General features: G+C 41.4%; 20 protein-coding genes across 29 annotated transcripts; 7 read left to right on the forward strand and 13 right to left on the reverse strand.

Annotated features, from left to right (window-relative positions):
- Positions 1–15,045: 15,045 nt before the first annotated feature.
- On the reverse strand, positions 15,046–16,375 carry LOC125384506 (conglutin beta 7-like). Its single transcript, XM_048403986.1, is given in 4 exon segments — positions 15,046–15,065; positions 15,068–15,306; positions 15,778–16,037; positions 16,133–16,375. Coding segments are annotated over 4 exon segments (762 nt in total).
- Positions 16,376–21,821: 5,446 nt separating this feature from the next.
- On the forward strand, positions 21,822–94,368 carry LOC124152236 (melanopsin-like). Of its 7 annotated transcripts, none has more exons than XM_046525100.2 (3): positions 21,822–22,166; positions 61,875–61,929; positions 92,466–94,368. In XM_046525100.2, exon 3 carries the CDS (start codon positions 92,508–92,510, stop codon positions 93,762–93,764), a length of 1,257 nt encoding a protein of 418 aa, XP_046381056.1. In that variant the 5' UTR covers positions 21,822–22,166; positions 61,875–61,929; positions 92,466–92,507; the 3' UTR covers positions 93,765–94,368. The 7 variants fall into 7 exon arrangements, with proteins under 7 accessions (XP_046381056.1, XP_046381057.1, XP_046381058.1 ...); XM_046525101.2 differs by lacking the exon at positions 21,822–22,166 and adding an exon at positions 34,296–34,575; XM_046525102.2 differs by lacking the exon at positions 21,822–22,166 and adding an exon at positions 61,175–61,234.
- On the reverse strand, positions 85,782–88,283 carry LOC124152193 (collagen alpha-2(VI) chain-like). Its single transcript, XM_048403987.1, has 3 exons — positions 88,269–88,283; positions 87,007–87,279; positions 85,782–86,654 (listed from the first exon to the last, which is right to left on the reverse strand). The coding sequence occupies exons 1-3, from the start codon at positions 88,281–88,283 to the stop codon at positions 85,782–85,784; spliced, it is 1,161 nt and encodes a 386-aa protein (XP_048259944.1).
- A 12,059-nt stretch (positions 94,369–106,427) lies between the features above and the next one.
- On the forward strand, positions 106,428–120,227 carry LOC124152238 (glutathione S-transferase theta-1-like). Of its 2 annotated transcripts, none has more exons than XM_046525106.2 (4): positions 106,428–107,339; positions 113,648–113,778; positions 114,023–114,142; positions 119,155–120,227. In XM_046525106.2, exons 1-4 carry the CDS (start codon positions 107,199–107,201, stop codon positions 119,513–119,515), a joined length of 753 nt encoding a protein of 250 aa, XP_046381062.2. In that variant the 5' UTR covers positions 106,428–107,198; the 3' UTR covers positions 119,516–120,227. The 2 variants fall into 2 exon arrangements, with proteins under 2 accessions (XP_046381062.2, XP_048236422.1); XM_048380465.1 differs by lacking the exon at positions 106,428–107,339 and adding an exon at positions 109,297–109,419.
- Positions 120,228–134,975: 14,748 nt separating this feature from the next.
- Positions 134,976–136,231, reverse strand: LOC125384507 (histidine-rich glycoprotein-like). Its single transcript, XM_048403988.1, has 2 exons — positions 135,771–136,231; positions 134,976–135,645 (listed from the first exon to the last, which is right to left on the reverse strand). Exons 1-2 carry the CDS (start codon positions 136,229–136,231, stop codon positions 134,976–134,978), a joined length of 1,131 nt encoding a protein of 376 aa, XP_048259945.1.
- Positions 136,232–149,468: 13,237 nt separating this feature from the next.
- On the reverse strand, positions 149,469–151,782 carry LOC125384508 (serine/threonine-protein kinase fray2-like). The gene is made up of 3 exons (XM_048403989.1): positions 151,116–151,782; positions 150,738–150,821; positions 149,469–149,527 (listed from the first exon to the last, which is right to left on the reverse strand). The coding sequence occupies exons 1-3, from the start codon at positions 151,780–151,782 to the stop codon at positions 149,469–149,471; spliced, it is 810 nt and encodes a 269-aa protein (XP_048259946.1).
- A 5,354-nt stretch (positions 151,783–157,136) lies between these two features.
- Positions 157,137–201,525, reverse strand: LOC124127083 (mucin-5AC-like). The gene is made up of 7 exons (XM_048380462.1): positions 201,278–201,525; positions 183,412–183,454; positions 170,788–170,965; positions 170,253–170,473; positions 161,713–161,958; positions 160,706–161,572; positions 157,137–158,918 (listed from the first exon to the last, which is right to left on the reverse strand). Exons 2-7 carry the CDS (start codon positions 183,449–183,451, stop codon positions 158,605–158,607), a joined length of 1,866 nt encoding a protein of 621 aa, XP_048236419.1. The 5' UTR covers positions 183,452–183,454; positions 201,278–201,525; the 3' UTR covers positions 157,137–158,604.
- A 5,113-nt stretch (positions 201,526–206,638) lies between these two features.
- Positions 206,639–252,707, reverse strand: LOC125384509 (cell wall protein DAN4-like). The gene is made up of 6 exons (XM_048403990.1): positions 252,320–252,707; positions 212,943–213,087; positions 211,489–211,703; positions 208,902–209,147; positions 207,611–208,360; positions 206,639–207,089 (listed from the first exon to the last, which is right to left on the reverse strand). The coding sequence occupies exons 1-6, from the start codon at positions 252,705–252,707 to the stop codon at positions 206,776–206,778; spliced, it is 2,058 nt and encodes a 685-aa protein (XP_048259947.1). The 3' UTR covers positions 206,639–206,775.
- Positions 252,708–255,020: 2,313 nt separating this feature from the next.
- LOC124127084 lies at positions 255,021–275,847 on the forward strand. 2 transcript variants are annotated; one of them, XM_046490535.2, is made up of 4 exons: positions 255,021–255,142; positions 272,887–272,943; positions 273,150–273,206; positions 275,250–275,847. In XM_046490535.2, the coding sequence occupies exons 1-4, from the start codon at positions 255,073–255,075 to the stop codon at positions 275,570–275,572; spliced, it is 507 nt and encodes a 168-aa protein (XP_046346491.2). In that variant the 5' UTR covers positions 255,021–255,072; the 3' UTR covers positions 275,573–275,847. The 2 variants fall into 2 exon arrangements, with proteins under 2 accessions (XP_046346491.2, XP_046346492.2); XM_046490536.2 differs by lacking the exon at positions 273,150–273,206.
- A 14,962-nt stretch (positions 275,848–290,809) lies between these two features.
- On the forward strand, positions 290,810–315,615 carry LOC124122475 (methyltransferase-like protein 27). Of its 2 annotated transcripts, XM_046485514.2 has the most exons (7): positions 290,811–291,002; positions 304,567–304,670; positions 309,885–310,031; positions 311,107–311,235; positions 311,713–311,848; positions 312,730–312,828; positions 314,764–315,615. In XM_046485514.2, the coding sequence occupies exons 3-7, from the start codon at positions 309,891–309,893 to the stop codon at positions 314,949–314,951; spliced, it is 693 nt and encodes a 230-aa protein (XP_046341470.2). In that variant the 5' UTR covers positions 290,811–291,002; positions 304,567–304,670; positions 309,885–309,890; the 3' UTR covers positions 314,952–315,615. The 2 variants fall into 2 exon arrangements, with proteins under 2 accessions (XP_046341471.2, XP_046341470.2); XM_046485515.2 differs by lacking the exon at positions 304,567–304,670 and having other exon boundaries at positions 290,810–291,002.
- Positions 315,616–336,010: 20,395 nt separating this feature from the next.
- Positions 336,011–367,125, reverse strand: LOC124122470 (abnormal cell migration protein 13-like). Its single transcript, XM_046485511.2, has 5 exons — positions 366,978–367,125; positions 341,840–342,073; positions 339,672–339,809; positions 338,770–339,008; positions 336,011–338,300 (listed from the first exon to the last, which is right to left on the reverse strand). Exons 1-5 carry the CDS (start codon positions 367,057–367,059, stop codon positions 337,803–337,805), a joined length of 1,191 nt encoding a protein of 396 aa, XP_046341467.2. The 5' UTR covers positions 367,060–367,125; the 3' UTR covers positions 336,011–337,802.
- LOC125371729 lies at positions 343,264–380,860 on the forward strand. The gene is made up of 3 exons (XM_048380408.1): positions 343,264–343,441; positions 375,615–375,894; positions 377,307–380,860. Exons 2-3 carry the CDS (start codon positions 375,615–375,617, stop codon positions 379,334–379,336), a joined length of 2,310 nt encoding a protein of 769 aa, XP_048236365.1. The 5' UTR covers positions 343,264–343,441; the 3' UTR covers positions 379,337–380,860.
- Positions 380,861–386,064: 5,204 nt separating this feature from the next.
- Positions 386,065–410,143, reverse strand: LOC124122478 (uncharacterized protein PB18E9.04c-like). Its single transcript, XM_048403991.1, has 8 exons — positions 410,127–410,143; positions 409,854–409,934; positions 395,910–396,169; positions 392,778–392,883; positions 390,619–392,274; positions 387,919–388,077; positions 386,640–386,843; positions 386,065–386,150 (listed from the first exon to the last, which is right to left on the reverse strand). The coding sequence occupies exons 2-7, from the start codon at positions 409,930–409,932 to the stop codon at positions 386,668–386,670; spliced, it is 2,436 nt and encodes an 811-aa protein (XP_048259948.1). The 5' UTR covers positions 409,933–409,934; positions 410,127–410,143; the 3' UTR covers positions 386,065–386,150; positions 386,640–386,667.
- Positions 410,144–415,233: 5,090 nt separating this feature from the next.
- On the reverse strand, positions 415,234–424,603 carry LOC124122481 (A-agglutinin anchorage subunit-like). The gene is made up of 8 exons (XM_046485522.2): positions 424,406–424,603; positions 423,866–423,942; positions 421,793–422,019; positions 420,214–420,319; positions 417,768–418,133; positions 416,974–417,150; positions 415,723–415,753; positions 415,234–415,301 (listed from the first exon to the last, which is right to left on the reverse strand). Exons 2-7 carry the CDS (start codon positions 423,936–423,938, stop codon positions 415,746–415,748), a joined length of 957 nt encoding a protein of 318 aa, XP_046341478.2. The 5' UTR covers positions 423,939–423,942; positions 424,406–424,603; the 3' UTR covers positions 415,234–415,301; positions 415,723–415,745.
- Positions 424,604–430,835: 6,232 nt separating this feature from the next.
- LOC124122479 (sodium- and chloride-dependent creatine transporter 1-like) lies at positions 430,836–442,741 on the reverse strand. The gene is made up of 7 exons (XM_048403992.1): positions 442,555–442,741; positions 439,677–439,808; positions 438,621–438,939; positions 436,097–436,201; positions 433,773–433,897; positions 432,448–432,560; positions 430,836–430,961 (listed from the first exon to the last, which is right to left on the reverse strand). Exons 1-7 carry the CDS (start codon positions 442,739–442,741, stop codon positions 430,836–430,838), a joined length of 1,107 nt encoding a protein of 368 aa, XP_048259949.1.
- A 12,188-nt stretch (positions 442,742–454,929) lies between these two features.
- Positions 454,930–460,680, reverse strand: LOC124122469 (A disintegrin and metalloproteinase with thrombospondin motifs 19-like). The gene is made up of 6 exons (XM_046485510.2): positions 460,652–460,680; positions 459,152–459,310; positions 458,207–458,330; positions 457,531–457,659; positions 456,922–456,973; positions 454,930–455,756 (listed from the first exon to the last, which is right to left on the reverse strand). Exons 2-6 carry the CDS (start codon positions 459,307–459,309, stop codon positions 455,491–455,493), a joined length of 729 nt encoding a protein of 242 aa, XP_046341466.2. The 5' UTR covers position 459,310; positions 460,652–460,680; the 3' UTR covers positions 454,930–455,490.
- Positions 460,681–482,412: 21,732 nt separating this feature from the next.
- On the reverse strand, positions 482,413–489,315 carry LOC124129617 (low-density lipoprotein receptor-related protein 3-like). The gene is made up of 5 exons (XM_048380457.1): positions 489,001–489,315; positions 487,363–487,608; positions 486,419–486,556; positions 483,532–483,770; positions 482,413–482,704 (listed from the first exon to the last, which is right to left on the reverse strand). Exons 1-5 carry the CDS (start codon positions 489,062–489,064, stop codon positions 482,543–482,545), a joined length of 849 nt encoding a protein of 282 aa, XP_048236414.1. The 5' UTR covers positions 489,065–489,315; the 3' UTR covers positions 482,413–482,542.
- Positions 489,316–494,088: 4,773 nt separating this feature from the next.
- Positions 494,089–506,727, forward strand: LOC124122480 (b(0,+)-type amino acid transporter 1-like). Its single transcript, XM_048403993.1, has 13 exons — positions 494,089–494,104; positions 495,736–495,864; positions 496,765–496,866; positions 497,482–497,721; positions 498,988–499,113; positions 499,746–499,845; positions 500,920–500,964; positions 501,876–501,999; positions 503,393–503,496; positions 503,840–503,936; positions 504,416–504,565; positions 504,985–505,153; positions 506,389–506,727. The coding sequence occupies exons 1-13, from the start codon at positions 494,089–494,091 to the stop codon at positions 506,451–506,453; spliced, it is 1,467 nt and encodes a 488-aa protein (XP_048259950.1). The 3' UTR covers positions 506,454–506,727.
- Positions 506,728–515,002: 8,275 nt separating this feature from the next.
- On the forward strand, positions 515,003–528,511 carry LOC124122474. The gene is made up of 6 exons (XM_046485513.2): positions 515,003–515,107; positions 519,547–519,792; positions 521,202–521,333; positions 521,714–521,934; positions 525,776–525,793; positions 527,686–528,511. The coding sequence occupies exons 1-6, from the start codon at positions 515,029–515,031 to the stop codon at positions 528,361–528,363; spliced, it is 1,374 nt and encodes a 457-aa protein (XP_046341469.2). The 5' UTR covers positions 515,003–515,028; the 3' UTR covers positions 528,364–528,511.
- A 12,085-nt stretch (positions 528,512–540,596) lies between these two features.
- On the reverse strand, positions 540,597–565,497 carry LOC125371733 (mucin-3A-like). The gene is made up of 4 exons (XM_048380428.1): positions 565,415–565,497; positions 554,173–554,859; positions 544,273–545,319; positions 540,597–541,078 (listed from the first exon to the last, which is right to left on the reverse strand). The coding sequence occupies exons 1-4, from the start codon at positions 565,449–565,451 to the stop codon at positions 540,795–540,797; spliced, it is 2,055 nt and encodes a 684-aa protein (XP_048236385.1). The 5' UTR covers positions 565,452–565,497; the 3' UTR covers positions 540,597–540,794.
- Positions 565,498–576,716: the final 11,219 nt, after the last annotated feature.

Raw genomic sequence — 576,716 nt, forward strand, 5'->3', positions numbered from 1 at the left:
CCAGTACCAAGTAGTAACGGTCTAAGGCCTGCATCACTTGGACTGGCCTTCATTGCTACCTGACATGCCATGATAAATCTGAGTAACTGTTCAGGATGGTGTTCATACTCATTGAACCCATGAAGAGTGCGTGAGTGAGTTGAGTTTAATGCTGCTTTTAACAATGTTGCAGTTATAACAAGGCATGTCAGCTTGATGTGAGAGGAAAGCCCGAAGTGATGCAGGTCTCAGACGTTTACCACTTCGGTGAAACCCACGAGCACGGTTATGGTGCTGACAAATCTAGAAACAAAATCGGGGCGAACCGGGATTCGAACCCACAATCATAGGTTTCTGCCGTGCCCAAGGGACGCAACTCTACATAGCGAATTGCGGCGCATTACACGACTGGGCCACCCGTGCACCCCCGAACCCATGAAGATCTGGGGAGAGATTTGGTCTTCAGCAACCCATGCCTGTGAGAGACGGCTAACGGGAACGGATGGTCAGGTGCGCTGACTTGGTTGATGCATGTCATCGTATCCCAACTGCGTGTATCAGTCGTCCTCTTATTGCTGGAATATTGCTGGAATATTGCTAAGAGCGGTGTTAAATAACATACAAACCAATAAAAGTGCCTCATCGATCGCACTCATAGAGTTGGCTTTTGACTTAATATATGTCCACTTGTATCAATATATTTGGAATCAAACCGTAGGTATGACATCTTCTGATTTGTAGGTGGCGATGTAATCTCATTAAATCAGACATTCAATCTGATGATGCGATACCTTGACGCATAGGGGTATCGTATACGAGTAAAAGATCTGATTTTAGCAAGATTAGGGCGGTAGATTTTCAACAGCCTGCCTCTTTACTGCCAACGTGTCTAATTAGTTATAAGGTAAACCGTATCCTCAGTGTCAACGCAACTGCGCAATACGTAACTTTTTCATGTGTGTCCTGATAAAAAGGAAGAAATATCACATCTTAGCACTTTTGGGGCACTGTGACTTTTTGAGATAATCTTTAAGACACGATACAGACAAGCTGAGAGTTGGGCTGTTTAAGAAACAAGATGTTATTTAACGTCGCACAATGCAAAATTTCAGCTAAATGACGGCGGTCTGTAAATAATTGAGTCTGGATCAGACAATCCAGTGATTGACATCATGAGTATCCATCTACGCATTTATTATAGGATACGATGACATGCATCAACCAAGTCAGCGAACCTGACCATCCGATCCCGTTAGTCGCCTCTTACGCCAATAATTGGTTGCTGAAGACCTATTTTCAAACCGATCTTCACGGGTCCGTTGTAAGTAGTTAGCTGCGAGCCGTATTGTGGGAGACCGACTCCCCCCATCCGGTGTGTGCTCACAGTGTGTGGAATAGAACGCCAGTATCATCTGAAAAACAACAAATACTTCTTGGTTTAAAAAGGCCAACCTGCCAATACTCATCCCGTTTCGCAGCTTTTTACTATTCCATCATTTTTATAAGCAAATAAAATGCAATACATATCTAATTGCTACCACAGTCAACCCATTGCAATAAAGTCAATAACAGCAATATTGAGACAGCACCAAACACGGGTGGCATTTGCAACTGTGAGAATGCACCTCGGGACAGGTGTTATGTAAATATCTCAGTCCGCTTCATACATGCATGACAACACACAAATATTTTCTAAGTTTATTATCATTTTTTTTTACCTGTAAAAGTACCTTTTCAGGCTAATCACAGTGTCAGGAGAACCTAGATTAGGTAGTTTTACGTTATTTGATATATGTTATTTTCTTTGCCCTCTAAATCGTATTAATTAAAAGAAGCCAAAAAAAAGCATTTTTCAAGCATTTCCGACAGTACTTCTTTTTAACAAGGAGAAACATCCAATCAAGCCTTTGATTGAACGTGCTGACAAAGAGGAGCCTGTCCCTAGGGCGGAGGAGTTCAACACTTCCGGTCTGATACCCTTCGTCGCTGATTGCTGTAATCAGTAGGATAGATAAGGCATTGAATGCATCCAGAGCTGGTAACTTCAGATTCAATTCTTGCCCTGCTTTGGGGAAAACTGTTGATTATCCTGCTAGGCTACGAGGCTCATCAGAGCTCCGTGATGCTATATCACAGCTACTCAAGACCCCAGAAAACACAGAAAACGGCTCTTCCTCTCTTGCATGGCTTCATCAGAAAAGGGCCGGTCGGGTAGCCTAGTGGTTAAAGCGTTCGGTCGTCACGCCGAAGACCCGGGTTCGATTCCCGACATGGGTACAATATTGCTAAAAGCGGCGTAAAACCATACTCACTCACTCACTCATCACAAAAGGTCATGGTAATATGGTAGAGTGGCTCAAAAGCACCAATGCAGACCGCAATCGCCAAGCGAAGATTCCAAGTATTGAATCACAGATAAGTTGGTCTTGTGAAGCTTGTCTACTGGGGATGCCCAGATCCCTGGCTAACAGCTCGAATCATAGATCTATGTGACATACGTTTCAACGTGTAAGTCAATAGTGACCGGAAGTGACGTGACCACAACAAACACACTGGCAAATCATCGATGTAATATTGCTGAAAGCGTGTAAAACTCGACTCACTCACTCACTCACTGGTTGGTTGTGTGACCACTGACTTGGATGATTACGTCATCGTACCCCCAAGGTGTGTTAATCTGTTGATGAATTCGAGGGAAGATTTGGGTCGATAAATGGAGTTAACATCACGTTCTCGATTGTCGCACTTACATGGTACGTGTGCGTATGCGTGTGCGTGTGCGTGTGCGTGTGCGTGTGTGTTTCTATTCCCGCAATCACGCTCGGTAACAACAAGTACAATCCACGAGGTCATGGAAGCGCTCAGTTAATGAGACTAGTGGGGATAATTCGAACTGAGTGCTAAAAACTAGACGACCTCTGCTTGTTCCGGTTTTCTTCGTGTGTTTGCGGAAAAGAATAGCTGCACAGGACCTGGTGCTTGAGGTACGGATCGTAGGAAAAGAGATCAAATGTTTCTGATGTCTGACTGCCAATTGTGTTGGTAGCAATGGCTGTTCATACTCTCAACCAAGGGTTTATCTTGTCAAGTCTTTGAAGTTAGCAAGCCGACTTGAAATAGCTCCAGGGAAAAACGCTCACTCGCCCCCCCCCCCCCCCCCCCCACACACACACTCACTCCCTCACTCCCTCATTCACTCACCCATCCATCAAAACCCAATGCCTCCAACACTCCCTCCCCACTCCCTCACTCACTCACCCATCCATCCAAACCCACTCCCTCACTCACTCACTCACCCATCCATCCAAACCCACTCACTCACTCAAAGCCTGATACTCTGACTTGAGTGGGTCAACTGGAGAACCCCAATTCCCGTATTTCTTTAATCATCATTAAACGGGTTTACTGACCCTAGAACTACAATATACGACGCCACCACAGCCTCCGTCCGTCAAGGCAAGTACGTGGAACCCTCCTCTACTGATGGAGAACCTGATGACCATCACCCATGCCGTATCGATCCAGTAACCTGTCTTCACGGCAGCAGTTATTGCGACACTTGAGAAGGATGTAGCAGAGTCGGATTCAGTGTACTCGAGCGACTGACACAACTGCTGTCGTCCTTCACTGCTGATATCCTTCATTGAGCCGGTCAAGTAGGATGAAGGAGTTCATATAACTGTGGAACTCCAGGACTGGAGACTAAAGCCGTGTTGGTAATAAGCAGTTATATGACATACGGGTGTCAGTGTCGGGACATGTAGACCATGGAAGCCATTACCTCAACTATTCCGAATCCCTCGGTCCGACTCTGAAATTACTCGGTCAGTGCATTTTGTAAATTATATCATGTTAGAGACGATACTATTATTGATCAGTGAAACCAACCTGTAATTGGCCCTACAGTTTACTAAATACTGGAAGGGTCAGCTGTTTCACATTTAACCCCTTGCCTATGATAAACAAAGACAGGCCATTTGCGTGTATCTATTTTACACGACCAGAATATGTGACGCCACTTTGTTGAGTGACTGAGTCTGGTTTTACTCCGCATCGAACACTATTCCAGCAATATCATGGCGGGGAACACCAGGCATGGACTTCAAACATTGTACCACTTTGGGGCATCGGACCGGGGCCTTCGACGTGACGAACGGATGCTTAAACGGCAAGGCTACCCCGTCCCAACTGGCTGAACGAGCCTATGGCACATCGATGGTAGTACCGGGCTGCACAAGCGCATCACTACCCAGAAATGATTTTTTTTTCTTTGTTTGCTTGTTGTTTAATGCCGCACTCAGCAATATTCCAGTTACATGACAGCGCTTATGATGGCATGCATGAACAAAGTCAGCAAGCCTGACCATCCGAACCTCTTAGTTGTCTCTTACCACAAGCTTAGGTTGCTGAAGACCTTTTCTACACCGGATCTTCACGGGTCTGCTCACGAATGAACACTATTTGAATGGAGTGATCGAGACACATCTCACTCAGGTCTGTTTGGGGGCACGGGTGGTCTTGTCGTCTAGGGCGCCGCAGTTCGCTGTGCAGAGTTGCGTCCCTTGGGTACGCAAGAAACCTATGATTGTGGGTTCGAATCGCTGTTCGTCCCGATTATGTTTCTAGGTTTGTCAGCACCATAACCGTGCTCGTGGGTTTCACCGAAGTGGTAAACGTCTAAGACCTGCATCACTTCGGGCTTTCCTCCCACATCAAGCTGACTTGCCTTAATAAACTGACGTCCAAAAGAAACTTTACCAGAGTTTGAAATCACTCTTGCTCAAAAACAACAAAACATACATGCATGAAGTAAAGTTTATTGAGAAGATCAATATATCAACATAATCAACACTGAAAATGACAATCATACCGCGACCGAGAATGACGTCAGAGCCCCCCAAAGTTGGGTGTGGTACAAAACTCGAGCTTTCAGAATCATGGACAAAAGCAGAGTACATAAACAATCGCTCACGTTCAGTAACAAGTCATTAGTAGCGTGTGTGACCACCAAATGCCTCAATACACGCAAAAACTCTTCGACGCACAGAAAAAGTCAGTCGTCTGATGAGGTCACGTGGGATTTGACGCCATTCTTCTTGGAGGGCCAAGATCAGTTCTTGCCGGTTGGCTGGAGAGTGTGGTCGTTGTCGAACACGACGATCCATCAAGTCCCAGAGGTGTTCTATGGGGGACATGTCGGGTGAGCGTGCAGGCCACGGCAGGACGTTGACGTTGTTGGCTGCGAGGAAGTTAGTGACAATTCTGGCTGTATGGGCTCTAGCGTTGTCATGCTGATAAATGACACCACGTGGCTGCTGTTGGAGAAATGGTAGGACAACTGGACGAAGAATGTTATCCATGTAACGCTGAGCTGTCAAGTTTCCGTCAACGATGACAAGCGGTGTCCTCTCCTGCCCATCCCTCCCCACACCATTACACTCCATCCACCATATGGTACGACCTCCTGCACGCAACACGCCGCCGTTCGTTCACCCCTTCGGCGGTAAGCACGTTGTCTTCCATCAGCCCTAAACATACAGAATCGACTTTCGTCAGTGAAGACAACCCTCTGCCAGTCACGTCGTTGCCAACGTCGTACAGTCCGGGCCCAGTTCAATCGCAGACGGCGATGTTGCGCTGTCAATAGCTGTCCTCTGTATGGTCTAAAAGCCCTGATTCCATGAGCCCTGAGTCTCCTGGCCACTGTCTGTCGACTAACCCTGTGACCTAAGGCATTTGCCGCCGATGACGTCACTGTCAGGAAGCGATTTCGGAGGTGCAAGGTACGCAAGTACCGGTCATCATGGGGCGTGGTCACCCTGGGTCTGCCTGTTCTTGGCCTGTCAGCGGTCCGCCCTGTCTGTCTGTAACGTTGCATCAAGTTGGTAACGGCAACACGGGAGCAACCGAAGGTTCGTGCAATATGGGCGTGGGTGGCTCCCATCTGTACCATACCCAAGGCTCGTTCACGTTGTTCGACTGTGAGTCGTGGCATTTCTTTTGTGTTTTTTAATCACTGTGGATGTCTGACTTGCCGTTGCAATCGTTTTATACCCTTACCCGCACGTGCATTTGCAGTTGTCCGCGGTGCACGTGTTTTTCACTTTTTCGCGTGTTATCTCGCAAACATGTAACAGACGATTAACATTTTCTGCATACACTATTGTTGTATTTAGGTTATGTGTTTTAGATAGAATTCATCGAAAGAAATGTTATGCTTTGTTTGAAATTTATATTTTCAGTTGGTAAAGTTTCTTTTGGAAGTCCGTTTATAACTGCAATATTGTTAAAAGCAGCGTTAAACTCAACTCACTCACGTACTTAGGTCTGTTTTGTCCAGCTTTGAACAAACATCCGTTGTAATATTACTGATGGCGTGTAGACAAGCCATGTCACTCATACACATACAAAGAAGTACAAGCTCTTCCATTTCATAGAAACGTATCTCACTGAAGGACATTTCCCACCAAAGACAACATGGAAATGAATCGTTAATAACACGGTAGCTCGACTTGAAAGACAGAAATGGATAGAAAAGGGGTCCACTCGCCAAGACCTGAAACGTTTTCATATGATACATGAAAGACTAGCGCCACACAGATTGTGGACTATGTGTGACCTTTACAACATGAATAGCAGGCCAATATATGCCCTAGTTAAACTAGGTATTTTACCTATAACAACTGGTATATGTATGATGTGTGTAGCAGGCCAATATATGCCCTAGTTAAACTAGGTATTTTACCTATAACAACTGGTGTATGTATAATGTGTGTAGCAGGCCAATATATGCCCTAGTTAAACTAGGTATTTTACCTATAACAACTGGTATATGTATGATGTGTGTAGCAGGCCAATATATGCCCTAGTTAAACGAGGTATTTTACCTATAACAACTGGTGTATGTATAATGTGTGTAGCAGGCCAATATATGCCCTAGTTAAACGAGGTATTTTACCTATAACAACTGGTATATGTATGATGTGTGTAGCAGGCCAATATATGCCCTAGTTAAACGAGGTATTTTACCTATAACAACTGGTATATGTATGATGTGTGTAGCAGGCCAATATATGCCCTAGTTAAACGAGGTATTTTACCTATAACAACTGGTATATGTATGATGTGTGTATCAGGCCAATATATGCCCTAGTTAAACGAGGTATTTTACTCATAGCAGCTGGTATATGTATGATGTGTGTAGCAGGCCAATATATGCCCTAGTTAAACTAGGTATTTTACCCATAGCAACTGGTATATGTATGATGTGTGTAGCAGGCCAATATATGCCCTAGTTAAACTAGGTATTTTACCTATAACAACTGGTATATGTATGATGTGTGTAGCAGGCCAATATATGCCCTAGTTAAACGAGGTATTTTACCTATAACAACTGGTATATGTATGATGTGTGTAGCAGGCCAATATATGCCCTAGTTAAACGAGGTATTTTACCTATAACAACTGGTATATGTATGATGTGTGTAGCAGGCCAATATATGCCCTAGTTAAACTAGGTATTTTACCCATAACAACTGGTATATGTATGATGTGTGTAGCAGGCCAATATATGCCCCAGTTAAACTAGGTATTTTACCTATAACAAATGGTATATGTATGATGTGTGTAGCAGGCCAATATATGCCCTAGTTAAACGAGGTATTTTACCTATAACAACTGGTATATGTATGATGTGTGTAGCAGGCCAATATATGCCCTAGTTAAACGAGGTATTTTACCTATAACAAATGGTATATGTATGATGTGTGTAGCAGGCCAATATATGCCCTAGTTAAACTAGGTATTTTACCCATAACAACTGGTATATGTATGATGTGTGTAGCAGGCCAATATATGCCCCAGTTAAACTAGGTATTTTACCTATAACAAATGGTATATGTATGATGTGTGAAGAAGAATGTACGATGTTGTACTGCACCAGTTAATAAACTGTGACAGTCTGGTGCAAGAAAGAAATATCCTCTTTGAGAAACTGTTTGATTTACTGTGCCTTAACCAACATCTTAAAATAGAAGATTGTACAGACAACGAAGTGAGAGTTGTGACACTACTTGGTGGCAGTACGCATCTTGTAGAGGAGATGGCACTCGATGCATGGGTTCAATTCATAAGCATAGTCAGCAAAGAAATAAGCTCATGGCAGCTTACGTCTATTCTCTATCTGTAGCCTGACTATATACATATCTGTTATCATGCATGTACATACTGATTGATTAATTTCTATGTTTGTACTCTCCGATACTAATGGAGGAAATACAGATTATTCATCCATTCATTTATAACTGGAATATTGCTGAGTGCGGCGTTAAACAACAAACAAACAAACATATGTAAGTACACTCCAGTGACCCGTGGGGGTTCCTGGTGAGAATGGGTGCCCAGCAACCTATGCTGGTTGTAAGAAGTGACTCACTGGATTGGATAGTCAGGCTCGGTGACTGGTTGATTTGTGTGTCCTCGTACCCCGGCATGGATCGTTGATCACAATGTTGATCACAAGATTGCCCGGTACTGACTCGTATTGCAGGCCGACGTCAAACAGCTGAAATATTGCTGAGTGAAGCTTCAATCAACAAATAAAAAAACAAAACATTTCAGTGATGAAGCGATTGAAACGTCATTGACTGGTTTGACACTAGATTATTTTTCTGAAGCCTCAATTTTCTGTGCGGATTAAAACAACAGTCATGTAAACAACACCATTACAGTGCCCCTTCCATATATTCACGGAGAGGAACCTATCCTCATATGTTCAGCAAATATCGCTCTCGTTGAAGGATAGCTTTCTGAGATGGAAATGAATATATGCACACGTGTCTGATCCCTTTTATCAAAGAAACAATGACTGCAATTACAAATAGTCTTAGAATGCCACAGATCTCTGAAATACGCGATGCAAGTTTAATGAGAACTAAATCCTACACTGAAGGAGGCTTGTGCGTATACATAAAATATCAACCAAGCGGCAAAAATGAGCTTCCTGACCAGGGTTTGTTTGTTTATTTGTTGTTTTACGTCGCACTCAGCAATATTCCAGCTATATGACGGCCGTCTGTAAATAATCGAGTCTGGACCAGACAATCCAGTGATTGATATCATGAGCATCGATCTACGCAATTGGGATCGATAATATGCATCAACCAAGTCAGCGAGCCTGACCACCCGATCCCGTTAGTCATCTCTTACGAAAAGCATAGTCGCCTTTACGGCAAGCATGGGTTGCTAAAGACCTATTCTACCCCGGATCTTCACGGGTCTCCTAATCAGGGACGTAACCACAAACAAATGCAAGCAACACGATCCAATATGTATTCTGTGTGCTTAACAAAACAACAGCAAATCAGTTAAATTTCTGTAAACAGTCTCGACACATTTCTGTTGGATTTGTATTCACCCCGGGCAACTTCTCTAGAAGACATGTCATTTCAGTCTCATTGCTTGAGGAAATCCTTGTCACTATCCAGTTTACCTTGTCACACTCCAGTTTACCTTGTCACTATCTAGTTTACCTTGTCCCTATCCAGTTTACCTTGTCACTATCTAGTTTTCCTTGTCCCTATCCAGTTAACCTTGTCACTATCCAGTTTACCTTGTCTCTATCCAGTTTACCTTGTCACTATCCGGGTTACCTTGTGACGATTCAGGTTACCTTGTAACTATCCAGTTTACCTTGTTACTATCCAGTTAACCTTGTCTCTATCCAGTTTACCTTGTCACTATTCAGGTTACCTTGTAACTATCTAGTTTACCTTGTCACTATCCAGTTTACCTTGTCACTATCCAGTTTACCTTGTCTCTATCCAGTTTACCTTGTCACTATCCAGTTTACCTTGTCACTATCCAGGTTACCTTGTCACTATCTAGTTTACCTTGTCCCTATCCAGTTTACCTTGTCACACTCCAGTTTACCTTGTCACTATCTAGTTTACCTTGTCCCTATCCAGTTTACCTTGTCACTATCTAGTTTACCTTGTCACTATCTAGTTTACCTTGTCACTATCCAGTTTACCTTGTCACTATCCAGTTAACCTTGTCACTATCTAGTTTACCTTGTCTCTATCTAGTTTACCTTGTCACATTCCAGTTAACCTTGTCACTATCCAGTTCCCCCTGTCACTATCCAGATAACCTTGTCTCTATCCAGTTTTCCCTGTCACTATCCAGTTTACCTTGTCTCTATCCAGTTTACCTTGTCCCTATCCAGTTCACCTTTTCACGATCTAGTTTACCTTGTCACTATCTAACTTTATTTTTTCTTTGGAAGAAAATACATTATATTTTATTCAACAATCCTTCGTGAGGGGGCTTATTAAAAATCCAGTGCGGTCAACATCAGAAGAACGGCAACTGTCAGTTTCAGAAATACCGTTGCCTTTGGAACCATTTCACATCACCATTTGCTGATGGATTTGCCGAATATGTTCAACTGTCTATATTCTGATCACGATATGCTGCAGTGATTTGCAAACTTTACACGTTAATCCGGCACGAGACAAATGGATCATCTCAATTCATGGAGCTATGACGTCACATATGATGCGTTCATGAGCATCGATTCACACAGCATACCAGTGTGTTCGTTTGAGCATCGAACCAATCTAATATCTCTTGAATATGAGTAAGTCTTCATATATGAACCAACATGTATGGTATTCGCGTTTCTTTTAGCGGTGAGTATATTAAAGTGATACTTCTGGTGTGTGCTTGACTGTTATTTGAGACAATGTCTGGGGCAACAGGATACAATCGGGCCAATTGTCTGTAACATGCAGAATCACATGCTCTCGTGAAGGACATATCTTACTGACAAATGAAACCACATTTCATGACATAATTATTTTCAGCCATACGATGTCACGCTGTTAATCCGTAGGATGCTTGACGGGCGCCAATGAAATGACGTCATTGATTGAACCGGACCTTCCTGGTCATGTGGTCCTGGGCCCCGCGAGGTACTGGCAGTTCAGTGGTACTGCACAAGTCTGTGAAACATGATACGACGCCGTCGTCCTGCTCCCTCACCTGCCCAGGTACACGTACCCCCGTACCCACAGCTCAGGTACATGTACCCCCGTATTACACAGCTCAGGTACACGTACCCCCGTACCCACAGCTCAGGTACATGTAGCCCCGTATTACACAGCTCAGGTACACGTACCCCCGTACCCACAGCTCAGGTACATGTACCCCCGTATTACACAGCCCAGGTACATGTACCCCCGTATTACACAGCCCAGGTACATGTACCCCCGTATTACACAGCTCAGGTACATGTTACCACGTATTACACAGCTCAGGTACATGTTACCACGTATTACACAGCTCAGGTACATGTAACCACGTATTACACAGCTCAGGTACATGTACCCCCGTATTACACAGCCCAGGTACATGTACCCCCGTATTACACAGCCCAGGTACATGTACCCCCGTATTACACAGCTCAGGTACATGTACCCCCGTATTACACAGCTCAGGTACATGTACCCCCGTATTACACAGCTCAGGTACATGTACCCCCGTATTACACAGCTCAGGTACATGTATCCCCGTATTACACAGCTCAGGTGTAGTACCCCGTATTACACAGCTCAGGTACATGTTACCACGTATTACACAGCTCAGGTACATGTACCCCCGTATTACACAGCTCAGGTACATGTAACCACGTATTACACAGCTCAGGTACATGTATCCCCGTATTACACAGCTCAGGTACATGTAACCACGTATTACACAGCTCAGGTACATGTTACCACGTATTACACAGCTCAGGTACATGTACCCCCGTATTACACAGCTCAGGTACATGTAACCACGTATTACACAGCTCAGGTACATGTAACCACGTATTACACAGCTCAGGTACATGTACCCCCGTATTACACAGCTCAGGTACATGTAACCACGTATTACACAGCTCAGGTACATGTATCCCCGTATTACTCAGCTCAGGTACATGTAACCACGTATTACACAGCTCAGGTACATGTTACCACGTATTACACAGCTCAGGTACATGTACCCCCGTATTACACAGCTCAGGTACATGTAACCACGTATTACACAGCTCAGGTACATGTAACCACGTATTACACAGCTCAGGTACATGTACCCCCGTATTACACAGCTCAGGTACATGTAACCACGTATTACACAGCTCAGGTACATGTACCCCCGTATTACACAGCTCAGGTACATGTAACCACGTATTACACAGCTCAGGTACATGTAACCACGTATTACACAGCTCAGGTACATGTAACCACGTATTACACAGCTCAGGTACATGTAACCACGTATTACACAGCTCAGGTACATGTAACCACGTATTACACAGCTCAGGTACATGTAACCACGTATTACACAGCTCAGGTACATGTAACCACGTATTACACAGCTCAGGTACATGTATCCCCGTATTACACAGCTCAGGTACATGTACCCCCGTATTACACAGCTCAGGTACATGTACCCCCGTATTACACAGATCAGGTAAACACATCGGGGACAGCACCCAGGGAATGTTGAAATTTTCTTACTATTCACTTAAATATAGTTTAACGGTACAGGTTTTAAAACAACCCACGGATTTCTGGGTAAACAGTAAATGACTGATTTTCGGCCCTAGTTTGGAGTTTCATGTGACTATCACGCCGTCAGCGCGGGGCGGGCCAAGGCAATACGCTCTCAATAAATCAGGTTAAAATCTAAATGTATACTTACAAGAGAAGTTAAAGAGCAAACGATTCATTCATGTGACTATGGTTAATCAGTCATGGCTGATGGTATTGCAAAAAACAGTGGGTGTTCTTTAACTTGTTTTGAGTAGTATATGAAGTTACAGTGTTAAGGCCATAATACTGTTGTCGGTAAATATTCTGTTAACATTTGATTTATGATCAACTTGTATTGTGTCGCTTGTCTGGTACGAATCTACATGTACATGTACTTGCATATTGTAATTTGATAAACACCGCTGTGAGTAAGTGAGTATGGCTTTATGCCGCTTTTGGCAATATTCCAGCAATATCACGGCGGGGGAATACGAGAAATGGGTTTCACATATTGTACCCATGCGGGGAATTGAACCCGGGCCTTGGGCGTGACGAGCGAACGCTTTAACCACTAGGTTACCTCACCGTCCACATCGCCGTGACAATGGTGTTATCACAGTATATATATATATATTACCCCTGTGGCCACACAGTTAACGTTGATAACAATAAGAAGCGCATTACTAGGACACTCTGTAACAGCAGCTGTTGCATCTATGTTACATCAGCTGTCATTCTAATATTTATTGTATATTTTAAGTAGAGTTTTGTCAAAAGTATGTATGTAGGTGGGTGTGTTGTCCGTCAGGTGTGTTAGGCATACAACTAGTAACTCCCAGGAAAGAGGTAATTAAGTTTCGCAAAAAATCGGAAATTATCTGCGGACGTTCTGTGTAAAAGATTTTTGGTTTGTTGTTTTACGCCGCACTCAGCAATATTCTAGCTATATGACGGCGGTCTGTAAATAATCGAGTCTGGACCAGACAATCCAGTGATCTACATCATGAACATCAATCCACGAAATTGGGATCGATGACATGCATCAACCAAGTCAGCGAGCCTGGCCACCCGATCCCGTGAGTCGCCTTTTACGACAAGTATAGTCGGTTGCTGAAGACCTATTCTACCCCGGATCTTCACGGGTCCTGTGTAAAAGACTTTTCCGTTGTAGTGTATACTAATTTACTACAATACGAGAAAGTAAACACGTGCGTGTATGCAAACGAAACGAGATAGCATTCTGCATCTATATCTTACATATTTATCTACTACAAAATGTTGAAAGATTCTAGGTATACAAGGCAAAATAGTGACGAAAATTTAAGGAATGAATAACTGAATATCAGCCTTTTTAATGTACGGCATTATGGGAAATGTGGCTTTCTCGCTCTATCGCCTTCTCATCTCGTGGTATCGCCTTCTCATCTCGTGGTATCGCCTTCTCATCTCGAGGTATCGCTTTATCGTCTCGTGGTATCGCTTTGTCGTCTCGTGCTGTCGCTTTGTCGTCTCGTGCTATCGCTTTCTCGTCTCGTGGTATCGCTTTGTTGTCTCGTGCTATCGCTTTGTCGTCTCGTGCTGTCACTTTGTCGTCTCGTGGTATCGCTTTATCGTCTCCTGCTATCGCTTTGTCGTCTCGTGCTGTCGCTTTGTCGTCTCGTGCTATCGCTTTCTCGTCTCCTGGTATCGCTTTGTCGTCTCCTGGTATCGCTTTGTCGTCTCTTAGTATCGCTTTGTCGTCTCATGGTATCGCTTTGTCGTCTTGTGCTGTTGCTTTGTTGTCTCGTGCTATCGCTTTCTCGTCTCCTGGTATCGCCTTGTCGTCTCCTGGTATCGCTTTGTTGTCTCGTGCTATCGCTTTGTCGTCTCGTGCTGTCACTTTGTCGTCTCGTGGTATCGCTTTATCGTCTCCTGGTATCGCTTTGTCGTCTCGTGCTGTCGTTTGTCGTCTCCTGCTATCGCTTTGTCGTCTCGTGCTATCGCTTTGTCGTCTCCTGGTATAGCTTTGTCGTCTCCTGGTATAGCTTTGTCGTCTCGTGCTATCGCTTTGTCGTCTCGTGCTGTCGCTTTGTCGTCTCGTGCTATCGCTTTTTCGTCCCGTGGTATCGCTTTGTCGTCTCGTGCTGTCGCTTTGTCGTCTCGTGCTATCGCTTTTTCGTTCCGTGGTATCGCTTTATCGTCCCGTGGTATCGCTTTGTCGTCTCGTGCTGTCGCTTTGTTGTCTCCTGGTATCGCTTTGTCGTCTCCTGGTATCGCTTTGTTGTCTCATGCTGTCGCTTTGTCGTCTTCTGGTATAGCTTTGTCGTCTCCTGGTATCGCTTTGTCGTCTCGTGCTGTCGCTTTGTCGTCTCATGCTATCGCTTTGTCGTCTCGTGGTATCGCTTTGTCGTCTCCTGGTATCGCCTTGTCGTCTCCTGGTATCGCTTTGTTGTCTCGTGCTATCGCTTTGTCGTCTCGTGCTGTCACTTTGTCGTCTCGTGGTATCGCTTTATCGTCTCCTGGTATCGCTTTGTCGTCTCGTGCTGTCGTTTGTCGTCTCCTGCTATCGCTTTGTCGTCTCGTGCTGTCGCTTTGTCGTCTCGTGCTATCGCTTTCTCGTCTCCTGGTATCGCTTTGTCGTCTCCTGGTATCGCTTTGTCGTCTCTTAGTATCGCTTTGTCGTCTCATGGTATCGCTTTGTCGTCTTGTGCTGTTGCTTTGTTGTCTCGTGCTATCGCTTTCTCGTCTCCTGGTATCGCCTTGTCGTCTCCTGGTATCGCTTTGTTGTCTCGTGCTATCGCTTTGTCGTCTCGTGCTGTCGTTTGTCGTCTCCTGCTATCGCTTTGTCGTCTCTTAGTATCGCTTTGTCGTCTCCTGGTATAGCTTTGTCGTCTCCTGGTATAGCTTTGTCGTCTCGTGGTATCGCTTTGTCGTCTCGTGCTGTCGCTTTGTCGTCTCGTGCTATGGCTTTTTCGTTCCGTGGTATCGCTTTTTCGTCCCGTGGTATCGCTTTGTCGTCTCATGCTGTCGCTTTGTCGTCTCCTGGTATCGCTTTGTCGTCTCCTGGTATTGCTTTGTCGTCTCCTGGTATCGCTTTGTCGTCTCGTGCTGTCGCTTTGTCGTCTCATGCTATCGCTTTGTCGTCTCGTGGTATCGCTTTGTCGTCTCCTGGTATCGCCTTGTCGTCTCCTGGTATCGCTTTGTCGTCTCGTGCTATCGCTTTGTCGTCTCGTGCTGTCACTTTGTCGTCTCGTGGTATCGCTTTATCGTCTCCTGGTATCGCTTTGTCGTCTCGTGCTGTCGTTTGTCGTCTCCTGCTATCGCTTTGTCGTCTCGTGCTGTCGCTTTGTCGTCTCGTGCTGTCGTTTGTCGTCTCCTGCTATCGCTTTGTCGTCTCGTGCTATCGCTTTGTCGTCTCCTGGTATAGCTTTGTCGTCTCCTGGTATAGCTTTGTCGTCTCGTGCTATCGCTTTGTCGTCTCGTGCTGTCGCTTTGTCGTCTCGTGCTATCGCTTTTTCGTTCCGTGGTATCGCTTTTTCGTCCCGTGGTATCGCTTTGTCGTCTCGTGCTGTCACTTTGTCGTCTCGTGGTATCACTTTATCGTCTCCTGGTATCGCTTTGTCGTCTCGTGCTGTCGTTTGTCGTCTCCTGCTATCGCTTTGTCGTCTCGTGCTATCGCTTTGTCTTCTCCTGGTATAGCTTTGTCGTCTCCTGGTATAGCTTTGTTGTCTCGTGCTATCGCTTTGTCGTCTCGTGCTGTCGCTTTGTCGTCTCGTGCTATCGCTTTTTCGTCCCGTGGTATCGCTTTGTCGTCTCCTGGTATGGCTTTGTTGTCTCATGGTGTCGCTTTGTCGTCTCCTGGTATCGCTTTGTTGTCTCCTGGTATCGCTTTGTCGTCTCCTGGTATCGCTTTGTCGTCTCATGCTATCGCTTTGTTGTCTCCTGGTATTGCTTTGTCGTCTCCTGGTATCGCTTTGTCGTCTCGTGCTATCGCTTTGTCGTCTCATGCTATCGCTTTGTCGTCTCGTGGTATCGCTTTGTCGTCTCCTGCTATCGCTTTGTCGTCTCCTGGTATCGCTTTGTCATCTCCTGGTATCGCTTTATCGTCTCCTGGTATCGCTTTGTCGTCTCCTGGTATCGCTTTGTCGTCTCGTGCTATCGCTTTGTCGTCTCGTGCTATCGCTTTATGGCTTTCTCGCTGCCGTAATTGAGGGCGAGCAGGCGGTGTCTCCTCCCGGCCACCATAGTGAGGTGAGGTGAGGTGAGGTGAGGTGAGGTGAGGTGAGGTGAGGTGGGGTGGGGTTGGGGTGAGGTGAGGTGAGGTGAGTTGAGTTGAGTTGAGGTGAGGTGAGGTGAGGTGAGGTGAGGTGTAACGTTGCTTTGAAGATTATTGCACTTGTGTGTGAATGAATGTTTTGTTGAGAGAAAAAATGTATAACTTACACGAATATATTGTCTCGAAAGAAAGTGAACGATTTCGGAATAGAAACACAATCCCCAAACCCATCAGAAACAAACACAACACCTTTCATGGAAACAAGTCATGGAAACATTACCACCAAATTCCGGAACTCAAATTCCACAGAGGGATCAAACTCGTCCTCAAAGACATCGTCCAGATCCTGCAACATGACCAACGAAGCGCTACGCTGATCCCTCCACACGTAGTAGTGATCCCTTGGTGACGCTGCAGTGTCGGTCGGGAATTATCTCTCTTGAGAACGATGCCATCACCAATGGCACAGACGCAAGGCTAAACAATTGAAGAATAGTATTACACCGCTTTTAGCAAAATTTCAGCAATATCACGGCCGGGCACGGAAATTGACTTCATGCATTGTACCTGTGTAGGGAATCGAACCCGGCTTGACGAGAGAACGCTTTAACCACAAGGCTACCTCGCATCAACAATCGGTTGAAGGATCATATCACGATATCAGGTCTCTACATCAGTAATGCATGTTGTTGTTGTTGTTGTTGTTGTTGAGAGTACATACTGGTTCTAGGTTAATGAAGTAGACGTCATGACTTCAAGGGCTGGAAAAGAATGTCAGTCGTGCCTGATGTGAAGCCAAAAAGCAGGATTGTGGGAAAGTTGTTTTTTTACCAATGGGTAACGGATCGAACGCACTTTTACGTATCTGGTTTCATTTTAAAAAATAAAGTTCAACTGTGGTTTCCTGTTTTTGAGCAATATATTCGATATGATCACGGATGTGTGGACCATTTAGTTCACGTTCAGTGCAACCCCTTCAGGCATGTGGTATGACGCCATCACAGAGAAGACGTCTGAAAGCACCCACCAACACCCACACAGTGTTATCGCTGTAGGCCAGATCTGTGTGGTCAACGGCGGCTGTGCAGTGTAGAAGACGTCTCACGTGTACAAGTATGTGTGTAGACAGCAGCGAACCTGGATGAACGTAGGATAGAGGACGCAGGTGTAAAATAAAGGGCACATGTGTTTGTGTTTGTGTAGAGTATTAGGGCACATGTGTGTGTGTGTGTGTGTGTGTGTGTGTGTGTTTGTGAAGAGTATTAGGGCACATGTGTGTGTGTTTGTGTAGAGCATTAGGGCACATGTATGTGGGTTCAGAATATGGGGCACATGTGTGTGTGTGTGTTTTGATAGTATTAGGGCACATGTGTGTGTGTGTGTGTTTGTGTAGAGTATTAGGGCACATGTGTGTGTGTGTGTGTTTGTGTAGAGTATTTGGTCACATGTGTGTGGCTGTAGAACAGAGGGAACGTGTTGGTGTAGACTGTGGCATATAGACATACCCGTGCAGACTCAGAGCCACAGATGTGGGCGTAACATTTCGCGCACGTTTGACGATAGGAGCAGTAATGTAGGTGATAGAAGTGTAGGACACGCGTGTACATGATAGGGCACGTGTGTGTGTAGATGATAGGGTACGTGTGTGTGTAGATGATCGGGTACGTGTGTGTGTAGATGATATGGTACGTGTGTGTGTACATGATAGGGCACGTGTGTGTACGTAGATGATAGGGCACGTGTGAGTGTAGATGATAGGGCACGTGTGCGTGTGGATGATAGGGCACGTGTGTGTGTAGATGATAGGGCACGTGTGTGTGTAGATGATAGGGCACGTGTGTGTAGATGATATGGCACGTGCGTGTGTAGATGATAGGGCACGTGTGTGTGTAGATGATAGGGCACGTGTAAGAGTAGATGATAGGGCACGTGTCTGTGTAGATGATAGGGTACGTGTGTGTGTAAATGATAGGGCACGTGTGTGTGTAGATGATAGGGCACGTGTGTGTGTAGATGATAGGTCACATGCATGTGTAGATGATAGGGCACGTGTGTGTGTACATGATAGGGCACGTGCGTGTGTAGATGATAGGGCACGTGTGAGTGTAGATGATAAGGCACGTGTGAGTGTAGATGATAGGGCAAGTGTGTGTGTAGATGATAGGGCATCTGTGTACATGATAGGGCACGTGTGTGTGTAGACGATAGGGCACGTGTGTGTGTAGATGATGAGGCAGGTGTGAGTGTAGATGATAGGGCACGTGTGTGTGTAGTTTATAGGGTATCTGTGTACATGATAGGGCACGTGTGTGTGTAGACGATAGGGCACGTGTGTGTGTAGATGATAAGGCAAGTGTGATTGTAGACGATAGGGCACGTGTGTGTAGATGATAGGGCATCTGTGTACATGATAGGGCACGTGTGTGTGTAGGTGATAGGACACGTGTGAGTGTAGATGATAGGGCACCTGTGTGTGTAGATGATAGGGCACGTGTGATTGTAGATGATAGGGAACGTGTTTGTAGATGATAGGGCACGTGTGAGTGTAGATGATAGGGCACATCTGAGTGTAGATGATAGGGCACGTGTGAGTGTAGATGATAGGGCACGTGTGAGTGTAGATGATAGGGCACGTGTGAGTGTAGATGATCAGGGACGGGTGAGTGTAGGTGATATGGCACGTGTGTGTGCAGATGATAGGGCACGTGTGAGTGTAGATGATATGGCACGTGTGAGTGTAGGTGATATGGCACGTGTGAGTACAGATGATAGGGTACGTGTGTGTGTGTAGATGATATGGCACTTGTGAGTGTAGATGATAGGGTACGTGTGTATGTAGACGATAGGGAATCTGTGTAGATGATAGGGCACATCTGAGTGTAGATGATAGGGCACGTGTGTGTGTAGATTATAGGGCACTTGTGACTGGAGATGATAGGGCATCTGTGTACATGATAGGGCACGTGTGTGAGTGTATGAGAGGGCACGTGTGAATCTAGATGATAGGACACGTGTGTGAGTGTAGATGATACGGCACGTGTGTGTATATATATGTGTACAGATGATAGGACTGGTGTATGTAGATGATAGGACACGTGTGTGTAGATGATAGGACACGTGGGTGTAGATCACAGGACACGTGTGTGTAGATTATAGGACACATGTGCATAGATGATAGGACACGTGTATTGTATAGATGATAGGAGACGTGTGTGTGGATGAAATGACACGTGTGTTGTATAGATGATAGAAGACGTGTGTGTAGATGATAGGACAGGTGTATGTAGATGATAGGACACGTGTGTATAGATGGTAGGACACATCTGTATAGATGTTAGGACACGTGTGTGTAGTTCACAGGACATGTGCGTGTGGATCATAGGACATGTGTGTTGTATAAATGATAGGTCACGTGTGTGTAGATCACGGGACATGTGTGTGTAGATGATAGGACACGTGTGTATAGATGATAGGACAGGTGTATGTAGATGATAGGACACGTGTGTATAGATGATAGGACAGGTGTATGTGAGGTGAGGTGAGGTGAAATTGGGTTTAACGTCGCGTCCAAGATTATTGCACTTATATAGCGACGTGCATGCACGTGTATGTGTGTGTGTGGCTGCTTGTCTGGACTGATGCCGATTTATAGTGCTAGCTCACTGAGATACCATGCCGCAGTTTAACATGAATACCCCACTCAGACACAGTATACTGACTCCGAGCCGACCAGTCCTTGTTTTGCCCCTAAATGCCGAGCGCCAGACAGGGTAACAACAAGTACCATCTTTTGGTATGACGCGGCCGGGGATCGAACCCCGGACCTTCCGCTCTCCGGGCGGACGCTCTACCACAAGACTACGGAGGCGGCAGGGCAGGTGTATGTAGATGACAGGACAGGTGTGTATAGATGATAGGACAGGTGAATGTAGATGATAGGACAGGTGTGTATAGATGATAGGACAAGTGTATGTAGCTGATAGGACACGTGTGTATAAATGATAGGACAGGTGTATGTAGATGATAGGACACGTGTGTATAGATGATAGGAGAGGTGTATGTAGATGATAGGACACGTGTGTATAGATGATAGGACACGTGTGTGTAGATGTTAGGACACGTGTGTATAGATGATAGGACAGGTGTATGTAGATGATAGGACAGGTGTGTATAGATGATAGGAGAGGTGTATGAAGATGATAGGACACGTGTGTATAGATGATAGGACAGGTGTATGTAGATGATAGGACACGTGTGTATAGATGATAGGACAGGTGTATGTAGATGATAGGACACGTGTGTATAGATGATAGGACAGGTGTATGTAGATGATAGGACACGTGTGTATAGATGATAGGACAGGTGTATGTAGATGATAGGACACGTGTGTATAGATGATAGGACAGGTGTATGTATAGATGATAGGACACGTGTGTATAGATGATAGGACACGTGTATATTGATGATAGGACGTGTGTTGTATAGATAATAGGAGACGTGTATATAGATGATAGGACACGTGTTTGTAGATGATAGGACACGTGTGTGTAGGTGATAGGACACGTGTGCGTGCAGATGATGGACATTTGTGTGAGTAGATGACAGGGCGAGGTTTGTGAGAGTATATATTTCAGTCTCGACAAAGAAATAGATACAGGTTTTCAGACATAACCAGATAGAAATCCAATCTGTTCCTGTGGTTGTACAAAGCCGTGTTCATGTCCTAAACTCCCAACCAACTCCCTATCAAACCTCTAGGTCTCTTCACAAGGCAGGTGAACGACATTTACGGATGTGAACAATCCTGCATCAGAGCTGAATAAAAAGCTTTCAAATCTCCATAAATCGACGGTAAATAATTCGCGCAACACGTTTCGTGGATTCTATTATACGCCTTTAGTAAACGGGGACATACCTCCTCCCACGCTGAATGACACGCCCTCAAAGCAGTTACCTCCCTTCCCCATAGCGCATTGGAATTCGCCTGGAGTAGCCACGCCCGGACGGCCAGGTGTTGGTTGGAAACCACGAGCTCGCGTATATAGTAGGAGGCCGCGTGCCGTAACGCGTGTCTTTCATGAATGAGAGCAGCCGGCCAACTGTTTTATGATGCAAACGTCTGTGTATTTTCTCTGCGACTAAGAGGTCAAGTGTGACAGCAGTCGTTATGTTGTCCAGTGTCTTGTGCTGCATCCTAGTGACATATTTTCAGTCGAACATTAGTTATTAACTGGATCTGTCTCGGAATCCGGCTCGACAAACACCTCGTAGCTGTCGACCTCAACGTCGGGAGAATCGCTCTCATAAAGCGCTGTTCCATTTCTGAGACGCCACCACAAACAGCCAGGTTTGAGGTGAGTCATGATTTAGACATTTAGTTGCCATAGATGTTGTTGTCTCGTTTAAATTAAAAAAATGTATAACTGAAATAAGTGTTTAAAGGGCTTGGTGTTTACGCGTCTTCAATAACACGCACATGTAGCATTGACCCTCTCAGGTGCAGGTACCCGTGCCGTGGCAGCCCACTGTTGCTATCGATGTACATAATACCTTGCTTAGATGTTGTCATGCGAGACGAGTCGAAATATTTAAAAAAAATAAATAGTGTTTGTCTGAGAACATGTACTCTGTTCCTTGTACGGCTTATATACACAATGATTAATGAAAATGTTTTCTTGACATGCTTGGCTGGGTTTTGTCTATGACGAGAATTTGTGTCACTAAGGATTGTTCAAGCGTTCAGCTCAAAGACGATGGAACACGAAGCAGCTTCATTCTGATCTCGCAAGAGATTGATATAAATTATTTTTCATAATTATTAGAGTTTATCATTTAGTTTTAACTGCATACATCACTTTACTGCAAAACCTGCCTCGACACTTAAAACTAGCATAACCCCTTGCTAGAAGTATCAAAAATCACTTAGGGTTAGGGTTAGGGTTAGGGTTCCCAGACAAAGGCCATTTGCAGTTCTTTCATCACCAGGTTTTAAAATTCTGGGCGTAGGTAGGAAAATGATACAAACATAACTTTCTCTAGCCCTTTTTCAACGGGGGAAATTCGAAGTATTTCCGTCTTTTAAATTTTTCTCCAATTTTCTTTTGGAAAATAATATCATCTGACTAAATTGTTTTATTTAATTAAAATCTCGTTACTATTTTAAAACTTGCCACTGAGTTTTGATACCAAAAACATATCTTGCAAGCTTCATTTTCGTTAGGCATAGATAAACATAGTGGCCTATTCTTGTTTGTTTGTTTGTTGTTTAACGCCTCGCTCCGATATTCCAGCTATATGACGGGGGTCTATAAATCATCAATCAGACAATCCCGTGATCGATAATGCGAGCTCCGATCCACGCCGACGGGGTACGATGACATGCGATCAACCAAGTCCCGGAGGCTGACCACTCGACCCATTAGGTCGCCTCTAGCCACCAGCATGTGTTTTTGCTGACCAGTTCTAACCCGGAGTTCCCACGGAGCCTGTTTCGAATATTTAAGTCCAGCCCTGTACAATGAATTGGTCTGTACATCCCAATACATTGAATAGGTCTGTACATCCCTGTACAATGAATTCGTCTGTACATCCCAATCATTGACTAGGTGTGTACATCCCAATACAATGGATAGGTGAATAGCTCGGTACCGCCAAATACAATGACTGTCTGAGGTACGTGGCAACAGACTGAAGGCACAGTTGGGGGTGTTATTCATTATCAGCAGGTGCGACAATATCAATGTATAGACAAACCATATTATCATGTGTGGGAGGCAGGAGTTATTGATCAAGGTTGAACGTCCTGTTCCAGATGCACGGCTTTAACAATTATACTTTGTCACAGGCATATATTTTGACCTCGATATGTTCCAAAACACGGGATCGTCGAAGGCTTTTCAAATGCGGAAGCTGAGGGGTGTGGCTGTGTGTGTGTTGGGGGGGCTTTTACAGAGTTTTTTTTTTGTGTGTGACAGTGTGACAGTGTGTGTGTTGGGGGGGGGGGGGGGGGGGGGGGGGGGGAGGGCGTTTACAGGAGGTGTGTGTATGTGTCTGTGTGTGTGTCTGTGTGTGTGTGTGTGTGTGTGTGTGTGTGTGTGTGTGTGTGTGTGTGTGTCTGTGTGTGTGTGTCTGTGTGTGTGTGTCTGTGTGTGTCTGTGTGTGTGTGTGTGCTTTTGGGGTTGTGTGTACGGGTCGGAGTGTATACTTGGTTTTGGAAAGGGTGGGGTGGGTGGGGGCTGGGGGCTGGGGGCTGGGGGTTTGGATGGGGTGGTGTGTAAAAAAAATAACGTCGGTCAAAGTGAATGGAAACAGTTCGGGAAACAGCCACAAATGAGGATATTCTGTTCATGTTCGTCACTTTCATACGTCAGACCACATGCTGCTCGTCACTTTTTCTAACAAAATGTGTAGATAGGTCGAACATAATCTACATTTCTTTTAGTACACCAATCCCTCCGACCCCCAAATACACAGTTATACTCAATGAACACATGTACATGCATGATCAGAGAGGCGAGACTTCCGATCTGTGTTCGAATCTCAGTTAGTTTTGTCAACACGATACACATGCTCGTGGATTTCATCAATACAAACGACACTTGAAGATCCGGGGTAGAATATGTCTTTAGCAAGTATGCTTGTTGCAAAAGGCGACTATGCTTGTCGTAAAAGGCGACTAACGGGATCGGGTGGTGAGGCTTGCTGACTTGGTTAATGCATATCATCGTGTACAAATTTCGTGGATCGATGCTCATGATATCAATCACTGGATTGTCTGGTCTAGACTCGATTATTTACAGACCGACGTCACATAGCTAAAAGACTGCTGCGTGCGGCGTTAAACAACAACAACAACAACAACATCAATGCAAACCTACGACCCCAGTGAAGATCCGGGGTAGAATTGGTCTTCAGCAGCCCATGCTTGCCGTAAAAGGTGACTATGCTTGTCCTCAGAGGCGACTAACGGGATCGGGTGGTCAGGCATGCTGACATGGTTGATGCATGTCATCGTATCCCAACAGCGTGGAGTACGACTAAACCAACCAAACAAAACAAATCATTCCCATGACCCATGAATACTGCGGGTATTCCTCCAACATCCAACTGACATGCCCCGATGAACCAAAACACTGTTCACAGCCTCGTTTAACCGAACCCTCTCTTTACTAATTGACTGTTCTTTACAGAGCACAACACACACTTGACAAGTATTTTATGAGAGAGGGACGACTATATATCCACCAAGCCCTAGCCCAACTGTAAACATATCGGCTTGAAGAGATCATATAGTTGTTAAGGTGTTTTTACATCAACATTAATCAAGTCTTTGAAAGGCATTTAGAAGAGAATTGATGGATGTCAACTTCTTTATTATGAGGAACACAACGTTTCGGAGTACATGTTCACTCCTGAATGATTTCACCTGATGAAGGAGTAAGCATGTACTCCGAAACGTTGTGTTCCTTATTATTAAGAAGTTGACATCCATCAATTCTCTTCCTTATCAGAGGGGCGGTCGGGTAGCCTAGTGGTTAAAGCATTCGCTCGTCACGCCGAAGACCTGGGTTCGATTCCCGACATGGGTACAATGTGTGAAGCCCATTTCTGGTGTCCCCCGCCGTGATAATGCTGGAATATTGCTAAAAGCGGCGTAAAACCATACTCACTCGCCCACTCCTTATCAACATTAATGTTAACACATAGTGAGACCATATAACTTTGGTTGTGTTTAATCATCATGAGAAACATAAAAAAGCGACTTGTCTACAAATATTGATTTATTTGGTGAGTGATGTTTCTCCTGTGGAAAGATCGTCATCAACTTCAGATTAATGTGCGCGGCCATAAGACCAGTGCGTGAGATGCACCCGTATATTGCTCTCGCGAATTATTCCTTTAACCATGGCGAGCCTGCGTTATACTGCGTAAGGAAGAAGTATTTTGCTAAACCAACAAGGTAGCACACCCACCTCGGACGCTGCATAGACCGGGCTGTCTGCGCTGGTGACACTGGAGTGGGCGGTGTCGATCATTTATAACGCGGTAATGTTGTAATGTACTGACTGCTTTACCGACCACCCATTGCCTGTGTCACCAGGCTTACAAGTGGTGGTTTGATGTCTTGTTTAAGGACTTGGGGGTTAGACTATGTCAATCGTGACGGTGACACTCCCAGGTGTAAATCACGTGACCCCTTGGCGCACACCGACCACACGGAGTTGTAGATTAGAAGCAAGTGAAGGAAGCCGACAAAAACAATTCCATAATCATTATATATCTCTACTACTTTTGACTATTTCATAAGCTATGTAATAATGAATCAATACCAATCAGTGATGGAAAGTACATTCACCTGACGCGGTCACACACACCATCTGATCATGAAACACCTGTGCTGGATTTCACAGGTGACGAAACTGATCGCGTTGTCAGATTCTGTCGTCTGTTGCTTTGATTGTTTTTTTGTTGTTTAGCGCCGTACTCAGCAATATTCCGGCTATATGACGACGCTCTGTAAATAATCGAGTCTGGACCAGACAGTCCATTGATTGACATCATGAGCATCGATCTACGCAATTGGGATACGATGACATGCATCAACAAAGTCAGCGAGACTGATCACCCCGACCCCGTCTCTTTCACGGGTCTCAGGTTCGGTTACTTAGTTGATTGTTTGTCAGCGTTCCTTGACGGCGTGGATCGTGGCTCTTAATCAACCAAACAACTAAACAAACAAACAAATCCAACAGCCAGGAAAGTCAGATTGTTCCTCCACGTCCAGAACACATGGGGTCAGACGATGTAGACGAGAAGGCGACTAAATGGTCGTGTGGTCAGGCTCGGGGACTTTGTTGATTGCATGGGACATTGCTCCTGATATCAATCATTGGATTATCTGGTCCAGATTTAATTATATACAGACCACCGTGATAGAAGTATTGCTCAGCGCGGCGTAAAACAACAAACCCACCATTTCAATTCAAGGTGAAGGTCCGGGTTTGAATAGATCTTCAGCAACCCATGTTTTTAGTAAGAGGCGACTTACGGGATCGGGTGGTCAGGGTCGCTTCGGCTCGTTTAGCAAAACACTTCTTCCTTACGCAGTATAACGCAGGTTCGCCATGGCTAAAGGAATAATTCGCGAGAGCAATATACGGGTGCATCTCACGCACTGGTCTTATGGCCGCGCACATTAATCTGAAGTTGATGTCGATCTTTCCACAGGAGAAACATCACTCACCAAATAAATCAATATTTTTAGACAAGTCGCTTTTTATGTTTCTCATGATGATTAAACACAACCAAAGTTATATGGTCTCACTATGTGTTAACATTAATGTTGATAAGGAGTGGGCGAGTGAGTATGGTTTTACGCCGCTTTTAGCAATATTCCAGCATTATCACGGCGGGGGACACCAGACATGGGCTTCACACATTGTACCCATGTCGGGAATCGAGCCCGGGTCTTCGGCGTGACGAGCGAATGCTTTAACCACTAGGCTACCCGACCACCCCCGCCATTGATGATGCATCACCTCCCCAACCTTTGTTTGTTTAAACCTACGCGAGTATTGCGTGCATTTATTGAGACCATGTCGCCACTGATATGTCAACCCCTCAACCTGTCCTTGATAACGGTTAACTAGTAATGCAGACATGCAAGCACCCAGTATCGTCAGTGAGCTTTTTGTATCACACCTGTGTGTTCCCGCACCTGTAATCAATATCTATAATCTAGGCCCCAAACTGTTTGTTTCTTTATTACTTCAACAATCCTTCCCGTCGTGTGGAGGAAAATACTTTATGGTTATGGTAAATCACAGCACAGGCTTGGCTTGGCTGCATTCCAAGCATCTCGTCACTATGTCACCATGTTGACGCAACGCCTCGGTAATCTTTGTCATGTTAAGGAAATAGTGCAGGTATTAGCGACAAAAAAGGTTTTGCTGTTTACTTGTTGATGTGTGAGAATCAGTGGTATGGGGACATGTACATGACCTGTGTGGTGGTGACGGCGGGGCCATGTCACTGGGGTCTGGTACATGGTGTAGGGGTCGCCACGCCCAGCTTACACTGACGTCATGTACGTACCGCGAGGGGAGGAGCAGAGGTTGTGACTTTAGATCTGGCTTCCCCAGGGTCCCTGCAGGAAGGGGGGGGGGGGGGGGGGGAGGGGGGGGGGGGGGGGGAAACTTGTAGCTAGAATATTGTTGTGTATATGTTTAATACTGACATTACAGAATGTATTACGTTACGCTTTCAAGGGCGAACTGATGACAAATAATGAAATACGTTTTTAGGCAGCGTATATGGATATGCCTTCAGACATAGTATAGCTCCACATCCGATGGGGGGGACCTCCAGACTCCGAACCCCCCTCTGTATTCTCCTCTGCGTTATCAAAACGTTACTCGGCTGCAGTCACCGAAACACTGCAGACTTAAGGTCCAAAACACATCTGTGAGACCCGCATCAAATACATCACCATTGCCATTTCTTCAGGGAAGCACATTTTAACAATACTTCAGTACTAAAAACGTTACATATTTGCAACACAACAACATCAACAGCAACAAGTGCAACGCAAATTAACACGTTGTTACGTCACGTCAAGTACAGCACATATCGCGTGTCGCGGTTCTTTGTTGACCTGGTTGTCGAGTGTCGGATTCCTGGGGAAAGTGATTCGTATTTCCTCTGCACGTGAACTTCAATCCCCGCAGAACCCTGTAAACCACAACGTTCCAAATAGAACATGTTGTGTACTCATCTAACCTGTGCAACACAGGGGCCGCCATATTAGATCCGGGTTCCTTGGCCTCGTAAAGTCCAAAAAACGGGTATTTGTTATTATAACGTGTAATGTATGTGAATGTGGTGTGGAAGCCCAGTGCCGTGCAGAAAGCCCGACATGTGAAGATCCGGGGTAGAATAGGTCTACAGCAACCCATGCTTGTCGTGAAGATCCGGGGTAGAATAGGTCTTCAGCAACCCATGCTTGTCGTGAAGATCCGGGGTAGAATAGGTCTTCAGCAACCCATGCTTGTCGTGAAGATCCGGGGTAGAATAGGTCTTCAGCAACCCATGCTTCTCGTGAAGATCCGGGGTAGAATAGGTCTTCAGCAACCCATGCTTGCCGTAAAAGGCGACTATGCTTGCCGTAACAGGCGGCTAACGGCATCGGGTGGTCACGCTCGCTGACTTGGTTGATACATGTCATCGAATCTCAATTGCGTAGATCGATGCTCATGATGTCAATCACTTGAATATCTAGTTCAGACTCGATTATTTACAGACCGCCGTCATATAGCCGGAATATTGCTGAGTACGGCGTTAAACAACAAACAAACGAGCAGAACTCCCCTCACACCACGATAAATATAATGCAATACAGTCTATTGCTAGTGTTATGACAGAGTTTATGATGACTAGAATGTATATGAACAAGACTGGTTCTAAAACATTGTCCTATACATTGTTTAACACATCTTTCTGTGTGGAGCCTATATAAAGTGTATCACAGTAATTTAACTAGGTTTCGCCGATCGTTAGCTCAGTACCGTTGCAGTTCCCAATAATTATACATAGAAACAGGTCGATATATTAAAAAAAGAAAGAATCTGTAAAATATGTAATTCTGGATATATAGAACATGATGATCACTTTTAGCTTGTTTAAGAGGCTTATGCACATCTGCGTCAAATATATGTCCATAAGAAATACTATGCCCAAAAATATAACGAATCTGTTGATAACAGTGATATTGTTAGACTTTTGGTAATATTTGTATTTTAAGCAATGCAATTAAGAAACACAAGTGTCAACGTGCTAGTTGGCTGCATTGTACCTGAAGCTGTTGGGCCGACGGCCTGCATCCTTACTGAAACAAAGAGAAAGATACATGTGAAAATAAGGGACACATCAGAAGGCGAACTGACGTTAGATTAACATCTAGTCTCTGAAATGAACATATCGTACAGAAAAAAACCCAGTTGTTAAATTATCTTTAAAAAAATTAATAAAAAGGTGCCCAGAGACTCTCTTCATTTTCCTGATACTACAGAAATCTAGACTTGCCAAACATTATAGACTTGCATGGACTGTATTTGATATATTTGTATTAGGGTCTGTAAGACAGACTAAGCTAACGTTTATAGTCAACTTTGTGTCTAATCGTCTGACCCACGTTTGAAACAGCGAGCTATGAGGAACACAATACAAACAACAACCTATGCCCCCTACACTTTACCTCTGTCCCACGTGATAAACACAATTACTAAACAACACGATGGGGGCTATGACTCATGCAGCATGACCGTCATACGTACACTTCACAATCTCCAGGGGGTCAGCATCGACACGCCGTCCCATTGCATCATAGTGACCAATCAAACGATCATGTCCTGCAGTGTTAAACTTGCCCACCAGGGTCGCACGCACTGCTGAATATATCATTGACAAAACATCATAGAACATGAACGGCGGTATGTGGGTGTTGGCCGGGCCTGTCAAACGCGAGACAGTCATTTACATGAAATGGGATATTCAACAACCTGCAATGCAATTTGAGAGAATGACGAATGAGTAGAGGAAGTGTGATGAATGTACTTGATTAACAGCACCACGTGTAAATATCAAACCAGTGAGGCCTCACTCTAGACTAACATCTAGTCTCTAAAATGAAGATATTTTTCAGAAAAAACCCAGTTGTTACATTATCTTAATATAAATATAAGAAAGGACCCCAGAGACAGTAACCCATCTATCACTATTAATAGACTTGCATGGACTGTATTGGACATACAGTTAACTACGGTTATAACGAATTCAAAGGTACAACTAATTTTAGTTCGTTACAACCGTAGTTCGTTATAAGCATATATACAGCAAATGCATAGCACATGGACAGGATGAAAACACATTTCGTTATATCCGTCAGTTCGTCATAAGCGTGTTCGTTATAAACGTAGTTTACTTTATCAGGGTTTGTATGACAGTTTAGCTTCACTCCACACGATTGGGTTTTGATGTTCCCTGTAACCCATCTATCACTATCGTACTTGATTATTCCTGTGATACCTAGAGATGTTCCTAGTTAAGGTCTCAACGGGGCCACACATATACATACAATGTATAGCTATGTAGACGCATGTCGTGAGTCGCCTGGAAAGATTCACCACGACATATATGTACATGCAGTGTACTTACATGACACTGACGGGAGTGGATGTTGAACACATGATCAGTGAGTTCCGAGCTGCAATGTTTCCTTTACTTCGAATAATAATATTAATAATAATAATACAGAAATGAGTGTCAACCAAGCGAAGTGCCAAATCAAATCGGCCCAGACTCAGTTTTTCAAGGAGAGGCTAGCTGAACGACCACTGCATCGTGTTAACGTGCGGTGTGTTGAGAGGATCAGCAATCCTGCAGAGTCCTTCACTTGGATGAAGTCGTCTGGCCTGAAAAGTGAAACAGAAGGCTTTCTGTTTGCTGCTCATGACCAGTCACTTCCCACTCGAAACCGTCAATGTGTGATTTTGCATCAAAATGTAAATATGAAATGAGACTGTCCAACACATTGTCAGTGGATGCCCAGCTTTGACACAATCACAGTATCTTAAACGACATGATGGTGTAGCTCGATCATTTTATTACCGTCTTCGCCATGCTTGTGGTTTTGACACAGAGGTTCATCCATGGTACAACCCGGAATATGTAGAGGGCGTCATGGAAAATGATAAGTAAATAAATCCTTAGGAATAGGCCCGTACACAGCCTCAGACATATCCAGGCCAACAAACCTGATCTTGTCCTTTTTCATAAATCCAATGAAATCATTTATATCATTGAATTTTCTGTCCCTTTTGACAGTAATGTAATTGACAAGATTGAGGAAAAACATGGCAAATATGCAGACCTCGCTTTCGAAATGTCACGTTTGCATCCCAAGTACCAAGTTGTCCGACTCCCCATTGTTCTCGGTGCCTTAGGTTTGGTACCCCCAATCTGTTGACTGACATTGGGAGAGTACCCGTGTTTGCGACCAGGAATACAGCCCTTCTGACAATCTGGGTAATGCAGAAGGCTGCAGTGTTGGGGAGTCTTCACATTCTCCGAAAAGTTCTGGGTGGGTTTGACTAGGCAGCGCTTCCTGGGAGAAGTCCCATTCGCTGTCTGGGCTGCGTGTAGAGGGGGGGCAAGGGCCCTGAGCTGATGATGAGCCTAACCAGCCTGACTGTGCCAGTATCACCCAAACACAATTTTATTTTAACCTGTAAATAATAATAATTGTGAACACCACTACCACCACTACTACTTCATAGTGGATAGAGCGTCTGCCCAGAGATCTGCAGATCCTGGATCCTCGACCGCGTCACACCAAACTACTTAAAATATAGTACTTGTTGTTACCCTGCCTTGTGCTCTGCATTAAGTGGATAACACAAGGACTGGTCGGCTCGGAGTCAGTATATTGTGTCTGAGTGGGGTATTCATGTTAAACTGCGGCATGGTATCTCAGTTGCCTAGCGCAATAAATTCGGCATTAGTCCGGACTAGTATAAGCAGCCACAGACGCCATATAAGTGCAATAATCTTGAACACGACGTAAGACCCATTTCACCCCACCTCACATATATCGCAACACCTATATAAACAATTACAAATCCACAAAAGTTTATATATTGCCTAGTGACTTTGCACAATATTATCTTCTAACAAAAATTCCACGTACAGCTGTTAAGTATAATTACACACATAGGCTTTATTTTTGTTAGTCGTAGGCACATAATGTCTCCGAAGAGGGTGTAAGCTGACCTACCGTGTGGTTTTGTTCCGAAGACAACTTTAGACGGATGTGTTTGAGAAACGTCATTGCGCTGACAGTCTCCATGCTGGAGATTTATGTGCAAGCGACCCCTCGCGACCCTGTAGTGAGCTTAATGTGAAGAAAACCCATTTACTATTGTCCCTTATCGCAATAGGGAGGTGTTCGCCCACTGCGTGTTTGTTGCGCTGTGTCATGCATGGATTGTACCAACACGTCACCATACTGGTGATGTAATGTGAAGAACACTGCAAAGCAAATATAGTGTGTGGGCTGTTTTGGAAATATGAGTGAGTGTATGGTTGTACGACGCTTTTAGCAATATCCAAGCAATATCACGGCGGGGGACACCAGAAATGGGCTTAACACATTGTACCCATGTCGGGAATCGAGCCCGGGTCTTCGGCGTGACGAGCGAACGCTTTAACCACTAGGCTACCCGACCGCCCCTTTGGAAACGTGAACGTCAGATAAGACATCCTTAACCCATAAAGGTGACGCAAGTCAAATACTGTCAGAAACCAGTCTATGGATAGATTTACATCGGATGACTCGCTTCGCGGCTGGTAATGTACGCGATATTACTGTAGGGAGATATATAATACCACGCCCATTGGCAAGCAAGGGGGTCCCGGGTTGGCGGCCAGTGACAAGCGAACGTTTTAACCACTGGGCTACCCCACCGCCCCTAAAAACATTCGAGACATCCGGAGTTACAGGCCAGAGAGGGAAGGTTCTGTCTTATTCGTCTGTGAAGCTTCTGAACTCACTGGCTGATTCATGTCGACTCAAGGGCCATAAAACGGTAAATCGTCTGCATTATTGTGTCTTCTCAGATGCCGTCGATATCATTTCGTTCTTGTTCAGCTGACGAACAGGTAGTTTTATTGCTGTCACGTTCGCTGGTGTAAGATGTGCAACTTTCACCGCAGACGCAACATGTTGTTACATACGGGTATTGTATTACCCTGTCAACTGTCCAATCGCCACGCTCAGTCTACAATAGTGCTACTTCCGGGGTGGCTGACGGACATCATCCGTCACAACATGCTTCACTTACACCTGAACTAAACCACACGATCGAGACCAGACAGTGTTACATCAACAAACATCGAAAATAATCACAACACTCCAAGAATCACGAACATCCTCAGTACGAGATGTACTTCTATACACTGGTGTGTTCCGACTGCATGAAGGCTATATATATATATATATATATATATATGTATTATATTCATCATACATACACACATACATATATATATATATATATATATATATATATATATATATATATATATATATGTATGTATGTGTGTATGTATGATGAATATAACTGATATATATATATGATGAACTTAACTGGCATATATATGATGAATTTAACTGATTATATATGATGAATTTAACTGATATACTTGTAATTTATATGATGAACTCAACTGATATATATAATAATAAACTAATAAACAGTTTGCCAAACGGATGTTGTGTGCCGTGTGATATAAATGAGCCTCATAACTGTCATCTTTTGTTCATACTGAGCGCCAGTTGTAACTGCCTCCGGGCGCCCCAGATTGGATACCACAAAGTCAAGGTCATCTTGCAGGTCACTGATGAGGCTTTACTGGCCTTATTAGCCTCAGCATGAACGGTCAAGGTTCCGTCGCCGAAAGCATCATACACATTTATCATTATTGCTTGGAATATGAGCAGCTGTGTAGGAACCGGTTGTTTAATACTTGAACTTAGGTCAAAGGTTCGTCCTCTCACAACTCGTGAAATGCCACCGCCCATTGTTAATATGTTAACAGCGCGCTGACTTACTCGAAAGACGACAAGCCACATTGAATGTTGTTCCTGCAAATCCGGCTATGTCCCACATCTGTGCATAGACTGGGATACGATACCACGAACAGACTCTGGTAAGTCGGTGCCTTTTTTATCACACGTATTTAAAGACAAAGACAAAAAAACAACATAATCATATGATATCTCCGATAAAGGCAGTCTATTATACGATTCGGACTATATCATGAGCACATGTTCATGCATGACTATCAAATAGTGACGACACCGGCCCGTCGGTGGCACCTGTCACAAACACATGCAAAGGCAAGTCATATGTTCAGCCGAACATACACATGAACAAATGGTGTTTGCATCGGAAGTATTTCTTGTCACATGAAACTTTCCAACAGCTTGACTAAGGCCGTGGATGTTGTAACCCTATCACATAACTTTTGAACAAAAGTCGTACGACGCTCTTGGAAATTCTTCGAAGTAAAAACATGCTTGGTTGTGTCTCACATTGTGAAATGTAGCCATCAAAGGCTGTAGCTGATGGAGTATCACTCACAAATACAGCTATCAAATAACGCCTCTCTGAACTTGGGTTGGAAACGGTTCGTTTGATGACGTCATGTTAGGTTTTCACATCCCGGATAGTTTCCTTGAAGAGTATTGAGTCACTCCAAGGAATTTTATCTACATCTCAAAATTGCATGAGAAATATATTTTAAAGGACATGCACCGAAACGACATGTTGAAATTTAACCGGAATGCAATAGTATATTCTGTTATCACTGGTAAATTGCGTTTAACTTATTATTATTGAGTGAAGAATGCTGTGGTATATTCTGTTATCACTGGTATATTGCGTTATTATTACTGAGTGAAGAATGCTGTGGTATATTCTGTTATCACTGGTATATTGCGTTATTATTACTGAGTGAAGAATGCTGTGGTATATTCTGTTATCACTGGTATATTGCGTTATTATTACTGAGTGAAGAATGCAATAGTATATTCTGTTATTACTGGTATATTGCGTTATTATTACTGAGTGATGAATGCTGTGGTATATTCTGTTATCACTGGCATATTGCGTTATTATTACTGAGTGAAGAATACTGTGGTATATTCCGTTATCACTGGTATATTGCGTTATTATTACTGAGTTAAGAATGCTGTGGTATATTCTGTTATCACTGGCATATTGCGTTATTATTACTGAGTGAAGAATACTGTGGTATATTCCGTTATCACTGGTATATTGCGTTATTATTACTGAGTGAAGAATGCTGTGATATATTCTGTTATCACTGGCATATTGCGTTATTATTACTGAGCGAAGAAAGTTAGGCGGAATGCAATGGCACATTCTGTTTTCAGTGGTATAGGACGTTAGTATCACTGAATAAAGGCATTTAGGCGGAATGCAATAGTATATTCTTTTATCTTTGGTATATGACGTTAGCATTACTGAGTGAAGACACTTTGTTAGGTGATTGCCTTCTTGAATCTGTACTTGAATTGTCTCTTTTGTGTAGGCCAGTAGTAGCCTCCGCGTAGAAGTAGCCTCCGTGTAGAAGTAGCCTCCGTGTAGAAGTAGTCTCCGTGTAGAAGTAGCCTCCGTGTAGAAGTAGCCTCCGCGTAGAAGTAGCCTCCGTGTAGTAGTAGCCTCGATGTAGAAGTAGCCTCCGCGTAGAGGTAGCCTCCGCGTAGAGGTAGCCTCCGCGTAGAAGTAGCCTCCGCGTAGAAGAAGCCTCCGCGTAGAAGTAGCCTCCGCGTAGAAGTAGCCTCCGCGTAGAAGTAGCCTCCGCGTAGAGGTAGCCTCCGCGTAGAAGTAGCCTCCGCGTAGAAGAAGCCTCCGCGTAGAAGTAGCCTCCGCGTAGAAGAAGCCTCCGCGTAGAAGTAGCCTCCGCGTAGAAGTAGCCTCCGCGTAGAAGAAGCCTCCGCGTAGAAGTAGCCTCCGCGTAGAAGTAGCCTCCGTGTAGAAGTTGCCTCCGTGTAGAAGTAGCCTCCGTGGTCTAGTGGTAGAGCGTCCGCGTGGAGAGCGGAATGTCCGGGGTTCGAGCCCCGGCCGCGTCATACCAAAAGACGTTAAGAGATGATACTTGTTGTAACCCTGCCTTGTGCTCTGCATTAAGTGGATAACACAAGGACTGGTCGGCTCGGAGTCAGTATACTGTGTCTGAGTGGGGTTTTCATGTTAAACTATCTCAGTGAGGTAGCACTATAAATCGGCATCAGTCCGGACTAGTACAAGCAGCCATACAAACATGCACGTCGCTATAGAAGTGCAATAATCTTGGACCCCATTTCACTTCTCCTATAATGTGTTATCAGGAAGTATATCACATGTTATCTGAAGTATTTTAATGTTTTATGGAAGTATATCACCCGATATATGGAAGTATATCACCCGATATATGGAAGTATATCACCCTATATATGGAAGTATATCACACGTTATATGGAAGTATATCAGTGTTATCTAGAGTTGTGTCTGATTTCCTCTGACGCAACAAACAACCTCACCATGACTCGACCTTGACCGTGACACGGGGTGTCACATATTTGAAATACATTGTTCCTGTTGGGCGTGACTCAGTCGCCTGGGTCGGCGTGACAACCACTCGGCCCGAGCTGTACTTGCAGCTACAAGTATGTTTGAGATAGGGTTTCCAGTAGATGTTTTACTGTCTGCACAGTGCATTGTGTGATTTCCCCGTGGAGAGTCCAGTTTCCGATATGGACGTGGAACAATTACTATGAGCTTCGCTTCACCTCCATGACATGATAGGACTGACGTTTGGTGCTGCCGAACTATATCTATCGTTATATTTGTGACCACGCGTGTCATTCCGGGAAAAACCAATTGGTCTTCTGGCAGATGACATTAAAAGTGCAAGTGTTATTAAAGCCACACACCCGCAGAGTCGATGGTACGAAACCGATTTCTCATTATAAGCATATGTTTATGAATCACTATCAAACAGTGATGATACTAGGTGTTCGCGAAAAGGTGAGTGTATCCCGCCCCATCGGTGGTATCGTCACATACACAGGCAAGTCAATTGCTCACATGAAAAAAACACGGGAACATAATTATGGTACAAGTCAAGATGGGGAATTGCATCGGATCAGCCTCTGTAGCGTGGATGTGACAAAGACGTCTCCAACAACAGCCTCTGTAACAGTGTTGTGATGATGTTGTACGGGGTATATATTAACACAGTTGGTTCGTCTCCAACAACAGCCTCTGTAACAGTGTTGTGGCGATGTTGTACGGGGTATATATTAACACAGTTGGTTCGTCTTCAACAACAGCCTCTGTAACAGTGTTGTGGCGATGTTGTACGGGGTATATATTAACACAGTTGTACCGTCTCCAACAACAGCCTCTGTAACAGTGTTGTGGCGATGTTGTACGGGGTATATATTAACACAGTTGTACCGTCTCCTACAACAGCCTCTGTAACAGTGTTGTGGCGATGTTGTACGGGGTATATATTGACACAGTTGTACCGTCTCCAACAACAGCCTCTGTAACAGTGTTGTGATGATGTTGTACGGGGTATATATTGACACAGTTGTACCGTCTCCAACAACAGCCTCTGTAACAGTGTTGTGGCGATGTTGTACGGGGTATATATTGACACAGTTGTACCGTCTCCAACAACAGCCTCATTAATACTTTTAATACTTTTACTTGTAGAAATCCACGAATGAGTGAGTGAGTTCTACGCCGCTTCTATATCAATATCATGATTAGAAGTGGGCTTCACACATTGGAACCATATTGAGAATTAACCCAAGGCCTTCGGTGCGACGAGCGAACGGTGTAACCACAAGGCTAGACCATCGCCCCTAACGCGTGGGTGAAAATTACTCCGACGTGACCATAACAATAAACTGATACAAATCGTACGTTCATTTCGTGATATCTGAGACATTCATTAGACACCGTGCGGATGTGGTGCCGCTCTAATCAGTATTTTAGTTATATGATGCAGGTCGTTGATGAACCCACGAGCAGGGCGGGCTGCTTACACATCAATCTCTGCCATCTGGGATTCAAGTGAGATTTGGACAGTAAATAATTAGGTCAAGTGGAACACATACCATATCGCTACCGTTATCAGATGACATACGATATCTCTCTTGTGATTGGAAACAATAGACCGAACAATGATGTGTCAATATTGATGTGTCAATATTGATAGAACGGCCACTGTGATACATGTTGGCCCTCAATGGCCATACGAAATTGCATCCCGGAGGGGGTGGGGGTGGGGTGGGGTGGTTTGGGGGGTGCAATAGCTGTACCAATGTCAGCCGAGGATGAATTAAGGCTTTAATTAACAAGGACTAATCTGCAAATACTGTAGGTATATAGGAATATTAAACACACTCGCGTTGTGTATACGTGTGTCGAATCATGTAGCTAGGTAAAGCAAGCCGAAGCAACACCGGAAATTTCATTTCGGATTTGTAAATACATTCCCGAGTGAGGAATTGATTTCACTGATTTTCCGTAATAAGCTGTTAAGAGGTTTGAGTTGAGTTTATTGACTGTGCGTGTCCACGGGAACGTGAGCACTATGGTGGTTCCACATATGACAATGTTGGATGTCCTGGTGGGTGGTTTGTTGTACTGGGTGGGTGGTGACGGGGATTTGGGTGGAGGCACGGGGGTAGGACTGGGTGGATTAGAAGACGAATGGAGCAGTAGGTGTTGCGGGTGTCGGGTATTGACGTTGTAGTCAAGGTATGGATGTTGGTGTGGGCTGGGACATTAGAGAGTGGATGCTAGAGTCCGAGAACTGAAGAAGCGGTGTCGTGCAAAGTTGGATTCGGGTTTTGGGAGTGTATAGGTGTAATACAACTTACGGTGGGTGTTTGGTGGTGGTGATGGTGGGTGGTGATGGTGGGTGTTGATGGTGTTGTTGGTGATGGTGTTGTTGGTGATGGTGTTGTTGGTGATGGTGTTGTTGGTGATGGTGTTGTTGGTGGGTGGTTATGGTGGTGGGTGGTGATGGTGATGGTGTTGTGATGGTGGGTGGTGATTATGGGAGTGTTGGGTGGTGATTGTGGTGATGGTGTTGTTGGTGATGGTGTTGTATGTGATGGTGTTGTTGGTGGGTGTTGATGGTGGTGTTGATGCTGATGTTATGGTAGTTGTGGTGCTAGTGATGCTAAGGGGGTTGGTAGTGGTGATGTTGTGGTGTTGGTGTTGATATTGGTTTGCGGCCGAGTACAAGGTGGCGCACACGATTGTCCGATATTTTATGGCTTCATTGTGTTATAATGAAAACGATCGGCCTCCTCTTGACCCATTCGTCACAAGAACCTGACATGACACTAAGACAAGACGTCAGTTATTACATTGTACATTCATAATGGAAATAAAAGCGACAAAACAATTTTCCATAATCAGAATCCATTGTACGATTCCGACCAAATCTTGAGCATGTGTTAATACAAAGGGACATAACCAGTACTCGGCTTGACTGTTGCGTGCCGTCTCTGATACTAGATGAACTTCTTGAAGCATGCAGACTTCTCCCCCTGTCGTCATACTCAGAAAAAAACCCAACATCTTTTCAGCTAAAATGTCCTTCAGGACGGTACCTCCGATTCGGTAACATATATCGAGGGCTCAGGGGGGCCCCTATTTTGCATGTAGATCCGAACTCATGCCAAACCCATGTTCAGAAGACACGCATTTTGATTGGTTGTTGATTTCAGGCCCATGAGCGGGAGAAATCTGCGCGTGGTGAAATGATGACGTCACTTCCGCAACGAAGCTATGGCGGCGAATGGGTCATGGGTATATCGTCAGAAAAAGGAGAGGTGACACATGTGATTGTTATCGGCAGAGAAGGAAGTGGTGCCTAACTTATTTTATATTAATGACTATCTTTGATACAAACTTCAATGACAGATGTCCATCTATGGTCTATTGTCCACGTGGAAACACGTTCTCGATTGCTTCTTAAGGATGGTCGTGTTCGATTGTAAAGTCTTAGCATGTCCGTGTTCTTCCCAAGGCGGTTGTCAGTGCGCCACTTGCCAAATATGATACGTGCCATCAATCTGTGATACGTCAACACATCAATCTGTGACGTCACCGATGTTTGATCTTGGGCGCTTATGGACGGACCAGTTGATACTCTCTTTCGCTACATAAATGCAATAGTCTTAAGCGCGACGTAAACGTGAGGCGACAGACGGGATCGGGTGATCAGGCTCTCTGACTTGATTCATGTCATCGTATTCCAAATGCGTAAATCTATGCTCACGATGTTCACAACTGGATTGCCTCGTCCAGACTCGATTTTTTACTGGCCGCCGTCATATAGCTGGAATATTACTGAGCGTTAAGCAATAAACAAACACAATCAGATTTTTTACTGGCATCCTTTTAAAGGCACTCACGCCAGTCCAACGAGAAGCAGTCTTTAATTACTTTGGTGAACTGACCTGCTCTATGAACCTACCTGTTATTACGTCAATAGGAGAAGCACAGCGGCCGTCATTATCAACGTCCATAAGATAACGCTAATGGAACACAGGCCGAACGACTTCAATTCATGTATGGAAGCACTATAAGGTTTCCTAATAAGTTGATGAGGGACCTGTTTACGTGAGTTCGTGTATTGTACTATACAACACAGGTGTATTGACGTTAAGAACATACTCATAACTGTCAGGTCGTGAATAATGGCCGTCAATTACTGGGATGTTAACATATTCTTACTTCATTAACTTAAGTAAATTCCTACTTTTAGTCTTTGACGAAACATTGTTTTTAGGAAAATATTTGATTAATAAACCAGAACACTTTGTAGTCTGTAGTTATACTACGTGAGTCGCCCTTGCATGATGCACGAGGACTATGTTCGCTGTTGCCGGGTTCCCTGGGTAGGCTGCTCTAGTGCTACACTGTAGCGCCAGCGCAGCCTACCCAGGGAACCAGGCTGATGGTTGCTGCGGCTGCTGCAACACATGCGCCAGACACCGTCGTGTGTTCATCTTTACAATACGTTGTACGGGGCTCTTTACAATTTCGTGAGACCCCAACTGAATATTTTATCAATCGCTTGCACGTTGAGAATATGTTGAAGGTGATCAATGGAAATATGGTGCAATGAAAGAGAATATGTATGTACATGTTCTAATATTCTATAGTTTTTTCTCCTCCAAGGTTTATATAATTACTTTAACACGAACAAACGTTTAGGTAACATATTGTAACACCACTATACGTATTTTTTTCTGATCATGAATGATTATGATTTTTCTGATAATGATAATGAAAACTGACAACCAACTGTCAGGGATCGAGTAATGAATAGAGTGACGTCCCCTACGTTTTGAATGAGTGAGGGAGTGAGTTAGGTTTAACGCCGCTCTGAACAGTATTAGAACAGTTGTCTTATGTGGTTTCAGCTTAATGTTTTATGCGCAATTGTGTTCAATCTCATATCGAAATGTGTGGTGATTTTAATCCTCATTTGCGATGTACGGCAGTTTGAAGGACACTTGTTTGTTTGTTTAATGCCACACTCAGGTCTGTAAATATTCGAGTCTGGACTAGACAATCCAGTGATTGATATCATGAGCATGGATCCACGGAATTGGAGACAGGCTTGATTTGCTGGTGACCAATTATAACCCGGATCTCCACGGTTGCTTTGCCACCATGGTGCTCAGTTCCATTAAGTCCTCTGTACTCGAGGGAGACCATCTTCCCGAGACAAGGGAGTTAACTGACTGTAATAGTCCAGTTTCCACCCTTGCCGAATTATGCAGGGATGTCGGGGCTCCACCGTAGCGCCACCAGTGGCTATTTCAAGTTATGTCCCTTCTATGTCTCTCCTATTGACCAATCCACTACTCATATAACTTGCATTTGCTTCAAATAAAATGGCGTCGCCCAGAGAAGAAGATCTGTTAAATAATCAAGGATAAAAAGGACTTCGAGAAGTGCATCACATCACGTGAGCACCTTGATTAAAAACATGAACAGATTTGGAAAATGTCTGTTGACGCTGATCCTGTAATCAACCGAAATCTGCACGGCAGTTTACGAACCAGATGTCGATTTCGTTACGCGATTTTCATTGGACTATGAATAGACTCGTTAGTCCAGACAAAATACAACTCCATAATTTTAGCCTAGTTCGGCAAGGGTGGAAACTGGACTTTTATAGTTAACTCCCTTGCCTCGGGAAGATGGAGGGGGACATGGTCTCGTCGGTATTTAATCCTTATTCATGGAAAGATCTGCATCATCATACTGGAGATTAAAGAGTGAGTGAGTGAGTTGGGTTTAACGCCGCTTTTAACAGTATCCCACTGACAAACCTAGAAACATAATCGGGGCGAACCGGGATTGGAACCCACAATCATAGGTTTCTGGCGTAGCCAAGGGCCGATACTCTGCACAGCGAATCGCGGCGCCTTAGACGACTACTCCCCCCCCCCCCCCCACCCCCCCCACCCCCCACCCCCCCAACCCCCGTGCCCCCTGAGATAAAAGAAATAAAGTACAAATCAATCTTAATGAGTTACTTGATTCACACTGGATATTGTTGTCACTTGAACTGAGCATTTCTCGTTATCTGAGGGTCGAGCAATCGATCACAGGTTTCTGGTACGCCTAAGGGACGCAACTCTGCAGAGAGAAATGCAGAGCTTCGACCCTGGTTCCTCCGTGCCGATACTAGACCAAAGTGTCCATAGTCACTCTGATGGCCTGTGAGGTAACATCGTCTTGAACGCTGTATCGAGATAACAGACCTACAGTTAAAGAGGTTTCACTGAATGTTAAAATTCAGTAAGAGTTTGTGAAGGTGAGGCTTCCCCATGGCGCTGACTGCTATGGCGTGTTGTAGAGAATATGCAACCAGTCTACAAACTAACATGTTCGTCATGGTTAGCGAGTTGGTATTTGCCGTGACGTCGTGCCTGTCTACTCGCACCACGTCGTCAGATATACACGACGTCCCAGGGACTTCTGATCGTGGGTGGGTTCATTAATAATGTATTATGTTTAGTCTCCTGTGTATCGTGCTTGTCACCTTGAAAGGATTTGTGTCGTGTGTCGTATTCCAGTCGTAGTTAGGATCTACAAATGTGCAGGAAAAGATGGTCCCTTTTTTATCAAATTTATATTTTCCGATTTCGTTATTCACACAGCATGAATTTGATTAACAGTTTAGATTTCGAAATATGTTTCGTTATATCCAGGGACGACGAATGATACGTGTGATATACGTTTCCCCACAGACGACCACGCTTATGACACCACGCACTGACATCTAATGGTCTCTATAGTCACGACACCACGCACTGACATCCATTGTGCTCTATAGTTACGACACCACGCACTGACACCCATTGTGCTCTATAGTCACGACACCACGCACTGACATCCATTGTGCTCTATAGTTACGACACCACGCACTGACATCCAATGGGGCTCTATAGTCACGACACCACGCACTGACATCCATTGGGGCTCTATAGTCACGACACCACGCACTGACATCCATTGGGGCTCTATAGTTACGACACCACGCACTGACACCCATTGTGCTCTATAGTCACGACACCACGCACTGACATCCATTGTGCTCTATAGTTACGACACCACGCACTGACATCCAATGGGGCTCTATAGTCACGACACCACGCACTGACATCCATTGGGGCTCTATAGTTACGACACCACGCACTGACATCCATTGGTCTGTATAGTTACGACACCACGCACTGACATCTAATGGTCTCTATAGTTACGACACCACGCACTGACATCCATTGTGCTCTATAGTTACGACACCACGCACTGACATCAATTGGGGCTCTATAGTTACGACACCACGCACTGACATCCATTGGGGCTCTATAGTTACGACACCACGCACTGACATTCACTGTGCTCTATAGTTACGACACCACGCACTGACATCCATTAGTCTCTATAGTTACGACACCACGCACTGACATCCATTTGGGCTCTATAGTTACGACACCACGCACTGACATCCATTGTGCTCTATAGTTACGACACCACGCACTGGCATCCATTGTGCTCTATAGTTACGACACCACGCACTGACATCCATTGGGGCTCTATAGTTACGACACCACGCACTGACATCCATTGGGGCTCTGTAGTTACGACACCACGCACTGACATCCATTGGGGCTCTATAGTTACGACACCACGCACTGACATCCATTGGGGCTCTATAGTTACGACACCACGCACTGACATCCATTGGATTGTATAGTTACGACACCACGCACTGACATCCATTGGGGCTCTATAGTTACGACACCACGCACTGACATCCATTGGTCTGTATAGTTACGACACCACGCACTGACATCCATTGGGTCTCTATAGTTACGACACCACGCACTGACATCCATTGGGGCTCTATAGTTACGACACCACGCACTGACATCTAATGGTCTCTATAGTTACGACACCACGCACTGACATCCATTGGGGCTCTATAGTTACGACACCACGCACTGACATCCATTGGGGCTCTATAGTTACGACACCACGCACTGACATCCATTGGGGCTCTATAGCTACGACACCACTCACTGACATCCATTGGGGCTCTATAGTTACGACACCACGCACTGACATCTATTGGTCTCTATAGTTACGACACCACGCACTGACATCCATTGGGGCTCTATAGTTACGACACCACGCACTGACATTTAATGGTCTCTATAGTCACGACACCACGCACTGACATCTAATGGTCTCTATAGTTACGACACCACGCCCTGACATCTATTGGTCTCTATAGCTACGGCACCACGCACTGACATCTATTGGTTTCCATAGTTACGACACTACGAAATGACATTAACAGGATCTCTATAGTTACGACACTACGAAATGACATTAACATGATCTCTACAGTTACGACACTACGAAATGACATTAACAGGATCTCTACAGTTACGACACTCCGAAATGACATTAACAGGATCTCTACAGTTACGACACTCCGAAATGACATTAACAGGATCTCTACAGTTACGACGCTATGCAATGACATTAACAGGATCTCTACAGTTACGACACTACGAAATGACATTAACAGGATCTCTACAGTTACGACACTCCGAAATGACATTAACAGGATCTCTACAGTTACGACGCTATGCAATGACATTAACAGGATCTCTACAGTTACGACACTACGAAATGACATTAACAGGATCTCTACAGTTACGACACTAAAAAAAGGCCTTAACAGTGTCTGTACCGTCAGGCGTTAAGCACTCAACTGCACAGCTGATCTTGTGTGTATTTTGTTACAATTCCTATTAAAATACATTACTTTAAGATGATTAAATGTTCCGTGTTAAACATATTGACTTGTATTTACCTACTTGACAGACAGCAACGTAACACTTGAGATGACATAACAGTGACAACGCCACCTGCCTTCACGCTACACTGAAATAGAAAAAAACACACGCCACTTTACACATGTCAAGTAGAATTATTGACACAAACACTCGCCTGTATATGTTTAGTTGAGGAAGAATGAGTCTTTGCCTCCGGGTAAAGATAGTGAGCAGTGCAGGTGACACGGGTACAGCTCGCTCAGCCGGTTCACTTCCGAGAGTAAATTGATACTCTGTTGCCTGCGGGCCAGAGCGTGTACTCGTTTAAACATTTATGATCCATGAGGTTAAACAAAACCGCGTTAATAAAATTTTCTAGAATCACATGTGTAATAATAACTTCACATGGTTTACGAGTCATTGACGTGATTTAGACAAGGCTGTTGACGTATCGAAGAATATTTGAGTTATTTAGATGGATGATTCTGTTCATGAGATTTGTTCTTCTCAAACCGTTCCTCCATAGCTGACGTCATGTAGAGATTGATAGCCTCTTCTCTACTTCTGGTCATTGTACACTGGCGGAGTGAGTGAGTGAGTGAGTGAGTTTGGTTTAACGCCACTTTTAACAGTATTCCCATTACATCACGGCGTGTCAGTTTGATGCGGGAGGAACGCCCGAAGTGATGCAGTTCTTAGATGTTTACCACTTTGGTGACAACAGAAATATGTAAAGTATAACCTCCGCTGGTTATCAATAATAACAAAGCCAACTGACTTTCACTGTTCCCAGGAGCATGAGTCTTCATGGAGTGAGGGCCGATCTTTAGTCACCCAATGTTTGAAACCCGTGAAGATCTGGGATAGAATAGGTCTTCAGCAACCCATGCTTGCCGTAAAAGGCGACTATGCTTGTCGTAAAAGGCGACTAACGGGATCGGGTGGTCAGGCTCGCTGACTTGGTTGATACATGCCATCGGTCCCAATTGCGTGGCTCGATGCTCATGGTATGAATCACCGGATTGTCTGGTCCAGACTCGATTATTTACAGACCGCCGTCATATAGCTGGAATATTGCTGAGTGCGGCGTTAAGCAACAAACAAACAAACAACCTAATGTTTGACCCTCACTCTATGAAGGTTCATGCTCGAACGTGCGCGTGACTTCATGGTTACACCGACAGCCATACGACAACCTCTGTATCTCGGAATAAAATAGTTCTTAAAAATGAGGTGGAATGAGCATATGTATGTTCAAATTGCCCACAAAAACGTCTTTTGTTGTTTGGTTTCAACAAATAGACTCCAATAGCATCACTGGGTAAAAAAAGGTCGCTTAAGAACTACGGCAGTAAGTCGGTCGTATTGATATTACGATACGGTCGTACTACATTTTCATCAAGTCAATATATGGCCGACCCGTACCGGGAGAGATTCCCGAAGTTGTTTATGAACCTGAGGCGGCTACAAGGGTCTGAAATCATTGGTCGATTGGCCGATCTTTGAAGGGCGATTATATAGAGGAGTCAAGTAGATGCCGAGATAAATTCATAGATTGATGTTCACTGTCTGTGCAGACACGGATCGAGTCGATACTACTCTAGTTTGGATGTGCATTTCTTCCTTTTCTGCTCAAAGACCGATATACGTGAACGATATTCTCATGGATTTTTCCCGGTGATGTGGAAGTAGTCCGTCGATATTGATGTCATTCAAAAATACAGTCTCGTGAAAAACGGACGCAGGTCCAAATGCGTTGTTCACACACTAACGAATGTCACTTTCGGGGTCATGTGACCAATGGAAAATCCGTATGTCCTGTAACCTTCACATTAATCCAATATAACTTCTTCACCTAATTCCAACGCAGCTGTAGTCATAATAAAATCAATGCAAAATCTGATTCATGTTTTACAGATAAAGTTTTAGTATACCCCCAATGGCTGAGCACATTGTGGTATTTCAGAAACACACAAATATGACATTATCTTTTGTGCATTGCCTCTGAAGTCTTTTAAGTCAGGTACAGGATGAGCTTAGCGCTGTTTCCCTCAATGCTTCAAAGGGTCGCTTGTTTACACTAATGATGAGGATGTTGACCATTGAGAGCATCTGAAACACCGTAACGATAATCAATTGATAGTTGTTTGATTCCTGCGTGACAAATCATACATACGTGACTTGTCATTTGTGTGAGACTTTAAGGAAAATAATCGGGTGCAGTACAAAGGATAAGTGTGTATCTCACTCACTATGGTTTCATTTGATGTTTGGGAAACCACTGTTTACATCTTAAACATGTTGGGTTTTCCTCCCACATTAAGTGAGTGAGTGAGTTGGGTTTAACGCCACTTTTAACAGCATTATCGTGTCAGCTTAATGTGGGAGGAAAGCCCGAAGTCCTGCAGGTCTCCGACGTTTACCACTTCGGTGAAACCCACGAGCACGGGTATGGTGCTGACATACCTAGAAACATAATCGGGTCGAACCGGGATTGGACCCACAATCACAGGGTTTCTGGCGTGCCCAAAGGACGCAACTCTGCACAGCGAATCGCGGCGCCTTAGATGACTGGGCCACCCGTGACACCCCCCCCCCCCCCCCCGCTTCCCACATTAAGCTGGTATGCTGACACGCCGTGATACAACTGGAATACTTTTTAAAGAGGTGTTAAGCCACACTCACTCACTAACTCTTAAACATGGTGCACTCTTTCGGGACATGTTGTTAGCATCAAGGGTTTCTGTGAAAAATCCCAAGAAGAGAAAAAAACAACCTTTTCATCACACCATTGGCCATGAAGCCATTACAACATTATTGATGGTAGACCACGCTGGTGGTAACACCGATGCATCTGGTTTAAAAAACCCAAAGCTTTCGTTTCTTTGAAGCTGTATTTTTGACAGCAGTTTCTCTTTGTGTGGATACGTGCAGTATTAACGATTTTTTGTCTGCGGCTTACATAACACGCGGGCTCATCTCGTGTCGTGTACTCAGCAACGCGTATATTGTTCCACTGATTAAGTCTTCCTGTAGGAAATGTCAAGTACCGCTTTTCCTGGATTGAGGAAACAATAACGTAGTTCAGGCGGGGGTTAATACGTCAACATCCATCTCACAGTGTTTGTCAAGAAGTGGAGCGTGGATCTTGGCGGTCTGACAACGCATACCAGTAGAGCAGTGAAAACCAGAGAGCATACACCAGACAGTTTATACCAGAAACCATTCATCAGAGAGTATACACCACACGCTGGTCATCAGACAGTATACATCAGAGAGTATACATCAGAGAGTATACACCACACGCTGGTCATCAGACAGTATACAGCTGACAGTATACATCAGAGAGTATACAAAACACGCTGGTCATCAGACAGTATACATCAGACAGTATACATCAGAGAGTATACACCACACGCTCGCATCAGACAGTATACATCAGACAGTATACATCAGAGAGTATACACCACACGCTCGCATCAGACAGTATACATCAGAGAGTATACATCAGAGAGTATACACAACACGCTGGTCATCAGACAGTATACATCAGACAGTATACATCAGAGAGTATACACCACACGCTGGTCATCAGACAGTATACATCTGACAGTATACATCAGAGAGTATACACCACACGCTGGTCATCAGACAGTATACATCAGAGAGTATACACCACACGCTGGTCATCAGACAGTACACATCAGACAGTATACATCAGAGAGTATACACCACACGCTGGTCATCAGACAGTATACATCAGAGAGTATACACCACACGCTGGTCATCAGACAGTACACATCAGACAGTATACATCAGAGAGTATACACCACACGCTGGTCATCAGACAGTATACATCAGAGAGTATACACCACACGCTGGTCATCAGACAGTACACATCAGACAGTATACATCAGAGAGTATACACCACACGCTGGTCATCAGACAGTATACATCAGAGAGTATACACCACACGCTGGTCATCAGACAGTACACATCAGACAGTATACATCAGAGAGTATACACCACACGCTGGTCATCAGACAGTATACATCAGAGAGTATACTCCACACGCTGGTCATCAGACAGTATACATCTGACATTATACATCAGAGAGTATACACCGAACGCTGGTCATCAGACAGTATACATCAGAGAGTATACTCCACACGCTGGTCATCAGACAGTATACATCTGACATTATACATCAGAGAGTATACACCACACGCTGGTCATCAGACAGTATACATCAGACAGTATACATCAGAGAGTATACATCAGAGAGAATACACCGCACGCTGGTCATCAGACAGTATACATCAGAGAGTATACACCACACGCTGGTCATCAGACAGTATACATCAGAGAGTATACATCAGAGAGTATACACAACACGCTGGTCATCAGACAGTATACATCAGACAGTATACATCAGAGAGTATACACCACACGCTGGTCATCTGACAGTATACATCTGACATTATACATCAGAGAGTATACACCACCCGTTGGTCATCAGACAGTATACATGTGACAGTATACATGTGACAGTATACATCAGAGAGTATACACAACACGCTGGTCATCAGACAGTATACATCTGACAGTATACATTAGAGATTATACACAACACGCTGGTCATCAGACAGTATACATCAGAGAGCATACATCAGAGAGTATACACCACACGCTGGTCATCAGACAGTATACATCTGAGAGTATACATCAGAGAGTATACACAACACGCTGGTCATCAGACAGTATACATCAGATAGTATACATCAGAGAGTATACACCACACGCTGGTCATCAGACAGTATACATCAGACAGTATACATCAGAGAGTATACACCACACGCTGGTCATCAGACAGTATACATCAGAGAGTATACTCCACACGCTGGTCATCAGACAGTATACATCTGACATTATACATCAGAGAGTATACACCACACGCTGGTCATCAGACAGTATACATCTGACAGTATACATCAGCGAGTATACACCACACGCTGGTCATCAGACAGTATACATCAGACAGTATACATCAGAGAGTATACATCAGAGAGAATACACCACACGCTGGTCATTAGACAGTATACATCAGACAGTATACATCAGAGAGTATACACCACACGCTGGTCATCAGACAGTACCAGACATTATTCTACAGACAGTGTAGACTAAACACTGTACATTAGATATCAGACGGTATCCTTCAGATAGTGTAGACTAAACACTGAACATTAAATATCAGACGGTATCCTTCAGACAGTGTACATTTGAGAACAGTACACATTTGGGAACGGATAAAGGTTAAATTATTTTCAGAAACGTTTAATGACCATTTTGATTTAGCTTCCTGCTATGACATCTTAAGACGCCGCAAGTTCTGATATACAAACTCTACTTCTCAGAATCTCACCTACACAGCACAGTATGATCACCTACACAGCACAGTATGATCACCTACACAGCACAGTATGATCACCCACACAGCACAGTATGATCACCCACACAGCACAGTATGATCACCAACACAGTATCTGAGACACCTGTCGTAATGTCTCTCGACCTCTTTAACTTTAGCCATGAGTGGTAGGTTTCCGACCGGTACAAACTTGGCACCAAAACGTCCTATTATTCTGTATGTCAAATTAAAAGACCATGTCTCGAGTAAACGTCTTTCAATTCCCTGTATACAACCCATTACTTTACAACATACTTTTCATTGCTTTACATTACTTCTTACTGATTCCTTTTACAACATGATGTTGACACAGACTATATTAGCCATCTGCAAAATCACAACGATCAGCGAGTTAACAAAACACGCTCAGCTCATTGCCGTCGATGTAACGTTGCCTTGGTGTCAGTATGAGTGCGGATGACTCACATGCCAGCACAAATGGGGCAGAGTGTAAACAGCAAGGTAAATCAATGTTTACCAGCTTCACGGGAAGAAGGTTTGAACCATCGAGAAGTCCTTTTCTCAGATAAGAAAGAAATATCGATTGAGACGAGATTGGGACAGTTAAGGGACAATGGGCTGTTGAGGAACGCCTGTCGCGTTAACGCACACACCCTAGCATTCTTCCGGGAGGTATTGCTGTGGTTTCTACAGAACCCAGGAACCAGAATCCTGTAACGGAAGCTAACGTTTCTAAATCTTATATAATTGAGATGGTTGGGCCGATAATTGTGTCAGCCATAACGCCAGCGACAGTTAAAAGCTATATAATTCTTGTTAATTGTTAACTTAAAATGTGGCCGGAATATTGTAATCACAGCGTATTCTTCTGTCAGGTGTGCAGACCAAGAGCGCCATCATAATATTCTATCTGTAACAATTTTATATCCCAGAATATTACGTAGCTATAGCCGGTCGCAATACAAGATATTTTTAAGATTAAAACAATGAGTCGGAATATTTAAGGAAGAACACCTTGCATCAATGTAATTCTCGTGGCACACAATTTCGTCTGAAATTGTGCCCGTGTGGAATAATTTCAATTGTTTCGTAAATCACTGTCCACGACATGTTGTCCATGATGCGATATGTCAGACATGCAATGTTGATTTTCCGATAGAAGGAGAATTTTTTTCTCCCCACTCACGACTGGGAATAGGATGGTTTGCAATTATTTATGAACATCAAATCGATTTACTCCAGTCCGTTTGTTTGTGGGTGTTTCCTAGGACAGGGAATATTTACATTCCACTGATGCAGCCGACGTCGGTTAACCTGAAAACATTACAGTTTTATCGTTGTGTGTATGCCAGCTTGTCACCATAACGCCGTGCTGTATATTAAGTATCAGACACCGTGCTGTATATTAAGTATCAGACACCGTGCTGTTTATTAAGTATCAGACACCGTGCTGTATAAAAAGTATCAGACACCGTGCTGTATATTAAGTATCAGACACCGTGCTGTATAAAAAGTATATCAGACACCGTGCTATATATTAAGTATGAGACACCGTGCTGTATATATAGTATCAGACATCGTGCTGTATATTAAGTATCAGACACCGTGCTGTATATATAGTATCAGACACCGTGCTGTATATTAAGTATCAGACACCGTGCTATATATCAAGTATATCAGACACCGTGCTATATATTAAGTATATCATACACCGTGCGTTATATTAAGTATCAGACACCGTGCTATATATTAAGTATGAGACACCGTGCTGTATATATAGTATCAGACACCGTGCGTTATATTAAGTATCAGACACCGTGCTTTATGTTAAGTATCAGACACCGTGCTGTATATATAGTATCAGACACCGTGCTGTATATTAAGTATCAGACACCGTGCTATATATCAAGTATATCAGACACCGTGCTATATATTAAGTATCAGACACCGTGCTGTATATTAAGTATCAGACACCGTGCTGTATATTAAGTATCAGACACCGTGCGTTATATTAAGTATCAGACACCGTGCTGTATATTAAGTATCAGACACCGTGCGTTATATTAAGTATCAGACACCGTGCTGTATATTAAGTATCAGACACCGTGCTGTATATTAAGTATCAGACACCGTGCTGTATATTAAGTATCAGCCACCGTGCTGTATATTAAGTATCAGACACCGTGCTGTATATTAAGTATCAGACACCGTGCTGTATATTAAGTATCAGACACCGTGCTGTATAAAAAGTATCAGACACCGTGCTGTATATTAAGTATCAGACACCGTGCTGTATAAAAAGTATATCAGACACCGTGCTATATATTAAGTATGAGACACCGTGCTGTATATATAGTATCAGACATCGTGCTGTATATTAAGTATCAGACACCGTGCTGTATATATAGTATCAGACACCGTGCTGTATATTAAGTATCAGACACCGTGCTATATATCAAGTATATCAGACACCGTGCTATATATTAAGTATATCATACACCGTGCGTTATATTAAGTATCAGACACCGTGCTATATATTAAGTATGAGACACCGTGCTGTATATATAGTATCAGACACCGTGCGTTATATTAAGTATCAGACACCGTTCTTTATGTTAAGTATCAGACACCGTGCTGTATATATAGTATCAGACACCGTGCTGTATATTAAGTATCAGACACCGTGCTATATATCAAGTATATCAGACACCATGCTATATATTAAGTATCAGACACCGTGCTGTATATTCAGTATCAGACACCGTGCTGTATATTAAGTATCAGACACCGTGCTGTATATTAAGTATCAGACACCGTGCTATATATTAAGTATCAGACACCGTGCGTTATATTAAGTATCAGACACCGTGCTGTATATTAAGTATCAGACACCGTGCTGTATATTAAGTATCAGACACCGTGCTGTATATTAAGTATCAGACACCGTGCTGTATATTAAGTATCAGCCACCGTGCTGTATATTAAGTATCAGACACCGTGCTGTATATTAAGTATCAGACACCGTGCTGTATATTAAGTATCAGACACCGTGCTGTATATTAAGTATCAGCCACCGTGCTGTATATTAAGTATCAGACACCGTGCTGTATATTAAGTATCAGACACCGTGCTGTATATTAAGTATCAGCCACCGTGCTGTATATTAAGTATCAGACACCGTGCTGTATATTAAGTATCAGCCACCGTGCTGTATATTAAGTATCAGACACCGTGCTGTATATTAAGTATCAGACACCGTGCTGTATATATGGTATCAGACACCGTGCTGTATATATGGTATCAGACACCGGGCTGTATATATGGTATCAGACACCGTGCTGTACATACCTGTTGGAGAGCGTGATAGTAGTAGCATGCATTAACGGCCTACTTGAAGACATGATCGTAGCATACAAGCAGGAGCAGGATAAAAGCAAAGTTATAGCTATTTGCTCTGACATCTTTCGTAAGAAATACATATCAAGTATGATATGATAATTATTATATTTGAAAAAGCCACCTTTGTAAACTTTCCTGAGGATGAATATTCCTTTGGACGAAAAGAGATGTTTCATTCAGTGGCAGCTTCTTCGGTGGGGGATGCGAGTATGATAACTTTATTTTTCATTTTAAATAACGTATATATTAACCAGTGCCATATTCAAATAGTTCTACATCGTATACGTTTATAATAAGGAACTTAATTGTAATTCTGCTTTTCTAGAAGCTGAATATAACCCAACAGGTGAGTGAGTATGGTTTTACGCCGCTGTTAGCAATATTCCAGCAACATCACGGCGGGGGACACCAGAAATGGGCTTCACATATTGTGAATCGGGAATCGAACCCGGGTCTGTATGTATGTATGTATGTATGTATATATATATATATATATATATATATTTATATATATTTATATATATATTCTTTCAATTATTTTCCAACTGAATGAATATTTGAATAAAATTTCTTTTCTTCTCAAACTATATATTCTATATAACGTTTGGCGAGGGACCACTTTAGGTGTCAAGAGGCGAGATAACTCTCCGTGATACATTTGTCATCCTGCAAGTCTGTAATGATAAAACATTATTAATAGTCGTTAGATATTATGGTTTCTGTATTTAGTGCACGAGAAAAGACATTAAACTGCAACTATAACGATAGTTGGCGATTTACTGATTCGGAAGATTTGATGTTTGCCTCATCCGAATCATATACAGCGGAATGACGAGGACATCCTCATCACTCTCTCGATAAGACTCCAAAATCAATCATATCGCCATTTACTTCAGCTCACATTAGATTCAGTGGCTGCTGGGTGAAATCTGATACGAGTCTTCAGGAAAGTGACGTTACTTTAACCACGATCATATAATGCTGCGGTAGTTTCGATGTCGCAGCTGACACTAATAACGTCACAGACGCTGCCACCCACGACACACACCTACACGGACGGCGGCAGGTGTTGTGGGAAGTAGACGTGGTAGTAGACCACCTGTTGGAGAAGACACAACTCTAATTATCCCTACATTTGAAATGCAACAGCTTCATTGTTGAATGATCTACCACTGGAAATATAACAATCCTCAAACTTGTCATCTTTTCAGAGACAGATAAAACATTCATTTTTAGACAGGCTAACTCGGACTCTTCCAACAAGCGCTCAGATCATAGTTTACTGTGTGAATGTTGGCGCTCTATAAGTGCATATTATTATGATTGTACAGATAAAACTATATAAAAAATGCAGCAAAGAGGGGTTGGGTGATCCTGGCATAGTCAGGGTGGTTAGGCCCATCATCAGCTCAGGGCCCCTGCCCCCTCTACACGCAGGCCAGATAGCGAATGGGTCTTCTCCAAGGAGGGGGCACGGATGGCCCAGTCGTTTAAGGTGCCGCAATTCGCTGTGCAGAGTTGCGTACCTTCGGCACGCCAGAAACCTATGATTGTGGGTTCGAATCCCGGTTCGCCCCAATTATGTTTCTAGGTTTGTCAGCACCATACCCGTGCTCGTGGGTTTCACCGAAGTGGTAAATGTCTGAGACCTGCATCACTTCGGGCTTTCCTCCCACATTAAACTGACACGCCGTGATATAACTGGAATACTGTTAAAAGCGGCGTTAAACCCATCTCACTCACTCTCCCAGGAAGCGCTGCCTTGTCGAACCTACCAAGAACGTTTTTGGAGAATGTGAAGACTCCCCAACACTGCAGCCTTCTGCATTACCCAGATTTTCAGAAGGGCTGTATTCCTGGTAGCAAACCCGGGTACTCTCCCAATGTCAGTCAACAGATTGGGAGGTACCAAAACTTAGGCACCGAGAACAATGGGGAGTCGGACAACTCGGTAGGTGGGATGCAAGCATAACATTTCTAAAGCGAGTTCTATATGTTTGCCATGTTTCCCCTGACTCCTGCCAATCACATTAGTGTCAAAAGTGACAGAAAATTCAATTACATAAAATATTAGATATATTAGATTTATGAAAAATGACAAGATCGGGTTAGATTATTATCATCGTTAGAGGTGTTCACGTCACGGGAGTGGGCGCATGTGGTATTCTCGAAAGGTAGCAATCATTATTGGCTGGAACCTATGGTTTGTAAAAGAACCATTCCACACCAGAGTACAGTCAATGGTCGCGACGTATAGTGAGTGAATGTTGGTTTAAACTCCGCTTTAAACATTATTTCAGTTGTATCGAGGCGTGTCAACTTTGAGGAAACCATAGACCGATACCCAGATGGTGAAGGACCTAACGTACCACGTGACCTAAATACGTCACAAAAGAATTCTCTGTCTGCACACGACTACTGGTTAGGACGTATGCGCAGAAAACGAAACCGTGACATTCACGTTAATATAAGCCTCGTTGTGGGATACGCAGTGCTTGGGATGGTCGCTTGATGTTTACCTTTAAAGTTTATTGATAGTCTTAATTGATACAGGCCTTGCGCGTTTATGGTACAGGGGCCAAGTAAAAATCATTATCTTTATAATCCTGGATTCTGTCCAACTAGCAAAGGATGCTGGGGAAGTCAGCTGTCCGGTGGCCTGGCGGTTAAGGTGTTCGCTAGTCAGGTTTAATTCCCCACATGGGCACAATGTTCGAAGCCAATTCCTTGTATCCCCGGGGCTGTCGGGTAGCCTAGTGGTTAAAGCGTTCGCTCGTCACACCGAAGACCCGGGTTCATTCCCGACATGGGTACAATATGTGAAGCCCATTTCTGGTGTCCCCCGCCGTGATATTGCTGGAATATTGCTAAAAGCGGCTTAAAACCAAACTCACTCACTCACTCGCCTTGTGTCCCCCGCCTTTTTATGACCACTTAAAGCACTACCAGTAACCATATTTACTCAGTGACGGAGACAGATTAGAATTGATGACGGAATAGAAGTTTTTTTTATCCTAACTCTTTGCCCGAGACGTATAATTACAACAAATATACACGATCTCTTCTCCCAATACCCTAATGGTATTGCAAGGTTTCTAATATTACACTGATAGCATCTAAAATAATTATTTATTATCATCTAATATATCTGTACCTAATGAACGCTAACAAAGTAAGCGCTTTCACGGAGAGGATTCTCCTCAAGTAATTACCCCCTATTGCTTAACTGGACCCGATAGGCCATTAGACAAGCATGCACTTAATAAAAATTGCCGATGAAGGGGTTCTGGTTATTGCAGACCGTGATTCCTCTGTAGAATGTAGAATGTTTGTTGAGCTGCACTGCAAACTTGCATCCAACATTGGTCGCCAGCAACATATGCTGGTCGTGTTGCTGAAGACCTATTGTAACCCGGATGTTCACGGGTTGTACGTCTTGTAGATCGGGTCACCATGGTCACGCACGGGGACCTGGTTGATTGCGTATGATCGTACCCCAACGGCGTGGATCGTTGCTCATATTATCAACCACTATTTTGTCTGGCCCAGACTCGATTATTTACACGCTATTGGACTATTGTGCGACGCTTAACAAACAAAAAGGACAATATAATTTCAATGATGACATACCATTGTCAACAATATTAAGGATATACAATGGCGTATAAACCCTATAGTATAGCACAAGTTGTATCATTGCATGCTGATTATATATCACGGCACAAGTAAGCCACGCGGCTGTCCTCGAAACCTGTAAATCCTAACCACCAAAATGCATTTAGAACATGTGTCGACAACGAACTTCGATAGATGTCGATAAGGGTATGTCTGCACAATAAACTCATGTCACAGATGTGAATTGATCTTATCTACGCGATGTTTGATTGATAAGTTGATGACTTGAGTTGTTTTAGATACATCTTGTTACGTGTCGATTCCCACGTTGAAGTAATATGTTAAGCCGGAAATATGTAAGAAAAATATTTTAGTGTGAAACCAACAAACAGCCAACAAATGGAAAACAATCAACAAATTAATCTATTATCAAATTCACCAGGTTTACAAATCAATACAAATTACTACATCGCAATTACCATGACAGTACACAATAGAGTGGTATTCAATGGCACTTTATTATACAATGGCACTATATAACACCATGGAACTATATAATACCTTGGCACTATATAATGCCATGGCACTATTTAATACCATGGCACTATATAACACCTTGGCACCATATAACACCATGGCACTATATAATACCATGGCACTATATAATACCATGGCACTATTTAATACCATGACACTATATAATACCATGGCACTATATAATACCATGGCACTATATAACACCTTGGCACTATATAACACCATGGCACTATATAATACCATGGCGGTGGTCAGTATCAAATGCAAAAACAGTGGTGATAGCCAAAGTCACTGATAATAATATATTCACCCAGCATCAGTGGACAGTGGTCAAGCTTCCGATATCGGCCTAGGCTGGGAATCAGGGGTGATAATTGATCTTCACACGAAGCCAGTCTTGATGTAATATGAGATGTGAGATGACAGGCACGCATTTGCGTCACTTGCATAGTCCACCTAGCTTCCAGAACTTCCCATCACATCACAGAATATCCCACATGTTTCTATAACGCTAGTCACTCTTCTATGCTATTTCGGAAGTTTACATATCGCACTAGCAACTAAATAAAATAACTTCCTCACCACTGCTTACATTAAATTGTGCAACATTCCTGACAACTAATCATTTTCCAAAAACAATGCAATGAACTTCTACTGAATCTCAACAGAAACAATGTAAAAGCAACAAATTACACTGTCATACAACAACCTCCATGACATTGAATAATGTGCACAACAAACACTTTTCTATGACGCAGTTTCTTATGAAAGCATTTTAGAGCCACTTGTTTTTTCACCAAGTGACCCTAACAGCTACCGTAATTTCTTCCATGTGATGATCAGAACTCATCAATCAACCCTCGTACAGAATAAGTTGGCGTATAGCTCCCGATGTAATGTGACGCGATGGGGACCTGACCTTCATGTAACGCCCCCCCCCCCCCCCCCCCCCCCCCAACACCGCCCTCCCCAAACCCCACCCAAACCCACTCCACTTCACCCGTTTGGTGACAGTGCTAGTTGCTGCATACAGTTTTACGCTACCCAAGACACAGACATAACACCCACGGCTCGACGCTTAGTTGATTATCGACCCTGGACCAGCAAACCAGTGGTCGATAACATGAGCACCGAAGCACTGTCAGGTACGATGACGTACAACTAGCCAGGTGGCGCAGGATGTCTTGATGCCAGTTTTAGTCAACAAGCATTGGTGATAGTAGGTGGCGTTCTGCCCCGGGACCCCGCACAATCATCAATGTAGGTTTGTTATACTTTCCACACAGCAGCGCTATATCGATTCTTTCATAACATATGTCAGCAAATCGAACACCGCATGCGCCGCTTTTACGCATGCTTCCGGTTTTCTAGATTACCTGTCGCAAAACTCGTTAGTTGTGCAGTATGTTACGTTATGACTAAATTACGAATCTTTGAACGCGCATTTACTCAGAGTGATAGTCCCGGACCGGCAACAGTTCCCTACTCCATCAAGGCTTGACAACAGTGGAACCACAGTCGTTGCCCATGGGAATACTTTCAAAACATAATTTTAATTTCCTGGCAAAGATGTTCTATGTTATTATCTTATTATAACCAAATAAGGAAATTGCACAATTTAAAACCCATTAACTCCTATTACCCAAATAAACTAATAGAGTTGCGTCCCTTGTGCATGCAAGAAACCTATCACAGTGGGTTTGAATCCCAGTTCGTCATGATGCCACCAAAGCGCGCTCCGTGATCAAGCTGACACGCCGTGATAGAGCTGAAATACCGTTCAAAGCGGCACTGGACGAAACTCGTTCACTCATTTCCATGACAACATCTTGTTTTACGTAATATTACTTTTCTGTAGGGTTCTAGTGTGACCTAACAGTATTGTTGGAAAAGATTATTAGTCTCAACCTAACACATGCAATGCCTGTAGGTGTGTAGATATAATCGAATAACCGTTACTATCGTGTCATGCGTTATGCCCCATTGTTCAAATAACGTGCCATGTTACATACAGTATTGCCCCAGGCACACCATACAACACGGTTCATACCGATAACATACAACTCCACACAAAGACCTCGCAGTCCAAACACCTGTCTGATTACAGGTCATTGCTATTATACTCAGCTGACATAAAATGCCCGTCTCGATATGTACAGTCAGGCAGAGCGTGTATACACACTAGCGTTGAATAATCCATGGCACCAAGAACAGCCATGACGTCATCGCCTGAAAGAATACCATCGCTACCTGAGTCATCGGACCCAGGTGTGTAGTCTGCGTTGGCGCTAGTGATGCCAGGAATCCTCTCAAAGAACATCATTGTTCTCAAGCGCCATGTCGTGAACCTAATCTGGGATATGGAGAGAATGTTTTCTGATATTTCCCAAGAGTGGATCAACTTAACGGATGAGATTTAGGTAGGCAGGACCGACGATACGCGCTACAACTCCACCGTGAATCTAAGCTTGTCTGTAGTTAACACAAGCACCAAATAGTTGAAATTTGAATGGACAGCGTTTTTTTTAAACCGGAATTGTAAATGTGTCTTTAAAATATGATTTGACAGTGTGTCTGTGCTGTCTTGTCAGACACGTACAAGGGTCTGATTATTGATCATGTTCTTTAATTTGTGACAAGAAAATATAAGAATTTGTTTTAGATTTCCATATCGACCGCATCTCCACCTGTTAACAATCCATGCAGTATGTAGATGTAGGTTAAGTCTGTAAATGTCACGATGTGTACTGCTATTCTCACTGTGGCAGCACTTCCACCTGACATACACACTTCATGCATGTGTATCGTATGTTAACCGGATGTTCGCCAATACTGTCAATTAATAAGATAGTATTATGATTTGAAATGGGACAGTAGAGTGATAGACACAGACGGGACTGATTGTCAATACTGTGCGGGTAGGCTGGTGAACGGTATGGATATTAGATAGACGCAACATGCTGCAGCTGTTGTGTAAAACTAAATTAAAATAGATTAAACTGTGCACGCCTTTCAAACCTATATCAATATGTAATTATTGAACTGATGTACGTTTTACAGATACCTGGGCTATTTCCACCTGGATATCGGAGGTCGTGACTACAGCGATGATTCGGTGAGTGATCTGTGTCATGTAAGGGTGAGTGAGTGAGTGAGTTGGGTTTAACGCCGCTTTTAGCAGTATTCCAGTTATATCGCGACGTGTCAGCTTAATGTGGGAGGAAAGCCCGAAGTGATGCAGGTCTCAGACGTTTACCACTTCGGTGAAACCCACGAGCACGGGTATGGTGCTGACAAACCTAGAAACATAATCGGGGCGAACTGGGATTCGAACCCACAGGTTTCTGGCGTGTCCAAGGGACGCAACTCTGCACAGCGAATTGGGGCGCTTTAGACGACTGGACCCCCGTGCCCCCTGCCATGTAAGGGGGCGGTGGGGTAGTGTAATGGTGAAAGTGTTCATCAGTCACACCAGGAACCCGGGTTGGCTCCCTCCATGGGTACAATGTCCAAAACCAGTTGTTACTGTGTCGCGTCCTTTTTATCATTAAATAGTTTACTTGTTATTATTGAACCGTTTAGTTTGTATTTGTCCACGTGCTTACTACGTCATTTATCAAAACATTTGTAATTACTGTAACCTATATTACTCAAAGAAGTTAAGGAATACCCGATAATGTCACATGACTATAGTAAAATATAGTAATATGAAAGAATCGCGTGTTTGTATACATTAAGTATATGGTGAATTCTGAACATTAAGAAAATCAGGTTGACAGGACGACTTAAAGTAGATAAGTAAATGAATTAATGTATCTTGTATCAATGATACATGTACACAAGGGTACATAGGTTGTATCAATGATACATGTACACAAGGGTACATATGTTGTATCAATGATACATGTACACAAGGGTACATATGTTGTATCAATGATACATGTACACAAGGGTACATATGTTGTATCAATGATACATGTACACAAGGGTACATAGGTTGTATCAATGATACATGTACACAAGGGTACATATGTTGTATCAATGATACATGTACACAAGGGTACATATGTTGTATCAATGATACATGTACACAAGGGTACATATGTTGTATCAATGATACATGTACACAAGGGTACATATGTTGTATCAATGATACATGTACACAAGGGTACATATGTTGTATCAATGATACATGTACACAAGGGTACATATGTTGTATCAATGATACATGTACACAAGGGTACATATGTTGTATCAATGATTCATGTACACAAGGGTACATATGTTGTATCAATGATTCATGTACACAAGGGTACATATGTTGTATCAATGATTCATGTACACAAGGGTACATATGTTGTATCAATGATACATGTACACAAGGGTACATATGTTGTATCAATGATACATGTACACAAGGGTACATATGTTGTATCAATGATACATGTACACAAGGGTACATATGTTGTATCAATGATACATGTACACAAGGGTACATATGTTGTATCAATGATACATGTACACAAGGGTACATATGTTGTATCAATGATTCATGTACACAAGGGTACATATGTTGTATCAATGATACATGTACACAAGGGTACATATGTTGTATCAATGATACATGTACACAAGGGTACATATGTTGTATCAATGATACATGTACACAAGGGTACATATGTTGTATCAATGATACATGTACACAAGGGTACATAGGTTGTATCAATGATACATGTACACAAGGGTACAACTGTTGAACGAATCAGCACCGATCAAGAAGACCGTTTAGAGCCCCGAGGTATTAATCCAACTGCAGGGTCGGTCCGAAGTCTCCGACTACGTATAGGGTTCGACCTGTATACATGTATTTACTGAGTACACAGTCGACAGCAGGCTTGTAGGGACGAGGATGTTATAACATGCAATTAGCGTTCTCAAGGAGACACTTCAAAACTCGGCGCCAACATTGTTCCCTTACCTTGGACATTTATGAGCAGAATTTGAAAGCAACATACACAAAGCACGAGGCTGAAATCATGCTCTGATTAGGTAATGGAAATTTCAACTTTAACTTTTCAAATACACAACCACAATAGTGTAGATCTACAACCTTTTACCCACGCACGGAGAGCTGACGGAGCTAGCATTGTGTCATGTGTCTGTACACAAGCCGAGGCAACAACACACGTTGTCGAAATATTACCGGTCTGAAAACAGTCGCCGAAACAACTATGATTCCCGCATCAAATACATCACTATCGAATAACGCTTTCTTGTTTGTTACATATTCAGCCACCATCAAGCATGGACGTATACGTTATTTTGTCAAGACGGTTCTGTCGTGCTATCCAGCTGAGATACCATGCCGCAGCTTAGCATACCCCACCAAGACACGGTATACTGACTCCGAGCCCACCAGTCTTTGTTTTATTCCTTTAATACTCAGGGCCAGGCGGCCTAACAAAATCAATTGTACGGAAGCGCACAATGATCACATTCAAACATTCTATTACTTTAAATCTTGAAATTAACGCGATCGTGAATTAAATGCGAAAAATGCGAGTGGTCTTTGCTCGCATTAAATAACTTCGCATCTATGTCTTCAGCTATCAACAATAAGACGGCCTCACTGCACACTTAGGATAGCGGAAATATACTTGAATATAAACACAAACACGGTTTATTGAGCAGCAGTTCTAACAAGTATATAACAATGTCTTATAGAAATATATCCTTTATATAGATAACAACATCGTGATTGTTTGTAAGATCGCTTGAGGAAAACATCTTGCCCTTTCGTGAAGTTTCAAGTCTTTATACTCTTCCAACTTCTAAACGCCTCTCAGAGACTATATTTCCAAATATTTCCGAATTTAAGCGTATTCTCGTACGGTACATCATTATTATATTTAACAAACCCTGAAATATATAATTGCAAAACCATTCTGAAGCATAACAACGAATCGACAATGTATTATTGGCACTTTTCTTCACACCAAGATTGATGCACAATGCTGGAGTATCTGTAGACTTTGTAGTAGAGGTTGACCACAGCCCTCTGGGAAGGGTAGAGATTGCCAGGAATAGATGGGTCGTGTCCTCTACGTCTGCGACGACATCAAGGACACGCTACGTCCACGGTGGCGGTGATATAATTGTCCCAGAACCCCCCAGGATTCTTCGGTGATGGGAGACTGACAAGGGGGCAATCAAATCTGGCTGTACTTAAGAAACGCTTGCTGTGCTGTATATCGATGTGCTCGTCTTATCATGGGTATCGATGGCAGATTTGATCAGAAACTGGATCTTCCGAGCACTCTGGACGGGAACATTAAACCAGTTAACGATGGACAGTTTGTGTGGGGTGGTTTGTAAGTCAGTAGTTTCAGCTTTTACTGCCCTGCCAATCACACGGGGCTGATATGAACATATTAACTGGTTTCTTGGGGTTATGTTGGTTAGTTCAGTGGTTAGTGAGCTCGCGATTCCGGGTTCGATTCCATGTTATAATTGTATGAGAACACATTCACTGTACCAAATGGTAACTCCAGTCTTAAAGTGTCAATAGTACTCAAATGCCATCCCTGGCTCAAATAACACCATGTGCAACTTTATCATTAACCTTCTTGAATAACGTGAGCCACTGTTGATCGACTTGCATGTCTGGTGGATTAGCTCCATCCTTCTCACTCCAAGGTGACGATCACATGTCTAAAGGAACAACTGCTACTTGAATGAAGCAGTAACACGATCTGTCTCATCAGCTCGGTCTCCATCACACATCAAAGTGATCTATGAAATAACTACATTGATGTTTGTGAACAAGATCAATGCGGATTCAGAGGCTGAGTGGGAAGACAGTTTAACTGTTATATCCTTGTAAAAAGAAATAATTAGTTTACGTTACTGAGCCTTGTTCTTCATCAGGACGGGAACCTTGGTACTTCATCTGTTTCATCCTGTCGACAAGAGATGGAATGTTACATCAGAAGATGCGGCTGTTCTTGCGCCCAGCGCCAATGCCCCCTGGATAGGTCGGGTATTAGTTGGTTGGTTTCTTGTTTAACGCCGCACTCAGGAATATTCCAGCTATATGACGGCGGTCTGCAAATAATCGAGTCTGGAACAGACACCCGATCCCGTTATTCGCTTCAAACAAGCATAGTCGCCTTCTACGGCAAGCTTTGTTGCTGAAGACCTTCTACCCAGTATCTTCATTGGGGAAGTGATTTTGAGAACACCGTTTTCAACCGCTTTTAGATGGAGAATGGGGACATTTTATAATAAGAAATGGACCAGACAATCCAGTGATTGATATCATGAGCATCGATCCACACAATTGAGATTCGATGACATGTATCAACCAAGTCAGCGAGTCTGACCAACCGATCCCGTTAGTCGCCTCTTACGACAAGCATAGTCACCTGTTACGGCAAGCATGGGTTGCTGAAGACCTATTCTACCCTGGATCTTCACTGGTAGGTCGGGTATTACAAGATAGGTAACTCGCGGTGTTGATTCTTTCTAACAGCCTTGTTCCATTCAACGTTGGCGAGACAGTTTTATTAATAAAACATTGTAAGACAAACAAATTGATGTCAAATTGTTCCATCAATGCTTCAGACATGTTTTGGCATAGGTTTTGCTTCAAATGTCGTCATCAGGTAGACTCGGGGGGAAGTGCCTGGCTTTGCTTCTTCCGGATATGTTCTCCGCGGCATCTAGCAGTCTGTAGTTCACAGAGAACAAGACGATATAGCTTTCAACTTTATCGCTGTGTACCCCGTGCTCCAGTGGTGTTTCTTGACATTTCGTTTACATGACGAAAAGGCAAAAAAGATCGGCATGTCGACATCACTGAATAAGCCACCATCCCACCGTGCTGCCTGTATCAACACATCACATATGCACGTGCTTTCGTCGAAGCGGCAAGCGGGCGTCGACGCGACGGAATTTACTGGGAGAGTTGCGTCTCTTAGGGAAGCTAGGATCCGCTGATCGACGGTTCGAGGCCCAGATGTCTCCTGATTTTGATCTTTGGTTTGTCAGCACCACATCCGAGCTCGATGTTCCACCAGAGTGGTCAACGCCTGAGACCTCCGTGAGTACCTCGTCTCGTGTAAGCAAACACGTCGTTAAATAACTGATATATTATTTAACGCGGCGTTATTCTCACTCACTCACTCGTAAAACAACTGAGGATCATATGGCCACAATGGCTATAATGTGTACATGCAGTTGACTTTAGGACTTTTGCGTGCGGATCAACTCTGTCACCCTCTTCAGTCGTTTGGGGTCGGCGAGGTAGCCAAGTGGTTAAAGCGTTCGCTCATCATGCGGGGGACCCAGGTTCGATTCACCACATGGGTACATTGTGTGAAGCCCATTTCTGGCGTCCCCCGCCGTGGAATGTCTGTAATATTGCTAAACGCGGCATAAAACCATATTCACTCATACACCCTCTTCAGTCGTTTGCCTGTTCCGTGTTCCGATATAGACTAACATCTAGTCTCTGAAATGAACATATTTTACAGAAAAAACCCAGTTGTTAAATTATAGTTTTAAAATATAATAAAAAGGAGCCCAGAGACTTTCTTCCTGATACTGCAGTTTTCTAGACTTGCCAAACATTATAGACTTGCATGGGCTGTTTTGGATATATTTGTTTTAGAGTCTGTACGACAGACTAGTTCCAATACAACACTGCAACAAACCTCGCGTTAAACTATTCATTCGTTTTCTGTCGGAAGCCGGTGAACATTGTCATGCATAAACATTCCCTTGATCTCGGATGTCAAGGGGTCTCCCACCTGGGATGAATGAAGGATAGACGAGTACGCTAGTCTGATCAGCCTAAGTACAAGACGGTTAGCAGATTGTGAGGCTTCCTTGTGTATACCGTAGCCCAACAGGCGGCGTTGAAGACCTTTCTTGTACGATCAATGTTATTCCTGTCACGGTTGAATTCTTTAACACGTATGTCGTTGATGTACCGGTAGTTTTAGATGTGGTACGCACAGGTGCTGTCCCTTTATGCTTGATGGGTTTGTTGATATGCTGGTGTAGACGGCGGTGGGGTGAGAGGGGTGTATCTGAGGATTGTGGGTGGGGTAGACGACTTGTAGTGGACAGGACAGGTTGTCCCGACATCTCGAAAACATGTGAATACTTTTGTCGCGTGACAGGGATCAGCCGCACCGTCGGCTAACGGTGGTTTATAGAATATTCGTGAATTACATTGCGACTACAAATGGCAATTCATTGATTATTTTTATTGGGTTGATGAAAGTGTTATGTTGTGTAGTTAATGTAGTGTAGTGCATATTTTATACTGATTGTCTGAGTACAGTTTCAGAATGATAATTACACATGCGATTATCTCCACATTAGCCACAGAAACAAATGATAGAAGAACCGACGTCATCACTTCCAAAAGAGGTAATTCTGATATTTCCGGGGGTGGGGGGGGCGGCACGGGTGGCCCAGTCGTTTAAAGCGTCGCTGTGCGCCAGGTACATGGAGGTTTGGTAACGACAATAACAACATCTTTACAAGACATTCCCGTAGACGACGACAATATTATCATCTTTACAAGACAACCACGTAGACGCCGACAATGATAACATCTTTACAAGACAACCTCGTAGACGACGACAATGATAACATCTTTACAAGACAACCACGTAGACGCCGACAATGATAACATCTTTACAAGACAACCACGTAGACGCCGACAATGATAACATCTTTACAAGACAACCTCGTAGACGACGACAATGATAACATCTTTACAAGACAACCACGTAGACGCCGACAATGATAACATCTTTACAAGACAACCACGTAGACGCCGACAATGATAACATCTTTACAAGACAACCACGTAGACATCGACAATGTTAACATCTTTACAAGACAACCACGTAGACGACGACAATGATAACATCTTTACAAGACAACCACGTAGACGCCGACAATGTTAACATCTTTACAAGACAACCACGTAGACGACGACAATGATAACATCTTTACAAGACAACCACGTAGACGCCGACACTGATAACATCTTTACAAGACAACCACGTAGACGACGACAATGATAACATCTTTACAAGACAACCACGTAGACGACGACAATATTATCATCTTTACAAGACAACCAAATAGACGACGACAATGTTAACATCTTTACAAGACAACCACGTAGACGACGACAATGATAACATCTTTACAAGACAACCACGTAGACGACGAAAATGTTAACATCTTTACAAGACAACCACGTAGACATCGACAATGTTAACATCTTTACAAGACAACCACGTAGACATCGACAATGTTAACATCTTTACAAGACAACCACGTAGACGACGACAATGTTAACATCTTTACAAGACAACCACGTAGACATCGACAATGTTAAAATCTTTACAAGACAACCACGTAGACGACGACAATGTTTACATCTTTAGAAGACAACCACGTAGACGACGACAATGTTTACATCTTTACAAGACAACCACGTAGACGACGACAATATTAACATCTTTACGAGACATTCCCGTAGACGACGACAATGTTTACATCTTTACAAGACAACCACGTAGACGACGACAATATTAACATCTTTACGAGACATTCCCGTAGACGACGACAATGTTAACATCTCCACAAAACATCTACTTAGACGACGACAGTGTTAACATCTCGACAAGCCATTGACGAAGACGGCGACAATATCAACGTCTTTACAAGACATTACAGATGATTGAATGTCTTGAAATAATCGTAGCTGTCAGGTTATTTTAATGCCAGTACTCGCCTGCCAAATGAACTATAGCTTGATCTTTAGTTAATCTGACTTTTTGTCGCTTAAAGATGAAGCAAAGTGTCCATCATTCATTAGTTCTTGTCGAGGCAGTATTGGTAGTGACACTTACACGTGCGAGAAGCATTGAAGTAGGACAATCACACGAGGCCATCGTAAGCAGTGTATTCGTCGATAAATCTTCTTGACTGCGTCAATAACCAATTCGTCCCTGTGATGGAACACGTGTACACGTGGGTGGTGCCAGGAATGTAGGGACAGAGTCACTGCTTGCTTTTAGACTTCCTGCTCATTCAATGTTAGTGAAGGGTGACGCTCTGGGCAGTCGGGACCAGGGTCTCTCTCACTGGCCACGCACTGGTCAGGGGGTCACACAATGCTGTATACTGCCATGCAAATAGTGGGGATACATAGCCAGGCACACACCATCAGTCATCCTGACAAGCTACATCATCCATTCATTATTCATCCCATATATGCAAACAGTAAATGGTAAATATATTTAATTGTGATTGTACTGGAAATATTCTGTCGACAATGTTCCTGTTGTTCAGTAGTTAACACATGTCGTAACCTGAGGTTAAGTTTATATTACAAGCAAGTGTGCTATTGTGTTATTTAGAGAGTGTTATTATATAAGCCTTGTGGTCCAAGGTCTGTCTTATTGGCCCTGGGCAACATTGATGTGCCTCAGGTCAATATTGATGTGCCTCAGGTCAATATTGACTGAGCGAGGACCTATAAAAAGGCCAATAGGAAAACACCCGCTTAATGACGCGTTTATTAATTGACGTTGTTAATAGATGTTTCCATGTAGTACGAGTCAAGGAGTAAACATGTCAGAGTTATAGGAAGTCAGGATCCACGGTCTATCTTACGACGAAGTGTGGGGCGGCAGCCTATCGCCTTGTTGTGATTTGAATGCAAGGAATGTTATCACGTGTAAAAGCCGTATTGGCCCGCTCAAATACCGCATTGGCCCGCTCAAATACCGCATTGGCCCGCTCAAATACCGTATTGGCCCGCTCAAATACCGCATTGGCTCTCTCAAATACCGTATTGGCCCGCTCAAATACTGTACTGGATCGCTCAAATCCTGTATTGGCCCGGCAAATACCGCATTGGCCCGCTCAAATACCGTATTTGCCCACTCAAATACCGTATTTGCCCACTCAAATACCGTATTAGCCCTCTCAGATACCGTATTGGCCCTTTGGTTCTTCCATATGTTGAAGGCCGATTTGGGCGTATGATGGATAGTCGATTACTAATGGAGGCTATTGGGCCTCTTTGAGCGATTACACATCTACCATCTACCATCTACCATCTACCGTCTGCGCCAGTCAGCGGTAGGTTACCCCCAACTGACGACAAATCAAAGATATCAATATGACGGTTTACAATAATTACATGATATAAACGTAAGTCATGTGTCATCTTTGCGACTAACACCAACAGGAACAGATGGGGAGTAGATATATAGCACACAATGATTGGTAAAAGATGACCTAGATATAAGGTAAACTTTGTGACTGACCCCTTGACCGTGGGAGACCGGGGACGTGGCACTGACAGAACTACACAACTGCTGGTCGGTGGGCGGGGCCTTAAGTGTATATGTAACTCCAATTCATAGCTAAAAGACTGGGTTTGGGTAGGGGAACAAACGTTGTTCACCAACAAACAGATCGATGGAGGGTTAACGTAAGCTTGTGATAATGAGTGAGTGAGTGAGTTTAGTTTAACGCCGCTTTTAACAGTATTCCAGTCATATCACGGCGTGTCAGCTTAATGTGGGAGGAAAGCCCGAAGTGATGCAGGTCTGAGAAGTTTACCACTTTGGTGAAACCCACGAGCACGGGTATGTGTGATAATGATAACGGTGATTTATGATTTGATGATACTTATGGGTAATGATTGATGGCGAGGATGATGATGTTTATGAGGATGGTGAAGACGACGACAACGATGATGATGATGACGACGGTGATGATGATGATGATGATAATGATGATGACGACAGTGATGATGATGAAGATTATGATGATGATGATGATGATGATGCTGATGCTGATGCTAATTACGACGACGATGACGGTGATTTAGTATTTGATGATAATTATGGGTAATGACGACTGACATTCAGTTGAAAAAGTTAACAACAGCTACAACATTCCGTTCAAACAATTCATAACGTGTACATGCGGGCCTTCAAAGACATCGATGTGTTTGGTGCGGGTTTTAAATACAGAGAAATTAACAACGTTCCTGTCAATCAGATTGTGATATATGCAATGTTTGCATCAACAATTCAAAGACACATTATCTCAATGACGATCAGCCAGCTCCACAGTGACCATGTAACGCTGTAATGTACATCGCTCTCAGGTGTGATGGATCATTAATGAACAAACCATTATGTACGACTAACGAACGAAGGTGTCGAATCCATTTAATGTCTCGACACAATGAATTATATATTGATGTAGGGCTGTTAAAAGAGTCGTCTTTTTTCTCAACCGTTCACGTGACTTTTGCTGCCAATTTAATGATGACCACTTTGGGGACGAGGCCATCAGAAACATGAGCTGATTCAACACACCGGTAATGGCGGGTCACATTACACTTGGCCAAGTCACGTGTTGGAAGTATGAATCATTTATGCGGAAAATAGATTTTTTTCATTGCCATCTATTTTGGATGGAAAGGCAATAAAAGTGGTCTACTTGTTTTAATCTCGGCCATGGCATGTTTGAGATATACAAACGAGTTTCAGATATGTTGATTCCTATTGGGTTTAAGAATGTTGACAATTGTTTGTAGTTTTGTGTGACTAAGGGCTTATTTCACGGATACTGATACAAGACGGTGACTGGTAAAACTTATGCATTATAATAGGGTTTGTGTTTGTCTCTGTAAAGGTTGGGCGGGTGTGTGGAACTCAGTTGACAAGGGATTCAGATATCCCGAAATTCGTTTAAGAATGTTTAAGAAAACGCAAGTGTTCCAATAAACGTCTGTATCTGGTTTAGACTTTTTAAAAAAGAAGTTTCATTTCATTTCCGGAATATGACTAAAATGTCTTTACATCATTTACATCATTTCCGGTCTCATTAACATCATTTCCGGTTTGAATTGGTCCCTTCTGAGAGTCTATGGATGGGGTGGTCAGGCTCGGTGACTTGGCTGATGACGTGTTAACGTACCAAAACGTGAAACGGTGCTCATTATGTCAATCACTGGATTGTCTGGTCGAGACTCGCTTATTTCCAGGAGGCCGTCATATTGCTGGAATATTGCTGAGTGCGGCGTACAACAACAAACGGACATGTAAACCAAGTGGCGGCGTGACGTGATGGTTTACTGGTTTGCCACACTCAACAATATTCCAGCTGCATGACGGCTTCTGTAGATAATCCAGTCTTTTGTTTCCATGGAAAGAGACTGGCAATTGATTGACGTCATGAGATCGGTTATCATTACACGTAATATAAGTTTTGTATAATGATTGTCATGGAAACGCGATTAGACCGGAGTTTAATCATCCCTTCCACAATCCTCACACGCTCTGTGTAGCCACAGTGCCAAAGTTCAGCGATAGGACATGCATCCAGATAAACAGAAGGCTAAGACTGCAACCACGTTGTGTGTGTTGGTGGAGGAGGGGTAATTAGTCCATGGTGATGAGGCCGGAAACCTCGAGGCGAACTCCTGACTATTTCTGGTGACCTGATTACATGGAATTTCCAATCAGCAAATTATCAAACCCTCACAACAGCTGCAACACTGAAGGTGAAGGTCATTCCAATATAACAATATTCGTCATTCGTCCTTGCAATAAATGCCAATTATAATTGAAACATGCTTCACTCGGCACGGGGAATAGCAATGTACGTACGATGTGTGTTATTAGTATTTCTGAATGCAGACACTTATAGGACCGCCTCCGTGGTCTAGTGGTAGAGCGGAAGGTCCGGGGTTCGATCCCCGGACGCGTCATACCAAAGAACGTTAAAAGATGGTACTTGTTGTTACCCTGCCTGGCGCTCGGCATAAGGGGGTAAACAAGAACTTGTCGGCACGGAGTCAGTATACTGTGTCTGAGTGGGGTATTCATGTTAAACTGCGGCATGGTACATCAGTGGAATAGCACAATAAAATCGGCATCACTCCGGACTAGTACCAGCAGCCACACACACACACACACGTACATGCACGTCGCTATGTAAGTGCAATAATCTTGGACGCGACGTAAAACCCAATTTTACCTCACCTCTTACCACTTCTTACAGATGAGCAGGTTATGACACACGTTCTTCTGTTTATAGTTCTCGTAAAAATATTGCGTTACAATCGTTGATAAAAACACAATTTGTTTTTATAATTAATGTATAACTGTTTCAATAGTGAGATTCGATTGTCAGAGGCAGCTTTCCCCAACAGGTTAATATATGATCCACTCCTTTGCCAGACCCAGGCTCCATTATTTACATGCCGCCTTCAAAACAGCAAACAAGATAGAATCCAGAGATAAGACTTAACATATTTATATGCCATTCATACATGTAGACATGTTGATACACTCCTGTACATCTGAAGCATACCCGCATGTCAGAAAATACATTGATGCTGGTCGACGTGTGCGCAGAACGTTACCCCAAAGTCCATTTGACCTACACTACTCAAACGGAGTTAAGGATCACCCGATTCTTTCATATTACTGCAGGTAATCCCTCATTTCAGGGTAGATTAACAATAGTAATATGAAAGAATCGATGATCCTTAACTTCTTTTGAGTAGTATATTTCAAGGGTTCATCTGAGAATTTCCGATATGACCCCAATTCCAATAATATTTGTTGAAATCCCAGGCTGTCCAAAGATATACCGTTTATATCGGTTATTGCCAGCTGTTTTAAAGTCGAAACAAAATATATCGTGAGGGGATCTCATCGAGTGTAGTGCGAGACATAAGTTAAAATATGGATACTAATTCTTCCTGTTGCAAAAGCCATGCTTCACACGACACTATCGAGTTTCTTTGTTTGTTTGTTGTTTAACGCCGAGCTCAACAATATTCCCGCTATATGACGGCGATCTGTAAATAATCGGGTCTAGACCAAACAATCTAGTGACTGATATCATGAGCATCGATCTACGCAATGGGGATACGATGACATGCATCAATCAAATCAGCGAGCCTGACCACCCGATTCCGTTAGTCGCCTCTTGCGACAAGCATAGTAGCCTTTTACGGCAAGCATGGGTTGCTGAAGACATTCTAAGCCCAGATCTTCACGAGTCCTTTCGGGTTTTTGCTATGCAGTATTTCTGTCATCTCGTTTTGTGCTTTGCGTGAAATATGACACCGTTTCCACATTTCAGACCACCTACGTTATTGTCTTATTAATAAGTTTCTGGCCACAGCGCTTATCTCCACCTGCGCCTGCGTGTGGAGATGAACCAGCTAACTGACGGAGTAGATTTCACTTGTGTCATGTTATAAAGTCCTGATGAAAATCATTTTGTAATTTCAACATTCTACGGGGGCCCGAGGCCATTTGGAGTGTTTTATCCAACCTGCTCAGGGAATATTGTATTATGTCGCCGGGGGACAAACTGGTAATTTGAACCGTTACTTCCTAGATTATGTTACAAGCTGTTAAGTCGAAATATATTTGATTTTGTAAGTTAAAACGTGGCTATCCGGCGTGTTATTACTGCGCTGAGTGCACGCAGCTCACATAACGAGAGGGTGTACCCGCCTGTGTTATGATGGCGGGACCCATGATAGCTGAGGCTGATGGGTGTGACATTGACAGAGAGGAATATAGAATATTTATCGCGAATTCATAAAACTGAATTGTGTCCCCTTTTACCATTAACACAGTGTGAATGAGTGTTGTGTTACGCTTGTAACAATATTCCATCAATATCTCGGCGGCTAACGCCATGCAATACTATACTATATGAGTGCATGGAGTTGTTGGTGTGGCCAGAGCTTACCCTATTCAACACTTCCTGAACCTGACACCTGCAAGCAGCCATTGTCCACCCACACAGAATCAATACAACCCACAACCCTTTTTCGCCTACACTCGTCCAGGGAACGCTCTGTGTTCACCGAAAACAACTACGACATATCAAATGATGTTAGTTCTGATTAGGGCGATACATTCATTAAGAGACAAACTCTCCAAGCGATACTGTATTGTTCGGTTTGTTGCGCGGGGATGTGGAGTGTTTGGCGGTCATAAACACCGCCATGCAGTCATCGGGAGATCGAGGGATCCACTTCACATCTCTCAGTGTGGCAGTGACCACTTATAATGCCGTATGGACCTGCGTGACGTGAACGATTACAAGACTCACAAATGCCCTAAAAACGTGGGTTGGGAAACAAGTCTTTGAGGTCAGATCTGTTGAAAGCATCATTCGTCATGGGGTTAAATCAAAATCTCGTACACATCACACGCCTCTGTACGTGGTTCCAGCTCTTTATAAGTCCCACAAGGACATCTGCCTGTTTCACAGTCACGTGAGACGTACGTGATTGTATAAGGAGAACTTGTTTTGTAGGCATGTGAAGGGCACCAGGTTTGGTACATCGCCACGCTAAACACCGGATGCCATGCTCTGCGAGTTGGATGTGATGGTAGTAGAGGAGTCGTGGCACAGAGTGTCAGGAAGGGGGCCATGAGTCTGAGACAGGTAGCTTGTGCCACTGACCCCTCCTTGTCAGACATCTTGCACATCACTGCATGTCCTATACTCCAATAGAAGACTGTACCGCGTTCTTAGTCTTGGCGCTGATATTTTGGAGACCATTCCAGAGTCTGAGACACATGTCACTGATAGGATGACGGTCTTCTGGAGCGCTGAGGCTTGTTCTACAACTGTGATGATCCTTAGCATGATATATCACTGGTTGTGTTGCCAGATGGTCGGAGGAGAGTGAAGCAGAACCTTTTTGTGGAACTGATTTTCAACACGCCATTTCCAGTCCCAAACGATTCGTTTAGCATTTAAACCTATTCGCGGGACACTTACGTGACAATGGATTTATTTAATATTCTCCTAGAACCTCAACACAACTGACATTTTTACATAATAGATCAACAAATGCGAGCTTCAGAGTGACCTCTTCTGTGGAGCAGGACCGATGTGAATAACACGCTCTTGGGGCTGATGGTTCTAAGTGTTTCCCGTTACTTCATCGCCCCTTGACGACGACTAATACCACAGTGCTAACACGCTAAGCAGTGAGTAGCTAATGCTTGTTATTTGGAGGCTTCATGTTCACCAGGAACTGCCTGTAACCATTACAGAACCGTTACATCCGTCTCACGGCCGAGCACCTCACCACGAGCACGCAGGTAAGTGCGGATGCTTAGCTCCTACACAAAGTGGGCGCAAATTGGATTCGGATGTTCACGAAGCTCCTTTGATGATGTGCATTAAGGGGTCAGTGGACGTCCCCTGTTTTACACCAGCAATGATGTGTGTTTATCATGTTACAGTTAATACCGAGTTGGTTGTTTTCGTGACTGATTAGGGACATCCCTGTAAATGTTTATACATGCTTAAATTTACTTTCTCTTTATGAACGCCTACTGAAGGTCATGCTGTTGTAAGGTGATATTACATGTCGTCACTGACATTCAAACTTGTTGTCCAATTCCAATTCAATACATTTAAGAACATTGAAAATCCTGCACATAAACTGGGTACAATGTGTGAAGCCCATTTCTGGTGTCCCCCGCCGTGATATTGCTGGAATATTGCTAAAAGCTGCGTAAAACCATACTCACTCACTCACTCCCTGTACATAAACTACAGTGGTGTACTTTAGGTGAGGTGGGGTGAAATTGGGTTTAACGTCGCGTCCAAGATTATTGCACTTATATAGCGACGTGCATGTACGTGTATGTGTTTGAGTGGCTGATTGTACTAGTCCTAACTGATGCCGATTTATAGTGCTAGCTCACTGAGATACCATGCCACAGTTTAACATGAATACCCCACTCAGACACAGTATACTGACTCCGAGCCGACCAGTCCTTGTTTTAGCCCCGTAATGCCGAGCGCCAGACAGGGTAACAACAAGTACAATCTTTTAACGTCATTTTGGTATGCCGCGGCCGGGGATCGAACCCCGGACATTCCGCTCTCCGGGCGGACGCTCTACCACTAGACCACGGAGGCGGTCAGTAGTGTACTGTAGACACTTGCTGGTTCTATTATGAAGCTAGTTAATGGACTTTCAATTCTCACAACATCCTCACATCCATGCTCCCAACTTTATACATCTCGTTTACAAGACTTCTGGGTTTCTCATGTGCTCCGTGTATTGGTCATAGCGTTAGCTAGTCACATCGAAGACCCGAGTTCGATTCCCAACATGGGATCAATGTGAAGTCAATTCCGTCGTCGTATGGCTGACAGAGTGCGCAAGTGGCGTAGGATTATACCACGCTCGCACGTATCTTCTGCATTCAACAATAGACATGAGTCTCTTGGTATCTGGTTAGATCACTATGTACTGTCTATAGACATACAGTCTCTGGGTATCTGGTTAGATCACTATGTACTGTCTATAGACATACAGTCTCTGGGTATCTGGTTAGATCACTATGTACTGTCTATAGACATACGGTCTGTGGGTATCTGGTTAGTTCACTATGTACTGTCTATAGACATACAGTCTCTGGGTATCTGGTTAGATCACTATGTACTGTCTATAGACATACAGTCTCTGGGTATCTGGTTAGATCACTATGTACTGTCTATAGACATACGGTCTGTGGGTATCTGGTTAGATCACTATGTACTGTCTATAGACATACAGTCTCTGGGTATCTGGTTAGATCACTATGTACACTGCCTACAGGCATACAGTCTCTGGGTATCTGGTTAGATCACTATGTACTGTCTATAGACATACGGTCTGTGGGTATCTAGTTACACCACTATGTACACTGTCTACAGGCATACAGTCTCTGGGTATCTGGTTAGATCACTATGTACTGTCTATAGTCATACGGTATGTGGGTATCTGGTTAAATCACTATGTACTGTCTATAGACATACAGTCTCTGGGTATCTGGTTAGATCACTATGTACACTCTCTATAGACATACGGTCTGTGGGTATCTGGTTAGATCACTATGTACTGTCTATAGACATACGGTCTGTGGGTATCTGGTTAGATCACTATGTACACTGCCTACGGGCATACAGTCTCTGGGTAACTTGTTAGATCATTATGTACTGTCTATAGACATAAGCCTCTGGGTATCTGGTTAGATAACTATGTAAACTGTCTATAGGCATGCAGTCTCTGGGTATCTTGTTAGATCACTATGTACTGTTTATATACATACAGTCTCTTTGTATCTGGTTAGATCACTATGTACACTGTCTACAGACATACAGACTCTGGGTATCTGGTTAGATCAATATGTACTGTCTACAGACATACAGACTCTGGGTATCTGGTTAGATCACTATGTACTGTCTATAGACATACGGTCTGTGGGTATCTGGTTAGATCGCTGTACACTCTACAGGCATACAGTCTCTGGGTATCTGGTTAGATCACTATGTACTGTCTACAGGCATACAGTCTCTGGGTATCTGGTTAGATCACTATGTACTGTCTATAGACATACAGTCTCTGGGTATCTGGTTAGATCACTATGTACTGTCTACAGGCATACAGTCTCTGGGTATCTGGTTAGATCACTATGTACTGTCTATAGACATACGGTATCTGGGTATCTGGTTAGATCACTATGTACTGTCTACAGGCATACAGTCTCTGGGTATCTGGTTAGATCACTATGTACACTGGCTACAGGCATACAGTCTCTGGGTATCTGGTAAGATCACTATGTACTGTCTATAGACATACGATCTGTGGGTATCTGGTTAGATCACTATGTACTGTCTATAGACATACAGTCTCTGGGTATCTGGTTCGATCACTATGTACTGTCTATAGGCATACGGTCTCTGGGAATCTGGTTAGATCACTATGTACCCTCTGTAGACATACAGTTTCTGGGTATCTGATTAGATCACTGCCGCGACCTGAAACCACAACAGGATCGAGACCGTGATTATATCATTTCAATCACGCCGACTTCTATTGTGAGATTTCCGCAAACTGCATGAACCATGCATCCTTGACATGACGTGCCAGCTGTGTAAACAGAAAGTTTGTTTGTCTATGACATCATGTAACGACAAGTGTCAGCCCTGAAAACGTAGGGACGCCAAGTGTATCTGATATCCCGTGACACGTGTCAGCTCTGTTAACAGTGAGTACGTAGGGACGCCAAGTATATCTGTGACATCCTGTGACACGTGTCAGCTGTGTAAACAGTGAGTATGTAGGGACGCCATGTATATCTGTGACATCCTGTGACACGTGTCAGATGTGTAAACAGTGAGTACGTAGGGATGCCATGTATATCTGTGACATATCGTGACACGTGTCAGCTGTGTAATACGGGAAGTGCGTAGGGACGCCAAGTATATCTGTGTTATTCTGTGACACGTTTCAGCTGTGTAAACAGCGAGTACGTAGGGACGCCAAGTATATCTGTGACATCCTGTGACACGTGTCAGCTGTGTAAACAGTGAGTACGTAGGGACGCCAAGTATATCTGTGTTATTCTATGACACGTGTCAGCTGTGTAAACAGCGAGTACGTAGGGACGCCAAGTATAGCTGTGTTATTCTGTGACACGTGTCAGCTGTGTGAACAGCGAGTACGTAGGGACGCCAAGTATATCTGTGTTATTCTATGACACGTGTCAGCTGTGTAAACAGTGAGTACGTAGGGACGCCAAGTATATCTGTGTTATTCTATGACACGTGTCAGCTGTGTAAACAGCGAGTACGTAGGGACGCCAAGTATATCTGTGTTATTCTGTGACACGTGTCAGCTGTGTGAACAGCGAGTACGTAGGGACGCCAAGTATAGCTGTGTTATTCTGTGACACGTTTCAGCTTGGCAACGTGTGATTCAGGAAGTACACCTCGGTTATCTATGTGATCTTTCAAATACATTTGCAGCGATGTCCATAATTACTAATTAAGTAATTAAGGCTCAAATTAAACCGATATCAGGACATAATTCCTGTTATGCGTGTGTCTCTCTGCATGCCAAATTCATACACGATAATACAGCACCTGGAGTTTCAGAATCAAAAGTACAGCATGCAGCTTAGTCTGTATGGTCGTAAGTTCCCCAGGTAATGAAGAAAAGGCTCCGCTTACACCGGGCCCCTCCCCTACTAACGCCCCCCCCCCCCCCCCCCCCCCCCTCGACATCCGTGTGCTCACTCGGATCTGTATCTGAAGTGTCCACGTTGAGGAGGCATCTTCCGCGATATATCATACCCACTTGCTAAGCTCATCAATCACAATCATAGGCCTATTAACTAATAAAGCAGAGTTGATAATACATCGCGCACGGTCCGTCGTATTACTGATAGCTAAGTGCCTGCATTCCTGTACCATCGACCGTGTGTACACAACCGTCACGTGCCAGACATTAGTGTAGGTCAGTCTCCCATAGGGCAGACAAAACCCTGCAGACAAACCCCAACCGACAAAACCCTGCAGACAAACCCCCACCGACAAAACCCTGCAGACAAACCCCCACCGACAAAACCCTGCAGACAAAACCCCACCGACAAAACCCTGCAGACAAACCCCCACCGACAAAACCCTACACTTTCGGGACAACACACAAGTTTTTTTTCTCAACTAAAACCACATTAGTTACATCAGTGTATATAGGATAGTCCAACATTCAATACTTACAGTAAGATGACAATGTATTATTTGAGTTCCATATTAAGGTTCACTGGTGATCTGTGATAATTTCTGGTAATAACGGTTTAGATTTTGTTGTTTAAGAACAATTGACGGTGTTCCCCACACGAGGTTTCCCCCACCTTTTTAAAGATATCATATTAAAAGATAGTGCTCTTTCCCTGTATGCTTTAAGTCAGTGAGTTGTGTGAACGCCCCTTTGGGTAGTATTTCAGTAATGTCACGGCCTATAAGTAAAATCCGGAAGGAAAGCCCAAAGTCGTGTAGGTGCTAGACGATTATCACTTTGATGGAACCCAAAATTTCATCTAAATAGCCGCAACGTTGTCGAGCAAACCAGTAGTTAGTGCAATGAGCACCACCACCCCCAGTCGAGCTCCACCCCCCAAGCCACAACCACCCCTCCCCCGTTGTGATACGTTGACGCACATTGAACCACGTCTTCATCTAAGTAGGCTCATACAGCCAAGCTTTATGACCTGGGGAACATTGCCTGTTCAGAACGCCCAAGGGCACTAGAGATGCATCGTCAATATTGATGTGCAATGAGTAGATTGTTGGCTCAGCGATCTCGAATTATCACTGGTAGTGGACATTGATGACTGAGTAGTGCTAATTTACAAAGCCAGAGATTTGGGTTTATTCCTGTGCTTTTAGGTGCAGAGTTCCTGGTGGTGAAACCTCTGGCGTTGCTTTCACCCCGCCCACGCAGATTACCCAAGTAACCAGGCACTGTGCTCATTTGCATAAACCGGTTCAATTGTTGGTTTGCGCAGCAAGTTATCATCTTTTAACCAAAAAGCGGTGCTCACCAAAATATATGTACCATATCCGGTTGTAGGTGCGCCTGTCCACTCGTTTAGTGAAGAAGTCCGTGACAGTACACCGGCGTCCTTATCATGCGCATACTTATCGTTCTAAGTTTGTCCGCCGGCTGTGATACTGAGAGATTCCAACACGAGTGACTGTCATATGCCATATACATGTATCTTACAACTGGTTTCTAAAGAGCGAAAGGGAGTTAGATACGTTTTGAAACAACTGTGTTTATGATAAATGGTTTATAACATGCAGTGGTACCGTAACTTGTTTCAACACACAACCTTTCAACAAAGGAGTAGGTGAAGCACGAGAAACTGCACGAGATGACCTCAGGTCATCACCAAGGAGGAGCCAATCACAGACCTGGAATTTGATCCACACCTATGTTTGATACCAGTCTCAAATGGGTTTCTCGCTCACAGGTTCGTGAAACACTCACTCACTCACTCACCCGTGAAGATCTGGGTTAGAATAGGTCTAATGCTTGCCGTAAAGGGACTATGCTTGCCGCAAGAGGCGACTACGGGATAGGGTGGTCAGGCTCGCTGACTTGGTTGATGCATGTCATCGTATCCCAATTGTGTGAATCGATGCTCATGATGTCAATCTCTGGAATGTTTGGTCCAGACTCGATTATTTACAGACCGCCGTCATATAGCTGGAATATTGCATCAAACAACAAGCAAACAAACAAACAAACCAACACACTTTAACACAGACTTGCGATAGTCGTGGCACTACGATCGCTTTGTGATATGGGTCCCAGGGCAAAATAAACACCTTTGACACTTGATACTGAATACATCCGACCACAAAAGAGGTAACGGATAGGCGCACAGGTGTGTCCCTTATGGTGCCAGAATGATCGTTAGTTCGAACCCCATATCTGCCCTCCAGACACTTGGATTGTCAGCATCATACCAATACTCGTAGGTTTCACATTCGGTCATCGTAGGTTTCACATTCGGTCATCGTGGGTTTCACATTCGGTCATCGTGGATTTCACATTCGGTCATCGTGGGTTTCACATTCGGCCATCGTGGGTTTTACAAACCCGTACCCTTAGGTTTGACATACCCGTACTTGCGGGTTACATTAAAGTTGTAACAATCTACAGACATAAAGCTGATACGACTTCTTTAACTGATATAATATTCAGAATGTGGTTAAACCAAACTCACTCACTCCAAGCACTAAGTTAAACAAACTAACCACATCACCATTTCACAAAACGATCGTCGCGGTAAGAACAGAGGTCTTAGCAATCCATCGGAAGAGGCGACTAAATGGATAGGGTGGTCAGGTTCGGTGATTGTCAGTTTGTCATCATATCTCAAGTGAGTGGATCGATGCGCATGACAAGCACTGGATTGTATGATCCAGACTCGATTATTTGCAGACCGTCGTTATATGGTTGGAATATTGCCGAGTGTCACAACGAACGAACAAACAAACGAACGGACGGACGAACGAACGAACGAACGAACCAGTATCCAATAACTAACCAACCAACCAACCAAACAAACAACCCAGTATCCTTTTGGTTGATAAGCATTACTTAGAAGTTGACGGATGACCAGGTACACACAATTTATGGATAACAACTTCTTTAATACTGTAAAAAGCGACGTTTCGGTATAGATCCTTATACCGCTGTCTTGCTATACCGAAACGTCGCTTTTTACAGTATTAAAGAAGTTGTTATCCATAAAATTGTGTCTACCAACCTAGTATCCAATATAATTGTTAAAGTTCATTGGTTCTCACTGTCAAAGCGATGCGTAAATAAGTAATTTTCTTTACACCCATTTCGTCAGGACTGCACCACCGCATGCCTTGCGACTTCTTATACATAAAAAACATGTGCGTGTCACTTTAGAGACATGTAAGTCGATACGTGCAAAATCGTTACTTGAGAAAAGACGAGAAAAAAAACCTTCAGTCAAAAACAAACATCCTGAAGTTGTATCGAAACAACATACATCTCAAAATGCACAAACAGTATTGTGTGTTAGCTATTAAATTGAATCTTAAACCCTTGTCCGATGTCTCGGATAACATAATGAGCGCTTGGATAACAGGATGTGAAAGGACATGTAACATATCTCCACGCAGGAGGGAAATATGTCCTATATCCTGTAGGGGGTATTACTGGCTGGAGATATTCCCTGTGAGTGTGAGCACGTGACCCGGATATAGCGCCAGGGTATACATGGGGGCGAGGGAGCACTTGACAGAGGTACAGAGGGGTTGCAGTTGGTGACTATTCCTGGCTGTGGTTTCAAGGATCCATCATATCTGGAATTTCCACTGTGTCAACACTTCGTACAGGTAATTGCTGTCCGTGTAAAATCAACGTGATGTGTAACTAAAATACGTATGACATAGATCTAGGTGTTGTTCGTAGTGGGACCATAGGGGTATTGTCTGACGTACAATGTCACAAATTAAGTTTGAGTAGCATAGCAGTTGGTAGGTGGGTATATATAGACACTGACCTAAGACGATTTTGTTGACTATGCTACCACGAGATAATCTGAAGGGAATACGTCCATGTTTGTCATACACGTTTACTGTCTATCTATCCGCTTCTGTCATGTACAAATACCAATGATCTCAGCTGGCTGTGTGTGTCTACTGAGACATGCTTGGCTTGCCATGCTTGTAGGTATGAACCGGGGCTGGTGCATCACATCTTCATTGACTAAAACTATAATACACCTCCTGTACACAAGGCAACGTGTAGAAACAAACTTGTCCATCGTGTTTGTAAGCCGTAAGGTAAACTCGGATTATATGCTGCTATAAAGATATCTATATATATTTGTCGGTCGTTAAAACTATTACGTATCGTTATTACCACTGTGTGTGAGCGCCGTCTTAACCGCGACGCTCGACCGCAGGCTTCACCACAAACCCGCGCTACCGGAATGTCTGAAGTAGAGTGTCTTCGGGCGTACAATTATGCAACTCTTGAATGTGAGTGTGCACTTAAAGAGCTGTATGTAGCCTTTGTTAAAGTGATATGTCGATAGCGTGTTGGTTGCCGGTACCATTGTGGATTTCTTGCAGGCGAGGTGTGTCAGTCTTGTCGTCATATCGGTACGTAGTGGAGACATTGTGGCCATGTCCGTCGCTCAATAGCAGTGAGTGTATGAATTCATGCCAGGGTTTGGTGTGATGGTGCGTCCTTTGTGATGGTTATGAGTGACTGAAGGGGTGGGGTGGTGAGGGTGAGGCAGATATGTGTCTCCTTGTGACCTGCGTGATTGATCTATCTGGCATTCCTGGTCGTACTCGGGGTACGACGATACACTGACTCAGCCAGACTGCGATGTGTCCAACAGTTGTTTTATGAAGGTCACATCTTACAGGGCCACAGTGCAGCTTTCAAAATGTTTCTTGGTAGACATACCAAGGACATTTCCAAGTTTGACAGATCAGGACAAAGATGATGTCCGACGGAAATCCCTATTTTGACTTGTTCCCCTTGTTCCCGTTGTTCCCGTTGTCCCCCTTGTACCCCTTGTTCCCCTTGTACCCCTTGTACCCCTTGTACCCCTTGTACCCCTGGTACCCCTTCTCCCCCTTTTTCCCGTTGTCCCCGTTGTTCCCCTTGTCCCCCTTGTTCCCCTTGTCCCCGTTGTTCCCCTTGTTCCCGTTGTCCCCCTTGTACCCCTTGTTCCCCTTGTACCCCTTGTACCCCTGGTACCCCTTCTCCCCCTTGTTCCCGTTGTCCCCGTTGTTCCCCTTGTCCCCCTTGTTCCCCTTGTCCCCGTTGTTCCCCTTGTCCCCCTTGTCCCCCTTGTTCCCCTTGTTCCCCTTGTCCCCGTTGTTCCCCTTGTCCCCGTTGTTCCCCTTGTTCCCCTTGTACCCCTTGTTCCCCCTGTCCCCCTTGTACACCTTGTTCCCCTTGTCCCCCTTGTCCCCTTTGTACCCCTTGTCCCCCTTGTACCCCTTGTATCCCTTGTACCCCTTGTTCCCCTTGTCCCCCTTGCCCCCCTTGTACCCCTTGTCCCCCTTGTACCCCTTGTCCCCCTTGCCCCCCTTGTACCCCTTGTCCCCCTTGTACCCCTTGTCCCCCTTGTCCCCCTTGTCCCCCTTGTACCCCTTGTCCCCCTTGCCCCCCTTGTACCCCTTGTCCCCCTTGTACCCCTTGTCCCCCTTGTCCCCCTTGCCCCCCTTGCCCCCCTTGTACCCCTTGTCCCCCTTGTACCCCTTGTCCCCCTTGTCCCCCTTGTACCCCTTGTCCCCCTTGTACCCCTTGTACACCTTGTACACCTTGTCCCCCTTGTACCCCTTGTACACCTTGTCCCCCTTGTCCCCCTTGTACCCCTTGTTTCCCTATGTTCCAACTTTTGTGGTACGGTGCTAAGTAACTATGCTGGATGTAAAAGTCTTCACGAAACAAATATCACGCACTGTTGTCGCCTTTGTTGAAAGCTCTCCCAAACTCGCAAATCTCGTAATACAGGTCGGCATCGGATTAAGGCGGCGTCTCACACTGTAGGAACACAAGGCAGAGTGGGTCAATTATGAGCAAACAAATCATTCCTTCCTTTTGTGGAGTCGGTTTATTAGATGTAAAAATAATTGAGTCAAGAGCTTGGCATAGCAGTGTATATTATCGAGCCCCTAATCGATAATTAATGGCTATAGTCGTGAACGCGTCGAGGTGACACTCATTTAGGTTAACTGCACACGTCTGTCCGGTTGTGTCCACCACTGCCCACGTCTGTCCGGTTGTGTCCACCACTGCACACGTCTGTCCGGTTTTGTCCACCACTGCACACGTCTGTCCGGTTGTGTCCACCACTACACGCGTCTGTCCGGTTGTGTCCACCACTGCACACGTCTGTCCGGTTGTGTTCACCACTACACGCGTCTGTCCATTTGTGTCCACCACTACACGCGTCTGTCCGGTTGTGTCCACCACAGCACACGGAGACGGCGTAACGTCTGGTCTCGGCTACAGCAGGGTGTGAAACATGAAGTGAACTGCACCATGAAAGGATCTGTGTAACATAACGTGATATGTGTAACATTATGTGATATATGTAACATAAAATGATATGTGTAACAGAAGTGATCTGTTACATACAGTGATATATGTAACATACAGTGATATATGTAACATGAAGTGATCTGTAACATAACGTGATATGTGTAACATGAAGTGATCTGTAACAAAACGTGATATGTGTAACATAAAGTGATCTGTAACAAAACGTGATATGTGTAACATAAAGTCATCTGTAACATAACGTGATCTGTTTGACATAAAGTGATCTGTAACAAAACGTGATATGTGTAACATAAAGTGATCTGTAACAAAACGTGATATGTGTAAATAAAGTCATCTGTAACATAACGTGATCTGTGTGACATAAATTGATCTGTAACAAAACGTGATATGTGTAACATAAAGTGATCTGTAACATAACGTGATATGTGTAACATAAAGTGATCTGTAACATAACGTGATATGTGTAACATAAAGTGATCTGTAACATAACGTGATATGTGTAACATAAAGTCATCTGTAACATAACGTGATATGTGTAACATAAAGTGATCTGTAACATACAGTGATCTGTGTAACATAAAGTGATATGTGTAACATAAAGTGATCTGTAACATAACGTGATATGTCTAACATAACGTGATATGTGTAACATAAAGTGATCTGTAACATAACGTGATATGTGTAACATAAAGTGATCTGTAACATAACGTGATATGTGAAACATAAAGTGATCTGTAACATAACGTGATATGTGTAACATACAGTGATCTGTAACATACAGTGATGTGTAACATAAAGTGATCCGTAACATACAGTGATCTGTAACATACAGTGATCTGTATCATACAGTGATGTGTAACATAAAGTGATCTGTAACATAGCGTGATCTGTAACATAGCGTGATCTGTAACATACAGTGATCTGTAACATACAGTGATCTGTAACATAGCGTGATCTGTAACATACAGTGATCTGTAACATACAGTGATGTGTAACATACAGTGATGTGTAACATACAGTGATCTGTAACATACAGTGATGTGTAACATAGCGTGATCTGTAACATACAGTGATGTGTAACATACAGTGATCTGTAACATACAGTGATCTGTAACATAAAGTGATCTGTAACATAAAGTGATATGTAACATAGCGTGATCTGTAACATACAGTGATCTGTAACATAAAGTGATCTGTAACATACAGTGATCTGTAACATACAGTGATGTGTAACATACAGTGATCTGTAACATACAGTGATTTGTAACATACAGTGATCTGTAACATACAGTGATGTGTAACATACAGTGATCTGTAACATACAGTGATGTGTAACATACAGTGATCTGTAACATACAGTGATGTGTAACATACAGTGATCTGTAACATACAATGATGTGTAACATACAGTGATCTGTAACATACAGTGGTCTGTAACATACAGTGACATGTTGTAGAACGACAGGAAGCATTACAGTTCACGTATAGTGGCAGACATTGTCACACGCTGGTGTAGACGTAGATGTATTGCTGGTTACAGACCGCGTGTGTATGTGGTGGCTACTTCGTAACCTGAGAACGTCATGTTCAAGATATCACGTCTTTAGATGGGTAAAAGAAATTGAGGAAAAACTGTGTAAAACTTCCTGGTTGTTGTCAGTGACAGTATCATCACGTGCCAGCTTATTGTGAATTATGTACTCTGACAAACCACACACACACACACCACCCGACACCCACCCACCTCCCCATGACCACATGATCTTCTTCTTGTTGGTATAAATAATATATGACTAATATTCCGATATTAACTTATCATGATCATGTTCAGGAAACGATACAGGATATGATATATTAATTCCATAAAAAAGGAAGATTAATACAAGTACGAGACACATATAGTCGTATCCGGGTCAGATAGCCTGACTCAGCCACTCCTCGTCCCGCTATACAGCTATGTACCATGACTGCAAGACTGCTCTACTTTACATACATATAAAGGAATTCGTTAATTTGTTCTAACGAAGGCTATGTAACTTGCCTCTGCGTGTGTTTGTGACGAGTGCCACCGGTGGGGCAGGATATGCTCATCTTTTCGCGAACACCCGGTATCATCACTAATTGAGAGTGGTTCATAAACACACTCATGATAATGTCGGAGACGTACTGTCGACTCTGCTTCATGCAGAGATTTCCCTTGGTTATGGAAAGGGTTTTGTCGCTTTATCTATATCAGCGAGGGCGAGATGCTCTTATATGATCTTTTGCTATAGTTGCACAAGTTGAACTGTGTTTCACATACCGAGAAGATTAAGGTAAAAGCAGAAAAAAATAATTTGGTCTCAATATAATGGTCAGAAAATATACAATTTCTGAAGTAATGACGTCAATTTGAACGTATGTTGTAAGCATGTACTTGATAACTACTTGTAAAGGGTCTGTTCTGGGCAATATGTGTTAGTTTTTTTCTTTTCAGATTCTTTTTTTATACTGGGTGTTACGCAATTCAACATTGTGACTATTTGCAGCGATGGTGTCGGGTGTCAAAATCATTCAGAGGACACGATGTATGCTTTGAAGCTCTGACAGAAAATAATTATCTTTCTTAAACACAGAATATTAAATTAATCTCAGCGTTATCGTGTTGCACATTATGTCACAATAGTATATTCACCGTGACCTGTCAAATATCAGACCGTTTCAAAACTACAGTCGTATGTTTAGGGATGGGTCGTCTAGCGTCGCCCACCGCAGCGGTAACTCATTCACTAATGCTGAGGTAGTTTCCAACTTTGACTCTGACGTCACGCGACATGACTGACATCACCAGGTGTCCCCAGACACAGGTCACGTGAGCCGCGAGGTCGCTATCTACGTTATCGTTGTAGACTGCCATTCATTGACCCAGTCAAATACCCGGAGTAAGGCACACGTAGGAATTCAGGATAACACCATCAGGTATGGCGGTGTGACGGCAATATGCGATCGTATTAACACTGGAATTATGTTTAAGTTTTTAGAAATTTATAGCGTTCCAGAGCGTTCAGGAATTTATACCATTTCCGTTGAATAACTTTCTTTTTAATAACCCACACTTGTGTTGGATTTGTTGAAAGGCCGAACTGTTTGATCGTGAGTAATCAGATCTATGTACAAGATCATATGTAAGCCAGATTTAGTAATATAATCTTCATAATCTCTTTGTAAGGCCAATACAATGCTAATCGGTGTTACGAAGAAATAATTAATTGAAATTATACAGTTACTGTAGGAGATTGGTAAGGTGCAGGTGAAACCGTATGCCATAACCATGTGTATGCCATAACCACGCTACCATTTTGTTTTGTTATATATAAACAATATGCTAATATATATAATTATATATATATATATATATATATATATATATATTTATAAACCATGTATATGTTAGCATTTTATATATATATATATATATATATATATATATATATATATATATATATATATATATATATATGTATATATATGTATATATATATATCATGTATATGTTAGCATTTTATATATATATGTGTGTAAAAAAACTAAAAACCTAAAAATGATATGTGTTTATATATATATATATATATAACAAAATGCTAACACATAAAATGCTAACATACATATACCACGGGTAGGTGTAAAAAAACCATCCATCTCGAGATGGTTATGGTGTAAGGTTTCACATGAAGGGATTTACCTGTACACACACACACACACACACACACACACACACACACACACACACACACACACACACACACACACATTATATATATAATATATTGGGTGGAAAAGGGGAGGGGGCGTGTCACCTATAAACTGTTTTGTCTTATGCAATGTACACGTGGTCGTGTGGAATCGATGTAAATACTGATCGTTTAGAACGAGTATTAGTCAGTGTCCCGAGGATGACCACACACTATAGTCTATGAAGTCAGTTGCCATCAAGTCGTGTCAGCTTCCCACTGACAGCGCCGACAGGTACTTCAGGCATGTCAGCAATGTCAGCTGTACCCATGGTGTCATTATTGTCATGGCAACGTATGCCGGACGGCATGGCTACACTGTAGGAATGAGAAACTGTCACAACTTCAGAACTATCTATAGTCTAGATTCATTCTCACTCAGCAGAGGTGTTAGTTCGTGACGGATTTGGAACGCGAGTGGGTCGGGGGTCAGTGAATCATTCTTAAGTTCGTCTTTAACTTTATTCCAGCAATATCCCCAGAAATGACCGTCAGCATTGTATCAGTGTCGCTTTAGTCACTAGACCACACGCTCCCCCACAACACTCTCCCACAGTCCCCTGTGCGTATCTCACGTGTCACGTGGCAAACCCATACGTGTATTCAATCTATCTCAGTCGACATGGCTGCCATACGACCAGTCTATGACATTTATATGAACATTTAGCCAGTGACTCGTTAAAACAAACACATATATATGTATTTCTGTCGTGGGATTTATCATAATCATCATCACCATCACCACCACCATCATCATCATCATCACCGTCGTCGTCGTTATTATTATTATTATTATTATTATTATTTACAGCTTTATATTAATAATGCAAAAATTGATGAAATAGATAAACATGAGCTATGTATATGGAGGAGATATAACTCGTGTGTCAGCAATACTCATTGTACGTGTTGTCACGGCTGTCTAGTCATCTATATTACCCTGCACATACGTATTAAAGTTACTATAGATACGTGACACGCGCCCGCCCACGTCTGTTACATCCGTCACTGTATAAAAATGTAATTGCTGACGTGAGTATATCGACATTTGGGCATGCTAATGTGTATACAAATACATATTGTTGGCGTTGACCTGACATGGACGTATCACTGCCTATTGCTGACATATAAGTCTGTGACACGCATGTTTGGTCTTGATGTGGTGGTGTACAACCGATGAACTTATCTAGAGTTCACGCATGTAAGTAAAACATAATAGGCTTTCAACGTGCCGGGTTACAAGTGGTTGCAGGTTACAAGTGGTTGTTTCCTTTCGCTGCGTCTCATGATATCATAAACACTCATAATGGCAATGTTTTAATATATACCGATGTGTTGACAGGTTATTTTGTGTTTCAGTCCACGCCATGACACCCGGTGTTTAGAAGCCAGCACGACATTATGATACCTGCCATTGAGATGGAAACACCCAGGACGATGAACACAAGCACTCCAGACCCTCTCGGCGTAACTGCAGCGACGTCAGACAACACCTCCTCCAGCGAGTACGACTACAAGCACGACGGACATGGTCTGTTCAAATGGCATGGCGCTGAGATCCTGTTCCTTGTCATCATATTCCTTGTGGGCACCGTGGGCAACGGCCTCGTCATGTACATCTACCACTTCCGGTGGAGACGGTCTAACTTCACCTTCTTCATCAAAGTCTTGGCGGCCATCGACTTCTTTAACTGTGTAGTGTCAGTGCCCTTGTTCTTCGTGATGACCGTCGACGGGAGTCATTCGGCGTTCGACCCGTTGTGCAAGACGACGTCGTTTATAGCAATATCCAACGCGGTGTCTTCAGCCGTGGTGCTGACAATTGTTGCCTTTGACAGAAACAGAAAGATCCACAGACCACTGAAACATGAGATTCGTGAATCAAACACCCGGAAGCTGGTGGTGTTCGCCCTCGTTATAGGATTACTAGTGTCTGTTCCTGGTGTCTTCTCGTTTGGAAGTAAACATACGCGGTATAGCGAGAACGGTAATATTTTCAACATCACCTGGTGTTTCTTCTCGGACGAGAACCTCGGTAGTACCCTGGTGTACGTGTACGTCGCTGTTCTCGGTGTTGTGTTCATGGTGATCATGATGGCCATGTCGTCGCTGTACTTCTCCATCTGGAGAGCTCTTCGGCTTCACCTTCAGAGGAGGGAATCTCTTGGGTGCCACCGGTCCTCAATTGGCATGACCAAGAACGGAAATTACTACAGATCTCAAAAGACTACAGCGAAATTATTCTTCATCATAACTGTGGCATTCTTTGTGAGTTATTTCCCGTATTATATCAGCATTGCAGTATTTCTGATAGACGATTACAAACATCAGTTGACATCACTGAAGAAAGCCTTCGCCGACATTGCCAAACTTGCGCCGTTGGCCAGCTGTGCTATAAACCCTCTTATATATAGTATATCCTCAGCTCGATTCAGGAGAGAGATCGCTCAGATCTTTAAACGCGCTGGGAGGACATCAGAAGCGAAGAAGAAGATTCTGTTCAACTCACTCAATAGCCAAGAACAGGCAGGACAGCTCCAACTGAAGCACTCCCGCTCACAATCCGGCTCTTCATTCGGACTTAAGTCGGTGTCAAATGACCAGATTGTGTTTGGAAAGATCAACATTCCTACTACTGAGAAACAATCTTACTCTTGAGCGCTGTATGTGACAGAGACATGGTAGACACAGAGTTCTATATTTTTCTACAGGGGTCATGATCAAAGCCAGTCGTTGCCTTCCATCCTCATCTCCGACCATGGGGGTCCATTCCTCCATGTTTCCATTTGCTGTGACGTCTTAAAATAACCCAACGATCACAGAAGCTATTTATTAACAGCGCTCTGACTACTATAATCTATGCAGATATGTTAAAGACGCCTTATTTAATGAAAATATCTGACAATATCTTACATACCGATTCCGTTTGTTTGCAAGTGTTAAAATTGTTTTTTCAACTTGAAAAAATATTCTTAATATCTAAGAACATGGATGCTGCAATGTTTAAAGCTTGTAAACTACCATGTCAGAAAGATGCAATTTGATTGGGTAGAATGTTGGCTGCTTCTCAACTTAACAAGGCCGCTATTGGACAAGATGGTTATATTAGGAGGCGAGTAACGTTAACACGGCTCGCCGCTTGCTACATCCAGTATGTACAGTGGAAATTTTGCTTGACGTCGAATGATGTGCATAATTTTTATTTTCATTTTACATGTGTTTTCTATCACGTGACAGATTCTTATAAAATCTCTTTTTCATATTTTGTTTTTTTCTTTTATATCCAAATAAACATCTACAATCATTGTTTCAAAACATGGAGTCTAAGGCAGACGTTGTTTGACTCCGCAGGCAGCGATATCTAAGCAATGTCACCGCAATATTGCCAAGATAACACCGCAAAATCACAGCCATACCACAGCAATATCACCGATGCCGGTTGGTAATTAGTCAGGGAAACTATTGGTTGATAGTGACTGAGTTAGTTTGCTCAACACCAATATTACAACCTCATAACCGAGGAGCAAGCCAGAAATGGATTTCACTCTTGGTGCAGTTATTTGGGAATCGAACCCAGGTCGTAGGCGTAGCGAGCTGGCACTTTAAGGACAGGACCACCCGACCGCCCACAATGGTTGATAGTAACGCTGTCGGGATACGGTAACACACGACGAGGTCAAAAACTGTGATGGTTGGTTGGTTCGTTTGTTGTTTAACGCCGCACCTAGCAACATTCCAACTATATGGCGGCGGTCTGTAAATAATTGAGTGTTGACCAGACTATCCAGTGATTAATATCATGAGCATTGATCCACGCAATTGGGATCGATGACATGCATCAACCAAGTCACAGAGCCTGACCACCCGATCCCGTTAGTCGCCTTTTACGACAAGCATAGTCACCTTTTACGCAAGCATGGGTTGCTGAAGACCTATTCTACCCCGGAATCTTCACGGGTACAAACACTGTGATGACTCAATCCGCATGCTAATCACTCCCGCCGTCACTGCAGCTGGGGACCCGTGGAGATTCCGGGTGAGAATGTCGTAAGACACATGGATCGGGTGTCAGGCGAGGTGCCTTGGTTGTTGTCATCGTATCCCAATTGCGTGGGTGGGGCGGTGGGGCAGCGTTCGCTCGTCACACCGAAGACCCGGGTTCGATTCCCCACATGAGTATAATGTGTGAAGCCAATATCTGGTGTCCCTCGCCGTCCTATTGCTGAAATATTGCTAAAAGCGGCGTTAAACCATATTCACTCACTTACTCACCCAGTTGCGTGAATCGATCCGCATGATCTCAATCACGGGATTGTCCGGTCCAGACTCGATTATCCAGAATATATCTGGAATATTGTTGAGTGCGGCGTCAAACAACAAACAAATGTAGCCGAACACCTACTATAGGACTGTAATGATAGTACGTATGCCGCTGAATAAAACGATACTCAAATGTATACACTAAACCCAGCCATGGTATGTCATAGAACTATCAGGTCAGTTCGCCGACATTCTATGATGCCGACATGCATAGATAAACCTAGTCACAATATATATCTAAGGGGGCGGCATACACCCTGTGAGTGAGTGAGTGAGTGAGTGAGTGAGTGAGTGAGTGGGTGAGTGAGTGAGTGAGTGAGTGAGTGAGTGAGTGAGCGAGCGAAGGTCGGGGTTTCAGAAGCCACAGAGAGATCACATTGTACCTTGGAGTGAGTGCATTGGGGTTTCCCACCAAGCTTGGATTTCACACATTTAACCCAACATGCTCCATAGATTTTGAAGTTCAACCATTATAGTACAAGCCCAAACACAATTTCATGGCAGTGTGGATGAATTAGCAAACTGCCATCAAACACACATGGAGACATAACTGTCACTTTTCACCACAAAAAAAAATAAAAAAATATGAAGATGAAGAAAGTCTGACCACCCGGTTTGTAATCGTCCAGCCTGTCTGGACGCCCGAGGAGGTCACACCAGATACTGATGCCATTACCGAGTTGCTATGGGAAATGTAAATGTGCTAAGACTGACAATATAAGTTTGACAATAGAGGGATTACTAAAACCTGCTAGACACAGGCAGTATATGGCAGTGAATCAGGGTCTTAGACTCGAGTAGGACAAACTATACTGATACGAGTTGCGCATCTTCTGGGAGGTCTTATGCTTGTCGTGAACAATGAATGCGTCTGTGTAAGATAGATAGATAGATAGATAGATAGATAGATGGATGGATGGATGGATGGATGGATGGTTGGATGGATGGATGGATAGATAGATAGATAGATAGATAGATAGATAGATAGATAGATTGTCTTATTGCTACTGTTTACCTGGGTCATTTTAAATTAGACGAAGCAGGTTGATACCGTTTGAACACGGCACCTCATAGATGACGTCCAACAGCGCACGGTCCAGCTGTTGTGCGTTGTTCGCCAAGTTTGAACTTCCTTGGCCCCAGATGATCCCAGAGATGTTCTGTCGGTGAGAGGACGGATGGGTGTGGCGCCAGGACAACATGGGTGTGTTATTGATGCTGAGAAAGTCCTGGATTATTTGAACAGTGTAGGACCTGGAATTGTTCTGTTGGAGCAGCATCACCTGCAGCCGTCCTAGAAAGGGGAGACAACTGGCTGACACCCCTGTACAGTTGGGCGTTCATAATCCAACGCCTGATGACAAGACCTGTCTTCCTTTCACCGAAAATCCCACCATCCACCATTACGCTACCGCCTCCAAACATGTCATTCTTTTGGATGCATCTTGGAGTCAATCGTTCGCCTCTCCATCGATACACCCGCATCCGACTACAGGGTGGCAGCCTACTCTCGTCGTCGAACAGTACCCTTGTCCAATGACGTCGCTGCTAACGCCGCACAGTTAGGTATCACTGACTGAGTAATTCGAGGATGTGTGCAGGCCTTTCAGCGATGGGGGTCTGTACGTCCGAATTCCTGCAGGATGTGGTCGTCATGTGTCTGCTGGTGCGGAGTACCGAACCTGTCAACGCCGATGACGTCATTTAATCATTATGATGGTGGGTATTATGAGGGGTATGGCAATAATATGACTTGACACCATCATGAATAATACTGTAAAAACAATTCATTACTCAAGGAGTGTTCATCCTTGAAAACATTGGCTTCATGTCAGTTTATGATGTTTGCAAAATGTAAAACTTAATACAAATGTTAAACGTCAGTGCCAGAGAATAACCAGTCTCGATTATCCGCCAAAACAGATTCTATTGGGCGTAAAGTAAAAAAAGGTGAAAATTATATGAATGCATCACTGAAAATCAGTGATGACACCAGGTGTTCGCGACAAGGGTAAGCCCGCCCTGCTCTATCGGTAGCTCCCGCCACTCACAATGTGCATACACAAGTAAGTGTTTTATACCTGACGCGCACAGCAGGACTCGTCCCGACGACGAAAGCAATGTGTTTTCAAAAAACATATTTATGGCTTCATGTAGTCTGTCATATAGACCCTGAGACAAATAAATTTATATCCAATACAGCCCATGCAAGTCTATAATGTTTGGTAAGTCTAGCTTACTGCAGTATCAGTATCTGAAAATGAAGAAAGTCTCTGGGCTCCTGTTTATTATATTTTATAACTATAATTTAACAACTGTTATTTCTGTAAAATATGTTCCTTTCAGAGACAAGATGTTAGTCGCTCTATTTATGAAATACGTATTTTCAGTGTATAGTATCAAACCCCGCTCAACTGTTTTGGAAAATAAACTTTCATGTCTAGACTTCTTTTCAATCACATTACATTTGGCATCAATGAATTTTGAGAACGTGAGGGAGAAAGTTACTGTGTCATAAGGACAAAGCACCCAGCATAAATATAAATATTCAGATGACCATTAAGTTTGTTTGTCCTGGCAATAAATGGACTGTTCCCTGAAGGTGAAATGGAACAATTCCCTAGGATGCATGTATACAGAATGTGCATGGGTAGTCTTTTGTGGGCTGCCTCCGTGGTCTAGTGGTAGAGCGTCCGCCCGGAGAGCGGAAGGTCTGAGGTTCGATACCAGGACGCGTCTTACAAAAAGACGTTAAAAGATGGTACTTGTTGTTACCCTGCCTGGCGCTCGGCATTAAGGGACTAAAACATGGACTGGTCGGCTCGGAGTCAGAACACTGTGTCTGAGTGGGGTATTAATGTTAAACTGCGTCATGGTATCTCAGTGGGCTAGCATGATAACATCGGCATCAGTCCGGACTAGTACAAGCAGCCACACACACGTGCATGCGTGTCGCTATATAAGTGCAATAATCTTGGACGCGACGTTTAACCCCATTTCACCTCACCTTGTTTTGTGTCCAGGCAGATGGCGCTGTTGTTGATGTGGATCGTCTGACAAGGGACAGTTACAGGAATAGTGGCAAGGGTTGTCTCCCCTTTCATGTACCGGAGTATTACCTGTCATTGAGCTCTTTTATCTTCTCCATCGATTTCCGTGTCCCTTGCCATCACCAACCCTCATCTACTGAACGATGAAGGTTGATGCTTCTCAACAATATACTTAAAACACCCGCTTTAAAGGCAATGGAAACTTTTAATTTCCTTTTATGGCAGACAGTTGAGACATGTTTGACAGTTGAAGCATCCTGTTTGATTAGATCTAACTGTGTATTTTCCAATCTGCGGGAGATGCTGTAACAATGTTGATGACATGTCCAGGAGAAGATTTCCCACAGTAGCACAATGATTTCAGACAGCCTCCGTGATGTAGTTTATAGAGCGTCTACCAGGAGAGTGTAAGGTCAGTCTACCCGGAGAGTGTAAGATCGGTCTACCCGGAAAGTGTAAGGTCGGTCTACCCGGAAAGTGTAAGGTCGGTCTACCCGGAGAGTGTAAGATCAGTCTACCGGGAGAGTGTAAGGTCGGTCTACCCGGAGAGTGTAAGATCAGTCTACCCGGAAAGTGTAAGGTCGGTCTACCCGGAGAGTGTAAGGTCGGTCTACCCGGAGAGTGTAAGATCAGTCTACCGGGAGAGTGTAAGGTCGGTCTACCCGGAGAGTGTAAGATCGGTCTACCCGGAAAGTGTAAGGTCGGTCTACCCGGAGAGTGTAAGATCGGTCTACCCGGAGAGTGTAAGGTCGGTCTACCCGGAGAGTGTAAGATCGGCCTACCCGGAGAGTGTAAGGTCGGTCTACCCGGAGAGTGTAAGATCAGTCTACCGGGAGAGTGTAAGGTCGGTCTATCCGGAGAGTGTAAGATCGGTCTACCCGGAAAGTGTAAGGTCGGTCTACCCGGAGAGTGTAAGATCGGTCTACCCGGAGAGTGTAAGGTCGGTCTACCCGGAGAGTGTAAGATCGGTCTACCCGGAAAGTGTAAGATCGGCCTACCCGGAGCGTGTAAGGTCGGTCTACCCGGAGAGTGTAAGATCAGTCTACCCGGAGAGTGTAAGATCGGTCTACCCGGAGAGTGTAAGATCGGTCTACGCGGAAAGTGTAAGGTCGGTCTACCCGGAAAGTGTGAGGTCGGTCTACCCGGAGAGTGTAAGGTCAGTCTACCCGGAGAGTGTAAGGTCAGTCTACCCGGAGAGTGTAAGGTCGGTCTACCCGGAAAGTGTGAGGTCGGTCTACCCGTAGAGTTTAAGGTCGGTGGGTCGATTTCCGGCGGCGTCATACAAAAACATGGTAAAAATGGTACTTGTTGTTATCCTTCCTGACTCTAGGCATTGAGGGGTTAAACAGAGAACGTCGGATACACGCAAAGTACTGTGTCTGAGTGGGGTATCTATGTTAAACTGCGGAAAGGTATATCGGTGGGGTAACATTATAAAACCGGCATTAGTCAGGACCAAAACACACACACACACACACACACACACACACACACACACACACACACACACACACACACACACTATCATTCACGTAAAATGATATCGCAGTCGCAGATGACTTCACATTCATGAAGTGTGAAAGAAATCCAGATGCTCCCGGAATTGGAGAAGTCCACATCTTCTTTCTCAACACCTGGATTAATGGACGTTAACCAGTTGCAATGTGGAACAAAATCGAACTTTGTTTCATGTACACGTATGTCACAGCACTATCTGTGTTTGAGCAGCAGACAAGTCTGTACAGCCAATTAGGTAGAACATAAAACAACTAGGAATGTTCGCCGCCGAACATATTTGTAATAAGTCATTTACAAGCAGGTGATCTGAAAAGAGCATTTACATGAGACTGTGACACTGTAAAATTATATAAACAAATCAATGAACTTTACAGATGACATTTGAACAGACAGCATCATGCCTTTGCCGTTGTCATGAACAATCAGTGATCCGTACTGCCATACAGAATGAATGGGTAATCGAGTTTAAAGATGTGACCACCATTTCACTTGGTTGTGAGCACCAACTGTCTATATTCACGAACTAGAACACATGACAGAAAATAATCCTTATAACAATCTCATTTGTCAGACGAGGATCAGTCCAAGCAAGCAAAAACAAGCGATTTTTCAAATTCTCGTCGTAAATGGCGATGAATTTTCATTCATACCGTATTATGAAATCAATAGTACAGTTTAAGATTTCAAAGATTATATATACAGTATATTTCCATTGTATTATAGACCGGTGGCCTGAAGTACCGAATAAATTTGTCTGTCTGTCAATTATGAGCGAGTGTACAGCCCACATGCGCCGATCACAGCAATCTCTATTAATTAATGGGGAACACAGAATAAGTGACAATAGCTAAGTCACGGGTTTAAACACCAAGGCTGTGGCCATACACCAAGCAGGCAGGCTACTCCAGTGTTTTCCTCCTTTATAAATAAGCTCAGATACTAGTTCCGATTTTATTTTTGAAATAACAGCTTCAATTCTGAAAACCTAAAGCGTTGATATTTCTCTTGGCGTTTGTTACAAAAAAAAATTCTGATCGAATGGGAAGACCGTCAGAGTCTGGGAACTACCCTCACTACACACCAGCCTGATGAGGCCGTAGTTCATCATCGTTTGATACAGAGTAGTAACGGCTGCAGCAGCTGGCCGATTGATGTTTATCCTGCAAGGATATAAACTGTTATTGCCCAGATCGTACAAGGTGATATTCATACAAGTATTGTCATACGGAATTCAGGTCAACGTTAATGCCATAATGCAACACATGGATAAAACTATCAGATTGTTGCACGAACCGGAACTAATTCAATGGTACTTTTATATCATGCATCAATGGTTGATGATGATCCCAAACTTCGATAAGGCTGTTGAACAAAGTCTGCCTACAGACTCAATATTTTACGGGCGCTTTGTTCAGAATGAACCCGAGGGGTTTCCCTTTTTGTGTGAGTTTATCGGTAGACCACCCGGCACCCGGTTTTTGTTTGTTGGTTTTGTCCATTGTTTAACGCAATATTCCAGCTATATGACGGCGATCGGTAAATAATCGAGTCTTGACCAGACAATCCAGTGACTGACATCATGAGCATCGATCTACGCAATTGGGATCGATGACATGCATCAACCAAGTCAGCCAGCCTGAGCACCCGATCCCGTTAGTCACCGCTTGTGACAAGCATAGTCGCCTTTTACGGCACGCATGGGTTGCTGGAGACCTATTCTAACCAGTGAGTGAGTTTATGGGTAGACCACCCGGCACACACGGCAAAGCAGCCAAGTATTATGTGGTTTTCATTTTGCGTCACGCTGAATGTCGCCCCACCGATACAGTTTAATTTCATTCACTACGTAGTACCGTGAAGAAGTATTGTCGACACTGTAAGAGATGTGACGCGAACCTTAATGTGCATCATGAAGAGCAGTTTTCGATACAGTGTCGTAGCCAGCTGGGGGTGGGGGTGGGGGGAGGGGGGTGGGGGGGGGGTTATAGATCACAGCCATACAGGTGTTCCACTGACTTGTATAACGTAAATGGTCATATGGTGCCTTGGACAGACGTGTGTCTGTTTCGGATACGACTACACGTCATAGGACCTTGGACAGACAAGTGTCTGTTTGGGATACGACTACACGTCATAGGACCTTGGACAGACGTGTGTCTGTTTCGGATACGACTACACGTCATAGGACCTTGGACAGACAAGTGTCTGTTTGGGATACGACTACACGTCATAGGACCTTGGACAGACAAGTGTCTGTTTCGGATACGACTACACGTCATAGGACCTTGGACAGACAAGTGTCTGTTTCGCATACGACTCCACGTCAAAGGACCTTGGACAGACAAGTGTCTGTTTCGGATACGACTACACGACATAGGACCTTGGACAGACAAGTGTCTGTTTCGGATACGACTACACGTCATAGGGACCATATGGGATTCACAAATCGTGTGCGGATACGAACCCAGTCTTTGAGGCGAGGAGCACACGCATGAACAACTGAGCTACCTCACCTTCCGAACAACCTTAAGTACACTTGGTATTGTGTCTAATTTGTGTACAGTGTATATCATTTACCCATATCCAGTGTGGAGACTTCATCCATTGCAGACAGATAAGGACTGATGAGCGCTGTTGTGAACACATGCATGAATGCAGACATTGAAACAAGGCGAGTGGTAGGAATACCTGGGTTATCAGATGTCCGGACCTTCTCCCAGTTCGTTACCAGACGTCCGCGCTTACGATGATGTCCTACCCAGGAACAAGTGACATGCGCCTCCCACACACGTGTAACATATTCCTCAACTCAGACGGGGTAGGAATGTTTTCTTGACCAACTGTTACCTTCACAAGCTACAAACACCTCACCTGTATATGAAGGTGCAAAAGCTACCCGGAATACACTTTGCCTGTACGTCGAACAAAAATAAGAAAGACGGTTTAAAAAAATAATTAAACTTCAATCCCCAAAGAAACACTGATGAATTTATTAGTATTAAATCACTAGGTGGAAACTACATTTATGATATATTTTATCGTTTGCGGGCTACGTCCGCTCAAAACAAATTTTGAATATGCCTTTGCTTACAACATAGTAGCTGTTTTATGTGACAGGTATCAGGGGCGTAGCTAGGGGAAATAAAATGTAAGTAGTCATATTGCAGTACATATTTTTCGTATCACTTACAACACTTATCAAACACAAACACAGGCAGGCCAGTTAAAAAAATCTAGAACAGAGATATCACGAAATACCCTTACCACGCTCTGTACATAACACATTTCAAGTATACAACAGTTTGATTATTGTGATCAAATATAAATTGTCAATACAAGAGAATAACCACTCTAGATTGTCCACCGAAATAGATTCCATTTGGCGTAAAGGGCAAAATAGATGTGAACATTATATGAGTGGACCACTGAAAATCAGTTATGATACCAGGTGTTCGCGATAAGGGGAAAGGAAATGCATCAACCAAACAACAACATCGAACCAACTCATCAACGACAATGTTGACACTTGTAGGCGGGTCAACCTGTAAAATAACAAAAGATCATGTTACAATAACAAGCGACTGAAAGAATAACCAATAAAGCACTTTTTAAATTTAGTTTATTGTATTTTTTTGTTGTATCGATTTCAAAGTGTAAACACTTGCTTTTGTGCTACGTGGTAGCAACGCCAATTGGTATTTCACGTACATATACAGATTTCAAATAAAAGATTTGTTATTTCGTAGCTCAAAAAAAATTCCGAAAACACATTCATGGCTGAGCTTTAAATCATAGGACAATTGTAGGTTTCATTTATTGGACATAGCATATAGATGTGTATGGAAATAATCCACACTTGACGATAGCTAATTTTCTTTCCCTGTGTAGGCAGGCAGTAGCGGATCTCATACAAAGTAAATGTCGTGGCTCACCGCACACTACGAGTTTCTACCGTTCCCCTCATTGTGATCGAAATTACTTTAATTTCATGTAATCAAATACTGTGAAACGAATCCAATATCTTACAACAGTCTAAGTGTGTACCTGACTACAAGAGAGTCATTGGTCACTTGTATAAATATAGACATGGTGAATAGCGTGGAATTAACACGGAGACGAGAGCTGCATGCAACCGGTGAATACACCAGTGTTTGTATGAGGCGTCCAACACTCCACGCGAAGGCGACTTTACTTGTGCTTTTCATAGGGCGGTGATGTTATCGGGGCGAGGTCTTGTAGTGTAGCTGGATGGTGACAGTGCGTCAGTGCAGCGTGTCTATAGGCTCACTGTTGATCAACTCCACGTATTATGTGGCTCGGGTTGAGAGGGTGGAGGGTGTATTGCAGTGAAATAAGATACAGGTTTACTGGAAAATAGATAGATAGATAGATGGATGGATAGATGGATGGATGGATGGATTGATGGATGGATGGATGGTTGGATGGATGGATGGATAGATAGATAGATAGATAGATAGATAGATAGATAGATAGATAGATAGATAGAAGAAGTCCATGTTGCCGATGTGAAGAAAGCAGTTTAAGATCAATCTAACAAGATGCTGAATGTATGTACAAGAAGCTGCATTGCTCACCTCCAGGGCACGACACCGGTGAGGAACGGCAGAGCATGGCTTCCTGTGCCATCGCATATGTACTCACCACTACCACAAGAAACACGAACCAATGTATATATTTAGTTACATAAAAGTAATAAAATATTGGATAAAATTGCTTTAAATGCCAAATATCAGATTCCCAAAGAAATGCTATAACATGATGTACTTTACGATAGCAGAGGTAAAAATAACTCGGGTGTCAAAAAGATACTTCAATCTTGCGGGTATGAGTACATTTGGAGAGAGCAACATGTAACAGTACCAGATCGTTTTATATATAATTTAAGACAAAGGCTAAAAGATATGTATTTTCAAAAGTGGTACTCTTCACTAGGTTTACACAATAAGTTAAAGCATTACACCTGTTTTAAATCATTCATTCTGACCGAAAAATATCTTTTGGATATAAATGTTAAGAAATTCCGCACTATCCCGTTTCAGGTGTAGTTCTCATGACCTTCTAATAGAAAAAGGTAGACATTTAGCGATACCAATGGAAAACAGATTGTGTAAATATTGTACTTGCCAAGAGATAGAAGATGAATACCATTTTTTGCTAGTCTGTCCATTGTATGCAAATATCAGAAAAGAATACATACAAAAATATTTTTATCTGAATCCTAGAATAGACAAATTTTATATCCTCATGTCATCTCAAAATGAAACAGTAACAAAATATCTTTCAATGTATATATATCATGCAATGAACATCAGATCCTCTGCATTATAGATGTGATATTTTGTTACGATACATGTAATTCCTATTGCACCCACTGCTACTGTATGTATATATGTACTATAGGCCTATGGCATTTTCAGTACCTGAAATAAAGATTGATTGAAACACGAACCATAGACACGTGTAGAGAAGTATGTACATTACGAAGAGAAGAGTGTTACCACAGCGTGTCTTTAGTCTTAACACGATATGCTGCACGTCATTTCCAAACTTTACACACAAATCCTGCACGAGACAAATGGTACATCTCGAGTCATGGATCTATGAGCGTTGGTTCTCGCAACATACAAGTGTGTTCGTTTGTGCATCGAACCAATCTAATATCTCTTGAATATAAGTAATTCTTCATATATTAACCAACATGTATGGTATTCGCGTTTCTTTTGTCAGTGTGTATGAGTGTTTTGCTCTGTGACGTGGTTTATACGTATACAGCGAGGATCGTTCACAATATCAATCACTGGATTGTCTGGTACAGACTTTTATTTGCAGGCTGTCGTCATATAGTTGGCAGAATGTTGAATAAACACCCCCCCCAAAAAACAAAAACAAAAAAAACACCAAAAAAAACAAAAACAAAAACAAAACAAACAAAACAACAACCCCAAAATACACATACCGATACACACATTAATTTTAATGAGAATATGTATATGTATTCCATCAACAACAGGTTGATGTAAACCGATGATCTATGGCTATGTGAGTAAGTATACGAAGAATCAAAATCCTGAAAAGACAACCAAGGTAGAACGTTTATAGATAAAGGTAACATTCAAAACGTTATGGCCAACTATAAATACGACAGCATGATTTGCATCACTGCCTGTTTAAAACATGTGTAAGCACAACAATGAGCTAAATACCGGGTTTTGTAAACCGGAGTACATTGTATTTAGCCCTCAAACAATAGAGTGTCCACCCCCTGCTGTGCCGCACCTAGAATAAAACGTCAGGCTTTGTCGTGCCGGAGATATTTAAGCTAAAGTTAACCATTGTGACCTCTGACATGTTTCACAAACTGCAGCATGGGTATCGACTTGTTAAACATTCGCACATCTATTGACAATAGGTTTCAAGTTTCTTGATGGACGGACTTGCAATACAAATCAGTGCTTGTCGGGACCACCTGTTGATGGCCCCATTGCTAACTCATGCGGTAGCTGTTCTCAAGTCCACCTTGCGTGCTGCGGTATGAAATTGAAACGTGTCGTTACGGTGACAGGCAAATATTGGGTGATTGTTTTCGAAATCAGTTATCTTAGATCAAATTCCAGGACAGCCGTGTGCCAGGGAAAGTCGAACTTGTGCCAGAAAAGTAATATCTCTATCCGTGTTTCCACGAGGCCAACCGTCGGGGGATAATTGTCTACAAGAGTATCAACACAGAAGGTCCAGGATCAAGCCAGTGGTTTCTCAGGTTTCGTGAAAGGGAATACAATTATATAGAAGTTGAGGGTTCCTGCAATTGTGTTTATTGAAGAATTGTAGAAGAGGGGAACATTTGGCTACTGTTTCTTATCTGTATGTTCCATACTGGTCCACAAGTAGTGTACTGCCACGGGATGTCCAGGGCCAAGTACTAGGAGTCTACAACCACCGGGTGTCCAGGGCTAAGTACTAGGAATCTACAACCACCGGGTGTCCAGGGCTAAGTACTAGGACATAATTACTGGAAACATTTGAGGGACACGGGTGACGGTCAGTGCCGATCGTGGTTGGTGTCGTCTGTGTGTTCACTCTCCACTGCCTTTGTAAGAGGCTATCGTGATTGACTTGACGCACACCATGACCACACGACTTCTACACACGGTATTGTGGGATTCCTTCTGTTTATAAGTAAATAATGTCCCAAGCCAAGATGCCAGGTCAAACAGCAACCATGAACGGAGACGCACACAGGGAGAAGAACAGCCGCCCACCTGTCGAGCTGTACATCGTGAGGATATCACCTCCTTGTCGGCTTGTGTGGTGGTACATGCTACAGGTGAGATCCCCTCCGTGTTGTGTGGTGGTACATGCTACAGGTGAGATCCCCTCCATGTTGTGTGGTGGTACATGCTACAGGTGAGATCCCCTCCGTGTTGTGTGGTGGTACATGCTACAGGTGAGAGCCCATCCTTGTTGTGTGATGGTACATGCTACAGGTGAGATCCCCTCCTTGTTATGTGGTGGTACATGCTACAGGTGAGATCCCCTCCTTGTTGTGTGGTGGTACATGCTACAGGTGAGATCCCCTCCGTGTTGTGTGGTGGTACATGCTACAGGTGAGATCCCCTCCGTGTTGTGTGGTGGTACATGCTACAGGTGAGATCCCCTCCTTGTTGTGTGGTGGTACATGCTACAGGTGAGATCCCCTCCGTGTTGTGTGATGGTACATGCTACAGGTGAGATCCCCTCCTTGTTATGTGGTGGTACATGCTACAGGTGAGATCCCCTCCTTGTTGTGTGGTGGTACATGCTACAGGTGAGATCCCCTCCGTGTTGTGTGATGGTACATGCTACAGGTGAGATCCCCTCCTTGTTGTGTGATGGTACATGCTACAGGTGAGATCCCCTCCTTGTGTGGTGGTACATGCTACACGTGAGATCCCCTCCTTGTTGTGTGGTGGTACATAATACAGGTGAGATCCCCTCCTTGTTGTGTGGTGGTACATGCTACAGGTGAGATCCCCTCCTTGTTGTGTGGTGGTACATGCTACAGGTGAGATCCCCTCCGTGTCATGTGGTGGTAGATGCTACAGGTAAGATCCCCTCCTTGTTGTGTGGTGGTACATGCTACATGTGAGATCCCCTCCTTGTTATGTGATGGTACATGCTACAGGTGAGATCCCTTCCTTGTTGTGTGATGGTACATGCTACATGTGAGATCCCCTCCTTGTTGGGTTATGTGGTGGTACATGCTACAGGTGAGATCCCCTCCTTGTCGGGTTATGTGGTGGTACATGCTACAGGTGAGATCCCTTCCTTGTTATGTGGTGGTACATGCTACACGTGAGATCCCCTCCTTGTCGGGTTATGTGGTGGCACATGCTACAGGTGAGATCCCTTCCTTGTTGTGTGGTGGTACATGCTACAGGTAAGATCCCCTCCTTGTTGTGTGATGGTACATGCTACAGGTGAGATCCCCTCCTTGTTGTGTGGTGGTACATGCTACAGGTGAGATCCCCTCCTTGTTGTGTGGTGGTACATGCTACAGGTGAGATCCCCTCCTTGTTGTGTGTCGGTACATGCTACAGGTGAGATCCCCTCCTTGTCGGGTTGTGTGGTGGTACATACTACAGGTGAGATCCCCTCTTTGTCGGGTTATGTGGTGGTACATACTACAGGTGAGATCCCCTCCTTGTTGTGTGGTGGTACATAGTACAGGTGAGATCCCCTCCTTGTCGGGTTGTGTGGTGGTACATTCTACAGGTGAGACCCCTCCTTGTTCTGTGGTGGTACATACTACAGGTGGGATCCCCTCCGTGTGTGATGGTACATACTACAGGTTAGATCCCCTCCTTGTTGTGTGGTGGTATATACTACAGGTGAGATCCCCTCCTTGTTGTGTGGTGGTACATACTACAGGTGAGATCCCCTCCTTGTGTGATGGTACATACTACAGGTGAGATCCCCTCCTTGTTATGTGGTGGTACACAGTACTGGTGAGATCCCCTCCTTGTCGGGTTGTGTGGTGGTACATGCTACAGGTGAGATCCCCACATTGTTGTGTGGTGGTACATACTACAGGTGAGATCCCCACCTTGTTGTGTGATGGTACATACTACAGGTGAGATACCCTCCTTGTTATGTGGTGGTACATACTACAGGTGAGATCCCCTCCTTGTTGTGTGGTGGTACATACTACAGGTGAGATCCCCTCCTTGTTGTTTGATGGTACATACTACAGGTGAGATCCCCTCCTTGTTGGGTTATGTGGTGGTACGTACTACAGGTGAGATCCCCTCCTTGTTGTTTGATGGTACATACTACAGGTGAGATCCCCTCCTTGTTGGGTTATGTGGTGGTACATGCTACAGGTGAGATCCCCTCCTTGTTGGGTTATGTGGTGGTACATGCTACAGGTTAGATTGTATTTGTATCTGCTTCCAGGCTAGACCCGTACTTGTAGGTTTTTAAACAAAGGCTCTATACAAACGAGACATAATTTTGTAATGCGATTATCCATTTCATTTTGATATTTATGAACTTTTCAGTGTGTGTTGTTTTTAGTGTATTTGAGTTGTTTAAGCATCAATCAACAAATACTATGGACGGTCGCTTGTGTAACCGAAACGAAAAAGTACATAGTATTAAAACCCTAAACCATTTAAGTATGTATAAATCTGGAGATATGACACATCACTGTGTGTTCTCTGTCTACATACAGCCTCTGTTGCCTGGTGAATCATGAGACCCCACGATGTGTGACGTCCAGATGCTCACACCCGCGTGGACTCCCGACATCGCACGGAGGCACAATCTTTAAAATCAAAATTGACCCTGCCCTGAGTCTCGATTACCCACGGTGATATAAAAATAGGCCTTTTATATTGCGCATATTTCCACACCTCTCAGGGACATGCTCCAAGCGCTATTATTACCCCAGTCACTGGATCAGTGTGCACTCAAGAATCATTCTCTACTCCCTGGGGAGTATGCAATCCATGCAGCCTGTTAGGCACTAGAAGGTTAACAACCACGTTGCCATCTCATCCTACCTGGTACCCAATCACTTCTGGGTGAACAAAGTCACATTTCGAACAAAGTCACTTGCCTAAGGAGACACCACATGTGTTACATGTGCTTCAGTGTGGGGCAGGACCGACGCCCTAGAAACTCTCAGGAGCCAAACTGCCGAAACGCGGTCACCCATCCAAGGACTCGTCGCGACCGACGTTGCATAAATTCACCTGATTTGTGACCTGTACATGCCTTGTGCACAGGGCCACGTGCCTCCATTCTATTCTTATTCATAACATGGACTCGTTCGCCACCATATATAGGTTGTTTCGTGACGTCACCATCTCCATCAATAACTAAACACAACATTTCGCACGCGCTCGAAAACAACAAATCAAAACACCACCTCCTCTGAATACATATATCGCGGCCCACTCGGGAGATTTAACTTTAAGGTACTGTGACTGTGATACACCTCGGAAACAATTCATCACCAGTTACTGGATATTTACAAGCAGAATAAACATTTGTAAAAGCATTTCCTGTATATGTATTAGTTTCGCCTGTGGCACACTGATGATTAAATACAGAGACCGACATCGATGATATAAATGTTACCAGGCAATAGTTATTTTTCTACTGCTTTCTCTGCTTCATTGCTTCATAAAGATACACTAATCTACGGTTATAACGAACGCAAAGGGACCACTAATTTTAGTTCGTTTTAGCCGTTGTTCGTGATAGCATATGTAATGAAAATATACAGGAAATGGTTGGGACAAAATAACAGTTCGTTTTTCCGCCAGTTCGTTATAAACTTGTTTGTTATAAACGTAGTTTATTGTAATGCAGTCTTGCGACCCTGCCAGGAAACATGCTGGGATCATGTAAATAAAAGCGACAAAACCCTTTCCACAGGACAAGAAATCCCTGCTAGAAGCGGTGTTGATTCCGACTATATCATAAACACGTGTTTATGAATCACTATCAAATAGTGATGATACCAGGTGTTCGCGAAGGTGGGCGTGTCCTGCCTCACCTGTGGCACCCGTCAAAAACACGTGCAAAAGGTACCACCGTTTCTCCAGGTATCGGTGGTACCTCCTTCACCACTCGCTAGAAGACTTTTCCCCCGAAAATACGACAAACCAATCAGAATGCGCGTATGACTTCAAGTACTTCCGTCAAGGAATATCTGAGGAATACTTTTTGATTTTACATATGTTTTGCATGTAAGAAAATACCCAAGATACAGTTAAATGTGTTCAATCATACCGTATAATACTGATAGAGCCGATGTGTTTTCAATAGCATCTGGAATATATATGATGTATGGGGGGAAAATATACGTGAATCATTACGCAACGATAATTACTTTAGCTGTGCCCGTTTGCGCTTAGACGGAACCCAGTCGCAAAAATGGCCACGAGAGGGGCACGAGTCGCTATTCGGTTTGTCCCGGAATAACACGTTTTGGTCACGAATGGGTGGTACCTTAGATTGGGTCAGTAATGGGTCATGCCCCAACGCTTGGTCAAATATTTACTTACGATTCGGGATGGCCAAGTGTATAAAGCTCTCCTTATGATGAGGACTACGGGATGACCTAGCGGTACAATGTGTAAATCTCCCCTTATGATGAGGGCTGTATTATGGCCTAGCGGTACAATGTGTAAAGCTATTGATTTCCCCGACGGTATTGGTTGAATATGTGTGACATGACAATTTTAATCCTGCAATGAATGTAGGCCCCTTATAACAATACAATCCAATTTATCCATAATATATATTCGGGTACTGGAAACATTTGTATGTTCGATCCCATTATGAACAACCTTCACGATTGTTGTTCAGTTGTTGTCATGTTGTTGCGACATCACAGCTGATGTCCGCGTGTAATCTGTAATATTGCCACGCCCTTCTCTTCACCTGTCTGTTTGAACATGGACGTATTGATATACTTTCTTTCATGTCATCCTTTACAGCCATTTCATATACCGTTAGATCACGATATGTGGACATTTAAGATTGTTATAATGCTGTAGCTGATGCTATCCTACCTTTATAACGGTATTACATACCAAAGAACAGGGATCAGCGACTTGATCGCACGATACCTACACACGTCAATACAGGAACCAAGGACACAGAGACATGAGCATAGTGTCATGTTCACGTCCTCCGTACATAGTCCTCGTCCAAGAACACAATGAGTAATCGTACATGCAAATAAAGCGACAAAACCCTTTCAATATCAAATAGAAATCTCTGCATAAAGCAGAGCCGATTGTACGATTTCGACTATAACATGAACATGTGTTTATGAATCACTATCAAATACTGATGATACCAGGTGTTCGCGAAACACATGCAAAGGCAAGGCAAGTGTTCACCTAAAAACACACGAGTCAAAATTCCCCTATCTCATGTTTGTCACAGATGCGTCAAATTTCGAAATGTCTTCCACATGTCTACATAAAACTTAATAAAGATAAACCATCCAAGAAAATATAATAATAATCACATATAGCGAGTGCCTACTTGCAAGATCAGACAATTTGTTTCATTGGATAATGTCTTTTCTAACGAAGTTTGTCGTAATATAGAATGACCTCATGTCGATTTTTGAAACTGGGTAGCGCCTTTGTTAGCTCACCTTGGAAGAACAAACATCAATGTTGATCAGCAAGTAGCTAGACATTGATCGATGTGTCACTCGAGTACAGTTTGTTTTCCCCTACATAATGCCACACCGGCTTTCGTGGGGTGAGCGGGGGTCTCCTTTGTTATCTGATAGAACATTTGTTTCCAAGTTGGACAGATGTGTCGGTTGTATGGGTAGACATGGTATGTTGGACAATGATCGACTGTATGTTGTACCTGCATCTCTGCTAGTTGTAACTGGCTTTAGGTTCCTCAGAGAACATTCAGCAGCGACCTGCTTGCTGCCGTCCCGTATGACCATTTGGGAGTCTGAGACGTTCTCTGCAACTCGTACAGTTATGGGAGGTTCTCATCTCCGGAAGCGATGTGTCTGAGGCCGAAGCTTCTAGTTACCTCCACAGATGTTCGTGTACAGTCGCACACCCATACAGTCATTAACACAACACAGGATTTTTTATGCTCACCTAAACTTTCCTGCACTACAGTCCATCCCTGAATACACAACTAACTAGACAGGCCAGGTTCGTCACGGAATGGGCAACTGGAGGCGACTGACCTTCGACTCGATCTCAAGACCGCAAAGCCTCTAATATTTTTAAGGTGTTCGAGCCTGGCCTGCCTATCCCGTTCTCTGCAATACCGTTTTTATTTTTTAAAAACATACCAGACCTTGATCACATGTTGTTCTCGTCGTGATCGGTAGAATCATGACCGACCAGTGACTGGTGTCATCATCATCACTTCCCCAGCATAATCCCCTAATATCGCGACTTTCTGTCTCCGATGTTTACAAATTCAGTAGACCCGTGAAGATCCGGGGTAGAATAGGTCTTCAGCAACCCTTGTTTGCCGTAAATGGCGACGATGCTTGTCGTAAGAGGCGACTCACGGGATCGGGTTGTGAGGCTCGCTGACTTGGTTTATGCATGTCATCGTAGCCCAATAATATAACGCTGCATTTTACAGTACGAGATACCTCACGTTCTCATCGATGTGGACTTCACCCAAGGGGAGACAAATCTGCCTGATGTTGTCCGGAAGCAACCCCACCAGGAAGTGCCTATTCTACTAGATGGCGACGTCGTTGTGTTTGATGGGTAATATTGAATAAGACAGTTGACCTCACAACAAATCATTTCTGCATAGGAATCATAATGTTAAGACGAAAACGTTAACATTTTTGAACCGACCAAACTAGCTTAACATAGTTGTGTTGAGATTAATTTTTTTTTAGTTAATCTGTTTTCATTGTAATACTACTTCATCACAAACGGAGTACACACGACTTGGTTTACTATTTACAAAAAAATCTTATTTTGTTTATTATGTTCCTGTTTTCAGTCCCGCCATTCTGCACTACCTCGCCGCCCAGTTTGCCGACCATGCAGGTTTTGGGATCTCCCTCAGTACCCGGATGATGAGCGAGTCCCTGATCAGCTGGGCTAACAGTGAGCTGCACCGGTGAGTTGTCACGGGTTTACCATATAGGGCGTGTCCAGATGGTTCCACTAATGAATCGCTCTTGGTCACATTCGCTAAAGCAGCTTTAGCATTACGACTCAGAGACGTCCATGATGTTGACACACAACCTAGTGGTTGATAGCATGAGCAATGTCGCCGTTTGGGGTCGATATCACGGCTACAACAGCGTTGTGCGATGACGGCTACGTGCGTATACTCCATGTCGACTTGCTGTCGTCGCAACTCTTAGGTCACTTTTGAACGGAGCCTACGGGGGTACATCGAAAGGTTCGTGTCAGCATAGATATTGGTTGGTGTACTGTGAGGTTTCGACCTCAGGAAGTTTTTACCCTGGCATGAAACCTTGACCATCCCTTTGAGCCCATAAGCGCAAATAGTGGACACATTTACGTCATCCCCTGCCAAAGAACAAGCGGGGGTGGCTTCGGCTTTCTGAGACAGTAAGGGGTAATCTTGATCGATCATCTGCAGTGAGGTCCGATTATCATTAGGCAATACCATGTCACAGACGGGATCGGGTGGTCAGGCTCGCTGACTTGGTTGATACATGTTATCGATCAAAATTGCGTGGATCAACGCACATGATATTAATCGCTGGATTGTCTGGTAAGACTCGATTATTTACAAACCGCCGTCATATAGCTGGAATATTGCTGAGTGCGGCGTTAAACAACAAACAAATAAACCAACAGTTGGTCCAGCGATGCTTCAGCTTTGTTGTCCTGCTCTACCGAAGTCTTCATCTTGCTAAAGATCCCGACGACAGCAATCACCGTACATCGATAAACGCAATTGGGATACCACATACATCATCCCATTAGTCGCCTCTTACGACAAGAATAGTCGCCTTCTGGTAGTGTATACAGGTGCAAGTGTCATGTACTACTGTTACATCTCCACCTCGGACTCTCTCCGTGGTAATACAATGTCTGACTCAACGTGCGAGCAGAATAACTTGATAGCGACCTTAAAACTCACTCGCTCACGCAGCTCAGAAAGATTCTAGGATGAATGAAGCGGCAGTAAAATAATATATGCCTTTGGAAGCTCGAAGTTTAATGATACTCTGTTTGTTTGTTTGTTTGTTTGTCATTTGACAATATTCAAAGCTATATGACGGCGGTCAGTAAATAATCGAGCCTGGACCAGACAATCCAGTGATTGACATCATGAGCACCGATCCACTCAATTGGGATACGATGACATGCATCAACCAAGTCAGCGAGCCTGACCACCCGATCCCGTTAGTCACCTTTTACGACAAGCATAATCGCCTTTTACGTTGTTTACAAATTTGACTGGTACATGCAGCCACACCTCAGCTTGGGGCCGGTGTAGAAAAATGGGGACAATCAACCAGCCTTGGCCAACAGTCAATGAGGACAAAGAAACCCCAAGCATTGAACACTACACTAGAGAAAACCTTCTGTCTCCCAATCCAGGAGTAAAGCAGTGGATACCACCCTCAATAATATAGTGCCTTAGAGAATTAAACATATGTGTTAGTAAGCGAACACGGAGACACAAGTTGGAGGAAGAAAGAAAGACTAATCAAAGTTGTACATGGACAATTTAACCGACCATGTCAATCTGGAAATACCAGGAAGGACATTAACTTCTCAAATATGATAAGAGTGTATCCCATACGAAAATATCCAAATTTAACTGTCGCATTATGAAATGCCCAGTCAACTAGGAACAAAGCTATCGATATTGCTGATGCTGTGACGGATTATCAACTCGACTTGCTAGTTCTCACCGAAACATGGCTCAGAGAACATGGAGTCGAATCCAAAGTGGCCGAGATGACATCTGTCGGATATTCATTTAATCATTTTCCACGTAAATCCGGACGTGGTGTCGGCATTGCAGTTATCCATAAATCACACATTGATTTATCTGTGATTGAATCAACTGGACACAACTGTCAGTCATTCGAACTGATGGAGTTGACTATCTCAATTGCAAGTGTCAGAATTCGATTTTGATTCATATACAGACCATTTTCCATCAAAACGAAATGAAATTCCCCTATTTCAGTTGTATGCGGATTTTTCAGTTCTGCTCGAAAATTACAAACAGGAAAAAATACTTCTTCTTGGAGACTTTAATGTTCATTATGAACAAACTGAAAAAGCGGAAGTTAAGAAATAAGCCAGGCTATTGAATTCACACAGACTACAGCAACATGTGGACAGCCCAACTCACGGACTACAACAACATGTGGACAGCCCAACTCACAAGTCTGGTCACATTATTGACTGGGTGGTGACCAGAGAGGAGAGTAACATCATATCCACTGTGTCAGTAGGGGGTATACAAATATCTGATCTCTACATGTTATTCATTGAGCTGTCCCTTAAAGCTCCTTCACGAATCAAAGTCAGCGTTCGGTGTCGCAACACCAAGAATATGGATGCATCAGCATTTTCATGTGACATGAAAGAATCTAGTCTACTGATAGATCCACCCAATGATCTAGACGAGATTTGTCAGTCTTACCACTCCACACTCTCCAATCTCCTCGATCTACATGCACCAGGTGTAGACAAGCCAATTCCGAGTAGGCCTGCAGCTCCTTGGTATTGTGATATTGTTTCACCTGCAAAGGCACATAGACGCATTGCTGAACGTCAGTGGCGTAAATCAAAATTGGAGAGTTCATAGACGAAATGTCGTTACTCAGCAGGTAAGAACCTCTAAAACAGCCTACTGCCTACAGAAAATCAAGGACAGTGCGGGTCGTCCAGGCGATCTCATTAAGTTTACTTTCACTTTGATGGACAAGAAGACGGAAAAGACTGAAGCAGCAAACAATTAGCCAGTAATTTTAGCAACTACTTTGTCATCAAGATACAAAAGATTCGACAAAGCCTAGATGAGAAGTCCATCCATGACAGTCACACAAACGTCATTCCAGATTGTTTACGTGACAGTCCCCTGCTACTACATGACATGCAAAACAGTGTTAATGGTGAACCTCTGAAGGATTTGAAACCGTTCTCAGAACTAGAAATCCGGAAAATGATCATTGATTCAAAACCCACGTTCTGTCAACTAGGACCAATTCCAACAAAGATCGTCATTGATCACCTTGACACTCTACTTCCTGCCATAACGAAGATTATCAACCTTAGTCTTTAATCAGGTGGAGTTCCTCAGAGTTTCATGGAAGCTATAGTTAAACCTCTCCTCAAAAAGCCTGGTCTGGAAAACTACCGTCCGGTATCAAACCTACCTTTCATCTCGAAAGTGTTTAAGAAGGCGGTAAAAATTCGACTTTCCGAACACCTCGATGCCCATAGCCTAGTGGACAAATTCCAACCCGCATATAGAGCTAATAACAGCACAGAGACTGCATTACTTAGAGTCTTAAATGAACTCCTTACATCTGCAGACAGAGGTAACGTAAGCCTGCTTGTTCTACTTGATCTGTCTGCAGCATTTGATACCATAGACCACATCAAATTTTTGGACTGTTTACACCATCAGATAGGACCAGAAGGAAATGCTCTCAAATGGTTTACATCATACTTAGATGGACGGTGTCAGTCAGTCCGTGTCAATGAGGCAACATCAGATAGTTTTGTTCTCTCTTGTGGGGTTTCCCAAAGGTCAGTTCTGGGCCCCATTCTTTTCACACTGTACACTAAAAGTTTGGGTCATACCATCTCTAAGCGACTACTGAGCTATCATATCTACGACGATGATACGCAACTGATGAAAACTTTCATGCCATCTGAAACTGAAACAGAGCTTCAAAAAGTCGAAGATTGCACCAGAGCCATCCAGTCGTGGATGACTGAGAACAAACTAAAATTAAACGACAACAAGACAGTAGGTTTATTGATTGGTACCCGAACAAATCTTGAGAAAATGAGAGGTAACAAGATTCTAGATAGTGATTCCAATAGCGAATTCTTAAAACCAGTGAAAAATCTTGGCTTTTATCTGGACAGTGGACTAACTATGGAACAACATGTAAGCCATGTCTCAAAGTCCTGCTTCTTTCATCTCCGCAACATCGGAAGTGTTCGACATCTACTCACAAAAGAAGCTGCACACACTTTGGCTAGATCTTTAGTTATATCACGTCTTGACTATTGCAACAGTCTCATGAGTAACATCAACTCCACAGGCTCTAACGTGTACAAAATACTGCAGCATGTATCGTCACGAAGACATCAAAATGGACTCCAGTAACACCTGCTCTGATGTCGCTGCACTGGTTACCACTTAAAGCCAGTATTGAATTCAGTATTCTAACCCTGGCCTATAAATGCTACATGGAAACAGCCCCATTATATCTCACCGAACTACTGCCTAAATACAAGCCTTCCAGATCTCTCCGATCTCAGAATAACCACCTGTTACAAATCCCGGAAACCCGTCTCAAAACCTTTGGTCAGAGATCTTTCCAGTTCTGCGCTTCCTCGCTAGGGAACAAACTACCATCCGATCTTAAGCTGTCGCCATTGCTTTCATCCTTTAAAGCTCATCTGAAAACACACCTTTTCAGACAACACTATCAACTCTACTACCCTTTCATTAGTATTATTTGCTAAAACTATGTAGCGCCATTAGCATTAACTTGGTGAATTGAATCTGGCGCAGTATAAATGGACTTATGATGATGATGATTATTATTATTATTATTAAGAGGCGACTAACGGGATCGGGTGGTAAGGCTCGCTGACTTGGTCGATGCATGTCACTGTATTCCAATTGCTGGGATCGATGCTCATGATGTCAATCAATGGATTGTCGGTCCAGACTCGATTATTTACAGACCGCCGTCATATATCTGGAATATTGCTAAGTGCGGCGTTAAACAACAAACAACAAAACAAATCATGCCATTCGAATCGCAGCGAATGGGCCCAGTACATATATATAACATCATACATTGGCGATGTAATACAATAGATAATGGAGGTTGCATTCCACATATCAAATACTGCTGTTATATAGCTAATGTAATTTGGTTTCAGAGTTGTTGGGTATGGCTACGTGTATCCTCAGTTCCTGGAGAAGTACGCCCTGTCAGGCGAGGAGGCCAATGAGGTCCTAGTTGAGAAGGGCCTCCACTACATTACCCGTCACTTGGAGGTCCTGGAGAACAGGTACCTCGCCAAACACAAGTACCTCACCGGCGACAGGCACACCGTTGCTGACGTCTTCGTCGCCACAGTACTGCTTCAGCTGCAATGGCCGAACTTCCAGTTCCGGATCTGGCCAAAAGTGGACACGTGGTTGTCACGTGTCAAGCAAGTGGAATTCTGGGATATAGTGCATGTTTCACATCGGGAGTTTCTGCAGGAACTTGAGAGGAATCGGTATACGTTTGACTGATGAATAGAAGAACCCAAGGCACAAACCGCGCTTAGATAAATCTAAGAGCTCCAGCATCAGTATGAAAGTGGAAATTGATGGATTGAACACCGAAATAAATAAATAGGATTATAGTATAAGATACAATAAGATACGATAAGTGATTAAACGGTGATGATTTACGGTGACTTGAAGGAGGATTTTTGAAGGTTTGTTATTTAGAAGTACTAAAGTGCCTGAAAAATGTTGGGATTTGAGCTGCGACGTGTATGACCCCAATGCTGTCTTCCTAAACGTGTGTGGACCCGGGAGACAATACTGTGTGCATTTAAAGAACGTTCTTACTTGACAAGAAATATATTTGCTTTAATGAATTGAAAACAAGCCGGAGATATGATTATATATAAATAATAAAATGTTAAATATTGTGTCTTAAACAATTTAGATACAGGTCTGCTGTTGCTAGCGGTTACCAGCCATTGTGCGAAATGTATTGTATTTTGTTTCTCTGTGATAAACTGTGGCTACGGGAAGACGTGAGCCATGGACAGTGACCAAGGTATCTACCTACCTGGTGTATACTCACATCATCAACCACAACGAACATCTTGATTGTCTTGTTGCTTGTGTCACGATAGCCAGATCCTTGTCATCCCTACATCTCCAGTGTACATAGTTAAGTCCTCGTCAAGATATTGTTATCTTTGTTCATTAAACCTGTCTTATAGGCGTTTTCATTATGTTGTTATCTTTGTACATTCTTCCCACCCGGTGTCGTGTAAACAAATTATGATAAACATATATTATGTATATATACCCAAAAACGAGGCAAACGAATGTTCACTCGGTGTACATGTCATATAATAAAATTATAAAGTCCACGTAAGTCCAACATCTCCCTTATATCAGTTCAGTATACATTGTATTCAGTATATATATGATTTGCAGTATATCTGTGTATAATATATATAACATTACCCACTTAATTCTGGTCGAATATCCAGCAGTCGTTACAACTCACTACAAATGTGTAGAAAGTGCTGCCTTTTTGTGAAAGTACTTCGAGGGCTCCACTGTACGTGCTTGAGATTACATTTGTACAGACAGACAGACAGATAATTTATTTAAGTCTCACCTCGTTACATTTATAATACATTGGAAATAAACTCTTTAAAAATATCTTAGTAAAAAACATATAAACTAATGAGCTACTCCCTACGGAGCTATGAGAGACTATATGACGTTGGTAAAAATATATACATTTTCACGTATATTACACACGATAAAAATGTTATAATATGATGCTATTGTATGAAAAGAATGGAGATCAAAAGTGGGCATACAATGTTAAATGTCTACTATATAAATGTGGGTAAGTTACATCTGGGAAAACCAATGTTTCTCAGAGAATCATGCAATGTTCATATCGAAAATAAGGCAGACGCTTCTTGACATGTACTTTCAAACATGGAGATCTACTGTAAATGTTTCTAGCAAATGCGAATATTATAGATATTTTAAAATGCAAATATGCGCAGAAAAATATGTAACTGATGTAAATATAAGAAAATGCAGAATATCATTAACACAATTTAGATGCAGCTCACACAGGTTAATGGTTGAAGTTGGCAGGCACAACAAAATACCCAAATGTTTAAGATTATGTAAACAATGTTCTTTAAATGTTGTCGAAGATGAATTTCATTTTCTACTTGTATGTTGTAGATATGATAATTTAAGGAAAAAATATATTGAACAGAAATACTATGTACATCCAAATAAATTTAAGTTTATCTCTTTAATATCACATGTGAGCAAAACGGCTATACAAAATCTCTCTCTCTTTATATATCATGCCATGTTATTAAGAAATGAATCCTTGTAACATTTCTAACCGCTTCCACATTGTCATGTATTCTGTACTATGGGCCTGTGACCTTACAGTTATATATGAATAAACTGATTGCCTGACTGTTCCAGGCTATTCAAAAAGGGAATAATCTACAGAACTACATTGTGTAGAGTATCCGATCTGATTGTTGAAATATTCTTGGGGTTCTTGGCAGTTGTAAAAACAAATCTGGACTGGACAGTATAATACCTACTGTACATCCTTACCCAGTCAGACGTCCACACACGTACTGCCAGAACACCTACATGTCCTGGACCCACATGCACAAAGCGATCTTAGTGCTGAAGTAATCGTAACTCCTATACTTTAACATAGGCTTACAATCGTCTTAGCGCTAAGATGATCGTAACACCTATACTTTAACATAGGCTTACAATCGTCTTAGCGCTAAGATGATCGTAGCTCCCATACATAAACATAGGCTTACAATCGTCTTAGCGCTAAGATGATCGTAACTCCTATACTTTAACACAGGCTTACACTCGTCTTAGCGCTAAGATGATCGTAACTCCTATACTTTAACATAGACTTACAATCGTCTTAGCGCTAAGATGATCGTAACTTCTATACTTTAACATAGGCTTACAATCGTCTTAGCGCTAAGATGATCACAACTCCTATACTTTAACATAGACTTACAATCGTCTTAGCGCTAAGATGATCGTAACTCCTATACTTTAACATTGGCTTACAATCGTCTTAGCGCTAAGATGATCGTAACTCCTATACTTTAACACAGGCTTACAATAGTCTTAGCGCTAAGATGATCGTAACTCCTATACTTTAACATAGGCTTACAATTGTCTTAGCGCTTAGATGATCGTAACTCCTATGCTTTAACATAGGCTTACAATCGTCTTAGCGCTAAGATGATCGTAACTTCTATACTTTAACACAGGCTTACAATAGTCTTAGCGCTAAGATGATCGTAACTCCTATACTTTAACATAGGCTTACAATTGTCTTAGCGCTAGGATGATCGTAACTCCTATGCTTTAACATAGGCTTACAATCGTCTTAGCGCTTAGATGATCGTAACTCCTATACTTTAACATAGGCTTACGATCGTCTTAGCGCTAAGATGATCGTAACTCCTATACTCTAACACAGACTTACAATCGTCTTAGCGCTAAGATAATCGTAACTCCTATACTTTAACACAGACTTACAATCGTCTTAGCGCTAAGATGATCGTAACTCCTATACTTAAACACAGGCTTACAATCGTCTTAGCGCTAAGATGATTGTAACTTCTATACTTTAACATAGGCTTACAATAGTCTTAGCGCTAAGATGATCGTAACTCCTATACTTTAACATAGGCTTACGATCGTCTTAGCGCTAAGATGATCGTAACTCCTATACTTAAACACAGGCTTACAATCGTCTTAGCGCTAAGATGATTGTAACTTCTATACTTTAACATAGGCTTACAATAGTCTTAGCGCTAAGATGATCGTAACTCCTATACTTTAACATAGGCTTACGATCGTCTTAGCGCTAAGATGATCGTAACTCCTATACTTTAACATAGGCTTACAATCGTCTTAGCGCTTAGATGATCGTAACTCCTATACTTTAACACAGACTTACAATCGTCTTAGCGCTAAGATGATCGTAACTTCTATACTTAAACACAGGCTTACAATCGTCTTAGCGCTAAGATGATCGTAACTCCTATACTTTAACATAGGCTTACAATCGTCTTAGCGCTTAGATGATCGTAACTCCTATACTTTAACACAGGCTTACAATCGTCTTAGCGCTAAGATGATCGTAACTTCTATACTTAAACACAGGCTTACAATCGTCTTAGCGCTAAGATGATCGTAACTCCTATACTTTAACATAGGCTTACAATCGTTTTAGCGCTAAGATGATCGTAGCTCCTATACTTTAACACAGGCTTACAATCGTCTTAGCGCTAAGATGATCGTAACTCCAATACTTTAACATAGGCTTACAATCGTCTTAGCGCTAAGATCGTTTTGTGCCATTGGGCCCTGGTCATCAGTGTAGTTTCCCCCACAACCAGATGACAGGAGTGATGCTCTGTTTGCTGAATGTCCACACCGCAGGCCTTCATGTATTTGACGTGTACTCATGTGATACTGTAGACATTCCCGTTTCCATAGGGGCATTGCCTCAAACACCTAGACCATGCTTCCTTGACGTTTAGCGCATTGATCACGATCGATTACACGCTTATTAAACCCTCATGTCCTTCAACATGGCAAATCTTTGAGCTCGTCGATCAGGACATGTTGTGTTCTTCAACACCAAGGACACAGTATGGGATAAACACAACATGCACAACAAATATGCACTGGTTATAATGTTTACCCGCCGTGATATTGCTGGAATATTGCTAAAAGCGGCGTAAAACCATACTCACTCACTCACTATAATGTTTACAGATTCCAAGGATTTAAGTACAAAGGTATTTAAGGATATTGACGTACCGGTTTATAGAGATTTCTTTACTCAATATGTAGATACTATTAAATATCATATTGAAGTACATTGGTCGTCATTGTCTGAACACACGGGTCACCGTGACCGTGATATAACTAGAATAATATTCAAAGCGGCTTTAGAATCAACTCACTCTCTCACTGTGATCACAATGCGTGAGTGAGTGAGTTGGGTTTAACGCCGCTTTTAACAGTTTTCCAGTTATATCACAACGCGTCAGCTTAATGTGGGAGGAAAGCCCGAAGTGATGCAGGTCTCAGACGTTTACCACTTCGGGGAAACCCACGAGCACGGGTATGGTGCTGACAAACCTAGAAACATAATCGGGGCAAACCGGGATTCGAACCCGATCATAATGCGACCTGAGTATGGGACTTAGCCTTTGATGGCGAGGCCTTGATTGAAAATTTGACTGCAAGCAAAATGTGTCTTTCCGTGACTAACCTTGTGTCTATTTTCCTCGCAATAATCTTCGGTTCCCCGACTGTACCGACGTGCACAGTTTGGGAGTGTTACGCGCAACTACACAGGGATGTGGTGAGCGCTATGTTTGTAGTCGTTCAATACTTGTATAACTATTTCTTAAGAGTCAGCTAAGGTGCAATTAGTGGAAAATCTCCTTGTCTATTTTTAAGCTTACACTGATTGTTCGCGGTGTACATGTCTTCCATGATGTCATGTTTGACAAACATCCGTGTAAAAATACCTTTAAAGATTTTGCGTATTAATCGATGTATTGAACTGAACAAACATGTGGTACCTCTCCAGGAGTTCTGACACACGGAGTATAGAGCATTACTCGACTGGGGGCGGTCGGGTAGCCTAGTAGCTAAAGCGTTCGTTCGTCACGCCGAAGACCCGGGTTCGATTCCCAACATGGGTACACTGTGTGAAGCCAATTTCTGGTGTCCTCCGCCGTGATATTGCTGGAATATTGCTAAAAGCGGCGTAAACCAAACTCATTCACTTACTCACTCACTACTCGACTGTGAGTAGATGGCGCGTCATTACATAGAACTCATTCAGTCTGACGGTTGTTCTGCTTATTATCTTGGTATTTGCAACGTCATAATTAATATCAACTATCTGTAGAAAGTAATATGTTTTGTATGTCCTGTTACTGCACTATAGACATTCTTCTAAGTATTCCCTTTCATACAGGTTTGTTTCTATACTTGGAGCAAGACGAGCCCTTCACGAGGATTGTGACACAGCAGATTAATATCAGCCAAACAGCCGACAATCAAAATTACATTATGATATTCAAAACATTTTGTCTTTTGATGCACTAATCTTAATGTTTCTTACTTAAGAACTGAATGCATAAATAGAGTACGAACCTTCATAGAGTGGGGGGCTCATATTCCAATGAACTTACACAAAGTATTTTGTACCTCGAAAGATGTAGACGCAATTTAAAAAAAAATGTGACGTCATGTCTACACTGACATCCACACAACATCCAGCTGTATTGCGGAATAAAAAGGTTCCTCAAAATTGTCTATAGTAGATTCTTTTATAGTTGGGAAACGACAAATAGATTAAATACTGTCGTCATTAGCTGTGAAATGTCTGTTAAGAAATAGTGGCATAGTGACAGTGAGTCGTAATGCTTTAATCTAAGTACATGACGTCAACATGGCCGACACGTTCAACGTGGCAGGGGATATTTCCGACGTTGTTAATGAACCTGTGGCGATTAGGTGTCAGTCATCATTGGTCATATGACCGATCATGCAGAGGTGATAATAAAGATGTGTTAAATTAATAGTCTGCTTTAAGATGTTCATGGCAGTCGCTGTCAGACAAGGCGCGAATTCAGTCCATTGATTGGGTGTGCAGATTTTCATTTTGTTCTCTAGGATTGGTCGTAGCGAGAATATTCGATAACCGCCTTGCCGCCAAACACTCTTCCAAGGAATGCAAAAAGCGCTGAGGTTAAGATAAAAGTGCCTGAACAATGCTTTTGATTTTAATCGTGCTAGGGAGTTCCCATGTGTATCCCCAGAAATGTAAAAGTAGTCCGACAGTGTTTACGTCATTTCAAGAATACAGTCTCGCGAAAAGAGCTGTACGTCAAAATGTGTCATTCATACTCTTATATCAACGTCAGTTTCGCGATCACGTGCCCGTACTCCCGCCCAATGAAACAAGCACTATGTCGTGTAAACTTTACACTAAAGCAATATTTATATATGTAACAAAGGAATACACCAGTACACTATCTTCTTTTGTATATGATGTTGTTTGCAATTGTATCAACAAAATATCTAGTAGCAAATTTAAACACCCATTGGGTGCTTCATGTTCATGTACACACCCTTGCTGGGGGGGGGGGGGGGGGGGGGGTATGGCACCGACAGAGAAATAGCACCGACGAGAACACATTCCATTGAAAACACGCCGTGATAAAGTTCATACTACTGCATAATGATGTAGTTTATTCTACTTAATGCTGTAGTTTATACTACTTAATCAGGGGTTGAAAATGTATGAAAAATGCTACTTGACCAAGGGCAAGTATGACCAACATTCTTACTTGTCCAGAAACCAATGATTGTGGGTTCGAATCCCGGTTCGCCCCGATTATGTTTCTAGGTTTGTCAGCACCATACCCGTGCTCGTGGGTTTCATCGTGGTAAACGTCTGAGACCTGCATCACTTCTGGCTTTCCTCCCACAGTAAGCTGACACGCCGCGATATAACTGGAATACAGTTAAATGTGGCGTTAAACCCAACTCACTCACACTCTTACTTGCCCTATATTAAAATGTACTTGCCCCAAATCCAGCTAATCAGAGATACAGTGTACCCTCGATATTGCGCCCCACAATATAGCCCTAACTCGGTTATAGCTCCCAAAATTTACTTACATAATTAATAAACTCAAGTCTTACACTGATACGATGTTTTCCCCTCATCTAAAAAAACCATTATTAGCGAGCACGTAACGCCGGAAATACCAGTTAGCAAATCCGGACTGAAGTACGCAGTTCAATACAATTATTATTATACTGTCTTGTTATTAAAACATGTTCATTGTATATCTGGACTTCAATCAATATTTGTTCACAATTATGTCAACATAAAGTTTTCACTATCGCGAGCTCGGGCGCATCGACGGTGATAGGTCAAATTATTCCATACGTAAAAAATATCCGGCAACAGCGATCAGCTGTACCAAAGTGCTACGCTTATGGTTACTAATTTATTTCAAATATATACAGTTAAATAGTATGATATTGGAATAAATTATTCCGAATAAAATAATATTTTCAGATTCAATTATTTCGATTATTGTATCAAACTTCTTTAAAGTTATAGATCCATTATTGGGGTGTTATTAACCATATCACCGATCTATTCCGAGAAACGTGTGTACTGCTGATTGCCACTTCTGGCATAGTTTACGAGAAAATTCACAAGGTGATCTTAATCTCTGCATGTAAACCAATGCCTATCAGAACAGGAAATACAATGTAATCAGTAAATGATCATGTCTAGTGGGTTTTTTTACCTCAAATTTTAAATCTGTATTGACCAAGTTTAACTGTTATGATCTGTTCGTTTCCCTGAATTCGCTGAAAGGAAACGATGTAAAAAAGATTCTGCGGAAGACAAACACGTTTTTATTGCAAATGTAGGGATTGTGTATGCGCTGGCTGTGTGCTTCATTCCGATACGCTTATAGACAGGGTATATAAATTAGCATCGATTTTAAAGGCTTGTACAGGGGGGTCGTCTTATACGTGGGGTCGCTTTATGGACGGCTGTAGGCCTAACGAAGCTTCAAAAGTCAGCACTAGACCTACCTCGCATTACAAATTCCAAGTAATGTAGTCAACTGTCCGTCATTCAATTTCCAAGAAGCATGTGCCATATATGGAAGTGTTACTATGATTTATCAAGGCAACAAGCCTTGTTTTCATTGTTGACCTGCCTAACATCGATATTTCTTAATCCCATTGGTTGACTGGTGTAACTGACTAATGCCATAGTTTATACTACTTAACTGTATAGTTTATAATACGTAAATGGTATAGTTTATAATACGTAAATGGTATAGCTTTATACTACTTAATGGTATACATGTAGTTTTATACTACTTAATGGTATAGTTTTATACTACTTAATGGTATAGTTTATACTACTTAATGCTATAGTTTATACCACTTAATGCTATAGTTTATTCTACTTAATGCTACAGTGTATACTTCATAATGCTATAGTTTATGCTACTAAATGCTATAGTTAATACTACTTAATGCTATAGTTTATGCTACTAAATGCTATAGTTTATACTATTTAATGCTTTAGTTTATACTACTTAATGCTATAGTTTATTCTACTTAAATGGTATAGTTTATACTACTTAATGGTATAGTTTTTACTACTTAATGCTATAGTTTATACTACTTATATGGTATAGTTAATACTACTTAATGGTATAGTTTATACTGCTTAATGGTATAGTTTATAATACTTAATGCTGTAGTTTATGCTACTTAAAGCTATAGTTTAAACTACTTAATGCTCCAGTTTATATTGGGGCGGTCGGGTGGCCTTGTGGTTAAAGCGTTCGTTAGATCCGGTTCGATTCCCGGTGTGAAGCCCATTTCTGGTGTCCCCCGCCGTGATATTGCTGGAGTATTGCTAAAAGCGGCGTAAAACCATACTCACTCACTTTAGTTTATACTATTTAATGCTATAGTTTATACTAGTATGCTTATATTTCATGATATAGTTTATGCTAGTTAATGGTACAGTGTATACTACTTAATGATACATTTATACTACTTCATGTTGTAGCCTATGCTACTAAATGATATAGTCTCGATTATCTACCGAAACAGATTCGAAGGTGAAGAATATTTGAATGGATCACTGCCACAATGGGAACTCTACCATGACAGTGAAAAATGCTTTTTTTTGATTGGTCAAAATACGTTTACAATCAGGCATTTAATTCAATTAGATACCTCAAAATTTCAACGCCCTTTCACATACAATCATAACGCATGTATCAATGGATCTATCGACAGTCTACGCATTATTCAGCCTTGCTGGAGTGTAGTTCTATTGGCAATGAGGTTGTGCTGGCAGGCCCATGCCCACAGATATACTCTCACGTTAATGGTGAACATCATTAGAAATTGGGGTTTTCCTCTAAGTTGATGGAATTTATAAAAAAGCACCGTCACCGTGAACAACTATTGTGACAGCCATGAACAGTGAAGACTGACGTAGGTCAAGTTCAGCCATGTCGAAGTTCGGGAAGAGAGATACTTGTAGTCATTCTGTATATACATTACTGTTACTGGGGAGTTATTTCAAACCCTACTGTATATAGGTACAACTTCAAAATAACGAAAACTCTGTGATTTAATAGGTCATTTCAGAAATAAATTAGTTGAGCTTTTTTATCCTTATTTCTATAAATAAATATTTCTATATTTCAGATTTCAGATTTCCAATGAATGACATGGTTGAATCCAAGCAGTGCAAATATGTAACACATAGCGATGACATAATAATACATATCTATGCAGGATTATTTCATGAATTATTTGTGAAAGCTATGTATTTTGTAAGAATTTTTTTCAGTCAGAATATACTATAAATGGTCAACGCCAGAGAAAAACCAGTTTCAATTATCTTCCGAAACAGATTCCACGGGGCGTCTGAACGAACCACTGAAAAATCAGTGATGACATCCGTTGTTCGCCAAAAGGGTAAACATTGTCTTGCACTATCGGTAGCACCTGCCACTCACACAATTTGTATTAAAACATAAGAAATCAAACTTGAACTTGATGAAAATAAATTAAGTTTGTCACACTCTGCGGCCCCTTTCCATAATATTCTACGATAGTTTGCGTATTGTCCAACGTGTAAGCGTGCGTACCTAGAGAGCATCGTTTATAAAGGCATCTTGTCGCCCTGGTGGAATGGTGATGAACTGTTTTGAAATTTGAGGTAGTCTAAATTAGGTTAGATATCTCTTATTGAAAAAATAAATAAAAGCAGCAAAAACATGTCCATAATCATAAGGTGTATCTGGTCAAGAACTCGGTCCCCCAAAATGATATGAGGCATCTAATCTACAGTGAGCAAGGTGTGAACACTCCAAGTGAAGGTCAGAGCATGGGACAGCATCACGCCTCATGTTGACCACACCTGACCCGTGAACATCCGGGTTAGAATACGTCTTCAGCAACCCATGTTTGCCGTAATAAGTGACTATGTCTGTCGTAGGAGGACAACGGGATCGAGCGGTCAGGCTCGCTGACTTGGTTGATGCATGTCATCGTATCCTAATTGCGTGGATCGATGCGCATGATATCAATCAATGGATTGACTGGTCCAGACACGATTATTTAGCCTACAGAACTCCGTCATATAGCAGGAATACTTCTGAGTGCGGTGTTAAACAACACACAAACAAACAAACAAACAAATCATGTTGACAAGTCATGTGTCATATTTAGTAGATTCATCGGAAGGTCTACCATAACATGTCTGGAATGAGTGAGTGAGTGAGTATGGTTTTACGCCGCTTTTAGCAATATTCCAGCAATATCACGGCGGGGGACACCAGAAATGGGCTTCACACATTGTACCCATGTCGGGAATCGAACCCGGGTCTTCGGCGTGACGAGCGAACGCTTTAACCACTAGGCTACCCGACCGCCCTTGTCTGGAATGACTTAACAAGGCTTTGATGGTGACACCTCCTTTGAAAGATTAGTCGACAGCAAATAATGTGTCTTTCTGTGTCTAACCTTCTTTATCATTTAACCGCACCATTTATCCACGATAAGCTGATGACATGAAAAGAACAGGCATGTCATAACCCAGTGACACAAGCATGCACATTAGATAACCGTAAACGGAACTTTTGTCACCATATATGTCATGTCTAAAGAAACTTGGATTCCCTCGAGATTGGTGAAATTGTTTAAAAGATCAAAACACTTCTTACTGTGGTTACATGACTGCTGCAGGGTACAGATTGATGGTGTCGAGTTTTCTCAATGACTGTCTCTGTCAGGTAACGTATAAGCGTACCGTGAGCAACTTCTCGACCAATGATGACGACCCTTTTCTTCAGTTGGGAGTGCCTAAATCTCTCGACCCATGGTTTATGGGAAATACACTCTTCAAAAAAAGAAACGCACATGTAGATTTTTAGTAACTTTATTGTACCTAATAAAGTCGATATATTTTGTCGATGAAATTGTGGAGCTCGATAGTCACATGATGTCGTTGTACAAAGGCATTGAAAACTGTTCATTGTCATGTCACATAAGGCCACAAGGTTGCGCTGAACTCAGTATCTCGTGTGACCGCCCCGGGCAGCAATCACGGCTCTGCATCTCCTCGGCACTGACTGGATAAGTGTACGAATTCTTCCTGCTGAATTCTGCGCCATTCTGCTTGTGACGCGTTAGCCAGTTGTGGGAGTGTAGCGATTTGTGGCAAATTTCCCTGAACCACAACCAAGTCAGATCTCGTGTTTAGGATATGGCCCCCAATATCATGACACCACCACCGAAATTGTCGAATTCACGTACACAATTTTGGGCAAAACGCTCATTTCGACGACGATAAACACGTTGTCTTCCATCTCGCCGGTAAAGAAGAAATCGTCTCCAGTTTCTCAAATTCCAAGGCTGTAAGGTATGGCACCAACGCAAGCGTCGCTGTCGATGGATCTGTTGCAAAACAGGGACGATAACTGCTCTTCTGGGTCGGATTCCAGCCTCGCGAAGATGGTTCCTGACAGTCTGGCCCGATATCCTCCTCAAACCAGGGATGTATCCTGCAGTCGCCGTAGCTGTGAATCGTTTTGACGCACCGTTTGTCGAATATCAGGCCACCAACATTTTCCAATAACATACATCCAATTTATATACCAGATATTTTTGTGTAGTCAGTTTCAATAAGCCACATACTACCTGTGAGTTTCTTTTTTTGAAGAGTGTATTTATTGTGACAAAAGAACTGATCAGCACAAACAAATATCCAAAATTATTTGACGAGACATTCCGTCCCACCCACTAATGAAATATCCCAGATCGTTTTTTTCCCGACCCGCAGAGCGCCCCAAGGTCCTGGCCTCTGGTAGTCAACAGTCCGTGATATCCAGGTAGCCGAGTCCCTGGCGGTGTGAGCGCAATGTTGGCCGGAAAAGTAACTGGTAAACTTCCAAGCCCGAAACCAATCAAACGACGCAGGATTTCCATGGAAACTGACCGTGACATCCTTCCAAATATTGTGACCGGCTTGACGTTACGCCGTGAGAGCGCTCCAAACGTGGTGAAATAATATCACGGATATAATCAAATGTCACAAAATGAAATGTATCTACAATATTTACAGTTTCAAATATGTATAATACTTATTTCTCGCCACTTTTGAGGGGAGGCACATGGAACAGCCACCGAGATATTACGTACGAGCTCGTAGATAAAATGTTTGACAGAACGGGACAGAATTTTTATTGTAATCAGACCTTTTCACGCAGCATATGATGAGTTACACATATACACACAATAATCAACAGAAGTAATGGCAATCATAATATGCTCTGCAAAAAAGAAGCGCAAGAGTAGAAAAATCGTTAATATCTGACCGAATGTTGCCGACATCCATACAAAATTAATATAAAAAATGAACTGGTCATTTCTGCATGGTTTGGGATTGAATTGTGTGGAAAGAATGTGGTACTGCCGAAAATTGGCGAAGAGATGAAAAAATGGCAAAAACACAACCACGTGAGAGCCTGGCGCCGAAAAACACCAACATGACATGCACGTGCAACATAACTTGTTGGGCTATAAAAACGTTGGGTTTTCTTTTGCATGTCATCACAATGTCACAGCAAGGGAACAGCAAAAACATGCCACGACAGACGGCAGACAGGAGAATCATCTTTAGCTGTAGCCAGGTTTTGCCACGTACCACTAGAAGACTGTGGAACATTTATCAGAAACACGGGGCAACACATGACCTTTCTAGATCCGATCGACCACGTGCCACTTCTAGAGCACAGGACAGATTCATATGGCTAAGTCACTGACGTGAAGGCACCACCACGGCCACCTCTACTACTACGGCAATACCGGGACTACGTAGGATATCCGCCCAGACAGTGAGGAACCGTTTACTCGCTGAAGGTATTCGCACCAGACAAATTCGAGGGGTCATTTTGACGGACATGCATCGTCGGCTTCGACGTCAATGGCGTCGCGGGGAACGGTATGACCGAAACTGTATACAGGAAGTGGACACATTTTGCGGTGGCTGCGTAATGATGTGGGCAGCCATCTCCTACACTGGTAGAACAGACTTGGTGCAAGTTCTAGGGAATTTAACGACACAACCTTACACTGATGAGATTCTTCGACCACACGTCCTTCCCATTATGCAACAAGAGAACGTCATTATCCAACAAGACAACGCCCGACCTCAAAACAGACTGCCACCAGCCTTTTCGACAAATCGTCCACGTCCTGTTATGCCCTTCCAGGTGTTCTGATTAAAACCAAATCGAACATTTATGCACTGGATCGACGACTGCAAGCGCGTCAGCAGCAACCCCGTGCACCCAACCTCCGACACTTAGCACTGCAAGGCGTTCCGGATCTAATTGCATCCATGGGACTACGATGCCAGTCAGTTTTGGACTAACTTTGGCCATACAACATATTGAGAACAGGTTGCCTTCACCTTGAAAATCTACTGTTCCATGTGTGCCATGTGGAATCGATGAGAATGATGAGTGCCAATTTTGAACGATCGATAACCATCTGTTGATTATCTATATGCTATATGGAATATAAAATCACTTTTGCTTTTTTCTTGCAGAGTATATAATGGATAACAATATATATTACATATCGATATTGCATTTACTGAAACGTAAATGACGTCAGGAGAAAAACACAACATTTAATTGTAAGACCAAGCTTTAGGTAAGGAAATCCAATTCTGAAAACATAACGCTATCATAGAACAAATATTTTGATATATATCATAGAATTAGTAACGAAGTATTCTATTTTTTCTTCCCCAGATGTTGGCAAAGGGTCAATGTATCAGATATGACAAACAAACTTAATATGACAGTTATGAAAACAATCCCGGAGTAGCCAATCATCTGCGCTGAAGGTCTATCATCGGGCTGGGATTCTCGCTTCCGTCGTACAGACGACAGTGTTGATTGGTCAACTTTCAGCCATACAAGAATTTCATCGATGACGTCTTGGATCTCGGTGCTATTTTTAACTTTGACACAAAATTCACATGGGCAGTTGCCAGATGTGTTGTTGCCTGAACGTGAAGCAAAAATTTGTTTTATTCAAGTCACATAGCTGGCACATATAAACAAGGGGCGGCATCCATGGGGGTGTCTGCGGTCTCCCGATTGACATACACAATAAACTACGGTTATAACGAACTCAAAGGGACCACTCAATTTTGTTCGTAATAACCGCAGTTCGGTATAAGCATATATATATAGCATGTATACAACAAATGGCCGGGACTAATAAATAAGTTCGTTATATCGGTCTGTTCGTTATGAACGTAGTTTACTGTAGATGCTGAGCTTGCTGGATGAACCTGATAGCACCGCCACACATATACACATAAAACTATACCTCTCAGTTGACTTTATCATATGTTTGAGTCTCAACTGAAAAAATCTTAAATAAGCGATATAATATAAAGAAAATAGACTGTACTGACTCTTAGTCATGTTTTCATTTTTAAAACATAAGTTTATTTGAAACTTTTTAAAATCAATAAAAAATAATTGCGTATAATCCTCAATAGCTGATATGTATTTTAGACATCTTATCTTAAAAATTATTAAATATGTTGTTTTTTTCACAAATGTTTCAAACATGGTAGGTGTCATGTGGCTGCATATCCATTTCTTACCCTAGCCTTAATTGAACCAATTCATTTTTACACAAAACTGCCTAGCCACAAAGTTCGTTATATCCGTCAGTTTGTTACAAGCGTATTCGTTATAAACGTATTTTACTGTATATGGAGACGGTTCGATTTACTGGCAGAGATTTCCACTTACCGATATCGAGTGGGGATGTTGTCGCAGGCACTGCTGGGGAAGAAGCAACAGTGGGGTGCGTGGAAGTTTGTGCCGTAGTTTGAGTGGTGGCTGTCGTGGTAGATTGAGAGGTGGTTGTCGTGGTAGGTTGTGTGGTCGTTGTCGTGGTGGGTTGAGTGGCCGCTGTCGTGGTAGGTTGAGTGGTCGATGTCGTGGTAGGTTGTGTGGCCGTTGTCGTGGTAGGTTGAGTGGTCGATGTCGTGGTAGGTTGAGTGGTCGATGTCGTGGTAGGTTGAGTGGTCGATGTCGTGGTAGGTTGAGTGGCCGTTGTCGTGGTAGGTTGAGTGGTCGATGTCGTGGTAGGTTGAGTGGTCGTTGTCGTAGTAGGTTGTGTGGTCGTTGTCGTGGTAGGTTGAGTGGTCGTTGTCGTGGTAGGTTGAGTGGTCGTTGTCGTGGTAGGTTGAGTGGTCGATGTCGTGGTAGGTTGAGTGGTCGATGTCGTGGTAGGTTGAGTGGTCGTTGTCGTGGTAGGTTGAGTGGTCGTTGTCGTGGTAGATTGAGTGGTCGTTGTCGTGGTAGATTGAGTGGTCGTTGTCGTGGTAGATTGAGTGGTCGTTGTCGTGGTAGGTTGTGTGGTCGTTGTCGTGGTAGGCTGAGTGGCCGCTGTCGTGATAGGTTGAGTGGCCGCTGTCGTGGTAGGTTGAGTGGTCGTTGTCGTGGTTGGTTGAGTGGTCGTTGTCGTGGTGGGTTGAGTGGTCGATGTCGTGGTAGGTTGAGTGGTCGTTTTCGTGGTAGGTTGAGTGGTCGATGTCGTGGTAGGTTGTGTGGTCGTTGTCGTGGTAGGTTGAGTGGTCGATGTCGTGGTAGGTTGAGTGGCCGTTGTCGTGGCTTGTGTGCTAGGCTGATTGTCTGGAGGTATGTTATGCTGGAGATTAGTTGTCGTGGTAGGTTGAGTGGTCGTTGTCATTATAGGTTGAGTGGTCGATGTCGTGGTAGGTTGAGTGGTCGATGTCGTGGTAGGTTGAGTTGTCGTTGACGTTGTAGGTTGAGTGGTGGTTGTCGTGGTAGGTTGAGTGGTCGTCGTCGTGGTAGATTGAGTGGTCGTAGCTTGTGTGCTAGGCTGATTGTCTGGATATTTATTATGCTGGGGATTAGTTGTCGTGGTAGGTTCAGTGGTCGTTGTCGTCGTAGGCAGAGTAGTAGATGTTGTGGTAGATGTCGTGATCTTCTGAATAGTGGTTTGCGTGGTAGTCAGAGGGTTTGCTTGTGCCATTGGCTGGGCGTTACTTGTTGAGGTAGACTGAGTGGTAGTTTGTGTTGTAGACGGTGTAGTAGTTTCTGCTGCAGAAGGGACGGGTTGTGTCGCAATCAAAGTAGCTATAGTTGCCGTGGTTAAGGATGTTGTTGTATTTGTGGTTAGGTCGCAGCTGATGACAGGAAAATTGCTGTCATCATCAGAGACTTGTGTCGTCGATTCATTGAAAGAAACTGTGAATTAGAAATATTGAATGTAACATCATTTGCCTTCAGCAGTATCATGGTTGGAAGTGATAATATATGTACGTGATGCATTAAAAATGAATGTGTATGATTTTACGCCGCTTTTAGCAATATTTCTGCCCTATGACGGTTGACACATCAGTTAGCGTCAAACATTGTACCCACGTGGGGGAACGAGCGAACGTCGTAACAACGAGATTACCCCTCGGCCTCGGCAAACAGGAAATTGAGGTAATGCATAACTGTCTTTCACTATAACACACACTACAGACACTACAACACACACTACAGACACTATAACACACACTACAGACACTATAACACACACTACAGACACTATAACACACACAACAGACCCTACAACACACACTACCGACACTTTAACACACCACGGACACTATAACACAATCTACGGACATTACAACACACTACAGACACTACAACACACACTACAGACACTAAAACACACACAACAGACACTATAACACACACTACAGACACTATAACACACACTACAGACACTATAACACACATTACAGACACTATAACACACACTACAGACACTACAACACACACTACAGACACTATAACACACTACGGAAACTACAACACACACTACAGACACTATTACACACACTATAGGCACTATAACACACAACAGAACTATAATACCTACTACAGAAACTATAACACATACTGCAGACACTAAAACACACACACCAGACACTATAACACACACTACGGACACTACGATACACTACATACACTATAACACACTACAGAACTATAACACTCACTTCAGACACTATAACACACACTACAGACACTATTACACATACTGCAGACACAAAAACACACACACCAGACACTATAACACACACTACGGACACTACAATACACTACAGACACTATAGCACACTACAGAACTATAACACTCACTTCAGACACTATAACACACACTGCAGACACTATAACACACACTGCAGACACTATAACACACACTACAGACACTATAACACACACTACAGACACTATAACATACACTACGGACACTACAATACACTATAGAAACTATAACACACTACAGAACTATAACACTCACTTCAGACACTATTACACACACTACAGACACTATAACACACACTACAGACACTATAACACACACTACAGACACTATAACACACACTACAGACACTATAACACACACTACGGACACTACAATACACTACAGACACTATAACACACCACAGAACTATAACACTCACTTCAGACACTATAACACACACTACCGACACTATAACACACACTACAGACACTATAACATACACTACAGACACTATAACACCACAGAACTATAACACTCACTTCAGACACTATAACACACACTACCGACACTATGACACACACTACAGACACTATAACACACACTACCGACAATGTTACATGTGCGACATACAATACACATAACAGGTACTATCACACAGAGTATCACCCACACATCATTACATGCGAACCATGCACATATATTCACCGATTAGCCAGTGTAGCATCTCCATTTTATTGTGATAAATACCCATGACGTCATCAACTCCACCTGGCTAACTAACTTAGCACAAAATGTCTCTCGCCCATGATCGAATTTGATTGCATGGTTATAATAGCGCCGTGTCGTTCGTGTCGAGATCACTGCGTGACATGAGTCCAGGGTGCTATTGATGAACTTATAGTAAACGTGCTAACCGAGGATGAGCAAACCACATCCTCGCTCAAACACAAACACAAACACAAAACAGATCCTTGTCAGGGTTTACATAATACATATGAAGATCCAGTTTAGAAAAGGTCGTCAGCAACCCATGCCTTTCATAAAAAGCGACTATGCTTGTCGTAAGAGGCGACTAACGGGATCGGGTGGTCAGGCTCGCTGACTTGGTTGATGCATGTCATCGTATCCAAATTGCGTGGATCGATGCTCATGATATCAATAACCGGATTGTCTGGTCCAGGCTCGATTATATACAGACCACATGTAGCTGGAATATTGCGTTAAACAGCAAACAAACAAACAAATAATAATACATGTATATGTGGTTAATGGGATTAACTTCATCCGGCATAACAATACGCAACAGCCGCAGTGAATATTGATTTCACGGTATCTTATTCAATATTTGAAAAGGATAGGAAACGAGGCGGAGACAAACAAACTCGTAACATCCCAAGCCTTGAAGACTTGCCATGACCTCCGCATCGACCATGACCTCTACATCGACCATGACCTCCACATCGTTCATGACAACACACTAATCATGGCCTTCACATCAACCATGACCTACACATCTCCCATGACCTACACATCGTCCATGACCTACACATCAACCATGACCTCCACATCGTCCATGACAACACACCAGTCATGACCTACACATCAGCCATGACCTACACATCAACCATGACCTCCACATCGTCCATGACAACACACCAGTCATGACCTACACATCAGTCATGACCTACACATCAGCCATGACCTCCACATCGTCCATGACCTACACATCAACCATGACCTCCACATCGTCCATGACCTACACATCAACCATGACCTACACATCAGCCATGACCTACACATCGTCCATGACCTACACATCAGCCATGACCTACACATCAACCATGACCTACACATCGTCCATGACCTACACATCAGCCATGACCTACACATCAGCCATGACCTACACATCAACCATGACGTACACATCAATCATTACCTAGACATCGTCCATGACCTCCACAACAACCATGACCTCCACATCGTCCATTACAACACACCATTCATGACCTACACACCAGTCATGACCTACACATCGTCCTTGACCTACACATCAACCATGACCTCCACATCGTCCATGACAACACACCAGTCATGACCTACACATCAGCCATGACCTACACATCAACCATGACCTACACATCAACCATGACCTCCACATCAACCATGACCTCCACATCGTCCATGACCTTCTCAGCATCCAGCACCTACACATCGTCCATGACAACACACCAGTCATGACCTACACATCGTCCATGACCTACACATCAACCATGACCTCCACATCGTCCATGACAACACACCAGTCATGACCTACACACCAGTCATGACCTACACATCAGCCATGACCTACACATCAATCATGAACTCCACATCGTCCATGACAACACACCAGTCATGACCTCCACATCGTCCATGACCTCCACATCAACCATGACCTCCACATCGTCCATGACCTCCACATCGTCCATGACCTACTCAGCATCCATGACCTACACATCAACCATGACCTACACATCAACCATGACCTCCACATCGTCCATGACCTCCACATCAACCATGACCTACTCAGCATCCATGACCTCCACATCGTCCATGACCTACTCAGCATCCATGACCTACACATCAACCATGACCTACACATCAACCATGACCTCCACATCGTCCATGACCTCCACATCAACCATGACCTACTCAGCATCCATGACCTACACATCAACCATGACCTCCACATCGTCCATGACCTCCACATCAACCATGACCTACACATCAACCATGACCTCCACATCGTCCATGACCTACTCAGCATCCATGACCTACACATCAACCATGACCTACACATCAACCATGACCTCCACATCGTCCATGACCTACTCAGCATCCATGACCTACTTAGCATCCATCACCTACACATCAACCATGACCTCCACATCGTCTATGACCTACTCAGCATCCATCACCTACACATCGTCCATGACCTACACATCAACCATGACCTACACATCGTCCATGACCTACTCAGCATCCATCATCTACTCATCACCTACACGGGAACAAACACTTACATGTGAAGCAGCTCCTGACACCAGTATCAGCAGACACATCGGATGTGGATCCCAGACACTGCCACGGGGTGCTGGCGAAATACAGCCGACAGTGTGGACTCTCGTAAACGAACATCCAACATGGGAGCCCACTCCTGTATTCAGTGTCGCATCTCTCCAGACATCCTCTTCTGGTCGTCAACTCGACAGCGAGCCGGGCTTCAGCTCCGTCATCACAGTGACCACTGGTCAGGTTGTACGTGCATGGACCTGGAGAAGCAGGGATGCAGATCGTATAGTTCCGTGTCTTAATATCATGTAACAGAGGCCACGAAGGAAATCAATTACGACATACGCAAAGTGTTATAGGGCAGTGAAATATATTGCTAAAAAATGTGATACGCAGTGGAAGTCCTAAACTCAAAATGAAAATGAAAGTTCATGCCTGTTTACTAACGGAACTCAAATTACACCATATTGATAATATGACACCTGACATCTCGTGATATAACTGAAATACTCCCACATCAAACTGACACGCCGTGATATAACTGAAATACTCCCAAATCACATCAAACTGACACGCCGTGATATAACTGAAATACTCCCACATCAAATTAACACGCCGTGATATAACTGAAATACTCCCAAATCACATCAAATTGACACGCCGTGATATAACTGAAACCCCTGTTTCCAGATTTTGATCGGGTAAGATGTTTGCGAAATGTGTCTTACCTGTGTTCTTCTCGCATACATACGGTAGTCGGTCTCCACAGTGTTTAGGCATCCACTTGCACGTATCCCTGCCCGCTGCAACGCAAAGTTCATCATCAGATTCCACCCTCCCAGGGGTTGACCAGTGGTCTGAGGTCAGCGGTTCACAGCTGTCCCATCGGTATTTGGTATTGACGGCTGCGGAGTTTAATCCAATCCAGAAATATGTTTCTCTGAGAAACAAACGTGAGGAAGAATATCGTCATCCGAGGCAAAAACCGTATACATCATCCCACCCACACACCCACACACCCACCAACACACCCACCTACATGCTCACCAACACATCTACCCACCCACCCACCTACACACCATCAACACCCACCTACATGCTCACTAACACATCTACCCACACACCCACCTACACACCATCAACACCCACCTACATGCTCACCAACACATCTACCCACCCACCCACCTACACACCATCAACACCCACCTACATGCTCACCAACACATCTACCCACCCACCCACCTACACACCATCAACACCCACCTACATGCTCACTAACACATCTACCCACACACCCACCTACACACCATCAACACCCACCTACATGCTCACCAACACATCCATCCACACACCCACCTACACACCATCAACACCCACCCACCTACACACGAACACATCCACCCACACACCCTCAACACCCACCCACATACTCACCAACACATCCACCCATACACCCACCTACATGTTCACAAAGACACCCACCCACAAGCCCACCTACACACCCACCTACATGTTCACCAAGACACCCACCCACAAACCCACCAAGACACAATCAACACCCTCACCAAAAAACTCACCAACACACCCACCTACACACCTACCTACACACCCAACAACACGCCATCAACACATCAACCCACACACTCACCCACACACTCACCCACACACTCACCAACACACCCATCCACACACGTACCAACACATCCACCCACACACCTACCCTCCCACACGCCCGCACGCCCACCAACATATCCACACACCAACACACCCAACCTCACACTCATCAATTATTCTCATCTAAGAGAAACAAACACTTTTATTCACAGAAATAACAAAAGAACACAACGAAGATAAAATTACAGGTCTCAATGTACTCCATAACAATCGTATTTCTTTCGTTACAATGCAATAGGAAGTCCATTCTGTATGGAATGAATCTATCTTTGACAGATGTAGAAACGTACACGTTTATTTCCCAGGACGCCTCAGTGTCTCTGTAAGCCAACAGTGCATCAAATGTGGCATCGTTATCAAACATGCCCAACCGCCCTCCTTCGGACTCACAGACAGACCTTGCCTCGTTCCATGTCCTCTTGTCCGTGTAGATGTAATACGTCGTGCCTGTCAGAATCTCAGAACGGGCACCTGCAGCTGGACACATCTCAAGTAATTATTATTCCGCAGTGTTATATCTACACACAGTCAGTTCAGATAACTGAGAAAGGACCTTTTGCATAAAGGCCCTTTTTGGCCGAACGGAAATGCCAATGATGCTGACATATTTTGGTTATGTTACTTGAGGCCTTGTCAGTGGGAATAACTGTCAGACATTGGACGACAGCTGGCCTCTTCTGTCTCCTCTTTCAGTTTGTGCATTCTACCCATGACAACATGACGCCCTGACTTAACCCACTTTGAAGGACATTCATCAGGTTCGATTTCCCTATTGGCCCATGTTTTAGCATACGCTTAGACAGCATCTATTGCAATTAAAAAAGTTGATTGCGCAGGCCGTTCACGATATTTTGGCCCATATTTGTATAACCGACGAAGGTTAGTGTAGTAAACAATATTAAAGTCACCTGTGAATACACGACCTTCGGGCTGATTGCAGTATGAAGAGTCACGAGTTACATTGTTGACACCATAATCGTTTTAAGAAACGCAATACATATGTATTTCATTCATGATTAAGTTCATTTGAGAGGTGACAATGCGTAAAGGAACACGTGTATTCATTCTAAGTCGGAAACTAATCTGAAAATGTCCACAAGGCAACCTTATCGTAGGTCTCAAAGCATCTAACTATCATTATGCCAGCACAGTGGCTGCAAATATTAAATTCAATTACACTGAATTTGATAAACAAACAACCACTACAATATTCAGTGGCAAAACACTCACCAGAGAGAACAGCGATTGCAACTAGGAGCTGCATACGTCTTTCCATCTGATGTAGCACCGTGCACAGAAGCTTCTAACGTAGTGTCCAGGTAACTAGTGCCAGTGTAAAGATTTCCAATATGTTTATAATGTAAACGTGAACAATCAGCATCAGCACAAAGCCAATGTGTATTAATCTATGTCAGAGACAGAGCCATCATGTCAAACACACATGGTTGGTGTCTTTGTTGAGGGCTCAGTTACACATTCAGGATTATTACTGCCGTCCTTGGTAGGATCATTCCCGATTAAAATTACGAACGTATACGACTGCGTTCAGACAATGATAAGACATTCCAGATCATTGAGGATAGCAATCCGATTTTTCACTTTTCGTGTTCTAGCGCTGTCTGATCTCAAACGGGAGACAATCGGCACTGTGTGAACCTGGCTAAACGGCTCAAGATGGAACCCATTCCATCATTTACGTCAATGAGATGAAGTTACAAAGCTTTTACGTTTTCTAGTAAATGACAACAAAGGGTCATAGATTTGGAGGCATAGTACATGAATACTATATTGATCGGTTGGGAATTAAGAAGCTGGGTGATCTTTTGTACGTGTCCATTACAGCTGGAAGTAGTTATATCAACAGACCAGCAGACCACTCTATTAGGTCAGGAAAGAGTGCAACGTCCTGTCATTCTTTCTTCCGCGTCAATATAAGCATTGGTGGTTTTTTGAAACAATGGAAAAAAATGAAAATTGTGCCTTTGTTCAGAATTGCTGCACTTAGCTGGGTCAGTTGGTACAATGACTATGTCGTACAACAGAGAACATAGATTAGCTGTGACGACATGTTAGGACGATTAGCAACAAACTCATCACTGGTTAATGTGTTTCGTTTGCACTAGGTCTCTACCGAAGCTATCATGAGAATGGCGATATATTCATTTGGCAATTGTACACGCAACAGGTACCGTGATTTCATAAAACGAAGAATACATCGTCGTATTTTGCGCATAGAACAGAGAATAAAATACACCTAACTTTTTCTCAAGTGACGAACTTGATACCATCCCCGTGAAGACCAGGGTTAGAATTTGTCTTCACCAACCAAATCTGGTCGTAAGATTACACTCTCGGGATCGGCTGGTCAGGTTACCTGACTTGGCTGATGCCTGTCAATTTATGCCAGTTGTGTAGACTGATGCTCATTGTGTCAATCACTGGATTGTCTGACCCAGACTCGATTATTTACAGACCGCCGTCACACAGCTGGAATTTTGATGAGGGCGATAAAAAGCGCGAGTAGTAGCTTACAAACAAACCTGCTGCCAAAGTGTTGGGCTCACTCCATGGGGCCCAGGCAGTGTTATCTGTTAGTGTTAGTCCTACCGTATTCACAGTCATATGCTTTCCAACTGATTGATTATAACTGGTAAATATAATTGGAGATCATACCTGCATTTGTAATGTTTGTATTCCTTCAGAGGTAGATTACGCTGATGGTCCGAATAGCATCTGCTTTAAGTACCCTCCGTGGTCCCCAACTTCTGCCAATGACGCCCGAGTGTCTGGATCGCCCTGTTGTAAATTGCCTCCTCGTGGTCGTGTAAAAAGATTGTGACAGCGATAATGACGTTATCATCATTTGCATAATGCTTGCCAGACAGTTCTTTCTTCAAGATTGGGAAGAAGTGGACTCCAGACGGTGCCGAATCTGGTGAATACGGATGTGTTCAATGAGTCAAAGGCCACGGTCATGCATTTCGGCCATGGCGACAACGGACAGGTGTTTTAGTCTGGTTGAACAACACTTTTAGTGTGTTTTCTGTGATGTTTGTCCCTGATGTCCTCACGCAGGTGCCCAAACATGTTACCATTAATGGTTTGACGTGTCGGGACGTGGTCCACCAGTACATCCATGGAACAGCCACCAGTATGGTACACCCATGGAACAGACACCAGTATGGTACACCCATGGAACAGCCACCAGTATGGTACACCCATGGAACAGACACCTGTACGGTACACCCATGGAACAGCCACCAGTATGGTACACCCATGGAACAGACACCAGTATGGTACACCCATGGAACAGCCACCAGTATGGTACACCCATGGAACAGCCACCAGTATGGTACACCCATGGAACAGACACCAGTCTGGTACACCCATGGAACAGACACCTGTATGGTACACCCATGGAACAGCCACCAGTATGGTACACCCATGGAACAGCCACCTGTATGGTACACCCATGGAACAGACACCAGTATGGTACACCCATGGAACAGACACCAGTATGGTACACCCATGGAACAGCCACCTGTATGGTACACCCATGGAACAGCCACCTGTACGGTACACCCATGGAACAGCCACCAGTATGGTACACCCATGGAACAGACACCAGTATGGTACACCCATGGAACAGCCACCAGTATGGTACACCCATGGAACAGACACCAGTATGGTACACCCATGGAACAGCCACCAGTATGGTACACCCATGGAACAGCCACCAGTATGGTACACCCATGGAACAGACACCAGTCTGGTACACCCATGGAACAGACACCTGTACGGTACACCCATGGAACAGCCACCATAATGGTACACCCATGGAACAGACACCTGTATGGTACACCCATGGAACAGACACCAGTATGGTACACCCATGGAACAGCCACCAGTATGGTACACCCATGGAACAGACACCAGTATGGTACACCCATGGAACAGACACCAGTATGGTACACCCATGGAACAGACACCAGTATGGTACACCCATGGAACAGACACCAGTCTGGTACACCCATGGAACAGACACCTGTACGGTACACCCATGGAACAGACACCAGTATGGTACACCCATGGAACAGCCACCAGTATGGTACACCCATGGAACAGCCACCAGTATGGTACACCCATGGAACAGCCACCAGTATGGTACACCCATGGAACAGACACCTGTATGGTACACCCATGGAACAGACACCAGTATGGTACACCCATGGAACAGACACCAGTATGGTACACCCATGGAACAGACACCAGTATGGTACACCCATGGAACAGCCACCTGTATGGTACACCCATGGAACAGACACCAGTATGGTACACCCATGGAACAGCCACCAGTATGGTACACCCATGGAACAGACACCAGTATGGTTCACCCATGGAACAGACACCAGTATGGTACACCCATGGAACAGCCACCTGTACGGTACACCCATGGAACAGCCACCAGTATGGTACACCCATGGAACAGACACCTGTACGGTACACCCATGGAACAGCCACCAGTATGGTACACCCATGGAACAGCCACCAGTATGGTACACCCATGGAACAGCCACCTGTACGGTACACCCATGGAACAAACACCTGTATGGTTCACCCATGGAACAGACACCAGTATGGTACACCCATGGAACAGCCACCAGTATGGTACACCCATGGAACAGCCACCAGTATGGTACACCCATGGAACAGACACCAGTATGGTACACCCATGGAACAGACACCAGTATGGTACACTCATGGAACAGCCACCAGTATGGTACACCCATGGAACAGCCACCTGTATGGTTCACCCATGGAACAGACACCAGTATGGTACACCCATGGAACAGCCACCAGTATGGTACACCCATGGAACAGACACCAGTATGGTACACCCATGGAACAGACACCAGTATGGTACACCCATGGAACAGCCACCAGTATGGTACACCCATGGAACAGCCACCAGTATGGTACACCCATGGAACAGCCACCTGTATGGTTCACCCATGGAACAGCCACCAGTATGGTACACCCATGGAACAGACACCAGTATGGTTCACCCATGGAACAGACACCAGTATGGTACACCCATGGAACAGCCACCTGTACGGTACACCCATGGAACAGCCACCAGTATGGTACACCCATGGAACAGACACCTGTACGGTACACCCATGGAACAGCCACCAGTATGGTACACCCATGGAACAGCCACCAGTATGGTACACCCATGGAACAGACACCTGTACGGTACACCCATGGAACAGACACCAGTATGGTACACCCATGGAACAGACACCTGTACGGTACACCAATGGAACAGACACCAGTATGGTTCACCCATGGAACAGACACAAGTACGGTACACCAATGGAACAGCCACCAGTACGGTACACCCATGGAACAGACACCAGTATGGTACACCCATGGAACAGACACCAGTATGGTACACCCATGGAACAGACACCAGTATGGTACACCCATGGAACAGCCACCAGTATGGTACACCCATGGAACATACACCAGTATGGTACACCCATGGAACAGACACCAGTATGGTACACCCATGGAACAGCCACCTGTACGGTACACCCATGGAACAGACACCAGTACGGTACACCCATGGAACAGACACCAGTATGGTACACCCATGGAACAGACACCAGTATGGTACACCCATGGAACAGACACCAGTATGGTACACCCATGGAACAGCCACCTGTATGGTACACCCATGGAACAGACACCAGTATGGTACACCCATGGAACAGCCACCAGTATGGTACACCCATGGAACAGACACCAGTATGGTTCACCCATGGAACAGACACCAGTATGGTACACCCATGGAACAGCCACCTGTACGGTACACCCATGGAACAGCCACCAGTATGGTACACCCATGGAACAGACACCTGTACGGTACACCCATGGAACAGCCACCAGTATGGTACACCCATGGAACAGCCACCAGTATGGTACACCCATGGAACAGCCACCTGTACGGTACACCCATGGAACAGACACCAGTATGGTACACCCATGGAACAGACACCTGTACGGTACACCAATGGAACAGACACCAGTATGGTTCACCCATGGAACAGACACAAGTACGGTACACCAATGGAACAGCCACCAGTACGGTACACCCATGGAACAGACACCAGTATGGTACACCCATGGAACAGCCACCAGTATGGTACACCGATGGAACAGACACCAGTATGGTACACCCATGGAACAGCCACCAGTATGGTACACCCATGGAACATACACCAGTATGGTACACCCATGGAACAGACACCAGTATGGTACACCCATGGAACAGCCACCTGTACGGTACACCCATGGAACAGACACCAGTACGGTACACCCATGGAACAGACACCAGTATGGTACACCCATGGAACAGACACCAGTATGGTACACCCATGGAACAGACACCAGTATGGTACACCCATGGAACAGCCACCTGTATGGTACACCCATGGAACAGACACCAGTATGGTACACCCATGGAACAGACACCAGTATGGTACACCCATGGAACAGACACCAGTATGGTACACCCATGGAACAGCCACCTGTACGGTACACCCATGGAACAGACACCAGTATGGTACACCCATGGAACAGACACCAGTATGGTACACCAATGGAACAGCCACCTGTATGGTACACCCATGGAACAGACACCTGTCTGGTACACCCATGGAACAGACACCAGTATGGTACACCCATGGAACAGCCACCTGTATGGTACACCCACGGAACAGCCACCAGTATGGTACACCCATGGAACAGACACCAGTATGGTACACCCATGGAACAGACACCAGTATGGTACACCCATGGAACAGCCACCTGCTTGGTACACCCATGGAACAGACACCAGTATGGTACACCCATGGAACAGACACCAGTATGGTACACCCATGGAACAGACACCAGTCTGGTACACCCATGGAACAGACACCAGTATGGTACACCCATGGAACAGACACCAGTATGGTACACCCATGGAAGAGACACCAGTATGGTACACCCATGGAACAGACACCAGTCTGGTACACCCATGGAACAGCCACCAGTATGGTACACCCATGGAACAGACACCAGTCTGGTACACCCATGGAACAGCCACCAGTATGGTACACCCATGTAACAGCCACCAGTATGGTACACCCATGGAACAGCCACCAGTATGGTACACCCATGGAACAGACACCAGTATGGTACACCCATGGAACAGCCACCAGTATGGTACACCCATGGAACAGACACCAGTATGGTACACCCATGGAACAGACACCAGTATGGTACACCCATGAAACAGACACCAGTATGGTACACCCATGGAACAGGCATGAGAGATGCCTACTATGGCTGTGTGACGTGTGGGGAGTCGTCGATCATCCTTGATCATATTTATTATTAATTAACATGTTTCTCAGTGGTGACTGTTGAAGCACTTCCTGATCTTCTCCATCTTCGACTCTCTTTTGTCCTCTTGAATGAAAAGCGACAAAACCCTTTCCATATTCATACGAAATCTCTGCCACCAGCAGAGTCGTGTACAATTCCAACTATATCACGTGCATGTGTTTGTGAATCACTATCAGATAGTGATGCTACCCGATGTTCGCAAAACAGGTTAACGTTTTCTGCCCTACCGAGGGGACCCGTCACAAACACCTGCAAATGTTGACCTGAATAAAACATAGAAACCTATGGTACAAGTCAAACTAGGGAAATGCATCGGACATAATCTTTGTCACTGATGCGTCAAATTTGGAAATACCCTCCACATGTCTACAATGAAACTTTTGGAAAACTTGACTGAGGTCTTGAAAGTTGTAACCTTGATCAAACAACTATTGCGTATTGTTAAAGGTGTACGGCACTATACATCCCTTATAGTTAGTCCGAGGACTTTTCAGTCACCCATCATGACATAAAATACAGGCGTTCATGGTGAACGCACGCAGGCCTTTAGGTACACTGATTGGTCTTTGATAGGTATGATGGTGGATGCCATATCTCATACTTACTACATGTAATGCATGTTCTTTCTCTGTCGAAATTTTATAATAATATTTCATTTTATATTCAAATTGGAAAATTCAATGAAAGTACTTATAGAATGTTTGTTTGTTTGTCTCTTGTTCAACGTCGCACTCAACTCACCTACATGACGGCGGTCTGTAAATAATCGAGTCTGGACCAGACTATCCAGTTATTGACATCATGAGCATCGATCCACGCATTTGGGATACATCAACCAAGTCAGCGGGCCTGATCACCCGATCCCGTTAGTCGCCTCTTTCCACAAGCATAGTCGCCTTTTACGGCAAGCATGGGTTGCTGAAGACCTATTCAACCCCGATTCTTCACGGTTCATACAGATTGGTTTTTATGTACTTGTTGTTAAAACAGAAGTTTCTATTCCTGTTCCTCCTGTTTCTTCCCCAGTTCTTCCTGTTTCTACTCATGTTCCTCCAGTCTCTACCACTATTCCTCCTGTTTCTACCCTTGTTCCTCCTATTTCTACCCTTGTTCCTCCAGTTTCTACCCCTGTTCCTCCTGTTTCTACCCCTGTTCCTCCTGTTTCTACCCCTGTTTCTCCTGTTTCTACCCCTGTTTTTCCCGTTTCTATCCCTGTTCCTCCTGTTTCTACCCCTGTTCCTCCTGTTTCTACCCCTGTTTCTCCTGTTTCTACCCCTGTTTTTCCCGTTTCTATCCCAGTCCCTCCTGATTCTACCCCTGTTCCTCCAGTTTCTACCTTTGTTCCTCCTGTTTCTACCTTTGTTCCTCCTGTGTCTACCCCAGTTCCTCCAATCTCTGCGCCTGCCCCTCCTGATTCTACCCCTGTCCCTCCTGTTTCTACCTTTGTTCCTCCTGTTTCTACCCCTGTTCCTCCTGTTTCTATCCCTGTTCCTCTAATCTCTGCCCCTGTTCCTCTTGTTTCTACACCTGATCCTCCTGTTTCTACCCCCGTTCCTCCTGTTTCTACCCCTGTTCCTCCAGTTTCTGCCCCTATTCCTCCTGTTTCTACCCCTGTTCCTCCAGTCGCTGCCCCTGTTCCTTCTGTTTCTACCTCTGTTCCTCCTGTTTCTACTCCTGTTCCTCCTGTTTCTACCCCCATTCCTCCTATTTCTGGCCCCGTTCCTTCTTTTTCTACCCCTGTTCCTCCAGTCTCTGCCTCTGTTTCTGCCCCTGTTCCTCCAGTCTCTGCCTCTGTTTCTGCCCCTGTTCCTCCAGTCTCTGCCCCTGTTCCTCCAGTCTCTGCCCCTGTTCCTCCAGTCTCTACCCCTGTTCCTCCAGTCTCTGCCTCTGTTTCTACCCCTGTTCCTCCAGTTTCTACCCCTGTTCCTCCTGTTTCTACCCCTGTTCCTCCAGTCTCTGCCCCTGTTCCTCCTGTTTCTACCCCTATTCCTCCTATTTCTAGCCCCGTTCCTTCTTTTTCTACCCCTGTTCCTCCTGTCTCTGCCTCTGTTTCTACCCCTCTTCCTCCTGTTTCTATCCCTGTTCCTCCAGTCTCTTCCCCTGTTCCTCCTGTTTCTATCCCTGTTCCTCCAGTCTCTGCCCCTGTTCCTCCTGTTTCTATCCCTGTTCCTCCTGTTTCTACCCCTGTTTCTCCTGTTTCTATCCCTGTTCCTCCAGTCTCTGCCCCTATTCCTCCTGTTTCTATCCCTGTTCCTCCTGTGTCTACCCCTGTTTCTCCTGTTTCTATCCCTGTTCCTCCAGTCTCTGCCCCTGTTCATCCAGTTTCTACACCCGTTCCTCCTGTTTCTATCCCCGTTCCTCCAGTCTCTGCCCCTGTTCCTCCTGTTTGTACACCCGTTCTTCCTGTTTCTACCCCTGTCCGTGCAGTCTCTGTCCCTGTTCCTCCTGTTTCTACCCCTGTTCCTCCTTTTTTTTACCCCTATTCCTCCAGTTTCTACCCCCGTTCCTCCAGTTTCAACCACTGTTCCTCCTGTTTTTTTACCCCTATTCCTCCAGTTGCTACCCCCGTTCTTCCTGTTTCTACCCCCGTTCCTCCAGTTTCAACCACTGTTCCTCCTGTTTTTTTACCCCTATTCCTCCAGTTGCTACCCCCGTTCTTCCTGTTTCTACCCCCGTTGCTCCTGTTTCAACCACTGTTCCTCCTGTTTTTTTACCCCTATTCCTCCAGGTGCTACCCCCGTTCTTCCTGTTTCTACCCCCGTTGCTCCAGTTTCTACACCCGTTCCTCCTGTTGTTATCCCCGTCCCTACAGTCTCGGTCCCTGTTCCCCCAGTTTCTACCCGTGTTCCACAAATACAGAACTACACCATCAGAAACATGACTCCAGGAAAATCGAAATCACTGAAATATCCATACATAGATGACATAACTGCGAAACAAATCATTAAGGTGAGAGAAACAAACAACGACGTTTCAATCTAAATCTAATGCTCGGTAACTGCGTGACTTATCCCTGGTATCACTGCAGCATCTCCTCGGAATAAAGACACTGTGTGTGTCTTACCTCTTAATCATAACACTTATATGTTTCGGATTTGAAGTTAACGGCGAGAGATAATACATCGCAAGATTTTAATTGGTTCGAAAAGCAGTTTTATGCGAGCTTTGCTTTGCCAATCGATTATTATAGCAGGAGGTAATGGCCTACTTTCAGTGTCTGTCAACAATCAAGTAATAAAAAAAAATAGATTTATCTTTGTGAAAACTGATTACTCGTACCTTCACCGAGAATATTTGATGACTGCATGATTGTAAAAGAAATTCTGACAGTCTTGCTTGACAACGGTATAAGGTTCTATACCGAAACGTCGCTTTTACAGTGTTAAAGAAGTTGTTATCCATAAATTGTGTCTACTTTGTCATCCGTCAACTTCTAAGTAATGCCTATCAAACAATTCAACTGAAGTTTTACATAAACAAAAACCTGATGCCAGCTGCATTACATTTTTGCAATTTCATATATTATTTTAGCGAACAGGTATCAGCGCTATATGAACTTGATTCATATAAGATAGCTACGCGATAAATCGCAAAGAACAATGTAGAACGAAGCGTAGTTAATTTCACGATAAAACAATGTTCTATCATGACGTCATTTCTGAATGGGAAATGCTCTCGCAACTTGATGACGTCATATATTGGACGACGTTATTTTAGATAGGGAAGCGTGTAGTGAGTTGTTCCCCATGGATGTAGCTGGGCTACACAGATAAACTCAGTGGTCAAACGATCGCATACAAAAGTGGGCGAGATATGACAATCAGTATTGGGAGAATAGATACAGATAATTGACGTGAGGATTGTGAGAATACACGGAAAATACCAAATTTAACCCACCTGTTAGTAAAATGGACTTGTTCGACATTTCCGAGGTCGGATTCTATTCAGGGCGTCATCAATATTAACTGGGAAATATTTTTAAAGCTTAAAGAGTCTGTATATAATCTTGATACCTGATATCAGAAAGAAACGACCAGAAATGCGGCCCGTATGGTTTATTCTCCCTGCAGTATTTTATTGTACGATAAACAACTCCCACTCGTCGCTTATTTCCTAAATAAACACATACATATGCCATAGTCGGAACCCTTCAGTGCAACTAGCAGACATGAAATCATGATCATGGCAAGTGTTTTGTCGCTTTTATTCATTTTGCTAGTCACTCTGACGTGTGCCTCAATAATGCGACCGCCTCTGTGGTATTGGTACCGTCTATTGGTAGAGCCCGAAGAGCGGAAGGCCCGGGGTTCGATTCCCGGCCGCGTCATACCAAAAGACGTTAAAAGATGGCACTTGTTGTTACCCTGTCTGGCGCTCGGCATGGGGCTAAAACAAGGACTGGTCGGCTCGGAGTCGATATGCTGTGTCTGAGTGGGGTATTCATGTCAAACTGCGGCATGGTATCTCTGTGGGCTAGCACAATAAAATCGGCATTAGTCCGGACTAGTACAAGCAGCCACATACACACGTTTATGGAAGTCGCTATGTATAAGTGCAAACATCTTGGACGCGGCGTTAAACTCCATTTCACCTCACCTTACCTCGCCTTAATAATGCGGGACCTAGCTGTCAACTACCTGACGGAAGATGATTCCCTTGACACATGATGCCATCACATTGTGTCCAAATGTCAGAGTATTTGGATTTAGATGAACTGTTGGACATAATTACCCTTTCGAGAACACCTGGTGTCATCACTGATTTTCAATGATCCATTCATATAATCGTCACTGCTATTTGGACCTTCACGCCCAATAGAATCAGTTTATTCGGATAATGGAGACTTCAGTTGCTATTTTTTAGCCCCGATGTTTATTATTTCTTCGATTTTTGTTTAACGTCGCACTCAGCAATATTCCAACTATACGACGGCGGTCTGTCAATAATATAGTCTGGACCAGAAAATCTAGTGATTGACAAGTGAATCGATCAATGACATGCATCAGCCAAGTCATCCAGCCTTAACTCCCGTTAGACAAGCATGGGTTGAAATTGTGTTATATGGGTGTACATGATGAAAAGGATATTATGATTAACGCAAGAGTGGTAAATATGTGTAATAATAAATTCACTAAAATGATTAGGAATATGTCAAATCAACTGTCGCTAATGTGCCAATTGTTGTTGCGGCGAATGTTACATATATATCAGCCTTTGAGAAGACTGGATTAGGATGAAATCTCCATGCCGTCGTTACCGTTATCAATGCATGTACACAATATAATTATCGTCAATATTATTAAAAAATGTCGCCATTTCAGCGGTTGAAAACGTTGTTCTCAAAATCACTTCCCCGAATAGACCAATGAAGATCCGGGATAGAATAGGTCTTCAGCAACCGATGCTTGCCGTAAAAGGCGACTATGCTTGTTTGAGGCGACTATTGGGATCGGGTGTCTGCTCCAGATTCGATTATTGACAGACCGCCGTCATATACCTTGAATATTGCGGAGTGCGGCGTTACACAACAAACAAAATTCCCCGATTAACGTAGTTTGTGTCCAGATCATGGATGAGGGATGAGGGATAAGGGATGAGCATTCCCGACAACGCTGGAGAAGAACAGTGTTCTCTGGTGTCACCCTCATCACCAATGGTCCATTCAGATAACTTTCACTGGCATTTTCCCTTTTACACCCAGTGAACTCAAGATACTCAAAACTGATATACTCTGGCGTAGATGTTTTATATTTAAAACAAAACATATATTGTTCAATTGACGTGTTTAATGTCCTGAAAAGCGCTTAAGGCGTCTTCAAGCGCTGATCAAAAAGAAAAAAACAAAAAACTCTTCTAAAAAACCCATAAATTATGAACATTTTTATAATAGTCATTTATTTGATATTGCATTTTTGTAATTAATATTTCTTTGAGATGTAACGTTATTTACTCTTTACAAAATATTTACTATTTTCATTCATTCGAATCATAATGTTATATTATCATAATACAATTGACTCTGCATTTATCTGATATTTGTTATGATTATGTAAATATTTTTTTTCCGCTTTTATGTTTGAAGACTGCCCGTGCAACGTCCCTTATGTAGCCATTACATCCATATTGAATTGCCGTACACAACAGTCGAAGCGAAAGATTTCTCTGCACATCCTATTGCGTTGGATGCATTTGCGGCTATTGATTGAAGGTATATCTGTTCTAATGTTCTAATATCAAAAGTTTCATGCAAAGGACTGAGTGATTTTCAGAATTGAAATGTTTGTTGACACAAGTGGAAACATTTCTGTTGATGCCTGATCTATCATGGCTGACTCGTGTCGCCAATGTCCTTTGTGTCAACATAAACCTATCAATCAATTTTTATTTCTAAATACTGAGAAGGCCATAGGCCTATTGCACATGCATACGAAGTAGTTGAGGGTACCTTATGCAATAAAATATACATCAATCACCAAGTCGTTGAATAAGTGCATGCTTTCTACGATAAATGACACCGAAAATGAAAACTGACACATTTTTAATTTAACAGCACTTTTATTCTTCATTAGTTACTAAAATTTATACAGGTAAGGATCCTTGAAAAAATAATCATTATTGAGTAGGTTTCTAATATCAACAAAGTGAGTGAGTGAGTATTGTTTTACACCGCTTTTAGCAATATTGTAACAATATCACGGCGGGGGACACCAGAAATGGGCTTCACACATTGTACCCATGTCGGGAATCGAACCCGGGTCTTCGGCGTGGCGAGCGAACGCTTTAACCACTAGGCTACCCGATCGCCCCAAATAATAACAACATAGAATGAACAAACACATAAAACGTGATATTCATCGTCTGTTTTATCAAAACCTCACAGTTGACAGATTCTGCTTCAAAACGGAGATCGTGAGAGCTGCATCCAACTAGGGCTAACGCCACTCGGAATGTCTTTAAATCTCATTCAAACAAACAGTGCGCTCTATTAAAGTTTGATATCCGAATAGTCATTTAGTTTACTGGACAAAGGTAGAGAAGTTAACCATGTTTGGAAGTACATGTCCTTTAAAGTTTGTGGGAAGTCTATAATCAATCGCTCTGGCATAGCTACATTTTGTTCGCCCCATACAAAAGCATACCCAGCTGAATTAATTAACTGTCTGACATACGATGCCCAGTTAAGTAATCCTCAAAAGTTACATTCAATGCCATAGATAACAGTTCTTCAAAATGTTTTCTGCAGCACGTTTTAACTGTTATGGTCAATTCTACCATGAATTTGGAATTTACTCGATTCTGATTGGTCAATCAGAGGCTATTAAATCACAATAAACCCCCTCTGATTGAAACAGTTGGTTTGACGGCCGCATCACCGCGGAAGCTAATATTCATAGAATAGTACTATTTTCAGTCAGTGTCGGTAGGCATATTTAAATAATTAAATCTGTAATTACAGGTTACAAAATGCACAGACGCGGTTACTACAATATTCAAAGGATGTGGGGCAATACATTTCGTACAGAAAACACGATAGAAATCTACACAGGGAATGATTTTACGTTTTGGAGACACAGAGAGCTTGGAATTTTGGCGCTTTTCTAACCGCGCTAAATTTAACATTTGAAACCTCACGCTGCGCGTTCGGTTCCAAATTCAATTTAGCGGGGTTAAATCTACAGGTAACCTAGCTCTACATTGAAAACACAGTATGTTTATCTCCTAATTTTAATCAGTTATCAAAATAGGGCACGTGTTGAACTTGTTTGTGATACATGAAGAAACACTCCTTTGAGCTGGGTTCGAAAGACAATCGCCTCCAACAAGACAGAACATGACTTGAAATAGTACTTGCCTTCAAGAGTTTCTATAAGCAGTACTTAGAACTCGTCATTGGTTTTGCAATGTTATCCTAAACCTAAAAGGTACGTTGATCTTAGAGTGATCCAAACAAAATATTCAGAATTAGATCGAAATGTTACTGCTTTTCGAGAACGTAACAGTTCTGCAATAGTTCAACCCTACTAAAGAAACAGTCACTGTTGAGCTACAACACATTCGGCACAGATACTAGGGAAGAAACAACATTTGGTTTTCAAAGCAATTAAAGACATTCAACAATACACAAACATATGGCATACATGATTGTAACTGTAGCTCTTACGCACACTTTGGATAATAGATAACTAAATTATTAATTAAACTGCAATCAGTGCAAGGTTGAGAACAACTGAAACAAATGACCCTAACCTTGTGTCTTCTATCCCTGAAAGGCGCGTGATGAATGTTGACCGATGAAAGACGAGAAAGGTGACATGGGGGTTGTGTCGCGTTCAAGATTATTGCCCTTATATAGCGACCGATACATCAAGGAAACAGGATACATGTAATTCATAATTGCATGAGTGAATTGTGAAGCATTGTCATGTGAAAGTGAAAAACTCTCTGTGTTAAAATACATTCTGAAAATGGTTACTTTATTTTGACAAAGAAAAGCATGTGTCGATACTGTGCGTGATGGAGAGAAAGAGGGTGATGACGTGGGTGAGGTTTTGGCTGACTATATGGGCGAGGTCGAGAATAAAACATGAAAAATGTCATTTATCCATAATTGAAAAAAATTGATAAATGTTGAGATTACGGGGCGTCAGTAAAGTGAACAAGGACCGGTATAAAATACCACTAGTCAGTTCGTAAAAAAGAGACGCTAAGTATTTCGAATATAAGTGCACCTTCAAGATAAACATTTGGATTTAACAATTTTTAGACTTCAATATTTTAGCTTCCACACACGTCATGAAAGGCGATCTTTAGTGCAGCAGACATCATGGAATTCCTGTTTCTGTTTCCAACTGGTAACAACCTTTACCTTTCCCTGTCTTTACATCGCAACTGAAATAAAATTCGTTATAAGCATATATACAGCAAATGGCCGGGATAAAAAATATGTTCGTTATATCCGTCAGTTCGTTATAGGCGTGTTCGTTATAAACGTAGTTTACTGTATCCTGTTTAAAGTGTTTTTGATGTATGTGGCTTCATCTGTGACTGATAAATCCAAACTTGCCATAAGCAGACTTCTCTAACCTGTCGATCCGTGCCTCCAGCACTGACACAGAACAACGGACCAGGGACCTCAGTCTTCAGGCAGTGTTGTCCCCGATCGTTAATTGGGGGTTAGATGTCTTGCTTGAGAAGAACTGACAGAGTCGCATTAGATCACTTAGGACGAAGAAACTGAGTGTGATGACGATGAAGATTATCCCCGAGTAGCCAATGGCCTGTGCTGAGGGTCTGTCGTCCGGCTCTGACTCCAGCTTCCTTCTGGTGGCTGACAGCTTGGACTTGTCTAACTTCAGGAGCAGGAGAATGGCGTCCATGATACTCTTCATTTCTGTCACATTTTTTGTCACAACGCACACCAAACACGGGCAGGTTTCGCTGTTCCCAGAAGAGTCTGAAAATATATGGTGCGGCGGTACAACAACCATGTTACAAGCGATATTATTCTTTATGATCAAATTTTAGAAAGAAGACAGGGGGATTTCTTATGATAAATATAACTGTTCTAAGTGACCACTGTATTATTTATTGGAACTTGCTGAATTGTATTTGTCGAAAGCACATGAACCCGGATAAGAGATTTTTGTAAAGCCATAATGATAAAGTACCAAATTAAACAGTAGCCCCGCAACAAATATCGCTGTAGTAATGTACTCTAAGTAATATACTGAACCGGGAAAGAAACGAAAGACAAATTTTGTTTGTGAAAAGAAATGTCTTAAAACGTAGAGAGACGCATTGATGAAACATTGTTCTCTATTTCCATCATTCATTTCGAGCACGTCGCGGGAACGAAGTCGTTTCGTCTCGTTTGACGTTTTTTGCTTGTGCAGCGCATATCACATGCCAAAATGCGTGCATTTTCCTCCTTGTCCAACCTCTATAAGCCACTGTATAAAAAACCCACACCTAACATTTCACACTCGACTTTGAAAACGGACAGGAAACATGGGTCGATTAACTGAACAGTGAGGCGTTGCCATGGGGATCCTGCAGGCCGTATCAACGCCAACTGTAGTCGCGAGGCACTTTGGATGTCATGTGTCTACCACCACCAGATTGGTCGCACGGCATCCCCAGACTGTCAGTGTTCAAGGCCTGCCTCGTTCTGGACGGCCGAGGGTCACTATTTCAGCGCAGGACCGTTACATCCGGGTGACACATCTACGTGGCCGACAGCGACGAGCAACACTGCAACCATTCAAGGTCCATCCCGGGTCAGCCAACACAGGTTGTCGTCGTCTAAGAGCGGCGGGAAGCAGATGTCGTCGTCCCCACGTCGGGCCCATACTGACACAACACCGCCTCCACCAACGTCAACAGCGTTGGCGACGTCAACAGTGGCAACAAGGTGTCTTCTGAGACGAATCAAGGTTCAGCCCTTGTCACACCATATCAGAGAGAGGAGACGACGTAAGGCTGTGTCCTGTAGGCCGCCCGGTGGGGAGTCTTCAGCTATCATCACAGGACCCCTCTACACGTGGTTCGTCAGCGTGTGACTGCTGTCGTGTACAGGGATGATGTTCTTCGTAATCACGTCAGACCTCTCTTCCCGGGTCAACCAGAACACCAGCTCTTTCAGCAGGACAATGCTCGTCCCCACACAGCACGGGTCCCTATGTACTTCCTCAGAGTGAATAACATTCCAGGATGCCCTGGCCGTCTTGTCACAAGACATGGCGCCAAATGAGTATGTCTGGGACGAGATTGCGAGACGCCTTCAGGCTGCAAGGCAGCCATATACACTTCCGGAACTAGAAGCCTTTTAAGGGCGGGAATAGAAAGACTTGTCGACTCAATGAGACGGCGATGTGCGGCCTGTATCGCAGCTAACGGAGGCCACACGTGCTATTGATGGCCATGACTGGGACTTGACATTTTTCTGTTCGGGGGGAGATGAGCTGTTTTCGGGGGATTTTTCAATAAACACTGATGGTCAAGCAAGCAATGCACATTTGTTATCAAATGTTTTCTCTGTTATCATTTCTTAATATTGTCTGCATATCTGATATGGCCATGACGTTATCAACATTTTATGTACACCTTGCGTTTCTTTTGCGGTTTAGTATATTATTTTTCATTTGATGCTGATGAGATTTCATGACTGTTGTTGAAGAATTGACGCTTCTGATGATGCAGTGGATGTAGATGTTACATGTTGTGTAGTGAAGGCTGCGGTACCTGTTGCTGTTGACGTCGACGCCAGTGCGGTAGTAACAGGTGGTGCTCCTGCAGGCGTGCTTGCTGGGTTAGTCGTGGTATTTCCCATAGTGATACTTGACACAGCCGGAGTAACGGGATAAGCTGCTATGGTGATACTTGACGTGGTCGGGGTAGTGGGATTAGTTGCCATAGTGATACTTGGCGTGGTCAGGATAGTGGGATTAGTTGCCATAGTGATACTTGACGTGGCCAGGATAGTGGGATAAGTTGCCATAGTGATACTTTGCATGGTCAGGATAGTGGAATAAGTTGCCATAGTGATACTTGGCGTGGCCAGGGTAGAGGGATTAGTTGCCATAGTAATACTTGACGTGGCCAGGGTAGAGGGATTAGTTTCCATAGTGATACTTGACGTGGCCAGGACATAGGGATTAGTTGCCATAGCGATACTTGACGTGGCCGGGTTAGTGGAATTAGTTCTCATAGTGATACTTGACGTGGCCAGGGTAGAGGGATTAGTTGCCATAGTAATACTTGACGTGGCAAAGGTAGAGGGATTAGTTTCCATAGTGATACTTGACGTGGCCAGGATATAGGGATTAGTTGCCATAGTGATACTTGACGTGGCCAGGGTAGAGGGATTAGTTGCCATAGTAATACTTGACGTGGCAAAGGTAGAGGGATTAGTTTCCATAGTGAGACTTGACGTGGCCGGGGTAGTGATACCTGCAGTAACTGGGGTAGTGAGATTAGTTGCCATGGTTATAGTCGAGACTGTTGTCGTTGGTGTGGAGGTAGCGGCAGCTCGGGATGTATACAAGTCGCAGTCGATAATTGGTTTGGAATCAGAGTTGCTGAGGCTTGAGGACGAAGTCAGTGTTTCAACTGTCGACAAAAACAAAAATACAGAGACTGTCCGCCCAATGGAACCGTTTCAACTGATAAACGTGACAGATTATTCTCTGCCGTTATATTTATTTGCTGGAAATGCGGAAGTAACAAAGTGACCAATCATGTATACACACATGTAAAGCAGACCCGCGTCTTTGCTGTGGCTGCCAGTGACGGTTGTGTACATGCCCATGGGTCCGTGTCGAAATACAGCGTACAGTTGGGATTGTCGTAGCTGTACATCCAGCATGCCAGCTTGTTCTGTAGGGTGTTACTGCACAAGTCTTCACATTCAGCCACATCCACACCAGGAACGACAGAAGCTTCAGCATGGCTGGGCCCTGTACACGTCCCACTGAAGTCTGTGTATGTACAGGGACCTGGAACCAACAAACGCAAAGGACAGAGTCAAATAATGTAAAGGGCTACAACGTGTAAGTGTTAATGTAAAGTGTACACGTCCCACTGAAGTCTGTGTATGTACAGGGACCTGGAACCAACAAACACACAGGAGTACTAGTCGCTTCTTGCTGCTACCATCAGGAAAGACTTCAGTGTCATCCCTACAATATCAAAAAACTGTAAGAGGTAATCCTCCCCACAAATAATATATTTTGTAAAAGAAGGAAACAGTTTACATGACAATTTCAAAGCTAGGTTTTACTTATTTGATACCTCCGAAATTAAAAAATACCCTAAAATACTAGAAATGAGATCAGTGAATACTATTTAACTGAATCATATGTTTGAATTGTTTGCTATCCTTAAGTATATACGGATCGAAATGAGGAAACACTTAGTTGTAGACACAAACTAAATGATAATTATGCTATCATGGGTTCCCAGCCTAATATCCCAAATACACATTTGAAACATTTGAAACAATACATTTGAAAGATTAGATTCTGATCTGTGTTGAATTTATATACACGCTATTTCAAACAAGCTGACAGTAAAGCTTATTTCTCTATATTTTTCTTTGTTTCCTTATATACAGATTAATAAAACTCGATCTTTTCGAAACATTATAGCCTGTCTGTCCTTTTGATGTTCCTTCAAGTATAAACATTCGTCTGAATCTAATGATTTAAATATTTTCCTAATAGTTATTCACAAATGTCCATTACAATACATCTTACTTTTAAAATTAAATATTAATTTAATTCGTGGTGTAGACAAAAATTTTTTCTTTATACCACAGTTCTTTTAACGACAAAAAAGGGTTACATTTCTGTAACCATGGACTCTGTGGCATACATTAACTGCTAAGTCCATGCTAAAGTATTACATTATTCAGGACAGAGGCAGATAATTTATAGGGGTTACGACGTGTAAGTGTTAATGTAAAGGGGTTACGACGTGTAAGTGTTAATGTAAAGTGGTTACGACGTGTAAGTGTTAATGTAAAGTGGTTACGACGTGTAAGTGTTAATGTAAAGGGGTTACGACGTGTAAGTGTTAATGTAAAGGGGTTACGACGTGTAAGTGTTAATGTAAAGTGGTTACGACGTGTAAGTGTTAATGTAAAGGGGTTACGACGTGTAAGTGTTAATGTAAAGTGGTTACGACGTGTAAGTGTTAATGTAAAGGGGTTACGACGTGTAAGTGTTAATGTAAAGTGGTTACGACGTGTAAGTGTTAATGTAAAGGGGTTACGACGTGTAAGTGTTAATGTAAAGTGCTTACGACGTGTAAGTGTTAATGTAAAGTGGTTACGACGTGTAAGTGTTCATGTAAAGTGGTTACGACGTATAAGTGTTAATGTAAAGTGGTTACGACGTGTAAGTGTTAATGTAAAGGGATTACGACGTGTAAGTGTTAATGTAAAGTGGTTACGACGTGTAAGTGTTAATGTAAAGTTGTTACGACGTGCAAGTGTTAATGTAAAGGGGTTACGACGTGTAAGTGTTAATGTAAAGTGGTTACGACGTGTAAGTGTTAATGTAAAGTGGTTACGACGTGCAAGTGTTAATGTAAAGTGGTAACGACGTGTAAGTGTTAATGTAAAGTGGCTACGACGTGTAAGTGTTAATGTAAAGTGGTTACGACGTGTAAGTGTTAATGTAAAGGGGTTACGACGTGTAAGTGTTAATGTAAAGTGGTTACGACGTGTAAGTGTTAATGTAAAGGGGTTACGACGTGTAAGTGTTAATGTAAAGTGGTTACGACGTGTAAGTGTTAATGTAAAGGGGTTACGACGTGTAAGTGTTAATGTAAAGTGGTTACGACGTGTAAGTGTTTATGTAAAGTGGTTACGACGTGTAAGTGTTAATGTAAAGTGGTTACGACGTGTAAGTGTTAATGTAAAGTGGTAACGCTGTGTAAGTGTTAATGTAAAGGGGTTACGACGTGTAAGTGTTAATGTAAAGGGGTTACGACGTGTAAGTGTTAATGTAAAGTGGTGACGACATGTTAGTGTTAATGTAAAGTGGTTACGACGTAAATCAGTGTTAATGTAAAGGGGTTATGATGTAAGTCAGTGTTATTCTAATGAAGTTACGACGTAAGTCAGTGTTAATGTAAAGGGTTAACAATGTACATCAGTGTTAATGTAAAGGGGTTACGACGTAGGTCAGTGTTATTCTTATGAAGTTACGACGTAAGTCAGTGTTAATGTAAAGGGTTTACAATGTACAGCAGTGTTAATGTAAAGGGGTTACGACGTAAGTCAGTGTTAATGTAAAGGGGTCACGACGTAAGTCAGTGTTATTCTAATGAAGTTACAACGTGTAAGTGTTAATGTTAATGGTTTACAATGTACATCAGTGTTAATGTAAAGGGGTTACGACGTAAGTCAGTGTTATTCTTATGAAGTAACGACGTAAGTCAGTGTTAATGTTAAGGGTTTACAATGTACATCAGTGTTAATGTAAAGGGGTTACGACGTAAGTCAGTGTTAATGTAAAGGGGTTACGACGTAAGTCAGTGTTAATGTAAAGGGGTTACGACGTAAGTCAGTGTTAATGTAAAGGGGTTACGACGTAAGTCAGTGTTATTCTAATGAAGTTACAACCTAAGTCAGTGTTAATGTAAAGGGTTTACAATGTACATCAGTGTTAATGTAAAGGGGTTACTACGTAAGTCAGTGTTAATGTAAAGGGGTTACGACGTAAGTCAGTGTTATTCTAATGAAGTTATGATGTAAGTCAGTGTTAATGTAAAGCGTTTACAATGTACATCAGTGTTAATGTAAAGGGGTTACGATGTAAGTCAGTGTTAATGGAAAGGGATTATGACGTAAGTCAGTGTTAATGGAAAGGGGTTACGATGTAAGTCAGTGTTAATGTAAAGGGGTTACGACGTAAGTCAGTGTTATTCTAATGAAATTACGATGTAAGTCAGTGTTAATGTAAAGGGCTTACTACATAAATCAGTGTTAATATTAAGGGGTAACGAGGTAAGTCAGTGTTAATGTAAAGGGTTACGACGTAAGTCAGTGTTATTCTAATGAAGTTACGACGTAAGTCAGTGTTAATGGAAAGGGTTTACAATGTACATCAGTGTTAATGTAAAGGGGTTACGATGTAAGTCAGTGTTAATGTAAAGGGGTTACGACGTGTAAGTGTTAATGTAAAGTGGTTACGACGTGTAAGTGTTTATGTAAAGTGGTTACGACGTGTAAGTGTTAATGTAAAGTGGTTACGACGTGTAAGTGTTAATGTAAAGTGGTAACGCTGTGTTAGTGTTAATGTAAAGGGGTTACGACGTGTAAGTGTTAATGTAAAGGGGTTACGACGTGTAAGTGTTAATGTAAAGTGGTGACGACATGTTAGTGTTAATGTAAAGTGGTTACGACGTAAATCAGTGTTAATGTAAAGGGGTTATGATGTAAGTCAGTGTTATTCTAATGAAGTTACGACGTAAGTCAGTGTTAATGTAAAGGGTTAACAATGTACATCAGTGTTAATGTAAAGGGGTTACGACGTAGGTCAGTGTTATTCTTATGAAGTTACGACGTAAGTCAGTGTGAATGTAAAGGGTTTACAATGTACATCAGTGTTAATGTAAAGGGGTTACGACGTAAGTCAGTGTTAATGTAAAGGGGTCACGACGTAAGTCAGTGTTATTCTAATGAAGTTACAACGTGTAAGTGTTAATGTTAATGGTTTACAATGTACATCAGTGTTAATGTAAAGGGGTTACTACGTAAGTCAGTGTTATTCTTATGAAGTAACGACGTAAGTCAGTGTTAATGTAAAGGGTTTACAATGTACATCAGTGTTAATGTAAAGGGGTTACGACGTAAGTAAGTGTTAATGTAAAGGGGTTACGACGTAAGTCAGTGTTAATGTAAAGGGGTTACGATGTAAGTCAGTGTTATTCTAATGAAGTTACAACCTAAGTCAGTGTTAATGTAAAGGGTTTACAATGTACATCAGTGTTAATGTAAAGGGGTTACTACGTAAGTCAGTGTTAATGTAAAGGGGTTACGACGTAAGTCAGTGTTATTCTAATGAAGTTATGATGTAAGTCAGTGTTAATGTAAAGGGTTTACAATGTACATCAGTGTTAATGTAAAGGGGTTACGACGTAAGTCAGTGTTAATGGAAAGGGGTTATGACGTAAGTCAGTGTTAATGGAAAGGGGTTACGATGTAAGTCAGTGTTAATGTAAAGGGGTTACGACGTAAGTCAGTGTTATTCTAATGAAATTACGATGTAAGTCAGTGTTAATGTAAAGGGCTTACTACATAAATCAGTGTTAATATTAAGGGGTTACGAGGTAAGTCAGTGTTAATGTAAAGAGGTTACGATGTAAGTCAGTGTTAATGTAAAGGGGTTACGACGTAGGTCAGTGTTATTCTTATGAAGTTACGACGTAAGTCAGTGTGAATGTAAAGGGTTTACAATGTACATCAGTGTTAATGTAAAGGGGTTACGACGTAAGTCAGTGTTAATGTAAAGGGGTCACGACGTAAGTCAGTGTTATTCTAATGAAGTTACAACGTGTAAGTGTTAATGTTAATGGTTTACAATGTACATCAGTGTTAATGTAAAGGGGTTACGACGTAAGTCAGTGTTATTCTTATGAAGTAACGACGTAAGTCAGTGTTAATGTAAAGGGTTTACAATGTACATCAGTGTTAATGTAAAGGGGTTACGATGTAAGTCAGTGTTAATGTAAAGAGGTTACGATGTAAGTCAGTGTTAATGTAAAGGGTTACGACATAAGTCAGTGTTAATGTAAAGGGTTTACAATGTACATCAGTGTTAATGTAAAGGGGTTACGATGTAAGTCAGTGTTAATGTAAGGGGATTACGACTTAAGTCAGTGTTATTCTAATGAAGTTACGACGTAAGTCAGTGTTAATGTAAAGGGCTTACTACATAAATCTGTGTTAATGTAAAGGGGTCACGATGTAAGTCAGTGTTAATATAAAGCGTTACGACGTAAGTCAGTGTTATTCTAATGAAGTTACGACGTAAGTCAGTGTTAATGTAAAGGGCTTACTACATAAATCTGTGTTAATATTAAGGTGTTACGAGGTAAGTCAGTGTTAATGTAAAGAGGTTACGATGTAAGTCAGTGTTAATGTAAAGGGTTACAACGTCAGTCAGTGTTAATGTAAAGCGTTATGACGTAAGTCAGTGTTAATGTAAAGGGTTACGACGTAAATCAGTGTTAATGTAAAGGGGTTACGACGTAAGTCAGTGTTATTGTAAAGCGTTACGATGTAAGTCAGTGTTAATGTAAAGGGTTAAGACGTAAGCCAGTGTTAATGTCAAGAGGTTACGACGTAAGTCAGTGTTATTCAAATGAGCTTACGACGTAAGTATGTGTTAATGTAAAGGGTTTACTACGTAAATCAGTGTTAATGTAAAGGGTTTACAATGTACATCAGTGTTTATATAAAGGGTTACAACCTAAGTCAGTGTTAATGTAAAGAGGTTACGACGTAAGTCAGTGTTAATGTAAAGGGATTACGACATAAGTCAGTGTTATTTTAATGAAGTTACGACGTAAGTCAATGTTAATGTAAAGGGCTTACTACATAAATCTGTGTTAATGTAAAGGGGTTACGATGTAAGTCAGTGTTAATATAAAGCGTTACGACGTAAGTCAGTGTTATTCTAATGAAATTACAATGTAAGTCAGTGTTAATGTAAAGGGCTTACTACATAAATCAGTGTTAATATTAAGGGGTTACGAGGTAAGTCAGTGTTAATGTAAAGAGGTTAGGATGTAAGTCAGTGTTAATGTAAAGGGTTACGAGGTAAGTCAGTGTTAATGGAAAGGGGTTACGACGTAAGTCAGTGTTAATGTAAAGGGGTTACGATGTAAGTCAGTGTTAATGTAAAGGGGTTACGACGTAAGTCAGTGTTATTCTAATGAAGTTACGACGTAAGTCAGTGTTAATGTAAAGGGTTTACAATGTACATCAGTGTTAATGTAAAGGGGTTACGATGTAAGTCAGTGTTAATGTAAAGGGGTTACGACGTAAGTCAGTGTTATTCTAATGAAGTTACTACGTAAGTCAGTGTTAATGTAAAGGGTTTACGACGTAAGTCAGTGTTATTCTAATGAAGTTACGATGTAAGTCAGTGTTAATGTAAAGGGCTTACTACATAAATCAGTGTTAATATTAAGGGGTTACAAGGTAAGTCAGTGTTAATGTAAAGAGGTTACGATGTAAGTCAGTGTTAATGTAAAGGGTTACGACATAAGTCAGTGTTAATGGAAAGGGGTTACGACGTAAGTCAGGTTTATTCTCATGAAGTTACGACGTAAGTCAGTGTTAATGTAAAGGGTTTACAATGTACATCAGTGTTAATGTAAAGGGGTTACGACGTAAGTCAGTGTTAATGTAAAGGGATTACGACATAAGTCAGTGTTATTCTAATGAAGTTACGACGTAAGTCAGTGTTAATGTAAAGGGCTTACTACATAAATCTGTGTTAATGTAAAGGGGTTACGATGTAAGTCAGTGTTAATATAAAGCGTTACGACGTTAGTCAGTGTTATTCTAATGAAGTTACTACGTAAGTCAGTGTTAATGTAAAGGGCTTACTACATAAATCTGTGTTAATATTAAGGTGTTACGAGGTAAGTCAGTGTTAATGTAAAGAGGTTACGATGTAAGTCAGTGTTAATGTAAAGGGTTACAACGTCAGTCAGTGTTAATGTAAAGCGTTATGACGTAAGTCAGTGTTAATGTAAAGGGTTACGACGTAAATCAGTGTTAATGTAAAGGGGTTACGACGTAAGTCAGTGTTATTGTAAAGCGTTACGATGTAAGTCAGTGTTAATGTAAAGGGTTAAGACGTAAGTCAGTGTTAATGTCAAGAGGTTACGACGTAAGTCAGTGTTATTCAAATGAGCTTACGACGTAAGTATGTGTTAATGTAAAGGGTTTACTACGTAAATCAGTGTTAATGTAAAGGGTTTACAATGTACATCAGTGTTTATATAAAGGGTTACAACCTAAGTCAGTGTTAATGTAAAGAGGTTACGACGTAAGTTAGTGTAAATGTAAAGAGCTTACGATGTAAGTCAGTGTTAATATAAAGGAATTACGATGTAAGTCAGTATTAATGTCAAGGGGTTACAACGTAAGTCAGTGTTATTGTAATGAGGATACGACGAAAGTCAGTGGTACTGTAAAGTGGTTATGATGTCAGTCAGTGTTAACGTAAATGTGTTACAACATAAGTCAGAGTTAATGTAAAGGGGCTTCCACGTAATTCAGTGTTAATATAAAGAGGTTAAGACGTAAGTCGTTAAAGGGGTTACGATGTAAGTCAGTGTTATTGTAATGAGGCTACGACATAAGTCAGTGTCATTGTAATGAGGCTACGGCATAAGTCAGTGTGAATGTAAAGGGGTTACGACATAAGTCAGTGTCATTGTAATGAGGTTAGGACATAAGTCAGTGTTAATGTAAAGAGATTACGACATAAGTCAGTGTCATTGTAATGAGGTTAGGACGTAAGTCAGTGTTAATGTAAAGAGATTACGACATAAGTCAGTGTCATTGTAATGAGGTTAGGACGGAAGTCAGTGTTAATGTAAAGAGATTACGACATAAGTCAGTGTCATTGTAATGAGGTTAGGACGTAAGTTAGTGTTAATGTAAAGAGATTACGACATAAGTCAGTGTCATTGTAATGAGGTTAGGACGGAAGTCAGTGTTAATGTAAAGAGATTACGACATAAGTCAGTGTCATTGTAATGAGGTTAGGACGTAAGTTAGTGTTAATGTAAAGAGATTACGACATAAGTCAGTGTCATTGTAATGAGGTTAGGACGTAAGTTAGTGTTAATGTAAAGAGATTACGACATAAGTCAGTGTCATTGTAATGAGGTTAGGACGTAAGTCAGTGTTGTATGAAAAGGGGTTACGACGTAAGTCAGTGTTGATATAAAGAGTTTACGAAATAAGTCAGCGTTAATGTAAAGCGGTTACGGCTGAAGTCAGTGTTAATGTAAAGGGGTTACATATACGATGCTCTCGTAAAGATTATTCGTGTTTTAGACTCGTTTCAATATATAAGGTAAATAGACCCGGGTGACGACAGTCATAACACTAACATTGCTTCAGAGTGCCGTTGTTCAAAACAACCTTAGCGCTACGACTGTTTTAAGTCTATGTTAAGGTATGGGACTTACGATCACCCTAGCGTTAAGATCGCTTTGTAGAACGGCACCGAGGACTACAAGGTTTCTTCATACTCACCTGTGTCTTTCTGGCATAGATACAGATAGCTACTGCTGTCACATATTTCGCTGTACCACTTTAATGTGTCCCTTTCACCAAACACACACATTTTCCCCGCCTCGTGGACTGCCGCGCTGTCCCAGAACGTAAATGATGAACCATCAACAGCCTCGCAGTGATCCCACCGGAAATCGGTCTCATGTTCCGCTCGGTTCAGTCCAATCCAGAAATGTCCAAACCTAGTGTCATAGATAAACAGACTTATTGTACATAACCATTATCCTACTTTAATCCAAATATTCAGCTGACCCCATTTTCCGGACAAAACTGCCGTCTAGTTGCCCTCATTTCCTGATCGTACATTCGAATAAGGCTCCCAGCCGACCCTTGTCCATTTGTCTACGACCCCACTACAGTACTGTTAAAACCAGTGCTACCCTTCACTCTAATTGCGTATGCCCTTCACATTCTAATTTAGTTATCAAGAAAGAAACATAGCTAATAGATGTTTGCTCATCTCTATTCAAATGGCCAATCTAGTAAGAAGACATACATATCATTTATCCAATGATCGGTGTTTGAATAAGCCATAAGGGCATCCAAGGTCTGCTGATTGTCTATCTGGGCCAGGCGTCCTCCATTGTCCTCGCATATTGTCCTTGCTTCGTTCCATGTCCTAACGTCCCTATGGATGTAGTAAGATTTGCCCGTTAGGCTGTCACACTGGACGCCTGCAATGGGAAGGACAGAGTTTTGTTTAACGCCACTTAGTATTTCAGTTATATTAGGGCGTGTTACGACGTAAATTGTAATAAAAAGGTAAATTGTAATACTTGCAGCAAATTGTAATAATTTTGACGTAAATTGTAATAACAACGTAAATTGTAATAATATTTGACGTAAATTGTAATACGCAAATTGTAATAAAAATTGACTTAAATTGTAATAATCTCAACTTGCGGTAAAATGTAATAAATGCTTACGTAAATTGTAATAACCTTACTACCGTAGTGTCCAAGACGCCAATTGACTAGAAATGATCTTTGTCAGTTGAGCTTGCGTTTCACATGTACAATTCGAAAAATTCTGTGTATGATGACAAACGTACAAAACTGTTAAGTTAGGGATGGTTGGTATAGGCTTTATCGTACAATCGTCATTAAAGGGTGGTGTCAACATCGATAAATTTAAATGACTGAAAGATCCATCCCCGGGTTCAAAATGATGGGTTACACAACCGTATATTCGACAAATAACTTAATTGTGACATATTGTTCAATACTCTTATAAGGCTATTCAAGATGTATTTTGCATGACTTGCTTCAACAGTACGTTCGACACGACTGGACGAGTGATGACGAAGGGTACAAACACAGGCTGGTCAACCAGTGTGTCGATTTGCAGTGGAAACGCTATACGAGTTGATAAGGAGTACATGATCCTTTTCTTGACACAAACGAGGGAATTTAATCATATTTATACAATTCATTTTATTTTGACGAAGAATTCAAATACAACAAATGAGTTGACAGATCCCGTGCATACACAAATAACATCCGGTGTCTTCGGATAACTCTTGTACAGTTTCAAAGAGTATACGAATTATTATAAATTTCTTGCAATCAATTGCCGAAATATATCTGCTTGTATCCAAATAGAAAGGAATTGAAAATTGATAATGAAAATATGTTTGTCACTAAAGTAAATTTTCTCTTTGACCTTGAAACGTACTTGAAGATCATTAAACTCGACAATCGTTGGTGGATTGCGCCAAGAAACCTTGATACGAATTATATACGTACAATAATCCCCTGAAAACATAACCTCCTCTGAAAGATTAAGAGGATTAAAGTAATTTGGGCTAACATCAAGCACTGTAATAACATACTCTCTTAAAATTCCAATGGAATGACTGGTGACTTACCAAAAAGTCAAATTATATAACTAGTTCTAATTGCCTACCCTTATCACTTTTTTTTCTGAAATTGAGTTAAAACTTCTAAATTTGAGACTGCAATATATGTCTTCAGAGGGTATTTCATACACTATGTAGCAACTGTTTAACCCCATTTCAAATTTGGTTTCATGCTGAATCGCTCTTTTCAACTGCTGCTAACACACTTTAAATGCAAGGAAAGCACCCCAAACATATATTTTTATATATAAATACATTGTGTTGATAACCACGTACTTAACCTAAAGAAAAAACACTCAAGTGAGTTTATATATACTCTTCAAAAAAAGAAACTTGACATTGACTTTCCAAATGTAATATAATGCGATTGTTTCAAAATAGGACACAGAAACCATAATTGAAACACTGTTTGAAGATCAATGTACACAATGTTCAAAACATTAATCGTGTCACCTAGACAGACACACGTACACGATACAGTTAATGTCACAGGGGTACAGAAAATGTCAGTATAGGTTGTGCCCACCACGTGCATCAATTACCGCTTGACACCGACGACCCATAGATGCAATCAAGTTGTCAATAACACGCTGTTGGATGTGCTGCCATTCATGCTGAAGTGCATCAAGAAGCGCCGGAAGTGTTTGGGGCGGTGGATTCCTTCTGCGAACGCGTCGATCCAACTCGTCCCACAGATGCTCAATCGGGGACAAATCTGGTGACCGGGCTGGTCAAGGTAATGTCTGGATGTTGTTGTGCTGTAAGAAGTCCTGACAAACACGTGCAATATGCGGTCGAGCGTTGTCCTGCTGGAACTATCCGCCATGAACGTTGACGTGAGGAAGAACGTAAGGCTGTAGGTTCAAGTCTCTGTAACGCACACCTGCCAATGCACCTGCTATATGCACGAGAGGCGTCCTACCACCGTGATGAATTCCGGCCCATACCATGACACTCCCGCCGCCAAATGGGACAACCTGCTGCATACAGTTGGGGGCGTAACGTTCACCCCGACGTCTGTAGACACGTGCGCGCCCATCAGCACGTGTGAGTAGGAAACGGGACTCGTCAGTAAACAGTACATTTCTCCACCTTGCACGTGCCCATCTAACCCTCTGTTGGCACCAAAGCAGACGGTCCGCCAGATGACCTGGGGTCAATACATGACGTCGAACAGGTCTTCATGCAAAAAGTCCAGCCTCCCTCAGTCTGTTGCGTACCGTTTGATCTGATATTCTGCGTACCCCAGGGATCTGTGTGGTTGTAGACGTGGCTGTGGTAGTGCGGTCACGGAGGTGTCACAGCCGGATGTATCGATCTTGTGCTTGGGTTGTCACCCTTGGTCTTCCTGACCTTGGTCTGTCGTCACCTCTGTGGTGTTGTTGTGTCGGGTCCACAGTGCGGAGATTGTCTGTTTGGATACGCCAAAGTGCCTGGCCACTTCTTGCTGAGTTGCTCCAGCTTGTAATCTCCGAATGGCGTTGTTCCGTTGAGCTGCATTCAGCCTTGGCATTCTGTCACCGCCTCTACTGCCGTTATAAGGACTGTATGAACAGCCGTTGATGTGGATTTTTATACCCATTCAGCAGGGGGCCTACATGCCTAAATGCAGGATCCTGTGCTGCACGTTTTTACAGGCGGTTGCGTTTGGATGAAGCTGTAAAATTGATCCCCAAACGCTACGTATACGTGCTTTGCATGTGTTTTCGCGAATTATAGACACATCATCTTTCTGTTTGACTTATTTGGTTCTCATTTAATGTAATTATTTTAGATTTTTTGCAAAAAGTGGTTTAACATCTATGTCAAGTTTCTGTTTTTGAAGAGTATATATACAACAATGTTCGATATATCAAGTTTCAAAAAGTTCTCTCACCCCACACTAAGTCATATTTAATGACGGTTGTACGATAAATGCTGTACCAAACTTCCCTCAACAGTTTTGTACCTTTGTATATATATATGTAATCCAACTGTTCGGAGTACAGTTAAACATTATATATATCGAGCTATATTCGTACCGAAAAATTATATATATCGAGCTATATTCGTACCGAAAAATTATATGTATAATTTTTCGGTACGAATATAGCTCCAGATACTTTTGTCATGCAATGAGAAAACATGCATGTTTGACACACACAGTTATTATATTTGTGAACAGTAATCCTTATACAACTATTGATATGTAAAGGGACCTTGAAAAGTAATGATACCAATGACATAGAGCTCACATTTACTGTCATTACATACACACCTACATACGCGCACACACATACATACATACATACATACATACATACATACATACATACATACATACATACATACATACATACATACATACATACAAACATAAACACACACACAAACACACACATACATACATACCTATGTGTGTGTGTGTGTGTGTGTGTGTGTGTGTGCGTGCGTGCGTGCGTGCGTGCGTGCGTGCGTGCGTGCGTGCGTGCGTGCGTGCGTGCGTGCGTGCGTGCGTGCGTGCGTGCGTGCGTGCGTGCATACTGATGAGGGCATAGTGTCGGAGATAAATATAATTTGATTTCTTAGATAGTCACTATTCTTTTCATTGGAATGTTAAGAAGGTATGCTATAATTTCAATATGTTTTTACAGTGCTTGATGTTAGCTGGAATTATTTTAATCCTCTTAAACCCCCAGAGAAGATAATCCTCTGAGGTAATTTTTGTCCGTATATATGTCACAAATTAGTCATAACTTATGAAAAACGTAATTATCTGTTTCGACAATTATGTACCGCATTATACGTGAGGTACCAAATTTGGTATCAAGGTTGCTTGGCGCAATCCACCAACGATTGCCGAGTTTAATGATCTTAGAATACTCTTCGTATAAGGTCAAAGAGAATATTTACGTTAGTGACAAAACCCTTTTTATTATAGATTTCTCATCCTTTCAATTTTGATCAAAACAGATATATTTCAGCAATAATTGATTGCAACAAATTTATTATACATTCTGATGCTCTTTGAAACTCAACAAGACATGCCCGAAGATACAGAATATTATTTGTGTATTCTTTGAATTATGATTTCATGCCGTGATCATGATTGATTTTGTTTTTGTTGTTGGGGCAAGGAGTTATTATCCCAGCAAAAGTTGTCAGTAAGTTGTTGTTAGTTCTTCATGACATATGAAAGGAATCCAGACAGTTACATTTATTCATTTATTTCATTAAATATACTTCTTCCTATGAAAGGAAATATTTTATGTTATATTAATGATCCATATGTTAATCATACATTGCTACAAATTTTGCATAAGTTAACATGGTTTGCATTTATTTATTATTATTTCTTTATCTGTGAGAAGTTCACAGAGATCGAGAATACACAATATCTAATAGTATGTGCAATGTAGGTAAAGAATATCCACGCCCCTCTTTTGATATAAATAAAAACATTGTATATAATGTTATGTATTAAGTATTATCCTTTCCCATGCATGGGAAATCTATGCTGCATTTGCTGACGACTGGTTTTTTTCCCTTTGACATTGCACAGGAGATCTGTCACTCATTTGTTGTATACGTATTTGAATTCTTCATCAAAATATAATGTATAAATACGATTGAATTGTCTCGTTTGTTTCAAGGAAACGGTCATGTGCTCCTTATCAAATTAAGTAAACCTCCAATGCAAATCGACATAATTTCAGGGTCCGGTTGCACAGAGCTCTCTTCGGTAACTCGTAACTCAATGTTATTGCAATGGACTCCTACCTAAGCTACTATTAGATGATAAATCAATTAACCTATTTGTCGAATAGACGTACCTAATGTAATCCATCATTTTTAACCCGAGGATGGATCTTTCAGTCATAAATTTCGATGTGTACAGTTGCTAGAGTATTATTCTAACAATACAGACATGACGCAAGCTGCACGTAAAATAATTGATAAAGGTAGTCCTTGCGGGTTCACATACCTACATGTACATCGCCCAGGACATTGTCATTATTTGCTTTACATACTCCGAGCAACGTTAACAAAATTGAAACTTGAATAATAATAAATAGATATAATGTATATGAACATGTACAAATCAGCTTGCACACAGACTACTGCAGAGTGACATGTCATCCATTTGCTAGTTTAGTTCAGTTTAAACATATTTTATTCACAGAACAAAATGAGAATTGTATTGGGGACAAGTTCTTGCAACTTAGTAAACCCCTCTCCGCATAAAATATGTACAAATATACAGTTGCAAAATAAATAAATGTGCTTCAGTCAGTAAAAGTCATACTTTCCACATTTCCACATCAATATATTTGTGTAAGTTTGTTACGTTATAATTGTTCCATTGTGTATATTAGTACCTACTTTACCAATTGAAATATGATTCCATTAGGTTAAATATGAACAATTATGATGAAAATCGTCAATAGGATATATTACAATTAAGTACAAAACACACAGAGTATTTCTCAAATAAATAAGAAAACTAAGTTCATTCTAATAATTAATCCTCTTCTGGACAACCATGGAAATGAAATTCCAATGCGTTTATATATACATATAATTATACAACAATGTACGATAACGACCTCAATCCTCCCCCCACACTCATACTTTGAAGACGATTGTACGATAAACCCTGTACCAACCAAGGATAGGTTCTAGTCATTTAACGCCTTTGACACTAAACTTATAAGGTTATTACAATTTACGTAAAAAGTTATTACATTTTACCGCAAGTTGAGATTATTACAATTTACGTCAATTTTTATTACAATTTGCGTATTACAATTTACGTCAACTTTTATTACAATTTACGTTGTTATTACAATTTACGTCAAAATTATTACAATTTGCTGCAAGTATTACAATTTACTTTTTTATTACAATTTACGTCGTAACAGGACGCGTGATTTGATATGGAAGGCTTAAGATGTTTACCACTTTGCTACAACCCACGAGCACGGGCATGGTGCTGAGCAACCTTGAAACAAAATTGGGATTTGAACACACGTTTTGGTACGCACATCTTAGCCTACTAGACCACCCGTGTCCCGTGCAGTAAGTAAGAAGTGGTGACGTTGTGTTGTATACATATATCATGTGATGTCTTAACAGGTAAAAACATCTGTCACTGTGATTTGCATGGGGTTTTCTGATTACTCTCTGTACCTCAACTGACTGAAAACCATGGCCTGTTTGTCCTTAATCCTTCATATTCTTGTTCCCACAGATATATTCAACAAGTTTGAATCTCCCGTTAAACATGGCCGCCTTGGCCATCATGGCGATTATTCGGCCATTTTGTTTCCAAATGTAAAGAATTTTAGTCCACGTGTAGACACAGGTGGGGTTCAACATACATTGTAATTTGTTGGGCGATATTTTAATTTTGACCTTGATTTGATCATTTTGTACCTTCGAACCAATGAAGCAGTTTACATGATGGTTCCCAACAATGATCACACGTGCATGTGTTCAAGAGGTGCCAATCCCATTTTCGATATGGCCGCTGTCTATGTCCATCGCTTAGTCATATTCGTTCAAAATTTCCTGAAATGCCGCGTCAGGAGTGAAGTCAGAAGTGGAGTTCAAGATATATGTTTATTTGGGATGTTTTATATTTTAACCTTGTTTTGGCCATTCTTTTAAGTTCCCTGGAAATGCATGTTTGTCTCTGAGGGTTGCATGTCCTAATGATGTCACTATATATTTTTCAAATTTTGAATTTATGAAGACCATATTTGAATATCAACGCTGCCAGCAAATTTTGTGAAGTGACTGGATATCCAGGTGAGCTACGGTGCCGTGGCACACTAGTTTTGCTTGATCTAATTCATTTTGAACCAGGCAAGTACATTATTTGTATCACAATTGCATATACTTATTATAAGGTAAACGATGAACTGTTTCTTTAAAACCTGAGAATGCTACGTTCCTGATGGGGTCTTGTATTGCTGTTCAGCGACTCTTTTAGGTGTTGAGGTGGTTTAACGTAGCATTCAAGATATATATAACGCTCGTACGTGCGTGGCTACTTGTACTAAAGCAGGTTTTATAGTGTTAGCCCACTTATATACCACGATGCAGTTTAACACGAATACTCCATTCAGACACGGAACACAAAATCCGAGTCGACCAGTTCTTGTTTTATCATCTACCACAATTTAACGTCGTTTTGAATGACGCGACCGGGGATCGAACCACCGAACTTCCGCTCTCCGGGCAGACGCTCTCTCTACTGGGCCACGAAGGTAGTCGACTTATTTAGAAGATAAGCTAATGAAGAGGTTCGGACACCGTTTTAATACCTATAGAACACGTCAGAAACCGAAAACGATAAAAACGTCTATAAAACGTCAAGTTTTGACATATATTTGCTGTATAAAATGTAGAAACCGCAAAACGTCATTTAGCAATGTTAAGGACGTAATATCAGACTCTCAAATTGCAAAACGGGTGGGTTTTCGAAAGAGGTGCTTCTGAATTTTTCTATTGCGGTAATGCAGCAAAATCATGGTCTAACGTAGATTTGTTGAATCATGTAAATAATTGATGCAACCGTATCTATCGCTTTAATATTGTTAATATTCAATACAACTGAATATATTACTTGAAAAATGTAAATAATTGATGCAACTAAATGTTTCGATTCAATGATGTAAATATTTAATACAAATGATTGTTTCGCTTCAATGATGTAAATAATTGATACAAATGAATGTTTGGCTTCAATAATGTAAATATTTGATGCAACTAAATGTTTCGCGTCAATGATAAATATTTGATACAAATGAATGTTTCGTTTTAATAATGTAAATATTTGATACAAATGAATGTTTCGTTTTAATAATGTAAATATTTGATACAAATGAATGTTTCACTTCAATGATGTAAATGTTTGATACAAATGAATGTTTCGCTTCAATGATGTAAATATTTGATACAACTAAATGTTTCGCTTAAATGATGTAAATATTTGATACAAATGAATGTTTCGCTTCAGTGATGTAAATATTTGATGCAACTAAATGTTTCGCTTCAATGATGTAAGTATTTGATACAAATGAATGTTTCCTTTCAATGGTGTAAATATTTGATAGAAAGGAATGTTTCGCTTCAATGATGTAAATATTTGATACAAATGACTGTTTCGCTTCAATGATGTAAATAATTGATGCTACTTAATGTTTCGCTTCAATGATGTAAATAATTGATGCAACTTAATGTTTCGCTTCAATGATGTAAATATTTGATATAACTAAATGTTTTGCTTTAATGATGTAACAAATAGTTCAAATGAATGTTTCGCTTCAATGATGTAAGTATTTGATACAAATGCCTGTTTCTCGTCAATGATGTAAATAATTGATACAACTGAATGTATCGCTTCAATGATGTAAATATTTGATACAAATGAATGTTTTCTTTCAATGGTGTAAATATTTGATAGAAAGGAATGTTTCGCTTTAATGATGTAAATATTTGATACAAATGAATGTTTCGCTTCAATGATGTAAATATTTGATATAACTAAATGTTTTGCTTTAATGATGTAATAAATAGTTCAAATGAATGTTTCGCTTCAATGATGTAAGTATTTGATACAAATGCCTGTTTTGCGTCAATGATGTAAATAATTGATACAACTGAATGTATCGCTTCAATGATGTAAATATTTGATACAAATGAATGTTTTCTTTCAATGGTGTAAATATTTGATAGAAAGGAATGTTTCGCTTCAATGATGTAAATATTTGATACAAATGAATGTTTCGCTTCAATGATGTAAATAATTGATGCCACTTAATGTTTCGCTTCAATGATGTAAATAATTGATGCAACTTAATGTTTCGCTTCAATGATGTAAATATTTGATATAACTAAATGTTTTGCTTTAATGATGTAATAAATAGTTCAAATGAATGTTTCGCTTCAATGACGTAAGTATTTGATACAAATGCCTGTTTCGCGTCAATGATGTAAATAATTGATACAACTGAATGTTTCGTTTCAATGATGTAAATATTTGATACAAATGAATGTTTCCTTTCAATGGTGTAAATATTTGATAGAAAGGAATGTTTCGCTTCAATGATGTAAATATTTGATACAAATGCCTGTTTCGTTTCAATGATGTAATTAATTGATACAAATGAATGTTTCGCTTCAATGATGTAAATATTTAATGCAACTAAATGTATCGCTTCAATGATGTAAATATTTGATACAAATAAATGTTTCGCTTCAATGATGTAATTAATTGATTCAAATGAATGTTTCGCTTCAATCATGTAAATATTTCATATAACTAAATGTTTTGCTTTAATGATGTAATAAATAGTTCAAATGAATGTTTCGCTTCAATGATGTAAATATTTTATACAACTGAATGTTTCGCTTCAATGGTGTAAATATTTGATACAACTAAATGTTTTGCTTCAATGATGTAAATATTTAATGCAACTAAATGTATCGCTTCAATGATGTAAATATTTGATACAAATGCCTGTTTCGCTTCAATGATGTAAATAATTGATACAACTGAATGTTTCGCTTCAATGGTGTAAATATTTGATAGAAAGAGATGTTTCGCTTCAATGATGTAAATATTGGATACAAATGAATGTCTCGTTTCAATGATGTAAATATTTGATACAAATGAATGTTTCCTCTCAATGGTGTAAATATTTGATAGAAAGGAATGTTTCGCTTCAATGATGTAAATATTTGATACAAATGAATGTTTCGTTTCAATGATGTAATTAATTGATAGAAAGGAATGTTTCGCTTCAATGATGTAAATATTTAATGAAACTAAATGTATCGCTTCAATGATGTAAATATTTGATACAAATAAATGTTTCGCTTCAATGATGTAATTAATTGATTCAAATGAATGTTTCGCTTCAATGATGTAAATATTTCATATAACTAAATGTTTTGCTTTAATGATGTAATAAATAGTTCAAATGAATGTTTCGCTTCAATGATGTAAATATTTGATACAAATGAATGTTTCGCTTCAATGATGTAAATATTTGATACAACTAAATGTTTTGCTTCAATGATGTAAATATTTAATGCAACTAAATGTATCGCTTCAATGATGTAAATATTTGATACAAATGCCTGTTTCGCTTCAATGATGTAAATAATTGATACAACTGAATGTTTCGCTTCAATGGTGTAAATATTTGATAGAAAGAGATGTTTCGCTTCAATGATGTAAATATTGGATGCAAATGAATGTTTCGTTTCAATGATGTAAATATTGGATACAACTAAATGTTTTGCTTTAATGATGTAATAAATAGTTGAAATGAATGTTTCACTTCAATGATGTAAGTATTTGATACAAATGCCTGTTTCGCTTCAATGATGTAAATAATTGATGCAACTGAATGCTTCGCTTCAATGATGTAAATATTTGATACAAATGAATGTTTCGTTTCAATGGTGTAAATATTTGATAGAAAGGAATGTTTCGCTTCAATGATGTAAATATTGGATACAAATGAATGTTTCGTTTCAATGATGTAAATATTTGATAGAAAGGAATGTTTCGCTTCAATGATGTAAATATTTGATAGAAAGAAATGTTTCGATTCAATGATGTAAATATTGGATACAGATGAATGTTTCGTTTCACTGGTTTGGGGTGTGAACTGTCTGCAGAACGTTCAAGAAACCGAAGATAAATGACATGATGATGGTGAAATATGTTATTTAAAGAAGTTTTCTTAGAATAGTAGAAACGGCAGCATTGTCGTCGAAGGTGACATGAGGTTAAATGGGGTTTAACGTCGCGTTTTAGATTTTGGCACTTACGCAGCGATGTGTATGTGTCACACCCAATCGGGCCGTCGGATAGCCTTGTGGTTAAAGCGTTCGCTCGTCACGCCGAACACTCGGGTTCGATTCCCGACATGTATGAAGCCCATTTCTGGTGTCCCCCGCCGTGATATTGCTGGAATATTGCTAAAAGCAGCGTAAAACAATACTAACTCACCCACACCCAATCTGTGCTACTGCCCTTTGCGTTCATTGGGCAGACCGATTGCTCAATGCACGCAATGTGAAAACAATTACCTGCTCATTGCATGCACTGGGCAGCAATTGTGAATGAAAAATAATTCTCCAGATAGTTTTAAAATAACTCGGTGAATAGATCCTTATAAATTAAATTTGTCCTTTCAACCTCTGTGAATAAGATTTTAAAACTCATACACGACACAGTCCATTGCATACCGAATTGACAGGTGCACAGATTCGGTGTAACACATGCACGTGTGTGTGTGCGTGCGTGCGTGCGTGCGTGCGTGCGTGCGTGCGTGTGTGTGTGTGTGCGTGCGTGCGTGTGTGTGTGTGTCTGCGTGCGTGCGTGTGCGTGTGCGTGTGCGTGTGTGTGTCTGCTTGTACTAGCCCGGACTTATGCTGAGTTTATAGTGCTAGCCCACTGACTCCGAGCCGACCAGTCCTTGTTGAGCACGTAATGCCGAGCTAAATAATCGAATCTGGACCAAACAATCCAGTGACAGATATCATGAGCGTCGATCTAAGCAAATGAGATACGATGACATGTAACAGCCAAGTCAGCAAGCCCGACCACCCGATTCCTTAGTCGCCTCTTACGACAAGCATGGGGTTGCTGGGGACCTACTTTAACCCTGGTATTCAAGGAATATTTGGGGGCGGTCGAGTAGCCTAGTGGTTAAAGCGTTGGCTCGTCACGCCGAAGACCCGGGTTCGATTCCCGACTTGGGTACAATGGTTGAAGCCCATTTCTGGTGTCCCCCGCCGTGATCTTGCTGGAATATTGCTAAAAGCGGCGTAAAACCATACTCATTCATTCATTCAAGGAATATTAAAAGATATAATGCCATTAAACACACTTCTAAGAAATGCATTAATTATTTCATATTATGAATAAATAAAATATGTCTGTGCAATACACATTTATATGTCTGTTTTTTGTTTGTTGTTTAACGCCGCACTCAGTAATATTTCAGCTATATACGGCGGTCTGTAAATAATCGAGTCTGGACCTGACAATCCATGAGCATCGATCCACGCAATTGGGATACGATGACATGTATCAACCAAGTCAGCGAGCCTGACCATCCGCTCCGTACCATTAGTCGCCTTTTACGGCAAGCATGGGTTGCTGAAGACCTATTCTACCCAGGATCTTCACGGGTCACATTTACATATGGAACTGTTTGTACGTATACTGTAAAAATCACTTTGTTTCAAACTACTCACATGCAACAGCTGAGATGAACAGGACAATTAGTGTTTGCATAATCTGCAAAATAACGTATAAGTTTCTTGAACATACGATACACAAATGAAAATATTTAAGAATTAAACTACGCTTCATATGTGTCCACAGACCTTAACTCTACAGGTTCATTCCCGTGTGAACCCACACAAAGGGACGGTCGATTCTTACATGTATCTAATAGCAACACAGGTAACATTATACAAATTTGCAATAAATAAACAGAACACTCTTTTTTAAACATTTTAAACTGAAAGTTTTATACACTGCACAGTTTCATAAACTTCATTTCCCCCCGAATTAAAAAACACACAACGTCAACGCCAGAGAACACTCAGCCCCGACCACCCGACGACATACACCCCAGCGGGCTCAGAGTGAGAGAGTGAGTGTGTTGGGTTTAACGCCGCTTTTAACAGTATTCCAGTTATATCACGGCGTGTCAGCTTGATGTGGGAGGAAAGCCCGAAGTGATGCAGGTCTCAGACGTTTACCACTTCGGTGAAACCCACGAGCACGGGTATGGTGCTGACAAACCTAGAAACATAATCGGGGCGAGCCGGGATTCGAACCCACAATCATAGGTTTCTGGCGTGCCCAAGGGACGCAACTCTGCACAGCGAATCGCGGCGCCTTAGACGACTGTGCCACCTGTGCCCCCTCAGCGGGCTCAGAAGGCAAACCAGCAGGGGGAGACAACTGCAATGATGAAATGAATATATTTCTCACTGACACAACACATCTGGAATATGTCAGATGCATAAATAATAAATAGATGATAATTCATGTTTGTGTTCGATTGGGTTGAGATCTGGTGATCTCGAAGGCCAGGGCAAGACATTGATGTTGACATTATGGAGGTAGTCTACCGTGACACGAGTAATGTGCGGTGGGGCATTGTACTGTTGAAACAGCTCCCTCTGGCGGTCAATGATTGGAATAAGGTGAGGATGAAGAATTTGATTCTTGTAGCGATTTGCTGTCAAATTTCCTTGAACCACAACCAAGTCAGATCTCATAATGTACGATATGAACCCCACACCATGACACTACCGCCACCGACATTGTCGAATTCACGTACACAATGTGGGGCAATACGCTCATTTCAACGAGATAAACACGTTGCCTTCCATTTCGCCGGTGAAGAAGAAATCGTGATTCATCGATAAACCACACTCGTCTCAAATTCCTCAAATTCCAAGTCAAGCGTCGCTGTCGATGATCTGTTGCACAACAGTGACGATAACTGAAGATGGGTCCTGACAGTCTTGGCCGATATCCTCCTCAAACCAGAGATGCGTCCTGCAGTCTTCGTAGCTGTTGCATTGCGATGACGTAGGTGGAACAGTCGAATGTCGCAATCCTGTGCAGGGGTGGTTACTCTTGGTCGGACGGTTCTCGGACGATCTGCAGTGGAATTAATCGGTTTATCGATCTCAAAGGCGGCAAATGGTGCTGTGGTGGACGCTGAAGTGGTGTGCAACAGAAGACCGCGATTCCTCTCTTTGGATACGTCCTATGGCAATGTTCCGATAGGCAGCGCGGAATCGCGGCATTTCCGAACTTGAAAAATGTTGACAATTGAATGACAAATCATCGGCTTTTGCTTGCCTTTTTGTAGCCACTGCCACAAGTTACGAATGCCATAACCTGCACGTGCATTTTGCTTTAGTGTTTTCCTCCATGACATTTTTTAACAAGTGTGAAAACAATGCCTGTTTAAGACATTGCCAATCGACAATAGCTGCGTGTTGACGCACCGTTTGTCGAATATCAGGCCACCAACATTTTCCAATAACACATATTCAATTTATACACCGGATTTTTTTGTGTGGTCAGGTTCAATGAACTACATATTACCCGTACGTTTCCTTTTTGAACAGCCTACGTATGGAGACAAGTCTCAGAAAGTTTGGAAGCATTTAAGTTCAGAGGGGTAAGGATTTGAAGACATGGACACACAAAAAAACTCACACAGACAATCTTGAATCCAAAATGGCGGTCAAACCTCGTGACCGATGGCCAAAGTCAATGAACAAAAAAGTTCAAGCATCTAAAGCAGCAGACACAAAACAGGACAAGCTGTTGAGGAGCAATAGGGCAAAACATGTCTTCAATAATTACTTGTTCTTTAGTTATCTGCTCTTGGTCAATGGGCCATGTGAAGTGATGCAGATCTCAGACGTTTACCACTTTGGTGTAACCCACGAGCACAGGTATGTTGTTGATAAACCTAGAAGCATAATCAGGGGGAGCTGGGATTCGATCTGGCGCGCCCATGGAACGCAACTCTTCACAGCGAAGAGACGCCTAGGGTACGAGTGCCCCCAGTCTGATAAGGATACTGCTTTTCGCTTACTCACCAGCACAAGCGCCCGAGATGTCAACTTTACTACATACATTGTCAACTCTTATTTACAGGGCATTCCTTTTCTTTCCAAAAGTTCTCAATCGTATTTCTGTGCAGCTAATATGAAAGAAAGAGAACACATTACATACACAACGTCGGTTACGAATTTCACAAGGAGTCCATTAATCTTGGGATATATGGATTTAGTGTTTATTGTCAAAGGAAACGTACAAACATATGGTTTAAATATGTCTTTATTTCGTCTTGAAATTGGGATTGGTAAAACAAGGCGATTTTTTTTTAATTCCTCTTCTGTATAAAAATCAAGTAACAAGAGATAGTCAAGGTGTATATAATTACACATGTTCCTTGGAGATCAGTTATGAAGTACAACAGTGTCGAGTTTGATGGTCAGAATGATGCAATTATACGTAGCGATTATACATAATATTAGTTACTACAAAAGGTGCATAAGATTCCGGTATATATAATATGTGAGTATTATATGTAAAGTACTGTAATAAAATCATATTCTTTTGTGTAATGTAGTAAATTGCTTTTAATTTGATCATAGTTGCAAAAAAGAAGAAGTGTTGCGGGGATACAAGGACAAACTGGGCTGTCAGTTATCAATCTGTCGAATTAATATCCGTTTAAAGTCATTACATCCAAGTTTCAGGCGGCAGTGGATAATTTAACAGAATCTGGTTCCCAAATTTGTATTACAATTTTTTTTTTGATTGTAAGTGCATGATAATCCATTTCGAAATATGAGCCAGTAAATTATTTTTTTTCAGATAGGTTATTCAATAATAGAGTTTCTAAGGCTGTAAACACTGTGAACGTTAACTGGGTCAGGCATAAGGTTGCAGAAACAAGCTGGTGCTAAATTATTTACCATTTGTAGGATAAAAATTGATTCTTGCGCCTTAGCGATAATGATTTTTGATTTGTTAAGGTAAACATTTTTTCTGTGGCTTGTGTCCCGTGTTGGACCACATAGTTGGTTCTTGGAGCATCTTGGTTAAATCTTTCAATTATCACTTCTTGATCTTGAGAAAAATTAATCCAAAGTATACGACAAAAATCGAATATTGGTAAGATGAATTATTTGTACATCAGTTCAAGACTTTTCCTGGAGGGGGTATTTTTAAACGCTTAAAACAGTTTATCAGCCTTTAAATACAGTAGTATCAACATGAAAATGCCGGTGGCTATCACGCTGGAGAACTACGCCTAAATGTTTATGTATTTCAACTTCTTTCATAATGATTCCATCTATTTCGAGATTTAGTCTTGTTATTGGTACAGTTTAACGGAAGAATGAGATACTTTCAGTTTTCTCGGGGTTAAACTTCACTTCCACATTTTCGCCAAGTATGAGATTGCAATCAGGTCATTGTTTAATGCTGAAGCTGCGGTGTCTGGGTTTTCACAAAGATGTAGAAAGACGTATCGTCAGCAACAAGTTTTATATTACTATTTACAGGATCAACTTAATCATTGATGTAAATCAAGGACAGCAGCGGGCCAAGTGCAGACCCTTTCGATACTCAAGCCAGTACAAAGTTAAATTTTGATTTATATCCTTTAATAATCTTTGTTTCTTTGTCAATTACAAAACCTTCAGACCATTTTAATAATGTTCCTATAATACCATATGTATCTAGCTTCTTTACCATTCCACGGTACCAGACCTTATCAAAACCTTTACTTCGATCACAACAAACTGCCCTAACCTCCTTTCCATCATCAACAGTTTCAAAAATAGTCATACAAATAGGTCAATGGTAAGTCATTGAATCACAAGGAATAAACTCAGACTTGAGATTACTTCATTTTCTCAAAGAAAGTTTAATACATATTGAAATACACCTTATCTTGTACTGCGGCTAAGCAGCGTGTGAGTGCAATACGTCTATCATTAGAACATTCGTTTATACTTACCCTTCTTATGAACAGGAGTTATACATGTATTCTTCCAGGTTGTGTGACTGTAATGATATGTTGACAAGTGTAGTTAGAGGTCTTGATAAAATTATACTTCTAACTGATTGTTTGATGATGCTGTTCCTTATACCAGCAGGTCCAACCGCCCGAGTTGTATCAACCGAAAGTAAGATGTCCTGTACTTCTTCATGATGAAAGGTAAAACTATCCAATATGGTGTTACATTTGAGGCTTAAATTTAAAATTAATTTATCAGGATCATTTACAGTAGATTATTGCGAAAAAAAAATCATTATAACATTTGCAATGACTTCATTATCATCGAGTGTTTTACCTTGATACAGAATTGGGGGCGGTCGGGTAGCCTAGTGGTTAAAGCGTTCGCTCGTCACGCCGAAGACCCGGGTTCGATTCCCGACATCGGTACAATGTGTGAAGCCCATTTCTGGTGTCCCCCGCCGTGATATTGCTGGAATATTGCTAAAAGCGGCGTAAAACACTACTCACTCACTCACTCACTGATACAGAATTGTAGGATATATTGTATTGTGATGTTTTTCATTTTGATGATATTTAACAAGTTTTCACCACAATTTTGTCCCTGGGGTTTTGTTTATTTTGTCGTCAGTTTTGTTTTATATATAATTCTCTTTAGCCAGGCGAACAGAGGCAATCACTTCGTTTCTTAAATGGCGGAATTTTGCCCAAAGTTGTGTGTTTCTTTGCTTTGCAATTCCATGTTGTCGGTTTCTTTGCCGAATAAGTTTATGTAGACCACCGTGGAACCATTGATGTTTTTGTTTGCTTGTTGTTTAACGCTGCACTTGGCAATATTCCAGCTATATGATGGCGGTCGTAATTGTTGACTGGTCCTGAAGACCCCTGCATGCCCGTCCCTGCACAGATCTAGTTGTACCTGGACAAATTACTCAAACTGTGGCGATAGCATCCGCCACTCGATGTTTGTTTCTTTGTTGTTTAACGCCGCACTCAGCAATATGCCAGCCATATCACGGCGGTATGTCAATAATCGAGTCTGAACCAGACAATTCAGTGATTGACATCATGAGCATCGATCCATGCAATTAGGATACGATGACATGCATCAACCAAGTCAGCGAACCTGACCACCCGAACCCGTTAGTCGCCTCTTACATCAAGGACAGTCGCCATGGAGGATACTTTTGTGTTTTAAGTACTTCACGATTTGGGATACAGTGATTATAAATTTCCTTAAAAGTTTCTTTACAAATTTCAATAGGTGAGTCAATATCATTAGTCAAGATACGGTTCCAATAAAGTCATTCAGTGAGGTTACAAGGCCATCGATATCCATCATTGACTATTGATATATCCTCCTTAAGTTTGTCTTATCTGTTGGTTTGCTTGCCTCCAAACTGACACACAATTAGCAGTAGTCGCTGCAGATAGGGCCTGACTCACCCGTCATATACACTCTGTCAGTACAATGTCAAGTAACAATGAAGCTGATAGCCTTTATTTGTGTTCGCATTAGTTCCTTTATTGAGCAAACATACAACCAAACGACCGCTTCGCACTTGCAAAACTTGACTTGGCGCCAATCGTTTGCGACACATCGGTGCTTATTTGCAATGTGTATAACAATACCCTCCTGTTTGTATCTAGCTCGTGTTTCCTCTGCAATTAGCCAGAGTACAATAGAAGGATCTGGCTCCACGTTAATCAATCAGTCGTTATTACAGCTCACCTGATCAGCTATACTTTTTATAACAGAACTGCTGCAGGGATAAATCCGACGGTTACCTTGGTTTGTTGTTAAAGTTGCAGAAATTCGAATTCCATTTTCGTTGGATACAGACAGCTTGTTATAGATAATGCTTCAGTTTGATTGGCTGTTTGATACACAGCGAAGGAAGTCATAAGGATTGTTGATTGTTGTAATCCACAGCAACACGTAGGGTCCCTGCTCTTGCTTCAATGTAGTACAGCGTGATGAACGCCCTAGAGCCACTGGCATGCTTCAAGGTAAAAGACCTAGTACATGTAGCCAATATGTTCAATGTGTGTCAGTCTGTGATTTGTTCCGGGGTAAAATAGGTCTTCAGCAACCCATACTTGCCGTTAAAGGCGAATATATTTGTCAAGAGGCGACTAACGGGATCGGGTGGTCAGGCTCGTTGACTTGGTTAATGCATGTCATCGATCCCAATTGCGTGGAACGATGCTTTTAATATGAATCACTGGAGTGTCTGGTTCAGACTCGATTATTTACAGAACGCAGTCATAAGGCTGGAATATTGCTGAGTGCGGCGTTAAACAACAAACAAACAAAGTCTGTGATTTGCAGACTTTGGAACAGGTTTCTGCAGGCACAAAAGGTTAATGGTCGGACCGTCACAGAGCGCCCTAGGTCAATAACACAATCCAGGATCGAATAAACAGCCAGTCATATCGATATTCACTTGCGCCAGGACACAGGCTTAATGTTGCTGACCAGACACCATCTGCATCCCCGGCGACCACGTGTTGTACCACCGATAAGACGTCGACACATCATAGCCAGACGCCAAAAAGTAGAGCGTGGAAGCAGATCGTGTCGAGGGTAGGACATTGTCCATGGAAGTGTCACTGGATAGTGCCACAGAGACAACATACGTACCATCCTTGTCCACGTTTTGTCTTTCAAGACGATAATGCTCTTGTCATCGTACTTAACTGATCATCTCCAGCAGAATAAACAACCACAGAAAGCAATGGCAAGTCCTGAGACAAGACCTTATAATAAGGAGCACGTCTTGGACATGATCGAGAGACGTGTACGCCGACGTCAAAGGCAACCCGCTACGGGAGCCGCAGAACCAGGTCGCACAAAGCGATCTTTGCGCTAAGATGATCTTAACTCCCATACTTTAACATTGGCTTACATTAGTCTTAGCGCTAAGATGATCGTAACTCCCATACTTTAACAATAGCTTACATTAGTCTTAGCGCTATAAGATGATCGTAACTCCCATACTTTAACATAGGCTTACAACAATCGTAGCACTAAAATCGCTTTGTGCAAGTGGGCCCAAGTGCTGCAAGAAGGGTGGATAAAACTCTCTCAAATTGTCATTGGGAGATTGACCCGAACCGCCCGTATAAACGAATGTTTGACCAATCGCGTGGACATGACCAACTGTTGATCAAGGCATCTCAAACGTTCATTTTCTACAGCACACCGTCGCCTTTCTTGATTGTTTGCATTCTTGTATTACACCGCCAGCACGTTCTGTTGATTGTCATGTTCCATCTCGTCCATCCGTTAACTGATCCATCTATCCATCCACTACTATTACGCGATGCCTCTTTTTTTCTGTTGTAATCAACTCTTATTTTTGAATACCCCTACTTTAATTGGTGAGTATATGATAAGAGTTAGAAACGAAAAACATGTCTTCGATACTTACAAATGATGATTTAGGGTGAATCGTTCTTGTATTAAGCACTATCAATGCCTACTGAAATACTTCACAAAGGCACACTTGATTAAATAAATGAGTGAGTGAGTATGGTTTTACGTCGCTTTTAGCAATATTCCAGCAATATCACGACGGGGGACACCAGAAATGGGCGTCACACATTGTACCCATGTCTGGAATCGAACCCAGGTGTTCGAGTGGATGCTATAACCACTAGGCTACCCCACCGCCCCCACATTTGTTTAAGGAGCATGTGACGGTAAAAAAGTTTGAAATGACTAAGAAGATGTTACATGCTTCCTCAACGTATTTCTGTCCACGTTCTAATGGTTACAAAAATAGAAGGATCCGATAATGGTTGAGGAACGCTAAACAGATGGAGGAGTGTCGTTTCACAGAATGTATTCCACATAACCAATACAAATAACCGCAGACCACCCATCACATCAAAGAGTGTTATTGAAAAATACCACACGAGCAGGAACTACCAACATGGCATTGCCTTAAGGCGTAGAATCATCACACGAGGGCACTTTTATTATCGCTTGGTTTATGGATTTTCTTCTCAGAAAATAAAACGCAGTCGGTGGTAGAAACAAATCAATTTATATTCTCTTTTGTGAAAAGAGATGGTCGGTAGGTATTGAAAAACATATTGTACACCAATACTGACTGAACAGAAATCGGTGTTGACGCTTCAGAGGCGATCCCATCATGCCTCCCACCGGAAGTACCACACTTGCTACACACGACATCATATAGGCTAGATCAGCATGCAGTATGAGATTCAGGCCCCTCCGATGAGTTTCCGAAATTTAAATGTCGGTGTGGATTTCCCTGGGGAACGGATAGAGACTTAAAGGGGAGAAATACTTTCTTGTGTATAGTGCGTACTCCCCCACCTACCCCGTGTAGAGGGAGAAGGCATTATACAGTAAACTACGGTTACAACGAACTCAAAAAGACCACTCATTTTAGTTCGTAATAACCATAGTTCGTTATAAGCGTATATACAGCATATATACAACAGATACCTGGGACTAAAATATAAGTTCGGTCTAAGTGTTCGTTATAAACGTAGTTTACTGTATTCGACTACAATGTGTTTTCCCACAAGTCAACGTAATCCTGTTATTACACTATCTGGTTATAAAGAGTGTTCATTGTTTACCAAGAATTATTTTTGTAATCTATTTTATGAATTTTATTCAAAGTATGAACTGATCGGCAGATCGCAACAGGTCACTGTTTTGCACAATGATCAGATTACCGCTATTGACGCCTTGAAACAAACCTTAGTTGAGAGAGGATTGATACATATATAACACATACCATACCCTTCCTCGTTAAAAGTAATATTTGTTGTTGCTGAACAATTATATGTCGACATATCGTTTTCGCGATCGAAAGTCCGTAGACCGTAGAAAGTTTACGTAGACCATTTCGGAACCACGGATGCTTTTGTTTGTTTGTTGTGTAACGCCGAACTAAGCAATATCCCAGCTATAAATATGACGAAGAAAGACGAGTTCTATGGATGAACAACTTCTTTATTCCAATTAGTGCGACATTTCGGTGTAGATCCTAACACCTTTATCAAGCAAGTGATATCACTTATAACACGATTTAAGAATATAATTACTTTTTAAATAATAATTTCAGAAACAATTTCGTCCGATCATTGCATCAAAATTCTTTAAAGTCATCTTGTTAATTATTTCTTAACGGAATCATTGGTAGATCTGGGAGGAAATGTATGTCACTCTGATCGCTATTTCTGGCTTTGTCTTCGAGAAAGAAAACACGCCAATGGTAATCTAAACATATAAAACAATAGATAGCAGAACCATCACCTGAAGCGATACGTTGTGCACGTTGAATGGGTCGTGGAGTATAGCTGTTGTCAGGACAATTATTGAAACAATTTGTGATATATTATATTGCTAAATGGGACTCAGTATTAATAAACAAACTTTTCATTGAAAATAATATTTATGCTTCATTGAAGATTATGGTCTGTGGATCCATAATTAACCAAGGCATTTCATCTGTACAAATATTAATAAATTACATTGTTGATGCCAAATGTTTTTTTTATTATGTTCAGGGAAAGAAAGCAGATGACTGCAATCATGATTTATCGAATATTATGATTTATCTGATTATATTAATTATGCACGCCGTGCTTATGTGCTGATTTTGGTTTGTTGTCCAATCCTGATTCTCACATTGGTGAGATCCCCCCTCTTTCCTGGTAAATTACTCCATATACGTGCGACTATGCTTGTAGGAGACGGGATCGGGTGGTCAGGCTCGCTGACTTGGTTGATGGATGTCATCGTATCCCAATTGCGTGGATCGATGCTCATGATGTCAATCACTGGATTGTATGGTTCAGACTGGATTATTTACAGACCGCCGTCATATAGCTAGAATATTGCTGAGTGTGGCGTTAAACAACAAACACGCAAAACAAAAAAAAACCATCTGAAGATCAGTTCGAACGGCAACCTCGTTGTCATTCCTCATCAATCTTTATCAACAAAATGGTGAGGTGCATCTTCAAGACATCATCAAAGACACCTGTCGGCACTTTGTAGCATCGCATCTAATGACTTGAACTCTCTTTGTGTTGACGATTATGAAAAGGGTTTTGTCACTTTCAATTTTATGTTATATTTGTTTACAACAGAAATCAACTGATTATGGCCAGTGACGTCACGTCTTGATCAAAATCAAATGTTGACACTGGAACTATTTTTTATCTTACTTCGACTTGACCTACTTCACTTGAGAAAATCAAATTCAAGTTATAATTGATTTTCTAAAACCAATAATGGCAGCATTTTGTGACATATGTCAACTTTGCATAAATTTTGCAGTCTCAGAAAAAAACCAAGTTCAATTCTGTCAAACCTTTTACTTTTCAACTTTGTACACCACTACCTGACACGACAAACTTATTTTTGTTTGTTTGTTGTTTAACGCCGCTTTCAGCAATACTCCAGCTAAGTAATATAGGGAATGCAGCACTGCCACCTAAACCAGAATCATACCCTAACAATGCGACTACAGAGGTAATTTTTTATGCAAATTATGCGATGGGATCCAATGATCGTCATGGATCAAGATGCATATCGACGAAACAATTTATTCTTAATCTGCAACCAGTTCTTTGGTTTTGGCACGAATACTAGGTGCGCTTGTTGTCTCCCCTGTTCTATGAACTTTTTTTCTCGTCTTCACTTACGCCACTGGTCTTACCAGAATTTGACCGAATCTCCTGCGTCAAGCTCGGATATCTTACAATCAGCCAGTGCTGTTGAAATATGATCCTCAATGCTATTTAACTTTGCTTCAGTCAATACACGAATACTATCATGTTTTAATGCTTTCTTTTGCACCTTACTAGAAATACATTCAAGAGCTATTCCTGCCAGTCAAGAGACTCCGGCAGCTACTTCCAAGCCAAGTACGATAGGCGTGGCGATTATGGTTGATAATAAACCAACACTGGCTACACCAAGTCCCATGCTGGCCGTTACAAGTGCAGTGTCAACTCCGTCGAGAGCATTCACAGCTCTGCGATACTTTATATATACTCGACTCCCTCTCCTTCTCTATGCGATGTTTTATGTCACTTATTTGATGTAATCGAAATCCATCAACAGTATCCATCTTTTCAGGTGCTACAATGTACATCGAACGCTGAATATAAACCCATAAAATATATTATTATATTATATAAGAGTATTTATTTGGTCGGTTGACAATTCCTTGAGAATATACATCAGCCTTATTAGGTGTATATTCTAGGGCATAAATATCAGTGAAATGCTTCCACCATAACTTGGACATCTACAAGTGTTGCAACGGAACTTCTTGACAGAATAATAATATTTCAACGTTGACGCTCATGTTTCTTAAGCCATTTAATTAATAGACCCGGTAATATCTCTGGGGCATCTTCTGGCGCATCCCCCAACCAGAAATCCATAATAATTGGAGAACTATCGGGTATAGCATTCAAGTTATATAACATATCATTGAATTCAGTAACCAAAGTTAAGTTAACATCTTTAATGCTGAGAGACTCAATAACATATGGCCTGGGTCACCTGGCAGGGGAGCAACTAACACACCTTTTCGTTTTGAGTGAATATAAGTACGATCCCACTATTCATTATCTTAGTTAAACAATGTCCTTACCCATCGTCACATATGGAGGGGCAATGACGATATTCAGTAGCCATTCACTTTTTTGAGCATAACCCATTAATTGTTATCGTTGCGAGCAAGATTGTATAAATAGTTTTTATGATGTCCTTTTACCCATCATTTAAAACCCCTAAATTAGGTGCTGGGACATCAGGTTCTGTGATTTATAACATCTTTCTGTTTGTATACATCATGTTGAAAGTGTAAAGCATATAACTTGCCCTCCATAACCGGGGTTATTAAATCCTTCTCCAAGATCAGAAAGTAAATGTATTACATTGTCTAAGCTTATGCATTCCAGGACCTAAGAAATCAACCATTATTTATAATATGGAGTAACAGACTCAAACATCCTACATGTACAGGTGAATGTTTTACATCTAATAGATAAATTTTGAGGTTTGAAATAATACCCAGCTTTAATTTTTTTTATATTGCAATTATGAGAAAGATTCCGTTCTACCGCTATTATATTTTTCATCTTTGACTGGAATAGCTCTTAGTACAGTTGAAGGACTTTCGAGTTGAATATTATCCATTGTACTTATCTGTTCAATTTGGATGCACAACTCTTGAAAGGGACCTGTATCTGGTAATTTAACTCCATGCACTGTTGTGGTGAGTGCCACTTCTCTTCCTATAAATCAAAGTGTATTTGCTAAGTCCCTGTCAAGGTTTATAGAATGTGTTCCACTGCTTAAAATCAGCACCCAATTCAACTCATTTTGTGTGAGACTAGCTCCCAAAGGTTTAAAATTTTCATCATTGAGTGAGCGTACACTGTAATACCCATCAGATATATTAGGACGAGTTATCAATTGCGTGAAGCAGTTGAAGAGACTGACCATTTGTTATTCCCGGGAGTGTAACATACATATTGAATATACAAAGATACTATATTATAACTTCAATATGGGAGGTGTTACAACCAAGAGTAGTATTGAAGCAACCAACCTTACTCATCCAACGATTTTAGTCGATGTAACCGGTGCTCACAATTCCATGATAGCTTTAGAAATTACATTTTTGGGGGTTTTGGCATGTTGTTTAATGCTGCACTCAGCAAATTCCAGCTATATGACGGTGGCCTGTAAATAATCGAGTCTGGGCCAGACAATCCAGTGATTGATATCATGAGCATTGATCCACGCAATTGGAATTGATGACATGCATCAGCAAAATCAGCGAGCCTTGGTTGATGCATGTAGATACTGCCCGACTATCATTTACAATTAGTTTGGCTTCTCTTGACCTTAGCAGGGAGCTTGTTCAGAACATAGGTCTTGCAATTGTAAAGAAAATTATGATTGAAATTAGCAATAATGAGGTTTTGAGTATTGACGACAGCAATGTATACTTCTGTTACATGGAACTCTTGGGAACAGCAAAAGAACCGGAAAACTTACAGTTTCAGGGTACTACGAATAAAAAATTCAATGCGACTGAGTGTAGGTTCTGCTAGCGGGGATAATACCATCTTTGCTGATGCATTAGGTAATCGATTCTATACTAAACAACAAAGTTCCTGTCACACCAATATTTTAGTACATTTTTCAAGCAGGTAAAGTTTGGTTTTCAATATTGTAGTACATGTATGGAATCAAGTCACAAAAACGCACCTGCTACAGAAAAGCATGCATTCCATGCAAAAGTTGACTTTAATGCAGGCCCCATGCATTTCACTACCCAAGAATGGATATAAAATCATGAGCGTTAGTGGGATTCCATATGCATTGTTTAGCATCGTGCTGACAACAACCACTCAGAAAAACAACATAATTACGCAATTATTCAACATTACGAAAAGCCACGCCTGTCCGGAAATGAGCGTCTGCGAGCCATTGGTATGCTTGAAGCAGGATCGAGTCAACGTGATGTTGCAAGACAATTTAACGTCCACAGAAACACCATTTGATGTTTATGGCAACGTTGGCAACAGACGAATGCAGTAAGAGACCATCCTCGGAGTGGCAGGCCACGGGTAACCAATAATAAAAAATACACCTGTATTTGAACAACACATCTACGAAATCGATTACAGCCAGCAACAGTGACTGCAAGAAGCATCCCTGGCCATCGACGAATATCTTCACAAACCGTACGTTGCCGCCTCAGATGTCCAGGGATTGTCGCGAGAAGACCCGCCAGACGTCCAATTTTGACAGGAAACCACCGTCAATCACGTCTACGCTGGACGGCCATGCAGAGGGGACAAGTTCTTTTCACTGGCGAGTCTGGTTTTCACCTCAGCCACAGCGATGGACGGATTCGATTGTACTGACGTTGAGGTGAACGTTACGTCAATCATTGTGTCATGGAAGAAGATCGGTTCGGGGGCGGCAGCATTATGGTATGGGGTGGGATTACAGCAAGACAGAGGACCCGTTTGATAGTGGCAGAGGGAAATCTCAATAGACAGCGCTACCGCGACGAGATCATCGTCCCCGTTGTTCTACCGTTTTTGCATCGTCATTACCTTTCAACATGACAACCCCCGGCCTCATATTGCTAGACTTGTTCAGGATTCTCTTCAACAAAACAACGTGAATGTCATCACCTGGCCGGATCGCTCCCCTGATCTCTCAACAATCGAGCACATGTGGGATGAGATGGATCGGCGCCTTCGACATCAACCATGTGTTCCACAGACACTCAAGGAACTTCGAAACATGCTCCAGCAGATATGGACAGCTACCCCACAGGACTTTGTACGACGACTGGTCCATTCCATGAGACGAAGATGTGTTGCTTGAATCGCAACCAGAGGTGGACACACGCTATTGATTTTTAAATTGATATTTTGGCATGTTCATGTTTTTTTATGAAATCACACATTTTCTGAAGTCAGTATGGCAAATTAAACCATTTGAACACTTACAGGAGTCTTTTATCTGTTGCAAACCGAAATTGTTTCAGATTTGGTAAAAAAGATAACTTTGAATTAAATCTTATTCAATGTCACAGGAACTTTTGTTGTTCAGTATATATATTCCGCTTGACTTTGGATTACTAGATAGTCATATGACCTTCTATCAAGCATTCCTAGGTGATAGGTAAGAATACGAACTCACTTTAAATGACTACCACACACGTGGAATATCAATCTAAACATGCCTGTTAGATCATTGAAGGGTATTATAATGTTGTTTGAGGACACTCCTGAACCATTTTCCAGAGATACCAAGGTGTTCTACAACCCCAAGATTACAAAAGTAGAATTGACTATCGAGAGCATGCCTTATCAACTATATTGTCAAGGCATGCAATCATATCAACAGTGGGATGAGATTAAAAAACTCTCTTCTATAAGACTAAGTCCAGAAGTTAACGTGGTCGCAAAAGATCTGGCTCTTGGGGATGTATCGCTGGCTGAATTACCTACCTCGAAGTATGTACTTTGGTTCGACCTGCGAACCACAGATGATGACCAACTACACGGTAGTGGGCGGAAAATAGAAATGCTAGTGAGGGTGTTACTATACAAATGAAGAAGGCCGAAACGCCTGGTAAAATAAACGTATATGTGTACGTGGTTATAGATGTGCAACTTAATATACAAAGTTTTGTGCCAGCAATCTATTATTAATCTTTTACCTAAAGAACAGCACCGCGCTATCATCTGCGGGCAAATGGGGTGTGGAAAAACAGATTTTATTCTAGATATTTTACAAAGTCATTTTTACAATTTCTTCCCCCTTATTTTAATTCTGTGCCCGACTATAAACGTTAATAAAACATACCTATCAAGAGATTGGGTAATAAAGGATTCTGAGTTGCACAAGTTGATCCGGGCGATCGTTTACAAGACTGTTTAAGAGTATGCCACGAAAAATTCAAAGGAGAATCAACACTTTTCATTATAGACGACTGTAGTACGGCTAACGGACTTACCAAAAGGAAAGATATGCTTTCATATTTAGCACCCTCCGGGTGATCTATGAAGCATAATGTTTTGGTACAACTCTGTCCTGAAAGATCTCAGAGAGCAGACAAGATGGATTGCCCTGTTTCATTGCAAGGAGCGATATTCATTTGAGTAAAGCCAACGCGAAAATTATGTTAGTTCTACCAAGATCGAGCAAGATAAAGGCGGAAAACTGCTAGCGGAAACGAAGCACTCGTATTAAAAACTGACCAACAAGCTGCTTATGCAACTGCTTAGCAAATTTTAGCAACTGCTTAGTAAATTTTAGCAACTGCTTAGCAAACTTTAGGAACCAAGAGTGAGTGAGTTGGGTTTAACGCCGTGTTTAACAGTATTCCAGTCATATCACGGCGTGTCAGCTTAATGTTGGAGGAAAGCTCGAAGTGATGCAGGTCTCAGACGTTTACCACTTCGGTGAAACCCACGAGCACGGGAATGGTGCTGACAAACCTAGAAACATAATCGGGGCGAACCGTAATTCGAACCCACAATCATAGGTTTCTGGCGAGCCCAAGGGACGCAACTCTGCACAGCGAATCGCGGCGACTTAGACGACTGTGCCACCCGTGCCCCCTCCCTTTTAGAACTTTTTCTGCGTTTGTTATGTTCTTCATGAAGTGGCATGTTTGCTTATTCCTATTTTCAATTGCCCGATGCTTGTTTGCATTAAAACACATATTCAACTATGCGAACACGCTGCTTCTGGGGTTATATGCGTAACTCTTGAAAATCACATCATGAAGTGGCGAGAGATAAGGACGACGTCGTCTTCGTGCTAATCTCTCGTTTCAGTCAGACAGTGCCTCCTAAACACACCACACGAAGTTTATTGATCATAGATATCCATCTTCACTTCAAATGTAAACCCATGGATGGAACAATTCCCACCCAAGAATGTTATTAAATATTTGAACATGCTTTTGTTGTGCTCAAAACATTTGCTTTGTTGAAAGGTGTCTTCGTGATTTTATCGATTAATCACCTCAAACTCAGTTATCCTAAGGACACACAACCTTAGGGCACACAGACTCGATTATTTACAGACCGCCGTCACATAGCTGGTATATTGTCGAGCGCTGCGTTAAACAACAACAACAAAAACAAACAACAACATAGTGAAACGTCGTGACATTAATGCAAGAATTGGAACCCTGTGGCATCAAAACAGGGATCGCATTGTGTCCGGTTCCAGTTCCCAGGCCCAAATCGTAAATGTTGAATGGTCCTGAAGACCCATGCATGCCCGTCCCTGCACAGATCTAGTTATAACTGTACAAGTAACTCAAACTGTGGCGATAGCATCCGCCACTCGATGTTTGTTTGTTTGTCTGTTTGTTGTTTAACGCCGCACTCAGCAATATTCCAGCCATATCACGGCGGTATGTCAATAATCGAGTCTGAACCAGACAATCCAGTGATTGACATCATGAGCATGGATCTACGCAATTGGGATGCGATGAAATGTTTTATCCTATTAATGCCAAAGCAGAGTGACAACAGGCACAATATTTTAATGTGGTATGACGCGGTCGGGGGTGCCGGAAACCGACCCTCTGCCCTCCGGGAAGACTCTCTTTCCACTAGACCATGGAGGATTCAGACAACAAACAATCACATATTGTATATTTTATGTATATGCCCTTGGGCAGGACATGCTCACCATTCACGCGAACACCAGGTGTCATCACTGATTTTCAGTGATCCATTCATATAATTTTCACAACAATGTTGACTTGTACGCCCAACGGAATCTGTCGAGGGATAATCGAGACTGATTATCCAATGGCGATGACGTTTTATATTTGGTATTCGCCTATTTGATCACAACAAGGAAGTCTAGATATATACAAAATAAAACTTTGAAAATGTAATGCTTATAAGCTGTAACTATCATCTTATATATAGACATACTTATAGAAATACCTGAATATTTGTAAAATATTAGGGAAATGTTTCGTTACCTTACGGTGTGGTCTTGCCAGATGGAGGGCCAACGGTCTGACAGGTGGAACGTTGCCACAGCTGGACACTGTAAAACCATCCACGATACAGTAGGTTGTCAGGCACTATGACGACATTAAAGAATAACTACAATGCAAAATGTTCACGTCTCTATGGCAGGACCGACTGCGATCAATTTGTAGGTGATAATCATACTGTCTTCTGAGGGAAAGCTTTTATTCTCTAGATGGTCGTTTGGGACAGACCATTTCATATTCCGGGTGGGGAAGCGTTGGTTTATTTGTTGTTTAACGCCGCACTCAGCAATTGTCCAGCTATATGACTGCGGTCTGTAAATAATCGAGTGTGGGCCAGACAATCCAGTGATTAACATCATGAGCATCCATCCACGCAATTGGGATTGATGACATACTTCAACCAAGTCAGCGAGCCTGACCACCCGATCCCGGTAGTCGCCTCTTATGATAAGCATAGTCGACTTTTGCGGCAAGCATGGGTTGCTGCGAGATGCGGAGTGTGAGAGGAGGGATGGGGGAGGGGAGTGTTTATCTTCAGGGCTGAAGGAGGTGAGGGACAGACCAGTTGATAATCCGTGATGAGGGGGGTGTAGGGAGTGAGGATTTGGGTGGGTTTGGGTGAGTGTTGATCGCTAAGGCTGAAGGAGTTGAGGGACAGACCACTTGATAAAACGTGATGAGTGTGTGGGATGGGGGTGGTGTGTGTGTGTGTGTGGAGTGAGGGGGGGGGGGGGCTGAGTGTTTACCTTTAGGGCTGAAGTAGGTTTTGGACAGACCAGTTGGTAATCTGTGATGAGGGAGAGGGGGGGGGGGGGGGGGGGGGGGGGGCTGAGTGTTACAGGACATTAGTTTCTAGCCTTGGACATTCATTCCTTGTGACCAGAAGTCATGGGACATTGTCAACTAGGTCAATATGTCCAAGGGCATTGACCTATTTATGTTTATTTGTGATTTGCTTAAGTGACTTGGGCCTGTAAATACCCGAGTCTGGACGGTGGATGTCAGAGCCACCGAGGATGACCTCCTTGCAGAAGGAGAACCACAGAGCCACCGAGGATGACCTCCTTGCAGAAGGAGAACCACAGAGCCACCGAGGATGACCTCCACGCCGTCGGGGACACACAAAACCACCGATGATGACCTCCACGCCGTTGGAGACACTAAGAGCCACCGAGATTACCTCCATGCCACCGAAGACACACAGAGCCACAGAGGATGACCTCCACGCCGTCGGAGACACACAAAACCACCGATGATGACCTCCACGCCGTTGGAGCCACACAGAGCCACCGAGATGACCTCCATGCCACCAGAGACACACAGAGCCACCGAGGATGACCTCCATGCCATCGGAGACACACAAAGCCACCGAGGATGACCTCCACGCCGTTGGAGCCACACAGAGCCACCGAGATGACCTCCATGCCATCGGAGACACACAAAGCCACCGATGGTGACCTCTATGCCGTCGGAGACAGAGCCACCGAGGATGACCTATATGCCACTGGAGAGACACAGAGCCACCGAGGATGACCTCTATGCCGTCGGAGAATGAACTGGACCTCCCGCTCCATCAAGTTGCTAGGGTGGTGGGGTAGCCTGGTAGTTTAAGTGTTAGGTCGTCACGCCGAAGACCCGGGTTCGATTCCCCACATGGGTACAATGTGTGAAGCCCATTTCTGGCGTCCCCTGTCGTAATATTGCTCGAACAGTGCTGAAAGCGGCGAACTCACCATACTCACTCACTCGCTCCATCAAGTTGCCCCTTGCGACTTGCGCGATACGAACGTGTTCACGCAACACTTCATTCTGCAAGGAATTCTGAAGTGTGTATGTAGAACTGTCCTTCATGACACTCATCCATCTCAGAAGAAATTCTACTCTATTGCATGGTTATGGCGTTTATTTGTCACAGCTGTTGCTCTGGGTTGACATAGCAATGCATACTGAATTATTTCCTAATCTGTCTCCTCAGACAATGAAACCAAATCGATTTCTGGTTTTGTCTTGCCGCTCTATCCTCGGTCATAATGTGGTTCATTAAGGGAAGTATAGATGTCTTTCTGAAACCTTAATTTGATAATAGTGCCCATACTTGGGCATATGCACGGTGGCTTGTAACGCAACAATCAGCAGCTACGGGATACAAAAGATACAAAGTGATGTGACGAGTTGAACACAATAAGCTTGGAGACAAACTGTTCATTGATTATACCATCATACAACAATACAGTCGTCTCAAGCCAATACAGTCAGCTATATAATGAAACAAAGATGGAAAACATCGGAATTGTCCTCTGGGAGCTGCGTCTTCGGAAACTGTAAATATCGATCCGAGCTTTTTGCTTTTCCTCTTTGTACCGCGTCCCATCTATTAACGTCTCCTTGTATGACGCGGTTAGAGGATCCATCGACCGACCTTCTCTTTTGGTGCAGAGGCTCTATCCCTATAACTGTCAGTGGTTTAGCACATAGAATCATAGTTGCATATACATTTTTTAATATGGCGAAGTCACAGTGCAAAAAGATAAGTTATATAATGATTCATGTTGATGGCATATACGACAAAACATGCCAGCAAGAATCACTCTATAATCACACAGGAATCACGCTATATCATTATTTCAGCATCGTTCCTTTGGTCACATGAAACTAAGAATTTTGTAAAAAATCTAGCATTCACCCGATACTCTTTCTGTGGCCATGACTTAAATGTCTTTCTGAAGGTGGCTTCAGGAAGACATTTAAGTAATGGCCACAGAAAAAGTATCAAACCAGATATAAATTTGAAATACATTCGATGAGTTGCGACATCTTGTTAGAAAGAAACGGTTCAATATCAACAAAATCCGCATTGACCTATTTTTCAGTATGCGTCCGAAACATCAGGGGTTCCTAAATGGTATTATTCAATTAGAAGAAACGAATTCTGGTACAAACAGAATGTCGACTGTAGGCAGTGGGTGGGTCAGCGCCTCGTGAAGATCCGGGTTAGAGTAGGTCTTCAGGAACCAATGCTTGCCGTAAGAGGCGACTATGCTTGCCGTAGGGACGACTCAAGGGTGGTCAGGCTAGTTGACTTGGTTTAATGCATGTCATGCGTTGGTCGATGCTCATGGCATCAATCACTGGATTGTCTGGTCCGGCTTGATTATTACAGACCGCCGTCATACAGCTGGAATATTGCTGAGTGCGGCGTTAAACAACGAAAGGGAACAGGAAGGATGGGACAGCGGTGGTTAAACCAAGAACAATACAACTGTAGTAAAAGGGTTAATGATGTAGTCAATTTAGGCAATATCCTTCCGAACAAATTTGTTTTCAGTGCCATCCGTAAATATTTTAAACATCAAATCTCCTACATCAACATCCAAATCAAGAAATTAACCTACAAACAATCCATGGGAAGTGCCAGGAATACATTCGATGGCACATCCAGAAAATGTGATTGCTCAAACTCTCGCTTTAGCTGTTCACCTTCTAGACATGTCATTACTGGGGACCTCGTGAAAAGTCGCAAGGTCTCACTTCGACAGTTATTGTACAGTGGCCCCAAAGTACCGCAAACCATGCAGATTCCATCGGGGCTATAATTTCAACTTCATCAGGGATGCTGTTGAAGTGTATGCCAAAACGTGGGCAAAACTAGATAATCATCAATGTTTTTCGGAGTGTATCAAATCCATTAGTAAGATAGTTATTGGAGGGATTCACAAAGTCTGTCCACATTCCCACGAATACATCAAGAACATGTTACACAATTGAGTATTGTCATTGTTGAAACTGACAAAGCGTTAAATAACATCACTTTCAACATATTTGTAAATACTAGCAACATTAAATATTTACAACTGGAACTCAGTTAATCACTGTCATTTGACCCTAAATAACAGTTATGTATAATTATGATGTGAATGTGTGCTTGCAGTTCTGACACACAAAGCAAATCGCGACTTGTAAAAATACGCACTATCAACGCTAAATCCAAGCACTATTTAAAAATAATCACCGTACCGACGACCACAAGCATTTTATGACATTCTTGCATTATTATTCCCTACCTTCAGCAGTCAGATACTCTTATACAAAGCCTGTTGAACGTGAATTAAGATTACAGTTTAGCATAATTTTGAGGGTTTGAAGGTTGATATTGAATATAAGCAGATAGGCACAGAAACATTGTCAAAGTATTGAGGCAAATTAAAGCGAGAAAACTTTTTCAATATTCATAAGAAATAAGAGTCGATTGTACAATTTCGACCATAATCAAGCGTCCATGAATCCCCATTAAATACTGATGATACCAGGTGTTCATGGAAAGATGAGTCCCATCGGTGGCACCAGTCACAAACACATTCAAAGGCAAGTCAACTCTTCACCTGGAAAAAGAACACGGGACCATAGTCAAGATAGGGAAATGCATCGTACATAATTGTTGTCAGTGATGCGTCAACTTTTGAAATAGCCTATACATGTCTCCCATCAAACGGTTTGAAAGCTTTACTGAGGCCTTGAACGTTGCAACCTTGATCAAACAACTTTTGTGAATGAGTGGTATGACGCTCTTTGGAATCTTTGTAGGAAGAGCATGATCGAGTGTACCTCAAAAGTTAGACACCAAGGGCAGGAGATGCCGGAATATTGCTCCACATGAAGGGAAAGTTGACTATTGGTAAGTTGAAGTCAGACCTCTTGTGGTAGAATCTTGCGGAGAGTGTTTTGTCACTCTGAATCATTATGCATAGATGTTGTTGTTGTTGTTTGTTGTTTAACGCCGCTCTCTGCAACAGTCCAGCTCTTAATATGGTATAGACGAGGCGGTCCCACTGCAGATTGTCTCCTTGGTTTCTAGTTCAGGTGGATGAATCAAAGGAAGGGAATTGTCTTTTTGATTTTGATTGAACGATATCAGATCATCAGATATACTTAAAGCTTACGTGAAACGTCTTGGAAAATTGCTTTGTTTTGACTTTGTCAATCCGATCAGATATTCCGATTCTATGGATAATGAAACAAATCAACAGAAAGAGGACAGAATTGGTGCAAATGCCAAAATGTCTTAACCTCAAATTTTACATAGACGTTAACAATGAGAAGTTAACGTCAGATGAGAAAGCATTTGCTTTCATAGCTTGTACTGTCAAGCTTTAGTTGCCTCTTACATATAATTACCTGACGGGTGCCACCGGTAAGACAGGATACACACGCCTTTTCGCGAACGCCTGGTATTATTGCTGTTTGATGGCGATTCATAAACACATCCTCGTGATATAGACGGAATCGTACAATCGACTCTGTTTTTAGCAGATATTTATTGTGGCTATGAAAATAGTCTTGTCGCTTTTATTGACACGCTACGTGTATCACAAAACGCTTCTCGATTAGGGCATAACACCACATATTTCGCATCCTTTACGGTCACATTACACTTTTTCATTTACATATTTTCACGACACCATTTGACCATGTATCGTCATTCTTCAGGCAGTGTTGTTTCTGATCTGTGATTGTGGGTTCGATTTTTTGTCTTGGAAAAACTGACAGAGTCGTATCATATCACTTAGAAGAAAGAAACTGATCGTGATCACGATGAAGGTTATCCCCGAGTAGCCAATGGCCTGTGCTGAGGGTCTGCCGTCCGGCACTGATTCCAGCTTCCTTCTGGTGGATGACAGCTTGGACTTGTCTAACGTCAGGCGAAGGAGTAGGGCGTCCACAATACGCTGTATCTCGGTCATATTTTTTGTTTCAACGCACACCAAACACGGGCAGGTTTCGTTGTTCCCAGAAGAGTCTGAAAATATATGGTATAAGCAAAATTATTCTTTGTCATCACATTTCAGTACGAAGATGAGTGAGTGAGTGAGTTGGGTTTAACGCCGCATTTAACAGTATTCCAGTTATATCGCGGCGTGTCAGCTTAATGTGGGAGGAAAGCCCGAAGACATGCAGGTGTTAGACGTTTATCAATTCGTTGAAACCCACGAGCACGGGTATGGTGCTGACATACTTGGAAACATCATCGGGGCTTGTGTTATGGTATCTGTGAATTTTGTCAATGCTTACAATTTACTTTTGCTTAAACTTTATTTGTCGAAAGCACATGATCTTGGAAAACAGATTATCGTGAAGATAACCAAATGACGAAAGTACAAAAAATTTAACAATAGTAGCCCCACATTATTTTGATTTGTTGCTGGTGATATTTCAACTTGCTTCCCACGAAAGGCGACACGACGGTTGTTGAAGAAATGATAGGTTGTGATGATGCAGTGGATGTAGATGTTACATTTTGTGTAGTGAAGGCTGCGGTACCTGTTGCTGTTGACGTCGACGCCTGAAAGGCAGTCATAGGTGATGCTCCTGCAGGCGTGCTTGCTGGGTTAGTCGTGGTAGTTGCCATAGTGATACTTGCAGTGGTCGGGATATTGTGATTAGTTGCCATGGTGATACTTCCAGTGGCCGTCGTAGTGGGAGTAGTTGTCGTGGTGATGCTTTCAGTGGCTGGTGTAGTTGGAGTAGTTGCCATGGTGATATTTGTAGTTGTTGGTGTAGTTGGATTAGCTGTCATGGTGATATTTGCAGTGGCTGGTGTAGTGGGAGTAGTTGCCATGGTGATATTTGTAGTTGTTGGTGGTGTGGGATTAGTTGCCATAGTGATATTTGCAGTGGCTGGTGTAGTGGGATTAGTTGCCATACTGATATTTGCAATCGTTGCCGATGATGTAGTAGTCTCCGTTATACCAGCCGTTGCGGTGTCGCTGTTAGAAGTAGCTGTTGGTTCAGCAGCAGCTGCCCCATTGTTGGTAGATATAGATGTGGTATTTTCCGGCGATGTATATACTTCAAATATATTTGACGTGCTTGTTGTTATAACTGCAGGTGCGATGGTATTGATAGAAGTAGCTACCCCCGTAGTAGTTGTGGTGGTAGTTGCCGTGGTTGTAGAGGACGTTGTTGTCGTTGGTGTCGAGGTAGTTGCAGGTTGGGTTGTGTATGAGTCGCAGTTGATAATTGGTTTGGTATTAGAGTTGCTGTAGCTTGAGGACGAAGTAACTGCATCGACTGTCGGCAAAAACGAAATTACACAGGAGGGTTAGTGAGTTCAGCTACATGATCACGACGGCGGTGTGTAAATAATCGAGTCTGGACCAGACAATCCAGTGATTGACATCATGAGCATCGATCCACGCAACTGGGATACAATGACATGCTTCAACAAAGTCAGCGAGCCTGACCACCCGATCCCGTTAGTCGCCTCTTACGACAAGCACAGTCGCCTTTTATGGCACGCATGGGGTGCTGAAAACCTATATATTCTACCCCGGATCTTCACGGGTCGTGTAATCTTGGAGCTGTGAAGATTAATCGATCTCTGACAAAACCGACCGACGCTCCAGTAAGTTTAATGGTCGGTCTCTTGGGTGAATATATACTCGCGTGAACGAAGCCAAGCAGACTGACGTGAATGTTGTTTTACGCCAAAGGTTACAATATTCCCGCTGTGTAATGGCAGGCTGTAAGCAAGTTTGAACAAGGCAAATCAGTCTTTTTTGCATTTCTTTAGATGATAGAAGTAACAAAGTGAGCAATCATGTATACACACATGTAAAGCAGACCCGCGTCTTTGCTGTCGCTGCCAGTGACGGTTGTGTACATGCCCATGGGTCCGTGTCGAAATACAGCGTACAGGTGGGATTGTCGTAACTGTACATCCAGCATGCCAGCCTGTTCTGTAGGATGTTACTGCACAAGTCTTCACATTCAGCCACATCCACACCAGGAACGACAGAAGCTTCAGCATGGCCGGGCCCTGTACACGTCCCACTGAAGTCTGTGTATGTACAGGGACCTGGAACCAACAAACGCACAGGACAGAGTCAGATAATTTAAAGGGCTACAACGTGTAAGTGTTAATGTAAAGGGCTTACGACGTGTAAAAGTTAATGTAAAGTGGTTACGACGTAAGTCAGTGTTAATGTAAAGGGTTAAGACGTAAGTCAGTGTTAATGTAAAGGGCTACAACGTGTAAGTGTTAATGTAAAGGGCTTACGACGTGTAAGTGTTAATGTAAAGTGGTTACGACGTAAGTCAGTGTTAATGTAAAGGGTTAAGACGTAAGTCAGTGTTAATGTAAAGTGGTTACGACGTAAGTCAGTGTTAATGTAAAGGGCTTACGACGTGTAAGTGTTAATGTAAAGTGGTTACGACGTAAGTCAGTGTTAATGTAAAGGGTTAAGACGTAAGTCAGTGTTAATGTAAAGGGCTACAACGTGTAAGTGTTAATGTAAAGGGCTACAACGTGTAAGTGTTAATGTAAAGTGTACACGTCCCACTAAAGTCTGTATATGTACAGGGACCTGGAACCAACAAACACACAGGAGTGCGGCGTTAAACAACAAATAAACATACAAATAAACTAGTCGCGTCTTGCTTATATTCCTTCCTACATTTTTGAAGAACTACAAGCGCTTTCCCAATAAACCCAATAAATGTAATGTCTTTTAAATTTGTTTGTTTGTTGTTTAACGCCGCTCTCAGCAATATTCCAGCTATATGACCGCGGTCGGAAGAATAATCGAGTCTGGACCAGACATGATTGACATCATGCGCATCAATCCACGCAATAGGGATACGATGACATATCTGGACCAAGCATAGTCGCCTTTTAAGGCAAGGATTGGTTGCTGAAGAGCTATGCCACCTTATGTCCATTAAAAGTAATGTGGCCTGTGAAAATCCTGGGTAGAATTGGTCTTCAACAACCCATGCTTGCCCTAAAAGGCGACTATGCTTGTCGTGATAGGCGACTAACGGGATCGGGTGGTCAGGCTAGCTGACTTGGTTGATGCATGTCATCGATCCCAATTGCGTGGATCCATGTTCATGATGTCAATCACTGGATTGTCTGGTCAAGATTCGATTATTTACAGATCGCCTTCATATAGCTGGAATATTGCCGAGTGCGGCGTTAAACAACAACGAACCAACTAAAAGTAAAGTGCTTATAAGTGAAGGATAAAAGACGTCCAAAGGTTTTTATGATATTTAAAACCGGCATCAACAGGATAAAGGTTTTAAATATCATAAAAATCCGAAGGAAGTGTTTTATGTAACTTAGTAACCGAAAAGAGAAACTTAAAACAATATTTATCAACAATTTTGTGTTTCAAACATACTTTCCATGAACCTTAGGAAACGGGCGTAAAATATCTGTTGCTGGCGGACGGGACTTGTAAAAGACATCCTTAAAAATATTGTGATTTATCAACGCCTCTGTCGCCTTCTGGTACAATCTAAACGAAACTTGTACAAAAACATCAAGGGAGTTTACAACATCCTGTTTATGAGATTTAATCCGACAGTAGAAGATAGGGTGACGTCACTGAAGGTTTACAATGAAAACTAAAGACATGTTTTACTTACTCTCAATGTTTACACATGATTACTTCAAGTATAATAATGTGTCAAAAGCGGGGATATTGTGTTTTGATTTCTCGGACAACTTCGATTGAAAATTTATGTAGATGTAAGTCTGATGACGTGAGAGCGTGAAAATGTGCGTCTGTGTGCATAACGTATCTGCGTTGCGACGTACATCTTAGACTGTGATGATGTAGAGGAGGGACAACGTGCGTCTGTACCTGCTAAAGTACAGGTTTTATGACGTAAGTGTCTTAAAGTGTAAGACTTGTATCAATGTGAAGAATTAAATAACGCTTGTAAATTGCGATGGTCGTAGGGGTAGTTTCAGTATCCAAGGTCAATGATAATGCACGGTGAGGTGAGGTGAGGTGAAATGTGGTTGAACGTCTCGTCCAAGATTATTGCACTTATATAGCGACGTGCATGTACGTGTATGTGTGTGTGTGTCTGCTTGTACTAGTCCTGACTGATGCCGATTTATAGTGCTAGCTCACTGAGATACCATGCCGCAGTTTAACATGAATACCCCACTCAGACACAGTATACTGACTCCGAGCCGACCAGTCCTTGTTTTAGTCCCTTAATGCCGAGCGCCAGACAGGGTAACAACAAGTACCATCATTTAACGTATTTTGGTATGACGCGGCCGGGGATCGAACCCCGGATCTTCCCCTCGGGGCGGACGCTCTACCACTAGACCACGGAGGCGGTCCGATAATGCACGGTCACAACAATAAGAGTTCGTGAATCCCTAGGTTGTTCCTCACCTGTGTCCTCCTGGCAAAGATACTGATAGCTGCTGCTGTCACACACTTCGTTCTTCCATCTTAATATGTCATTTTCAGCAAATACACACTTTTTGTCCGTAGCCGGCTCTTCCGCCCAGAAGGTGAAGGACGAACCGTCAGTACTCTCACAGTGATCCCAGCGGTGATAAAGTGCGTTGTCCGCGCGGTTCAGCCCAATCCAGAAATGTCCTTGCCTAGGGTCAAAGGTAAACACTGTATTTTAAATTTTAACTTTTAACTCCAGAGTTATATTTCTAACACAGGACACAGAAATAAAAAGATTTAAAAGACCCAAATAAACGCCCTTTTTTACACAGCCGTTATCCTGCCAAACAGAACCGTGTTTGCCTTCAGTACCAGGTATGACCATTGTGGATAGGCAAACATGCATCACATTCTTCGACTACAGTACTATTAAAACGACGTTAAACCCAATTTGTTTAGGAGGTTTATTACCACGTTTGACGCATAAGTGACCAACATGATGTCCGATGCAAATCCTTACTTTAACTTGCATCATTTTTTCACGTGTTTGTTCAGGTGAACATTTGACTTGCCCCTGCATGTGTTTGTGACGGGTGCCACCAATTGGGCAGGATACGTTCAGCTGGTATAATCACTATTTGATAGTGATTCGTAGACATGATACAGTCAAAATCGTACAGAGATTTCCTATGAGTATGAAGAGAGTATTGTCGCTTGTAAGTTTTACTTTGAGAAGCAAAGAATTGCTTTACACGTTACCAACACTAAACTGTAACATTACTTGGTCATTTATTTCAGAAGGAAAGATGATGATAATTACATTGTCTGCATTAATGACAAGTGCATGTTTCCTTAAAAATGTAATTAAATAATCAAGGCATCGTAACCAAAGGTCCTGTGCATGTTTTGGTTTTGGGGTTGGTTTGGTTTGTTGTTTAGCAATATTCCAGCTATATGACGGTGGTCTGTAAATAATCGAGTCTGGACCAGATAGTCCTGTGATAGAAATCATGAGCATCGATCCACGCAATTGGGATCAATGACATGCATCAACCAAGTCAGCGAGCCTGACCAATCGATCCCGTAAGTCGCCTATTACTACAAGCATAGTCGCCTTTTAGGGCAAGCATGGGTTGCTGAAGACCAATTCTACCCTGGATTTTCACAGGCCACTTTACTTTTAAAGGACATAAGGTGGCATAGTTGTTCAGCAACCAATCCTTGCCATAAAAGGCGACTATGCTTGTCGTAAAAGGCGACTAACGGGATCGGGTGGTCAGGCTCGCTGACTTGGACAAGCATAGTCTCCTTTTACAGCAAGCATGGGTTGCTGAAGACCTGTTCTACCCCGGATCTTCACGGGCCTCCTGTGCATGTAGTTCGTCAAAAATGGTTATGGGTAAATTTTGGCATACATGTTATCTGTCCAATGAGCTGTATTTGCATACGCAAGAAGAGCATCCACTGTCTGTTTGTTGTCTATCTGGGCCAGGCGTCGTCCATTGCTCTCGCATATTTTTCTCGCTTCGTTCCATGTCCTACTGTCCTTATAGATGTAGAATGTTTTGCCCCAGAGGCTGTCACACTGGACGCCTGCAACGAGAAGTGAGTGAGTGAGTTGGGTTTAACGCCGCTTTAAACAGTATGTCAGTTATATGACGGCGTGTCAGCTTAATGTGGGATGGAAGCCCGAAGTGATGCAGGTCTCAGACGTTTACAATTTATTGAAACCGACTAGCAAGGGTATTGTGCTGACAAAGCTAGAAACAAAATCAGGGTGAAACAGGATTCGAACCCACTTTCATAGTTTTTATACACCCAAGGGACGCAACCCTGCACAGCGAATTAGACGACTTGGTCACAGGTGACCCTAGTATAATGTGAAGATAAACAAACAAGTATATCTGACACTGTGCGATGATGCAACTGATTTCTACTTGCATCTTGGTGTCTTGAAGCTTTGAAGCAGACACGTATCATATACGTATTATATATTTAAGTGACACGACTGTGTATAGGATATACGATGAACTATTTCTTTGAAAGTTCTATGTTGATCGTTAAGCTGAATTTATTGCACGTGAATATGAAGTTTGCAGGAGTCAGTGTGTTCAAAATATTATTCTGTCACTGTCTGTCTTTCGAGTGGAATGTCTGCAATATCGACTTGTTAAGTGTTGGGCTCCAATGTACTTTAATGCAGGAAGGAAAGTGAATTCATGGTTAGCGCTACGAAGCTGTTTTTAAATGGGAAAGCGGATTAATCAACGAATGCATTTGTCTTTACGCAAGATTAGTTGTTTGGTTGGTTTGTTGTTTAACGCCGCACTCAGCAATATTCCAGCTATATGACGGTGGTCTGTAAATAGTCGAGTCTTGACCAGACAATCCAGTGATTGATATCATGAGCATCGATCCACGCAATTGGGATCGATGACATGCATCAACCAAGTCAGCGAGCCTGACCACCCGATCCCGTTAGTCACCTATTACGACAAGCATAGTCGCCATGGGTTGCTGAAGACCTATTCTACCCCGGAATCTTCACGGGTCCTTTACGCAAGAAGAACCGGGTTCGATTAATCAGGTTTCAAGTTTTAACTCTTTGACAATAAATGGAGTCGTGAAGAAGACACACCTTGTTCGACAGCAGCCGGTAAAAACAGTACCAAAAGTAAACTGGGATCGGACTGTGAGTTCGAGACAACCTTCGATTCGACACATCCGAGATAGAGACAGTGGTGTTTGACTGTAACTGAATGTATTGCTTCAATAGGTTTCGGAGGCTCTACTGGTGATTTTTTGTGTTTGTGATCATTTTGAAATATAGGACTATGTCCAATGTCTATAGATATAAAGGAAAATACCATGAAGCATACATCAAAGAAACACATTGTCTTGTATCCATAACATGAACTTGGAATATACTGATATATGAGGGATCGTGTATCATTAAACTGTGATATTAAAATTCAAGCTACTTACATGAAACAACACCTGCGATGATTAGGACTATTAGTTTCGGCATAATCTGAAAACAAAGCATATGTTGCTCTGAAACGATATTTATACACGAATGAAAATAATGCTTATTTACAAAGGTAAGAATGATACAACATGTTAATATTTATCACTGTGCAATTCACTAAGTTGACATATAAATAATTAATATTGCTATTGCAGGACGGAAGCACCATGCCTAATTCCCGGCTTACCACCATAACATGTTTCTATCTGAAAGCCAAAAGCCGGTGAACGGATACAACATAGTCTTAGACAAATGGCGACTAGTGCACCTAAGCGGTTTCGATATGAACGATAAAAGCAGCCTGAAACAATTTGTGAAATTCAATTGCAAGACTACGGCAGCAGTTCCATCTGTTAAAGCAAGTCGATAGACTGCTGTAATTAAGGAGTGGTGACATCCGAACAAGAAGAAGAAACGCGAAGAATGTTTAAGAACGTGTTGAAAAGCTTCCAATGATGTAAATCAATATCAAAGACATTTCATTACTTGGGTGATTGTGTAAATGTTTAAGATAATATTTTTGTTGTTATGCAGGCACATCGTTGGTTCATGGAGTGAAATAGACGTTTTTATGGTGTTCTTGTTAATGTCTTTCCTTATTTGACCCGACAAGCTGATGGTCATTCGCTGTTCTTGGCTTAGGCTTGATGACGCCTATTGCATCCTATTCCACCAGAAATGCCTGCGAGTCTGGCAACGTTGTTGCGCTGGTACAGAGGCGTCTGAGTTATCCTTGCGGTGTGGACCAGGTATTATCGTGTTTAGATTGAATGTAGCTGGCTGTAAAGGGTACAACCTTGGCCTCTGTAAGTGACATACCATGTGCTGTCAAGCCATTTCCGGATCCAGCAGTTTGAAAGACGACAACGGCTGTTATCTGGTTAAGACAGAAATATACCTATCATGACAATCGGGACATCCGAAGAGTTTCATTCCAGGAAAGGTTCCATCCCCACACTCTCATATGGCCATTAGAATTATCTAGACAAAACTCGACTTTTTCGGATAATAGGAGTGTCCGTCATTGCTGACGTCGCCAAATAAATCAAGCAAGGGTCCACGAAGACATGCCTGATGATTACGTAAATATAAAAGCGACAAAACCCTTTCCAGAAATCTCTGCTAAAATCAGAGTCCATTGAACGATTCTGATATGTTCTCCGTGACCATATGGAACCAAGCTTGCAAATGGTTCGGGTGCCTTTGACTACTGTCGAGGCCTGCCATTACAATGTCGAACAACAAGCCACTAGCGAAACGAGGCGGGGGTAGCCCAGTGGGTAAAATCGTTCGCTCGTCACTCCGAACACCTGGGTTGGATTCACTTTATGAGTAAAATGTGTGAAGCCCATTTCTGGTGTTTCCCGCCGTGATATTGCTGGAATAACTCTAAAAGCGGCGTAAAACCATACTCATTCACTCACTAACTCAGTAGGGAAACATTTCAACGACATAGTTATTCACCTAATCACCTCGCGCAAGAACCTTCCTGTATACTGTTCAACATTTCCACATAAACTGCTGTTCAAACGAAAGTATACCATCTAAACAGTTTTCTACTATTTTGATAACTTAAGAAATCTACATAAATTAAGACTTAATTGTGTCGCACACATATAACCAAATACATTCGGTGTCAAAAGGCAGATTTCTTTGCCCCAACCACTTTTGGCGACGTAGAACGAAATGCACGTGCAAAAGTACTGTATAAAACTTGTGACACGGCACGTTACGAACACACAAACCAAAAGTACCAGGAAAATACGTCACGTTTAACCGCCATTCAGAGGGAGAAAGCCGTTGGAATGACGCAACAAGGAACTACGCGCGCCGCAATTGCAAGAACGTTTCGATGCACCCGAGAAAAATGCACCTGTGTAGACATAACAGGTTGACACGGGCCAGGCTCGTTCAGCGCTGACAAGTGCGAGACGGAGAGCGCGTCATGTCATGTCAATTACACTACTTGTGGCTGCCAAAACTCATCATTAACCAGATTGTCAGAAGGGCTGTGTTCCTGGCAGAAAACCCGTGTACGTGACTAATGTCAGTCAACCTAATGCACCGAGTACAATCGGGAGTCGGACAACTTGGGTACTTGGGATGCAGGCGGGACATTTCGTAAGCAAGGTCCACATATTTGCCATGTTTTTCCTAAATCGTGTCCATCACATTAGTGCCAAATGAGAAAGACGATTCTATGTTTCATTGGATTTATGAAAAAGGACAAGGACGGGTTTGTTGGCGAGGATATGTCCGAGACAGCATATAGGCCCATTCCAAAGAATATTATAATAATCGTTGTCCTTGACGCCCTCTACATATTCTGGGTCGTACCATGGATGGATCTCTAAGTCATAACCGGAAGCATGGCGAAGGATCAAGCCACGAAATCATGATAGTGTTTTTTCTGCCACTAACAATGTTAAATTCATTGCATGATCTATATTTCATATTTACATTTTGGTAGCAGAAAGCCTTCAGTTTTACTTTTCAGGCCAGCAGACTTCGTCCAAGTAGGGTTACTGTTTTTCTCATCACACTTTACATAAACTCGATGCAGAGGTTTTTCAGAGAGCCTTCCCTTGAGAAAATGAGCATGTGCCAATGTAGCACTTCACTTGGTTGACACTCATCTCTGTACCTTTCAGCAGTATAGAACCATCAACATTGACAATGAGATTACGTCCAACATGCTTGGCTCGTTGAAGAAAACTGTGGAATGTTTTGTTTAATCATCAATCGTGACAATCGTCACGACAGAATCATCAGACAACCAAATGTGCGCTCAAGTGCTCTACAAAGTCCTATCAACGTCCTCAACGTCAATCAAACAACGTCCTTCCAATCGGTAATCAAACAACGTCCTCCCAATCGTTAATCAAACAACGTCCTCCCAATCGTCAATCAAACAACGTCCTCCCAATCGTCAATCAAACAACGTCCTCCCAATCTTTAATCAAACAACGTCCTCCCAATCGTCAATGAAACAACGTCCTCCCAATCGTCAATCAAACAACGTCCTCCCAATCGTCAATCAAACAACGTCCTCCCAATCGTCAATCAAACAACGTCCTCCCAATCGTCAATCAAACAACGTCCTCCCAATCGTCAATCAAACAACGTCCTCCCAATCGTCAATCAAACAACGTCCTCCCAATCGTTAATCAAACAACGTCCTCCCAATCGTTAATCAAACAACGTCCTCCCAATCGTTAATCAAACAACGTCCTCCCAATCGTCAATCAAACAACGTCCTCCCAATCGTCAATCAAACAACGTCCTCCCAATCGTTAATCAAACAACGTCCTCCCAATCGTTAATCAAACAACGTCCTCCCAATCGTTAATCAAACAACGTCCTCCCAATCGTTAATCAAACAACGTCCTCCCAATCGTTAATCAAACAACGTCCTCCCAATCGTTAATCAAACAACGTCCTCCCAATCGTCAATCAAACAACGTCCTCCCAATCGTCAATCAAACAACGTCCTCCCAATCGTCAATCAAACAACGTCCTCCCAATCGTTAATCAAACAACGTCCTCCCAATCGTTAATCAAACAACGTCCTCCCAATCGTCAATCGAACAACGTCCTCCCAATCGTTAATCAAACAACGTCCTCCCAATCGTTAATCAAACAACGTCCTCCCAATCGTTAATCAAACAACGTCCTCCCAATCGTTAATCAAACAACGTCCTCCCAATCGTTAATCATACGCATACGGAAACAGGACGGGTACAGTCCCTTGTGGCTTCAGTTCCAGTGTGTATCTTGCGCGATACATTTGCAGTAAGCAAGTGTACAATATAATTAACTGGTTCCACATTAGCCAATTAGTCGTGATGAACCTTAACAAAAGCATTATGAATTGTGTATGAGAACGATGCTCGACGCTGTTGGGGTGTTATTATGTTGTTTTTAGTAGAAGACATTATAATTCTACGGCCGTTCCCTGCAGACGAGTAGAAAACATTATCTAGATTATTTTCCAGTTTGTTGTCTAATGCACAGCAAACAATGAGTATAATCGGAGGGATGTCTACCTCAGGTTGACGAGATGTGTGTCTTATCCCTCGCCACGAAGTGGGATGGTGACATCGGAATGGGTGCCGTCCGTCCGTTCTTTCTCGTTTCATTTCCGAAGCAGAACTAAAAAAACGTTCAATATTTCTTAACCAAACTTTGAACACATATCAGTTGGGTGCGGAACTGGTGCCTTTTGCCACTTAGTGATTTCGAACATTTTTTATCTTTCTGGTTTCCATTACATATTTCGATTCCGAAGCAGAACTAAAAAACTGTTCAATATTTCATAACCCAGCTTTGTACACATATTACTTATGTGTTGAACTGGTGCCTTTTGTCATTTAGAGATTTGATACATTTTTTCATGTGAAACAAGATGGGTAGGGTTCCACCCGGGTTATAACGTGGAAACTATTACATTTTTGTTTCACAAAACTTTGTATGTGTACAGACCTGGGGATGAATTGGTGTCTTTTGTCAATCAGGGCATTTGATATTTTTCATTTTTTTCGTGAAATATGTCAGACTTAGTGCATTTTTGGGTGATTTTTCGTCTGGGTTGCAATTCAGAAACAATCTTGTGTATGCATGTTTGCATATACACAGGTCAGGGAACCAAACTGTACTTGCTCCTTATATTAATATATTAGCCTTTTAATTTCTCTGCAGTTAACAAATACATTTATTTAGATGAATCTTTATCAAGAGAATGCGGACTATTCACATGACCGAACTGACAAGAGGAAACTGTCCGTACAAGGATGTACCTTTTCTTAGATTACTTAGATTTAATAACAATGTTTTATAAGTTACTAAATCCTGACTTAGATTTGATTCTGATTGTGACAAATTCATAACTCAGCAAAATAGATATAGAAGCACCAAATTATATAATACTCTCGATTTGTTTTGAGATAATTCTTCACAAGTAAGGAGTCCCTCTACCAATATATCAGTTTAAACGGTTTCTGTCTAATAATTACATCTAGAATATGAACTGGATCTGTTTCTTCACTGATCAGCACAGGTTATAGTTCAGTTTTCTTTGTAGCGGTAAGGTAGGGGCGGTGGGGTAGCCTAGTGGTTAAAGCGTTCGCTCGACCCGGGTTCGATTCCCGACATGGGTACAATGTGTGAAGCCCATTTCTGGTGTCCCCCTGCCGTGATATTGCTGGAATATTGCTAAAAGCGGCGTAAAATCAAACTCACTCTCTCACTTTGTAGTGCTAGAGCCTCGAAGTGTCACTGGTAACAAGGAAAACAACTATGAGTATTTAAACATATTATGATTTGAATATCATAAAGGAAATATATATATACATTATTTTTTGTATATTATTTTGAACACAAGTAACTCACACTAACTGTAACTGACTGTTCTTGATGCAGCTTGGTCAAATATAATTATGCTGCATTTTCTTACGTTAGGCTACATGTATGCAGTATTTAGGTAGCGAACCCAGCATGTAGACATACATGTGCTCCCCCTAATATTTGATCATCTTTCTATCAAATGTGGAACAAATGCAGAGAGAAGATCACTTCTAACTGAACAAAAGTTCCTAAATGAAATCAATACAGTCTTCAGCAACCCATACTTGCCGTAAGGGCGCCTATGCTTGTCGCAAGAGGCGACCAACGGGATCGGGTGGTCAGACTCGCTGACTTGGTCGATGCAGGTCATCGATCCCAATTGCGTGGATCGATGCTCATGATATCAATCATTGGATTGTCTGGTCCAGACCCGATTATTTACAGCCCGCAGTCATATATCTGGAATATTGATGAATGCGGCGTAAAACAACAAACAAACAAACAACACAGTCGGTGGATGTTCTCTGCAACTTTTTCCTGTTTGGTAAGTATTCCTTTGGAACTTTGTGCGTGGGGACTAGTTCTTGGTTACACACACACCAACTGTCAGTCCTTTATAACAACTCGTGGTATAAGCTCAGATGGACCCTATTCAGATGTTATATGTTTCCTTCATGAATAACTATGCAGGGATCCATAGGTTCAAAGTTATGAACGATTCGATTATGGTCAAGAATCATTAAAGCAACGAGCGCTTCATTGAATTCATTCAATATACCCAATGAAGATAATATCTGAATTAATTCAATGGAATGAATATCAAACTATCGGTGTTCAATGATTACTGCTATGTTTAGGGAGACAAAGCAGAAGATACAATGCTTTAATGATTGAGATTGAATATTATTCATTGATCATACCTCATTGTTAATGTTCTCATATATACATCTTATCGAATATCCGCTATCCGTATATATGACTAGAATGCACATGACGGGGGCATTCGTAAGCCATGGTTTCGTATTCCAAAATGGCGGATGTATTATCCTGCGTTAATGTGGTTGATAATTACTTTTGAAATGCCATTTCCATCAAGATAATGACGTGCCTTTTAATTCAGTACATAATATTCTTTCGTACTTCGTATTGACATAAGAAGATTGCGTTGTCTGTACATCAATGTCGAAAAAATGGCATTTCAGCAAATGTGGTCCCCCTGCCTTCAACCCCCATAGAAACATCCAACGGGCGACCACATTTAGTAACAATGAGAAAATGAACTTTGGTCTTTAACATGTGCAACACAGAAAAATCATTTACTGCAAATGTAATTATGAATAACGCGTGGAAGGAAATTGAGAATTGATTTGAAGATCAACTGGAGGGAAATAACTGAAGAAAAACGATGGAAGATATTTCATAAATCATATCTAATGGAAGCAATGGCAAGGTTTAATTTTGAAGGGAAAAAATAGAAAATGTGAATTTAATAAAATTCATAAGAAATAACAGAACATGGAAGTTTGGGATGGAAAGTTACAAATCTGACAATAAATTCCCGAAGTCTGGCTTCTACTGATCTACTAAATCAAGCATTTCAACTTCTGGAGGGGACAGTACGTACTTTGCAATGAGTTCTTTCATCAGAGGAAAGATCGGTTCATCTTTGTTCCATCGAAACATGGTTTCATCCAGATGTGAGGGGCGGTCGGGTAGCCTAGTGGTTAAAGCGTTCGCTCGTCACGCCGAAGACCCGGGTTCGATTCCCGACATGGGTACAATGTGCGAAGCCCATTTCTGGTGTCCCCCGCCGTGATATTGCTGGAATATTGCTAAAAGCGGCGTAAAACCATACTCACTCACTCATTCATCCAGATGTGTCCGAAACTGGCCTCGTTTGTTTCATATAGAGATCTATGCCGAAAGATTCTCTGTGACCAAAACTATCCACAAGACTGTTTGACAAGGGAGTTGACTTCAACCTTCCAACGGTTAACTTACCCTTTATGTCGAGCAATATTCCAGCAACTGGTGCCTCAGCATTTCATAACGTTTGAGGTAAACTCGAGCAAGCACTTTCTCCGAAAGTTGAGCATTCATGGCCTAATTATTGTTCTTGGACGAAGTGTCGAACATCTTTTATATAGTAGGACCGAACTAAATAATGGCAAAATTGTAATGCTGTCATGTTCAGAACCGAACTATCAAAAAGCCGAATGTTTTAAGCATCAGTGCCAAGGACTCAACTGACGAAAATGTGAAATTGAGAAGAGGTTACGAAACAGTTAGCGGTACCGACTGACCTCATGGCCTCATCGGCATTTCTCTTAAGCTTCCCCCTACTTAAGATTAGAAAAGTAAAAAACAGACGACACTGTGAAGGGATTAGAAGAGATTAATACATCCTTTAGCGTTACCGAATTAACTTATGGCTTCGTCGTCAATTCTCTTCTCCCTACTAGATTATAAAACTCAAAATGAACAAAGTTTTAAGAATGATAAAGTAAATATAAACACAGAATTTTAAGATCAAAGGGAGATGAAGTTAGAACAGATAAAATTTGAGTAAATCTTGTCACTAGCTTATTGTAAGTGTAGCAATAAAAGACAAGAGCATGGTAAGGGAGGTCACGCCAATATCAGTATGGCTTAAGCGCAACATTAGATCAGCTTCACAGAGAATACGTATGGACATCGTAACTTGCATCATGGAGGATACAGGTTGACCAAAACATAAAGACCTTTAATTAAACACTCTATCTGTGTTTACTTGTTTGTTGTTAAACGCCGCATATTCCAGTCTGGACCAGTGGTTGACATTATGAGCATCCATCCATGCAATTGGGATACAACGACATGGATCAAGCAAATCAGCGAGCCTGACCATCCGATCCCGTTAGTCGCCTGTTACATAATCAAGCATTTCAACTTCTCATCGGAGAGGATACAAATGTAAGATTCTTTCTCCCATAATGCGATGTGCACGCAGTCACATTACGCTGACTCTGAGCAGACCAGTCGGTGTTTATTCACCTTAATGCCGAAAGCCAGGCAGGGTAACAACAACTTCTAACGTCTTTTGCAATGACGCAGCCAGGGCTTCGAAACACCGACATTATGCTCTCCGGTCACACGCTCTTGCCACCACACCTTTGAAGCGTTGTTTTAGTATAGACCAACTTTATCTCAACAACATCGGTCAAATGTAACTATTCAATAAGAAAGGATAAGATATGCTTGATAACGGTGTTAGAACCTACACCGAAACGTCGCTCTAATTGTAGTTAAAAAGTTGTTCGTCCATATATCTCATCCTTACTTAGTACTCCAACTTCTAAATGCCTCTCAAAAAAGTAACTATTCAGTGTCAAGGTTCCTTCCAAAATATTAAAATAGAACACATGAAATGGAAATATATGTTCATTAAAAATATAAAATTGGAAGTAAATTAAAACAATCGAGAAAGGTTTTGGTTACCTTTTCGCCAGGTGTTAAGAATTCGCGGCCTTGTGGATGGAGCGGTGGTGAGCCGCTACTGAGCCGTTCACGAGACAGCAACGTTGAGGATATCAAATTACATCGATGTGAAATACTCGCATCTGTATGGTCAATCGACCACGATCAATACATAGGAGACAGACAAACTGTATTCACAATGAACTATTTACCTGAGGCTTGTTGGTGCTAAACTGAATGTCGAACTCATCCTACATATGTTTTCAATATTAAATTGCAGCCCGGAAATCGAAAGGTTACATAACTCAACACTTAAATCTAGTGTTTCCATGTTACCATGGCAATAGCATTAAAGAGTAATGAATGTTGTCGGGTAGAATTAGAAGGCATACGTAATCATCTTCAAGGAAAGTAAGTCCCTTCCGTTTCTCTCCCCAACCCACACCTCCCTTTTCTTCGTGATCAAGTGGATAGAGCGTCTGTCAGGAGAGTGGAAGGTGGGTGGTTCGATCTCCTTACCTTCTCTGGTGCTCCGACCTAAGAGAATAAAACAAGGGCTGGTCGGCTCGGAGTCGGAACAATGTGTCTAAGTGGGGTGTCAGCGGTTGGTATCTCAATGGGTTTGCACTAACCACCGGCATAAATCTGGATTAGTACAGGCAGCCACAAAAGACATACACACTTGCATGTAGTCGTTAAATAAGTGCAATAATCTTGACTGCGACTCTAAACCGACTCTAAACCCCATTTCTCCTGACTTAATCTCTTTCAAAGATTACCTTACCTGCATGCACGAGAGACATTCATTTGTGGCACGGCTACTTTGTGGACAAACACTAGGCAGGCAGCCTGAAGGTATGTCAACTTTGCAAGTTCTAATTCCAAACTGTACACTGCTATCATGACGTCACATTGTTATATAAATACTGCATGCACTGCACGGGTGTATACTTTCTCTTATCTCTCAGTTTCTCATAGGGGGCACGGGTGGCCCGGTCGTCTAAGGCGCCGCAATTCGCTGCGCAGAGTTTCATTCCTTTGGCACGCCAGAAACATATGGTTGTGGGTTCGAATCCCGGTCCGCTCTGATTATGTTTTATAGGTTTGTCAGCACCATACCCGTGCTCGTTGGTTTCACCGAGGTGGTGCAGGTCTGAGACCTGCATCACTTGGGGCTTTCCTCCCACATTAAGCTGACACGCCGTGATCTGACTGGAATACTGTTAAAAACGGCATTAAACACAACCCTCTCACTCACTCAGTTTCTCATAGCACAATAGACAAACACTTCGACCTCAGACAAAATCAGCAACTGCCATCAAAACATCAATTGGACAGTGTTCAACTCCTTTTCTAACAACCTCCATGACAACTAGCAAGCTACAAGCCACCATCAAGAATTCAGGACCCTTTCATCCTCTCAGCCTACTAGGACCTCGTTAAGCAATGGCGCCATCTACTCAATACAATCATCACACCTATGTTTACTTAATCCGGTTTAATTGTCTTCCTCGTCATATGTTCTCTGTCCGCCATGTTGTTATATAATCTTTCTGGTGTTATTGTTAATCCACCCATGTTTCGCGTATGTAAATTGTTGTTACTGTAAAGCCCTCAACAACCATATATAGTGTAAATCGTGAAATTAATGCGTCTCCAAAAGAATGCGAACACTGGTCACTAGCCAAAAATGCGACTCAATATGAACGCGACACCCACCTCCTCTCAAGCATCAGTGGATTTATGTATAAAGAAAATGTCCTCTGTCAGGTTTACAGAAGAATCCACACCGTAATCCATCCTTACATTAATCCAGTCACACACCAAATAGCACCGCTTATTAGCGCTGAGTAAAGTACTTCCGCTAAAACAATACATGCGCGATGGATCGTGTCGGCCTTTAACACAGTCGCAAAGAACAAAGACGCTGTGTTGCGTGGGTTGCGTCTGTCTAGACTTGCAGGAGTGATCAGTGATGACACAAGTGAGTAGAACGCTTGTCTTGACCCCAGCAGTGACAATTCACAGGATGTAAGTAGTGTTTGGATGACAATGTTTACATACTTACAAGTGCTGCTATAGAAATCATTGTTGTGGAATACATAGCTGTATGTTTTCAGTATATGTCTAAGTTTGTATTTCTCCTATCCAAAATGTCTTATTGTTGATATAAATGCGATGTTTAATGATGCGAACAAAGACCACTCGCATTTTTAATTATGTAATTATGTACCATGTTCAAATCAGCCAGTCCTGCTTGACAACAGTATAAGGATCTATACCGTCGCTATAATAGTGAGTAAAGAAATTGTTATTCCTAAATTGTGCCTACATTGGTTCCAGTATATTTCAATAAATATAAGCTGCTGGGGTGAAGCGGTTACTTGCATCAAATTGAAACCCCTAATTGAATGATCAGATACAATCATATTTAATGCCATGGAACCTTCTCTATTCCTGAACAAACACAAAAACAATGTGATTTGGTATTATTAACGAGAAGTGTGTTACATTTAAACAGACCACGTGTGAACAATTATGACAAATTGGTCTGTTGTGCATGGACCAATTTTGTGAAGAGGATGATGATGATGATGATGAAGATAGACATGTATATATGAACATATTTACTGAAAAGAGGAAATACAATGTAAATCACCAATCAAATACTATATTTACTTATATCTCTGAAAAGAGGAAATGTTAATACATCACTAATAAAATACCATGTAAATAAACCCTATATATTACTACAAAAATCGTTGTTATCGTTATTAAAAATAGAGGTGCCGTTTTCGCCCGACTCATAGTAGCCGTTTTCGCCAAATGCGGTGCCGTTTTGGCCAGAGAAATCGGTGACGTTTTGCTGAGGTGCCGTTTTAGCCTGCACCCCAAACAGAGGTTACATAGTCGACGTATCGACTGGCGTCACACCATCAGTTGTTCATACATTGCAATGGGAATGGATACTCAAGAGACGTGACAATTCATGTTCAATACCGTCCTTGTTAAGATAACGTAGGTGTCTGTTTTCAGCCTTGATCATCAGTGACGGTCGATATAGTGATGTACTTGTCTCACCGTGCCCTTCACCTACAATCGACTATGAGACTATTATTTTCTCATATCACCATTACGATCGCGATCGCGCTAAGACTTCATGTAGCGTTGATTTTTCATATAACTCATATAAAGAAATATATATATTGCTTTATCATATAATGAGTAGGTTTATCGGCAGGATAAAAACGATATCCGTTAGGGTCATATGCGGATAGAGATGCAAGGATCAAAGGTCAAGTAGGGACTACTTTCAGTGTTTCTAAACAAGCATGGCGTCACCCTTGTCTTTCGGAGATCGAGTCAGAATTAACCATCGGGAATCTGGAGAAACTACTGGGATAATTGCTATCATCATCAAAAGAATAGTCTTACATACCGAAAATCAGTGACCAACTGTGACGTATCTAAGACATTTTACAAGTTTTGGCAACTTTGGAGATATAAATTGCGAAACAATTTAGCGACGACACTTGCCAAGTGGGATCAGTTTCCATATCTGCGGCGTGGAACCTCAAATTAAAACAGTTGGATTTGGCCGAAATATGTCCGAATCGTTACCTTGTGTCGTTTTGTCGCTGTATGTACATCTAACTGCACTTCGTAACGTCACAGCAGCACAGGCCGACAGTAAACAACGTCTGACTGTGGCCGTGCCGTATCATAGACTAGGGTTGGAATAGCTTCCCTTTGATTAAGGGCAGTTACTCTAGCGGACAGACCAATGGATTGCCGCGAAATGACAAGTAGAAACAATTTGTGTAGGCAGTTGTTGTTTGCATATATGTAGTGACGCCACTATATAAGAAACAGGTTTCAGTCGGAACTATATTGGCTACTTACCACTTACACGGCTCGCCAAATACAATGTTTATTCCTAATACAGGATATTTACCATCCCCAAACACACAAGCGTGATAAATTCTAAGTCCATGTACCAAAGATTAACCATCATCATGAATACAATCAAGGAAGGACTTATATATATTGACAGAAAGTATTTGAGGCAAGTGACGCATCAGTGACCAAAATGATGTCCAATTCAATTCCCAATTTTGACTTGTACCATATGTTACCGTCTTCTTCAGGTGAACCATTGACTTGCCTTTGCGTGTGTTTGTGACGTGTGTCACCAATGGCCAGGATACGCTCAGTTTTTCGGGAACACCTGGTGGCATCATTATTTGATTGTGATTCAAAAACACATGCTCACGATATTAGTCGCAATGGTACAATCGCCTCTGCTTTTAGCACATATTTCTTGTGGCTATGGACAGGGATCTGTCACGTCTTGTTGGATTGGATCACAACAGAACTCGTCATTAACGTTTTGACCATGACATAATGATTCTGTACAAAACCATAAAATTCTGTTAATCAGTATCCTTTCAATGTAGTTAAAGAAACTGCACCTGCATCTTTCTTCATTATATTATCAAGCCAGTTAAATCAAGAAGTACATTTAAGTATTTCAACCGAATGACGTTTATAAGGACTACAATAAAGAGCGCCCTGAAATCTGCCTTGTTCCAACACTATATACATAAAACTTAAAAAAGGTATTTGCGAAAAGCGTACGAATTCCTGATCTACCGGTAGCACCTGCTACTAGATGTCATAACTATGCAAGTGTTTGTATCTAGTAGTCATGTGGAGCATTATTTCAACTGCACAAACCTGTGTGTCGACATTTCACAACTTTCGAGGCCAAAGAGCGCCATACGACTCAAAAGTTGTTTGGTCAGAGTTACAACATTCCAATAATATATCAAATATTATAAATAATTGATATTCTGCAGGAAAATGGTTCTTTTTATCACACCCAAGCAATATTTCCCCTGGAAACAGGTAAACAGAATATTAAATGAGTACTTACAAGGTAACCTTTCACAATGACCCTACTCATGATCAATAAAGAACCCGCTCACATTTGTTTGAATGCATTAGCAGGACATAGAGCAAGCATCTCTTTTAGTTATGCTATTCATTTATTCATTGATGTCCGGTAAGTCTACCTACATACCTTGTGTAAACGCCCTTGTGTCATAAGGAATCCCGTGATGGGAACAGTCAGTGATCAATGCGTGGATAAAGATAAATACAGACTAGGTCAGTTAAAAAATGTCAGGGGAATTCCTCTGTTGCCGTTTGTTGACCGATGAGCACAATGTCTGTCAGTGTATGTATACACTACTCTAACAGATTATAACCACAATGGTAAGGCTATCTATATATCTCACTCTCTATATATGCACTGTATGTAGAAGCTCATGACATTGTGTTTTGACAATATTTCGTTGTCAGGAACGTAGTACTATCTAATGTAAGCATAGGCTAATCTAGCATGTTAATGAATGTTCTAGAACAGCTAGACTAGCCTAGCACTGAACAGAGCCTCCCAGAAGGTATTTAGATCATAAATAAGTGGAAAACGCGTGCCTATCGTATCTCACATTACATCAAGACCAGCTTGTGTGTGAAAGTCATTATTGTTTCACCCTGGATATTCAGCCTAGCCTGGTCACTGTTGCTGCTGGGTGAACATTAGTAACACTGCACTCATATATTATACTGCCATTGTAAATTGCATCGCTGTTGAATTTATGCTGCCATTCAGTTGCGTACTGCCAATGAAATTACTGTGCAGTTATGTATATTTATTTGTATACCTAGTTAATTTTATAATACAAGTGTTACTTGTATACCCTTTCTTGGTTGTTTGTTGGCTCACATTGAATTATTTTGCGAACAAATTTCTGGATTAAGTTATTGTTTAAATGTGAAAATCGAGACGTCACAATATATACTATTCTACTGAATATCCACAGAAACAATGCAATACAATTGTAACGTTTAAATGTTAAAAATACATTACACTGCCATGCAACGATAGATAGATAGATAGATAGATGGATAGATGACACGCAAGCAATCAAGTCAACGGGATTGACCTACATGATCCATGTTAGTACTAGATTGCTAGGAAGCAATTTTAACTCCTGTAAATTACTCATTGTCCAATAGAACTACTGTCCTAGAACAAGGGTTCACAGCCCACATTGTTCTCCCCGAACATTGCTTCCTGATGAAAACTGATCAGGACTATCATGCCAGGGTGGACATTGAGTCCTTTCAAAGAATCAAACATTAATATCCTGTAGTTATATGGTGTTAATGTAATTTCTGTAGAAGACAGAGCGGACAAATTGTGCCGTGATCCTTATCCACCTTACCATTGGTCCAGTTCTTTGAAGAGGTAATAATAACAGAATGAACCTGTGTTTGTGACGGGTGCCACTGGTGGGACAGGATGCTCTCACCTTTCCGCGGAAAGCAGGTTTCATCAGTATTGATTGATAGGGATTCACAAACACATGGCCATGACATACTCGAAATCGTACAATGAAATCTATCTGCTTCTAGTACAGCTGTCCCATGGTTATTCAATGTTGTTGTCGCTTATTCGCTGTGTAGGTAGTTATCCAATGAGTTTATAATGGCATGCAGACCTTGCTCAATCGCGGTCAGACAATTATCACGGCGTTAGGGCCGTCGTGTTTCTTGTATTCTTTGTGTTCCTATAGTGGCTCATGGGATGCGAATATTTGTGCTGGGATTCGTACTCTAACACACATCAAAGTGCCAGACTTACTTACTTGCTTCCTAAGGTTGGTTGGTTGGTTGGTTGATTTGTTGTTTAACGCCGCACTCAGCAATATTCCAGCTATATGACGGCGGTCTGTAAATAATTGAGTCTGGACCAGACAATCCAGTGACTGATATCATGAGCATCGATCCACGCAATCGGGACCGATGACATGTATCAACCAAGTCAGCGAGCCTGACCACCCGATCCCGTTAGTCACCTTTTACAACAAGCATAGTCGCCTTGCTTCCTAAGGAGCAGGACAATGTGTACTAGAACACAGTGCAGATAGTGTCACTAGATGGAACATACAGCTTCTGGACAGTGATCCCTTAGGATCAGTAGTCCTGGGGCATTATGATTCCGGTATCATTGTTAGTTTGGTGTTTACCGCCAAACTATTCCAGCTACATCTTGTATATGACCGCCGTCTTTACACAACTGGACCAGCCAATCCAGTGATTGATATTGTGAGCAACAATCCACGACGTTAGGGTATAAGGATACGTCATCAGCCATGTCGCGGCCCACCTGGTCCGCGGGCACTGCTTCGCCTCTTACGACCAGCAGACAGATGTGGACATATTCCCAACCGCATCACCACTGATGCATGACACATGTACAACTATCATGTCAGATCGACTCAGGCTCTCTGTTTCAAGGGGAGGCTATCTGAACGATCCTTGTATCGAGTTTATATGCAATGTCTTGAGAAGAACACAAGCCCTGCAGAGTCTTGCGCTTGTATAAAGTCTGCGTCTCGATTATCCGCTAAAACAGATTCCATAGGGCGTAACAGGCAAAATAGTACTGTTATTGATAAGAAAGTATTCATGTCCTCCATCGGTAGCTCCCGTAACAGTGGTTTGTTGTTTCATGCCGCACTCGGCAATATTCCAGCTATGTGACGGCGGTCTGTAAATAATCGAGTCTGGACCAGATAATCCAGTGATTTATATCATGAGCATCGATCCACGTACTTGTGATCGATGACATGCATCAACCAAGTCAGCGAGCCTGACCACCAAGTACCTCTTACGCCAAGCATGGGTGGCGGAAGTAAACTTATAATGTTCAGTACAATGCTCCCGTTTACATTTTCAGTGGGCATATACATTGTCAGGGTTGATACTATCATAATGATCAACACAAACGTTCTATACAGTATGTTCTGTCATTTACAAGCTGCATTCGTGTTCACTGTTTAATTTGATAATCAGCTCTTATGTTTTAAATCTAATAGAAATCCGTGGAAGTGTTTTCTCTTACTCATAAACCGAACATAAATCTGAAAGAACATGTATTAACAATTTTGTTTCAAACATACATTCCATGAACTTGAGGAACTGGGCGTAAAATAAAATCTTAATGGCGTGAATGTATTTGAAAAAGAGATTCTTGATTAGAGAACAATAGGATGACGTCACTGGAGCTTTATAACCGAGAACCCCATATGACGCATCTTAAAGGACACGCTCCGGATATCAAAGAACTGCTTTTAAACTTGTATTATTACATGACAGTAGTCATTTTGACGTTGATTGGCATTTATTATAACTCAATGCTTTCCATTAAGATTGATGTTTTCGGAAACAATTCCAACTTTATTTTGTCCAGTTTCGTATTGGAATCGTAATGGCCTGAGCTAACCTGAAATGATCGTATCAGATCACTGAGGAAAAGAAACTCAATGGGATGACGATGAAGATAGCCAATGGCCTGTGCTGAGGGTCTGTCGCCCTGCTCCGACTCCAGCTTCCTTCTGGTGTGGCTGACAGTTTGGACTTGTCTTTCATCAGGAGCAGGAGAATTGCGTCCATGACACTCTGTTCCTGTCATGTTTTTGTCACAACGCAAAGCAAACAGGTAGGTTTCGCTGTTCCCAGAAGAGTCTGAAAATATATGGTACGGCGGTACATAAGCCATGTTACAAGCGATAGTATTCTTTGTCATGACATGTGTAGCAGTCACACATACAAAACATGCTGCCAGTCAATAAAAGCGACAAAACCCTTTCCATATGCATGAAGAATCTCTGCCAAAAGCAGAGTCGATTGTATGATTTGGACTGTATCATCAGCACGTGGTTTTGAATCACTACCAAATAGTGATGATACCAGACGTTCGCGAAAAGGTGGGCGTGTCCTGTCCCACCGCTGCACCCATCAAAACACATGCAATGTCGTCACTTATTCACCTGGAGACTACAGGACACAGTTGGTACTTGTGTGAGGGAATGGCAACAGGCGAACGTTATGAACTGGTTAGACCAGGTAAGGACTGGTTTGGTTTGGTTGTTGTTTTACGCCGCACTCAGCAATATTCCAGATATACGACGGCGGTCTGTAAATAATCGAGTTTGGACCAAACAATCAAGTGATTTACATCATGAACATCGATCCACGCAATTGGGATCGATGACATGCATCAATCAAGTCAGCGAGCCTGACCACCCGATCCCGTTAGTCACATTTTACGACAAGCATAGTCGCCGTTTACGGCAGGCATGGTATGCTGAAGACCTATTCTACCCCGGATGTTCACGTGTCTCCTGGTGAGGAAGCACAGTGGAATGTGTCAGTAATAACAATACTTTATGTTGCAAATACAAATCACCACTTTTGCCGGTATCAGTTTCATGTTAAACTCAGTAAAACATTTCTCTAAGAACATGCAATCTGTGAATAAATATTTAGAATATCTAGAATCCGGACACACCTACTATATATATTCAGTTCATCTGAGCTCGAACCTGGGTTATTATTGTCTTGATAACACTATGCGTCTATGGTGCGGGGCTTATATGCCTATGTTGCCTTATTTGTTATATTATTTCGTTCATGTCACAATGTTCACAAGCGTCCGGGACTAAATGGCCAGGCTTGGTGACCTGTTTCCGGGCCAGAATAGGCGCCCACCAACCTATCCTTGTGGTACGTGGGGACTTAATGGCATGTGACCTGGTTGATTGTGTGTCGTCATGCCTAAACGTCGTGGGACGTTGCTTATATGATATCAATACCTTTTTGTCCACACGTTTTATTAAGTCTTTTAAAACAGTGATCAGTATAGCGATGAAGTGGTACCTTTTGATGCTTAGGGATTTTAATTTCATAATATTTTTAAAGCCCCAACATCCGATCAGCTTGCGCAGTAAATATTTAACGTATAAGGGGAAATGGGCGGAGCTTGCTATATATAGTAACCCACGTGTCTCAATCTAAAATGCATGCGGTAATCGGCAACGCGTTAACACCATTATGCACATCATCGTAGCTTATAAATTAACGTTGTTAACCTTTTCAAATCATTATAAAAATGTACCTACGTTTACTCGAGGAAAATGGCGACTCTCCCCGACCGAAATTGTCGAATTCACGTACACAATGAGGGTGAAGAAGAAATCGTGATTCATCGCTAAACCACACTCGACTCCATTTTCTCAAATTCCTAGGCTGTAAGGTATGGCACCAACGCAAGCGTCGCTGTCGATGGATCTGTTGCAAAACAAGGACGATAACTGGTCTTCTGATTTTTTGTGTAATCAGGTTTAATGAACTACATACTATCGGTGCGTTTCTTTTTTTGAAGAGTGTATGTCATCGCCCGATGACTCTTGCTTGTTTGGTCGAGACTTGATTATTTATAGGCCGTCGTCATGTAGATGGACAGGTGGTGAGAGTGGCGTTCAACAAGAAATAAGCAAGCATACTTTCGATGTCGACATTCAGAACTAGGGCCATTTTCAGATGTTTCGCTCGATTCACCATACATATGCAACATTCATCATTAATATCCTCGAATATTATGAGCGTTTGTTTTTGTCAAAGAGACAGTATTAGTGCTGGGTCAGAATTATCACCGAGTGTATTACCGTGTTATAATCAAAGCCTATCAACATTAAGAATATGCGTAATCGTTCCCCGGAGTACAACATAAACATACTCGATCTGCGCCATAAAATCAAAATTTCTCTACCTGCTCTTGGCGGAGACCCGTTGAAGAAATTGATCGTCCATAAATGATCTCATAGGGAAGCAAGGGAACTGAGCTGAAAGCGCGATAGTTGGACGTCTCTCGTTGTTTCAGTGGCAGCGGTACTGTTTCTGCTATTTCTGTTAATCCTACAAAAATAACAGTGCAAAATTATATAAAACCGTTGGCTACAAGCCTTTCATCTTACATTTACAAACTTAAAAAACCCAACATGTGTACAAGGCGGAGGGAGATTAATACAGGTTCCCGGCCACAAGGCAGATCTAAAATGCAGGCGACTGAACCATCAACTGGCTTATCATAACTATATTATAAGAACAGCAGCAGAAACGCAAGCGACTTTCTCATTAGATAAAAACGACATATCTAGCTTCTTACAATCTACTCACTCTCACAACAACTAATCACAACATACTTTGTAATCAAAACATACTACTGGATTAACAAAGAAGGCAGCCTGGCTTCTACTTGAACTCAAACGTACTAGTCTAATTAAATCAGTAGAAATGTTTTGATGGCAAACTTGTCATCCTGGAACACACGTTTATATAAACACCAACCACATGTCTTTCAGATATGGCCGGCCCCAGGCAGGTAGAGTTCGTTCAGTCCGTGTACTGTGCCCCACAAATCTTACCTGATGGGTATCTGTGTGCGAAGGATCGTGTTAAGGTGCAACTATTCATTGGCGATGATTGATCCAACGTGCCTAGGCAAGTGTTCTATTGTCAGGAACTATGTTTGGAACACATCTGACCACAGCCATCCTCCAAGTGATGAGTGAGTTATTCGTTTCATCAACATAATGAGAAAACTTTCAGGAGAAGCAACCACACCGATGCAGCTACAATGATGAAACCAACCACAAAGACCCAGACATAGTTCCTCATCTTCAATCATTCCCTTGCCTGAGTACATTGAGTAGTTCCTTATACCGACTTTCTTCAGTATAAGCAAGCTCAGAGAAGTTTTAAAGCTTTATGTAATAAGAAACAAAAGTTGTGCAAACAAAAGGTCAGTGATAATCTGACCGAAGCAGCTGGTAATAAAGATATTAAGACATTTTGGAAAATTATTAAGAAATACACCAATAAACAAGCAACTTTTAATAAGATAGAGCCAGATATGTGGGTAAGCCACTTTAGTGAATTGTTGAACCAGGAAGGAAGTTTATGCTGATAAGGAATTTTCTGAGACAGTTGTTGATGTTGTGTCAGTTCATGATGCTACAGATTGCCTTATGTGTACTAATAGTGATGATATATTGTCGGCAGATTTTACAGCATCTGAAGTAACTAGAGCTATAACAAATCTAAATTCAAACAAATCTCCAGGGGATGATGGTATCTCAAATGAGTTTTTTGAATGTGGTGTCAATACCTTAACCCCTTATTTAACTTTATTGTTTAATCAGATATTGAGAAACGGACAGTTTCCAGAAGCCTGGACATCTAGTATTATCATACCTTTGTTTAAAAAGGGCAGTGTAAGTGATCCCAATAATTTTCGTGGCATCTCTCTTTTGAATTCCATGAGTAAAATTTTTGTATCAATACTTAATTCTAGGTTGGAGTATTTTGTTGAATCTCATCAAATTATCGGTGAATACCAGGGTGGTTTCAGACGTGAACATTCCACCTGTGATAACATTTTTATTTTACAGTCTATGGCTCAGAAATTCATAACGCGCAAAAAGGGAAAATTTTATTGCGCATTCATAGATTTTCAGAAAGCCTTTGATAGAGTTAGTCATGATAAGTTATTATTTTTATTGTTACAAAATGGTATACATGGACAATTTATAATGTTATCAAGAGTATGTATGATAATGTGAAATCTGCTGTTGTAGTTAATGTTGGTAGAAAATTATCAGAATATTTTTCTTGTACTGTTGGTGTTCGCCAGGGATGTACATTAAGTCCACCGCTGTTCTCCATATTCATTAAAGAGCTTGTTGATTATATTAGCAAGTCTTTTGATGATGGTATATTTATATCCGAAGAAATGTATAATATTCTTGCTCTCCTTTTTGCTGATGATCTCATTCTTGTAGCAGACACCCCTCTTAGATTGCAAAAGCGATTAGATCAGCTTGCTGTTTATTGAAGAAAATTATGCCAATTCTTACATATGGTAGTGAAATATGGGGTTTTATGGAGAGGGAGAGTATAGAAATTGTTCATAGAAAGTTTTGTAAATTTATTTTGAATATTTCTTATAAGTTACCAAATGCAGTAGCCTATGGAGAATGTGGCAGACGTCCACTTAAAGTTGTATATTATGTCAAATGTATAAAATATTGGTTACGGCTTATCGCCATGTCCAGAAGTAGGTACCCATATCAGTGTTATCAAATGCTAAGAAGTTGTTGTGATAGGAAACAACCTAATTGGGCCACTCATGTTAGAAATTTATTATGTTTTTATGGTTTTGGAGTAGTATGGGTATCGCATGAAGTGGGAGATGAGCAGTTATTTCTAAACATATTTAAGCAAAGAGTGTTGGATTGTGCAACACAGGATTGGCATTCAGATGTGGAACAAATGAAAGTGCTTGTTTTTTATTCCTCATTTAAATCTTTGTTAGAATGTGAAAAATATGTGGTTTGTATAAATGTAACTAAATTTAGAAGAGCGTTGTTAAAATTCAGAAGTGGTTTTAATTCATTTGGAATCCAGAATGTTAGAAAAGGTAAATGTGTTAAAGAGGATAAAGAAGCAATTTGTTTTTTTTGTAATGTTCTTGAGAATGAAAATCATATTATATTTCAATGTCCTAGGTATGAAGATAGCCGAAAGGTTTTTCTAGAGGAGTTGAGAAAAAAGAATAAATCATTTGTTACTATAAATATGTTGTGTACATCAGATCAAAGTGAGATTTTATATTATTTCTCCAGATTTCTATATACCATTTTCAGTATCAGAGGGGATGTCTAGTATTTTTACAGTTATCACTATTTGAAATGTTTCAGGGTTCACTGTACTAAGAAAAGAAAACAACTAACTGAAGCGTCTGGAAAATCTTAGTTTGTCAGATTTCTATAACACTTTATATAATCCCATCACTGTCAGTATGCTATCTGTTTCTATATTTATATTGAGGTTTATTAGCTAATAGAGCGCATCCAAAATATATTGTAACTATGGGTCATGTGGCCTTCTTTACTGAATAAAATTCTGTCTGTCTGTATACCGACAATAAAAGCGAACGTACCAGTCCTTCCCCAGACAAGAACTGACTTCAACCTCGAAATTGATACCTACCAATTTTAGTTTTCAACTTATGAGCAGATACTCTAATCACAGCATAACATTTTCTTAAGTCTCGGTGTAAAATAGCTAACTATATTTCCTAGCTATGAACAGATATTATGTTACTGCATATATACTTATATCTATAAGTCTTTGTTTACAATTTACACAAGCGGTGTAAGAGTTGATGGGTCTAACCAAATATAAGCAAATCCGTAAGATGATATTTCTTTTAACACGGGTATGTAAGTTCCAAACCATTCGTAGTATTTTTATGCATACCAGACTTTTAAATCGTAGTATATTTGTTAGTTTTATTCAATGGCTAAACTTGCATATAATCGCCAGCGACTGAAGGGATGGTGTAAATCATACCGGGGTCCATGTAGGAAGCAAAGGTACTGTAAGTCCCCATGGTCCCTGGTGTGGTGATCTCCCTTTAGTTACTGACGATCTCTAGCCCATTTTTATATTGTGTTGTTCCTTAATACTCAATGCTTTTAAATGTTCCGCAACTAGTTTTAAATCTTATCTGTGATATTCTAGTTCTCATACTGTCCTTCGATGACAGATTTTTATAACGTTTAAATATTTGTATATTTCATGTCTAACTTCTCGTCACGATATGGCTGAAATATTGCCGATGTGACGTAAAGCATTACCTCACTCACACTCTTTTAACACGGAATCACAAATGTTGAACACCGTTTTGACAATCAAGCAATAATAAATTATACGCTAGTGATAAGAGGCATTTTTTACTTTTTATAATCTGAAACCAGTACTTTATAATTCGTATATATTCAATAGTGTACGAAGGATAACGACCTGAAATTAAACATAAATAGCTACGTTACATGCTTTCGAGTGGACATTTCAAATCGTTTACAAAACGTAAGGTGCACACGTTCAATATCAGGAACATTTATAAGACCCTAGATTTCACATCCGTAACACATTGTGGAAGTAAGAAACGAATCAAACAATTGGCAGGTTTTTAACTTGAAGTCACAGATTTTGATGTTTGAAAACAAAACATTCATGGCCTAAAGACCTTCGCCTGCTGGCACGTTTTGACATACCGAGTTACCAGTGTATGTAAACATATTTCCTCAGGAACAAAATTCATGTACTAATTCTAACTCTGAACAATAACCACACTTTTCCACAAACCATATTTTTATATGCCTTTTAATAGCATCCCGTTTCTATAAACAGTGTCAAAGGCTTTTGAAAATATCTACAAATATAATACAAACGGTGTTTTTTTTCCATTAAAATGCTTATATACTAATGACTGTTATACAAATATCGCATCCGTCAGATATCTTGTCACATCGTTCCGTCCACGTTGATCACCTGCTTGCTAGCACGGCAGTAAATAGGTTTAGAGAAACAGCTGTTCAGAATGATGCCTCTATTATTGCCCACTTCACCAGCATTTCCCTTCCTGTGGATAGGTAGTATTCTACCCACTGTCCAGGCTCAGGAAGAACTCCCGAAGAATCTCATTGAATAGTTTAGTTATTGGATCAACAAGAGTTTACATTCCCCACTTGACGAATTTATTCATGATGTCAACTTATGCCAAGGGCGTATTTCTTTTAAAGTTAATTATAGTATTTGTCACTTCTTTCTGGTTTATGCCACAGTCGAAGATCTTCACAGAACGAATCGTTCGGTACTTTAGTTCCGGCGACTCTTTCTTCTACCTCAGGATTCTTAAAAGATTCAAATTTTAGAAGAAATGTATTCAACATAACATGTAAAATCCGATGCAGCTATATTTGTATTATATGATTAATTGTTTTTACCCTTAAAAAGTCTCCAGAGTTCTTTGGGCCTTTCAAATCGCAGCATTTTCCTGTATTATTTTCACAATAAACTCGTTCCTTTCTTTTCAGTTTCTTCTATGGCTTTTTGCCAGTATGTTGACATTCTCTGTTGCTATTTAGCATATCTCTATTGAAAGTATTTCATGCAGAAAGAGGAGCGGTGGGGTAGCCTAGGTGTTAAAGCATTCGTTCGATTCCCCATATCGGTACAATGTGTGAGACCCATTTCTGGTGTCGCCCGCCGAAATATTGTTGGAATATTGCTAATAAACGGCGTAAAGCCATACTCTCTCACTCACTAATGGAGAAAGGTAAGCCTTCTTGTTGGTTGAACAGACTTTATCGAACTACGCAGATTTTACGTAGGCATCACTGAATCCTGTACGTCCATTTTACATTACCCGGTCTGTTGTTATGGTGTTAAGGAGAATGTTACTCACTTCCCGGACAGTTTTGTCCATTTTTACTGCAACAGTTTACAATAAAGTTAATATACTGCTTTAAACTGTTCCCATATTGAGTCATCCCATTTGTGCATTTCATGAAGTTTACGTGGTATTGTGTCTGGTCTCATTCCAGCAGATTCACACTTTAGTTTTACCGAAATTGGTGCGTGGTCGCTGCATGGCTGACATCAAGAGGCGCAAATGCGGAAACCAGTCCAATCTTATTGTCGTCCATTCCGTTGGCATTTTGATCTGTGTACGTGCCATGTATATCCTATCCGTACCTTCCATGTGCGGAACGTAGCTCAACACATATCTGATAGCTGTGCCCCGAACCTGTCTACTGTCCTGTACATCGTATTCCTGGAGTAGCCGTCGTCATCAGTGTACCTGGATTATAAACCCACTGCCACTTTTACCATTGTGTTGTAGGTATCTTCCTATCTCGCAATAGCCTCTTGGGAGGTTTTACTTATTCCTGGTAAGACCCCATCCAAGGTATAAGGTTTGACTTCCCCCAGTAAGACCTGATGGTTTGAGTAGTAGATGAAATTTGTCCTTGGTGGTTCAAACGTCCAATGTTCTAAGATCGAAGACAAGTAATGAGAAAATGAGTTGTTCACGTTTACTTGTCATGACTTCAGTTTGTGCTACATGCTGCACGTGGTCTTTCTCTCGCACGCTTTGACTGAATTCCCTTTATACCGCGACACCCAGAATTATTTCGCTGAAAGGTATCCCGATGTTTTCTTACTTTTTTCAGGTCTTGCGTGCATATAGACGGTTCATACATTAGATGAAACACTCCTCCTCGGTTTTGGTTGTCATCACAATCAACATTCTTGAAAGTTGACAAGGTGACCGATAACTTTGCTTTTATAATACTTTTGGATGCTTGCTCTTAGAGTAAACATGTTGTCAACAGTTGCATAACCTGATAAAAATCATACTTGTACTTCAGATAATACATTGCTATGCTCAACCAAGTTACGTATGAAGCGACACACGGGTTCGGGTGTTCAGGCGCGTTGACTTGGCTGATGCATGTCATCGTATCCCAATTGCTCATGATCTCAAACAATGGATTGTCTGGTCCAGACTCGATTATTTACAGACCGCCGTCGTATAGCTGGATTATTGGTGATTGCGGCGTGAAACAACAAACAAACAAACAACCCAGTTAAACAACAGTGTTGTTATATTTAGTATTAAAGTGAAAATCTTTCCAAATATACTCTTGCGACGGATCCCCCTTTATGCATTGACAGTGTAATGCTTAGGCTCCACGTTGATGGGAAATACCATGTCGTGTATGATTTCTTAAGGAAGCAAGCAATGAAAGGACGTAACACAGACAAATAAGACTTAGACGTTTCTGCTGTAGGATTACCAGGGACAGAAGATCTTCCATTATTAAGTTTTTAACAGGATACTTATTCATTTGTAATCAATCTGAATCAGACATATTTTCAGAATCATCCTTTATTTGACCGTTTGAGAAAAAGAACATTCTTCAGTTGGGAGGCGGTTGGGTAGCTTATTGGTTCAAGCGTTCGCTAGTCACGTCAAAGACCCGGGTTCGATTCCCCACATGGGTACAATGTGTGAAGCCCATTTCTGAAGCCCATTTCGCCTTGATATTGATGGGATATTACTAAAAGCGGCGTAAAACAATACTCACCCACTCACTGGCAAACCATATGAACTGATATCACGATGAGTGTTTTCCATGCGTTTAACTTGTCGCCAAAACGGTTTGCTATCCCAAACATTCTATTGAGCTCTCCTTGTGTGAAGAGCGTGCATTAACATCTTGTCATAATGGTTGCGTCACTCACCAAGCCGCACGGATTCCCTGTCACTCGATACGTCCAAATACACGCAAGCACACGTTTTGATATTTGCCTCGCCAATACCCATCGTACCACTCTCCAGGAATTGACTATTCGATCTGGATTACATTTCCTGAACAAACAATCGTAATATCACAAATACCAACTAGACTGCTACGAAAAGCGTTGTTGAGTATGTTTGGAATGAGATAGAACATCAAAATCATCAGTGCTCTCACCCAGTAAACCAACAGCTTTAAAATCATGTAAGTTCCCACTAGTGCATTCAAATATCCTCAAGATTATATTAAGTGAGCGTTCAGGACATAGCTTCCAATCGTGAAGTAGTTCGGTCTCTAGACAAAGGAGACCATGTTTGCTGAGTGTCTTTCATAAAGTGAACATGCTAAAGTTGTTTTGTTTGTTTATTTGCTGTTTAACGCAGCACTCAGCAATATTCATGTCTGTACATAATCGAATCTGGGCATAATCTGTAAACATCGCAAAATCATAAACAGATCCTCGGGCCTCAGTCTATGAATCTTATTCTGTTTAACTCCTATGTATCATTTTCAATTCTAGACCGTTTTACTTTTGAAAAAAAGGTACCATGATTCTTTTCGTGAAAAACTAGCATCCAACATAATTATGTAAAAGAGTTTTGGAGAACTGTAGTATATATGACTGTAATTAATATACACTATACAACTATTGATGACTGGAATAATCCAGGTTATCACCAGGTTCTTACATTCATTTCAAGATTCGAATTTCGATTTAAATCTTCCTACGAACAAAATTGGCATGGCGCCCTCCAAAACACCAGAGAATAACCGAGATAGGTTCCACTGGGCGGAAAACGCGAAACAGCGGTGAAGATTGTATGAGCGTTTCCGTCGTTAACGTTGTATATATACTTTCTATGGTAGCAAGTACTGCCGGCTGAAGCCTCGTGATTGTAGAGGACTGTAGAGAACTGATAGTCAGTCGAGAACTTCCGTTTGAGTGAGTATGCTTTTACGCCGCTTTTAGCAATATAACACGGCGTGGGACACCAGAAATGAGCTTCACACATCACACCCATGTGGGACATCGACCCCGGGCTTTCGGCGTCATTGTCACTGTGACAGTTATCTGATGGCACGAGGGTAGAGTGATCCCCACACAGACGGAGTCGCGTGACAGAGAAATATTGTGTTGTTGACATGACATGATGTCATAAAGACATATCAATCAAAACCTGCGTCAGCTGACCAAACTGCTTCTATGTGACTAGTCAGTAAAATAATCGGGTGTCTGTGACCTTTCGAAAATGAACAAGCTTGAATCACGTGGAGTGATGATCAAGAACCCTCGAAAATACGCCCTAAAGAACATCCCCGATTTACGCTTACAAGAAACGCAATTCCATGTGGAAGTATACTGTTAAACAAAACAAAACATGCAAAGCCAGATTTGTGTGAGGTAGGAAAATACATTTATATGCGGAACCGTACACGGTATTGAGCCAAAATGTTGTGGAGAGAACACTTGGTGATTGTAGTCATCTCAGTTATCGATACATAGGAAAAGTCTAAGATGAAGGTCAGCTACCATCAATAACGCGTATGTCCCCCGCTGAAATCGATAGCGGCCTGACATCTCCTGCCCATGGAAGAGACGAGTAAGCGAATCACATCCTGAGGAATGGAAGCCCACTCGGCCTGCAACGCAAAAGCCAACTGCTGCAACGTCTGGGGTTGTGGTTGACGTCGGCGTAGCCGTCTATCCAATTTACCGTCCCTCTATCGTGTTTACATCCGGGGATCTGGAGTGCCAGGGGAGAACATCAACGTTTTTGTTGTGTAAACAGGCTTTTGTGATCCGTGCTGTATGCGGTCGAGCGGTGTCCTGCTGGAATTCACCGTTGGCTGCAATTAGGAGGACGCGTGGTAGGAGCATTTCGTTGATGTATTGTTGAGCCGTAAGATTGCCCTGAATATGAACCAAAACTGTCCTGCCCTCGATGAGAGGTAGCCGCCCACACCATTACGCTACCCCCCACCAACCTGTCCACTTCCTGTACGCAGTTTCCGGCGTAACGTTCTCCCCGACGTCTGTAGATCCATGCTCTTCCATCCCCTCGACGGAGGAGAAATCTTGATTCGTCGCTGAACCAGACATCTCTCCTTCGCAGTTGAGGCCATACCATGTGTGGATGAAACCACTGCAGTCGTTGTTGACGATGTTGTCGTCTCAATATGACGCGTCGAACAGGACGTCTTGCTCGTAGACCTGCTGCTCTTAAACGTTTTCGTACGATCTGGTCAGAGATTCACTCCGGGTAATTGGGATACGGTTGAGGTGGCTGTGGTCGTCCTTTCACGTAGTCGGACGAAGCGATCTTTGGCTGGTGTGGTTACTCTTGGTCGTCCCGACCTTGGCCGATCACGTGTTGACCCATGCTGTTGAAACCGATCCCATAGCCTAGTTATAGTGCTGGGCGCTAAATTGAAAACTCCTGGCTACAGCTGATCGGGATTCCCCTGCCTGCAAGCGGCCCATGACGTTGTTTCTTTGCAATCATGTTAATCTTGGCATGTTGTTGAAGTATCATTGTTCGATTGACGTAGATGTCAGGCAATCAAAACCCCTGCACTTTAATACCGTTCATAGTGCTGCTGCACGTGCAGTGCGTGCATCTCTATGGCCCTTTCGTTTATGCACTGGATGCGTTTTCCGAATCGTACGTGTTTCCCGACTGATGGTTTGCATATCCTTGTTGTGATCATTTTATCCGGGCAATTTGTCACTGACACGATAACACATTAAACCTCTTCACTTTGCACCTCTTGGTCCGCTAATTTGCTTTTATGGCCAAAACTCTCCGTTTTGCGTTTCTTTTTTTGAAGAGTATAGTTTATTAGACATACATGTTGTTTTCCCAAAGACCGTTGCCTGTAAAAACAAAATAAGATCATCCACAGTTTCACGACTGTCTGTCTACGCCAGGAGTCTTCCATCGCCCTCGCATATAACCTTTGCTTTATTCCACGTGTTCTTGCCCTCATTAATGTAGAATGTCTTTCCAGGCTCACAAGGGACAGCTGGTGGCAAAAGGAATCGGTGTACGTGAGTCGTTTTAATTCTAAATGCCACCGACAATAGGTGGTGGAATATAAGACGCGATACAAATGTAAAGAAATATTTTTTTTTAAATGTTGTTTAACGCCGCACTCAACAATATTCCAACCATAGGACGGTTGTATTTTTTAATCGTTTCTAAATTCATAATTAATGTTAACGAATATTCTGTCTAAAAAAGTTCTCTCAACTCATGATCAGTAATGTCTCTCTGTGTACAGCACTATCAGGTTTCTTCTGCCTGACTGTGTGGACTTTCCATTTGCAAGGGTTTCACAGTATCAAAGAGTAAATCTGAAAGATATTTTCCCCATGTGAGCGGGCATCTGATTCTGAGCTAATTGAACGAAATTGGCCTGTACATTTTAAAATTTGTATGTGAATAACTAATTGCGTGCTTTTAAATTTAGTTTGATGCTTTTATCATCAACGTTTACTGAAAGCTCTGTCCAGGAGGTTAAATTTCCGTAAAATGATCCCCGCCCAATACAAACTACTGTACCACAATTACAATGGCAGTAAACAATAGAGTGGTAGTACCATATTCAATGGCAGTATATAATATGATGGCAAAAGTCAGTGATAACAATATATATTCACCCAGCGGCGACAGTGGTCAAGCTTCGGGATAGGCCTAGGCAGGGAATCCGGGGTGATGAGTGATCTTCACATGAAAGCTGGTCTTGATGCAATGAAATGTGTGAGAGATACGAGAGGCACGCTCTTGTCCACTTATATACAGTCTAACTTGCTACTGGAAATGTTCACACAGTGCCATCACAACATAGAACATTCTACATGTTTCTATGATCAGCGATCCTCACAAGAAAGCTGGCTCTAATGTGGTGAAATTATTGCGTGATAGATACGTAAACACGCTATTGTCCCCTTATATAGAACCTTAGCAGCCACTGGAAAGTTCCACACAGTGCCTTCTCCAGTCTAACGGTACTGGAACATTGAAGAAGGTTCCATAAAATACGATCACTGTCCGCGGTATACCGGACAGGAAGTTTACACGCCATACTAACATCAAAATAAAGTAACTTCCTGACGACTGATCACTGTCCAAAAACAATGCAATGAGCGTCTGCTAAAACCCAACAGAAGCAATACACCACAGCCACAATGACTGTCAAACAATAGAATACACTGCTATGTGATAAATGTAATTATCATCAATCAGTCTTTTAAGCCAACTCATTACTGATTTTTTTTAAATATTGGCTAGTATTGTGCACAGCCACCAGTGGCACAAGTGATGACGTAAATCCTGCTGGGGTATCGTGCAGGAAGCTGAGGCATCGTAAGTCCCCATGGTCCCCGGCGAGGTGGCCTAGCTTTGGTTACTGGTTGCTTATAACCCTTGTTTTAAACAGTTATTAATAATATTGTTGTATATAAATTTGACAGATTTGTATATAAATATATCTTTGTATTCAAGACTCAATTGTATTATTATGTAATAACTTGTTCTCACCGCTATATGGCTGAAATGATTCCGATGCGACGTTACATTTTAACTCACTCACTCACGCTTTGTACGGATTTGGAATCCAGCATAAAGATAAATGGGCATATCTTTACGTTTCAGAGTGAGTGAGTATGGTTTTACGCCGCTTTTAGCAATATTCCAGCAATATCACGGCGGGGGACACCAGAAATGGGCTTCACACATTGTACCTATGTCGGGAATCGAGCCCGGGCCTTCGGCGTGACGAGCGAACGCTTTAACCACTAGCCTACCCGACCGCCCCTTTACGTTTCAGAGTAAAGCCAGGAGAGGATAGAACGTGTAATGATGTGTGGTTTGGCCGATTTCGTTCTCAGGTAACATCACACTCGCATGTAACACATATAAGGCATTTATTGATTATATATGTCATGCTTCATAATTCGGGTCTTTATGAGGTTGGAACGTCCGCTTGAAGGGACGATGTTGTTGTATCCACAATAAAAACATAATAACTGAGTGAGCCGGAATCTAATCGAATAATAGCATCATCCACAGAGGCATACAATTAATCGAATAGGCATGATAAAACATTACAAAAGATGAGCACATGTATTTTGAAAATATCAATGTCTTTTATTTTTCCTCTGTCCTTTTGTCCTATATTAAAGATTAACTCTTTCACTAACCATCGGGAGATGGTATATTATACAAAAGGAAAGACATATTTAATGATTTAATACAGTCCCAAATGTATTGACAACTGAAAGATAAACAGTCAGCTAAAGGCGCTTGGCTATTGTGTTAGTCGATCTAACTCGGTTTGTAAATATAATTTATGACTTGGAATAGATTATCCAAATAAGAAAATTTGTTCTCATCGTTATCCCCGTTTAAGAGCTTCGGTCACATTTGTAAGTTTACGTTGTTCAAATATATTCAAAACGGGCAGGATAAACATAGAAATAGTTGTTTTCTTAGCCATAATCTTTTTTCCGTCTTTCGGTATGATTTTGTCATGGTAATATTCGCGTTGTTGTCAGTGGACGCTTGGAATATATAAGACTTCTTGTACAAAGACCCTTTGCATAAATAACGTTTCTTTCGTAGTAGCCTGGGGACAGTCAACATCTGCTGTGGGCGTGTTTGCAGGTACTCTGTCTTCGGGCCAGGCAGTGAAGGTTTCTATGTAGATACACTGTGCGGCGCCAGGCAACACACAAAAACTGGCGGGTGATACCGTTAGGTCAGTACATGCAAACTCTGTTGATGTTTAAAATACTACCTGCTGTTATTTATAATATATGAATTGTAAAGAGATAAATCATCATGATCTAGTTTGTTTATAATAATGTGAAATGTCGTGAAAGTCGCGTAATTATTATAACGTTGATGCTAGCCGCTGTCGGGTGAAATGTGGCTAATGGGATTATATCATATCGTACCAATACATCACGTGTCTCCTTTCCTCATAGTTAATTTTTCTACTGAAAACTACAATGCAAATTACGAAAGATTATAAATACCGAGTTATCTGAAGACTCATGGCAAGTGCTCAAATGGTTTTGTTACATATCTTATTATTATTTTTTTAAGAACGTCGAGAAACGATGTTATAACCATGTTGTAACCATACGCTCCATTTTATACAGCCAGGTATTGAATTATTACAGAACTCTCTAACTATCATAACTTCCAAAAATGTATAATATACAACTTTTCGTTCAAATATATACCTTATTAAATGAATATGCTTATATTTTCATTTAAAAAAGTACAGTTTACATAAAAATATCACTTGAACTTTGTTGTTTTGAATAAGTTCTAAACTAAAATCGGCACAGAATTCTAATGGACCATACCATCAATGATACCGGCATATGATCTCGTATTGAAAATACAGACTTTCATACAAAAATTAGAACATTCAGGGGCATTTTAATTAACTAACTAACAAACTGTATGAAGTAATGGAATAATACATATTATGTATAGTATAAACTGTGTTGTCATCAAACTGTATACTGTCAAAAACCTGTCTGCCAGTTTAAGAAATAAACTGTATCTGCGTCCATGTCGTTCACACAGTGTCATCACTAAATAGAATATTCTACATGTTTCTTTAACACTCTTACACCGTCCTCGGTATTCCGGAAGTTTACACATCACACCGGCATCTATATATAGTAACGTCCTCAAAGCTACTTTCATTACACAGTACTACATTCCTGACAACTAATCACTGTCCAAATACATTGCAACGAGTGTCTACCAAATCTCAACAGAAACAATGCAACACAGATACAATCATTGTTGACCAATACAATACACTGTCATATAAAGGTTTGCTTATTCTGACAACGGTACAAGGCATGTCTACACTCAGACATGGTTTTACTACGAATGAAATGTAAGGCTGTCCTCGAGTGTACGTCGCTCGTTTTCTGTGAAATATTGGAATCAGAAGTGTCTTTGATTTTAAAATGATTAATCAGGAAATGCTGAGATTTTTGGAATGGGCAGTGACACCTAAACAAAATGACAATGTTATAGAACAGTAAGGCTGAGCCAGAGGGTTTTGTGTGTATGGATGCGCAGCTTCCCCGTTTGCCTATCTCTACCTCCTCTCCAGTTCAAAATTCCTGGATCCGCCCCTGAACAGGATTTGATTATGAACTTCTTCATCTTGAATCTGTATTGTAACGCCGGGGTGTTCTCGAAGACCGCTAAGCTGGCAGCGCGTACTAACAGCAGGACCAGTTTGGAAGAATTGCCGACAAAACCTGTCGTAAACATGATTTTATTTCGTAATCCCCCATCTTTCTCATTTCGCGGGATTTATAATCAGCATGACTTTGGGCCTCCTGCTGTCCTTAAACAGGATGTGTGAATTTATGGCATTAGTGAGAACACTACTTTTGTCTTCTTGCTCGAATTGTGTGCCCCCCCCCCTGTTAATGAGTACCCTCATTACAGTGAGTGAGTGAGTTGGGTTTAACGCCGTTTTGAGTGAGTGAGTGATTGAGTGAGTTGGGTTTAACGCCGCTATTAACAGTATTCCAGTTTTATCGCGGTGTGTCAGTTTAATGTGGGAGGAAAGCCCCAAGTGATGCAGGTTTCAGACGTTTACCACTAAGGGTATGGTGCTGACAAGAAACATAATCGGGGCGAACCGGGATTCGAACCCACAATCATAGGTTTCTGGCGTGCCCAAAGTACGCAACTCAGCACAGCGAATCGCGGCTCCTTAGGGGACTGGACCACCCGTGCCCCCAACGCCGTTTTGAATAGTATTCCAGTTATATCACGGCGGGTCAGCTCTCCACTTCGGTGAAATCCATGAGCACGGGTAAGCTGGGCAAACCTAGAAACATAACGAACCGGGATTCGGACCCATTATTCTAGATATCTGGCGTGCCGGGGGGATCCTTGTACTGATACAGATCAGCACAGCCAATGTAAAACACTCTTTGATTTGATCTGTAGAATTAACACCTGAAGGTGAAGAGTCACTGATACACGTTTTGTGGTGGAAGGTGCCAGAGTCACTGATACACGTTTTGTGGTGGAAGGTGTCATAGTCACAGATACACGTTTTGTGGTGGAAGGTGTCAGAGTCACTGATACACGTTTTGTGGTGGAAGGTGTCAGAGTCACTGATACACGTTTTGTGGTGGAAGGTGTCAGGATTTATACACTTTGGTGAAAGACTGGAATTGGCCTCATTATTCTAGATATCTGGCGTGCCGGGGGGATCCTTGTACTGATACAGATCAGCACAGCCAATGTAAAACACTCTTTGATTTGATCTGTAGAATTAACACCTGAAGGTGAAGAGTCACTGATACACGTTTTGTGGTGGAAGGTGCCAGAGTCACTGATACACGTTTTGTGGTGGAAGGTGTCATAGTCACAGATACACGTTTTGTGGTGGAAGGTGTCAGAGTCACTGATACACGTTTTGTGGTGGAAGGTGTCAGGATTTATACACTTTGGTGAAAGACTGGAATTGGCCTCGTGGGTGAGTATCGTGCAATGCAGAGTATGGCTAGATAGAATATACAGGTGCAACCACTGCTCGTTGTGGGCTGGGCTGACTTGATATGGCACTTCGCTTGGCTGACACTCATTTCTGTACCGTCCAGCAGCACAGAACCATCAACACATCTACCTACATTGATTATGAGATAATGTACCACATCCTTGGCTCGTTTACGAAAACTGTAGAATGCCCTTTTTTCATCACGAGTCTTGACATGCTTCACAAGATGGTCATCAGACAAAATAAATGTGTGCAAAAGTACATAATACAATTTATTATGAAGAGCCTCCCATTATAACTGGTAAATATAAGCGATCTATTGTCTGACATGATTCTTCGCCAACTAAACTCGACAATTAAAATCTGTTTCTAGTGTGGATTCTCCTTTGGCAAGAAGTTCGTGGACGGTTCACCATATCTGTAGTGAAGCAGTAGTAGTTGTTTCGTATCGACTCAGGCCGACCAGATGCCTTGATGGCAAGTGGACTTTGAAGAAACCTACAACATTACTGACGCCGAAGGTTTCACCAAGGTGAGATTGCTGTGGTTGGTGTATAAGTTACATGTGTCACTAGCGGTGTGTACGAGCTAATATGACTTGCAACGCTTTATCTTTACGAGTTACAAGAACTATTATCCATATTTGTGTGTGATAATGAAATATGTACTATATACTTCAGTGTGCAGTTTCGTAGGTTGAGAAACGTGATATGTTTATTGCAGTGAACATAACCCTTGGCATTCCACTGCAGTGAACATACCACTTTGACGAAACAATTGTCTTACAAGAATTACCGTCCCGCTAATTGTCTCCCCTTTATCGTTAGTATCTGGGCCGTTCACAAACTGTTGACTTCCTACTTACGTTAGTTCCACGTTTACAAGACAAAATATCGACATAAGGTCATTTACCGAGTGAATATCGCTCCTTGCCGTTTGTTATTCTATTATTCTCGTTAGAAACTGTAAAATTATCATTTAACTCGTCAATCTAGACTGTTTCTTTCGGAAAGCTCCATGTTTGTTACTTGACCAGTGTGTATTATTTCGCTTCCAACAACGGTCTACTTTTTAAGTCGCAATTACAAACGTGCCTGTTTGTTTGGCAGAGAGAATTTATGCTTCAAGGTTTTACATTTGCATTCACATAATTAAACTTTCCGGTAGACAACGTACAGAAAAGGTATATAATAAATAGGATATTCCATTTGTCTATGTTTCTCTCATCCCGTGACGGGGAAAAGGAGATATTTCACTTTGCTCCACATGGTCGCCAATGACTTCTATCATACTTTCATCTTGGTAACTCGAAGAGCGAACACTGTGACGTGAAAAGCAAGTGACATCACATCAAACATGATAACGTCATGATATCCGCACATGTTATCGTACGTGAGAAGGCCAATACTGTCTTGAAACAAATAGTGATAACAGTAATTATTACATACTGAGAAAAGTGACGTGTTCTCTCCAGTGAACATAAAACCGGAAGTACCGCTAACGAAGTTACCCGCACGTGCTTAGATTTCTGCGTTAACAGGGATGATATTTATTGGATAACAGTTCTTCTTTTGCGTTCTGTTTGTTGTTTAAAATTGTCCATGTTTAAAATACGGGTAAATGTTCTTCAAGCATGTATATTTTATCATTATCCTTAAAGTAGATGTATAAAACGTTGATGTCTCATATGAGAAATAAACGACTCGTGGTCGTTGTTTATCGTGCAATAAAACAATACGAGGAGAATTAACCACTTGGGCTTGTGCCCCTCATGGATTATTCTTCCAGCAGTGTTTTATTGCACGATTAACAACACCCACAAAAGCGTTTATTTCTAACATAAAGCATGACATTGCGGTATTGTGTCTTATTCCTATCTCAGTCGCAGAAAATACAGTGAAACAAACCTGAAGCAGTCGAGTCGAGTGTTGCCATTCCACCATTTGTTTTCGCTCAAAAAAAAGTGATGGGGTTTATTACTGACATATATTTGAACTATTGTCTTGGCTTCAGTCAAATATGTTTTAAGATGACTCATTTTCACTTTCATCTCTTAACTTCGATGAAATGATCAATATATGTCTGAAATGTGGTCCTTATCTACTGCGAAACCTGAAGAATATTAATGTCACTTGATAAAGTGTTAAGGTGATATGATTTACTTAACTTACGATCGCTGCCAAAACACAAAAGCAGAACAATATATGCATTGCATGTACCTCATCGAAATGTATGTTTCAGGTGAAATGTTTTCAGACGATGCTACTAGCTTCACGGAGGCGCATTCACAGATGTGTTACAACAACAATCTGACGCATGTCTTCGATATCGATACGTTCACCATCTGACGATGTCTTCGATATCGATACGTTCACCATCTGACGCACGTCTTCGATATCGATACGTCCACCATCTGACGCATGTCTTCGATATCGATACGTCATCCATCTGACGCATGTCTTCGATATCGATACGTCCACCATCTGACGCATGTCTTCGATATCGATACGTTCACCATCTGACGCATGTCTTCGATATCGATACGTCCACCATCTGACGCATGTCTTCGATATCGATACGTCCACCATCTGACACATGTCTTCGATATCGATACGTTCACCATCTGACGCATGTCTTCGATATCGATACGTCATCCATCTGACGCATGTCTTCGATATCGATACGTCCACCATCTGACGCATGTCTTCGATATCGATACGTCCACCATCTGACACATGTCTTCGATATCGATACGTTCACCATCTGACGCATGTCTTCGATATCGATACGTCATCCATCTGACGCATGTCTTCGATATCTATACGTCCATCATCTGACGCACGTTTTCGATATTGATACGTTCACCATCTGATGCATTTCTTCGATATCGATACGTCATCCATCTGACGCTTGTTTTCGATATCTATACGTCCATCATCTGACGCACGTCTTCGATATCGATACGTTCACCATCGGACGCATGTCTTCGATATCGATACGTTCACCATCTGACCCATGTCTTCGATATCAATACGTCATCCATCTGACCCATGTCTTCAAAGTCGATACGTTCACCATCTGACCGATGTCTTCGACATTGATACGTTCACCATCTGACGCATGTCTTCGATATCAATATGTCATCCATCTGACGCATGTCTTCGATATCGATACGTCATCCATCTGACGAATGTCTTCGATATCAATACGTCATACATCTGCGGTATGTTTTCGATATCGATACGCCCCCCATCTGACGCATGTCTTCGATATCGATACGTCCACCATCTGACGCATGTCTTCGATATCAATACGTTCACCATCTGACGCATGTCTTCGATATCGATACGTTCACCATCTGACGCATGTCTTTCAATATCGATACGTTCACCATCCGACACATGTCTTCGATATCGATACGTCCACCATCTGACGCATGTCTTCGATATCAATACGTTCACCATCTGACGCATGTCTTCCATATCGATACGTTCACCATCTGACGCATGTCTTCGATATCGATACGTCCACCCTCTGACAAGGACATGCTGCAGTGCATTCCCAGCTATATTGGCATCAATGTATTAAACAGTAAACATTCTTGTGTTATTGTGCGTGTGATACTGAAGGGACATGTTTTGGCATATTCCATCAATGAATATATATTAACTAACATGGGTGAGTAAGTGAGTATGGTTTTACGCCGCTTTTAGAAATATTCCAGCAATATCACGGCGGGCGACACCAGATATGGGCTTCACACATTGTACCAATGTCGGGATTCGAACCCAGGTCTTCGGCGTGACGAGCGAATGCTTTAACCACTAGGCTCAACGCCGTCTTGAACATTATACCAGTTATAGCACGTCGTGTCAGCATAATGTGCCAGAAAAGGCAGAAGGGGTGCAGATGTTGGACGTTACAGGTGAAACCCACGACACTTTCAAGCTTTAATCTTTTGTGGACTCAATTTAATATATCTAATGTCAAGAGACACGAGCGGGGAATTCTCTTTGTGTAAACAAATAATCCAACCCGGAACAAAGAAATAGTTTACCGAAATCAATCCTCATCACCTTCTCTCTGAAACCTACGCAATAGATGACGTGCACATGCACTGATCTGTCCTGAGTACTGTCATTAAAGCTCTCATTCATGCATGAACACACTCTTGTTATGCATTTTGTGCTTAAGTGTTTACGATAATATCTCCAAATATGGTACGATGCGGATGAAGCCTTAAAGAGCAAAATATGTGTTTTGAGCATTATGCCACTGGTGTCCACATTTGACAACAGTGATTCATAAACACATGCTGGTGAAATAGCCGGAATCGTACAATGACTTTGCTTTTAGCAGATATGTTTTATAATTATGGAAAGAGATTTGTCACTTTTATTTGCAAACAACGGTCTTTGTTGTACAAATAAAACCCTCTATGTTGTTTCTTATCCTGTTTTCCGATTGAAGAGTGAGCTCAGAATGTTTACATTGGGACGGATGACAGGACTGGAGGCAGCGAGAAGTGTGTGGGGGTGGGAGAGTTGTTGGGTTGAGGGTGCAGTTGTGTAATTAACGGAATAGAGATGTTGATTTACTTTCCATGAACCTTAACAATAGGTATTCTCTCGTCTGTTCACAAACTGATCCATATGTCTAAAATCATAACATGCCTGGCTGAGTAACTAAAGACAAAAATGAAGCTCGACTGTTGCTCTAAGAGATTAAAACTGAGTGTTGTAAGTAAACGAAACAGTTAATAGATGTACTTATAATGATCATTCACAAGACCAATTAGTTTGTACAATAGATTCCCTTTCCTTGACAGTGCTTAATAACATTTCAGGTCAACGCAATTCTAATAATGCGTGTTTTGTGAACAGCTCTTCACTCTAGTTTCCTCCAAGCTTCTTGTGAAAGTACGGAAATTGCTTCGGATCAATTGGTTTGGATCAATATAACGGTCGCTGTCTGAGAAACTGAAAGGGACACGAATGCTGTATGTTGGTCACGGTTTCATTTGTTCATGACACGCACAGAGGCAGAATCCCGCATCAGTATTTGCCGATGGATAAGATAACGTTTTTCGCAGTTCTGGTAACGATTGGTGTTGGAGCTGCCATGACGCCTACACCAGGTAATATGCTTGTATTACTTCTTTGAGAGGCATCTAGAAGTTGGAGTACTAAGTAAAGATAAGTTATATGGATGAACAACTTCTTTATTTCAATTAAGAGCGACGTTTCGGTGTAGGTCCTAACACTTGCTTGATAACGGTGTTAGAACCTACACCGAAACGTCGCTCTTAATTGTAATAAAGAAGTTGTTCATCCATTTATCTTATCCTCGCTTGCTTGTATTACATTGGTATAAGCAAATGAAAGGCAAGTAACAAAATGAGTGAGTTGGGTTTAACACCGCTTTGAACAGTATTTCAATTATATCATGCCGTGCCAGCTTCGTGGATGTGATGCAGGTCTTACACATGTACCGTTTTTGGTGAAAGCCGCGAGCACGGGCATGGTGCTGACAAACCTAGAAACATAATCGGGGCGAAGTGGGATTTGATCCCCGAATTGTGGCGCCTTAGATGACTGCGTTTAAGCATGCACTCCAGCCTAAAATGTGACATAATATGCGTTATCAAAACAAGGGTGCCTTTCTATTGGAAAGAAACTGTCAGAATAAATGAACAAAGGTACGTTGTTTATAAAACACGGAAACTCGTGCATTTAATGTGTTTGAAATCTATACCTTATGTATCTATATGTCATTTTGTTCATAAACATGATATTCATTTGGTCAAAGATACCGATAAGTTCTCCTGAAAATATTGCTTCTCTTAGGAAGCTGTTTTAAGTTCGATATCAGGTAAAACTTGTGATTCCTAAAGTTTGGGGGTTGGGGTGATGCTGGGTTTGGGGTAAAAATCCGTCAAAATCATGTTCATGTTTAGCTTCCAACTGTCTTTCAAAATGTGCCACATTTGTGATTCATACCCAGTCTAAACTCAAGAATACATTCAATCTGAAGACGAGTGGGAACACATTAAAGTGTAGATAGTGAGTGAGTGAGTATGGTTTTAGGCCGCTTTTAGCAATATTCCAGCAATATCACGGCGGGGGATACCAGAAATGGGATTCACACATTGTACCCATGTCGGGAATCGAGCCCGGGTCTTCGGAATGACGAGCGAACGCTTTAACCACTAGGCTACCCAACCGCCCCAAAGTCTAGATAGACACAGGCATAGTGATCGTGTGCCTGGTTGTAAATTTGTGAATGAACGGAATGTCATGTTAACTTATCAGCCAATCAAATTACGTCATGGACTATCTAACATAATCTTCACAAACGCTTGAAAACGCAAACTGACATTCGAAAAGTGAAGATAATTTCATCAAAATAGTTATGAATAGTGTTCAAAAGAAGTAGGGGATATCGAAACGACAGTTGTTTTCAGTATAGAAATATTACATTGTTACGAGGTGATTTCTAAACTGTTGTTGTTGGTGGTGGTTTGTTGCTAATGTCGTACTCAGCAATATTCCATCTATATGACGGCGGTCTGTACATAATCGAGTCTGATCCAGTGATTGATATCATGAGCATCGATCAACGCAATTGGGATCGGTGACATGCATCAACCAAATCAGTGAGTCTGACTACCCGATCCCGTTAGTCGCCTCTTACGACAAGCATAGTCGCTTTTTATGTCAAGCATGTGTTGCTGAAGTCCTGTTCTACCCCGGATCTTCACGGGGGAGACAAGCATGTGTTGCTGAAGACCTGTTCTACCCCGGATCTCCACGGGTCTCACGTCAAGCATGAGTTGCTGAAGACCTGTTCTACCCCGGATCTTCACGCGGGAGACAAGCATGTGTTACTGAAGACCTGTTCTACCCCGGATCTTCACGGGGGAGACAAGCATGTGTTGCTGAAGACCTGTTCTACCCCGGATCTTCACGGGGGAGACAAGCATTTGTTGCTGAAGACCTGTTCTACCCCGGATCTTCACGGGGGAGACAAGCATGTGTTGCTGAAGACCTGTTCTACCCCGGATCTTCACGGGGGAGACAAGCATGTGTTGCTGAAGACCTGTTCCACCCCGGATCTTCACGGGTCGATTTCTGTACTGAAACGCAAAGGCTAACCCTGATATCGGAAAATGCGGGGGACAATTCACGCAAGGTATCATTGCTCTTTGATTAGCATATCTAGTAAACCTTTACCCGGTGATTACCATGATATTATCACGATGAAAACATGTCAAATGTACTTAGCGTGTTGCGCTTGTTACTCCAGTACTGATTGCCCCTGTTGTTTTAAGCCCCGGGTGTCAGTATATTTGCTTGTTTGTTGTTTAACGCCACACGCAGCAATATTCCAGCTACATGACGGTGTCTGTGAATAATCGAATCTGGACAAGACAATCCAGTGATGGAGAACAAACAGTCAATTACATTGCCAACAACAAACACTGTACAACAACCACCCCCCGTGGTGAGGGAGTGAGTGAGTTTGGTTTAACGCCGCTTTTAACAGTATTCCAGTTATATCGCGGTGTGTCAGCTTAATGTGGGAGGAAAGCCCGAAGTGATGCAGGTCTCAGACGTTTACCACGAGCACGGGCATGGTGCTGACAAACCTAGAAACATAATCGGGGCGAACCGGGATTCGAACCCACAATCATAGGTTTCTGGCGTGCCCAAGGGACGCAACTCTGCACAGCGAATCGCGGCGCCTTAGACGACTGGGCCACCCATTCCCCTCCATCCCCCGTGGGATCACTTCAAGAGGTGACGGTGGGACGGGTGATCGTCCAAATAACGATTTCTCGTTGAAGCGTGATGTGGTTCCAATTACTAAGGGATATTCATGTTACGTACATTTATCAGAATGCATTCGTGGGGGCTCTCGGGCTTCATTGGAGGACATGAAGTGACGATTTGTCACATCCTTCATCGTTATGATCCACTCTTTACCAACACATACACTACTGCCTAGAAGTTCATCCCCCTTACACGCATGGGCACCGCGTTACGCAACCCGTGTGCACCCCGTTGGTCACTCGTGTGGAACCCGTCCGCCACGCGTGTTATACCCGTGTGCAAAGCGTGACACACTCATTAGAGGGGGAACAAACTTTTGATCAAAGGAGGACCCATGTAAAGCTGAACTTGGAGGTGGTAACAAGGAGAGAAATTTCTGTTATCCTGACGAAAAATGATAATACACATGTATTTGCTAATGTCTCCTTTTTCGATGTGGGAATAACATGAGGACTGTTGTGATCAAATAGATCTGTCTTGTTTTATACGACCATTGCTTCTAAATGCGATGGTGTTAAGAGAATACATGGTCCTGGAAAATGTTATTGCCATTGAAATGCTTTAATTGTGATTTGACATTAACCGTCTGTCGTACGACTTTCAGTGATGAGGTTTGGCGGAGCATTGTCTATATTGGACCTTAATTACTTTATGATGGCTGGGACTCTTTGTCTCAGGTCCATAGCCGTGACGCTGGAAAAGAGCAGCATTTAGTTAATGAGAGTGGGTTATATCATTGAGGATACACTTGAGGGAGAGAATACTAATTACCGTAGTACAGGAAGAGACCTGTAGACGTAAGCGCGGGGTTGTGTTTTAGCTGGCCGTTCGATAATGGCCGCCAGGAGAAGTAAACAGTGAGCTTTGACTGCGTCATCTAAAATAAATAATAAGATACAGCAGTGTTATTTTCAGGGGTCTGTTGAATAAACTCCCAGCGCTACTGTCAATGTATCTTCTACTTGATCCTTTATACATCATTTTGGCATTCACAATATATAGTATTTCAACGTACAAAGGAGCACTGATCTAAAGCAATTCCGCTGGAGTGGTTGTTGCCTTTACATTACTGTATTTTCCCAGTGAGTACCCGAATGATATAGCAGAAACTTGTTCGCGTCCTGTGCTCGCCATTCGTAAGCGCATTTTTTTTTATAGTAGAAAGACGTATGGTCACATTGATCAACAAAAATTAAATACAGTTTTCGAAATGTAGGTATATTTGTGGGGAGCATCGGTAATGGTGATGAAGTTTTGATAAGTCACTTGCTTGGTAATTGTGCGATCTTCGTGTACACTATTTTGATTTGCAACACAAAGTAAATATTTCATCTGAGCATTGCTTATTTTACAGTGTGTATATGTTAAAACTCAAAATGTAAACATATTTCACTATGGAAATATATTAAACGCCTAAATATTCAGTTATTTTACAAATGGACTGAAAAATATGTCCCTCTGTATTAATATGATAACGAATTCCAAATATTTGTTTATGTTTAATATCATCACCAAGTACAGTTCTGTATTGTTTGGCTTCTTTTCTTAGCATTATTAATATATTGTGATGTGTTTAAGCCCTTTTGGTCGTCTTAATCGTTTTTAGTCAGTCTGTTAGATAAATGGACAGATTATTCAGTCAATTTGTAAAATGACTGAAATATTTAGATATTTTATAAATTGCCTGAGTGAATGATATTTTACACATTGACTGTAACATATAGAAAATAGAAAAAATAAAAAAAACATCGTCTATCGCGCATCTAAGAACTTCCCAACCAACACGGAAAGGAACAAGATTTGCTTCAGGTTCGAGTTCAGATCTCAAATCATTTATGTCTATATCCAACTCATCAAATATATGTTTCTCTATGGTACGTGCATATTACATAACTCACATTCCACCTCACTTCAAACCTGGATTGAATTATTACCCCAGGTACAAGAAATACCAAATGGGAACCTTTATCGGGTAATCTGAGTGGTGCTACAACTAAGTATACATGTAATAAATTCATTAACTGAGCAGCAAGTGAATTACGACAAATACACAAGTGTAGGGTTATACCAGAAAACGTGGATGACAACGAGGGAGTAGTAATTGTATCTTCCACTCAATCCGAAATCCGAAAATGCTTTCACTGCAGGGATACTTGTTTATTATTAAACTGTAACCATCAGGGGTATTTCCAAATAACGACATCCGATGAGCTTTCGCCGTTATTTGTCTGTTTGTTTAGGCTGAAGAAATTAATTACCATGCGCCCTTTGTCGAAATCTTCATAGATCACGGGTAACCAATCAGTTTTCAAAAATGCGTAAGTTTATTTAAATAAAGCTGTCCTTTCAGACTGGTAGCCCAGTCTCTTGTCACGCTCAGTTGCGTTAGCGAGCAAATCGACTCACGGCAGCTGGTGAGCCCAAGCGGAAATCCAAAGGTCGTATTACCTGAAGAATCAACCTTCATTTGAGAAATATCTACTGCTCTCAAAATCAATATTTCTCCCAATATTAAAAATCAGATGTTCTAACCAGAGATTACCCGTTGAAACTGGTCGATGGCTGAACATTCCCAGGGAATACAGCCAGTGTCCACTCTGTGATTCTATCGCTGTGGGAGATGAATTGCATTCCGATTTGAAGCTTTTCACCAACGGCGATATGAACTCTTAAAAAAGCAATATCTTAAGTTTCCAAACATTTAAGAAAATTATGACCACTAACAGTGTAAGAGATCTAAAAGGCCTATCTAAATTCCTTACCAATGTGTACAAAAAAATGGTAAATTGTATTAGTATCCACATATCCTATTTTTATTTTTTTGTTAAATGTTGTCATTTTGTACATAATAAACATTGTAGATAATTGTATGTCATGTTTTCTAAGAATAAATGAGTTTGAGTTTGAGTCCGACAGCCGAGAAGAAGCCAGAGATTATTGCCCCTTTTTGAATAATTTACAATCATGTGTTTTAGGGTATTTGTTAGCTGTGTTGGTTTAAACATATTGTTATTTTAAAAGAAATCTGTATCGGTAAACAAGCAAAACTTGCTTTTGTAAATACCTCTCCAGGTAACAACTTAACAACAGCTGGTTATATATAAGATAGTGCTAAACATAAACATACTAAATGCACAAATGAAATACATGAAGCCAATACATTGAAGCAAGTGGTGTCTGTGAAACAAGATAATACAGTTTTCCATTACTATATGCATAAAATTAAGCTACTCAAATCTTTGCTTTTGACAATGATGTTATGAACTGATTTAAGAATAGTCATGTTTGTAGAACTGCTTAACTACTGCCATGTAATATCATTTTAGATCATATCCATGTGTGTAGAAATACACAGTGTTTCTGATTAATCGTATTTTTGACAGGTATAGAAAAAGTGAATTGCATCTTCAAAGTGATATCCACAAGTGCAGTCTGGTATGTCTGATACATGTCGAAAAAAACTTATCAGCGTTAAAGTCATTGCAGCCGAACGTGAGGTGACAGTGAACAATATTTTGGCATGATATATGACCATATTATAAGTCGAAGTTATCAATAATTATATCAGAAAGACTAGTTAAGGATTTAAATTATTTTAATGAGTGAGCATTAGTTACTTTATCAGGTAGAGTGTTCCACAGGTTGATCGTATCTGGAATAAATGATTTGGCATAGGTCTGGGTTCTACATTTGATTGTTTGAAATAGGCGCCGTTTTGACAAGTTTTTGTGTTTTTGTATAGTTCTATACCTATGTTTAGGGGTTCGTCACTTCTTAATAATATCAATATTGCTGCTATGCTCGGGCAATATTCACCCACATCCGGGACCTCTCACTATTGTACATCTGAACATAAGGATAAGGTTGATCTATTAACAGCAGAATACGGTAATTTTGACATAATCTGCCTTTGCGAAACCTGGCTACATCCTGGCATTTCAAATGATGTAATTATGATATCTGGTTACCATCCACCGATTCGCAAAGACAGACCTACAAGGGGTGGAGGGGTCGCAGTGTATGTAAAAGATCACCTGTATTTTACGCATGTCCCCGACCTTGATCTCCCAAACTTAGAAGCTGTATGGATTGAGGTCATTGTAGATAATAATAAATTGTTGATAGGTACATTCTATAGAGGGGACCTCAGGAACTACTACTGGGACTTAATTGATGAATCATTTGCGAAAGCTGCTGATAAAAACTCTAAATTGATTGTGGTAGGTGCCTTTAATGCTAATATACTTAACAGACGTAACGACAAAATTGAATATTTACAATTATTTTACAACCTAATACAACTTGTTGCTGAACCTACACGATTAACTGATACTACTAGTACTTTGCTTGATCTCATCTTTACCTCTGTTTATAGCATTGTACATGAATCAGGTGTTCTTCCTCCAGTATGCAGTGATCATAGTCCAGTATTCGTTTCCCTCAGGTTTGGAAAGGCACGTAAGGAATCTTTTAAGCGAATTATATATGATTATAACCATGCTGACTACGATGGCCTAAGTGATTGTATTGCTGCCACTGTTTGGGGAAGTATTATTGACCACACTGATATTGACATGTCTATTTCACTATTTACTTCAAAATTATTACAGTTGATAGATCTGTACATACCCCAAAAAGAAGTGGTTGTACGACCAGGGGATTGTTCTTGGATGAATGGCCACTTGCGTAAGCTGATGAGGAATAGAAATCGATTGCATAGAACTGCTAAAAGAAGAAATTTACAGACTGATTGGGAGCGCTTCAGATTAGCACGGAACAAAGTTATTACTGAAGTTAGGAAAGCTAAGCGCGCTTTTGATTTGAAATTAGATGATACTATTAATTCAGAATGTGGTACTAAATCATGGTGGCGCTTAATTAAAAAAATTATACAGCATAATAGAAATTCAAATACACAATCCCCTCCTATTATGATTAATGGGAACGTTGTTGATCATCCCAGTGATATTGCTGAGGCTTTTAATGAATTCTTTATTCAACAAGCCCAAGTTGAAGAACCCGAGAAGAAAACTAATAACTTACATGAGCCGGTAAATAAACTTAACGACATGCTTTTGTCTGAAAAAGAAGTCCATGATATTTTATTAAGTCTAAATACTACCAAAGCTAAAGGTCCAGATAATATTGGTAATAAGCTTTTAAATTTTTTAGCTAAACCTCTATCTTCTCCCATTACTTTACTGTTCAATTTATCGCTACGACTTTCCTCCTTTCCTTGTCAATGGAAAAAATCTCTTATTGTTCCAATCCATAAAAAAAGGTAGTGTTCATGATTGTAATAATTATAGACCAGTTGCCCTGACAACTTCTCTTTCTAAGGTATTTGAAAAATGTGTATTTAAGCATGTCTACAATTTTTACTTGGATAATGATATCATAACCACTTCACAATCGGGATTCAAACATGGAGATTCAACTGTTTATCAGTTAACTGAATTATATCACGTGATCTCCAAAGCCTTAGATGATGGAAAGGAAGTTCGCGCCATATTTTGTGATATAAGTAAGGCGTTTGATCGTGTCTGGCATGAAGGCTTATTAGTTAAATTAAAGTCAACAGGGATAGGCGATAATCTTCTGGACTGGTTTGGAAGTTATCTTTGTAATAGACAACAGTCTGTAGTAATTAATGGCTATATGTCAAATTACAAACCTGTTCTAGCCGGAGTGCCACAGGGCTCAGTTTTAGGACCTCTGTTATTCCTTATTTATATTAATGATCAGACTCATGGGATAACGAGTAATATTAAACTTTTTGCTGATGATACATTTTTATTTCTAATTATTGAAGATCCTGAATCCACAGCCGCTATATTGAATAGTGATTTAGAATGTATATCAAACTGGGCAAGTAAATGGCAGGTGAAATTTAGTCCTTCCAAAACTAAAGCCATGTTATTTTCTACTAAAATTAATCCTAGTCCTAAATTACCTCTGCGAATGAATGATATTCCTATACCTGAAGTAAGTGATCATAAACATCTAGGACTTGTATTCCAGGAAGATGGAAAATGGCACAAACACATTGAATATATTGTACGTAAAGTGAGCCCATTAATTAATTGTTTGCGTAGCCTGAAATACCGTCTAAATCAAAGAACGCTCGAAACCATGTACACATCTTTTATTTTACCTATTTTTGATTATTGTGATAATATTTGGGATTATTGTAATAATGAACAAGTAAAACTATTCGAAAATTTACTCTTGGATGCTCTACGAACAATATGTGGGGCAGTACGAGGAACCAGTCACAAAAAACTTTATAGGGAAACGGGTTTATGCTCACTGTCCGACAGACGACATTACCATAAATTATGTATTTTTTACAAAATGGTCAATGGGCTAACTCCTAAATATCTATCTTTATGGGTCCCACCTAATATATCCAGCATAACTGGATATAACCTTCGTACTTCTAATGACTTCCAGACCAGTGCAGGACGCTTATCCCAGTATAATCGATCTTTTATGCCATCCGTTATACAAGCTTGGAATGCACTTGATATTAATATTAGAAATGTAGATTCCTTATCTCGGTTTAAGCAATTAATTTCTAGAGAAACTAAGCTTACTGCAAATTTTACATCTTTTGCTAGTTATGGCCAGCGGCAATGTCAGGTGATTTTATCTAGACTTAGGCTAGGTTGTAGTGATTTAAAATCACATATATTTGACAGATTTCTGATTGATAATTCCATCTGTCCATGTGGCCTAAATAGAGAAGATGCTTTCCACTTTTTTCTATCTTGTCCACGATATGCCAAGTTTAGAATTGATAAATACTTTTTTGTTAACCAGCTCAGCATACATACTATACTCCACGGCAATGAAGATTCATCTTCCTCAGACAATGAATACATTATAAAATCAGTTCACAATTACATCATTGAAACAAACCGCTTTACGTAAGTTTTGTGTCAACTTAAGAATACAAAATACATTTGGTATCTTGCTTTCCATTTTATTTCATGTTGTGTTACTCATTAATGTCTGCTCTATAGACTTCATTACAATCTACATGTATAATGTACAATATTAGGAGAAGCATTAATATAGGCCTTTTTGGCCTGTTTGCTAATCCTTTTTCCATTTTGTAATGCTATTTAATGTAAAATCTGAACATTAATGGAAATAAAATACTGTTTAAATCATTGTTTTTATGTTAGATCTATGTCTAAGGTTGTAATGCTATTGTCACGACGAGACTTGGAGTGCGATCGTTGAGATATACATTTTCAATTTGGAAAATGTAGATCATTTTGAATCCGTGTCTTCGTTCTTTTAAAGATTAAAAAGTTGTTTCGTTATAAATTTTACCATGACTGGTTCCACGGACTGCCTAACAAACAGTTCTAAATGTGTCCAAATGTAATATTTCGAGTAACAATGATTGTTCGTTTGTAATTGTCCCAAATGTGACAGCAGAAGTCGAAGTTATGATGAAAGATGTTTTTGTTTTTGTAAAAGTTAATAAGAGGAAGTTTTGTGGGGGACTCGGGGCATCTTTTCAGAGGGTAGTTATTCTGACATTACCGACTATTTGTTGGAGGATATTAGAAATGAACATAGACTGTCATGTTGTCTGACTGCAGATAGGATTTGTTATGTAAACAATCACTGGGTGTGACCATGTGGAGAGGTTCTCATAGGGGGTTGTGATTTTCACAATTGCCCAAATGATCCTGCTGAGTATTGGTGCTAGGTGATCCGAAAGGTAATATTATATTATTGGAGGAAATTAGTTGTGAATAATTAATACCATGTATATAGGACCTCCTGGCTTATTAGCTCTTTCTTTCTATGTGGGTAATTCTGAATAAAAGAAGTCACTCAACCAGTTCATGTAGTGTATGTAAACGAAGATAAGACTTGGTTAGAATCCGTATTTATCTGTGACAACTTCCAACTGGTGACATTTTAGTGAACTTGGCAAGTGGCCATGAATTTTAATATTCATATTATTATAATCTGTCAAATTGTACATAAAATTGTATTTTAAATCATAAATATTCAAAGGGACTACTCCCTACACCCATCAATATCTTAATGAATGGAGATTAATTTATTGTATGAATTACATATAGATTTCACTAAGTATATGTGTTACATTTCGCGTGCATGAAAGATGATTAAGGGAAATATTTCCATAACAGTTCAGTACAACAGTTTATTTTAGTACTTGTCAAGATGAATCAATCCCAAACCTTCTCTTACTCTGTTATGACATATGTTATGTCAAAGTGGGACTTGTTATATTTACTTATTGTTGATATACATGTATTCAGATTATTTAGAATCTAATTAACCTAATTTTAACCCGCATGGTTACACATCCAGTGTCCACAACTCTTGTGTTTCTGCTTTTATGTTTCGCCCTCATGATCTAACGTTTCAACATTTCAGGACATAGCCATCCTCTTACACACAACAGATGCGCTCTGGACATATTGTCTTTCAGTTCCATAGCCTGTGCTGGCTTAACCGTCACTTTATTAGTCTTCGAATGGTACATCGAGTACACACACAAACACACTTTGCCTATATAAGGAATGTAGCAGTCAGTGGATCTTCCAGTCAGCTGACTTATTGTTGGTAAAATCCGTTTTCTTTAAGCAAATAGGAGGATAGTTAGTAACAAAAGATATACAATATACAACGAATGTCTTCATAACTATCACAAAGTAGTTCGACACTGACACCGCAGCAAACCCCGTAGTGGACAGGGCGGGGTGGTTGTTCAAAGCGAAACGGACAAACCTGTCTGTTGTCTAATAAATGCTGTGCGGCGCCTTTGATCTTGCCTCCAACCATACACCAAATAGCAGTAAACGATGATCAGGATGGCCTGGAAATAAACACAATTCTGTCTTGCTGACAAGGCACCAAATCACCTGTCATGCATTTGTGTAATGTATGTGTGCCCAGTGTATCCACAATTAACTAGAATGCTTCATATCTACAAATATATATACAAAATAGATATTTGCCCACAGCAAATATTCATTTGCTTAATTGCATCTTTGTTGTTTATCAACACATGTACAATGATTTATATTTCTTACGCTTGGTGGGGCAGACAGAAATTGAACATTAGGATAACGTCAGCAGGGATAAAAGAGGTCATACGAAAGAACTTTATTTGCTGTTGTGGTCATACATAAATATATGTAAGTTACATGGGGAGCAGGCTAGATTATTTACAGCTTTCAGCAATATAGTGCAAATATTATGTTCAATAAAAGAAAACGTTGACAGATCTATAACACACGTTTTGTACTATTAAACAAACTGTGGACTTTTAAGACATTTTCGCTTATTGTAATAACATCTAGCTAACAAATCATGTCTATCTCTGAAATCCACAGGCATAGTTGCTGTCAAACCTAAAAAAACATATTCGGGGCGGTCAGTTTTGACTTGCCAAGTACCTTAAAGTGAGTTTATTCTTAAACTGTCAAAAGCGATTGACCCTTCAATACTAGTATATAGCTGGAAGCTGTCTTTCGGACTGTTATGAGTTATGATGTATTTTATGATATTACTGGGGAATGTTCAAATCAGTTACTGTCATTTAATCCAACGTTCTAACTGTCAGACCATAGGTTTGGTTATATATCTCCTCCCTGTCTCTATGTCTTAAGTTGTTAATCGGTAACTGCGGTCCAAATGTATCAACTTATTCATCTATTGTTGCAAACTTGACTGATTTAAAAATATCTAATTGATCATGAAATATTCAATCAGTCAAGCACCTGTATCAAAATGTAAAACCAGCCATGTTTCATGTAGTCCCAAATTCTGGTAATTATTTCTTCGCTTTACCACTGAAAAATGTTGATGTAACGTGACATATAAACTAACTCACAGACAATATATTTTTCGCGAGAGTGAAGCACAATTTTATTAAAGTTTTATTAACAATTCCATAAACTATATTATATTAATATTAAAATTCATCATCACTTGCCAAGTTTATGAAAATGTCACCAGTTGGGAGATGTCACAGATAAACAAGGATTCGAACTAAGTTTGATCGTCTTTGACACAGAGGTTTATCCCTACTTTGCCAGCAAACTGCAGAGGATTTAAAGTGAGTGAGTGAGCATCGCTACTATGTTTATGCAAGAAAAGATGTCATGCCAAAAACGCTCAAAGTAGTTAGTGAGTAAATTCAACGGAGGATTTTACAAGTATTCATCACTACCTATGAAAGATAACATGTGTATAAACTCAGTTCATTAAAATTTAAATAATAAAGGAACTTGCAGTGGCGAGTTAACGTGTAATGATATATATATATATATATATATATATATATATATATATATATATATATATATATATATATATATACTGGGATCGCCAAACAACTTCATAACTTCAAGGCCTTAGGCGTATTCTTAATCAAAACGGAACTAATAAAACGCATCTAAAAACACAATGACCTACCAAATCAAAATCACATAAACAAACAAACATCCACCATAACCAGCTCCCTTAGTTCTCCTCCCCAACCCCACCGGCATCTATTCCAAATCTCAAAATTCCCCAATTCTATATAAGCAACCCCTAAAGCCCCCTCTTGGGTTGCACAGACCACTTTCGCCCCTTTCGGAAACACATTAAATGGCCTGGCCGGGCCCGTGTGCGAAATACGCACCAGTCGGAAAGCGCACGTTATATCTCCAAAGTAAGTAAGTAACAACTTCATTGTAAATAGACAAATGCACCTGTGACTTGCGTAGCCTTGTGGTGTATATCAAGGTTTTAATACCGATTTAAACACAGACGAGGTTCCCGTTCCCGCATACACAGGAAATGCTGCATGTCCAGCCTCCATCAACACCTCTAGTGATCTTATGGCGATCCCGAGCCTTGCGCATAACCATTGTCATGACCTGGTTGAGTGACCTCCTCCCATCAACGTGAAAGGATTACCCACAGAGAAAGAAAGGATTAAAATCACCCATAAATCTTATCATAACGTCGTACTCCAACTTCTAAATGCCCCTCAAACAAGGATTAAAATCCTAAAGACATCCTATCTACATGATATAGATACTCACAACCTCTGATAATAAACTGTTACTTTTGGTCATTGGGCAAATGTAAAAATCACAAACCCTAACGAGATTCTGTCTACATGTCACACCCGTGATTGTGAAGATCTCAAATTCTTTCAACAGTCAGACAACATAGCTGTTCATATTCATTTCCAACATCCTCTTAGAATTAGTGTAAAAGTGTCCCACACAAAACTTTCTTTTATTAATTCTTTCAAAATACAAAACAGAAAGTGGGGTGTGGGGAAATGGGACATATTCCTACGTGAAATAATAAGACATTAGTAGTGGTGACGGCTATATCATAATTGTACAGTCTAAAGCATAAATTTGGCGTACGAAAAACGTTATATTTGCAATCAAGTTGAATGACTCATGTGGGCAAAATGAATATGTTCGCAATCCACAAACAATCATTTTATTAATGGCGAACATTTACCAACCCGCGACAATCGTGTCAACACGGGGGTTCCCCTAGCAATAAACTCGCATCTAAATTCACTACTGTTCTACTGTCGGCTAGCAAGAATGGCTAGACTGGACCTTCGTGGAATGGTTCATGCCATAAAAGTCTTGCAACCGAACACTAATTAAGACGGCCGACCTTGTATTTATGGTCTGGTGAACACAGCTCAATGGCCGCTCATTAACTCAAGATTCACATCTCACTTTTTTTTATTTATCTCACTATTCATTGGATATATTTTCCAACTTCAACTGGAACCCGGTCCCGTGTTACACGCGTGGCACATGCGTGTGCAACGAGTGACCCACGCGGGCTCCACGGGTTGCACACGCGCTGCACACCCGTTGCACACCCGTGTCCAACGGGTGCTCAACCAGTATGCAACCCGTTGAGCACCCGTGTCACATGCGTGTTACACGCGTTCTCAACGCGTGTTAGGGGAATGAACTTCTAGGCAGTAGTGTATGCACACTTGTCAGTATTGGACATCCTCTATTTGTGTTCATAGTAAACGTCATTCGTGTCTGATTTATGTTATTAATGACATTAATTATTGAATATTCGTTCGAATAATGAATCTGAAAGGTTGAACTGCATGTTTATTTATGACCACTTTCAGCCAAAAGTCCGTCAAAGTAAAATAAATTCTGCCTTATGTTTCATTTAGTCTATCGGGGGTCACGGGTGGCCTCGTCGTCTAAGGCGCCGCGTCTCGCTCTGCCGATATGTATCTTTGTGGAACGCTATAAACCTATGATTGTGTGCTCAAATCCCAGTTCGACCCGGTTATGTTTCCAGGTTTGTCAGCACCATACCCGTACACGTGGGTTTCACACAAGTAGTAAACGTCTGAGACCTGCAACACTTCGAGCTTTCAAGATGACCCGCCGTTACATGACTGGAATACTATTTAAAGGACCTTTATCCAAACTCATTCAAACTTTCTTGCATGTTAGCTTTTCATGTTGTATTTTGTTATGTCATGTTAAACACTAGTGAGTGAGTGAGTATGGTTTTACGCCGCTTTTAGCATTATTCCAGCAATATCACGACGGGGGAACCCCGGAAATGGGCTTCACACATTGTACCCATGTCGGAAATCGGACCCGGGTCTTCGGCGGGACGAGCGAACGCTTTAACCACTAGGCTACCCGACCACCCCTGTTAAACACTAAATGATGGTCACGTGAAAGAGGTTTACACATCACACAAGTTATCATAAGATTGGTAGTTAAGCCAATAGATGAAAACGGTATTTATAGTGATAATGTACGAATACATATGCAAATATAAAATGCAGAAAAAGTAGACAAAATGTTTGTTTCACGATAAATTATTGTTCTATCATGACGTAAATTCTAGAGATTCGAATATGCGCTGGCAACTTAATGACGTTAGTTTTGAGAGGGAAGTGTCTAGTAACTTGTTCCCCACAGACGTAAGTCGTCTAAGCAAGGAAACGCAGTGGCCGAACGATCGCATCCAAAGTGGGAGAGACATGACAATTGGTATGAGGAGAAAAGGTACAGATGATCGACGTGATGCAATTGTGAGAATAAGCGGGAAATATCAAACTTAACCGACCTGCTCGTAAAATGGACTCGTCCGACATTTCCGACGTCGGATTCTGTTCAGGGAGTCATCATTATTAAAAATTAGGTAAATATTTTTAAAGCTTGTACATTTTATCAAAATCCTTGAAGAGTCTGTAGATACTATCTCATATAAGAAATAAACGACTCGTGGTTGTTGTTAATCGTACAATTAAACACCGCAGGGAGAAAAGACCATAGCCACACCCAGGAGTCTTGTACAGTTGCCAAGCAAGGAAGGAGGTTGGCTGCTTGTTTTGAATGTGCGTCTTCACAATTCGCCCGAAGCTGTTGATGGTTTTGATTGCCACGTCTGCAAGTCGGCGGCATTATGGATTGTTAGACACACATTTCTCAGAAGTACAAAGTAGACAAAGAGTTTAGGGATAACAACGTCTTTATTATACTGTAATAGCGATGTGATTTCACGTTTATGATTATTGATTCGTAACCTCAAGTCGACGTCACTTCTGATTTTTATGTCATTTTTGATTGAAAGCTTCTGCACAAGAACAAAATTAATTGATCGACGTTGAAAAACCTAATTTCGCGAAACGAAATACTGTTCTTTGATCTCACATGAATTGAGTGAGTAGTGTTTTACGCCGCTTTTAGCAATATTCCAGCAATATTACGGCGGGGGACACAAATAATGGGCTTCAATAATTGTACCCATGTCGGGAATCGAACCCGGGTCTTCGGCGTGACGAGCGAACGCTTTAACCACTAGGCTACCCGACCGCCCCTATATACCACATGAAAGATTGACATGACGATGATATTTCATTTAGAGAAATCTCATTCTGTAACCTTCTGTAATGGGGCCTTGGCCATACATGCCAAACATGTTGGTCCGGTTACGTCAATCCCACTGCTGAACCGTGATATAATTCATAAACCATTTAAAAATGTGCCATCACCTGATTTTCTGGTTTGTTTACATGCATGTCGGATCCTTTGGTCCCCAGTGGAATGCCTCGGAATAAAGAATAATGTTTCCTAGGTAACTCGAGATTGATTATTCTGTGTCGTTGACCTTTAATATACATTGTATTTTCTTATATATTTTTAATACAACGGTTGAAAAATGTAGCAGCTTTGATATATTTCTTATGACTAAAGAAACGGATTAGTAGCATCCTATCAAAATAAATGTGATATTTCGGTCTAAACATTGAAAACAAAAATACCTTTATCACGAACATCTGGTGTCATCAATGCTTTTCAGTCATCCATTTATATTTGCATCACAAAGTTGCCTTTCACGCCCAATGGAATCTCTCCAGATAGTTGAGACTAATTATTCTCCGACGTTTACGGTTTGACAAATATTTTAAGTGACAAAAATACATGTATGACACCTTTGCTATGGGAATGAATATGTAAGTGGGTGAGTGAATATTAATTAACGCCTCAGCAGGAATGTTCCTGTTGTATTACGGCAACAAGTAAATAATCGAGTCTTGGTTAGTTACCCAAAAGAATGAACAAAGGCCTACTCCATCTCGTCAATCAGCAAAGTCCCACACATCGACAACCGGATCCTCATTTTTCAACTCTTACCAGAAACAAGGGACACGGATGACCTATGCTGACCTTGAAAATTCGTGGTGGTTATGTATAGGAAACAAGTAATCATAACTGCTTGTTTGAAAAGCATTCTAGCAGTTGATGAGAAAAAAAGAACATACAACTTTATGGATAACAACTTCTGGTTTATTGCATATAGATAGAAGTTGTTGTCCACAAAGCTGTATGTTTTCTTATAAACTCACCGTAACATAACCGTAGATATACAGTGTATACACTGAATGACGTAGTGGATTATGTACAGGTTTATTTAAAGCAGGTTTACTGCAGACTATGTCGTTAAACAACGAACTAAGAGATGTTTTTCGTTTCAGCGTTCGCCTTTAAAACCGTGTCACCAAAGACTGTCACAACTAAAGTTGTTAAAACTGGTAAGTTTAAATATACCTTCGAACCCGTGAAGATCCGGAAAGAATAGGTCTTCAGCAACCCATGCTTGCCGTAAAAGGCGACTATACTTGTCGAAAGAGGCGACTAACACTGAATGACGTAGTGGATTATGTAAAGGTTTATTTAAAGCAGGTTTACTGCAGACTATGTCGTTAAACAACGAACTAAGAGATGTTTTTCGTTTCAGTGTTCGCCTTTAAAACCGTGTCACCAAAGACTGTCACAACTAAAGTTGTTAAAACTGGTAAGTTTAAATATACCTTCGAACCCGTGAAGATCCGGAAAGAATAGGTCTTCAGCAACCCATGCTTGCCGTAAAAGGCGACTATACTTGTCGAAAGAGGCGACTAACGGGATCGAGTGGTGAGGCTTGCAGTCTTGGTTGATGCATGTCATCGATCCCAATTGAAAGGATCGATGCTCATGATATCAATCTCTGGATTGTCTGGTCCAGACTGGATTATTTACAGACCGTCGTCATATAGCTGGAATATTGCTGAGTGCGGCGTTTAACAAAACAAAAACAACATATGATTATGCGGTCGGGATCTTAACTGTGTCCAAGTTATAAACTCTTTTTAGCCCCGCCCCTTAGTCCCCGGGGGTGGGGGTAGGGTTCATTCAGCCACTCCATTTCTCCATTCTTCAATTTGGTTTGAATCCCCACCTTTGGAGAATGCTTCCAACCAAATATGGTTGATAACTATCTCTAAGTTCCAGAGAGGAAGTCGTTTAAATCAATAACGACAAATTACACCAATTTGGACCCGCCCCTCAGCCCCTGGGGGGTCAGCCCCACCATTTGTACAATTTTGAGTTCCGACCACATAGGAATGCGTCCAATCGAATTTCGTTAATTTCCAATTAGTGGTTTAGAAGAAGAAGTCGTTTGAATAAATTGTTGACGTACGGAGGACGGACGGACGACGAATGGACGGACGACAGACTTCACGGTATCCCATAAGCCCACCTTGGTCCTTTGGACCCGGTGAGCTAAAATTCAAACAAATTATTTTAGCTGTCCATGGCAGAGTCACAGGTCAACACTATCAGGACAACATCATTGTTGTGCCATTTGCACAACGTGTTGGGCAATTTTCAAGATGATAATGTACGTGTTATCGGTCCAGGATTGTGACTACTCTCAGTGTGTTGCAATATGAAGATATTTCTTAAACGTTCCCTTTAAATTGTCAGCAGAAGAATCGTAATTATAAATTCACATATCGTTTCCCGTTTAAAAAAAGTTAGTATATAAACGTCAGAGCAAAAGGTTACATGATAACTCCAAAACTCAATTTTGTGGATATTTATTTTCCTCACCATAGAGGGACATGCTCAAAGCGCTATTATCAGCCCTGTAAACCATCATTCTCAGCTCCAGTGAGTATGCAACCCAAGCTGCCTGCTAGAAGGTTAACAATCACATTGCCATCTCATCCTACCGGGTACCCATTAACTGCTGGGTGAACAGTGGCACTTTTCGAAAAAAGTCACTTGCCCAAGGAGACGTCACATGTGTAACATGTTCTTCAGTGTGGAACAGTGCCCAAGCCTTAGAAAGTCTCAGGAGCAAAGCTGCCGAAACGCGATGTTGCTGAACTTCACCTGATTTGTGACCTGTGCTTTGTACACAGTGCTTTGTGCTTTGGACCACGTGCCAGCATGATCAGATTGAATCTGTAATCTCCCTCGCATCGCTATTACATAGGCACAGCGCGCATTAAAGAAAACAGCCACCGCCCGAACCTGCCAGGTTCCTTTAGTTGGTCGACACCAATCACTAAAGGCAGGCCACTCCTAAGTTGAAAATATTTTACGGACGCCTCGATCAATATATTTTCATAACCGAAACATATTCCATTGAGCGGCAAAGGCGAACTAGTCGTGACAATTTTATGAGATCAGTGAAAATCAGTGATGACACCAGGTGTTCTTGACAAGAGTCAGCATTCCCCCTCTACCTGTAGCACCCGTCACTCAAACAATTTGCATAAAGAGCAATCAGGTGATATTTGACCAGACAATCTAGTCACATGACAGCGTAGTTACCATTTAAACACATTGATAATAACAAATTTAAAGTGTCTGTTGATGTATATACATGTATGTTGAGACATTGAAAATATGGCTGCAATTATGCCGATGCGACGTTAAATTTTAACTCACTCACTCACTGATACATTAAAATGCACTGTTAACAGTAAAGTAACTATATGGTTTTGTGAAAGAAACATATTGAAAGTGTAAGAACAAAAGGACCTCATATTATGTTTTTGTCATTCAGCAGTTTCGTCAAACAACGGCTCAAAGTTTATCAACCTCTCGCCTTGCCCGGCGTCAAACGTCAGTTCAGCAGAAGACATCACGTACCGTCCACCCTCGGAGAATATTAATGTGGATTTTGTCCTGCAATCTGGAAACACGGAACTATTTGACCATTCCAAGATGGCGGCGGGTCTCGGGAGGTGCGCCCGTCAGTGCACCGAGTCCACAACCTGTGTATCGTTTGCCTTCAGTCACAAAGGATCCTGCTATGCTGGAGCCCAATGCGACCCTGGACAGTTACCGGAAACAGTGTTGTATTATGAAATGAGCGTGTTCCGTTGACATTACTGTTCTTTTTAACACATGTCCAATATACGAGGTTGTGCCTCTTAGCTTTCTTCGCGGTTGGTGTGATAACTCCCTGTTTGGACCAGGACCATATTTTCAGGTGCACAATTGACTTTCCTTTGCCCATGTGATGGTGATTCGTAAACACGTGGTTACGGTATAGGCGTTCAATGGACTCTTGCTTTTATTAGATAATTCCCATGGTTATGAAAAGGGTTTTGTCGCTTTTATTAACATGTCTTTGTTCTGAATAAACATTTCTTATCGGATTTCTTGTTGGCATATTCCGAAGGAACTTTCCTTCGAAATCCATTTCTCGAATTTCTCACCTACGAGGCAGTTCGGTTTTAATCGTCCTTTATAACGAGAGCTGAGAGAGTGTGCTTATCGACTATTATGGGATGCATGCGACGTCTGGGGACATGAGTGATACAGTTGACTAACAAAACACTACGGAAGTCACCTATCACCCCTTTCACGGACGAGTTCAATTCGCCTTTCATGCAATGCCGGATTACGGAATGTCTCCCGCGGAACGAAAGGGGTCGATTTATATTGGTCATGTTAAGTGGAGATACACGTAATGTGATTAGATTAATGTCAGATCGAAATGATACTTTCTAATTAATATTTGAAACCGAACTTTGACACTTTGAACTATATATACTGAACCAAATTAAAAACTTCACAATCCTACAATTTTAACATTTTGACCAGTTATCATTGTGGGCCATTATTGTGTATTTAAACAGTAATGGCCACGTATTGTCTACAGATAACACCTTTTTTTGTGCAGGTGAATCGATCAAAATCATGTGCACAGCACTATAGTGGCAAAAGTGTTTTTTCACGTGCAACTGGTCCCGTGGCCATAATCCCGCACGTGTTTTCAGCCATATTTGTTAGCAGTCATTAACAAAAGAAGAAAAACACAAGAAAACAAAAGTCTTTACGGCCATTTGTCAAGCCACGCCTTTCAAATTTGCAACGTGAACGTGCCATCGGCATGTTGCAGACGGGAACGTCCGTAGCTGAAGTCGCAAGGACGATGGGTTGTAGTCGACGGACTGTTTATGATTTACAGACGCGTCTACAGCAAACGGGTACCGCTGATCGCCCTCGTGTGACGTCACATGCAGAGGATCGTCAGATTGTCTTACGTCACCTCCGTAACCGATTTTTGACGGCTACATCAACCAGAAATGAACTGTTTTTGGGTAGACTGAGTGCGCAAACTGTTCGAAACCGTCTAAGAACTGCTCACCTTCAAGCACGACGGCCATACTGCGGGCTGATTCTGACTCAATTACACAGACGTCAACGTCAATTGTGGGCACAGCGACACTTACGATGGACTCAGAGGAATTGGAATCAAGTCGTCTTCAGTGATGAATCCCGATTTAATCTTCGATTTGCTGATGGTAGGGCGAGGGTTTGGAGGGTGTGGAGGCGCCGTCATGAACGTTACGCCCAGTGTTGTGTACAGGAAGTTGACAGATTTCGAGGCGGAAGTGTCATGGTGTGGGGTGCTTTCTGTGGCAATGCACGTTCCAGGCTTCTTGTCATCCGTGGAAACCTCAACGCTGCTGCTTACCGCGACCAGGTACTGGCACCAGAGCTTCAGCCTTTTATGGCAGCACATGGACCCGGTTTAATTTTCCAACACGACAATGCCAGACCCCACACAGCAATTTTGACAAGGAATTTCCTTCAGAATGCGGGAGTCAACGTCTCCCGACCTCAATCCCACCGAACACGTCTGGGATGCTCTTGGCAGAAGTCAGCGTACTCTCCAGAACCAACCACAGAATGTGCAAGATCTTGGCACCATTTTGCAGCAACAATGGCGTCGTCTTCCCAATCATGTGTTCACAAGCATCACAAGGTCCATGCGGAGGCGTTGTGTGGCAGTTGTCAACGCACATGGTGGCCATACACGCTACTGAACTTGTGTGCCATCAGATTCTCGTGCTTGGGACTTATGATTTAAACTGTTGATGTTATTACCGAATACCGTAGGTGCTTGGAACAAATTATGGTTACCACCGTTAATTAAAATCCTTCTTTGGACATGATTAAAAATTACCTTCTCTGATACATTTGTACGTTGTATATCATATATGGGATTACTTTTAAAAATGTGAAGTTTTCAATTTGACTCAGTATATATGCGCATATATATATATATATATATATATATATATATATATATATATATATATATATATATATATGCGCGCATGCATATGTTTTATTTTCACCATTGAATGTATAGAGATTTATAGGAGCTCGCTGTGCAAAAGGATGACATGTTTAGCTTGAAGAGCACCTTTGCGGAGACTCGTTGTTTTGCCGATTGTTATGTATTCGTGTAGACGGCAACCCCACAACCAAAGCTAAAATGGAGCAAAACCAAGCTCTTTGATGTCAGAAACATCGAGACCAAACAAGAAGGTACAAACGTCACTACATTGGGTGGCCCTCCTTTCTGAACAGGATGATATATAGTATTTACTTTTCCCTGATCATATTTCTAAACTTTTACTGTTTCTGGACCTTGTAAGCACAAACTACCGATAGAAACAGTCCAATGGGACATTAAATCACGAGAACAAAAGATATGAATATTGTGTGACTGCCAATTTATTGGTGACGAGTTCCATTATGTATTCAACTGTAATTCCTCTTTAACCTTGCGCGCTGAATGTGTTACTGAATACTACACACACTGGCTAAACATAAGAAGATATCGTAAACTGTTCACAAATGGTAAAGTAGGTTTCTTTAAAAAAACTCTCAAAGGTCCTGAGACATTTGAATGCTATACTGTGACGTATTCTACAGTATATGCCATCAAGCTGTACATCCATTACTGTAGTTTTTGTTGTTGTACAACTCATGTACCACCGATGGTTGTTGTCGAGTAATAATTGAGTGAAAAAAAAAGAAAGACAGATTTTCGCCGGGGGAGGGTGCTCCCTCGCGGCGAGGGAACACCCGTCCTGGCTTGGGTCCAATCAGATGGGCGAGCGCCCGTCCGACCGGGAGGAACCTCGCCACCTCGGCTTTGGTCAAGAAGAAAGCGAGTGAGTTAAAATTTGACGGCACGTGGGCATTATCAGGCGAAAAAATGACTATTTAGATTAAATTCTTCAAAATAATATTTCATACTGGTAAGACACCAGAAGAATGGTTGGTTAAATGGGGTGTAATTAAGCCAATTTATAAGAAGGGTAAGCCTTTGTTACCAAACAACTACAAACCATTTCCATTAACACTTGTAAGATGCTTGGGTAAAGTTTTTACTTTTCTTGTTGACAATATATTCACTACTTTCATTGATTAGAATGAAAGGAAATAAGTCTCTAAAATGTTTATACCAGGTATCTTTGTTGATGTCAGTTTTATAAACCTGTCTTTTACCATCCAAGTGTTTGAGAGTAGACCAGAACTTTTTAGGATCATTTATGTTACTTTCTGTTTTTTCTCACTGTCTCGCCTTGTATTCCCTTTTTTTACTTCTGCATGTACTGGTATACTTATTTCTAGCCTGACTGTAAATTGATAAGGATACTGCATCTTTAGTTTTCCTAAATATATTTAAGCACCTACATCTTTCCTTTTTGAGGAATTCACACTCAATATCAAACCATTTCTAATCTGTAATATTTCGACCAACTTTCCTTCTCATACGCATACCAGACTTACACAATATCAGTTAATGATCTGTGAAGTAATTCTTGTACAGTATCAGAGTAAAAAGCATCTTGAAATTGCTTGTTCTTATCACTGTCCCACACAAACTTGAAGCAATCACCTGCATTACTAGGTGTGTTTGCTAAATGTCTAAGAAATGTGACATCTGCTGATTGTAGACTGACGGTGACATGTAGATGTGATGATTCAGCTCTTGATGTAATAGTACAGTCAGTACAGCAATGATGAAAAAGTTGTGGTGAACATATAACATAATCAATGACCCTAGTCCCATTATGTCCTGCGTACGTAAAATCACCAACATCTAAGTGCGAGAGCCACATCTTCCATTCATTATGTGAAGTTAAGTGCTGACCACAAATACAGCAAACATTTGCCCAACTTATTGTCAGTAATGTCACGTGAATATCGCCTGATACGAAAATGATCAAGCAAATAGTCCATAAGGTTGTGTTCATAGCCCTGAATGTGTTCAATAATGTCATCTTCAACATAGTCCGGGTCATTGCCTGTGCGGGCATTAAAATCTCCACCGAAAAAGGGTATGACGTCCTCTTCTATATCCAACAGTATATCAAGAATATCTTCTTGAAAAAGGGAAATAGCATTTTTACTTTCTAATCCAGTATAGTTATACCATGTTGAATTCTCAGGGTGAATATACACTGTGGAATATAAAACATCTGATATAAGACCAAACAGTGTCCTGTCAAATAAAATAAATATGCACCTCTTAGTATTTTTAGTCCATTTCATGTATTTAACAAAATCCTTTCTTAACAAAACAGTTATTCCACCTGATAGTCTCCCAGTTTGGGCTATTTGATCTGCCTCCTCATTTAGTGTGGAGAAATTATGTAACATAGATTCAAGTTCTTATTGCATGTCTTCAATCCTTGTTTCAGTTGGGCCTACCACATCAAACGCGTTCAAGCAGTTCATTGTATCCGTATCCTCAATCTGTGAAGTTAATCCTGAAATGTTTCAAAATAAAAAAAATAATGTTATTCCCTATCTCATATGTTGGTTTGGGCCAATTGATGCGTCGTAAAATCGTCCAGGCCCTTGCCGCACCCCTGTCTCCTCCAAGATTTAGGGGATGGTCTGTTGCTCTGTCTGGATTGATGTGCACTCTTTCCTTGGTGTCGATTACATTCACTAGAGGGGGTGTAAACGCTCTGGTGTCTCTCCGACAAGTCCTGGGACTCACTCCTTTCCTGTACCGGTGGCTCCAGGTGTTGTCTCTCACTCTCCACTATCCTGCCCCACCCCCCACCCCCACCCCTCTCAGTTGTCAGCCTGTTCAGTTCTTCTCTCTGAAACATTGTCATATCATTAGTAATCCAAAATCCCATTTCTTTTAAGGTCTCCCTCCTTCCAATTGCCTGTAGTTGATCCTCCCAATGGGTCAACCGTGCGATTACTGGGCTTGGTTCCCCCTCTCTCTTCGATTGCAGCCGATGAGATCTCTCTATGTCCCTTGGAGTTAGTGCGGAATATTTGGGATCCTTTTCACGAGCTCTGTTCAACACATCAATAACCTTTCCTTTACACACTTTATGCTTCACCACTACTTCTCTCGGGTATTCCATAGGTTATGATATTGTTTCTTCAACTATGTCTCTCCTGTTGCTATATTCTGTTTTCAAGTTGGCTAATATATTCCCGGGAACCTTCCACATCTTCAGTCTTTTGTGCTAACTCTTCCACATCTAACTTCACCACATGCAGTTCCTCCTTATTCACATTAAGCTCCTCTCTCAATTCAACAATGTCATCTTTGATGCACATTGTAGTTTAGCTACTGATCCCATAAACTCCTGTCCAGGATCTACTTGAAGTAACTTCCGTTTTAGGACATTGGTCCAGGTTAATGCATGCGATCCAGTGCATTAGCTTCTTCAGTGAAATCTTTTTAGGTTAATGGTTCAGCCTCTTTGTATCGACTAGCCACATCCCCTACAGTTAAACAATAGTTTCATGTTTTGTATCATGCTGAAGAAACAAGAGGCCAGCATGATGAACTAAATTAGCTTTGGAAATATCTAACATTTTCCTCGGCAGGACCGGCAAGTATATTTATCATATTTCTTGTTTATTTTAGGATAATGCTTTGGCAGAAGTAGATGCTGCACCATTGCTAGTAAAAAACCGACAAAGACTTGTGTTGGATGTAAGGCCACAGGTTTAAATACAGAAAAGTACAAGGACTGGAGAACACTCCTGGGCTGGGAAACGCTAAACACGGCTGACTGTTAACCCGAAGGTGCCCGGACAGAACAGCAAACGCGGCTCCGAGGGTAATCCATACGGAGCCAAATGATGGGACCCCCCAGGGAAAAGCGCCTGGGGGTCTGCTGTAGGCTCTACAACCACCATTATAAAATAGGGCCCAGAGGGTATGCCTCAAAGACCCCCAAAACACCAAAATCACTACTCCCAACCCAAAAGTGCTCCGCGACGTGTACAAACCAATTGTCGTGCGATGTAATGTGTAGAATGTGCCAGTCCAGGATCATCTCACCTGTTGTGCACATACAAACCCGTGACTTGCTCGACGCATGTTTGTGCCAACACAGCTCTTGCCTCGCATATATTACATTGTCCAAAACGTGCCACAACTACAATATAAAGGAAAACAAGGAGCAGTACATGTTCCTGATACATGAAGCATACAAATACATGAACTTAGATTAACTATCAACTGAGGAAATGTTATACAGATATATATGTTTGAAATGAGAAGTAATGGGTGGGATGGGTGGGATGGGAGGGAAAAGGCGTGTTACTTATGTGGTTGTGTGAATAAAAAGAGGATGTAGCAACTAAATTCAGCTGAAACAAGGATTACTTCCCTTTGTTTAGTGCATGTGAAGAACAAAGACTGAATAATACACAAATAAGGTGCCTTGCACTATTAAACCAGGAAGAGTAGCTTCCCTTTGACCCTGGAACACAAAAGCAGGGGAAGAAAGCCCCTTGAATTGGAATAATGTAAGATTACCAAAATAATGCATTTTATTGATTAGTAATAAACTTAATTCTTTAAGCAATCATTGGCAACATCTTTAGATTCCTTAGCCACTGCAGACAGTTATTGTATTGACCCTTTACCTTTTCAATATAGTAAATCTTATCCATTAATACAACGAAATATTTCCATTTTGACGAATGTTCACATAAGTGTATAACAATGGACAATTACCAGCCAATAAAAGGGGGGCATCCTACTTGTCCGGCACCTTTTGTCTCATTAGTAAAATCGCCCAGGCGTACTAATTGGTTAAACAATAGGGGGATTAGGGGGGCATCTCAAGATTTTATGGTAGTGGTGAACAAATTTCACACTGTAATGAATTCGGTGGTGAACACATTTTACGCTGTTAGTGATATGTTGTTATTGGTAATTGATGAATTCATATCACTAATCTAATTATGGTATATAAAGTGATATGGGATACAGAAAATCCTTCCGACTCCCAAACAACCAATCAATATTCACGGCAGAACTAATGGGCATGGCCTCAGCCCTCCATAATCAAGAATCCAAAAAACACAAAAATATCCTAATACTTACCGACTCCCTAAGTGGACTGCAAGCCCTCCAAAACAAAAACACCAAAAACCGACCTAAATTAATAAATCAAATACTTAAAAGCTCCAACGACCTAACTAAGACAGGCAAACAAATAACCTTCTTGTGGATACCCGCCCACGTAGGAATATACGGTAACGAAAACGCCGATAAAGCAGCTAAACTATCCCTCAAAATCCCAGAAATAAGCTTAAACTTACCCATCTCAAAATCAGAAATTAAAAGTGTAAACAAGCAAAAACTCACAAAAAATGGCATAACCTATATCTAAACTCAAATAGCCAAATCAAAAAAGTGCTCAGCAAACCACTAACCAAACCCAAAATTCTCCATCCATCGAAAAAAATCGACAGAGTAATCACTAAACTCCAAACAGGACACACCAACCTAAATAACCACCTAAAAAAATTTAAAAAACACACTACAGGTAACTGCCCAAACTGCAAACAACCAGAAACCCCAGAACACGCACTCATCCACTGCACACACTACCTAACACATCGAACCGCATTACAAACCACCCTCAATCTAAACAAGGCTCTAACTCTAGAAGCAATACTAAACCCACAAAATAAACTAGAAAACTTCAAGGCCTTAGGCGTATTCTTAATAAAAACGGAACTAATAAAACGCATCTAAAAACACAATAACCTACCAAATCAAAATCACATAAACAAACAAACATCCACCATACCCAGCTCCCTTAGTTCTCCTCCCCAATCCCATCGGCATCTATTCCAAATCTCAAAATTCCCCAATTCTATATAAGCAACCCCTAAAACCCCCCTCTTGGGTTGCACAGACCACCTTCGCCCCTTTCGGAAACACATTAAATGGCCTGGCCGGGCCCGTGTGCGAAATACGCATCAGTCGGAAAGCGCACGTTAAATCTCCAAAGTAAGTAAGTAAGCAGAAAATGGAAAAACGGTCCCAACCTCAATTGTTATCATCAACTTCAAAAAGACCGCTAGATTTCCCGAAGCCCCTAAACACATATCTTTCGGAGCCCACACTAGCTTAGAAGTCAAACCCTATAAAAAACAGGTCAAACAATGTTCCAAATGCCTCAAATATAATCACACAGCCTCCCAATGCACATTTCAAAAAACTAAATGTAAAAAATGCGCACAAACAGACTGCACAGGCACATGCTCACCCTGGTGCATCTACTGCAAATCCATCAAACACACCTCACTTTCAAACCAATGCCCACACAGACACACCCTCACCCAGCAGGCCAACAAACACATTAACATAGAAACGGCCAAAATCCAAACACGAAAATTTGCATCACCCGCATCAAAACCGCTTCTCCCTACACCGCACCCAAACACCATCCCTCAAACAAACACCACACCCATAAGCGCAAGCTCTGTCTGGGACGACGACATAGAAACCGCACCCACCTCACACACACACATGCAGCCACACAACCACCCACCAACTCTCCCATACCTCACATAGCCACAACATCAACACCCGCATGCAAAACAAACCACAAAACGACCACCACAACACGACCCTCACCCAAACACTCTACAGCCCACAAGGCAACAACATTCACCCACAAGCAAGCACAAAAAAAACAACACAAACACTAAATCCACAGCTACGCCCAACACGCAAGCCCAAACACAACCCTCCACACCGCAAGCCACCCCTATGGAAACCCATGCATAGTCAAAACTCACCAAACGCAAGCATGAAATCCTTCCACAAAGTAGCATTCAATCTAAACTTAACAAATCTCCCCTTCTTCCTCTTTAACCTCCACCTAAAAGAACTCACTAAGTAAAATAAAACTAAAACGAAAATTACCAAACACCCGACCCCAATAATGGAAGGACTAAATATTTTTAAGTGGAACGCCAACGGACTCACCTCCCACGGCCATGAACTAAAAGCTAAATTTAAACGAGATAAAGGCCCACATATTGCTTGTATTCAGGAAACTAAATTCTCCAAAAAATCCAAATTCACACTACCGAACTATAACTCAGTTAGAACAGATAGAGCTAAACCAAAAACAGGTAGAGCCGCAGGAGGACTGATTATATACATCAGGGAAGATATAAACTACGAAGAAATAAAGATAGACACGCCAAACCTAGAAGCTAACGGCATTCAAATCACATTAAATAACAAAAAGATAAACATCATTAATATATACCACTGGGTAGAACAAAAAGTCCAACCTGAGGATCCAAATAAGCTACTCCAAATAAGCAACAAATCCACTATATTCCTAGGAGATTTTAACGCTCACCATCCTACCTGGAGCATAAATGATAAAATAGATAATCATGGCAAACTAATATCCGAATGGATAGAAACAAACGACCTAGTACTCCTAAATAACAACCAACCCACGAGGTACGATAAGATTAACCAAAAAATGTCGTCTATCGACCTAACTATATGCACCGCAGATCTAGCCCAAAGTACTCAATGGGAAGTACACGATGTCCCACTAGGTAGTGATCACTTCCCCATAAACATAACCATAGGAAATACAAACGTACCAATACAAACAGAAAATCAAGAACCAAAATTCCGTTATAACCAAGCTAACTGGGACCAATTTCAAGTGATCTGCAATCAGGCTAATTTAAACGAATTGGAAAATAATGATCCAGAAAACTACTGTAAAAACCTAACAGATTACATAATAAAAGCAGCCAAAACCTCAATCCCTTTTAAAACAACTAAAACAGGCAAACCAACAGTACCATGGTGGAACGAGGAAATAGAACAAACTAGACGTAAACGTAAATCAGCCTTCAATAAAGCCAAACGCGACAATAAACATCTAAAAATAGCTCACGAACTAAACCACCAAGTTCAAAGTCTAGTCAAAATATCTAAAACCAGAAACTGGAAAAAAATTCTGTGAAGAAATAAATAACCGTACAGACGCCAGAACGGTCTGGCGCAAAATCCACGCCATTAGAGGCTTAAAACGTCATAAAAAACCCATCTAACATTAATAATTCAACAAACCCCGCTGAAAAGGCAAATAACCTCGCCAACCACTTTTCGGCCGTAAGCAGTAACAACAACTTTAGCCAAAAATTTCAAGATAAACTTAAAACAGAAAACAAATCCACCAAAGAACCAAATAATGACAACCTAGAAATAAACCACCCTTACACAATGGAGGAGCTACTCTACGTCATCCAAAACAGGAAAAAGGGCACAGCCCCAGGATTGGACCTAACTTCCTACCAAATAATTAAAAAACTCCCCCCTAAACTACTCCAAGCACTACTTAAATTATACAATCTCATCTATCAAAACGGACAAGTACCTACTCCCTGGAAACAGGCCTTAGTCATACCAATCCCTAAACCTAATAAACCAGCTAATCAGGCTAACTCCTATAGACCAATTTCCTTAACTTCAAACTTATGTAAAGTAATGGAATCTATGGCTAAAAACAGACTACAACATTACCTAACTCAAAATAACATCATAAACCCAGATCAAAGTGGTTTCACTCCTGGCCGCTCAACCTTAGATAACCTCGCCCGTTTAGAGCAGGACATTAAAACAGGACAACTCAGCAAATAATATACTACAGGCATCTTCTTAGACTTCTCCAAAGCTTTCGACATGGTATGGCACGACGGGCTAATACAAAAACTACAAAAAATAGGACTCAAAGGTCAAATAATAAACTACATCCAAGACTTCCTAAACAATCGTAAAATAACCGTGGGTATAGACCAAACGCTATCGGACCAATGTCCCCTAGAAAATGGCACTCCCCAGGGCAGTATCCTCAGCCCCACACTCTTCAATATCATGATAAATGATCTATTCGAGGGCCTATCCCCTAAAATAAACACATCTAAATTCGCGGATGATGGAGCCCTCTGGATCCGCACAAAAAGCATTAAAATGGCCCAAAACCTACTTCAAAAATCTCTAAACAAAATACAGCAATGGGCTGACAAATGGGGCTTCTCCCTTAACTCGGAAAAAAACTACAGGAATAGTATTTAAACACAAAAACATGAAACCCGCCTCCCTAAAACTCCAGCTAAACAACAAACCAATCCAATTCCTAAAACAAACCAAATTCTTAGGACTAATTTTCGATGAACATCTCTCCTGGGACGCTCACATAAATAATCTAATAACTAAATGTAGCAAAGATCTAAATACGCTAAGATGCCTCACTGGCTCAAACTGGGGGGCCTCCAAAGACACCCTCCTCTCACTCTATATATCACTAATTAGATCTAAAATAGACTACGGAAGTGCCATATACGACACCCTAAACCAATTCCTAAGCAAAAAACTAGACTCAATCCAATATCAGGCTCTAAAACTAATAACACGCACTCAACATGGCACCTCCTACACTTCACTCCAGGCCTTAACAGGAGAAATGCCACTAAGTCTACGTAGGGAACAATTAACCCTAAATTTCTGGGCCGCGCCTCAATCCAACCCCCTAATTCAAAGCCTAATAAACAAAAATATAAGCCCAAAAAACCAAGCCCTAGCTCGAAAACAACCTCTACTTACTCCAATATCCCAAAGAATAACCAATTACTTAAATGAACACCAAATAAACAATCTTAAACAAAACTGTAAAAAATCAAATATCTTCACCCCAAAACTTAAAACACCCAAAATAGACATAACACTAGCTAGCACAATAAATAAACAAACCGACCCAAACATAGCCAAAACCACCACACTAGCATACATACATGAACATTGGCCAAATTGGTGTCACATTTACACAGACGGATCCTCAGGTCCGATCTCCAAACACACAGGTTTCGGAGTCCACATCACACAACCAACTAAAGCCACACAATCCTACCGACTCCCAAACAATCAATCAATATTCACGGCCGAACTAATGGGCATGGCCTCAGCCCTTCATAATCAACAATCTAAAAAAACCAAAAAATCCTAATACTTACCGACTCGCTCAGTGGACTACAAGCCCTCCAAAATAAAAACACCAAAAACCGCCCTGAACTAATAAATCAGATACTAAAAAGCTCAAACGAGTTAACCAAGGCAGGCAAACAAATAGAATTCATTTGGATCCCCGCCCACGTAGGAATATACGGCAATGAAAACGCCGATAAAGCAGCTAAACTATCCCTTAAAATCCCAGAAATAAGCTTAAACCTACCCATCTCCAAATCAGAAATTAAAAGTGTTAACAAACAAAAAAATCACCAAAAAATGGCATAACCCTATATCAAAACTCAAATAGCCAAATCAAAAAGGTTCTAAAAAAACCTCTAACCAAACCCAAAATTCTACATCCGTCCAAAAAAATCGACAGAGTAATTACTAAACTCCAAACAGGACATACCAACCTAAATAACCACCTCAAAATAATAAGAAAACACGCAACAGGAACCTGCCCACATTGCAAACAACAAGAAACCCCAGAACACGCACTCATACACTGCACCCACTACCTAACACACCGAACTACACTACAAACCACCCTAAATCTAAATAAGGCTCTTACTCTAGAAGCAATCCTAAACCCACAAAATAAAATAGAAAAAATCAAAGCCTTAGGCGTATACTTAATCAAAACAGGACTAATAAATCGCATTTAAAACCCCAATAAACTACCAAAACCAGACCACATAATCAAACTAACAAACTTCCATATACTCAGGTCCCTTCGTTCGTCCCCCAAACCCTCTTGGCATTTTTTCAAAATTTCAAAATTTCCAAAATTCTATATAAGCAACCACTAAAACACCCCTACTGGATTGCTAAACAACTTTTTCCCCTTTTCGGAAACTCATTAAATGGCTTGGCCGGGCCCGTGTGCGAAATACGCTGCAGTCGGAAAGCGCACGTAAAATTTCCAATATAAGTAAGTAAGTAAGCAGAAGACCCCATCGGCATCTATTCCAAATCTCAAAATTCCCAAATTCTATATAAGCAACACCTAAACCCCCCTCTTGGGTTGCACAGACCACTTTCGCCCCTTTCGGAAACACATTAAATGGCCTGGCCGGGCCCGTGTGCGAAATACGCATCAGTCGGAAAGCGCACGTTAAATCTCCAAAGTAAGTAAGTAAGTAAGCAGAAGACGGCATAACCATGGCGAACGTTCAAGTAGATGTACGATATATTCAGAATTCTAAAGGTGGACGGCATTTGGTATTTACTGGACACAAGTTCATGATAAAATCACGACGACAGACATCAATACACCGGCCTCTTAAGGATAAGGATGCCTCTTTCATTTCCGACAGTGCATCTGGAGAAAGGCGCAGCAATGCGGTCTCCAACAAGCCTTCCAGAACGACAACAACGTGAACATGCTCATAAGACGTGCTGCAGCATTACCCCTGGTGCAGATGTGTGACATCGACGACGTGTGGGTGAAGACCCTTGATGAATCAGATCTGGACAATGAAAAAATTGTGAACTTTGCAGACTATGTGACCGAGCAATGGGTGGACAAAAACAACCGTGCTATGTGGAATCACTTCCATACCACTGGTCCACGTACAACCAACCATCTTGAAGGTTGGCACTCCAACCTAAAGAGACTTGGACGCAGTCACCAAAACCTGTATAAATTCATTGAAATTATCCAATTTGAGCAGGAAAGTAATGAGATTGTAATCATGCAGCTGCAGTCTGGTAGTTTGATGCCGCCAAAAAAGAGGCGTTATCGGAATTTGGAACACGCTCTTCAAAGAGAGAAGCGACTTCTGACTACAAATCAGAAATCCAAATACCAGTACCATGACGCAGTGTCGCATCTTGTTGGTTTGTGAATTGTGAATGTATGTACAGAAATCATATTATATATCGAATAAATAAAGAAACTTTTTGTAATACAATGGGAAAAGCATTACTGGAGATACTATTGTATTGTATTTTTTGTGCATTTTTTTCTAATAAAAGTATAATTTAAAATATATATATATTGCCGGACAAGTAGGATATCACCAATAAAAGAAGAACTTGAAAAAGCTGTCAAAGCCTTTTTGCTCTGGGACACAATTATCAAATGGCGAGAATTACATAAGGGTTGTTGGCTTCTCCACTCCAGCAGTGTAACTGCATCTTAAATCTTCTCAACTGTATAAACACTGCCTCCTATCCTGTATATATACTTGGCAACATTACTATGCACATCACTTGCTTGATAACGGTGTCAGAACCTACACCGAAACGTCGCTCCTAATTGTAATAAAGAAATTGTTCTTCGATATATCGTATCCTTGCTTAGTACTCCAACTTCTAAATGCCTCTCAAAGAAGATTTAATTTGACTTCAATCGATGTCAGATCAGTGGTAATGTCTTAAGCGTCCTCGCGTTGTTAAGCGTCGACTGAGCGACTGCGTCCGCCGTATTGTGCAGTGACGTCATAAATGCTATTTTTATATCTGGAGGAGTTTTTCAAGGTAATGACTGAACTCATCTGTCCTTTACAGAGCATAGATTGCGCAGCGCAACAAAAACATGTCTATTCCAAGTTCTTCTAAAAATAGAAGCAGCCATCTCGCATATCCAGCGTCATACCATTACGCTTGGTGAGTTTGAGTGAGTGAGTGAGTATGGTTTTACGCCACTTTTAGTAATATTCCAGCAACACCTCGGCGGGGGACAACAGAAATGGGCTTGACACATTGTACCCAATGTCGGGAATAGAACCCGGTTGCTTTAACAACTAGGCTACCCGACCGCCCCTGGTGAGTTTAAATGCATACCACATGTTTCTAGATTACACATACCGAGTGATTCTTTGCATTCAGTCGTCGGAAAGTAACATATGATTTAGACAATAGATGCCGTTTAGCATTACAGTCACCTATCCATGCTCTGTGTGTCTCTACCAGACCGTGACATGCTTACCGAGAATGATAATCCCGTAAACAAGTCTGCGGTCAGTCTGACATGCCTCTGGCTCAGCTAAACGCGTTTGTATAGACATAAGTTGGGCATGTATCGACCTGGAACAACACATGAACAACAATAGAACAATGGTGACCAGTCACAAAGTGTCAAAATGTAGCCAATCAGAGATGGCCTTGCGTCTCCTGGAACGCTTGCAACTCTGATGTCATCATTTATCCTCTATTCATCTATACTGTGTTCAGGTAAGACACTTCATGTGTTGTTGCAATGATCGTTGTCATGTATGTTGAATGTGTTTCTGATTACTTTCTTAGATTCCTGGAACATGAAATTGTGTTATTGTTATTGTATATTTTCAATTACATGCGTAGGTTTCTTGTCAAGTTATTGTTCAATGTATTTTGGTTCTACTATGACGTTTTAGGACTGTTCTGAACACATCACAACAATAAGAAGTGAGGAGAGGATTCAGATTGGCTGCCCAGGCCCTACAAGAAAAGGGTTTACACACATGTATATTGGAATCTATGAACATTTGATACTTGACCAATGATTTTCTGTTTTTGCGACAAACCTTTTTAGATATTACGACACTATCATGATTTCCTCGAACCTGATATATTTGTTGTCTTCCATACACGTACCACTGTAGGGACACGTGACGATCCGGGTTAGAATAGGTCTTCAGCAACCCATGCTTGCCGTAAAAGGCGACTATGCTTGTCGTAAGAGGCGACTGACGGGATCGGGTGATCAGGCTCGCTGACTTGGTTGACACATGTCCTCGTATCCCAATTGCGTGGATCGATGCTCATGATGTCAATCACTGGATTGTCTGATCCAGACTCGATTATTTACATGCCGCCGTCATATAGTTTGAATATTGCTGAGTGCGGCGTTAAACAACAAGCCAAACCAAAAATCAATTGCGTGGATCGATGCTCATGATGTCAATCACTTGATTGTCTGGTCCAGACTCAATTATTTACAGGCCGCCGTCCTATAGATGGAATATTGCTGAGTTTGTCGTTAAACAAGAAACAAACAAACAAATCCAGTGTAGTCGTGTCCTTACTGGTTAACATGGTCGAAGTGAGAACCTTGAGAACTGAACCGCTCGACACAATTGCCTGATATATTACAATGGGAATACTCACATTTCTATTAGTCTGAAATTTATCATTTTGGGTGTAAGATTAAAACCCACATCTGGTATTCCTAAATAATGTCGATTGTACGATTCCAGCTATCGTATGAGCATGTGTTTATCAATCATATCAGATAGTGATGATGTCAGGGTGTTCACGAAAAGGTGAGTGTATCCTGCCCCGCCAGTAGCATGCCTCACGCAAGGGCAAGTCAATTGTTCACCTGAAAGAAAAAACGGGAACAAGTCAAGTTAGGGAATTGCATCCGACATATTTTTGTCACTGATGTGTCAAATTTGGAAATGTCTTTCCACATATTCACCATAAAACGTTTTGAAAGCTTTACTGAGACCTTGGATGCTGTAACATTGATGAAACAACTTCTGAGCAAGAGTCTCGTGGCGTTCTTTGACATCTTGGTAGAAAGAACCTGCTCGATTGTACTCAGACTTTGTGAAATGTAGGCACCAAGGGCTCGAGCTGTAGGAATATTGATCGACATAAAAGGAAAGCTGACTATTGGAAAGTTATCCCTCTTGTCTAATAGTCGTTTGGAGAGTGTTTTGTCAATCTGAATCTTTGGACAGGGCCCCGTTCCCCAAAGCGATCTTAGCACTAAGGTGATCGTAAGTCCCATACTTTAACATAGGTTTACGATCATCGTAGCGCTTAGATCGCTTTGTTGAACGGGGTCCTGGTCTAAATATGGAAAGGTCCACCTCATAGTTAGAACACAAACACATCACTTCCAAAGACAAGAAGGGTTGGTGAATTACAGGGTTAGTAAAGGACGGCAGTTCACTAAGCCTGCCTCTGACTAGAAAACTTGGAATATAGTTGAGGCGGAATGTAACCAAAGATAGTTCATCGGTGTTCCTTCAAAACTAGGCTCGGCAATCACAACCGAAATGGGCAACTCACTTTGTGCGGAAACGGAATGAGGAAAATATTATTATACTATAGATTGCACTTGCTCACACACTCCCCTGCTAAACCATGATGGTCTCCATCAAAGACAATAAACATCAAATTCGAACAAATATCGAAATATTGATACTGAACACTATGTTAAGAATCCTGAGATTTGTACTGGGATGGAATGTAAACTGGTCAATCGTTAACTGACTGACAAAGTCCTGAGTAATGTCACTTCAACACTGATTTCTGCTCGTTGTATGGATTAGAATGCTTGCCAGCATTTACTCTTGGAGACCGACGCAGCAGCGGCGGTTCTCGGTTTGTCTGTCTCCAAAAAAATCCTTCAGAATACCTATGATGGCATGTGAATCTCTTGTCACAGAACCTGGCCTATACCTCATTTCATCTTTTGCCGGACCCTCTTGGTGAGATTTAATCAAGTCAGTAAATTAATCCCCTCTAACATTCTTAGCCTTGGCCGCTAACTGGATGTCAAAAATAAAGTCCTCTTCAGATTAAATGATTTCACCTTCCTGTGGGACAAACACAAGTTTGGTATTAGTGGGAATACTCTGCTGCAGGATATGCAACTTCTCCTCCAGTCCCTGCATCTTCTCTCAGCTGACACCTTCCTTTTTCTCCATGGTGTTTTGTCCCTCTGTTGTGAACTACCGCCCTTACCTATCCTACCATGTGTTCCAACTATCCTGTTCGCAGCGCCAGATGTAGACAGGTCCACCTTACAGTTACAACACACATCACTTCCATTTAATGCCCGCTTATTCGTAGAATAAAGACAAAAAGGGTTGGTGAATTTCAGGGTTAGGTAAGGCAGTACGCTAAGCCCGCCTCTGACTTGGAGTATATATTTGACGAAATGTATCCAAAGTTAGGCAGCGCGTATGCTGATCGGTGTTTCTTCAAATCTGCGCCTGGCGATTACAACCGAAATGCGCAACTTATTTTGTTCGGAAACGGAATGAGGGATATATTATTATACTATAGGTTGCACATGCTCACATAAACATGAAACAGATGAAGCGGTTTCACTGGTCTCTTCAATCTTCTAGTTCAGATGGGTAGATGTGAAAGTGGAAGGAAATTGGCTTTTTGATGGTTATCGAACGATATCTGATCACCAATATACCAGAAGCTCAAGTTTAACTTCCTCTGAAGATAGATATGTATTATGTATATTTCTTTCTCAGTTACCATACTGGTCATATATGTGGCGATATTTGATATGTCATTCATACCAGGGTTTTTGATCAAACAATTACTGCAGCTTACATATGATGGTAATGTAATGTGAGACCTTGTCAGTGCAACTACACACTTTTTGATGTTGGGCAGTCATACTTTGGATGACAGCTGGCTGGGACAGAATGGGTTTGTTCCGTTTCTGTTTCCTCTTTTTCAGTTTGTGCATTCTACCAATGGCAACATCACGCACTGATTTTACCCACTCTGAAAGACATTCAACTGTCTCTTCTTCTCCTTTGGCCCAGGGGCGGTAGGGTAGCCTAGTGGTTAAAGCGTTCGCTCGTCACGCCAAAGACCTGGGTTGGATTCCCGACATGGGTACAATGTACGAAATCTATTTCTGGTGTCCCCCGCCGTGATATTGCTGTAATATTGCAAAAAGCGGCGTAAAACCATACTCACTGACTCCTTTGGCCCATTTATTGGCATATGTTTCGACAGCATCCACAATGATTTTCAAGTTGTGATACCATTTGTTTGGAGGCTGCTCACGCCATTTTGGTTCATATTTGAATAACTGACTAAGGTTGTCATAGAGTTCTCAATAATAGATAAATCACCTGTGATTACATGACCAACAGGTTGGTAGCAGTATGGTGGGTATTGGAAGACACAAGTAGTGTAATTTACATCATGAGCTGCCAAGTCGTTGTTCTGCAACACTTTCCGAAAATTGAACAACCTGGATGTCATGGTGTATGTATAGGAAAAAGGTGTTGGTTGTTCCTGAAATTTGAAATATTGTGTCACATTTTGGGAAACTGAAATTTGTCTGAGAATGTTACTTATAATTTTAAGGCATCAATTCCCTTGTTTGCAAATTTGAAATTCAAAAACTATGCTCCATAGTCAGTATTGTGGGCCACCCGTCTGCAAAAGTTGCTGTATGACACAGAATATTGTAAACCTATAGAAAGTGTGTTCTGTGTTGTGATTGGCTAATTTGGGTCACATGACCAAATGTCAAAGGGTGAAAATATGATTTGCATTCTCTGAAGCAAGCGACCGAACCACTGTGTAGGAATACATAATTACTCAGCATTTTTTGCATACTACTTAACAATGGACGCTAATTGAAATACCAAATTAACATTCATAACAAATATTTTTATTTTCTCTATTCATGGGAATTATTGGGATTTTAAATTTTTAATTAAAATTAATATCAAAAGTGAAATTAATTGTGTGAAAAAAATGTACAAAAGATATGCAAGATCTACATCATGAAACAGTAAAAAGCAGTTAACAATGATCGTGTGTACTTTCATGATCAAGGACCTTCACCTCAGAGAAATTACCAAATATGTACAACAAATATGTTGAAGTTTGACACTACCGGTGACCGAGTTTTACAAAATGGCGTGTTGACTGTCAACAGTGCGCGGGATTTTACGAGGGGACTTTCTTTGATTCAGGGTTCATATATACATAAAAGTGACATGTAAGTAATCAGAAACATTCTGACAATCTGTGTACTGTTTTTTGTTGTTGTATTTTTCATTGAAACCAACGAAAATAGTCATAAATTCTGATAATTACAGTTGTTGTTGTGCGTGATTTTGCGTCAGTCATGGCGTCACACAGGACGGGAACTTCGACAAGTTCTGTTGAAAATATCAAATTATTGCAATGTATATATGTTTAATTCCCTAATTCTTCCTACGATTCTCTTCCCGTGTATATTCTGAAAATGCAGATCTCGAGCCAATGTACTCAACGAATAGACGAATGGCTTTGTTTACATTTCCAACAAGTGCAGTTTTTTCAGTGTCCGTTTTCACACCTCATTTATTTTGCTTCATTACATCTAGACAATTTGTATTGGTGACAAAGACCATTTGGCATTTGATTCTAAAATGTATGAGGAATTCCAGGATGCAGCTGAAATATTCGTGATGGTATTTGCGTCTCATTACCGGTGTACGTTAATTACCAAAATCACACTCACCATAGCAGCAACAGAACGTTCGATGTTGACGCATCACAACCGAGAAAGTACGAGGTGTTAAAGAGTCCGCATGTTTTTTTCTAAATAAAACAATAGGTTTACAATATCGATAAATACTATGTGTGGGTCTTTTTCCGGGATTTTATCGAGTATTTGCATCTTGGAAATTTTCATTCGAGCCCCTCAAGCTGACGCTTTCGGGTCTCAAGATGAATTTCCAAGATGCAAATACTCGATAAAATCCCGGAATTAGACACACACATAGTATTTATCTTCTAATTGTCTTGCTCTCACTTTGTCCAGTTCCAATGGCTCCTGAAGGAGAGGCAACAAATGTTCGAAATGAACGCCGGTATCAATTGGCCTTCATCCTTTCTTGTCGCCATGGCTGCGTCGACGTCTTTGGGATGCCGCAAACAGACTCAATACACTGCCAACAACGTACAGTCCGTACTATCTAAATTCTCTGATTTAATTCATTTATATGAAGTATATTTTAATATCAGGATTCTTTTCCTACTTCCCCGCATCACATGCCAATGTTGACCTTCCTCCTGTACCAGATACAGCCACTTTGATGAGGCCACTGTGAGAACTGCTCTACATCTCAAATTGTGGCGGAGCTTCACCAATGTCCTCTTGACATAATTGGTTCTGAACGTGTACGCTGCAGACGTTATATAATGTTTTTGCAAGACACAGTTCAGATTGTGGTTCTTCTTTCACGTAAGTGACGTAGCCGTATGAATCTGTCCTGTGCTCTGGTATTGATACCTGGTCGACAGGATCAGGGAAGGCTACGGGTTATCCCGTGTGTCTCATAACGTAATTTTGGTGTGTTTCGGCGTCAAGGTCGCGATTGTTCTCGTGGTTGTGTTTTTGCGATTTTTTTCCATCTTTCCACAACATTTCTGCATTTCCTCATTTTTTCCCACACAAATCAATCCCGATCCATGAAGAAATGGCCAATTCATTTTTGGTATTAATTTTGTATGGATGTCGCCAACACTCAGATATTAACGATTTTACTACTTTTGCATCCTCATGTTTGCGGAGTATATAAAATTAACATATATATTTAATTCCAGCAATATCAGTCAGCGCGCTATCGTGTTATGGGATTGTCTGGTCCACTATCATGAGTACTGTTATATAAGTTTATAAGTCCCCTACGAGTACTACCTAACATCTAAATTGTGACAAGTGTGAGTGGCTACCGGTAGAGCAGGACATGCTTTCCCTTGTCGTGAACACCTGGCGCCATCAATGATTGTCAGTGATCCAGTCATATATAATCTTCACCACTATTTTGCCTTCTTCACCCAATGGAATCTGTTTCGGGGGACAATCGAGATTAGTTATTCTCTGGCGTTGACGTTTTATATTTGTGTGTTGTGAGAGCAGGTATACACTATATATAATCCTTGATAACTTGTTATTGTTCAACTTTTAATTAATGATGCCATTTGCCAGTGTAAAAACTGACATTATAATGACATTAAACATACAGTGACCCAGAGTAGTACGGTTTGTCACTGGTGAACTAGCAGAACGCTTTAGTCGTTTATTACAATAATTCATCTCTAGAATAGACAGCCTGTGGATTATATATGCACACAGGGCTACCTAACAATGCGGGCGTACTGTTTGTCTGGTACGTCGGACATGCTGTAACTACAAAACGTGGGAAAGGTTTATCGTATCCACGTCTGAATACCTGATATGCATAACCATTTCCTATATTACCAACTCCATGGCAGGCACACACACACACACGCACGCACGCACACGCACGCACGCACGCACGCACGCTATTGAAACCGAGACTGTTTCATGACATGAAGGACATACACAGGTGTTGTTCGCAGTTACAGCCAAGTTTATTACTGATAAAGTTTTAAACCCTGAAACAACTGTAAAACATTCGTTACACAAAATATAAATATATGCTGACATCAAATATTTCATTAAATTTGATGATATATAACAATGTTATAACTACTAATAGATAAACTTACATTTCATCAAGACTTAATTAGTCCTATATCATAAACATACTTAACCTGCATATATACTTATATATGCGTATCATATAAATAGAGTAACATAAACGTGACATGATACATTTACTATCATGTATACATACAATGTACAATATATGAGAAATATATATAAAACCTAGTAAACCCACCAAGTGTGTGGACCTGGGTTCATCAGTCCAGACACAGACCTCTGCACAAGTAAAACAGCTACATCGGCACGACAAGTAAATGAATATATATATACACACTGTGCAGACCAATCTGAGAGCAGCAATATAACTACCAACAGATACATTATGTTATTGCAGAGTAACTTAAAACATTTCTAAAATATAATAGTAAAACCCTGATTCATCCATACATTATACATTCATATATACCAATATGTAACCTAGCAACACGTTTCACATTCTTACTTTCATACTTCATACGATCATACATCAGCTTCACAGTAATTCAAGATTTAGTTTAATTATAGTATTTTAGGCCTCAACTTAGTGCTTACTAAATTATCTACCTTACGTAAATAATAACACTTGCAATGCATTCAGAACCCAACTAGTTACTATGATTTATCCAATATTTACAACATGACATAACAGCCAAACTATCAACAGCATAAACACAATATACCTACAAATCCTGGGAATACTTACAAACGATAAAATATCAACTAAAGACGAACCTTTAGAAATGAATCCCAAAGTCCATGAATTGGACATATGTGAATGCCACAATGTCCAATGCTATATGTGTGTTCGACAGTTTGAAATGTGATACATAAACTGTAGTAAAAACTAAACCCTTTAAAACTGGAGACAGTAAGTTGGAAAGTTAAACGGGAACACCTCACTGTGCCCTCACCTATTGTTATAGGGTACAGGTGTAGTCAGCCGTGGTTAAGTGGGTAACAATAGGGGGATTACCTATAGTCTGTTGCTATGTCTTATATAGAGAAAATTACTATCTGTCAGATTCGTAAAATTTCATATACATTTCAACAGTACATTCACTTTACAGAAGCATATATTTCATAAAATTTAATATGTTTCATATTGACAGATTACGTATTGCATAAGTAAATATACATTTCAAATTCACTTTACAGCAGAAATATTCAGTTCACAATCCAACATAATCAGCCACATCGTCAGCATGTTCAATTGGTGTCAGTCTGCCAGTCCACAAGTTGTCCTTCTCTATCAGGATGTTGTCGTCAATTTGGAGATATTTCCTTCTCTTTGGTGGCAGTCTTCCTCGGGGATGAATTTCCATCAATATTGTCTCTGAACGTGATTGTTTATTCTTGATAATGTCAATAAATTTAAAGATGTTTGGATGAATTGGGATGTTATGGCAGTATGACTTGCAAATGCCATTTTATACACATCCAAGTTTGACATCAATCACTCATATATAATTTTAATCATCCCTATGCATTTAATCATGTACATGAGAAAACCGTTCAACTTTTATCATCAAATAATGTACATGAGAAAACTGTTCACCTAGTATGGTTTTACGCCGCCTTTTTTAGCAATGTTCCACCACTATCACGGCGGGGGACACCAGAAATGGGCTACATACAATTTACCCATGTCGGGAATCGAACCCGGGTCTTCGGCGTGACGAGCGAACGCTTTAACCACTAGGCTACCCGACCGCCCCTCAAATAACAGTGAGACACTAATTGAACAGAGTTCACCTTCAGAAGAGCGTTCACTTTAATGACACAGACTATACCAAGCGATTAAGTGATCTGTGCCTCTTAGTTCCCTATAATCCACTGTAACAACATTTGGGGCGAGGGCACAGTGAGGTTAAACCAGTTTAACACAGAGGGGCTGTAAGGGGCGCGCTTTGGCAGGTTATTGTGTGATAGTGCACTAGGTGATTAAGGCTGTGGCAAAGTACTCATGCAGTAGGCTGAAACAGAGAATTAGGAGAGCTGAAATGTGAAGTATATAATACTTGACTGAATATTTAATTCAGTAAAAATCTAAACTAATAAAACTCTCAAATAATATACAACTATCTGATCCTGTCACACTATAATATAAATGTTTCTATCGCTGTGATCAACTTTAGGTTTGCCATTTAGAACACTAGTGTTTTACCTGTAAAAAAACTTATTCATATTCTAACCACAAGTGTAGCGACCAGAACTGGGATAACACTCCACAATTTTGTAAAATCCCCATTTACTGCGGTAAAGCTTTCGGTTTGCTCTAAAACGTATGGCGATATATATGCGGAATATGATTTAGTTTATGTTATTTGGGGGTACCATACTGAATATGATCTTTTGTATATTTTCATGTTCCGTTCCAAAAAAATAACCCACATTAAATTCTTCACTATAAATTGGAAACATCTTGAGTGTTTTGTTATTTTGTACTTGTCAAATATTCACACGCCTTCACGTGCGGCAATTCACATTCATTCACAAATGTCAATAATGTTTGTAACTGTAAACAATTTTCCGTATTCAGTTCTTCGTGGCCCAATTTAACGTGCGGTCTCCTCCAATCCCACAATGTGAATAGAAATGCAAAACATTTATCCTCACTAATTTATTTGATATAACTGTGCTGAAGGGAATCCTTGTAATTCACATATGGGTAGATGTGATAAATCCTATTTATATAATATTCAAAACAATTATTTCATTTGTCTCTACATTTAGACATGTTCTTTCTTCTTCTTTAAATTAATTGTATTGATTAATTGTAAATGGTATGCCAAAAGGTTTTGACGAAAATTACATTAGATGAAAGTGTTTTATTATTCTTTTTACAAAGTTAATACCGCCTGTCTGGAGAAAATAATATCTCTTTATATGATAGGCTGTTCGGAATTAAATTCTGTTCGTGCAAAACGATAGCTATGGATTGTAGGCGGTATATACAAGTACCAAATAAATCATATACAGCACTTTGACCCCGATCTATGGGGGATGGTGCATATCGAATATGTTTATACATATATTATATAATTGAGAAAGAAATATGGGGAAGTGCACACATACATCGGACATGAAATATACATCATTCATAATTAAAGGCGTTTTTTTTATATCAGCCATGTTATATATACGTCATTAAAAATTAATTGTTTGATAGGCATAACTTAGAAGTTGACGGATGGCAAAGTAGACACAATTTATGGAGAACTTCTTTAATAGTGTAAAGGCGACGTTTCGGTATAGACCCTAATGCCGTTGTCAAGCAAGTCTTGTCAAGATAGACACCATTTGCAGTTGTCAATTAAGTCTTTCTTTTGGACGTCAGTTTATATGACATCAAAAAGGCAACAAACATACATTCAACAGCATCTCAGTATTCCATTTTATAGTTAAGACATCATAATTAGCTAGTAAGCATTTATATAATAATTAAATTTTCGTTGTGTTCATGGAAATTCCTGCATTCTGATTAGCAGAATTGGTCACGTGTTATTGCATTCATTTCCCAATGAATGTAAAAACTAAGCCACGCCCACCGCGGCGCACTACTTTTATTACCTTTTTATTACAGTCGAGGGAACTCCCTTTCTGCTCACGTGTATCGTCATGCACAGGACATTTAGCGACTTTCATGAATATTCATTGTCCAAACTACCCTTTGAAACCGAAGGCCGAGAATGAATGAAACAGCAAACGTGCAGGTTCGCTCGCCTGTTTTTTTCCCGCTCGCCTCGGTTCAACTTTCATGTCTTCGGGTTTCTTTTCTAACTAGCATTTCTCCAACTGTGTTTGACCGTATTCAGGGAAGTAATGTTTGAATCACGCAGTAAATGACCATGTTATTTGAAACAGCCGCCTTCTCTCGGACATTTTTCTTCCGGTTCGTTACAATCGACTGTTGCAGTTCTTTTCGCCTCTTGCCTTAATTGACAGGTCCAATGAACATTGTTTTAATCCCACTCTCCGTTGATTGGCTACTGACTGTGTAGGCGTGTCAAGTTATGTGCATAAACTAAACGATCACCTGATTCATGTCACACCACTGTATGTATTCCTACACCTGGAATGTTTATCATTGTCGTCATTTTTTCGACATGCAACTGTTTTGGGTTCAACTTTCGTAGATAAAACATGTTTTACGTTGTCGAAATTAATTATAAGTATTGACTGTATATTTTTTTCGGTTCATTGAGGTATGAATCGAAAAACCGATGTGCAAACTGTATGAATCCGCGATGTGCAAACTTTTGTAAGAATCCGCTACGCGGATTCATACAGTTTGCACATCGGTTTTTCGATTCATACCTCAATGAACCGGAAAAAATACACAGTCAATCCTTAATTGAAATTAATAGTTAAGAAATTATAATGAGTTATTTTACAGTGGACTTATTAAGGTACCATATTATAAGCACCATGATCGCTGACCACATTGTGCTCATGTTCATAGCGTACATCATTCATAAATTCAGTTAAAATATGGACATAAGGATGATCTTACAATACTCTTCTTGTACAATAAGTTCATCATTACAGTATAGTAAAATACTTTCACTTAATAATTCATTCCGAATATTCTTAAACTTAATTACCTCAAAATTGAATTTCATTGATAAATAAGTAAAGTACAATACTGATGCCTTCTTGAAAATATAACAATGATTACATAGTTGCTGTAACCAGGTAAACTGCGGTACTGATACCTGGGGCTTAAGCCGGGTGTCACGATACGTGCACCACGTGAACAATGGCTGACGGCCGAGCGTGCGTCGAACCGTAGCCTTTACTATAACGATGTAACTGCCGATACTGAATTCAAGAAAATGATAATTAAACATTTTAACACTAATCAAACACTTCTGACGTTTACCAATTATAAATAAGTAAATAACTTACAACATTAGAAAGAGTTTATAAAAGAAATGCTGGATATTGTATTGTAACTCTTATATACGAGACTGCCACTGAATTGCCTGTATCTTTATAGACTATTCTACAACATGAAACACACAATCTGCCGGCGCGTTACTATAGTGCGAATGCACCTATATGATAAATAGTTAAAAGACTTTGCCGAGTCTGTGCGTATTTAGCTACGGAAACAGTGTTACTTTTCGTGTATTGTGTTCCAGACATATACGGTCACAGACTGGTTATCTGTAAATACATACATTTAGCTGCCGATGCTATGCTACTCATTATATTGAAACATGAAATATTTCCCGTGAAGATACAAGCAATGAGACGAATTACATGACCAAAATTATAAATGCAGATAATAGAACATGTTGACCACCAAGTCACTTGATACAGAAACGTTATACACGTTGAACATAATGTTTAATAAGCATCCACGACTTCCACAACTAAAATGGCGTAATATGTTAGATTGATACTTAAACGACCGGAATACTAACGCTAGTATCTTATCCGGGACTCTCTATTATTCTCTACTATTCAGTATAGTATTTGATGTCTAGTTGAACTGCATGAAATTAACATCTAGCACCAATAAGAACAGGCGGGGCAGTGCTTCAGATAGATATTGGACATAGACAAAATATCCCAGAAGAAAACCGAACCTGCCAGTTTGTAATTTGAATAAGGTTGAAGTTTTACGTTATTTTAAAATGTCCATGGTATGATAATGTAAGAAAACTGTATATGTATATACGCCCTAAATATAGAGAAAATTGTATTTTTTCTTATGACGGATACTAATAATATAATTGTTAAATAGTTGTCCAAGTTCTGTACCAAAAAATACTTTTATTAAAAAGTAGTGTTAACTTCATAAAAACTATACATTACTCACCTTAACCTTAATAATATGTGACCTATATATATGTGGGCCTTTGGCCTTGAATACAATAACCTGAATTGAATTTCACCTCACCTGTCGTTTATGTACCATGCTGAGATCTGACATCTGATTCATGATCAGTGATGTATTTATTCATAGGCTTTCAGCCCAGGACTAGTATTACATGATGTAGTTGTGAATGAGGTGCTCCAGGGATTAATTGGAGTGACAGTAATATGACAATCCGTGCCTCCTCTTTGACATAACCCTCTCATGTACATCATATATTTTGTGATTGTCCCATAGCCATGCATAGTCCCTCGATTTTCAATTAGTCTGCATGTCTGTACTTGCGGTTGACGAATCCGACACGGTCGTAATCGATTACAATACAGCAGTAATCTTTTTACTTACAGCATGATCTGGGAAACCACGTTTTTTTCTGTATTGTTATCATCAGACCATGAACAATGTCGTCCCGAACCAACAAAGAATAAACCTTAAACGAATACAGGTGTATCTGCAGGACAAACACTTGTTAAGGTATAGCTTGTTTCATACTTGTCCGGTTTGGCTTATGTGGCAGCTGTTGTTTGCAAATATGTTTGGTGGGTTGTTATGAATAGACCTAAATAAAACGCTTGTTGCATTCAAGTAGCCAGAAGCAGATCGTTCTAGTGAATAAAAGTTGTAACGATTATTCATGATCTTACTGACAGAAACCGCCAGACCTTGACACTCTGCAATAAAGGATAATATAAAACAGGTTGTGGAAAAGCGTCGAGCTGTTTTCAAGCCGAGTGTGCCAACCATACGCTTTGAGGTAAGACTGTTTTATTATTTTGCTATGACTAACGCTACACGTTCACATACTGTGAGTGAGGTGTTCTGTTAGAAGCATGGTATAGTGATTGTGTAATAATTGTGATATTCCTATTCGCAAATCCTGACTTGGTGGTGTTGATCTTGGCGCATTAGAAATTAACAGATTCTGGCAATATCCCAATCTGAATATTGGAACTTCAATCATGCAGTTGTCGCGGGTTCAGCCAACGATGTAATTGGGGGAACTGGGGCGGTGACGATAGGTTATAAAAGGATTTATTACCTGTAAAAAGATATAAATGACATCAACATGAATTGATAAGTCGAGGGAGAATGAATGTCTTTCGTGTCTGGCGTGACAAAAAGTGGCATTGAAAGTGTCCACGTCACACCCAGGTGTGTGCACGAGACACTGTCGCTAATACAAGCCGGGGTAAGATTGAGAGATGTAGCGTCCGTGAAATGGAACAGGGATAACTCGTGCCAACTAACCCTAAATATATCAGGCGACACAGTTTTGATAACAGAGACATTTAATGTGTTCAGAGGTTGAATAATGCGAATAACTCTTCATGTCAGTCAGATCTCCGCCTGCTATAAAGAGGTCATTTACTTTGACAGGGGCAAATGGTTATGTTTGTTTACAAACAACTCAGACGTAGTTTTGGTTTTTACTGTAAAATGAAAATCATGTGAAATAAATGAAAAGAAAAAAGTTAAATCATGATGTTACTATCAAACTTTGTTTCTTGTCTTGAAAATGTCGAATCAGTGAGATTGTAGCACGTTAAACATTTGAATGAATGGCGTGGATTTGTGAATGAATAGGATGAGAAAACAATAGTCCCGTTGTCCAATGAAAATTGTTCTTTGTTCAACTGACCAATCAGCTTCGAGAATCACAAATTGCACATTATGCAAATATAAAAAATAACAAGCTTTCATCAAAATGGACAATCGTGTTCATCGACAATCGCTCATGTTCAATGAGACGTCACATTAATAGCGTCCGCAAATACCCCCTGCCACAAGACACGCGAAAACTCTCCGGCGCATGGAAAAAAGTAATCTTCTTGGAGGGTCTGAGTCAGTTCTTGTCGGTTGGCAGGAGGATGTGGTCGCTGTCGAACGCGACGATCCATGACATCCAAGAGGTGTTCCATGGGGGAAATGTCTGAGGACCGTGCAGTGACTTAAAATTGAACTCACTCCTCACTCACTCACTGAGGACCGTGCAGGCCAGGTCAACACGTTGACGTTGTTGGGAGCAACGAAGTTGTGTACGATTCGGGCTGTATGTGGCCTGGTGTTGTCATGCTGATAAAGAAAACTGTTGTAGAAATGGTTGGACAAAAGGAAGAAGAATGTCATCCATGTAATGTTTAGCTGTCAAATTTCCGTTAACGATCACCAGTGGTGTTCTCTCCTGCCCACAAATTCTTCCCCACACCATTGCACCACCTCCACCATATGGTACAACCTCGTAAACGCAACATGCCGTCGTTCGTTCTCCCCTTCGGAGGTAAACACGCTACAGCTGTATAGCTCTAAGCAGACAGAACAGGCTTTCATCAGTGAAGACGACACTCGGTCAGTCACGTCGCTGCCAACGGCGTTCAGTCCGGGCCCATCTCAGTCTCTGACGACGATGTTGCGCTGTAAATAACTGCCATATGTAAGGTCTGTGATCCCTAAGTCCTTGAGCCCATAGTCTCCAGGCCACTGTCCGTCGATTTATCATAAGCTCTGAGGTATTCCTCACTGATATCGTCACTGTCAGGAATCTATTCCGGAGATGCAACGTATGCAAGTACTGGTCTTCATTGGGCGTAGCTACCCTGTGCCCGCCTGTTCCTGGCCTGTCTGATGTCTGCCCGGGCAATCTGTAACATTGCATCAGGTTAGTTTCAGCAACACGGGAGCAACCAAACGTTCCAGCAATGTGGGCACTGGTTGCACCCATCTGTATCAAAGCTCGCGTTGTTCAGGTGTCAGTCGTAGCATTTCTTTGGTGGCATTTTATCAGTGTCTGTGTTTGTGCAAAGAAAAACGTGCCATGCGTTGATTTAGTTTGAACTTGTATTTTACACTTTTGCAATTTCATTTTTAAAGTGGTGGGGTTTCCTCCCGTCCCGTTGAGTTACAGAACAGGATTAACCGTGAGTGGGATGGTTACCTGAAGGTTTTATGCAGACAGTAAACAAATTCACATCTACATGTAAGTCATACCTTTGTGTAGTAAGTGACATAGTGACCGTGGTTATTGTGGGTAAACACTGTTGTGCACCGGTATTCCAAAGCATCATAAAGAGACATACGAAGACCGATATATTACAGGGTCCAGCAAATGTACAATCATATCAAAGATTAACCATCATCCTTTTTCAGGTAACCTTGACTTAATCAAGTAATGGTACAGTGATTCATAAACATATGCTTGTGATATAGTCGGAATCGTGCAATGGACTCCTTTATTTATATTTACAGAACGTATTTGATTTAAAACCATGTTGATGCTCAAACACTGAAAGGATTGTTTGATAAATGGGTCACTTATGACCAAATGTGGTGACCAAAGATATACTTGACACCCCTACTTACATCCGCCTACTCACTCATTCACTCACTCCACGACCTACTTACTTACTCACTCACTCACTCACTAATCGACTTACACATCCGCCTACTCACTCACTCACTCACTCACTCACTCCACGACCTACTTACTTACTCACTCACTCACAAATCGACTTACACATCCGCCTACTCACTCACTCACTCACTCACTGCACGACCTACTTACTCACTAACTCACTCACTAATCGACTTACACATCCGCCTACTCACTCATTCACTCACTCCACGACCTACTTACTTACTCACTCACTCACTCACTAATCGACTTACATATCCGCCTACTCACTCACTCACTCACTCCACGACCTACTTACTTACTCACTCACTCACTCACAAATCGACATACACATCCGCCTACTCACTCACTCACTCAACGACCTACTTACTTACTCACTCACTCACTCACAAATCGACTTACACATCCGCCTACTTATTCACTCCACGACCTACTTACTTACTCACTCACTCACTCACAAATCGACTTACACATCCGCCTACTTATTCACTCACTCAACGACCTACTTACTTACTCACTCACTCACTCATAAATCGACTTACACATCCGCCTACTTATTCACTCCACGACCTACTTACTTACTCACTCACTCACTCACAAATCGACTTACACATCCGCCTACTTACTCACTCACTCAACGACCTACTTACTTACTCACTCACTCACTCACAAATCGACTGACACATCCGCCTACTTACTTACTCACTCACTCACTCCACGACCTACTTACTTACTCACTCACAAATCGACTTACACATCCGCCTATTTACTCACTTACTCAACGACCTACTTACTTACTCACTCACTCACTCACAAATCGACTTACACATCCGCCTACTTACTCACTTACTCACTCTACTACCGATTTACTCACCCACTCACTCACCAATCGTCTTGACTTAACACTTGAACACTTGACCTGCCGCTTGTGTTTGTGGCGTGTGTCACCGGTGAAGCAGGATACCAACATCTAGTGTCATCACTCTATCATACTTGTAAACATGCTCGTCGCATGTCGCAATCGTACGATCGATTTTTATGATTATGAAAATGTTATATGTCCCTTTAATTTAAAAAAATGATGATACTCTAATTGTATATGGAAATGTTTGAATGATATTTACATAAAACCAATTGCTTTACAACAGATGTGTGATATACAGTGTGCACCGTTTCATACATTACGTGTCACGGGCTGTCTACTTAATTGCGCACGTTTCCATATCCTTCGAGCTGCTACCAATGCCTCGCTCCTAGTAGTACAGTACTTTAGTACGGTTATAACGAACTCAAAGCGACCACTAATTTTAGTTCGTTATAACCGTAGTTCGTTATAAGCATATACACAGCATAACTACAGCAAGTAGTCGGGACCAAAAAGTAAGTTCGTTATATCCGTCAGTTCGTTATAAGCGTGTTCGTTATAACCGTAGTTTACTGTAGTAGTGTTAGTAGTAGTAGTGGTTTATTTCAGTAAATCAGGCCACAGGCCCATTTTAAAATATATATTCAAGCATTCAAACATGTTGCGCCACAAGTGCATGTAGTAATATCAATACTAATCAGTACAAGTGTATCTGAGACCATAAACATATGGTGGTAGAATTAGTAGTTTATATAATGGACAACTGCTTGCTCCTCATTTTAAGAGCAAAGAATGTAAATTTGGCAAGATTATTGATTGTGAAAGCATTACTGGTGGTAAATAAAACTTTACATTTATGCTCTGATGGAGATGTATAATAATAACTTGGCAGAAAGTTTCTTCTAAGATCGTCATAAAACGGACAAACTAAACAAACATGGTATTCTGTTTCTACATTTGGAATAATACAAAATGGACAAAGTCTTTCACATTTTGGAATACCTAACTTTCTACCCTGTGATGCCATTAGATCACTGCTCGACGTGCGAAACTATGAGAGAGTAATCCTAAATGCAGCAATATTCACAACACTTAAATAATTTTCATATTCATTTGACAGCTTAATTGTTTTATACAAATATAATGAAGATACTTTGTCAAAAGATTCAAAGAGACACTGGTTATCAATATCAATACATCTTGTTCTAAAAGCGGATATAAATGAATGAATACAGGAAACTGATTGTCTATTCCAAATTTCACCATATCCAAAGGAAAATAACAGATTTTTAACTCGCTTCGAGTAGACATGTGGTAAATGCCACATGTACAAGCAGATATGTTGACATACATGTACGAACCAAAGGAGTTACACGAAGACAGGTACATGGTACTAGGCAATTGGACCTGTGACAATATCAAGGCCCCCCTTGTTCACGTGATACCTGTTTATGTGACACAACGCTGGTAACCACTCATGTTGTGGGGCCGCCTCTGTGATCTAGTGGAAGAGCGTCCGCCCGAACCACCATGCCGTCTTGAAATACATCATGGATCTCGTCGAAGAATATCCTGAGACAAGTCCCACGGAAACAATTACCACGTGAAAATTCGAACGAAGATTAACAAATTACTGTAGACAACCATTCCCCACTCCATCACCAAATGACTAATATGCACTTTTTTATTTCCAGTTTACAATGAGCGAGGAACATTCACCCGATGGCACCGGAGAAGAAAAAGTTGACGCTCAAGCCGTCTTTGAAAAGATTTCGGACAAGAATGAAGAAGATACATGCATATACGCCCGTTACTCCGAGACAAGTGAACAGTATGATATGGTATGTTGTCATTTTAACTGAAGCTTGTTAGCCAGTGCTTGCACTTCGATCATTTTGGGTTTTGATTCATTGAACGGTAAACGTCAAACTTTTTCAGGAATCACATGTAATAAACAGCCTCCTTATTGCACGGGTATTTGAAATATTACAATGTTGCATTCACTGTAGTGGAATATACGCATTTGTGTTTTTAAAATGGTCAATAAACGCACTTTTGATACTGACATTTTCAGGAACTAAGTTGACTTATGATATAGAATGTATTAATGGATTAATTATAATGAACCCACACGTCGATCTCAGCCAAATATGCCCACTTGTCATTTTTGCCGTAGGTCACAAATAAGCTCAATGGCAGGTCTTAAGGTCAAAACACTCACATTTCATAAGTCAGCTGACATAACTATTCGGCATTCGATAAAGTAGATTTGACCTTTTGCTGATAAAGGTATAAAATAAACGAGCCATTCTTACACCGGGTTTTGAGGGGCGGTCGGGTAGCCTTGGGGTTTAAGCGTACGTTCGTCACGCCGAAGACCCGGGTTCGATTCTCGACATGGGTACAATGTATGAAGTCTATTTAGTTGCCCCCCCCCCCCCCCCCCCCCCCTTCCCCTCCCCCGTGTCCCCCCCCCCCCCCCCCACATTCACACACCTACCGTGATATTCCTGGAATATTGCTAAAAGCGGCGTGAAACCATACTCACTCACTACACCGAGTTATGATGAATGAGCAATCTCAATTCTGCTACCATCCACATTTAATGTTTATGCATATTGCCTACGCCATATTCCTTAGCAACCTCGAGTATGAGATGTTCTGCATGCCGCACAATGACACATTGAACATGTATTTTCAAATCATTGCGTATATATAGGCATTGAAGCTATTTAATTGATATTCATGAACACCACGCACTCTGCTCTTGTCGGTTTTATTTACATTCACAGAGAGTATAAGGGACAGGAGACATTAATACCATGTGGATTTGCAAAAACTCAATAGATTTGCTTGAACTTTTTATGGAAACTTTTTTTATGATTATGACGATGGTTTCATCACTTTTATTGACAGACTGTGGTTGTTCATAACTATAATGGCCCAAGGGAGACGGCTGCCATTGCTGCTGAATGCTTCACAACAAACAGAGACAATGTGTATATCTTGGATGTAGCTGCTGGCACTGGTCTTTGTGCTGTCGAGGTATAGAAGAAGCAGTGGTAATAATGCGCAGTGTAGGCCACTAAATGTTGCAGAGCTTAGTATCATTATGCCTAAACACCAGTAGGTGAAAAATTGATTCAAAACTCGTTAGCAAACATGGCATCATAGCTTAAATAAGGAAAATGCATTTTCTGATAAAATGCCTGACAATCGTGTCATTTGAAGAACCAAGTTTTACCGGAATGATTAAATGTCCCGCTTGAATAAGTTTAGAAGTACTTGCCAATCTGTCCGTGTTGCTAGATTTACAGGAGCACTGATATAAAGAAACCACGATGTCAAATATAATCTTCTATACATGCGAAGTGCTTTCGCGTCTTCGCGTAGTTAATCAGCGCAAAGCTGTCACGTTGCATTTATGAACCGGCGTTGTGTTGTAATTTAGATTAAGAACATGCCAAGTACCAGCATATCTCTACTCTCTCAACTTCTACGATAAATATTATGTTCCATTAGCTTCGCAAACATGGGTTCCTGAAGATGGATGCCATGGATGCAAGTCCCGGTATGCTGGACAGAGCAAAAGAGAAGGGGTTGTATGACCGTTACACTGTTGGCATTTTAGGAGAAAACACGCTTGATACTTTAACAGGTGGGTTTGAATATAGAAACGTTTTTAGTGGCTTAGTGCAGATAAAAAAAACGTCCTGTAAAAAGGTATTGCTTTTTTTTACTTTAAGCAATTCTGTTTCATCAGATTAAAAAGCGGCAACGATTAATTCGAAAGTCCCAGATCATTAAACAATCTTCGACACATTGTCCCTATAAAATTATGATGTCTTGTTAATGATCATTCGGTGCATTTCTGAAATGATATCATCGTGTGCCTGGCATCGTCACTACTTGATGGTGATGATATAGTCGGAATCAGTGATTGGACTTTTATAAGAGACGTCGTATGTGGATGGAAAGGGTTTAGGATGAGCATACAGGTGACTTGAGTAAAACAATCAGGTTTCGAAAAGAAATGACAGTGAAAATTCATCACCACGTTTTGAAAATCATATTTTTTTGTAATTCCACAATCAACTATCAGCACATGTGTGGACCAGCAGAATGTATTGTTCAGCTAAAGGAGAAATCTCGATTCATTCATGTCGTTTGCAACATTTATTCTTGTATAAAACTGTCCAATATCTAGAGAATCTCACCCGAGTGTCTTTCGATATCAAATATATCAATGATTGTTGATATATTTGATATCAAAAGACACGAGAGTGAGATTATGTTTATGATTCGACATCATTCTTCCAACCTTTTCAGTTTGTAGACAGTAATATGCAGTGTCTTAGTGTAAAAAATACTGCTTACGGCTTCATTAGCAGAGTCATAAGTGATGTCATTTGACTGTGACGCCATTGTAACCAATGACGCCACAATGATCTGCAAAGCATTGTGATGCAATTTCATTCTCACCCAAGCGATATCTCCTGCGGGAGCCAGTTTTGGATGATAAAGATATATTTTTTACAGATACGTACGACGCTATTGTGATGTGTGGATTCAGCATCGAAATAATGCAAAGATTACCTATCATAGCTTTTGAAGAACTGATCAGGATTGTCAAAAAAGGTTAGTGCTTATCATACAGTTTACACGTGATATTTATTTACCCATTACACGTTATAGAAATGTCCACAGGTTTTGTATTGTCACATGTAACCATTTCATCATACATGTTTACTCCCAAAATCATCCTCTATTGTACTGGATTCCAAAGCTCCATAATAATCCGTACGAAGAGAGATATATTGCTTGGTCGAGCAGATGTATCACAAAGTCCCTGTCTCGAAGATTAACCATTATACTTCATACAAATTGAAGAAGGACTTTCTATGTATTTACAGAAGGTATTCGAGACAAGTCTAATTCATACAAAGTGGATTCTGAAAAAGAAAACTCAAAGGATTTTCTTGACTTTTCACATTCTCAGAAAAGAACCAGGATCAATTCTGTTAAAACATGTCATTTTTCATCTTTTTGCACGTGTGTCTTAACTTAAGGATGGACTTCATTCCTTGAACCATAGAGCTTTTGTTACAAAACGTGGGGACCTTAGGTGAAGTTGTATATCTATCTACAGGGGTTCAGGTCAATCTGTCAAGAATGAAAGCAAATGCAATCTGAAGTTTACTGTGAAAACAGTACGTGAAATGCTGGACTTCCTCATTGATAACATCTATGTAACATTTAGGGGTAAGACATTTAGGCAAGACGTAGGCCTCCCAGGAGTGGGCACCAATTGCGCTCCCCTTCTGGCTGATCTGTTTCTTTATGCATATGAATCAGAATTTCGGCTCGGATTAGCAAAGTCAAAACAAGATACTTTTGCCATGAAGTTTAACTTAAGCTTTAAGTATTTCGATGATCTGATATCGTTCATTAACCGTCAAATAGCCTGTTACCTTCCACTGATTTACCCACCTGAACTGGAAAGGCCAATAAGACAATTCTGTTTCATATTTAGATCTGTGCATAAAGATTCAGACTTACAAAACACTCTCCACAAGACTGGTGGACAAGAGGGATGGCTTCAATTTTCCAATAGTGTTTGTTTGTTGGCAATTACAATATTCCGGCTATAAGACGTTGATCCGTAAATAATTGAGCCTGAACCACACAATCTAATGATTAAGATCATGATCACCGATCAACGCAATTGGGATACGATGACACGCATCAACCTGACTACCTGCCCGTTCGTCGCCTCTTACGACAAGCATAGTCGCCTGTTACGGCAAGCATTGGTTGCGTCATACAACTCTTGCTCAGAAGTTATTTGATCAAGGTTACAACTGTCAAGACATCAGTAAAACATTCCAAACGTTTTATGGTAAACATGTGGAGGATTTTCCAAATTTGACCCATCAGTGACAAAATAATGTCGGATGCAATTCCCTGTTTTGATTTGTATTATGTTCCCGTGTTGTTCTTTCAGGTGAACAATTGACTTCCCTTTGCTTGTGTCGTGCTTGATGCCACCGGTATACGTTCACAGGATACGCGCTCCTTTTTCGCGAACACCTGGTATCATCACTATTTGATAGTGATTTATAAACACGTGCTCATGATATAGTGGGAATTATAATCGTCGACTGTTTTTGGCAGACATTTTTTTATTAGCTTTGAAAGGGTTTTCTTGCTTATATTTACAGGGCGAGGTTAATTGAACACATCTACGTAAGCACACCATACAGTGTTTAAAAATCATCTTAGACGCCGGAATTCGCGCTCTATAGTTGCGTTCCTGCGGCGGAATTGATGATGGATGGTTCGAACCGCACTGATTGTGATTCTTGATTTGTTCGCGTGGGTTTTACCATTATAGTTTAAGTCTATAGCTCTGGCTTTCTTCCCACATTAGGTTGACAAGTCGTGATATGACTGAAATTCTGTTCGAGGGGCGTTAAACCAAACTCACGCACTGAAACAAAGTACTCATAGCATTTGAGGTATCAGCAATGTGATAAGTCTGTAATTATATTTTATCTATTATCCCTCTCCTAGGTGGCTACATCATCAACACCGGTTGGGCCACTATGTTTTCTGATGACGATGCAAAATCAGAAGATCTGAGAAGAAAATTTAAAATATTGGAAGAACAGGGCAAATGGAAGCTTGTACAACTGAAACGTTTTCATAATTATTTCAAAGGATATGATGGCACTGTTAGTGTTCATATGATCTGCACCTGATCTATTGCACCATATTTCAAAGATTAAGTGTTGTTTGTAGTTCTGACTACGTTTTTGCCTTTCTTAAATCCTAAGAATACAAACTTTTTCTTGGCAATTGATAATTAAGGGAGTCCTCCCAGTGAAAAGCATAGACATTCTTTAAAACGAATGAAGAGTACAACAGCATGGTGGTCAGATGTTTCCTGTCAAGTCAGCATAACCTGTACATTGATAGACGCTGAAATTCAGCCTCTTGTCCACACTGAGGATAACGTCGGGGACCCTATTCGTCATATATATGTAATTGGTTAATATAAAAATTGCAAGTTATTACGTGATATTTTATTGGCTAACCAGGCATTTGATTTGCTTTTATGTTTCCATGAACCGAAAATTATTCCACGGCTACTTACGGATTGCTGTTTCCAGAACGGCTGATAATATATAGAATAGGGTGGGGGTTGTATTGCACCACTGTTTTGAATAATGTCACTGGTTTTGTATTGTTGTCTATTGTTTCGTATTGTTTTATATTATTGTGTTAATAATTAAATAAGAAGTATTCGTGAGAGAATATAGAAGATTGATATTTCCACTTTTTTGCCTTGTTTCACAAATTTGCAGTTGTAGCTCACGTGAAATACAGATATGTCACTCCTTTGATTTAAATCCTTTCACCTTGTGTTTGCGTTCTGTTATTATTGTGTTTTTCTTCGTGAACAACTTTCCCCGTGGGGACCCAGGGAATATAAACAAGAATGTGTCCTGAGCTCCCCATTGCTGGTCGTAAAAGGCGACCGAATTGGGCAGCCTGTTTGCCGTGGGCCATTGGATACTTGTGAGTGAGTGAGTTAAGATTTATCGTCACATCGGCAATATTTCAGCCATATAGTGACGAGATCAATTTATATATAAAAATAAAGACATTTTGACAATATAAACACCTGTCAACGAAGGACAGTAAAACAAACTAGGATATCACAGATGTGAATATAAAACTAGCATGGAACAATAAAAAGATGTAACAATACACAATACATGATAAAAACGGGCTATTGATCGCCAACCACTGAAGGTAGATCACCACACTAGGGACCATGGGGACTTACAGTACTATTGCTACCTGCATAGAGGGGATTAAAACACAACCGAAGGCTGGATTGGAGTTATTAGATAGAAATTTAGAAATGTACTGTAAAGATAACTTTATGCGACGTTGTTTAAGTGATGGTTCATCAGCTTCCAGATACAGGCTATGAACCGGAGACGTTCTAAACGCTCCAAGGCAAAGCCTCAGGCCCTGATGATAAATAGAATCAAGTTTTTTGCTTTTACATGCTCCACCATAGATAATGGAGCCGTAATCAAGTTTAGAGCGGATATGCGTTCTGTACAGTTGGAGGAGGGTTTTCTGATCCCCTCCCCATTTTGAATTTGAAACTACTTTTAATAAATCCAATGCTTTCAGGCATTTATTCTTTAAATAATTTATATGTGGCAGAAAGGTCATGTGCTGGTCGAAAATAATTCCAAGAAACTTGGCCTCTTTTACAACTTTGATAGGAACACCATCTAAAACTATATCAGGGTCCTTATGCGGTTTATACTTTCTACAAAAATGAATGCAGTTTGTTTTGGCTTTTGAAAACTTAAAACCATTTTCAAGAGACCATTTAAGAATTTTATTTAAGCATAATTGAAGTTGCCTTTCAATAGTATGCATATTTTTACCACGACAGGAAATGTTAAAATCATCCACAAAAAGTGATCCGTCGATCGAATCAGTTAAAACTTTTGATAAACTATTTATCTTTATGCTGAATAATGTGACAGACAAAATACTGCCTTGAGGGACACCCTGATTATAATGAAATTGTCTGTCTGTTAAAAGTTGGATATAAACTGAGGCAAACGACCTCGCAAACCAAAATTATGTAAATCTTTTAAAATACCATGTTTCCATGTAGTGTCATATGCTTTTTCAAGATCGAAAAAGATAGACACTGCATGTTGTTTATTTATTATGGCATTTTTAACGAATGATTCTAAACGTACTAAATGATCGATAGTACTCCTGTTTTTACGGAAACCACATTGTATATTGGTTATGAGATTATTGGTTTCTAAGTACCAAACAAGTCTATTGTTTATCATGCGTTCCATGGTTTTGCTAACGCAGCTTGTCAATGAAATTGGACGATAATTTGATGGATCGGTGTGATCACGTCCTGGTTTTGGTATTAGAACACAATGGCCGCATCCCATGAAGGTGGAAAACTTCCTGTCGTCCAGATTTCATCAGAAATACTTAACAGAGATAGTAAACATTATTCTAGTAAGTGCTTCAGGAGTTGATAATGTATGTTTTCAGCTCCAGTAGCAGTATCGTGAGCTTGTCCGAGGGCAGTATGTTGTTCATGAATAGAAAATATTTCATTGTAATCTTCCCCATTATCTGAATTAAAATTAATAGGTTTCTTTTCCTGCTGTTTTTGGTATTTTTGGAATTGAGGTACATAATTTGACGAGGAAGAATGTTTAGCCAAAGTTTCACCCAGTTTATTAGCAATATCTGTCTTATCAGTTAATAATTCCTTCCCATTTTGAAGATGGTGGATACCAGATTTAGATCCCTTACCTTTGATTTTTTTAATCATGTTCCATACCTTCGACATGGGCGTACGTGAATTTATTTTTGAAACATAAGCTTGCCAAGACATGCGTTTATTTTGCTTAAACGTACGCCGTGCTTTAGCATTTACAATTTTGAATTTATTTAAATTATGTACCATAGGATGGTGACGGAAATACTTTTCAGCTTTCTTCCGTGCCTTCCTAGCTTGTTTGCAAGTATCATTAAACCATGGTTTACGGATGTGTGGATTAGCAGAGGACTTAGGAATACATTCATCAGCTTTGTGATTTAGTTCATTAGAAAACATTTGTATTGAATCAGGAACATCAATAAAACGACCAGGATGTAACTTGTTTTCACAGAGTAATTCGAACAACGACCAGTCAGCTTTACTGAAGTTCCATCTTGTTGATGGAGGAACATCATATGGAGTTATGGTTTAAAGAATAGTCGGGAAATGGTCACTTCCACAGAGGTCGTCGTGGACAGACCATTCAAATTCATTTAATAGTTCAGAGTTTGTGAGTGATAAATCAAGAGATGAATATGTGCCTGTACCGGGATGTAAATAAATTTTAGAGTTATCATTAAAAATACATAAGTCATTGTTCGAAATAAAGTCTTCCAATATTTTCCCTTTATTGTTTGTAGCAGTACCACCCCAAAGTGGATTATGCCCATTGAGATCTCCCATGATGATACAGGGCTTGGGGAGCTGGTCATATAGGGCATGAAGATCAATTATTTGAAGAGTCGAAGATAGAGGTACATAAAGAGAACATAACGTGAAAACAAAGTTTAAAGTTAACGAACAGCAACAGCTTGAAGTGGCGTATTAAGAGGAACAAGGCTATGTATAATACCCTGCTTCACCACGACAGAGGAGCCGCCAGTGGCTTTAGCAGCAGAGGTTGAATAGAAATGATACGAATCATACTGTCTGATGTCAATTAAATCAGTATTTTTTACGTAGGTCTCTTGTAAGAATAGTGCTGATGATTTATAATCCTGAATTAATAATTGTAAATCATTGAAGTTGTTCCTTAGTCCTCTGCAGTTCCATTGGATGATTTGAGAAGAGCTACTCATGGTGGCTCAACTGGAGATCGTGAGCGGGAGGGAGGTCCATCCCCATGGACTGGGACTGAGGGACTAACCTCCATCTCCAGAGGCTCAAAAGGATTATGAACCTCTATAGGTGTTGTTATAGGAGAAGGCACATCCAAGTGCTGGAGTGCCCTGCCTTTCTTCTTCAATTGTTTCTTAATCTGTTTTGACAAGTGGGCTTCACCTGAAACTGTTTGCATTTTAGTGGTTGTTTCTGGTTCTATCAGTTCAGTATTTTTAGGTGTCGATTGCAAAGTCTCTGTTTGGGAAGCAGATGTTACTTTTGACGGAACTATGTGAGATGTTTTGGTTTCATCAATGGTAATCTGTTCATCCTGAACCCAAGACATATTGGTTTGTGTAGAGATTGTCGATACTTTCACTACTTGAGTTGGAGAGGACACAGCAGCTGAATACGTTTTGGTTGACGGGGTTTGCAATGGAAGTAACGTTTTGGCTTCAGTGTAAGAAATGTTGTTTGTAACTTTGATTTTTAATATTGTTGCTTCATGGTCACATACAGGACAGGATTGAGATAAAGACATATGCTTTCCGTCGCAGTTTGCACATTTGATGTCATTTGTGTACTCTGAACTCTCATGAGTACCTGCCTGTGTCTTTCTGGTAAATCGTTTTACTGCAGTGACGCCTTGGTTTTGTAATTCAGCTGCTATGTCTTCTTCTGTCATGTCTGACAGACAGCGAGCGCGATCTCTCACAATACCTCTGCAAGAATTCAGTGTCTTGTGCACTGAGACAACAACCTTTGTGTTAACAAACTGCTGGAGACCCAGCTGATTAACGGATTGTTGTCTCCGTACACATTCAACAAGGATTGAGCCAGAACGAAGACGTGTGACATTCTTGACTTCCCCACAGGTACTTTGGATTCCCTTGGAGATGACAAAAGGATTGAGCTTTAAAGGAGAGCCATCAGCGGATGAAATGACGATGAACCTAGGCCAAGAATCGGCCACTTGTGGAGAGACATCTTCATCAGACGAGACAGAATCTGTATGCCTACGCTTGTATGTTTTTGAAGAACCAGAGTGCAGATTTAGAGACATGTTGTAAGTATAAGTTTCAGCATCCCTGCTCCCCACCCGCCATCGAGTGTCAACAAGGACGGTGTGCAGTGGAAGCCAGGCTACAGCACCAAGGTTTACAGGGATGTTATACTCCAGAAATAAAGACTTGTAAAGCTATGAAAACTAAAAGAAGTAATGTCAGGCTGGTTCAGCCCATGACATAATTCCCAAGAACCACAGATTTGAGAAGTCCGTATCTCCAGATTGGCCCATGAGCCACCGCCTTCTGTCATAGGACTCTAGGCAATAATATATATCCGCATTAATAACGATTTCATATTTCAGAATGAACCAGTTTTTAAAATAATATTTCTGAGATATGTTTTCCATGCACAGGGCATGGCGTGACCAGCCGATTGATAGATTCGGGCCAATTCTACAACCCATCTAGGCAAAGTTAGGGTCCAAGTGGTGTGTTGGACTAAGGAGCACTATTGCCGGCTCCGTCGCCCTCAACCACCAGAATCCCTTCCTCTGCCGACACAGGGTCGCAGCCCACTGCAAACAGGCTGCCCAATTCGGTTGCCTTTTAAGACCAGCAATGGGGAGCTCAGGATACATTCTTGTTCATCTTCACCGGGTCCCCACGGGGATTTACTCTGAGAACAGACGTATGTGTGCTATCACGTTTTTATGGGTACAAATGAAAACCTAACTGTACATTACAAATGTGCATGTTGTTCTTTGCACGTGCTCAGAAAAAACCCCGTTCTGGCAAGTTTTTTTCTGAAAGTCTCTGGTCAGTGTTCGAACATACAAACGATGCATGGAACGTTCCTAAATATACTCAATAACAAAAGTTCCTGTGACTCCAATATTTTTGTGTATTTTTCAAAAAAGTAAAGTTTGGTTTTCAATATTGTTGTAGGTGTATGGAATCAAGTCACAAAAACGCAACTGCTACACTGCATTTCACTACCCAAGAATGGGTATAAAAACATGTGCCTTAACGGGATTCCGTGTTCATTGTTTAGAATCGTGCTGACAACAACCACTCAAAAACAACAAAATTACGCAATTATTCAACATTCCGAAATGCCACGGCTGTCCGAAAATGAGCGTCTGCGAGCCATAGGTATGCTTGAAGCAGGAACGAGTCAACGTGATGTTGCAAGACAATTTAACGTCCACAGAAACACCATTTGGTGTTTATGGCAACGTTGGCAACAGACGAATGCGGTCACAGACCATCCTCGGAGTGGCAGGCCACGCGTAACCAATAATCGACAAGACAACTGGAATCGAACAACACACCTACGAAATCGATTCCAGCCAGCAACAGTGACTGCAAGAAGCATCCCTGGCCTGCGACGATTATCTTCACAAACCGTACGTCGTCGCCTCAGATGTGCTGGGATTGTCGCCAGAAGACCCGCCAGACGTCCCATTTTGACAGGAAACCACCGTCAAGCACGTCTACAGTGGTGCAGACAGCGTCTACGCTGGACGTCCATGCAGTGGGGACAAGTTCTATTCACTGACGAGTCTCGTTTTCACCTCAGCCACAGCGATGGACATGGCATGAATTTTGATTGAGGGGCAGGTTACCTCAGTTCATCTCTCAATTTTTAAACAACATACAATTTCAAGTACGAGTGGGCTCTACCCTGGACGAGTAAGCTCTACCCTGTCAGATCATTTCGATTAAGATCAGGGTGTCCCTCAAGGCAGCATACTATCAGTCACACTTTTCAGCATCAAAATTAATAGTCTCACTGAAGTATTAAACAATAACGTTGATGGTTCACTTTTTGTGGACGATTTCAACATTTCTTGTCGTGGTAAGAATATGAATACAATAGAAAGATGAGGGCGTCCCTCAAGGCAGCATACTATCAGTCACACTTTTCAGCATCAAAATTAATAGTCTCACTGAAGTATTAAACAATAACGTTGATGGTTCACTTTTTGTGGACGATTTCAACACTTCTTGTCGTGGTAAGAATATGAATACAATAGAAAGACAGCTACAGCTCTGTCTGAGCAAAATTCAAAAACAAAAACAAACTGTATTCACTTTTGTCGTAAATACAAACCTCAAAAGGATCCAGATTTATTTTTAGATGGTACTCCTATCAAGGTAGTAGAGGAGGCCAAATTCCTAGGCATCATATTTGGCCGTCATCTCACATTCTTACCACACATCAAATATTTCAAGGCAAAGTGCCTGAAGGCTCTTGACTTGTTAAAAGTCGTTTCAAAATCCGAGTGGGAAGGGGTTCAGACCACCCTCCTTCACTTATACAGATCGTTAATACGCTCCAAACTAGACTATGGTTCAATTGTCTATGGTGCAGCCTGAAAGAGCAATTTAGAAAAAATAGACACAATACACCATCAAGGCCTAAGGCTCTGTCATGGAGCTTTTAGGGCCTCTCCCGTGAACAGTTTGTATGTGGACGCTGATCATGATGGACCTTCACTCGAACTGCGCGCAAAAAACTGTCACTGAAAAACATGACTAAATTGCATTCAAATAAATCCAAACAAGCATACAATTGTGTTTTTCACCCTCAGTATGAAAACCTATTTTGACATCTATCAAACCTGGTTCCGCCACTTGGAACCAGAATTCAACCACACATCACCGCAGCTAAAATAGATCTTAATATTATATCACATTTCGGTCTTCTGTCTTCTCCTCCCTGGCAGATGGCGAAGCCAGAAGTAGATCTCACCCTAACACAGCTAAAAAGGTCAGAAACTAAGCCGTTGGTATATCAACAATCTTATAACCAATTACGCACCAAATATATTCTCACAGGTCCATTTTTATAGACAGGTCCAAGGATGGTTGCAAAGTTGCTCTCCCCATTCGTCACCACTCGCCCCTTTCCGTAACCTGCAAGAAGACTCGTCCCCCTATCGGTGAATGTTATGTGCGAAAATACGACAAACCAATCATGCGCGTATGATTTCAAGTTCTTCGTCAAAGAATCCCTCAGAAATAACTTTTGATCTTACACACGTCTTGCATCTAAAAATATACCCAAAACACAGTTAAATGTGTGTATAATTCTGAATGTCCAGATGTCCTTTAAATTACATCTGAAATATATATAATACACGGGGAAATATATGTGAACAATTACGCAACGAATTGTTCTCGCGATCTCGCATTCTCGTGTTTTGGGCATATTTACCTCGTTTCCAAAGGTCGAGATCGCGAGAATGCGAGATCGCGAGAATGTCCGTTACAGTATTCCATACTTACCCTCTATAAACGCAAAAAAATCAATTCTAATATAAACTGCTTGCCGGGTACCATCTAAGCTGAACTAGGTCATCCACATGGTTATGTGATGTTATCTACCATGGCTAAATTAAACCTAACACTTTGGGGGCGGTCGGGTAGCCTAGTGGTTAAAGCGTTCGCTCGTCACGCCGAAGACCCGGGTTCGAATCCCGACATGGGTACAATGTGTGAAGCACATTTCTGGTGTCCCCCGCTGGGTATAGCATTGATATTGCTGTGATATTGCTGGAATATTGCTAAAAAAGACATAAAACCAAATTCACTCACTCACTCACTTTGGGGTTAGCGACAAAAATGAGTAAGACGGCATGGATTTCGTTTTTAGTGTGTCGTCGATTTCAATGTGGAAACACCAATAATATACTTTAAAGAAACATGGCTTTTTTGCGCTTGAAAATTATCTTTTTACTCGCATATATGACAGGCATAAACAGTGCGTGGCAGAGGCACTTCGTAAGCCAGCATGAAGTGGGCACGCCTAAAGAAGATTAAGTAAGCTTTGCATGGTTTAGTTCTGATATAGCGGCTGACTATTATGACGTTACACCGCGACAATATGCAGACAATATGACATCACAGTTAACTAAAGAAACGCGAAAAAGTTCAAGCTTTCTGGTATCCTGGTTTTTGGTAGTTTCTAACTTACAATTATACATGTAATTATTTAATAATGTCTACCGAAAATGACCGAGAAGGAAGTACTTTCTATTTAAATCATCTTCCGCGGTGACGTCGTTTCCATCAGAGGTTGTTGTTGTGATTTCATACCTCTGATTGGCCAATCAAACTCATGTATTTCCCCAAATCCTGTTTGAATGTCGTGTAGTAAAACAGCAATAATCACTGTTTAATATATCCTGAAACGAGTCACCGTGAGCGTGCACTGAAATATCAACCGAGAACCTGTGTTGAATGCATGCCAAGGTACTGCAATAGAGTATACGGATCGCGTTCCTCATACATGTTTGTATTTCAGGTTGGTTTTAACACCACTTGGACAACGTCTACCTTCTCAGACGTTAATCCCCATCCTGAGAAGTACTACACCCTTCAGATAATGTGTATGGTTTTCAAGCTAGCAGGAGACTGCTTGCTGGTATATCTTCATAGTTCGTCATCGTTCCCCCCCAAAAAAACGTGATAGAAATTCAATGCAGCTGTTGCCTCTGCTTCGCAATCCGCCCTGAAATGTAATCCAGTTACGCCCATGTGCAGCCTGTCCTGAATATGGCGGCTGTCCTCAACACAACACAAGCAGAACAAACTGCTGCTCGTCAGGGTTATGATTGTCATTAACAGATAAACTTTGAAAGTACAAACGGCCAAATAAGGTGCGTGTGGATGGTAGAGGTGTTAAGGCGTTCGCTCGTCACCTCGAAGTTGTTTTGTTATCAGATAAATACTTTCTTTGATAGGCATTTAGAAGTTGGAGTACTAAGTAAGGATGACCAAGGCTATTACATACCCCCAGCGTACCATCAACTCATCAAAGACCCCAATAAGCCATTATCCCGTTGTTTATATTACTGGCTTCATCCTTTGTTTATGTCACTGACTTCACCGATGATTGTCATCACTGCCCTTGTGTGTATATAACAGGCTTCTCTACTCCAGTATAACAATATCTACTCTACTGTATAAACTTTGCCTCCTACTTGTATATATACTTGCTTACTACACTCTGTAAAAACACACTACAGGTAACTGCCCACACTGCAAACAACCAGAAACCCCACAACACGCACTCATCCACTGCACACACTACCTAACACATCGAACCGCATTACAAACCACCCTCAATCTAAACAAGGCTCTCACTCTAGAAGCAATACTAAACCCACAAAATAAACTAGAAAACTTCAAGGCCTTAGGCGTATTCTTAATCAAAACGGAACTAATAAAACGCATCTAAAAACACATTAACCTACCAAATCAAAATCACATAAACAAACAAACATCCACCATACGCAGCTCCCTTAGTTCTCCTCCCCAACCCCATCGGCATCTATTCCAAATCTCAAAATTCCCAAATTCTATATAAGCAACCCCTAAACCCCCCCCCTCTTGGGTTGCACACACCACTTTCGCCCCATTCGGAAACACATTAAATGGCCGGGCCCGTGTGCGAAATACGCATCAGTCGGAAAGCGCACGTTAAATCTCCAAAGTAAGTAAGTAAGTAAGTACTCTGTAAATCACTTGCTTGATAAAGAACCTACACCGAAACGTCGCTCTTAATTGTAATAAAGAAGTTGTTCATCCATAAATTCTTGTCCTTAATCAGATAAATAACTTCGACATTCCCACGTGATCAGGGGGCGGGGCATATTCAATCGTTTGAAATGGAATTAGGCGATAGTCACCTCGAAGGTTGGATTTCTCACATGATTACAATGCCGGAAGACCACTTCTGTGCCCTCGGCTTTCATATTGATGCTAAATTACTAAAAGCAGCGTTAAACCATGCTCCCTCGCCAACCCACTCGCTCACAAACGACAGATGACCAAGATCCTACATTGTCGCCAGACAAAGATTATCTTTGGATAAATGGTTACGTCATGATCAAGTCAAGGGAGCTTGAGGCATTGTCCTCAGCCCGTCAAGTACTTTCCACTTCATGAAGATCATGGATAGAACAGGTAAAAGGCGACTATGCTTGTCGGAAGAGGCGACTAACGTCATCGATCCAATTGCGAGGATCGATGCTCATGATCTCAGTCACTAGTTTGTCTGGTCCAGACTAGATTATTTACAAACAGCCGTCATATATCTGGAATATTGCTGAGTGCGGCGTTAAACAACAAACAAACAAACAAACAAATAAACACTTCATCCTGAACAGCCGGTAGGTTGAACCAAGTGTAGAGCTCAACAACTGGAATAAGATTTTTTTTTTTTCAGAAATGAAAAGAAATCTAAGAAAACGACCAACAATTTTGAATATTGTAAGCAACATGAAAGCTAAAAAATCTGAAGTGTAAGTATAATGCCTATGTCGTTCTGATTTGGTCAAAATATAATTCTAAAAGGAAAGTTTGGTTGTTACGATAGCAGCAATAACTATGAGGCTCATTTGTGTCACCACACTGGTTCGTACACATAACCACCAACGACGACAAACTGAGGTATGTATAAAACTGATACAAACCTGAACATGTGTATATACACAGTAATGCCGACAATAACACACAACTATTGAAGAGAATTACTTGACAGCCGAATACGGTAGGACTACTATGTACAATTACGCGTGAAACACTGCCTTGATTCCACTGATGGCCTGGTCGTGTTAGGCGTCGTATGTCGCTGTGCAAAGTTGCACAAGAAGCCTTTCATCATGGGTACGAATCCCAGATTCACCACGATTATAAATATGTGTTCGTCAGCACCGTACTCGTGGGTTTTACGAACGTTGAACACGTCTTAGATCTGTATCACTTATGGTTTCCCTCATAAATTTGATACGCCCTTATAGGAAAGAAATACTGTTTAAAAGCGGCGATAAATCTACCTCACTCACACCACCCAATCTGTCACCTTAGCCTGAACGGTTTAATTAGCGGAGTTATAGTTAGCTACTACAGTAAACTACGGTCATAACGAACTCAAAGGGGCCACTTATTTGAGTTCGTTATAAATGTAGTTCGTTATAAGCATATGTATAGCAGTGGCCGGGACAAAAAACCGCCAGTTCGTTATAAGCGTGTTCGTTAGAAACGTAGTTTACTGTAGTTGGTGTCACAACACAATCAACTCTTTAAGGATTATGCGTAATGTATCCGCAAACTGTCGAGCAACTAGCAAAACACGATGACAAATTGTGTCCTCGCGGTTTGTGTGTTTTTCACTGTTGATATGGTTGTAAAGTTGGCTTGCCTGCAATAACTGGATTCTGGATGCTCCCTGCTTGTTGCGGATGTTACGCTGCATTGACTATTGAGGATAATGTTCATGATGATAACCCATTGAAAGGGGAGCTCGCTTGCAGACTTTATTGAACAGCCAACAAAGCTAGGGACTCTTTGCAATGAATGATGTGCATCAGACCAATGACATAAATCAAACATAATAATAAAATAAGGTTTTCATGACACGCTGTGTAATTGCGCAGTTGAATAGAACTCAACGCAAGAGCCGACTAAATGAGAATACCTGCCTATAGGACTGAACATGTGTGACGTTTTCAAGTGCAGATGTGCATAAAACCATATTTAAAACTGCGCATGGCTCTTGCATAACAAAGGCACACACATATACTGAATAACAAAAGTTCCTATGACATTGTAAAGATTTAATGCAAAGTTATGTTTTATACCAAATCGGAAACAATTTCGGTTTGCAACAGATAAAAGACTCCTGTAAGTGTTCAAATGGTTTAATTTGCCATACTGACTTCAGAAAATACGTGATTTCATAAAAAAACCATGAACATTCCAAAATGTCAATTTACAAATCAATAGCGTGTGTGTCCACCTCTGGTTGCGATGCAAGCAACACATCTTCGTCTCATGGAATGGACCAGGCGTCGGACAAAGTCCTGTGGTATATCTGTCCATATCTGCTTGAGCATGTTTCGAAGTTCCTGGAGTGTCTGTGGAACACGTAGTTGACGTCGAAGGCGCCGATCCATCTCATCCCACATGTGCTCGATTGGTGAGAGATCCGGCCAGGGGATGACATTCACGTTGTTTTGTTGAAGAGAATCCTGAACAAGTCGAGCAATATGAGGCAGGGCGTTGTCATGTTGAAAGGTAATGCCTAGGCCATGACGACGCAAAAACGGTAGAACAACAGGGCCGATGATCTCGTCGCGGTAGCGCTGTCCATTAAAATATCCCTCTTCCACTATCAAACGCGTCCTCTGTCTTGCTGTAATCCTACCTCATACCATAACGCTGCCGCCCCCGAACCGATCTTCTTCCATGACACAATGATTGACATAACGTTCACATCGACGTCGGTACACTCGAATCCGTCCATCGCTGTGGCTGAGGTGAAAACGAGACTCGTCAGTGAATAGAACTTGTACCCACTGCATGGACGTCCAGCGTAGACGCTGTCTGCACCACTGTAGACGTGCTTGACGGTGGTTTCCTGTCAAAATGGGACGTCTGGCGGGTCTTCTGGTGACAATCCCAGCACATCTGAGGCGACGACGTACGGTTTGTGAAGATAATCGTCGAAGGCCAGGGATGCTTCTTGCAGTCACTGTTGCTGGCTGGAATCGATTTCGTAGGTGTGTTGTTCGATTCCAGTTGTCTTGTCGATTATTGGTTACGCGTGGCCTGCCACTCCGAGGATGGTCTGTGACTGCATTCGTCTGTTGCCAACGTTGCCATAAACACCAAATGGTGTTTCTGTGGACGTTAAATTGTCTTGCAACATCACGTTGACTCGATCCTGCTTCAAGCATACCTATGGCTCGCAGACGCTCATTTTCGGACAGCCGTGGCATTTCGGAATGTTGAATAATTGCGTAATTTTGTTGTTTTTGAGTGGTTGTTGTCAGCACGATTCTAAACAATGAACACGGAATCCCGTTAAGGCACATGTTTTTATACCCATTCTTGGGTAGTGAAATGCAGTGTAGCAGTTGCGTTTTTGTGACTTGATTCCATACACCTACAACAATATTGAAAACCAAACTTTACTTTTTTGAAAAATACACAAAAATATTGGAGTCACAGGAACTTTTGTTATTGAGTATATTTAGGAACGTTCCATGCATCGTTTGTATGTTCGAACACTGACCAGAGACTTTCAGAAAAAACTTGCCAGAACGGGGTTTTTTCTGAGCACGTGCAAAGAACAACATGCACATTTGTAATGTACAGTTAGGTTTTCATTTGTACCCATAAAAACGTGATAGCACACATACGTCTGTTCTCAGAGTAAATCCCCGTGGGGACCCGGTGAAGATGAACAAGAATGTATCCTGAGCTCCCCATTGCTGGTCTTAAAAGGCAACCGAATTGGGCAGCCTGTTTGCAGTGGGCTGCGACCCTGTGTCGGCAGAGGAAGGGATTCTGGTGGGTGAGGGCGACGGAGCCGGTGTCCCGGTATAAACTCTCCCCCGTACAAATTCTCCCCCCGGAGAGTTTATACCGGTACAGATTCTCCCCCGGAGAATCTGTTCTGAAATAAAATCTCCCCCGGGCGGATATGTTTCGCGCCCCCCTCAGTATAAAGTCTCCCCCCTGATTATTCGGTTTGTTGCAATGTCTTTCAGTACTATATTCTTTAAATAGTTATCTTTAATGTAAGGAGGGTTACTTTAAAAAATAGATTATGAAATATGGTCATAATGAATTGATATTTCAGCATATTTTATTTGATAACTGTACCTTCCATCCTAAAATAATTATAAGACATAATCACACCAAACAAATTTGAATGAAATGACTTAATGTAACAAATACATGTACGGTTACTGTTGTAACAGAATTCAGAAATCTTATTAATCCTCGCAAACATTCGGTTTTACCACTAACTACGTAAAAACTGTCAACATACCCACGCGCGCCTCCAGCTCAGGCTGCCCGTTATACTCTGATTTCAGATCTAAAATATATTCCTTAATACAGGCTACGATTTGAAAATGGTATCAGTGTAATATCAGTGGCTAGAATATCATGGTGCAAGCAGGTTTCTGTTAAACATACAACATCATAACTATCTAATTCAGCACTGATAAAATCTACTTTGTCTTTAAGACTGCGTACGTTTAGATATATAATCTTTAAATCTGGACTATGCAAAGGTCCTGGATTCGGATGGATATCACCGCAGCCGAAGAGAAAAAAGTAAAACTAAGAATGATAATCGGAAATTAGATAAACATATTTAAACTAGAAATTATGTCCAATGAACATGATGTATTGAAGCAATTGACCTTGAATTTGTTTTCCAAAATATGCTATCATGCTTATGAAAGTGCTATCCATAAATACAGAGTTTGTTGTTTCTAATACAGTTTTTGTTGTCTGTATACATGTTTTTAAATACCAGTTTGAGTCTACATGTGAACACAATCGAATGTAAGTCTAAGAACAAAATATGAACTAATTCTCAAGAACTCATTCATCTTTGACTGACTGATGTATTTTCAATCTTTATTCAGCACTGAAGAGACACCATGCTATAGTACGAAGCATTAAGTTTATGAAAAAGTCAGCATTGATTTTGACTCCATAAACTGTCATAAAGTATTCATAAAGTATCAGGGGTCATTTCAACTTGCAAAATGATTGACATAGTCCTTTATAGAGCGAGGATTGGGCTGTTTTCCCACCCGATTGACTGATATTACATGATTTAGAACGGTACAATGAATGGTTAAGCATGCATATTACACTAATACGCGATATTTCATAAGAACATAAAACATAAAACCAATATTTATGAGTCTACATATTGATATAAGACTTTATCACTGTATCCAATTCCAAATTTTTAGATATAAACTTAGGACAGTTCAGTTTGCAATTCTTCAACCTTTAATTCATCACAGGATGTGTAGCTAGACGACGGGAATCTATAGTCTTGACTGTGTTTTCTTTGATGAGAATGTTTCTCACCGACCTTAGTGTGTAGGGGTGTGATATCCTGGGCAGGAAATGACAGTGTTTTGACTACTCCTCTTTCATTAATTAACGTGTTGGGCATCCCTAATGAACCTTTACTAATTCATGTTAAACCAACACAAGATGTTTTCTGGAAGTGGACAATCGCGAATGGCATAGGGCTGACACGACACGTGTTAATAACTTCTTAAGTTACTAAACAATCTTTGTACCTAACGACTAGCATATAAACATCGTCTCTGATTTGACCGTGACGGGGCTTCTCCCTTAACTCAGAAAAAACAACAGGAATAGTATTCAAACATAAAAACATGAAACCCGCCTCCCCAATCCTCCAGCTAAACAACCAAACAATCAAATTTCAAAAACAAACCAAATTCTTAGGACTTATTTTCGATCAACATCTCACCTGGGATGCTCACATCCAAAACCTAACAACTAAATGCAGTAAAGACCTAAACACCCTAAGATGCCTCACTGGCTCAAACTGGGGAGCCTCCAAAGATACCCTCCTCTCACTCTACATATCACTAATTAGATCAAAACTAGACTACGGCTGCGCCATATACAACACCCTAAACAACTCTCTATCTAAAAAACTTGACTCAATACAATATCAGGCTCTCAAACTAATTACACGCACCCAACATGGCACCTCCTACACTTCACTTCAGGCCTTAACAGGAGAAATGCCACTAAGTCTACGCAGGGAACAGCTAAGCTTAAATTTCTGGGCCGCATCCTAATCAAACCCTCTGATCCAAAACTTAATAAACCAAAATATCAGCCCCAAAAACCAAGCTCTAGCTCGTAAACACCCCTTACTTACCCCAATATCCCAAAGAATAACAAACTACCTAAATGAACACCAAATAAAAAATCTTAAACAAAACTGCAAACAATCAAATATCTTCACCCCTAAACTTAAAATACCCAAAATAGACACAACACTAGCTAGCCAAATAAATAAACAAACCGACCCAAACATAGCTAAAACCACCACACTAGCATACATACACGAAAATTGGCCAAATTGGTGTCACATTTACACGGACGGATCTTCAGATCCGACCTCCAAACACACAGGTTTCGGAGTCCATACCACACAACCAACTAAAACTACACAATCCTTCCGACTCCCAAACAACCAATCAATATTCACGGCAGAACTAATGGGCATGGCCTCAGCCCTCCATAGTCAAGAATCCAAAAAACACAATAAAATCCTAATACTTACCGACTCCCTAAGTGGACTGCAAGCCCTCCAAAACAAAAATACCAAAAACCGACCTAAATTAATAAATCTAATACTTAAAAGCTCCAACGACCTAACTAACGCAGGCAAACAAATAACCTTCTTGTAGATACCCGCCCACGTAGGAATATACGGTAATGAAAACGCCGATAAGGCAGCTAAACAATCCCTCAAAATCCCAGAAAGAAGCTTAAACCTACCCATCTCAAAATCAGAAATTAAAAGTGTAAACAAGCAAAAAATCACCAAAAAATGGCATAACCTATATCTAAACTCAAATAGCCAAATCAAAAAAGTACTCAGCAAACCACTAACCAAACCATAAATTCACCATCCATCAAAAAAAATCGACAGAGTAATCACTAAACTCCAAACAGGACACACCAACCTAAATAACCACCTAAAAAAAATTAAAAAACATACTACAGGTAACTGCCCACACTGCAAACAACTAGAAACCCCACAACACGCACTCATCTACTGCACACACTACCTAACACATCGAACCGCATTACAAACCACCCTCAATCTAAACAAGGCTCTCACTCTAGAAGCAATACTAAACCCACAAAATAAACTAGAAAACTTCAAGGCCTTAGGCGTATTCTTAATCAAAACGGAACTAATAAAACGCATCTTAAAACACTATAATCCACCAAATCAAAATTACATAAACACACAAACATCCACCATACCCAGCTCCCTTAGTTCTCCTCCCCTACCCCATCGGCATCTATTCCAAATCTCAAAATTCCCAAATTCTATATAAGCAACCCCTAAAGCCCCCTCTTATGGGCATGGCCTCAGCCCTGCATAACCAACAATCAAAAAACAACAAAAAGATCCTAATTCTCACTGACTCGCTTAGTGGGCTACAAAGCCCTCCAAAACAAAAATACCAAAAAACGACCTAAATTAATAAACCAAATACTTAAAAGCTCCAACGACCTAACAAAAGCAGGCTAACAATCTAGAAATAAACCAACCCTACAAAATGGAGGAGCTCCTCTACGTAATCCAAAACAGGAAAAAGGGCACAGCCCCAGGATAAGACCTAACTTCTTAACAAATAATTAAAAAAACCCACCTAAAACTATATCCTACTCCCTGGAAACAGGCCCTAGTCATACCAATCCCCAAACCTAATAAACCAGCTAATCAAGCTAACTCATATCGACCAATATCTCAACTTCAAACTTATGCAAAGTAATGGAATCAATGGCTAAAAATAGATTACAACATTACCTAACCCAAAATAACATCAACTATTGAACTGCATGGCAAGTATTTATAAAACGACCGGGGGCGGAAATATTCTGGGGGGAGATTTTATTTCGTAGGGTGGGGGAGAGTTTATTTCGAGAGGGGCGGAACTGTACCGGTATAAATTCGCCGGGGGGAGACTTTATTCTGGGGGCGAATATATTTCGTGACACCGGCAATAGTGCTCCTTAGTCCAACACACCACTTGGACCCTAACTTTGCCTAGACGGGCGGTAGAATGTGCCCGATTCTATCAATCGGCTGGTCATGTCATGCCCTGTGCATAAAATATTTCACGCACACTTTTGGTATTTAAACATAAATGTATTCTAAATGTCTATATCATATTTATCAATGTATAAATCCTCCTTGCTGACCTCCGAATTCTGTACTCCACTCTGACCTTTAATTTGGTGGAATGCTTTAGCTCCTCGTGTCAAATTTGCTGGAGTATACCACCCTTTGTCCCCTGTCTTTGCAGCTTGGAAATCCGCTGCAGCATAAGACTGTCCTTGTAGACACTCCATGGTGGGTGGGGAAAAGGGGTGCAGAATTATTCACCCTGGTTCAAAAAGACGACATATAGACACTGTTGAAAATACTTCGCCCACTCGATCCGACTATTGGGCACGTTTCTTGGTAATAGAACCTTAAGACAAAGTACCAATCAAACTTAATCCATTTGCCATCTCCAAAGGTATCATTGTTATCTTCGGAGAGGTTACATATTATATCAACTTACCGTCTTCTGTCTTCTCCTCACTGGCAGATTGTGAAGCCAGAGGAAGACCTTACCCTCACTCAGCTCAAAAAGTCCGAAACAAATCCTTTGGTTTATCAACAATCATATAACCAATTACGCTCCAAATACAATTCTCACAGGTCCATTTTTACAGACGCGTCCAAGGATGGTGGCAAAGTGGCTGATGCCACCATCATTGGATCCAGAACTGCCTCCTCAAGAATCCCAGATTCTTGTTCAATTTTTACTGCTGAGGCCAAGCTATCTTTACAGCTTTGACTTATATCAAACATCAAACCCAATCTAAAAATTTCATCATCTTTCTGATTCATTATCTTGCCTTCAGGCACTGAAAAGTGTCTCCACAAATCATCCCATAATCCTTGACATTTTAGAACTTTTCAATGATCTTTCTACTGGCCAATGTAACATCGTCTTTTGCTGGTTGCTAAGTCATGTAGGCATCATAGGTAACTTAAAAGCCGATGCTGCAGCTAAAGCAGCTATTGACAAACCATTATCTCCACTACTTAACCCGTATAGCGATTGCAAACCAACTATTAACAGTTATACTAGGGATCTCATGCAATAGCGGTTGGACACCCAAGTAGGAAGCAATAAACTTCACGAACCAACAATCGGTCAAACCTACTTGGGTTGTCAGTCAAGACATGACGAGGTCGTTTTACGACGATGTCGTATTGGCCACAGTCGGTTTACACACGAATATCTGCCGAAGACAGATTAGGACTAAGTGTATCCTTTGTAATGAAGGGTTCACCGTTAAGTATATATTGCTTGACTGTTATTATCAAGCCGTAAATCTGAAAGATCTCTTTTCCTGTGTCAGAGGGTATCTTATTATCAGCTATTTGAAAGAAATTGGTCTGTGTAATAAATTTTGAATATGTATGTAAATAATTAAATGATTATTTTTACATTTGGTGTTATGCTATTATCTACTGACTTTATTGAAGGATCTGTCCAGGGGGTTAAAGTATGGTAAAATTATTGCCCCCCTGTGTGACACGTAATCCTATCATAATCGATGTAACTATCAACAACCAGTGTTTTTAAGCCAACTCTTTGCTGAGTATTTTTTAATATTGGCTGGTATTGTTCACAGCCACCAGTGGCAAAAGTGATGACGTAAATCCTGCCGGGGTATCATGCAGGAAGCAGAGGTACTGTCAGTCCCCATGATCTTCAGGGAGGTGGCCTAGCTTTGGTTACTGGTGGCCTATATAAACTGCATATTGAATATTGTTATGATCAAATATGTTTCATACATTGTTTCTAAATATATTATTCTCAACTATGTTTCACAACTTGTTTTTAAATAAAACTTTACATTAATAACTAAATTGTAAATATATTAACTTGGTTCGTCGCTATATGGCTGAAATAATGCCGATGCTATGTTTAATTTTAACTCACTCACTGAGAGTGAAACGGTATGCACCATGCCAAGATTTGGCATAAAGGTCGTCATCGTGCATTGGGCATGATTGAAGCTGGTATAACGTTATTATTTCAGACAGAAATGAAAACAACAGTGTGAAGGAAATAGGGTTTAACGTCGCGTTCAAGAGTATTTCACTCAATACAACATACACTTGTGTGCGTGTGTGTGTGTACGCGTGTGTGTATGTGTGTGTCTGTATGTTGGGGGTGTCTGTATGGCGGCTGCGTCGACGAGTCCGTCATTCCAAGAGACGTTAACAGATTGTACTTGTTACCCTACCAAAAACAAGGACTGGTCACCTCGGAGTCAATAAACTATGTCTGCGCTGGATGTCCATGTTAAATTGCGGCATGGTTTGTCAGTGGACTAGCACTACTATAACTTCATAAGTCCGGACTAGCAGCCACGCACACACACGTGAATGCACGTTGCTATTCATGCGTAATATTCCTACAACAGTAACTCAAAGTGTTCCGTACAACTGTCGACTGCAATAGATCGGGTTGTCAGGCACGATGCCCAGGGTGATTGCATGTCATCGGACCCCGAAGGCTGTACCATTGCTTCTGGTTGAAATCAATGGTTTGCCTGGTCCAGATCTGAACTCGCAGGCCGTGGTGATGTAGCTGTATTACTGACTGAACAGAGCTACTGATTTCTCAGTGGACAATAAAGACGTGAATACAAATGAAACATGTTATTTATAAAATAAATACTTAATGCAAACAAATAAATATATATGCATATCAAAATAATAAAAAGATATAAGCTTTGCACATGTTAATGTTTAAATAATATTGCAATTGTCATGTTGTTACGTTATTGTTGATAAGTAGAATAACATTTGAAAATCTGACTTCATCTTGTTTAAAGGCACTCGAGAAGAGCAACATCCCCGTGGTGAGTGCTGGTTAACGCCAATAGCTTTTCCCCCGTGTGGACCTGGGGAAGAATGTGTCCTCAGCACCCCATTGCTGGTCGTAAAGCCGACCAAATTGGGCAACCCGTTTGCCGTGGGTTGCGCCCCTGTGTCGGTGGAGGAAGTCAATGAAGATTTTATCACTTATAATAATCTTTGTATATTTAATGATGGCTCAAAAATTTACATCCTGCTAGTGGTAATTATTCTGTTTTGGATCTTTCACTCTCAGATTCCAATATGTTAACTGAATGTAATTGGTCAGTCCACGATGACATGTGTGGGAGTGACTATTTCCCTTCTATTCTTACTGCCAACAACCCAGCTGATGAGCCGCCTTCAACGAGATGGATTTTTTCAAAGGCATATTGGCCTTAAATCATTTTTAAATCATTATGTGAGGAAATATTGACAAATGATCTTTTACTATATGTCCCTGATCCCATTCAGATGTTCTCGGACAAACTGAATAAAAATTGCTGACGAAACTATTCCTAAGTCCTATGTAATCCCACCCTTTCGTAAACCCTGGCTTGATACACATTGTAAAAAGGCTAGAAAGATTAAGAAGATGGCAGAAAAGTATTTCCGTCGACATCCTACAGTACATAATCTTAATTATGTCAAAATAACAAACGCCAAGGTACAGCGTACATTTAAACAAAACGCCAATCGTGGAGAAGGTATGTATCAAAATTGTTAAGATTTGTTAAAAGCTGAAGATCCTCCATTCTGTATCCCTTGTGATGAGAGAATCACAGTCAAGCATGTTTTGCTTGACTGTAGATTTTTCTCTCACAGGGGATAAATAGTATCATTCATGCTCTTTAAAGGATCTTTTTAATAATGTCAGTACTCCTTTAATTCTTGTTTTTTAGAGAAGTAGACCTAATAGATAAACTTTGAAAGGATTATATGCATTTTGAATAAGTTACATAGTATCATCAACTGAGATTATTGATGGTGGTGCCACTCGGGTGGTTAAAGTAGCGTTAAAATATTGTCCTCCTGCTAGTGACGCGTAAATCCATTCTCGATCAAGGTAAGTTATATAAACTTGTGTTTTAGAACTAAGATTGTATTGTCTTTTTTAAATATTGGCGAGCATACGGCACAGCTACTGGTAGCCAAAGCGAATGCATAAATCCTGATGGGGAGTCATGCAGGAAGCATAGGTACTGTGAGTCCCCATGATCTCCAGTAAGGTGGTCTAACTTTGGTTATTAGTTGTCTATAGCCTTGTTTTAACTGATAGGACGTAATCTATTATAGCTATATGGTTTAAAAAAAATGTGGTCTGGTTTGTTTTATTAAAAACTGATATACCTTACTATTTTACTGTCCATTTGACAGATATTTTAAATCTAATACCTAGTTCCAATCGCTATATGGCTGAAATATTGCCGATGCGATGTAAAATTTAACTCACTCACTCACACTCATCTTGTTAAAAAGTCAAGAATAAAGATAAAAATATAATCGATTGCACTGCATCTTCTCATTTAGGCGGGTGTTCTGGTACAGCAGGTGTATTCATTTTATACTGAGGGGTGTCTCAAGGTGTACCCTCGGGTGTACTCTCAGTGATGTCTCCAGGTGTACACTTCACAGGTGTGTCTCCAGGTGTATTCCTCACAGGTGTGTCTCCAGGTGTACTCCTCACATGTGTGTCTCCAGGTGTACTCCTCATAGGTGTGTCTCCAGATGAACCAGTCTCTGGTGTGTCGTCAGCGGCACTCGTGTCAAATGCAATTGTCCCCTCCTCGGGTGTAGATGTGCACGTCTCCTCCACATGTGTATCTCGGGGTATTCTTGTCCCCTCGTTAGGATTTTCAACAGGGGCTGTGGTCCTATCAAAAGCAGTCTCCGTCGTGATGTCGGTGCCCCGGGACTGGGCGTGTCTCCGAGGTAGAGTAGAGTAAGCTGGGGGAGGATAGGTGGGTATATCTAGGTACGGGGGAAGGTCGTTGAGGGAGAAGAGTCCGACTGGGTTATCATATGCTTCGGACAATTCCCGGGCATGTTGACGTGAATGTCTCGCTGACCTCCTTCTCTGAAAAGAAAAACGCAAAAAAACATCACCAGGTGAAAGTGCAGGATTCCAATCAACAAGAATATAAGTGTATGTGGGTGTCTCTGTGTGTGTCAGCGTGTGTCTGTGTTTGTGTGTCTGCATGTGTATGTATGTATGTGTGTGTGTATGTATGTGTGTATGTATGGTAAGGCATCTTTGAACAGTATTTCAATTATGTCAACTTGGCGTGGGAAGAAAAAACCAGAAGTGATGCAGATCTTAGATGTTTACCAATTGGTGAACCCACGAACACGCGCATGGGGCTAACACACCAAGAAACAAAATCAGGGCGAATCAGGATTCGAACCCACGATCACAGGATCCGGGCACTCTAAGGGACACAACTCTACACCCGAGCCCCGTAAACTATTAGATAGTGACACGTGATGTATAGCTACAGGGGGTTAATGATACAAATATAGGATATAAAAGAGTCCAAAGTTTATACCCTTCTTCTGCGTCGTTTCCTGGACGACTTGGCGCAGCAGCAGCACATACCGACGATGACGATCAACAGAACTACACACAGGATGATGGCGGCAGACATGTAGATAGTTACACTGGAATATACGCCCGAACTAGTACAGGAGTCGCTGTTGTCCCCACAGTTGTTGTAGTCGTTGCAGTACATGTTGCCGGGGATACATCTGCCGTTGTTACATCGGAACTCACGGCTGTAACAACTTCCTGACGAACACAACGATAAAGAAGATGTGATCAATCAGAATAACACTTATCGTCTGAAAACATCCATAGGTTGTGATAGAGTGATTTCCGATAGAACGAATTATTAAAACTGAATAATGCATCTTGTATCGATATTTATTTGTATTTGTTTATTTATATTAAGGCAAAATAAAGACAAAAAACAAGATTTATGTGGAGAGAATTAATATGCACACTTTCTTTCCTACACTTGATAATGAATTTATTAGTACATTTCTGTTGGATTTTCTGCATTATTGAGATACACATTTCACATTTTTATTGATTTGTTTGTTTGTCTTTTAACGCCGCCCTCAAACAATATTCCAGCAATATGACGGCGGTCTGTAAATAATCGAGTCTGGACCAGACAATCCAGTGATTGATATCACGAGCATCTATTTTATACCTGGGGCAGGATAACAAACATCAGCCCAGTTAGCGAGCCTGATCACCCGATCCCGTTAGTCGCCTCTTACGACAATCATGGGCTGCTGAAGATTAATTCTTACCTTATCTTCAGTGGATGGGTTTACTGAATCTCGCATCCTCTGTTATAAATAATCTCTTAGATTTGTAGCTCTAAAACATGATTGTTTGGGTGATAATGAATTATACTATATATAAATACACTGATCTACTAACCTGTATGGAAAGGTGTTACGAGAAGTTGAAAACCAGCATCTTCACCATATGCATTGCTGTGGAAGTGGATGGACGCAGTTGTGTTTGCAGTGACCATAGATCCCGTTGGCTTCGTGCGGCATATGACAGGGGTTAAATCTGTAACATGTTTCCAATTAAAAATCTCTCAATAAATTCAGCGTAAGCGACAAAAGCCTTTCCACATCTAAAAGAATTATCTGCATAAAGCAGAGTCGATTGTACGATTCCGACTATATCATGACTCTCAAACAGTAATGATACCAGGTGTTCGCGAAAAGGTGAGCGTATCCTGTCCCACCGTGAACATATGGTACAGGTCAAAATAGGGAACTGCATCGGACATTTTGTCAACGATGCGTCATATCCTTCACATGTCTGCCATAAAACTTTTTGAAAGCTTTCCCGAGGCGTTGAATGTAGTAGCCTTAATCAAGCAGGTTCTGAGCAGGAGTCGCATGACGTTCTTTGAAATCGTGGTAGAAAGAGCATGCTCGATCGCATCTCAGACGGTGTGAACAACAAATCTGGAGCGGCCTGAATATTGCGCGACGTGAGGGAAAGTTGACTATTGTCATAAAGTGTTGTGTCACGCTGAATCTTTATTCATAGATCTAAAAGGGGGCACGGGTGGCCCAGTCGTCTAAGGCGCCGCGATTCGCTGTGCAGAGTTGCGTCCATTGGGCACGCCAGAAACCTATGATTGTGGGTTCGAATCCCGGTTCGCCCCGATTATGTTTCTAGGTTTGTCAGCACCATACCCGTGCTCGTGGGTTTCACCGAAGTGGTAAACGTCTGAGACCTGCATCACTTCGGGCTTTCCTCCCACATTAAGCTGACACGCCGTGATATAACTGGAATACTGTTAAAAGCGGCGTTAAACCCAACTCACTCACTCACTCACTCATAGATCTAAAAATGAAACACATGATGCGGTCTCACACAGAGTTTGTGTCAGTTATAAAAATCATCACACAGTTTTTGCTAATAATGAAAGCTTTGTGCGATTTGGTATGGTTTGAGTTTTACATTTAAAGGAAATTCAGACATCAGTAACGATCAATGTTATGTCAGTTTTCAGTGTCAGTAGACAATATTCCGAAATGTATATAAAAGTACACCGACTTTTCCTTAGATGGGTTCTTATGTTGATCTATGTTAATTAAATCTCTTCCGTGAACGACCGGGTTCGATGGTGGTCAGGCTCGCTGACTTGGTTGATGCATGTCATCGTATCCCAATCACGTGGATCGATGCGCATGATGTCAATCACTGGATTGTCTGGCCTAGACTCGATTATGTACACACCGTCGTCATATAGCTCGAGCATTGCTGAATGCGGCGTTAAGCGACGAACATACAAATAAAAAGCCAAACAATATCAATACAAATTATCATATTCCAGGATTCGACAAAATATCTACACTTGTGAATAGACTCTACGAGTTATCTACACAGGCAGTTGAGACAATCTTGGAAAACGATCTCGTAACATGAGCCATCTTCCTTTGATATATAACGAGTGACTTTACATAAGTGCGGTGTCTTATATACAGTTCTACAGAACGACGTGAAGCGTTTTCTGTTCCAAGATTGTGCGCCATACGTTCAAATAAATATTCTTCCCAGACACGAGTTGTCAATTAAATGTTTTGTCTGCGGATATACGCTACAGATGACTTTCTTATCGGAATCCAGAATTTCACATTATGTTGGTAGAATAATGAGTGAGATGAGATTTTAAGTCGTATCAGCAGTATGTCAGCCACATTGTGACCAGATCATGTATTAACTTTATGTCATACATGTACAGTAAAACACAGGCAACATATCACAAAATACAAGTAAAACAGTTCGGAGAACAGAGAAAAATGTTCAGGTATCAAACAAGGAAACAATATAAATTCGGGCTGTACTCGAAGATAGCAGGAAACCAAAGTATTATTCAAAGTCCGACAACGCGACAACGCGACAATACGGCAAATGGCCAAAATATCGCGTTGTCGCATTGTGACGCTTTGGTTAATTGTGACACTTTTTGCTTTTGTCAGGGCCACGATGCGACAACGCGACAGTGTCCCTTCTAGGATTATGTACATGTCTGCTTAGGAATGCCCGCATCTTGGTAGTGATATTATAGAAATACTCACGGGAAAAGAGAATGCTTTGTCCATAATTGATTTCCACAAAATCCTCACATTCTTTTATCATGTCATTTGTGTGAATTTTTAAATATAGGAAACGTAGCATGATGCGATGTCCAGCCCTGGCTTGCAGAGTGAGTTGACAATCCATTCCTGGCTGGTAGGCCAGCTTTTCCGTCAGTGTTAACACAAACGCTTCCACAACGTCCAACGTCCTATGACACCGCTCGTCCATCGCAACTAGAGACAAAAGTCATGCACAATGTGTCATCGAGAGAAATAACAAGATGTATCTCGTGATCGAAAGTCATTTGACATGTTATGAACATTGCACTGATCATGAACTATGATCATCATCCTTGTCACATGAACAATTTGGGTTTCACTATTTTCAAGCTCCTGTCGTACCGAGATACGTCTGCTGTATTGAAGTGTGCGATTTGCATATTAAAATGAACACGTAAGATGATAAACAATATTGCTGTGTTTACTCAGTGAAGCCTCGTTAGTTCAACACGTCAATGCCAGAGAATAATCAGTCTTGACTTTCTGCTGAAACAAGGTGTCAAGGGTATAAAAGTAGTGAACATACGACAGGATGATGTGGACCATGGAACAAAACCTTAATTCGAGACAAGCAGGCTGTCAGTGTCACACCAATATCAATGTTTCAAAGCATTCTACCAAGACCATAACGTCATGTGTGTTTCACGGTATCAGTATTTCAATGTTCCCAGCTCCGAGATAAGGACTGTAGTGATTGTGATAATGCATGTCAATGTGTAATATTCCCATCGTATGGCCCGCCTGACACACATGTGTCTGTGCAGAAGTTGCGTTACTGGTTTTCATACTGGAAAGAGAAGTGTATTAAGCTACCAAACACAATCAAGTTACCGGGACGCGCGAGTGGTGTGGGGTCTGGTGTGAGGTGGAGTGGTGGTGGGGGTGGGGGTGGGGGTGGGGTGGGGGTGGGGGTGGGGGTGGGGGTGGGTTGATATGGTGGGGATGGCGATGGGGGCATACTCGTGATCTTCCGGGGAGCTAACTGACCCGTCAATTTCTCAGGAATCCTCAGTCGCATCTCCTCGTCACATAAGAGTTAAAGTCCACACAAAATATATGTTTACTCGTACGTTTACTTGTTGGTATCGTTAAGGGTTAAGTATAAAAAGTCCTCCTTAACTGTCTACCGCCTTCAGCATGACCAAGCAGATATTGTCACTTCGTGCTCCACCGGCCACGACGCTCTACCAGAGATAAATAACACGATGCTTTGTTGTAACACTGAAGCCCTATTTATTTCCCCTATATCAATTATCTTACTGGAGCGAAACGGGACAACGTGTCTTAGAAACCATACTTTGGGTGACCCAGGTTTAAACAAAAATATTATGAATCATTTAAGAAGAATCAACCATTGACACGTGTTTGGGATGTCTGTGTCCATGTGTTGCAATGCGGGTCATACTAACAGGTCAGCACTACACACGTACAGAGAAAACCCCATCTTCCTGAGGTAAGGGAGTTAACTGACTTTTATAGTCAGTTAACTTCTTTGCCTGGGGAAGAAGTGAAAGCCATGTATCAAGACGATACTGTTGTAAGGTAAACAGTTTTGGTGTCTCTGCATATAACATCAATAAATAATATTTCTTTGTAATGTGTTTGCCATGTGTAGTGGATGGATGGTTAAAGGTAAATTATTTCAATTGCGTATGTATCGTCATACAGACACTTTGTAACCCCTGTTCCGGGCGATTACCATATGGGACGTCTATTTATTTAATGATATCACTTCAAATACATTTTAAACGGAAAATGTTAATCTAAACGCTTTCAATAGCAAAATCAACATCCGGAGAAAAGGTTTTAAATGAACACTAAGTATGATTGATTGAAACCCTCCGTCAGTTATCCTGTCTTGAGGTCTTTACTTAATATTTATTGTTACTGAACCAATCTTTCTCATTAGTGCCATCTATCAATATGTTAATGTCCTATAAACTGTCTGTATTGTTAGAAACAATATACCGCTGATTGTTAATGTCTGTGATACAATGTGACGCTGTGACGTATCAACAATCGCAATATCAGTAAAATGACTTACATGAACGATATTTATTCTGACACAAGCCGTATTTGTGTGAATCGAGTTACCTGCAAAGGCATAGTTCTTTTCATGTAATGTCAAGTTTTCAGTGCATTTGTATCATCCTTAGTGTCATGTTGTCAGTGTATTTGTATCATCTGTTGTGTCATGTTGTCAGTGTGTTTCTATCATCTGTTGTGTCATGTTGTCAGTGTGTTTCTATTATCTGTTGTGTCATGTTGTCAGTGTGTTTCTATCATCTGTTGTCTCATGTTGTCAGTGTATTTGTATCATGTGTTGTGTCATGCTGTCAGTGTATTTGTATCATGTGTTGTGTCATGTTGTCAGTGTATTTGTATCATGTGTTGTGTCATGTTGTCAGTGTGTTTCTATCATCTGTTGTGTCATGTTGTCAGTGCATTTGTATCATCCTTAGTGTCATGTTGTCAGTGTGTTTCTATCATCTGTTGTGTCATGTTGTCAGTGTGTTTCTATCATCTGTTGTCTCATGTTGTCAGTGTATTTGTATCATCTGTTGTGTAATCTTGTCAGTGTCTTTCTATCATCTGTTGTGTCATGCTGTCAGTGTCTTTTTATCATATGTTGTCTCATGTTGTCAGTGTGTTTCTATCATCTGTTGTGTCATGTTGTCAGTGTGTTTCTATCATCTGTTGTCTCATGTTGTCAGTGTATTTGTATCATCTGTTGTGTAATCTTGTCAGTGTCTTTCTATCATCTGTTGTGTCATGTTGTCAGTGTGTTTCTATCATCTGTTGTGTCATGCTGTCAGTGTGTTTCTATCATCTGTTGTGTCATGCTGTCAGTGTCTTTTTATCATATGTTGTCTCATGTTGTCAGTGTGTTTCTATCATCTGTTGTGTCATGTTGTCAGTGTGTTTCTATCATGTGTTGTGTCATGCTGTCAGTGTATTTGTATCATCTGTTGTGTCATGCTGTCAGTGTATTTGTATCATGTGTTGTGTCATGCTGTCAGTGTATTTGTATCATGTGTTGTGTCATGTTGTCAGTGTATTTGTATCATCTGTTGTCTCATGTTGTCAGTGTGTTTCTATCATCTGTTGTCTCATGTTGTCAGTGTATTTGTATCATCTGTTGTGTAATCTTGTCAGTGTCTTTCTATCATCTGTTGTGTCATGTTGTCAGTGTGTTTCTATCATCTGTTGTGTCATGCTGTCAGTGTGTTTCTATCATCTGTTGTGTCATGCTGTCAGTGTCTTTTTATCATATGTTGTCTCATGTTGTCAGTGTGTTTCTATCATCTGTTGTGTCATGTTGTCAGTGTGTTTCTATCATCTGTTGTGTCATGTTGTCAGTGTGTTTCTATCATCTGTTGTCTCATGTTGTCAGTGTCTTTCTATCATCTGTTGTGTCATGTTGTCAGTGTGTTTCTATCATCTGTTGTGTCATGCTGTCAGTGTGTTTCTATCATCTGTTGTGTCATGCTGTCAGTGTCTTTTTATCATATGTTGTCTCATGTTGTCAGTGTGTTTCTATCATCTGTTGTGTCATGTTGTCAGTGTGTTTCTATCATGTGTTGTGTCATGCTGTCAGTGTATTTGTATCATCTGTTGTGTCATGCTGTCAGTGTATTTGTATCATGTGTTGTGTCATGCTGTCAGTGTATTTGTATCATGTGTTGTGTCATGTTGTCAGTGTATTTGTATCATCTGTTGTCTCATGTTGTCAGTGTATTTGTATCATGTGTTGTGTCATGTTGTCAGTGTGTTTCTATCATCTGTTGTGTCATGCTGTCAGTGTATTTGTATCATTTGTTGTGTAATCTTGTCAGTGTCTTTCTATCATCTGTTGTGTCATGTTGTCAGTGTGTTTCTATCATCTGTTGTCTCATGTTGTCAGTGTATTTGTATCATCTGTTGTGTAATCTTGTCAGTGTCTTTCTATCATCTGTTGTGTCATGTTGTCAGTGTGTTTCTATCATCTGTTGTGTCATGTTGTCAGTGTGTTTCTATCATCTGTTGTCTCATGTTGTCAGTGTGTTTCTATCATCTGTTGTGTCATGTTGTCAGTGTATTTGTATCATGTGTTGTGTCATGTTGTCAGTGTGTTTCTATCATCTGTTGTGTCATGTTGTCAGTGTGTTTCTATCATCTGTTGTGTCATGTTGTCAGTGTGTTTCTATTATCTGTTGTCTCATGTTGTCAGTGTGTTTCTATTATCTGTTGTCTCATGTTGTCAGTGTGTTTCTATCATCTGTTGTGTCATGTTGTCAGTGTGTTTCTATCATCTGTTGTGTCATCTTGTCAGTGTATTTGTATCATGTGTTGTGTCATGTTGTCAGTGTGTTTCTATCATCTGTTGTCTCATGTTGTCAGTGTGTTTCTATTATCTGTTGTCTCATGTTGTCAGTGTGTTTCTATCATCTGTTGTGTCATGTTGTCAGTGTGTTTCTATCATCTGTTGTGTCATGTTGTCAGTGTATTTGTATCATGTGTTGTGTCATGTTGTCAGTGTGTTTCTATCATCTGTTGTCTCATGTTGTCAGTGTCTTTCTATCGTCTGTTGTGTCATGTTGTCAGTGTCTTTCTATCATCTGTTGTGTCATACTGTCAGTGTCTTTCTATCGTCTGTTGTGTCATGTTGTCAGTGTGTTTCTATCATCTGTTGTGTCATGCTGTCAGTGTCTTTCTATCGTCTGTTGTGTCATGTTGTGAGTGTGTTTCTATCATCTGTTGTGTCATGCTGTCAGTGTCTTTTTATCATATGTTGTCTCATGTTGTCAGTGTGTTTCTATCATCTGTTGTCTCATGTTGTCAGTGTGTTTCTATCATCTGTTGTGTCATACTGTCAGTGTCTTTCTATCGTCTGTTGTGTCATGTTGTCAGTGTGTTTCTATCATCTGTTGTGTCATGCTGTCAGTGTCTTTTTATCATATGTTGTCTCATGTTGTCAGTGTGTTTCTATCATCTGTTGTGTCATGCTGTCAGTGTCTTTTTATCATATGTTGTCTCATGTTGTCAGTGTGTTTCTATCATCTGTTGTCTCATGTTGTCAGTGTGTTTGTATCATGTGTTGTGTCATGTTGTCAGTGTGTTTCTATCATCTGTTGTGTCATGCTGTCAGTGTCTTTTTATCATATGTTGTCTCATGTTGTCAGTGTGTTTCTATCATCTGTTGTCTCATGTTGTCAGTGTCTTTCTATCGTCTGTTGTGTCATGTTGTCAGTGTATTTGTATCATCTGTTGTGTAATCTTGTCAGTGTCTTTCTATCATCTGTTGTGTCATGTTGTCAGTGTGTTTCTATCATCTGTTGTGTCATGCTGTCAGTGTGTTTCTATCATCTGTTGTGTCATGCTGTCAGTGTCTTTTTATCATATGTTGTCTCATGTTGTCAGTGTGTTTCTATCATTTGTTGTGTCATGTTGTCAGTGTGTTTCTATCATCTGTTGTGTCATGTTGTCAGTGTGTTTCTATCATCTGTTGTCTCATGTTGTCAGTGTCTTTCTATCATCTGTTGTGTCATGTTGTCAGTGTGTTTCTATCATCTGTTGTGTCATGCTGTCAGTGTCTTTTTATCATATGTTGTCTCATGTTGTCAGTGTGTTTCTATCATTTGTTGTGTCATGTTGTCAGTGTGTTTCTATCATCTGTTGTGTCATGTTGTCAGTGTGTTTCTATCATCTGTTGTCTCATGCTGTCAGTGTATTTGTATCATGTGTTGTGTCATGTTGTCAGTGTATTTGTATCATCTGTTGTCTCATGTTGTCAGTGTGTTTCTATCATCTGTTGTCTCATGTTGTCAGTGTATTTGTATCATCTGTTGTGTAATCTTGTCAGTGTCTTTCTATCATCTGTTGTGTCATGTTGTCAGTGTGTTTCTATCATCTGTTGTGTCATGTTGTCAGTGTGTTTCTATCATCTGTTGTCTCATGTTGTCAGTGTGTTTCTATCATCTGTTGTGTCATGTTGTCAGTGTATTTGTATCATGTGTTGTGTCATGTTGTCAGTGTGTTTCTATCATCTGTTGTGTCATGTTGTCAGTGTGTTTCTATCATCTGTTGTGTCATGTTGTCAGTGTGTTTCTATTATCTGTTGTCTCATGTTGTCAGTGTGTTTCTATTATCTGTTGTCTCATGTTGTCAGTGTGTTTCTATCATCTGTTGTGTCATGTTGTCAGTGTGTTTCTATCATCTGTTGTGTCATCTTGTCAGTGTATTTGTATCATGTGTTGTGTCATGTTGTCAGTGTGTTTCTATCATCTGTTGTCTCATGTTGTCAGTGTGTTTCTATTATCTGTTGTCTCATGTTGTCAGTGTGTTTCTATCATCTGTTGTGTCATGTTGTCAGTGTGTTTCTATCATCTGTTGTGTCATGTTGTCAGTGTATTTGTATCATGTGTTTTGTCATGTTGTCAGTGTGTTTCTATCATCTGTTGTCTCATGTTGTCAGTGTCTTTCTATCGTCTGTTGTGTCATGTTGTCAGTGTGTTTCTATCATCTGTTGTGTCATGCTGTCAGTGTCTTTTTATCATATGTTGTCTCATGTTGTCAGTGTGTTTCTATCATCTGTTGTGTCATGCTGTCAGTGTCTTTTTATCATATGTTGTCTCATGTTGTCAGTGTGTTTCTATCATCTGTTGTCTCATGTTGTCAGTGTGTTTGTATCATGTGTTGTGTCATGTTGTCAGTGTGTTTCTATCATCTGTTGTGTCATGCTGTCAGTGTCTTTTTATCATATGTTGTCTCATGTTGTCAGTGTGTTTCTATCATCTGTTGTCTCATGTTGTCAGTGTCTTTCTATCGTCTGTTGTGTCATGTTGTCAGTGTGTTTCTATCATCTGTTGTGTCATGCTGTCAGTGTATTTGTATCATCTGTTGTGTAATCTTGTCAGTGTGTTTCTATCATCTGTTGTGTCATGTTGTCAGTGTGTTTCTATCATCTGTTGTGTAATCTTGTCAGTGTCTTTCTATCATCTGTTGTGTCATGTTGTCAGTGTGTTTCTATCATCTGTTGTGTCATGTTGTCAGTGTGTTTCTATCATCTGTTGTCTCATGTTGTCAGTGTGTTTCTATCATCTGTTGTGTCATGTTGTCAGTGTATTTGTATCATGTGTTGTGTCATGTTGTCAGTGTGTTTCTATCATCTGTTGTGTCATGTTGTCAGTGTGTTTCTATCATCTGTTGTGTCATGTTGTCAGTGTGTTTCTATTATCTGTTGTCTCATGTTGTCAGTGTGTTTCTATTATCTGTTGTCTCATGTTGTCAGTGTGTTTCTATCATCTGTTGTGTCATGTTGTCAGTGTGTTTCTATCATCTGTTGTGTCATCTTGTCAGTGTATTTGTATCATGTGTTGTGTCATATTGTCAGTGTGTTTCTATCATCTGTTGTCTCATGTTGTCAGTGTGTTTCTATTATCTGTTGTCTCATGTTGTCAGTGTGTTTCTATCATCTGTTGTGTCATGTTGTCAGTGTGTTTCTATCATCTGTTGTGTCATGTTGTCAGTGTATTTGTATCATGTGTTGTGTCATGTTGTCAGTGTGTTTCTATCATCTGTTGTCTCATGTTGTCAGTGTCTTTCTATCGTCTGTTGTGTCATGTTGTCAGTGTGTTTCTATCATCTGTTGTGTCATGCTGTCAGTGTCTTTTTATCATATGTTGTCTCATGTTGTCAGTGTGTTTCTATCATCTGTTGTGTCATGCTGTCAGTGTCTTTTTATCATATGTTGTCTCATGTTGTCAGTGTGTTTCTATCATCTGTTGTCTCATGTTGTCAGTGTGTTTGTATCATGTGTTGTGTCATGTTGTCAGTGTGTTTCTATCATCTGTTGTGTCATGCTGTCAGTGTCTTTTTATCATATGTTGTCTCATGTTGTCAGTGTGTTTCTATCATCTGTTGTCTCATGTTGTCAGTGTCTTTCTATCGTCTGTTGTGTCATGTTGTCAGTGTGTTTCTATCATCTGTTGTGTCATGCTGTCAGTGTATTTGTATCATCTGTTGTGTAATCTTGTCAGTGTGTTTCTATCATCTGTTGTGTCATGTTGTCAGTGTGTTTCTATCATCTGTTGTGTAATCTTGTCAGTGTGTTTCTATCATGTGTTGTGTCATGTTGTCAGTGTCTTTCTATCATCTGTTGTGTCATGTTGTCAATGTGTTTCTATTATCTGTTGTGTCATGTTGTCAGTGTGTTTCTATCATCTGTTGTGTCATGTTGTCAGTGTGTTTCTATCATCTGTTGTGTCATGTTGTCAGTGTGTTTCTATCATCTGTTGTCTCATGTTGTCAGTGTGTTTGTATCATGTGTTGTGTCATGTTGTCAGTGTGTTTCTATCATCTGTTGTGTCATGTTGTCAGTGTGTTTCTATCATCTGTTGTGTCATGTTGTCAGTGTATATGTATCATCTGTTGTGTCATGTTGTCAGTGTGTTTGTATCATCTGTTGTGTCATGTTGTCAGTGTGTTTCTATCATCTGTTGTGTCATGCTGTCAGTGTCTTTTTATCATCTGTTGTGTCATGTTGTCAGTGTGTTTCTATCATCTGTTGTGTCATGTTGTCAGTGTGTTTCTATCATCCTTTATGTCATGTTGTCAGTGTGTTTCTATCATCTGTTGTGTCATGTTGTCAGTGTCTTTCTATTATCTGTTGTCTCATGTTGTCAGTGTGTTTCTATCATCTGTTGTGTCATGCTGTCAGTGTATTTGTATCATCTGTTGTGTCATGTTGTCAGTGTGTTTCTATCATCTGTTGTCTCATGTTGTCAGTGTGTTTCTATCATCTGTTGTGTCATGTTGTCAGTGTGTTTCTATCATCTGTTGTGTCATGTTGTCAGTGTGTTTCTATCATCTGTTGTGTCATGTTGTCAGTGTGTTTCTATCATCTGTTGTGTCATGTTGTCAGTGTGTTTCTATCATCTGTTGTCTCATGTTGTCAGTGTATTTGTATCATCTGTTGTGTAATCTTGTCAGTGTGTTTCTATCATGTGTTGTGTCATGTTGTCAGTGTCTTTCTATCATCTGTTGTGTCATGTTGTCAGTGTGTTTCTATGATCTGTTGTGTCATGTTGTCAGTGTGTTTCTATCATCTGTTGTGTCATGTTGTCAGTGTGTTTCTATCATCTGTTGTGTCATGTTGTCAGTGTGTTTCTATCATGTGTTGTGTCATGTTGTCAGTGTGTTTCTATCATCCTTTATGTCATGTTGTCAGTGTCTTTTTATCATCTGTTGTGTCATGCTGTCAGTGTCTTTCTATCATCTATTGTGTCATGTTGTCAGTGTGTTTCTATCATCTGTTGTGTCATGTTGTCAGTGTGTTTCTATCATCTGTTGTGTCATGCTGTCAGTGTGTTTCTATCATCCTTTATGTCATGCTGTCAGTGTGTTTCTATCATGTGTTGTGTCATCTTGTCAGTGTGTTTCTATCATCTGTTGTGTCATGTTGTCAGTGTGTTTCTATCATCTGTTGTGTCATGTTGTCAGTGTGTTTCTATCATCTGTTGTGTCATGCTGTCAGTGTGTTTCTATCATGTGTTGTCTCATGTTGTCAGTGTCTTTTTATCATCTGTTGTGTCATCTTGTCAGTGTGTTTCTATCATGTGTTGTCTCATGTTGTCAGTGTCTTTTTATCATCTGTTGTGTCATCTTGTCAGTGTGTTTCTAACATCTGTTGTGTCATGTTGTCAGTGTATTTCTATCATGTGTTGTGTCATCTTGTCAGTGTGTTTCTATCATCTGTTGTGTCATGCTGTCAGTGTGTTTCTATCATCTGTTGTGTCATGCTGTCAGTGTGTTTCTATCATCTGTTGTGTCATGCTGTCAGTGTGTTTCTATCATCTGTTGTGTTATGCTGTCAGTGTGTTTCTATCATCCTTTATGTCATGCTGTCAGTGTATTTGTATCATGTGTTGTGTCATGCTGTCAGTGTATTTGTATCATGTGTTGTGTCATGCTGTCAGTGTATTTGTATCATGTGTTGTGTCATGTTGTCAGTGTATTTGTATCATGTGTTGTGTCATGTTGTCAGTGTGTTTCTATCATCTGTTGTGTCATCTTGTCAGTGTATTTGTACCATCTGTTGTGTCATGCTGTCAGTGTGTTTCTATCATCTGTTGTGTCATGCTGTCAGTGTGTTTCTATCATCCTTTATGTCATGCTGTCAGTGTATTTGTATCATGTGTTGTGTCATGTTGTCAGTGTCTTTCTATCATCTGTTGTGTCATGCTGTCAGTGTATTTGTATCATGTGTTGTGTCATGCTGTCAGTGTATTTGTATCATGTGTTGTGTCATGTTGTCAGTGTATTTGTATCATCTGTTGTGTCATGTTGTCAGTGTGTTTCTATCATCTGTTGTCTCATGTTGTCAGTGTATTTGTATCATCTGTTGTGTAATCTTGTCAGTGTGTTTCTATCATGTGTTGTGTCATGTTGTCAGTGTGTTTCTATCATCTGTTGTGTCATGTTGTCAGTGTGTTTCTATCATCTGTTGTGTCATGTTGTCAGTGTGTTTCTATCATCTGTTGTGTCATGTTGTCAGTGTGTTTGTATCATCTGTTGTGTCATGTTGTCAGTGTGTTTCTATCATCTGTTGTGTCATGTTGTCAGTGTGTTTCTATCATCTGTTGTGTCATGTTGTCAGTGTGTTTCTATCATCTGTTGTGTCATGCTGTCAGTGTCTTTTTATCATCTGTTGTGTCATGTTGTCAGTGTGTTTCTATCATATGTTGTGTCATGCTGTCAGTGTGTTTCTATCATCTGTTGTCTCATGTTGTCAGTGTGTTTCTATCATCTGTTGTGTCATGCTGTCAGTGTATTTGTATCATGTGTTGTGTCATGCTGTCAGTGTATTTGTATCATGTGTTGTGTCATGTTGTCAGTGTATTTGTATCATGTGTTGTGTCATGTTGTCAGTGTGTTTCTATCATCTGTTGTGTCATGTTGTCAGTGTATTTGTATCATCTGTTGTGTCATGCTGTCAGTGTGTTTCTATCATCTGTTGTGTAATCTTGTCAGTGTCTTTCTATCATCTGTTGTGTCATGTTGTCAGTGTGTTTGTATCATCTGTTGTCTCATGTTGTCAGTGTGTTTCTATCATGTGTTGTGTCATGTTGTCAGTGTGTTTCTATCATCTGTTGTGTCATGTTGTCAGTGTGTTTCTATCATCTGTTGTCTCATGTTTTCTGTGTTTCTATCATCTGTTGTGTCATGTTGTCAGTGTGTTTCTATCATCTGTTGTGTCATGTTGTCAGTGTGTTTCTATCATCTGTTGTGTCATGTTGTCAGTGTGTTTCTATCATCTGTTGTGTCATACTGTCAGTGTGTTTCTATCATCTGTTGTGTCATGCTGTCAGTGTGTTTCTATCATCTGTTGTCTCATGTTGTCAGTGTGTTTCTATCATCTGTTGTGTCATGCTGTCAGTGTCTTTTTATCATCTGTTGTGTCATGCTGTCAGTGTGTCTCTATCATCCTTTATGTCATGCTGTCAGTGTATTTGTATCATCTGTTGTGTCATGTTGTCAGTGTGTTTCTATCATCTGTTGTGTCATACTGTCAGTGTGTTTCTATCATCTGTTGTGTCATGTTGTCAGTGTGTTTCTATCATCTGTTGTGTCATGCTGTCAGTGTGTTTCTATCATCTGTTGTGTCATGCTGTCAGTGTGTTTCTATCATCTGTTGTGTCATGCTGTCAGTGTGTCTCTATCATCCTTTATGTCATGCTGTCAGTGTATTTGTATCATGTGTTGTGTCATGTTGTCAGTGTGTTTCTATCATCTGTTGTGTCATGTTGTCAGTGTGTTTCTATCATCTGTTGTGTCATGCTGTCAGTGTGTTTCTATCATCTGTTGTGTCATGCTGTCAGTGTGTTTCTATCATCCTTTATGTCATGCTGTCAGTGTATTTGTATCATGTGTTGTGTCATGCTGTCAGTGTATTTGTATCATGTGTTGTGTCATGTTGTCAGTGTATTTGTATCATGTGTTGTGTCATGTTGTCAGTGTGTTTCTATCATCTGTTGTGTCATCTTGTCAGTGTATTTGTATCATGTGTTGTGTCATGTTGTCAGTGTATATGTATCATGTGTTGTGTCATGTTGTCAGTGTATTTGTATCATGTGTTGTGTCATGCTGTCAGTGTATTTGTATCATGTGTTGTGTCATGCTGTCAGTGTATTTGTATCATGTGTTGTGTCATGTTGTCAGTGTATTTGTATCATGTGTTGTGTCATGTTGTCAGTGTATTTGTATCATGTGTTGTGTCATGCTGTCAGTGTATTTGTATCATGTGTTGTGTCATGCTGTCAGTGTATTTGTATCATGTGTTGTGTCATGCTGTCAGTGTATTTGTATCATGTGTTGTGTCATGCTGTCAGGGTATTTGTATCATGTGTTGTGTCATGTTGTCAGTGTATTTGTATCATGTGTTGTGTCATGCTGTCAGTGTATTTGTATCATGTGTTGTGTCATGTTGTCAGTGTGTTTCTATCATTTGTTGTGTCATCTTGTCAGTGTATTTGTATCATCTGTTGTGTCATGCTGTCAGTGTGTTTCTATCATCTGTTGTGTCATCTTGTCAGTGTGTTTCTATCATCTGTTGTGTCATGTTGTCAGTGTGTTTCTATCATTTGTTGTGTAATCTTGTCAGTGTCTTTCTATCATCTGTTGTGTCATGTTGTCAGTGTGTTTCTATCATCTGTTGTCTCATGTTGTCAGTGTATTTGTATCATCTGTTGTCTCATGTTGTCAGTGTGTTTCTATCATCTGTTGTCTCATGTTGTCAGTGTGTTTGTATCATGTGTTGTGTCATGTTGTCAGTGTCTTTCTATCATCTGTTGTGTCATGTTGTCAGTGTGTTTCTATCATTTGTTGTGTAATCTTGTCAGTGTCTTTCTATCATCTGTTGTGTCATGTTGTCAGTGTGTTTCTATCATCTGTTGTCTCATGTTGTCAGTGTATTTGTATCATCTGTTGTCTCATGTTGTCAGTGTGTTTCTATCATCTGTTGTGTCATGTTGTCAGTGTGTTTCTATCATCTGTTGTCTCATGTTGTCAGTGTGTTTCTATCATCTGTTGTCTCATGTTGTCAGTGTATTTGTATCATGTGTTGTGTCATGTTGTCAGTGTGTTTGTATCATGTGTTGTGTCATGTTGTCAGTGTGTTTCTATCATGTGTTGAGTCATGTTGTCAGTGTGTTTGTATCATGTGTTGTGTCATGTTGTCAGTGTGTTTCTATCATCTGTTGTCTCATGTTGTCAGTGTGTTTCTATTATCTGTTGTCTCATGTTGTCAGTGTGTTTCTATCACCTGTTGTCTCATGTTGTCAGTGTGTTTCTATCACCTGTTGTGTCATGTTGTCAGTGTGTTTCTATCATGTGTTGTGTCATCTTGTCAGTGTGTTTCTATTATCTGTTGTCTCATGTTGTCAGTGTGTTTCTATCACCTGTTGTCTCATGTTGTCAGTGTGTTTCTATTATCTGTTGTCTCATGTTGTCAGTGTGTTTCTATTATCTGTTGTGTCATGTTGTCAGTGTGTTTGTATCATGTGTTGTGTCATGTTGTCAGTGTGTTTCTATCATCTGTTGTGTCATGTTGTCAGTGTGTTTGTATCATGTGTTGTGTCATGTTGTCAGTGTGTTTCTATCATCTGTTGTGTCATCTTGTCAGTGTGTTTCTATCATCCTTTATGTCATGTTGTCAGTGTGTTTCTATCATCTGTTGTCTCATGTTGTCAGTGTGTTTCTATTATCTGTTGTCTCATGTTGTCAGTGTGTTTCTATCATGTGTTGTGTCATCTTGTCAGTGTGTTTCTATTATCTGTTGTCTCATGTTGTCAGTGTGTTTCTATCATCTGTTGTCTCATGTTGTCAGTGTGTTTCTATTATCTGTTGTCTCATGTTGTCAGTGTGTTTCTATCACCTGTTGTCTCATGTTGTCAGTGTGTTTCTATCATGTGTTGTGTCATCTTGTCAGTGTATTTGTATCATCTGTTGTGTCATGCTGTCAGTGTGTTTCTATCATCTGTTGTGTCATGTTGTCAGTGTGTTTCTATCATCCTTAGTGTCATGTTGTCAGTGTGTTTGTATCATGTGTTGTGTCATGCTGTCAGTGTATTTGTATCATGTGTTGTGTCATGTTGTCAGTGTATTTGTATCATGTGTTGTGTCATGCTGTCAGTGTGTTTCTATCATCCTTTATGTCATGCTGTCAGTGTATTTGTATCATGTGTTGTGTCATGTTGTCAGTGTCTTTCTATCATCTGTTGTGTCATGCTGTCAGTGTATATGTATCATGTGTTGTGTCATGCTGTCAGTGTATTTGTATCATGTGTTGTGTCATGTTGTCAGTGTCTTTCTATCATCTGTTGTGTCATCTTGTCAGTGTGTTTCTATCATCTGTTGTGTCATGTTGTCAGTGTGTTTGTATCATCTGTTGTGTCATGTTGTCAGTGTATTTGTATCATCTGTTGTGTCATCTTGTCAGTGTGTTTCTATCATCTGTTGTGTCATGCTGTCAGTGTGTTTCTATCATCTGTTGTGTCATGTTGTCAGTGTGTTTCTATCATCTGTTGTGTCATGTTGTCAGTGTGTTTCTATCATCCTTTATGTCATGTTGTCAGTGTGTTTCTATCATCTGTTGTGTCATGTTGTCAGTGTGTTTCTATCATCTGTTGTGTCATGCTGTCAGTGTGTTTCTATCATCTGTTGTGTCATGCTGTCAGTGTGTTTCTATCATCTGTTGTGTCATGTTGTCAGTGTGTCTCTATCATCCTTTATGTCATGCTGTCAGTGTATTTGTATCATGTGTTGTGTCATGTTGTCAGTGTGTTTCTATCATCTGTTGTGTCATGTTGTCAGTGTGTTTCTATCATCCTTTATGTCATGTTGTCAGTGTGTTTCTATCATCTGTTGTGTCATGTTGTCAGTGTGTTTCTATCATCTGTTGTGTCATGCTGTCAGTGTGTTTCTATCATCTGTTGTGTCATGCTGTCAGTGTGTTTCTATCATCTGTTGTGTCATGTTGTCAGTGTGTTTCTATCATCCTTTATGTCATGTTGTCAGTGTGTTTCTATCATCTGTTGTGTCATGTTGTCAGTGTGTTTCTATCATCTGTTGTGTCATGCTGTCAGTGTGTTTCTATCATCTGTTGTGTCATGCTGTCAGTGTGTTTCTATCATCTGTTGTGTCATGTTGTCAGTGTGTCTCTATCATCCTTTATGTCATGCTGTCAGTGTATTTGTATCATGTGTTGTGTCATGCTGTCAGTGTATTTGTATCATGTGTTGTGTCATGTTGTCAGTGTATTTGTATCATGTGTTGTGTCATGTTGTCAGTGTGTTTCTATCATATGTTGTGTCATGTTGTCAGTGTATTTGTATCATCTGTTGTGTCATGCTGTCAGTGTGTTTCTATCATCTGTTGTGTCATGCTGTCAGTGTGTTTCTATCATCCTTTATGTCATGCTGTCAGTGTATTTGTATCATGTGTTGTGTCATGCTGTCAGTGTATTTGTATCATGTGTTGTGTCATGTTGTCAGTGTATTTGTATCATGTGTTGTGTCATGTTGTCAGTGTATTTGTATCATGTGTTGTGTCATGCTGTCAGTGTATTTGTATCATGTGTTGTGTCATGCTGTCAGTGTATTTGTATCATGTGTTGTGTCATGCTGTCAGTGTATTTGTATCATGTGTTGTGTCATGTTGTCAGTGTATTTGTATCATGTGTTGTGTCATGTTGTCAGTGTGTTTCTATCATCTGTTGTGTCATCTTGTCAGTGTATTTGTATCATCTGTTGTGTCATGCTGTCAGTGTGTTTCTATCATCTGTTGTGTAATCTTGTCAGTGTCTTTCTATCATCTGTTGTGTCATGTTGTCAGTGTGTTTCTATCATCTGTTGTGTCATGTTGTCAGTGTGTTTCTATCATGTGTTGTGTCATGTTGTCAGTGTGTTTCTATCATCTGTTGTCTCATGTTGTCAGTGTATTTGTATCATCTGTTGTCTCATGTTGTCAGTGTGTTTCTATCATCTGTTGTCTCATGTTGTCAGTGTGTTTGTATCATGTGTTGTGTCATGTTGTCAGTGTGTTTCTATCATCTGTTGTGTCATGTTGTCAGTGTGTTTCTATCATCTGTTGTGTCATCTTGTCAGTGTGTTTCTATCATCTGTTGTGTCATGTTGTCAGTGTGTTTCTATCATCTGTTGTGTCATGTTGTCAGTGTGTTTCTATCATCTGTTGTGTCATGTTGTCAGTGTGTTTGTATCATGTGTTGTGTCATGTTGTCAGTGTGTTTCTATCATCTGTTGTGTCATGTTGTCAGTGTGTTTCTATCATCTGTTGTGTCATGTTGTCAGTGTGTTTCTATCATCTGTTGTGTCATGTTGTCAGTGTGTTTCTATCATTTGTTGTGTAATCTTGTCAGTGTCTTTCTATCATCTGTTGTGTCATGTTGTCAGTGTGTTTCTATCATCTGTTGTCTCATGTTGTCAGTGTATTTGTATCATCTGTTGTCTCATGTTGTCAGTGTGTTTCTATCATCTGTTGTCTCATGTTGTCAGTGTGTTTGTATCATGTGTTGTGTCATGTTGTCAGTGTGTTTCTATCATCTGTTGTGTCATGTTGTCAGTGTGTTTCTATCATTTGTTGTGTAATCTTGTCAGTGTCTTTCTATCATCTGTTGTGTCATGTTGACAGTGTGTTTCTATCATCTGTTGTCTCATGTTGTCAGTGTATTTGTATCATCTGTTGTCTCATGTTGTCAGTGTGTTTCTATCATCTGTTGTCTCATGTTGTCAGTGTGTTTCTATCATCTGTTGTGTCATGCTGTCAGTGTGTTTCTATCATCTGTTGTGTCATGCTGTCAGTGTGTTTCTATCATCTGTTGTGTCATGTTGTCAGTGTGTTTCTATCATCCTTTATGTCATGTTGTCAGTGTGTTTCTATCATCTGTTGTGTCATGTTGTCAGTGTGTTTCTATCATCTGTTGTGTCATGCTGTCAGTGTGTTTCTATCATCTGTTGTGTCATGCTGTCAGTGTGTTTCTATCATCTGTTGTGTCATGTTGTCAGTGTGTCTCTATCATCCTTTATGTCATGCTGTCAGTGTATTTGTATCATGTGTTGTGTCATGCTGTCAGTGTATTTGTATCATGTGTTGTGTCATGTTGTCAGTGTATTTGTATCATGTGTTGTGTCATGTTGTCAGTGTGTTTCTATCATATGTTGTGTCATGTTGTCAGTGTATTTGTATCATCTGTTGTGTCATGCTGTCAGTGTGTTTCTATCATCTGTTGTGTCATGCTGTCAGTGTGTTTCTATCATCCTTTATGTCATGCTGTCAGTGTATTTGTATCATGTGTTGTGTCATGCTGTCAGTGTATTTGTATCATGTGTTGTGTCATGTTGTCAGTGTATTTGTATCATGTGTTGTGTCATGTTGTCAGTGTATTTGTATCATGTGTTGTGTCATGCTGTCAGTGTATTTGTATCATGTGTTGTGTCATGCTGTCAGTGTATTTGTATCATGTGTTGTGTCATGCTGTCAGTGTATTTGTATCATGTGTTGTGTCATGTTGTCAGTGTATTTGTATCATGTGTTGTGTCATGTTGTCAGTGTGTTTCTATCATCTGTTGTGTCATCTTGTCAGTGTATTTGTATCATCTGTTGTGTCATGCTGTCAGTGTGTTTCTATCATCTGTTGTGTAATCTTGTCAGTGTCTTTCTATCATCTGTTGTGTCATGTTGTCAGTGTGTTTCTATCATCTGTTGTGTCATGTTGTCAGTGTGTTTCTATCATGTGTTGTGTCATGTTGTCAGTGTGTTTCTATCATCTGTTGTCTCATGTTGTCAGTGTATTTGTATCATCTGTTGTCTCATGTTGTCAGTGTGTTTCTATCATCTGTTGTCTCATGTTGTCAGTGTGTTTGTATCATGTGTTGTGTCATGTTGTCAGTGTGTTTCTATCATCTGTTGTGTCATGTTGTCAGTGTGTTTCTATCATCTGTTGTGTCATCTTGTCAGTGTGTTTCTATCATCTGTTGTGTCATGTTGTCAGTGTGTTTCTATCATCTGTTGTGTCATGTTGTCAGTGTGTTTCTATCATCTGTTGTGTCATGTTGTCAGTGTGTTTGTATCATGTGTTGTGTCATGTTGTCAGTGTGTTTCTATCATCTGTTGTGTCATGTTGTCAGTGTGTTTCTATCATCTGTTGTGTCATGTTGTCAGTGTGTTTCTATCATCTGTTGTGTCATGTTGTCAGTGTGTTTCTATCATTTGTTGTGTAATCTTGTCAGTGTCTTTCTATCATCTGTTGTGTCATGTTGTCAGTGTGTTTCTATCATCTGTTGTCTCATGTTGTCAGTGTATTTGTATCATCTGTTGTCTCATGTTGTCAGTGTGTTTCTATCATCTGTTGTCTCATGTTGTCAGTGTGTTTGTATCATGTGTTGTGTCATGTTGTCAGTGTGTTTCTATCATCTGTTGTGTCATGTTGTCAGTGTGTTTCTATCATTTGTTGTGTAATCTTGTCAGTGTCTTTCTATCATCTGTTGTGTCATGTTGACAGTGTGTTTCTATCATCTGTTGTCTCATGTTGTCAGTGTATTTGTATCATCTGTTGTCTCATGTTGTCAGTGTGTTTCTATCATCTGTTGTCTCATGTTGTCAGTGTGTTTCTATCACCTGTTGTGTCATGTTGTCAGTGTGTTTGTATCATGTGTTGTGTCATGTTGTCAGTGTGTTTCTATCATCTGTTGTCTCATGTTGTCAGTGTGTTTCTATTATCTGTTGTGTAATCTTGTCAGTGTATTTGTATCATGTGTTGTGTCATGTTGTCAGTGTATTTGTATCATGTGTTGTGTCATGTTGTCAGTGTATTTGTATCATGTGTTGTGTCATGCTGTCAGTGTATTTGTATCATGTGTTGTGTCATGCTGTCAGTGTATTTGTATCATGTGTTGTGTCATGCTGTCAGTGTATTTGTATCATGTGTTGTGTCATGTTGTCAGTGTATTTGTATCATGTGTTGTGTCATGTTGTCAGTGTGTTTCTATCATCTGTTGTGTCATCTTGTCAGTGTGTTTCTATCATCTGTTGTGTCATGCTGTCAGTGTATTTGTATCATCTGTTGTGTCATGCTGTCAGTGTGTTTCTATCATCTGTTGTGTAATCTTGTCAGTGTCTTTCTATCATCTGTTGTGTCATGTTGTCAGTGTGTTTCTATCATCTGTTGTGTCATGTTGTCAGTGTGTTTCTATCATGTGTTGTGTCATGTTGTCAGTGTGTTTCTATCATCTGTTGTCTCATGTTGTCAGTGTATTTGTATCATCTGTTGTCTCATGTTGTCAGTGTGTTTCTATCATCTGTTGTCTCATGTTGTCAGTGTGTTTGTATCATGTGTTGTGTCATGTTGTCAGTGTGTTTCTATCATCTGTTGTGTCATGTTGTCAGTGTGTTTCTATCATTTGTTGTGTAATCTTGTCAGTGTCTTTCTATCATCTGTTGTGTCATGTTGTCAGTGTGTTTCTATCATCTGTTGTCTCATGTTGTCAGTGTATTTGTATCATCTGTTGTCTCATGTTGTCAGTGTGTTTCTATCATCTGTTGTCTCATGTTGTCAGTGTGTTTGTATCATGTGTTGTGTCATGTTGTCAGTGTGTTTCTATCATCTGTTGTGTCATGTTGTCAGTGTGTTTCTATCATTTGTTGTGTAATCTTGTCAGTGTCTTTCTATCATCTGTTGTGTCATGTTGTCAGTGTGTTTCTATCATCTGTTGTCTCATGTTGTCAGTGTATTTGTATCATCTGTTGTCTCATGTTGTCAGTGTGTTTCTATCATCTGTTGTGTCATATTGTCAGTGTGTTTCTATCACCTGTTGTGTCATGTTGTCAGTGTATTTGTATCATGTGTTGTGTCATGTTGTCAGTGTGTTTCTATCATCTGTTGTGTCATGCTGTCAGTGTCTTTTTATCATATGTTGTCTCATGTTGTCAGTGTGTTTCTATCATCTGTTGTCTCATGTTGTCAGTGTCTTTCTATCGTCTGTTGTGTCATGTTGTCAGTGTGTTTCTATCATCTGTTGTGTCATGCTGTCAGTGTATTTGTATCATCTGTTGTGTAATCTTGTCAGTGTGTTTCTATCATCTGTTGTGTCATGTTGTCAGTGTGTTTCTATCATCTGTTGTGTAATCTTGTCAGTGTGTTTCTATCATGTGTTGTGTCATGTTGTCAGTGTCTTTCTATCATCTGTTGTGTCATGTTGTCAATGTGTTTCTATTATCTGTTGTGTCATGTTGTCAGTGTGTTTCTATCATCTGTTGTGTCATGTTGTCAGTGTGTTTCTATCATCTGTTGTGTCATGTTGTCAGTGTGTTTCTATCATCTGTTGTCTCATGTTGTCAGTGTGTTTGTATCATGTGTTGTGTCATGTTGTCAGTGTGTTTGTATCATGTGTTGTGTCATGTTGTCAGTGTGTTTCTATCATCTGTTGTGTCATGTTGTCAGTGTGTTTCTATCATCTGTTGTGTCATGTTGTCAGTGTATATGTATCATCTGTTGTGTCATGTTGTCAGTGTGTTTCTATCATCTGTTGTGTCATGTTGTCAGTGTGTTTCTATCATCTGTTGTGTCATGCTGTCAGTGTCTTTTTATCATCTGTTGTGTCATGTTGTCAGTGTGTTTCTATCATCTGTTGTGTCATGTTGTCAGTGTGTTTCTATCATCTGTTGTGTCATGTTGTCAGTGTGTTTCTATCATCTGTTGTGTCATGTTGTCAGTGTCTTTCTATTATCTGTTGTCTCATGTTGTCAGTGTGTTTCTATCATCTGTTGTGTCATGCTGTCAGTGTATTTGTATCATCTGTTGTGTCATGTTGTCAGTGTGTTTCTATCATCTGTTGTCTCATGTTGTCAGTGTGTTTCTATCATCTGTTGTGTCATGTTGTCAGTGTGTTTCTATCATCTGTTGTGTCATGTTGTCAGTGTGTTTCTATCATCTGTTGTGTCATGTTGTCAGTGTGTTTCTATCATCTGTTGTGTCATGTTGTCAGTGTGTTTCTATCATCTGTTGTCTCATGTTGTCAGTGTATTTGTATCATCTGTTGTGTAATCTTGTCAGTGTGTTTCTATCATGTGTTGTGTCATGTTGTCAGTGTCTTTCTATCATCTGTTGTGTCATGTTGTCAGTGTGTTTCTATGATCTGTTGTGTCATGTTGTCAGTGTGTTTCTATCATCTGTTGTGTCATGTTGTCAGTGTGTTTCTATCATCTGTTGTGTCATGTTGTCAGTGTGTTTCTATCATGTGTTGTGTCATGTTGTCAGTGTGTTTCTATCATCCTTTATGTCATGTTGTCAGTGTCTTTTTATCATCTGTTGTGTCATGCTGTCAGTGTCTTTCTATCATCTGTTGTGTCATGTTGTCAGTGTGTTTCTATCATCTGTTGTGTCATGTTGTCAGTGTGTTTCTATCATCTGTTGTGTCATGCTGTCAGTGTGTTTCTATCATCCTTTATGTCATGCTGTCAGTGTGTTTCTATCATGTGTTGTGTCATCTTGTCAGTGTGTTTCTATCATCTGTTGTGTCATGTTGTCAGTGTGTTTCTATCATCTGTTGTGTCATGTTGTCAGTGTGTTTCTATCATCTGTTGTGTCATGCTGTCAGTGTGTTTCTATCATGTGTTGTCTCATGTTGTCAGTGTCTTTTTATCATCTGTTGTGTCATCTTGTCAGTGTGTTTCTATCATCTGTTGTCTCATGTTGTCAGTGTCTTTTTATCATCTGTTGTGTCATCTTGTCAGTGTGTTTCTAACATCTGTTGTGTCATGTTGTCAGTGTATTTCTATCATGTGTTGTGTCATCTTGTCAGTGTGTTTCTATCATCTGTTGTGTCATGCTGTCAGTGTGTTTCTATCATCTGTTGTGTCATGCTGTCAGTGTGTTTCTATCATCTGTTGTGTCATGCTGTCAGTGTGTTTCTATCATCTGTTGTGTCATGCTGTCAGTGTGTTTCTATCATCCTTTATGTCATGCTGTCAGTGTATTTGTATCATGTGTTGTGTCATGCTGTCAGTGTATTTGTATCATGTGTTGTGTCATGCTGTCAGTGTATTTGTATCATGTGTTGTGTCATGTTGTCAGTGTATTTGTATCATGTGTTGTGTCATGTTGTCAGTGTGTTTCTATCATCTGTTGTGTCATCTTGTCAGTGTATTTGTACCATCTGTTGTGTCATGCTGTCAGTGTGTTTCTATCATCTGTTGTGTCATGCTGTCAGTGTGTTTCTATCATCCTTTATGTCATGCTGTCAGTGTATTTGTATCATGTGTTGTGTCATGTTGTCAGTGTCTTTCTATCATCTGTTGTGTCATGCTGTCAGTGTATTTGTATCATGTGTTGTGTCATGCTGTCAGTGTATTTGTATCATGTGTTGTGTCATGCTGTCAGTGTGTTTCTATCATCTGTTGTGTCATGCTGTCAGTGTGTTTCTATCATCTGTTGTGTCATGCTGTCAGTGTGTTTCTATCATCTGTTGTGTCATGCTGTCAGTGTGTTTCTATCATCCTTTATGTCATGCTGTCAGTGTATTTGTATCATGTGTTGTGTCATGCTGTCAGTGTATTTGTATCATGTGTTGTGTCATGCTGTCAGTGTATTTGTATCATGTGTTGTGTCATGTTGTCAGTGTATTTGTATCATGTGTTGTGTCATGTTGTCAGTGTGTTTCTATCATCTGTTGTGTCATCTTGTCAGTATGTTTCTATCATCTGTTGTCTCATGTTGTCAGTGTCTTTTTATCATCTGTTGTGTCATCTTGTCAGTGTGTTTCTAACATCTGTTGTGTCATGTTGTCAGTGTATTTCTATCATGTGTTGTGTCATCTTGTCAGTGTGTTTCTATCATCTGTTGTGTCATGCTGTCAGTGTGTTTCTATCATCTGTTGTGTCATGCTGTCAGTGTGTTTCTATCATCTGTTGTGTCATGCTGTCAGTGTGTTTCTATCATCTGTTGTGTCATGCTGTTAGTGTGTTTCTATCATCCTTTATGTCATGCTGTCAGTGTATTTGTATCATGTGTTGTGTCATGCTGTCAGTGTATTTGTATCATGTGTTGTGTCATGCTGTCAGTGTATTTGTATCATGTGTTGTGTCATGTTGTCAGTGTATTTGTATCATGTGTTGTGTCATGTTGTCAGTGTGTTTCTATCATCTGTTGTGTCATCTTGTCAGTGTATTTGTACCATCTGTTGTGTCATGCTGTCAGTGTGTTTCTATCATCTGTTGTGTCATGCTGTCAGTGTGTTTCTATCATCCTTTATGTCATGCTGTCAGTGTATTTGTATCATGTGTTGTGTCATGTTGTCAGTGTCTTTCTATCATCTGTTGTGTCATGCTGTCAGTGTATTTGTATCATGTGTTGTGTCATGCTGTCAGTGTATTTGTATCATGTGTTGTGTCATGTTGTCAGTGTATTTGTATCATGTGTTGTGTCATGTTGTCAGTGTCTTTCTATCATCTGTTGTGTCATGCTGTCAGTGTATTTGTATCATGTGTTGTGTCATGCTGTCAGTGTATTTGTATCATGTGTTGTGTCATGTTGTCAGTGTCTTTCTATCATCTGTTGTGTCATGTTGTCAGTGTGTTTCTATCATCTGTTGTGTCATGTTGTCAGTGTGTTTCTATCATCTGTTGTGTCATGTTGTCAGTGTGTTTCTATCATCTGTTGTGTCATGTTGTCAGTGTGTTTCTATCATCTGTTGTGTCATGTTGTCAGTGTGTTTCTATCATCTGTTGTGTCATGTTGTCAGTGTGTTTCTATCATCTGTTGTGTCATGCTGTCAGTGTCTTTTTATCATCTGTTGTGTCATGTTGTCAGTGTGTTTCTATCATCTGTTGTGTCATGCTGTCAGTGTGTTTCTATCATCTGTTGTCTCATGTTGTCAGTGTGTTTCTATCATCTGTTGTGTCATGCTTTCAGTGTATTTGTATCATGTGTTGTGTCATGCTGTCAGTGTATTTGTATCATGTGTTGTGTCATGTTGTCAGTGTATTTGTATCATGTGTTGTGTCATGTTGTCAGTGTCTTTCTATCATCTGTTGTGTCATGCTGTCAGTGTATATGTATCATGTGTTGTGTCATGCTGTCAGTGTATTTGTATCATGTGTTGTGTGATGTTGTCAGTGTCTTTCTATCATCTGTTGTGTCATCTTGTCAGTGTGTTTCTAGCATCTGTTGTGTCATGTTGTCAGTGTGTTTGTATCATCTGTTGTGTCATGTTGTAAGTGTATTTGTATCATCTGTTGTGTCATCTTGTCAGTGTGTTTCTATCATCTGTTGTGTCATGCTGTCAGTGTCTTTTTATCATGTGTTGTGTCATCTTGTCAGTGTATTTGTATCATGTGTTGTGTCATGTTGTCAGTGTCTTTTTATCATCTGTTGTGTCATCTTGTCAGTGTCTTTTTATCATCTGTTGTGTCATCTTGTCAGTGTGTTTCTATCATCTGTTGTGTCATGTTGCAGTTTCTTTCTGTCATCCTTTGTGTCATGGTGTCAGTGTCTTTCTATCATCTGTTGTGTCATGTTATCAGTTTCCTTCTGTCATCTGTTGTGTCATGCTGTCAGTGTCTCTTTATCATGTGTTGTGTCATCTTGTCAGTGTATTTGTATCATGTGTTGTGTCATGTTGTCAGTGTCTTTTTATCATCTGTTGTGTCATCTTGTCAGTGTCTTTTTATCATCTGTTGTGTCATCTTGTCAGTGTGTTTCTATCATCTGTTGTGTCATGTTGCAGTTTCTTTCTGTCATCCTTTGTGTCATGGTGTCAGTGTCTTTCTATCATCTGTTGTGTCATGTTATCAGTTTCCTTCTGTCATCTGTTGTGTCATGTTGTCAGTGTCTTTCTATCATTTATTGTGTCCTGTTGTCACAACAAGATCAATTTTGTCTGTTAATAATCGTATCCGATGAGGATCACTGATGTTATGTAAACGGGTACCAGAGGCAGTGTATAAATGCACTGTTGACCACCCGATAGTGTGCACCTTCTCAAATGGCGACCGACAAAACCAACATTTACGATAGAAAAGCACATACCTTGAGGAATGGCGGGCTCCGAGGCATACACGTGACAGAACAGCAATATGTTTATACACAGTGAACACACATCCACCACCATTTTGTTTATTTCTTGTTCCGGGTCTCACAACCAGCTGTGCATGACGTGAGGGTATGCGTGATGAGCGAGGTCTTTTATGTAATGTTGACTTCACATTGACATTGTGCATTGGAGCTTATCGTTGTGTTTGCTCGAAGTTACTATCTATACTCGTCAGACCGGATTTGTGTAAAGCTCAAAGTATTATTGCTCTAAGAATAAGCGGGGTTCACCTATGCGCGCGCTGGGGTGTGTGTTTGTGTCCCGACTCTTTACCTGCCGTTGACGATACCCATGTCATGTTGTGAGTGATGCCTGTGTGATGATTGTGTGTGATCAGAGTGTGTGAAGAGTGTGTGTGATGCCTGTGTGGGATGACTATGAGTGATGTGTGATGCCTGTGTGTGATGAGTGTGTGTGATGAGTGTTTGTGTGATGCCTGTATTCGATGCCTCTGTGTGATGAGTGTGTGTGATGATTGTGAGTGACGAGTGTGAGTGATGACTGTGAGTGGTGCAGGTGTGAGTGGTGCATGTGTGTGATGCCTGTGTTTGAACGATGAATGTGAGTGATCAGTCAGTGATGAGTGTATGTATTGCGTGTGTGTGACTGATGGGTGTGAGTGGTGCATGTGTGTGGTGCCTGTGTGTGATGAGTTTGTGTGTATGATGCCTGTGTCTGATCTGTGTGTGTAATCAATATGAGTGATGAGTGTAAGTGATTGTGTGTTCTGAGTGTGTGTGATGTGTGTGATGAGTTTGTGATGCCTGTGTTCCATGCCTGTGAGTGATGAGTGATGCCTGTGTGTGATGCCCGTGTGTGATGAATGAGAGCACTGACTGTATGTGATGCCTGTGTGTGATGCATGTGAGTCATGAGTGTGAGTGATCAGTGTGTGCAATCAAAAGTGATGCCTGTGTGTAATACTTCGAGTGATGACTGTGACTGTGAGTGATGACAGTGAGTGATGCCTGTGAGTGATGCCTGTGAGTGATGAGTGTGTGTGATACCTGTGTCTGATGACCATGAGTGATGAGTGTGAGTGATGAGTGTGCTATGCTTGTGTGTGATGTGTGTGATGAGTTAGAGTGATGAATTAGAGTGATGAGTGTGAGGGATGAGTGTGAGTAATAATAAGTGTGAGTGGTGCCTGTGTGTGCTTCTTGTGTGTGCTGCCTTTGTGTGATAAAAGTGAGTGATCAGTGTGTGTAATCAATATGAGTAATAAATGTGAGTGATGCCTGTGAGTGATGCCTGTGTGTGATGAGTGTGTGTGATGCCTGTGAGTGATGCCTGTGAGTGATGTATGTGTGTGATGCCTGTGAGTTATGCCTGTGTGTGATGAGTGTGTGTGATGCCTGTGAGTGATGTATGTGTGTGATGCCTGTGAGTGATGCCTGTGTGTGATGAGTGTGTGTGATGCCTGTGAGTGATGTATGTGTGTAATGCCTGTGTGTGATGCCTGTGTGTGATGAGTGTTTGATGCCTGTGAGTGATGTATGTGTGTGATGCCTGTGTGTGATGCCTGTGTGTGATGAGTGTGTGTGTGATGCCTGTCTCTGATGACTATGAGTGATAAGTGTGTGTAATGCCTTTTTGTGATGTCTGTATGTGATGCCTGTGAGTGTTGCCTGTGAGTGATGCTTGGGTGTGATGCTTGTGTGTGATGAGTCAGGGATAAGTGTGAGTGATGAGTGTGTGTGATGCCTGTGTTTGATGTATGTGTGTGATGCCTGTGTGTGATGCCTGTGTGTGATGTATGTGTGTGATGCATGTGTGTGATGCCTGTGTGTGATGTATATGTGTGATGCATGTGTATGATGCCTGTGAGTGATGAGTCAGTGACAAGTGTCGGTGATGACTGTGTGTGCTGAGTGTGTGTGATGCCTGTGTGTGATGAGTGTGAGTGATGAGTGTCGGTGATGAGTGTGAACGATGAGTCAGTGACGAATGTGAGTGATGACTGTGTGTGATTCCTGTGTGTGATGCCTGTGTGTGAAATGTGAGCAAAGAGTGTGAGTGATGCCTGTGTGTGATGAGTGTGAGAGTGATGATTGTTGGTCATGGATGTGAGTGATGCGTCAGTGATGGATGTGAGTGATGAATGTGTGTGATAATTGTGAGTGATGCCTGTGATATGCCTGTGAGTGATACCTGTGAGTTATGAATGTTTGTGTTGAGTGTGAGTGATGAGTGTGTGTCAGTGATGAGCGTGAGTAATGACTGTGTGTGATAAGTTAGAGTGATGAGTGTGAGTGATGAGTGTGTATGATGCCTGTGAGTGAGGAGTCAGTGATGAGTGTATGTGATGCCTTTGTGTGATGCCTGTGTGTGATGAGTGTGAATGATGAGTGAGTGACGCCTATGTGTGATGAATGTGTTCGATGCCTGTGAGTGATGTATGTGTGTGATGCCTATGAGTGATGAGTGAGTGTTGGGTGTGAGTAATGACTGTAAGTGAGGTCCGTGTGTGATACCTGTGTGCGATGAGTGTGTATGATGAGTGAGTGATGCCTATGTGTGATGAATGTGTGCGATGCCTGTGTGTGATGCCTGTGAGTGATGAGTGTGTGTGATACCTGTGTCTGATGACCATGAGTGATGAGTGTGAGTGATGAGTGTGCTATGCTTGTGTGTGATGTGTGTGATGAGTTAGAGTGATGAATTAGAGTGATGAGTGTGAGGGATGAGTGTGAGTAATAATAAGTGTGAGTGGTGCCTGTGTGTGCTTCTTGTGTGTGCTGCCTTTGTGTGATAAAAGTGAGTGATCAGTGTGTGTAATCAATATGAGTAATAAATGTGAGTGATGCCTGTGAGTGATGCCTGTGTGTGATGAGTGTGTGTGATGCCTGTGAGTGATGCCTGTGAGTGATGTATGTGTGTGATGCCTGTGAGTTATGCCTGTGTGTGATGAGTGTGTGTGATGCCTGTGAGTGATGTATGTGTGTGATGCCTGTGAGTGATGCCTGTGTGTGATGAGTGTGTGTGATGCCTGTGAGTGATGTATGTGTGTAATGCCTGTGTGTGATGCCTGTGTGTGATGAGTGTTTGATGCCTGTGAGTGATGTATGTGTGTGATGCCTGTGTGTGATGCCTGTGTGTGATGAGTGTGTGTGTGATGCCTGTCTCTGATGACTATGAGTGATAAGTGTGTGTAATGCCTTTTTGTGATGTCTGTATGTGATGCCTGTGAGTGTTGCCTGTGAGTGATGCTTGGGTGTGATGCTTGTGTGTGATGAGTCAGGGATAAGTGTGAGTGATGAGTGTGTGTGATGCCTGTGTGTGATGTATGTGTGTGATGCCTGTGTGTGATGCCTGTGTGTGATGTATGTGTGTGATGCATGTGTGTGATGCCTGTGTGTGATGTATATGTGTGATGCATGTGTATGATGCCTGTGAGTGATGAGTCAGTGACAAGTGTCGGTGATGACTGTGTGTGCTGAGTGTGTGTGATGCCTGTGTGTGATGAGTGTGAGTGATGAGTGTCGGTGATGAGTGTGAACGATGAGTCAGTGACGAATGTGAGTGATGACTGTGTGTGATTCCTGTGTGTGATGCCTGTGTGTGAAATGTGAGCAAAGAGTGTGAGTGATGCCTGTGTGTGATGAGTGTGAGAGTGATGATTGTTGGTCATGGATGTGAGTGATGCGTCAGTGATGGATGTGAGTGATGAATGTGTGTGATAATTGTGAGTGATGCCTGTGATATGCCTGTGAGTGATACCTGTGAGTTATGAATGTTTGTGTTGAGTGTGAGTGATGAGTGTGTGTCAGTGATGAGCGTGAGTAATGACTGTGTGTGATAAGTTAGAGTGATGAGTGTGAGTGATGAGTGTGTATGATGCCTGTGAGTGAGGAGTCAGTGATGAGTGTATGTGATGCCTTTGTGTGATGCCTGTGTGTGATGAGTGTGAATGATGAGTGAGTGACGCCTATGTGTGATGAATGTGTTCGATGCCTGTGAGTGATGTATGTGTGTGATGCCTATGAGTGATGAGTGAGTGTTGGGTGTGAGTAATGACTGTAAGTGAGGTCCGTGTGTGATACCTGTGTGCGATGAGTGTGTATGATGAGTGAGTGATGCCTATGTGTGATGAATGTGTGCGATGCCTGTGTGTGATGCTTGTGTGTGACGCCTGTGTGTGATGACTCAGTGATGAGTGTGAGTGATGACTGTGTGTGATAATTGTGTGTGACGCCTGTGTGTGATGAGTCAGTGATAATTGTGAGTGATATTTGTGTGATGCCTGGGAGTGATGCCTTTGTGTGATGCCTGTGTGTGATGAGTGTTAGTGTGATGAGTGTGAGAGATAACTGTGTGTGATGAGTGTGAGTGATGAGTGTGTTCGACGCCTATGAGTGATGCCTGGTTGTGATGCATGAGTGTGTTGAGTGTTAGTGATTGGTGTGTGTGACGCTTTACAGGTGATGTTTGTGTGTGATGAGTGTGAGTGATGCCAGTGTGTGATGCCTATGTGTAATGCCTGTGTGTAATGAGTGTGTTTGATGCCTGTGAGTGGTGTCTGTGTTTGGTGATTGTCAGGACATATTCCTCTAAGATCGTATTATGGAACAGTGATTGAAAGCGTCTGAACTCTACGTTTTGGGGAAATGTATCTCCAACCTGATCCTCCTAAGTTGAATAAATCCCAGTGTCGTCAGGGTTATCATCCTCGGTTTCGTCCTGTTCCAGATTGGACTTCCTCCAATCAAGAAGATATACTCTTGTAACTACTAGTGCTTGTAACTACTAGACTCGCTGTTTAAAGCGGTCTCAAACACTGCATCAGACACCATGCGTTTACTATGCCTTGAGGGAGGCACGAGTTGCTCAATTGTCTAAAGCACCGCAATTTGCTGTGCAGGGTTGAGTCCCTTATGATTGTGGGTTCGAATCCTGGTTTGCCCCGATTATGGTTCAAATATATATACTGAACCGGAAAGGAAACGTCACCTCAAGTAACACTGCATGAAAAGTTGTCATTTGAATATCTGGGTAATTTTATTTCAAAGTTTCCAAAATTACCAACACTACCTTGTCCGGAAAATTGAAATTTGATGATAAATAAACAAAGCAGATGAGAGTAAAACCGATCGCCCAAACGCATCACGGCAACGGCCATGGTAACCCGATGCACGTCAGTTCCGTACAAATTGAAATACACATGCGTTCCCCCATTTCTTGCCCTATAAAAATCCACCCAGATCGGATAACATTCAATCGTTATTGAATTGCTACCACATGCCAAGATTGACAAGAAATCAGCGACACCAAGCCCTTGGACGATTGCAAGCTGAACAAACCACCCGGCAATGAGCCAAGTCCACGTAAGGACAACATACAGGCTCCAGCAACGGTACAAGACCACCAACACTACAGATGATCGACCACGTAGTAGAAGACCAAGGGTCACTCCCCGACGTCACGATCGTCAGATTGTGCGACAGCATCTTCAACATCGCTTTGTTACTGCTGCGGAAACTGCTCGACAGACCATGGGGACACACCTGCGACACATTAGTGCGGACACCGTGCGTCGACGATTGACGAGCAGACACCTGTCACAGGCCACACCGAGGACCCATTCTGACACAACGTCATTGCCGGGGCCGTCTTCAGTGGGCAACACAGCAGTGGCATTGGCGCCACCAGCAGTGGAGAAGAGTCCTCTTCTCAGACGAGAGCCGTTACTGTATCTCAACAGCAGACGGCAGAGAGTCTGGCGATGCCTTGGGGAACATTATTCGGATGCTTGTGTTGTTGAGAGAGACTCGTGGGGTGGTCCGAGCATCATGGTGTGGGGTGGAATTGGTCTTGCACAGAGGGTCGGCCCTGTGCCATACACTGGGAGAGCAACAAGAGACTTCCTCCAGCAGAATGGCATCAGAACCATGCTGTGGCCTGCCCTCATTGAGCACATGTGGGACGAGATTCAAAGACGGCTGAATAACGTCCGACCAAGGCCGACAACTGCAGCTGAACTGCATCAGGTGTTTCTCAGAGTGTGGGCTCAAGTGCTTATGGCCTTCATCAACCGCGTCATCCATTCCATGTATCGACGTTGCACGGCAGTTTATCAATGCACCTGGCGGACATACGATATACTGACTTGTGATGCCATTTTCTCAGAGATTAGTGTTTTGTTTTAAATTAAGAACATTTGACACTTTAATTTCAACCTTGATGATCAGTGTGGCCAAGTTTCAACTTTTTAATTTGTCTGAAAATATGTTTACAGTGTTTGGACAAATAAGGTTTCTCATTTTGTCTTTCCATGGTGACGTTTCTTTTGCGGTTCAGTATATTATCCTCTAATGACTATTAGTGTTATAATTAACTTTTGAAAGCAATCTCGGTCACTGCATCATATACTGAACCAAATTTATAACTTCACAATCCTAAAATTTTAACATTTTGACCAGTTATCATTGTGGGTCCTTATTGTGTATGTAAACAGTAATGGGCACGTATTGTCTTCAGATAACACCCGTTTTTGTGCAGGTGAATCGATCAAAATCATGTGCACACCACTATAGTGGCAAAAGTGGGTTTTCACGTGCAACTGGTCACGTGGCCATAATACCGCATGTGTTTTCAGCCATACTTGTTAGCAGTCATTAACAAAAAATGAAAAACACAAGAAAACAAAAGTCTTTGAGGCCATTTGTCATGCCACGCCTTTCAAATGTGCAACGTGAACATGCCATCGGCATGTTGCAGACGGGAACGTCCGTAGCTGAAGTCGCAAGGACGACGGGTTGTAGTCGACGGACTGTTTATGATTTACAGACGCGTCTACAGCAAACGGGTACCACCGCTGATCGCCCTCGGCCAGGTCGACCACGTGTGACGTCACATGCAGAGGATCGTCAGATTGTCTTACGTCACCTCCGAAACCGATTTTTGACGGCTACATCAACCAGAAATGAACTGTTTAGGGGTAACTGAGTGCGCAAACTGTTCGAAACCGTCTAAGAACGGCTCACCTTCAAGCACGACGGCCATACTGCGGGCCGATTCTGACTCAATTACACAGACGTCAACGTCAATTGTGGGCACAGCGACACTTACGATGGACTCAGAGGAATTCGAATCAGGTCGTCTTCAGTGATGAATCCCGATTTAATCTTCGATTTGCTGATGGTAGGGCGAGGGTGTGGAGGCGCCGTCATGAACGTTACGCCCAGTGTTGTGTACAGGAAGTTGACAGATTTCGAGGCGGAAGTGTCATGGTGTGGGGTGCTTTCTGTGGCTATGCACGTTCCAGGCTTCTTGTCATCCGTGGCAACCTCAACGCTGCTGCTTACCGCGACCAGGTACTGACACCAGAACGTCTGCCTTTTATGGCAGCAAATGGACCCGGTTTGATCTTCCAACACGACAATGCCAGACCCCACAAAGCAATTTTGACAAGGAATTTCCTTCAGAATGCGGGAGTCTCCCGACCTCAATCACATCGAACACGTCTGCGATGCTCTTGGCAGAAGTCTGCGCACTCTCCAGAACCAACCAAAGAATTTGCAAGATCTTGGCACCATTTTGCAGCAACAATGGCGTCGTCTTCCCAATCATGTGTTCACAAGCATCACAAGGTCCATGCGGAGGCGTTGTGTGGCAGTTGTCAACGCACATGGTGGCCATACACGCTACTGAACTTGTGTGCCATCAGATTCTCGTGCTTGGGACTTATGATTTAAACTGTTGATGTTATTACCGAATACCGTAGGTGTTTGGAACAAATTATGGTTACCACTGTTAATTAAAATTCGTCTTTGGACATTAATGATTAAAAATTACCTTCTCTGATACATTTGTCCGTTGTATATCATATATGGGATTACTTTTAAAAATGTGAAGTTTTTAATTTGACTCAGTATATAACAAGCGCTACCATGCCTTGATATTGTGCAAACTTAAACACATGTATTTGTGTTTCACGCCGCTTTAGTATTTTAGTTTTTTTCACATGCGTCATACGAGGCATGGGCGAAGACATGAAACCCAAAACACAGCTGTGCCTCCCATAATCACATGCCCTTGGTAAGTCATCCGTGTCAGGGAAACTATTCAGTGTAAGTCCTCCCACCTAACATAACAAAGCATATCCTATTCAGATGCATACACATCAAATTTGCAACACGTTTTTCAGTATAAGCAACTATTTTAATCATATCGGCTTTATGACTTCGCCAGATATAAATGAGAGTATGCACTTACGTATTTGTAATAAATTTGTTTCTGATGTTTGAAAAAGTGCGACAGTAATAATATATATGGAATTCATCTTCACGACATGATACCCTCGACTTACATATTTATTCGCCCAACATCGTTTAATAAACTGATATTTATCACAGCCGGCAGTTTCACCAGCTGAGGTAAAGCGGCACACTGTAAACTGTGTACTGGGTATTCGGGAAATATCTCATCCATATCTTCACTTAGCATTTAAAAGTAACCCAAATTTCTAATGATTGCCTGTAAGGATGAGTGTCATGGCTCAATCGAATCGTTATGCAATGTTTGCTTAAACCATGTGTGTTGTACATTCCCCTTCACGTCGATCTTCTTTTCAGATGGCTACCGTCGAGTCAGGGGAACAATTTCTGACATGCACCGTATGCTTCCAAGTGTTCGAGAGTCCATGCAAGCTTGCCTGTTTTCACAATGTCTGTCGAAAATGTGTCGTCAACTACACCGAAACCAGACCAGAAGCCATCAGTGCCAAGTCTCTCTTGTGTCCATTCTGCAGCAAGATGACGACAGTGTCTGCCCCTGAGAGACCAGTGGAGGAGTGGGCGGATGACGTGAAGCCTAGCTTTGTCAGTCAGAGCCTCTTGAACACGTGCTCCAAAGGTAAGACTATTTTGTTTCACATTGTTGACTATTTATGAGAGAGAAGTGTCTCGATGTGACGATGACAACGACAGGATCGTGTCAGTATGTCAATGTCTTCCTAAAAGAATCTGCGACTACCATTTTCATTAACGTGAATTTTTGAGTTTCGTTTTTGTCTCAAACGACTGATCTTTTGCAACTTAATATCAATCATGTCCCAATGAACCGTAGATGACCACATGCACCACATCACAATATCCTTTCAAGAAATGAATCATGTTTTCTTTTTCTTTTGTATAACGCCGTACTCAGCAATATTCCAGCTATATGACGGAGGTCTGTATGTAATCGAGTCTAAACGAATCATGTTTTATTTTGTTTGTTGTATAACGCCGTACTCTGCAATATTCCAGCTATATGACGGCGGTCTGTATATAATCGAGTCTGAACGAATCATGTTTTATTTTGTTTGTTGTTTAAGCCGCACTCTGCAATATTCCAGCTAAATGACGGCATGGTCATATTACGACAAGCATAGTCGCCTTTTATGGCAAGCGTAGTCGCCTTTTATGTCAAGTGTAGGTTGCTAAAGACCTATTCTATCCCGTATCTTCACGGGTATCATGCACAATGTCAAGGTCCAAGTAAAAGTGCTTAGTCGTTGCATGTGTTGCTGAATAAGTCATCACATTATGACCACACACACGTAGAGCTTAATAAAAAAAAAGTCAGCGGATAGTAAACTTGTAGATATGTATCACAGATCCATTAATAGTGTTTCATAATCTCTAAATTACTTACATTTCATACCGCCAATGCAGAATAACTGGTCACTACGACGTCATTATATTATAACAGTTTGGGTGAAAATGGCATGTGGTATTGTCACAAGCGCATCAGAATGTAAAAGGCCAGATAATAACCAGTCTCGATTATCTGATTCCGTTGGGCATTAATGTAAAAGAAAAGTGATACAAATTACATGAATGGAAGTCAGAGATGACACGAGGGTAAGCATGTACTGATCTACCGGTTGCACCCGCCACTCACGTGTAAAACTTAAGTAGACGATGCTAGCGATAGAGAGGAGGGAGATTGGTGACCTTGCCCGGCAAGCATAATGCCTGACAGTTTCTCTGGCTCCGGTCCTGCCACACCCTGAAACACATGTTGTATAAAACATATGCTTTTGTTTGAATTTGTTTCTGTTCAGCAGTGAATGAATTTTAATATTATACAGATCCTTGTAATACCTACCAGACATCGAGTGTTATATAATCCCAAGGATAGCCTGATACGTTGATTGATGATATAATATCACGATCAAACGTCCTGAGCTACATATTGTGGAATTTAAAGGCATGCTACATTTTAAGAGAAATTTATTCAAGAACCCGAATAAGAGCACTAACACAACTGCTACCTTTCAGACACGACCAACATTAAGACACCAAAGGAAACTCGAGGACCAGTCGCGACAAAGGGACGAGGGAAGATCATTTGTGAAGAGTACAAGGAGAAGACTGCCGGGTTCACATGTAAAACTTGCAACAAAGCTGTTAGTGAAACATGTTGCACGGCCTACCACAATAAATGTGCCTCTGTTGTCACCATCGAGACGGAGGTGTTGGCAGTCAAGTCACAACTGACCAAGTTTAAAGATAAGTTATCACGGAGGGAAGATGAAATAAAAACTGAATTGCGAAGAAAGAAATTCATAGCAAATGGAGAGACAGTGAGGTATTTACAACTTGAGTCAGACATTCGGTCGTTAAGTAACAAAGCAATCGAAATGATCAAGCGCAAGGAAAGGCTACTCATTGAGGAACTAAAATCGATATCTGACAAACATGTTAGGCAATTTCAAGAAGATATTACCTCAGATGAGATGTCACTGGAGATGTGCCAACAACAGGCGGAGCTGATAGACCAGGTTCTACAATCTGAGTCTGACATGGATGTGTATGAGATGTATCAGGTGTGTGAGGCCGGAGATGCGGAGGCTGTCGGAGATGCAGACATGAAGGAGAAGGGAAGAATAGCCAGGATCATGTTCAGACAGGACACGGACAAGCTGAGTAGAGCACTGGACGACCTTCAACTGGGTGAAATAGACGTCCTGTATGAGGGTGTGCTGGACCTGATGGCTTCTCCAGAAACACAGGACATGAGTACCGTGCTGGACCTGAAGATTAGTCCTGAAATACTGGACACCAGTAACGTGCTGGACCTGAAGGCTTCTCCTGAAATAGAGGACATCAGTACCATGCTGGATCTGAAGGCTTCTCCTGAAATACAGGACACCACTACCATGCTAGACCTGACGGCTACGCGTGAAATACAGGACACCAGTACCGTGCTGGACCTGAAAGCTTCTCCTGAAATACAGGACACAAGTCCCATGCTGGACCTGAAAGCTTCTCCTGAAATACAGGACACAAGTACCATGCTGGACCTGAAAGCTTCTCCTGAAATACAGGACACAAGTACCATGCTGGACCTGAAAGCTTCTCCTGAAATACAGGACAACAGTACCGTGCTGGACCTGAAAGCTTCTCCTGAAATACAGGTCACCAGTACCGTGCTGGATCAGAAGGCTTCTCCTGAAATACAGGACACCAGTAACGTCATGGACCTGGCGGCTGCTCCTTTGTTACTGGAAACCCTTAACGTCGGAGTAGAAGAGGATGCAAACAAAGCTCTACCAATTGACGTGATAACGATGATTGTAAATGGGACTGACACAGTAATCACTACAGACTATAGCAACAAGAGTGTGAAGTCCTTCTACATAAGCAACAACAAACCATCTTACAGTAAACTCACCCTTGATAGTGATCCGTGGGGTCTGACTAAGCTGAAATACAACCACATAGCTGTGACTGTCCCGAAAATCAAACAGATTGTAATAGTAGAAGCGAGCCCAGACTTGGTGCTGCTGTCTACAATCCCTACGAGCAAAGAGTACCGAGGTATAACTGCTCTGGCACCGTCAACCCTGGCAGTATGTACCAAGTCGCCGCCCTGTGTTGAAATCCTGGATGTTACCGGGAACGTGTTGAGGTCAATCAGTCCATTACACCATGGTGAAAACATCTTAAAATACCCGTATTTCCTGTCTGCTACAAACACAGGAAACATTTTAGTGTCTGACTCTGGATCCATGAATGTCTTGTGTCTGAAACCCGAGGGAGATGTGGTGTTCACCTACACCCCGACTGGAATCAGTTCACGACACGGTCCCCAAGGTGTCATCTGCACCCCCACTGGTGACATCCTGGTCACAGAGTTTGATCTCCACAGCGTTGTCCATCTGACTGAGGCAGGGCAGTTTGTGAAGAAGATACTAACAGCACAAGACGGTGTTGACAAGCCACGTGGGCTTTGTGTAGCTGGTCGAGGGAGTGTGTATGTATGCAACTCGTTTAAAGGTCAGATTAAGGTGTTTAAGTGTAAATAGAAAAAGGGATGTGCAGACATGGACTTCTATTATTGTGACAAGTGCCTCACCAAGCTGCAAATGGTTATGTCTGACAGAACTCATTCTATGAACTTCGAAACGAATCATGTGCAGACAAATCTTGCTCTGTGTCCAATGATCTAAACATTGATAATAGACTGAACAGACCCTTGTATTTGAACTAAAATGCATAATCCCATAGTCTAATGTATTACTTTTGTGCTTTATATTATTTTAAGGGGTTATTTATGTAATTTTCGTACTGAAAAGTAAAGCTCAAATGCAGATCATATCGTTCCAGAGTGACGGAACACTACCATAAGTTTAGGAATTTATCAATCTGCTTTATATATTGTAAAATGCTGTATGTTTGTGTATTCAGTCGACACTTATATTCACTTACTTCTTCTACCACCATATGTGACAGCAGTTTTTGTTTCAGACCATTTTAAAGTATTTATTTAGATATATCATCACGTATTTACATCACGATCATATGTTCCTGTCTTACTTTGTTATATATGGTATCATTGCGTGCGTGTTCAGTGAACGCTGAAGTATATCACAACATAACAATTTCAATTTCAAACTCTTTGAAGTTTATTCATGTTCAGGACATTACTCGACTACTTCTGAATTACCAAAATTGATCAATCTGAGAAGCAACTGGACTTGTGCACAATGTTTCTGTGTTTACTGGTTTCTGGTAACACGGGAGACAAGACAAGGAGTGCATCCTGCTGGAGCGAGGGGGTGAATGACGCTCTTTATGCCCCCCTTCTGACATCTTCCCGTGGAAAGAGAGGTAACTGACAATGAAAGTCCAGTTTCCACAGCTAATTCTCCTGCGTCGGGAAGGTGCTCTACTGTATCAACAGTCTTATTATTGGAATTTTCTTTCGCCTCATAGAGTTAGAATTACTACAAACCTTAATATTCTGCAGCAAATATGACAATCAATATTTCAATCAATAATACTTGGTTGGTTTGTCAATTTATAATACATTTTCTTCCCAAAGTTCAAAAAAACATACAGTATTTAACATGATATTTAAAAATAAATTCCTCAAAACGATAAGAAGGGAAGCTGCTATAATGATTTTATTATCAGGTAATTTTGTTTATTTGTTGGAAAAGAAACTGAATTTTCACAGCCTACGTAGACCGGACGAATATACAATGGAGTTTAATACGTGTAAATTATACAGTTCTGTGGTTCAAGAAAATACCACCTGAGGTACATTGTGGCAACTTTTGTATTGCAAGGTTTGGTATACATTATTAGCATATATAGTGAAAACCTGCTTTGTTTATTTTTTAAGGTTGACATTTGAAGTGTCGGAGGTGTAGTCTTCAATAGATGTCAAGATGAGGAGGTGGCGCGGATGTTAGTTGTTTGTGTGGCTAACAGATAGAGGCTTGCTCCATAACAGCCCATAGAACATGTACAATGTAGCTGAATAATGTGTCCGCTCGGTGGTCGGTGAGGTTTAACGTCGCGTTCAAGATTATTGCACTTATATAGCGACGTGCACGCACGCATGTGTGTGTGTGTGTGTGTGTGTGTGTGTGTGTGTGTGTGTGTACTAATGCTTGACTAATGCCTGTTTCATAGTGCTAGCCCATTGAGATACCATGCAGCAGTTTAACATGAATACCCCACTCAGACACAGTATACTGACTCCGTGTCGACCAGTCCTTGTTTTAGCCCCTTAATGCCGAGCGCCAGGCAGGGTAACAACAAGTACCATCTTTTAACGTATTTTGGTATGACGCGGCCAGGGATCGGAGCCCGGACCTTCCACTCTCTTGGCGGACGCACTATCACTAGACCACGGAGGCGGTCGTGTCCGCTAGGAATAGGCATTGCTGAAATATGTTTTTTGGTTTTGGTTTGGTTTGTTGTTTTACGCCGCACTCAGCAATATTCCAGCTATATGACGGCGGTCTTTAAATAATCGAGTCTGGACCAGACAATCCAGTGATTGATATGATGATCATCGATCCATGTAATTTGGATCGATGACATGCATCAACCAAGCCAGCGAGCCTGACCACCCGATCCCGTTAGTCGCCTTTTACGACAAGCTTAGTCACCTTTTACGGCAAGCATGGGTTGCTGAAGACCTATTCTACCCCGGATCTTCACGGGTCGCTGAAATAAGTAAATCTACGGATGTGAAAACCAATAGAACTTAAGACGGTTGATTGATAAGTACTGAGCCTCACATAGTGTGTCATCTTATTTAGTCACGCTACGAATTATTGCAGGACATTATGCTTTGTAATGCCTAGGATTAAATAAAAACCGTCAAAAAACTTTTGATGTGCAATGTTCTTGTCGTGAATATTTCACCAGTCCTTTGTAATAAGTCAGGCCTGAGGGGGGCGGTGGTGGTGGAGTGCGTGCGTGAGTGCGTGCGTGTGTGTGCGTGTGTGCGCGTGTGTGTGTGCGTGTGTATATGTGTGTGGAGGTGGTGCACACATACTCCCCAAGTCTTGTCAAGGGCGCAGTTAATATGTAAGGTGGGTCAGGTAATGTTACTTGATGTAGTAGGAACTATTTATTTTCTGCGGCCTTGTATCTAGTATTCTGGTTTGGGGCATACACTCAAAATAATCAGCAGATTGTCGGAAACTCAAGAAAGATCTGAACAGAAACCTCACACTATAGTATTGTTAAACGAAGATACCATTTCGGGCACTGAAGCCATGGGGAAGGATTTGTGAAATCATAGTTTGGAAATTAATATCGGCAGTGTAAAATTAAGTATTTACAGCGTTTCTACATTACTGAAAGAAAAAGTTGCTAACAAGTCCGGGAGAACTTTCATTGCACATGCACATTTGACACGAGCCAGGAATTAACAACCCAAGTCAAGAATTTGGCTCCATATCTGATATTTCTGCTGCATATTTATTCACATGTTTGACATGTTTGACACTTATTGCTTTCATTTCTAAATAAATATCAAACATCAACGCCAGTGAATAACCAGTCTCTATTATCCGACGAAACAAATTCCACTGGAAACAAAAGGAAAAATAGCGGTGAAAATAATATGAATGGATCACTGAAAATCAGTAATGACTGATAATGACACCAGGTATTCGCTAACAGTGTAAGCATGGCCAGGTCCACCAGTAGGATCCGCCACTCTCACAATCTGCACAACAAATAGGTGTTTGTTGATTTGCTTGTTTGTTTGTTTGTTTAACGTCGCACTCAGCAATATTCCGGCTATATGGCGGCGGTCTGTAAATTATCAAGCCTGCACCAAATAATCCAGTGATTGATATCATGAGCATCGATCCACGCAAATGGGATCGATGACATGCATCAACCATAGTCGCCTTTTATGGCAAGCATTGGTTGCTGAAGACCTATTCTAACACCGGATTGGTGTTTGTTGAAGACAACACTCCTCGTTGGGGGTGCTAGCTATGCGCTCTCTCCATCAATGTATGCTGTTGTGCTTGCACGCCCTATGTCCACCAGGCTGTATGAAGACAACGTGTTTTATAACGGGTGTCACAGGTCGGGCAGGGTAGCTCACCGTTTTGCGAAGATCTTTTATCATCAATAAGTGATTACGAATCATTGACACATGCTCATAATATAGTCGTTCAATGAACTCTGCTTTTAGCTTTTTCTTATGATTATGGAAATGGTTTTGTCGCTGTTATTGACTTTGAATATGAAGCCGAGTTTTATCAAGATGACTGTGAGGTCCAAGGGAGGTAACTCCGATAAATCATATTGTGCAAAGCGGACTGACATGTATGTATTCACATTTCCTAATCATACCATGACAAATATACATTGTGACGTAAATTAGGTTTCGTTGTGGGTGAGTAAGCTCTGAGCCCTTGTGATCCTGGTAATGAGTGAGTGAGTGAGTCTGAGTTCACGGCGCATTACACAAGAAATGGGCTTTAAATGGTTTTCGTTGTGGTCGTAGATGTCCTGATTCTCCTTTGATGTTTGTTTGTTGTTTAACGCCGCACTCAGCAATGTTCCAGCAATATGACGGCGGTCCGTAAGTAATCGAGTCTGGACAAGACAGTGATTGACATCATGAGCTTCGATCCACGCAATTGGGATATGATGACATGCATCAACCAAGGAGGCGAGCCTGACCACCCGATCCCGTTAGTCGCCTCTTACGACAAGCATAGTCGCCCTTTATGGCAAGCATGGGTTGCTGAAGACCTATTCTGCCCCGGATCTTCCCGGGTACCCCCACATGGCATATGTAGCAATAAGTACTGTGTTCGCAGTTTTACCTTTGAGGAAAACGTCATGGATAACGTTTTGCTCCTTTCTTCCAAAACCGAACCAACACGCTCTGAAATACTGCTCACCCCTACTCACTCACTCACTCACTCACTCAAAGATAGAAAACACAAACACTGTGATTGAACAATAAAATGTTGGTTTTATAGGATATGTCTGCGGTTTTCGTTGTAACTTGTCTGAATGGGGTATGGAAGGAATATCGTTATGATAAATGAATTAATTATTTTCGAACAACTCGTCCACAATTTCTTTTCTGACTTCCTCGGCAGGGGTAAGCATGTAAATAAGATAAGCATCGCGTGTGTAGGAATATCTGCTTGTCTTCTTGTGTTTTGCAGGACTGTCTGCATGCCTTATATGTAAACAACAGTCAATTACCTCATGAAGAGTAATTCCAGGCTGAATCAACACAAACGCAACGAAAATGCAATAAAATAAGCATGCTGGCGGGATTTTATCTCCCAAGCCGAGACTAATGGGCAGTTGTTGCTTTGTAACAGAAGTCATCATTGCGAGACAATAATTTCAAGGTAACGCTATTTTTTTAGGGCATTACCATTTGCAGACGTCCTAGGTCTTCTTATCACATACGTCAGCGTTTTTTTGTAGTTGAGAAAAGTGACATTTTCATTGCAGTATACATAACACTTGATATTTCACTGCTGTGAACATCACACTTTGCCGAAACTATTGTCATACAAGAGTTAACTCCCCTTAAATTGTCTCCTTTTATCGTAAGTGTCAAGCTCGTACGAAAAATGTTGACGTCCTTTTTACTTTGTTTTCCCATTTACAAGGCAAAATAATGACATATTGTCAGTTATGGAGTTAATATCACTTCTTGTTTGATATTCTCTCGAAAATATATCGTTATAAATTGTTAATTTTTCAGTTAACTCGTCAATCGAGACTCTTCGTTTCGCAAAGCGCCATTTTTGTTACTTGACCAGCGTGTATTCTTTCACTTCCAACAGCGGTCTCCAAGTTTTCAAGAATATTTTTTTAATATAAACTGATGTTAAATATAATCATATCGAAATGTATGACAAAGAATTTTCGTGACCTAAATCTATTTTGATACTTTTATTAACATTTCTTGAGATTTTGCAAACACGAAAATGCTTTTTTAGTCGGAAAATACAAGGGGTGGTGAACCGTCCCTGTGTGTTAGGTAGGGAACATTTACGTTTCAAGGTTTTACATTTGTAATAATTAAATTTTCGTTGTGTTCATTGAAATTCCTGCATTCTGATTACCTCAATCGTCACGTGATATTGCATTCATTTCCCAAAGAAAGTAAAAAATTAAGCCACGCCCACTGAATGGGACTACTTTTATTACTACGGAATGTCGGGGAATGCAAATATTACAGTCGAGGGGATTCCCTTTCTGCTCACGTGTATCGTCATGCACAGGACATTTAGCGACTTTCATGCATATTCATTGTCCAAACTACCCTCTGAGACCGAAGGCGAGATGGAATGAAACAGCAAACGTTTTTTTCCCGCCCGCCTCGGTTCCACAACTTTCATGTCTTCGGGTCATTTCCAACTGGCATTTTTCCAACTGTGTCTTCCCCTTCTCAGGGACCTAATGTTTGAATCTGGCCGTAACTGACCATGCCATTTGAAACAGCCGCGACATATTTGTTCCGGCTCGTTACAGTCTGACTGTTGCAGTTCTCCTCCTCTCTTGCCTTGATGGACATGTCCTATGAAGATTGTTTTGATCTTACTCACCACTGATTAGCTACTGTCTTTGTAGGCGTGTCAAGTTATGTGCATAAATTAAACAATCATCTGATTCATGTAATGCCACAATATGTATTCCTACATCGGGAATGTTTATCAACCTCGTCATTTTTGTCTGCTTTTATATTTACAATTGCTTTTGGTTAAACTTTTGAAGATAAAATATATTTTCGTATATTTTCGTAAGCTACACATCGAAACGAGTGGTCGAAAACACACATATTGATGTGTGTCACGTCACAATATTTACGGACACGTGAAGATCCGGGGAAGAATAGGTCTTCAGCAAGCCATGCTTGCCGTAAAATGCGACTATGCTTGTGGTAAGAGGCGACTAGCGGGATCGGGTGGTCAGACTCGCTGACTTGGTTGATGCATGTCATCGTATCACAATTTCGTGGAACGATGCTCATGATGTCAATCACTGGATTGTCTGGTCAAGATTCGATTACTTACAGACCGTCGTCATAAAATTGGAATATTGCTGAGCACGGCGTTAAACAAACAAACAAACAAACAAACATTAAAGGAGGATCAGGGAATCTACGACCACAAAGAAAACCATTTGAAGCCCATTTCTCACTCATTAACAGGATGTCCGCATTTCTTTGACATGTATATCAATGGAAAACGTAAGTCGAGCACTAAACCAAAAATCAAAACAAAACAAAACAAAGTATCATATCATATATATTTATGTCTGCTGATGTTTCATTCACATTGTACACCAGAAGAGGGTACTTGGCTGGCAAAACTCGGACATCTGTAACGAAATATTCGATGTTAAATCACGTTGACCACAGTGAGCCACAGGCCACAGAGCATGGAGCTTGTGCTCATGGTACGCTATGGATAGAATCAAGGTTTTAACGTACGTACAACGAAGGTGAAGAAAAGTTTTGCCAAATGTGTATGGTCTATTATATCCGACTTGGGCACTCAACACCGTTATGATATCTCATCTTATCACTTCAAGTCACTCATCCTTCTCAAGACTGAGAATGAGGATGGTTTGTGTGTGTAAATAATGATGAGGGGTGTTCGCCCATGAATGAATAATGTCAAAGAGACTGAAAGAATAAAGACAATAGATTATATAGCTGGAATATTGCTGATAGTGGCGTTAAGCTACACGTCGAAACGAGTGGTCGAATACACACATATTGATGTGTGTCACGTCACAATATTGGAATATTGCCGATAGTGGCGTTAAACAACAAACAACAAAACAACAAACAACATGCCAATTTACCTTCACAAGGCCCTCGTTGGTATGCTGGTTAACAAGCGACTTCGAAACACGATTGTGTGTCACGTCCAACACCACTTCCCCCACAAGTGCCATTTGAACTGTTCATTGTGCCACAGACTCGACGTCGCTCTCTCTTAATCACGCCCACACCACAGGTTACCGAACAGCAGCCATCATCTTGCCATTCATGCCAAGCTCCCCATTCTGAAGGTGTTGAAGTGTTTCATCTTATAAACATCGAGGAGATGTCATCATGAATACATACACTCTTCAAAAAAAGAAACGCACAGGTAGTATGTTGTTCATTGAACCTTACTTCACAAAAAACGGTATATAAATTGGATACTTGTTATTGGAAAATGTCGATGGCCTTATATTTGACAAACGCTGCGTCAAAACGCAGCCATTGTCGATTTGCAATTTCTTAACCGGCATTGTTTTCACATTTGTTCAAAAATGTCATGGAGGTAAACAGTAAAGCAAAACGCACGTGCACGTAGTGGCTATAATAAGGCAAACATAAGCCAATAATTTGTCATCAATTGTCAACGTTTTTCACGTTCGAAAATGCCGAGACTCAGCGCTGCCGATCAGAACATCGCCATGGGACGAATCCAAAGAGGGGAATGGCAGTCTTCTGTTCCACGCAACTTCAGCGTCCACCAGAGCACGATTTGCCGCCTTTGGGGCCGATACACACAGTTCAATTCCACTGCAGACCGTCCGAGAACCGGCCGACCAAGAGTTACCACCACTGTACAGGATCGCTAAATTCGACTACTCAACCTACGTTATCGCATTGCCACAGCTACGGAGACTGCAGGACACATCCCTGGTTTGAGGAGGATATCGGACCAGACTGTCAGGAACCATCTTCGCGAGGCTGGAATCCGACCCAGAAGACCAGTTATCGTCTCTGATTTGCAACAGATCCATCGACAGCGACGCTTGCGTTGGTGTCATACCTTACAGCATTGGAATTTGAAAAACTGGAGACGAGTGTGGTTCAGCGATGAATCACGATTTCTTCTTCACCGGCGAGATGGAAGACAACGTGTTTATCATCGTCGAAATGAGCGTTTTGCCCCAAATTGTGTACGTGAATTCGACAAATTCGGTGGCGGTAGTGTCATTGTGTCGGGGGCCATATCCTACACCACGAGATCTGAATTGGCTGTGGTTCAGGGAAGTTTGACAGCAAATCGCTATAATATTGCTACCCTGTAATGGAGGACATACCCTGACAAGTGTCATGGCTACCCTGTAATTAACTACATACCTGGACAAATGCCAACATTGCATTCAAGTGACTCTGTTTCAACTTGCCGCACGTCGCAGGTTGGGGCATTACTTGGACACGGCCTTGACCTTTGACGGGAAACGCAGCCTAGTCCACATGTAGTGGAGCAAGGACCGAGTGCTGACCAGCGAGACCACTCTAAAATTAGTAGAAACACTCAACATGTTATATTCTGGCAATGTTGGAAATAGCCGGGTGATAGCGGAAAACCATTCGAATTTTTAGATGTTCTTAATGTACCAATAAATACTGCTCTGATAATCGAAAATGGTAACTGTGTTTCATACAAAGGTCACTCAAAATATAAATGTATTCTTAAATTAAATACATATTCATTAAGACGTATGCTCGACTTTCAGGTTGTGATTTACAATTTTCACGTATGATTGGCAATGCACGGCGCACAATTTCTATGTTTGTGTTGTTTAGCTATCAGGTTATCATATAACGCATTTGTTTAATCGTAAATAACGTTTACGAAATGCCACAGCGTGGGCATGCTGCAAAAAGAAATGGCACAAAACGAACTAGCCAATTTAATGTTCATCGAACCACATTAGTAACTCTTTGGAGACGTCACGTCAAACAGGACAACAATATTCGTTGGGGCATCTACGGAATCGACACCAAACTGCCACATTAACAGCTCGGACAATCCCTGGGTTGAGACCAATGAGTGGCAGAACTGAATGCAACCGGTTGAGGGAGCACGACATCGGGCCCGACATCCAGCGACACACCCAATTGTGCTTCCACGACAAGGTCAGGCACGCCTGTCTTGGTGTAGACAGCATTGGAGTTTCAGAAGACAGGAATGTGACGAAACTATTCAAAGATGAGTCCAGGTTTCATTTGGACAGCTCTGGTAGCCAGGAAAGGTATACAGGCGTCCAGGAGAACCTTTAGAGGCAAAATAACATTGCTATACTGCCTTGGACGGCTGTTTCTGAAGACCTCTCCCCCATAGGACATGTCTGGGATGTGATGGAGAAACGTCTACGATAGGACCAGAACCAGTCGGTAACCCTTGTTCAGTTGGACCAATCTTTGGTCGACATTTGGAACAACATCACCAAGGCTGTTTTCAATCACCTGGTGTCTTCACTGCACCGTTGCTGCCTATATAAATTTAAATAATGGTCAAACCTGATATTGTTCATTCAGTTGTCACAACACCTCTCTTTTAGGGCGGGTCGCTCTGTCTCCTGTTACTAGATATTGGGATTTGTCAATGAATTGGTAACGGTAAAACATAGATCAGACCAAAGACCAGATATTACGTTGTTAGGGAAGAAAATTTATGGATGTCAACTTCATTATTATGGCGAAACACAACGTTTTGATGTATATGCTTACTCCTTTATCAGGTGAATGAATGTTATGAGGCAGAGAGCATATATATGTACATGTAAGGACAACAAAAGTAATAAGATGACAAAACGCGCTGATTGTTATGGACAACTGGAAGCGATGTTATTATCTATAACTTAACATGTACACCTTTTATATGAAACACAGGTACGTTTTTCCACTTGAATATATAAATTATAATCTTCCTATTACGCATATTAATACATTAATTGTATAGGTGAGTGTTAAAAGTTTGAGTCACATCAGCAGTATTTCAGCCATGTTAAACATGTCAAACAATTATAGCATATAGAATAGGTACTTGGAAGGACAGAGGGAACAAGGCAGTATATCACATCACATTTTTAATCACATCATAATTTTAATGAGGAAACTTATTACTTAACAACACAGTATATAAACAGGCCATTGGCCATCAACAACCAAAGTTAGGCCTCCTTACTAGGGACCGTGGGCATCTCTGCTACACGCACGCTCATATGGCCGAGTTATTATGTACATGTAACTATGGTTACGAGGACAAATATAAAACACCATAAAACAGAAGCCTATTTAATTAGAGTGAGTGAATGAGTTGGGCTTAACGCTGCTTTTAACAGTTTTCCAGTTACATCGCGGCGTGTCAGCTTAATGTGGGAGGAAAGCCCGAAGTGATGCAGGTATCAGACGTTTACCACTTCGGTGAAACCCACGAGCACGGGTATGGTGCTCACAAACCTAAAAACATAATTGGGGCGAATCCGGATTCGAACCCACAATCATAGGTTCTGGCGCGCCCAAGGGAATAGCGGCGTCTTGAAAGACTGGGCCACCCGTGCCCACAAGTGAATTAGATTGGTTGGTTGGTTGGTTTGTTGTTTAACGCCGCACTCAGCAATATTCAAGCTATATGACGGCGGTCTGTAAATAATCGAGTCTGGACCAGACAATCCAGTGATTAATATCATGAGCATCGATCCACGCATTTGGGATCGATGACATGCATCAACCAAGTCAGCGAACCTGACCACCCGATGCCGTTAGTTGCCTTTTACGACAAGCATAGTCGCCTTTTACGGCAAACATGGGTTGCTGAAGACCTATTCTACCCCGGATCTTCACGGGTATCAAGTGAATTAGAAGCATGCAAGGTCACATCGTGGCTTCAAGAACAAAGAATACGGAGAATGGAGACTGTCGATGTGTAGTAATATGCTTTCAATATATGCACGTCTGAAGCGAACACAACCTGAGTTTCACTGTAAGATGATATGGAGGGGGTGACGTATATTGTGAGTGTAATTGGGCAGCAGAAATTCTGTAAATTACCAGGCTGGGGATTAGTCCATGGTGTCCAGCTCTTCGGCGGAGTGGTCCATGCGGTCCATGTTGGTTGCCTTGACCACGTGGTCCATGTTTGGGGCGTTGACCACGTGGTCCATGTTGGGGGCGTTGACCACGTGGTCCATGTTGGAGGCGTTGACCATGTGGTCCATGTTGGAGGCGTTGACCATGTGGTCCATGTTGGAGGCGTTGACCACGTGGTCCATGTTGGGGGCGTTGACCACGTGGTCCATGTTGGGGGCGTTGACCATGTGGTCCATGTTGGGGGCGTTGACCATGTGGTCCATGTTGGAGGCGTTGACCATGTGGTCCAAGTAGGGGGCGTTGACCATGTGGTCCAAGTATGGGCCGGTGTCGTTGGTGTTGTTGGAGGCGTTGTGGTTGTTGGAGGCGTTGTGGTTGTTGGGGGTGTTGTGGTTGTTGGGGGTGTTGTGGTTGTTGGAGGCGTTGTGGTTGTTGGGGGTGTTGTGGTTGTCGGAGGCATTGTGGTTGTTGGGGGTGCTGTGGTTGTTGGAGGCATTGTGGTTGTTGGAGGAATTGTGGTTGTTGGGGGTGTTGTTGTTGTTGGAGGCATTGTGGTTGTTGGGGGTGATGTGGTTGTTGGGGGCATTGTGGTTGTTGGAGGCATTGTGGTTGTTGGGGGTGTTGTGGTTGTTGGGGGCATTGTGGTTGTTGGGGGTGTTGTGGTTGTTGGAGGCATTGTGGTTGTTGGAGGCATTGTGGTTGTTGGGGGTGTTGTGGTTGTTGGGGGTGATGTGGTTGTTGGAGGCATTGTGGTTGTTGGAGGCATTGTGGTTGTTGGGGGTGTTGTGGTTGTTGGAGGCGTTGTGGTTGTTGGAGGCATTGTGGTTGTTGGAGGCATTGTGGTTGTTGGGGGTGATGTGGTTGTTGGAGGCATTGTGGTTGTTGGAGGCATTGTGGTTGTTGGGGGTGTTGTGGTTGTTGGGGGTGATGTGGTTGTTGGAGGCATTGTGGTTGTTGGAGGCATTGTGGTTGTTGGGGGTGATGTGGTTGTTGGAGGCGTTGTGGTTGTTGGGGGTGATGTGGTTGTTGGAGGCATTGTGGTTGTTGGGGGTGTTGTGGTTGTTGGAGGCGTTGTGGTTGTACGGGGCATTGTGGTTGTCGGAGGCATTGCGGTTGTTGGGGGTGTTGTGGTTGTTGGAGGCATTGTGGTTGTTGGAGGCATTGTGGTTGTTGGGGGTGTTGTGGTTGTTGGAGGCATTGTGGTTGTTGGGGGTGATGTGGTTGTTTGGGGCATTGTGGTTGTTGGAGGCATTGTGGTTGTTGGGGGTGTTGTGGTTGTTGGGGGCATTGTGGTTGTTGGGGGTGTTGTGGTTGTTGGAGGCATTGTGGTTGTTGGGGGTGTTGTGGTTGTTGGAGGCGTTGTGGTTGTTGGGGGTGTTGTGGTTGTTGGAGGAGTTGTGGTTGTAGGGGGTGGCGTTGTGGTTGGGGCTGTTGTGGTTGTACACCGAGGCGAGGCACAATTGACTGCTCTTTCTTCAGTACTGCTGAATGGCAAACACGAACGGAGATTTTCCTGATGTTCGGTGTCACACATCCGTGTCCTGGTATCCATCCTCTGCTCCATCCCACATGTACCCCCACACACCCCGAGCACCCACTCCGACCACTCCGTGATTCCTACACACCAAACACACACAATTCACTGAGAGTGAGTTTATTCAATGCCGCTTTGATCAGTATTTCAGCTAGATCACGGCATGCCAGCCTGGTTTGGGGAGAACGTCCGATACAATGCGGCAGGTCAAGGACGTTACCACGAACGGGTTCAGTTTCGAAATCCAGGATGTTTGCTTGTATGATGTTTAATGCCGCACTCAGCAATATTACAGTTATATAACGGGGGTCTGTAAATAATCGAGTCTGGACCAGACAATCGAGTGATTGACATCATGAGCATCGATCCACGCATATGGGATACGTTGACATGCATCAACCAATTCAGCGATCCCGTTAGTCGCCTTTTACGGCAAACATAGGTTGCTGAAGACCTATTCTAATCCGGTGCGTTTAAGACCAAGGATGTCCGAGCAACCATCACTGTTACATTAAGACCTATGTATCCACGCAATGCGTGTCGCAATGCTGACGAGAAATATGTCCTTGAATGTTGCCTTACTTACTTCCGTCGTCGTCAATGACAGTAAACGTGAAGGTGTCGTCGGGCCCAGGATCGCCGGTACTTGTGTTCAGGATCCTAATGTGAAAGGACTCCGTTCCTTCGAAAATCTGACACAAATATCAACGTTGTTATAACATTGCATATAACTGATCTTCCTTGCAATCTGTTATATTTTGCAAATGGCAATTTAATTATATCCGCTGCACTGCATCAACAGTAATTATCGTTTTCTCTGACACATGTCAATTTCATGTAGATTCTAATAAAATATATAGAATATTAAATATAAAATGTTAATACAAGAGAATAACCTGATTTGATTATCCGCCGAAACACATTCCATTTGGCGTAAAGGGCAAAATAGCTGTGAAAATTATATGAATGGACCACTGAATATCAGCGATGACAGCAGGTGTTTCCGACAAAGGTTTTACCGTTATTTTACAAGTGGAGCACTTGCACAAGAGACATAAAATTTAATCTTGTGTATATCTTTTCAAATTACATTTCATGACTACTACCATTGTGCACTGTGTTAACGTTGTGCACGTATATATACATCTTCATCATCGTGGAGTAAGCATTACATTCCCTTGTTGGTTACATATTATTTAGCAAATTGTAATTTTTTAACAAGTTCTCGTAAGTATCCCAATTTCAACCTTACTATGATCCCTTCATGACATGATAATCGGAATATGTTGCCTCGAGTGGCGGGTGCTACCGCTAAGACACGGCAGGCGTACCCTTTCCGACACCTGATGTCATCACTGATTTTCAAATAATTTTCACCGCCTTTTTTGCCTCTTCCGCCCAATGGAATCTGTGTCGGTGGATAATCGAGACTGGTTATTTCATGGCGTTGACGTTTTATATTTAGAACAATTTACAATTTTGACTCCTGTTACTTTCACTAGTTAGGAGATAAAGTTACTGTGTTTTGAAAGTTGATGTCGTCCCACTGTAGAGTAGATTCGCCCCACTGTAGAGTAGATAGATACCTTTTATTTTAATTTGAAACCGAGCGCTTAAGAGGTTTCAAATGTAAAGATAAGAGGTATCTACTCTACAGTGGGACTACACTAAATTTAAAAACACAGTAGTTTTATCTACATTCGTCCATGTCGGCAACAACGCTTTGAAAACGATGTTCTCTTTCAACGCGTAACAACACATGGTACAAAGGTCCTTAATCTTAACTGCCGTTCGACAAAGTGGCCACATGTTTTGTTTGTTTGTTCGTTTGTTGTTTAACGCCGCTATTCCAGCTATATGACGGCGGTCTGTAAATAATCGACTCTGGACCAGACAATTCAGTGATTGACATCATGAGCATCGATCCACGCATATGGGATACGTTGACATGCATCAACCAAGTCAGCGAGCCTGACCACCCGATCCCGTTAGTAGCCTCTTACCACAAGCATAGTCGCATTTTACAGCAAGCATGGGTTGCTGATGACCTATTCTACCCAGGATCCTCACAGGAAGTTATATATTTAACACACAGTTTTCAAAAAGAAGTTGACAAATAACCCTCCAAACTTAATCCAAAGACAGATGTTTTAATTTCTACCAACCTGCTGTGCACTGTTTGGACTCACTGAATCATTTCTTGGGAATCAGAGAGAGAAGAAGTTATTTCGTTGAAATCGAACATGCCATTTCCATTGTAGGGATGACAGGTAGTAGATAAAAGGTTTTATATGCTAAAAGAATATATTTCTACAACAAACCTTATGAATTCACATTGTACTATTTGTTTTGCATGTGTAAGTCATATTAGTTAGTAAGCAATTACCCCCAGTAAATAATCAAAATCAAAATAACCCACCCCGAACTCGGATGTGGGAGAACTTGACCTACACCACAGTTACTTACACTTCAAAACTGTCAATATGGCTGCCAATGTTTACATTTTCCGTGCCTCGGCAGACAGGTTACGAAGCAAGATGACAACACCGATCTATGATGTGGTTCAACATTAACCTGTAGATTCACTGGGAATGAGCCTGCTGGTACAATGTGATTACCAATGGAACTGGAATATGACTGAACAGCCGTTTTTTAGGCCGCAGACAAGACGCTTTTAAGGCTGCAGACAAGCCGGCTATTTTAACACCAGGAATCTGCATGATTTGACCTGTCAATTTGAAGTTTTCACAGATTCAACACAAGCGTGTGAAAGAGAAATAGTGTGACAGTTACGGCTCAGAAACAGTGGTTTGTGTATAATTTTCTTCATTGTGCGTGTTCTGAAATGAATCTCATCAAGTTTGACAAGTTGCTATGATCAAGTGTGTTTTGACTTCAGTGATGTCAGTACATTGTGTTCGCCTTTTGAAGGGAGCTAGAGAATCTAGGCGTGTTTTCTGATGGACTTTTAAATCCCCTCCTGCCAAATCATTACGGTGGTGGTAGACGGAGATGGCAATGAATATCGATCACAATTTTGTTTGTAAAACAACATGTTGTCATGACTAAAGTTTTTTCAAACAATTTTTATAAGGTTACATTTTACTTTCATTGTCGGTTGTTTCAATGAGGAAATGGCCTGTTCCGATTCTGGTCGCCATAGAATGTCCCTAACAGTTTCATAACTATTTTATTTGTATGGAAAAGATATGCCTTCGTTAAATCTTGTAATGTCATCGATTGCAGGGTTGCTAAGATCAGAATTTAGAAAAAAAATTTTACAGCCATTCCTCGGCCATTTTTTCATAAATGTTAATGGAATATGGTAGTTGTTTAGTTTAGTTGTTGGATTCAACACATATTTTCTGTTGTTTATGTTTGCAAAACCTTTAAGTATTATATTGTATTGACCATGCTTTCAAATTCTCTCAAATTGCATATTTGGCTGTCAACTCTGAGATTGCCACACTTAGGTAGCAGAAGTTTTGCATGTGCGTTTCTCTTCATCATGACATTATTTCTCAAATGTATAGGTTGAGTGCCAGCTTACCTCCGTGTCAAAGCAGAAAATATGGGAATATCAATGTTGACATGCTTGTGACCTTGGTGACGTGGACCTATTTTAAAGTACGTCCGCTGCTAATGTGGTTTTAATTACTTCTCCACTACGATTTGACGATTACTACAGTGACATTAATGCTGTTCACAATGATCTCACCGAGTCGTCACTGATAGGTACGGTGATAGTGATCATTGTGGTCGTGGCTCCGAAGACTTCCGTTAAGTTGACGCCGGTTGTCACAGAAGTTTCAACGATGTCCATACTCGGAGGCATGGCATTTTCAATGGTGTAATAAATTGTGGCAGGGTCTGCGAAAGAAATCCCGAATCGCGAGACTGTGACGACTAAAGGGCCGCTACCTTCGCTGATAAAGCTGGAGCCAGTCATCGTATAAAATGGTGATGTTGGGAAAACCACTGTAAATATATAAATGGTATATGTCGTGTTAAAATATGTTTCAGATTCTAAACACGTTCCTAATTTCACACGCCTATGCAAGTATAGAATGATGCCCTTTAATCCAAACATGCAGAGGATTCACATGAGATTCTAAACATGTACATAATCTAATTAGGGTGATGGGAGGTGTGATTCAGTCGTCTAAGGCGTTGGGGGCACGGGTTGCCCAGTCGTCTAAGGCGTGGGTGCACGGGTTGCCCAGTCGTCTAAGGCGTGGGGGGCACGGACGGCCCAGTCGTCTTTGGCGTTGGGGGCACGGGTGGACCAGTTGTTTAAGGCGTAGGGGGCACGGATGTCCCAGTCGTCTATGGCACCGCGATTCGCTGTGCAGAGTTGCGTAACCTGGGCACGCCAGAAACCTATGATTGTGGGTTCGAATCCCGGTTCGCCCCGATTATGTTTCTAGGTTTGTCAGCACCATACCCGTGCTCGTAGGTTTCACCGAAGTAGTAAACGTCTGAGACCTGCATCAACTCGGGCTTTCCTCCCACATAAAGCTGACACGCTGCGATATAACTGGAATACTGTTAAAAGCGGCGTTAAACTCAATCACTCACTTACGTTTAAGGCGCTGCTATTCTTGGAATGTTTAACGAGGAAGGGACACCAGACGTTATGCTTTTCTGTCGGACAGAAATTGTTTGTTGTTGTTTAACGCCGCATTCAGCAATATCCTAGCTATATGACGGCGGTCTGTAAATAATCGAGGCTGAACCTGAAAATCCAGTGATTGATATTGTAGGCTACCACTTGTGAGGATAATTCACTTAGAGATTCATTTAAGTTCTCTACTTTCTTTGGTTTGTCCTGGTTAATCATCCGGGTTTTAGTCAGTGCACGGCCAAGCACGTGGATGTAAACAGAATATGAAATGAACTTGTGTAGGGTGTAAAGGGCCTATAAAATTTCTTGTACCTGTCAACAATAGGCCTTACAATTAAAGGGCCAGTAAAAGAATTTAAAGGAAAGACATAATACGAAATATCGGTCACAATGTTTCAAGACTGAATCAAGAATGTATGAATCAATGAATGTATGAAGTTTAAAATAAACCATTCAAGACAGTGTACAGAAGTGTGTGTCAATGGCGCAAGTGTATCACCTACATAAAAGTACAAGAAATCTTATTTATAACTAAGAATGTTATCATCAGACATTAGAAGTGACACATACAGCTGGATTGTTAGAGACAGAATGGCTAATGTAACAATAAATAAAGATGAAGTTCAGAGTGAAAGGATAATTCAACTGAATAAAGAAAGGGCGGATATCCAATCTGCATTCACCAGAACTGAAAATCAGATAAATGGTCTCATTGTAAATACGGTTTTACGCCGCTTTTAGCAATATTCCAGCAATATCACGGCGGGGGACACCAGAAATGGGCTTCACACATTGTACCCATGTCGGGAATCGAACCCGGGTCTTCCGCGTGACGAGCGAACGCTTTAACCACTAGGCTACCCGACCGCCCCGAGTCAAGTAGGAAGCCATGCAAGTAGTGGAAGCACGAGATAGAAGATTGCAGCTAGGAGAGCTGTACTGAAAGTCAAACAATCTGCTCTGAAGAAGAGTCAGGAACAGAAGTTAAAGAAATTTGAACGTGAATTACAGGAAGAGAATCTTCAAATTGAGATAAAGGCAATCGATGAAATCGATGGACCCCCTTCTGTTAAAGATGATGGTATAATGGGCACAAATCCCGAAAGAGTGCATTTAGTGTCAAGTAACCCGAAACCCACAGACAGAGTAAGTGACCAGCAACTCAATCCAAACGCAGTGTCTTGGACAAGCCAAGTCCCCAACTTGAAACCTAATGACAGTGCTAGATTGAGAAGATACACGGAGTCTGTTAGAAGCTGTATGGTTTCACTTACAGCAATGAGCAGGCTAGGCGAAATCGACAATCAATTGAGAATGAGAAAGATTGTAGAGAAGCTTCCCTTCTTCATTCAAGGCAGACGGAGAAAAGAAGTTCAAGAAGATGAAGTTTACAATAAGACATAAGTTTTGCTTTAATTGTTTCTCATCAAGGCATTTGTCATCTCGATGTGTGAAGGACAGCATGTGTGACAATAGCAGTAAACAACATAACCGGAAGCATTCCAGTTTGCTACATGACAGTTCAAGGACATTTTTTAAATCTGTTAAAGAGCCGATGCTAGACAGCCAGGATACGAATCTCACGTTACATTCTCCAACAACAACAAGAACAAGATTCAATCAAGTTCAGTGTATGGAGTCAATGGGGCCAGAGGAACAAGAATAGCTCTCTCCATAGTTCCTGTCTGTGTGAAAGGATGTAGTGAACATGAAGTAATTAAGACTTACGCTTTGTTAGACCCAGGAAGCAAAGACTTGGCAAGTACTTTAAAGTTGGATGGCAGTGGTGCTGCTATGCTTTCTTTGAATACTCTTACTGACAAAAGGTATGAGTCTCAGACAAAGTTTGTCTCCCTTAGCTTAACAGGCATCAATGGAAGACATGTTACAAACATGTCAAATGTCCCTGTGCTCTCTCAGATCCCTGTGTTAGATGGCAGAGGTGTATCACAGTGTGATGTTGACAAATGGAAACACTTTCAAGGGATTGATCTACCCATCGCCAGTGTGGTTGGCGACCGTTGTTTATGTTTAGCGGCAGACTGCCTAGGTAGTGGGAGAGTTACCTCCCTTGGCTTGTGTCGTCTTCTCCACACATGTTGTTTGGCCATTACTGAGAAGTAAAGCTACAAGTATATTGGAATACCTGTGTTGGGTTGTGAATTGCGAGGGTCCAAGCTGGCGTGGTGGCAGCGGAGACGATCATCCGCATCTCTGAACACGGCACTTAACCTGACTTTCGCAGTTACTACACGAATAAGTGTGCAATCTACCTGGTCGACATCGCCACGATAGCGCGGGTATTTCAAGTAGGCCTTCTAGCATAACATCATGGCAAACACTCACAGAGCACCGAAACAGTGGTCTCTCACGAAACATGAAACTGTTAATTCGTTTGAGAATTGGAAACAAAACCTACTATATACGTTATCACTGGACACGAATTTTGCAACATTTCTTGCTGACGGCGCCACGTGGGGAAAACGTACACGTGCAACCCCGTTACGAGGATTTGAAAATGATGGGGAAGACGTTGCTGGAGCTCAACGCAAGACGGCAGCGCAAAAGGTAACATCACTCGAGTTAATGTTGGGCCAAATCGCCAATTATTGTCCTGTAATTGCCAGGAACACCATTGTGAAAAGTTCAGTATCGATTTCAAGTATCTGGCAGACTATCAGACTACACTACGGCTTCCAGTCATCTGGTGCACATTTTCTTGATTTGTGTGACATACATCTCCAACCTGAGGAGCGACCAGAGGATCTTTACCAGCGCCTGTCTGCATTTGTGGAAGATAATCTGCTCAGACAAAATGGCGGAATCACTCATCATGGAGAGGCGATTGGCGAGGATGAGGAATTAACACCTACGTTAGAGAACATTATTATCCTGACTTGGTTGCGCCTTATCCATCCTGATTTGCCCAAGCTGGTGAAGCAACGATATGGAACGGAACTGAGATCCCGTACTCTAGCGTCAATTAAACCTGAGATATCACAGGCACTCAATTCCCTGTTAGATGAAATACATTCATCCGAGGATGCCAAGGTCATGAGGACTGCTACCACTAGAGCAAACAACTTCAGTCAAAGATCTAATTTTAGACCTCGCATACAGCAGACATCCAATAAACGTCGTTACCAGTCAACCTAAAAAATGTGTCCCCTCTGTCACACAGCTGGTCGTCCTAATGACAATCACTTTCTCAGTGAATGTTCATACTTACCTGATCAAGACAGAAAATACATGGCTAAGGCACGTCAAATAGCTAGCATTCTGGATGAGTCAGAGGATGAAGATGGACAGTCCCCTCATACAGACACAGTATCTACACCTCCCGTTACTGCCTCAAGTGTAAACAATGCTTCAGTCAATAGAGTCAGTGTACGTCAGTCTCCATATATGAACGCATTTTATGGTCATAATGTCATATGTCTTACCCTCGACAGTGGAGCTACAGGTAATATGATCAGTCAGACTACTGCCAGGAGACTCGGCATTGAAGTCACCAAAAGTTCACAATCTGCCCATCAGGCTGATGGTTCATCCCCACTCCATATTGTTGGTGAAACACGAGTAACTCTCAGCCGTGACAATAAGGATTTTATTTTCGAGGGCCTTGTTGTGGAGAGCCTTGATGTCGAGTTGCTTGCAGGAACACCGTTCATGGAAATAAATGATGTTGCCGTTCGCCCAGCTAAGCGCCAAATTACACTTGGAGATGGAACCACCTTCCAGTACGGCAACCAAGAAACCCACTCGTCACACCATACAGTAAGACGTGCACATGTCTTACGAGCGCCTAAGTCCCCTACAACAATCTGGCCTGGCGATTTCATAGAGTTATCACTCCCGGATGACCTGATCCACTCAGATGACACATTCGCAGTGGAACCACGTCTAACAGGTGATTTATTCAAAGACCACAAAGAATGGCCAACACCAGATATAGTGTCCAGCGTTTCAGGGAAGATTAGAATTCCTAATGACACCAAAGAGCCTCTTGTCCTCAAGAAGCATGAGCACTTTTGCCAGGTTCAACAAGTATTCACCATCCCAAACTCTGGGACCGAGATGGTCGATAGTCAATCAGAAAGCATTCCTCTCAGACAGTCCACTACTACATGCAAGGTCAATTGTTCAGAACAGGTACGCATTGACCCAGATAACCAGTTCACACCAGACACTCGCAACAGTTTCCACGCCCTCATAAAGGAGTACGATGATGTGTTTAATCCACATGTCCATGGATATAATGGAAAATCTGGCCCGTTCAAGGCAGTTGTCAACATGGGTCCTGTCCAACCCCCTCAACGCAAGGGACGAGTCCCACAATACTCACGTGACAAACTTGTAGAGTTGCAAGACAAATTCGATGAGCTTGAGGACATTGGTGTCTTCATCAAGCCTGAAGATGTGGGGATATCAGTGGAATATTTAAATCCATCCTTCCTTGTCAAGAAGTCAAATGGTGGATTTCGTCTGGTTACAGCATTCACAGATGTGGGGCGGTATAGTAAACCACAACCATCACTCATGCCTGATGTTGATTCTACATTACGCCAGATAGCTGCATGGAAGTACATCATAACCACAGATTTGACAAATGCTTTTTACCAAATACCCCTGTCACGTGGATCAATGAAATATTGTGGTGTGGTCACTCCCTTCCGTGGAGTCCGTGTTTATGCCCGATCAGCCATGGGCATGCCGGGCTCTGAAACTGCGTTAGAAGAATTGATGTGTCGTGTGCTTGGGCACTTGCTCAAGGAAGGATCAGTGGCCAAGTTGGCAGATGACTTGTATTGTGGAGGTAATACCGTAGACGAGCTTCTGAACAACTGGCGACGTGTTCTACAGGCCTTACAGTTCAATGGATTAAAGCTTTCAGCTGCCAAGACTACTGTCGGCCCTTCTAGTGTGACCATCTTAGGATGGATTTGGAAAAATGGCTCAATTCAAGCAAGTCCTCACAGAATTTCCACCCTCTCTAGTTGCACCCGTCCATCTACAGTCAAGGGTTTGAGGTCGTTTATTGGAGCCTACAAAGTGTTAGCCCGGGTAATACCAGGTTGTGCTGGACTATTGGGTCCATTGGACACTCTTCAAGCTGGACGTCCTTCAGCAGAGAGAATAGTTTGGTCAGAGGTACTTATCTGTGCCTTTGGAAATGCTCAATCTGCACTATCCTCACATAAAACCATTGTTCTTCCTCGGAGGGATGACCAGCTATGGATCGTTACAGATGGAGCAGTGAAAAACCATGGCATAGGTGCTACTCTCTACATTACAAGTGACAACAGTACTCTCCTCGCTGGTTTCTTCAGTGCCAAACTGCGCCAGCGTCAAATGACATGGCTACCGTGTGAAATAGAAGCACTATCTATAGCTGTTGCCACCAAGCACTTTAGTCCTTACCTTGTACAGTCAAGCCTACAAGCATGTATCCTGACTGACAGTAAACCATGTGTTCAAGCATATGAAAAGTTGTGTCGTGGAGAGTTTTCAGCAAGCCCCAGAGTGTCTACCTTTTTGTCGACAGTGAGTAGATACCAGGCCTCTGTTCGCCATCTCAGTGGTTCTGCAAATATTCCATCTGATTTTGCCAGTAGAAATGCATCCAAGTGTGACGAGCCCCTGTGTCAGATTTGCTCATTCATTCGTCAAACTGAGGACTGTACGGTACGTGGTACTTCTGTTCAGGACATCATGTCAGGGAAATCTAAAATGCCATACACCAACAGGAATGCATGGCTTGCCATCCAGTCAGAGTGTCCTGATCTCAGACGCACACATGCTCATCTCATACAGGGCACTCGCCCATCCAAGAAACAAACTGATGTTAAAGACGTAAAACGTTATCTACAGTCTGTGACCATCGCCAAAGATGGTGTGTTGGTGATCCAAAGAAATGAGCCCCTTGTTACCATCAGAGAGTGCATCGTCATTCCACGACAAGTCTTGGATGGATTACTGACTGCAATGCACATCCAGTTAAATCATCCTTCTGCCCACCAGTTGAAACTCGTTGTGAACCGCTACTTCTATGCTTTGGACATGGATCAAGCAATAACTAAAGTTTCAAGCGGATGTTATCACTGTACATCTCTTCAACAGGTTCCCCACACAGTTGTGGCTCAGTCATCTACTGATCCCCCAGAGATCATTGGAGCCGCGTTTGCTGCAGATGTAATAAAAAGAGAACGACTACTCATACTTGTGTTGAGAGAATGTGTCACATCTTTCACCTGTACATGTGCCATTGAAAATGAGCAAAAGGGAACCCTACGTGAGGCTTTGATTCGCCTAAGTATTGAGATGAGACCATTAGATGGACCCCCGGCGGTCATCAGAACTGACCCAGCTCCAGGGTTTAAGGCCTTAGTTCAAGATGACCTTCTCCGAAGTCAACGTCTTTGCATTGAAATTGGTCGAATAAAGAACAAGAACAAGAATCCCGTAGCCGAGCGAGCTATTCAAGAGCTGGAGCTGGAATTGTTAAAAAATTGATCCTTTGGGGGGGTCGGTCACACCTATAACCCTAGCTATAGCCACTGCTCAACTAAATTCTCGCATCAGATCCAGAGGGTTATCCGCCAGGGAAATGTGGACACAAAGAGATCAATTTAACAACCACCAAATACCCGTTGGAGACAGAAAATTGATCCTTGACCAACATCACCAGCGAACTACCAATCACCTACACAGTGAGATGTCTAAAGCCCATATCCCTAGCCTGCCCACCCCTAACATCAGCATTGGTGACCTGGTATATCTACATGCAGATCGTAATAAATCACGGTCACGAGATCGATACCTTGTGGTTGTTAACGATGGTGAATGGTGCAACATTCAGAAGTTTGTGGGTTCCCAACTGCGAAGCACATCATATAGAGTAAAAAAATCAGAGTGCTTCAGAGTTCCATGTCAACATTAACGGTCAAGTGGACTTCCTCAGCAATATGTGTGCGATGAGTCTTCTGATGGTGAGATAGATACTGTTCCCCAAAGGACTGAACCACCTACCCTTCCCATCGTTCCCCCAGTGCTAAATGAACCATACCATGACCAAGACATTTTAGTCAACCCACCAGAACATCCTCCTCTTGATAATCAGGACTCCTTGCGTGAAAATGTTAGTGACAATGACACTGTGAATACAGATGACACTGATGATACTGTGTATTCAACTCCAGTCAGTGCACAAAGGAGGTCAATCCGTGCACGGCGACCACCTCAACACCTCAATGACTATGTAACCGATTTCTAACATGTTTATGTTGCTATGTCCATCAACTGTGTCTGGATACCTTTTCACATTTAGGCTATAGTTATGGTGTCGTATCAGCTTATATCACGTGATGTCAAGGATATCTACATCAGGTTTTAAGTTTTATTGTGACCAGTTATTTTGGGTATTGTTTATGACAGTATGAGACTTTAATAGTAACCCATATCAGGTAATGTGTTACAAAGAAAAAAGGAGGTTGCGCCAGTGTGGTTGGCGACCGTTGTTTATGTTTAGCGGCAGACTGCCTAGGTAGTGGGATAGTTACCTCCCTTGGCTTGTGTCGTCTTCTCCACACATGTTGTTTGGCCATTACTGAGAAGTAAAGCTACAAGTATATTGGAATACCTGTGTTGGGTTGTGAATTGCGAGGGTCCAAGCTGGCGCATGGTTGAAGGGAAATTTGCCAAAGTGACAGTGCGGATAGGTCAAGACAATCCATTAGCTTTATCCCAAGCTGATGAGCCCTATGCAACAAAAACAATATTCGGATGGGCCATCAGTGGACCTTTACACAGAGTCATTCAGCAAGACATGACGTCCAACTTTGTGCAAGTTGAAGCTAACTTAGAATCACAAGTCGAGAAGTTCTAGCATCTGGACAATGTGAGTGATGGAAGATCACAACTTACATTCCATGACAAGCAGGTCATTCGATTATGGGACAATACTGTTGATAGGGAGAAGAGGCGTAATTACAAGTTACCATACCTTTCAAAGTAAATCCGCCTAGTATCATTAGGCAAGAGTGAGTGAGTGAGTTGGGTTTAAGGCCGCTTTTAACAGTATTCCAGTTACATCACGGCGTGTCAGCTTAATGTGGGAGGAAATCCCCAAGTGATGCAGGTCTCAGACGTTTACCACTTCGGTGAAACCCACGGGCACGGGTTCATTAAGCAAGAAGCTGTCTAGGAATGATGACATGTATGAGCATTACAAAGCAGGTACAAAGTGGTGTACAGAGGCTATGCAGAGAAGGTTCCTGATGATGAAGTATGTATTAATGATGGATCAGTCTGGTACCTCCCTCATCATGTAGTCACCAAGCCAGGGAAATTCAGAATTGTGTTTGACAGCCAAGTGTGGTGGAATCAGCTTTAATTAATCAGTTTATCAAGGTACAGATTTAAGCAATAGGTGTACTGTTGCGCTTCTGTGAGAAAAGGATTGCCATCGCAGGTGATATTGAATCAATGTATCACAGAGTAAAGGTCGCTGATCAACATCGCAATGCATTTAGGTTCCTATATGGTGGAAGAATGGTGAACTAGGTGGGGATATATAGGTCTATAGGATAACATCACATCTATTTGGTGGCATATGGAGCTCCAGTTGTCCAATTATGCACTGAGGAAAGCTGCAGCACACAATGCGGATGATTTTGAGAAAGATACAATTCAGACTGTTACTGACAATTTTTATGTAGATGATTGTCTGAAATCTGTTGATTCCAAGGAGAAAGGTATCAAGTTGATCCTACAGAGGGAAGGTTTTAGGCTCACAAAATGGACCAGTAATAGTAGAACAGTACTCCAGGGTATCCCAGTTGAGGATAGAGTCAAAGAGTTGAAAGACATCAATCTGTGTGATGATGAGCTCCCTCAAGAGAAGGCTCTTGGCGTGAAATGGGACACTGAAACTGATCAGCTTGGTTTTAAATTCCAACAAAAGAATATGCCTGCAACCAAGAGAGGTCTCCTCAGCATACTTACCTCTGTCTATGATCCAAAAAGATTCTTGTCACCACTGATCTTAAAGGCAAAGATGATATTTCAGGATGAATGTCGACTCCAAAAAGGATGGGACACAGCTTTGGAATCAATCAGCCATGAAAGGTGGTCAAACTGGCTGTCTAAGCTGCGTCATATTGAAGACTTCACTGTCCCAAGATGTGTGATTCCGGATGACTTGTGAAATGATGTCTGTTGAATTACACCATTTTGCGGATGCTTCAATAGCAGGATATGGTGCTGTATCATATGTTAGGATCATTGATTCATGTGGAAGAATCCATTGCTCCTTTCAGATGGGGAAGTCGAGATTAGCGCCAATCAAAAGTATCACAATACCAAGGCTTGAACTCTGTGTGGCTGTGCTGAGTGTAAAACTTGATCAAATGCTATGCAAAGAACTGTGAATGGAAACCGAACAATCTACATTTTGGACAGACAACATGATAGTACTACACTACATTAAAAATGATTTACAAAGATACCAAACTTTTGTCGCCAACAGAGTGACACAAATTCGTGAAGGTTCTTTACCACAAAGTTGGTGATATGTCCAATCATCACTCAATCCCGCTGACGACGCATCTCATGGACTTTATGCTGATGAACTACTTGCAAAGGAAAACTTGTTGCAGGGACCGAGCTTCCTATGGGAGAGTAAAGAATCTTGGCAAAAAACACCAACAGTACTTGCTGTGTCAAGAGAGGATTTGGAAGTAAAGATAGTGAAGGTCAACTTTGCAAGTTCTGATAATGTTGAACCATGCACTACAGATCGACTCCTTAGCCGATATTCCTCTTGGTACCACCTCAAGAAAATGGTTGCTTGGATACTGAGACTAAAGCACTGCTTGTTGAAACGAGTCTGAGAGAGAAATTCTGAAGAAAGGAATCCCATGGAACCTCTTGTCGTTTCCGAGATGAAACAAGCTGAAACTGAAATTGTCAGGTACACCCAGAAGCTGGCATTTCGGCTTGAAGTGGAATGTCTTCTAAATGACCACTCCATCACAAAGTCAAGCCCAATTTACTTACTTGAACCATTCCTGAATCAAGATGGAATACTATGTGTAGGAGGGCGTTTGAATAATGCTCCAATATCTGAAGAATCTAAACATCAGATGATCCTACCCAAAGGACATGGTATTGTCACGTTGATTGTTCATTGTTATCATGAACAATTAGGTCATTCAGGGTCTGAGCATGTTCTGTCACATGTAAGACAAAGGTTCGGGGTCATCAGTGCTCGCAGAACAATCAGGAAAGTACTGAAAGTCTGTGTCAAGTGCAAACAATTGCAAGGAAAACGCTCCTATCAGAAAATGGCAAATCTACCCGAAGACAGAGTCACGCCTGGAAAACCACCATTTGCTCACCCAGGTGTGGATTGTTTTGGACCGTTTCTGATCAAACGTCGGAGAAGTGAAGTTAAGCGATGTGGTTGTATCTTTACCTGTTTAACGACAAGAGCTATTCACCTTTAGAAGCTAGACAGCATGGACACGGATTCCTTCATAAATGCTTTGAGGCGGTTTGAAGCACGAAGAGGCGTCCCAGATATAGTACGTTCTGATAATGGAACCAACTTTCGAAGAGCTCAGAAGCAATTAGGAGAAGCAATTCGTGCATGGAATCACCATGAAATCCAGGAACACATGCTACAGAAAGAAATTCATTGGATGTTTAATCCCCCATCTGCCTCTCACATGGGAGGAGTTTGGGAGAGACAGATTAGGACCGTGAGGAAAGTACTGAATGCATTATTGTGTCAATAGTATGGCCTGCATGATGAAGGATTGTCAACATTGTTCTGTGAAGTGGAGGCAATTGTCAACAGTAGGTCAATAACCATCGTATCTGACAGTTCCAGGCATATGGAGCCACTTACGCCAAATCATATATTGTTGCTGAGATCAGGAAATTCCTCACCTCAATAAAGGGTTTTCAGTACATGACACTTACTGCAGGCGCTGGAAGCATGTTCAATTCCTTGCGGACCAGTTCTGGAAGCGATGGCTGAAGGAATACTTACAAGGCTTACAACTCCGTCAAAAGTGGCTACAATCTACAGTGAATCTCAAAGTGGGAGACATAGTGCTACTTGTGAATGAAAATGCTCCAAGATGTGTGTGGCCTCTTGCGAGAATCACAAATGTGTTTCCGGGCAACGATGGTCTAGTTCGATCGGTTGAAGTGAAAACTAGACTAGAAAAAAGACTGTGTTAATAAGGCCAATAAGCAAAGTGTGTCTACTTGAATCAGTTTATGATGCATGAAAGTGATGAAACAAAAGACCACGATGTGAGATGGAAATGAAAACCTGAGCAGTTGAAAATTGAATGTGAAGGACTGATATGAACTTAATATGGAGTAATAATGTTAATTGTTTCACATTTGAGGGGCCGGGAATGTAGGCTACCACTTGTGAGGATAAGTCACGTTTGAGAGCTTCATTTAAGTTCTCTACTTTCTTTGGTTTGTCCTGGTTAATCATCCGGGTTTTAGTCAGTGCATGGACAAGCACGTGGATGTAAACAGAATATGAAATGAACTTGTGTAGAGTGTAATGGGCTCATAAAATTTCTTGTACCTGTCAACAATAGGCCTTACAATTAAAGGGCCAATAAAATAATTTGAAGGAAAGACATAATACGAAATATCGGTCACAATGTTTCAAGACTGAATCAAGAATGTATGAATCAATGAATGTATGAAGTTTAAAATAAACCATTCAAGACAATGTGTCAATGGCCAAAGTGTATCAGATACAGATATCATGAGCATCGATGTAGCTATTTCAATAAAGATTACTATGCAATTGATAAGACTGCGTGAATGTAAAAACCATGAAATTGTATCTCCTTTACTTTAATGCCCTACCCTAGTTTGGAACTTTGTCATGTTTGAAATGTTTTTCTTTAAGAAGATATTGCCCTCGTATAACTGGTAGTTGGTTGGTTGGTTTGTTTGTTGTTTAACGCCGCACTCAGCAATATTCCAGCTATATGACAGCGGTCTGTAAATAGTCGAGTCTGAACCAGACAATCCAGTGATTGATATCATGAGCATCGATCCATGCAATTGGGATCGATGACATGCATCAACCAAGTCAGCGAGCCTGACCACCCAATCCCGTTAGTCGCCTCTTACGACAAGCATAGTCGCCTTTTAAGTCAAGCATGGGTTGCTGAAGACCTACTCTACCCCGGATCTTCACAGGTCGTACAACTGGTAGTGTCACAGTTAGTGTTATAAGTGGTTTGAAGCACTGCTTTATATACACTGCTTATATTATTCCTTGATATTGTGAAAATATAAAACAAATCACTTTTATCGGTGTCTGCATCGTGCATGACCAGTGAGGGAGTTCCACCTGGTTAAACACGGAGTGAGGGCTCAGGCAAACACTCCGGTGTTGCAACGTAAAAGCACATAAGAAACCCAGACTTGTGGTCACGTTGAGATTCGAACTATGATCGTCAAATTCTGAAATGCTATGCTAATATGCAATCTTATCGGCAAGATGCGGCGCCGGAGATGACGAGGACACCCGAGTCCCTCTTATAAAGACACGTTATGACAACGATGAGCATTGTATGAACAGATATTCATTTGCAGACACATAGTTCGGATGTTCCTCATCTGAAGTGAAGTCACTAAGACAAAATTGTTATGGATGAGCAACTTCTTTATTACAATTGGGCGACGTTTCTGTGTAGATTCTAACACCGTTATCAAGCAAATGTTGCTCATCATTTGCTTGATAACGGTGTGAGAATCTACACCGAAACGTCGCCAAATTGTAATAAAGAAGTTGCTCATCCATAACAATTTTGTCTTAGTTACCAATCCGACTTCTAAATGCCACTCAAAGAAGTGAAATGAAGTCCACAACTCCATTTATATGAACATCATGCTCTACGATTATGCTTATGATATATCGTGAAGGAAGTGTATGCCCAGGTTCAACATGTGATTGCTTGTACAATATACAGAGGTAGATATGCATATACTCACGTGACTGGACGTACAGAGCTTGATTCAGCACAAGCAAGACTACCACCCGGCTTATCCATGGTTGAAGTACACCTGTCATCGCTAGAACAGGACAGATACCGTGGTTTAATGTGAAATAGCTCTATGTAATTGTCAACAAGATCAAATCTGTTCTCAAAACATTCAACTCTACAAGATCTCACAAGTTATTCGATGGTAATAATTACTCTTCTTGTAACTTTGTGTTTTGACACAGACACAGGTAACAGGCGCTTTTTAATAACGATGTCCTACCTTCTCTTCTGCTACAGTGTCTCTACAATACAAACGTGCAGTACATCTTAATATTCTCATTATCAATCGCAGACTTATCTCTGTATGATAAATGTTCCTATAAATCAATGTAGGCAGGTGTGCACAGATTAGAGGATAATGTCTGATTAGATACTCGGATTAGTGACGCACTGGGATCAAAATCACAATTCACATATTTCACGTGGCTTAAACCTTTTACGCCTACATTCACGTTTCTGCAACGTAAGCAATATCAGGTTATTATGATGATCTAAAGGTTTTTGACGCATTTGTTTAGTTAGAAGTAACAATGGGTGTTTCTACTCAAGGAGTAATACAATGAATCGCGTAGAGTACGTGTATTACTTATGTGACCCGTGAAGATCCGGGGTAGAGTAGGTCTTCAGCAACCCATGCTTGTCGTAAAAGGCGACTACGCGTGTCGTAAGAGGCGACTAATGGGATCGGGTGGTCAGGCTCGCTGAATTAGTTGCAGCATGTCATCGTATCCCATGGATGGATCGATGCTCATGATGTCAATGACTGGATTGTCTGGTCCAGACTCGATTATTCACAGATCGCCGTCATATAGCTGGAATAGTACGGCGTCAAACAACAAACCACAATTCCTATCTACAGTCAGACAGTCTACGAGGGCTGGCTGAAAAGTTCTAAGCCTAAGTGGGATATCTCAATCGGATTGAAACAAACTTTGGCCACCAACAAGTACAATCATTTAATGAATCATAGACATAAGAACTGCAACTGTAGTGTTATTATTGACTTTGTACCAGACCATCTTGTGAACCTACCAATTGAAATCACCAGAAATGGACAAAACTGGCTGTAGGGCAGTCATCAAGTACCTGCAACTGAAAGGGCTAACTCCAACACAGATACATGCTGACATGGTCTCCACTTTAGGGGATGATGCCCCTTCCTTTTCTACTGTAAAGAAGTGGGCTGCGGAATTCAAGCGTGGCAGAGAGAGCCTTGACGATGACCCGCGTCCAGGAAGGCCTTCAAAAGCAACCATTCCGGAAAACATTACCCGGGTGCATGACATGGTGATTGCTGAGTCGACCATTGGCCACTCGACATATTGTTGTGGGCATCTCTCATGAGAGGGTTGAGCACATTATCACCAACGAGTTGGGAATGACAAAAGTTTCTGCAAGATGGGTGCCAAAGCTCTTGACAGCGGATCAGAAACGTGTCAGATTCCTGACGTCCCGTGACAATTTATGCCGTTTTGAAGCAGATCCCGATGATTTTTTGGCCCGATTTGTAACCACCGATGAAACCTGGATTCATCACTTTCAACCAGAAACCAAATTTCAGTCTAAATATTGGAAGCATCCGGAATCATCAGCCCCTAAAAAGGCAAAGTCGGTTCCTTCTGCTGGAAAGGTGATGGCTTCAGTCTTTTGGGATTCCAAGGGTATTCTGCTGATTGACTATCTTGAAAAAGGGAAGACTATCAATGGAAGATATTATGCTGACCTACTGAGACAGATGCGTGAAGCTATCAAAGCTAAGCGACGGGGAATGCTCACTAAAGGAGTCCTGTTCCACCAAGACAATGCTCCTGTTCACAAATCGGTGGTTGCCATGTTAGCGATCCATGATTGTGGCTTCGAACTCATTGACCATCCCGCTTATTCACCCGATTTGTCCCCGTCAGACTTCCACCTGTTTCCCAAAATGAAAAAGGAACCATCCGGTCGCCATTTTCCTAGTAATGATGACGTAATTTCCGCTGTGAATGACTTTTTTAAGGGTGGCTGAAGACAATTTCTTCTTAAGCGGCATCCAGGCCTTCCAGCAGCGCTGGCAAAAGTGTGTAAACCTGGGAGGGGACTATGTGGGGAAATATATGAAAACCATCGACTTGGTACGGGGCTTTCACAGTTAGGCTTAGAACTTTTCAGCCAGCCCTCGTATATCCATTTCCAATATCCTGTTATGATTAGTGATATATGTTAAGAAACGTGTTCTGAAAAGACATCCTGAGTCCCCTACCAAACATAACAAAAAAGTGGAAACTACAAAGTGTCACAATTTTCGCCCTGAGACACTGGTAGCTATTTCCCCCTTAACGTGATAATTTAATTTTGGCTATTGATCTATCATGTTTACGTACAGTTAATTATTGATCTGCGCCCCGAATTACCTTTAGCCATGGCGTGTTGCCCCCAAAACTATAGACACATGCACTTGCCTGAATGTGATCGTGTGTGTCACAACACTCTTGACTACATTCTCCACCAGGATATTTATAACATATTAAGCAGCGTAAATTGCACCATTGCAACGAATGTGATCATTTATGAAAACTAAATTTTGGACTAAGTTTCAGTGATTTATGATTGTGTTCCTCTCGTGATCATTGGCATTGCCCTGTGAATGGCTGCTTCTTTCTTAGTATTTGAGTAGTTTCTTGCAGTTTACTTTTTTCCAGTGTTTGATGTTCGTATGGAGAACTTTGTTTTGTTGCCAGCTGATAGCGTAGATAGGATGGTCATACTCCCGTTATTGTCGTACATTAATTCAACCTTTTGTAAGTGAGTGAGTATGGTTTTACGCCGCTTTTAGCAACCACCCTCCCCCCCACCCCCCCACCCCCAAACCTTTTGTGAACATATGAGCCTGTGCATGCATATATCCATCAATTCGATACGGGTCGTCTAATGAAGGGCCTCTGAAATATCTATGTAAAGGATAGAGTGGTTGTTATTCATGAATAGATGTCACGTATTCAGTATTTGTCATGTTTCGTTTCAAATGCAAGTGCCGGAAGCAGAGAGTTGTCCAGAGAGACAACGCTGTCGATTTTTTCTTCGGGGTTTCTAATAGATATACCCCAATACCTTCCTCCAGATTTTAGCAATTGTAGTCGCATTAGTAAAATAAAACAAACATGTGCTTGAAATAACCTCAAAATAACCTTAGAAACTTTCAATTCACGTTAGTTTTAAAATAGTATATTCATTATCCGAGGTTCGGGGATTTCGTATGGAAACAAGATATTTGTTTCAGCCTCAGCTGCAAAACCATATATAATTGTACTTAAAACTATGAGCCTTAATATTTAAAAAAATAAAATATTGCAACAATGGTACACTATTACTTTTTTTTCAACAAACTGAAGCATAATTTTTTTTTCATGAATTTTCTGGGACAAATATTTTTGTCGATAAAATCTTTTGATAAATATCTGTGTCATCTCCAGCTAATTGAAGTATCCACACTCGTGTGAAAACAGCAGCATAGCATTCCACGTCCAACATTACCGAGACAAAATTATATTTTATAGGCTTTCTTGGGGGAAACCTTAGCGATTGCACGGAGCATAAACACTCAAGTTCAATAAGAAGAGCCACATAATCCCTAACATTTTAAACAAATGAACTTAGGGGACACGAGTGGTACAGTTGTCTAAGGCGCCGCGATTCGCTTTGCAGAGTCAAATCCCTTGGGCACGCCAGAAACCTATGATTGTGGGTTCGAATCCCAGTTCGCCCCGATTATGTTTCTAGGTTTGTCAGCAACATACCCGTGCTCGTGGGTTTCACCGAAGTGGTAAACGTCTAAGACCTACATCACTTCGGGCTTTCCACCAACATTAAGCTGACAAGCCGTGATATAACTGGAATACTGTTAAAAGCGGAGTTAAACCCAACTCACTCACTCCATTGTCTCTGTGTTTACATCGGAAAGCAAAGTAAACTCCACTTCTAAATTTTCACAAACATAAATTGCAAGTGATTCCATGTCATTTGGTTGGCTTAACAAAGTATTATTTTTTGCGTTTATGCTTAAACCGAATAAACCGAAAACCATATTTAACCCACACAGCCACAAAGTCAGCGGTCTTACCAACTCAGCCACAGAGGGCTAGATCGCTGACTTTGGGTGACACCTAACGCCGCACTCAGCAATATTTAACTTATATGACGGCGCTCTGTAAATCATCGAGTCTGGACCACACAATCCAGTGCTTGATATCATGAGCATCGAGCCACGCAATTGGGATACAATGACATGCATCAACCAAGTCAGCCAACTTGACCAACCGATTCCGTTAGTCGCCTCTTACGACAAGCACAGTCGTTTTTTTACGGCAAACATGGGTGTCAGTGTGTCAGTGTGTATTGTACAAGTGAACCTCGGGCATATCTGCAGCATGGAATTGTAATACAATCTGCAGCAGATGGATCCTCCATTCTTCTATGATCAGTACCGTGGAGCCATTCACCACTATAGCTGTTTGTAGTGGTGATGTCGCCAGTTCCGTTTCCCTTTAATTAGACTGCCTCCGTGGTCCAGTGGTAGAGCGTCCGCCGCGTCATACTATAAGACGTTAAAAGATGGTACTTGTTGTTACCATGTCTGGCGCTCGGCATTAAAGGGCTAAAACAAGGACTGGTCGGCTTGGAGTCAGTATATTGTGTCTGAGTGGGGTATTCATGTTAAACTGCGGCATGGTATCTCAGTGAGCTAGCACTCTAAATCGGCATCAGCCCGGACTAATTCAAGCACACACACACACACACACACATCGCTATATAAGTGCAATAATCTTGGACGCGACGTTAAACCCAATTTCACCCATCTTATCATTAATTTCTCCCACTCATGACCTTGGTATCAACAACCAATCAAAATGCCTCTCCTGAACACCGAGTTCGGCACAAATCGTGGTCTCATTCCCTGACGCAGTTAAGCGAATTACAAGACTCGTACAAATGACGTTTTTCCTGGAAATGATATTTTCCTGAGAGCCAAGACGTGTGAGGCTGCAAGAATTTTCGACAAATCTGTCATGAAAAACAATGTAAATTGATTGGTCGTGCGTATTTTTCGTCTAGTTATTCAAACCAGCCTCGAAACGAAGGTAGCGAATTGGTCGAGGGTATACATCATGCGAGATGCGAGATGCGAGATGCGACAGATGACAATATTCCTAAACATGCCGTCTCGAGGGTACAGACTCTGGATTAGATTGAATGTTCAATGGTACAAGGACGTTACGCCTGCCTTCATGTGTATGGATCCCCAGGTATTCTCCAACGCAAACACACAAGAAGAATTCAATAACAATAAAGGGATTTATGCGGTTTTTATTGATTAATGCATTACAGAACGACCTTGACCTTGAAGTTGACCGAGATCCTGAAAGAGGAAATGATACATTGAGTATATATAAAACTTTCCCTTGAAGTTTTAACGTTGTAATCCTTCAAAAAGTAGACATTTTAACAACGAGACGCAGCTTGAAACAGCAATAATTGTCTTTGAACCATTTCTTATGGCAATATTCTTCACGATATAGGGGCGGTCGGGCAACCTAATGGTTAAAGCGTTCGCTCGTCACGCCGAAGACCCGGGCTCGGTTCCCAACATGGGTACAATGTGTGAAGCCCATTTCTTGTGTCCCCCGCCGTGATATTGCTGGAATATTGCTAAAAGAGGCGTAAAACCATGCTCACTCTTCAAGATATATAAAATACTATTATGATAGATACAAACTGGCAAAGGCAACATGTGTTAAATGTTCGATGAAGCCAGTAGGCGTTTGGTTTGGTTGACTCACTGTGCACTTGTCTGGAAGCTTGTCTAACAGTCTGAAATAATCACAAGAAATCCTCAAAGCAAAGAGTTTGCAATTCAACAGATAGATATAAAATACCTCTTTCTTGATTTACTGATAGCTCACATGATTTATGCACAGGCAGACAGCTACCCAGACTGTGTAGAATTTGTAAAACTGTATTGAAAATCAATATTATAGAGGAATTGTATATGTTTGTTTGTTTATTTGTTGCTTGTTTAACGCCGCACTTTATGTGTATGCCCAGTGTATGAGTTAAGAGACAAATATTTAGATAACTGTTTCTACGACAATCCAAATGTCCACAAATTTGGTACATCAATGACATGCGATTGTTCATCAGAAATTAATTTATGCTTATATATCGTGATACGAAATTAAGAAAGTGTATGGATTTGTAACACAACCCAGAATATGTACTATTTGCCTTTGGCGTCATCGGTACTTTGAATAAAGATTGGTGTGTACTGTCTGTAGATGCAATGTGTTTGTGTGTGCTGATTCACGTATGTATTTAGTTACATGGTTGGTTGGTTGTTTTACACCGCACTCAGCAATATTCCAGCTATATGACGGCGGTCTGTAAATAATCGAGCCTGGACAAGACAATCCAGTGATTGATATCATGAGCATCGATCCACGCAATTGGGATACGATGACATGCATGAGCCAAGTCAGCGAGCCTGACCACCCGATCCCATTAGTCGCCTCTTACTACAACGATAGTCGCCTGATACGGAAAACATGGGTTGCTGACGACCTATTCTACGGATGAACTTTGATTCTTGGCCTACACCCTCCGCGTTGTATGTCTGCTTGCTCAAAACGTATGGACTCAGCAGCCTAGCAATGGTCGCATATTATGATACTCCGTCAATATCATCCTTCTCAATTTCATAGACTCTTATGTCAAAGAGCATGTCATTATCAGGTATACATCATACTCTCAAGGGGCGGTCGAGTAGCCTAGTGGTTAAAGCGTTCGCACGCCACGCCGAAGACCCGTGTTCGATTCCCGACAAGGGTACAATGTGTGAAGCCAAGTATGTTAATACGTGTCCTCCGCCGTGATATTGCTGGAATATTGCTAAAAGCGGCGTAAAACGATACTCACTCACTCACTCACTCACTCACTCAGACTCTCAAACTCAAACGACGCCCATGAGACTGTAGGAACAGTTTGAGACAGCCCATGTTAATACGTTTGTCATTATATCAAAGTAAACTTGTTACCTTTACAATCAGGCGTCAGACACTTGGCTGTTCTCATCTCAAGGGGTCGTCCGGCACAGCCGTTGTTTACGCTACATGTGCGGCGTCGCATCTGATACAGGGAACCCTCCCCACACGTCACGGAGCACGGTCGGGATACGGTCCAGCAGGACCACTCTGTCCAGTTGGCATCGCATTCTGAATAATGCAATACGCGCCATGAATCTTCTTACTGACATAACATCCAAAGTAGAACAAGCATTTTACGATCATAAGTTATGTATACACAGACTAAGGACAGAGATCGGGAAATTGGGTTCTTTGAGTAAATGCTTCAAGATGTACAATTCTATATTCAGGACAGTGCAACAAAATATATCGGCTGGCATTTGTGTTTGTGGTGAGGAGTGAGTATGTTGAATACCTGGTTTCAGTGAATTTTGTTTGTTTGTTTGTATCATGTTTAACGCTGCACTAAGCAACAGCTATATGACGGTCTGTAAATAATCGAGTCTGGACCAAGCAATCCAGTGATTGACATCGTATTGGGATGTGACGAAATACATCAATCAAGTCTGCGAATCTTAGCAACCGACTCCGTCAGTCACCTCAAACGACAAGCACGGGAAGACAAATCCTTGGCCGGATCTTCACGCGATGGTGCATGGGAGCAAGTACGTAACAGAATTGTAACGCGGGGTTGTCGATATAAGGTGACAAGGTCAGTATATACCGATGGTGTTGTGGGTCATTGGTATTGTCAAAAGTCACAAGTAGGGGAATACCCCTAGTAAATATTGTTTGGACAATGTTACCTGGTTCAGCGGTTGTATTTAGATCAGGTGTCGCTGTTGATATAGCAGTGGTTGTATTGCTAGGTTCTGTAGTGGAAGGACTCGTTGTTGTTGTCGAGACCTCCGTTGTTGTTGTCGAGACCTTCGTTGTTGTTGTCGAGACCTTCGTTGTTGTTGTCGAGACCTCCGCTGTTGTCGTAGGTAGCTCTGTGGTTGTCGTCGTGCAGTCTGTCGGACAGGACACGGTTCTGCTGTCCGACGTTATGCAGTTCACTCTGAGGGGATCTCCAAAGTTACTACAAGTTCTTGTCCGTGTGTCCGTTCTGAAACGACTGTCACATGATCCTCCGCACGTACCCTCCACCCAGGCCGACCAATCCGCTGGAACTGCAAGGGGTTACCAAATGGGAATTCACATAATGCTTTATTCCAGATTAATCTAAGTTTGATTCATTTAAAACAACTGTTCGTAAAACGCTTCCACATCTATAGGCGAAATTCAAGGCGCCGCTCATCATTTTGTAAACGAGATGTTTGCCGTGAACACTCCGATATAAGATTTGCAAAATTAAATTTACATGTGCCTCGATATTAAATATCAATATGCCTGATTGTGTCAATAAACTATGAAGTATTCGCAGTTGTTGACATTTATCATTGATAAAAGTGTTTGCGGCAATCTGGGTGCCCATATGTTGTGTTTGTGTCAGAGTGAGTGAGTGAGTGAATGAGTTGGGTTTAACGCCGCTTTTAACAGTATTCCAGTTATATCGCGGCGTGTCAGCTTAATGTGGGAGGAAAGCTCGAAGTGATGCAGGTCTCAGGCGTTTACCACTTCGGTGAAACCCACGAGCACGGGTATGGTGCTGACAAACCTAGAAACATAATCGGGGAGACCCGGGATTCGAACCCACAATCATAGGTTTCTGGCGTGCCCAAGGGACGCAACTCTGCACAGCGAATCGCGGCGCCTTAGACGACTGGGCCACTCGTGCCCCCGTGTTTGTCTCAGAAATGTTTTGCTCTATTCAACAGGAATATATCGTGTAAGGCTTACTATATTTTCTCAGAGTGGACAAGTTGAATAATAGATTGTAAGAGCTGATGAATTCATTTTCTCTGTGTTGACATTAACCCTTTCTTGCTCCGTTTGTTTGTTTGTTTGTTGTTTAAAGGCGCACTCAACAATATTCCAGCTGTATGACGGCGGTCTATAAAATGCGAGTCTGGACCAGACAATCCAGTGATTGATATCATGAGCATCGATCCACGCAACTGGGATACGATGACATGTATCAACCAAGTCAGCGAATCTGACCACCCGATCTCGTTAGTCGCCTCTTACGACAAACACAGTCGCCTTTTGCGGCAAGCATGGGGTGCTGACGACCTATTTTCTACCCCGGACCTTCACGGCTTGCTCCGTTTGGTAACCTATAGATTCAGGAATGTTGAACCTCACCAAAACTTGAAACTGAAACCTTCATGGTGACATGGTAAGGATTATGGGTAAGACATTTAGGCAAGAAGTAGGCATTCCCATGGGGACCATCTGCGACCCCCTTCTTGCTGTTCTGTTTCTTTATGCATTTGAATCAGAATTTCTGCTCGGATTGTCAACGTCAAAACTAGTTAATTTGGCCAAGAAGACTTCGCTTCAGGTATATCGATGATTTGATGTAGTTCAATATCAATCAAACAGCCAACTACCTTCCATTGATTTACGCACCTGAACAAGAAATACAGGAGACCAATGAGACCACTTCATCATTTCAGATTTAGATTGATGCATAAAGATTCAGTGTGACAAAACACAAGATTGTATGACAAGAGGAATGACTTCATTCTTCCGCAACCCATACTTGATCAAGGTTACCACATTCAAGGCCACCTGTGAAGATCCGGGATAGAATAGGTCTTCCGCAACCCATACTTGCCCTAAAAGGAGACTATGCTTGTCGTAAGAGGTGACTAACGGGATCGGGTGATCATGTTCGCTGACTTCGTTTATGTCATCGTGTCACAATTAGTTGGATCGATCTTTGAGGCTGGTGATGTCAATCACTGGATTGTCTGGTTCAGACTCCATTATTTACAGACCGTCGTCAAAAAGCTGGAATATTGCTGTTTGAGACGGGTGGGACAGGATACACTCACCATTTCATGAACACCTGGTCACTTTTTGCTAGTGATTCATAAACACATGCATCAACCAAGTCAGCGAGCCTGACCACCCGATCCTACCTCTAACGACAAACATAGTCGCCTTTTACGGCAAGCATGGGTTGCTGAAGACCTTTTCTACGCCGGACCTTCACGGGTCCTGTAAACACCGATAGCGTGTCATTGACTTAGCTCTTGTGGCGCAATACCTGACCTGTTCAACGATTGTAGAGGTTTTTTCTCCCACGAACACACACTTACTTTGTTTTGGTCCAAGCTCAAGCTCCAGTATTTATTCACTTACCTTGATCATCGTCTGCGATGCTGAAGGTAAGAGAGTCGAAGGTCCCTATGGTTCCAGAAGATGCGCTCTCAATAGTAACAGTGAACGCTTGAGATACCTCTGCGACCTGAATGGTATGGAGCACACCAATACAAACGCTATGGTTTATATAACATTTAGTGACATTGGCATTTCATTAAAACACAACGCCTGTATGTGGTGAATAGTATTTTCCAGCAACAATACCCATAAAATGTCGCTAAATATAACTCAACATAGGAGCTCAGGAACATCTTGTCAGCATATCATGTATCCGGATGCTTGTGATTTAGTTTTTGAAGAACATGATGAGAGTTAGATGCGTGTGTTGCCGTATCACACATAAACGCCGCACTCCGCAATATTCCAGCTATATGACGGCGGTCTGGAAATAATCGAATCTGGACCAGACAATCCAGTGATTGACATCATTAGCATCAATCCACGTAATTGGGATACAGCGACATGCATCAATCAAGTCAGCGAGCCTGACCACCCAATCCCGTTAGTGGCCTTTCACAACAAGCATAGTCGCCTTTTACGGCAGGCGAGGGTTGCTGACGGCCTATTCTAACCCGGATCTTCACGGGTCTTCTACTACTTTCACAAGTTAATAACAACACAAATTGTCAGACCAGTAAAATGTACAAGAACTATTGGATTGTCTTTACATATAATATAATATTGTTTGTTGTTTAATGCCGCACTAAGCAATATTCCAGCTAAAAGACGGCGGTCTGTAAATAATCGAGTCTTGACCTGACAATTCAGAGATTGACATCATGACCATCGCTCTACACGACTGGGTTACGATGCGATGCATCAACCAAGTCAGCGAGCCTGACCACCCGATCCCGTTAGTCGCCTTTTACGGGAAGCATGGGTTGCTGATCACTTATTCCATACCTCGGATCTTCAAAGGTCACAATATTATAATAGTGACACGACATATGGGCTATGTTTTAAAATCACTTGTACCTTTAACTCTTACGAGATAGAACACAATTTGATACAAAAGATTAAAATTGACATGACAGTTAACATTATAATGATATCATAGTTAAAATTGATATGGCAGTAAACATTTTAATGATATCATAGTTAAAATTGATATGGCAGTAAACATTATAATGATATCATAGTTAAAATTGACATGACAGTAAACATTATAATGCTATCATAGTTAAAATCGATATGGCAGTAAACATTATAATGATATCATAGTTAAAATTGACATGACAGTAAACATTATAATGATACCATAGTTAAAATTGATATGGCAGTAAACATTATAATGATACCATAGTTAAAATTGACATGACATTAAACATTACAATGATATCATAGTTAAAATTGATATGGCAGTAAACATTATAATGATATCATAGTTAAAATTGACATGACAGTAAACATTATAATGATATCATAGTTAAAACTGACACGACAGTAAACTCTAAATGATATTATAGGTTAATTCATACTTTAATGCATGTTTGAATACATTACTTTTTTTGCTGTGATTATGTTGTGCTCATTCGTCAATCTTTCAAAATGTGCTTACCGTGTCGTTGATAATTTCAACCGAGACAACAACTTCTGTCACATTTTCTGCAAAGGCTGCAGAAAACGTCCCGACGATGACGGGAACGGGATCCGTGGGGCTTGCTACGGTATAGGTGACGTTGGATTCCTCGGTGCCACCTCCCCTACTGATTGTGACATTAACTTCACCTTGGCCTTCAATGATAGTTCCACTTGCGAAGTTAACCTCAAGATTGAACAGGGAGGCTGCAACACAAGTACCAGTATGTCATGTACCCTCTTTTGTGAAGTAAACCGTGAAGAAAGTTTACTTTACCTTGGTCAGCAACAATTCCTTAAGTTTCCTTCATGTACAGGAAGGAGACGTGAAGTGGCCGTCATATAGCTGGAATATTGTTTGGTGCGGCGTTAAACAAAAAACAAAAACAACATAAAATAGGGTTTACCCTAACACCAGTTTTATAGAGCCAGCAACTGAGATACCAAGGATACCCTACTCGGACAGAGTGTACTGAGCCGACAAGTCCTTGTGTTATGTTCTTATGCCGAGCACCAGACAGGAAAACATCCATCTCCACGTTTTAACGTCTTTTGGTATACCGCGGGATCGAGCTCCGACCTTCGGCTCCTCCGGCAGGCGGGGCGGTGGCGTGGTCTAGTGGTTAGAGCGTTCGCTCGTCACGCCAAAGACCCGGGTTCGATTCCCCTCATGGGTACAATGTGAAAGCCCATTTCTGGTGTACCCCGCCGTGACACTGCTGGAATATTGCCAAAAGCGTTGTAAAACCATACTCACTCACTCACTTCGGGTGGGCTCTCTATCCAATACACCACAGAGACGGTTCAGGGTCAAAGTGGGTTGTTGTGAAAGATTTCACTTATCTCGGGAAATGGTCCAGCTACCTGCCTGTTTTACCGCGGGTCTCATTGCACAATGCGGCCTTAGTCCAACGATCGCCATTTCTCCCGAACTCACACAAAGTTGCGTTGATTTGGGTACACTTAAAGGCGTGATTGTGAGGGATGCATATTTGTTTGAGTTCGATGTTTTCTGCCGAAGTTGTCCTAACTCGTACTTCCCGCCAATAGTAGGAAGAAGAACATGATGGAGAGAGAGAGATGGAGATGGAGAGAGCGCTGCGATTCGCTGTGCATAGTTGCGTCCCTTGGGTACGCCAGAAACCTATGATTGTGGGTTCGAATCCCGGTTCGCCCCGATTATGTTTCTAGGTTTGTCAGCACCATACCCGTGCTCGTGGGTTTCACCGAAGTGGTAGACGTCTGAGACCAGCATCGCTTCGGGCTTTCCTCCCATATTAAGCTGACACGCCGTGATATAACTGGAATACTGTTAAAAGCGGCGTTTAACCCAACTCCCTCACTCACTGTAAACATTGATTAATCATTTAAAATATGATTGTATTCATGTTGAGTTGTAAGGCCAACATAAAGCATCAACGACAGAAACAGTCTCGATTATCCGTCATCGGGCGTAAAAGGCAATAGCAGGGGAAATTATGTGAATGGATCACTAATAATCAGCGATTCCACCAGGTATTTCTGAAAAGGGTTGGCATATCCTACCCTACGGCTAGCACTGGTCAATTTGTTGTTTAACGCCGCACTCAGCAATGTTCCAGCTATATGACGGCGGTCTGTATGTCAATAATCGAGTCTGGACCAGACAATCCAGTGGGTACGATGGCATGCATCAACCAAGTCTGCGAGCCTGACCATCTGATCCTGTTAGTCGCCTCTTGCAACAAACATAGTCGCCTGGTAACGGCAAGCATGGGTTGCTGAAGACCTATTGTACCCCGGATCTTCACGGATGGCGGTAACGCTGTAGTGGCAGACACATATGCGAGGACAGTCTTCCAGCTAAACCAGTGAGTTAGTGAGTGAGTATGGTTTTACGCCGCTTTTAGCAATATTCCAGCGATACCACGGCGGGGGACACCAGAAATGGGCTTTACACATTGTACCCATGTCGGGAATCGAACCCGGGTCTTCGGCGTGACGAGCGAACGCTCTAACCACTAGGCTACCCGACCGCCCCTCCAGCTAAACCAAGAATGGTGAAGGGACATACCTGAACGTGTGGCATGGATCTGTAGTATTACGACGAGAAAGACCAGTAGATTCCCAGGTCTTGCGTTGGCCATAATTCTATAAATCAATAAAAAAACAGTTATCAGAGTATGTTCCATATCCAAAGGCTGCGTCTGGAATAATCAGAACACAAATGACAGTCAGGAAGAGTTTCACCGACTGAACAACGCGAAAAGAAATCTTTCTTCACAACTCTTTTGCTTCATTGACATTATCTATAAAGGTAAATTGGGTGTCTATAAAAAACGTACATCATCAGTTTCGTACAAATAGATTGACAGTTCTGTTGCTACAGTACAAAATATTATTACCAGTAGATTACGAAGAAATAAATATTAAATTTCAACTGATGGCGTTTTAAATTATCCCGACAATTTTTAGAACTAATTAGACTACATGCAGCATATGATTCAATTACCCCTTCGTTTTAGCAAATGCATCAAGCACACAAAAAAATAAAAAATAAAAAAATAGGCTGAAACTTTTCATTTTCATACATAGAGCCCACGAACATATTTACCTTTTTCGTGGGAGCTTGATACAAAACTACGGGATACCTCTCGCCGGATATAGCTGTAGATTCAGGATGGTGGGTATATTATCCTCTTGTACGTGATACGTGTGTACAATTGATATATTCTACACGATGATCCTCGCGTAATGCGTTGTGACACAGTTAATCTGGTGGCTTATTTTGATATATGGGCATTTATCGTTTGAGAGGTATATTGACAAGTGTGATTAATTAATTCCCAGTCATGTAATTGATTGCCCTAGGATTTTTCCAGGTCAATTCAAAAACACTACAGCTGCATGCACAGGTTGAATGATTCAGTGTTTGTTTGTTTGATTGTTTGTTTAATGCTGCACTCAGCAAAATTCCAGCTATATGACGGCGGTATGTAAATAATCGAGTCTGGTACAGTGATTGATATCATGAGCATCGATCCACACAATTGGGATACGATGACATGCATCAACCAAGTCAACGAGTCTGACCACCCGCTCCCGTTTTCCGTCTTAAAAGCTTAGTCGCCTTTTACAGTAAGCATGGGTTGCTGAAGACGTATTCTACACCGGCTCTTTACGGGTCTGAATGATGCGACGATATTTCAGATGTATGAAGTGGATTCAAGAAACAGGCCACAGACCGGTATGGTAACAACATGGAACTATTTAGAAATTCGTTATTATGGATAACCACTGTTGTTTTATTGTATAGTATTCATTATATAGATGTTGCTTGAGAAAAAAAGGAGACAACATAGTGAGTTAAAATTAACCTTCGCATCGGGATTATTTCAGCGTAACAAGGGATGAAGCCTTAGGACAAAACCTGTATGACAAAGGATGGGATATGGTTATTTCTTTCCTTGTTCCGTAGACTCGTGAAAATTCCGGGGTAGAATAGTTCTTCAGCCACCCATGCTTGCCGTAAACGGTGAATATGCTTGTCGTTAGAGGCCACTAACGGGATCGGGTGGTCAGGCTCGCTGACTTGGTTGATGCATGTCATCGTATCCCAATTGCCAGGATGAATGCTCATGATATCAATCACTGGATTGTCTGGTCCAGACTCGATTATTTACAGACCGCCGTCACATAGCTTAAATATTGCTGAGTGCGGCGTTAAACAACAAAACCAACCAACCACGTGCGTGGATCGATGCTCATGATATTAATCACTGGATTGTCTGGTTCAGACTCGATTATTTACAGACCGCCGTCATATAGCTGGAATATTGCTGAGTGCGGCGTTAAACAACAAAACCAACCAACCACTTGCGTGGATCGATGCTCATGATATTAATCACTGGATTGTCTGGTTCAGACTCGATTATTTACAGACCGCCGTCATATAGCTGGAATATTGCTGAGTGCGGCGTTAAACAACAAAACCAACCAACCACTTGCGTGGATCGATGCTCATGATATTAATCACTGGATTGTCTGGTTCAGACTCGATTATTTACAGACCGCCGTCATAAAGCTGGAATATTGCTGAGTGCGGCATTAAACAACAAAACCAACCAACCACTTGCGTGGATCGATGCTCATGATATTAATCACTGGATTGTCTGGTTCAGACTCGATTATTTACAGACCGCCGTCATATAGCTGGAATATTGCTGAGTGCGGCGTTAAACATCAAACCAACCAGCCAATCGTTGTTCCGTGTGTCACTAAACGTGGTGACCATGGTCATACTAACGTCTACATCCTCAAAGGTCCACGTGAAGTTAAAAAATAAAAGAGAAGTTTACTGAGAACACAGTATATGAAATCATTTTGTTCTGTAGGATGAGTCAGAGCTAAAATATTTGCAGACGGGCATGCAGTCAAACATTCGAACTCTTCCCAATGTATGCCAAAACGCCGAGTTAAAGATTAAAGAGTCTAAATGATAAAACACAACATTCCGGTATATATTATTGCTGGGGAATTCCCACGGGTTTCCGAAGAAGGTTGAAGTAGTCCACTTATGAACTTCAGTTTCGCAGTCATTTCAGTCTCCTCCAAGGAATAAGGTAAACTTTACATCAGCTGACAAGGTGGTGGCTTTGGGTTTCTGCAATTCCAAAGAAATCCTACTGGTGGACTACATGTACCTCCCAAAAGGCCATTTCCCAAATTAGACGCATCAGTGACTGAATTGATGTCCGATACAATATCCTATTGTGACTTCCCGTGTCGTAGAAAGTGAATAATTGACGTGCCCTTGCATGTGTTTGTGACGGGTGCCACCGGTGAGGCAGGATACCCTCACCTTTTCGGTGAACACTTAGCACCATCACTATTTGATAGTAATCCATAAACACGGGCTTATACTACAGCCAGAATCGCACAATGCACTTCACTTTTAGCAGATATTTCTTATGATTGTGGAGAAGTTGTTTTCAGAAGTGTCTTCCTTGCAAATGAACAAAGCAACAAATACAGTTACAGTATATGCTATTGAAATAATCACACATGCCTTTTTTGTCCGAATAAGTGCGCTTTTATTCAACAGACTGACTGCAAGGGACTCTATGACTATGGACTATCGAAATGATCTTAATAGGGGCGACAGTTATGAAAGACAGTAGAAACATGGTTAGAAACAAATTATTACTTAAAGGAACACTCGAGTACTTTAAAGCTTAAAAGGGGATTACTACAGGCAGATAGAGCTGATCTGTGATTAAAATGGTGTGAATGTTTGATTAACTATATGCCCCTTGTTGTTACGAGAGACCAGCCAACATATCTCGAACTATCGCTTGAAAATAAATCTAGCGTTTTCCTTCATGGTACAGTCTGTCTTCTCATCAATACCATATCGGCGTCTGAATCCTCCCCACGCGCGGCTGGGTGTCATGGCGGACTTAATACGCTGGAAAATGGAATACATTGGATTTGATAAAGTTCAACGTTATGTCTTAAATCTTACTACTTCATGAAATCATCTATTGTTATACAAAAACTTGGATATAAGTTTGATCTTCGTCATGTGTCATTGCATATTGACTTTGTTGTACAGAGAACAGAACAGTGTAACAGTTCTATAATATGGGTACATACCTGAGCCAACGAGCCTGTTTTCTTGAGGATCTGTATCACCATGGTGATAGGAAGGGGTACTACCGATGACACGGCGATGCACCAACCAATGATGACGGCGAAATGCGGGTAGTCATACCTCCCGTAAGTTGGTGGTTTGTACGACACAATGGTCACCCCCATAGCCACCTACAGCAACAATGACAGTTTGTTCGTTTGCTTGTTTGTTTGTTTGTTGTTTAACGCCGCATCCAGCAGTATTCCATCTATATGCGGCGGTCTGTAAATAATCTAGTTTGGACCAGACAATCCAGTGACGGATATCATGAGCATCGATCCACGCAATTGGAATACGATGACATACATCAACCAAGTCGGCGAGCCTGATAACCCTATCACGTTAGTCGCCTCTCACGACAAGAATGGGTTGCAGAAGACCTATTCTATCCCGGATCTACACGGGTAACAATGACAATCAGTTTAGGACAGGACCTGAAGTGGTTTACGTATACACATGTTATTTAAGCATTGACTGTGTATTTTTTTCGGTTCATTGAGGTATGAATCGAAAAACCGATGTGCAAACTGTATGCATCCGCGTAGCGGATTCTTACAAAAGTTTGCACATCGGTTTTTCGATTCATACCTCAATGAACCGAAACAAATACACAGTCAATGCTTATAATTAAATTCGACAACGTAAAACATGTTTTATCTACAATAGTTTAACCCCAAACAGTTGCATATATAAAAAAATGACGACATTGATAAACATTTCAGGAATACATACAGTGGCGTGACATGAATCAGGTGATCGTTTAATTTATGCACATAACTTGACACGCCTACACAGTCAGTAGCCAATCAACGGAGATCGGGATTAAAACAATGTTCATTGGACCTGTCAATTAAGGCAAGAGGCGAAAAGAACTGCAACAGTGAGACTGTAACGAACCGGAAGAAATATGTCCGAGAGAAGGCGGCTGTTTCAAATAACATGGTCATTTACCGCGTGCCTCAAACATTACTTCCCTGATTACGGTAAAACACAGTTGGAGAAATGCTAGTTATAAATGAAACCCGAAGAAATGAAAGTTGAACCGAGGCGAGCGGGAAAAAAACAGGCGAGCGAGCCTGCACGTTTGCTGTTTCATTCATTCTCGGCCTTCGGTTTCAAAGGGTAGTTTGGACAATGAATATGCATGAAAGTCGCTAAATGTCCTGTGCATGACGATACACGTGAGCAGAAAGGGAATTCCCTCGACTGTAATATTGGGATTCCCCGACATTCCGCAGTAATAAAAGTAGTGCGCCGCGGTGGGCGTTGCTTAATTTTTTACATTCATTGGGAAATGAATGCAATAACACGTGACCAATTCAGCTAATCAGAATGCAGGAATTTCCATGAACACAACGAAAATTTAATTATAACGAGATGAATGCTAGGTACATGTATATCTTTTCTGTCGGTAAACTAATCAGAGCTTAATGTTACAGTTTTGAAGGCGAGCAATTCTGGTGCAATTGTTTGATGCAAATGTGTTTGTGCAGGATACGCTTACCCGGTATCATTGATAGTGATTCATAGGTATAAAGTTCTATCAGTTCTGCACACAGTTTTATCTCATGGGGGGGGGGGGGGGGGGGGAGAGAGAAATTGACTTACCAACAGAAAGACTGGTATGATTACGAAACACAACAGTTTTAAAACAATTGGTAGTCGTTTTCCAATCATTGCCTCCACGTCAACATCGAAACGCTTGATACCTGGTTAACATAGTACCGACAATAACTAAACACTTCAACAATATACATCTTACTACATATTTCAATATACAGTGGAAATAACTGTTACGAAACATGCTTTCTGCTGATAGCGCTTGTGCAGTCTGAAGCAGCATGTGTATGGATTGTATTACAAGATAAGATACAGTGGACAAGCACGTATGTAAAAAAGAGTATCATGATTACTTTACATCTTTTTAGGATATTTTTCTTATATTTCTATAAGGGATTAGTGCTGCAGTTTCTTTTAGTGGATAACGCCCCGAAGTCGAACCAAATCGTATCTTGATTCTGTCCTTGATTTGCCTTGATTATGAATGACCCTTGGTTTGGTGCCATGCGTCTTCCCGAGGCAAGTGAGTTAACTGACTTTAAAAGTCCAGTTTCCACCCTTGCCGAACTAGGCTAGAATTCCTGGGCTCGATCGTAGCGCCACCATTGGCTATTACGAGTTATGTCCCTTCTATGCCACGACGATGGACCTATCAGATTCCACCTCTCATGTCACTTGCATTTGCTTCAAACAAAATGGCGGCGCCCAGTCAAGACGATCTTATCGATAATCAAGATCTATACTGTGATAAAAGGGTTCTTAAGTAGTGAAGTGCATCAAATCACGTCAGCACCTTGATTAAAAACATGAAAAGATTTGAAAAATATCTGTTGACACCGAGTTGGCTGTGCACATGCTTTGCAAATCCTGTAATGGACTAAAATGTGCATCACAGTTTACGAGAGGGTGAGTGAGTGAGTGAGTATGGTTTTACGCCGCTTTTAGCAATATTCCAGCAATATCACGGCAGGGGACACCAGAAATGGGCTTCACACATTGTACCCATGTCGGGAATCGAACCCGGGTCTTCGGCGTGACGAGCCAACGCTTTAACCACTAGGCTACCCGACCGCCCCCACAGTTTACGAACAGCATTTCGATTTCGTTGCGCGATTTTGATTGGACTATGCACAGACTAGTTAGTCCAGCCAAAATGTAACTTCATAATACCAGCCTAGTTCGGCAAGGGTTGAAACAAGACTTTCATAGAGCGTTAACTCTCTTGCCTCGGGAAGATGGGTGTCATGATGCCATCGTGGATTTATCACCAAAGTTTCAGCACCGCTTTTGACTTTTCTGCCACCTGAAGCTGACACGCAGTAATTTACTGGTAACTAAACTACTGTTATGGCATATGTGAGTGAGGGAGTGAGTGAGTGAGTGAGTTTGGTTTTACGCCGCTTTTAGCAATATTCCAGCAATGTCGCGGCGGGGGATACCAGAAATGGGCTTCACACATTGTACCCATGTCGGGATTCGAACCCGGGTCTTCGGCGTGACGAGCGAACGCTTTAACCACTAAGCTACCCGACCGCCCCTGTGAGTGAGTGACCTGGCTGTAACGCCGCTTTGAAGTATTCTAGTCACGTCACGGTATGTCAGCTTAATGTGGAGGAAAGTCCGGAGTGTAGTCTCTCAGACGTTTACCACTTAAGTGAAACCCACGGGCAAACCAAGAAACGTGATCAGGGAATCGAACCCGGTATTCGAACCCGCAATCATATGTTTCTGACATACCCAAGGGACATAAGCTGAGAAACCGCGCGGGTTCACTGATCCCACGAAACTCATCTCAGGGTACACGCATACCCAACCTACCATAGCACCAGCCCACAACCAGACATTCCATCGTTCCGACGACAAAACAGCCAACGGCACCAACATACCAATCACACAACTGGAATATGTACACTCCTGCCTGGAATAATAAGCAAAAAATCAGTGATATTTTGAATGAAATAAAATATTATCTAATATTGCACGTGCAAACCCCCAAATGAAACAGTATGATACGGTATTGTGAACGAATTCCAATAATGCAGACAGATTATCCATCGAATTCGACGTAACACACTCGTCTTAGAAGATGGTGACATGTTAAATCTGAAGTATTGTTGAGAACGCTGTTCAAGGTGATGACATTCACTCCTCCTTTGGGGAAGTGCCTTAAATATCATATATATATTACTTATGTATACTGACCCGTGAAGATCCGGGGTAGAGCAGGTTTTCAGCAATCCATTCTTGCCGTAAAAGGCGACTATGCTTGTCGTGAGAGGCGACTAACGGGATCTGGTGGTCAGGCTCGCTGACTTGGTTGATGCATGTCATCGATACCAATTGCGAGGACAGATGCTCATGATATCAATCACTGGAGTGTCTGGTCCAGACTCGATTATTTTGACCGCCGTCATATAGCTGGAATATTGCTGAGTGCGGCGTTAAACAACAAACCAAAAAGATCTGTGAAGATCCGGGTAAGAGACTATGCTTGTCGTAGGAGGCGACTAACGGGATCGGGTGGTCAGGATCGCTGACTTGGTTGATGCATGTCATTGTATCGATGCTCATGATATCAGACACCTTATTGTCTGGTGCGGACTAGATTATTTGCAGACCGCAATGTAGCTTGAATATTGCTGAATGGGTTAAACAACAAACAAACAAACAAACAAACTCATGCTTATGCATGTGATCAGCATGCACACGAGGACGTGCGTGGGCCACAGAAAGGCGTCACCTACTCACTGATCGCGATACTCACACTTGTGGTGAAAGGAAGCCCGACGAGAAACACAGCTCCCAAGAACACGGCAGCCAGAACAGTCTGGAGGTGTTTCATGTGAAGCCGGCGTGGCCAAATATCTTCTATACACGCAATGGTAGCCTCGATATTTGCAAACTGTTCCAATATAGTATAACAATACATAAATACAGTCGACGTGGCAAACTTATAAGTATTTGATACTGATCTCTCAAACATCCTCAACATTAATTATATCAATAAATGCCCTGAACCCATTCGGTGTCATCGTTTCATTTTGTGTCCGATTCGAAAGGTTCGAGACTAAACATAGACGCCCAATCAAATGACGCGAGAGATGTTCTGTGATAAGTCAGTGAAGGGAGAGATGACGATACTGACGTTATGATAACGAATAGGTCCGGGACATTTATGGTAAAAATGCAGGTATTATACAGAGGACACTGAAGGAAGTTCTCAAGAAAATCTCAACATATCATCATTTCAAAATCCCATTTGGATCGATGCTCATGATATCAATCACTGCATTGTCTGGTCCAGACTCGATTATTTACAGACCGCCGTCATATAGCTGGAATATTGCTGAGTGCGGCGTTAAACAACAAACAAACAAACATAATTTCACAGCAAATTGAATCACCATTGAATCGATGCCCATCATGAGGACCACCAGGAAGAAGAGCAGGGACCACAGCTGGGAGGCCGGCAGCAGCGACACTGCCTCTGGGTACACGATGAACCCAATGCCAGGACCTGTACAGACATCATATCAGTCGTATCAAACATATCATAGCATGTCATATCACGTTATATCGGGGCGGTGGGGTAGCCTAGTGGTAAAAGGGCTCGCTCGTCACGCTGAAGACACGGGTTCGATTCCCCACATGGGCACATTGTGTGAAGCCCATGTCTGGTGTCCCCCGCCGTGATATTGTTGGAATATTGCTAAAAGCGGTGTAACACCAAACTCCTTCGCTCACATTATATCACGTCACGTCATATATTACATGTCCAGATTGTATTAATGGGTAGGCATTAATGTAGTGCGGGAATGGTATGAGCCAATCAACTCCTATCAGACATAATCAGAAATGAATCTGTTGATTGAACGTTGGTATTAGTGACTGTGTTCATTGAAATATTACAATCATAATCCCTGGATAATATTTCAATATGAAGATTAAATAACAGATCTTGGAGAGTGATTATGCTCTGTCGTTTATGTTATAATCGTAAAATAGTGTTTACTTGTTTTGGAGCCATATTGGAATATTTTGTTTGCTGTTTAAGGCCGCACTCAGCAATATTACAGCTATAATGACGGCGGTCTGTGAATAATCGAGTCTGAACCAGACAATGCAGTGATTGGCATCATGAGCATCGATCCACGCAATTGGGATGCGATGACATGCAATAACCAATTCTGCGCCCTCGGTAAATCTGTTGAACTGTGATGGGAACATCCCTAATGCTAAGTAGCCTTTAAATTGACTAATAATTTCCCACCTTCTACATAAGGAGATGAATACCAATCAAGAATGTGGCCTTTGCTGCATTTTAATTTGATTTTGCTTCCCAAACACACTTTAGTATTGTCTAAACTATGTACAATGCATCCATAACTTGATACGTTTTCCCGAACAACCTGCACAAGATGTCTTGGATTTTGTTGATGTGTAATGTCCTGAATGCGTACACCATAAAATGTGAAACCAGTGGAAGAATTGTTTGTATAATTCAATTTACTGTTATTCCCATGCATTGAAGATACCATTTTAAAGGACACGATGCACCAACCAAGTCAGTGGGCCTGACTACCCGATCCCGTTAGTCGCCTTTTAACGGCAAGCATGGGTTGCTGAAGACATACATGTATTCTATCCCGGATCTTCACAGGGCGTATATTGGAATAATTATATGATGGGGATACATGGGGTTGAGGACAGACTCTGATTCCTAACTCACCTGAGGTGATGACATCAGCTACCGGTCGTCCTAGGTCATGCGCCAGGAAACCCACAGTCGCAAATACCACAAACCCGGAAAACACACTTGTCAACTCCGCTATCAGAGGGATTAGGAAAGAATCTCTGCAAACGTGTAACACCCAACATCAAATTTTAGCAAACTACAAACATCCACCATACGTTAGACATTTATTAGTCATATAAATTTAAATGGATCAGCTTGAACAAATACACAGATATGTTCCCTAATTGACTGAAACAGCATAGCACGTTTCTGAGATAAGTACATACAGTATAATACAATGTTAGATTTTCCAAAAGAGCTACTTTGTGTGATTTGTTTGTTTATTTGTTGTTTAACGCCGCATCACCATATTCCAGATATATGACAGCGGTCTATAAATAATCGAGCCTGGACCGGACAATCAAGTGATTGACATAATGCGCATCCTTACACGCAATCGGGATACGACGACATGCATCAACCAAGTCAGCGGGCCTGGCAACCCGATCCCGTTGGTCGCCTCTTACGACAAGCACAGTCGCCGTTTACAGCAAGAATGGGTTACTGAAGACCTATTCTTAACCGGATCTTCACGGGTATATAGCGTTCAGAAGAGTTACCCAACCTGACAATGTTGTTATGGGGAGAGTTGTGGCTTGTCAAGGTGATAATAGTGCCCCACGCAGGACCCACAGAGAAGAACACTTGAAGAAGTCCTTCCAACCACACCTGTGGAAATAAAACCGTGGGATGTGCAGCTCTTGTTACCATGACGACATTCACAGACGTGTATCCGAGAGGAAGAAGAATATACATCGAAATAACACAAGTAACTTTACGATACACCTGCACAGCATATAGATACATGTATCAATAAACAGTATGACCACCACATGGATTATTTACAGACCGCCGTCATATAGCTGGAATATTGCTGAATGCGGCGTTAAACAACAAATAAACAAAACCACCACATGAACATTAATTTCAAATGAAACGAAGAATAATCAAGAGATGCATAATAAATATCTATCACAACTTTTTTTCCATTGTTGGAAATGTTTGAGACGGCAGGTAGCATATATCCATCCAGTTCTGCACATGAAATGACTTCTCACCTTATCATAACTTGATAACTACTTACCTGTGAGTGTTGAAGACGGTTAAAATCTGGAGTAATGTAATACATAATCCCTTCCATTGAACCCGGCTGCATGCACGCCCTCACCAGCAGCACCGGCAACAATATGTAGGGCATCAACGTCGTCACATATACAACCTGTTGATACATATACTTTTTGTTAAATGGCTGTACGTGGGCCCCTAAACAGATTTGTTTGTTTGTTTGTTGTTTAAGGCCGCACGCAGCAATATTCCAGCTATATGACGGCGGCCTATTAAATAATCGAGTCTGGACCAGAAAATCCAGTGATTGACATCATGAGCATCGATCCACATAATTGGGATGCGATGACATGCAATAACCAATTCTGCGCCCTCGGTAAATCTGTTAAAAACGGGTAAACTCGGTAAAACTGTGATGGGAACATCCCTGATGCTAAGTATCTTTTAAATTGACTAATAATTTCCCACCTTCTACATAAGGAGATGAATACCAATCAAGAATGTGGCCTTTGCTGCATTTTAATTTGATTTTGCTTCCCAAACACACTTTAGTATTGTCTAAACTATGTACAAAGCATCCATAACTTGATACGTTTTCCCGAACAACCTGCACAAGATGTCTTGGATTTTGTTGATGTTTAATGTCCTGAATGCGTGCACCATAAAATGTGAAACCAGTTGAAGAATTGTTTGTATAATTCAATTTACTGTTATTCCCATGCATTTTAAAGGAAACTTAAGTATACGTGTGCTTATAATCACTATTCAACATGAATTATGATTGGTTTGTTGGTTTGTTGTTTCACGTCCAGACTCGATTATTTACAGACCGCCGTCATACAGCTGGAATATTGCTGAGTGCGGCGTGAAACAACAAACCAACCAACGAACCCATTGCGTTGATCGATGCTCATGATGTCAATTACTGGATTGTCTGGTCCAGATTAGACTATTTACAGACCGCCGTCATACAGCTGGAATATTGCTAAGGATGGCGTTAAACAACAAACAAACAAAACATTGTGCATGAAGAATATGGAAGGGACAGCAACACACAGAGTACACAAGATGGATATGAAGACATTAAAGAAGAAAGTGTTTCAGAACATGCGGGGGTAGTCGCTGCAGATGTTGGTGTTGGTGTTGGTGGTAGCATTGACAGCACTGATGACACTGATGACATGGAGCCACACCTGTGTTGGGCAACGTCCTCATTGTTTCTGCGTACAGTGTGCAACAGAACATAGGCAAAGGACAGCCCCTTGAGAAAGTCGAAGTACAAGAAGCTTTGAACAATGCTGAATGACAGAGGAGCTTGGAAAATAAATCATTATCAGATAAAGAAAACTCGCATTCTTGGCCTGGCAGACACAAGAGGTGAAATAGTGTGGTAGAGGAGGATTGTGGACAGGGAAAAAATGCCAGACATCTGGTTTGTGGATTTCGCCCAAATCCACCTGGTTTTGAATACATGGGACACACATGGCAGTAACAATTATCTCATTTCAGATAAATTTCATAATCAAGTAAAAGCCTTCTCATTACTTCCCAGCTTGCGACCACTGTACCGCTAATATGCCAGAAAAACCTGCCAAGGCCGTCGGGGCAGATTTCCGCCATATTCTGCAAAAGGACAGCCCCAGCTTATACACATAACCTCTGGCACATGAACTTTGACTCTGCTATTCAAATACTCAACAACTGTTAACATTCACAGAGTGAGTGAGTGAGAATGGTTTAACGCCGCTTTTAGCAATATTCCAGCAATATCACGGCGGGGGACACCATAAATTGGCCTCACACATTGTACCCATGTCTGGAATCGAACTCGGGTCTTCGGCGTGACGAGCGAACGCTTTAACCACTAGGCTACCCGACCGCCCCTTAAACATTCAAAGAGAGCAGCTGAACTATTTGTCAAAGCTACAAAACTGTGTGTTTGTTTTTGACAAAAGTTTGCATGCTTAATCACACTGTCACCAGCTCCATCTTCATTTGCCACTCTACATTTGTGAATTCTCGTGAAATCTCGCACTATTTGCAATGCAGTTTCAGATTTAAACATAAGAAAGCAGACGTCTTTGACCAAATACTGTAGTTACTCTGCATGTTTGTTTGCACCAAACAAGGGGCTTTATAGATTATTCCCAATTTGGAAATCGAACCCGGAGATTGGGCGTGACATACTAATGCTTTAACCACTAGGACTGCCTCCGTGGTCTAGTGGTAGAGCGTCCGCCCGGAGAGCGGAAGGTTCGGAGTTCGATCCCCGGCCGCGTCATACAAAAAGACGTTTAAAGATGGTATTTGTTGTTACCCTGTCTGGCGCTCGGCATTAAGGGGCTAAAACAAGGACTGGTCGGCTCGGAGTCAGTATACTGTGTCTGAGTAGGGTATTCATGTTAAACTGCGGCATGGTATCTCAGTGAGCTAGCACTATTAATCGGCATCAGTCCGGACTAGTACAAGCAGCCACACAAACACACACACGTACGTTCACGTCGCTATATAAGTGCAATAATCTTGGACGCGACGTTAAACCCCATTTCACCTCACCTCACCTTTAACCACTAGTTACACAACCTCGTTGAAATAGCTCTTCTATCATTATATTTTGTCACATCTATACCATTCTGATTGAGGTTTTCCATTATTCAAGACGGACATGAGTATGGGTTTACTCCGCTTTCAGCAAGAGTCCAGCCTTTCACGGAGGCGGGATACGAGGCGGACATCATCGAGCTTCACACATTGTGTCAAAGTATGGGACACCACAAGGGATATGTCTTACAAAAGTGAGTGAGAGAGTTGGGTTAGAAGCCGCTTTTAACAGTATTCCAGTATATCGCGGTGTGTCATCTTAATATTGGAGGAAAGCCCGAAGTGATGCAGGTCTCAGATGTTTACCACTTCGGTGAAACCCACGAGCACGGGTATCGTGCTGACAAACCTAGAAACATAATCGGGGCGAACTGGGATTCGATCCCACAATCATTTCTGGCGTGCCCAAGGGACGCAACTCTGCACAGCGAATCGCGGCGCATTAGACGACTGGGCCACCCGTCCCCCCTTTTTACTAAAGAGATACGATAGATAAATGTTGGTTCACATTATTAACTATACCTTGCCAATAGATCGAATTCCTTTCATGATGCAAAGAAACATCAACACGCATGTAATAAACCAGCAGACAAGAAGATGAAGCTGAACAGGGCCAACATCATCTAGCCCGGAGGAGATTCCCAGCACTTTGTTTCTAAAACAGTCAGTCAGTTTAAATTCACATTTCCTTGATATACAAACCTGTCGACAAAATGACAGTAAAGAATATCCAGTAACATGCCAGAGGTCTGTATTCAAACTGTCACGAGGACAATTAATAGATTAATAGACTATTACATAAAGACTAAATTGCACGATCGGGCTAAAGACCGTCAGAATCCAAAGTTCAGTAACCCTCCTTGAGACCATGGCACAGTACGTAATAAAAGCAAAAAAAGCCCTTTCAATATTCAGATGAAATCTCTGCCAAATTCTGAGTTGATTGTACGATGCCGTCTATATCAGGTGCATGTGTTAATGGTTCTCTTTGACAAAGTCAAATGAATGATTTCAATGTTAATGCGAAACCATACACAGAAATAGTGTATATTCTTTGATTCGTGCATATGTAAGTCTAAAACGTAATATTTGTTCCAATAATAGATATAAACTTACTGCCAGAATTCCTCTGCTGCTGTATGTCCAAGTACCGTGATCAACCCATGGTCATGGGATACATTGGCGTCACCATACGTGTCTGTGAGAGCTGATGCTGATCTGTTTATGCTGATGGCACCTACATCTGCCGATACGTTCGCGCCACGTCTTAAATCACCAACAGCCACACACTGGGGTGTGTTCCATGAGTTGCCACAGGTGGTCCAGGGCAGGACGGTGGAGAATGAGCTGTAGAAGTAGTAGAGGGCCCAGGCTAACAACATGCTGAGGTACGGGATGCAGTTGCAGCTGAGAGTCATGATACAAATTCCAATACCTGCATATATGTAGAGCAAATGCTATCATTCTATGTATGGGTGTGTGTTTACATTTAAACGTGACATATTATCGCATCAGTTATGAAGTTGGAATTTAAATGATTAAAATTCATAGAAGCCTCACTGTATCAGTGGCACAATGAAGTAAATGTGAGAGATGCTGAATTGATATCGTGTGTTTCTTATGACTATGATGATGGTTTTGTTTCTATTTGAACTTTGTTAAACCTAACGTGAGCCTTTTCACTAGAATGAGTGAGTGAGTTCAGTATTTCAGTTTTACCTGTTTTTAGAACTCACAAGCACGGGTATGGTGTTGAGAAACCTTGAAAAAAACACTTCTGTGCGTACACATGGGACGCAACTCTGCACAGCGAATTGCAGCGCCTTAGAGGACAGGGCCACTCATGCCCACTTTTCACAAGAAGTGAATATATTCACATATATAATAAACAATGGCCATTACTTGCCATGACCTGTCATTTGCCAGAAGGCCTCATCGAGTTCGACAACGTATGGATGCTCACTTGGGGAAAACACATGTAAGTTTAAGACGGGTCTTAACGTGAAATGTCTCTTCATAAGAAAGTCATATGCATTTCGAGATTTGGAAAACGTCTGAGACCTGCATCACTTCGGGTTTTCCTCCAACATTAAGCTGATATGCCGTGATATAACCGGCGTTAAACCCAACTCACTCACTTACTATAAGCTGTTTGAAGTCTGTCATACTGACCTTTCATCAGTGGACACATCGCCCACACTCCAATTGGACCTTGACGGGAAAATTGACCAAGAGACGCCTCCAAGAAGAACAGTGGAATGGCCACGATGATGGTGAAGAACATGTGGGGGATGAGAAACGCACCTGCAACAATACCAATAAGATACATCTAGGTATTCTTGTACATGCTTCTTTGGTCTCAATATTGTGATAACAGAGGCACCAAATGTTGAAATTGTATCGAAAATTCTTGTAGTTGATGTTTACTGATCTATGTAATCTGACAAATCAATGTTAAACAAATGTTAACATTTTAGGACCGACGGCCATACTTATTATCAAATCATGCTTTGAAACAAGTAATAATCATCATTATTTAAACTGTCCAATGATCATGATCAATATGTACAAATATACTTCTGTGTAATTGTGACTTCACTTCGTTCTCCCATTATTTCATCATTTGTAATAAAATTTAGACCGTAAGCGCCAGAGAAGAACCTGTCTCGGTTATCCCACAAAACAGATTCCACTAGGTTTAAAATGTATAACAAAGGTGAAAATAACATGAATGGATCACTGACAATCAGATGTCCTGCCGCACCGGTAGCACCATCCACTCACAGAGTTTATGCGTGTACAGACCACCATTACATTGTGCGTGTACAGACCACCATTACTTTGTGCGTGTACAGACCACCATTACATTGTGCGTGTACAGACCACCATTACATTGTGCGTGTACAGACCACCATAACATTGTGCGTGTACAGACCACCATTACATTGTGCGTGTACAGATCAACATTACATTGTGCGTGTACAGATCAACCTTATATTGTGCGTATACAGACCAACATTACTTTGATCTTGTACAGACCAACATTACATTGTGCGTGTACAGACCAACATTACATTGTGCGTGTACAGACAAGCGCATTTTAATTATATTTGATAAAAAAAGACAAATTCATGTTAAGTAATGTTCAACGCATGGCAGAAAAAGAACAATGAACATCAGATACAGCATACCATCTGACCTGATTCTTATTCGTTTGCGTAAAAATAAATTAGCTACCATGAAACATAGTAAGTAACATGTTAATATTTGAAGTATTGGTATGTTACAAACTTAAATATTTTGTTATATTTGAAGTATTGGTATGTTACAAACTTAAATATTTTGTTATATTTGAAGTATTGGTATGTTGTAAACTTAAATATTTTGTTATATTTGAAGTATTGGTATGTTACAAACTTAAATATTTTGTTATATTTGAAGTATTGGTATGTTGTAAACTTAAATATTTTGTTATATTTGAAGTATTGGTATGTTGTAAACTTAAATATTTTGTTATATTTGAAGTATTGGTATGTTACAAACTTAAATATTTTGTTATATTTGAAGTATTGGTATGTTGTAAACTTAAATATTTTGTTATATTTGAAGTATTGGTATGTTGTAAACTTAAATATTTTGTTATATTTGAAGTATTGGTATGTTACAAACTTAAATATTTTGTTATATTTGAAGTATTGGTATGTTACAAACTTAAATATTTTGTTATATTTGAAGTATTGGTATGTTGTAAACTTAAATGTTTTGTTATATTTGAAGTATTGGTATGTTGTAAACTTAAATATTTTGTTATATTTGAAGTATTGGTATTTTACAAACTTAAATATTTTGTTATATTTGAAGTATTGGTATGTTACAAACTTAAATATTTTGTTATATTTGAAGTATTGGTATGTTGTAAACTTAAATATTTTGTTATATTTGAAGTATTGGGATGTTACAAACTTAAATATTTTGTTATATTTGAAGTATTGGTATGTTACAAACTTAAATATTTTGTTATATTTGAAGTATTGGAATGTTGTAAACGTAATATGGTTACTGAGTTTAATTTAGATTTAACCTTGGAACAAACGAGTTTCTTCAGGATAGATCTGCGTCTCTTTATCTTGCAAATTGGTCTCTGAGATGACAGGCATGAGCCCGCCGCACTTGTCAAGTGTAACTAACTTCCAGCACGTTCTACACAGTACTAGAACAGTCCAGTGTCATTAGTAACATCCATGCTATTCGGAAGCTGACAGATAATTCGGGCATCTAAATATAATAATATCCTCCTCACTGCTTACATTATATAGTACTACATTCCTGACAACGAACCATTGTCGAAATACAATTCAGTGAACATCTACTGAATCTCAACAGAAACAATGTAATACAATTACAATTATTGTACGACAATAAGTTACACTGCCATATAACACTGATATTAGTCTAGAGCAGAAGCTTGACTGCAACGATGATGATAAGGCTAGCTTAGCCCTTTGCTACAACGTGCACGTCTGAACATGTGTATATGTGATGTGAGAGATGTGATGTGATTGTATCAACCGCGGAATTCGTGTCCGGAAATGTCTGTAAATCCGATCATAACATTCATGACAAGGGTGCATTTGCATACGACAATAAACAATAGTTATGTGTCACAAAGGTGTACCTCCAAATGAAATAACCACCCAAACTTTATTCACACTGGAAATCATCACACGCAAATCCAACTGTATTTGCGTTTGTGTCACCGGTGTAAAATCGTCTTTTGGTCCCATTGCTAATCTCTTTTCTTTGGAGATAATGCAACCCCGATCGGTAGGTCAGGTTCGATGACTTGTATCATCATTCTCCGACGGGGTGGATAGGTTATCATAACATCAACCACTTAATTGTCTGGCCGAGACTCGATGAATTACAGGCCGTCATCAGTTGGAATATCGCTGAGTGTGGCGTCAAAACAAAACAAAACAAAACATGTGTCATGTTCTGAGCTTCGAGCTTTGATGTAGTTATGTGGTTGTGATAATAAGTGAGGGCTTACCTCCACCGTTTCTTTGACAGACATAAGGGAACCGCCACAGGTTTGGCAGACCCACTGAATAGCCCAGAAGAGCAATGGTACTCTGGAACTTGTTGGACCATTGTGCCTTTGCCATAGTTTCCCCTTTATACTGCTCACTGGTACTCTCCTGGAGAGGCACAATGTCGACCTGCTCTTTACCAATCATTGTTGCAATATGGCTGCAGACAGCTCGACACTTTAAGCATCGCTAATTATTCAGGCAGTAATTAGGTCATCAGAAACGATAAATTGTAATGAGACACCAGCGGGTAATGAAATTGAAATCGGTTGAATACAGTGAAATAAAATATAAGTGCTTTCTCTTGAAGGTAACGCCAGATGTAAAGGGAGGTTATTCAAGGTTGGGTGCGCTACCGGAAGGGATATACATAGCCCGGGTACTTCAGTCTCTTCTGTGGTGTCGCCGTTACATTGCCGTCTGTTTATTCTCGTTATTAACTTTGCCACGTGTTTCTGTCACCATCTTATTATGGAGCCATCCTCAGACATAAACAAGAAACTTGATAGTTTTCTACCACAGTTATCCACATCTCAAGAAGAAATTGACAGGTCTGCTGATTATAAACCTGTTAATTTACAAGATAACATGGTTCGAATAGCGGCAGAAATTGAGAACCTCAAAACTGAAGAATAATCAATTGCGTATGGTAACAGGAAGGGCACCGATTTCAGTAACATTTCAATTCAGAGACCCTTAAAAATTGGAAGCAAATGACATTTGCTGTTTCTTACTCAAATTTGGACTACTTGCGCCGAGGTCTCACGCATTGAGCGTAGAAATATGCTGATGAAGCTAGCCGACTCATCAGATGAAGGTGGGAGACGGTCCGCCAATATGATTGTAATGAACTTGCTGATGATTCTACGGATGATTGGCGTATTTCTAGAGCGCAAACCAAAGCTATCAAGAAATTGGACAAAAAGAAGTCAAATCATCAAGACATGCCCTAACAAATTTGCAAGACTAACAGCGACTGTTACGCAGGCTACGTTTGGGGACGGGGCTTATCCAGCCAAACTCTTTCAAGGACGTCTTTTTGGCTCGAGACTTTGGAGCGGCACGTGTTTTAAGTGCGGAGAACTCACCAACATTCGTCACCACTCGCATGTTTCCGTAATCTGTAACAAGGCTCGTCCCCAACTCGAAGGCGCAAGCCAATCCGAATGCGCGTCAGGATATGGGTACTTCGATCAATTTAATCCCGAGTTATTTCTTTTTGGCAATATATCGATCCACGCAATTGGGACCGATGACATGCATCAACTAAGTCAGCGAGCCTGACCACCCGGACCAGTTAATCGCCTTTTACGATAAGCATAGTCGCCTTTTACGGCAAGCATGGGTTGCTGAATACCTATTCTACCCCGGATCTTTACGGGTCATATTATCAAGGGGGTATTGGGGGGTCCGTCTGTCCGTCTGTCACATTTCGTTTCCCGAGAAAAACACGAAAACCATGAGAGATATCTTAACCAAACCTGGCACATAGATAGGTCTAGTGGTGAACTGGTGCCTTTTGATAGTTTGGGATTTTGGAGAAAAAAATCTTTTCGAGTTTCCCTTGCAACGACTTTGACTTGCTCGTTTCCGGAGCGCTAGCAGATCTTGAAAACCGTACACTATTTCTTCACCAAACTTGGCACATAATAGGTGCCTTTTGATAGTTTGGGGTTTTAAAAAAATTAATTTTTTGAAGTTTCCCTTGCAACGACTTTGACTTGGACTGAAAATGGCGGAAGTGCTCGTTTCCGGAGCAGATCTTGAAAACCGTACATTATTTCTTCACCAAACTTGGCACATAACTGGTGCCTTTTGATAGTTTGGGATTTTAAAAAACCTTTCGAGTTTCCATGGCAACGACTTTAACTTAGACTGTAAATGGCGGGAGTGCTTATTTCCGGAGCAGATCTTGAAAACCGTACACTATTTCTTCACCAAACTTGGCACATAATTGGTGCCTTTTGATAGTTTGGGATTTTAAAAAAATAATTTTTTTCGAGTTTCCCTGGCAACGAATTTGACTTAGACTGAAAATGGCGGTAGTGCTCGTTTCCGGAGGAGATCTTGAAAACCGTGCAATATTTCTTCACCAAACTTGGCACATACAGAGGTCCAGTGGTAAACTGGTGCCTTTTGATAGTTTGGGATTTTGGATAAAAAATCTTTTCGAGTTTCCCTGGCAACGACTTTGACTTAGACTGAAAATGGCACTGTAATCATTGATGTGTGTTTCTGTGAAGCATGCGTTGAAGTAATTAATCACAGATTCCAAAACAAATTATTCATTTACCTATGAAATCACATTGTGATATTGTGTTACGAATATTTGGCCATTTGCTATTTTTGCAGATTTGATTGTGAAAGACAAAGGTAGTCAATGCTCCAATAAAGACATAAAAAACAAAAGAAATTAACTTTCATACCGATTGATAAAATACATGTTATACTGAAATAATACAATTTGTAAAGTGGACATGAAACTAAATAGAGATCGCTGAAGTTGCTCAGGTCATTCATATTTTTCATGCCAAACGTTGATGGACCATGTCAAAGGTATGTTTGTTTGTTTGTTTGTTTGTTTGTTTGTTGGTTAAAGCGGCACTCAGCAATATTCAAGCTATATGACGGCGCTCTGTAAATACTCGAATCTGGACAAGACAATCCAGTGATTGACATCATGAGCATCAATCCACGCAATTGGGATACGATGACATGCATCAACCAAGTCAGCGTGCCTGACCACCAGATCCCGTTAGTCGCCTCTTACGATAAGCGTAGTCTCCTGTAACTGCAAACATGGGTTGCTGAAGACCTATTCTACCCCGGTTCTTCACGGGTCACAAGAAATATGGAGACATGATGTTTGTTGGTTTGTTGTTTTACACCGCACTCAGCAATATTCCAGCTATATGACGGCGGTCTGTAAATAATCGAGTCCGGACCAGACAATCCAGTTATCAATATCATGAGCAACGACACACGCAACTGGGATCGATGACATGCATCAACCAAGTCAGCGAGCCTGACCACCCGATCCCATCCCCTAAATCATTATATAGTGAGATTAAAGAACTGGTATACAATTACAAGGGCCTATCATTTTACAAACATACCATTACATTACTGGTATTACATTTTGCACTTACTGTATACCATGAGCATCAATTTAAGCATATATTACAAACCACAATCATACATATCAGTTGCTAGGGCAGAATATAGTTAAAGCTTGCTGAGTTTGGAATGTGCACCAAATGATAGCTTTTATTAAATACATGTAGCTTTTAATTGGGATTCGTCAGACATTGCTTGGGGTTATAAATTTAATGTACACCAGCTTGCACACTGACAAATAAAGAGACAAGCCAGTTCTATAACTAGTGCTTGAACCGTCATGGGGCCTGGCCGTCAGCTGGCTTTGCATACCACTCAGTGCCGCAGTTTCAAAACGTATACATTGTAGGACAAGTGTGTCAACGTTCTTATTTCTACACACAGTGTAACCAAATTGTATAACATTCAATTCGAGATGATTGTCTTTCCCATCGTATCAAAATTCAGAAAATCCAAAAGGCATATGCACTTCCTAGCCAACGATGAAAGTGCCGGTATGCTAATTTGCTATGTATTTTAATTAACTGTAATATTGAAGCATGTGGCAAGTAAAGCCTATCAAGTGCCCCTGTTTGAGATCTCCAATAATTCATATCATTGTAAAGTACATATTATTAACCCCCGTGATGATCCGGGTTAGAATAGGTCTTCAGCAACCCATGCTTGCCATAAAAGGCGACTATGCTTGTCGTAAAACGGGATCGGGTGGTCAGGCTCGCTGACTTGGTTGATGCATGTCATCGTATCCCAATTGCGTGGATCGATGCTCATGATATCAATCACTGGATTGTCTTGTCCAGACTCGATTATTTACAGACCGCCGTCATATAGCTGGAATATTGCTGAGTGCGGCGTTAAACAACAAACCAACCAACCAACATATTATTAACCTACGGATGATAGACATATGACATTCATGTCAGCGTATACATTCATTGAGAATTGAGTTTAATTTACCGATAAAATATCCCGTTGAAGTTATAAGTGTTTTTGACGTCAAAACAACATTGAGAAAAGTGGTTGTGATTAGTTCATGCGCAGACTGTTTCAAAGATTACAACCCGAAAGACAGTTTGGATTATATATCTTGGAGAAATCCCGGTTATGTCAATAAATACTGAGTCAAATTAAAAACTTCACAATTTTATAAAAGTACGCCCATATATGATATACAACGGACAAATGTATCAGAGAAGGTAATTTTTAATCATTAATGTCCAAAGAAGGATTTTAATTAACGGTGGTAACCATAATTTGTTCCAAGCACCTACGGTATTCGGTAATAACATCAACAGTTTAAATCATAAGTCCCAAGCACGAGAATCTGATGGCACACAAGTTCAGTAGCGTGTATGGCCACCATGTGCGTTGACAACTGCCACACAACGCCTCCGGATTGACCTTGTGATGCTTGTGAACACATGATTGGGAAGACAACGCCATTGTTGCTGCAAAATGGTGCCAAGATCTTGCAAATTCTGTGGTTGGTTCTGGAGAGTGCGCAGAGTTCTGCCAAGAGCATCCCAGACGTGTTTGATGGGATTGAGGTCGGGAGACCTTGACGGCCAGTTCTTGACATTGACTCCCGCATTCTGAAGGAAATTCCTTGTCAAAATTGCTGTGTGGGGTCTGGCATTGTCGTGTGGGAAGATCAAACCGGGTCCATGTGCTGCCATAAAAGGCAGAAGTTCTGGCGCCAGTACCTGGTCGCGGTAAGCAGCAGCGTTGAGGTTGCCACGGATGACAAGAAGCCTGGAACGTGCAGTGCCACAGAAAGCACCCCACACCATGACACTGCCGCCTCGAAATCTGTCAACTTCCTGTACATAACACTGGGTGTAACGTTCATGACGGCGCCTCCACACCCTCGCCCTACCATCAGCAAATCGAAGATTAAATCGGGATTCATCACTGCAGACGACTTGATTCCAATTCCTCTGAGTCCATCGTAAGTGTCGCTGTGCCCACAATTGACGTTGACGTCTGTGTAATTGAGTCAGAATCGGCCCGCAGTATGGCCGTCGTGCTTGAAGGTGAACAGTTCTCAGACGGTTTCGAACAGTTTGCGCACTCAGTATACCCCTAAGCAGTTCATTTCTGGTTGATGTAGTCGTCAAAAATCGGTTACGGAGGTGACGTAAGACAATCTGACGACCCTCTGCATGTGACGTCACACGTGGTCGACCTGGCCGAGGGCGATCAGCGGTGGTACCCGTTTGCTGTAGACGCGTCTGTAAATCATAAACAGTCCGTCGACTACAACCCATCGTCCTTGCGACTTCAGCTACGGACGTTCCCGTCTGCAACATGCCGATGGCACGTTCACGTTGCACATTTGAAAGGCGTGGCATGACAAATGGCAGTAAAGACTTTTGTTTTCTTGTGTTTTTCTTTTTTTGTTAATGACTGCTAACAAGTATGGCTGAAAACACGTGCGGTATTATGGTCACGTGACCAGTTGCACGTGAAAAACCACTTTTGCCACTATAGTGCTGTGCACATGATTTTGATCGATTCACCTGCACAAAAACGGGTGTTATCTGAAGACAATACGTGGCCATTACTGTTTAAATAGACAATAAGGGCCCACAATAATAACTGGTCAAAATGTTAAAATTTTAGGATTGTGAAGTTTTTAATTTGGTTCAGTATATATTTCAGCTCTTTCAGAAAGGAAAAAAAACGTCAGGGGGATTGACATCTGACATTTACGAAAGATGGCTGAGCTAAAAAAAGCCTCAAATTGACATCGCTCAATATCGGACATCATTATTATTATTTTAATAATTAACAAGATAATACTAACGTACCATCAACCAAGAGAACGTAGATTTAATCAAAGTCGTTGAAATGTTTTCATTAGCAGTAAATCTATTAAAAAATAACTATTTTCGATCACTCGTAACTCGGGCATGTATATCAGTTAAATACCATCTTTACCAAAGCTATTTGTGTTACATCCAGCACATATACGCTCGTACTGTACTCAGCTACACTGTCTTACACCAGTTAATACGATTGTAATTCTTCCTGTGTTATTTACACCTAAAACTTGAACGAGCTTTGAATATTGAAACTTGTTTATTGTTTATAGGGGAACTGTACACGCAAAAATCACACTCATTCTTATTTGACACAAAACGCAATTTTAGAAAAAAGTTAATATCAATGTTTGAAAATATATACTATTTTTCTCACAGTGAAAATAGTAAGCTCACAATAAGTGTGAAAATGTTATGCCGTTATTAGGCCTTCGTTTTCCGAGCCTTCGTTTTAACAGGCCTGAGTTATCCCCCTTATATAATGACGTAATTGGTGTCAATTTAACTGGGTCCCTGTCTAATCTTAACGCAATAGATATCAAGTACCAGTATAGGGTGAGACGACATGGCATCCGATATATTGTCTGATTCCGAAGAAGTTCCCTTGACCCATCAAGAAATCGTACAAATAAACATGAAGCGGAAACAAGAGAAGACCCGCATAACCTGTTGTGTCACCGGACACCGACATCTCCACAGTCACCAGTGACATCGTGGTAAGAATAAAACTTTGATGTGTGTATACCTTAATTACCTATATACTCATTATTACATAAATGATTTTAGAAACGGAAAAGTAATATTCTAAGAGATATTTATCACGCCTGGTGACCCGCATGCTTCGTCAGCTGGCCTATTCATCTGACCCCACCCTGTTACGACCCTATCCGCGGTTATCGGCAATGTCCTCATGTTAAGCTTGTCTATATTAGATATAACTATTCCCACCACCCTTTGGCTGCAGATCAAGCTTAAGGCTACTTGGCAATATCGGGATCGGGTGGTCAAACATGGTTGATGCATGTCATCGTATCCCAGTTGCGCGGATCGAGGAGGTATTTCAAGTTTTTAGTTTAACCATTTTGTTTGGCATCTGCTGCCTTTGTCTTTACAAAGTTAATCCGACAAATGGTGAAATGGTGGCGTTACCTCGATTACAAGAAAGTGATGTTTCTTTGCGTCGTTTAAAAAACTCAACAACAAAAGTTCCTGTGGCACCAATATTTTAGTGTATTTTTCAAACAAGTAAAGTTTGTATGGAATCAAGTCACAAAAACGCAACTGCTACAAAACAGCATGCATTCCATGCAAAAGTTGACTTTAATGCAAGCCCCAAGCATTTCACTACCCAAAAATGGGTATAAAAACATGTTCGTTAACGGGATTCCATATGCATGTCGTGCTGACAACAACCACTCAGAAAATGAACAAAATTACGGAATTATATAACATTACGAAATGCCACGCCTGTTCGAAAATGAGCGTCTGCGAGCCATTGGTATGCTTGAAGCATCAAAGGATCGAGTCAACGTGATGTTGCAAGACAATTTAACGTCCACAGAAACACCATTTGGGGTTTATGGCAACGTTGGCAACAGACGAATGCAGTCAGAGACCATCCTCGGAGTGGCAGGCCACGAGTAACCAACAATCAACAAGACAACTGGATTCGACCACACACTTACGAAATCGATTCCAGCCAGCAACAGTGACTGCAAGAAGCATCCCTGGCCTTCGACGAATATCTTCACAAACCGTACGTCGCCGCCTCAGATTTGCAGGGATTGTCGCCAGAAGACCCGCCAGATCTAGACGTCCCATTTTGACAGGTAACCATCGTCAAGCACGTCTACAGTGGTGCAGACTGAGTCTACGCTGGACGGCCATGTAGTGGGGACTTCTATTCACTGACGAGTCTCCTTTTCACCTTAGCTACAGCGATGGTATGGGGTGGGATTACAGCAAGACAGAGGACACGTTTGATATTGGTAGAAGGAAATCTCAATGGACAGCGCTACCGCGACGAGATCATCGGCCCTGTTGTTCTACCGTTTTTGCGTCGTCATGGCCCAGGCATTACATTTCAACATGACAACGCCCGGCCTTATATTGCTCGACTTGTTTAGGATTCTCTTCAACAAAACAACGCGAATGTCATCCCCTGGCCGGCTCGCTCCCCTGATCTCTCACCAATCGAGCACATGTGGGATGAGATGGATCGGCGCCTTCGACGTCAACACGTGTTCCACAGACACTCCAGGAACTTTGAAACATGCTCCAGCAGATGTGGACAGATATCGCACAGGACTTTGTGCGACGCCTAGTCCATTCCATGAGACGAAGATGCGTTGCTTGCATCGCAACCAGAGGTGGACACACACGATATTGATTTGTAAATTGAGATTTTGGCATGTTCATGTTTTGTTTTATGAAATCACGCATTTTCTGAAGTCAGTATGGCAAATTAAGCCATTTGAACACTTACAGAAGTCTTTTATCTGTTGCAAACCGAAATTGTTTCAGATTTGGTAAAAAACACAACTTTTCATTAAATCTTATTCAATCTCACAGGAAATTATGTTGTTCAGTATTTTTAATTCATTAAGATTCCATTATCCGCTGAGTGTGTGTTATCAGTAAACACATGCACATGTACAAAGAAGAAGACGCCGTAATATATAATTAACTAAGATACAGTTGTTGTAGTGAGTGATTTGGTTTAAACGTCGCTTTGAGAAATATTCCAGTTCACGTAAGTAGTTGTAAGCAGCGCTACAAAACCGGAAGTGGTTCTGCGCATGCGCGAAGAGGGCATTGAGGGCACTTCCGGTTCTGGGGAGGCGTGCGCCACCAAGAGGACGACACGTCCGGTTCCGAGGGGGCATCCCCCCATCCAAGAGGGTGGCGGGAAGGCGGGAAAAGTGAGAAGGCGGGAAGGCCGGAGGAGAAGGCGGGAAAGGTGAGAAGGCGGGAAGGTGGGAAGAGGAGGAGGAGGGTGGGTTCTTTGTTTTCTTTTGTGGGTGGTGATGGTGGAGATGGTGGTCAAACCAAAGATGAAAGTGATCTTTCGGGAGAGATGGGTGGCCCTGAAAAGGGCCGTTTGGAGAAGAAGAAGAAGGAGAAGGAGAAGAAAAACACGAAGCCCGCTACGAAATCATTGATCATCCGTTCTGATGGGTCGACAACCCAAGCGTCTTGGGTGTGCATATCGATCCTGTGTTTCCCTCGCATGTGTATGCCAATCCTCATCCCAAAGACAACACAACAACTATTTTGTTCATCTTTTTAATCCCCACTCACATGAACCAACAAAACAAAAGTCTCAGGATGAGGGGCGTCCCTTTGATTTTTGTGAACAGGAAACTTTGTCACAAGGAGTGAACAAGACACTCGACTCTCGTTCACTTCTCCATCAGGACAAAACACACACAAGTATTCGCAGGGGACTTTGGCGTGCTTCAGATGGTCTTTCCAGGGTTTGTCTGTGGCTTCCCATTGGCAGAGTGTCACACCGCAGCAATAACAGATAACACAGTCACCTCGTCCTTGATAGAAATAGCCAGCCATGGCCATGCCATAAGGGGTCTGAGTCATCTGTTTGGGCCACGTTTGAAAAGACCTCAGAGAAGGATGACTCAAGGTGTAAGAAGGAGAAGGTCGTGCCTCCAGAATGTCATCGAGTTGCCATGTGTCATCCATAAAGAGTGTGTTTTTTTCTCCCTTGTTCTCTCACCTTTTCAGACACCCACTCTGTATCGGGGACATCTTGGGATGATGGCATGGTATTCATAGACCGTCTTTGCCCAATGATGGCTGTGACTCGACTGAAGGAAGATCAGGGGGTTCGCCTGCTTTTATTGAAGTCTCCTCTCCTCATCTCATAGGTTCAGGCACATACACGATCGGCATCTTGGATCTCGAAAACAGGCGGGCACGACAGACTACTCACGAGTATACCATTATAGGTTCTTGTTGTCAGTAAAATATAACACGTGACATATGACAACGCCGACAAAAACAATATGTGGAGCTACTCGTGATACCAGTCACGAGTCTCTATACTCTGAAACTATCCAGGTAGAATGTGTCTTTATGACGTCATAGAACAAATGTATTCTAGGACCAATAAAGTTCCTTTTCTCCTGGTGGGTCACATATGTTGTCCTGTAAATTCTTTAAAAAAAAAGTTTCAGAGTGTTGAACAAACATTTGCCTGCAACCAAAATTACATTGTTGCAAGGTGTTTGTCTTAAAACAAAATTCAGGCTTATAGTGTTAAATAACAAAATATCTGGTTTTGTCGGTGCAGCTGAAAGAATATCTAATCTCGATACAAAATTCCGCCCTCCCTCTACTCCCACCCCCATTTCCCCAAACGAATATCAAATGGCCAGTCCCTTACGTCTAATCCCGTGGTGTGAAAATTGAATAATTTTACTTTCACCGTCGGTCGCATGGGTCACACTTTTGTCGGCGTTGTAATCTGTCACGTGTTATACATTACTGACAACAAGATCTACTCGTGAGTTGTCTGTCGCGCCTGGTTACCAGACCAAAGCTCAACGAAAACAGTCATATATGGAAAAAAATACGAAACATTTAATGCTTGATCAAAAGAAACTCCGTTCTTACAACATGTATCTGTTGCTTTTCAGTAAGTATACTGCAGTCGAGCAGTAATACAGATACATTTACACAAAGAGACTGCACTAGTTTCCCCCTGGAGCTGCTCTTTCATTTTCTGTCACATCTGGAGTTAAAAGCGCATGTGATCTCTCTAATTAAATAAATATATGACAAATTCATGTTGATTAATTGATGATAACAGCGAACGTCACACACAGCAAACCGTCCTGAACTAATGGCTCTATGTTTGTGTGGAAAATACATTAGTTTCACTGCAAAAATAGTGTAACATGTTGATAATTTTACAAACAACATTTTTTGTCATGGGTGCGCTCGAATATCTGGTTGTCAGCTGGTGTTATGGTAGCTTGAGCATACGTGGACCCTGAGTTGAGTTTAGTGAGACTACAATGAGGTTCTCAGTTTTTGCCACAATTGTTTTTCAGTATGCAGACTTGCCAGGAAGCTTTGATAAGCTGCATTACATAGGGCACATCTCCTACGTAATATAAGCTGACCATCCGTGAGTTAACTGGAATATTTCTCAAAGCGGCGTGTAAACCAAATCCCTCACTCACTTACTTGTACCACAACTGTATTTTAATTAATAGTATATTACGGCGTGTCAGCATGTTACAGGAAGGTCAAAAGCGATGCTAAATCCACGCTGGTGTCCTGACAACAAGCCAAGGGTCATAACCAAGGCGAATTCAGGGATTCGAACCCACGATCAGCTTCGACTCACGTGTACAATCAAGAACAATGCATTGCAGCACAAAACCACAATAGAAATAAAAAAAATGTGCAATTAAGAAGTAAAGTACATGTACGTCTTCCTTTTTAAATGGATCTGTATTAGTTCAGAAAGCAGCTGTTGTTCATATCGACAGGAGGCGCGTTTTTCATCAGTTATTTCCACTGTATATTGACAGCTGTAGTGTTTCATATTGTTGAATTTCTTAGCTATTGTCGGTACTATGTTCACCAGGTATCAAGCGATCAGATGTTGACGTGGAGGCAGTGAATGGGAAACGACTACCAATTGTCATTAAACTGTTCAATCCTCCGTTGGTGAAACATCAACACCAGACACCTACAATTGTTGTTACTGTTAATCCTCTACTGTTAATCCCCCACCTGCTATATACATTCTGTACAATGTTCCTCATTCAGTCTTGCTTAACAACGGTATAAGGATCCATACCGAAACGTCGCCTTTACAGGATTAAAGAAGTTGTTATCCATTAAGTGTGTCTACTTTGTAAACTTTTGTGTTTTCGTCGTCACCCCAGTCTTTCTGTTGGTAAGTCTTCTTCTTTCCTCACTGAGTGATGACACTGTGTGCACACCTGATGGAGGCTGCTCTCGTCAACGGCAACTGTACCCTGTTCACCCACGCTTGATGACATGTAAACTCGTTGATCCACGAATCACTATCAATGATGCCAGGTTATCACAAGTTCTACCCACGTGTTGTAACTTTTACACTCTTCCGTGAATACAAGACAACAATGAGATAGTTAATATGCAATGGTACATGCCGATCATCAAACTAATATCAAACATTTTTTTAAACAACAGATGATTTCATGGAGCAAAACAATTAAGACAAATTTTCAAGCCCACTTTTTTCCATTTTTCCGCCATGACCGCCAGCCGCGTGTGGGGAGGATTCAGACGCCGATATGGTGTGGACGAGAGGACAGACTACCATGAAGGAAAACGCTAGATTTATTTTCAAGTGATAGTTCAAGACATGTCGGCTTGTCTCTATCAACGGGGGCAGTCGGGTAGCATGGTGCCCGCTCGTCACGCCGAAGAACCCGGGTTCGATTCCTAACATGGGTACAATGTCTGAAGCCCATTCCTGGTGTCCCTCGCCGTGATAGAATATTGGTAGAAGCGGTTTAAAACCACACTCACTCACTTTATCAACGATCCAGAGCATATGTTTAATCAAACATTCATCCTATTTCATTCACACCCCTTCTCAGCTCAACTTGCCTGAACTCATCCACGAGGGTTCTGTGCGCATGACGTCATTTCCGTGCGAACGTCAGTTTGGGCAGCCCTATTTTCAGCAGGATGCTATACATATATCAAGTATAATTTTGTCCTGAACTATTATGGTAAAGAACGAGGATACGTTCGTTGGTGGAATACGCCATTGGTGCCAGTTCAACTCGGTAAAGAGAGAAGTTCAATATTTAGATGACTTATACATATCTTTTACATTGTGCGTAAGTTGTCATCGTACAAAGCGTCTCCTGCACTGGGACACACCTTGGTGCATATCGGGAGTTGTAGTTGTCATACAAGTATATTTGGCCTTCACCTGCGCCTTTCCGTCTTGTCACAGCATGGCATGTCGTAGTGGTGAACGTAGTCGTTATTGAAGTTGTAGTTGTGGTAGTTGTGATTGTGATGATGGTGGTTGACGGAGTAGGTGTTGTCGTGGATGGTAGTTGTATTAAGTAGGCAAATATTTGGTTCATTACAGGTCTGACAACACAGGATGTTCTTTGTGCAAGCGTTGTAGGTGGGGCATAAAGAGGCTTCACATGGAGTACTTGGGTCATCTCCTTGGGGGCACCCGTCTGTTGACAAAGCGAACTAATCTAATTAACAATTGAACGAAACAATAATTATCTCTCTTACATCGTTTGAAATCACACAATACATTTGGATATCGTCACGTTATTTGATTGTGTTGAGAGCACATGGCTGTTGGTTGCTAAGAACCTTGGTCCAGTCCTTTGTTGGGGATCTGGTCAGCTAAGTGTGGGAGGAAAGGCCGATGTGATGGATGCCGTAGCCGTGACCTTGACACGGGTATGAAACTGACAAACCTATGATCATAACCAGGACTAATGTGAGATTCGAACACACGATCAGTGAGCCATGGCACGCCCCGAGAGCACTTTAGACTATTGGGTCTCCGTGATAGGAGGGTTGTGACGGTACCATTATGCAGCAGCAATGCGCCGTGATGCTGTTGTAATGTTTGTGGTTATACTGGAAATGCTATATGTAGACACGCAACCAACCACGTCACCAAGTCGTGCCGGCCATCTTGTATTTTTTTTTTAGCTGTAATGTGGTCGCATTTACTGTTAGTTCGTTTTGATTCGGTTTCAGCCTTCGCACTGTTAAAGAATAAGCAAAAAGTAACTACCTAAAGGGTATTTTATGAACGATTCAGCGAATCGCTATTGATTTCAAATGTTTTGATCGTCCCAATTCGTGTCGCTTTCGATGATGATCGTTATTACAAATGGATCAGTCATTCATTGACTCAATTATCAAAATCAACATATATACTCTTTTAGGCTTGTTTTGCAATCATTATCATGTATAGGAGGAAATCACTGGGTGTCTGACCCGTGAAGATCCTTGGTGGAATAGGTCTTCAGCAACCCATACTTGCCGTAAAAGGCGACTATGCTTGTCGTAGAAGGCGACTAACGGGATTGGGTGGTCAGGCTCGCTAACTTGGTTGATGTATGTCATCGTGTTCCGATTGCGTGGATAGATGCTAATGATATTCATCACTAGATTGTCTGGTCCAGCCTCGATTATTTACAGACCGCCGTCATATATCTGGAATATTGTTGAGTGTGGCGTTAAATAACAAAAAACAAAACACGTGGTGTCTATTTCATGTGAATGACACGTCAACAAGTATCATACTGCTTGTCCAAATTCGCCAGCACTTAGTTTTACAACGGTCGCTGCTCCGTGCTAGCTAACACTAAGTCTCACCAACAGTCGCCAGCGCTCTCGTGTGCGACACACATCTTCCCGCTTCACAAAACTGTAAGAAAAACAAGAATAAACTTGAACGGTATTCGTTTTGATATTTCATGGAATTCACGGCTATCTAATTAGAAGCTTAAATTGTTGAACGTCTGATTGAATCTTTGGGATAGTCACTGTGGAATAAATTGAATATTCAAGTCGGGTAGATTGCTCACAAAGCTTCTGTGCCTGCTTCAACAACCGTTCCTATGTGAGTGTAGTTATGTTGAATATCGAAACTTGACATAATGGACGCGTGGAGATCCGGATTAGAAACGGTCTTCAGCAACCCATGCTTGTCAGCAACCCATGCTTGTCGTAAAAGGTGACTATGCTTGTCGTAACGGGATCGGGTGGTCAGGCTCGCTGACTTGGTTGATGCATGTCATCGATGCTCATGATATCCATCACTGGATTGTCTGGTCCAGACTCGAATATCTATAGACCAGTTTCATATAGCTGGAATATTGCTGAGTGCGGCGTTAAACAAAGAAAGAAACTTGACATTATGGTGACCCAACACCATCAACACACGCAAGCAACATGTCAGATAACGTTATAAGAACATGTCACCTTTCCATTACCACAGGCGGTTTCGTCGAAAGGAAGGAACTCCCGGCACTGCGTTGGACTTGCAGGATTCAGACATAAGAGTGAGGAGCACATGCTCTCAAAACAATCCACACGTTGCGATGTTGCTTCCTGAAAAACAAAACAAATCACATTATACAATATAATTATAATATAATTTCTTCGTATTCTGTTTTAACAATCGATTTTGCAGACTTGGAGGCATACAGGTTGCTTTCCTTTCTGTTTTATCAGCATCAGCATCACATATATATAAATTCCATGCCTACCTACCTACCTACCTACCTACCTACCTATATGTAGATCCCAAACACGTGTTGAGCAGTCCTGATCCCAAGTTGTCAATATTGAGGTAACGTACATGTAACACATTTTCATGTCTATCCTTGTCTATCATATCTATATATATTGTACTGCTGAAAGTGAAACTGGCGCCATATTCCCATGCTACTTCGGTTGCATATTTCAAAATTCATCATGTTCATACTCGGATAATGTGGTCGGTATACGTCACGGATGCGTTGGGTATACACGATATCTTGTCTTCCTTGCTACAAGTCCTGCCACACCAAGATAATTGTTCAATAGTTATTGACAAGATCTACACCCGAGGTGGCTACACACAGGCCCCTTTAACCACCACAAAACACACATTTACCCTGCAAAACCTTGACGCTGGCCCCAAGAACAACCGACACTGTTCATCAGCATCAAAGAGCTGTTCAGAACCTCCCAGGTGGAAGGCGGGAAGACTGGAACTCTGCCGCGTACAGGCAGCAGACCTGTAATGAGTGTATCATGACAAAACTGTTATGATTACGAGTAAGTACAAAACAGTACTAAAGAGTGTTGTCAGTAACTCAAACATGCCCAAATACCAAATTCTCCATTTCGAGTCCCTAAAAGTGACAAACTTCTTACAATGATCATCAGCAATCCATTGGATTCCCACAATTTCCTGAGCAACTGCTTATGTCTCCCTATCAAAAAGTGATGACACCAGGTGCTTATGACTCCCTATCAAATAGTGATGACACCAGGTGCTTATGACTCCCTATCAAATAGTGATGACACCAGGTGCTTATGTCTCCCTATCAAATAGTGATGACACAAGGTGCTTATGACTCCCTATCAAATAGTGATGACACCTAGTGTTTATGACTCCCTATCAAATAGTGATGACACGAGGTGTTTATGACTCCCTATCAAATAGTGATGACACCAGGTGTCCTCGAAAGGGTGAGCATATCCTGCCATATCGGGACACATAACAAGACGTTAAGTATAAAATCTATGTAGGAAATTAATATGTACATATGTTGAATGTTTGAAAACCATCGGCGATGCAGTTGTCAGTACCAGACGCCTTAATGATTTTAAAATGATTAATGCTTTCAGAGATTTTTCAATATTGTAGAGTCAAGGATATCGACTGTTATTTGGTTGAATTCATTATCACAGTTGGAACACGGGCAAATCCTCACAATCGGCAATGAAATTTATATCATCTTGATCATTACGGGAAGAAAACAAACAACACTTTGATATGCAAAGTCATGCGATCAGTAAGGAGTAACAGAACGTTGTAAGAAGTTAGACCTACCTCAAGAAGCTGTCAAACTTCGCAATACTGCATGTTGAAAATCGGAACAAGTTATCCAGCAAAGTACCCGGAATTTGGTTTGGCAACACGACAAATGCAGCCATCACGAAGAAGTCGTTATCTTGACATCCGATCTCCCCATCATGGCCAGATCCCATGCTACAATAAATGGTAAAAGAAGATTCAGATCCGTTGCGGTATAGATCTGATTTTGGCACAGATTTCATCTCGCAGATATTAACAAGTAAAGGATCACATGATTTCAATGAACATAAATGGTTGGTTGGTTGGTTGCATGGTTGGTTGTGTAACGCCGCACTCAGCAATATTCCACTACATAATAATGCGAGATTGGTTCTTGTGTTCCGAGTTTGTGGTAATTTGACTATCTACATCTGTAAGTATTACATGTGGAATCCGGGTTTTGACAGTTTTGTTGTGGCCTAATAAACACTCCGTTCTCATGTTTTGTTTGTTTGTTTGCCGCACTCAGTAATATTCCAGCTATATGACGGCGGTCTGTAAATAATCAAGTCTGGACCAGACAATCCAGTGAGTGATAGCATGAGCATCGATCCACGCAATTGGGATACGATGACTTGCATCAACCAAGTCAGCAAGCCTGACCACCCGAACCCGTTCGTCGCTTCTTACGACAAGCATAGTCTCCTTTTACGGCAAGCATTGGTTGTTGAAGACCTATTCTACCCCGCATCTTCACAGGTCTCACATTAATCGTCATAACTCTAACAGCTAAGTAACATCATCAAGGAGGCGACCTCGGGTTTGACCTTGAAATACAATTGTGTCTCTCTTGGCCCATGACAAGTGCCTGACATGCTCTGTGTGAGGGCCTTGATGGTAGTCTTTGGGAGCCGGGCCATCCTCATCCCATGCAAAGCCGCAATGGAGTGCTCCAGATCCATATGGCCTACGAGTCATTCGTGCTCGCGAAGCCCAATGTCAGGGTTCTTAGCAGGGCAAATCAGTACCAGGATGTTCACACGATTTCCCATAATTCTCTTCTTTTAAATGTTGACGTACGCATGACAAAATTAGGATAGGGTGCCTTCCGCATTAATATTGCGCGAATACGTTACCTATGGATATATTGGATCGGAAGCATTGAATGTGTTACCAGTAGCGTTCCCTTATATTTCTCCAGGCTGAAAGTGAGTGAGTTTGGTTTTACGCCGCCTTTAGCAATATTCCAGCAATATCACGGCGGGGCACACCAGAAATGGGCTTCACACATTGTACCCATGTCGGGATTCGAACCCGGGTCTTCGGCGTGATGCCTAGGGTTATAAATACAGATATACAGACTTACAGACCTGAAACACATGTCTGTCAAATAAGAGTTGAAGTCGACAAAGCATCATGAAGATGTTTCAGTACGAAGCGTAACAGCGTGTGCATTAAAACATGAAGATTTGCCAGTGTAGCTCAGCGTCGTTTATATAACAAACGATGTTGGTATTTGAAGTTAACAATTGATACCTATGTCCAAGCTCGTGTGCTGCAATTTTCCCTTCCCAACTGATGAATTGATTCTCAATAAGGGAAACATCAAACGATCCACACACTGTACCAATGAAGGCAATACCTGAAATAAACGTGATGGACACATGTAAAGTTTCAGCCCATACGTCTTTATTTTTTTCATTATTTGCTTACAGAAGACGATTCACTGAGGACGTAGCATCCTTACTATGACCATCCTTTGTGTTAAGCGATCAATGTATAGCGTCAATTTTGTTATAGAGGGCGGTGTGGTAGCTAAGTGGTTATAGCGTGCGTTCGACACGCCGAAGACCCGGGTTCGATTCCCCATATGGGTACACTATGTGGAGACTATTCTAGTATCCCCCGCCGCTGGAATATTGCTAAAAGCCACGTAAAACCGAATTTACTCACTCATTTTTTTATTTGTGCCATTCATTGAATATATACATTCCTTATTAAATACGTAACTATCATATACGTTATGGGAAGAATCTACGATGCCTTTATTATGACTAGCTTTTGTCTTTATCACAGTGACATAATCTCTCCACGAGACGGAATGAGAAGAGGGGTGTATGTAACGTTCACTATAGCAAATGTCCCGTTATGTGAAGCAATATTCCAGCAGCTCTAGCCTTTAATGTCTACAGTTCACAACTTTTGAAATACGAACGCGCATGCTCTTGCTACAAAATTGTATAATCAGGGTTACAACATTCGGCAAAGCTTGGAGGAGGACATTTCCAAATGACAAAAACGATGTCCAATGCAATTGCCTGATTTGACTGGAACCATATGTTCTTATGTGTTTTTCGGGTGAACAATTGTCTTGCCTTCGCATGTGTTTGTGACAGGTGCGACCGGAGGGCCTACGTACACTCACCTTTTCGTAATCATTGGATGGTGATTCAGGACACATGCTAATGATATAATTGTAATCATACAATGGACTTTCAGTGGAGATTTATTTTAATTATGGAAATGATGTTGTTGCTTTTGTTGACATAACGAAAATATGTTGTCCCTACTACATGATATCTTTATTAAGCGATGAATATGTCCTTATGATATGTCTACACATGATAACCTTCCGAGCGTTTTATTAGAAAACAAACACAAAAACCTTTTAGATTTAAAAATGAATCATAAATATATATAACTGTGTGTAGGAACAACAGGTATCACAGATGTCACGGTGGTGCAGTGTATCCTACTTTGTCGGTTTATGACGTTTATGAATTATTGTTTTCATGAACTGCTGAGATTGAAGGGGAAATCAGACTTACAAATAAATTATTAGGATTCAATATTTTCGTTAGGTATTCGACAAGGCAATGCCTGGTGTTCCGACTATACGATGTATCACGAATGTCATCACTCAGGGATGATGAAACAACTGATAACGATTCTAACATTACATGGATCTAGTGACACCTTAGAGGACTTTTTGAAAGCTCGATATTCTCGCAGGTATTTTACCACACATATAAACATTTGATACTTGTGATTATTTGCAAGTGATATACTAACTCCATACAAAGTACAATAATCATACATATATTTTGAAATACTTATTAATGGAGACATATGATAAAACATTGATAAGACTCATAACCAAATACTATGTTGTTATTGTCAAAAACATTTACACCACTTTATATGAAGCACAGATTCTTTTTTCAAGTAGTATACATACTCCGTATGACGCCTTACCTAGAACGGATCCGCCAGATGAAGATGTCCACATGTCGTACCTTCAGTTAAAACCATACATGGTATTGGCACAAAGTTTACTGAGAAGTCGGTTATCGTTTTTCAGTATTTAATTAGCTTGCACAGTTTGAGGGAGTTATCAACAGCGATACAATGAATCTTTCTTGAACACTAACACTCGTCAGCACGCAAACTGACATCATTAAAGAATATAGTGAGAGGAGGTTATGTTTCCCCGCGTTATTAAGTCGAGATGTGAGGCATCGATATAACTGCTGTGTGAGATAAACAATAGCATGGCACAACATACGTATAGCGGCCATAACATTTCCGAGTCCCGGGAGGGGATTCGAACCACGGGCCTTCTGATCAGAGGTCGGACGCCTTGTTCACATGACCAAAGAGGTTAACCCCGTCAGCAAGCTGACAAGGTAAGGAAAACTCCGCGCCCTGCTACATACTCCCCCGTCAACAGAAGGCACGTCCCGGGCCGCATAGTAGGGTACTGAGGCTTATTTTGCTCAAATCTAATATGAACGTGCTCAGCCCCACGCTGGGCGCCAATGTAGCGTGATGGGATTAGAACCACGGACATTCTGATCAGATGTCGGACGCCTTGTCCACATGACCAAAGAGGTTAACCCCGTCAGCAAGCTGACAAGGTGAGGATGTCATCTGTGGGATGACTCCACGCCCTGCTACATACGCAATACACAATCAGCCACATCACCTGCACACAGGTGTAGCCTGTACATCCAAATCAGATTGTTAAACAGCTGTCATTCACTTATTGCCATATTAAAGAAACTCCTAGAAAAGATAACAGTGGATCCCATAAAGGGAATTATTTGGGCTTAGTTTGAGCATTGCAGTTTAATGTTGGCCTCGGAAAACCAAATACAAGTACTTTACATCCAGACTGGGGGTGAGGCTTACCCTGTGAAGGCCATGGCATGGTCGCCCCGGGGTGCGGCGCGCTGCTCAACAAGCACACGGCGGTGACTCCTGAAGTCATGAATAGCTGCTTCTGCGTCGAGGGACCCGTCGGTCCGGACATTGTTTTCTGACCACCGTGAGTCCCCTGGAGACTGTGAGTGCGTGAGTAAGTCTTTAAACGACGCTTTGAGCAGAGTTTCATTAATACCACGACGTGTCACCTCGATACTGGAAGAAGGCTCGCATTGGTGCAGTTGAGGGGAGTGGGGATGGGGGTGGGTGATGGAAGGGGGGGGGGGGGGGGGGGGGGCGGAAGCGAATATGGTATTATGCCTCTTATTGCTAGGCGGTAATTGATTTGTTAAATATAGTCTAAATAAGTTTTTACTTTAAAGTTTATACGGCTTTTCCACTGGACGAGTGGGCGGTCGCATGACCGAGAATGTGACGTTCATGAGTGGTTGAACAACACAGTTTAATGTCCCTACGTTTTTCACGTGACCGTGTTCTTTAAATGACGAAAACATTGGACTATTTCCACATTCCTGGGGGGACCCTGCGCATTCCCTAGCACGAATACATAGAGATGCGTTCTTTCTGATCCATTAGAGTCTTTAATCTTGAACTCAGCGTAAACATGAAGTTACACGTACTAAATACATTTGTGTATAGTTCTAGGCCTATATCTTTTGATGTAAGAAATTGTGGAAAACAATTATAAGAATTGACTTTCACTTTGTGTGAGTTTATTGGAGTAGGAACCGTTACAGAGCGAGGGCCAAACTTTGTATGAAGGTTCATACTCCAATGAGCTCACACAAAGAGACAGTCAATTCTCAAGTATCATGTTTGGGAACACAGACGCCACGTTTTCACGAGAAGTGAGTGAGTGAGTGAACATGGTTTTACGCCGCTTTTAGCAATATTCCAGCGGGGGGACACCAGAAATGAGCTTAACACATTGTACCCATGTCGGGAATTGAACCCGGGTCTTCGGCGTGACGAGCGAACGCTTTAACCACCAGGCTACCCGACCGCCCCCTTTCCCGAGAAGATTTACTCTTCTCAGGCGTGTCCAAATCTGACGATCCGGGTTTGATTCCCATGTAAATCCTCATTTGTGCGCTTATGATCGTGGCTCTCAAGTATACGTCTGTGATATGCATCATCTTGGATTTCCCTCGCAAATTAAAACCGCACGCCGTTATGTAACAGAGATACTGTTCAAAGCACCACTCACTCACTCACTTATTCACTCGCAAAGACGCAACAAAAGAATCCGACATACCGTCGCTATGACAAGACTTAAAGCCTTGACAATGATGTTTATATCTGGGTTATCCTCAACGATTGTTCCGTATGTTAACGTCATCTGCAAATATACAAACAAAACTAAGCAGACTAATATTTATACCATTAGCTGTAAGACATGTACATTTACAATTGTGTCTTAATTATGTACATACAGAATTACACTTTTCCTTTTATTACAATTATGTTATTATGCACCAGCTGAAGTGGTGGTTTCCATACAACAGTGTATAGTGATGATACCCAATTATACCAATACTGCAATCGAAGAATATTCCAGCTATATGACGATGGCCTGTAGAAAGCATTGACCCAAGTCACTTGTTAAATTGATCCAGATTCGTATTCGATATAAGGGGCTGTGATAAAGGTTGTATATTATAGACTGTATGAAAGAATAAACACACACACACACACACACACACACACACACACACACACACACACACACACACACACACACACACACACACACACACACACACACACACACACACACACACACACACACACACACACACACGCGCGCGCACACAAACACACACACGTTTGCAACATAGATACCGATATTTTGTTTGGGTATATATCTTACAAATTCCGCGACCGTCGCATACCAAAGAGCCATATTAGATGTCGTGTCTGGTATTGACGTCAGACCAAACCGTTGTTGGAAGCTGAAACAGAGGAGAAGTATGGAACATTCAAGTGTCTCTATTCCAAAGGACGAGAATGGAAAAGATCCTCTTTGTTATCAGACTAAAAATCTAGCCTGTCATATGTTGGCATGAGCAGGTACGTACGCTTAGGCTGAAAGGAATGAGGAAAGCTGTTTTGTTGTGAAGCTTCAAGCAACTCTGTGACCGCAGGTGAGTTGTAACCATATGGTTTTGTATAGCCTCTATTTACATTCCCTCAGAACTTCAGCTTACTAGGTCAGCGACTTGCAATTATGCATGTTCAAATATGATGTAAATGCCCCCCCCCCCCCCCCCCCCCACACACACACACACATACACACACACACACACACACCCACCCCCTTCTCCCTCAACCCGCCACACACACCAATGGCCACTCAATCAAAGGCACACCTACGCTCGACTCACCGGTGGCACCCGCCACAAACCACACCGGACTTCTCCGGGCACCTGTGCGCCAAACCCGGAGATTACCATGTACCACTTTCAGTGTTCTATTCACTCACTTTTCACCACTTTTTCGCTATTACGCCAAAGGGAATCTGTTTCTACAGCTATTCGAGACAGATTATTCTATGCGTTGACGTTTATATTATGCATACAATGTTATTCCGAGTCCAAAACATGCATTCGTTGAAATGAGCAGGATTGTAGGATTGTGATTAAAGCGTTCGCTCGTCACGCCGAAGACCCGTGTTTGATTCCCCACATGGGTACAATGTGTGAAGCCGATTTGTGGTGTTCCCCGCCGTGATATGGCTGGAATGTTGCTTAAAGCGGCGTAAAACACACTTACTTGGTGAAGTCCTTGTAATCTGTGTGCATCACAATTTCCACTGTGTAAATGTGCGTGGTCTCGCCCGCTGAAGGGGGTGTAACAGTTCCCACTTCTGAAACAACTTGTATTGACATAAACCAGACAGACATGTATGTATCGATAATACTATACTTTATGTAATATCATTAACACTCCACATCTAACGTGGCTCAAGTACTTGAGGATACACTGTTGGTCTAGTTCGCTGTACAAAGTCCCGCCCCTAAAGTGTGCCAGAAACCTATGGTTGTGGGTTCTAATCCCGGGGGCTTGATTATGTTTCTTAGTTTGTTACAACCACGATGGTGCCACCAAAGTAGTAAACGCCAAAAATCTGCATCCTCCCCATCACGCCGTGATGTAACAGAAATACTGCATCCTCCCCATCACGCCGTGATGTAACAGAAATACTGCATCCTCCCAATCACGCCGTGATGTAACAGAAATACTGCATCCTCCCAATCACGCCGTGATGTAACAGAAATACTGCATCCTCCCCATCACGCCGTGATGTAACAGAAGTACTGCATCCTCCCCATCACGCCGTGATGTAACAGAAATACTGCATCCTCCCCATCACGCCGTGATGTAACAGAAATACTGCATCCTCCCCATCACGCCGTGATGTAACAGAAATACTGCATCCTCCCCATCACGCCGTGATGTAACAGAAATACTGCATCCTCCCCATCACGTCGTGATGTAACAGAAATACTGCATCCTCCCCATCACGCCGTGATGTAACAGAAATACTGCATCCTCCCCATCACGCCGTGATGTAACAGAAATACTGCATCCTCCCCATCACGCCGTGATGTAACAGAAATACTGCATCCTCCCCATCACGCCGTGATGTAACAGAAATACTGCATCCTCCCCATCACGCCGTGATGTAACAGAAATACTGCATCCTCCCCATCACGCCGTGATGTAACAGAAATACTGCATCCTCCCCATCACGTCGTGATGTAACAGAAGTACTGCATCCTCCCAATCACGCCGTGATGTAACAGAAATACTGCATCCTCCCAATCACGCCGTGATGTAACAGAAATACTGCATCCTCCCCATCACGTCGTGATGTAACAGAAATACTGCATCCTCCCCATCACGCCGTGATGTAACAGAAATACTGCATCCTCCCCATCACGTCGTGATGTAACAGAAGTACTGCATCCTCCCAATCACGCCGTGATGTAACAGAAGTACTGCATCCTCCCAATCACGTCGTGATGTAACAGAAGTACTGCATCCTCCCCATCACGCCGTGATGTAACAGAAATACTGCATCCTCCCCATCACGCCGTGATGTAACAGAAATACTGCATCCTCCCCATCACGTCGTGATGTAACAGAAATACTGCATCCTCCCCATCACGTCGTGATGTAACAGAAATACTGCATCCTCCCAATCACGTCGTGATGTAACAGAAATACTGCATCCTCCCCATCACGCCGTGATGTAACAGAAGTACTGCATCCTCCCAATCACGTCGTGATGTAACAGAAATACTGCATCCTCCCCATCACGCCGTGATGTAACAGAAATACTGCATCCTCCCCATCACGTCGTGATGTAACAGACATACTGTTCAAACTGGCTCGAACTCCACTCACTCACTCCCAATGTATTTGGCTTTTACCACTGAGTATGTTTGAAGTATTTTTGATGAGGAAATCCGATGTGCGTACTGCAGGTTCCTCCACGGTTCTCATGACGTGGATGTGGGCGTGGCCGGCGCTGTTTGTAGCTGAAGGCCACAGGCGGTACTGGCGACCATGGAGAAGCAGTGTGCCCATCTGACATTCAAATGAAATTCTTATACTTGGAGAAACATCAACACGTGTTATGTGAATTGTTTGATAATCATTTGATAAAAGTTAATGGTTGACAAAGTAGACATTTGATTGTTTTCTTTTTGATTTTTGTTGTTGTTGTTGTTTTTTGTTCTGTATCCATGTTTCGGTATATATCTTTATACCGTTATCAAGCAAGTCAGTATCTATATTGACAATGGATGGCGGTGGGGTAGCCTAGTGGTTAAAACGTTTGCTCGTCACGCCGATGTTTCTGATGTTCCCTCGCCGTGATATTGCTGGCTTATTGCTAAAAGCGGCGTAAAACCATACTCACTCATTCTTGACAACAGTATCACAGTATAAAAACCTATTGTCTATTCTGGCACATTACAGCCCCAGAAAATGTCTATTGCACTTCCTTCATTCAACATCGGCCTAACCATTACATTATATTATAATTAGCATGTAGGAAATCAGTATGAAAGTACTTGGTGCTCATGCACTACTTACAATATCGAACTGACCATCCGTCTCCCGTCTACACGCAAACGCTCCTTTGTGTTTTATATCCCTGTAGATTCCACAGCGCTGAAACCATGCAGAATAGTATACGTCACATACATGTATTATACACGCATGCACAATATTATATCGTGTTTCAGAAAACTGACACACAATGTTGTTCATCACAATTGGAGAATGAAAATACCTAGACATGAGTGAATTCAGGACCTGTAATCCGTAAGTTATAACTGGGAGGGAAGCCAACAGAGATTTTGTTCATAGCCAGGAGCACAGTATAGTGAACTGATTGGAACCACGGTCAGATCTCTACAGTGAGTTATGTCCCCTTAGTCCCGTGTGGACGTCGTATACTGAGATGCTAGCTACCGGTAGTATCGTTTGTCGTGTGTATTGGCGCCTGAAGTCGACACTGAAATTACTAACTATAGGAAAATGAATACTGGAACATCTGATTTCTGTGTCATGTAAACGAACGTTAACCGGCAGTTCCGAGCGGAGAAAGAATGATCAAACATACACTCGTCGTGTTTCGTCGCCCACAGGTACACTATCAAAGGAACATTGATGTTTGTTTTGAGTTTCCTGTTTCGACCCTGCTTACAACCTATAGAGTATAGAAAGTACTAATCGTATACCAAGGATATTTCATAACTGGATCGACCGCCTCCGTGGTCTTGTGGTAGAGCGTCCGCCCGGAGAGCGGAAGGTCCGAGGTTCGATCCCCGCCGCGTCATACCAAAAGACGTTAAAAGATGGTACTTGTTGTTACCCTGTCTGGCGTTCGGCATTAAGGGGCTAAAACAAGGACTGGTCGGCTCGGAGTCAGTATACTGTGTCTGAGTGGGGTATTCATGTTAAACTGCGGCATGGTATCTCAGTGTGCTAGCACTATAAATCGGCATCAGTCCGGACTAGTACAAGCAGCCACACAAACAAACACACGTACATGCACGTCGCTATATAAGTGCAATAATCTTGGACGCGACGTTAAACCAAATTTCACCTCACCTCACCTCATAACTGGATCAAGGGTCGCCAAGGGTTGACCTGATTGTCTTCTATAGAGGGTTTGTCAGGTATTGACTGAGAGATTGAATCAAAGATGTGACCACATTTCGCCGAGGTCGCCATTGGCTCACCTCGTTCAGCGGCTGACTGCGTGTCGCGGTGTAGTTGCCTCCGGTGTTGTGGATGCTGTACACGGGCATGTTGACTGTGTTGACTGGACTGAGAGTCAGATTCAGCTCCATGGCTCCCTGCAGTGTATGGAGCATCAGGTGGAGCCTCACAGGCATGCCCGTAGACGAACTGACAGGTCCTGACGTGTCGATCGTACTCACCCATGACAATTCTTAAAATATTGAACATCAATTGCGGTGTACTGTAATCTACACAGATTCATGTGTGTCTACTGGTGTACATGTAGCTAGCTAGGGTTATAATGATGTACATGAGACAGCTACACAGTTGTATGTGTGTATACTCGTGTAGCTAGGGTTAATAATGATGTACAACATTATAGAAATAGTGCTCCGTATATTGACTATATATTATCAATGATGTAACTTAACTTCATTAAAAGAGGGTATAGTACTAACATTATTTAGACAGCCAGATATCGATTCTGCCAAACATACAGATTTATGTAAACACTAAGAGGCTGTCTTTGTACATTATACATCTGTGTAATACATCTACACAGTTGTATGTGTGTATACTCGTGTAGCTAGGGTTATAATCATGTACATAAGACAGCTACACAGTTGTATGTGTGTATACTCGTGTAGCTAGGGTTATAATGATGTACAGTAGACAGCTACACAGTTGTATGTGTGTATACTCGTGTAGCTAGGGTTATAATCATGTACATAAGACAGCTACACAGTTGTATTTGTGTATACTCGTGTAGCTAGGGTTATAATGATGTACATAAGACATCTACACAGTTGTATGTGTGTATACTCGTGTAGCTAGGGTTATAATGATGTACATAAGACAGCTACACAGTTGTATGTGTGTATACGCGTGTAGCTAGGGTTATAATGATGTACATAAGACAGCTACACAGTTGTATGTGTGTATACTCGTGTAGCTAGGGTTATAATGATGTACATAAGACAGCTACACAGTTGTATGTGTGTATACTCGTGTAGCTAGGGTTATAATGATGTACATAAGACAGCTACACAGTTGTATGTGTGTATACTCGTATAGCTAGGGTTATAATGATGTACATAAGACATCTACACAGTTGTGTGTGTATACTCGTGTAGCTAGGGTTCTAATGATGTACATGAGACAGCTACACAGTTGTATGTGTGTATACTCGTGTAGCTAGGGTTATAATGATGTACATAAGACATCTACACAGTTGTATTTGTGTATACTCGTGTAGCTAGGGTTATAAAAGATGTACATAAGACATCTACACAGATTCATGTGTGTCTACTCGTGTAGCTAGGGTTATAATGATGTACATAAGACATCTACACAGTTGTATGTGTGTATAATCGTGTAGCTAGGGTTATAAAAGATGTACATAAGACATCTACACAGATTCATGTGTGTCTACTCGTGTAGCTAGGGTTATAATGATGTACATAAGACATCTACACAGTTGTATGTGTATATACTCGTGTAGCTAGGGTTATAAAAGATGTACATAAGACATCTACACAGATTCATGTGTGTCTACTCGTGTAGCTAGGGTTATAATGATGTACATAAGACATCTACACAGTTTCATGTGTGTATACTCGTGTAGCTAGGGTTATAATGATGTACATAAGACATCTACACAGTTGTATGTGTGTATACTCGTGTAGCTAGGGTTATAATGATGTACATAAGACAGCTACACAGTTATATGTGTGTACACTCGTGTAGCTAGGGTTATAATGATGTACATAAGACATCTACACAGTTGTATGTGTGTATACTCGTGTAGCTAGGGTTATAATGATGTACATAAGACAGCTACACAGTTGTATGTGTGTATACTCGTGTAGCTAGGGTTATAATGATGTACATAAGACAGCTACACAGTTGTATGTGTGTATACTCGTGTCGCTAGGGTTATAATGATGTACATAAGACATCTACACAGTTGTATGTGTGTCAACTCGTGTAGCTAGCTAGGGTTATAATGATGTACATAAGACATCTACACAGTTGTATGTGTGTCAACTCGTGTAGCTAGCTAGGGTTATAATGATGTACATAAGACATCTACACAGTTGTATGTGTGTCAACTCGTGTAGCTAGCTAGGGTTATAATGATGTACATAAGACATCTACACAGTTGTATGTGTATATACTCGTGTAGCTAGGGTTATAAAAGATGTACATAAGACATCTACACAGTTGTATGTGTGTATACCCGTGTAGCTAGGGTTCTAATGATGTACATAAGACATCTACACAGTTGTATGTGTGTATACCCGTGTAGCTTGGGTTACAATGATGTACATAAGACATCTACACAGTTGTATGTGTGTATACTCGTGTAGCTAGGGTTATAAAAGATGTACATAAGACATCTACACAGTTGTATGTGTGTATACTGGTGTACATGTAGCTAGCTAGGGTTATAATGATGTACATGAGACAGCTACACAGTTGTATGTGTGTATACCCGTGTAGCTAGGGTTATAATGATGTACATGAGACATCTACACAGTTGTATGTGTGTATACTCGTGTAGCTAGGGTTATAATGATGTACATGAGACATCTACACAGTTGTATGTGTGTATACCCGTGTAGCTAGGGTTCTAATGATGTACATAAGACATCTACACAGTTGTATGTGTGTATACCCGTGTAGCTTGGGTTACAATGATGTACATAAGACATCTACACAGTTGTATGTGTGTATACTCGTGTAGCTAGGGTTATAATGATGTACATAAGACATCTACACAGTTGTATTTGTGTATACTCGTGTAGCTAGGGTTATAAAAGATGTACATAAGACATCTACACAGATTCATGTGTGTCTACTCGTGTAGCTAGGGTTATAATGATGTACATAAGACATCTACACATTTGTATGTGTGTATACTCGTGTAGCTAGGGTTATAAAAGATGTACATAAGACATCTACACAGATTCATGTGTGTATACTCGTGTAGCTAGGGTTATAATGATGTACATAAGACATCTACACAGTTGTATGTGTATATACTCGTGTAGCTAGGGTTATAAAAGATGTACATAAGACATCTACACAGATTCATGTGTGTCTACTCGTGTAGCTAGGGTTATAATGATGTACATAAGACATCTACACAGTTGTATGTGTGTATACTCGTGTAGCTAGGGTTATAATTATGTACATAAGACATCTACACAGTTGTATGTGTGTATACTCGTGTAGCTAGGGTTATAATGATGTACATAAGACAGCTACACAGTTATATGTGTGTACACTCGTGATGCTAGGGTTATAATGATGTACATAAGACATCTACACAGTTGTATGTGTGTATACTCGTGTAGCTAGGGTTATAATGATGTACATAAGACATCTACACAGTTGTATGTGTGTATACTCGTGTAGCTAGGGTTCTAATGATGTACATGAGACAGCTACACAGTTGTATGTGTGTATACTCGTGTAGCTAGGGTTATAATGATGTACATAAGACATCTACACAGTTGTATTTGTGTATACTCGTGTAGCTAGGGTTATAAAAGATGTACATAAGACATCTACACAGATTCATGTGTGTCTACTCGTGTGGCTAGGGTTATAATGATGTACATAAGACATCTACACAGTTGTATGTGTGTATACTCGTGTAGCTAGGGTTATAAAAGATGTACATAAGACATCTACACAGATTCATGTGTGTCTACTCGTGTAGCTAGGGTTATAATGATGTACATAAGACATCTACACAGTTGTATGTGTATATACTCGTGTAGCTAGGGTTATAAAAGATGTACATAAGACATCTACACAGATTCATGTGTGTCTACTCGTGTAGCTAGGGTTATAATGATGTACATAAGACATCTACACAGTTTCATGTGTGTATACTCGTGTAGCTAGGGTTATAATGATGTACATAAGACATCTACACAGTTGTATGTGTGTATACTCGTGTAGCTAGGGTTATAATGATGTACATAAGACAGCTACACAGTTATATGTGTGTACACTCGTGTAGCTAGGGTTATAATGATGTACATAAGACATCTACACAGTTGTATGTGTGTATACTCGTGTAGCTAGGGTTATAATGATGTACATAAGACAGCTACACAGTTGTATGTGTGTATACTCGTGTAGCTAGGGTTATAATGATGTACATAAGACAGCTACACAGTTGTATGTGTGTATACTCGTGTAGCTAGGGTTATAATGATGTACATAAGACATCTACACAGTTGTATGTGTGTCAACTCGTGTAGCTAGCTAGGGTTATAATGATGTACATAAGACATCTACACAGTTGATGTGTGTCAACTCGTGTAGCTAGCTAGGGTTATAATGATGTACATAAGACATCTACACAGTTGTATGTGTGTCAACTCGTGTAGCTAGCTAGGGTTATAATGATGTACATAAGACATCTACACAGTTGTATGTGTATATACTCGTGTAGCTAGGGTTATAAAAGATGTACATAAGACATCTACACAGTTTCATGTGTGTCTACTGGTGTACATGTAGCTAGCTAGGGTTATAATGATGTACATGAGACATCTACACAGTTGTATGTGTGTATACTCGTGTAGCTAGGGTTATAATGATGTACATGAGACATCTACACAGTTGTATGTGTGTATACCCGTGTAGCTAGGGTTCTAATGATGTACATAAGACATCTACACAGTTGTATGTGTGTATACCCGTGTAGCTAGGGTTACAATGATGTACATAAGACATCTACACAGTTGTATGTGTGTATACTCGTGTAGCTAGGGTTATAATGATGTACATAAGACATCTACACAGTTGTATTTGTGTATACTCGTGTAGCTAGGGTTATAAAAGATGTACATAAGACATCTACACAGATTCATGTGTGTCTACTCGTGTAGCTAGGGTTATAATGATGTACATAAGACATCTACACATTTGTATGTGTGTATACTCGTGTAGCTAGGGTTATAAAAGATGTACATAAGACATCTACACAGATTCATGTGTGTATACTCGTGTAGCTAGGGTTATAATGATGTACATAAGACATCTACACAGTTGTATGTGTATATACTCGTGTAGCTAGGGTTATAAAAGATGTACATAAGACATCTACACAGATTCATGTGTGTCTACTCGTGTAGCTAGGGTTATAATGATGTACATAAGACATCTACACAGTTGTATGTGTGTATACTCGTGTAGCTAGGGTTATAATTATGTACATAAGACATCTACACAGTTGTATGTGTGTATACTCGTGTAGCTAGGGTTATAATGATGTACATAAGACAGCTACACAGTTATATGTGTGTACACTCGTGAAGCTAGGGTTATAATGATGTACATAAGACATCTACACAGTTGTATGTGTGTATACTCGTGTAGCTAGGGTAATAATGATGTACATAAGACAGCTACACAGTTGTATGTGTGTATACTCGTGTAGCTAGGGTTATAATGATGTACATAAGACAGCTACACAGTTGTATGTGTGTATACTCGTGTAGCTAGGGTTATAATGATGTACATAAGACATCTACACAGTTGTATGTGTGTCAACTCGTGTAGCTAGCTAGGGTTATAATGATGTACATAAGACATCTACACAGTTGTATGTGTGTATACTCGTGTAGCTAGGGTTATAATAATGTACATAAGACAGCTACACAGATTCATGTGTGTCTACTCATGTAGCTAGCTAGGGTTATAATGATGTACATGCGACAGCTTCACTGTTGTATGTGTGTACACCCGTGTAGCTAGGGTTCTAATGATGTACATAAGACAGCTACACAGTCTGTGTGTATATTCGTGTAGCTAGGGTTATAAAAGATGTACATAAGACATCTACACAGTTTCATGTGTGTCTACTGGTGTACATGTAGCTAGCTAGGGTTATAATGATGTACATGAGACAGTTACACAGTTGTATGTGTGTATACCCGTGTAGCTAGGGTTCTAATGTTGTACATAAGACATCTACACAGTTGTATGTGTGTATACTCGTGTAGCTAGGGTTATAATGATGTACATGAGACAGTTACACAGTTCTATGTGTGTATACCCGTGTAGCTAGGGTTATAATGATGTACATAAGACATCTACACAGTTGTATGTGTGTATACTCGTGTAGCTAGGGTTATAATGATGTACATGAGACAGCTACACTGTTGTATGTGTGTATACCCGTGTAGCTAGGGTTATAATGATGTACATGAGACAGCTACACAGTTGTATGTGTGTATATTCGTGTATCTAGGGTTATAATGATGTACATGAGACATCTACACAGTTGTATGTGTGTATACCCGTGTAGCTAGGGTTCTAATGATGTACATAAGACATCTACACAGTTGTATGTGTGTATACCCGTGTAGCTTGGGTTACAATGATGTACATAAGACATCTACACAGTTGTATGTGTGTATACTCGTGTAGCTAGGGTTATAAAAGATGTACATAAGACATCTACACAGTTTCATGTGTGTCTACTGGTGTACATGTAGCTAGCTAGGGTTATAATGATGTACATGAGACAGCTACACAGTTGTATGTGTGTATACCCGTGTAGCTAGGGTTCTAATGATGTACATAAGACATCTACACAGTTGTATGTGTGTATACTCGTGTAGCTAGGGTTATAATGATGTACATGAGACATCTACACAGTTGTATGTGTGTATACCCGTGTAGCTAGGGTTATAATGATGTACATGAGACAGCTACACAGTTGTATGTGTGTATACTCGTGTTGCTAGCGTTATAATGATGTACATGAGACATTTTCACAGTTGTATGTGTGTATACTCGTGTAGCTAGGGTTCTAATGATGTACATAAGACAGCTACACAGTTATATGTGTGTACACTCGTGAAGCTAGGGTTATAATGATGTACATAAGACATCTACACAGTTGTATGTGTGTATACTCGTGTAGCTAGGGTTATAATGATGTACATAAGACAGCTACACAGTTGTATGTGTGTATACTCGTGTAGCTAGGGTTATAATGATGTACATAAGACAGCTACACAGTTGTATGTGTGTATACTCGTGTAGCTAGGGTTATAATGATGTACATAAGACATCTACACAGTTGTATGTGTGTCAACTTGTGTAGCTAGCTAGGGTTATAATGATGTACATAAGACATCTACACAGTTGTATGTGTGTATACTCGTGTAGCTAGGGTTATAATAATGTACATAAGACAGCTACACAGATTCATGTGTGTCTACTCATGTAGCTAGCTAGGGTTATAATGATGTACATGAGACAGCTTCACTGTTGTATGTGTGTACACCCGTGTAGCTAGGGTTATAATGATGTACATAAGACATCTACATAGTTGTATGTGTGTATACCCGTGTAGCTAGGGTTCTAATGATGTACATAAGACATCTACACAGTTGTATGTGTGTATACTCGTGTAGCTAGGGTTATAATGATGTACATGAGACAGCTACACTGTTGTATGTGTGTATACCCGTGTAGCTAGGGTTATAATGATGTACATAAGACAGCTACACAGTTGTATGTGTGTATACTCGTGTATCTAGGGTTATAATGATGTACATGAGACATCTACACAGTTGTATGTGTGTATACCCGTGTAGCTAGGGTTCTAATGATGTACATAAGACATCTACACAGTTGTATGTGTGTATACCCGTGTAGCTTGGGTTACAATGATGTACATAAGACATCTACACAGTTGTATGTGTGTATACTCGTGTAGCTAGGGTTATAAAAGATGTACATAAGACATCTACACAGTTTCATGTGTGTCTACTGGTGTACATGTAGCTAGCTAGGGTTATAATGATGTACATGAGACAGCTACACAGTTGTATGTGTGTATACCCGTGTAGCTAGGGTTCTAATGATGTACATAAGACATCTACACAGTTGTATGTGTGTATACTCGTGTAGCTAGGGTTATAATGATGTACATGAGACATCTACACAGTTGTATGTGTGTATACCCGTGTAGCTAGGGTTATAATGATGTACATGAGACAGCTACACAGTTGTATGTGTGTATACTCGTGTTGCTAGGGTTATAATGATGTACATGAGACATCTTCACAGTTGTATGTGTGTATACTCGTGTAGCTAGGGTTCTAATGATGTACATAAGACATCTACACAGTTGTATGTGTGTATACCCGTGTAGCTTGGGTTACAATGATGTACATAAGACATCTACACAGTTGTATGTGTGTATACCCGTGTAGCTAGGGTTATAATGATGTACATAAGAAAGCTACGCAATAAACATGCGGGAAGTACCAAACTTAACACATCTACATCTACATCTACACCTGATCATAAAATGGACTTGTTCCACGTTGTCGAGGTCGGGTTCTGTCCTGGGAGTCAACATTATTAAAATTAAGCTAACTATTTTTTAAAGTTTGTACATTTTATCAACATCCTTTAAGAGGCTGTACATAATTTTGATATCGCATATAAGAAATAAACGATTCGCTTGGTATATTCTCCGTTTGGTGTTTTATTGTACCATAACACCTCCCACTCCCAAACGTCGTTTATTTCAAATAAATAAATAAGTAAATAAATAAATAAATAAATAAATAAATAAATAAATAAATAAATAAATAAATAAATAAATAAATAAATGGCTGTTGTCATTTGGGATTAATATGAGTCAAACGCTGTATTTATATCTTATCCCCACATGACAACAACCTTGTGGTTATATATGTGAGTGTCAGTGGACATATGTATGTAGAAACAAGTACTTGCGATATCGAGCCTACCTTTTATTTCACGGATACTGTCCCCGAAGAACACTGGTCGAGTTCCCCCTAAACACAGGAGGACCAGCACACACCTCCACATCACTGATGACGTGTGACAGGAAGACTGTTCGTGGCTAGAGATCACACAATTACACATCAGATATGGATTTCACGCCTAAATTGCTTCACGACCTGGAGCAATATAGATACGATGATCTTTTATCTCGATAATTGTCGGAGGCATACCTTTGTTTGTTTGTGTTCATCTGTACCGACTGTCTGATGAGTACTACACTGATCCCTTGTAGAAGATGTAACTGTAGAGTACAGTGAGGAATAATGTTTGTATAACAATTATAAGTTATAAAACAACGTTTGACAGACATATAAGGTTATTGTAAATTATATAAATGTAAATAGTAAAATATCAAATGTATCAAAAATTGCTTTCAACTTTGACAAGTTTCTCTTGGTGTTGGGGGCACGGGTGGCCCAGTCGTTTAAGGCGCCGCTATTCGCTGTGCAGAGTTGCGTCCCTTGGCCAGCCAGAAACCTATGATTGTGGGTTCGAATCCCGGTTCGCCCCGATTATGTTTCTAGGTTTGTCAGCACCATACCCGTGCTCGTGGGTTTCACCGATGAGGTAAACGTCTGAGACCTGCATTATTCGGGCTTTCCTCCCACATTAAGCTTACACGCCGTGATATAACTGGAATACTGTTAAAAGCGGCGTTAAACCCAACTCACTCACTCACATTCTCTTGGTGTGCATTGTCTTTTACCTTTAGGACACTTAGTTCATTTACGTTAGGAATGGGTTGGTGTAGAGTGAGGTATACACCTATGGCCACGTGTTACCGACGGTGAACCAGTGAACATACAGTTTGTCAAACGTCGTTTTATTAAAACATTTCATTTATATCCCCGTGTGGAAGTATAAGAATGTCCGCTGATCTATGTTCACAGAATGGACCTATCTTTAGCTGAGAGAGGTATTTTCAAAATCTATCAAATTTAATCGTACTTTCCCAATAAAGAAAAGGGTACTGAGCACATTGTGAGGCGCATGTTACATGAAAATGCTCCGCGATATACACACTTGACTGTAGAAGTATATGGGGAATATACAACGTCAACGCCAGAGAATAACACGTCTCGAGTATCCGACGAAACAGAATCCGATGTGCGCAAAAAACAGACTGGTGAAGTGTATACATATATGAGTGCCCCTGTCATGCGATGGCGGCCTGGACACGAACCAGACAATGGACCAGAACTTACTGCGACACATTATCGCGTTTACCGACTGTGTTGAAACAAATCACGATATATTAATGTTTAATAACGTCTGCAGTGTATAAGTGGAGAGATTATGCTGCTTGTCATTTTAAGACATATGTTCTTTATTATGGGTGAGTGAGTGAGTATTGTTTTACCCCGCTTTGAGCAACATTCTAGCAATATCACGGCGGCGCCAGAAAAATATCCTGGATCCCTCGTCGATAAAATCAGAATTTGCCACTCATGACAAAATAGACAATAGGCCTAGGTTTTTATACTGTGATAGCGACGTGTCGGTATAGATCCTGATACTGTTGTCAAGAGTGAGTGAGTATGGTTTTACGCCGCTTTTAGCAACATTCCAGCAATATCACGGCGGGGGACACCAGGAATGGGCTTCACACATTGTACCCATGTAGGGAATCACTTTAACCACTAGGCTACCCCACCGCCCCTAGAGCTTATGATGAAACTCGAGGACTTCAGACCAGGAAATCACTCACTGAACACAGGGAATTACTGTTCAAGTTTTGCATAACAGTACAACTAATTAACTTTTAAATATCGTAACCACAATGGATAAAACATTCACGTTCGTATTAAAATAGTTCCCTCAATTGCTAACGTGCAGCGAAATTCCACTGATGACCTCATACAGTGCTATGGCGTTACGCACCAATGTTACATTGAGATCGTCAAAACTTCTTGTATGAAGTGTTGATGTAGATGCCCGTTGCCTATGGCATTGTACATACACACGTGATCCATGTTTCAAACTTCACGTATTTCAAATAAAACATGGCAAGTATGTACAGTTATGTGTATCTGTTGTTGCAATCACCTTCACACCTGCCCCTCTCGGGGTGGAACTGCTACCCTGTCACCATATGCTTGTCTTGTCAATGGAAGTAAACCAATCGGAGGGTCAGGCTCGGTGACATTGTTGATAGCGTGTCAGCGGTATCCCGAACGTTGCTCATAATATCAACCGCTGGTTTGTCTAGTCCACATTGAATTCTTACTAGCCTAGCCAAACTGGCTTAGTGGCATAATTCCCTGTGCAGATTTGCGTCCCTTGATCATGCAAGAAACATATGCTTGTGGTTCGAATCCCGGTTCACCCTGATTATGCTTGTAGTTTTGTCAGCACCGTACCCGTGCTCGAGGGTTTCACCAAAGTGGTAAACGTCGAGCTTTCCTCACACATTAAGCTGGCACGTCGTGATATAACTGGGATACTGTTAAACTCACTCACTCACTCACTCACTCATTCACTCACTCACTCACTCACCCACCCACCCACTCACTCACTCACTCACTCACTCACTCACTCACTCACTCACTCACTCACTCACTCACCCACCCACCCACTCACTCACTCACTCACTCACTCACTCACTCACCTTCACACCTGCCCCTCTCGGGGTGGAACTGCTACCCTGTCACCATATGCTTGTCTTGTCAATGGAAGTAAACCAATCGGAGGGTCAGGCTCGGTGACATTGTTGATAGCGTGTCAGCGGTATCCCGAACGTTGCTCATAATATCAACCGCTGGTTTGTCTAGTCCACATTGAATTCTTACTAGCCTAGCCAAACTGGCTTAGTGGCATAATTCCCTGTGCAGATTTGCGTCCCTTGATCATGCAAGAAACATATGCTTGTGGTTCGAATCCCGGTTCACCCTGATTATGCTTGTAGTTTTGTCAGCACCGTACCCGTGCTCGAGGGTTTCACCAAAGTGGTAAACGTCGAGCTTTCCTCACACATTAAGCTGGCACGTCGTGATATAACTGGGATACTGTTAAACTCACTCACTCACTCACTCACTCATTCACTCACTCACTCACTCACCCACCCACCCACTCACTCACTCACTCACTCACTCACTCACTCACTCACTCACTCACCCACCCACCCACTCACTCACTCACTCACTCACTCACTCACTCACCTTCACACCTGCCCCTCTCGGGGTGGAACTGCTACCCTGTCACCATATGCTTGTCTTGTCAATGGAAGTAAACCAATCGGAGGGTCAGGCTCGGTGACATTGTTGATAGCGTGTCAGCGGTATCCCGAACGTTGCTCATAATATCAACCGCTGGTTTGTCTAGTCCACATTGAATTCTTACTAGCCTAGCCAAACTGGCTTAGTGGCATAATTCCCTGTGCAGATTTGCGTCCCTTGATCATGCAAGAAACATATGCTTGTGGTTCGAATCCCGGTTCACCCTGATTATGCTTGTAGTTTTGTCAGCACCGTACCCGTGCTCGAGGGTTTCACCAAAGTGGTAAACGTCGAGCTTTCCTCACACATTAAGCTGGCACGTCGTGATATAACTGGGATACTGTTAAACTCACTCACTCATTCACTCACTCACTCACCCACCCACTCACCCACCCACTCACTCACTCACTCACTCACTCACCCACCCACCCACCCACTCACTCACTCACTCACTCACTCACCAACCCACCCACCCACCCACTCACTCACTCACTCACTCACTCACTCACTCACTCACTCACTCACTCACCCACCCACCTACTCACCCACCCACCCACCCACTCACTCACCCACCCACTCACTCACTCACTCACCCACCCACCCACCCACCAACCCACCCACCCACCCACTCACTCACTCACTCACTCACTCACTCACTCAGTCTCCGGGCTGTACACGAAGAGTCCACAGTCGGTTACGACTCCGCTGTGTGTCGGGTGAAAAACTGATTGCAAAATCACAGCAATTGTAAAATAGTTTATAATAATAAATATACACCCAACAATATACATGTAAACCAATATGCATGAGACAGCAGACCATTGCTTCACAGTGTGTACTGTCCGGTACCATAGCTCGCCGCTGATGCTGAAGCCTATGTCTCAATATCCCTGTATGGCGGTGGTGACGTCACGATCTGAAGATGGGAAGAAGTTTGTCGAGATGGTGGGACACCATGATTGTTCAACCGTGCATCACGTGGCAAATGTGGCGGTGTTGTTGAGACATTGTCCCTTTGTGCGTATCGGGGCTGGTTCTGAAAATGAAAAAGAAATTTGCATAAATGTAGCCTAAAAAGAAAGGTTATATTCGCTTCATGCATTCATACATAGCAGAAATATTTCTCTCACTGAATAAATTTTCAAATCCTTGAAATTAAAATATAAATATGAATCTGATTTTATACGCATTTAGACATAAAACATTTGCCTCCTCACATATTTCCCGGAAATTCTCACAATTTTCCAGTCGCTTATCTGTACCTCCCCATACCAGTTGTCATATTTCTCCTACTTTTCGATGCGATCGTCCGTCCATTGCATTTATACTTGTTGCCAAGCTACATCTATTAGGAACAACCTACTAGATACTTCTCCATCAAAGTTAACGTCGTCCAATTTACGACGTCGTCAAGTTGAGAGCCCATATTCGAAACTCCAGAAATGACGTCATGATAGAACAATGTTTTATTGTGAAATATACCACGCTTCGTTCTTCATTGTTATTTGCGATTTACCGCGTAGCTATCTTATATTAATGGATAAGCTTGGTCACGGCGAATGTAGTTATTTTGGGCCAGGCATAGTTGTCAGGTGTAAGTGAGTGTGGTTTAAAGCCGCTCTGAAACAAATACACTACGGTTATAACGAACTCAAAGGGACTACTAATTTTAGTTCGTTATAACCGTAGTTCGTTATAAGCATATATACAGCATAACCACAGCAAATAGTCGGGACTAAAACGTAAGTTCGTTATATCCGTCAGTTCGTTATAAGCGTGTTCGTTATAACCGTAGTTTACTGTAGCTTTAAACAAAGGTGAACGTGTTGGTATTAAGTGAATATGGCTCCCTGGGTCTCATACCTGTCTACATTGAACATCGCCCAGACGATATTTTCTGAAATACCACAGGATCAGGAAGGCCAGAGCGAATGTGATGATAATGATGACCCCTCCGACGACAAAGCCGACGATGACCGGAGGCGATAACGTTGTGACACACTGCCCGGAACCATCCTCACACTTATCTCCCTTGATGCAGCGGACAGCGTCAGAGACACAGCGTCCATTGAGACACGCAATCTCTCCATCTGAACATGTACCTGACAAACATAGACGTATTAATGAGTTGTACCCTAGGCACCATGACATGTTGGTGAGCATGATTCAGTTATTCCATATCACTGTGCAGTTTTATCGAAATAAAAGCGACCAAAAAAAAATTTCCGTAATTAATATGAAATCGCTGATGACTATCATGAGCATGTGTATATGAATCTCTATCAATGATACCAGGTGTTCGGGGAAAAGTGATTGTATCCTGCACCCGTCACAAACACATGCAAAGGTAAGTCAATTGTTCATCTGATTGGTTGGTTGGTATGTTGTTTTACACCGCACTCAGCAATATTACAGCTATATGACGGCGGTCTGTAAAATAATCGAGTCTTGACCAGACAATCCAGTGATTGATATCATGAGCAACAATCCACGCAATTGGGATCGATGACTTGCATAAACCAAGTCAGCAAGCCTGACCACCCGATCCCGTTAGTCGCCTTTTACGACAAGCATAGTCGCCTTTTACGGCAAGCATGGGTTGCTGAGGACCTATTCTACCCCGGATCTTCACGGGTCTGTTCATCTGAAAAATATACAAGGGAACATATGGTACAAATCAAAATAGGGAACTGCATCGGACACCATTATTTCCATTGCTGCGTCAAATTTGGAGATGTCATGTCAATCATGAAACCTTTTGAAACCAATCCAAATTTACATATAAATGAGGACAAGGATATCCACGCCGTACTTTGCTGCGCATAATTACGTCCCGTAGCCTTTCCAGGATCCAATGGTTGTGGCTTCGAATCCCAGGTTCGCCAAGATTATGTTCCTTGGGTTGTCAGGACAATAGCCACAACCAAAGTGATGCAGTATGATCCAGGTGGGGCGTCTCTGCCACATTAAGCTGACATAACTGGGTTCATTCACTCACTCTTCTAGGCTGCGTTCACAGAGTGCCGATTATGGCTCCCGTTTGAGATCAGACAGAGCTACGACACGAAAAGTGATCACTATCCTCAATGATCTGGAATGTCCTCTCATTGTCCGAGTCTTATTGTTCGTAACAGAGTCCTACGGATCGGGAAAGTTCCTGAGAGGTCGGTCAATCACTCCCGACAGTATGGTGCGTCCCGTAACATTCGGGAAACTCAGCCGCTTTTGTCTTGTAGGATTGTAATCGTGACTATGTCGTGAAAGATTTTGCTGTATCGGATCAAACTCGTAACAATGTCCTGTGTTGTCTGGACGGTGTCCTGTGTATCGGGACGCTGTCGTGATGAACGGGCATGATTTTGAGAAATTGTCCATTGCCGTTTCTTGAGTCAAGATCTTGCCGAGTCTTTGTCGGTTCACTGTCCGGTCACTGTCTGATCTCTGTCGGATAGCATTCGGGAGAATCGGGACGCTGTCGGGACAGATTCGGTCGTTTTTTACCACGCGGAAGATACAAGTTGGATCAGTTTCGAATTGAAAACGGGAGAACCGGGACGAATTCGGTTGGAGACGGCTGAATCGGGACGCTTCCTAAACAATATCTCATTATTGTCGTAATTAATTTGTTTTTACAAATTTGTGAATTTCCCGCCACGAATCACTGGCTCCTCATCAGACTTTTGACAAATTTTAATTGTGAATGGTCCTATCAAGCACGGCAGTAAAAATCCTGAATGTGTAACCGATCACTTAAACCGGCAATTTGATGTTCTGTGGTATGGGGTTGGGGATTGTGGGACTCGAATTTTGTCGAAAACAAAATTATTCCCGAAATAGCTTGAACAAAGTAATTGTGCTTCAGACTGTTGGAAAAAAAATAGAAATTGTTTGCCACAAATATTACACTGTTGCAAAGTTTTTTTTCAGAATATTCAGGCTAGTAGTTTTAATAAAACATATACCTGGTTTTGCAGCTGTAAGTGAACAAATATCCATACAAAACCCCAGGTCACTCCCACATATATTAAATGATCGGTCCTTTGTTTGAAATGGACACGAGGCTTCCAAAGTGCGTATGTTATGCATACAGTCGTTTTTACACGAACATTCCGCTTCCCCGTATCCAGGTTCTCTACAGTGTTTCAATACGACAGTGTGCTGATAGATCCCCTCCCCCAAAATAATTGGGAACACGCTACTTTTGTATGTGAAACTGAGACGTCTGACCTTACCCAGCTGGGCCACCCGTAACAGCGACAAGGAGGCAGTAGATACAAACTAACAACACATGTTTTTGTCAGAGTTACTTATTCGGTATTTCAGCACAGGGTAACATGAACTCGGGCTATCATTGAAGCCAGAGCGGGCGCCAAACATTATAATGCGAGATTGGTTCTTGTGTTCCGAGTTTGTGGTAATTTGACTATCTACATGTGTGCAGGTGTATATGTATGAAGGTGTACAGGTGTGCATATTTGCAGACGTACAGGTATGCAGGTGTTGAAGTAAGCAGGTGTACATGTATGCATGTGTGCAGGTATGCAGGTGTAAGGTATGCAATATTACAGGTATGCAGGTGTGCAGCTATACAGGTGTTCAGATATGCAGGTGTAAAACTATTATATACATGTATGCAGGTGTACAGGTGTCCATGGATGCAGGTGTACAGGTATGCAGGTGTGCAGGTTACAGAAAGGAGCTATGTATGTGTACATTTATGCAGGTTACAGGTGTGCTCAAGTTTCTTCACCTTCATGGAACGTGGTCACGTACAGCTGGAAGCCCTTTCCATTGAACCTGGAGTTACTGATGAAGCGGAGGGTGACAGCACTGGAGGAGGAGGTGTAGACATCTACTGGTGTCTCCACACCACAGTACCTTCGGCTCTCTGTAACACACACGGTCACATGTAGCAACGATTACACACAACGTCATAAGTTACAGGACCACAGGTTACAGGTGGTCGAGTGGATCCAGCGTCCGCCCGGGGAGGGGAAGGTCGGTGGTTTGATTCCTGGTCGTGTCAAACCAAATGGCGTACAAAATGCTTCTTGTTATCCTGCCCGGCATACGGCATTAACGGGATGAAACTGAATGGGCATCCATGTTGAACTACAACAGGGTATCTCAGTGGGCTAGCGCTATTACCCCGGCATGAATCAGCCACAGGCACAACCAAAGCCACAGCCACAGCCACAAATACAAACGCAAACACACACCTCTTTTAAGGACCCGTGAAGATCCGAGGTAGGATAGGTCTTCAGAAACCCATGCTTGCCGTAAAAGGCGACTAGCGGGATCGGGTGGTCAGGCTCGATGACTTGGTGGACGTATGTCATTGTATCCCAATTGCGTGGATCGATGCTCATGATGCCAATCACTGGACTGTCTGGTCAAGACTCGATTATTTACAGACTGCCGTCGCATAGCTGGATTAGTGCTGAGTGCGGCGTTAAACAACAAACAAACAAACTTCTTTTAAGAGGGATATTTACGGTCAGGAAAAGGGTTTCGTCGCTTTAATTGACATAAGTTATTGATGACACTGCTCTCTTTGCTTCCTTGTATCATAGTATATGACCCAGGGTCCATACTTAAGAGGAAATATTATAAACGCACACACTCAAATATATATATACCAGATAGTTGTATTTGTCATATTGTATTTATCTGGGTAGAGAGGACAACACCCACCAGTACAGTTTTCTCCGGGGGCACATTCGGATATTGTCAAGTAGTCTTCGGGGCAGGACACGAAGCTGGCGATGTTGAGAGAGATTATTCTGACGATGACACGATGGTGCGTTCTGGCGACCAGTTTTAAGGTACAGTTGAATTCAGCAGCGTAAGCAATGGCCTTGGTCAGGTTGAGATCCAGTCCACTAGTGTAGTTATTAAGGTAGAGACTCTCGCCACAGAGGTTGTCCATGTACATGTAATCTGTAACCAATAGCACAGACATGGTGAGGCATTCTGCAAATAGGAAAGAAAGTTTCTCATGTCATGTAATGCTAACTTGTTCAGTTTTCGAATTTATGGAATTGTAACACATAATGTAACCAAAAAATATTTATTCGGTGATTAATCTGGAAATTAACAACGGTTATATATTTAAGAAAACGTACAACTTTTATGTATAATATTTTTTGGTATATTGCGTATTTGTGTAGATTCTCACACGTGATCAAGCTGGAAGTGGTTATCCATTAAGTTGTACGTGTTTTGTATTTACCCGCCACCTTCTCGAATGCCAATCAAACAGTTGGTCATTTATTTAGGATGGAAAACATACACTCTGGTAATGTTCTCTGAAAACACACTAGCATAACAATAAGACACATCCTGGCATCTTTACTTCGTCCGACGCACGTGTAGTACAATGTACATGTAGTTAGACAATCTGGACATCGTCCGGCCATCACAGAGAGGACTGGACCGCTGGTGGCTGGTCCTCGAGAGACTCACGCGTGCACACGCACCCAAACAACGCTGGTGATAAAACACAAACATGTTCCGGGTTGTGAGATCCCGGGGGCAACCCGTGACGCATCAAACATATGAGGCGTTTAATTCAGTGTTAGTTACAGCTTCACATACCCCTCCCGCAGACACTATTGTCAGGACAACACTTCACCTGCGTGTATGTTGACATTGTGTTGTTAGGGTGTGGGAAACTACTGCACATATATATCAACAGCTACGCCCGACACGGTAGATCGCGTCCTCATAGCAATGACTGAAAGGAGGTAGACGAATCAAAGGGATATTTATACACAGGCGCGTATTTATACACACACTTAACCTTGTGATGAATTTATTAATGTAATGAATAGCGTGTTGTGTTGTCGCAAGGAGCTGAACAAGTCACACGACCTACCTCACGCAGCTGTCTGATAAACGAAGTTAACTGAATCTGATTTTCACATTTCAACATAAATGTCGGGTATGGCTTGTTAATTGTCAGGCATTGATTAATAAATGTAGGTAATCCTGTATGTGTGTTAGATGACAGTCAGGGTGCTCGTACACATATGCTTTTTAATTATTCAGTACAGCTTCATAACTATTTTTTTCCTTCATTATGGACATAATATGGAATTTCACACACTAATCTCATCTTCGTGTCTATTTATGGATTCAAACAGGCAGTTGATTGTCGCATTTTGAACCCATTAACCACCAAAGGTATTTGCACCTTCTTGACAGCCGGGGATACATAGTGATGCTTCTCTGATAAACACATAATGATTTGTAATCTTAACTAATGACTGCCATGCCAGCTCTGGTGCTGGTTCAGTGTATAGATATGAACAGTTATGTAACACTACTCACGTGATGCTGAATACCCAAGCCCGACGACAACTACCGCAAACAGATGCTCCAACACTGATCTCATGATGGGAACAGAAACCGGCTTATTTTTCAAAATCCAGACATCACGTCTCAGCGGTCAGTGAGCACGGACATTGTCGTTCCAATGGTCACTGAGTCGTGTATCCTAGTTACTGGACTGTGACAGTCGGGTCAGCCAGGACGCGGGGCAGGGGACACGCCAGCACTGTGTTGACGTGATCATCACTTGGTCTGACAGCCAGGCATGTGTTGGATACAGCGCGGCTGGGTGTTGTCACATGGAAGTGGGTCAAGACATCGGCCTGTTTAGCATGGGAGGACATGGGACAGCACAAAGGATGTTCCGGAGGGTTCACACGATGTTTGCATCCAGACGGATAGATCTAATTGGCTATTGGCTACATACAATTGTCATTCAGGATTAAGTGTTATGTATACCGATAGAATATGATTAATCATCATCAATATCAGTGATATGTATATACTAGAGACAATACAGAGATGTGATAACTGTTACATTAATGATATTAACATTTTTATGGATTCTTTGAAAGGCATTTAGAAGTGATACACATACGCAAGAGGATATATGGATGTCAACTTGTTTATTATGAGGAACACAACGTTTCGGAGTATATGCTTATTCCTTCGATCATCAGGTGAATGGCACTGCGTTATGTTGAACTGCAGTAGCTCGATATAACGTTGACGACGACGTCACTGTAATAGCGACAGTATTCTTATCAGGGCTGCGGTCGAATATCGACACACACCTTTTCTCAAATAACGGATCCTTGGTAACAAATTATGTTCGAATATGTGAATTCGAGAATATACGATTTTACAGTATGTACATTTAATTGTATCTACATTCCAACCGAATCGATGTATATTCAAACACATTGAAATACCCATCGTTTTTTGTTCTGCTACACTTATATTGACGGCGGTTATATATACATGCCTCGAGCAGAAATTGTTACTCTTGAATGCGATTTGAGATATCACTGACTGAATGTTTTATTTCTTGATTGTATTGGTCTCGTGTGTATTTATAATTCTTTCTGATGGGTTCTGACTGTATTGGTGTTTGTGTGATAGTCGTATTATATGGGGTATATCTTTATGTACTTACGGGAAACTGACCCTGACATGAACGCAATGAGGTGCCATGGAAACTTTGACCTAACACACATGTACAGATCTAAGGATGCATTAACTGGGAGACGCCCCGAACGTTGAGCACATGACTGAGAGAGGAATGGTCAACCCTGCCGCGTCCATCACACGCCCATCATCGCATCCCAATTGATGCTCATGATGTCAATCATTGGATTGACTGGTCCAGATTCGATTAGTTACAGACTGCCGTCATATAGCTGGAATATTGCTTCGTGTGGCGTCACACAGGCACACAAATTCCAGTGCATCTAGGTATACAACGGCTTACATATAAAGCAAACTCATTCACTTCTGTCCACCCGTAAACCACAAACAAACAATGGGAGGACATTACAGTTTGACACCTACAAAGTCGGTACTGGTATCGACACAGAATGGTACTGGTATACAATGCGTAATTCATGATACCTAGTACAGCGTCATGGAAACATTGACCTAACACTCATGTGAATTCCGGGTAGGAATTGGTCTTCAGCAACCCATGCTTGTCGTACAAGGCGACTAACGGGTTCTGGTGGTCATGCTCTCTGACTGAATCGATGAATGGCATCGTATGCCCATTGCATAAATAGAAGCTCGTGTCAATCATTGGATTGTCTGGTCCAAACTTGATTATTTACAGACTGTCATCATATAGCTGGAATATTGCTGGTGCGGCGTTCAACTAGTAACAGATTAAATACACAATTAAAGGCCGCTGAAACCAGGTATACAGAGGCCTACATACAAAACAACCTCACTCACTCCTCTCTACCTGTAAACCACAAACGCGGCGTCAAACAGCAAACAAACAAACAATAAGAATTCTTCTAGCTGGACACCACCTGAATGGGTACTGGTATGGACTGGCAATGGTACTGGAATACCATGCGCAATCCGTCAACAGACCAGTACAGTGTCTGTCCTAGTAAACGTGATGTCATTACCATGTCAAACAATACGTGGATGCTGAACACCATGACTCGAGAACATCCTTTTATATCCACAACTGCTAATCATTATTACACTCCACTTTGTAGCGAGGATGTGCACAAGCCAGCAGGCCGCCTGTTTGAAGCGTTCACCACGCACGACGGCCTGGGACGCCGCAACAGGAAGTCCTCGCCTACGGCGCCCTGCGTGTTTTCTGTGAAACATAAAAAAATAAATCAAACGAAATAATTTCATTTTATATTTAAGTGTTCATTTGAAGTCATGGAAACGTTTATCTACCAAATAATACATACCGTTCCAGGTGCCGACATACCTCAAACGAGTGGAATGAAATATATCAAAATAACAATCAGCGGAACCAAGTATAGAATATTATATTGCTGATATGTTAAAAGAATAAATGAAGACTCAAATAAAACAATAACAGTAAGTGACTTCATTAAACAAGAATTGAAGTAGCTCTTACTGACGCTTAGGTTCAAGGGGCTCAAGAGGCCGAATGGTCAACGGGCCTACTTATCGCTAAGATTTGTTTGCAGTATTCGCGATGTTTGCGGTGTTCGCGATGTCGATGCCTCATTTGTTTCCTTTACTGTCACTACCACCCGTCCCTGTTAGTTTAACAAAAGCAGTTGACATCAACGAACTGCGACAATTCGCAATGAGGTTACCCCTGTCATCGCCTGACATGGGTAATATAAATATACTGCTACTGCAAGCATGTCGAGGGGTATTATTGTGCATACACCTTTCAGGCGTACTTGCCCCTTTATCAAGCACCGCTAATTCTCACATCGAACATTCACGTCGATAGGTTTATTCATTTACAGATTGTCCGATACCAATGTGTGTAGCTTACGTAAGTTGAAAACATTCCAAATATCAACATTTCTCTTACATAAGTCAATCATCGAAACATTTATCGCAGTACAGGCACTGGGGTCGTTTAAATCTGTAACGCGCATTACAGGATATACATTACGAGACAGATACCCACAGGGTCGATAGCATTGTGTGTTTGCAATTAGTTCAAATAACACGTTGTCCCCTACATCACAAAGCCATGTCCAAACAGATTCCATGCAGGAGGTCTACCCTGGGGCGTCGTACATACAAAACTCTTAAATGGGTCAGGAAAAAGTTCGTTCCTTTGTTTCGTTGCAATAACCTTTACCTGATAGGAAGGGTAACTGCGGGTTCATGCTAGGCGTTGCAATGGTGGTTCAGTGAATGAAACAACTATCCCGATACCGGCATTGCAGTAGTTGTACCCCTACGTGATAGCACCGCAACAGAAACTTTCTTCCTCTCACATCGTGTATTTCTTTGCTTCATCCCAGATGATGCCTCAGCCTTATATGTTTAAGTCTGATGTTAAATGGAGACTGTTTCAGTGGATTTTGAAGGAGGACTGGGGTGGTTCTGATTATTGTCTGATATGCGGTTATGATATTAAAGGGGCAAACCCCTTTCCATATTCATAAGGAATCAAAAAGCAGATTTGATTGTACGCTTCTGCACGAAATATTTGCTAACAGCAAAGTCCATGGTACAATTCCGACTTTATCACAAGCACGTGCAGATGATGTGAAAAATGACAAAAATGTCAATCGATGCCCACATGTCTCTGAGTATAACACAAATGTATTTTGGCTAATTATGAGTTTGAAAGTAAAGAATCATCAGTATGTTTTGTGTTTTCTGACGCCTATCGAGAAACGTGATGCACGGTTTCGGTGTGAACTACAGTGAGACCTCGTCAGTCCGGACACCGCTGCTCTGGACATTCTGCCTTCCGAACGTTATGGTTAGGAACGTCCACATGAATACAAACCTGTTACTCCTGAACAATGAATAGTTAATCCGGATAATCGTTAATCCGGCCGAATTAGATGGGTACGGTTATGGAAACCTAGAAGGGCCATTGTCACCTTACGAAACAAGCAAACGGTATCAAAATGAACTGAAGCGCCATTTCGTGCGACAATGCGACATTTTGACTATTTGTAACATTGTCGAGCTTAATATATATATAAATGTATAGTAATATATATATTTATATAAATATTTAATACAGGGGCAACTTGACATTTTCAAGGTCACACTATATATGTCGCGTTGTCGCATTATCGCACTTTGGAAAAAGGCAGATTTATTATTCAAAGCACGACAATGTCCCAGTTACGATTCCATACACCGTGCTGTCCAGTTTAACGGGGGTTGATATTTGAACTTATTATTACTATATTGGATTATATCATGGATAATCGTGATACATAGATAGTTCGATTTAACGTGTAATCCTTTCTGATAGGTGCAATGCTATGGTAAAGAACGTGTTATCATTTGTCAGTGGGGCGGTCGGCTAGCCTAGTGGTTAAAGCGTTCGCTCGTCACGCCGAAGACCCGGGTTCGATTCCCGACATGGGTACAATGTGTGAAGCCCATTTCTGGTGTCCCCCGCCATGATATTGCTGGAATATTGCTAAAGGCAGCGTAAATCCATACTCACTCACTTACTCACTCAGTATCTTTATATCAGTCCTGATCCCAAGTATTTATTTCGGATTTCTAAAACCTGTCTTTATTGATGTTTGGAAATTCACATTTGAGCTAAACCTCCTTATTCTCATATTGACTGATTGTTTGAAGATAAAACGAACGTTTTAATCTCGAAATGATTACACTACAGATGAAACAACAAATCTTAATTTATATTATTTGCGACAGATTTAAAAAATCATATTTAAGCTGAGTTATAAAGACTTGATATTCCTTCGTCATATAAAAAGGTAGTTTGTGACGGAAGTTAGAGCGCTACCCGCCAAGCATGCACAGCAGTCAGCGTGCGCACCTGCTGGGAGAACCTGCGGGCGACAGCAGGCTGTCCTACCATGTGTGATGCTGTCTAACTATCAGAAATCATTCATCCTAACTTTTGCATTGATCAAGATGGGTTGGCAGAGAGGTAAGGATTTAAATCGCTGAAAAATTATATTAATTATTTTATTTAATTTTCAGATTTTCAGTCACGTACGTCGATTATCTCTATGTATTACCCCGAATGCAACCAATACAATAGTGTTGATAATTTTAATCATAATTTGATATCAAGGAGATGGGATGGTTATTTGATCCTGAACATGTTCAATGTCTAGGCGTGAATTTAAATACTAGTATTCGCCTAGCATTACACTGGCAATACCACTGACTGTGCATGTGTTCACTGACGAATTACCTGCTATCGTCACTATTTGATAGTGATACATAAACACATGTTTATGATAGAGTCGGAATCGTACAGACCGCCTCCGTGGTCTAGTGGTAGAGCGGTAGGTTCGATCCCCGACCGCGTCATTCCAAAAGACGTTAAAAGATGGTACTTGTTGTTGCCCTGTCTGGCGCTCGGCATTAAGGGGCTAAAACAAGGACTGGTCGGCTCGGAGTCAGTTTACTGTGTCTGAGTGGGGTATTCATGTTAAACTGCGGCATGGTATCTCAGTGAGCTAGCACTATAAATCGGCATCAGTCCGGGCTAGTACAAGCAGCCACACACACACACACACACACACACACACACACACACACACACACACACCATGCACGTCGCTATATAGGTGCAATAATCTTGGACGCGACGTTAAACCCCATTTCACCTCACCCGGAATCGTACAAGGGAGATTTCATATTACCTTCAACAGTTATTGTAGTCATCAGGTATTTTAGCTGTATTAATGACCGCAAACGGTTTCACTCATTATTGTTTTACCCCGTGTTCGACATTCACAGCAAACTTAGTATGCATAATACGTGAAATAGTACCACGTGGTTAACTCAAACTTGCTAAACTCGATTTATCGTTTTATACAGTGTAATAACTATTCCGACTGTACCTGTGGGAAGTCTAATATTCCTGTTGGGATTCTCGGTTTAAATACGTGGTCCCATGGCCAGCAACATGTATTCGTCCTAGAGAAGGGATCGGGTGGCCAGGTTCGATGACATGATTCATTTCGAGTCAGGATACCTCGAGGATGTGGATCATTGTTCACAATATCAATCACTGGATCGTCTGGTCCAGAATCAGTTATTTACAGGCCGCAGTCGTATTGCTGAATTATTGCTGAGTGCGGTGTTCAACAACAACAAACGAACACACACATATTATCTACAGTGTTCCGAACTACGGATAATACGATATAGTTGCAATAATCTCCAGTACTCCCAGTTCATGACTTTGACGTCCTATGCATATTACCCTTGAAGATTCCGGGGTAGAATAGGTCTTCAACAAAATGCTTGCCGTAAAAGGCGACTGTGCTTGTCGTAAGAGGCAACTAACGTGATCAGGTGGTCAGGCTCGCTGACTTGTTTGATGCATGTCATCGATCTCAATTGCATGGATCGATGCTCATGATATCAATCACTGGACTGTCCGGTCTAGACTCGATTAATCACATACCCCCGTCATAAAGCTGGAATACTGCTGAGTGCGGCGTTAAACAACAAACCAACCAACCAACAAACCTATGCATACTGTCTCTGCACGCACCCATGAGGCTATCGAGCTGTGAGCATGTGTTTATCTTCATGATGCAGTGGTCGAGGAGCCTCCCAGTGGACAGCTGGAGACAGGAACACCGCCAGGTGGAGGGGATGAGGATGTGAAACTCCAGAAACATGTGGGGCTTGTCGGCGGAATCTCCTTCGTCGTTGGAACTGTCATTGGTAACTTTGTCATTGTGTATGTGAAGAAGTGAGTAGGGGTGTGTGGGAGGGGGGGTGTGTGAGTGAGTGAGTTGGGGTTAACGTCACTTTGAACAGTATTCCAGCTTTATCACAGCTTGTCAGCTTACTGAGGGACGAAAGCCATAAGTGATGCATGTCTCAGACGTTTTCAACCCAAGATCATAGAGTAATGGCGCGCCCATGTGTCCAACTCTGCACAGCGAATATCATTATGCAATGATAGGCATGAAGTCCTCGTAACCATTTGTTTTGGAGTTGTTTGTAAGGAGCATGCATACACCATCTCCTGTAAATAAACCATTCAACCATTCTCGCGTCATGTACCATATCAGCTGAACAATTTCAAACCATTTGGTCACACCAGGAAGAGTTGGGTAGGTTGAAGTGTTTACTCGAACGTCATGAAGAACGTGGAAATTTCGTAGCTAATTTCGTGACTTGTATCATTATGTTCCCGCTTTTGTTCAGGTGAACAATTGACTTGCCTTTGCATGTGTTCGTGATGGTCGGTTGGGCAGGATACGCTCACCTTTTCGCGAACACCTTGTATCATGTGAGAGTGATTCATAAACACATCTTTGATATAATCGGAATCGTACATTGGATTTCTTATGCTTACGAAAATGGTCTGCCGCTTCTTTGTATACCGTATAATACACTGTAATTGATTGCTGATATGAAATTCCAATATCTGATCGACTAGTCCAACCGTGTGTCATTTCCACAAAACCATTTCTCTATTTTAATGTTCTTCACAAATGGTAGAACTAAACTTATTCTTGTGGATCGCATTCGTTCCAGTTTTTGTACTAACTCTCCTGGCTGTATGATCAGAGCTTTTGTGAATTCCTTTTCGGGCAGTTGTTTGTTTCTGTGCAGGTTCTGGAATATTCATCACCCCTCAAGGTGTGCTCCAGAACACCGGCTCTGTGGGACTGTGCATGGTGCTGTGGGCCCTGGGAGGAGTTCTGTCCATGTTAGGTAATAGCCAACACACTGACATCTCGTATGTATGACATGATGTACTTTTAGTAACTTCGAAGGTGAGGTGAAATTGGGTTTAACGTCGCGTCCAAGATTGCACTTATATAGCGACGTGTGTAATTTCATGAAGTTCTTAAGACGAATATATGAGTAAAATTAAAACGCTGGTTTAAGTCGGACATCACCATTAATTTGAAACTGATTATGCTCTGGCATCGATATAGATAGCATCTTTGTAAGAATGGAAAAAATCCAAATTTGATTCGTTGTAGGCTGAAACAAGGTTGTAAACGTTACCCGAACGATTAGCAGATACTAGTGGGTAAATCTTGAGTTGCGCCACAGACAACAATTTAACATCCACGGTTTTCGCTGTGACATGGAAATAAACTCTTCCGGGTTAAGACAAATGATGGTCATGATCAACAAGCCACGCCGTCGGGGTATGGGGACACTTTGGATGACCTCACATCGTAACCAACCATTAGTGGGCTCTAACCACAAGCATGGGTGGGGCGCGGGAGACCTATTCTTCCCGGGACCCCCGGGGCGATACGATGGATTGTCAGAGAATCCAAAGACATGTAGACACAATGATGTAATATGTTGCAGGTGCCCTGACCTACTCTGAGCTGGCATCGGTTGTCCGCAAATCAGGAGGACAGTACGCATACCTGAACGAAGCTCTCGGACCCATACCAGCATTCCTGGTCGTGTGGACGCGCGAGGTGGCCATGAGCCCCTCGTCTACAGCAGTTGTCTCCCTTACATTTGCCGAATATTTTGAGTCTATGTTTGTCGTGTGTGGATCGCCGGAGCTGCCAAAGAAATTGATAGCCATTCTTCTCATCAGTAAGCATCAGTTTTTTGTTCCATGTCCCATGTTTAGTTAAAATATTCTTTCTTTCTCATATTTGCCCCTGTTAACACATATATTCCGGTTCGAAATGAGAAAAGTGTAAGTAGCGACTGCATTAAAAAGAGGACTTTGATCAGTGGATATCAAAATAAAATCTTAATCGAGATCTGGCTGAACTAGTAACATTTCGTATAACAAAACATAATTATTTTGTTGTTGTTGTCTAATCCCGTTTACAATTATGGAAATAACCATAATACGGAAATATAAAACGAAGACTAGTATATAATCCTTTTTTAATCATTTGTCTGTTTACATTCATTACTCGCCAGAATTTTCAAGAACACAACACAATTGTCATTTCTTCATCTGAAGCTTTTAAGATACACAAACTGAGTATTTAACTAGTGTCCTCTGAATGGAGGTATAATCAAAACAGGAGGTGGGATAGTCCGGGGGGTAAAGCGTTGGCTCGTCACGCTTAAGTCCCGGTTTTTATTCCAACACGTGTACAATAAACAGAACCTGCCCTTGGTGTTTTCTGTGTATATGGCTGGTTAACCCTCATCTTCCCGGGGCAAGAGACTTAACTGACTTTAAAGATCCAGTTTCCACCCTTGCCAAACTAGGCTGGAATTCCTGGGCTCGATTGTAGCGCCACCAGTTGTTATTACGAGTTATGTCCCTTGTAAGCCTCTCCTATGGACAAATCAGATTCCACCTCTCGTATCACTTGCAAATGTTTCAAACAAAATGGTGGCGCCCTGTCAAGACGATCTCATCGATAATCAAGATCTATACTGCGATAAAACGGGTCTTACATCGCGAAGTGCATCCAATCACGTGAGCACCATGATTATAAACATGAAAAGATCTGGAAAATATCTGTTGACAACGAGTTGAAGGTGAACATGCTTTGGAAATCCTGCAATCGACCGAAATCTGTACGACAGTTTACGAACCGGATTTCGATTTCGTTGCGCGATTTTTATTGGATTATGCATATAGTCGTTAGCCCAGCCAAAATGTAACTCCATAAAACCAGCCTAGTTCGGCGAGGGTGGAAACTGGACTTTTATTGTCAGTTAACTCTCTTGCCTCGGGAAGATGGTTTACCCTTAGAAACGACCTAATACCATCTCACCCACACGGAAGAGGCAGAATAGCGAGGGGGGTCGGTCATGAGCAATAACATTTTAAACAAATGTTTCTGTTTTCTGTGCTCGTCGTCAATAAGTTCTCTCTATCCGTGTTTGTAGTGACGTTGTCGATCATCAACTGCTTCAGCCCCAAACTGGCTACCCGTGTACAGGTAGTGTTCACTGGAGCAAAGCTCCTGGCACTCCTCATGATTGTGACTGGAGGAATTGTGTGGATGTCCAAAGGTATGTCGGAATGCAAAGCTCTTACCATATTGCAGGTAGACTCTTGACTTCCGCAAACTACATGAAGAATGTAAACAGGAAGCACCAGCGCTGTAGGTTTTTAAGCACATTTGAATATTAGAAAATACGGCAGATGTAGAAAGATTTTACTTCAAGTTAGATAAACAAGTATCACGTATTGTGAATTAAAATTGTCTATGCGAGCCTTTATTTATACTTTTTATTCCTGATTTACGATAATTACTATTCTGAACAAGTGTGTAATACTCTTTTAAGAAAATAATGTCATTCTTAAAATAACCAAAGTTTAAGACATATTTGTATTGATGAAAGTAACTTCAGAAATAGCGCAGTGATACAATGTCTGATGGAACCAACCCGTTTGCTATATATAGTGCCATGTTTCTTTAATAAGCTCTCACACGGCGGAAATATAAATACACTTTTGGGGAACATTGAGCAAAGATTTTTTACCAAGATGGCTTCATATGGAGGTATCTGTAAAATGACCACATTTTCATATTTATAGGGTCGTGGTAATACGTTTATCGGATTGATTCATCTCATCGATAACACTATCCATTAAATGACAAAGTCGGTTCTTTACCAATGTAGTCCCCTTGATGATGTAGGTGTGACGTCCGACCTGATGACGGGGTTCACGGGCACCACCGACTCGCCTGCCTCTGTGGCTCTTGCTCTCTACTTCGTCATGTTTTCCTACGGCGGATGGTACGTACAGGCAACAGAGTATCACCACTTGTAACTGACCTCTGTTGGGTTTCGCAAGAAATTAAGTGAGTAAATCTCACATCAATTCCGAATATACTGAAAATGTTATCCGATGCGCTTTCCTGACTTGTACCATATGTTCCCGGTTAGGGCACAATGCGCTCACTCTTTCCCGTCACCTGTTACCATCACTATTTGATAGGGATTCCTGAACACATGCTCATGATACAGTCGGAATCATACAGTGGACTCTGTTTTGGGTAGATATTTTGTTTGACTATATAACAAGTTTTGTCGCTTATAATTACGATGCGAATATAAATTGATGTGAGGTGAGGTTTAACGTCGCGTCCAAGATTATTGCACATAAATAGCGACGTGTTTGTGTGGCTGCTTGTCATAGTCCGGACTGATGCCGATTTATAGTGCTACCTCCGTGAGATACCATGCCGCAGTTTAACATGAATACCACACTCAGACACAGTATACTGACTCCGAGCCGACCAGTACTTGTTTTAGCCCCTTAATGCCGAGCACCAGACAGGGTAACTAGTACCATCTTTTAACGTATTTTGGTATGACGCAGTCGGGGATCGAACCTTGGAATACAAATTGAAGAAAATGCTTACTGGTTAAGGGATTTCTGTTTGAATGTTTCATTACATATATACACGTATGTTTTGAATAAGTTGTTTAGTTAGCTAGATTGTCTGGTCCAGACACGATTCTTTACAGACCGCCATCATATAGCTGGAATATTGCTGAGTGCGGCGTTAAACAAGAAGCAAACCAAACCAAATTTAGCTGTACATGTCGTGACACTTCCTTACCGAAGTGCGTAATGACACGATAGAAAATATGATAAATAAATGCGAAGAAAACCTTTCCATATCCATAAGAAATATATGCCCAAAGCAGAGTAATTCGTTTTCCACCAGATCATGAGCATGTGTTTATAAATCCCTATGAAATATTTAGGTCAGCGCTAAGTAAATCTTCAGCTGAATTACTACCATATGAAGTCTTTACAACTCCTGTTTTCTCATTGTCCATGTCATCTCGGTTGTCTTACAGGAACAACGCGAACAATCTTCTCGAAGAGGTTGAAAACCCGAGGAGGTAAAGGCACACATATGATTTCATAAAAAATGGATCAATACAATGTTATATGTAAATACTTATTGCAACATGGATCTGTACGTCTGACTTTAATCCTAAACCAGTGAAAAAGGAGGGACGAACAGTTACGACATACATGATTGGGGTGCTAAATGAAACATCGTGGCAGATGGAGGTATTGCTTCTTCATGTACTGTTGGTTGATACAACTTAGTCGCTTCTGAAGAAAACAAGGGCAAATCTTAATACGGAATACTGATACATTGTCCGTGTACAAACGGTTGTCCAAAATACATGGCCGACGACGTGATAAATATAGATTAAACATTCATGGTCCTGTTGAACGTCATCCACAAAAACACAGACAGGTTACATTCATCATCCAAGCATGAATGGAACAGGAAATCAACACGACCCGTGAACATCCGGGTTAGAACAGCAACCCATGCTTGCCGCAAAAGGCGACTATGCTCGTTAGAGGCGACTGACGGCATCGGGTGGTCAGGCTTGCTGACTTGGTTGATGCATGTCATCGATCCCTATTGTGTGGATCGATGCTCATGATGTCAATCACAGGATTGTTTGGTCCAGATTCGTTTATTTGCAGACCGCCGTCATGAAGCTGAATTTTGCTGAGTGCGGCGTTAAACAACAAAAAACACCAAAACCAAAACAGTGATCAATACCAAAATAAAAATCAAGATTCTAACTACCCTTGTATATGCGAAACTCTTTGGATTACACGCCAATGTTGTGTCTTGATAGGTGGCCATACTTGTGTCATATATTTCAAAATATTTGAGGGACAAAAGTTGTAAGTCTTTCTTTGAAATATATGTTATCTTGTCCTCGGTGTGGCCCTTGTTAAAACAACTTCCCCGAGTGATGTACATGCAACTGATATGTTACAGAAATGTTCCGTTGTCCAGCATCGTTGGGGTTCTGGTGACAGCGTTTGTTTATATACTGACCAACGTATCCTACCTCGCCGTGCTGTCCAAGAAGGAACTATTCACATCCACCGCAGTAGCAGTAGTAAGTTCATTTCATATTAGATTACAAATTATAATCAAAACGACAAACTCTTTCCAAATTCATGAATAATCTCTACTGAACGTACATTGTACGAGTTCGACCATATCACACGCACGTGTTTGTGGACAGCTATCAAATAGTGATGATACCAGGTGTTAGCGGTGAGGTGAGGTGAAATTTGGTTTAACGTCGCGTCCAAGATTATTGCACTTATATAGCGACGTTCATGCACGTGTGTGTGTGGCTGCTTGTACTAGCCCGGACTAATGCCGATTTATAGTGCTAGCTCACTGAGATACCATGCCGCAGTTTAACATGAATACCCCACTCAGACACAGTATACTGACTCCGAGCCGACCAGTCCTTGTTTTAGCCCCTTAATGACGAGCACCAGACAGGGTAACAACAAGTACCATCTTTTAAAGTCTTTTGTTATGACGCGGCCGGGGATCGAACCCCGGACCTTCCGTTCTCAGGCCGGACGCTCTCCCTCTAGACCACGGAGGCGGTCCAGGTGTTGGCGAAAAGGTCATTACAGCATAACCAGTCTCGGTTAACCTTCCGAGACAGATTATATTTGGCGTATAAGACACAATCTAAATATGTATAATCTTTCTTGTCAATCCACACGTGTGTTCTCGTGCACATATACATATTGTAAGCTATACATGCACGTGCATGTGTCAAACACCTCATGTGAATGTCTCTACACTCACGCTTCTCTGTCAGCAACCCATGCTTGCTGTAAAAGGCGACTATGCTTGTCGAAAGATGCTACTTACGGGAACAGGTGGTTAGGCTCGCTGACATTGTTGATGCATATCATCGTATCCCAATTGCGTGGATCGATGCTCATTATGTCAATCACTGGACTGTCTGGTCCAGACTGGATTATTTACGGACCACCGTCATATAGCTGGAATATTGCTGAGTGTGGCGTTACACAACAAACAAACACACAAACAAACAAACCTGCTTCTCTGTACACGCCAGGTGCCTATAGTGTTCGCTAAACTAGAAAAGAGTTTACAAGGAGGAAACTGATAGTTATTCTGATGTTATACAACCAGATGCTATGATGTCTGTCTGTTGTTTAAGGCCGCTATCAGCAAAATCCCAGCTATAGAGTTTGCACCATCATGATCATCGATCTACGTGTGCATCCTTGACCACCTGATCCGGTTATTTGCCTCTTACGACAAACTTGGATTCTTAACCGTATCTTCTCATCATTATGAAAAAGTATTCTTATACACCCATAGACCTAGATCTGTCCCCTCATACCAGAAACGACACAAATGCATTATCGAAATCAACTAATTTCATATCAATGAACATTGAGACCATCAAGTACTTAAGAGATCCTTTACACCTACATGTTTCCTCCTTCTAGACTTGGGGAGACCGTGTAATGGGCGCGGCAGGGTTGATCATTCCGCTCTCAGTCATGTGCTCAACGTTCGGGGCTCTGAATGGCGGGCTCTTCAGCTCATCAAGGTAAAAATAACCCCTCCACAATTCACGACTTAAATGACACAGATGTTTTTCCTGATTATACTATGATCAATAATTGTCAGATATATAATGGTAACGCCAGGGAAGACTAAGTCGATTATATGCCGAAACGGAATCCATTGGGCGTAAAAATCAAAACAGTGGTTAACATTATATGAATGGATCACTGAAAATCACTGACGACACCAGGTTTTAGCCAAAAGGGTATGCATGTCCTACTCTACCAGTAACAGGAAATCCTACTCATGAAACAACCGTTGTTGGCGATGTCTATTCGTTATGTCCAGTATCACCTTTTCTGAAGATGTTTGTTTACTTGTCCCAGGATCACCTTTGCTGCTGCACGTGACGGGAATTTCCCAGAATTCCTTTCCTATATCCACGTAAAGCACTACTCTCCGATTCCGTCTATTTTGTTTCATGTAAGTGTTGTTATTAAATATTTCTTCTCGCGATCTAAAACTATAATTTCTATCGTTGTTTAATTCATTGTTTAACCATTTAGGACGGCTGCTCGTAAAAAATATATAACAAAACAACTTTTACCAAAAAAAACATAGTCTTATGAGTATCAAACCATACTTCACACGAAACCCGGCGTTTCTTCACAGTTCAATATAGTGTCATGTACAGGTCGCGTTATTTTTTAACACAACATTTGATGAGTTCCCTCCGCTGAATCGCGAAAAAAGTGTTGTGATACATTCGAGAAAGTGTTGCGAAAGCACAGTGAATGGCTTGAAAATGGTTCAGTGATGCCGCGAAAGAAAATGTCATGAGAATGGCGCTTAAAAAGTAAAAAGGAAAGCACACGCAACAAAGGAAGAAATGCTGGAAGCAAAACAAATAGGATAAAAAGACAACTTCTCTTAAAACCAGATCCTTCCGTTTGTTATAACAGATATTCTTTGCCATCATCATGATTCTGGAAGCGAGCATCATGTCTCTGTTGAGGTTCCTGTCCTTCCTGGCGTGGTTCTTCTACGCTCTCAGTGCCGTCTCAGTCATCGTCCTCAGGTTCACGAGGGAGGGGGACCCACAGAGAATCAAGGTAATGCGAGATATAGCTGGTCATCTCAACATTGTCTGAAACCAGTTTCTAATCATGTGTTGCAAACAGTATACACTTTCAAGTGCGGTGCAAGAGTGTCCCCCCCCATGTAGGAACTTATTCGCTGCAATTGGCTATGAATGATTGCCTCTCTTAGCTTTCATGATCCACTGATTTTATTTGATTTAAATCTGTTAACTCGCCGCAAATAGCTGCAAGATTGCTGATTCGGCGTTAACCACCAATCACTCACTCACTCACTTCTCTAAGCCCCATCCCCATGTTCGTGGGTTTAACCCAAGCTATAAACCTGTACCACCTTGTAACATCGGGTTTGCTTGTTCCTAAGCTGATGTGCCGTATTGTAACAGGAATACTGTTCAAATCTGTGTTGAACACGTCTCACCCACTTTGTGCAGATTCCTATGGTAAACCACGTGTTGTTCCTGATTGTGTCGGTGTTCCTGGTGCTGACGCCCATCATCGACTATCCCCGGATTGAGTTCCTCTATGCTGTGGTGTTCTGTGTGGGAGGGCTTGTCTTCTACATACCCTTTGTCCACTACAAGCTCAAGCCGCGTTTCTTAGGTAATAAGACATCGCTAGACTTTGACATTTAGAAGAAAATGAAAACATGTAACTTTTTCATGCATTTATGTATTATCATACTCAAGTACGACGCATGTTTTTGAAAGTCATTTAGAAGTGATACACATAAGGAAGAGAATATATGAATGTCAGCTTCTTTGTTATGAAGAACACAATGTTTCGGAGTACATGCTTATTCCTTCACCACGTTGTGTTCCTCATAATAAAGAAGCTGACATCCATATACTCTTTTCCTCAAGTACGGTCACACTTTATTCATCACGACGGAGCACGGCATTATAACGAATAAAGGAGTTAAGTCTTTGAAAGGCTTTTAGAAGTGACACAAGAGAATTTATGGATGTGAACTTCTTTATTATGACGAAGACAACTTTTCGGAGCATATACTTACTCCGTCATCCGGTGAATAATTGCTATGACAGTTTAGAAGATTTTATGACCGCTTCAGCCTTTGGCTATGTCGCAGTCGGGACCAGTCAAGTTATGAACAATGGGGAATAGTGGTTAAGCGTCTGGCCCCCAAAAAACTGTAATTGAGGAGGGATGGAGTTTAGAAAATTAAAATAGTAAAGAGGTTGTTTGGGATAAGAGGAGTTTAAAGGAAGCGGAGAGCTGTTAAGAAGCCAAACCCGTGACATAGAATATAAGTTATAAGAATAAAACCAGTTAATCTGATGATTATTTAGTAGAAGGTTGATAAATAAAGACAGGGTAAACCTGTGTAACCTATGCTTAAAAACTTTGGGGAGGGAAGAAAGGGGCAAGGTTTGTGTGTGTGTGTGTGTGTGTGTGTGTGTGTGTTGCCATGGGCTTGTCTGTGGGATGTGCACTGGCCTTGGCGTGGTTGAATGGTATGAGGCAGAGAACGTATATGTGTACCTGTAAGAAAAGTAATAAGATAACATAGGTGGAACTTAGCAAGGGAAGCCAACAGTTAATTGACGCTGACAGGTGTTAGCAAATGGAAGCCAGAACTTAAATTATCACTGATTGGTAAAAGACAATGGACAAAAGGCTAACGGCAGGCCGCCGGTAATTATACAACGACATATTCAATGGGTGATGAAAGAATTACATACTTCTTTGTACAATATCCTCTTCTCAAAATATGTGCTTGCATATGCGTACAGAAAAACAGTTCATCGCTTTTACTTACAGATTCAATACTTGCAAAGATTTATTATAACGGGTATTGTGACATGGTTTCATTTCAGACACTTTCGAGATGTATCTGCAGCTGTTCCTTGAAGTGGTACCAAGTCCACAGGAGGTGTGGTGAAATGGGGATCAAGGTCGCGTTGCACTTATACTACGGGCGCGTTTGTGTGGTTGTTTTACAAGTCCTGAGTAATGCCGGTTTCACAGAGCTAGTCCACCGAGTTACCATGCCGCAGTTTAAGGTAGCTATCCCACTCAGACACAGTATACTGACTCCAAACATTCCTTGGTTTATCTTATGCCCTCAATGCCAAGGGGACCCGTGAAGATCCGGGGTAGAATAGGTCTTCAGCAACTCATTCTTGCCGTGAAAGGCGACTATGCTTGTCGTAAGAGGCGACTAACGGGATCGGGTGGTCAGGCTCGTTGACTTGGTTGATGCACGTCGTTGTATCCCAATTGTGTGGATCGATGCTCATGATGTCAATCATTGGATTGTCTGGTCCAGACTCGATTATTTACAAACCGCCGTATAGCTGAAATATTGCTGAGTGTGGCGTTAAACAACAAATAAACAAACAAACAAACAATGCCGAGTGACAGGCAGGATACGAAGAGCCCATGGGAGCCAGTGTAGACAGAGGCTAGGGTACTACAAGGTGGCTGCCATGTCACACCCGTCTCATGAACACGTACAGTACTCAGCAAAAACATGTTTACATCATATCCTATATCCTTTCATAATCCCATTTTGTTCCATACATGCATGATATTAAAAGAAAAACATATATTGGTGTTGTCTGATGTTGGTATGTTACACTGATAGTAAGAAATAAGAATATGCTTGCGAATACCAAGATTCTCTTAGTAACATCCTGGACATTTCATTAAAGGGGTCGACAGAAGCATGAGTTACTAAAGGCCGATTCTAACTTAGGCAATGTCTGAGACTAGGGGTACCGAACCCCGTGAAGATCCAGAGTAGAAAAGGTCTTCAGCAACCCATGCATGCATGCTTGTCGTAAGAGGCGACTCTGCTTGTCGTTAAAGTCGACCATGCTTGTCGTTAGAGGCGACTAACGGGTGGTCAGGCTCGCCGACTTGGCTGATGCATGTCATCGATCTCAATTGCGTGGATCGATGCTCATGATGTCAATTACTGGATTGTCTGGTCCAGACTCGATTATTTCAGATCGACGTCATAAAGCTGGAATATTGTTGCGAGCGGCGTCAAACAAACAAACAAACAAACAAACAAACATTAAAGGGGTGCGAGAAGCATGAGCTACTAAAGGCCGATTCTAACTCAGACCTTTACAGACCTGGGAATGTCAATAAACAATGTCTTAGACTAGGGATGTCGAACCCCGTGAATAACTGTGTAAGTATTGGTCTTCTGCAACCCATGCTTGTCGTAGTAGGCGACTAACCGGATCGGGTGTCCAGGATTGCTGGCTAGATTGATGCATGTCATCGTATCCCACTTGCGTAGATCGATAGTCATGATGTCAATCTCTGGATTGTCTGGTCAGACTCGACACTTTTCAGACCGCCGTCATATAACCGGAATATTGCTGAATGTGGCGTAAAATCAGCTAACCAAACAAACAAACATCACGGTGTCTGCTTGAATAACATCAAGTGTAAATGTTCCCGTTCAATTATAGAGATCTTGAATGATAAGATCATGATAAATGCTCATGATTTTAATCCCGGGGTTCTCTGTTCCATTCTCGATTATTGACAGACTGTCCTCCGAGTGCTGGAATTTTGCGGTGTGGGCTTTAAGAACAAACAAACATGACGGGTGTCGAAAATTTATAGGTAATCCGGGATTTGTGGGACCCCAAAAACATGCACCTCTGCACAGCGAATTACGACATCTTTGACGACAAGGCAGCGTGCCTTTAAAAGCCACATATTCAAGACATAACTCTGTAATCAATGAAATACTTTATCGATGTATGATTCCGTTACGGACTTAAAGCTGTTTTTGTCTGTGAGATACATATAAATTACGTAATCGTTTGGCTCCGTATGTACAGTAGTTATGCCATGTGTATGTGCACCACATAAACAGGTTCCTTCACACAATCTTTTGCAAGCCTGATTCGCTTTGCAGAGATGCCAGAACCCTATGATTGTGGGTTCGAATCCCTGGATATCTGTCCATATCTGCTGGTGCATATTTCGAAGTTCCTGGATTGTCGAAGGCTGACGTGGTTGACGTCGAAGGCGCCGATCCATCTCATCCCACATGTGCTCGATTGGTGAGCGATCAGACGACCGAGCCGGCCACGTTGTTTTGTTGAAGAGAATCCTGAACAAGTCGACCACTATGAGGCCGGTCGATGTCATGTATAAAGGTAATGCCTGGGCCATGACGACGCAAAAACGATAGAACAACAGGGCCGATGATCTCGTCGCGGTAGCGCTGTCCATTGCTGTAAATGCTGTAATCCCACCCCATACTATAACGCTGCCGCCCCCGATCTACTTCCATGACACAATGATTGAGGTAACGTTCATCACCTCGACGTCGGTACACTCGAAACCGTCCATCGCTTTGGCTGAGGTGAAAACGAGACAGTGAATAGAACTTGTCCCCACTGCATGGCCGTCCAGGGTAGACGCTGCCTGAACCACTGTAGACGTGCTTGACGGTGGTTTCCTGTCAAAATGGGACGTCTGGCGGGTCTTCTGGCGACAATCCCTGCACATCTGTACGGTTTGTGAAGATATTCGTCGAAGGCCAGGGATGCTTCTTGCAGTCACTGTTGCTGGCTGGAATCGATTTCGTAGGTGTGTTGTTCGAATCCAATTGTCTTGTCGATTATTGGTAACGCGTGGACTGCCACTCCGAAGATGGTCCCTGACTGCATGCGTCTGTTGCCAACGTTGCCATAAACACCAAATGGTGTTTCTGTGGACGTTAAATTGTCTTGCAACATCACGTTGACTCGATCCTGCGTCAAGCATACCAATGGCTCGCAGACGCTCATATTCGGACAGGCGTAGCATTTCGTAATGTTGAAAAATTGCGTAATTGTGTTGTTTTTCTGGTGGTTGTTGTCAGGACGATGCTAAACAATGCATATGGAATCCCGTTAACGCACATGTATTTATATCCATTCTTGGGTAGTGAAATGCATGGGGCTTGCATAAAAGTCAACGTTTGCATGGAATGCATGCTTTCCTGCAGCAGTTGCGTTTTTGTGACTTGATTCCATACATGTACTACAATATTGAAAACCAAACTTTACTTGTTTGAAAAACACACTAAAATATTGGTGTCACAGGAACTTTTGTTGTTGAGTATATTACACTTTTGATCAATCTAGAGTACAGTCAGCATCATTGTCACCATCGAAATTTAAATAATTCTATTCCATCGGTATAATCTTTTTATAAAACTTTCATTAGACTTTTTAAAATAGAGATGAGTGGATATAGTAAGCAATCCTGAACCTGTAGTATAATACTTTACGGTAACTACGATAACAGTGGATCTCCTGTCTGCAGCCTAGACCTATTTTGAAATAACTTGAAATAAATAGCTAATAGTATGTTTGTTTTTAGTTGCAGTACATATATCACAACTGTAAAACAAAAGACATAATGATGAATTAAAATTATGAATTCCCGACATGAATATGTATGAGACAGCCTGTATTTTTCTCTATATAAACTAAAGCCCAGAAGGAATTAAATCGACTCCATTGGCGTCCTCCTCCATACAGTGACTGGACTATTGATGAGAACGGCTTATATCGTTACTCACTTACTGCAGGCAGCCGTGCTGTGTTGTCACTAGTGCCATAGTCTCCAGTCCCCCACCAGACAACACAACCGCTATCTCATTCACTTGTCGCGTCACAAAACTTTAAATTTCGATTTTTCTGTGGAAGACAATTGACTCCATCTTTCGTTCTATGTGCTTATAAGTGAACTACTAACCGCGTGCAGTTTTCAGAACTGAATTCATACTGTTACACTGGAGATGAAGCAAGGAATGACAAAAGCAATGATGGAATGACGTACAGGACACATGAGCGCAATGTACATACATATCCTGTTGTGTTTGACTCTCCACACAGGAGTTTATGTTATTTACATGCTTCTTATGGATCAGGTGAGAAGTTACATGCTGATAAAAAACTGAGAAAAGTTTTGGTATTTGGGCGGGGGAGTACAGTTCTGTAATTGGTTCATCCGAAAAACATTTTTTTTCAGCGTCATGTTACAGGTCCAGTGACTAGTGACAAATGTAATCGCCATATTTTCACAATGAAAATGAACGACATCTCTCCCTATGGTATAGAAAACGAGTTGACTGAAAAAGCAGTCAACCTCACACACGGCAAATCTCCACCTTTGCAATTGTATATCACTAAGATGCGCATGATAAAAGAATCTCACAATAGTCTAAGTCATTACATTACACTGAACTAGGGCTCCTTGTGATCGGCGTCAGCTTTATATGAAATACTAGTATACATCAAATACATATCAATTTATATCACGTCAATAATTGACAGCTAGACATATCGGTATGCTAATCGGCCCTTGCTATGTGCCTGCAGGACGTACACAGACACATTCTCCAGATGTCGATCTGCAGACGGCGCATTGTGCACGTAGTCGGTAGGACTGCTTGGCTTGTTTCCCAAGGCCGAGACAACACGTCCGTGCACTACAAATCAACGCTAAGTAACTGATAATTTCAAAAGCAATTTCAGAACCAAATACTTTGACAGGTAGAGCAGAAAATATGTGTGGTGCTGTGACATAATGTGATAACAAGATCAAGCCGTGTAATATTCTTACACATTCAGTAACTTGTAACTGAGTAATATTCGTTTAAACATATGACATAAAGACATTTGTCCCATTTAGTTACATTGAAATCGTTGGAAAGCCATATTCAAATAAGTCAATGTCTATATATATATATATATATATATATATATATATATATATATATATATATATATATATATATATACAGAACGACAAACGAAACGTCACCCCAAGTAACATTGCATAAAAAAGTTGTCATTTTAATATCTGGGTAATATTTGTTAAAGTTTCTAAAATTTAACATTACCTCATCCGGAAAAATGAAATTTGATGATAAAAAAACAAAACAGATGACAATAAAACCGTTTGCCCAAACGCATCACGGCAATGGCCATGGTAACCCGATGCACGTGAGTTCCGTGCAAATTGAACTGCACATGCGCTCCCCAAATTCTTTGGGAACGTTATTCGGATGCTTGTGTTGTTGAGAGAGACTCGTGAGGTTGTCCGAGCATCATGGTGTGGGGTGGAATTGGTCTTGCACAAAGGGTCGGCCCTGTGGTCTTCCAGAACATCGGTCCAGGGAGAGGCAATGGTGTCACAGCAGGTCTGTACATTGATCACGTCTTGAAACCACACGCCATACCTCATTTGGCACGTCGCTGCAAGCACGCGTTTCAGCATGATGACGCCCGTGCCTACACTGCGAGAGCAGCATTACGCTTCCTCCAGCAGAATGGCATCAGAACCATGCAGTGGCCTGCCCCCAGTCCCGGTTTAAATCCCATTGAGCACCTGTGGGACGAGATTCAAAGACGGTTGAATGACGTCCGACCAAGGCCGACAACTGCAGCTGCACTGCTTCAGGGGTTCCCCAACCGCCTCATCCATTCCATATATCGACGTTGCACGGCAGTCATCAATGCACATGGCGGACATACGAGATACTGACTTGTGATGTCATTTTCTCAGAGACTGGTGTTGTGTTTCACTTTAAGAACGTTTGACGCTTTAATTCAACCTTGATGATCAGTTTTGCCAAGTTTCATCTTTTAAATATGTCTCAAAGTATGTTTACAGTGTTTGGACAAATAAGGTTTCTCATATATCTGTCTATGACGACGTTTCTTTTGCGGTTCAGTATATATTACTTATGATACCTATAACTTCTATGTATTTGTGTGTAAGAGAGTTACATATATTGCATATCTCACACGCCCCTACACATGTAGATTAAACGTACATGTTACATTAATTACATATCTCACACGCCCCTTCACCTGTAGATTGTACGTACATGTTACATATCTTTCATATCTCACACGCCCCTACATATGTAGATTGTACTTACATGTTACATTTATTACATATCTCACACGCCCCTACACATGTAGATTAAACGTACATGTTACATTAATTACATATCTCACACGCCCCTTCACCTGTAGATTGTACGTACATGTTACATATCTTTCATATCTCACACGCCCCAACACCTGTAGATTGTACGTACTTGTTACATATCTTTCATATCTCCCAGGGCCCTACACATGTAGATTAAACGTACATGTTACATTAATTACATATCTCACACGCCCCAACACCTATAGATTGTACGTACATGTTACATATCTTTCATATCTCACACGCCCCTACATATGTAGATTGTACTTACATGTTACATTTATTACATATCTCACACGCCCCTACATATGTAGATTGTACGTGCATGTTACATTTATTACATATCTCACACGCCCCTACATATGTAGATTGTACGTACATGTTACATTTCTTACATATCTCACACGCCCCTACACATGTAGATTGTACGTGAATGTTACATTTATTACATATCTCACACGCCCCTACATATGCAGATTGTACGTGCATGTTACATTTATTACATATATCACACACCCCTACACATGTAGATTACACACGCTCGCACACATTTCCCTTGTTCGTGTACATACATAATATTCAAACTTCAAAGTCTTTGCTATATCTACTGAACGACAAAGGAAATGAAATAGATTTCGAAACTATTTTGTAAATTAATCATGGCGTTAGTCGACAATTTTAAAAGTCGATAATGCACAAAATACCCCTACGGAAAAAAACCCGAACATTCCACTTTGTGATAACTCTTATTCCGGCGCCAGCCTCTTTTTATGGTGAAGGTGTCAAGGTGACGGGCGTGGACTGAAGGAAGGGACATACCATCTCCCACTACCTACTACTCTCCTAGCAACTGTTTCCAGACAGAGAAGCATGCAGGCGTTCACGTTCTACGAAGTGTAAACCTGGTACACCTGCGTCTTGACCCTGGTTTAATCACGAAGGACATCAACCGTTCACCCTCAACAAACAGTCTCGGTGGTCACTAAACACACTCTTGTTCGGATGTCTCAGAGATTAACGCCGCATTTATTTATATGACCAGGTGGGTGGTTGACGGGACATTAAACTGCAACGCAAATGATAATGGTGGATGTATAATTCATTAACTCTGTGTAACTGTGTCGCCACGCAAAGTTAACGTGGTCTTGCGTGATGGACCAGGATCCGGCAATCTGTGGTTCGAAATTGAAAACCGGGTCTACTTTGAATTGAATGCTTGGTCTGTCGGCACCATAAAAGTCTGTGACCGTCATTACGCCCACTCACGTTATGTTGTTCCTCATGTAATTACACCAACTCACACTTCGATCTGTATATAATCTACGCTTATGTTTGATGGTGGGAAACAAATAAGAAATGGTTTTGGGGATGTACTTGATACGGGTATGATGCATTAATTGTAGCTGTGTTTTGAATCTTTGCTGTGTTTTGGTGATGTACTTGATACGGGTATGATGCATTAATTGTAGCTGTGTTTTGAATCTTTGCTGTGTTTTGGGGATGTACTTGATACGGGTATGATGCATCAATTGTAGCTGTGTTTTGAATCTTTGCTGTGTTTTGGGGATGTACTTGATACGGGTATGATGCATCAATTGTAGCTGTGTTTTGAATCTTTGCTGTGTTTTGGGGATGTACTTGATACGGGTATGATGCATCAATTGTAGCTGTGTTTTGAATCTTTGCTGTGTTTTGGTGATGTACTTGATACGGGTATGATGCATTAATTGTAGCTGTGTTTTGAATCTTTGCTGTGTTTTGGGGATGTACTTGTTACGGGTATGATGCATCAATTGTAGCTGTGTTTTGAATCTTTGCTGTGTTTCAGTGACTGTGGTCAGCCGAGTCACGTGGTAATTATTTGGTCAAATCCAATGTTCAAGTGCACACTTTCTTTTCCCCGGTAGTTTATAAATTATGTATTTCATAGGAAGTGTTTGTTTAATACATACATGTCTTTAATGTTTATAGGTGTCGATCACAGGTCATTGTCATTGTAGCTGCTTTAGCTTTCGGGTAAAATTAAAATGTGGATTTTAAACGAATTCCAAAAGTTATTTTCTAACAAGATAATGAATAGCATTCAGTAACGGTCAGACTGCATGGTAAGAGCTTGAAGATCATCTTTTTGAGTTTGCCGTATTGAGCAAAACGTTATGCCTTGAATATTCGTTACATCACGCATATTCGACACAAACACGTTCACCCATCCATATTTTTGTTCTTACTCTAACTATGATACATATCATAACTATTAATTAACACAAACTGTGTAAGCGTCAAAGTATTTCCCTTTGGCTTTAAGTGACAGTCAATAAAGAAAAGTCATTACTAATTACGTGGACGATTGACAGCTATGATTATTCGCCTGACTCGGTCACCTGTTCACTACGCGTGACGCCCGGCGACACCAGGGAAATATGTCTATAAAAGTAACCTGGTGAGATTGCTGGACAGTTTCTCTTGGGACCTGCATATCACACCGTGACAACATGGCGCTGGGAAGGTGGTTCTTGTGTTGCTTCTTGTTCGGGATTTTCGTTGAGACATTCGCTGTAGAAACTGAAACATGTAAGTATAATTGGATAATACGTGTGTATTATAATAATTCATATTATATTCAAAAACATCATACTAAAACAGAAATAATATATGCACCACAGTTATTTGTTCTTTATTTAGGTAATTATAGTAAAAATAATAGACGATAGATTTTGAAAAAACAATGCTTAATGTATTTTTAGCTTAATAATGAAAGCGACAAAACCCTTTGCATAATCCTAAGAAATCATAAGTTTATAGTATGATTCCGACTGTATTATAAGCAATTGTTTATGAATCACTATCAAAAAGTGATGATACCAGGTGTTCGCGAAAAAGGTGAGCGTATCCTGCCACACTGTTAGCACTTGTCACAAACACAGGCAAAGGCATGTCAACTGTTCACCAAGAAACAAACACGGGGAGCACATGGGCACATATGGTATAAAGCAAAATAGGGAATTGCATAATTCGTATCACTGATGCCTCCGATTTGAAGTTGTCCTCTACATGTCTACAGTGAAAGTCTTTGAAAGCTTTGCTAAGACATTGAATGTTTTGAGAAATGTATACACTGTTATGAAAATTAACTCAAATGTTTATCATACAGTGCCTTATTAATAGCATTCACAATTATTAATTACATTGGTCGAATGATTAGAATCAAACATTACACGTCTATGGTAAACTGCAGTTACAATACATACTGAATTCTAAAACAGGATGACTTTCGATTCTCCCAGTTAGTTTCATGAAAAATGTCCTAGTCCACACACACAGTGTAATGATGAAACACACATCCTCTTGTGCCAGTCGTCGGGAAGCTATTTGGGTTGGGGGATTGTGTCAAATCCGTTCCCCTTTTGCACTGATATGCAGTTCATATATAGATACATCGCCGGGTCTGGCAAAGGTACCACCGAATCCGTGTCTCACAGATTCACCATATGACTTTTCACAACCAAGGACTGGCTTGCTTAATATTCGCAGAAAGTATGTGGGACAAGAGGAATCGACTCTGCTTACGGGGGGGGGGGGGGGGGGGGGGGAGGGAATTCCTATAAGAATGGAAACAAATTTTTTCCTTTTTATTTAGCCATGTATATCGATGGTCTGATATCGTTCAAGAAGGTCAAAAAGCCAATTATCTTCCATTGATTTATTCACTTGAACAAGAAATAAAAAAGGCACCAGTTTCATATTTAGATACATGAAAAAAAAGATTCAGAGTGACAATAAATATCCACCCGACTTTATGGCAAAACGAATGACCTTAGTTTTCCACTTGTCAACGTTCCCTTGCCGAGCAATATTTCACAGCTCCAGTCTTTGATGTCAGCATGCCACAACTTGCATTCTCTTCCAAAATAGGTTACCAAACCTTCACAAACGTTTTAATGCGGTCATGTTGAATACATTTCCAAAATTGTACTTCCCTATTTTGACACCATATGTACCTATGGCTTTTTTTCAGGTGAACCATTGAATTGCCTTTGCCTGTGTTTGTGATATGTTGTTTTGAAGATTATTATTTCATTACACATTGGCAAACATTTTAAAAACAACTCATTGAAATGGTAACTGACAAACTAAATGATTCGTGGTACGAAATAATATACTTGAATGTACCATATACATGTAGGTCATATTAATTTGTCATACTTTCCCCAGTCTTTACCAACTGTTACTTGCATCATTGATCGACAATGAAAAATACCAGGTACTTATTGGATCGGCCATTGAACTAAATTCAAGACATTTTGGAGCAATGGGTTGTTCATTGGGTTGTGTTCCTGATGACCGCCATCACTATACAAATATTGGTGCAAATGGGATACCGCCGTTAACCCTCACACTATCCTTTTTGACAAAATATATGTGCACAATGCAGTTGATAATGATTGTATTTCTGAAACGAGAAAGAAATGTGAGAATGTGAGCACATGTAATTATAACCTTAGTCTCATCTGTAGATAGGTAAGTGATTAGTTGCTTTCAGTATATATGAATTGGCACGGTGAAGGTTGCAACCTATCTCAATCAAAAAGACTACAGCCTGTGGGAGTCAGTTGTTATTGGTAAGCGTAAGCGGTGTTATATATGGTGAGTGAGTGAGTATGGTTGTACACTGCTTAGCAATATTCCAGCAATATCACGGCGGTGGACACCAGAAATGGGCTTAAAACATGTGGGGAAATTTAACTGCGTTAATTTGGAAGCGAAGGTGTAGCGTGGGTTTCAAATGTTAAATTTAGCGTGATTATACCTACAGGTAACCTAGCTCTACATTGAAGACACAGTATGTTTACCTCCATTCCACCTTGGCAAAATAAAGCGCGAATTCTTTGGTGTCAAGGGGCATTGGTTGAGTCCAGTGTTTTGCGTGGGTTTTCGATCTGAATTACGGAATCCCAGCCAACGGCCTTAAAACAAAATATGGCGCTTTATATGCCCAAACAGTTTGATTACACCGTGATACTTCACTCAAACATTAGACAGGCAGTGAAAGCATATAGCACAGCAACGTGGTAGGCTAACATGAGGTGGGCATCCCTAGACAAAACTAAGCATGCCATGTTTCACTCTACGCCGCACGTAGTTATTTTGACGTCGCATCGCTCATTGTGCCGCAAAAGATATGACGTCACAGTCGTATATAGAAAAACGCCAAATACCAAGCTCCGTGTCGTCCCAAAAACTTGAAATACATTCTCTTTGTTGGAATCTATCATGTTGGCCCTGCGAAAATGTATTACCACGTATCCTTTGAATAGTGTAGTAACCGCAACTTTGCGTTTTGTAATCTATAATTGAACAGATAATTATTTACATATGTCCATGACCGCAATAGTTTCCGCGGTGATGCGGCCGTCAATTTAAATCGATGTTTCAACCAGAGGGTTTTATTGTGATTCGAAAACCTCTGACTGACCAATCAGAGTCGAATAATTTCCAAATTCATGGCAGAATTTTCAATAACTGAACCAAATGAGATGATTAAGCATATGAATATTTATAATATTGACAAGGCATCTTACATGTATCATATTTGATGACATTTATCAATTAATATCTTATCCCACAAAGATTACAATAATCCTACTTTTACTTTAAATCTGAAAAAAAATTAATGTTAGATAATTGAAATATATGGTCGGTCGGCTGTTTCCCGTAATCCTATTTGCTGCGATGTGAAAATATGATCATCGCAGCACGCGCGACGGATACTGCCTTCCGGCAAAGGTAATCTTTAATCTGTTACCGTTATGTGCGAAATCAATTAGTTAAGCTGTCAGCATCGAGGGTATTTGGAGATTGGCATCTCGTGAATGCTGCAAGAGATTGATTGATTCGGATAAGGTTGCACGGCTATCGTTTTGGGAAGAAACTGATGTAGGAGGTATCTCGCTAATTACCCGCTCCGTCAAAAGGTCATTTCCAGCGTTAATTTGCGTCCCTGAACAATTACGGCGGTTGTGTTTATTTTTGAAATAAGTGTGAGAATATTTAAGGTGCTACTCTATCCCTGAACTCGAAATATACTGCTACTGATACATTTCCTGCAATTTGATTTTGTTTACATTTTGTAAGTATTTGAAAGGGATAACAACACTTTCAAGGTATAATTGACCAAATTCAGCTTACAGACCGTAATAATAACACTACAATTATTTTCTACACGTTATTTGTAACTGCAACAAAAACTTATGCTATATTTTTCGGGTTCACGATCTTGCTGGGTCGAGACGGTTGTATGCACGAGCTGACAGTTACATGTGTGATCCCGAATGTATTATACAGAAAATATTTTACAATTATACCAAAACCACTCGATATGTTTACTGTTTGATATCTTTGCGTAATAGTTTATTTGATTACTTTAGGGCAGGCCATGGACACACTTTCCGTGAAACCCTGGTGTGATTACAGACTTTCTGTCACCCATTCTTACAATTGTCACCAATTGAATCAGTTTTGGCAGTTCATCGAGACTGATGTTTCTCTGGCGTTGATGTTATATAGTAAACTACGTTTATTACGAACACTCTTATCACGAACTGACCGGTTTAACGAACTTGTTCTTAAGTCCCGGCCTTTTGTTGCATATATGTTGTATATATGCTTGTAATGAACTACCGTTATTGCGAACTAAAATTAGTGGTCCCTTTGAGTTCGTAATAACTGTAGTTTACTGTTTATTACACGCCAGTTTTGGTAGCATAATAGAACACAACATTATACATAATATTGTCTAAGCTCTTAAGGATATTAAAAAATATTGTAAACTATTTAACACGTCCGCAATTAATACTATAGCCTTTCTGGCGACACAATTCCGATAGAATTTGAAATCACTCACTGAAAATAGTTCCATCATACTGTGATGCCACTATCACCTCTAATGATAATTACTGTTCTGTCAATCCTTTTACTTAATTGATGGAATGTGATGATCACACCATTTTCAGATTACCTGGACGAGATATGCGGCAATACAATCGATATGCAAGCCCTTGGCATCCAATCTGGTCGGTTGCTTCTCAGACGCCCGGAAATAGGCCTCATCAATTTCAACTGTGTTATATTCATCCGCGCACCTGATCCACGGCGGCTGATCATTAAAGTTACCGGATTGGACATCGTGGCCCCGTTTGGATGCGCCAGGGACTACATCCAGTTTTTCGACGGAGCGACTTCAGCCAATCCTCTCAGTAGTAAGTTTCATTATCAGGATCCAACTGTATGTTATAATTCTACAGCAACACAAACATATGCCTGGTGTTGACAGACAGGTCACAACATACTGACGGAAATACTGTTGCAGCGAGGTTAGCGACATGAAATTACAGCATCAACCAAATGATGCGGAAACTCACACGTAGTGCAGAAGCTAGCAATGTCCTTCTGATATAGATACACTTATAAGGTTTTATCTATATTTTAAAAGTTAAATCCCATAAAAATGGATTTCCTGTCAATGAAAAAAAGTATAAATGATAGATATGTGTCTATCTAAGATCTGAAGGTGAAGGTGAAGTTGAAATCCAAGATTATAGCACTTATATAGAGATGTGCATGCACGTGTGTGTGTGTGTGTGTGTGTGGCTGCTTGTACTAGTCCGGACTGATGCCACTGAGATACCATGCCGCAGTTTAACATGAATACCCCACTCAGACACCGTATACTGATTTCGAGCCGACCAGTCCTTGTTTTAGCCCCCTAATGCCGAGCGCCAGATAGGGTAACAACAAGTACCATCTTTTGAAGTCTTTAGGTATGATGCGGCCGGGGATCGAAGCCCGGACCTTCCGCTCTCCAGGCGGACGCTCTACTTCGAAGGCGTCCCTAAGAAATACACATGCATTTTACATTGTGATTCCTCTGATCTTACCCCCCACGATTTGGGGGCACGGGTGGCCCAGTCGTCTCAGGCGCTGCGATTCGCTGTGCAGAGTTGCGTCCCTTGGGCACGCCAGAAACGTTTGGGTTTCACCGAAGTGGTAAACGTCTAAGACCTGCATCACTTCGGGATTTTCTACCACATTAAGCTGACACGCCTTGATATAACTGGAATACTGTTAAAAGCGGCGTTAAACCCAACTCATTCACTCACCTCCCAGGATTAGTTTAATATTTCCAGAAGCAAAACACAAAATATTATAAAATTATCATCTTTTTCTCATTCACGAGTAACATCATTTACATCAGTGTTTCACTGTATCATATCCTCTGCGGAACTTCACATCAGTTATGTCATGAATACTCTACTCGTTACTCATTAAACCCATAACTTGTAAAGTTTGCATAGAACATAAGCTGCCGGGAAAAATAAAGTATATGCACCCATCTTAAGGGTGTTATAAATGAAACAATCACTGGTTATTCGATGGTGATGTATTTGATACAGGTATCATCGTTGTGTTTGGCCCCTGCGGTTTCAGCTCTTGTAACGTTTTGATAACGTTTGTTATCTTTTGGCCAAATTCATTTGTATTTTTTTCTTTTGTTCGACAGTTAATGTGTAATTATCCTTACAATGAAACCTCGTCAATCCTGGTAGCATCTTGAAATTACTCCTCTCTTATATATAAGGTCTATGTACAGTCAGGTTATGTTCTACAGATGCTATATGTGGCTACACCACTCCAGACGTCGCCTTCATCACCACGCAACCATCAGCGTCCATGGTGTTCGCCAAGAAGCTGGACTACATGAATGACCAGTTTGAGGTCGTCTTCACAGCCTACAAGAAAGGTATTGCGCCAAACCCCGGCTGAAATATCTATCCTACTTCTTTTGAAAATGTTGTTTTATATAGAACCGTGAAGATCCGGGATAGAATAGGTCTTCAGCAACCCATGCTTGCCGTAAAAGGCGACTATGCTTGTCGTAAGATGCAACTAACGGGATCGGGTGGTCAGGTTCGCTGACTTGATTGATGCCTGTCACCGTATCCCAATTGCTTAGATCGATGCGCTGAATACAGTAGAATGACAGTCGTTCATGCTTGAGCACCATCCCCACGTTGACATGTTCCTCTGTAATCCGTATTATTGTATGCAAATTATTTCAATCTGTTTATTTCGTTTATTCATCCATATCACTGTAACACAACACTATTACTGTTGTCAAAGGACCCTGTGACCCCGGTGAATACAACTGCCACAACGGGCTCTGTATCGCCGACCACCTCTACTGCGATGGCTTCGACAACTGCGGGGACGGCTCCGACTTGTGCCTCATCAGCATTGGAGGCATCGTCGGCATAGCCATTGCTGTTGCCATCATCCTCATTCTAGTTGCCCTCGTTGTCGCACTACTCGTACAACGACGACGAAGACAGAAGCTTGAAAAGGTACACGGCCGTGGAATCTGAAGTAGCAGAACCACGGTTGTCTAGAAAGCATGGTGCTTTAATACCAGGAAGCATGCTGAACGTCATATATACATATCGACATGACTTGGTTTCAATGTTGATGGAGTACGAGTGTGTTGACATACACAAAAATATACAAAAAAACAATATGCAATGGCTCCCATAACACTTTTAAAAATATCAACTGCGTACTCCATCACTATTGACCAAGTGCCCAAAATGTCAAACACGTATATATAAACTGAATGTTTATGCATGTGCATGTAGCAAAGGTTGTAAACTATATATGCAAGTCAGAATAGTCTTTATCGGTGAATCTTCAAGGCTGTCTAATTTGTGTTTTGTGTTCATAGCTTTACACGTTGTCCTTCACCTTGCTTTTCGTCAAAGGCAGATAACTCTGGTAGGAGGACGCAGGCAAATTAACGCTAATATTGTTAATTTCGCTGACGCCCACACTGATGAGTTGTCTCCCTTGGTTTCAGAGATTCGCTCGCCGTCGACTTATGTACTACCTTCTAGAGAGGTGTACGAGTTCAAGCCTTGCTCGCTCTAACGGTCCTAATGGATGAATCTCTGTTAACTCTGTGATCATTTATAGAATTGGTGTTGATAATACCATTGTTCAGAATTACGTTCAGAGCTTGGGCTATCTAGGAATGTACAATTTTCAAACTCTTTCTATATTTGAAAACTTCAACCTAGTCCATGAAACGCAACTCGTAGCATGAGATTGTGATATCACGAGACTCAATATTACATGCAATGTGTATTATATGTCGAATTTACGTGCGTATGTTTCTACTTTTCTACTTTTATTAGCTTTGTACCTGGATAAAACAAATCCATCACTGTATATAGTCATTATACCCTGCTTAGTTCATGCTACATACAGCCACGCCATATGTTTTAACAATGAATCACTACATCTTTAAATAAAACTCTCTGCATACCGAAGTCATCTCACAGATGACAAACCTCACTTTCAACTAGATTGAAGATTGGTGACTCATAAATGTATAACATTTTTCACTTTTCGAGATGGCACCGATTAGGTTTCTACATGGACCATGTGGTCACCTCGTCTTAAATAAAGAATTCAGTTTCCACAGCATTATGGGAACGTTTGATAATCATTTGTGTCTGTATCTGTATGTTGCAAGCTGTTACGATTTTGCATGTGCATGAACAGCAGTGTAATCTTCCATCCAGCAAATTGTCACTTGCCTGCGTCTATAGCTATATTGCGTGTTATATCACCGCTTATCGCTTGGCACTGCGCGCCATGTCAAGCATGTAGTTGCTATGTCCCTTATGTATATAAATCGGTGTTTGTATTTTTATACGTTTGCATGTGTACATATCAGATTAATAAAGATGTATTTCTCATATATTGCATTATTGTACGTTCTTTCAACAGATTATGCATATAGGTGAGTGGGTGAGTTTTAAGCCGCTTTTAGCAATATTCCAGAAATATCACGGCGGGGGACACCAGAAATGGGCTTCACGCATTGTACCCATGATCAGGTGAGCATGTACCTAAAGATACAAGTGGATGCAAGATATGGCAAATGTACTGACATGAAACAGAGGCTGCAGGATCCTCGCGGGTCTGGCGGATATGTAATGACTGTTCGCTCGTCACGCGTCATATCCGCTTCGATAACAGTTTGCATGCGTCATGTAGAATGACAGAAGCAGCACGTATCATTACGATACGTATAAGTGCATGTTACACAAATACACAAATTTAATACACACATGTAACCAATGTGGGAAGAAACTATACTGTTATCTATCAACGGCATGCCTTTTACAATTGACTTTAATATTTTTTACGTGTTTTAGGTATAAACGTAAACCCCAGCGTGCATATGTACATTATCTAAATCCGCGTTGCGTAGTGAACTTAAGCAAACTGTGTACATGGGTTTTTACGTCTAAATCTTCAAAAACGCAAAACAGATATTGAAGTCTATTCTTCAAAATAAATACGTCAAAATTAACACAATTATCAATTAGTGGGCGTGTCATAATTTACAGTTTTGTTCATAGAAACATAAACTCAACACAATTACTTGATTACTCGACCCGGGAAGATCCGGGGTAGAGCAGGTCTTCAGCAACCCATGCTTGCCGTAAAAGGCGACTATGATTGTCGTAAAAGGCGACTAACGGATTCGGGTGGTCAGGCTCGATGACTAGGTTCATCCCAATTACGTGGATCGATGCTCATGATGTCAATCACTGGATTGTCTGTTCCAGACTCGAATCTTTCAGACTCCAGTCATATAGCTGGAATATTGCTGAGTGCGGCGTTAAACAACAAAAAAACAAATAAACAATCTTGATAAGTCAATCAAATGCCACAGACTCACTCAAAATATTTATTTTACAATTAATTATGTAGGCCTTGGCTGATCCTTCTCTGTTCCTCTCCTGTATCAGAGACACGAAAGTGAATTCTCCATCACCCAGCAGTGAGTGGGTACCCGGTAGGATGAGATGGCAATGTGGCTGTAAACCTTCTAGCGCCTCATGGGCAGCTTGGGCTGTATACTCCCCAGGGAGTACTCACTGATCCATTGACCGGGGTAATAATAGTGTAGCGCCATGAACATCCACTTGGTGAATGGAATCTGGCGCATTATAAATGCACTTTATTTTTATTATTACTCAGGACTTTGTTAGTTCAACAGGGCAATGTTTAAATGTATACGTATCAGTAACTGGAGCTCGGAGCTAATGAAGGACACACTCTGTCCATTCAAAATATCTTATGATACATGGAAAACTACACAACGTGTTTTGGAATTTAATAATTGCCACGGTCCACTTGCACAAAGCTATATGTATCTTAGTGACACGTGTTCGGCGTGACGAGCGAACGCGTTAACCACTAGGCTACCCTATCGCCCAAGTTAGTTTAAGCACTGAAACACGGATCATGACTCATTTCCGGCCTCTTTGTATCAAAATCTGCGCACAGATAATGATCATCACCTTTGAAAATATTAAGTTTATAACTGAGTTTTTGACACCACCATTACGTATTGTGTTTGTGTTCTCAAGCCAATGCTTATCCAAGACGACAATAATATACACAAGTGTCCCAAACGTACATCTATTCTGCATATTCCACGCACAGACGTGGACAGTTTAAAGTCAAGTAGGCTAAAATTGGAGACCACCTTTACTTGAAATGGAGGGGTGTAAGTGTATCACTGCTTTACAAGCAAGAACAAATGTAATTAACTAACACGTCAGCGTAGTCATCATCAATTAACGCATTGAACTCATAACAAGAACAATGAAAACAGTTTATTTAGACATAACTAAATAAAAAAATATCTTGAATATGTTAGATCGCGTCCAGGACGTTTGCAGTTATGCAGCACGTGTGTGTGTGTGTGTGTGTGTGTGTGTGTGTGCGTGCGTGCGTGCGTGCGTGCGTGCGCGCTAGCCCACTGAAATGCCATGCCGCAGTTTAGCATGAATACCCCACTCAGACCCACCATGCCGTCTCCTGACCGACGAGTCTTGTTTTATTCCGTTATTGCCGAGCGCCATTGACGTCATGAAATGGTAAACCCGATGGACTGGTAATATTTTGTATTTGTAACGTGAGTCGGCCGTGTTGTTTAAGTTGTCAACTTCTACACACGAAGACAACTTATAATCTTTGTCTGCACACTATAGCTATAACAGTGCATACTTTGAAAATAAGTCACTTGGTATACTCGAGAGAGTATAAATTTTCGCATCGACATATTAACATCACGTTCATAATAACATATTACGTTTGTTTATATTGCAGTGGCATCGTTTACACAATGTAAGTATCTTGTCATTTTGAGAAAAAAAATCATACGATGAGGCTTAAGTATGCCACACTATTGACGTATGAAGGATTAAACATAAAACCTAATATATAGTAAACTATATGTGAATATATCAGATCAGTAAATGTAACGGGGTTGAGGTTTTGTTTTTCATATTACGAACAAACATTCATTAATAGACTAGATAAGATGACCAACAATATATTAGCTTAGGCCCCAAAGCAGACTAGTATATACTAAATATGATGAAACTGTTTTACAGTGTATAAAACGAGGGTTGGCTGAAAGGTTCTGATAAACTGCATTGATGGAATCGGTTGCTAAATATTTTCAACATATTCTCCTCCGAGATCCACATACTTGTGCCAGCGGTGCTGGAGTTCCTGGTTCCCTCTGAGGTAGAAGGATTCCCCCTCGTGGTGTAACAAGTCCCCCACAGCAGAACTGATATCATTGGTATAGTGTCTGTCGGACAGCTCTTTCAGGGAGAAACCTGCAGGCCTGTGGGTACGGAGGATGCTCAATGCGTTCAGTCACGCCACAGTCATGCGAGGGAGCGAGCGAGTATGGATTTACGCCGTTTTTAGCAATATTCCAGCAATATCACGGCGGGGGACACCAGAAATGGGCTTCATACATTGTACCCATGTCGGGAATCGAACCCGGGTCTTCGGCGTGACGAGCGAACGCTTTAACCACAAGGCTACCCGACCGCCCCGCCACAGTCATGCACTGCAACAATGGCGACAACAGACTTGTGCACAGGAGATTTTCCTGGTGGAACAACCGCTTTAAGTGTGTTTTTCAAAACGTTTGGCCTTGATATTCTTACGCAATTGCCAACGCAGAGTAGAACACAATGGACTAGTAATAGTATGACATTTAGGAATGTAGTGGGATTCCTTCGGAATCCTAGATAACCGAAGCCACTACCTTGCCAGCTGATGATGCTTCCTCAGAGGGCATGACGTTAGATGTTTCTATTCAATCAGCCGGGTCAGCGTCAAACGCCGTTCACGTGACCTGAATAAGCAGTCAGAAGCCTTAAAAACCAGCGTGCTGGAACATGCCCCTCTCCTTCATCAAAATGTTCTCAACACTCCCATGACAGATGCCTACTGTACTCGGGTGTTCCGTGAGTCGTCCATTATCAAACATCATTGCACAAATTGCATCAACATTTTCCTTGGTGATGGCAGTTGAAGGTTTTTTTCTCTTCCTCTCTTGAACTCAACTATCCACCTCTTAACAGAGGCAAAGGAAGGAGCATCCCGAAAACTGACGTGACTATGCTTGTCGTAAAAAGCGACTAACGGGATCGGGTGGTCAGGCTCGCTGACTTGGTTGATGCATGCCATCGATCCCAATTGCGTGGATCCATGCTCATGACATTAATCACTGGATTGTCTGGTCCAGACTCGAGTGCGGCGTTAAACAACAAACCAACCAACCAACCAACCGAAAACTGACACCACGTCCGCATGGAAGACGGTTGGAGTTAGTCCTGTCAGACGCAAATACTAGATGACGGCGCGGATGTAAATTTTATCCAGTTACTTTGATGCCTGCAGCAATATACCACCTGGTGGTGTATTTGGTTCAAATGTAGCATGTAAGCGTTGCACGTATTTTAATTTATACATGCCAGCGGGCACGGGTGTACTGTATATCCTTCGCAGTGAAGCTTGGAACTTTGCATCCACCCCTCGTATACTGTGTGCAAGAACGATGTATTAATGTTCGAACCTGAGAATATAAATTACACACCAATAGTTGTTAAAGTCGCATTCAGTTTCTTTGTGAAACAAAGATTTTTGTATTGTGGTGATAACGGACACTACACACAATGGACATTCAACATAACAAATAATTATTTTTGCTCCAGACCTACTCCTTCAACGGATCCAGTACGATGTCGCTTCCTCGCAGCAGGCTGGATTACAGCTTGCCTAGAAGTATCAAGAGCTTCCGGGAGGTAAGTCTGTCCGGTAGCGGGAAGGATTACGATGTTCCGGTCAGTCAGGAGGACCTCTATGCCAGCATCATGAAGGACAAGGAGCACCACAAGCTGCACATACTGAATGCTTCATCTCTCCCCAGAGACACTCACTCCTTGGCAACTGGCTCATTTGGCCACGTGGTTAGTTTCCGTTGCTACCCTGCCCCAGTGCCAAGAATGGACGAGGAGTTCCACCGCGCCACTCCTCAGCCAGATGTATTATCTCATGGTTTCTTTTTTGGCAATTCTGGAGATAATGATTCGACAGATCTAAAATCAGCGGGAGAGGGCAAAACCATCAGTCGACATCATTCCTCAAGGTCAACCCACTCCAGTGTTCCAAAGAACCCCCTTCAAAGGAACCATCAGGTGATGACCGAGATTCCCTCTCACTACGCGAACAAGCTGGGTCACACAGCGGGTCAGACAGAAGAACAGATGGTCGAGCTGGACATGAGGATGGACGGACTGAAGGATGGACGTGACATCTACTTTCACAATGACACAACTGCCCTTAAAACAGACAGAGGTGCTCGTGGAAGCTTCGATCTCGTCAGGTTGTAGGTTTATGTCCTGTGTATGATGTATCAGCCGATAATCCATTGCAACAAATACAATACCCTGCCGGGCAAACAATGTATACACTTGGATTTAACTAAACAATTACAAACATTATCAAAGCGTTACCAGACTGACAAATTCGCAGGAATACTAAAAAAGTTGAGGCCCGAAACACAAATATGATACCCGTATCACCATCGAATCGCAATGCTTATTTCATTTTCAAGCCACTATCAAAGACGAGTGTATATTTATTTCTGATGGCTGTTTATTCACGTAGACTTTTCGCACAGTGAAACCCCATAAATACAAACACCGACCCTCCACCCCCACCACCCAATCTCCGGCGGTTTCTGTGAGGGACATTTACATATATGAATATTTAAGAATACACTTTAATTGACTTCCGAGGTATAAACGGAAAAGCCCGTGTGCATACTGTGTAACTCGCTAAGATTACCCTCCGATGTTTTAACTCCACCGAAGCAAAACCATATTGAGGTCAATTCATATAAATAAATACGCAAACAATAATAATTTCTTGACTGCTTATTTATTCAGTAAAACATAGAAACTGTAGATCAATGTAGACGAAATTCGTGACATCGTTCAGAGCAGAAATGCGACACAAGTCCCGCCCTTCTGTTATCAGCTCATCAGGGAACAGTACCCTGTTAGTAGTAGTTGTCTCTTAATTAAAGAAACGCAAAAATAATTGCTTGGCTAGCCAAACAAATGCCACAGAATCACTTTCAATGCATTTCCAGTGCATTAATTTGCATCAGTATTTCGGTTTTTTTCATCCAGGCAACTTCCGTTGGGACGACAATGAACGTCTTATTGTACAGATTTGATTGTGTATAATTTGTACAGCAAGCAGTTACCCGTGTGGTATTCACCATTGGGAGCACAATTCAATGCATATTATGAATTACCTTTTGGCCAACACCTTTGTGTATTCCGCGTTCAATTAAACACAATGAATGAAACCAGACGGTTTTCTTAGCTTCATCAATTTTATAGATGACAAACTCGACCTTTAGAACATGTGTATATTGCGTGTGTAATTATTATAGCTTTAAGGTAACGGTTTGTATACATGTATTTATACTGACGCACAGTGCAATTCCATAATTATGCATTAGACAAGAAACGTTTTTTGTTCAAGTCGATCTCTAAACACTCTATATGAGATTCGAACCCTTACGTTGACATTGTGGTGTTTGATTATATCATGTTTAAATACCCATAACAACTTAACCTGATTGTTGTGGCCACTTTGCCAAATATTTACAAAATATCGAATCTGCATTTTCAAAGTGTGACTGTAAATATTTATATTTTTATATTTTATTTCTATATGCATATGTTATTGTGAAAACTATGTAGTTCCAATAAAGATCGTTGAAATTGACATTGTGATATTTTCTACATTAACCGGTTCAAACATAATCTTAAAATGATTGTCACCACTGTGTATTGTTTGTATAATTGTTTGTTGTTTAACGTGGCACACATTCAAGCTATATCCCAGCCAAAATCCGAGTTTGACGCATCAGATGGCAGAGTTCGTGTTTGGAAGGGTTCCTAGACTCGGCTTGAGTCGTGTACCATGTGTTCCCCTGTTCCTGTTCTTGTGTTTTTCGGGTGAACGGTTGGCTTGCCTTTGTGTGGCGAGTGTCATCACTGATATAATAATTCATAGTATGAATCTGGTCTAGGTGGCAGTGCGGCTGAACCCCATTCCCTATACGACTTGACCATATGCGGATAGTGTTGTCGAAATCGTGCAGTGGACTATGCTATTAGCAGATATTTCTTATTTTCATGGAAAGTTGATTTTTGTTTTTATTTCCATCTTTTTCTACTTTGATATTTAGTTGATATTTTTTCAGCACAATTCTTCTGAACGCTCTCACTTATATATATCTAATGTTGCTGTCAAAATCAACAATTGTCTGACCAGGTTAACATTCTGTGAAAGATCTTCAAATTTCGCGTACCGTCGCATAGCCACTGTACTAATCGCATCGGCGATAATGCGACGTTCATATGGGTACCTGCCAAGTTTAAATATGTAACGTGCTTAAGATTCCGGAATTCAAACATCAAGGGTAACACTTTAAATACCGATTGTGAAAAGTCAACATAGCGACCTGGAATGGAGGATCAGCCGATCGTATCTCTTGCCTCGAACGGCCATTAAGTAGTTCACTATAACAGTATAAGTATGCGTGGTCATTGTGGAACATATATGTCAAGACCTGACAATAGATCACAAGGCGGATATTGGTTAAGTAGGCATGTTATCCAAAACAAATTAAGAAATACTCCACAAAACGATAGGAATCCTTGGAAGAGTCACTGGACAGTACTACGAAAACAACATTCTGGCGTCAATGGTTGTGCCGTTTGAGCGCCATGCTAGTCTACTTTGTTTTTCAAGAGGGTAACTCGCAATCGCAACTGACCACCTCCAGCAGCAGAACATCACCAGAATATAATGGCCAGCCATGAGTCCTGACCTTTTCCTTATGCAGCACGTCTGAGACATGAACCTGAGATATGTTCTCAGAAGTCAAAGGCCACCCGGTAGGCCAGCCGGACTCGGCCAGGCGCTGCAAGAGGACTGGACAAAACTCCCTCACATTGTTATTGGGGGATTAGGTCGGACAATGCCACGACGTATAAACAAATGTGTGACCAATCATAGGGGCATGACCAATCACTGAATCACCAATCAACTCAAACGTTCTTTTGTTGACTACACCCCCTGTCTTCTTTCGTGGTTGTTTCTATCCTTATTATAAACTACCAACATGTTCTGTTGATTGTCATGTTATACCAGGTGCTTCATGTACTTATCCTTCCGACCCGTGATGATCCGGGGTAGAATAGGTCTTCATCAACCCATACTTGCCGTAAAATGTGACTATGCTTGTCGTAAAACGCGACTAACGGGATCGGGTGGTCAGACTCGCTGACTTGGTTGAATCGATCCCAATTGCGTTGATCGATAGTCATGATATCAATCACTGGATTGTCTGGTCCAGACTCGATTATTTACAGACCGCCGTCATATAGCTGTAATATTGCTGAGTGCAGCGTAAATCAACACACCAATTGCATCCAACCAATCTTATCCATCCATTACCATCACCAGATAGCTATTTGCATTTCACTGTTATTTTCGTATATTCCCTACGCTTTTCGGAGAGTATAGCAAAAGTAACATTCTATCGATTTTATCAAATACACAAAGATGATGTTTCTTATTCTAAAATTCAAAAACGTAACCCGCAATTGTCTAAATTCTGTCGTAACTGTTTTACACAATTTGCTCAACTTCTTCCTGATGCTATTTTTTGAAGATGAAACCACAGAGGAGAACAGGTCAATTGAGTGATTTCTAAAGCGTAATGGAACGCATCTACACCATGCACCAGCGTGAACCTGACAGGGTGAAGGCTGTCCTGCGTTACCTCCATAAGTGTTACGGCAACACAGACTGCACCTAATATTAAAAGCAATGCACCCGTGCAATAATCGGATATTTCAAACTCAGCCCATGCTAATGACACATCGTTATATTTACGATGTTTCAATTTCGCATGATCAATATTATCATTGGCTCCTCAAGCTTGTTATGATACTTCATAACCATAATTATCGATTGGTAAACAAGACAACCCTTTACTATGTCTTTGACAGTTAAAGAATTCTCTGCTCAGAAATGTGTCATCAGTCTGTGGCATCACCAGAACAAGAACAAGTCCTGGTATGAGATAATGGTGATATTAAATTTGTTTAAAGAACACGGCATCAATATTAATATGTAATAACATGATTAAGAAACACGGTTGACAGCTTGAAAGGAGAAAACATCGACGCGAGGCATCAACACAGAGGCAAACTCTTTGTTGCTACTCCAGTTTCAAACTAGCAAATTGTATTTGTAGGCTTGATATTGTAAGCGACGTCTTTTTGTCACCGTTAACTTAGAATATGTGCTAACTCTACATGAGTAATCAATAATTACAGCACTCGCACAAATCGTGGCTGAAGGTGTTTCACATGGTAATATATACTGAACCAAATTAAAAACTTCACAATCCTAAAATCTTAACATTTTGACCAGTTATCATTGTGGGCCCTTATTGTGTATTTAAACAGTTATGGCCACGTATTGTCTTCAGATACCCTCCGTTCTTGTGCAGGTGAAACGATCAAAATCATGTGCACAGCACTATAGTGGCAAAAGTGTTTTTTCACGTGCAACTGGTCACGTGGCCATAATACCGCACGTGTTTTCAGGCACACTTGTTAGCAGACATTAACAAAAAAAGAAAAACACAAGAAAACAAAAGTCTTTACGGCCATTTATCATGCCACGCCTTTCAAATGTGCAACGTGAACGTGCCATCGGCATGTTGCAGACGGGAACGTCCGTAGCTGAAGTCGCAAGGACGATGGGTTGTAGTCGACGGACTGTTAATGATTTACAGACGCGTCTACAGCAAACGGGTACCACCGCTGATCGCCCTCGGCCAGGTCGACCAAGTGTGACGTCACATGCAGACGATCGTCAGATTGTCTTACGTCACCTCCGTAACCGATTTTTGACGGCTACATCAACCAGAAATGAACTGGTTAGGGGTAGACTGAGTGCGCAAACTGTTCAAAACCGTCTGAGAACCGCTCACCTTCAAGCACGACGGCCGTACTGCGGGCCGATTCTGACTCAATTACACAGACGTCAACGTCAATTGTGGGCACAGCGACACTTACGATGGACTCAGAGGGATTGGAATCAAGTCGTCTTCAGTGATGAATCCCGATTTAATATTCGATTTGCTAATGGTAGGGCGAGGGTGTGGAGGCGCCGTCATGAACGTAACGCCCAGTGTTGTGTACAGGAAGTTGACAGATTTCGAGGCGGAAGTGTCATGGTGTGGGGTGCTTTCTGTGGCAATGCACGTTCCAGGCTTCTTGTCATCCGTGGCAACCTCGACGCTGCTGCTTACAGCGACCAGGTACTGGCACCAGAACTTCTGCCTTTTATAGCAGCACATGGACCCGGTTTGATCTTCCAACACGACAATGCCAGACCCCACACAGCAATTTTGACAAGGAATTTCCTTCAGAATGCGGGAGTCAACGTCATGGACTGGCCGTCAAGGTCTCCCGACCTCAATCCCATCGAACACGTCTGGGATGCTCTTGGAAGAAGTATGCGCACTCTCCAGAAACAAACCACAGAATTTGCAAGATCTTGGCACCATTTTGCAGCAACAATGGCGTCGTCTTCCCAATCATGTGTTCACAAGCATCACAAGGTCCATGCGGAGGCGTTGTGTGGCAGTTGTCAACGCACATGGTGGCCATACACGCTACTGAACTTGTGTGCCATCAGATTCCCGTTAATTAAAATCCTTCTTTGGACATTAATGATTAAAAATTACCTTCTCTGATACATTTGTCCGTTGTATATCATATATGGGATTACTTTTAAAAATGTGAAGTTTTTAATTTGACTCAGTATACATTCTCATCTGCAGAGGTAAATGTTTGTTCTGTGTTGAGCAACATTGTGAAATCACCTGGATGTTGGGCCTAGACTTTTAAGGAGGGCATTATGTTCTTTCTTTTATTTCGTGAAACCTCTGTCCAGTACTGTAAGTATGTATTTTTTATACATACTGAACCGCAAAAGAAACGTCACCATGGATAGATATATCAGAAACCTTATTTGTCCAAAAACTGTAAACATACTTTGAGACATATTGAAAAGATGAAACTTGGTAAAACTGAGGTTAAAATTAAAGTGTGAAATGTTCTTAAAGTGAAACACAACACTAGTCTCTGAGAACATGGCATCACAAGTCAGTATCTCATGTGTCCGCCATGGCATTGATGACTGCCGTGCCATGTCGATACATGGAATGGATGAGGCGGTTGATGAAGGCTATAGACACTTGAGCCCACACTCTGAAGAACGCCTGACGCAGTTCAGCTGCAGTTGTCGGCCTTGGTCGGACGTCATTCGGCCGTCTTTGAACCTCGTCCAACAGGTGCTCAATGGGATTGTGGTGAGGCTTGTGGTCTCAAGACTTGATCAGTGTACCGAGCTGCCGTGACACCATTGCCCCTCCCTGGACCGATGTTCTGGAAGACCACAGCGCCGACCTTCTGTGCAAGACTAATTCCACCCCACACCACGAGTCTCTCCCAACAACACAAGCATCCGAATAACGTTCCCCACGGCGTCGCCATACTCTCTCTCTCTCTGCCATCTGCTGTTCAGATACATAAACGGCTCTCGTCTGAGAAGAGGACTCTTCTCCACTGCTGGTGGCGCCAATGCTGGTGCTGTGTTGCCCACTGAAAACAGTCCCGGCGATGACGTGGGGTCAGAATGGGTCCTCAGTGTGGCCTGTGACAGTGGAGGTGTCTGCTCGTCAATCATCGGCGCACAGTGTCCGCACTAATGTGTTGCTAGTGTGTCCCCACGGTCTGTCGAGCAGTTTCCGCAGCAGTTACAAAGCGATCTTGAAGATGCTGTCGCAAAATCGGGTGGTGACCCTTGGTCTTCCACTACGTGGTCGATCATCTGTTGTGTTGGTGGTCTGGTGCCATTGCTGGAGCTTGTATATGGTCCTTACGTTAACTTGAAATGCATTGGCTACTTGCCGGGCAGTTTGTCCAGCTTGCAATCGTCCAAGGCCTTGGTGTCGCTGATTTCTTGTCAATCTTGGCATGTGGTAGCAATTCAATAACGAATGAATGTTATCCGATCTGGGTGGATTTTTATAGGGCAAGAAATGGGGGAACGCTTGTGCATTTCAATTTGCACGGAACTCAGGTGCATCTGGTTACCATTGCCGTTGCCGTGATGCGTTTGGGCGACCGGTTTCTTTTTTTATCATCAAATTTCATTTTTCTGTACAAGGTAATATTAAAGTTTGGAAACTTTGACAAACATTACCAAGATGTTTAAATGACAACTTTTCATGCAATGTTACTTGGGGTGACGTTTCTTTTGCGGTTCAGTAAATTTTCAATTTGTGTATAATATTGAAATTGTATACCCGATGATTTAACCACAGACAGGATCACCTTGATCAGTGATAAAAAAGATACGATGCACATTCAGGAAGCAATGCTGATATTTACGAACCACAAAAATCAGCAAGTTAGAAATGTCTGCATTCATCGGTCAAATCTACCTTCAGAATGATAAATCCGGTTCCGAGAGATCATACCGGGAGAGGGTCGGTGTTACAGGCTGTGACGATGTGAGAGCCATGATGGTCCAAGGGAGGCTACTCTCATTTGCTGCACACAGTTCAAGGTTATAATTTGGGTGTTAATGCGATGATGCTCAGACAACTCGATTTTATGTCTGCCGCAAAACTTCGTTTGGGCGGGGCATTATTGCATCCAAAAGTTTATATGATGCAATTTAAATATATATTTGAAACATTAAAACAAATCAAAATGTACCGGGAAGCAGCAGAATCGAAAGCGAAACTGAGTGTGCTCGAAAAAACCCTCCGACTTGAGGACTCAAGAAACAAACAAACCCCATAAGCACTTGTACCTGGGAAATTAGAATTTTTTCGTGAATCAAACTAGTTAACACATTCTTATCAATGATAATATACGACTTCCCTACTCTATTATTCATCTTGGAGCTCCCAGGAGGCCCCAGGATTGCAATCAATTCGTCTTACAAATAACGGTTTGAGGATGCTTGGTCAGGAGAGGAAAATCCTGAGGAAGTAACTCAAAGATACACCCTGCAGCAGCAGCCACTGGCGCTATCAGGTCCTTGAGGAACATTCCTGAACTCTGTTTCTTGATAGCTTCTCTCAGCTGAATACTTTCTGTGGCATGGTATTGTCTGTTGATAGTCTGGCCTCGTTAAAGATGTTGAAATTGAATTATCTTTTGTGACTAGCCATTTCAGTCGCTGCTTCAAAATATAACATTTTCTGCTCTGGAAGGGGGTGCCAAACAATTTTATTTATTTCCACAATACATTGTTTCACGGACATCCAGCATATCCAACGAACATTATAGACTTGTCGGACTACGGTTATAACGAACTCAAAGGGACCACTTATTTTAGTTCGTTATAGCCGCAGTTCGTTATAAGCATATATACAGCATATATGCAGCAAATATTCAACAAAAGGACGGGATCAAAACACATTTCGTAATATCCGTCCGTTCCTTTAAAGCGGGTGCGTTATAAACGTGGTTACTGTACTTCAAACATTAAACACATTAAAGCTGTTCAAATATTGGTGTCTTTATGTTTGGATAATGCAGAAAGATGTTTACCAGACAACTGGTACCTGAATGTAGCTTACGAGAGACAGCAGTCATCAATTTCTATCAGTACATAACTGTCACCTTACAATACGAATACTATACGATCACTATTTCTTTCAGCTTAAATGTTACATTGAACCATACATAGATCGATTCTAGTCTACACAGACAAGCACATGTGGCAGTAGATATCATAGCTTTAAGATGTGGACGTACACAGGTCTGGATCATCAACGTCGATTGTGTTGGTCCTGTAATATCCATAATATGGTTTGCCGTATTCCTTCCATCTAATATGGTGAAGTCGTATCCCAGTCCATGATGCTTCTAGCTACATATTGTGCATATTGGTCATGCAATGAAACAGTATAGGTCAATGCAATCCCGCTGTAATGTGACTCCATGAGTGAGTGAGCTGAGTTTTACGTCGCGTTAAGCAATATTCCAGCAATATCACGGAAATGGAAACAAGAAATGGGCTTCACACATTGTTCCAATGTAGGGAATCGAACCCGGGCCTTCGGCTTGACGGGGGAACGCTTTAACCATTTGGCTATCCCACGTCCCCTATATTCATGTTCAGTGCTATCTTTCTTTGGTCTGTGGCTTAAAATTAAAAACAAACGAAATACGTAAAATGGTAGTTCGCTGTATGCACCGAAATACCATTTGTACAGTCAATCTAGGCCATTTTTTCACTCAACTTGGAACACATTGCAACAGAACATATTACACTACAATGCACTTCTACAAGGTCCATAGAACAACATACTAAAAGTCCCAAGCAACCCCAGTTTAGGAAATATGTATAATTTGCGAAATCAAATAATGGCCACCAATTATCAATATATCTTCCATAATTCAGATGAGATTCAATCGTCTGATGAAAAAAATATATGTTATATTGCTAAATAGCCATATTGTGTTTCTAAAAAGAAATTCACAATTACTGAACGTTTTCTGCTATTGACAAATCTAAAAAAAATGAAGATGGCCGCCAATTTCAAGATGGCCGACGCATTTCCTAAATGTGTATTCAGATTGTTGAATCTTTTAACTCCCTAACAGTGTGCTAGGACTTAAATGCATAATTTTTACTTGGCACATTTACTCACGGAAGTATGATTAACACCTTAAATAAGAAACTCCGTCACCAGTGACCCCTGGTAGCCAAAAGATCCAAGATGGTCACCAAGAGATTGATAGATAGACATGGAATACACTGTTGGTCTCTGATGACATAGTTGAGTAATTTGAACTTCTACATTGGGATAAACAGACCCAAAGATGCATGTACAATACTCAAATATCTGCATAAATCCAATATAACAACCAAAGATCAATATCTATCTCTTAAATGACATGTTTTGGCGAGTTTAAATATCAATAATGATTGTTTTTGTCTGTATCAAATTATTGACAATTAACTCTAATACAAGTTTGTTTTTATTCATGTAAAGATTAGTTGAAAAAAAGTATGACTACATGAGGTCCTCTCAGAATTAATCCAAACCAGTTGTTTCACAAGAAGTCGATGAGTTATCTCCCTTGTAGTTCATCTGTGGATATCCAATGTAACCACCAAACATCAATACTTGAATATTAATCTGAAAAAGCTCATTCAGTTACAGGATTATGTGATTCATAATCATTCATTAGTACGTGATGAACAGGGGGAAATTGTCAAAGTGAATGCAGTAGCTTGAGGCTACAGGCTCATGATATACATACATGTACATCGGAAGTCTCAACAAGTTTGTCATCCTCTGAGAAGTCTGGTAACTGTTTATTGGTACAGCTTGTGTCATTGTATTCCCCGCACACAGCATTGCATATTTCCGGCAAGTGCATCTTCGTGTGTTACAGTCTTTTTTATAAATTACAGCAGGTGATGTCCGGGAGTGCTGAAGGTGCTGCAGGCGGGTCTGACTGTATTGGTAAGCACGTCCATCTATTAAGTGCCATCTCCACTCTAATTGTTTCATATTGAACCCTTTCCACTCCATTATCTGGTGGGGGTTGTGGTATCTGGCGGCTGCAGAGGATGATGGCAGAATTTGTGGCTCTATGCGTGATAAGTTTTTCGTGAGCTTCCCAAACAATCGCTTGTATCATAAGCTATCCAGCCCTTCCTTCTTACATCCTCCATTTTAAGACACAAAGACATATATCACTGCACAGCAGCTGCATTGATTGCTTTATGCACCACATCCAGTTCCTTCATGAAGCTGGCTTGTGTTCTCGTGCTGGGAACAAGTCATGTGCTTCACTTTCAACATGATGAAGAAGGTGGATGGGCATGTCTGTGTCATCTCTCACGGGACAGTTCGACAGCGTCTGAATCCGCATGGACTGTGCTGCACCAAGCTCCTTCCAGTTTGTCACCCAGACCAAGCGCTGTTTATGTTTTGCTGTGTTCAAGAATTTTTCCTTGTACGATAAAATAACCATTTCCCCCGTGATATATTCGTTCTCGCCAGAACTGGCCCCTGTGCGGCATCTTACGTTGATGGATCATCGTTGTGGCCATTAAAGACAACCGTAGCAGGCGCATATTTCCATACAAAATATAGATGGTGTATAGTTCATATACGTGATATAACGTAGAACCTCTTGGTCAGAGTAGCCGGTGAAGAAGCGCACTACTATAAAGAATGTACTGGACATTTTCAGGTTCTCGTTGTTTCATTTCGATGGTTTTCCATCAGCAAGGGTTGCCTTACTGGCCTGCAGTGCAAGGAAGGGCTGATTCATATAATGCTCCCCACCTGGGTGACAAACTGGATAGACCTGGGTGCAGTTCTGTACATGAAAAACAAGCGAACATTAACTTGTGTCTTTATATGGCGGATGTAAGGAGGAAGGATTTGGATAACTTAAGGTATAAGTGATTCTGTTGGAGGGTGATGAACAACCTACCACATGCAGAACCACAAACTCTGCCAACCTTTGTAGCCACAAGATACCACAGTTCCCGTGTCTACTACCAAGTAGATCCATTGGATTGCGGACGGCACATGATAGATGGACGTCCCTTACTAATACAGACAGATCAGCTTGCAGCACTTTCAGCATTCTAGGACATCATCTCTTGTAATTTCAAATGCGACTTAAAACACAGACGAAGCACTTGTCAGAAATATGATGTCATTTCAGTGTTGAGATGATGATGACAGATCTGTTGAGACTTTCGAGGTATAATGACCCTGCAGCATCTAGCAACAGCATTCACCATGACAACTTTGCCACTAATTCTTTACGTAATACTGTTCATAAATCACACAACCATGTAACTGAATAAGCAGTGGGTGAAACGTTGTCAGATTTACATTCAAATATTGGTATTTGGTAGTTCTAGTGGTCTACAATGACAACAAATGAACTACAATGACGATAACTCACCCACTACTTGTGAAAGAACTGGGTTTTCGGTAAATTTTGAGAGAACCCCATGTCGTCATTCTTGTTTCCAACATGAATGAAAACAAAACTTGTTATAGTGTTTATTGTCATGGTAATAAGTCATTTAAAAGATAATTATTGATGTTTAATGGTTACATTAGAGTTATGCAAATATTGGAGTATTGTACATGCAACCATGGGTCTGTTTACCCCAATGTAGAAGTTCAAATAACTCAAATACATGTATGTCATCAGAGACCAACAGTGTATTGATATTCCATGTTTATCCAGCAATCTCTTGGCGGCCATCTTGGAATTTGTGGCCACCTGGGGGCTCTTGTGACGGAGTTTTTATCTGAAAGTGTTAACATCTTGAAATTGGCGGCCATCTTGATTTTTTGTAAATTTATCAATAGTCGAAAAATTGAGAATATCTTTTTAGAAACACAATATGGCTAATTCGCAATAGAACCTCATCTGAAATATGGAAGATATATTCATTATTGGTTGCCATAGTGAATTATGCAAATTAGATATATTTCTCAAACTAGGATTGCTTGGGACTTTTAGTATGTTGTTCTAGGGACCGTGTAGAATTCATTGTGGTGACATAAATTCTGTTGCAATTTGTTCAAAGTGAAACAGGTTTCCCACCTGCTAGCCTTCAAATCATATTATGTGTCTCCGTTATTGTCTTAATCTATATATCTGATAACATAGTACTTCAAATTAGTTTTGGTGCAAAGCCCGTCGTCTCGTGTTACATAATCATACAACTTGCACTGTCTCTGATGTGAAAAGCCGGTTAGTGTAAAAGCGAGACAGTATTGTGTCGCAATACAAAGACTCCCGCACTGTCGTAAACTGGTAGTTGATGACGTCATGATGGCTGACACATTTACATCCGGTTCGACATTTGTCTGCTCCAGAGAATAATATTTATGCCGCATGGTGGGTGTCTGTAAGCATACTTCGGTATCTGTAAAAGAGCAAAATTTAAGAACATATATTTATTTCTTTTCTAAGATGACAAATTGAAAATTCACCTCTTATTGGAGCTGAGCTTAAAATCAATTCGTAATCTGTGATGTACATTGAATAACCTCGAACAGGGCTAACTGACGGGCTCCTCCACCTAATTACCTGCACCCTTATGTGAAGGGACAAATTTACGTTTTGAACATAATACAACACAACTAAAATGGGTAGATTGCTATTTAACCTCCCCCCTTTCCCCATCTTTTGAAGTGGGTGGATTTACTCACCAAACCTTGAAAGTATTCTTAATCGATATCCTTCGTATGCCAATACATGTGTATTGAAGAGGAATATAGCTTATTTATTTATGGGAATCGCCAAAGATTTCATTCATAGCCAGTTCGTATGTTTCCAATACCGTGAGTTTGACTAAACACAACTTAGCAGTGTCCTTCGAGACACAGTTAGGATTTGGAAGCACCAAGTTCACTGTGAATCTTCCATGCTGTCAACAATATGTTACTTGTTGTACACCCACTTTAGAAGTCGTTTTAAAACCAGTTGGCAGTGACACATACTTAAATTTATCAAGTCATTGCTCGATAATTCGGTTGCAAAATGAACAAGGAATTTCCATATTTTGACTCTATGCCATAATCAAGCACGGCAACCAGCTGTATGCAGTAGACCGTTATTTGACAGAAACATCCGGAACTCGTCTCAAACTGTTCAGATGAAGATTCATTCAGTTTTAAAACGTCCTATTGGGACACAAATTCAAATTGATAATATTTTATTTTATATAAAGGAAATACAAAAAATGTGGTGCCAGGATCAATATTGTTCAGTTTAGTGGAATTTTAACATGCTTTCGATAAATGTTTTCAAAGGACTGACATTGCATATACATGTATCACTACAGCACAATTTCCCAATACAATGAAATCATTTTATGCAACTAACTGGTCTGTCAAGTTATGCGTGCTTTTTATTTTTTTTATTTCAGCAATGAATCCCTAGTCCCAAACATAGAGAGAATAAATTACTATGATACCTTCATAAACGGAATCGTGATGTGGATCTGCTTTTTACTGAAGTTACTGTCTACATATATACAGATAAATCTACTTCATCTGACCTCAGTCGCGTGTGATGGAGATTGTTACTGCTGGTCTATAAAAATGACAGTTTGAACAAACTGAATGAGGTCGCTTTGTAATGTAATGACGTAATAAAATATATAACATCAGGTGTATAACGGGTTCAGATTTAAATTTTAAGATTAATAGTCGGAATCGTACTATCGACTCTTTTTTTCTGCAGATATTCCTTATTTTTATCGCTTTATTTATTAGCATGAGAATGGGTAATAAATAGAGTAACCCACTTGGTACTCGTGATTACGGACAATGTGTCTCTCATTAATTATTATAAATTTCACTCGTGACAAATTTTCCGTAACCTCGTTGGTTATTAAATAAATGTTATTCAGCTTCAGACCCGTGACGATCCGGTGTCTTCAGCAACCCATGCTTGCCGTAAAAGGCGACTATGCTTGTCGTAAAAGGCGACTAACGGGATCGGGTGGTCAGGCTCGCTGACTTGGTTGATGCATGTCATCGATCCCAATTGTGTGGATCGATGCTCATGATATTAATCACTGGATTGTCTGGTCCAGACTCGATTATTTACAGACCGCCGTCATATAGCTGGAATATTGCTGAGTACGGCGTTAAACAACAAAACCAACCAACCAATTATTCAGCTTCAAGCCGTCCCTACGCCTGTGGGATACTAAGGATTATGGATTCACTACTAGCACTATTTGCTTATGATAACAGAGAGCAAATAAATGTCTCATTTAAGCAAACACCTGCAGGCATTAAAATATATAAGACAGCTATTCACAAATAAGAACACGTTGAACAAACTTTCCACTAATCTAACCAATGAGTTTAGGACTGTTCGTTTTACAGCTATGCCAGAGCAGGATTAGCCTTTAAAAAGGCTGGGTTGGTGTATCCGCAGATGGGAGGAGAGGGTAAATAGGGTTTACAGTTGCGTTCAAGATTATTGAACTTATGTGACAGAGCACGAGTAAGACAAACCAATTATGTGGTTGGTTAATGTGTTTTTGCCATTGCTTTGTTATCGTGATTCGATTGCAAATACCGATCGACTGGTATTTCAGTTCTTGTTCCTCATGACAAACAATTAATCAACATGAAACATAGTTTGTATATTGATTTTGTGAAACACTAACAAGAGCCCCTATAATCGTCACGGGAGTCCTAAAGAATTCCATTTGATTAATTGATGTGTCCAATCAATTTATTATCCGTGGCTTCAGACTTAATGCTATGTTATTAAAGGGAAAAGCTTTCAAGGAACATGTAATAAGGCTCACTTGACAAACATGGGAAAAGGTTGTAGGTGGTGTCATCTGAACTTAATAAATCATCACCAACAAATCACTAGTTTAAATTTAATTTCTAATAATAACGTTACCAAATGATTTAGAAATGAAATGTCAACACATGGTACACGACGACGAATACATCCATGTTGACAGTTCACCAAGGCCGACGTATCCGTCAGTGATATCAACATTGTAATGTAAATGTGATCTGTTTATTGTTATTGACAGCACGGCAGAGTCTTTATACCATTTAGCCTACTGAAACACTTGGATACACGAGTCTGTTTTTAAAACAAAATACATCGAGTATTAGGTTTGTAATATCTCAATGTTTCCGTTCTTATAAGGGACCGTTGCACGTTGGTCAGAATATCCTTAAGAGAGGTGTGGGGTTGATGAGAGTATTGCTACAATATTTGAGTCGCTTCTTGACGACGTACAGTGTTTTTGTTTCCCCCGACAGAGCCAAACAATAATACAAAATCACAACACAATGTTAATAGAACATGCCACGTGTCCAATTAACAATAAACTGTATTTCTATTTTTACTTTTCTCAGTTGGTTCTACTTAGCTGGCATAGAAATAGCTGAGTGTGGTGCATAGTTGCAAGAGGCCAAGGGACAGGAAGGTGCTTGACCAGCATCAAGGCATAAAATATTCTACATGATGGCGTAAGCCGTCTTGGGATTCTTTTATTGGGATTCTTTTATCATAACTCAACTCATCCAACCTTTTCATCACCCGTGGTTAGAATGTGAAAGGTTACATACGTACCAAATATAGACTGGGACGGAAGGAGATTTTGACAGAATGAAATATGGCTCAATTTTCTGTCTGCTCCACTGGATATATAATCGTACACTGCCAAGCACGTGATACTGCCACGGAGACTGTCTTGTACATTTAAAGCTTGGCCCACACGGAGGCGTCCTGGCTCTGCTGTGCCAGGGGATCCCCTGACGCACGTGGAAACACGTGTCACATACGAGGCACCAATGACAATTCCAATGTTACTAACATTGCTTTCAATGATGACAAAGTGCCACACATCTGCAGTTAGAGCGACCGTGTGATCCAGAGAGTCACAACACGAAGAAGAATCACATAATGTTAGGGTCACGTTTGACGATCTCACAGTCAGCTTCAGATCTCCAATGCCAGCTTCAGTCCCAGTGTATCTGTAGTGTAGTATTGTTCCTGAAGACGGGATGCCCGGCTTTACAAAGAGGGCGATCTGGAAATCGCTCTGCATGATCCCAAACGTCACGTTCAGGTCTAAGTAGGAGACAGAAGCACCATCAAGCATCAGAGAATGTCGGGAAGGGATCTCGGGACAGCCATCAGCGAGTCTGGCACACTCGGACTGAAGAGGGTATTTTGGTGCTGTCCCACTTATGCTGTAACCAAATGTTGTGTTGTCCAGTCGCCACAGTGTGACTGGTTGGTGGACGACTTGGATACTAGTCGTAGTTACAGTTGTAGTTGTAGGTGTTGTAGTCGTAGTTGTGGTTGTTGAAGGGGTTAGAGTTGTTGTCGGAGTTGTAGTTGAGGTTGTTGTAGGGATTGTAGTAGTAGATGTAGGCGTTGTGGTCGTAGTTGTAGGCGTTGTGGTCGTAGTTGTAGGCGTTGTGGTCGTAGTTGTAGTTGTGGTCGTAGTTGTAGTTGTTGTCGGAGTTGTAGTTGAGGTTGTTGTAGGGATTGTAGTAGTAGATTTAGGCGTTGTGGTCGTAGTTGTAGTTGTAGTTGTGGTCGTAGTTGTAGTTGTTGTAGTTGTGGTCGTAGTTTCAATCAGAGTGTCGACATCGATGATGTCACTGGGCCCTAGAACAGAAAAAAACAAAGCCGATTAACTACATGTATTTTGAGTGATATTTATATAAAGCAACAGTTTTCAAACTCATTTCTGAAGGTAATATGAAACTGTCAGAGAATCTTGACGACAGTTTGTGATATTCGATAGTGATATGAGAACATAACACGTTTTATCAATATCTATTTCGGTCATGATATTGTCAGACAGTTAGTCCAGTCACACGCATACACTCGGCTTTCTGAATATTTTTGAGTGGATGTTACTTTTAGTTTTAACAAATGGACCACATCATTTAAATATTTAGCACATATCCGAACTTCCTTCTTGAAAGCGCAAGCCATATTGATTTGAAAATGTAATTTATCTTTTAATTTATCATGAGGGATTGATGTGCAATGGGCGGAAAAATTAACAGTCATAAATTCAATAACTTAAAGTTGTTTGTGGGATTAATTACAACTGTGTCATGTTTGGTTTGCTACTATGAAATTAGGCCTTGCTAGATTTTTGTCAGACTTAGTCTTTGTAGTTTTGAAAAGGATTTGGTGGTGCATTTGCTGGACCCTTCATTATATCTATTTTTATGGATTCTTTTAAAACCCAGGAATCCAGTTATAAGCTGGGGTGTATGTAGTCTTAGATGTAATAGGTATTACATGAGTGTGTAAAAATAATTCATGATTGTCACATTTTCCCCGAACGCATTTAACTGATTCACAAAGGAACAATGTGGTTGGACTCACTAGCAGAATCACTAGTGGCTGCAGGTTGTGTGCTCCTTGGGTGTGTATACACGGGGTGGGTGCTTGATGATAAAGATATGTACATTTCATTATTTAGCGTCTGATTCCTGTGATCGCTTTCAGCAGGTGTAACCGTTCTGTCTGTTTGGAACCACAGTGTACAGTGGCACCACAATCGCCAGTTATGAACTCAATGGAACGCTCATTGACGAGTTGCATCTCCGCATACAACACCACAATGAGGAGCAACTGGCACTGCGACATGCCCGACACGCCAACTGGGCTTATATTTCTAAACGTGGGATCCATCTTGTCATTTCGTCCGTTGACTGGTGCCAGTCATTCCTTGATCACGACGCTATTCCTTGATATAGAGGATAGAGTTCTCTGCATACTGGGCATGCTGTTCAGTTTGTGATCAGCCATCACACATTCATATGTGCAGTCAATTTGTATAAGTTCCCACACCAAACATCTGGTGCTGCGCTAAACCTTTATTTTCTGTACGAGTAACTGATACATTGGTTCCCTATTAAACGTCAGTATATATTCTGAGCTCATTTCCGACGAGTGTTGGTGGCAGCTCATTGAAGCGATCGTAAAAATTCAAGTGCTATTGTTTCTTTTGATTTTATTGACGGTCTGCGACAACGAGAGTACCTGAGTTGTTCGGCTTTATAAATCAGTTTCTTGAAGGATCGCTGTACCTATATGAGAGTGAGACGAGGGCGATTCAAGACCTTCTACGAACTGACTAACGTCGTATCTTCTCGACACTGCGGACGGGATACCTATCAGAAGACTTTTCGCTTGCATACAACACAGAATCCTAGATTTAAGAATTGATCAGGTACCTTATTCAATAAATTCGACTGTGACAAAAACTGGACATCCGTGATAGCACTGACTTTTGGCCTATTATTTATTGCTGATTCCACATATTGAGCCGTTGTATTATCTTTTGTGACTGTAAACCTCATGCACTATGTTGTAATATAATTTCTTAATTATTCATTGATCTTATATGGACATTTACTCATTTCACATTATAGTGCTGTACATATCGATTTCTAGGTTGACTTTCGCGTTTCAACTTGGGAATCAACACGTAGAGTGTTGGGTGCAGCGTGTAAAATATACCGTACTTGAGAAGCAGATATTAATAAAAGGTCCAATATTTTGTTTTGCGCATGAAACGAATTTTTTCATAGTTTTAAGCGTAAAACGATAACTGTGTTTTCTTATACAACATTCTGAGAGAACAAAATACTAGATGATAGTTGGACGGCATAGTGACACTATAAATAACCTTTCTTTGTATGGCAATGTATAACCTGCACACATGATACTATAAACAACTTGACGTAAAAGATGATATGCTTATGCACACAAAGAAAATCTCGAATTTCAGACATTAAAACTCGCATGGTGGTGTAGTAGACGGTGATGTCCAGACGTCCAGCCGAGGCTATCCAGTGCTTGTGAAACAGCAGCCACATCAACGTATATCCCGATTTTTCGTGTGTCTTCGTTGATCAACAATAACCTATAGACAGCACCCGAAAGATATGCCTCCACACCATCGGAATCGATCAGATACGTCACCCACCTGGTCTTTTCCAGTGTGTCAGAGATATCATTCTACACCATAACAACCATGGAGCGTTCTGCGGTTTTCGCCACAACAACAAAGACTCATTTTCCGGGAAAAGACCTCCAATGATAACACCCTTTTACATCAGTTGTTACAGCATCTACGACTCTCCATTTCCCCAGTGCTTATTCGTCACTACCCAGTAAATCACATCCCACTGTTTCATTTGAAAAGGGAAGGAGAGTGGATTATTTGGGAACCTCCCCGAACAGTGCTCAATATTCCAGGGAAATGGGAGCTTGTATACCTGAAGAGGCTGTACCAAACAGGAAACAACTCCAGTCGGAAATGCAAGTGCTGAGAAGAGCTGAAGAGGATGCATACACACAAGAACAAGAACGCCATCATGCCTTGTAAGATGCTTATGGCAGGGAAGAGGCCTGGTGCAAGCCCTGTTGCAAGCCCTGTTGCAAGCCCTGTTGCAACCATGCAGGGCAGACGAGTGCCACAAATTTCAACAGCGGTTTCATCAGCAGAGACTTAGAGAGGAAGAGGGTATCTTTTGGCTAAAAGACGAACTCCAAAGCGCAGAAAGATGCATGATGTAATGGGTTAATCAGTTAATAGACGAGGAGGCGGAACTTAGGAAAATGGCAGACATGAACATAGCACCATAAGCAAAATCCGGAGGAAATCATCCGGAAATGGACGCCCAGTCAAAACTCTTAACAGTTAATTGATTTGAGGCGGATTTGAACTCCATTATTGAAGTTCCTTGAACTTCGAAGAAAGGACCATTGTACCACCAGTCAATACCAAACCAGTTCCCAAAGTCCCAAGAATGAGCCTTGGGAAGTCAAGACCGGAAATTCTAATACCAAGCTCTAACCAACCTATACTTCCAAATTTCCGGCACTTGCATCCAACTAACACTGGTCAACAAGAAGGCATTGGAAAGCCTGAAGTCAGGTTTCATCACTGATGTGGCAGGACTTAGAATCAAGGGGAAAACCTATCAGTTGCCCAAATGTGCATCACCTAATGACGATGACGTGCTACTAGGATCAGACTATAGCAACAGTAATAACCTGGATTATCACCTGTTAATCATAAGAGAAAGAGAAGTGCCAATGATGATAAAGGCCCGGTGAGGTCCAGCACAATGTCGGATCATTCCACCAAACTCCGTCAGAATATTAAATTGTGCTCTGGATGGTGAGACCATCCGAGACCCCTGCTAAACTATATGAAGGGTAGTAGATAGGCATGGCCTTGGAGGTGGAAGCAATCTGCCTGAGCCGAATCAAAGTGAAATCATCAACCAACACGACGGGTTTGTGTAGTCAGACAGGGACGCTAAAGATACCAATCCAACGCCATGCCCAGATCCACCTCCCCATTTGAAGATTTGTACCATCGCTCTTCTGTCAATCTCAAAATACCAGATCAGAAGAAGTTGGCTGAACTTCATATCAATTTAGGATGATTGAGACATGGGCAACTTCACAGCACTGGAACACAACATTGATACAGGAAATGCCGAGCTGATTAAACAGAGGATGCAAAGAACACCTCTCAGATTTGCGGAAGAGTAAGAGGCCCATCTGGACTAGATGCTGAAGGAAGGCGTCACCCAAACCTCTTCTTCCTAATGGTTTTCAGCACAAAGTCTTGTGCTCATACGCAAGCGAGGTAGGGGCGTACGCTGGTACATGGACTACATGCTCTAAATTCAATCTTTTTGAAGGACGATTTTCTGCTACCACTTATAAACGAATGCCTCAACGACTCTCCTTACTGCTAGATAAAGATCAGAGAGGAAGATCGTAAAAAGTTAGTCGACATTACCTGTTAGGTCATCCTTTTACTGCACGAACGGATCACAGTAGTCTCAGGGTTTGCTTAACTTTAAAGTCCCAGTAGGGCAAATAGCGAGGTGGCTCGAAGAACTAATCGAATGCGACATTACATTGGATCACAGGCCTGAAGCAAAACACCAAAATGCTGATGGTCTGTCTATAATCCCTGTCAAAGAGCCTTGTGAGAACTATCGTTTCGCAATTGAAGTAGAATCCTTGCCATGCGGAGGATGTAGATATTGCCAGAAAGCACACAGTAATTATTCACAATACGCTAAATCAGTTGATCAGGCAGTCCGAACCGACACAGTTTGATCTGATCAAGTTCTTGAAGTACTAGGATGTCACACCGCTACCAGGGGATCTTTTCGGGGAAATTTCAAACATTTGGATGAAGAAGACAATTTATTGATATCAACTTATTTGTTGTGAGTAACACAACGTTTCGGAGTATATACTTACTCCTTCACCAGGTGAATAAATGCTACCTGTAAGAACAACAAAAGTAATAAGATTACAAAGGTGATGAATTGGCGAAGATATGTAATTAGCAATGGAAGCCAGGATTTAGATTATCACTGATTGATACTAGGTTATGAACAATGAACAAACGGGAGGCCGGGGGTAATTAGCACTGATAGGTAAAAGAATGGAAATGGCAAGGGAGAAATGGAAGCCAGCTGATAATTAGCACAGACGATAATCAAAGGAATAAGTCCGAAGCACTTGGCAGATAGGTTCCCCGGTCACGGGAACGTTTGAATATTTTTATTTAGCGCCCTACCTGGCAACAGTCCAGCTATATATAGGCTTCTGGATCTTCACCGAATCTGACCACACGATTCATTAGGTCACCTCACACTACATCCACAGGTTCTATTCAACCTATGCTGGTCGTAAGAGCCGACTTCATGGAATTGGTGGTCAGGTTCAGTGAATAGGTTGACAGGTGTCATCGTACCCCGTCGGCATGGATCAAAAATCAATCTACGAATTGACTGGTCCAGACGCGATTATTTACTGGCGGCCGTCATTGAGTTGAAATATTGCTGACCGCTTCGTTAGACAAAACACAAACTCGCTACCTGGTTTCCTATCAGAGGGACATATATGTCGATTATTCCTTGTGGAATAAAGAAGACGGTCTATATTTAGTAATGCACGGAAGTCGTTATTCATTTTACAAGTGTACTTCTATTTTATTCTGTGACACAAACCACAATCAGTTGTCAACAGCGAGGAACCAGCGCAGGTTCTATATCGACCGACTCAGGAGAAATTACATAGACGGACCTGTCACATGAAAGTGACTCTAAATGAATTATGACACGACATGAGGCATCTTTTGTAACAAACAGACTTCCACTAATTCCTTCAATCAATAACTGAGTTTTTCAAATTCAAAAATTGTCAAAACGGAGTCGACTGTAGACAGACAATTACTGTGATAAACAACAACTAGTGTCTGCAGTGTTGCCACATCAAATGAAACGACAAGGACATGACATGCGTTTGTTAGATAATTCGACATCAACTAGCTTCTTTTGAAATCCTGATCTCAGTTACCATCTAACCATTTTAAACCCCAACTTAGTGCCCCAGTGAGTGAGTTTGGTTCAACGCCTGTATTTCAGTGGCAGATAAGGGGAAAATCCGAGGTGATGCAGGGTTACTGTATTAGAAATGTGATCAGGATGAATCTGGGATTCGATCCCAACATCAGTATATTCTTGCACGCCTCAGGGACATAACTGTGCCCCTACCCTCTCCCATCTCGTCATAGATGTAGCATGTTAGCAGTGATGCATACATTCACGATTGTAACTAAAGAACATGTTTTGAATCATATTTGCTTGAAGGTAACGAATTGATTACGAAGCTACACGTTTAGGTGAATATTACAAGCGATACATGGATATTTAATTTCAGGAGTTGGATCTGACTGTGAGGTCATCAAGTTGAAGACGACAAATGATGTCTGAGAATATCTTATCGTGGAATTAAAAGTTAGGAGACTTTAAATGTTATTATTATCGCTTGATTTGTGAAAATAACATAGCTTGTGTTAATGACATTGTTAATGACATTATTGTGTTTTTTAACAACAATACCATGTTGTCTCACTTGTAACACTGATTTAACGAGAAAAGTGACTTCCCAATCGGCATACTGTTGTTATATCTTTATATTATTGTTTGTCTTAAATATACTGAACGGCAAAAGAAACGTCACCCCAAGTAATATTACATGAAAAGTTGTCATTTAAATATCTGGGTACATTTTGTCTAAAATTTAACATTACCTGATAAAAAAACAAAGCAGATGACAATTTAAACCGATCGCCCAAACGCATCACGGCAACGGCTTTCGCTCGTCAGATACCACAACTATTCACTCGTTTCATAAAATTGGTATTACACGGGAGCTCGTTTAGTATTCTATATTTATTATATAATGAACCGCAAAAGAAACGTCATCCCAAGTAACATTGCGTGAAAAGTTGTCTGGGTATTTGATGATAAAAAACAAAGCAGATGACAATAAAACCAATCGCCCAAAACGCATCAGGGCAACGGCCATGGTAACCCGATGCACGTGAGTTCCGTACAAATTGAAATGCATATGCGTTCTCCTATTTCTTGCCCTATAAAAATCCACCCAGATCGGATAACATACATTCGTTATAAAATTGCTATCACATGCCAAGATTTGCAAGAAATCAGCGACACCAACCCCTTGGACGATTGCAAACTGGACAAACCGCCCAGCAAGCAGCCAATGCATTTCAAGTCCATGTAAGGGTCATTTTCAGGCTCCAGCAACGGGACCAGACCCCCAACACTACAGATGATCGACCACGTAGTAGAAGACCAAGGGTCACCACCCGATGTCAGGATCGTCAGATTGTGCGACAGCATCTTCAACATCGCTTTGTCACTGCTGTGGAAACTGCTCGACAGTCCCTGGGGACACACCAGCGACACATTAGTGCGGACACCGTGCGTCGACGATTGACGAGCAGACACCTCCTCTGTCACAGGCCAGACTGAGGATCCATTCCGACACCACGTCATCGCCGGGACCGTCTTCAGTGGGCAACACAGCACCAGCATTGGCGCGACCAGTAGTGGAGAAGAGTCCTCTTTTCAGACGAGAGCCGTTACTGCATCTCAGGAGCAGATGACGGGGAGTCTAGCGACGCCGTGGGTGACGTTATTCGAATGCGTGTGTTGTTGAGAGAGACTCTTGGGGTGGTCCGAGCACCATGGTGTGGGGTGGAATTGGTCTTACTCAGAGGGTCGGCGCTGTGGTCTTCCAGAACATCGGTTCAGGGAGAGACAATGGTGTCACAGCAGTTCGGTACATTGATCAAGTCTTGAGACCACACGCCACACCTCATTTGGCACGTCGCCGCCACCACGAGTTGCAACATGATAATGTCCGTGCCCACACAGCGAGAGCAACAAGAGATTTCCTCCAGCAGAATGGCATAAGAACCATACAGTGGCCTGCCCTCAGTCCCGATTTAAATCCCATTGAGCACCTGTTGGACGAGATTCAAAGACGGCTGAATGACGTCAGACCAAGGCCGACAACTGCAGCTGAACTGCGTAAGGCGTTCCTGAGAGTGTGGGCTCAAGTGTCTATGGCCCTCATCAACCGCCTCATCCATTCCATGTATCGACGTTGCACGGCAGTCATCAATGCATATGGCGGACACACGAGATACTGACTTGTGATACCATTTTCTCAGATACTAGTGTTATGTTTCACTTTAAGAACATTTCACACTTTTTTAACCTCAGTTTTACCAAGTTTCATCTTTTCAATATGTCTCAAAGTATGTTTACAGTTTTTGGACAAATAAGGTTTCTGATATATCTATCCATGGTGACGTTTCTTTTGCGGTTCAGTATGTATAAAAAATACATTCTTACAGTACTGGACAGAGGTTTCACGAAATAAAAGAAAGAAAATAATGCCCTCCTTAAAAGTCTAGGTCCAACATTCAGGTGATTTCACAATGTTGCTCAACACAGAACAAACATTTACCTCTGCAGATGAGAATGTATACTGAGTCAAATTAAAAACTTCACATTTCAACCTTGATGATCAGTTTTGCCAAGTTTCCTTTTTTAATATGTCTCAAAGTATGTTTACAGTATTTGGTCAAATAAGATTTCTTATATATCTATCCATGGTGACGTTTCTTTTGCGGTTCAGTATATTTTGTCTGAAGTTTTAAGCGCGGCAGTCTCTCCACACAGAGTGTTTTCTCTGGTTTTTCGTTGCAAGAAAAGAATATTCTGAAGACAGCACACTATTTCTTTGGGAACAGCCCACGTTTAATGACTGTTAATAATGTTACCGTTTCTGTCATGGAGAGGGTTATCTCCGGATTCGGGCAAAACATATGTGGACCATTTTCTTGTCTTAATGCCTGAACACTGCTAAACCCGCCGTTAACAAAACGCAATCCCTTTTGATCTTTTCGTCGCAATATGGTTGAAAGTTTGCCAGTGTCATATCATATTCAAATTCAGTCACACTATAACTTCACAGAAATTTGATCTTCGATACCCTAGAAATAATAATTAGAAACCAGACGAATAAATGAGCATTATTATAACAAAATTGGAGGATTGTACGGTGAATACAACTCACCTGGTGATTGGGTAAGTCCATTGCACTCATCGTAGGCTTCTGGTTTCTCACTATTTTTAAACACGAAGTCATAGAACAACACACAGGTCATTTTACCTGTGAAGAAGTTACTACTGTTAATGTCTCGCCCCAGCCACAATTCCCCTGGGGTGCCAAGATATTCAACCGTATCTTTAACAGCAGCACTGTTTGTGCTGAGTTCACCATCAAGGTCCAGAGCAACCGTCCCACTGTCCATATCCCTCTTGAATACAACAGAGTGCCACGCATTCACAGTGATTGCTGTGGGGTGAATGAAAGTCCAGTTGTGACTGTTATAAGTCGTTTGAAATGTGACCGCACCACTGTTAATGCTGATAACAATCTCGTCAATTCCATCCTGTCCCCCTGAACTGTATTTGTAATGCGCGAGTGTTCCTGAGGTTGTGGTAGGATATACAAGCATGAATAAAGAGAATATTTTAAACTGGTCGTTGTTACTCATGCCGACCCGAACGTAATCAGTTAGTCCATCAAAACTGAAAGCTTTATAGTCCAGCGAGGTATGGCCGGACCCAACCTTTATGGGGTCGGTTAGTTGAGGGTATATGGCATCAACTGACGACTGTTCATGAGCCCCGGCCTTATCCCCAAGCTGCCATGCGCGCTTTGCGTTGCTGTAACACAAGACGCTGTGACACTGAAGCACTGCAACAAACAAAAACATGAGCACAATCGGGGAGGATGAAATGTGTGTTCGTCCATGACAGAGTCTTTCGTTTTATAATATGTGACCAGACACCAGAAAAGTCACATTTGTACTACTCATTATGTTTTAAAAATACAATATCGTAAGGACACAGGAACACAATGCCCAGGCTTCAATTCTTATTTATTAAAGAGATACTTGGCATCTAACAGTCGGACTAATTTTCTTAAAAATCCCATTTTCAGACTTGAAATAATAAGTGTTGTAATAATTTAGATATAGGGACTGATTAATTAAAAGACGAAAAAATGGTAACATGTTTTGATATACTTATTTTATTAGATACGAGTTGACAAGAGAAAAATAATAATATTTCACATGACACATTGAATATCCTATTTATTATATTTTGTGTGTGTAGTTGTCTACCGGAAACCTAAATTATTACATTCCAAATGAAAAACTTGAAACGTAACCTTCCCTTCCTTATATACAGGGACGGTTCGCCCCCCTTGTATTTGCAACCAAAAAAGTAGTTTCGAGTATGCAAAGTCATCAAAAATATCTATAAAAGTAACAACAAATATTAAGGGTCACGAAAATTCTGTATCATGCATGCATATAGATATGATTATATACATATTCGGCTATAACAAAAATTATTCTTGGAAACTACGAGACCACTGTTAGAAGCGAAAGAATACATGCTGGTCAAGTAACACAAATGCCACTTTGCGAAATGAGAAATTTACAGTTAATAACGAAAAATTATCCGGAGAATAACAAAAGAAGAAATGATTTATCCTCCATAAATGACCATCTGTCTTTATTTTGCCTTGTCAATGTGGAACTAACGTAAAAATGACGTAGGTTGTGTACGGGCTGGACACTTGTGATAAAGGGAGACAATTTAATGGAATACAATAGGTCCGTCAAAGTGTTAGATTTACTGCTGTGAAATGTCAAGTGTTATGTTCACTGCAATAAAAATATCACTTTTCTCAACTTCACAAAACTCTGTATTTCCCTCTGAAGTATATAATAATAATATTTGTTAAGACCTTTTGACATTTGGTCATTAATTAAATATTTTAGGCATGTGCATAATTCACAAAACCTCAAACAGATAACGAAACTAGCCTCCAACTTAACAGTTTAGCAACGTGCTGACATCAGCCTTTCGCGGCCACCAACTGGTCTGTCCGATAGAGTAACTGCCCTTTATCCAAGAGACACTACTCTAACCCTAGTCTAACAGAAGTCACGGCTACAGTCGTTGATAGTCGGCCGGCCCTCTCATTACGTTATGAAATGCAATCAATGGTACTGTATGGCCCAGACAGAATCAAAATCGGCATTTGGGTCTATATCGGTAGTCTGCTTGTTTCGACAATGGTTCGAGTGCTCCCTGTGATTGGAGTTAACGAAGTCTGCTCGAATAAAGGAATAAAAATATCTCTGAATAGAGGAAAACAAAAACACATATCTATGCTCAACAACAAAAGTTCCTGTGACACCAATATTTTAGTGTATTTTTGAAACAAGTAAAGTTTGGTTTTCAATATTCTAGTACACGTATGGAATCAAGTCACAAAAACGCAACTGCTACAGAAAAACATGCATTCCATGCAAAAGTTGACTTTTTTGCAAGCCCCATGCATTTCACTACCCAAGAATGAGTATAAAAACATGTTCGTTAACGGGATTCCATATGCATTGCTTAGCATCGTGCTGACAATAACCACTCAGAAAAACAACAAAATTACGCAATTATTCAACATTACGAAATGCCACGCCTGTCCGAAAATGAGCGTCTGCGAGCCATTGGTATGCTTGAAGCAGGATCGAGTCACGGTGATGCTGCAAGACGTTTTAACGTCCACAGAAACACCATTTGGTGTTTATGGCAACGTTGACAACAGACGAATGCAGTCAGAAACCATCCTCGGAGTGGCAGGCCACGCGTAACCAATAATCGATAAGATAACTGGATTCGAACAACACACCTACGAAATCAGTTCTAGCCAGCAACAGGGACTACAAGAAGCATCCCTGGCCTTCGACGACTATCTTCACAAACCGTACGTCGTCGCCTCAGATGTGCAGGGATTTTCGCCAGAAGGCCCGCCAGACGTCCCATTTTGACAGGAAACCACCGTCAAGCACGTCTACAGTGGTGCAGACAGCGTCTACGTTTGACGGCCATGCAGTGGGGACAAGTCCTATTCACTGACGAGTCTCGTTTTCACCTTAGCAACAGCGATGGACGGATTCGAGTGTACCGGCGTCGAGCTGAACGTTACGTCAATCATTGTGTCATGGAAGAAGATCGGTTCGGGGACGGCAGCGTCATGGTTTTTGGGTGGGATTACAGCAAGACAGAGGACCCGTTCGATAGTGGTAGAGGGAAATCTCAATCGACAGCGCTACCGCGACGAGATCATCAGCCCTGTTGTTCTACCGTTTTTGCGTCGGCATTACCTTTCAACATGACAACGCCCGGCCTCATATTGCTCGACTTGTTCAGGATTCTCTTCAACAAAACAACGTGAATGTCATCCCCTTGACGGCTCGCTCCCTGATCTCTCACCTTTCGAGCACATGTGGGATGTGGTATGAGATGGATCGGCGCCTTCGACGTCAACCACGTGTTCCACAGACACTCAAGGAACTTTGAAACATGCTCCAGCAGATATGGACAGATATCCCACAAGATTTTGTGCGACGCCTGGTCCATTCCATGAGATGAAGATGTGTTGTTTGCATCGAAACAAGAGATGGACACATACGCTATTGATTTGTAAATTGACATTTTGGCAAGTTCATGTTGTTGTTTTTATGAAATCACGCATTTTCTGAAGTCAGTATGGCAAATTAAACCATTTGAACACTTACAGGAGTCTTTTATCTGTTGCAAACCGAAATTGTTTCACATTTGGTAAAAACATATAACTTTGCATTAAATCAATGTCACAGGAACTTTTGTTGTTCAGTATATATGAATCTGTAATCTAGGTATCTATGGATATTTTCCAGATAAATATCGTATAGTCAGTTATTCTTCATGGGTTACACACCTAAAGATGTATTAATTAACTATTGCTTTGGCAATCGATTGCACTGAAAGTTGACGACAAAACGTCTTCTGAATTCAAGCAGCGAGTATATATTCAACCCAGATCTACAACGGTGTAAACGTCTTTCATACAATTCAAGGCACGATTACCCCCGTAATCTTCTAATGCTTTTGATGTTGAAAAATGCCCTAGGCCTTTCAAACTGAGAGTACAGAGAAAGCATCAGCACATTTCCATGCGGTTGTCACAACATGATGATTGAATTAGGTCGTCGAATGTGCATTGTTTAAGAATATCGATTGTGATAGATTTCGCTTGATAATGTTTCATCACGGTAGAACTTTAAGTGATCAAAAGAAACATTCTACACAAACACTATATATAACAGTTTCTTTGCATGATAAAGAGTGGTTGAGATTGGTTTATCGCCGCATTGAACATTATTACAGTTACATGTGTATCACGGCGTGTCAGCCTGATATGGGAGGAAAGCCTGAAGTGATGTTCTTTAAGTGAAACACAACACTAGTCTCTGAGAAAATGGCATCAGAAGTCAGTATCTCGTGTGTCCGCCATGTGCATTGATGGCTGCCGTGCAACGTCGATACATGGCATGGATGAGGCGGTTGATGAAGGCTATAGACACTTGAGCCCACACTCTGAAGAACGCCTGACGCAGTTCAGCTGCAGTTGTCGGCCTTGGTCGGACGTCATTCGGCCGTCTTTGAATTTCGTCCCACAGGTGCTCAATGGGATTTAAATCGGGACTGAGGGCAGGCCACTGCATGGTTGTGATGCCATTCTGCTGGAGGAAGTCTCTTTTTGCTTTCGCTGTGTGGGCACGGGCGTTATCATGTTAAAACTCGTGGTTGCGGCGACATGCCAAATGAGGTATGGCGTGTGGTCTCAAGACTTGATCAATGTGCCAAGCTGCTGTGACACCATTGTCACTCCTGGACCGATGTTCTGGAAGACCACAGGGCCGACCCTTTGTGCAAGACTTATTCCACCCCACACAATGATGCTCGGACCACCCCACGAGTCTCTCTCAACAACACAAGCATCCGAAGAACGTTCCCAATGGCGTCGCCAGACTCTCTCTCTCTCTCTCCCTCTCTCTGCCATCTGCTGTTGAGATACAGTAACGGCTCTCGTCTGAGAAGAGGACTCTTCTCCACAGCTGGTGGTGTCAGAACGGGTCCTCAGTGTGACCTGTGACAGTGACGGTGTCCGCACTAATGTGTCGCTGGTGTGTCGCCATGGTCAGTCGAGCAGTTTCCGCAGCGGTAACAAAGCGATGTTGAAGATGCTGTTGCCCAATGTGACGATCCTGACGTCGGGTGGTGACCCTTGGTCTTCTACTGCGTGGTCGGCAATCTGTAGTGTTGGTGGTCTGGTACCGTTGCTGGTGCCTTTATACGGTCCTTCCGTGGACTTGAAATGCATTGGCTACTTGCCGGGCGATTTGTCCAGCTTGCAATCCTTCAAAGGCTTGGTGTCGCTGATTTCTTGTCAATCTTGGCATGTGGTAGCAATTCAATAACGAATGAATTTTATCCGATCTGGGTGGATTTTTATAGGGCAAGAAATGGGGGAACGCATATGCATTTCAATTTACATGGAACCCACGTGCATCTGGTTACCATGGCCGTTGCCCTGATGCGTTTTGGGCGATTGGTTTTATTGTCATCTGCTTTGTTTTTTATCATCAAATACCCAGACAACTTTTCACGCAATGTTACTTGGGGTGACGTTTCTTTTGCGGTTCATTATATAATAAATATAGAATACTAAACGAGCTCCCGTGTAATACCAATTTTATGAAACGAGTGAATAGTTGTGGTATCTGACTAGCGAAAGTGTAACTGACAATGACATATGAATGACGTCATACTTATAACGACGTCATAAATTACAACTGTGACGTCATAATGTATTTACACACTCCAGCGACGACACCAATTGTAGGGACACATTTGAATTAAAATATACAGTGTTTGTAAAATAGCAGTGTAACATTTACGATTGAAATGACAAATGTATTAATACATTCTAGAGATCAATTTGGGTTTCATCAATTGGATAAACATTTGTTCTTTTTCCAGTCTCTGCTAAATTACTTAATTTCCCGTTTCCACAATCATCAATGTGTTTGCCGACACTTCACCCCCCGGATGCCACAGTGACATATATGTCCCTCCTCTACAACCCTCACTTTGAAGTCAAACAAAATTCAAAATACATCACCCACACAAATACACTTCACGGTTTTAAATAAGGTGGGGAATTCCCGGTTCTGTGATATCATCCACTTGCATTTGAGGCCAAGTAAAAGTATTGAAAATGACCTCTGAAAATTAGGTACATCGTAAATGTCGCAATTTTTTACACATTACTAAATCACCACTCACGGCGTTATTTACAGCATGTTTTGAAATCTAAATTTCGGATATTTACTCGAAGAAATGAATTTCAAAATAGCATATTAGTGATCACGGGTAACTGTCTTTTATCAAATCACCAATGATCATGCCAAAACGTCTCCGATAACCCTAGAATCGTTTCGAATGATTTGGAAAATACGCAAACACGAAAGCCGAAGTGAACTTTCCGCCATATTGGATAGTGTTTACAAAATCACGTTTACGGTACACCGGTGATGAGACGCCAGTCACATCGCGTATATTTTAAACTTAGCTGCTGTACATACATCCTTGAATTTCTCATACATTTTAGAATCAAATGACCAATGGTCTAGATGAAAATCAAGCAAAATAAATTAGGTGTGAAAACGAACGCTGTGCTTAAAAACTGCACGTGTTTGAAATGTAAACAAAGCAAAATTCAGATGTTACACAGAGTAGCATTTCTCCTATTTTAAGCTATCCATTCGTCTATTCGTTCAAGCGATTGGCTCAACATTTTCAGAATATGCTTGGGAAGAGAATGGTAGGAAGAATTAGGGAATTTAAAATAGAAATATTGCAATGATTTGATATGTTCAACAGAAATTTCTTTTGGTGGCATTGGAAGTTGGAATGGTAACTAAGACAAAATTGTTATGGATGAGCAACTTCTTTATTACAACTAGGGCGACGTTTCGGTGTAGATTCTTACACCGTTTTCAAGCAAATGATGTACAAACTAGGTATGAGCATGATATATATACATAACAATAGATAGATGTTTATATAACAGATAAGGTTGATGTACACTGATTGATTAGGTAGTTATGATAAGACAAGTTTATACAAGAGATGGGGTTGATGTACAGTAATTGATGGGTATGGGATTAAGACGATGACCCCCATAGCCCTCCTCAATCATCTGAACGCCCAACACCCAAGAATGCAGTTCACTATCGAATCCGATTCTAAAAACCAGTTACCTTTCCTTGACGTCCGAGTCCAGAAAGATCACCAAAACACGCTCCAGACCAGTGTCTACCGCAAACCAAAACATACTGACCAATACCTACATCATAGCTCAATGCAAACGTCGCCCTAATTGTAATAAAGAAGTTGCTCATCCATAACAATTTTGTCTTAGTCAACAGAAATTGTCAAAGTTATCGTCCTGTGTGACGTCATGACTGACGCAAAATCACGCACAACGACAACGGTATTTATCGGAATTTCTGACTATTTTCGTTGGTTTCAATGAAAGCTATCACAACAATTAACAGTATATAGATTGTCAGAATGTTTCTGATTACTTATATGTCACATTTATGTATACACCATCCCTGAATCAACGAAAGTCCCCTCGTAAAATCCCGCGTACTGATGACAGTGAACACTTCATTTTGTAAAAGTCGGTCACCGGTAGTGATGTCATTCGTCAACATTGTTGTACATATTTCGTAATTTCTTTGAGGTGAAGGTCCTTGAATGGGAGTGCACACGATCATTGTGCCATGCTGTTTACAGTTTCAGTTATGATGTAGGTTTTGCATATCTTTTATACATTTTTTCACGCAAATACTTTTACTTTTTATATTTGTCTATGTTCAAAATGATACCATACGTAAATATAGGGCACAACATGTATGAACGAACCTTTGATAATCTCCTGTTTGTTTGATTGATTACATAGGAATTGATAGGTTTATAGTGTCAAATACGATATTTCTTTCCGTTGGACAAGTGTTACAAGATGAAGTGTAAATGTAACTGCAGCATGTACATATTTCTTGGGATGTGTAATAGTCAATATTATAAGTTCATATAACAAATGTCCATGAATAGCCGTTTCATTTTACTAACTTTAAAACTAAAACTGAATATATAACTTTAATACAAAATTGATAAAAAAAAAATTGAAAGAATTGTCTTGGTCTTGGAATAGTTTTTTTTATGTCGTTTGATACACAGACCAGTGATACCTAACGATTCGCCAGGTGCGCGTAAGTCACAAACAATTTACGAATTATTCCCCTCGTTTTGCATTATATAATCAATGGGTTCATTCTTTTTTCACTATTGTGATCACAGGATATTAAACTGCTTATTTTATTTCTCCAGGAATTGTAAAAAGTATATAAAAAACCATGCAGGTACCGCGTTGGTTCAACTTTATAAGATTACCCCGATAATTCTATACCAATAGAGTTTTTTTCGCATATTTTATTGTGAAGATGAAGATAAATAATAACATAACAATGAACAAATATATGTCCAATATTGAATATAATTTTGGTTGATTTGAAATATTCTTTTGGGTATTGGATAACGTAAATTGATACCAAACAGGTGCGTGTCTTGTGCAATTATGACACACGATAAACTATCTAATTGTTTACATATTCAAGACATTATTTACTTGGTGAAAGCAGTTATTTATGTTGTGTAGAAAAAGCGTCAAATTCCGTTTTACACATCGATATTTTCCTTACCATGAGCGAAAATTAGGGGAGATATATATTAATCAAAATACCAGTGTCATCTTTCTCCGACGTTATCAAAGACATAAATCCAGCCACGACGTCAAAAGGAATGGTGTTATTTTTTGGGTATTTCATTACATTTGATGATAAGGCTAGTGCTCCATTAGTAATGGTTCAACATTAGTCAAATTACACTTACACAATCAGGAGAATGTTGGAATCTAAGGACTAAGTTATAGGTTAGATAGGGCCAAACATTTCTCTATTACCTTTTATTCTATGAAGTACGATTTTATCATTTCTTATGGGTATTTTTTATACCTAAACGTATACAGTTTCAATATCGATATTTGTGTTGGCATAGTTTGGTTCCTCGTAATCAAAACACCACTAAAATATATTGTCCTTACCTACAGCTAATTCTCACCAAGTGACTTGAGTTACAATAAACTAGTGCTAAGCATAGCGGAGTTATGCCCCCTTATCTTTGTACGTGTGTAACCTCTCTGTTGTCTTTTGACGTCATAGAGAAAAAAACAGTTTTCGTCATTTACGGCATGCTGTTTTTGGCATTGAATGTATGTCGTTATACATACGCATATAACTCCATTTGACATGTAGTTATGTCGTTCAGATATTAGGCAGTATTTTGTTCGCTCACTGTTTCCTTGAAGCTTCTAAATATAAAAAATCGTCGCACAGTACTTTTATCGGTGTACGATAAAAAGCGGAGGAATTTACTGTTTTTCAAAGCAGAATAAATTCTCGGACAACACTTAGAAGTGTCTTTTTTAAAACCGGTTTAATATTTGCAGTTAAATTTACACCATCAAATAGGAAATTTAATATTCTCCACCTCTGCGTAATTTTATAGCCAGAGGTAGATCCAGTGCCGCGTGAGCGCAATTCTCGGACAACCTTCCTTTTTCGATCTTAGGAAAATGTGCGTCAGAAAAAAACCTCGGCATCCAGAGGGTTAAGCATCGAACATTAGGGTCTATAATCTGCTGTTTGTGTACAGTGACTCTATCTTTTAATTCCATGCCGGTTTCACCGATGTAGTTTTCGCCGCATCCCGAACATCTCATAACTTACACCACATCTTTGCTGCGGCAGTTCATGTCGGTAAACCCTTGCCATTTGCAAAAAAGGAAAGCAGTACCTTCACTTATTACTTGCCCTTTGAGAGATCACCCGTTTAATAAACATACAGCTGTATTACACATTGTGTAATACCAAAACGCGTGCTTATGTACTCTCGGAACACGTTTCACGAACATATATTGAAAGCTCTCAACATCCCTTGGCTTATTCAACGACATTGTGTGTGGAGTTGATAGATCACTGAGAGGAGCTTATGCACACCCGATGACCTCAGCAACCTTGTTGCTAGGCGGACGTCACATGGCATTGTTTCGCCGAAGGATCGTGCAACAAAATTCCACAAATGACGTAAGGATTGAAGGTGGATACAAACGGGATAGTTTGATCGCCCACAGATTTTTCATTAGGTTTCAAGAGAGTATGTCTTGGAATTTTTAACGACTTTTTTTCTGTAGCGTCATTAATGACGCGCAGCGGATATCCTAGTTTCCTGAGATATCCCATCAATTCTTTCAATCTTAAGTCCCTTTTATCCGTTTCCGACACAATGGTGCATACTCTCCGCGCAAGTGAATAAGGAATGTTAGTTCTTGTATGCCTGGGGTGACAGCAACCGAATTGTAGACACTGATGGGTGTCCCTTGGTTTGTAGTTTGCCTTATTTTTGTATATATATATATATATATATATATATAGACATATGTGTGTGTGTGTGTATATATATATAAATATAAATATATATAAAGACACACACATACACACACACACAGATATATATATTATATATATATATATATATATATATATATATATATATATATATATATATATATATATATATATGTGTTATACATGTAGTCTGCTTTAAATATGTGTTATCGCGAAATTTATCATATCGATATCTTTCAACTTTATAGTTGACCCATGAAGATCCGGGGTAAAGTACACCGGCAACCAATGCTTGCCGTAAAAAAATACTTTGCTTGTCGTAGTAGGCGATTAACGGGATCGAGTGGTCAAGCTCGCTGACTTGGTTGATATATGTCATCGTATCCCAATTGCATGGATCGATGCTCATGATATCAATAACTGAATTGTCTGGTGCAGATTTGATTATCTACTGACCGCCGTCATATGCTCGAAATATTGCTGAGTGCGGCGTTAAACAAGAAACAAACAAAGAAACAAAAAAACAAAAACAAATTCATAGCTAATTCCTGGTAGCTTTTCTACAAAGCAATTGCACGCCGATACATCACGTTTGTCAACAATATCCTGTCCACTTAATTGTGTGGAATTGATGGTGACTTATATTTACTTTAGTACTTTAGTTCGTCCAAGAAATTGAAAAAAATATGCCTTTAAGTCAATGTTACGTGTATTTACTGATATTCAAATCGTTTAATTGTCAACTTTGGATACCACCTTGACCATTGTTATCGTTAGTCCAATGTTAACACCAATCAAAGATAATAGAAACTTACTCACCAGAAAGCATAACATGTGCCCAAACAGGCGACAACATTATTAGGATTTCGCTGGATGAGACTGAGAAGACTACTCACGACGCTGTCCACAATCCACTGTGTTCAGATCGATACCCCAGTGTCGTTTCAAACTGATCCATAGTATATAGATTAACATATCCGCTACATACCCGTATGTTGCGTGTTGGGTAGGGTGGGTGGGTTGGGTGGGGTTGGGGGTGGGTGGGTAGAGACCCGGAATGTTTGTTTAGGACAGATGTAGTTATCAGTGTACGCTTAAAGACATTTCTGTCTTTCTTTGAATGTATTTTAAAGGGAAAGCCAGAAATATATACCCTTCAAAAAAAGAAACTTGACATAGATGTAAAACCACTTTTTGCCAGATATCTAAAATAATTACACTAAATGAGAACCAAATAGGTCAAACAGAAAGATGATGTGTCTATAATTCGCGAAAACACATGCAAAGCACATAAACGTAGCGTTTGGGGATCAATTTTACAGCTTCATCCAAACGCAACCTCCTGTAAAAAACGTGCAGCACAGGATCCTGCATTTAGGCATGCAGGCCCCCCTGCTGAATGGGTATAAAAATCCACATCAACGGCTGTTCATACAGTCCTTATAACGGCAGTAGAGGCGGTGACAGAATGCCAAGACTGAATGCAGCTCAACGGAACAACGCCATTAGGAGATTACAAGCTGGAGCAACTCAGCAAGAAGTGGCCAGGCAATTTGGCGTATCCAGACAGACAATCTCCGCACTGTGGACCCGATACAACAACACCAACAGAGTTGACGACAGACCAAGGTCAGGAAGACCAAGGGTGACAACCAAAGCACAAGATCGATACATCCGGCTGCGACACCTCCGAGACCGCACTACCACAGCCACGTCTACAACCACACAGATCCCTGGGTTACGCAGAATATCAGATCAAACGGTACGCAACAGACTGAGGGAAGCTGGACTTTTTGCACGAAGACCTGTTCGACGTCATGTATTGACCCTACGTCATATGGCGGACCGTCTGCTTTGGTGCCAACAGAGGGTTAGATGGGCACGTGCAAGGTGGAAAAATGTACTGTTTACTGACGAGTCCCGTTTCCCACTCACACGTGCTGATGGGCGCGCACGTGTCTACAGACGTCGAGGAACGTTACGCCCCAACTGTGTGCAGTAGGTTGTCCCATTTGGCGGCGGGAGTGTCATGGTATGAGCCGGAATTCATCACGGTGGTAGGACGCCTCTCGTGCATGTGGCAGGTGCATTGGCAGGTGTGCGTTACAGAGGCTTGATCCTACAGCCTTACGTTCTTCCTCACGTCAACGTTCATGGCGGACAGTTCCAGCAGGACAACGCTCGACCGCATATTGCACGTGTTTGTTGGGAGTTCTTGCAGCACAACAACATCCAGACATTACCTTGTCCAGCCCGGTCACCAGATTTGTCCCCGATTGAGCATCTGTGGGACGAGTTGGATCGACGCGTTCGCAGAAGGAATCCACCGCCCCAAACACTTCCGGCGCTTCTTGATGCACTTCAGCATGAATAACAGCACATCCAACAGCGTGTTATTGACAACTTGATTGCATCTATGGGTCGTCGGTGTCAAGCGGTGATTGATGCACGCGGTGGGCACAACCGATACTGACATTTTCTGTACCCCTGTGACATTATCTGTATCGTGTACGTGTGTCTGTCTAGGTGACACGATTAATGTTTTGAACATTGTGTACATTGATCTTCAAACAGTGTTTCAATTATGGTTTCTGTGTCTTATTTTGAAACAATCGCATTATATTACATTTTGAAAGTCAGTGTCAAGTTTATTTTTTTGAAAAGTATATTTTTGGACCCCCAAAGATTTTTTTTCCAAAGTTGAGAAAAGTGATATTTTCACTGCAGTGAACATAACACTTGATATTTCAGTGAAACATAACACTTGGACGGAACTATTGTCATACAAGAGTTACCTCTCCGCTAATTGTCTACATTTACATTGTAAATGTCTCGCCCGTACTCAAACTGTTGACTTCATACTTACGTTAGTTCTATATTGACAAGGCAACATAACGACAGATCTAGATGGTCATTTATGTAGTTAATGTTGCCCCTTGCCGTTGGTTATTTTCAAACACGCAACTAGTTTCTATATCGCAGTTATAAGGGCTGGTGAAGCGTCCTTGCGTGTTAGGTAGGGAAAATTTACGTTTCAAAGTTTTACATTGGTAATGAAATAATTCAATTTTCCGGTACACAACTACACAAAAAATATATAATAAATAGGATATTCCATGTGTCGAGTGACGAGGGATAGAAGATATTTTTATTCGTGGCTACGATTTAAATGAAAATATCTCCTTTACCCCCGTCACTTGATCCCAGAAACGCGATATTTCACTCGGCACATGACATATCCTCTATATAATCGGCTGAATAAGCTCGGTGAACGTGGGTCAATGCTCGTAATGTCAGTCAGAGTTTTGTCTGGTTCGGGCTTGATGACGTATTGGCGACCCTCAGTTAGTAGGAATATTCGTAAAAGCGGCGTTACATAACAAATAGTGTGATACCATTTTTAATGTATTTGTTATATACACTTCAAACACACATATATACATGCCACTTCTTCAAAACCGTAAAACGGTTTCTTTTATCTCTCTTTAAAACTCATATTCTAATCTGAGTATAACCCGCGTCAGACATTTTCCAATCTTAATCTGATTAAGAATCGCGATTAATTCTACTTTGAATATGACTAAAAAGCTGTAGCTATAAAAAGAGGCTGAAGTCAATTTTCAAAGAATAGAAAATTCTCAAAATTGGCTTGTACAAAAAATTCCTGTGCGATCTTGAAAACAATTGCTGATTTGAATACAACTGTGTCCCTAAGCGGACAAACTGGGATTAAGAAATAATGATGGAATTCTGACCTACCCGAAAGCAGAAAATATGCCACAACTTTTGACGACATTCTGGAACGATGTGTGTTGAAACTGGCAGTGTCGTTCACTTACACAACCGTGTTGTAATCAATAAACCATGTGACTGTCGTTTCCAATTAAGAGCAGTAGTTATGGACAGTTGCTGTGTTGCACGTGTTGCAAATCGGACACGTGGACACCTATTCTGGGTATGATCAATAAGAGGATACACAACCACATGCTTTCCCATATTTGAAAGCAACGTTATTTCTTTTCTTAATCGGGGCGGTCGGGTAGCCTAGTGGTTTAAGCGTTCGCTCATCACGCCGAAGATCCGGGTTCGATTCCCGACATGGGTACAATGTGTGAAGCCCATTTCTGGTGTCCCCCGCCGTGATATCGCTGGAATATTGCTAAAAGCGGCGTGAAACATACTTACTCACTCACTCACTCACTCTTTTCTTAATCGTTAGACATCAAACTATGATGTATGCATGGACAATCACACACGAACTCCCCCTTGACGATTTCGTGCAACTAGCAATTTCAACTTGTTCAGATGTAGTACAGATGAACATTAAGACAAGCGCTTTATTGTATAACAGTGAGCGTCATTATAATTGTGGCAGATATACATGGATGTGAATCCAAATAGCTATTCGACAGCTGATAAATACTACGGGTCCCTGGATTGGACAGCACAAGCGATACCTTATCTGTTTATGTGAGCTGTCCATGTTAACTGTTTTGATAAGCATGAAACTATTAGCTACGTTATATACTTAATCTTATCACCCAGCCAGCACCACCCTCCGGATATCCAGGCAATACAACAACAGTGTGCTTACGTGTCTATAACATACTCTTAAAAAATAGGAACGCAATACGGATATTTTTAGCCATAAAAGCAAAATTAGTGGACCAAGAGGTGCAATATAAAGAGGTTTAATGTGTTATAGTGCAAGTGACAAATTTCCCGGATCAAAATGATCACAACAAGGACATGCAAATCATTAGTCGGGAAACACATACGATTAGGAAGAACGCACCCAGTACATTAAACAAAAGGGCCATGGAGCTGCACGTGCAGCAGCACTAGTAACGGTATTCAAGTGATGCACGTACTGCACGTGCAGCAGCACTAGGAACGGTATTCAAGTGCAGGGTTTTTGATTGCCTGGCATTTGCGTCAATCGAACAGTGACAGTTCAACAACATGCCAAGATTAACAGAAGTGCAAAGAAACAACGTCATATGCTGTTTGCAGGCAGGGGAATCCAAATCAGCTGTAGCCAGGGTTGTCAATGTAGCGCCCAGCACAATAACAAGGCTATGAAATCGGTTTCAACAGCATGGGTCAACAAGTGATCGGCCATTTCGGGACGACCGACCAAGAGTAACCCAAGATCGCTACATCCGACTTCGCCACCTACGTGAAAGGACGACCACAACCACCTCAATCGCATCCCAAATACCCGGACAGCGCAGAATCCCCGACCAGACCGTACGAAACCGTTTAAGAGCAGCAGGTCTACGAGCAAGACGTCCTGTTCGACGCGTCATATTGAGTCGACAGCATCGTCAACAACGACTGCATTGGTGTCGTCGACACAGGGTATGGGCTCAACTGCGATGGAGAGATGTCTGTTTCAGCGACGAATCAAAATTTCTCCTCATCCGAGGGGATGGAAGAGCACGCGTCTGCAGACGTCGGGGAAGAACGTGACGCCGGAAACTGCGTACAGGAAGTGGACAGGTGGACAGGTTATGATGTGGGCGGCTATTTCTCATCATGGCAGGAAGGGTTTGGTCAATATCAAGGGCAATATCACGGCTCAACGATACATTCTCCTACCATACGTCCTCCCAATTGCAGCCAACGACAACGGTATATTCCAGGAGGACAGTGCTCGACCACATACAGCACGGATCAAGAGAGCACCTGTGGGATGAATTCGATAGGCGGCTACGCCGACGTCAACCACAACCTCAGACATTGCAGCACTTGGCTTTTGCGTCGCAGGCCGAGTGGGCTACTATTCCCTAGGATGTGATTCTCATACGCGTCTCTTCCATGGGCAGAAGATGTCAGGCCGCTATCGATTCCAACGGGGGACATACGCGTTATTGATGGTAGCTGACCTTCACTTGGACCTTTCCTATATACCGATAACTGACATGACAACAATCACGAAGTGTTCTCTCCACAACATTGTGGCTCAATACCTTGTACGGTTCCTCGTATAAATGTATTTTCCTACCTCACACAAATCTGGCTTTGCATTTCTTTGTTTGAAGAGTATATTAGCATTGTAGTAAAACGTAGTACATATCTAAACAACATGTTTAAGGTTGGGTATTCAATAAAGTAAAATGCCAGCAACTTCGATCGATTCGGTGTCAAGGAGTACACATTTCTTGTTGAAGCTTCAATCACATTATATGTGCCCAAAACACAACAATATCCTTGCATTCCACAGAAAATTCACGATGCATGTTTTGTAAAGAATACTTGGGGAGATTAAGTCTGCGTGGCGTTCAGAGATCTATTCATCACTTCGTCAAAAGAAGGTGGGTTCGCACGACTGATCAAGGATAATAGATTAGCACTCAAGTCAATGGCATTTGTTTATTCCGACATGAATACAAAGTGAAGCACCTTATCATTTCTCTTGTGTACTGTTTACCGGAGCAATGCTAGCGAGATGGGTACACGCGGTACCTCTTCCTGTCCACCTATTGCGTAAAACAATACTCACTCACTCACTCACTCACCTTTCCTGTCCTGTCCACCAAATGAAGGACAACAGCTGCTGAACACATTCTAGTAACGCACGCGTGAAGATCCGGGAAAGAATAGGTCTTCAGCAACCCATGCTTGCGCTGAAAGGCGACTATGCTTGTCGTTAGAGGCGCCTACGGGGATCGGGTGGTCAGACTCGTTGACTTGGTTGATGCAGGTCATCGATCCCAATTGTGTGGATCGATGCTCATGATGTCAATAACTGGATTGTCTGGTCCAGACTCGATTATTTACAGACCGCCGTCATAGAGCTGGAACATTGCTGAGTGTAGCGTGAAACAACAAACAAACAAACATTCTAGCAACGCCAACGGGGATTCGAAAGATCGCAACGACTTTCCTTGCACCGGAAGTAATTATTAGCCAAGTGGAATTGTGTTGTTTGTAGCTGAAAAGGAGTCTTCAAATCTTGGATTGACATGTCGCTGGAAGATCACGGAGATATTTTGGGGATACAATTTCTGTATCGTATCTAGTGACGTTTGCGGCGCCAAGTCATGCTGTCCTGCGGAAATGCCAAGAACTACATACCACCCGTACACACGTCACCAACCTACCTGGATAAGTCCACAGAGCAACAATTAAACTGGCCTAAATATACGTCTGTGGACAATTGTGCAAGACATACAAACATACGTTTTGGTGCGTTAGTTTGTTACTGTATGTCATGGCTGTATTTGGTGTACGAATACAGATGTTTGCGGATGAACTGTTGATAAACAAAAGCCATCTGCACACATGATGTTCGTTGTACGATTGCTGAGAGTAAAAAGATCAAATGGTAAAGAATTTACCGGCGTCGGATTGTGTGCATAGGTACTGCAGAAGTGTGACCTCGATTAGGCTAATGAACACATTGATAACTTCGGGAAAACTAGCCTGTCGCTCACCCTGACGAGGAGAGCTTTGTTTGTATTTTTGTCCTGTTTTCGGGCACAACTAATTGACCATAACGAAGTTCCACGCTTTGTTAAGCTACAACAAAAAGCAATGAAATTGGATCTAGCGAAACGCCTGTCCCAGCATATCGCGCCATTGAATATGCACGTGAGGATGGGTTTTGTACAACATTCAACACATCTGTGCTTGTTGAGTTCGTACTGATAACGATGTTGTAACTTCCGTCCCTGGAGGATTCGGCTGTCAGAGCTGGTATAAAACATACATCTTATCGATTTCACCCACCTGTGTAATATGCCTTATCATTACTTGCCCGTGAAGAGATCACCCGTTCAATAAATATACAGCTGTATTACACATTGTGTAATACCAAAACGCGTGCTTATGTACTCTCGGAACACGTTTCACGAACAAATATTGAAAGCTCTCAACATCCCTTGGCTTATTCAACGACATTGCGTGTGAAGATGATAGTTCACTGAGAGGAGCTTATGCACACTCGATGACCAGACCAACCTTGTTGCTAGGCGGACGTCACATGGCTTATATAAAATAGCACACCGGTATTCAAACTCAAACTCAAACTCATTTATTCTCAGAAAAAAACACCCACGGTCGTACATGAGATACAATTATATACAATTTGTATTATGTACAAAATTACAGCTTTTAACAAGAATAGGATTCGTGGATACTAATACAATTGACCAATTGAATTGAACACATTGTTAGGGAATTTATATAGGCCTTTTACACTGTTTGTGGTCATAGTTTTCTTAAATTGGGATATGTTTCGAAACTGAAGATAATGCTTATTTAAGAGTTCATATCGCTGTTGGTGAAAAGCTTCACATCGGAATAAATAGTGAAATTCATCTCCCACAGCTATTGAATCACAGAGTGGACACTAGCTGTCTTCCCTGGGAATGTTAAACCATCGACCAGTTTCAACGGGTAATCTATGGTTGGAAGTTCTGAATTTCAATATAGGGAGAAATATTGATTTTGAGAGCAATGGATATTTCTCAAATGAAGGTTGATTCTTCAAGTACTGGTAATACGACCCTTTGGAGCTTGATTCGGCAGTGGATTTCCAGTTCTGACGGAATTGAGATTTATATATATTTTCAACCATGTGAGGGCAGCCATGGCGTGGAACATACTGATGGGATTTGAAATACATATGACAGGCCGCACTTATCTAATACATTCTTAATACATTTTAACCATCGGACATTTTCAACTTCTGTATGGATAGCATACGTGTATTTGTAAAGTATCTGGGACGGTTTATGATACACTGCTGAGGTAGCTAGCTTATGCCAAAAGGAGATAGCACGTTTATAAACTTTAATACTTAGTGGTTCCCTTCTCAGTTCGCCGTATAACATAAAGTTGTTTTGTTTTGTTGTTGTTGTTTTTTGTTTGTTTGTTGTTGTTGTTGTTGTTTTGTTTGTTTGTTTGTTGTTGTTGTTTGTTTGTTTTTTTTTGGGGGGGGGGGGGGCGTCGGGGGTCAGTCCAGTAGCTTATTTATGAAATGTTAGATGAACTCTTTCTATAATAGTTAGATTCTCGTGCCCATAGATCTTGACACCATATAATTGTATAGGCACGACGATTGCATCAAATGCAGATAAGGTGAATCTAATGGCAAAGTAACATTTCGGGACTTCATGAGCAAGCTGAACATGGCTTTAATTGCGTTTTCTGACATCGATTTGACTGCTTGTATACATCATATGAATCTACAGTTTCGATAGGGTCGGAGCCGATAGTGACACATAATTTCGATTTGTTTGCAGGTCCGGCACCAAAGATCACCACTTTTGTTTTTGTTAGATTAACATTTAACTTCCATATATCACAGAAGTCGGAAAACTGATTTAACGATCTTTGTAGGTCTTTAGGGTTATCACTTGTTATAACTGTGTCATCAGCACAGAGCAGTATTAGGAGCTGGAAAAATACTGTTAGGTTAGTATCGATCAGATTTTCAAGATCAACACCTTTACATTCATTGTTCAGCAGGTATTGTTCGAGATCATTTAAGAATACTGAAAACAGGAGAGGGGAAAGGTTTTCACCCTGTCGTACACCATCATGACAAATGAAATCGTCAGAAAACTGGTTATTAATATTAATGTTAGATTTGATGTTGTGGTACATATTCTTGACCAGGGTGAAAAACCTTCCTTCAATTCCAAGTTTTTGAAGTATATGCCATAGACAAACTCTCCATACTTTATCGAATGCTTTAGTGAAATCTATAAAAACCGAATATAATTTCTTTTTTGATATTTCTATTATTTGCATCAACATTTTCATTGCAAAAATGTTATCACAAGTAGAAAACCCTTTTAAATGTTATAATCATAAACACATTTAGTTAATCTGTTATTTAATATTCGGGTAAAAAGTTTGCCGAAGCAACTCAATATAGTTATGGGTCTGTATGAATTAGCATCTGGGCGATTGCCCTTCCCTTTATAGATTGGTTTCACAATCCCCGTAAGCCATGTATCTGGCAACAATGCAGATGATAATATAACATCAAATGAATTTGTAAGAAAAGGGACTAGAGTGTCAATAGCATCTATAAAAATAATCCTTCTCTATAAAATCCTGTCCTGAAGCTTTATTCCTCTTCAGGCCTTTAATTGCAAATGTAATTTCTTCGGCTGAAATCTCGGTGTTAAGAACTGTAGTGTCTAATGTAAGGTTGCCTGGCCAGTTGTTATCGATGGTTGTATCATATGTTGAACGTTCATTAATTTCAGTGAAGTAGGCATAAAAACTATGTATATCTGGTGTAATTTCTGTTTTATTACTATCATTTCTATTTTCCAAAATTCTCTCGGCGAACGTTTATTGTTTTCCCGGAAGGCTTTATAAATAGTATTTTTATCACTTTTAATCCGTTTATAAATACACGTTTTATAATTCTTAGACATTAAGGGGTTATGAGCTCTATGTAAAGGTAAATTTGATTTTCAAATTGATCTTTAGCTTTTTTAATCTTTTTACGCTGGATTCTACATTCTTGGTTAAACCAAGGCTGTTCCCGTTTCTTTTTATGGTCAGTATACGTTTTACCAAATGTAGTGCATGCAGCATCAACAAGTGCCATGCGGGCCATGCCGTTGATTGCCCCCGCGTCAAGCTTAGTTTCACGTGCTGCACGTGCTCGCTCCGTCACTTCAATCATAATACCCCTGTTGATATTTTGACAAAACATCGTGGATAAATTTGCGTCATACCGTTTGGGTTTCTTACTCTCACAATTACAAGTGGATGAAGTACTAAGAGGCTTAGTTTGGACATCTAGTTTCTGAAACACATAAGGATAAGGATTAAAGGATTCAACAGTTGTGACAAGCTGATTGAATCCTGATTAAAATAGTCAGTCTATTGTTTGATTAGATCTTCCTAGGCAGACGAGATGTAAAAGGTTTGGGACGGACGATTTCTATAGCTTCAGAGAGTTTTCTTTTGGTGAAGTCCTGATGTTCGGATGAGAAGATTTGGACTTTGTCAAACTGAATTTGATGGCAAAGGAATGTTTGGCATTCCACTCTTTCATTCACCTGAACGGACAAGCTGTAGCCATGAAGCATGGTGTATGTATAATAAAGGAGTTGTTATCCATAACATTCCGTGTCCTAGTCAACACATTGTGTACACGAATAACAGGAAGTACATGCATGACTCTTCGTGGCTAATAAAACAGATATGTTCGAACATGTAGAATGTACCGTGTTGTTACTATTAATCGACCTCCTTATTCTTAAGGAAGATTTTGTTGCTATTACCTGTCCTGAAGCCATCAAAATACAAAACTGGAACTGGCAAGTAACTCTGTACACACAACATGTCTCTCTGCATTTGCACATAGATGTAATTCAAAACTTAAAAGATCGATTTTAGTTTCAACAAAATCAATAAACGCGCCATCGTGTCACTGAACTTTCTGGTTCAGTGGGGGGGCACGGGTGGCCCAGTCGTCTAAGGCGCCATGATTCGCTGTGCAGAGTTGCGTCCCTTGGGCACGCCAGAAACCTATGATTGTGGGTTCGAATCCCGCTTCGCCCCGATTATGTTTCTAGATTTGTCAGCACCTTGCCCGTGCTCGTGGGTTTCACCGAAGTGGTAAACGTCGGAGACCTGCATTACTTCGGGCTTTCCTCCCACATTAAGCTGACACGCCGCGATATAACTGGAATACTGTTAAAAGCGGCGTTAAACCCAACTCACTCACTCACTCTGGTTCAGTGATTACCTGATTGCCTTGTGTGTTTACAGGCCGCCATACTGATGTGCAGTGATGTGTCAGGCAAGACACACTCACTCTTTTATGCAAATATGCAGGTGTTACTGATGGGGTAGAACATGATTACCCCTTTCCCCAACAACTGATGTCATCACTGATTTTCAATAGTCCATCTATATAAACTGTCACCGCTTTTTGGGGGAATGGAACGGCCAATGGAATCTGTGTCGACGGATAATCGAGATCGGTTTTTCTCTGGGTTTGATGTTTCCTATTCCAATAAAAGCGACAAAACCCTTCTCTTAATTATCATTAGAACCACACTCGGTTGTACGATTCTGACTACATGTATATCTTTAGCATGTAGTCAAAACTCTCTTGTTTGTAGTCCCATCCGTCAGCAAA

Source organism: Haliotis rufescens, unplaced genomic scaffold, assembly GCF_023055435.1.
Source record: "Haliotis rufescens isolate VD_foot unplaced genomic scaffold, xgHalRufe1.0.p SCAF_30, whole genome shotgun sequence".
In the NCBI taxonomy this organism is placed as follows: Eukaryota; Metazoa; Mollusca; class Gastropoda; order Lepetellida; family Haliotidae; genus Haliotis; species Haliotis rufescens.

Excerpts from the sequence above, each read along its gene's own strand:
- LOC124152193 (XM_048403987.1), bottom strand. Across the intron at positions 86,655-87,006 it reads CAACCGGACAGACGTGTGCA|GGAAACAAGGGGTACAAGGG; the intron begins GTTAACCTAAAT and ends GTTGGAACATAG.
- LOC124152236 (XM_046525100.2), top strand. The coding sequence starts at position 92,508 with ATGATACCTGCCATTGAGATGGAAACACCCAGGACGATGAACACAAGC.
- LOC124152238 (XM_046525106.2), top strand. The coding sequence starts at position 107,199 with ATGTCCCAAGCCAAGATGCCAGGTCAAACAGCAACCATGAACGGAGAC. Across the intron at positions 107,340-113,647 it reads TGTGGTGGTACATGCTACAG|TACGAGATACCTCACGTTCT; the intron begins GTGAGATCCCCT and ends TGCATTTTACAG. Across the intron at positions 113,779-114,022 it reads GACGTCGTTGTGTTTGATGG|TCCCGCCATTCTGCACTACC; the intron begins GTAATATTGAAT and ends TCCTGTTTTCAG.
- LOC125384507 (XM_048403988.1), bottom strand. The coding sequence starts at position 136,231 with ATGGCACAAGCAAACCCTCTGACTACCACGCAAACCACTATTCAGAAG. Across the intron at positions 135,646-135,770 it reads ACGACCACACAACCTACCAC|CGGCCACTCAACCTATCACG; the intron begins GACATCGACCAC and ends CTACCACGACAG.
- LOC125384508 (XM_048403989.1), bottom strand. The coding sequence starts at position 151,782 with ATGAACAGGGGCAGAGACTGGAGGAACAGGGATAGAAACAGGAGAAAC. Across the intron at positions 150,822-151,115 it reads TAGAAACAGGAGGAACAGAG|GTAGAAACAGGAGGAACAAA; the intron begins GTAGAAACAGAA and ends GGAGGAACAAAG. Across the intron at positions 149,528-150,737 it reads TAGAAACGGGAAAAACAGGG|AGGACAAAAGAGAGTCGAAG; the intron begins GTAGAAACAGGA and ends TTTTCATTCAAG.
- LOC124127083 (XM_048380462.1), bottom strand. The coding sequence starts at position 183,451 with ATGCAAACACTAATTGTCCTGTTCATCTCAGCTGTTGCAT. Across the intron at positions 170,966-183,411 it reads GTTCATCTCAGCTGTTGCAT|GCGTCCAGTGTGACAGCCTA; the intron begins GTGAGTAGTTTG and ends TTCCCATTGCAG. Across the intron at positions 158,919-160,705 it reads GTCGACGTCAACAGCAACAG|ACTCTTCTGGGAACAGCGAA; the intron begins GTACCGCAGCCT and ends ATATATTTTCAG.
- LOC125384509 (XM_048403990.1), bottom strand. The coding sequence starts at position 252,707 with ATGCGTCAGATGGTGGACGTATCGATATCGAAGACATGCGTCAGATGG. Across the intron at positions 211,704-212,942 it reads ACAGTGGATGCTCTTCTTGC|GCAAGGACATTTCTGGATTG; the intron begins GTATGCAAATAC and ends CTTTGACCCTAG. Across the intron at positions 208,361-208,901 it reads GACGCGGGTCTGCTTTACAT|TCGATGCAGTTACTTCGTCC; the intron begins GTGTGTATACAT and ends TTTTGCCGACAG.
- LOC124127084 (XM_046490535.2), top strand. The coding sequence starts at position 255,073 with ATGGATAAGATAACGTTTTTCGCAGTTCTGGTAACGATTGGTGTTGGA. Across the intron at positions 272,944-273,149 it reads AACTAAAGTTGTTAAAACTG|TGTTCGCCTTTAAAACCGTG; the intron begins GTAAGTTTAAAT and ends TTTTCGTTTCAG. Across the intron at positions 273,207-275,249 it reads AACTAAAGTTGTTAAAACTG|CAGTTTCGTCAAACAACGGC; the intron begins GTAAGTTTAAAT and ends TTTGTCATTCAG.
- LOC124122475 (XM_046485515.2), top strand. The coding sequence starts at position 309,891 with ATGAGCGAGGAACATTCACCCGATGGCACCGGAGAAGAAAAAGTTGAC. Across the intron at positions 311,236-311,712 it reads CTGGTCTTTGTGCTGTCGAG|CTTCGCAAACATGGGTTCCT; the intron begins GTATAGAAGAAG and ends ATGTTCCATTAG. Across the intron at positions 311,849-312,729 it reads CACGCTTGATACTTTAACAG|ATACGTACGACGCTATTGTG; the intron begins GTGGGTTTGAAT and ends TATTTTTTACAG.
- LOC124122470 (XM_046485511.2), bottom strand. The coding sequence starts at position 367,059 with ATGGTGGTGGATGTGTGTTCACTGTGTATAAACATATTGCTGTTCTGT. Across the intron at positions 342,074-366,977 it reads GGAGCCCGCCATTCCTCAAG|TTGCGATGGACGAGCGGTGT; the intron begins GTATGTGCTTTT and ends TTTTGTCTCTAG. Across the intron at positions 339,810-341,839 it reads ACAAAGCATTCTCTTTTCCC|ATTTAACCCCTGTCATATGC; the intron begins GTGAGTATTTCT and ends AACATGTTACAG.
- LOC125371729 (XM_048380408.1), top strand. The coding sequence starts at position 375,615 with ATGGCTACCGTCGAGTCAGGGGAACAATTTCTGACATGCACCGTATGC. Across the intron at positions 375,895-377,306 it reads CTTGAACACGTGCTCCAAAG|ACACGACCAACATTAAGACA; the intron begins GTAAGACTATTT and ends GCTACCTTTCAG.
- LOC124122478 (XM_048403991.1), bottom strand. The coding sequence starts at position 409,932 with ATGACAGGTGTACTTCAACCATGGATAAGCCGGGTGGTAGTCTTGCTT. Across the intron at positions 392,884-395,909 it reads TACCTATCAGTGACGACTCG|ATTTTCGAAGGAACGGAGTC; the intron begins GTGAGATCATTG and ends TATTTGTGTCAG. Across the intron at positions 386,844-387,918 it reads CAATGTTGGCATTTGTCCAG|AATGGGGAGCTTGGCATGAA; the intron begins GTATGTAGTTAA and ends CAACACCTTCAG.
- LOC124122481 (XM_046485522.2), bottom strand. The coding sequence starts at position 423,938 with ATGGCCAACGCAAGACCTGGGAATCTACTGGTCTTTCTCGTCGTAATA. Across the intron at positions 420,320-421,792 it reads TTGAAATTATCAACGACACG|GTCGCAGAGGTATCTCAAGC; the intron begins GTAAGCACATTT and ends CATACCATTCAG. Across the intron at positions 417,151-417,767 it reads AAATACAACCGCTGAACCAG|AATGCGATGCCAACTGGACA; the intron begins GTAACATTGTCC and ends TGCATTATTCAG.
- LOC124122479 (XM_048403992.1), bottom strand. The coding sequence starts at position 442,741 with ATGATTGGTAAAGAGCAGGTCGACATTGTGCCTCTCCAGGAGAGTACC. Across the intron at positions 439,809-442,554 it reads CTGTCAAAGAAACGGTGGAG|GTGCGTTTCTCATCCCCCAC; the intron begins GTAAGCCCTCAC and ends GTATTGTTGCAG. Across the intron at positions 433,898-436,096 it reads GAGGACGTTGCCCAACACAG|AGATTCTTTCCTAATCCCTC; the intron begins GTGTGGCTCCAT and ends ACACGTTTGCAG.
- LOC124122469 (XM_046485510.2), bottom strand. The coding sequence starts at position 459,309 with ATGGGATCTGGCCATGATGGGGAGATCGGATGTCAAGATAACGACTTC. Across the intron at positions 458,331-459,151 it reads AAGTTTGACAGCTTCTTGAG|GTCTGCTGCCTGTACGCGGC; the intron begins GTAGGTCTAACT and ends CACTCATTACAG. Across the intron at positions 456,974-457,530 it reads CCGCCTGTGGTAATGGAAAG|TTTTGTGAAGCGGGAAGATG; the intron begins GTGACATGTTCT and ends TTTTTCTTACAG.
- LOC124129617 (XM_048380457.1), bottom strand. The coding sequence starts at position 489,064 with ATGAGATCAGTGTTGGAGCATCTGTTTGCGGTAGTTGTCGTCGGGCTT. Across the intron at positions 483,771-486,418 it reads CGTGACCACGTTCCATGAAG|GTACATGTTCAGATGGAGAG; the intron begins GTGAAGAAACTT and ends TATGTTTGTCAG. Across the intron at positions 482,705-483,531 it reads GCGATGTTCAATGTAGACAG|AACCAGCCCCGATACGCACA; the intron begins GTATGAGACCCA and ends TTTCATTTTCAG.
- LOC124122480 (XM_048403993.1), top strand. Across the intron at positions 497,722-498,987 it reads GATAGCCATTCTTCTCATCA|TGACGTTGTCGATCATCAAC; the intron begins GTAAGCATCAGT and ends CCGTGTTTGTAG. Across the intron at positions 504,566-504,984 it reads GGGACCCACAGAGAATCAAG|ATTCCTATGGTAAACCACGT; the intron begins GTAATGCGAGAT and ends CACTTTGTGCAG.
- LOC124122474 (XM_046485513.2), top strand. The coding sequence starts at position 515,029 with ATGGCGCTGGGAAGGTGGTTCTTGTGTTGCTTCTTGTTCGGGATTTTC. Across the intron at positions 515,108-519,546 it reads CGCTGTAGAAACTGAAACAT|ATTACCTGGACGAGATATGC; the intron begins GTAAGTATAATT and ends CACCATTTTCAG. Across the intron at positions 521,334-521,713 it reads CTTCACAGCCTACAAGAAAG|GACCCTGTGACCCCGGTGAA; the intron begins GTATTGCGCCAA and ends CTGTTGTCAAAG.
- LOC125371733 (XM_048380428.1), bottom strand. The coding sequence starts at position 565,451 with ATGTTGTCGCCTGTTTGGGCACATGTTATGCTTTCTG. Across the intron at positions 554,860-565,414 it reads GGCACATGTTATGCTTTCTG|TGCTTCAGTGTCACAGCGTC; the intron begins GTGAGTAAGTTT and ends TGTTTGTTGCAG. Across the intron at positions 541,079-544,272 it reads TCCGTCCCAGTCTATATTTG|ATACCGAAGTATGCTTACAG; the intron begins GTACGTATGTAA and ends GCTCTTTTACAG.